This window comes from Nyctereutes procyonoides, unplaced genomic scaffold, assembly GCF_905146905.1.
Source record: "Nyctereutes procyonoides isolate TBG_1078 unplaced genomic scaffold, NYPRO_anot_genome, whole genome shotgun sequence".
Classification (NCBI taxonomy): Eukaryota; Metazoa; Chordata; class Mammalia; order Carnivora; family Canidae; genus Nyctereutes; species Nyctereutes procyonoides.
Window position 1 is genome coordinate 39,840,764 of NW_026575131.1, and position 565,231 is coordinate 40,405,994.

Genomic DNA, 565,231 nt, shown 5'->3' on the forward strand with positions numbered 1-565,231 from the left:
AGGGTTGGCGGTGGCGTCCCACGGGACCAGGATGGAAGGGCACCGGCCACAAGAAGGGACCCTGGGGGCGTCGCGCCGGGCCCCGCCCTGGTATCAGTGACGTTTCCTGCCCCGGGAAACTTGCGAGCTGGGGCTGTCCTTTGGGAAACCTCGGTGCCAGCCAGCAGGCTTCATGGGGACAGGCCTCAGAGAGGGGCCACCGAGTATGGCCTCCAAGAATGTTTAGAAGTTGGAGAGGCAAGTGAACGAGGATGTTCAGAGGCGCAAGATCGTGGAGGGACAGAAACAGAGGATGCTTGGCAATGGAGCCAGATTGTGAGGGTCTCAAAGGACAGCTGGGAAGTAGAGACTTTATCTAGATGGCCATGAGAACCATCTGGGATTCAAGCTGAGGGTCTGGTCCCACGGGACAGGAGTCTCAGGAAGTGTCTTTGGGAAAGATGGAGGATGTGACAGGGCTGGCCTAAAGCCAAATGGAAGGCAGCCTCAGTAGGCTCTGGGACAGTGACCTTGAGGATGGGAAAGAGGAGTTGATATTTCTCAGAGCCTAGAGCTGAGACTCCCAGAGACTGTCTAGATAAAAGTCTGCAGGCTGCCTCTGCATTAACCTAAGAGCTCACCAAATTACTTTTCTATTACCTCACTTTACAGACTTCAGTGTTTGCACACTACTAATCCTAACCTTACCATGAGTCTTTGCCTCATGGCTTCTCATACAAACCTGTGCTTTCCTGAAATAAATATATCCAGAAGATAACAGACTATATTTCAAACTATTCCTGGTTTCATAAATCACGGCTGTGTAGAACTTGAGTAAACTTGGACCCATTTTACAAACTCATTTAATTATCCTAATGGTGAGGAATATATCACATGGGATGTCAGCAGTTCTAACCTCACCTGGAATAACCTGAGGATCCCAATGAACACCAATAGCCAGGCAGATGGACAGACCTTGGCTGGAGCTTCCCCATGTACTCTGAGCTACTCTTCCCAGCAAGCTCTGCTCTTCCCAAACTCTTGGGATGGAGCTTCCATAAAGCATGGACGCCTGGGTGGCTCTTCGGTTTAGCACGTGCCTTCTGCCCAGGGCATGATCCTGGAGTCCCAGGATCAAGTCCCACATCAGGCTTCCTGCGTGGAGCCTGCTTCTCCCTCTGCCTATGTTTCTGCCTCTGTGTGTGTGTGTGTGTGTGTGTGTGAGATGAGTAAATAAAATCTTTAAAAAAAGAGAGAGAGAGAGAGAAAGAAAAAGAGAAAAAGCCTGGACTCCCTGACTGCCTTACTCTGACTGTCTGGTGAAAACCTCTCTGCCTGTGTTATCATGGCCTTCACTGTGTTTCTTCCTAGTTTGGTTCATCTCTGTCTGATGACTGTGTGTACACATCTAGGATTCTGCAAGAACCCACATCTCAGCTCTGCCTCTTCCCAGGTGGGACTTTGGCAACTAACTGAGGTTTGCTAAGAGTCCATTTCCTAGCCTACAGAGTTATGATAACACTAGCATCTCTAACAGGCATTGTGAGAGTGGAGTGACTGATGTTAAAGCCGAAAGTCAATTAGCTGGCACACATATTATTACTTGTCTCGCTGGTGGGTGGTCTGGGATTTGGGGATTTTGTGTCACATCCTTTCTCTGGGGTAAGACTATGAACACAAGCACTGGGGGCAGGCCAATGACCTGACCTTGGCTCAACCCAGGTTCTCCCGGCTTCACAGACACCAGTCAGTGTGGTTTGGGCTACTTGGAAGCAGTGAAGAGAAGGATGTTTGTTTTCTATTCTTGTAGAAGCCAAAGGAGCTAGGGCTTTCCACAGATTTAAGTCAACATGCCCCTGGTTCCAATGGGGGTAATTAGCCGTACCCAGCCAGCGGGCCTGGGGAGTTGCCCTCCTCAGAGTGGATTCCTGGCTACTAGCAGACCTCCAGGGTCTCTGCTACCTTAGTGACAAATGACACAGTACAGTGGACCCAGGAGGACCTGGAAGAGCAGGCTGGTGGTGCCCCTACCTTCCTTTCAAACTCTCAGTTCCACTTCTCTGAAAAGCATACCTAGAAGCATGCCTGTTCTGTCCACATCCATGGCTGGCATTCAGCCCAGAGACTCCTGCTGGCTGTGAGATGGGGCTGGCCTCTAACTGTCTGGACCTCTGATGGGTCCCCCATGTTTATTCATGATTCTGGGGTTGTTTCCTTTCCCTTGACCTAGAGGAGGGGATCCTCAACAACAGGACTTTGTCTGACTTGTCCTATCTTCTAGGCTGGTCTTCAGTGGGGCCACAGGGACTAATGGTTGGGCTGGGTTCTCCACATGACTCTGAGCATTTCCCTCACCAGCACTTCTAAGGGATTCACCAGTCACCAGGCTCAAAGTACCCCAAAGGGATCTCTGGCTGTAGCAATTGCATCACTGCATTCAGGCTGTTGACCTAATAAGTGACCAAGAGAGTGCTAAGATTGGGTCCAGACTTTCTCCTGGTGGAAGAATTGTCAACAACCTGTCTACATTCACCTAGAAGACTTCACTAGACTTAACTTTATGACAAGTTAACAAACAAATCTCTGTGCAGAAAAGCTATGTGGTGTGTCTGGTACCATTCCTCCCTCCAGGGGATGAACCTGGCAACCCTGCAGGAATTTCTCAGCCCCCTAAGCCTCACTCACTGAAAGTATCTCCTTCCCACTTCAGTGTGACATGGCACACAAAAAGAAATGACACATGGCAGTCATTTTGGAGAAAGGCCAGATGGGAAGACAATTAGTCCACATGCCAGAACTGACGGATGAACACATGTCAACTTTCTTCTCGAGACTGTGCTCTCAAACTCTTATAAAAGCTTAGAGGGAAAATGGAATCAGAAAAAAATTCATCCAGGGATGCCTGGGTGGCTCAGCAGTTGAGCGTCTGCCTTTGCCTCCGGGTGTGAGTCCCGGGATCGAGTCCCACATCGGGCTTCCTGCATGGAGTCTGCTTCTCCCTCTGCCTATGTTTCTCTCTCTCTCTCTCTCTCTCTCTCTCTCTCTGTGTGTGTGTGTGGGGGGGGGGTCTTTCATGAATAAATAAATAAAATATTAAAAAAAAAGAAAAGAAAAAAATCCATCCAGGTAGGAAAAGGCCCAGTCAGAGCCAGCTCACTACTGGGATTTGTGGAAACAGTCATTGGAAGTCAAATCTTGGGAGAATGAAAGATGCCAGGCCCACGCAGCTGCACCTGGATGCCAGCGGGGCCACGGGCAAGGCACCATGCAGATGAGCCCCAGGAAGGTGAGAAAGAGCAGAGTGCAGGCTCTGGAGATTTCCTGCTTCCCCACACAGTCCAGTTCACCCTGGGCTGCTACTTTCAGTTGAAAGCTCCACAGGGAGGCTCAGGATTCAAAGATGAAGATGCCAACAGGGATGAAGAAGAACAGCAAGCTTTAGAGGCAAGAAGAAGAGGTAGAGAATATGGAGGTGGAAAAGAATGAGGAAGGATGACTAGGGACAGTTCTAGACTATTTGATGCCATGGACTTTGGACTGTTCCAGAGAGGCTGGGAGAGCCAGCTCTATCTTGAGGCCCCTGGGCTCTGTGCTCTTCTCTTTGTTGTGCTGCTGCTGAAGCCTCTCTCACCTGCCAATAAGATGCAACTCAGGAAAGTGACTCCCTGCTCCCATTCCTCCTCTGGGATGGAGAAACAGAACTGAAGAGAAAGGAAGGAAGCCCAAAGAATAGAGGGTCTCCCCACCAGCTGAGATTTATCAGCACCACTCACTATATGAGGAATAAGGCAGCTTGCCAAGCAAGCCTCAGGCTGGTATAAAGCTACAAACAAGGGACAGCTCGGTGGCTCAGGGGTTGGGCGTCTGCCTTTGGCTCGGGGTATGATCCCAGAGTTCCGGGATGAAGTCCCACATCAGGATCTCTGCAGGGAACCTGCTTCTCCCTCTGCCTGTGTCTGTGCCTCTCTCTGTGTGTCTCTCATGAATAAATAAATAAAATCTTAAAAATAAATAAATAAATAAATAAATAAATAAATAAATAAATAAATAAATTTAAAAAAAAAAAAAAGCTACAAACAAGAGATCTACTCTTGCTCAGCAGCCTACCTGGGCTGGCCTGGACAACCTTGTTTGTCTACTAAGGCCTCCAGCTGACCCGTGGTTCTTGGCAGAGTAGGAAAAGGGAATGAAGCTGGAAGGTATAGAATTTGCTAGATGCATTGTCTACATAATTCGTTTCTTGTTGTAATGTGCAAATCTTTATTTGCATTATGGGGAAAGAGCCCACAGAAATCAACAGAAATGTTTACCACCAGGGACGCCTGGGGCTCAGCAGTTGGGCACCTGCCTTCCACTCAGGTTGTGATCCCAGAATCCAGGATTGAGTGCCTCATCGGGCTCCCTGTAAGGAGCCTGCTTCTCCCTCTGCCTATGTCTCTGCCTCTCTCTCTCTCTCTCTCAGTCTGTGTCTCTCATGAAAAAATAAATAAATCTTTAAAGGAAAAAAAATAAAAGAAATGTTTACCACCAGTCTAACCCCACTGCCAATGCATTACTCCTAAAAAAGCTAATTAGGCCCCACTGCTATTAGAGTTAGGTGCTTCCAGAGGCTTGTTATGATAAGAAAAAATAGAGAAGACACGGTTTCTCCAAGTTGTAAGCTCTAAGTCAAAACATGCTGCTTTGCTTGCCCCTCTGCACTCCCCCAGACAAGCCTCTTGGTTGGCTTTGCCTGTCTCACTGAGACATGCATATACCCATCCCTCAGCCAGGGCATACCCAGCTCCTCCTCAGTGCCAAGGCCAGAGAAGACTGTGGGACCTGGTCTCAGGGAACTCAGCTAGTAGGAGAAGGACAGGCACACAAATAATTTCCCGGAAACTATACAAAATGCTGCCTTGATCCTTATTGCAATCCTTCCCACCATGATCTCAGTTCCTGTGGAGTTCCCTCTACCTACCTCTGTTCCATGAATGGTGAGGTGACTGCCGGGTTGGGGGAACAGGCCCAGGTGGAAAATTATGTCTGTATGTCCTCTCCTAACCAGCCCACATGTCCTACCATAGGCAAGAGAGGTTAAGACATGACTCAGACAGTATGGGAGAATGTATAGTTTGCTCATCCCCTCCAGGAGACTCAGTTCCACTTTTCTCTGGAGAAGTCTCTTAGATGACACCCTACCTCCTAACCCCTCTGTGGCTCTACTATTGCAAACCCTAGCACATTACTGAGAATCACTCTTTACCACCAGGGACTCCAGCCTGTGGGACATAGCCACTCTCTCCACTGAGCTTCATCTTTGTCCTAATCAGAGTGGATTGTGATAGGGCCTGTTTCCCCTGTCATCTTTACCGAGTGCCCAGGAAGCCTACAAGAACCACTGGAAGAGTTCCTGCCTTCCAAGAAAGGACAGAATGGAGCAGGATGTCTGGTAAAGCAAAAGCCTTGTGGCAAGTAGGTCCATAGTCCCTTAGGCCTCTGCTGGGTTGGGTGATTTCAATTCAGTTAAATTTAAATTTTGATTTAATTTGGTACTTTTGAGCCCTAGGACAAGGATAGCACCAGGCCAGGCTTCAAGGATACAGCAGAAACCAAGAATGTGGAGTCTCCTCTACCCTCCCTGGGATTGCAATCTCCAAGTCTGATCTTTGTCTGGTTGCTCCTCAAACCAGGCCCTGATCTGAAGGATGTGACTGCTGGCCCTCAGTGTAGGACCACTGTCCTGCCCTATAGCAGTGGACATAGCCAGAGAACAGTAAGGACTGGAGTCAGACTCGGGCATCATGGTCATCTGAGAAGAGCCCTCCCTGACCCCCCCCCCCCCCCCAGTTTCTGGCCTTGGTAGCAACAGGTATCAGGTGGGCAGCAACATCTAGTTATGTATTAATAACTCCTTCAGGGATGCCTGGGTGGCTCATTGGTTGAGCGTCTGCCTTTGGCTCAGGGCATGATCCCGGAGTCCCGGAATCGAGTCCCACATCAGGCTTCCTGCATGGAGCCTGCTTCTCCCTCTGCCTATGTCTCTGCCTCTCTCTGTGTGTGTCTTTCATGAATAAATAAATAAATAATCTTTAAAAAAATAACTCCTTCATCTGGGAGGCCTAGCATGGCCATGGTCTTTCTGACAGCTGACAGTGCAGGTTGAGAAATTCCTAGTTTGCCTAGACAAAGAACATTTTGCCATTTGCCACCAGAAGAGCAGAAAGACCATGTATTCAGCTGGGCCTCCCCTACCCCCTATCTTTGCTTACTCCAACCAAATGCTCACCATCCCACCCCACCCCCCACCAATCCCCTGATCTGCCCCAGGGATCTTCTCAGGGCTCACAGGGTGACTCTTGCCCTCTCCTACACATTCCTGGTCCAGGGCTTCTCTGAGGAGGCTGGAGGTCTAGGAATAAGCTGATGTGCTGCCTGGAAGCCAGAGCAGGGCTTGAGGGGCACAGTAGTTGCTGAGTCAGAGCCATTGGGGTCACAGTGGATGCCTCTTCCACATCTCATTTGCATTCTAAACACTGTATGGGACACAGGAAAGCAGAGCTGCCCAACTCTTACCCCGACCACAAGGATACACTGCGTGCTCTCAAACAAGAGCAGGACCCATCCCCCTCAGCATCCCCCAAGCCCAGCTCCTTGCCCACCCAACCAGGTCTGTTGTTCCCGGAGGGTGGGTTCACCCAGGACAAAGCTGGTCCTCGCAGAGGCATACCCAGAGCCAAGCTGCTGCCACCACAGGACCTCCTCACCCCTGCCATCACTAGCCAGCACCTTTCTTCACCTTTCTCTCCCAAGACCTTTTGCAACAGAGGTGCTGAGGGAAGTAGGCAGTGAAGGGAGGAGTGATCCCTGGAAAAGGAGCTCCCCTGACCTGGCTCCCAGCTACTTCCACAAGTCCCAAACTTGGGCACTGCCCTCTTACAGCCTGAGGCTGTGACACCATGAAAGGGCAGCTCTGGCCCTAGGAGCCTTGGTCAGTTGCCCTAGAGTGTGCCCAGGGTTGTGGAGGCAGCTTTGGGCAAGGTGTTCCCTGGGGCTTCAGCATGCCTCTACTCCAGGGTCAACTCAGAGAAAATCAATCATCTCCAACTCCATCCCTGTCTGCTTCTAATGCCAAGTGTACAGAAGGGGCACAGACTAGGGGGACCCCCAACCATGCGACTGAAGGGCCCTACTTGCATTCAGAAGCCTCTCAGACCGCACAGTACTTTAGGCCAAGCGCTCTGAGGCTGGAGGAAAGGGAGACTGGGGGAGCATCCTGCGAGCGCTGAGCCCACCTGTGTGCAGGCGCCGCACACATACGATGGTAAGCGAGTGCGCAAAGGAAGCATCCTTTTTGGTTCCCGCCTGCCTACTTTGGAATTCGAGGTTTGCCCACAGGGCCGCAGGAGCCCGGGCCCCAGATCTGCCCCTCCTGTTCTCTGCCAGCTTCCCTTTCCGAAGGAGAACGGTCCCAGCGAAGGCCAGCCTCCGAACCCCAGCTACACCCGTCCCGGTGCCTTCCGGGGCTGTCCAGCGGTGGCGGGACGAAAAAGACGGGCCTGGTGGCACCCCCCCCCCCCCCCAGTCCAGCTGCTTCCCCTTCGGCCTCGGTCCTGCCCACAGCTCCACTCGGCCCCGCCGTCCCGTGGGCCTCAGTCCCCTCCCGGACCGCCTCAGCTCGGCTCTAGGCGGGGTTCCGCCGGGTGCTCCCCGGAGGCCTGAGTCCCGCCCACTGCCGGCCTCGGCCGGCTCCCGCTCTCCCCACGCCCTCCTCCGCCCGCCCACCGCTGCCAGGCTCACCCCGGCCTCTGGCGCCACCTCGTGGGAGCCTACGGGCACTGTCCGCCCCTTGGACCCAGAGCGGCTGCCAAGCGACTCTCCAGGCTCACCTGGGGGACACCTGGAAGCCACAACTAAGATTGAGAGCTACCCCCATCACCGCCCTGAATCCACCTGGGGGCACCATCCTGGCCACACAGAACTTTCTACAGAAACACAATCAGACCAGCTTCGCTACATCCCAGCTGAGACTTCAGGGTCACCTTCACCAGAATTGGAGGCAGTAGAGGTAGTGAGGGCCCTAGAAGTGTTCCCAATTTTTTTAAAAAGATTTTATTTATTTGAGAGAGAGAGAGAGAAAGAGAGAGAGAGAGAGAGAGAGAGAGAGAGAGAGAGAGAATTAATGAGGTAGGAGGGACAGAGGGAGAGAAAATCTCAAGAAGACTCTGTGCAGGGATCCCTGGGTGGCTCAGAGGTTTAGCACTGCCTTCAGCACAGGGCATGATCCTGAAGTCTGGGATGGAGTCCCACAACCGGCTCCCTGAATGGAGCCTGCTTGTGGCTTATGTCTCTGCCTCTCTCTTTCTGTGTTTCTCAGGAATAAATAAATAAAATCTTGAAAGGAGGAGAAAGGAGAAAGAAGGAGGAGAAGGAGGAGAAAGGAGAAAGAAGGAGGAGGAGGAGAAAGAAGGAGGAGAATGAGGAGGAGAAAGAAGGAGGAGAAGGAGGAGGAGAAAGGAGAAAGAAGGAGGAGGAGGAGAAAGAAGGAGAAAGGAGGAGGAGGAGAAAGAAGGAGAAAGGAGGAGAAGGAGGAGGAGAAAGAAGGAGAAAGAAGGAGAAAGGAGGAGAAGGAGGAGGAGAAAGAAGGAGAAAGAAGGAGGAGAAGGAGGAGAAAGAAGGAGGAGAAGGAAGAGGAGGAGGAGAGAGAAGGAGAAAGAAGGAGGAGAAGGAGGAGAAAGAAGGAGGAGGAGGAGGAGGAGGAGGAGGAGGAGGAGGAGGAGGAGGAGGAGGAGAAGAAGAAGAAGAAGAAGAAGAAGAAGAAGAAGAAGAAGAAGAAGAAGAAAGAAGAAGAAGAAAGAAGAAGAAAGAAGAAAGAAGAAGGAAGAAGAAAAGAACCACTCCGTGGATAGCTCAGCAGTTGAGCATCTGTGTTTAGCTCAGGGCCTGAATCCTGGTCCAGGGATCGGGTCCTGCATCCGGCTCTCTGCAAGGAGCTTGCTTCTCCCTTTGTCTTTGTCTCTGCCTCTCTGTCTTTCACGAATAAATAAATAAAAGCTTAAAAAAAAAAAAAAAAGACTCCATGCCAAGCATGAAGCCTGATGTGGGTGGGGCTCCATCTTAAGACCTCAAGATCATGACCTGAGCTAAAACCAAGAGTTGGACATTCAACTGACTGAGCCACCCAGTTGTCCTTGCTCATTGGTATTTTTAAGATATAGTAATCTTTATAAAGGAGTGAAGCTCACCTTCAAAAGACTCATGCTGGAGTGGGGCCTTCCATGCTTTAGAGGAGCTAGGGAAGGGCCTCTCCCAGGGCCTTGTTCAGCCTGGGAACAAGTGGAGGCCAGGCTGGGGGCCATAGTAGATGAGTCATGTGGAGTCTTCCCACCAAACAGTGGTATTCCGAGGAGCTCCTAGACACCTCAGTATTTCCTAGCTAAGGTTTGGTCCACAGGCCCAGCCCAAGGATCTTGGCCCAATGAAGTCCTTTTACACCAGGAGAAAATGCAGATTCTCTTAGCCTCATTTGGGTTCTGTTGCCTTTACAGGCAGACATGTTTAGAGTGACTTTTTATCCCAATTCTCAGGTTGTCTCAGAACCCCTGGGAGACCAGTCCTGTCCCCACTTTACAGACCAGAGGGATCTCAGAAACTTGCCCCAGGTCAGAAGTGGATGGGAAGGCAGATTCCTGTGGGTCCGTCCCTTCCTTCCTGCTCCTTTCCTCCACCACCCTCTCTCCAGCTCAGAAGACCTGAGTACAGTCCCTCTCCTACCAAGAAGTTATGGACTTTGCAGGAGTGCTAGGGAGCAGGGGTCTGCTGGTACAAACATCAAGTATTCCCAAGTAAGAGCAGGACAGTGCAGACGCCAGAAGACCCTGTGGCTTCTCTTCTGCCTGGCCCTGTTGACCTTACTATTCTCTGCCAAAGCCAGGGTTCCCTTCAGACCAGTGAGTCAACTCATAACTCAGTGGTTTCAGGTTAAACATTAAACAGAACTTCCTGAGGCCAAGAGAGCAAAGGGCAGGGTTATTTCCTGGGCTCCTGCCTCTAGGCCTAGGGGGCGAAGCATGTGTCCCTGAACTAGGGGCAGCCTTTCCTGGTCCTCAGTCAGTGTGGCAGTCCACAAGTAGTTGTTGGAACTGAGCTCTTACCTACACTACGAAAACAGGTCTCAGAAGATTATGAGCAGAGAAGCAGCCTGGGGGCTATAGGTGGAGATGGTGAGGACCATGTGGGGGTGGGAGGAAGCCTACAAGAGGTACCAGTTGTTCTGTGACCAATGGCTCCTATCCTGCCACTGGTCACAGCTACTGTGTCCCCTGCCTCCCACACCCTGGGCTGTGACCCAGGACAACCCGGCCTCTTCCTGGGCACTGAGTCATGCTTCTCAGCTGGCCTGTCCATCTCAAGCAGGGCACTTAGGGGCAGGCCCCCAGATTCTATAGGCCCAAATAGGGCAGAACAGCCTGGCCAGAAACCATTCTCCCCTTCGCCCTCGCTAAAAGGCCAAGGCCAAACCTGCCTTGAAACTACCTGGGAGACTAGTCAGCCCGAAGACCACAAGATAGTGGGGGAAGAAGCAGGGGTGAATAGGCAGGGGCTTACTCACTCTGGGGCAGACAGCCTATGGCAGGCAGGACCTTTCCCACCATCATCCCAGATGAGGAAACTCAAGATTTCTCTGCCAGCTCATACAGAAGAACAGCAGAGGGGAGCTTGTGTGTTGGCAGAGCATCTGGAGCACACACACACCCCTCTCAGGGGCACACAAATGGTAGGGCATGGAGGCTGTTAGGTAAGCTGCTTGAAGGCCAGCTCTTAGCCCTCTGAAATGGGCCTGGCTGGGTCCCCTCTTCCCTCTGTCACATGGACACTAGACCCGTACCCTATTCAAATCCTAGAACATTGTAGGGGCCAGGGAAATAGATGCTTGGAGGCAATGGCATTGTAATAAAGACACTGCTTTTATTTAGTTTGATATGATTCTATACAGAATGCAGAAAACACATCTTAAAATCATATAGAAGGAAATAAAAACATGTCAATGGTTGGTGAACACTTGAACGTGAGATTGGCTCTGTCTCACAGAGTCCAACGGCCATTGCTAGCCCGGCGCTCAGGGGAGGAGGCTGCCTGCAAGGGCATTGTTGCTGTTGTTATTCTGTTCACTGCCCCATCGCCTCCAGTTGCTATGGCAACAGGCCATTCTGGGCCAGCCATGTCTGTGTGGCAGTGCCCGATGGTGGGGTTGCTAGGGGCAACAGAGCTGTTTGGAAGGCCTTTCAAAACCCTCACCTGGAACACTGGGAATTTATTTTTTGACAAGGTCATCAAAAATAATCTCACCAGGTCAGACCTCATTTGTGCTCCTGACTCTGGGGCAATGGGGTCACTCTGGCTCAGATCAGGTTGGGAGGCAAGAGACCCAGTCACCAGAGGTCCACTGAGCCCTCATCCACAGGCTCCCCAAACAGGGGCACTGCTCTCTTGAGTACCTGACCAAGGACTGGGCAGGGGAGAGAGGCTGGGCCCTCTGGGAAAAGGCGCAGGGGGAATAGCCTCCTGAGAAGGGCAGGCTGGAGACTCCCCTCCCCTCTGATAAGCCCTCCCCTCCTGAGGCAACACATGCAAATCCTCTGCAAAACAGTCGATATGGCTTAGAAGTGGCTGCTCGGTGTGCAAAGGGAGCCTGGGTCCACCCACCAGCCCTCCATCACGGAAGGGATACATTATTGCAAAAGGCATTCCTCCCTAAAAGGTACCCAAAATAACTCTTAGACATCAAGAAAAGTCATGCTCAAAATGGTTTCTTCCAAAGGAGGAGAATCAAAGCAGAGTGGGCACCCCTGAGTCACGGGACAGAGATGCAGATGGACGGACGGACGTTCTGCTAAAAAAGGCAAAAGAAGCCCAGTGTAATTCCAGAATTTAAACCGTTACGAAAAGAAGGGGGGGGTCAAAATGAGCAAAGCCGTCAGTTCCATGGAATCAACACTAAGAGCTTGTACAAACTGCTGTAAGCATCACCATTTTTTAATCTTTTTTTTTAATAAAACAATTTGAAGCTGTATAAAAAGTTTAGTAAAAAATTAGCTTTGAGAGCCCACAGATTTTTACTATGAACTATTGCTGGCACTCCTCCCCCGCCACCAGACCTTTCCCAGCCCAAGGCCTGGGACTGCAGTGCCAGAGAAGAGGGGTGGGGTGGGTTGGGGTGGGGCTGTGGACTGTTGGGACAAAGCGGCCAAGGTCAAGTGAGGAAAGAGCATCACATGACATAAAAATATTGCATCTTCACCAAAATGTCCCCCACTGAGTGTTTCAAAAACCATGATATTCCTTTCAAGGGGGGGGGGGGAAACACCACACAGAAGAAGGGTAAAAGAAAATACGTTGATGTGGTCGAGTCCCTCGACCTCCCCAGTCACCCCCACGAGCAGCTGGCCCACCCTGGAGCACCTAGGTTGGGGGCCACGGCCACCACTGCCTCTTGGGAGTCCCTTTTCCATGGAAATGAAGACCCCTTGGTGGTGGGCCACTAGCGTGTGTGGGGTGGGGGTGGGGGTGTCCATGGCCAAGAGGCTCCCCCAGCTTCTAGCCCCTGGCAATGGTGGGAGAGCAAGCCCAGCACCAGGACCCTGGCCCCAGAGCCAGGGCCGGGAGGCCCCCAGTCAGGCTCTGGGATATCAGAGCAACCAAGTTTACAGAGTGTGAAAAAATAGGATTCCTTTGATAAAAAATACTGTCCCTTGGTCTTCTTTAAGTTTGAAACACCCTGGGAGCTTATTTTTAGCAAAGCAATTTCCCATACCCACCCAAAAATTATACATACAAGTTTAGGTAAACAGCAGATTAAATGTAAAAACTTAACCTTAACTTCTGAAAGTCCTTTGAATTTAATCTTTAGCTACTGTTTTCCATGTTACATCCTGCAGCTAGACACACGTGAATAGAAAAAACAGTACAGTTAGTGTTAAAGGCAAAACGCAGAGAGCCGGGAGGCCACCCAGCACTGCCTGCGAGTTCATTCACGGCTCCTCATTCCCTCCATCTACCTCTACTCCAAACAGTGTTTTCAGAGCCAGCCATCAAAACCGCAGCAAAGAATTTTCTATGAACAAACAAAAAGCTGTTAGGCAAAAAATAAAAGTAAAAATGTCCCCAAAGTCTCTCCAGCTGCTTTGGGGTTTTGGAGGACCAGAGGGCGGGCTTGTCCAGGCCTCGCATCTGTCAGTGTGTGCTAGGTCAGGTGTCGGCTCCCAGTGGGCAGATGGTCTGCAGGCCACCGGTCTCCACAGACAACACCGTGTTGTCTCCAGGGCCCTGCCCTACCCCTGCCTCCACCCAGGCGCTTGTGGGTTAAGGGGGCACGTAGGGAGGGGGCGACCGGTACGGGGTCATGTTCTTGGGACGGGAGCCCTTGCCCTCCATGGGGGCCGTAAAGGGTGGAGGGGGCTGGTAAGGAGGTGCATTGGGATCCTCCTCCCGCAGGGGCGTGTACTCTCCCACAGTGTCCTGGTTCAGAGGAGTGGTCTCGGGCACGCTCTGGTTGGGGTACTCAGGAGGGGGGAGAGGGGCTTTCTCCTCCTGCAGGATGAGGGGCATACTGGAGGAGGGGGGGGCTTGGAGTCATCCAGCTCGTCTGCAAAGATGATAGGCACTCCCTTCTTGATGAAAGTGGCCTGGTCCTCCAGTGTTAGCTTGCCCTTCCGCTTCTTTCGATAGCAGATCATGGCAATGATGCCGGCGATGAGCAGGATGGCCGCAACTACTACAGCCGGAATGACTGTGTGCAGATAAACATCATCCTCACTGCTCTTCTCGGGGTCTCTATCCGGCACATCTGTAGATGGTACCTCTGAAGGCACCCTCCTTGGGGGTGCTACAGGGATAAACTGGAGGTGCCGGCAGCTGCCCGAGCCCGTCACAGCAATGCTCGAGGCCTGGAAGTCCGGCTCCAAGGCATTGGAGAAGGCAGCCCGCGGTTTTCCATTGTCCTCGGCGATCCTCTGGCTCAGGGCCATGATCTGCTCCTTGGGGCAGGGCTCCAGGGGCAGTGTGTTGTTAGTCCACTCCACTAGGATGGAACCCCGGGTGATATTCTGTAGAGTGATGGTGCTGCAGTTGCGGTCTCCGAAGGCGAAGGCTAGCTTCTTCACCAGGGAGATCTTCTTGTGGATGTCATTCACCACTGGCACTGGGTCCCCCATAAACTTGGCCTTGAACCGTGCAGGAGCCCTGTCCCCTTGAGGGCGCTTGTGGACATGGATCTCAAAGGCGTCCACAGCTGACAGGCCCCCCTTGTCGGTGGCGTGCATGAAGTACTCATGCTTGCCCACGTGGCTGCTGTCAGGCAGGCCATACATAAGCTGGCTGTTGCTGTTGAACTGTACCCAAGACTTCTCACCTACCAGCTGCTGCTCCCGAAGCTTCAGGGTCAGCTTTAGCTTATCAGTGGTGGTGTCCTCGTGGTCATAGAAGGTATCTGATGGGATCTTCACCTCAAAGTAGGTGCCAACCCAGGCATCCACCCTGTCGATGTGGTTCTTCAGTTCTGGCCGCTGGTTCGGTTCTCCTCCACGGGGAACCCCACTTGTGGTGGTGCGGATGCGAGTCGGCGGGGAGGCAGTTTCCAACCTGGTGATGGGAGCTTTGGTGGTGACCCGCGGCACCGGTCGGGGTGTCCGTGGCTTTTTGGTCGGCCTTCGAGTTGTGGTGGTTGAGGAGTCAGTAGAAGGCGTGGCTGGTTTTGGTGTGGATACTCGTGGCTTCTTGGTGGTAGTCGTGGGAGGGGTGGCAACTGCCGTGGGCTCCACATAGCCAGGAATGGTCATCGTTGGACGGATCTGGCCGGGAACTGTGGTGCCAGCTTCTGACACCCGAGTGGGCTGGATTGGGCCTAGAGTCGGGGTCTGAATAATGGCACCTCGAGTCCGAATGGTGACTGTGGGCTTTCCAGGAACAGGATCTCTGACTGGAGGAGCCATTGTCTCTGTCGGAGGAGCAATGGCTGGAGATGTGGGGGTAGGCACAATCCTGGACGGTGGCTCCTGGATGGCTGTGGTTGGAGGCCCAATGGCAGTGACAGGTGTGGGTGTGGCATGGATCTGCCTCCGGATGCGTTTTGGGAGAGGGGGTTTCTTGTTGGCAATATGCCAACCCACCACAGGGTAGCCAAGCTGGGCAGACATAGTGCCCTCCCTGGCAGGGGCCTCCACACCATGAATATCAGGCACATTGTTCTGGTTCAGGGAGCAGCCCAGCTTCCAAGAGAGCAGGGCCCCATTCTCTACCACCTTTTTCGCATTTCCTGGGCCAGCCATGAAGGCTGACATGTCAAATAGTCTATTATTCACCACTGGCACCAACTTCATGTTGTGAAGCTCCACTTCTGAGAAGCTCCGCATTCTGTGCAGGAGGTCGATCCTTTGCTTTGGGGTCATCTTGGTGAGGTCAGCATCCAGAATGACTGTTAGGACAGTCACAGGCTCATCAGCAGCGCAGGCAGAGGACACTACCTCAGCAGGGTCTGGGGATGCCGCCCGCACAGACTGTGGCTCACTGTGGTCTTCAGGGTAGACCTCGATAGAGAACACACTGGAGGTCTGGGGGACATGGCTCCCATTGGCCCCCAGCCGTGTGGCGCTCACTGAAATGTAATGAACACCCTTATCGGTGTCAAGAGGGAGACCCTCCAGGGTGTGGCTCTGTGGGTCCCAGTGCAGCCAGGATGGCAAGACCTCTTTCCCCACTGCTGACACCTAAAAGAGACACCAGCATGAGTTAAGTGGCACTGTCAATGCATAACCTGACAATGATCACAACAGCTCATCCCTGGCCTAGCCTGAATTGTGTGACAGGAATTGTGTAATTCAGAATTTCTGTTGGGGGAACCAGATCCTTTCCTGGAGATCTCATTCACTGGTCACGAAAGACTGAGGCTGCCAGACAGTCTAGTTTGGAAAGCAAATGACTTGCTCAAGGCCACACTATGAGGAGACAGCAGTGGTGGTACTCAAATACATGTCTCATCCTGGAGAACTGATGCCATGGAGCTCAAGAACATGGAGAGTTTTTGTAACACTGAAATGTCCTGTCACCTAGTCGCCCACTTGGCCTGCAGAATCAGGTCCAAGGGTCTCACCCCTCAACACTCCCTTCCAACCTTGTCTCAGACTTCTCCTTGCCCTCTGAGGACACCATTGTGTTTGAGTCATATGCCCTTCCTGCCATAAGGGAAGGGCATAAGACTCAAATGTATATGACCTTGGGTGTAAAGGACAATTCAATGTCCTCAGGTGCCTCACTTTACAACTACCACGTCAGCGGAACATATATTGAAGTATAGTGGGACACATTTGGGTAGCAAATATGGCTAGACATTATCTAATGTCTTCATTAACCCTGCTTTTCAAACCTCAGGAAAAATTGCAACACCTGGGTGGGGTCCTGGAAACAACTACTCTAGAAGAGTGTTTATCAAAGATTCCCAGAAGCTCTGGTCTCAAAAGGGAGAGTTCTTTGTCAATGAAGTTTGGGAAATACATAAAGCTCTGCCCTTACAGAGCCCAAGCACAGAAACAGGCCTGAGGAGCTTACCCCCTCATTCCACCCAACAACACTTCCCAGGTGCTCCTATTTTAGAGTAAAAGTCCTTTTCCACAGGAACATGACTAGTAATAATCAAGGTATGCAGAGAAACTTCTATCATCAGCTGACAAGAAGGAAACAAGATTTGTGCCTCTTGCCCAGGGCCCTATCTAGGACTACTCTCACCTTTGGGAAATACCTATTCTTGCCCCCAAAGCAAGAAAGGTGGCACCTACTCTCTGGTCTAATGAAAGGCACTCAGCTCCACCATCCTGTCCCCCAGAGTCCAACATCTGGCATATCTTACTGCCAGCTTCAACCCAGGGATTGCCCTTCATGGCCACTACTTGTCAGCAGAAAGATAACAAAATGCTTCTCTTCCCACAGCAGGAAGGCCAGAGCCATGCCTGCTGGGCTCCCTAGGGGCTCCACTTTCTCAGGATTCTTGCCAAAAGCCAGAAACCTGACTGGGAAGGAGACTGTGAGCTCCTACCTGATCTTCCCAGTCAGGACCTGGTGTCCAGGCCATGTCATTCTATCAATCTTACCAGAGACTGGATACTCACCCCCCTATAAGCAGGTTTCCTGCCTCCAGCAAAAACCCATAAGAAGACATCAGACATTATTAGAAGTAACTGTTATTGGCACTATCCTTTACCGCTTCTGAGCCACTGAGATTACCAAGGATCTGTGAATAACATTTCTTTTGTGACATCACAGCAACTTGAGGTGCACCACTGTCCCCTTAAGGCACCACTAAGAATCCCCCTTTCTGTCATTCACCATCCACCGCAAACACAGCCCACATCAGAAGTGGTAAAATAGGAGCACCTGGGTGGCTCAGTCAGTTAAGTGTCTGCCTTTGGCTCAGGTTGTGATCCTAGGGTCCTGGGATCGAGCCCCACATCAAGGCTCCCTGCTCAGGGGAGCCTGCTTCTCTCTCTCCCTCTGCCCCTCCCTGCTGCTCATGCTTTCTCGTTCTCTGTCAAATACGTAAAATCTTTTTTTTTTTAATTTTTATTTACTTATGATAGTTACACACAGAGAGAGAGAGAGAGAGAGAGAGAGAGAGAGAGAGAGAGAGAGAGAGAGAGAGAGAGAGGCAGAGACATAGGCAGAGGGAGAAGCAGGCTCCATGCACCAGGAGCCCGACGTGGGATTCAATCCCGGGTCTCCAGGATCACGCCCTAGGCCAAAGGCAGGCGCCAAACCGCTGCGCCACCCAGGGATCCCCAAATAAGTAAAATCTTAAAAAAAAAAAAAAAAAAAGGTAAAATATCTGTAAACATGGGTGTCTTCAAATCCGTGAAAAACAATAAACATATTTTTCCTTTAAAATCTTTTTTAGCAGGCAGCCCAGGTGGCTGAGCTAGTTTAGCGCTGCCTTTGGCCCAGGGCCTGATCCTGGGGACCTGGGATTGGGTCCCACGTTGGGGCTCCCTGCATGGAGCCTGCTTCTCCCTCTGCCTGTGTCTCTGCCTCTCTCTCTGTCTCTGTGTGTGTCTCTCTCATGAATAAATAAAATCTTGGAGATCCCTGGGTGGCGCAGCGGTTTGGCGCCTGCCTTTGGCCCAGGGCGTGATCCTGGAGACCCGGGATCAAGTCCCACGTCGGGCTCCCAGTGCATGGAGCCTGCTTCTCCCTCTGCCTGTGTCTCTGCCTCTTTTTCTCTCTCTCTCTCTGTGTGTGACTATCATAAATAAATAAATAATTAAAAATATATATATGTTTAAAAAATAAATAAAGTCTTAAAAAAAACAAAAAACTTTTAGCTACAAAAATAATACTTACAATGCCTTAATTTTTTTTAGTTATGTTAAATATGAAAACTGTCACATCCACACATAAACATGTAAAGCAAAGGCTAACTGCTCTTATTTTGCAAAAAATAGGAAGCAAAGCTGTAAGGCCCATATGAAGTAGTCAGGGAACAATGAGATGTTCCCATATGGTGGGGCATGACTTGGGGTCCTGAGAGGCACTGAGTAGGTGAGCCAGGGTGTAGTGAGCTTTCCAGCCACCCAAGTATGTTTCCTAACCGCACTCTATCCCAATGGCCACCACTGGGATGACAGGACACCTAGTAGAGGGAAGGCCTAGAACAGAAAGCTCAAGGTGAAGCCATCCAAAGGGAAGCCACCTATAGAGAAAATCAGAGCTGGGAGAGAGACCAGGACAGGCTCTGGAAGTGGGTGCCAATTGGCTGGCCAGGCCCATGGGACATTTCTGAGTAGCCAGGCAGCTATGCCTGTGCCCACCCCTATGGATTCCGTCAGCACATATGAGTAAGTAGTCCCAGTGCTTTTCTAAGTCTCTCACCAGCTATACAACGGCACTTTACAACAGAGAAAACAGAGAAGGGCCCCGCCTCCTCAAGCTTCCCCACCTGGCTGGGGAATTCCAATTCCTATTCTGCTAACCCCAACAGCCATAGCTCTGCTGCCAGACATTTCCTAAGGAATAAGCCCAAGCCTTCTTTGGCCAAGGTTCCCACATGGCCACCCTCGGAAGACATACACTTATTTATTTTTTTTTTAATTTTTTAATTATTTATTTATGATAGTCATACAGAGAGAGAGAGAGGCAGAGACAAGGCAGAGACATAGGCAGAGGGAGAAGCAGGCTCCATGCACCGGGAGCCCAACGTGGGACTCGATCCCGGGTCTCCAGGATCGCGCCCTGGGCCAAAGGCAGGCGCCAAACCGCTGCGCCACCCAGGGCTCCCGACATACACTTATTTAAACTATGCCAAGTAACATCATTACTTAATAACATGTAACTGCCTCTCCAACCTACACTTCTGCCTTCCATTCTGCAGACTCTGGCTCCTCAGGATCCTGGAGCATTGGCCATGCCCTGGCCACAGGACAGGTGTCCGACCTGGATCTAGAAACCTGAAGCAGACAGTCCCCAAAGTCTTGGATACTCCTCAGATAGGAATGAAAGGTATCAACCTGAAAGTTCTAAATTCCATGCATCTCTGAGCATCCTGGTACTGGGAATGTTAGGCCTAGGCAGCACTTTAAGTGACAGTGATTCACTGTAATAAATGGCCACAAGAAGCAAAACAAATACAAGCTTTACAAAGAACCTAGCCAAGTCACTAGCAAACTGGTATCTCTGCATTTTCAAGGCCATTTGGGGAAAGCCCCTGGACGGGGAAGCCTGAACATGCCTAAAGGGCTGCCAGTGTCCACAGTCCCTGAAGGATTCCACCAACAGCCCCACCCTTCTGAGGGCACTCAGTTGAGGGAATGCTCTGGAATGTAACACCTGCTCTACCCTGTAAAAGCAGGAGCCCTTCAGCCCATGGGAACTTGACACATCTTCCCAGGCCTTCAAACCTTTCAGGCTCTAGAACACTTTTCCCCTCAGGGCCTAAGGGCAAAGCAGGATATAAAAGTTCCTCCAGAGAGATGATGCCCCCCATGGCAAGCCAGGACTCTTCCCTATAACAACAGCCAACCTGACAGGAAGCCTCATCTCCAGTAGTCCTTGGCTGAATCCTGGTTCCAGACAGACTGGGGCTTGACCCAACCTTAGCCCTGTTTTCTCATCTGTATAAAAAGGGAAAATGATGCCATCCTTGTACAATCACAGGGCCAGGCACATGCTGGATTTTCTGTGGGTGTGGGTTCCCTGACCACTCCTGGGCTGAGAGAGGATCCAATATGCATTGGGAGGCTACTGCAGCAACAGGTCCCAGGGTCCACTCCCCAGTCTTCCTTCCGGCCTTGGACCCAGCACATGCTGCGCAGCCTTGCCTCCCTGGTCATCCCCGAAAGCAGAAGCTCAAAACATCAAAGGGAAGTGGGGAGGCCACAGGAAGGGAAAACCAGGACTCCCAGGGGAACAAGGCCCTGGGACCCTCAGAGACTTGTTTGCCGACCTGTCTTCTAGGAATGGATGAAAACCGAGGAGCCTGGGGGAGGAACTTGCTGCAAGGACAACCCAACCAGCATTCACCTCTTTAGTCTCAAACAGATGTGCTCTATCCTAGTATGTTTGCACAAGAGATTCAGACTATTCTTGGATCTCTGGGTTTGTTCAGATAAAGACTTCTGCCCTAGCTGTACTACCTACAACTAACACTTAATGGCTGCTCTGTGTTAAGTGCTCATCAGTACCAGCACATGTGTTTGGGTGACAGGCTAGTCCAGGCCATGGAACTCCTCCAGGGTTTCAGATCACTCAGCCCTCCATCACCAAATACCAATATTGCCTTGGAATTGGGGGAGGCAAGGCATGCCGACCTTATAATGCCACTACTATGGAAAGAAGCCTTCAGGCTGTTGGTGGGAACACTTGTAGGAGACAGAAACTGCGGGAAGAAGGTTGATTTAAGAAGATCACAGGCTCTACCTCACAGGCTCACATAGAGCCAGAAATCTTTCCAATTTCAGCAACCCTCAGAGAGGACATGCTTCTGAGATAGAAGGCAAGCCCACCACTGAGGAAAACAAGATTTCCAACTGCCACATCCAGTTTTAGAAATCTTGATCCATGAAATACATCTAAAAACTAAGAATCAAAACCACAAAACTTGGACAGACCCATATGGAGCTCCAAAGACTACCCACCGGCAATGCCCACAATGAATCACCATGACCAATGACTGGGGAACTGCCAAGTGTGAAGGTTTTTGTCACTCTTTAGCCTATATTAGCAGATAACTAGTAACTGACTCCCTCTTCAGTTCTGGGGCATTCTCTCCAACTGCCTCACTGGTGCCCTCTCGCTCACAAAGTACAATGTCAAACACCAGTTTGATAAAGATATAGTACCTGTTCCAAACACTATGCAACACAAGCAACATGTCTCACCTCAAATCAGTATCCTTAAAAAAAAATCAGTATCCTTCTAAGTCTGGAAAGAGCAAATGAACAGAGGAACTTTCAGTACTTAATCTCTCATCAAAAAGCAAGTTTCCAGTATTAAAACCAGATAAAGCCACCACAAAAAAAGAGAACTACAGGCAGTATCTCTGATGAACACAGATGCAAAAATCCTCAACAAAATATTGGCCAACTGAATCCAGCAATACATTAAAAAAATCATTCACCATGATCAAGTGGATTTGTTCCTGGGATGCAAAGGTGGTTTAATATTAGCAAATTAATCAATGTGGTATGTCATAACATACAATTCATAACAATAATAAAAATCATATGATCATTTCAACAGATGCAGAAAAAGCACTCAACAAAGTACAATATACATTCATGATAAAAACCTTCAACAAAGTAGGTCTAGAGGGAACATACCTCAATTCAATAAAGGCCATGTAAGAAAAACCCACAGCTAACATCACACCCAATGGGGAAAAACTGAGTTTTGCCCCTAAGGTGAGGAACAAGACAAGGATGTCACTCTCAGCATTTTCACTCAACAGAAGTACTAGAAGTCCTAGCCACAACAATTAGACAACAAAGAGGGGGAAAAGGCATCCAAAATGGTAAGGAAGAAGTAAAATTTTCACTATTGCAAATGACATGATACTATATATAGAAAAGACTCCACCAAAAAACTACTAGAACTGATAAATGAATCAGGATACAAAAATCAATGTACAGAAATCTGTTGTATTCCTATATACTAATAATGAGGCAGCAGAAAGAGAAATTAAAAAAAAAATCCTGCTTACAATTGTACCAAAAATAGTACGATATTTAAGAATAAACTTAACCAAAGAGGTGAAAAACTTGTACTCTGAAAACTATAAAACACTGATAAAGAAACTGAAGACAACACAAAGAAATGGAAAGACAGTTCATGCTCATGGACTGGAAGAACAAATATGACTACAATATCTATACTACCAAATGCAATCTACAGATATAATGCAATTCCTATCAAAATACCAACAGCATTTTTTCACAGAACTAAAACAAATAATCCTAAAATTTGTAGGAACCACAAGGGTTGCCAAAGCAACTTTGAGAAAGAAAAACAAAACAGTTCCACTCTTCAAGTTACATCACAAAGCTGTAGTAATCAAAGCAGTATGGTACTGGCACAAAAATAGACATATAAATCAATGGAACAGAAAATCCAGAAATAAACCCACAATTACATGGTCAATTAATCTTTGACACAAAAAGAAAGAATGTCCAATGAAAAAGAGACCGTCTCTTCAATAAAGGGTATTGGGAAAACTGGACAGCTACATGCAAAAGAATGAAACTAGACCACTTTCTTATACCATACACAAAAATAAACTCAAAATGGATTAAAGGTTTACATGTGAGATCTGAAACCATAAAAACCCTAGAAGAGAGTACAGGCAGTAATTTAAGACATTGGACATAGCTACATTTTTCTAGATATGTCTCCTGAGGCCAGGGAAACAAAAGCAAAATAAACTATTGGGACTATAATCAAAGTTTCTACACCACGAAAAAAACATTCAATATGGGATCCCTGGGTGGCGCAGCGGTTTGGCACCTGCCTTTGGCCCAGGGCGCGATCCTGGAGACCCGGGATCGAATCCCACATCGGGCTCCCGGGGCATGGAGCCTGCTTCTCCCTCTGCCTGTGTCTCTGCCTCTCTCTCTCTCTCTCTCTCTGTGACTATCATAAGTAAATAAAAAAAAAAATTAAAAAAAAAACATTCAATAAAACTAAAAAGCAACTTACTGAATTGAAGAAGATATTTGCAAATGACATATCCATTAAAGGATTAGTATCCAAAATATAAAAAGAACTTATTCAACTTATCACCCCAAAAATGAAGAATCCAATTTAAAAATGGGCAGAACATATAAACAGACATTTCTCCAAAGATGACATCCAGATGGCCAACATACACATGAAAAGATACTTAATATCACTTATCAGGGAAATGCAAATCAAAACTACAGTAAGGTATCACCTCACACCTATCAGAAGAGCTATTATCAAAACCACAAGATACAAGTGTTCACAAGAATGTAGAGAAAAAGAAACCTTCTTACACTGTTGGTGGGAATGCAAAGTGGTGCAGCCACTATGGAAAATAGTATGGAGATTCCTCACAAAGTTAAAAATAGAACTACTCTACAATCCAGTAATTGCACTACTGGATATTTACCCAAAAAATATAAAAATACTAACTCAAAAAGATACATGCACCCCTATACTTTTGCAGCATTATTTATAATAGCCACATTATGGAAGCAGCCCAAAGGTCCATTGCCAGATGAATGGATAAAGAAGATGTGAGATAGATATGTAAGTATATCCACAATGGAATATTATTCAGCCATAAAAAACGAAATCTTGCCATTTGCAACATAGATGAAACTAGAGAGTATTATGTTATGTGAAATAAGTCAGAGAAAGACAAATACCACATGATTTCACTCATACATGGAATTTAAGAAACAAAACAAAGAGAAAAAGAGAGAGAAACAAACCAAGAAACAGACTTTCTAACTATAGAGAATACACTGATGGTTATCAGAAGGGAGGTGGGGGAGGATGGGTGAAACAAGTAATGAGGATTAAAGAGTACACTTATGATGAACCCTGAGTAATGTATACAACTGCTGAATCACTATATTGTATACCTGAAACTGATATAACACTGCATATTAACTATATAGGAAGTAAAATTAAAAACTTAACAAAAGGGACGTCTGGGTGGCTCAGCGGTTAAGTGTCTGCCTTGGGCTCAGGGCATGGATCCTGGAGTCATGGGATCGAGTCCCACATTGGGCTCACTGCATGGAGCCTGTTTCTCCCTCTGCCTGTGTCTCTGCCTCTCTCTCTGTGTCTCTCATAAATAAATAAGATAAAAAAAATTTTAGAAATTAACAAAAGAAGCAACTTTCTATGCACAGTATGTGCCAGACAGGCATAGTTGAAAGACAAAACTAAAGAACTGGACTCTCTCTAGGACCTAATTAATTATCACCATTGGCTTCTGAAACAAACAAACAAAAAAAAACCCTAAGGTTTATCACTGAGAACTCACAAGGTGATACCTTAACTTATGCAGGAGTTATGGGAGTTAAAACACAAGCAAAGACTCCAAAAGATGGGTAAGTATTGTCACCCCATGTCTCTTGAATGAACTTGATTACAGCCAGTCAAAAGGGATCTAGAAAATAAAAATAAAGTATGATTGAGAAAATCCATCTGGAAAGAATATCCTCACATTACAAACCCTTGGGAGGGTCCTTTGGGCCCAAGTGGTGGCACCTTCCAACCAATATCTCTAGACAGGGCAGCCCCAGGAGTTCAGGCTAGGACCTTCCCTGCATCCCCCACAGATGTCAGAGAGTCTCTGCAATCTATTTCTTTTCTTTTTTTTAAGATTTTATTCATTTGAGAGAGAGAGAGTGCACGCAAGCAGGGGGGAAGAGCAGAGGGAGAGGGACAAGCACTCTGCACTGAGTGTAGAGTCAGGCACATAGCTCAATCCCATGACCCTGAGATCATGACCTGTGTCAAAATTAAGAGTCAGCCACTTAACCAACTGAGTCATCCAGACAGTCCTTTAGTGGTCCATTTCAAAGTGGCATAGACTGCTGCCCTGGGACACTCCATGACTTAGGTCTAGCAGCCTTCCCTGGTAAAGTCCCTGCCATCCCTAAGAGCTGGTCACTGGCTCTTGACTTTTCAGGTCCCCACTCCTCAGGCAAATTCAAAGATGGGTCAACCTGGAGCCATCTATGGCTGGGTACCATAACAGAACACCCTAGAGGCACTGAGATATGAGATGATCAAGGCATCCTCTAGGCAGGCCTACCGTGTGGTCTCCTCTGCATAGGGAGATAGGAAATGGTCCTTTTGATGGAGTCTGAGCTTCCAGTCAAGTTTCAGGGACCCCCATGGTGCTAACTTGTATCAGGGTGATCCTGTATGTGGGCCCTTGACTATGACAATAAGACATATCTACTCTGTGGCCAAGCTCAGCTTCTGTAAATGATGCACATGGACAGTCACATGCCTGGGCTGCAGGGAGATAGCACAGGTCAACAAGAAAAGCCTCTGGCTTGAGATCAAAGAGCCAAAACTTTGTCCCCACATAAGGTGAGGAACCACAGTGCAAGTGGGTATGAAGAGCCTTTACTTTGCCAGGTAAAGCAGAGCCATACCCATGAGACAATCTCTAGTAGACATCCAAGACTCAAACCAGCACATGGCTCTTGACACAAAGGCCAAGGCCACAGGATCACATTCTGAACACAACTTGTCCAGTCCAGCCAGTGCTCTTCAGATCTGAGTTGTGAAGCATTTTACCTGATGTTAATTGTTCTCATCTAAAAATGAAAATTAATCTTTCTCCTCCCAAAGGGACAGCTTAGCAAAGTTTCAGCCATTAATAAAATTCTCAGAATCAGTCAGTACCTCAATCCCAACATCATCTATTTTTACTTTATCATTTTCTTTCAGCCCTTGTCAGTAAATTTTTTTTTTTTTTTTTTTTTAACACAGAAGTAAAGTCTACACTTGAGTAAGTATTTGGGTTGATATGTCTGGGCAAATGTCATTCTTACACCCACCCCCAAAGATGCCTTCCCTCGCCAACCCGCATTTCCCGGTGTGCTGTGTTCACAAGGGGTTCATTCAGAGCTAGGGAACACCCACTCAAGGCAGGAAGAAACTGCAGTTCATCTCATGCAGGCGGAGTTGCCACAAAGCTCTCAAGCATCCAAAGAAACGGTCCTTTCATGAGTTCCCCTTCCTGGCCAAAAAGAGTATCCATTGTTCTCAGGGGAACAATTGGGGGCCCACGCCAGCAGCTGAGAGCACAGCCCCAGTAAGGGCTGCTCCCAGTCTGCCGACATCTTGGGCCGAGGGAAAGTCCACATTGTCTCCAGGCAAGGAGGATAAGGGAAAGCAAAAATGAAAGCCAACCTTGCAGGCTCTACCAAAATGAGACATCTGAAGGGGCAGGCAATTATTTCATGAGATGCAACGATGTCTCTCCTGACCACCCTAAGAAAGGCGGGGTAAGAACATCTCTAGACACATAATCACCTTCCTCAGCCAGCTCCTCGCTTACTCAAGTCAGAGCAGAGACATCTGCAGAGAACTAGAGCCAATCCTGAGGAAGGCAAGAGTCAAGATGGGTAACTTATACTGTGGCCAACTCAGGAAAGCTGTTGATCTAGCCAACAAAGGCCAAGCTGGTTTCTGTGGGACCCATCCCCACAAATCCTGACAAGGAGGGATGGTGATCTAGGGTCCAAAGGCATCTATGAGAGCGAAAGATAGGTGATCTGGAGTGAGCTTTGCATACAGGTTTCCAAACTGGTCCAAGGGAACACATGCAAGGACTACCTGCTTTAGTGTCCCAAGTCCACATGAGAGAACAGAGTCCTGAGGCACAAGTCTCTCCAGAAGGCCATGTCAGCCACTGGGCCTGGAGGCATCCCATAGCCCCTGCTGGCATCATCAGGTCAGTGGAATCCATCTGGGAATTAAGCTGGGGTTGATAACAACGAATTGATTTCTTGAGGCAGTGCTAGAGTAGAGAAGGGGAAGCAGCAGGTGCTGGCCAAGCTGAAACAGAACAGGGCTGTCTGGACATGCAAGGGTATCAGTCATGATGCAGAGCAGAGAGTCCAGGACCTCAGGGCTACCTCCTCCAGGCAGATGGGTCCCCTCTTCTTTTATTTCCTTGCAGCCTGGTATATAAAGCACAGGAAAGCCCTTGCTTTGGGAAGTCGAAGTTACCTGATAGGTACATTCGGCTGATGCAAAGCAACACACCCTCTGCTGTGGTGACTCCCAGAGTTGCTACAACCTCCTAAAATACTCAGCATAACCACACAGGTTCAATGCACACAGTACAAACAAGGCTTGGGTAGGTGGCCAGGGTGGCTCACTTAGAATAAGATTTACTTACCCCTTCAACAGACTATTGCTTAGTCTGTTGCAAACACTGACTTATTCCATCACCAGTCCCCATCCTCATCCCTGGACCAGTCACAGCAAGAAGGACAACCAGTCACAGCAAGAAGGACAACCACACTATCAAATATCACCAGATCTCAGCACAGGGCTATGCTCTGCCTGTGAATCTTTATCAGGCAACTCAGCCATGTCCAAAATGGCTAGAAAACCAACCCTCACCTGGGAACCCTACATGAGGCTCAGACAAGCTTAGTCTCATAGGCTTTGACAATCCAAAGCAGGTTTATAGGGATCCTGAAAGGGTCCTCATTCCCTCTGCCAGCCTATAAACATCTGAGGATGTTTACTACTATGTGATGGGAGTCAACCATGAAAACTAATAGAAAACAAGAATTTCAAGCATAGAAATTTGCTAAGAAGATAACATAAGGTTTTATGGGAAAGCTCCTTTCATCAGGATGGAGGGGAAGGACTCAAGATGAGCCTGAAAGAGGTGACAGGATCCAGGCCAATAGAAGAAAGTGGGTGTCAGAGGCCAGGGTGGACCCTGAGCTTGGCATGTTCCTGGGGTAAGAAAGAGGACAGTGTGGCTGCGGCATGACATGCAAAGGGAAAGGGGAGAAAGGAAAGTCCAGAGGCCAGATTGCATGGGACTTGATTCTAAGTGCAGCTCAGTAACGACTGGGAGAAGAGGAGGTGTTAGCAGATTTTAGCTTTACCAAGATAAGGACATCTCTTCCCTCCGTGTGGAAGTCTGAGGAGTCAAGAACAGAGAGAGGGAGCCTGGGAAGAGGCAAGTAAATGGTAGTTTGGATGATGGTAGTAGTAGTGATGGATACCATTTGAAGTCACCTCAACAACACTCCTTGGGACCAAGATCTGAACTATTCCTCACATACATAAGAATATCAGGCAAGTCATTAAGTTATATTCCCAAAGAATACTTAATGACCATGAGGAAAAAACTCAAGCTATAGTTAATTTAAAAAGGTAGGTTTAGGGTTGCCTGGGTGGCCAGTCGGTTGAGCATCTGATTCTTGGTTTTGTTTCCAGTTATGATCTCAAGGTCATGAGATCGAGCCTGGTGTCAGCTCTGCCATCAGTGAGGAATCTGCTTGGGGTTCTCTCTCCCTTTCCCTCTGCCCCTGCACATGCTCTCTCTAAGATAAATAAATAAACCTTAAAAAAAAAAAAAAGTATTTTTAAAATATGTCCAGGATGGGAGCACCTGGGTGGCTCAGTTGCTTAAGCCTCCAACTCCTGATTTCAGGTCAGGTAATGATCTCAGGATCATGGGATCGAGCCCTGCATCAGCTCTGAGCTTAGTGGGGAGTCTGCTTGAGATCTTCTCCCTCTCCCTCTGCCTTTCCCCACCCTTGCTCTCTCAGATAAATTTTGGTGTTTTTTTTTTTTTTACTTATTTGAGAGAAAGTATGTGCAGGAGCTGGAGGAGGGGCAGAGGGAGAGAATCCCCAAGCAGACTCCCCGCCAAACATGGACTCTGACATGGGGCTCAATCCCAAGATCAGAGACCATGACCTGAGCCAAAATTAAATGTCAGACACTCAACCAACTGAGCCACCCAGGTGCCCCAATATATAAATCTTAAAAAAAAAAAAAAAAAAAAAGATTTATTTATTTATTTGAGAGAGAGACAGAGAGACCAGCAGGGAGAGAGGCAGAGAGAGAGGGAAAGAAGCAGACTCCCTACTGAGCAGAGCCCAATGTGGGGCTCAAGCTCACAGTCCTGATATCATGACCTGAGCACCAATCAAGAGTCGGATGCTAAACTGTTAATGAATAAATAAAACTGTTAATAAATAACAAGAACAAAATTAAAGCTTACAAAATTTAAAAAAAAATATATGGCTAGTATGATTCTAGATCTAAGATGTCTGCCTATGTGTGATACGGACACATGAACACAGAAAATTGATAGAAGAGTTCACCCTGAGTGGTAAGAACCACAAGAGATTTTCCTTTCTCCCTTTTCTACAATACACATCTATACATCATTATTATAATGAGAAAAAAGAAAACAACTTTTTTTATACAAAGATTTATCAATCCTGTTTCACATACAGGGAAACCAAAACTCCAGAGATGAAGTCAGGGTTTCTGATCTGATTTTCCATCCCACACAACCCTGATGGTAAGATTATCTGGAACGAAGAGTCACACATTTTCATCTGTTTTTCAACAGGCTGCTCAGCTACTAAATGGTCTGCTCTCTACAGATAAATGTGCTCAGATAAAATCCTGTTTTCCCAGTAAAATCTCTTTACTCCCCTGGTGAATAAGCCTGTTAAATATTTCTCTGCCAGATATAAAAATACTCAGCTCAATGTATTGATTCAAGGCACCTCTCGTCAAAACTAATCTATGTAAAACATTCCAATGACCACTGGAACAAGGGTAACCACTACAGGGTTTGGATATTCAGAAGATCAAATGTAAAACTGGACAAGGACTGTACTTCCAAAACTGCCATTCTTCTTTTTCTAATGGTCAGACTAGCAACTTGGCTTGGTGGGGCATTATGAAAATTATATGGAAATCATTTGTAAGCTAGAATGAGCTCTGTGGAAGTAAGCCAGGATCTTTAGAATATGACCACCTCTGAGCTCAGAAGGCCACCCTGAGAACAAGCCATGACCTAAAGAGAAGGGTGCCAACAGGGAGAATGAAGGGAGCACAAGGAAGGTACAGGTAAAGAATGAGTCCACCAAGATTCAAGGGAAAGCATCATAGAGCCACCTCTGTGGGAAGAAAGGCAGAGCATTTGTGACCATTTCTAATCTAGATACCTGGGGACTGTGGGTCTGAGAGGAGAAAGTTTTGACCAATAAGTACAATGAAATGCTGCTATACAAGTTATCAAGTCAGGCCTTAAAGACTAGCAGCTTCCACTTCCTGTTTCTTAGAATACCCAATCTTAGAACCCAGCTATTGTGCTGTGGGGAAATCTAAGCAACTCATGGAAAGGTCTACATGGAGAATAACCAAGGACTCTGACCAACACCTCAGCTAAGCTCCCTGTCAACAGGCAACACCAAATTGCCACCCATGAATGAGCCATCTTGGAAGCAGATCCTCTAGTCCCAGATAAGCCATTCTAGCCAGTGTCATGAAGCAGAAATGAGGTTTCCAGATGAGTTTTGACTCTCTGAATTCCTGGCCACAAAACTGTGAGCAAAACAATCTGGTAGTTTTGTTTTGTTTTTTTAAGATTTTAATTTATTTGTTCATGAGAGACACACACACAGAGAGGCAGACACAGGCAAAGGGAGAAGCAGGCTCCTCAAGCAGAGCCTGATGTGGGACTCGATCCCAGGACTCTGGGACCACGCCCTGAGCCAAAGGCACACGCTCAACCACTAAGCCACCTAGGCATCCCACAAACTGGTAGTTTTAAAGGCTTTTTTTTTAATTTTTATTTATTTATGATAGTCACAGAGAGAGAGAGAGGCAGAGACACAGGCAGAGGGAGAAGCAGGCTCCATGCACCGGAAGCCCGACGTGGGATTCAATCCCGGGTCTCCAGGATCGCGCCCTGGGCCAAAGGCAGGCGCCAAACCGCTGCACCACCCAGGGATCCCTACAAACTGGTAGTTTTAAAACACTAACTTTTGGTGGTTTAAACAGACCAACAGATAACCAGAACACTAGGTCTATGTTGAAGTCTAAAGGCAAAAGAGATATAAAAATTACCATAACAAAGTATAAATCTTGAAATATTTTCAGTTCATTGTCAAGCCACACCTCTGGGGGAAGAATGCTATAGGACAACTATGATCATGAGCCAAATGTGGCCTACCACCTGTTTTTGTATGGCCCATTAGCTAAAAATGGTTTTTGCATATTAAAATTATTGAGAAAAAAAAAGAGTATCTTTTGACATGTGAAAATACATGAAATTCAAATTTCAGTTTTAGTATCCGTAAGTTTTATTGGAACATGCTCATGCCCATTCATTTATATATTATCTATGACTACTTTTACACTATACTGGCAGAGCTGAGGAATTGCAACAGAAACCACATGGCCTGCAAAGCCTAAAATATTTACTATCTGGCCCTCTATGAAAAAGAGATGTTCATAACTAGAGGGGCACACCCTAGTCATCATGTGGCCACTGTGCAAACTCACTCAGGATCCAGGGGAAATTCCAAGGACCCACAATCCCAGACAAAGGGATGGTGCTTCTTGACACAAAAGCTTCATATTTTGCCTGATTTCCAACCTGGGTCAGCCAAGATAAAGATACTCTTTTGTTACATGCGTCTCTCTGGATTGCTTCTCCAAAGGAGATGGGGCAAGGCTGAAGTCTGGGTACTAATTCTGGTTCTAAAGTGATCAAATGCATTAGTAAACATACAACACAAAATGATAGCAAAACGCCAACATTTATTTATTCTGTATTTCATAAAAATAGGTTCAAATCCTTTTTTAAAGTTCTGTATTTCTTGGATTTAATAACATGGTTAATGAAAGATCTTTTCCTACACATAAGCCCTTCTATCAAATCCTAATCCAATGACCAATCTTTCAAACTACAGATGTTAAAGGCTTTTTAATGGTAACACCTTCAAAAATGAAAGCAAGAATAAAAGTTTAGGATGCTTTTCGGAGATATCTGGGGACCCTCTTGTGAGTATTTTGGTGGTTGTCCTTCTTTTAAGGTAACTGCACAGGTCCTAGAAGAATTGAGCTCAGAATTGCTGGAACTTAGAATGGAAAACTAAAAAAAAAACAAAAACAAAAACAAAAACAAAAAACAACAAAGCAGATGAGAATTCTTCCTCATTCACATAAGCTTTATATCCAGTCTCACCTTGACGAGTTCTCCATTGGAGGCAATTAAATCCATGGGAATGGTCACTCGAAATGAGCGCCCAACGACAGCTATGCCATCAGGAATACCCACCACTGTGGGAACAGCCTCGTGAAGGTCTGAGAGCACTGAGTGCATGGATGCCTCAAGCTGGTTCTCCCAGTCCCTGCCAGCCTCTGAAGGCCAATGGGACTGAGCCATGGCCACAGAGAGCAGAAGGAGAAAGGTCCTCCCCCAGAGGGGGAGCAGTAGCGAAAGGCCCGCAGACATCCTCATTCCGGCCTGAGTCTGCTCTAGCCAGACAGTCTCACCAAGAAAGGAGGCAAGTGATGTGGTCCCAGAGCTGGGTCCTCACCCTCTGTACACCTGCTCCATCCCAGGGCCTGAAAAAGAAGAAGAGTAGACTCAGACTTTAGCAAACCCCATGATTTCCAAGTTGTACACAAGTAGTTACTACCCTGAATATTGACAAGAACATCTACACTGAGTTGGATCAAGTCTCACCCTGTGCTGTCCAGTACAGAGGCACCAGCTAAATGTGGCCATCGAGCACTAGAAATGTGGCAGGCCCATTAAGTGTTAAAAACACACTGGATTTTGGAGAGTTGGCATTAAAAGGAATGTAAGATATCTCGATACTTTCTACTGATTACATATTGAAATGATATTATTTTGGACATAAAATATATTAAATAAAATGTTAAGTAAATAATGCATACTAACAAATGAGAAATAAAGAAATGTGTTAAATAAAATACATTACCGAAATTAATTCCCTTATTTTTATTTTTTCATGTGGCTGCCAGAAAATATTAAATCACACGCGTGGCTCTCATATTGCTGTTGGGCAGTGCTGCTCTACACCCAACTCAGAGTTTACAGTAAACACAGAAGTCATGAAGACACAATCAGACAAATCTAGAATGTGGGGCCTTCTATAAGATAACTGGCCTCGTCTATCTAAATGCTGACATCCCTAAACACAAGGAGGGTATCCTTGTGTTCTAGACTTAGAGATAGTATCTAGATGTAGCGTGTGTGTCTTGACTGGATGGATTTACTTAACACAAAAATTTTAAAACTCCGAGGGAAAAAAACATATAAGCCCAGCTCCAAAAGGAGTAATTGGGGAATTTTGTCTCTGGGCTGGATATTGGATTTATTGTTAATTTTCTTTTTCTTTTTTTTTTTTTTTTAAGATTGATTGATTGATCTGGCAGAGAGAGCACAAGAAGGGGGAACAGCAGAGGAAGAGGGAGAGGGAGAAGCAGGCTCCCCACCAAGCAGAGAGCTTGATCCTAGAACCCTGGGATTCTGACCTGAGCCAAAGGCTCTTAGGTGAAATGATAGTGGTATGGTTCTATAAGAGACGGTCTTTAATTTTGAAGGATTTAGGGATGAAGTATTAAAATCTCTGCAATTCACTTTGAAATGTTTCAAGGGAGGAAAATGTTTGTATATAGAGAGATCAAGCAATATGGCTCATATAAAAATTATTAAGTCTTAAAACAATGCCTTTAGGGTGGCTTGGTTAAGCATCAGTTAAGTTGTCCAACTGTCGATTTCAACACAGGTCATGATCTTACTTTTTTTTTTTTTAAAGATTTTATTTATTCATGAGAGACACACACAGAGAAAGAAAGAAAGAGAGGTAGAGACACAGGCAGAGGGAGAAGCAGGCTCCATGCAGGGAGCCCAATGCGGGACTTGATCCCAGGACCCTGGGATCATGCCCTGAGCTGAAGGCAGGTGCTCAACTGCTGAGCCACCCAGGCATCCCTGATTCTAGGGTTTTGAGATCGAGCCCTGTATCTGGCTGCACAATGGGCATGGAGCCTGCTTAAGATTCTCTCCTCCCTCTGTCCCCCCCACCCCCACAAAAAAAAACAAGAAATGATACTTTTGAAGAGACTAAAAAATCAAGTATTTGCACAGACAAGTTCAGCAACACCCCAAGCATTAATCACAGGACTCATTTATTAAACATGTATTTGCAAACTCAGTGCCAGTGAACAAAACTTACTTGGCATCTCTTGCTTCACATCCCCAAAAGAGAGATTAGAACCCTGCACATTGTCCCTCATACCCTTCATTTTCTTCAATGCAGGCCTCTCAGAACACCTGCCCTGAGGCTGACAGCCACACAGATGTATTGTGGAACTTGCTGGGTGTCCACAAGGTGACCATAGTCATCACAAGCAATTTCCCATTCTAGAAAAGGAGCCCTATGCTGAACTAAGCTGCTGAGGGGCCCCATATTTTTTGACTGGGGTAATGCAAAGTAAATAATATGGCTAAAAAAAACAGGTCACTGAAGTGGACAGTGTACTGTAAAGTCAATGCAAATCCAAGCCAATTTCAACACGGTTGGGTTTTGGTGTTTTGTTTTGCTATCGATTCTGCCATTCCTGTTCCTATTTTGTTTTTGAACTAAAATTCATGAGACAGCCAAACCCAAGTAAAATAATTGTGACGGTTAGGAATCCTAGCTTACCAAACAAAGACTTATCATAAAGCTACTGTATATAAGCAGCATTACACCAACAGAATAGAAGTGGACTGTGGAACGTGAGGGAGAGCCCAAAATCAGCTTGCAAAGGAGCTGTTCAAAGGTGCCAGGACCAATGGCCATCTATATAGAAAATCAAATACAATTAGGGTCCTCCCTCACTTTTCCGTCATAAATAAGATAAATCCCAGATGGATTAGATATACAAATATAAAAAGCAGAACTTTAAAAATTTTAGAATATAGTAGAATGTCAGGATAACAAAGGATTTCTGAGGTGGCTCAGCAGTTGAGCATCTGCCTTTGTGGCTCAGGTTGTGATCCAGGGTGGGTGGGGATCGAGTCCTGTGTCAGGCTGCCCGCAGGGAGCCTGCTTCTCCCTCTGCCTCTGTGTGCCTCTTATGAATAATTTTTTTTTTTAAAGAAGACATCAAAAAATAAAGCATAAAAGGAAAAAACAACTGGATTTCCACTTCTAAGAAGATAAGGTAGATGTATTTTTCCATCAGTTTCCCAGTAAATACAACAAAAAAATCCTAGACATCATATATAAAATAAACATGAGACTCAAAAAAGTCAAAAGAAGGCAGCAGACCAGTGAGGGACCTCAGGACTCAAGGAAAGACACAGTAGTGAGTTCCCTGGGTTTTCTTTTTGCCTCATACATTCCAGATTTGGAGCTGCAGAAGCTGGCAACCCAGAAATGCCAACAGATGACACAAAAAAGAGTCCCAACAGAAGTCTGTTCTCTTTAGCCAAAGGAGCAGGAATGGGGTAGCCTAGCAAGACAGAAAACATTTAGACAATAACAGCTCTATTCGAGCCAAACACCACAGAAAAAACTATGGCCCCACTCCCACCCATGCCAGCAAAGGCCAAATGGAGAGCCTTAGACTTCCACCCTCATGAGGCTGTAACAAGGCTCCCTAATATCCCCACTGGAGTGGTATCAGAGAAGGCCAAGTAGGGAGCTGGGACTTTTATCCCCACTGGCCAGTAACAATGCACCATCTCTCCTACTCCTCTAGTCCCTCCCTTGGTGTCAGTGGAAACCAAACCTAGATATCTATGCCCACTCAAACAGTAACAAGGAGTATCTCCCACTGCAGGAATGGTGTCAGAGGAGGACTAGTATCAGAATTTTTATCACTGCTCAAGGTAAAGAGGCCCAGGGAACTAGAATTCCCATGCCTAGCCAGCAGTTAACAGACTTCATCAGGCTTCAGGTGTCAAAAAAGACTGAGTGAGGCAAACAAACAAAAAAAGCAGATTCTTAAATACAGAGAATAAACTAGTACTTGCCAGAGGAGAAGTGGGTTAGGGGGATGGATAAAATAGATATAGGTGATTAAAGGATACAACATGGGGCACTTGGGTGGCTCAGCAGATTAAGCCTCGGACTCTTGATTTCAGCTCAGGTCATGATCTCAGGGTCCTGAGATCAAGCATTGAATTGGGGTTCACTCTGAGCAGGGAGTCTTGCTTCTCTCCTTCTCCCTGTACCTCCACCCGCCACTCACACTGCTCTCCCGGTCTCTCAAATAGATAAATCTTAAAAAAAAAAAAAAGTATAGACTTTCAGTTATAAAATAAATAAGTCAGGGGAATCCCTGGGTGGCTTAGCGGTTTGGCGCCTGCCTTTGGCCCGGGGCGCGGTCCTGGGGTCCCGGATCGAGTCCCGTGTCGGGCTCCCAGCATGGAGCCTGCTTCTCCCTCTGCCTGTGTCTCTGCCTCTCTCTCTCTATGTCTATCATAAATAAATAAATAAATAAATAAATAAATAAATAAATAAATAAATAAATAAATCTTAAAAAAATAAAATAAGTCATGGAGATAAGAAGTACAGCATAGGAAATATAGTCAATAATACTGTAATAACGTTTGATGACAGATGGTGACTACGTTTATCATGGTGAGCAGAGAAATGTATATATAGAACTACTGAGTCACTATATTGTCCTCCTGAGACTGATAGAATATTGTATGTTAATTATACTTCAATTAAAAAAAAGGTTGAGTAAGGAACCTTCTACCTCTACTTCCCAGGAATCAGGCAGTACCTCCTTTCTCCTTCCCCTGCCAGAGTATCAGAAAACACCAGGTAAAACAGAATCAGAGTTTATGGACAAAATAAAAATTGTTCAGGTTTTAATAAAAAACCACTCATCAAGGGCATCTGGGTGGATCAGATGGTTAGGTATCCAACTTTTTGTTTCAGCTCAAGTCATGATCTCAGGGTTTGCAACTGAGCCCCACATCGGGTTCCCCACTAGGTGTGGAGTCCACTTAGCATTCTCTCTCCCTCTCCCTCTGCCCTCAGGGTGTGTGCATGCATGTGCTTGCACGCTCTCTCTCTCTCTTTCTCCTCCTTTCAAAAAAAGAAAAATCACTCATCATACCAAGAACAAGGAAGATCTCAAACTGAATTTAAAGATAGTCAATAGATGCCAATACCGAGATGACAAGGATAGGTGGAAAGTAAAAGAACAGAAAAAAGATATAACATGCACATATTAATTAAGAGAAAACAAGAATGGTACATCAATATCAGATAAAGTAGACATCAGAGCAAAGAAAATTACCAGAGAAAGAGGGAAATTACATAATGATAAAAGGCCCAAGCTACCAACAGTAACAATCTTAAATGTACAATTCTAAATGTACCAAACAATAAAGCTATAAAATTTGTGAAGCAAAAACCGATAGAACTAAAAAGAAAAATAAACAAATCCACAATTCTAGTTGGAAACTTCAATACCATGCTTTCAACAATTGGCAGAGCACTAGAAAGAGAATTAGCAAGGATACAAAAGAATTTAAAAATATCATCAATCGACATGATCTAATTAACACTTATAGAGCCCTCCACATGACAACAGCAGAACATATATGCTTTTCAAATGTCCATGGAACATATAGGTCCAGATAAACCATATCTAGGGCCATAAAATAAACCCTAAAAAACTTAAATGAAGTAATACTGAATGTGTCCTCTAACCACAATGGAATCAAATTAGAAATCAGTAACAGAAGGTAAAAGGAAAATCTCCAAACACTCAAAAACCATGCAACATTCTAAATAATCCTTGGGTCAGAGAGGAGGTCTCAACGGAAATAAAAAATTGCACTAAACTGAATGAAGATAAAAACACATTTGTGAAAAAAAACAACAACATACATTTGTGGGGTTATGTTAAAATTTGTGGAACACAGCTAAAGCAGTGCTTAGAAATTAATATATAGCATTAAATCCACCAGAAAAAAAAGGAAAAGTCTCAAAACAATAATCTTATGCTCCCATCAAAATAAGCTTAAAACAGGCAGCCTGGGTGGCCCAGTGGTTTAGTGCTGCCTTCGGCCTGGGGTGTGATCCCGGAGACCCGGGATCGAGTCCTGCATCGGGCTCCCTGCATGGAGGCTGCTTCTCCCTCTGCCTGTGTCTCTGCCTCTCTCTCTCTCTGTGCCTCTCATGAATAAATAAAATAAAATATTTTTTAAAAAAAAGCTTTAAAAAAAAAGCAGAATAAACCAAAAGCAAGCACAAGGAGAAAAACAGAGTAGAAATCAATGAAAGTGAAAACAAAAATAGAAAGATCAATGGAAATAAAACCTGATTCTCTCAAAATATTACTAAAATTGATGAATCTCTAGTAAGACTAACAACAACAACAAAAAGTCAGAAATTACCAATATCAGGAATTAAACGGGATATCACTATAGATCCACAGATTAAAAAAAAAAAAAAGTTAAGTAAGGAGGGGCACCAGGCTGGCTCAGTCAAGTAGATCATGTGACTCTTAATCTCAAGGTCCTGAGTTTGAGTCCCACATTGGGCAGAAAGATTACTTAAAAAAAAAAAGATTCAACAAATCGAAATAAAATAGACCAATTCCTTAAATAATACAAGCTACCAATTCACCCAGTATCACATAAACAATTTCTAGGGATACCTTGGTGGCTCAGCAGTTGAGCATCTGCCTTCAGCTTAGGGTGTGATCCTGGGTCCAGGGATTGAATCCCAGATCACATTTGGGGATGTGATCCCTGCGGGGAGCCTGCTTCTCCCTCTGCCTATGTCTCTTCATCTCTCTCTGTCTCTCATGAATAAATAAATAAAATCTCTAAAATTTTTAATTTAAAAAAAATTTCTATTAAGAATACTACTAAGGAATTTGCATTTGTTATTTAAAAACACCCACAAAAAGAAATCTCCAGGCCCAGATGGCTCCATTACCAAATTCTACCAAATATTTAAAGAATTAACTCTAAAAAAATAAAAATAAAAATAAAAAACTAACTCTAATTCTATATAATCTTTCCCAGAAAACAGAAGGGGGAACACTTTAATTTCTTTCAAATTTTAAGTTTTAATTATAAGTAAACTCTATGCCAGACATGGGGCTTGAACTCATGACCCTGAGATCAAGAGTCATGTGTTCTACCAACTGAGCCAGTCAGCCATCCTTCATTTAATGAAGGTAGCATTACCCTGATATCAAAATCGAAATACCAAAAAAAAAAAAAAAAAAAGAGGGGAATAAGGATACAGACCAGTATCTCTCATGAACAGACACAAAAATCTTTAACAGGGGATCCCTGGGTGGCTCAGCGGTTTATCGCCTGCCTTTGGCTCAGGGCGCAATCCTGGAGTCCTGGGATCAAGTCCCACATCAGGCTCCCTGCATGGAGCCTGCTTCTCCTTCTGCCTGTGTCTCTGCCTCTCTCTGTATCTCTCATGAATAAATAAAATATTAAAAAAAATCTTTAACAAAACATTATCAGGGGCACATGGCTGGCTCGGTCAGTAGAGCATGCAACTCCTGATCTCAGGGTTGAGAGTTCAAGCCCTACTGGGTGCAGAAATTACTTAAAAATAACATTTTTTAAAATATCAAACATATCGGGCTCTAATACGTAGCTAGGGTCTGGATTCCTCTCACTGTCTGAGACTCAATTGTACAAAATATGAGTGCACAAGGATGATCAAGATCTCGAGGAAGGGGAGATGGAAAAAAGCTTTCTAAGTTGGATGAATCTGCGACTGGTAAGCAACCAGGTAAAAAAAACATCGGAAGAAAAGGAACTACCAACTGAGGATTGAGATATTGAGCCTAGACAACAGAGAGAAGGAGCACATGTGGTTCAAGAACCTAAACTGGAAGATGAAAGCCAGGAAATAGGTTTGGAAAAGACTGGCAGTGAGTGTGGAGATGGCCCTGATGGTAAAGGGATGATTCCACTTACTCAGACATCTGCTAAAATTCCAGAAGCAGGTGATGAACAGTTATAAGAAGAAAAGAAGCTGAAGCCAACAAACATTTTGTTTGTTTTATTGATAATTTGACTTAAATTCTCTCAATAAAGATTTAAAGTTTGCTCAGAAAAAAAAATCAAACATATTATAAAACAGAATTTAGCAATATAAAAAGAATTATATATGACCATGACAAAGCGGTACTTATTTCAGGGATGCAAGGCCAGTTCAATAGTTGAGAATCCACTATATTAACAGACTAAAGAACAAAAATCAGGGGGATCCCTGGTGGCTCAGCTGTTTGGTGCCTGCCTTCGGCCCAGAGTGTGACCCTGGAGTTCCGGGGATCGAGTCCCGCATCGGGCTCCCTGCATGGAGCCTGCTTCTCCCTCTGCCTGTGTTTCTGCCTCTCTCTCTCATGAATAAATAAATAAAATCTTAAAAAAAAAAAAAGGAGTTCTTATTAAAAAAAAAAAAAGAACAAAAATCACATAATCATATCAATTGATGCAGAAAAAGTACCTGATAAAATTAAATACTTATTCATGTGATAAATACTCTCAGAAAAACAGGAATAGAGGGGACTTTCTTGACTTGATAAAGAGCATCTACAAAAACACAGCAAAAAACAAAAAAACAAAAACAAAAAAAAACACACAGCAAACATTATACTTAATGGTGACAGCCTGAATGCTTTTTCCTTAAGATTAGAAACAAGGCAAGAGTATCTGCTCTTACCATTCTTTTAGAGATAGAAGTTCTAGACAGCAATAATAAGGCAAGAAAAGGAAACAAATTGCATACAGATCAGAAAGGAAAAAATTTTTAAAAAGGAAAAAATAAAACAGTCCCCATTTGCAGGTAACAGAATCGTCCATGCAGAAAATCCCAAAGAACCTACAAAACAAAATCTTAGGACTAATAAATGAGTTTAGGAAGCTCACAGGAGGGATCCCTAGGTGGCGCAGCGGTTTGGCGCCTGCCTTTGGCCCAGGGCGTGATCCTGGAGACGGGGGATCGAATCCCACATCGGGCTCCTGGTGCATGGAGCCTGCTTGTCCCTCTGCCTATGTCTTTGCCTCTCTCTCTCTCTCTCTCTCTCTGTGACTCTGTGACTATCTGTGACTATCATAAATAAATTTAAAAAAAATTAAAAAAAGGAAGATCACAGGATACAAAATAAACATACAAAAATAGCTTGTATTTCTACATGCTAGAAATGAACATGTAGACACCAAATTTAAAAGAGAATACCGTTGGGACGCCTGGGTGGCTCAGCAGTTGAGCATTTGCCTTCTGCCCAGGGCATCATCCTGGAGTCCTGGGACCCTGGGATTGAGTCCCACATCGGGCTCCCTGCATGGAGCCTGCTTCTCTTTCTGCCTATGTCTCTGCCTCTCTCTCTCTCTCATTCTCTCTGTGTCTCTCATGAATAAATAAATAAAATCTTAAAATAAAATATAATACCGTTTCAATCACTCAAAAAATGAATACCTAGTGTAAATCTAACAAAACACATATAGGATTCATATGCTGAAAACTACACAACACTGGTGAAAGAAATCAGAGGATCTCAACAAACGAAGGGACATACTGTGTTAATGGTTAGAAGGCTCAACACAGTAAAGGTGTCAGTTCTCGCCAAACTGTTTACAGATTTTTAATAGACTAAATTATGGCCATCCAAAGATATAAAGTCCCAAACCATATAATCTGTAAATGTTAGTTTACAGGAAGAGTCTTGCAGATGGATTAAATTAAAAATCTTGACATACGGAGAATACCCAGGTGGGCTTTAAATCCAACCACATCTGTCATTGTAAGAGAGGGCAGAGGGAGATTATATATACCAGGGAGGGAGAAGGGGATGCGAAAATTGAGAAAGAATCAAGTGATGTGGCCACAAACCAAGAAATGCCAACAGTCAGAAAGTAGAGACAAGGAATAAATTCCTCCCTGGGGCCCACAGAGGGAGTAGAGGCCACACCAACTCTTTGATTTTTGGACTTCTGGTCTCCAGAGCTATGAGAGAATAAATTTATGTTACTCTAAGCCACTAAGATCATGGAAATTTTTTACAGCAGCCCTAGGAAACTAATGTAAGGTTCAATACAATCCCTATCAAAATTCCAGCAAGAAATTTTATAGATGTTAAACAAGACTATTCTAAAATTTATATGGAGAGTGCCTAGGTGGCTCAGTGGATTAAGTGTCTGCCTTCAGCTCAGGTCATGATCCCAGGGTCTTGGGACTGAGTCCTGCATTGGGCTTCCTGCTCAGCAGGGAGTATGCTTCTCCCTCTGCCTGTGCCCTTCCTCTCCACTTGTGTTCTCTCTCCTTCTCTCTCAAATAAATAAAATCCAAATAGACAGATAGATATATAAAATTTATATGGAAAGGCAAAAAAACACTAGCCAAAATAAAAATTTTTTTTTTGAAAAAGAAGAAAAAAGAGGAATTACTCTAATATCACAACTTAGTGGGGATCCCTGGGTGGCTCAGTGGTTTAGCACCTGCCTTCGGCCCAGGGTGTGATCCTGGAGTCCCGGGATCGAGTCCTGCATTGGGCTCCCTGTACTGAGCCTGCTTTTCCCTCTGCTTCTCCCTCTGCCTCTTTCTCTCTCTCATGAATAAATAAATAAAATCTTAATAAAAAAAAAAAGTTTAGCAAGCTATAATAATCAAGACTATATTAGTGGAGAGACAAATACATAAACCAACAGAACAACTAAAAATCCAGAAATACATTAAATTTTTTAAAGATTTATTTCTTTTCTTTTTTTTAAAAAATATTTTATTTATTTATTCATGAGAGACACAGAAAGAGGCAGAGACACAGGCAGAGGGAGAAGCAAGCTCCATACAGGGAGCCCAACATGGGACTCGATCCTGGGTCTCCAGGATCATACCCTGGGCTGCAGGTGGCACTAAACCGCTGTGCCACCGGGGCTGCCCCAGATTTATTTATTTTCTTAAGAGAGAGCATATACGCAAGTGCACACAGTGGGCAGGGGCAAAGGGAAAGAGTCTTTTTTTTTTTAAGATTTTATTTATTTATTCATGAGAGATACAGAGAGAGAGAGGCATAGAGAGAAGCAGTTTCCATGCAGGGAGCCCAATGTTGGACTCGATCCCGGACTCGATCCCGGGACTCCCGGATCACACCCTGGGCGGAAGGCAGGTGCCAAACCGCTGAGCCACCCAGGATCCCCGGGAGAGAGTCTTTTAAGCAGACTCCATGTTGAGCATGGCAGGGCTCTATCCCATGACCCTGAGATCACAACTTGAGCCAAAACCAAGTCAGACACTGAACCCACTGTGCCACCCAGGCACCCCTAGACTCTATAAATAGATTTAAACAAGAATGCCCAACTGATTTTTTTTTTCCCCAACTGATTTTTGACCAAGATACAAAAGCAATTCAAAGGGGGAAAATAGCTTTTTCAACAAAGAGTGCAACCAAGATGTCATTCAATGGATAAATGGTCAAACTGTGGTATATTCATATCATGGAATACTAATGAGTAATAAAAAGGGATAAACTATTCATTCATTGAATTATGGTGAGTGTAAAATGCTAATCCTAAAAGGTTACCTATTATATTTTTATACATACATTACATATATGTATTACATATATTTTTATCATATTCTTGAAGTGACAAAATTATAGAAATGGAGAACAGATTAGTGGTTGCCAAGGGTTAAAGAGGCAGTCAGGGCATGAAGGAAGTAGGTATAGCTTTAAAGGGCCACGTGAGGGATCCTGTGGTAATGAAAATATTCTATATTCTGATATATCAATGTCAGTATCCTGGTTGTGATGTTTTACTATAGTTTTGTAAGCTATTACCATGGGGGGAAGTTGGGTAAACTATACACAGGATCTCTGTATTTAATGACTATGTGTGAATCCACAATTATCTCAAAAAAATGTTTTAAATCATTAAAAAAGGATAAATTGGAATTAGAATTTTAGGGGTGACTGGGTGGCTAAGTCAGTTAAGTGTCTGCCTTCAACCTAGGTCATGATCCCAGGGTCCTGGATTGAGCCCCACATCAGGCTCCCTGCTCTATGGGCAGCCTGCTTCTCCCTCCCCACCGCTGTGCTCTCTCTCTCTCTCAAATAAATAAAGTCTTTTTTTTTTTTAAGATTTTATTTATTCATGAGAGACACACACACAGAGACAGAGAAACAGGCAGAGGGAGAAGCAGGCTCCATGCAGAGAGCCCGATGCAGGACTCAATCCTGGGACTCCAGGATCACACCCTGGGCCGAAGACAGGCAGGCACTAAACCGCAGAGCCAACCAGGGATCCCCTAAATAAAGTCTTATAATTTTATTTTTAAGTAATCTCTACACCCATCATGGGGTTCAAACTCACAACTCTAATATCAAGAGCCACATGTTCCACTGACTGAACCAGCCAGGTGCCCCTAGAATTTGAATTTTGAATTTCTATACAGTAAAGGATACCATAAAGTTAAAAGGACCAACCACAGGCTGAGAGAGAGCTTTTCCAATGTATATGATGGCTAAAGGATCCCCATCAAAATACATCAGGTGCCCTAAAATAATAAAAATGGGTTAAAGACAAAAGAGAGAAAAGGTAATTCACAGAAGAAACCTGAATAGCAGTCAACATACAAAAGATATTCAACCCATCTTTTACCAATCAGCTGGGTTGCTCAGCTGGTTAAGTGGCTGACTCTTGATTTCGGCTCCATCCTGTTCTCAGGGTCCTGGGATCAAGCCCACATCAGGCTCTATGCTCAATGGGGAGTCTGTTTGAAAGATTTCTCTCCCTCTGTCCTTCCTCCCACTTGCACTAAATTAATCAATCTTAAAAAAAAAAAAAAAAAAATGTTCAAAAAAACTTTCCATGCCATGAGAACAGGCAAAAATGTTCATATGTGACATCATGGAGGGTACAAAAGTAGAGAATGAACCACCTGGCTCGGCCCTTCCACTCCTAGACACATACCTCAAGGAACACACATGCAGAGATACACATATGCACACGAACATCCAGAGACAGAGTGAGCACATCCACTGCAACACTGGAAAGCTGAAAACAACCCCAGCATCCATCAACTGGAGAAAGCACCGACAGCATTTCATGCCATGGAACTCTATAGGACAATTAAAAATGAACTAAAACTTGTAAGAACCAAAATTGATAAATCTCAAAAAGGTTCAGCAGAAAATATGCCCATTGCATAAAGATATTAACACTATGTATAATATTCATATGTTGTTTATAGATTCGTATGTATGCAATAAATAAAATCATGCACATGATCTTAAATGCCAAGTTCTAGAAAGAGAGAGTCTAGGGAAAAGGAGGGGCTCACAAGGGCCTCCAAATTTCTAACTGCTCTACTTCCTAAAACAGGATCTTACAAAAACACAACAGAACAGGAGCACCTGGGTGGCTCAGTAGTTTGAGTGTCTGGCTTGGTTTCGGGTCTGGTCATGTCAGGGTCGGGGTCCCACTCGGCAGGGAGTCTGCTCAGGATTCTCTCTTCTCCCCATGCCCCTTCCATGTGTGCATGCCCTCGCTCTAAAAACATATATATAAATAAATAAATCTTTGGCTGAGTACTGCCATCTAAAACTAATAAAAAACCCTAAAACGGTCAGCATGTCCTACTGTGTCTTCTTCACCACCTTCTTAGGACTGGAAAGCCCTGCCCTCATTCATGTGTCTGGCATATTCTGAATGGTGTCCAGATCCCAGGCCCTGGGGCTACTGCCCTGCCCCACCCATCAACCTAGTCTCTGTCCATCTCTACCTCCTGGTGTCCATGTCCTTCAAGTTTACACACCCCTAGTCTTTAGGAAAGCGCTTGCTCCCTAAAGGCTCAGAAACACCCATGTAGCTGCTCTACAAAGATATGAAAAAGGATTTGGAATTCACCCACCTTAGAAAGTCAATGAAGATATTTTATCATTTGGCATGATCCCATCCTCTCAATGCTAGATAAATAACAGGTATAACATCGTCCTCCTTCCTGTTCCACTACATTGTTCCACCCTAAGGCCCCAGGTAACCAGGCATTTCTCACAGGATTTCAGACCCATTCCTCAAAAGGGACGTCTCCCTTGTTTTTTTTTTAAGATTTTATTTAACAGAGAGAGAGAGAGAGAGAGAGAGCACGAGCAGGGGTGGAGTGGCATAAAGAGGAGAAGCAGACTCCCCACTGGGCAGGGAACCCGACTCGGGGCTTGATCCCAGGACCCCAGGATCATGACCTGAGCTGAAGGCAGGGGCTTAACTGACTAAGCCAACCAGGCACCCCAGGGACTTCTTTTGCCATCAGGAGATGGCTGGGTCACTTGTGCCCAACACAAACTTGCCAACAGTGCTAAATACCACACTTCCCCAAGAGGATACCAACTAACCAGGGACTTAGAAGCTGGGGTCTTGTAGGCATCAGCTCCAAGAATCACTTAACTCCCAGTGACCGCCACAGGGTCCTCCACCAGGAAAGGCAAAGAAGGAAATGCTCTGACTCCTCAACACAACAGGTTCACCATACGCTGCACAGAGGTCTTCTCCTCAGATCCCTAGCAAGTGCCCCAAGTTAAAGCCAAAGGCAGATGCTTAACAAACTGAGCTACTAGGCACCCCCTTTCTTATACATTTTAATTCTTACTTAGTAAAGTGCTGAGCTCAACCAATACCCTCCAAGACTGGAAGCTGTGGAGGGACAGGGACACATCTGTTAGAATCACTAATGTATACCAAGCATATATACAGCTGCAGACACACACCTAATGAATGAACAGGGAGGATATAGGACTTTTGTTTTTTGTTTTTTTTGTTTTTTTTAGCTTCTTCCTCTGTCTTCACTCTTTACTCATTTTTTCACTTATTTGATCCAGTTGATCTTCTACTCTTCTGATTCTCCATTTAAAAATTCTCAGTTTATTTGAAAACAGCAACAGTATGAGACACACCCTGTCCTACCAAGAACATAAGCTCAGTCTGCTATCTGTGGACACATGACGACACAGGGTATCTGTTTCATGGGTATGACTAAGTGCCTCTGCATTTAGCAAGCAGGCGATGTCCAGGGCACAACTCCAACTGCTATATGTTGGTTTTCCATGCTCCAGGGAGAAAAGATCTTTTGGAAACTTGGCAAAAAGCAGTCTTGTGTCTTTCCAACGCTGGCTTCCTATAAGCAAGGGTCACATCTTCCCATGTTAGGAACTTGGCAGGCTGCATTCAAACACCCAAACTAGGACACCCCTTGGAAGGCTTTTCATAGTCTCTTACACATTTGGTCATTCAGACATGGAGGCACTCCAGAGATCCTCCTCCTCATTTTTTCAGGGAACAAGGCCCTGAGAAAAGTAACATTCATCCATGGTCACACAGAGCCTGTGGCCAGAATATGGAGAAAGGTGCTCAGGAACCAGAGAAAGACACAGGCAGAATCACCCAACCTTCTTGACACAGCCACTGATTTAATACTGCATATGCGCACTCACTCACATTAAACCCTCTAGAACACCAGCAAGCACTCAGGACACCCCAAGAGTATGTATGTCTCAGCCGAACTCACCACTATCTGGCTAACAGAAGCTATACCAAAGATCTCCTACTACAAAATGGGTAGTGGGATCGGGTAACTGGTGTCCTCTGTACCAGTACCCAGAGGAGTGCCTGCCACTAAGCCTGAGCTCAGTGCTGCCCTCGATCCCAGTGAAATATAACCCTGTGAGGAGGGAGCTTCCCAGAGCCTGGTGAAGCTCCTGGCTCTCTAAACACACATTCAGCAGCCATAAAAGTGTGAAAAATAGGCATAGCTGCCAGGCAGCAGTCGTTCCCCACCCCCCCTTAGTTCTAGACATTCCACCCCAAGGGGCAGAGAAACCTTAAAAATGCCATAGCCTGCAAAGCCTAGACACAGCACAGCCCTTTGGGACACTGCTATCCCAGAGCAGCCACTCAGGCTGCCCTCTCCCTCTTTTCTCAGTAAAAGCCTGCACTCCTGCCCCAGAAGCACCAGGGAAGAGAGCCCCACAGTACCCTAGGAACCCTTCCCCCCTTCCCGCGCCTCCCTGGGCCAGAGCACCTAACAACATCCCTGACGCAGCACTTCCACTGTGCTGGCTGTGGGGAAGAGGAAGAATATCTGAGCAGGGGAACCCCCCAGCACACTCCTGGGGTACAGACCCAACACAATGAAAGGACAGTCTGGAGTAGGAAGCCCTGGGGGCCCCAGACCCTGACACTCACTTCAGATCAGTGCCCTCACTCACAGGAACCAGATCTAGTTGGAGTGAAGCTGACAATCCCCAGCATCTGCCAATGGCCATGTCAATGCTTTCTTTCTCCAACTGTGATCCTTGGGACTCTCCAGTGATGGGGGAAAAAAAGTCAAGTTTTCAGCAATGCCTAAAACGTGGTATCCTTTGTAAATCAAAATACTTCACAACTGCCCTGAAGGCAAGTATATCTTAAGTTTACTAAGTCAGTCAATAGGGGCCACAACTAGGGAATCAAAAGCATTACGGTGACAGGCGACAGGCGACAGGCGAGGACCTCAAACTTCCGAGTACCCCAAACCTCCCAAATTCAGCAGGAAAAGGGAATGCTTCCGGCCCTTCCTGTCACCAACACTAATCCCTAGCTATATGTGACGGAAGCACATGCCCTGCTTGAGGGTGAAGGGGCAGAATGTATGCCCATGAGCACAGGCCTCATGGCCCCTGGGAACTAGAAGAAGATTCCACTGGAAGCCCAGCTCCAGGAAAGAAGCAGCTCTCTTCGGCTCAGCCTGCCTCCCCAGAGCTAATGAGTAACCCAAGGCACACAGGAAGCTCAGTCATTAAACGCTTTCCATTCAATAAATGCACGGAACAAATGCATATGCAGCACCAACTCATTTCATAGTAAACTTAATGTTTCCTCAGAAAAGCCCACAGGGAATGGAACTAAGTAAGATATCTTAACTAAAATTCTGAAAGAACAGCTCCCTACTTACTAGTTTCTGCTTTCTAAGAATGAAAGGAAAAGCTGTGAGATTTAATCCATCATTAACTACACAAAATGAGGCAGGGGCAGAGACAGTCCACCGCATCACTCCCAGGAACTGCTACTCTTCAATATAGCTAGGTTACCTAAAAATTGTACTTAAGGGGCGCCTGGGTGGCTCAGTGGTTGAGCGTCTGCCTTTGGTTCAGGTCATGATTCCAGGGCCCTGGGATGGAGTCCCACATGGGGCTCTCTGCAGGGAGCCTGCTTCTCCTTCTGCCTGTGTCTATACCTCTCTCTCTTTGTGTCTCTCATGAATAAATAAAATCTTTAAAATTGTACTTAAACTCTATTCACTGTAATAATTAATTTAAGTAAAATGGGTCTTTCTTTTTAAGCCAAACATATAATAAAGTTCCATGTCCCTGTTTCAAATAGTTTTGAGAAAGTCAAAAGCAAAACTGAACAAACAACTGAAGCAATCCCTTTAGGTTCCATCTAGCAAAAATGCTCTTGTCCAGAGGCACCTGGGTGGCTCAGCTGGTTGGGCATCTGACTCTTGGTTTTGGCTCAGGTCATGATCTCAGGGTCATGAGGTCAAACCTCATGTTCACCACCCCCTGGGCATGGAGCCTGTTTAAGATTCTCTCTCTGCCTCTCCCTCTGTCCCTCTCCACCCCTCATTATGCTCACACACGTGCTCCCTCTCTCGAAAGAAAACAATAATAAAATAAAATAAAAATAAAAGCTTTTGATCACACACTCAGATGTTAAAATTAAATGTTAAATGTCAGTCTAACATGAATATAAAATTTCTGGAGGGTTAACCAGTTTAAAACTGCTCAAACTGATGGCCAACAGGATGTACTCCACACAGTGGAAAACAATAGTGTGAAGTCATTGTTTATTTGGGCTCCAAATACCAAAAAGACAGGCAGCTCTCTCTGTTTTGAGTTAAAAACAGGCCTTTTTCACCCTTTGGCATCAGATGAGGAAGGTGTTGAACCAAGTCACTGGTGAAGATTCAAGGTGTCACCTCAAGAGCGCTCACAGATCTGAAGGCAGACGAGGACTCTGTAACAAGTTTCTGCCTGGCCTGTGCACTGGAGGAACATCACCAGAGGTATGGAGGCAGCCCCACAGATATACCATCCTGGCAATGGAGAACCCACCAAAGGAGCCTAGGGTTACATACACAGAAAGAGACTCGGGGTAAAAATATGTGGAAGAAAAAATTTACCTCTGAGAAGCAAGCTCTACATAATGTTAGAAAAACTGCTTCGAACACTTTTCTCACTTGGAAAACTTGCAAATTCTCACTTATCACAGATACCAAAAGTAGAGGTGCAGGAAGGGCAATGGTTTCTGCTGACAGTGGTTTGGTTTTTCTCAACAAAGGCAGGAAGGAAGCAAAGGTTTAATACCTGGGTATAAACTCACTCAGGTGCAAATATGTCCTAAAGAAAGAGAAGCACAAGGCTCAAAAACCCCTGCAGGCCATTCTCCACCAGACCATGGTTTTCCATCTGGGTCAATTTTTCACATCTTCTGTAACAACACTTACTTAGAAAAGGTTTGTTCTACACTCCACTGACCTCACTATGGTCCCTGCTGTTAAACATTACTCAGTACTGAACTGCACAATTAAAAATGGTTAACATGGTAAATTCTGTTAGATGTTTTTTACCACAATTTAAAAAAAAACTTTAATGGGTAACACGGCAAATTTTGTTGTGTGTTTTTTTTTTTACCATGATTATAAATATAAATGTTTTTTTCTAACAACACATTACTCAGAGTCATACCAATTAGACTTCAGAAAAAACACTTATAGGGTTAGGTCCAGTCTTAATCATCAATGCCCAGTAGGGCACTGAAAACAAAGGGTAAACTGAGCCCAAAGACAAGGACCATCTGGCTACAGCAGCTGGAGTGAGAGGTGGGGTGGAGGTGGGGAGTTAAGTGTGAGAGGTCGGTAGCCAGACTCAGCAGAATATAAGTGAAAATGAATTACCACATCCGCATACCCGTGTGGCATCCAAGAACCCAATTAAAGTAAATTACAATTATCTCAAGACAGCCCAACAATAATTACACTTCAGCGCATATTTACCGACTATCTACCCTTGTGCTAGGTGTGAAGCTTCATCGGCTATGCATGCAAGCCTTCCCAAATTTCATACAAAAATATTCAATTAAGATTTACATACATTGCTATGTCATAAAAGCACAAGAGATAATAAAATTAAATGCTTATGTATTGAAAATAGGCAAATTTGGGATCCCTGAGTAGCTCAGCAGTTTAGCACCTGCCTTCGGCCCAGGGCATGATCCTGGAGACCCAGAATCAAGTGCTGCATCAGGCTCTCTGCATGAAGCCTGCTTCTCCCTCTGCCTGTCTCTGCCTCTCTCTCTCTCTCTCATGAATAAAATCTTTAAGAAAAAAATAGGCAAATTTACAAACACAAAGTAGGTGCTTCCTGGAAACGTAAAAAGTTTCCTTCTGACTCCCCAACTTCCCCTGGCTATCCAAACCCCTCTCCATCTCAGCACAAAGGTAGTGTGGGACTACATTGTGAGAGCAGGATGGTCAGTGTCTGTCAAGGCTGGATCCCAAGGGCTGCCCAGAGGGGAAAAGAGGCAGAAGTGGTCCACTGCTGGGGTCTCGGCAACACGTCCTCTGCTACCCTCTCCCCGAGCAGATGCTTAGCAGGCATGCAGATGCTTAGCAGGCATTCGGCAGACATCAGAGTATTTAGGGAACTGGTTTCCACTAAATCCCTGAAATGATTCACTAAGCACAAAAGCAGTCATCACCTGATTTCACACTTTGAAGTTAAAAGGTGAGTTTTCTGACATTTCTTCCATTATACTACAAAAGATTACAAATTAGTGCCATAACTCAAAACTAATATGCTAATCTGACTTCAATGAACTAAGCTGAGAAAAACTGTGCTGACTGCTGGCCTTCCTGACCTACTTGGCTAATCAGATTCTGAAACAGAGGAGAGGAAACACCAGAGTGGCCTCAACACCCTCAGCACCCTAGTCAGGTCTGCCCTTACCATAGTCCTTGGCCTCGCCAGCAGCCTCACAAGACAGATGTTAGAGGGTGTCCTCTCCCTGGTGAACAGGAGTCCTTGCACCTTCACTGTAAGGCTCCCACTGCACCAAGTGTTTAGGCAAATACTTCAACCTTCAGTGTTTAAAGTTGTGACCTGCTTTGGCTAAGTTCTTGTTTGGGGCCACATTCTTTTTTTTTTGGGGGGGGGCACATTCTTAAAGGCTCAACCATCAAGAATATTTCAACCATGCCAGAAACTGCCAGACCAACAAACCTTGTTTATAAAGGGACAAGACACAACTAGCACCCACTCCATTTGCTCAGGCTTTCTTACTAGCTGAATTCCTTCCCTCCCACGTATGGCTCTAATTGGCCCTTCTACCCACCTCAGCCTTGCAACTACAAAATATAATCATTACAAACTTCTCTGGTAGGTTAAAGAGGTGTGCTTCTGAAGGCTGTAGAAAAACAGCCAAAAGATGGCCTTGCAGATTCTTGTACCTCCTGCTCTGCAAAGCCAAGGCTATGCTATCATCAGGCAGTGAGGAGTAGGCAAGACCAGTGCTGAGCAGGACAGAGACATCTGACACACTGACCTCACAATGAGGCTTACCTGGAATGGCACCAGTGAACTGGCGAAGGCAAAACTCTTGGGCCAGGTCCTGTCAGTGTCCATGTTGCTAGTCTTTCCCAGCAGAGGATACTGGGCTGCTCCTCAAGGAGATGCAGAGAATTTAAACCCCATTTCTCCTCAGATTTAGAGAAATGTGTCCAGTTCAGGTGCCTCCACACCAGGTATGAGAGAGAAAACCTGTTACTCCCAAGTACTTGCCTCTTCCTCAGAGCTCCAGGTGATCCCCAGCATCATGTGCCACACTGAATTTACATCCAGTTTAGCACAACTAAAGAAGTCCCTGAAGATGCCCTTGTCCCCCTCCCAAGGTCTCTACCTCCTCTTTTAGCAGACTTTGATCATTCCCTTAGCACAAAGGGAAAAGTACACTTCCACTCAGTAGTTATTATTTGGAAATTAATTATTGTGTTTTAGAACCCAAGGATAAAAATTGAAAGCAATAAGGGATAAGGGGAGGACAAATGCAGAGATCTTTCATCTTATCAAAAGAGTGCAGGTCTGAGGCACCTCGGTGGCTCAGTCAGTTAAGCAGCCGACTTACAATTTCCGCTCGGGTCATGAGCTGGAGCATCACATTAGGGGTAGAGATCACTTTTAATTAAATAAATAAAATAAAATAAAATAAATAAAATAAATAAAATAAAATAAAATATACTTCTACAGTGAGCACATAGGCAATCCTACCCTTCCCAGTCTCCATGTAGTTATCTGCACTGGGAGATGACTATTTAAAGGACCTCTTCTGTAAGCACATAATTTGTCTTCTCCTTGATTTTTTAAGATTCAAAGTCCAGTGAATCTTAAATCAAAAGTTCTGTGGTTGTTGTCTTTTTTTTTTTTTTTTTAAAGCTCTGTGCTCTTAAGAATAAACCTACTTACGAATCAGGAACCTCCTCTTTGCATTTCTTTAATGCATGGATCAAGAAAACACTATCAGATATTTCATGCAACACACACCTCCTAACAGGTTAGTCCCTCTCAGAGCCATGGGGATGGTCACTGCCCTACCTGTTCAGAACTTGGTTGGCAGGTAAAAGGAAAGACTAAGAGGTCACAGGCAAGAGAATATGAGAGCTCTGATTCTATCTCCTCAGACTAAGCTGCCCTACAGAGCTTGACTGATAAAACAGGATCTGGTCTTTGTCCCTACACTTGTCCCTCCACCTAGTTATGTCTTGATAAGATTTCTACATGGGAGAGTGGGTAAAGCAGTGATAAAACAGTCAAAGCAGCAACCAACAGGGAATGGAGAGAGTGCCCTCCACACTCCCGCCAAGCTGTTCATCCTGAGATAGTGAAGACATGCTGGCCTTGAGACATTTCATACCTGGTTGAGAAAATGACCACAAAAACCATAGCCCTCACTCTTTCTCTGTCAGTCCCTCTATAGGAATCCTTCAGGATCTCATGGACTGTTACAACCCAAGTGTCCCACCTGTCAACCTGCCCTCAGAACTGGAAAGGGAGCAAACAGGAAGCCACAGGTTCCTTAGCAATGATTTTCATCCCAAGGGAGGGAACAGCCCTCCAGTCCTCTGCTGGCCTTAGATCATTAACTCTGTTCAACTAATGCTTACCAGAAAGTCCAGATTTCCTTAGGACAAAGAACTAAAAATATGGTAAATTCACCAGTTACCAGTTTATTTATGTAGAGAGCTAGAGTTTTGTCTGTTTGTTTTTTTTTTAATAATCAAGTTCTCATAATCCACAGACACCTAAAAAATCACTCAAGCTCTCTACATGCACAAAGGCTAAGAAGCAAGAAGTTACCCAGCATCCTCTTGACACCAGAGTTTCCACCTCTCAAACATCAAGGGTTAGTGAAGATGCAAATCAGAGCAGCAGCTTGGGGGGGTGGGGGGGGCTACCCTATAAACAACTACAGGTAATTCACAGAAGGCTATCTTAGAGACTGCAAATCTATTTTTTAGATTACTTGCAATGCATCCAGGCATCTCAGCTATCTTTTGTTTTTACAGACTAACTACAAAGTACTGAATTTGCCACTGACCATGAAGCTAAGGAAGTGACAAGGCTCACCTCCACAACTCACTAACACCTCACACAGGACCAGTGTGAGCCTGTCTGGGACTGATTACTTACTTCCCTATGGCTCATGTGTAGCATCTGGATACCAAGACCTGCAAATGATTAATGCATAGCACTTTTGGGACTCGACACAGTGGGCTTTTTTTTTTTTTTTTAAGATTTTATTTATTTATTCATGAGAGACACACACACAGAGAGAGAGAGAGAGAGAGAGAGAGAGGGAGAGAGAGAGAGAGGCAGAGACATAGGCAGAGGGAGAAGCAGGCTCCATGCAGGGAGCCCTATGTGGGACTCAATCCCGGGACTCCAGGATCACGTCCTGGGCCGAAAGTAGACATCCAACTGCTGAGCCACCCAGGCGTCCTGAAACAGGTAGCTTTAAAGAAATCCTTTCCAAAACATTCTGAAGTAGAGTGAACATGCTCTAACTTTATCTGCCCCTCAACAGGAAAGCAGCAGTCCTGCCCAACAGAACCTCAGGTGTGATTTGTCCTCTGGCAAGAGGTCAGTGACTATCAGAGTTCCCAGCATTCCAGGGAGCAGAGGAACAAAGGGTGCTATGGAGTGACAGCAATTTTTTTCCGCCAAGAGGATTTTTAAAAATTATTTTCTAAATTTAAAAAAAATTTTTAATTTATGATAGTCACACAGAGAGGCAGAGACACAGGCAGAGGGGAAGCAGGCTCCATGCACTGGAAGCCCGACGTGGGATTCGATCCCGGGTCTCCAGGATTGCGCCCTGGGCCAAAGGCAGGCGCCAAACCGCTGCACCACCCAGGGATCCCTAAAAATTATTTTCTATATCTAAGTTTGTTCTCAGAAACCTTTTTTTCTAGGCAAATACAGAATAAAATAACACCAACTACAATAATAATCAATAGCATGGGTAGGTATAATGTGGACAAATGGCAAATTAAATGATACCTGGTATTTGTTTTGCTCTTAAAAAAAAAAGATTTTTATTTATTTATTCATGAGAGAGAGAGAGAGAGAGAGAGAGAGAGAGAGAGAGAGAGGCAGACACACAGGCAGAGGGAGAAGCAGGCTCCATGCAGGGAGCACGACGTGGGACTTGATCCGGGGTCTCCAGGACCAGGCCCTGGGCCAAAGGCAGCGCTAAACAGCTGAGCCACCGAAGCTGCCCTGTTTTGCTCTTTAGATGAAAGACACTGGATATATATTACAGAAACACATAAGGTTTGCTTTTATAATAATTACTCTTCTTTCTCCATAAGTACCTTCCTCTAACAAGAAAATACATGACAGAAATATGTTCTTGATCATTTTTATTCAACAAATTTGGACCACCTACTCAGTATCAGATACTGTCCTACCTTCCCCAACATGCTCTTTAATTCCAATTCCATTCTACTTGTGTTCCAATCTCTCCACAAATGAACAATATAAAATGAAAATGCTTGCTCTTACTTAGAAGATTAAAATCTCAAGAAAAAATTATATGAGCTTCTCTTGTTTCCCAATAAAAACTTGCCTTACTAGATTGAGTATCCACTGAGCTCCAGAACAAGGGGCCTAATTCACCTGGGTCCTGAGCTCAGACTGGTTCAGTGGGAGACAAACAGCAAGGCCTAGCCAGGGTGGAGGAAAATATAAGTCAGTACCAATCAGGGAAAGCCAGGGCCTAATAGTATGGCCCCTACTTCCTAGACTTGTCTGTCCATCCAAGAACACTGGAAAGGAAAGTGACAGGAGGATCCAGGCAGACACTTGCTTTCGCTCTACCTTCCGTGGGCCCACTGTCACCAACCAATGATGTGACCAAGACCCAGCCTTCCAGTCAAGTTCAATAATAGGTCAAAGACTTGAGAGAGTACGCATTGGATCCTTATCCCCTTCCCACCTCCTGGGTGTCTCCTGCCTCACCTGTCATCTTTCTACTCCCCCCACCCCTAGCCTTGACCAATGCCTTGGCCAATGCCTCGGCCATGCATGCATGATTCCTGGCTCATGCCTGACCTCTGGTCACTCTGCTCTGGGGCTCATCTCCTCCACAAGATGGAACACTGTATCACTACCCAGCACTGAGATGTCTCCTGAACCTTCAGGTTCTCTACTTATCTTTAGGACTGGGCCCCAAGTCATCTTTTCCCAAGGACTGACTTTCTTTCACTACTGCATGAGTACTTTTCCTCCTATCCAAGCACGTCCAACCCCTGCCACTCATTTAACAATGAGTACATTCCATAGCACATCCTCCTAAACACAAAGCCACAGATGTTCCTACAGCACAATTATGCTCCACTTAACCTGGATTGCTTATTTTCACGGCATGTAACCCAACCGTTCAATGGAACAGGTGTTCAACAAACACAAACCAATGTTTTACCTCAAATGTGGCACTATACTAAAGTTAATTCCTTCCCTTTGCTTTTGCTTTACTGCTTCACAGACATCTAGATGCTTCCACTGTCAAGCATGAGACGGAAGAAGGGAGCAGAAGGTACCCCACCTTGATGCACTGGCCACCAAGGCCAACATAAGCTTGTTTCCTCAGTGACCATATTTCTCTGGTTTACTCAGCTGCCATAATGAGGAGTATCCTGTTCCAGATGCAACACCTAAACACTGGCATGTGGGATGCCTGGGTGGCTCAGCAGTTGAGGATCTGCCTTCAGCTCAGAACGTGATCCTGGAGTCCCAAGATTGAATCCCACATCAGGCTTCCTCCTTCATGGAGCCTGCTTCTCCCTCTGCCTATGTCTCTCTCTCATGAATAAATAAATAAAATCTTTAAAAATAACAACATGGGATGCCTGGGTGGCTCAGAGGTTGAGCATCTGCCTTTGGCTCAGAACATGATTCTGGAGTTCCAGGATCAAGTCCCACATCAGGCTCGTTGCATGGAGCCTGCTTCTCCCTCTGCCTGTGTCTCTGCCTCTGTGTGTCTCAAGAATGAATAAATAAAATCTTAAAAAAATAAATTAAAACCAAACAAAAAAAAACAAAAAACACTGGCATGTGTTTCTGCATCCTCACAGCAACCCTATAGAACACCTAATGTCTCCTTTATAACATGAAAAAAATGGAGATCACAGCCAGTAAAAGGCAGAACCAGAGCCAGCATCCCGAATCCTGGTTCACCAGATTACTTTGCCCAAGCCACAACTGCCATCACATGGCTCTTACATTCCAGGCAGCTCATGACAGCTACCCAGGGATCAGGTCCACCTTCACTGCCTGGCACAAAAAGTACTCCTAAGTATTCATTAAGTGGAATTTTTTTCTAGCTCCCTCTTGCCCTCCAACTCCCAGTCCCCAAATGCTGTTTTCTTAGGAAACCTGCCAAACTCAGCCCTTAATTATCTGATTAGACCTCCTATACACCTTTCCTTGTTAAATTCTTAGCTCTGATTTGCCCACATAGCCTAATGATGGGACAGGGAGGACACAGGTCAGAGCCACATCTTCCCATGACACTGACACCCGTCTGGGGGACACAGGTCAGAGCCACATCTTCCCATGACACTGACACCCGTCTGGGGGAGCATTCCTTATGCTCTACTGCCTCAAAGGACACTACGCCATTACTACGCCATTACTTCAAAGCTCTGACAACAGTCATAAGCACTGCCTGTGGAGCTGGATTTCAGGGTCCCTAGTATCAACATCCAGGTATATCCTTCCTCTTTAGAGATCAGCTAGTGGTTCTGAGAATTCTTTTCGAGCAAGCACGGCCTTCTTTTATTTTGTTACTAAAGTCCATCTAACTTGTTTTATTTGTTTTAAAAGTGACTTGGGCTATAATGGAAGAAAATGTCACACTGGGGCCTGAAATTACTACACTGCGCTATGTTTGCTTAAGATTAAAAATTAGTTTCATTTTCCCTTCCCAGGAACATTCCCTCCTGGAAGAAAAAACCCTGACCCAAGCTCAAAGGTCCCAGAGCTAAATGCAAGATCTGGGTAGGGTTAACCCAGTGTTTCTCAGTATCAGATTCCCCGCTAATAATTCCCAATCACCACTTAGCCTCACAATGATGCCATCAGCTGTCTAGTCCTTACCTTCAGGCTTAATGCAACAAAAGTAATTCATATGAGAGCACCTGCATGGCTCACTCAGTTAAGCATCCAACTTCTGGTTTCGGCTTAGGTCATGATCTCATAGGTCGTAGGATGGGGCCCCACAATAGGCTCCACACTTAGGGGGAAGTCCGCTTAGGGGTTCTCTCCCTCTGCCCCTCCCCCTACATGTGCACTCTCTCTCAAATAAATGGGTAGGTCTTTAAAAAAAAAAAAACAAACCTCTCCCCTTCTCACTCTGCCCCTCCCCTCCTCTAAAAAACAAGTAATTTCATATAGATGTAAAACAAATTCCAAAAATACAATAGGGCACAGGTGAAAAGCAGGCTTCTTTCTGAGGCTCTCAGGTGAGCAGGCTGGGTTTCTTCAGTAGCTGTCCACAAATGACACATTTAATGTGTCTCTAAACCCATAAACAAGTACATCTCTCTTTAATTCACTTCTTGTTGATTTTTTTAAAATGTATTTATTTATTCATGAGAGACACAGAGAAAGAGAGGCAGAGACATAGGCAGAGGGAGAAGCAGGGAGCCCAGTGCAGGACTCGATCCCCAAACCCAGGATCATATCCTGAGCCAAGGGTAGATGCTCAACAACTGAGCCACCCAGGTGTCCCTCTTTTAAAAAAAAAAAAAAAATTTATTTATTTATTCATGAGACAGAGAGAGAGAGAGAGAGAGAGAGAGAGAGAGAGAGAGAGAAAGGCAGAGACAGAGCAGGTTCCATGTAGGGAGCCTGATGTGGGACTCGATCCCAGGACCATGCCCTGGGCAGAAGGCAGGCACTAAACCGCTGAGCCACCCAGGGATACCCCTCTCCACATCCAGTGTGAAGCCCAATGAAGGGCTTGAACTCATTACCCTGAGACAAAGACCAGCTGATATCAAGAGTCAGATGCTTAATCGAATGAGCCACCCAGACACCCATCTTTTTAATTAATTCTTTAAGATTCTATTTATTTGAGAGAGAGAGAGAGAGAGAGAGAGAGAGAGAGAGAGAGCATATGAGGGGTGGGGGAAAGTAAACTCCTTGCTGAGCTTGATACAGGGCTTGGTTCCCAAGACCCTGAGATCATGACCTGAGCTGAAGGTAGATGCTTAACCTACTGAGCCACCAGATGCCTCTCTTTAAATGGTTCTTAAAGCTCAAATGAAATAACATAGCGCATAATTGTTACTTTCTAAATTTTACTAGAACTGGGAGACTTCTGTCCTGGTGGCTGGACCCACCTCCTCACTCACCCTTGCTGCTTGTATCACATCTAAGTGTCTGTATCCCACCTGTTTTGCTCTCAAGGTGTTCTCACTTTTATACTTGCATTCTTCTAGGAGGAAATCTGAGTATAAAATCCTAGATGTGGAATTGCTGGGTCAAAGGTTATATACATTAGAATTGACAGATATTGGCAAAATGCCTTCAATTTACATCCCGACCTACAGATATGAGTGACTTTTCCCTTACAGTCACTAAAACTGAGTTATTGGCAAATCCTTCATTAACAACATAAAAAGGAAGAGGAAGGAGGGTGGGACAAGTAGTTTGCCATGATGGGCAGCAGGAATCATAAATTTGAACTGGGAGTAGTGGCACTTGCTGGTCAGCCAGCATGACAGTATGGGAGGGTAAGCATCCAGATGACTAACGAGTCAAAACATGGTGCTATGTTTTTCTAGTCAAACTTGACTACCTCAGAGGTAAATTGCTCTGGAGAATTTATGGGTGAATGACTCCAAATAATAAGGCATTTGTGGTGCTCTTTGCTCCCATTGTTTCTTCCCTGGACCAGTCCTCTGAATCAGGCCACCCCCTGGACCCACCCCAGAACAACTCCAGGCTCAGGGCAGTGGGAACACAGATACAAGTGCTGAACATAAGGACAAGAGAGGGAAGCTAGAGACTATTTTGAGGCTCCCAAGTCTAATCTTCATCCTGTGGTTTCACTGTTCTAAAAAACAATAAACTTTTCCAAATCATTATGTCCAAATCGAAGTTTAAGGCCTGTTGTTCTTCAACTGAGGAGCAGGGCCTGACAGGAATGCTGGAGACCAACTGTCCTGGAGGTGGCACTCTTGGGGCCCTGAGGAAAGACCCATCTATCCTAAGGTTCTATCACAAGAACCATCTATCCCTTAGGTAAGCACAGGACTCACCAGTCCACACTTATCTCTCTCTCAGATTAGCCTAACTTATGACCATAGACAATCAACCCAACAGAAAGTGGTGCCCACAAGAGCAACTGACATTCCAAAGCCCTAAGATGACCTTCCCAACTCTCTATCATGCTAGTTCCTGGTACGAAGACTGACTGGAAAAACCAGGGGACACAGGCAACTTTACCAAGATGAGAAGTAACAGGAACTGGGAGCCATATCCTGCCAGGAGGACCATGATACAAACCCTGGAGAAGAACACCAGGACCAGAGAGAAGGAGCGTGAAGCTCCTTCATTATGGTTTCATTATCTTCTAGAGCCATACATTAAACTACTGATGGATGAAATGACCAGTATCTAAGACATGGTTCAAAATTATGTGGGGTGGGGTAGTGGTTTGAGGCGTGAGTAGAGATTCATTGTACTAGTCTTTGAATACACTTGAAATTCTCCATAATAAAAAGTTCAAAAATAAAATACAAGAGACATATATACAAAATTCCCAGTAATTAAAACATCAAATATATCCAGTATTCTTTCTTAGGTACATACCAATAGAAGACATGGACAAGAACATTCCTATTAGTATTATTCATGAAGTCAAAAACCGGACACATCCCAAATGTCTACCAACAGGAAGAAAAGTAAATTGTGATATATTCATATGAAATATAATTGCTGTACAGAACCACACAGATGTCAAAGACCTAATGCTCAGCAAAAAAAAAAAAAAAGACAAATGAGAGTACACACATACTCTATCATTCCATTTACATGAAGGTCAAGAGCAGCAAAACTAAGCCCAAGGATAAAGGTCAGAAGAGTGGTTACTTTTGGGGATATGATGACGGGGGAAATACATGATAGAACCTTCCGGAAATGTTCTATATCTTGATCTGAGTAGTATATACATACATAAAAATGTGTTGAGCTATACATCTATGATTTGTGCCTTTTGCTACATGTATAAAGTACGTTTCAATTTTTTACAAAGTGGTAACATCAAAACAAACAAACCCAAATGCTACTAGTTACCAGGAGATTCAGTGAAACAGCTTTATCTATAAAAGAATATATTTTCCAGAAGCCCAGGGGACTCAGCGGTTTAGCACCACCTTCAGCCCAGGGCGTGATCCTGGAGACCTGGGATCGAGTCACACATCAGGCTCCCTGCATGGAGTCTGCTTCTCCCTCTGCCTGTATCTCTGCCTCCCTCTCTGTGTATCTCGTGAATAAATAAATAAAATCTTTGGGATCCCTGGGTGGCGCAGCGGTTTGGCGCCTGCCTTTGGCCCAGGGCGCGATCCTGGAGACCCGGGATCGAGTCCCACGTCGGGCTCCCAGTACATGGAGCCTGCTTCTCCCTCTGCCTGTGTCTCTGCCTCTCTCTCTGTGTGTGACTATCAAAAATAAATAAATAAATAAAATAAAACCAAAAAAAATAAATAAAATCTTTAAAAAATAATAAAATAAAAAGAATGAATGAATGAATGAATGAATGAATGGATTTTCAAAGCTTCAAGAATGAGAAAACTCAGCTCTGGCCTAGGATAAATTGGCCAGGGCCTATTACCTGCTGACCACCTGAGGTTCAAGGACTTCCTCTAAGGACTTTGACTACTAGCTGATTACATGCACCAAAGAACACCAGAACAGCCAACACCAGGAAACAAGGCTTTAACTCCTGCTTTACCACCCCAAATAAGTAGCCATACTTGTGTCTCACAAAAATCTTTAGTTCAATTTTTTTAAAAGATTTATTTATTTGAGAGAGCGAGAGAGACAGACGGAGCAAGTGGAGGGGGAGCAGGAGAGAAGTCTTAAGCAGACTCCTTGCTGAGCAGAGCCCCACACTCTGATCCCATGATCCTGAGATCACAACCTGAGCGGCAAAAAAGAGATGAAGCAGTTCAATTTTTAAATGTAATGGTAAAGATCTCTCACAAAGGAGATTCAGCACTCCCCTCACTGCCATGCTGGGTGCCTGACACCCACTCCTCTGGGCAGCTCTGAGCATTGCTAAGCAGCTTCTGCAGCCCTTCCTGCAGCACAGCCCACACCTCCTAACTCTGGAATTCCTTACATTCTCCTCCCTAAAAGACAATCCTCAGAAAACTTGGATTCAAAACAAGAAAACAAAACCTGGTCTATCTCCTTAGGCCTAAGCAACCCTAGTGGACAGACAATGCATGCAAAACTCTGAATTTACTTGGCTTCAAAATTACCCATGTATAAAATAAACAAAATTATGAATGTATGAAATAATACACAATAAACCTAACACCACAGGCACGTGTTAAGTATCTCAGCATTAGGGGAAGCCCAGAAAAATCCTGGTACGGTCCATGATGCCTCTTCTCAGGGGCAATTCCCGATTGATGGGCAATGGACTCAGTATATACTAAGGCTTCAGTTAAACACTAACATGGTTCTTTACCTCCAGATCCTCACAACAATAATGGATCAGGCAGCGACTGTTCCGTTAGAGTTGCCCCCACATCAGACACAGGCTTGGGCTGCCCATCAAACTCTGGGCTAAGCTAAGCTGGGCGGGAGTGGGGGGGTACACGGGATGACTGCAAACAAGAAAGCCAGGGCCAGCTGACAAGTTCCCAGGCCTGGAGCCTGGGCCTACTCTTACACTGAAACCACCTCTGGCCCTCCACATGCCCGCATCCTCAACCACCTGCCAGCACAGCAGCAGAACTGGGAGCGGACACACTTCCCTATTCTGAAGGGCAAGTTCATGTCCCCACAGCTCGCTGGTCCTCACATGGGACCAACATGTGAGGCCACGACCATAGCCCACAAGAGCATTCCACTGTTTGCCCAGCCCACCAGCCTGATGGCACAGAGAGGAGCAGGGCCTGGATTCAGGCTGCTCTCCATGTTCTACCCATTTCTCCATTTCCTTACCGCTGGGGCTGTGCCCTACCTACAAGAAGAAAATCATCTGAAACAGCTTTCAAACACAGAGAAAAGTTGTAAAACACAATACTTAAGGGACAGAGTGTGAGGCAGGCAACCATTTAAATCATCAAGACCAACACCTTGGGACACCTGGGTGGCTCAGCGGTAGGGCACCTGCCTTTGGTTCAGGTCTGATCCCAGGATGCGGGATCGAGTCCCACATCAGACTCCCTGCGAGGAGCCTGCTTATCTCTCTGCCTATGTCTCTGCCTCTCTCGCTCAGTCTGTGTCTAATCATGAATAAATAAATAAATCTTAAAAAAAAAAAAAAGACCAATACCTTCATCTTAGAGATGTGTAAAATAAGGCTTCCACAGTCCCCAAGACGGGGAGCAATCGAACAGGACAAGAATCCCTCTCCTTGGCCTTAAATCTTTTTCTCATCAGAACATCATATAAACAAAGGGAGGAAGGAAGTTGAAGAGAGGGGACAAGATGGGGGACAGACAGGGAAAGGTAGAGGCACTAGGAATCAGGGGGCAGGGAGGGCCTGAGAAGTGGATGGTGCTGTGAGCCCATCCCCATGAATTAGGCCAGGAGACATCCATGCTCTTCCTCTTGCAACACTTGTCATACCAGTACTGGAGAGACTGGTTTGACAAGGACTGCAGAGCCACTGAGAGGCTGGGCTGGGCCTGGGGCCTCTCTTGTTCTCCCATGGAAGTGGTGCTATGGGTACCAGCTATGAGCAGTGTTGAACAAGAGAAAAGCAGCCGTACAGAGGAAAGGTGCAAACCACCCCAGCCATGCCAGAGGGTCCAAACCTGAGGCTGATCAAGCCACCAGTTCACAAGAAGCATGTAGAAGAACGTGCTGACTTGTGCCCTAAGACACTGAAGACTCCACAGGTCTAAGGCTCCAGGGTCTTGAGCAGATAATTGCAAGGAAAAAAGAGAGGGGGGTATCTGTAGATTAAAGAGACTTAGAAGATATGTGAAGTTTTAAAAATGGACAAAATTAAACTACAGTGCCTAGGGATACCATTTGCAAGATAAAGCCAAAAAGAAGGGACAGTGATCCTTGGTTGGCTCAGCAGCTGACCATCTGCCTTTAGCTTAGGGTGTGATCCCACAGTCCCCAGGATCGAGTCCCACATTGGACTTCTCCCCGCATGGAGCCTGCTTCTTGCTCTGCCTGTGTCTCTGCCTCTCTCTCTGTGTATCATGAATAAATAAATAAAACCTTAAAAAAAAAAAAAAGCAAATATGACAGAATCCAGCTGTCACCTACAAGCCAGATATTAAGATATTTTACAAAAAATGCAAAAAATAATAATGAAATGGAATAGGGGATTCCTGGGTGGCTCAGCGGTTTAGTGCCTGCCTTTGGCCCAGGGCGTGATCCTGGAGTCCAGGCATCGAGTCCCGTGTCGGGCTCCCGGCATGGAGCCTGCTTCTCCTTCCTCCTGTGTCTCTGCCTCTCTCTCTCTCGCTCTCTCTCTCATAAATAAATAAATAAATCTTTAAAAATAAAAATAATAAAATAAATAAAATAAAATAAAATAAAATGGAGTAAACATAAAACCAAACCAACCCTGGAAAAGCTTAAAGACTATGCAAAACAGCACATGCAGAAAGAGAATCCAGGCAAGACTGAACACAGAGGGTAGCACCACAGGCAACTAAGTGGGTACCTCTAAATCTGGGGTTTGGCATTAGGAAGCCCGCAGCCCACTCCCCTGGTTCCACATTCCAACAGCTCAGTTAATTATTAAGCTGATATGCAGCCTCCTTTAGCCATTGCTCAACTAGTCCCCAGGGACAGAGTAAAGGTGTGCTGTTTAAATGGGTGACCAAAATGTGTCCCCTCCAGGCATTATTCCTCCCACTGCAGATTTTCCTGACTCTCACAGCCTGAAGAGTTTTAACTTGCTTCCCTGTAAAGCACACCAGAATTCCCTTTCCTATTCCACAATTCCTCAACTCTGGCTTAGTCCAACATCACTGCTTTAGTTTCTATTCAGAAGCTACCTCTATCTACACCACCATAAATCCATCATCTCAGGGCTGGCTAAAGTCTCTATAAGCATCTCCCATCCCTACTGCTAGCCAACTTGACCCCAGAGTGGTTTCTAGTCCCCACCCCTCCCTGTCCCCGTGACTCCTACCTCTTCCAGCAGACTTGGGGATTAACAGAAAAAACCTAACAAAGTTCTTTCTCACACTGCTATCTTCTCCCTCCCCTCTCTTTTCCAGTTGCATCTTCTCTAATCCCTCTCCCATCTCTTCCTGCAGCTTTCTCAGTTATCTCCCAAACACACACCCCCTGCCCGCCGCACACCCTTATCCAAATCACCACCAAACCAAGAGGGCTCCCACAGTTCACTCTGACCAATCTCTGAAACACCATTTTGCAGGCCCCACCATCTAAGACACATCTATGTGTACCTAAATGTCAGCCGGGCTTTGAAAATAATCTAGAACTGTAGAGCTGCCCAATCACTGCGTTGCACACTTGAAATGAATGTACCACTGTGTGTCAACAATACTTCGGTAAAAACATAATCATAAGCATCATCATTATCATCTAGAACTGCCTCTTAGCCTCTCCTTGATCCCTCATATCATCCTCTGAGTTGGGCCTAGCTTCCTACTCCCCCTTATGATGAATCAGAGGCACACTGACTGCCTATGATCACTTCCTAAGGGTGGGACCCTCAGCCTCTCTAAAACATACTTTTTTCTGAGGAAATAATCTTCACTCTTCTTCCTTCTTCTGCCTGGTTGGGGCAGGGCCTGTCTCACCTATTACCAGATCCAACCCTGTAGCCTAGCACAGTGCCCAGGGCATGACAGGGACTGGAAAATCACCTGCTGAATTAAGGAACAAATCACTGAAACCCAGTGCCAACAGGACAGGCCCACTGCACACCTGATGACAGGCCTCTTCACAGTTCATAGGCAAGCCTGAGTTGTAAGGCTGCTTAATAATCAGTGTTTAGGGATTCCTGGGTGGCGCAGCGGTTTGGCGCCTGCCTTTGGCCCAGGGCGCGATCCTGGAGACCCGGGATCGAATCCCACGTCGGGCTCCCGGTGCATGGAGCCTGCTTCTCCCTCTGCCTATGTCTCTGCCTCTCTCTCTCTCTGTGTGTGACTATCATAAATAAATAAAAAATTAAAAAAAAAAAAAAAGAGAATCAGCTTCTATACAGTGGCCTCCTCTGGAGCACACTGGTTCTGCACTGTCTGGGATGACTCCCAGGCTGGGAGCGGCCCTGTGGGCTCTTCTTCCCCTCTGGCCTATTAGAGGATTTAGAGTGAGCATTTACAGCTTTATTTTCAACTCCCCTCTGGTACCAGGTCATTTTCTTATCTGATAACAACCAGAGCTCTACCTCCATCTGCCTCTAACACAAAGGTCAGAAACCAAATGCCTTCACTATCTGGAAATCACTTGGAGACTTCTCCACTGGAAATCCAGAGGCAGTTCCCGCCCAATATAAAATCATAAAAAACACAGTGCCTGTATCACCCGGAGGCTAGAACCCAATTTTTGTCTTTAGTACAATTATTCCCTGCTTTGAAGTTGGGCACCACTGCCTGTACCCTCACCTCATCACACCCCAAAGATTTGTGCTCAGTTTGTCCCTCAAGGAGTCAAGGAAGCCCATAACAGTTCTGATTTCCAGGGAGAATGATGACTTTATAGAGTAAGGTTCAGATATTCCATACTAAGTTTCTTCCTATTAACCGAAAAGAAAGAAAAGAAAGAAAAGAAAAGAAAAGAAAAGAAAAGAAAAGAAAAGAAAAGAAAAGAAAAGAAAAGAAAGAGAAAGAAAGACACATAAAATTCCTGTTCTAAAGAATTCCAACCCTAGAGCTCTATTGAATTACATGTTCCAGGGATGCCTGGGTGGCTCAGCAGTTAAGCATCTGCCTTGAGCTCAGGGTGTGATCCTGAAGTCCTGGGATTGACCTGCATCGGGCTCCCTGCATGGGGCCTGCTTCTCCCTCTGCCTATGTCTCTGCCTCTCTCTGTCTCTCTCATGAATAAATAAATAAAATCTTAAAAAAAAAAAAATTACATGTTCCAGGTACAGAATCTGCTGCTGCCATCATATAACCAGGAGCACCCACTTGTTCCAAGTCCCTTATAATGCATGTTGGCTTCAATGTCAAAGTTTTATAAGCTACCCTGTCAGAAGGTCAGATGGTCATGTGGGGGAAAAATAAGTACAGGCGTAGTCCTTTGGCAAGCAAGGGCTTTTACTGTAAGGCATGTTGTTAACTAGAAAAGATATAAGACGTTATACAGAAAAGAAAACGGAGTGCTTTCAGTCACTCAACTCACATGGCAACCTTGCTAGTCTATACTCCTTCTACTTCACTGGTGAGATTCAAGAAAACAAAAATGGACAAAATCTCCAAAGAAACTCCTTAAAAATCTAAACAATGTTAGGGGTACCTGCCTGGCTCAGCTGGTGGAGCATGTGATCTGGGGGTTGTGAGTCTGAGCCCCACACTGAGCAAAAGACTACTTAAAAAAAAAATACATCTAAACAATGTTGGTTAGTTCACAGAGAGACCCTAGTCCTCAAACTATTTCAGTCCTCTACTCATCTTGACAGGGGCCAATGCCTCAAAGGACCACCAGCCCCAACAAGCCACCAGAGCACTCAAAGTTCCAGAGATAAGCGAGCAGTCAAGGCAGAGCTGCTTTCTGGGATGTACCAATGGGCTTGAGTCTAGGTTTGTTTGTTTCCATCAACCATTTGCTGCATATAAAATCACCTATCACAGGGCGCTTAGGTGGCTCAGGTTAAGTAAGCTTCTGACTTTGGCTCAAGTTATGATCTCGGGAATCCTAGGATAGAGCCCCAAGACTGGCTCCTCGCTCGGGGGGCGGGGGTCTGCCTCTCCGTCTCCAGACTCTGTCCCTCCCCCTGCTTGTGTTCACTCGTGCTCTCAAATAGATCTTAAAAAAAAAAAAAAAAAAAATCGGGCAGCCAGCAGCCAGGGTGACTCAGCGGTTTAGCGCACCTTCAGCCCAGGGCGTGATCCTGGAGGCCCGGGATCGAGTCCCATGTTGGGCTCCCTGCATGGAGTCTGCTTCTCCCTCTGCCTGTGTCCCTGCCTCTCTCTTTCTCTCTCTCTGTCTCTCATGAATAAATAAATATTTTTTTAAAAAATCACCTATTTACATATAAAATTACAGAAGACAATAAAAAACACCTCTGAACCCATAATTCAACCTAAGAAATATAACCAGCCTTTATTATTAGACTCATAGTTTACACCAGAAAGTAAAAGGACAAATATTAACAAGCAGTAATTATGGAGCAGTGCAGGGCATATTACCAGTCAACTTTTCTTTTCTTTTTTTTAAGTTTTATTTATTTAAGTGATCTCTACACCAAACGTGGGGCTTGAACTCACAAGCCTAAGATGAAGAGTCAGATGCTCTACCAATTGAGTCAGCCAGGTGCCTTCTCAATAGTCTACGGGAAGGATGTTCTATCCCAATTTTTCCTTAGGCAGAGAGGTCAAAGACCTACTTAAGGCCACAGTAGGATGCAAGAGTCCCACGGGACTCAGTACATCTGGTGGGTTCCTTCCTCAGGGCCCCATTTCTACTGCTGAGGACACTCAGTGTTTTCACTGTTCAACCTCATCAGGCTCATGCCTGCCAAAACTCTTACTGGTCTTGCTAAAATGCAAGGACCTTCAGTAAGCAGATTTGACCTCTTGAGGCAAGTCATGACCCAAAATACTATGTACAACCCGGCACAATCTGAAAGAAGTTCTCCTTTAGAACTCAATACTACCTTACAATAAATGCTGGCATTTGCAGTGGGATATCAGCATGGCAAGTATGTTTTATTTCTTTATTTGATAAAGAACAAAATGCCACTTCGAATCCTAAAACCGAGAAAAGAGAGGTATCACTCTGATCAGGCAGAAGGATAAAATAAGCTACATTTTTCCCCCTTCTAATAAAAGGGAAAAAAAAAAAAAGGTAGGAGGAAGGCAAACATCCAGAGTAGTGCTAGTGCCAGCTGTTCCTTTCATAAGATACTTCCACAGAAGACAAAGAAATCATACATATTGAAGCATCATGGAAAGAATGGAATTTTTTTTACTCAGATAATCAACAACAAATTACAGGACCATTCCAAAGTCTCCCTATCTGGGTTTTAGAGAAACAACAGTAGCCATCCACGCGATCATATAGACTTCATGTAGAAGAGCCCTTAGCAAATTTCAAGAGAGCTTGATCAGGCCTTTTTCATCTTCCTGCCATACCAGCTCACTCCCCTACTCCTCACATAATCTGCTAACAAACAACAGCTGACCACATGTCCGGCTCCCTGAAAAAGCAGCAGCCTGTCTGTCCACTCACCAAAAGTGTAAGTACCTCATACTTCTTTTTGCCAGGGACACATTGGCCTGTGGTCAAGAGAACGGCCTGATGACCAAGGAAGACAGTATGATATCAGCAGAGAGCCCATACCCAGAACAAACCTGTTTTTTCTAAAAAGCTGAGTCCCTCTGGCTTCCCCTATCTAGAGAATCATATTCTGGCATTTCATATCTTCAACAGTTCTACAGTTGATTAAGGCTAAATCAAATATTTTCCAGCTTTACTGAGATTAAATTGAGGGCCAAAATAAATTTTAAAAAATTTAAAGTCTAATTTCATTCACAAATAGATTAATTTATGCTTCCCAGAGGATTCCAAACGTAAGAAAGGCCTGGATGGAGTGTGCCCAACCTCCTGTGACCAGGCAATAAATAAGTCACCCTTGGGAGCAGCAGGCCTGCTTCTCCAAATATGGCCTCAAATCTGCGGCAAGAGTGAGCTCAGGCCTGCAAAGGGGTCCACAAGAATGTTTATCAAGACGTGACAAAAGAGGGCAGAGCTAGGGGCAAACGAAGCACAAGTACCATCCCTCAGAACAGTCCTGAAAGGCAGGGCAGCATGTGAGGAAATGACTGCTTGCTGGGCCCTCAGCATCCAGGAACCACAGCAGACAGGGCAGAGGCCACAGCAGACCTGACACTGACGTGGAGGGCTGTGCCTGCACAGCCCACAATGGGCCCTATTCTCCCTAGAAGCTCATGGCAGAAGTGAAGCAGGGAGGCAAGGACATTCCTTCACTCCCTCACACAGAAGGAAAGGGCAGAGGCAGCCCAGGGCACCAGAGGCATGCAAAAGAAAGCATGAGCAGCCATCTTCCTTTCCAGCTTTTTGAAATCAAGAAGAAAACCTCCTTAAAAAAAAAAAAAAAAAACAGGAGAGAGACCTAAAGTGCCATCTGATTAAGGTGGCATTGGGGGTAAATTAGATGACTTATATGAGAGTCCCCTCTCTGGTCAGCAGTGCCCAACCAGAAGCAAAAAACACTAAGAGCTTTGAGGGGACAGAGGACCCCACAGGCCCTGCTCAAGGCTGGTACTGCAAGCAGAAGAATCAACTTTTCCTGCCAAGAATTTCTTCCCGGAATCAAGGAATCCAGTCACTTTTTAAAGTAATTTAAAACTGGAAAAAGCAAGGGCAGGGGATGGGGGGAATGGGTGACGGGCACTGAGGGGGGCACTTGACGGGATGAGCACTAGGTGTTATTCTGTATGTTGGCAAATTGAACACCAATAAAAAATAAATTTACTATTTAAAAAAAAAACTGGAAAAAACACATCTTCAAACTGGCAAACAGTATTTTAAGTCTATACTGTTGACCCTTCTGACAAAATATTGTGATCTTTTCCAGGTAAGCAGAAGCAACAGTTGGTAGCACAAATCCAGAAGACAGAGTGAGACAGGAATCCTGTTATCTATTTGTGACTTTAATGAATTCTATTTTTAGATCTTTAATAAAGAGCTTCTCTTCTAGTCTCCTCCCACTAAATTTCTCCACTCAGGCAATTCAATCTTCCCAATACTGCTCTGTCTAAAAATATATAAGACACTTATTCAGGTATGCTTAACATAATAGGTAGAGCAAAGTTCTCTACACTTCCTCATTTTCCACAAGACTCAGAATCCACCCCTGCTCAAGGGCTGGCTACTCATCAGGCTAGTCTCTGTTATTAAAAAAAAAAAAAAAATCCAGTAAGCAAGACTCCCTGAGGCAAATCCAAGGCAAAGACAACCTACCAGCCCAAACAGGAGAATACATAGGATTTTTACAGTAACAAGAGATTCGTGTTTTATGGAGACATTCCATAGTAAAACAAGGGTCCGGAAAATGGATGATGTCCCAGGTTCTAATTAATAGCCAAATTAAAAGGAAATGCAATTTAGAATTTCATTATTGACTGTATAATTTTTCTTGGCAAAAAATGGCTAGATCAACCCAGTCCTAGAGAACTGAGCTAATTAAGACAGGCATTTATGACAACCAAGGCAAAACTGGTTCACTTCTGCTATAGACAGACAGCCTTAGGAATCTTAAATAATCCCATTTCAACTCCCAGAATGCTTGAGGGGAAATGTTCCCAGCACAAAGAGAGGTAAAACAGAAACGACCATATCATTTGCAAAAACAAACATTTTCCAAGTCCACTAATCTGTTTCAGTACATAGATACCAACTATTAGAAAGAAGTCTGGGGGCAGTGGGCTGGCTCAGTCAGTAGAGTATGTGACTCTTAATTTCAGGTTGTGAGTTCAAGTCCCATGTTGGGTATAGAGCTTACTTATAAAAAATAATTAAAAATAAATAAAATAGGGATCCCTGGGTGGCGCAGCGGTTTAGCGCCAGCCTTTGGCCCAGGGCGCGATCCTGGAGACCCGGGATCGAATCCCACGTCAGGCTCCCGGGGAATGGAGCCTGCCTCTCTCTCTCTCTCTCTCTGTGACTATCATAAATAAATAAAAATTAAAAATAAATAAATAAATAAAATAAAAAAGAAAGAACTCTGTAAGAAGTGCTTGTTTATAGATTCCCATACTTCATATACAAAAATTCAACACCCACAGAAATGAAGAGCAAATGCCAAACAAGAGACCAAGCTAGACACTGGCCACTGTTTCCCTGAATACCACACATCCTTCCAAGTGTCTCACTTGTCCTTTAGCTCCCCTCAACTGGCACTCTCCCCTATATTTAAAAGTATCCAAGGGCTGTGACAGTCTCAAAAGAATAAATCTGTAGCTACACATACCCCCAATGGCAAAGAACATTGAGTATGGGCCTCTGCATAACTATAAAAATTGCACATCCATGCAAGTCACAGAAAAGGGAATAGGGAAAACATACACCATACCTAAAAATAAAGAGCAATATAAACCTGCCTCACTTGATATTATAGGTGTGCTTCTGCAAAACTCTAAGTCACATCTCACTTTTTTATTTTTTTAAAGATTTTATTTATTAATGAGAAACAGAGAGAGAGAGAGAGGCAGAGACACAGGCAGAGGGAGAAGCAGGCTCCATGCAGGGAGCCCGAGGTGGGACTCGATCCCGGGTCTCCAGGATCACACCCTGGACTGAAGGCGGCGCTAAACCGCTGAGCCACCCAGGTTGCCCACATCTCACTTTTTTAAAAAGCTTATATTTAATATGGTGATGAGAGATTATAAAAAAACCTTAATGCCCAAAGACGTTAATAGCAACATTACCTATTACATCAAAGTAAGGAATAACCATCTAAGAACTAGGAACAGGTTAACCATTAGAAATATTAATATTGCTAGAACACAGCCCATGCTATAATGCTAGGAGAAAAGCAGTATACAAATGAAATCTGTGCTATTACCTAAATTCAGTAAAAGTGCTGCCCAAGGTCTATGGAGGACAGCCAGGTCTCAGGGGATAATAGCTGCTCCTAAGGAGAGCTGGTGATTGAAGGGATGGGTGAAAGAAAGCTTTCCCCTGTATAATCCTATTGAACTTTCTGAGTTTGTAGCATGTGTTGACATTTCCTACTAAAAAAGAAAGATTAAGGGTGCCTGGCTGGCTCAGTGGGAAGAACATGAAACTTTTTTTTTAAGATTTCTTTTATTTATTCATGGGAGACACACACAGACCGCTGAGCCACCCGGGCTGCCTGAACATGAGACTTTTTTTTAATTTTTATTTATTTAGGATAGGCACACAGTGAGAGAGAGAGAGGCAGAGACACAGGCAGAGGGAGAAGCAGGCTCCATGCACTGGGAGCCCGATGTGGGATTCGATCCCGGGTCTCCAGGATCGCGCCCTGGGCCAAAGGCAGGCAGGCGCCGCCAAACCGCTGCACCACCCAGGGATCCCGAACATGAGACTCTTGATCTTGGGGTTGTGAGTTCAAGCCCCACAAGGGGCGTAAAGATTACTTAAATAAATAAAACTTGAAGACTAAAATAGAGAGACAAAGGATTTTTCCTTTCTTTTCTACTTCCTATTTTCCAAATTTCTTAAAGATTTTATGTATTTATTTATTTATTTGAGAGGGGGGGGCGGGGGGAGGGTGTGTGTGTGTGTGTGTGTGCGCGCACGCGTGTCAGGAAATTGCTGGGAGGGGAGGGGAGAGAAGTAGACTTGGTGCAGTGCGCAGAGCCCCATGTGGGGCTCAATCTCGTAACACTGAGATCATGACCTGAGCCAAAACCAAGAGTTTAACCAATTGAGCCACCTGTACGCCCCCTAAATTTATTATCTTAAATATATGTAATTACTTGATACAGCTTTTTCCAAACTAGTGTTTTTGGGGGGGTGGGGAGGTTTTAAAGACTTTATTCATCCATCATGAGAGACACCCAGAGAGAAAGGCAGAGACACAGGCAGAGAGAGAAGCAGGCTCCCCACAGGGAGTCCGATGCAGGAATCGATCCCAGGACCCCGGGATCATGACCTGAGCCAAAGGCAGATGCTCAACCACTGAGCCACCCAGACGTCCCCAGGAACTACACTGTTTTAAAATTCCATAATCATTTTGCCAAGTATGGAAGTACCCATCATCTTTCTTTTGCAGAAATCTCCCTGAAATTTTCAAGTCCCTTACCTCGCCTTCTAACACTAGGCTGCTTTAAATCCTCTTAAAAAAAAAAAAAAAAAAAAAAAGATTTATTTATTCATGAGAGACAGAGAGAGGCAGAGACACAGGCAGAGAGAGAAGCAGGCTCCCTATGAGGAGCCTTCTACAGAACTCAATCCCAGGACCTCGGGATCACGACCTAAGCCAAAGGCAGACGTTCAACCACTGAGCTACCCAGGTATCCCAAATCTTTTTATCTTCCTGCAGAGCAGAGGCCTTGCAGGAAAAGAAGGATCCAACATTGGTGAATGCCCACAACCAAAACAGAATTACACCAAAGGAAGTAGGGAATGCCACTCAGTCTCCTGTCCACCCCACCAATTAGTCACCCTTCTTTGTCAAAGGTAACAAAGAAAACTAAATGTTTTCTGTAGAATTAATCCAGGATCAAAAATTATAAACAATTTCAAAGAGAAAAAAATAATTCCAATGGGGTGCCATACTGGCTCAGAAGTTTTTATCTGAGTCATAAGTTCGAGCCCCATGCTGGGCACAAAGGTTACTTAATTTAAAAAAATGATAATTAGGGACGCCTGGGTGCCTCGTCTGCCTTCTACTCCCAGCGTGATCCCTAGTCCAGGGATGTGTTGGGCTCCCTGCAGGGAGCCTGCTTCTCCCTCTGTGTTTGAGCCTCTCTCTCGTATCTCATGAATAAATACAATTTTTAAATCTTTTTTAAAAAATGGTAATTTAAAAATTTTCCAGTATCTAAAACTTAGAAAATATTTTAACCTTAACGCTATTAAATGCACCCCATGATGTGCAGGACAAAGACATTCAGTCATAAACGTGACTTTTTATATTTAGCTGATTGTTCCCACTAGAAGCCTACTTTTAAAAATGTATGTTTAAAAACAATTTTTAAAATAAAATACAAGGGGATCCCTGGGTGGCTCAGCAGTTTAGCGCCTGCCTTTGGCCCAGGGTGTGATCCTGGAGTCCCAGGATCAAGTCCCACATGGGGCTCCCTGCGTGGAGCCTGCTTCTCCCTCTACCTGTGTCTCTGTTTCCCTCTCTGTGTATGTCTCTCATGAATAAATAAATAATATCTTAAAAAATAAAATAAAATATAAGTGTAAATTGGGGTGCCTGGCTGGCTCAGTCAATAGAGCACATGGCTCTTGATCTCGGGGTTGTAATTTCAAGCTCCACGATGGGTGTAGAGATTGCTTAAATAAAGTTTTTAAAAATTTTTGTTTAAAAAAAATTTTTAAGTATAAATTAAGTCAGCATACTGCTAAAGTTTCATTTGGATTTATTCCCCTCCAACAGAGAACTCAGAACAGCTTCACGAACTTAGATACCTTCAGTTTATGATACTGTACCATGGTGTCCCACCATCTTCCTATCCTGGACCCAGAGCTAAGCTAAGAAAACGCTTAGCTATCAAACCCAAAAAATAGGAAAATAGGAAACACTATTCATTAAAGCTAAATTAAGGGCAGCCCCGATGGCCCAGCGGTTTGGCGCCACCTTCAGCCTGGGGTATGATCATGGAGACCAGGGATGGAGTCCCATTTCAGGCTACCTGCATGGAGCCTGCTTCTCCCTCTGCCTGTGCCTGTGCCTGCCTCTCTCTCTCTCTCTCTCTCTCTCTCTCTCTCTGTCATGAATAAATAAATAAAATCTTTAAAAAAAAGCTAAATTAAGCCCTCTGGCTGGTATAATTTTGTAAACTACTCTAACATCCTATTTATAGAAATTGCTATCTGAGCAGCATTACTAATGATCAGCGTGAAATACGACGGTCAAAAGGTAAACCAGGTTATGTGTCTCATAGGAAGACTGCTTTAAAATAATACCCAAAGGCATGGACACAGAAAGACCCACTGGGAAATGACCAGATTAATCACGTGTATATTCAAAACCACTATCACCTCACTCTAGGCCTAGAATGTCAACACAAGAAAAGGAGAAAAAGATGGGGGCATAAAAACCAACAGCACAACCCCTTCTTTCTACCTCTACCTTCTTCCTTCAACAGACTCAAAACTGGGGCACAAGCACTATCCCACTCAGAACTTCCAGGTATATCCCACTGGCCCAGCTCAGCCTCCAGGTCAGTCTTTTGCCTAACTTCTCCCCAAAGGACACTTCCTTTTTTTTTTTTTTTATTTTTTTTAATCTTTTTTTTTTTTTTTTTTAATTTATGATAGTCACACACACACAGAGAGAGAGAGAGAGAGGGAGAGACACAGGCAGAGGGAGAAGCAGGCTCCATGCACCAGGAGCCCGATGTGGGATTCAATCCCGGGTCTCCAGGATCGTGCCCCGGGTCAAAGGCAGGCGCCAAACCGCTGCGCCACCCAGGGATCCCCAAAGGACACTTCCTTTGGCTCCACTCCCTGGTCCTGAGGCATGGCCTGGTCTTTCGCTCCTCCATTTTCAGCTCTCCTGAGGACAGCCCCTCATCTTGACTGCCTGCCACAGACTCAGCCTCAGACACTCCCCCCCCATCCCATTTTGCAGTCTAGACACCCCTCTCTATACCGAATCTCTCAAGTCCTCACCAGTGCTTGGTTGATGCTGCCTCACATTCCATTGTCATATCCTGCCCCTTCTATTCAATAGTAGATCCTTGGGATCCCTGGGTGGCGCAGCGGTTCGGCGCCCGCCTTTGGCCCAGGGCGCGATCCTGGAGACCCGGGATCGAATCCCACGTCGGGCTCCCGGTGCATGGAGCCTGCTTCTCCCTCTGTCTGTGTCTCTGCCTCTCTCTCTCTGTGTGTAACTATCATAGATAAATAGAAATCTAAAAATAAAATAAAATTATTAAAAAAAAAAAAAATAGTAGATCCTTGATGGTACCCCCGCACCATTCAGGTCCCTAATGTCCGCTAAACTGCCTCATCTTGAAACTTCTCTCTACTCACTCCCCTGCTGACCACTGTTCTTGTTTAGGTCCCCCATCCCTTTACCAGACCACAACAGTAACCAACTTGCCTCTAGTCCAGTCTCCACATTCACAATGGAGGCTTATCTTTATATATATATATATATATATATATATATATATATATATATATATATATATACATTTTTTAAATGTTTTTAAATAGGGGCACCTGGGTGGCTCAGTGGTTGAGGGTCTGTCTGCCTTTAGCTCAGACCGTGATCCCTGGGTCCTGAGATCAAGTCCCATATCAGACTCCCTGCAGAAAGCCTACTTTCCCCTCTGCCTATGTCTCTGCCTCTCTCTGTGTCTCTCATGGATAAATAAATAAAATCTTAAAAAATAATACTACTGGGACGCCTGGGTGGCTCAGCGTCTGTCTTCGGCTCAGGGCCTGATCCCGGAGTTCCGGGATCAAGTCCCACACTGGAATCCTTTTTTTTTTTTTTAAATCTTTTTATTTTTATTTATTTATTTATGATAGTCACAGAGAAAGAGAGAGAGAGAAGCAGGCTCCATGCATCGGGAGCCCGACGTGGGATTCGATCCCAGGTCGCCAGGATCGTGCCCTGGGCCAAAGGCAGGCGCCAAACCGCTGTGCCACCCAGGGATCCCCCCACACTGGAATCCTTGCATGAAGCCTGCTTCTCTCTCTGCCTGTGTCTCTGCCCCCCCCCCCATGAATAAATAAAATCTTTTTTAAAAATTAGAAAAAAAATACTAATAATAATAAATAAATGTTTTAAAATAAACTCTATGTCCAGCATGGGGATCAAACATACACCCTCAAGAGCAAGAATCCCATGTTCTACTGATTGAGCCAGCCAGACATCCCACTGTCACTTCTTAAAATCACCACAGCTGTGCTCCAAGGCCTTCAAGGATCCCTGTTCCTACATAACCCAAATTCCTCCATGAGGCATTCTGGTTCCAATACAATCTTTCAGAACATACAGAAAAGGTGTCCAGTCTTTCTCCCATCCCTTGCCTCTGCTCACCTCTTTTCCTTCCACAGAGTTGTGACCTTCCTGCCATCAACTCCTTCACCAATCAAACCACTAACCTTTCTTAAGGGTCCAGATCAAATGAAGTCCCACCCTAAAGCCTGCCCTCCCCGGCCTAGGACCCAAGCTCCTTGGCTTACTTCAGCATCATGCCCAGAGCACTAGCACAGGCCCCAAAGAAGGCTCAGACAACCTATAGTTTCTGAGAATGGTCCCTCACAGGATGTTCCTAGAATTCTGTGTGGAGTCCTTGATCACTTCTCCCATACTGCCCTGATGCTGTGCCCATCACCAGGCATCTGGTCCTAGTGTTCACCAGAGAAGCACCTAACCAAGGCTACCCATCATCAGCCTGATGCAACACAAATGCAGGTGGGCATAGCCAAATATTCAACCTGGATTCAAATCTTAACTCTGCCACACTTTGACAGTTGTGTGACCTTGGGAACATTTCCTCATCTAGGACTCTGCTTCCTCAGTCAATATAAAGGATTCTCATAACTATTAGCAATGGTGCACACAGAAGAAATACAGAAGGCCCCTGACCGTGACTGATGTAGTTCGATCACATCACTGACCTAGAAAGCAGGAATGACTGGAACAACTGTGAGGTAAAGGATTGAATGTACACTCATCTGCATCCAGAATGAAGAAAGAGGAAAGAAAGGAAAGAAAGAAAAGGAAGGAAGGAAGGAAGGAAGGAAGGAAGGAAGGAAGGAAGGAAGGAAAGAAGAAAAGAAACACCGCTACTCTGAGATCAATACAACAGCCCTGCCCAACAGAAAACGCAACGCCACAAGTTCAAGTGAGAGAGATTTTTAACAATTAAATGCCATGCCTCTTCTTCCCTAAATAATCTCAATCTAAGTGGTCCCAGGCCCTGCCCCCATACCTCATCATTCTCAATGTTTGATAAAAGCAAACTTGCAGAAGATAATAGTGAAATCCTTGGTCATGCTTACTCTTTTGACCCACACATTTCTGAATATAGGCTTCTTCTCCCTGCCCCCCTAGCCCCAGCTTGGCACTCCCTCTGCTCAACCTATCCAGCCTCTCAGCTGGCTCCTCATCTCTCCTCTTATTGGCTGACCTCACAGCCTAAACCCACTCCTCCCTAACACTACCTTTGCTGCCACCAGCAAGATCTTTCTAAACACAGGTTTGGACCATGCCACTCCACTAATTTAAAACCCGTCTCAGGCTTCGGCAACCTGAGTATAAAATCTGAACTCCCACTCACAAAGAGAAAGGCCTAGGGATCCCACTCGCCAAGCTGGAGGACTCACAGGTGCTATTTTAGGAGCTCATGTACATGTGGTTCCAAGTGTCAGGACCTTGCTGTCCCCTAGCTAATTCCTGCTGGCCCTGCAAGCCTCAGCTTAGGAATTCCCTCTCCTCAGGCTCCCAGAGCACCATGTGAGCACACTTAGTGGGCAGATACTATCAATCACAGGTTCCCTAATCCCCAATTCCCTGAAACTGAGTTCCTTAAGGGCAGAACCAGCCTCTTTTACATGGGTCCCCTGAACCTACCTCAAAATTAGGCAAGCAGTGAAGCCAAATATTCACTAAGCAAATGAATGTTTCTGTCAAATCAACTTTTTTTTTTTTAAGATTTATTTATTCATTCATGAGAGACAGACAAAGGCAGAGACACAGGCAGAGGGATCAGCAGGCTCCTCACAGGGAGCCTGATGTGGGACTGGATTCCAGGAATCACACCCTGAGCCACCCAGGTGTCCCTGTCAAATCAACTTTTCGAAAACAGTAAAGAGTTGCTCTTCCTCTTTCAACCAAGGCTTACAGCAACAAGAGCTTCCATGTTCCAACCAGGTGTTTGTTGCCTATATAGTACTGCTTATTCTTCCTTTCATACAGTATCCTACAGGCTTTGAACAAGCTCACACTATGCATCCTACTCTCTCCTCAAATCTTAGTTCTCCAAGAAATGGCTCCTCAGGGGAAAAAAAAAAAAAAGAAAGAAAGAAAGAAAAGAAAAGAAATGGCTCCTCAGCCTCCTTTAAACACGCAGGCCATGAGCTCTTATGCCTTGGCTCCACAGCAAAGTTCAATTCGATTACTCCATACTCCATCTAGAGATTTTTATGCCTCTAAGGCTGAATCTTTTTAAATATAGGAATATTTCAAAATTATGTCTCTGAACACTAAGCAAAGAATAACCTGGTAAAGTTACAATATCCCACCTACACCAGACTCCAAAACACCTAGTAGCACATCCAACTCTTTATCTGGACTTATGTCCTATAAACACCACCCTCCCTGCAGTGAGTCTGGGTTCCATGCCAGGAATCGCTTCTCCTCGCTTATTTAGGGAAATAGCAGGCCCAGCTCTTAAGTTAGAACTTTAGGCTATAAACGTGCTGTCCCAGGCTCTAGCTCCCACCAAGGCAAAACTTCATGATCATCATTAAAACTAATCCCGAAGTAAGTCAGTTTACAAATCTAAGAGCTTCACAGGTCACAGAGATTAAAATATGCATTTTTAATTAGCACCTGAGTTTGTATGAAATTAACTTGGAATTTATAGCAGGATTCTAAACCGATACATCATTTTCTCCGGAAACACTTTACAAATACACCCGCTGGCGAATCTGGTTTTCCAAACACCAAGTAAAAAGGTGAAAAGGCAGGAGGCTTCCAAAGAAGCTCAAGAGTGTGTGTGTGGTAGGGGGGTGACCCCCAAGGCTCCGAGCAGCTCAGGTCCCAGCTGCTGCAGCGCCCTTCCCCACCTCCTGCGGGGGGGTCAATGCCCCATCCTCCGGCTTCCGCCCCCTGGGTCGCGCGACTACCCTCTCTGCAAGCCCAGGGGGCGGCCCGAAGGCCGCACACGCCTGCGGCCAACGCGCAGGCCCCGCGTTCCCCGGAGCGCGGGTCGGGCTGAGGCCTGGCCCATCGTCGCGGCGCGGAGCCCGGACCCGGCCGTAAAACGCCCTGAGCCTTCGCCTTGAGGGGCCGAGAGGAGGGGGGCGGCTCTTCCCGAGCCGCGCCGCTGCCTCACCCGCAAGGACGTCCGAGGCCGTGTCCCCACCCTGGGCCAAACCACGAGCAGCAGCAGGTGTTCCTCGGGAGGCACGGCCGGCCACGGGGACGAGGGCCTGGGCTGCTAGGCTCGGCGGCAGGGGACGGGCGGCGCACTCACCGAGCGCCGGCGGGCGGGCCGCGGCAGGTGCTTGCTACTCCCGGCCGCAAGACGCCGCGCCGCCGCCGCCGCCGCTCCCGAGGGACTCGGCGCCAAGCTGCCGTGCCGCCGCTGCCGCTGCCGCCGCCGCCGAGCCCAAGGAGCGCGAGCACCGCACCGCAGCCTCCGCGCGAGCACGTACCGGGCGCTGAGAGGGCGCCGAGCGCGAGGGCGGGGCGCGCGGCCGGAGCCTAGCAACCGCCTGACACGCGAGTGCCGCAGCCAATCCCGCCGCCAGCTCCGCGCGGCACCGACCAGCAGTCCGTGCGACGCCCGCTTCTGCCTGCGTCCACCGCCCCGCAGCGCGCCGCACCCGCGCACAGGCCCCGCCTCCTTCCGAGCCGCTCCGCTCATTGGCCCGCCACGCCCCCGCCCGGAGGGACACGCCCCATCCCGGAGGCCCCGCCCCGCGGCCGGCTGGGTCCGTCCCCGGGACACGCCCCGGCCCGCCCGGGTAACCTCCCTGGCCTCTAGTCTGGTAGTGGGGGAGGGGCGCGCCCCGCCCAACCTCCGCCGGTCGGGTTCTGAGGCTCGTACAACCGACCCAGGGTGGCCAGGCTCGAGAACTGGCCCTGCCACAGCTGACCCACCCTTCGTTTGGCCCTTCTGATTTCTTTCGAACGCAAATTAAGAGGTATTTCTAAGCCATGAAAACAATTAGGAAGCGTCTTCTAAATTTAAGGATGATTACCTTTTTGCCGGGCCCTTATGCGGATGGGGAAACTGAGGCGAGGGCCGGAAGGGCGGGAAGCTGGCCTCCGTCCAAAGGCCTAGCCCCTAGCCGGCGAGGGCGTCCGGGAAGAGCCTCAGGCCTGACCCTGTCCCCTCCCCCTGCCCCCGGACTCCGGAATCCGATGCCTCCTCTGGCGCCAGAAATAGCTCTGACCCGCTGGTGCTGTTCACTCACACTACTTGTAGCCCGCATTCTTTCAGGGGGTGGGGGAGTAAGGAGCAGAGGTTACTGCTGAGGTCCTCCCTTCAACGGGAGGGTCCTAAAGGTGCTCTCGCTCCCCGTAGGGCTTACCTATGCCACCTACCCCAAATCCCCTGGCGACGTGAATAATTACTGGATGGGTCTGGGGATGGGACCCATCGTGGGCTCTGCTCCCTTTCTCTCCCAAACCCTGCTCAGAATATGTCCATTGCCTCCTGGGCCTGTGTCCAGATTGGAATTCCAAGCCTGACCTTTTGTCAGAGAGCACATTAGGAACACAGAACCGGCTGCTGCCTGCCAGGCGGTCCTCCTTGAATCCAGACAGGTGTGAGTCTCCCCTGTCTTCTCCCTCTCCTTAAGGAGTGTCGAGGAGAAATAAATTTCAGGGACCTGAAAGGAAAGTCATCTCCCAAACAAGTATATCTGTTGTGATTCCTTTTTGTTGTTGTTGTTAGATTTTTTTTTTTAAGTAATCTCTACATCTAGTATGGGGTTCAAATTCACAATGCCAGGATCGAGAGGCTCATGCTCTACCAACTGTGCCAGTCAGATGCCCCTTGATTCTTTATACTTAAATCCATAGGCTCCAGGGCACCTGGGTGGCTCAGTTGGTAGAGAGTCTGCCTTTGGCTCAGGTCATGATCCTAGGGTTCTGGAATGGAACCTGGCATCAGGCTCCTTGCTCAGCTTGGAGGCGGCTTCTCCCTCTCCGTCTGCTGCTCCCCCTGCTTGTGCTCTCTCCCTCTCTCAAATAAAATCTTCAAAGGAAAAAAAAATGTATAGGCTCCAAACCTCATCCACAAAGAAAAGGAACTGAAAAAAACAGAGAAAAGGCCCCAAACTATCCTTTAGATGTTAAAATTAAAAGGGCATCCCAGGTAGCTCAGCAGTGTAGCGCCGCCTTCAGCCCAGGGTGTGATCCTGTAGTTGTGGGATCAAGTCCTGCATTGGGCTCCCTGCGTGGAGCCTGCTTCTGTCTCTGCCTCTCTCGCTGTGTCTCTCATGAATAAATAAAATCTTTTTTTAAAAAATCTGCTGCTTTGAAAAGGCTAAGAATATAGAAAGTTACTTGGGTTTTTATTTTATTTATTTATTTGTTTATTTATTTTTACTTGGGTTTTTAAATAAAATATATTCTTTCATACGCTCTTCAGTTTACCCTCCCCCCAACATACACCAGGCACTGCTTTGCAGCCCTAGGTTCTGCTGGGTATTTTGGTGCCTGACTGTATAGTTATATATGTTTTTCCAAAACAAAAGATAGCAATGGGTATTGGCCTCATGAAGTACCTCCCCCCTACCATTTGCACAGAAGCTGCTGGCCACTCTAGACTTCACTGACCATCCATGGATGCCAGAGTAACTTCCCTTCTTCCTTTTTGGTACTGGTCTTCCTAGATGAAGCACCAGGCCTTGTTCTGACCTCCAGAGTCCCAGTCCCCCATGCCTAAGGAGCCTCCAGACTTCTGACCAAGGAAAGGGCTTCAACTAGTTGATGCCGAAGGTGGGATAGTCCTGGAGGAGGGAATAACAACCAGAGTGTGTCGGAAGCCCTTATAGCCAAATCCTTTCCAGTCCTTGCCTCTCTAGGTTTGGGGTTCAGTTGGAGGCACTGTGGTTCCCATGCAGGCCCTAATGCTCCTCTCCTTCCCTAGCCCTAAAGTCCTGTCAGATCTCATATGTTTTCCTCTCCCAGGCTAGAATGGCTCTAAATTCTGGGTATTATTGCTGGCTTCTTTATTTTTGTTTAAGATTTTATTTATTTATTTGAGAGAAAATGAGCAGGGGAGAGGGGCAGAAGGAGAAGCAGGCTCCCCTATGATCAGGCAGCCTGATACAGGGCTCCATCCAAGGACCCTGAGATGGTGTCCTGAGCCAAAGGCAGACACTTAACCAACTGAACCACCCAGGTGCCCCTGGCTTTCTTCATTTTTGTCTGGAGTTAGAGTTCTCCCCATCCCCCTATTCCTTCAGGCCCTAGAAGGCAGAGGCCTGGCTAGCCAGAGTCAACCAATCTTTTCAGGCCTAACACAAACTGGAGCCAAATCAGCTCCCATGAAGCCCATAGGAAAGTAAAGAGGAAGGTGGACAGCTGTCTTCACAGCCCCTAGGTTAAGTGGTAGCTGTAAAGAAAAGGCATGTTGTTCTCTGTAGTCCTGAAAGTCAAAGCCTTTCCCCTCGGGGAACTGCATAACCCACCCTGGGGCTCAGCACAAAGTCCCCAGTGACTCACACTTTGGGGCTATTCTGGAATCCCACGAGGGCCTGGGCCACCCTGGATCAGGTTTGGTGCTCACAGCCAGTTGGAGGGCATAGCCAAAAGTGAGGCCCGGAGAACACCCATGGGGAGCTGCCCAAGGGGCACATGTGGCATGACCAAGGGACCCATGTGGTATGGGCTGGGGGAAGATTGGTCAGAAGTTGAGAATAGGGCTCTTCAGGCCTGACAGCCCTCAACTCTCTGGACTTTTCAGCCTCCAGGACTTCCTCCACTTAGACCCTAAGCCAGAGGCTCCAGAAAAATTATCTGATTAAGGTTTGTCTCCCCGACTGGCGTATGAGCCCTTGAGGCCAGAAACCAATCTGCTGGGCCCCACATTGCAACCATCACCTAAATGCCAGCACATAGTAGAGGCTTAATTTCTGTCTGAGAAGGGCCAAGCCCTGTGCAGAGCCCTAGGCAAATGTCCTCATGTTTACCATATGATTTAAGCTAAAGATTTGGATCCAGCTCAGATAAAATCCAGCAGACGCTGACATGGAACAAACTTTCCTCTGGTCCTAGGATTCCAGCACTTTTTACTCTGGCATGTTCCCAAGGAGTTGAAGGCTAAGGGCCAGGGCCCAGCTTCAGATTCTTCCAGAGGAAGGGAGGCTCCTGCTGCTGATGCTCCCCCAGGCCCAATGAAGAGGGGCAAGGGGCAGTGCTAGCTGAGGATGGAGGTTCCTGACCCAAATGCCCAAGCAGGACCAGCCAAGTCAGAGCAAGGGAGGGGTCCCTTTTGTCTGGATTTAACAGAAGGCAGATTGTCTGGCAGCTCTGGCAGAATGAAAGGGCTGATAAGTTCATCCGGGAGAAACTGCCAGTAGGCGTGTTTGTGGGTCACCACCAGCCTTTCCAGAAGCCAGTTCCTTCTCTTGCAGGGCCCTCCACTCTGGTTCTTCCACTAGACCCCTTAATACATGTCTGGCACAGGACCTTCCTCCAGTCAGCCAGGTGGCAGCTTCCATACCTGCCCTTCCACGAGGATACAGTCCTGTGGGGACATAAACCCCACAGCAAGAATAGGTGTTGATTGAATGAATAAAAATTATCTCTTCTCCCTGGGTGGACACAAATGTCTCAGCTACATTCTACTCCCTGCTGGTTCTGAGATAAAACAGTCCTCCAAGGTTGACTTTGGGCAACTGTTCCTAAAATACTAGGTTTGTAGCCTTGAACACTGGACTAAACACCAGATTATGTCCTGTCTGGCCAGGCAGCAGGTGGAAGCAAACAAACTCAAGGTCCTATTTGTTAATCCTCTTCAGTCACTGACCATCTAGCCCCTAAATAAACCCAGTTGTGGGAGAAGCAACCCATACCATTCTGGTTCAGCCAGATTGACAGTCCTTCTCTGCGCTCAGTCATGTGTCTAGGCCTGGCTCAAGGCTCTACCACTGGCTTCTCCAGGACACAAACATCTCTTCCACTCTAGCGGGCCTAAGATCTGGGCTGTTTCTCCCATCAGCCTGGAATCCCTTTAGTGGCCCTTCAGTCAGAAGAAATTAATGGGCTTCCCAATAATCATTGATTCTCATTCTGTTATCATGGCTGTTGGGTATGGCCTTGGAACAGTGCAATGATTTGGACCCAAGCAGGCAGTCTTTGTTTTATGCTGAGTGCTGACAGATAGAGGCGGGGCCTCTAGGAGCCCCACCCGTGGTCTGGGAATCCCTAACTTTTTGGGGAACTAATTTGAAGGAAGCTAATAAAAGGAAAAGAGTGCAGGTTAGCTCCTCAGTCAAGTTTCCATTGTGTCCATATGAATAATGAGTCCCTACTCATTATGAGGACATAGAGCTTAGTTCATTGTGTGATCTTACATAAGTCATTTGCCTTCTCTGAGCCCCTTGGTCATCCTGTCATCAAGTGACCCCACATGTGTGGACTTTAGACCTGCCTGCTCACTGAGAGTGACAGAAGATCACTTTACGTGGCCAAGTCAGGACCAGGTTAAAACATCCAACCATGTGTTGTCAATCCACAGATATTTACTAAGTCTCTTGTATGCTGAGAACACAGTAAGGGATGAAAGGAACAAACACGGCTGTTGTAGGACCCAAATCCGAGTGTAATAAGATAGAGATTAAATAAATATGTCAATCAGGGGCTAGGATCAGCAGGCAGTAAGTCTGTTCTCTGAATCAGGGGATGGGAGGGCAGGCCAGGGTCTGCTCTGTGGTCCATCCAGTTCATCAGGGAAGTAGGTCCTGCAGGAGGTGAAGAAGGGATCCCTGGGGTTTTCTAGGGAAGGAATAGAACAAGCCTAGGGAATGGCATGGCAAAACAGAGGAAGAAGTGGACAGGCAGGTCTGAGGAACCTTGGAGGTAGCCATGGCCTGAGCAATGAATGGAACAGTGAACAAAGGACAAAGAACAACTGGTGGGAGGGTAGGTGCCAGAGCTGGATTTAACCAGGCTGGGGTTGCCAGAAATATAGAATCCCAAGAGCAAGGGGCATGGAAGCTGAAGGATAGGAGCAAGAAGGAGGAGAGTGGGGATAGTGCCCTCAGGCCTCCTGGAAGGAATGTGGTGGGGTGAGGAATGAGGGGGCAGCAGCTTGGCCCCAGCCCTGGAGCCCTTCCTGCCTCTGGTAGGTGGGGAAAGAGAAGTGGGAGAGCAGGCAAGGGTAGGGACAGAGATGGGGTCTTGTGGGGGTGGTGCACCAGGCACCACAGACGTCAAGTTAGAACAAGCATTTAGAGAGAACAGTTCTTACTTTTCCTGCCTCCACCTTTGTCTGGAATGCAGAGGTGGCACCCCTCCTTCAAGCTCCAGAGGAGGAAGGAGAAGGGGAGGAGAATATTCATTCCCTTGGGCTTGGGTAGCTCCTGGTAGGTGTTACAGGTCAGGGCTTTAGGAGAGATCCTGCAGGGCCTACCCAGAGAACAGAGCACCTAGCACCAGCTCCTGGTTGGAGGGAAGTCCATGGACTTAGCCAAGGTGGAGGTATGTATGTGGGGAGGGGTGTGTGTGAAATAAGGAGTAGGGGGAGGGTCCTGCCCCAAGATAGGGTCCAAGGCAGTCCCTTACCCAACTCCTCTGAGGCTGCTGCCAGATATAGGTGCAAAGAAGGCAGGTAGGGTGTCATCTGGCAGGCAAAGGAGGCCTTGGTCATCTGACCCGTCCATCTCCCTCCTTACTGTTCAAAGCCAGTGACCCTCAAAGGTCCGTCCCTGCAGTTGTCATTTACCCAGATAGGACGAAGGTCCTAATCCATGGATTAGGTCCATGATAAGCAGGAGAGGTTCTGTGTCTATCAGATGGGTTTAGCAGGTTGAACCTGACAAAGGACCCCAGAGACCAGGTAGGCTGGAGTGGGAAGCCCTGGAGGCTGGGTTCAGTGTGGGGCCCTTGAGGTAAGAGAGACCTCAGCCTGAAGCCAGAGCTCTGAACCTCTGGGTGTGGGAATGGCTGGCATAAGCATGGTGATGCCTCTCTGCAGAGGCGTTGACACCTCCCATACAAAGACCCATTCATGATGGGTGGAGAGTTTTTCCAGAAAAAGGTGAAAAGAAACATTTCTTCCTTTTTTCTTTTCTTTTCTTTTTTTTTTTTTTAAGAAACATTTCAGGATGCCTGGGTGGCTCAGCGGTTGAGCAACTGCCTTCGGCTCAGGGCATGATCCTGGAGTCCTGGGATCGAGTCCCATATCGGGCTCCCAGTGGGGAGACTGCTTCTCCCTCTGCCTATGTCTCTGCCGCTCATGAATAAATAAATAAAAATCTTAAAAAAGGGCAGTCCTGGTGGCTCAGCAGTGTGGCGTGGCCTTCGGCCTGGGGTGTGATCCTGGAGACCTGGGATTGAGTCCCATGTTGGGTTCCCTGCATGGAGCCTGCTTCTCCCTCTGCCTGTGTCTCTGCCTCTCTCTCTGTATCTCTCACATGAATAAATAAATAAAATCTTAAAAAAAAAAAAAAGAAACATTTCATCTTTGCTTCCCCCATCTCATCTCCATGCCTCTGGGGACATAAGTGAATGTGGCAGCTGGTATAATATAAAGGTGTAGACATGGGAAGGAAGAGAGGGAAAGCTGCTCCTTTAAGGGATATCCTGGGCCTCAGAGCCAGGGCCCAGCAGCTGCTCATTCCATGTTGGAGGGGCCCCAGGAAAGAAAGCTGGCCTCAGCTGACCCCCTACCCGCCTTCTGCCTGAAACTTCCTTATATCCTGCTGCCTAGGACCCTCGGTGATTAGTTCAGTGTCAGCAGCTCTGGTTTTGAGGTAGGCAGAAAACTGGGCCTCTTTACAGGTCTCTTTAGCTCACCCACAAACACGGACCAGTCTCACTCCCTGTGAGTCCCCTCAGCTCACAGGAGGCAGGGCTTGGGGGTAGCCCAGGCCTCCTTGTGCTTAAGGCAAATGGGTACTAGTGGGCAGCCCAGGGTTGAGGCCCTGAGGGCTGGGTGTACACGGGCCTACCTCTGACAGACTGGGCACATGGGCAAGCCCCTTATAGGCCAAGGTTTTACAAAAGGCCCATAGTTGTTTCCTCTCCTTCTGCGAAGGGCCCGGACACAGGGACATATGAGGAGCTGAGTGAGGGAGGAGAGGGAAAAAGCAGCCCAGGGACCAGTGTGGGCTCGGGTTTGGGCTCCAGAGGGGTCCCCAGGGAAGCAATGCACCCCAGGACGATGGACTTCAGGGGAACCTCTGGAAGAGGTAGAAGGGCACTGGGCTTCTTCCTCAGCTCCCTTCCCTACCTTAGCATCTCTTTCTTGAGGAATTCTGAATGCAGGGGAGCAAGCAGATGCTCCCCTTCCCCCAACCTCTCCCCATTCCTACCCCCTATCTCTTCATTGGCTGCCAGTCTCCATTCCCATGGCCCAGCAACCAGAGAGCTTCCTCACCTGCTGTGGCCCTGGCTCCCTCCCTCTTCCGGGCCTGCAGCTGTTCCCTGACAGCTGGACCAGTGTGAGGCACTGCCTCAGGCTGCACTGCCAGGACCTTCTCTTCCCCTGTCCTGATGGTCCTGAGGCCCACCCACGGCCCTGCCTTTCAGATGTCCCTGACTTCCAGTCCTGGAGACCCACCACAGACAGCTGTGGGCCACCTGCACCTTTACAAGAAGCAACAGCTGCCTTTGCTCCCAGGCTCCTCCAGAGCCAAGGTCCCTTTGCCCCCTGTCAGCCTATGGGGGAGGTGCCAGCCCCTAGTGTGTACATCTCCCTTGTCTTCTTGAACCTCTGCTAGAGGCTGCCTTCACCCTACCCACTGACCTAGTCCAGTGGGAGCAGCCAGAGAGAACTTCCAAACCCAAATCTACCTGTCCTACTCAGGATTCTGCCTGACTTCCTACTGCCTGAGGACAGGGACTTCTCACTCTCCCCTCACATCCCCTCCTCACAGGCCCAGCTTGGCCCCTCCCCTCCAATATCTTCCCTCCCACCTCTCCACCCTACATCTTCCCCATACATCTCCACTTCCACTTCTCTCAATACCTACCGCCAGTTTTTGTTGTTGTTGTTGTTGTTTTAACCCCAGTTTTTCTTTTTATTCACTTTTTTAAGTAGGCTCTATGCCCAGGGTGCCTGGCTGGCTCAGTTGGTAGAGCATGGGACTCTTGATTTCAGGTTGTGAGTTCACACCCCACATTGGGTGTAGAGATTACTTAAATAAATAAATATTACCCCCCACCCCCTGCAAAAAAAGTAGGTTCTATGCCCAGTGTGGGGTTTGAACTCACCACCCTGAGATCAAGAGTTCCATGCTCTACTGACTGAGCCAGCCAGGTTCCCCTACCCTAGCTTTTTCTTGCACGTGACCCAGGTCACATGGAACCTCTTTCAGTTGCTACAACATGCCAGGCATCTGCCAGCTCCTTGCAAGCCCTCCCAAATGCAACACTTCTGCCCACAGCATTCTTTTCCTTCTTGGCCTACCTCATTCCGGCTCATCCCCTGTCTGTTTCTGGCCTGAGCAGGTGTCTCTGCTCTGGATCCCTGGTGAGCCCACTACATTATTATGTCAGAGTTAAAGTTTATGCCTAGCACAGACTGGATGATCTGTATCTGTCTACTCCCCCTCCTACATCCTGGGAACCTGTAATGCTTGAGACAGGGCCTGGCACTTAGAATGTACCTAATAAAATTGGAATGAATGAATGAATGTTTGATTGAAATGAGGCCTCCTGGAACCTTCTGGAGAGACCTAGAGAATCCAATTGGCATTTTGGAACCCAAACCCCAGAAGCCCTCCAGGATTTCCAGCCACCTGCAGAATAAATTTAAGCCCCACCTGACACCACTGTGGGCAATAGGGACCTGCCCTAAGCTAGTTGAAACCCACCAGTCTCATCTCCTATCCTCAACTCCCTGCAGAATGCCACTTGTGACAGTCCCTCTTTCTCTACTTACCCAAGTCCTTGCTTATCCCACTCAAGAACAATGCCCCCAAGCCTTCTCAGGATCTGACTTTCCATTGTCTCTAGGAGACCCCAAACTCCTTGGGTGAAAACAGCCCTTACTGTTTCTTCATCTTCATAATGGGATAAAATCTACCATCACTGGGCTCTGTTCTGTACCCCTGAACACACAAAACTTCTCCGTGCCTCCCAAAAACCCTCCATGGTTGTTATTGACCCCATGTTACAGATGAGGAAGCTGAGGTCCAAAATTTAAGTCATTTACCAAAGGTTATGCAGTCCGGAAGTGACCAAGCTATGGATCCAGGACTCCACTGATGATTGCTGAATGAGTGAACAAATGGATACAGTTGCACCAAACTTCAAGTAGCAGGACCCTGGAGCCCAGGATGCAGAGGTGGGGTCTTCATGCTGAGCTGAGAAAGTTAAGTCAGGAACCAGTAAGAGAAGGAGGAGATTTCAGGGAACCTCAGTGAGGAAGAAAGAGGCTTCTAGGAGATCCAGCCTATTTTAAAGAGCAGCACCAAGGCCTGGGACTCAGTGGGTGGACAGAGGTATTCTCAGGGTTGCCCGATTATAAATTTCTGCAGGATTATAGGATTATGCAGTTCTGGCAGCATTTAATCTAAGCTTACTTCAGTCCTTAATTGTAGGAGGGTAAGGAACTGAGTGGAGGGCAGGGAAGTATCTAAGTCCAATCACAAAGCCCTTCCTTGGGATCCCTGGGTGGCGCAGTGGTTTGGCGCCTGCCTTTGGCCCAGGGCCGGATCCTGGAGACCCGGGATCGAATCCCACGTCGGGGTCCCGATGCATGGAGCCTGCTTCTCCCTCTGCCTGTGTCTCTGCCTCTCTGTCTCTGTGACTATCATAAATTAAAAATAAAAATAAAAAATTAAAAAAAAAAAAAACAAAGCCCTTCCTTTACTGAGCATCTACTCTGTCCCCAAACATGCAAGAAGGACAAAAGCAGAAAAGTAGAAGTCACAGCTGGGATAACTAAGAAGCATATGTTTCTGCTCCGCAGTGGGGAAAGCTGCACATGAGAATCAAAGTAGTCAAGCAGTCTGAGGAAGTCACCTGAAGGAGGGGTCACTGAGGCAGAGTCTTTAGGGAGGGGAGCAGCTGAGTTTCCTACTGGCTTGGTAAATTCCCAGGAGGGGTTCAGCAGTAGACAGAGCCTGTCTAGGCCTGGCCAGATGGACAGGAATGGGGCAAAGGTGACTGCCAGAGCAGGTCCTGGCCAGGCCTCCTAGACTTTGCTGGAACTTGCCCGGCTCTGAGCAGAACGATCTGGAGTGAAGGCCAAGTAGGGGATACCCAGAGAAGAGGAGAGGGGAACTAACAAGAGAGGCAGCTGGGCAGCCTCTTGCTGGACCCACATTGCCTAACACTGGAGTCAACTGTTCCAGATTCCTTTCATAATGGGATAAAATGTACCAACAGTGAGGCCCAGAGTGGGGCCTGGTAGAGCCCAGTGACTGCACTGTTAGGACAGTTGGGTCCCAGGAAAGCCAGGGAAGTACATACATTCCTTGGCTTCCTGTCCCCAGCAGCTGCAGGAAGCTGCTCCAAGCTCCAAGCTGTGCCCAGCAGCCCCCATGGACAGGAGAAAGTCTTGTTTCTTGCCATCCCTCTGATTGGACACAGAATCCTGGATGGCATGGCTGAGTACTCACCGGCTGGCCCCAAGGGAGAAGGTGAGGCTGCCAGCCAACATTTGAAGAGGTCCTGTCTGGGACAGGACCGGGGAGGGGATACCATGGATTTCATTTCCCCTGGCAAAAGTCCTTCCCCGACCTTTCTTACATCCATAATCTGAAAAAGCTATTAACACTTTTCCCAGACAAACACTCCCTACACACACAATCTTGCCTATAACTGGAAAGGGTCCTAAACATCTGGCAGTGCTTGGAGGGACTCCAGGTTGGGAGCCTTTGGAGTATGCTCAAGGTCAGTGATATTCCAGTCTGTTTCTGCCTCTACTGGCTGTGAGTCCTGGGCCATTCCTGGCCATCTTGACTTGTACTGCCTTCTAGAGCCTCAGGAGTTGGACTAGGGGAGCATCAATGGCCCCACCTGTTTTGCCATTTCCTTGGAGCTATTTCAGATCATACTATTAGAGACTATAAAAGAAAGAACAGCTTTAAGCCCAGCTGAGAATCTAGACCTTGACTCACCAGAGGTGGGCTGTCACCCACCACTCACGCTAGGCCTCCCCAGATTTACAACAGTATCTGCTGCCTGCCTACCTACCTTCTACCCATCCCAATGAATCTAGTTGCCAATATCTGGGCCTCTGGGAGCTTTTGAGGTTCTGGGATCTCATTCACATTTACACCTATCAACACACCTTCTGTTTTTCTTTTCATTTAGTGCCTCTAACAGTCATTCAGCACATTTACTGAGCACCTACTACATATCAGACCTTAATAGCTAAGCAGAGCACAAGTCCAAATCATGTCCATACTTTTGGGTCCTGCCTGTATCTTATGTCCTCCCAACCTTTGACTGCCCACCCATTGCAGCCCTCCCAATTGCTTTCTTTTTTTTTTAATTTTTTTTATTTTATTTATTTATGATAGGCACACAGTGAGAGAGAGAGAGAGAGGCAGAGACACAGGCAGAGGGAGAAGCAGGCTCCATGCACCGGGAGCCTGACGTGGGATTCGATCCCGGGTCTCCAGGATCGCGCCCTGGGCCAAAGGCAGGCGCCAAACCGCTGCGCCACCCAGGGATCCCTCATGTGGGGCTTTGATAAACTGCCCAAGTGTGGCCACCTCTGGGCAGAGCCTGCCCTTTTTATTCATTTCTTATTACCTCCTGCTGCCAACCAGCAACTTTGAACACACAGTAGGAAGTGAAGAAAGAACTTCTGTCTGACCTAGGATCCAGGGGACCTTTAACAAAGTGCCCTTGCTGGGGGATCCCTGGGTGGTTCAGTGGTTTAGCGCTTGCCTTAGGCCCAGGGCCTGATCGTGGAGACCAGGGATTAAGTCCCGTGTCAGGATCCCGGCATGGAGCCTGCTTCTCCCTCTGCCTGTGTCTCTGCCTCTCTCTCTCTCTCTCTCTCTCTGTGTGTGTGTGTGTGTGTATGTGTCTATCATGAACAAATAAATAAATAAATCTAAAAAAAACAAAAACAAAAACAAAAACAAAAAAAAAAACAAAGTGCCCTGGCTGAATCCTGGCAAGGTTATGTTGGATGCGTTTCTTGCCACCAAGAATGCTTATCACTACTAGACATTATAGGCAAACGGTTTTATTTGTTTTATCTCCTCTACTAGAATGAAAACTCTACTGGAGTAGGGGATGCCTGTGTGGCTCAGTCCATTAAGCATCTGCCTTCGACTCAGGTCATGATCCCAGGGTCCTGGGATGGAGTCCCGCATTGGGCTCCCTGCTCAGCCGGGAGTCTGCTTCTCTCTTTCCCCCCACTCCTCTCCCCCACCGCTACACTCCCCCCCTTCCCCCTGCTCCTGCTCTCTCTCTCACACAAATCTTTTCTTTCTTTTTTTTTAGATTTTTATTTATTCATTAGAGACAGAGAGAGAGAGAGAGGGAGAGAGAGAGAGAGAGAGAGAGAGAGAGAGGCAAAGACACAGGTGGAGGGAGAAGCAGGTTCCATGCAGGGAGCCCAATGTGGGATCCTGGCTTTCCAGGATCAGGCCCTGGGCTGAAGGCAGCACTAAACCACTGAGCCACCTGGGCTGCCCTCTCACACAAATCTAAAATAAAAAAGAAGGGATCCCTGGGTGGCACAGCAGTTTGGCGCCTGCCTTTGGCCCAGGGCGCGATCCTGGAGACCCAGGATCAAATCCCACGTCGGGCTCCCGGTGCATGGAGCCTGCTTCTCCCTCTGCCTGTGTCTCTGCCTCTCTCTCTCTCTCTCTCTCTCTCTGTGACTATCATAAATAAATTTAAAAAAATTAAAAAGAAAAGAAAAAAGAAAGAAAGAAGGAAGGAAAGAAAGAAAGAAAGAAAGAAAGAAAGAAAGAAAGAAAGAAAGAAAGAAAAAGAAAGAAAGAGAAAAACTCTGCAAGGGCAGAGACTTTTTTTGCCGCTTGTGTGTCTCTGTGAAAAAAATGCTCAATAAATACTTGCTAAATAAGAAAATTCAAAAAAGAAAGAAAGAAAGAAAGAAAGAAAGAAAGAAAGAAAGAAAGAAAGGAAGGAAGGAAGAAAGAAAGAGAAAATTCAGGGGCACCTGGGTGGGCCAGCTCAGGGCATGATCCGGGGATTCTGGGAAGGAATTCCACATTGGGTTTCCCATGGGGAACCTGCTTATCCCTCTGCCTATATCTCTGCCTCTTTCTCTGTGTCTTTCATTAATAAATAAATAAAATCTTAAAAAAAAGAAAATTCAGAAAGTTGAAACCACATTCTATATACAATGTAGTATGCTTCTACCAGCATTGAACCCAGTATGGCAATTCACTTGGGCAAGCTATTCACCTTTCTACTTAGTTTTCTTACCCTGTAATATGAAAATAATTATGATTTCTACCTTAAAGGAGAGTGGATGGAGTGAAGAACAGGAGCATCAAGAGAACAGTGCTTGGCACATAGTAACTGCTAGGTTAAGTGCTAGTGATTATTGTTATTGTTATTGTTCTTATCCTGATTTGTTCATTCATGTTGCCAGGAGCTTTCCCCACTTGGATCAGGAAGTTGATTGCTACTGAAGATCCACTATGCCATTGGACTGAATTGCCATTCACTCAGTACAGGTTTATACATACTTACTCGTTCTGGATCCCCAAACATTACAAACAAGAATAACTTGTGTATCTGAGAGAGACAGAGAGAGAGAAAGAGTGTGTGTGTGTGTGTGTGTGTGAATGTGCACACATATACACACACAGCACAACTTGGGAGGAGTTTGGCTTTCACCAGGTTCTCAGAAGTCTAGATCAAATAAAAGTTTAGAAAGACTGGGCAGAAAGTTGACTTGTAGGAAACTTTCAGGCAGCTATTTCCAGAGTTCGGGTGCAGACTGTGCAATGAGAAGCCATGTTTCTGATTATCAATGAGATAATCATTGATCTTGATCTCCTTGCTTCTGATTATCAATGAAATTCTCAATACAATAAGTTGTGTTGGGGGGCACCTGGCATGAGACTCTTTTTTTTAATTTTTTTTTTTTTTTTATGATAGTCAGAGAGAGAGAGAGAGGCAGAGACATAGGCAGAGGGAGAAGCAGGCTCCATGCACCGGGAGCCCGACGTGGGATTCGATCCCGGGTCTCCAGGATCGCGCCCTGGGCCAAAGGCAGGCGCCAAACCGCTGCGCCACCCAGGGATCCCCTGGCATGAGACTCTTGATCTCAGAGTTGAATTTGAGCCCACATTAGGTATAGAGATTACTAAAAATAATAAATAAACTTTAAAAAATAGTTGCCTTGGTGATAGTCATAATCTCTGGAAGAGACCCTTGGCAAGGTGAGGGTCTAAGGCTCAAGTGAAGAATACCATTCTGGACATCCAGAGCTCACCTTCAGTCCTGTGCCAGGCCCACCAGCCTTGGGAGAGGAAGCTTGATTCTAATGGAAGGATGACTCCATTCCCAGCAGGTGGCGCTGCTATCCTATGTCTAAGGGTTGCCAGCTTGGAGCTGTAGTCTCTAAGATGGAAACCTAGACCAGTCCCAGGAGACAGTGCCAAGGAGTGCATTTCATTCTTTCATGAATTCAGCAAACACTGATTGAACACCTGCTGTGTGACAGGTGCCGTACTAGGTGCTGGGGATTTGGCCAGAAACAAGACAGACCAAGTTATGCTTTTACAGGGAGGCCAAGTTCTGCTTTAACAGAGTTTGCATTTTCCATCTGTGCTATCAAATATGGTAGCCACTAGCCACAGTGACTATTTAGCACTCACAGTGTGGCTAATTTGAATTGAGAAGTGCTATAGGTGCAGAATACACATCCGATACTAACAAGTAATGTAAACTATCTAATTGATATTTTATTTTTTAAAAATATTTTATTTATTTATTCATAAGAGAGAGAGAGAGGGAGAGACACAGGCAGAGGGAGAAGCAGGCCCCATGCAGGGAGCCCGACATGGGACTCGATCCCGGGTCTCCAGGATCAGGCCCTGGGCTGAAGGCTGCGCTAAACCGCTGAGCCACCTGGGCTGCCCTCTAATTGATATTTTAAATGTTGATTTTATGTTGAAATGATTGTTTCATTTTTTGGGGGTTAAATAAAATACGTATTATAAAATTTATTTATTTATTTTAAAGATTTTATTTATTTATTTATGAGAGACACACACACAGAGAGAAAGAGACAGAGACATAGGCAGAGGGAGGAGCAGGCTCACCCCGAGGAGCCTGATGTGGGACTCGATCCCAGACCCTGGGATCATGTCCAAAGCTGAAGACAGACACTCAACTGCTGAGCCACCCAGGCTCCCCTAAATTTTATGGACGCCTGGGTGGCTCGGCCAGTTAAGCATCTGCCTTTGGCCCAGGTTCTGAGCCCCGAGTTGGGCTCCCTGCTCAGCAGGGAGTCTACTTCTCCTGTCCCTCTGCCCTTCCTCTCTCCTGCACTCTCTCTCTCAAATAAATCAACAAAATATTTTTTTAAAAATTAAGGATGTGCATTCTCCTAGAAACGTAATCCAGCAATTTGATTCTCACAAATAAACCCTAGAGGGGTACATGGCTGGCTTAGTCGGAGGAGCATGTGGCTTTTGATCTCAGGGTCCTGAGTTCAAGTTCCGTGTTGGATATAGAGATTACTTAAATAAATAAGTGAATTTTATAAAAGAAAATAAATCCTAGAGTAGTGAGTTTCAAATATTTATTTATTAGATTTTTTATTTTATTTTATTTTTAGAGGGTGAGTCTGTGCATTCTTTAAAAATTAAATAGAATTTTTAAAAATTAAATTTTAAAATTATAAAATAAAAATAAATAAGTACTTTAAATTTTCTCAGTTTTAATTTATAATACCATAAACATCCATAAATATCACTTACATAAAATGTCTCTTGAGGCCTCAGTAATTTTAAGAGTGTAGTGTTGTTCTGTGATTAAAAATGTGAGACTCAGGATTCCTGGGTGGCTCAGTGGTTGTCTGCTTTCGGATCAGGGCATGATCCCTATCTGGGATCAAATCTCCCATTGGGCTCCCTGCAAGGAGTCTGCTTCTCCCTCTGCCTATGTCTCTGCCACTTTCTGTGTCTCTCATGACTAAATAAGTAAAACTTTTATAAATAAATAAATAAATAAATAAATAAATAAATAAATAAATAAATAAAACAACTCTAGTAAAGGTAACTCAAATATAAAAGCCAGTGTCATTGTATTCTTGGTTTGGTTTGTAGCTTCTCTCTTTTACCTATAGGATTTAAAATGCGGGAGTGCTTTGATCAACTCATCTTCGACAAAACAAGAGGGAATATCCACTGGAAAAAAGATAGTCTCTTCAACAACGGTGTTGGGAAAACTGGACCGCGACGCGTAGAAGAATGAAACTGGATCACTTTCTTACACCACACAGAAAAATAAACTCAAAATGCATGAAAGACCTAAATGTGAGAGAGGAATTCATCAAAATTCTGGAGGAAAATACAAGCAGCAACCTCTTTGACTTCAACCATAGCAACTTCTTACTAGACACGTCTCCAGAAGCAAGGGAAACAAAAGCAAAAATGAATTGTGGGGACTTCATCAAGATAAAAGGCTTCTGGGATGCCTGGGTGGCTCAGTGGTTGAGCATCTGCCCTCAGCTCAGGTCGTGATCCTGGAGTCCCAGGATCAAGTCCTGAGTCGGGCTCCTAGCGTGGAGCCTGCTTCTCCGCCTCTCTCTTTCTCTCAATTGACATTTCTCCAAAGAAGACATACAAACGGCTAAGAGACACATGAAAAAATGCTCAACATCATTCATCATCAGGGAAATACAAATCAAAACCACAATGAGATACCACCTTACACTTGCCGGAAGGGCTACAATTAACAACTCAGGAAACAACAGATGTTGGTGAGAATACAGAAAAAGGAGAACTTTCTTACACTTACATAGTGGTGCAGCAACTATGGAAAACAGTATGGAAGTTCCTCAGAAAGTTAAAAATAGAACTATCCTACAATTCAGCAATTGCACTACTAGGTATTTATCCAAAGGATCAAAAAATACTGATTCAGAGGTATACATGTTCCCCAATGTTTATAGCAGCACTACTGATAATAGCCAAAGTATGGAAAGAGCCCAATGTCCATTGACTGATAAATGGATAAAGAAGATGTGGTATAGGTATAGATATATAGATATATAGATAATGGAATATTACTCAGCAATCAAAAATAATGAAACCTTGCCATTTGCAATGATGTGGATGGAGCTAGAGTGTATTATGCTAGTTGAAATAAGTCAGTCAGAGAAAGACAAATACCAAATGATTTCACTCATATGTGGAATCTAAGAAACAAAACAGATAGACATAGGGGAAGGGAAGGGAAAAATAAGATAAAAACAAGGAGGGAGGGGCACCTGAGTGGCTCAGTAGTTGAGCATCTGCCTTTGGCTCAGGTTGTGATCCTGGGGTCCTGGGATCGACTTTCACATTGGGCTCCTACAGGGAGCCTGCTTCTCACTCTGCCTCTGCCTCTGCCTCTCTGTGTGTGTCTCTCATGAATAAATAAATAAAATATATATATATAAAAAAAACAGTGAGAGAGGCAAACCATGAGAGACTCTCAACTATAGAGAACAAACAGGGTTGCTGGATGGGAGATGGGTGGAGGATGTGCTAAATGGGCAATGGGCATTAAGGAGGGTACTTGTGATGATGACTGGGTGTTATATGTAAGTGAATCACCAAATTTTACTCCTGAAGCCAATACTACACTATATGTTAACTAACTTGAAATAAAAACTTGGAAGATAGATATATAGATAATAAATAAATAAATAAATAAATAAATAAATAAATAAATAAATGCAAGCAAGCCTGGGCACCCGGCTGGCTCAGTTGGTAGAGCATGTGACTCAATCTAAAGATTGTGAGTTGGAGCCCCATGTTGTGTTTAAGAGATTACTTAAAAGTCCTTCAGTGCCTGAGTGAATGAGTTAATTAGGCGTCCCACTTGTGATTTCAGCTCAGGTCACACAGTCTCATGTGTTGGGAGATGGAGCCCAGAGTTGACTGCACTCAAGGGGGAGTCCACTTGAAATTTTCTTCCACCTCACATAGTGCGTAAACTTAAAGTTTAAGTAAGCTTAAAACAAAACATAACAAATATACAAAACAAGAAAAGAGATACAAAAAAAAAGGAAAGAAGGAAAACAAAACAGTATACTACAAAAAGAATAAATTTTAAAAAGGTATAAATGGAGGAATTGAGGAACAACAACAAACATACAGAATACAAACAGCTAAACTAATGTCCCAAGTAAACCCTTTATCAGTAATCATATCAAATTAAACTTTACTAGTAAAAGTTTGGAAGATTGGATTTAAAAAACCCAGATCTATCTCGATGCTATCTATAAAAGAATCACTTTATTTTTTTAAGATTTTATTTATTTGATAGCGCAAACAGGGGAAGAGGGAGAGGGAGAAGCAGGCTTCCCAATGAGCAGGGGCCCCAATGTGGGGCTTGATCCCAGGACCCTGGGATCATGACCTGAGCCAAAGGTGCAGACACTCAACCAACTGAGCCACCCAGGCACCCCGAGACTCACTTTAGATACAAGAACACAGAGAAGTTGAAAATAAAAAAGTAGAAAAATATACTCCATGGAAATAGTAACCAAAAGACAGATCGGTGGCTGTATTATTATAAGACAAAATAGATTTAAGTCAAAACAGGTTACAAGAGACAAAGAAACACATATATCTTATTTTTTAAAAAAGATTTTATTTATTTATTCATGAGAGAAAGAGGCAGAGACACAGGCAGAGTGAGAAGCAGGCTCCATGCAGGGAGTGAGACATGGGACTCTATCCCAGGTCTCCAGAATCACACCTTGGGCCAAAGGTGGCGCTAAACCGCTGAGCCACTGGGCTGCCCCATCTTAATTTTTATTTAAATAATCTCTATATCCTATGTGGGGCTTGAACTCACAACCCCCAAAAGAGTCATGTGCTCTATTGTCTGAGCCAGGCAAGTGCCAAAGCAAGAAATAATATATTTTTAAAAGATTTTATTTATTTATTTATTCATGAGAGACACAGACAGAGAAGTAGAGACATAGGAAAAGGGAGGAGAAGCAGGCTCCATGCAGACAGCCCGATGAGAGACTCAATCCCAGGACTAGATCCCGGGACTCCGGCATCACGCCCTGAGCCAAAGGCAGACGCTCAACTGCTGAATCACCCAGGCATCCCAAGAAAGAAATAATATGATAAAAAGTACAACACAGTAAGAAGATACAACAATTATAAACATATACACATCTAACAACAAGGCCCCAAAATACATGAAACAAAAATTGACACAATTGAAAGAAGTAGATAGTTCTACAATAATAACTGGAAACTTCAATACTTTCAATAACAGCTAGAACAACCAAACAGAAGATCAACAAGGAAATAAGAGGACTTGAGCAATGCTGTAGGCCACAGTAGACCTGATATTGCATGTACATCACCAACAGCAGCAGAATACACAGTCTTCTCAAGCGCATCTGGAACATTCACCAGGACAGACCAAAGATATGTTAGTCACAAGTAAGTCCTAAGAAATTTTAGAGGCACCTGGGTAGCTCAGCCGATTAAGCGTTCAACTTGGTTTTGGCTCAGGTCATGATCTCATGGGTGATAGAGCCCAGTGTGTGTGTGGGTGGGGGGAGGTGGTCCTCACTCAGCAGGGAGTCTATTTAAGATTCTCTCACTCTGCTCCCCCCCCCAACATGAGCTCACTTATGCACATGAACACACACACACTCTCTCTCTCAAATAAATGAATTAATCTTTTAAAACATTTTTTAGGGCAGCCCAGGTAGCTCAGCGATTTAGCGCCACCTTCAGCTGGGGTGTGATCCGGGGGACCTGGGATTGAGTCCCTCCTTGGGCTCCCTGCATGGAGCCTACTTTTCCTTCTGCCTGTGTCTGTGCCTCTCTCTGTGTCCCTAATGAATAAATAAATAAAATCTTAAAATAAAAATAAATGGGGGAATCCCTGGGTGACTCAGCGGTTTAGCACCTGCCTTTGTCTGTGCCTCTCTCTGTGTCCCTAATGAATAAATAAATAAAATCTTAAAATAAAAATAAATGGGGGAATCCCTGGGTGACTCAGCGGTTTAGCACCTGCCTTTGGCCCAGAGCGGGATCCTGGAGTTCCGGGATCGAGTCCCGCGTGGGGCTCCCTGCATGGAGCCTGCTTCTCCCTCTGCCTGTGTCTCTGCCTCTCTCTCTCTCTCTATGTCTATCAAGAATAAATAAATAAAATCTTAAAATAACAAATAAAAATAAATAAAAATTAAAAAATGTTAAAAGATTGAAATCACACAAAGTATATTTTCTGATCATAATGGAATGAAACTAGAAATAAGAGAAAGAAAACTAAAAAAAAAAAATCACAGTGGCTCAGTCAGTTGAGTGTCTGACTCTTGATCTCAGCTCAGGTCTTGATCTGGGAGTTGTGACTTCACCCCGCATTAGACTCCATGCTGGAGATGGAGTCTATTTAGAAAATAATAAAATAGGGGTGCCTGGGGGCTCAGTCAGTTAAGCATCTGCCTTTAGCTCAAGTCATGATCCCAGGGTCCTGGGATCAAGCCCCATGTTGGGCTCCCTGCTCTGTGGGGAGTCTGCTTCTCCCTCTCCTTCTGTCCTTGCTTGTGCTCTGTCATCCTCTCTCTCTCTGTCAAATAAATAAAATCTTTTTTTAGATAAAATATTTTAAGAATAAATCAAAATAATAAAATAAAATATTAACAAACAACAACAGCAGCAAAAAATACTCTGTAATGGTTCATTTTCATGTGGACCATGGAGTATCTGGACATTTAGCCAAACATTATTCTGAGTGTGGTGTTTGTGAGGGTGTTTCTGGTTAGGATTAACATGCAAAGAGACTGAATAAAGCACATTTCCCTCCCTAATATGGGTGGGCTTTATCCAATCAAGTAAAAACCTGAAAAGAACAGAAAAGTTTAGTAAAAGGAAACTCCTCCTGCCTGATGGCTTGAACTTGAAACACTGGTGTTTTCCAGCCTTTGGACTGGGACTGACAAATTAGCTCTTCTTGGGTCTTGAGTCGGCTAGCTCTGGGACTAGAATTTTTTTTTAACATTTTATTTTTATTTATTCATGAGAGACACAGAGAGACACAGGCAGAGGGAGAAGCAGGATCCATGCTGGGAGCCCAACGTGGGACTTGATACCTGGTCTCCAGGATCACACCCTGGGCTGCAGGCGGCGCTAAACCCGCTGTGCCACCAGGGCTGCCCGGGACTAGAATTCATACAATAAAATTTTCTGGTTCTTAGGCCTTCAGACTTGAACTGCACATTGGCTCTCCTGGGCTTCCAGTTTGCCATCTGCAGACCTTTGGTAGTTCTCACCCTCAAAACTGCATGATCCAATTGCTAATTCTCTCTCTTTGTCTATGTATAATATAACATGCTCAAAAAATAAAAACTGTGGGGTGCCTGGCTTGCTCAGTAAATAGAACATGTGACTCTTGGTTTTAGGGCTGTAAGTTCTAGCCGTACTTTGGGTGTAGAGATTACTTAAAAATAAAATATTTAAAAACAAATATGCTCAACATTTTTATTTATTTATTTATTTATTTATTTATTTATTTATTTATTTATTTATTTATTTATTTATTTATTTATTTATGATAGACATAGAGAGAGAGGCAGAGACACAGGAGGAGGGAGAAGCAGGCTCCATTCCAGGGACTCCGGCCCAGGCCAAAGGCAGGCTCTAAACCGCTGAGCCACCTAGGGATCCCCAACATTTCTCCTTTTAAAAACAATTTTCAGGGCAGCCTTGGTGGCTCAGAGGTTTAGCGCCACCTTCAGTCCAGGGAGTGATCCTGGAGACTGGGATCGAGACCCATGTTGGGCTCCCTGCATGGAGCCTTCCTCTCCTTCTGCCTGTGTCTCTACCTGTCTCTCATGAATAAATAAGTAAAATCTTAAAAAAAACAACAACACAACAACTTTCAAAAGACTTTATTTATTTGACAGAGAGAGCATAAACAGGGGAAGCTGCAGAGGGAGAGGGAGAACAGACTCCCTGATGAGCAGGAACCCTAGGATCATGACCTGAGCCGCAAGCAGACACTTAACGGACTGAGCCACTCAGGCATCCCTTGAGGCTTGATTTTAAGTTTTTTTAGGTGGTGACGGAACAGATTTTAGTCTAGGTCAAATTTTTATCCACAACTAAAGCAGTATCTTTCTAGGCATTTTGCACAATGTCCCATGCATTAGTGATGGAGGCAGACTGGATCTGAGGAGCCAGAGAGGGTAGTAGGTTAGTAGGACTAACTAAGCAGGTCTTGGCTTCATTAAGGATGGAAATCAGATGTGAGCCAGTAGAAGGTGAAAGCAGATTTTATTGAAAATATATGTATATGGAAAATATATGTATATGTATATGGACACAGAGTGTCCGGGAGACTTGGAAAGAGCATGAGTCTTGTTTTTGCTTGGGGCTGGGTTTTTTTTTAATTTTTATTTATTTATGATAGTCACACACACAGAGAGAGAAAGAGAGGCAGAGACACAGGAGAGGGAGAAGCAGGCTCCATACACCGGGAGCCCGACATGGGATTTGATCCCAGGTCTTCAGGATCGCACCGTGGGCCAAAGGCAGGCGCCAAACCGCTGCGCCACCCAGGGATCCCAGGACTGGGGTTTTTTGTTTTGTTTTCTTTTTTAAAGATTATTTATTTATTTATTTATTTATTTATTTATTTATTCATGAGACACACACACAGAGAGTCAGAGACATAGGCAGAGGGAGAAACAGGCTCCATGCAGGGAGCCCGATGTGGGACTTGATCCCGGGACTCCAGGATCACGCCCTGGGTGGAAGGCAGATGCTCAACCACTGAGCAACCCAGGTGTCCCAGGACCAGGTTTTGAGTAGCCTGTGGCAGGAGCCATTCATGCCTTGATTATTGGACTTACCAAGAGCTTTTGGATTTGACCTTGAAGCAGAAGGATTCCATGACGTGTTTTTTTTTTTTTCCATGACGTTTTCACACTGAAAACATTGTCTTGCCACAAAGTGGGTAATGGATTGGAGGGACTGGAGTGGAGGTGACTGTCTACCTGAGAGATATGAGGTGAGACTGGTCTGCAGTGAGGGGCCACATAGGTCTGTGTCTCCAATTGTAACTGAACTAACATGAGTTTGCTCCTTGGTGAGTCACAGAAACTACACAAGGTGGAGTTGTCACACAAATGAAATTTTATTTGCAGCAAAGAATATCACAGGGAATAACTTACAACTTTGACTCCCAGAGTGAGAGTGAGTGGGTTCCTTTTATTTAGGGTTAGCATGAATATTTATTTATTTATTTACTTATTTTATGTATTTATTTTTTAAGATTTTATTTTATTTTTATTTATTTATATTTAAGATTTTATTTATTTACTCATGAGAAACACACACACACAGAGAGGCAGAGACACAAGCAGAGGGAGAAGCAGGCTCCATGCAGGGAGCCTGATGTGGGACTCGAACCCAGGTCTCCAGGATCAGGCCCTGGGCTGGAGGTGGCGCAAAACTGCTGAGCCACCTAGGCTGCCCTTATTTTTATTTTTTTAAATTTTATTTTATTCTTTATTCATGAGAGACACACACAGAGAGAGGCAGAGATAACAGGCACAAGGAGAAGCAGGCTCCACGCAGGGGACTCAATCCCGGGTCTCCAGGATTGGGCCCTGGGCTGAAGGTTGTGCCAAACCGCTGAGCCACCCGAGCTGCCCTAAGATTTTATTTTTAAGTAATCTTTACACCCATTGTGGGGCCCAAAATCATGACTCTGAGATCAAGAGTCGCATGCTCTACTAACTGAGCCAACCAGGTGCTCCCTAGGGTTAGGATGAATATTTAGAAATGGGAGCTTTGGGGCACCCAACTGGCTCAGTTAGAAGAGCAAGCAACTCTTAATCTTAGGATCGTCTGTGTGTGTGTGTGTATGTTTAATATTTTATTTATTTATTCATGAGAAAAACACACAGAGAGAGGCAGAGACACAGGCAGAGGGAGAAGCAGTCTCCAAGCAGGGGAGCCTGATGTGGGACTCAATCCCGGGACTCCAGGATCACGTCCTGAGCCAAAGGCAGACGCTCAACCACTGAGCCACCCAGGTGTCCCAGGTGTTTGAGCCCCACAATGGGAGTAGAGATTACTAAAAACAATACATAAATAAACTTTAAAAAAAAAAAGAGAGAGAGAGAAGGAAAAGAAATGGGAGCCTTATCATATGTAAAAGTGGGCATAAGGTCATGTATGTGCCTTAAGGAAACACCCGTATACATACTTTGTATGTTATATAAACAAGGCTTGTGCTTCTCCTTGGGTGGAGACTTTAGTATTATGATGAGATAAAGGTAACCGTCAGTGAGTCCACGGGTCTCTCCATGGTCCATCTGCCCAGGCATGAGTCAAGGGTTAAGCTCAAACTCGTCTGGGTGGTCTGGGCTGCCAGAACACTTCATTTAGGCAGTTATTATTGCTTGAGGGGTAGTTTTGGTTTCCATTACAGGATGCTGCACCCATGGGGTCTTTTGCCTGAGCTAAGAGATAAGCTGGAAAGGAGAGTTTAGGGGGAAATGTGGGACAAAAGTCAGTGGGTATTAACAGGTGAGCAATAAAGGTCAAGTCTTGAGGTTCTAGCTGGTGGCACTGTGACTATGCTTTCAGATCTGAATCCTGAAGCCCAGAGCCTGTGTGTATCCTCCAGATTTCCAGGGGACCTAAAATCTGGGATTTGGAGAAGTCACTGCTCCAGCATGAGGTGATTTTCATGAAGAGGAAACTCTCAGGAACCTGGAGGGACCCAGACTGTGAATCATTAGTCTGAGTTCAAATGGAGATAGCAATGGCCAGTCCAGAAGACCCACAGATATAAATTATTTTCCCTATACAACAGCCAATGAGAAGACAGGGGATGTCTTCTGTCACTAGGAGTCTCTGGGGGCACCTGGACTGGGAAGGCACAAGTGTACCAGGCTGTTCCTTAGGCTGGCCTGGAATCCTGGTTCTGTATCTGACTGATATGATATTCCAACTCCACTCTGAGAGCTCTATGGGTTACACTGGGCCTGTGTCTTTGGGTTCCTCAACATAAAGAAGGCCCAGGTCACCAATGCTGACCATTACCTGGAGGGTTCTGACCTGTGAAGAAGGAGCCCAAAAGAGGCCCTGGTTCCAGCTTTACTCCATACTGCTTTATTGGCTTAGGAAATCACTTAGGACCACTTCTGGTCTCAGCTTTGTTATAAATAAACAGGCTTAACTAATGACCTCTGTGGCATTGTTTCCACAAGTGCCTGGAAGGAGGAGGATGATGATAAACATTCATTTTTTGTTTGATTACCATTTTTGTAATGATTAGCATTAATTTTTTATTTTGTTTTGTTTTGCTCTTTTTTTCTTTTAAAATCATGTTTATTGGGACGTCTGTGTGGCTCAGCATTTGTGCATCTGCCTTCGGCTTAGGGAGTGATGCTAGGGTCCGGGATCAAGTCGTGCATTGGACTCCTTGCAAGGAGCATGCTTCTCCCTCTGCCTGTGTCTCTACCTCTCTCTCTGCCTCTCTCATGTATACATAAATAAGATCTTAAAAAAAATAAAATCATGTTTATTGGGCATCTGGGCAGCTCAGTGGTTGACCGTCTGCTTTCAGCTCAGGTCATGATACTGGGGTCCTGGGATCCCAGGACCTGGGGTCCTGCGGGGAGCCTGCTTCTCTCTCTGTCTATATCTCTGCCTCTCAATCTGTGTCTCTCATGAATCAATGGATAAAATCTTTTTTTAAAATCATGTTTATTGAGGTGTAATTTAGATACAATAAAAATGCAAAAATTTGGGGGCATCTAGCTGGCTCAGTCAGTAGAACATGTGATTCTTGATCTCGGGGTTGTGAGTTTGAGTCCTATCTTGGGTGTAGAGATTACTTAAAAATAAAATCTTTAGGGACGCCTAGGTGGCTCAGTTAACTGATTGTGTCTTTGGCTCAGGTCATGATCCCAGGATCCTGGGATTGAGCCTCTCATTGGGCTCCCCTGTTCCTCCCTCTCTCTCTGCCTGCCACTCCCCCTGCTTGTGTTGTCTTCCTCTGTGTCAAATAAATAAAAACTTTAAAAAATAAAATCTTGGGGACACCTGGGTGGCTCAGAGGTTGAGTGTCGCCTATAGCTTGGGGTGTGGTCCCTGCAGGGAGCCTGCTTCCCTCTGCCTGTATCTCTCTCTCTCTCTCTCTATGTGTGTGTGTGTGTGTGTGTGTGTCTTGTGAATAAACAAAATCTTTATTAAAAAAATAAAATCTTAAAAAATTCACAAATCTTAAGCATTCAATTTAATAAATTTTGACAATTGTCTAGACAAATATAACTATCACCACAATCAAGTTTTATTATTCTTTTTTTTTTTAGAGATTTTATTTATTTATTTATGAGAGACACAGAGACAGGCAGAGGGAGAAGCAGGCTCCATGCAGAGAGCCCGAAATGGGACTCGATCCTGGGAATCCAGGGTCACACCCCGGGCCAAAGGCAGGCGCTAATCCTCTGAGCCACCCAGGCTGCCCACACAATCAAGTTTTAGAGCCTTCCCATCACCCCAAAGTATACCTTTGTTCTTCTTTATAATCAAATCCTTCCCTTCACTCTCTGCCTCAGGAAAAACTGTTCTTATTAATTTTACTATAGATTAGTTTTGTCTTTTCTAGACTTTCATGTAAGTGGAATCATACAGTATGTACTCTTTGGGGTCTGACATTTTTTGCTTAATTTAGCACATTTGAGATTTAGTGGTGGTGGTGTGCATACTATTCATTCCTTTTTATTTTTTTAATTTTTTTTTAAATTTATGATAGTCACACAGGGAGAGAGAGAGAGAGGCAGAGACATAGGCAGAGGGAGAAGCAGGCTTCATGCACCGGGAGCCTGATGTGGGATTCGATCCCGGGTCTCCAGGATCGCGCCCTGGGCCAAAGGCAGGCACCAAACTGCTGCGCCACCCAGGGATCCCCTCCTTTTTATTTTTTTAAAAAAATTTATTTATTCATAGAGACACACAGAGAGAGAGAGAGGTAGAGGCACAGGCAGAGGGAGAAGCAGGTTCCATGCAGGGAGCCCAACATGGGACTCGATCCAGGTTCCCCAGGATCAAACCCTGGGCTTCATGTGGCGCTAAACGGCTGCACCACCAGGGCTGCCCTTAAAAAAATGTTAAAATATGCATAATATCTACCATTTTACTCATTGTAAGTGTAGAAGTCAGTGGCATTAAGCATATTATTATTATTATTATTATTTTATTTGAGAGAGAGAACACAAGCAGAGGAAAGGAGCAGAGGGAGAGGGAGAAGCAGACTCCCTGTTGAGTAGGGAGGCCAATGCAGGGTTTGATCCCAGGACCCCAAAGTCAGACACAACCAACTGAGCCACCCAGACGCCCAGCATTAAGTATATTAATAGTGTTGTATAATCATCACTACTATTTCCAGAAATTTTTTCATCATCCTAAACACAAACTTTATACCTGTTAAACAATATCACTATTTCCCCTCACCCCTAGTCGTGGCAACCTCTATTTTACTTTCTGTCTCTATGAATTCACCTATTCTAAGTACCTCATGTAAGTGTGATCATATAATATTTGTCCTTCATGTCTATTTTTTTCACTTAGCATGATATTTTCTTTTTTTATTTTAAAGATTTTTATTTATTCATGAGAGACACACACAGAGAGAGCCAGAGACACAGGCAGAGATAGAAGCAGGCTCCATGCAGGGAGCCCAATGTGGGACTCGATCCCAGGTTTCCAGGATCACACCCCAGGCTGAAGGCGGGCCACCCAAGCACTGAGCCACCCAGGCAGCCCAGCGTGATATTTTCAATGTTTTTTTTTTTTAATTTTTTATTTATTTATTTATGATAGTCACAGAGAGAGAGAGAGGCGCAGAGACACAGGCAGAGGGAGAAGCAGGCTCCATGCACCGGGAGCCCGATGTGGGATTCGATCCTGGGTCTCCAGGATCGCGCCCTGGGCCAAAGGCAGGCGCCAAACCGCTGTGCCACCCAGGGATCCCTATATTTTCAATGTTAACGCTAAAGCATTTATTAGAGTTTCATTCATCTTTAAGGCTGAGTAATTAATTGCATGTATATACCAGGCTCTGTTTACCCATTCATATGTTGATAGATATTTGGATTTGTTTATTTCTTTTTATTGCTGAGCAGCATTCCATACACCACAATCAGTTTATCTGTTCATCTCTTGGACATTTGGATTATTTCCAATTTCTGTCTATTGTGAACAAAGTCCTTGAGCGGGCCTATGCATTCATTTCTCTTGGGTAAATACTTGGGAGTATAATGGATGAATCATATCGTAGGTATGAATTTGGTTTTTAAAGAAATGCCAAACTTTTTCAAAATAGCTGGAAATTATAAGTGGATTAAGGTCCCAGGCACTCCACATCCTTCCCAGTCTTTAATTTCAGCCTCTTCAGTGGGGTTGTGCGAATTCTAATTTGAACTTCCCTGAGGAATAATCACATTAAGCATCTTTTCATGGGTTTATTGGCTATTTATATTCTTTTGTGAATTGTCTGTTCAAATCCTTTGTCCATTTTTTTAAAAAAAGGGGGTGTTCATACCTATTTTTGCAATTAATGTTTGCCGGGCACTATGCTCATTAGTGCTCAGGGCATGATATGCTTTAACTAACGACCGTCCTGCACAGGTGTAATAACGGAGCATAACAGACGGTGAGGGGCCAGGATCGCTCAGACACGGAATGGCTCGGAAATTTCTGGGCAGGGCCCAAGGCTCCTGAAGGCTCGCGCTGAGATTGGCTGAAAGAACCCTTCCTCAACCACTTCCGACTCCCGGCCGGCTTGGGGCATCAGTAATTGGCCGGGCTGGCCCAGCGCGAGGCTTTCTGGGAGTTGTAGTTCTTGGGGACTCTGCTGAGGACGCCGGGAAGGACCCGTAGTCCGAGGCCAGGAGCAGCAGTTGGGCTTGGTCGAGGCTGCTGACAACATGTCCCGCGTGTCGGTGCCCTGCCATGTGAAAGGTACCGTGGCCCTGCAGGTGGGCGACGTGCGAACCTCCCAAGGCCGGCCTGGTGTGCTGGTCATCGATGTCACCTTCCCCAGCGTCGCGCCCTTTGAGGTGAGCCAGACCCGTGGGCGCGACCGGGGCTCCTGGGCGGGGCTGACCTGGGAACTCGGGCGTATCCCAGGCATTTAATCTTTTACCGAAAGCCTCTGCAGTGTCCTCGCCCTTGCAAATGAGCTTACCATTTATTTATTACCTCAGTTAACACATATTTACTAGAATGCAGCGTTCTGTGGTATTCTCTTCAGCATCTCTCCCCCATGTCCAGGACAGAGCTGGCATACAAGTGCTAAGATAATAGGGTGATGCTGGAAATACAGTTGTCTACTAAAGAGAGGTGAAAGGTCATTTTGTTCTTGGCCCAGGGGCTGGGGAATCACTGGACAATGAGTTACCCCAAAACCTGCCTCCTGCCCATTCCCTACAGTCCCTGCTGGAGGTCAGGTTCAGCTCCTTCCTCATCAGGATCATTTCAGTGTTTCCAGTTTCCAGTCTCCAGTTGCTGGTCCACATGTGCTGGCAGAGTGACCGACACTACAAGACCTCAGCACAGAGGACAAAGTCCACATTCTAATGGCTTGGCATTTGGGGCCACTCTAGGCCTGTGCCCTGCCTGCTTCTTGACCCCATGCACTTTGTCCCATGGTGTGTGATCATCCTTCAAGTTGTTCCTTACCATAAGCTGGGAATCTTCACTAAAGCTCCCAACCTGTAAATACTGATTCAGTAGGTTTAGGGTGAAACTTGTACATTTATAGTTTTTAAAAAACTTGTTTGGGTGATTCTGGTGAGTCTTCAGGAATGAGAATTGCTGTAGCCAGGCCGAATCACTGCTGTTTCCAGGGTGGGCCAAGTTCTCTCAACCTTTGGTGTCCCTTTGCTTATGTTACTTTTATACTCTTTCCCGTTCCACTTGGTGAACTCCTCCTTCTTGAGGCCTCATCTGTATATTTTCTGCCTCCTCCAAAGTTAGGGTTCTAACCTCTGGGACCCTCTTAGATTTTTTTTTTTTAAGATTTTGTTTATTATTCCTGAGAGAGGCAGAGACATAGGCAGAGAGAGAAGCAGGCTCCTTGTGGGAAGCCTGATGTGGGACTTGATCCTAGGACCCTGGGATTACTATCTGAGTCAAAGGCAGACACTCAATCACTGAGACACCCAGATGGCCCAGCATCTTAGACTTGTGCCAAGACCTGCGGTCATGGTTTATTTGCATGACCTGCTCATTTGGGCTGTGAGCTCTTCTAGGAAAGGGAAATTGTCTTTGGGCCCAGTGGGCGCTTGTTGAAATTGTTCGATTGGTAGAAGAGTACTTTCCCTTTTTTTTTTTTTTAAGATTTTATTTATTTCTTCATGAGAGACACACACACACACACAGAGAGGCAGAGACACAGGCAGAGGGAGAAGCAGGCTCCATGAAGGAAGCCTGATGTGGAAACACGATCCCGGGACTGTAGGATCATGCTCCGAGTGGAGGCAGATGGTTAACCACTGAGCCACTCAGGTATCCCAGAAGAGTACTTTCCCAAGGGGAGGAAGAGATGGTAGGTTTGAACTTCTCAGGCCCAGGGCCTGGTTCTGATTTGTCATGGTAGGTTGTGTGTGCTCTAGTTACAGGAGATAATGTTTAAGAATTACTACACAGCCTTTCTGAGCATCCGTGTTCGCCAGCATACCTCAACACACACACCAGCCAAGTGGGTGACCTGCCTGCGGGACTACTGCCTCATGCCTGATCCACACAGTGAAGAGGGAGCCCAGGAGTATGTATCGTTGTTCAAGCATCAGGTCAGCTGGGACTCAGCATGGCTAGGGAAGTCCAGATAAGGGCTCACAGGGGATGTAGGGATTGGGCCAGGATACCAGGAGGGAAGAGGGGAGGGGAGGCTGGCCTGGGCTTGTGCCTTGGAGAGATTAAGGCCTGGGGAGGCAGCATCTTGGCTTATTGCTGGTTGGGAGGCTCTTGGGCAGTGAGCTAGGGCCTTGCTGGGTCCTTGTGTGTGTGTGTGTGTTTGTATATGTCAGATGCTGTGTGACATGGCCAGAGTACTGGAACTGCGCCTGATTCTGCGACAGCCATCACCACTATGGCTGTCTTTCACAGTGGAGGAACTGCAGATTTACCAGCAGGGACCAAAGGTAGGTGACCAGCTCAGAGCTGTTGCTATGAAAGGGAATGCTGGGTGTGGGGCTATGGCTGGGAATGCTGGGGTAGGAGAGGGAGTGAACGGTAAGACTCAGAGGGAAATTAGCCAGGAGGGAATGCTCAGAAGGAAATTAGCCAGGAGGGAAGTTAGCCAGGAGAGGTAAGGTCATGTCCCCATATCCACCTGCCTCTCTCAGAGCTTGAGCCTTCAGGTGCTGGGAGACACTTCCGTTCCTTGTGTTCCTGGGGCCTCCCGCATAGCAGAAGAGTTTATGTAGTCTCTAGCTCTTAGGTAATCTGACTGCCCCTTGGACCGCATGGACCCCTGAACAGGGTTTTCTCAGTGTCTGAGGCTCAGGTGCCCTTCTGTCTGCTCCAAGGACCTTGGAATCTGGTTCTAGGGCTTTCCCACTCTGCCTCCTTTAGGGCAGTTTGCCTTTGTTTTGCAGAGCCCCTCCATGACCTTCCCCAAGTGGCTCTCCCACCCAGTGCCTTGTGAGCAGCCTGCTCCCCTCATTGAGGTAAGCCCTCATTGTGAGTAAGAACCATGTATAAAAAGCTCTTGTGTCCAGCACAGGCCCAGGTGGGCCTCTTTCTGCAAGAATCTAGGGCTGGACCCAGGGCCCTTCATTTACTCTGTGCCATCTTGGGTGGTCCATGGGATTTGAGGTATCTCTGAGTGAGGCTGGGCTGCCTACTGCAGATGAGGCTCCAACGTCATGTTTAACAAGTCATCTGGGAATGTTACTAGTGTCAGCTGGAGGGCCCCGTAGCCCAACTTGGCTTCTCTGGAGCTTTAAGGGCATTGCTGGGGAGATACCCATGGCCACTGACCCCTCCTTCTGGAGCAGGGTCTCCCAGACCCCAACAGGGTATCCTCCGAGGTGCAGCAGATGTGGGCGCTGACAGAGATGATCCGGGCCAGTCACACCTCTACAAGGATCGGCCGCTTTGATGTGAGTGATCGCTTCCCTCTGTTTCATTCCTGTTGCCCTGAGTGGGTCAGATCTGATGGTCTTTTGTGTTGCAGGTGGATGGCTGTTATGACCTCAACTTGCTCTCCTACACTTGAACTATGTCTCTTAGCCAAGATGTTGGCCTTCCGTGTCCACCCAGACCTGATTTGGGCCACCAGAGGCTGAAGTGCTTTCCCTGTGCATTCCGAGTGTTGCCTGCAAGCCCACTATGTCTGGGCCACATTCACAGATTCAAGATTCTTGGGGGCTGTGTTGCTTCAGCATGAGCTCTTGGCAGGGGTGTACTCTGTCTTAATCTGACTGCAAGCTGAAATTCTTTTTCCTACCCTAAAAACACTCCAGTTCTACTTACTAAGAATCCCCTCTGCTCCTTCTGCCAACATGCACACTCCAGTCTCCTGCCTGCTCCTTCACCCTGAGTGCAGTGGGTTGCACCTACTAAACCGGCTCTAACTATTGTTGGAAGGCTGCTGTAGCCATGGCACTCAAGTAGTTTGAAGTGTGAGGGGAAAACCGGAGCCCATTTCTTCCTTCTGCGCCCTCTAGTGGTCTTCTTTCCGTTTGTGTTATGCCCATAAGAAGTTGTTTCCTGTCTTACTTCCTGCCTGCCTAGGGAGCAAAGCTGGGGATTTGGGCAGCCTGAGCCCCTTGGTCCCTGAGCTGGCTTCTGGGTGTGTGTTCAATGGGTCTACCCATCCAGCCTGGACAGGTGCCTCCGGCAAGGCTGGCATCTGATAATGAGTCCTGGGACCTTTTTGTCTAAAGCACATCCTTGTCCCTTCTCCCAGCTGCCATGTTCCAAGAGTCATGCTCAGTGTGATAAAAGATCAACCTTGGTAGGGTGTGGGTCCAGGTGAGCATTCTCATTGGTGTCCTTTAAGAGACTGACATCTACTACAACCCCAGGCCTGCTGTGGAATAAAGCAGGCTGCTCTTAGAAAATCTTTTAAGTTTTTTTCCTGGCTTTGCCCCAGGGAGCTGCGATGTAGCAGTACTGCAACCTGTGCTAGACCTGGAAAATTGGACATTTGTGTGGCTCAACAGCTTTCTGGAGGAAGGTCAGCCACCTTTTGGTGACTACCCTCTGCTCTTATCTATCAGAGTTCTTGCAGGTGTTATCTTTGCCTGCAGGGTCATTTATTTACCCCATTCAGCTTTTGCTAAAAGGGTAATGACCATAATCCTGTGCTCAGGGAGTAGCAGCCCTCAGAGTGTGTGTGTGTGTGTGTGTGTGTGTGTGTGTGTGTGAGAGAGAGAGAGAGAGAGAGAGAGAGAGAGAGAGAGAGAGGAGGACCTTGGGGGAGTGGCAGGAACTGTGCTTCATTCATACCCAGCACAGGGCCTAGTGTGCAGCAAGATCAATAAATACTTGTGGAATGCATGACTGCTGGCTGCCTGTGTCCTCCCAGTGGGAGAGCCCGAGACCCTCACCAGAGGCCAGATTACTGATGTGCTCGGCATGCCGGCTGGATCCACCCTCCAGCAACCTCTCCACCCCTCCCCCTCCTGTGACCTTACACTCCTGCTGTCCTGAATGTGCAATTCAGGCCTTTTGGCCTTTTATAGAACTTCGACCTTTTGGAGGCAGAGCAGTCAGCAAGGGGAGGTCTAGCCCCTAGCTCTGTTTCTGAGCAGTTTAACTGGTTTGGACAGCCTAATCTACCCTGGAAGATCAACTTGAAGTGCCTGGGGCTGTTTCCCTACAGATTGGAGTCACTGTCCACTGCTCGAAAGCCCCGCCTGCCCTTGGGGCTGCCTGCCTTTGGGGCTGCCCGCCCCTTCAAATCCCCTTTGTGGGAGAGTGACCTATCCCAGCAGAGCCCGGACTACATCTCCCAGCGTGCCTGGCAGAGTGGTAACCTCTGTGTGCCGGCTGCACCGGTTGTGGGCAACAATGCAGCGGGCAATGACCGTGGTACCCCATCTGGGCTTGCGGCTGCAGGCGCTCCCGTTGGCCCTGGGCCGTCCGCTCAGTCGCGCACAGGTGGGATAGAGGGTGATGGGGCATGGTGCCGATTTTGGAGGTGGGCGAGGGAGGAGGGTGGAGGCCGGGACACTGGTGGCCCTGAACCCAGCCACCCGCAGGACGTACTCCGAAGGACACCTCTTTATGACTTCCACCTGGCTCATGGCGGGAAGATGGTGGCGTTTGCAGGCTGGAGTCTGCCTGTACAGTACCGGGACAGTCATGTTGACTCACACCTGCACACACGCCGGCACTGCTCGCTCTTTGACGTGTCCCACATGCTGCAGGTGAGCAAGGGGAGCACACTGTTTGCTAGATCAGGGCTTCCCATCTACAGTGGTGCAACTCTTGGCTTTGTTGGGAGCTGGATTCCAAGAGCCACCCTCCCAGAAGAGGTGGAGGTCTAGGTGTTGTAGACTATGGCTCCCAGGAAGTTAACTCAGAGGGTCTCTTGGTTGTCTCTTTAGTCTTTTCAGTCTGCTCCTACTCAGTGGTGTGCCTTTATGTCCCAGGTTCCCCAGGGCTGGCACCCACTCCCATCGACTCTCCTGGGTGTTGGTTTGGAAATGGGGGTATTTCAGGATGGTGCCGGGCCCTTTCAAGTTCCCGAACTTCCCCCATTTCACCCTCTTCTGTACTGGCAGAGGTGGGAATCAGAAGGTAGGGCTCTGCCACTTGCAGAATCAAAGGACTGCTCAGGCATTTTGGCTGGGTTGGACTGGACTGTGGACAGCAGGGAGGATGCCTCCTGCCCAGTGGCCTGAGGTTTTTGATCTCTTTCCCAGACCAAGATACTTGGTTGTGACCGGGTGAAGCTGATGGAGAGTCTAGTGGTTGGAGATATTGCAGAGCTAAGGCCAAACCAGGTGGGCCCCTCTTCTCTCTTGTATTTCTGCTCAGTGGGTGTTCTTATTCTTGAGCCAGCAATGGGAATGGTGGGGGCACAGCAATGGATCAGACACAGCTGCTCAGGGCTTGCAGTCTTGGGAGATGGGGGTCCCTGAGTCATGTCTAGACGTCTAGTTATCTGCAGGGAGAGGTTTATTCTGTCCTTAGCCACATCAGGCTGGGAAGCCAGAGACTCAGGTTTATTTATTTATTTATTTATTTTAAGATTTATTTATTTATTCATTCAGAGAGAGCGAGAGAGAGGCAGAGACACAGGCAGAGGGAGAAGCAGGCTCCATGCAGGAAGCCCGATGTGGGACTCGATCCCAGGTCTCCAGGATCACACCCCGGGCTGCAGGCGGCACTAAACCGCTGCGCCACCAGGGCTACCCCGAGACTCAGGTTTATGTCCTGTATTGTGACCTCCATGCTGCCAAACCTCTTGCAATGCAAAGGTAGTCCCTAAACCAGCAGTCTCATCACCAAGAGCTTGTTAGGAATATACTCTCAGGCCCTGCTCCAGACCTGTGGAATCAGAACCTACATTTTAAACAAATACCCAGGTGATCCATGTGACCTTTCAATCTCAGGCTCTGTCCATCCAGTGGGGAGGCTGTGAAGCCAGCCCCCCAGTATTTTGAAGTATTGCTGTGGCATTTATGGGATCATCAATGGACTTTGAAGTTTGTCTTGGGGTTTGGGGCATGGACTAAGTTGTCTGAGGTCTGGGTGGGATGAAGCACCAAGGCCTAGGAGTCCTGAATTAAATGTGAAGTGGGTCTCTCAGTACTTGAGTGGGGAGAAGTGCAGAGGCCCCACCAAATCAGGGAGGTCTAACAAGATGGGAAAGGGGTGAAAACTTTCTCAGTGTAGGAAGATTAAAAAAAACCCTGGGGTTGGGCAGGGGCCTGGGCTTACCTAGCCTTGTTCTCCACCCCCCCCATCCCGTTGCCTGAGGGTTCATTAATTAGTAGCCCCAGGGGTGTGTCTAACTCATACTTGACCTGGGCCTCCTGAACCTGGAAGCAAAGATGTTCCACTTTGGCACTAGGGGACACTGTCGCTGTTTACCAATGAGGCTGGAGGCATCGAAGATGACTTGATTGTGACCAGCACCTCTGAGGGGTACCTGTATGTGGTGTCTAATGCTGGCTGCTGGGACAAGGACTTGGCCCTCATGCAGGTACAGCCCTTCTGTGTTCTAGGTACCCTGTCTTCTTTGTTCACAGAACAGCATCTTTGTTGTCTAGGACAGACCTGGCAGGGTAAAGGGGCTCAGACAATGTCTCTTTGAGTGAATGAACAGCAGGCCAGAGTGGGCCCTCCGTGAAGAATGCCAGGTTTCAGTGATGGGAGAATAGGGAAGGTGAAACTGGTCCTGGCTCCCAAGTGAGAAGGTGGAGGCTGGAGCCTGATGTTAACACTCGCAGACCTGAGCTGGGGTTGTTCCTACCACTTAGTTATAGGACCTTGTAAGATAGGAACCAGCTTATTCTGCCTAAATCTTCAGCTCTCAGCCCACAGTAGGTGCTCAGTAAGCGGTCCCAGAAGCTGATATGTTTCTTCTGTCTTTCCTTTCAGGGCAAGGTCAGGGAACTTCAAAACATGGGCAGTGATGTGAGCCTGGAGGTGGTGGATAATGCCTTGCTAGCCCTGCAAGGTGAGCAGGCCAGGCTGGGGTTGGAGCCGACCTTTGCCTTGCTGGCTTTTTTGACTGCTTAGCACTGGCCATTCTAGGAGGGAGGTGTCGATGGTGTAGTAGTTGTGTGCCATAATTGTTAAGTTTGGAAATAGGCACTCCCTCCACCTGCTGTAAGGCCCAGGGGCTGTGGGCAAGACCATCTTCTCCCACCTGCAAAGTAGGACTTGCTCAGGGCTTATTCTGGCCCGAGTAAGGGCTCTGGTCCAGCTTTGAGGGGAAATGGGGACCTGGACGCTTGGTCACTGGCTCCCTGGGCCCAGGCCCCACTGCGACCCAGGTGTTGCAGGCCGGCGTGGCAGATGATTTGAGGAAATTGCCCTTCATGACCAGTGCTGTGATGGAGGTGTTTGGTGTGTCCGGCTGCCGCGTGACCCGCTGTGGCTACACAGGAGAGGATGGTGTGGAGGTAGGTCAAGAAGTGGGAGTTAGGGTAGTGTGCGGCCCAGGACTCCAGAGCTAGTTGCTTACCTCCTCACTGGTGTCCCATACAGATCTCGGTGCCAGCAGCAGCGGCAGTCCGCCTGGCTGCAGCTCTGCTGGAAAACCCAGAGGTGAAGCTGGCAGGGCTGGCAGCTCGGGACAGCCTGCGCCTAGAGGCAGGCCTCTGCCTGTATGGGAGTGACATTGATGAGCACACCACGCCTGTGGAAGGCAGCCTTAGTTGGACACTGGGTGAGTTGGGTTGGCACTCAGGGATAGAATCGCAAAAGCTGCAGTGGCTAGCCCTTGACTGCTTCCAAGGGTGTGCACCCTGGAGCAAATGACGCAGCCTCCCCAAGCCTCCTTTCCCTGAAGATGCCATTGTGACTTTGCCCATTAGACGCTGAGGATCTTCAGCAGGCTGAGGTGGGCAGCACAGCCTCTTTTAAGACCTGGGGCAAGAGGTGGGTGGCCGACTGCAGTAAAGGGAGGAATGGGGCTTGGGAGAACCTGAGCAAAGGGGCCTCACTGCTGGATGGATGTTATTTGGGGTCCTTGTAACTAGGACCTCCTAGGGCCAGGGGTCTTATGGACTATAGCTAATCCTGGGGTGTCATGCTTCAGGGAAGCGCCGCCGAGCTGCCATGGACTTCCCTGGAGCCTCGGTCATCATTGCCCAGCTGAAGGGCAAGGTGCAGCGGAGACGTGTGGGGTTAACATGCGAGGGGGCACCTGTGCGGGCACACAGCCCCATCCTGAATATGGAGGGCACCGTGATTGGTAGGTGGACCAGAGAGGTTGGGGAGCTGTTGTTCCTCCCCCCACCAGAGGGTGGGCATCAGAGTGGTGCTGACCTATGGCATCTGCCCACACAGGTACAGTGACCAGTGGCTGCCCCTCTCCCTGTCTGAAGAAGAATGTGGCCATGGGTTATGTGCCCTCTGAGTACAGTCGGCCAGGTACCCCACTGCTGGTAGAGGTGCGGCGGAAGCAGCAAATGGCTGTGGTCAGCAAGATGCCCTTTGTGACCACAAATTACTATACCCTCAAGTGAAAGTGGCTTGGGGCAGGGGCTCTCCCATCCAGGAACCTGGACCTGTAGGGCATATAAGGGTTGGTCAGGAAGCTGAGGCTGAATACACTGGGGGGGCTAGGGTGGAGGTTGGTTCTGGTTGTCTGGTCAAGGGGGGGCCCATACCACCTATTCTCACTCCCACCCTCATCCTAGGCTTCTTTAATTTCAAGACCCCATTTCTTCCTTTTTTTTTTTTTTTTTCAAGACCCCATTTCTGAGCAAGAGAGCGGCTGCTGCAATGTCAGCCTGGGCTCCCAGTGACCCCCTTCTGGTCTGTCTGCCAGGAGGCTATGGGACACTGTCGTTCTGGCATCTCCCCCTTCCACTGTGCCAGGGCTGGCTGTGGAGTAGTAGCTCACTTTGGGGGATGGGGGGAATAAAGCCTGCCCGACCTACCTCACCATGGTTTCTCACACTGCAAAGGAGTTATTACCGTGGGTAGTGCCGGATGTCTCCTTCAGTTTACTTTGCACGAATGCAAACTGCTGCCTCTCCCTGGGCAGGAATGATTCCTGACTCACTGAGGGTTGGCCCTGTCTGGCTGCTGTGCCTATGTAAACTTGGGGACAGCTGAGGAGCACAGACTCACTCTTCCACATTCCCAAGTTAGCCCAGCCTGCTGCCCAGTAGCAACCATGCCAGGCTCACCACCTGTTCTGAGCCCCAGGGCTGTTGTAGGACAGGCTGGGCCTCCTGGACTTGCCTTACCCTGGGCTGACCTTTGCCCCTGGGGCCCATTAGTGGACTCCACTCACTCCTAAAAAAAAAAAAAAAAAAAAAACAAAAACATTAAACAAGCTTCCTTCTTGCTTGCCAATCTAGCTTCATTGTCCTTTGTCTACATGGTTCCTGGGGTGCCAGCTCAATGCCTGCTTGCCTGGCCTCTGAGGCAAGCTCAGAGTGGGTTCCCCTTGAGAAGGGCAGGTCTAAAAACTTAACAAGGATAGTGCCCCTCTGTGTTGGGGCATCCATTGCTGCTCCTCTAGGGAGCTGGCCTCACCTCTCCACCTCTGCAAGTTATTACATTCTGGGTACTGAGGCGCAGTACCCCTTAATGTTCCCCCTGTGCATGCACACCCTTGTCCTGTCTGAATAATCACACAGCTGATGCGCTTCCATGTTTAATAAACCACATCCTCAGTTGAACCTGGGGTGAAATGTGAGACCCTGATTCTGTGTGGTGGTGTCAATGGATAGGGCTGGGGTGCAAAACCGCCATCCTATCAGCCAGAAGATAGCTCTGGAATAGGTACACATCCATCAGTTCAGTGTAGTCCTACTTCCAGTGCACTTCTGCTGTCAAGGTGGCCCATCCAAAGGCTGACAGATACAAATGTGACTTCTACTAGAGAAGCAGCGACAGGACACTGAGGTAAGTGATGGCCCAGCAGAAGCAGGAATACAGCCTTCAGGAAAGGAGACAATTCTAGGGTTAGGAAAGGAGACAATTCTAGGGTTATGCTGTTTTCAGAAACTGGCATGTACCATTCACACATTTGGAAGCTCCCTTGGCCCACTGTCTAAATGGCGGCCTATGGCTCTTCCCTGTTGAGAGTTCTTGGGGGCTGAGATGGTGCTAGTAGAGAGTTGCTGAGCCTGTGCCTCTTAGGATGAAGCTTATGTGGTTCCTGGTCAAGATGGGAACCAATGAAGCTGCAGGACATGGTGGGGCAGGGCCACTCCACATTACTGCTTAGTGTCTCCCTGTGAGGGGGCAGGGTACAATCTCATGGGTACTTAAAACAGTTGGGGGTGGAAGGTCACTCCCTGGGGCTCAGCCTCTTTTAGGCACCCAGTTTCCCATAAGAATTGAGAGGTGTATGAATTGATATTCAGTAAAAAGACCATTTCTACAGTCTGACTCACACCTGGAAAGCTTTGGATGGGCCAGGGAGGAGGGTGTTGGGTGCCTCTGTGTCCGGATGGTGCCAGCTCCCCCGCCTGACTCTTGAATGGCCAGCTAAGTAACCACAAAGTATAAGGCCATGTCCAGTCCAGAATTCCCTGGCTTCCTGCCGACGAAGCAAACATTCAAGAAACCCAGAGCTTAGGGGAAAACAGGCTTCCTTTACAAATCCCAGAGCTGGTCAACCTCAAGTTTCCTCTCAGGACAAATTTCTATGGGGTCATATCCCAGGGGGATGAGAAGAGGGACAGGAAAAAGCCAAGGAAGAAAATGGACAGTTGGTCTCCCCAACCCAGAGGCTTCTCCTGAGCTGACCCCTGAGAGGAGGAACATGCCTTCTCTCCTTAAGGCACTCAGATCAGGGTAGAGGCAAACTTTACTGGTCCAATGCCTGGGACTGCTGGAGACAAGGCCAAGGGCAGTGGAGGCCCAGGCCTGCAAGCACTGGGGTATTCCCTACCCCCAACCCTGACCTCCCTGCCGTCGTCTCAGGTCTGGGCAGCAGCAGAACCCAGTGTGGGAACCAGCAGACCCGGTGATGTCCCTGGAGATCCCTCTGCTGCCTTCCCTTATTCTCTGTGAGTTTTGAGAGGTTCATTTGCTGTTTCCCTAAAAAGTGATGGAGAGAAGAGAAGGATTATTCTACAGGCAGCTTAACAGTCCCTGAAACTGGTTCTCTCTAGCCTTTTTAAGGGCTGAGGTGGACTCAGAAAGGCCACACTACAATCTAGACCTCTCTACTGAGTTCCCACAGCCCACTCAGTCTCCCACCTTTCTCCTGCTGACATGTTATTCCTTCTGGTTCCTCACCTTATGGAGTGCCTACCTTTATCCCAGTTGCCCAGGCCCTGGGCAGTGGCAGGCAGCCTCCTAACTGGCCTCTTGCCTTCTCTACTGGACCCCTTCATCTTCTTGCCATAAAGCAGCAGTTATAAAGGCAAGTTTGATCAGACCATAGCCTTGCTGAGTCCTTTAATAGCTTCCTGAGATTTAAGGTCAGGTTTCGTGGTCCCTCCATGCCTTCACGTTTGAGCTATAGTGTCACAGCCTTGTCTATCCTTCCAATGTGATACCCTTGTTCTTCCCCTGGGTCTTGTTCTATCCATTCTCTCTGCCTGGCACACTTAAGCACTCCCTAGCCTTTGCCCTTGGCTTAGCTGTCTGTTTTGGGAGAAAACTGCCCTCACCCCCTGCTCTACTACCCTTTCCTTTTATTATTTTTTATTTTTTTGCTGCCCTCCTTTTTAAATCTTGGGCTCCCCCTGTAAAGGGCCTGGGTTCCTTGTTCTCTGGACCTAGTGTGGCCCCTGTCATGGTAGGAGCTCAGAAATTGGTTGAATGAATGCTCTTTTGATTAGGGAGTTGATGTTTTACAGATGAGGCGGCTGACCCTGATGAGGCCAGTCAATGCAATAAGGACAAAGGCTGGGCAGCCCGGGTGGCTCAGCGGTTTAGCACCGCCTTCAGCCCAGGGTGTGATCCTGGACACCCAGGATCAAGTCCCATGTCAGGCTCCCTGCATGGAGCCTGCTTCTCCCTCTGCTTGTGTCTCTGCCTGTCTCTCATGAATAAATAAAATCATAAATAAATAAATAAATAAATAAATAAATAAGGACAAAGCCTCCTGCCTTTCTAAACTGAGGCGCTTGCAGTAGAGTTGAACTCAACAGACCTGCTACTTTATCTCTGAAATTTTGGCAGTAGCACCACCAGCCCCACAGGTTGCTGAATAGCCTATCAATGGGCTGTTAAATTGGTATCATTCGAAGCCTGAGCTCTACTTGCAAGCCTTGGAGCTTGCTGCAAAGGCCACTAAACTGGTGGACTCCTGCCCTGAGAACTTCCTGGCCCTGTCCCTGTTCCCAGCATAGGTGTGTCTTCTGCCTGCCAAGCATGGGGTTGCCATGGGCACAGATTTACTTACCACGAAGTGAAATGCGTGGAGCCATCAGGTGTGGATCCGTTCTGGCCGCCCAGACCTGGGGGCAGGAACACATCCAGAGCTGCAGCAGGCTTGGGGTGGGAATCTGAGCAGGTATCAGCCCAGATCAAGTTAAAGGCCAGTGATGTTGTCTGATGGAGTCTTGTGGGGGCCTTAAAGGGACTAATGGTATTGTCTGATGGAGGTTCAAGGGAGCGGTTAAAATGTGATGGGTGGTCCGGGATTTCTGGCATGAAATGGTATGTTGGCATGGGTCAGGGTAGAGCATAAAGTTGTGATGAGGTTCTTAGGAGACCAGTGGTAGTCTAGGGAGTTCTGGGGAGCCCAATGATGCAGTCCGGTGGGGATGGGGAGCCTCACCTGGGCGGTGATACAGCCCTGTTACCGTGCTCCCGTAGAACCCCCACGCCAGCTGGATGCCCAGGAGACTTATCACCAACCACAGTAGCAGCAGCTTGAAGAGGGTAACGCGCATGTCCTGCGCCTCCCACTCCCGCAGGAACTCGCTGCCCAGGGTGCCCAGGGTGCCCAGCACCAAGGTCGGCAGAGACTGTAAGGACTGCCCAGACCAAGGCTCCGCCATGACTGGCCCATGCCCCACCCGGGGGACTGTCACTATAGCACCCACTGCGCAGGCGTCTGGTCTTCCGGGCCAGGCCCGTTAATGCGCACGCGTAAACCAGGCAAGGCGAGCCTACTTCGCTTGCGCGAAGAGTTGGCAGTTTGGGGAGGAGTACTAAAACCGCGCACGCGCACCTAGCCCCACCCTGCTTACTTAAACGATGAGTGAGACGAGGAGCATAAAATAGCAACCAGGTCTTTTATAGCCCCGGAGTTCCCGTGATGCCCCACGCGGCTGCAGTGATTGGTTAAGCGCCCTGCTTTTAGGGCGTGGACGCGCTCCTGAGCAATCGTGGCTGAGCTGTAAGTGTGCGCGCGTGCGCGGGGCCGCGGCTGGGGCCGGCTCGAGCCCGCTGGCACACGGGGGCGCGCACGTCGCTCCCCGCCCTCCCGCCGCCGACCGCCCTCGCTCGCGCTCCCCGCCCGCCGCCCGCCGTCCTCCGTCGGTTCTCTCGTTAGTTCGCCGCGGTCTTCTCAGCCACCCGCCCCAGTCTCCGAGCTTCCGACTCGCGGACAGGCGCACTCGGCGCGGAGAGGCCGGACTGCGAGTCGTCGCCTGAGGTGAGCCGAGAGGGTTCTCTCCTGGCGCCGCGGCGCCCCGGGCCCGCCCGCCGCTCTTCCGGCCTCCCGCCCGCCCGCCGCCCCGCCGCGGCCGCGCCCCACCTGCTGCTCTCAGCCGGCTACCCCTGGGCCCCGGCCCCAGCCTTCTGGCCGGGGCCCCGCTCCCCAGAGCGGCGGCCCCGCCCGCGCAGTCCCCGGAAGCGCGCCCCGCGGCCTCCCGCGCCCCTTCCCCCGCCCGGCCAGGCCTGGTGGAGCCCAAGACGCCCGCCCGCGGTCCCTGGCTCTTCCTCTCTCACGGCCGTGCGGGGCAGGGCGGGGGCTTCGAGCTGGGCCCGGCGACCGCGCGGTGCAGCCGGTCCCTGCGAAGCGCGCGTGGCTGTCGGGAGTTGAAATGGGAAAGAAACTCTTTACAACTCCATCTTGGCTTTTGCATTGAATATGAAACATGAATCACCGTTTTATACGGGGTGAAGTCCAGTTATGTTTTGGGTAGATTTTCTTTTTAAATGCAGTAGTTTCGGAGATTGTGTAAGTAAAGTAGTGTTGAAATCTTACGGGTTAGGATTCTTGGGTATTGAAAAGGGAATTTTCCAGTTGAAAGCACTTTTTCATGATTTAAACTCTATTGCATTGAAATAGAGTATTAATTTGCGACTTTGCTTAGTCTAAGTTATTACCTTGATTGGAATCCCCTAAACATCTGTCCTTAGTTACCGATTGAACCCAGTTACAAGCTGTCTTTATTAAATAGCACTGTTTGCCCTCAAATCGATTTGGTCAAGACAATGTGCAGTAGTTTATGGTGGAAAATTGGTATCCTTTTTTACCACAGTGTTTTTTCCACTTGTGTTTTTTTAATGGTCCTGATTTAAAGTTTTTACCAGTATTTGTGATATGTTTCCTTCTTTTGGTGTTTGTCTTTGAAGTAAATGTTTTTTTCAGGTATGCATTTTATAGCCCTCCCTGCCAGATCTGAAGGGGAAAAATACTTAAAATTCTTTAAAATGTTATATGTGGTGAGAATTTTTCAGTCATTTAATTTTTCAACCACTCAGTGGTTGAAAATGGTACATATATGTACCATTACATGATTGTCACTTTAGACATGGCTAAATTGGTAGAGATACTGGTATGAGCGTTGGGCGTGACATTGTTTGGCCTGAAAGTACAAGACTAATTCTTGATTGTGAAGGAAAACTTAAAGATCTTTTGATAAATTGTTTTTATAGTAGTTCCATCTACTTTTGTAGATGAGTGGTGGCCCCTGGGAACCTAACAAAGTAGAAGAAAACTCGCTTTGAGTCAGATTCTAGGCTTAGAGTTATGGCTTCTTTTCTTATAAAAAATTTGTACTGGAGGGAAGAAGAGAATAGAAATCCACTGACTTTTTCATAGATCTAGAATTTTAGATCCAAAGGTATCTTCAGGACTTATGGTCCAACCCTATTTGCAGATGAGGAAACTGAGTCTCAGAGACTTACATAAATTTCCTAAGGTCATTTTTCTGGTCAGGTGCAGGCCAGAACTCTGAGGTATTCTTGTACTCTGAAACAACTTCCTTAGAGTTAAGGAAAAATTCAGGACTTATTTCCAGTATTTTCTTCTTTTACATATTACTGATTTTATATATGTTTTGAGAACCTGAAAAATTCATTTCTAAACAAACTCAGTTCTTTAGCTTTCACTGCGCTCTCCTCCCTGGAACTGGATGGTCCTACAGCAGTTGATTGAAATACATAAATGAATATACAGAGTGCCTGGCCTAGTTTTAGCTTTAGGTGTTTTGGGGTTTTTGTTCGCTTGTTTGTTTTTTTTAGAGATTTATTTAACCATTTGAGAGAGAGCACGAGCATGGGGAGGTTTTGAGGAAGAGAGAGAAACCCTAGCTGACTCCTCCCTGAGCTCCGAGGCCAACTTTGGGCCGAATCTCACAACCTGGAGATCATGATCTGAGCCGAAACCAAGAGTCTGATGCTCGACTGAGTGTACCACCCAGGGGTGTTTGGGTCCTCTTGAGGGAACAACTTCTTCCAATGTGAGGCCCAGACTCCCCTGCTCCAAAGCCCAACATAATTAGGTCAGACCAAGATGTTCTAATGTGACTGAGGGCTCTTTTGCCTATTAATTTGAGGTGGGATGGTAAGAAACTGCACATATTAAGTAAATAGTTCTGTGTATGTGTGGCAGTAGTTTTAACGTATTCTCATTGTCCTGATTGTTCTTAGGAGAGTGAAAACAGGTAGATACTGAGGTGGAATTCAAGCTGTGACAGGAGGAGTTGCTACTTTGGGTTGTTTTAGTTCTAGAGCTGAGAGATTTATGTTAACTCTCAGAAGACAGACTGATACTTCAGCTTCTAAGAGAACTAATTTGGGCTTGCTGAGCTTCTCTAGACAGCACTTTGGGTTTAATTGCATTTCGCTGCTAGTGATAATGATAAATGGTACATAATCACTGGATTTTAATCACATATATTTGTACTTTAAAAGGTACTTAAAAGTTATTTTACCTTCCCGTAGCACTTAGTTTAGTCTTTTATGTCCCTGGCTAGAGGAACTTTGTTTGCATCTGCATATTAATGTAACTAAATTTTAAGCATGTGTTAATGTGTCTTACTATACTGTGCTCTTTGGGGATATGCTCACTGTTAAGTACTTGTGAGATTAATAAATTAAAATTTCCAAGACAGTTTGAAGTTAATAATTACTGTAAAATTCTTATTTCAAGTTTCTATTTCAAATGACTCATTTTTGATCTGTGGTGCTGTAGTATTATGTGAAGGCCCTGTATACTCATAATTATGGTAGTCATGTGACAGAAAAATCAGCCGTCGAAGCTGCTCATTCTGGGTGTTGGTCTGAATTTATTGGTGCTTCCTCCAGAGGATTGTGAATAATATTTTATAGTTAAAGTGTTCAAAATACGAGATACACTCAGTTATATTGCAGCCGGTTTGCAGTTTGTCCCAAAATGAGCTTGTTTTGTTTTTAATGAAGAGAGTGGGTAAAGTAAATATGTTAAAGAATGTTTATAATAGTGTCTCACTATTCAGGTGAAGGTAAAAAGGAGAACATAAGTGACCAAAATATTTGGAGTGGAGTAAAGGGAGAAGTGGAATGTAAAATGAAATTAGAGAGGTGGGTAGGAACCAGATCATGTCGGGCCTTTAGGATATGGGAAGTTCTTTAGGATTATTCTGAGATGAGAAATCATTAGATGTTTTTTAGCAGGAGAATAATTTGATCTGATGTTAAATAACTAGAATCACTCACCAAGAGTAGGGGTAGATCTGAGTTCATTCTGACTTTATTTTTTTTCTCCAAAGATTTTTATTTATTCGAGAGGGAGAGAGAGAAATAGGCAGAGAGAGAAGCAGGCTACATACAGGGAACCCAATGTGGAACTCGATCCCAGGACTCCAGGATCACACCCTGGGCACAAGGCAGACGCTTAACCACTGAGCCACCCAGGTGTCCCTCATTCTGACTTTAAATAGTAAAGTAATATTGATCATTTCTGACAAAAACATTATAAGCATTTCCTAATACTATTTTCCTTGACCTAATGACTTCACCCTGATTTTTGATTTTCTGACAGTTGCCTTTCAGTTTGTAATTTCTCTGTAATGCCTGTATTAATAAGAATGTATAATTAAAGCAAGTTATTCAGATGTTTGTGGTAGTCTAGGTGGTAGGTTACAGGTGTTCATTGTAAGATTCCTTTAATTTAGCTGTATGTTTGAAAAGTTTTATAATGTTGGAAAATTAATTTACATAGGATTCATTTGCTTTTAAAAGGGAAATATTTAGAAAATAATATTCAGGGATCCCTGGGTGGCGCAGCGGTTTAGCGCCTGCCTTTGGCCCAGGGCGCGATCCTGGAGACCCGGGATCGAGTCCCACGTCGGGCTCCCGGTGCATGGAGCCTGCTTCTCCCTCTGCCTGTGTCTGTGTCTCTCTCTCTCTCTCTCTCTCTCTCTCTCTCTCTGTGACTATCATAAGTAAATAAAAAAATTAAAAAAAAAACAAATATTGTATTAAAAAATAATATAACATTGGTTGTGAATATTAACTGAAGGAGGCTAAGCTTGTATAAATGTGATAAATTTGGTGGTATATTAGTCAGAAGTTAAATTCTACACTTTTTCCCTCTCTTGGATTCTAAATTATGTCTTGGAACTTTGGGCAAGCCTGTTTACATCCTATGTTTTGTGTTGTTCCTTGTAAAATGAATAGACATAATTCCTGATATATTTATATTTTTATAGTGCCTACATCTGAGAAGTTCAAGGCACTTGTAGAACTTCTGCCACACAGCCCGTGGGTCTTGCAGCACATTTGTAAGGTATGTAAATAGAAACTTTTTTTACTCCCTTTTTCCCATGGAAGATATGATTATATATTAATGTAAGTTCTAGGGAAATGTGAGTGCATTATTGTTAATGATTCTCTTTAGTAATCTTGAGAGTTTTTTTTAATCTTACTGCATACGTTTTCTCTCTGGTCTTCTTATCTCTCTATGAAGTATTTCTGTAGCTTCTTTTTTCACTTCTAAGTCTGCCTGCTTTCCTTCCGAGAGGGGTGGGGAGGGGCAAAGGGAGAGAGAAACCCCAAGCAGGCTCCACGCCCAGTGCACAGCCCAATGTGGGTCTTGATCCCACAACCCCTAAATGATGGCCTGAGCCAAACCCAAGAATTGGACCCTCAACCAACTGAGCCACCAGGTGCCCTAAGATATTTCTTTTTCAGATGCTATATTTTCTAAGGAGATTCACTGTGTTATACACATACCTCTTTCACTTCTGGGCCATTACTCCATCTGTTTTTCATCTTTAAGTTTTCATTATTTTAATAGTTTGGTTCTTATACAGTTTATCCAGAGGTTGTGCTTTGGATGTATCAAATTATCATTAGCAAATGAGCCAGCTGGAGAATGAAGATCAGAGGACAATCTTCCCTCTTACTAGAGGGGTCGGAGTCACATTGGCTTAGGTGGGAGCAATGTTAACAGCTGGTATAATAGCTCATCCTGGGGTTGTTTAGATATTTAAACTAATTACAGATAAAGGAAATAGAAGTATCTTCATTCATTCCATGATAAATATCTTGGTCTAGTACTGTTTTTATCAGCTTTCCTTGTTTTTGGGGGGGATCTGAAGGAACTCTGTAGATGGAGAAGTGAGCTGTGAAGGAGATGAATAATCTCTTTTGATGAGATGGGCTACCTGGCAGTGAAGGCATATAATGGTAGTGGTTTTGATTAGCTTTGAACTCCTTGGTATGCTAAGAAGAATGGCCAAGTTAGGTTTCGGTTTTGTCATTCATTCATTGAACAAGTAGTTACTGAATAGTTACTATATGTCAGAGCTGTCCTGGGACACATCTGAAGAAAACAAAGAAGGTCCTTGCCCTTGGGACACCTGGCTGGCTCATTTGGTAGAGCATGCGACTCTTTATCTTGAATTCTTTTGATCTTGGGGTCGTGAGTTCAAGCCCCAATTTGGGCATAGAGCTTACTTAGGAAAAGAAATAAACTGTAGGGACTGCTGGGTGGCTCAGCAGTTGGGCATCTGCCTTTGGCTCAGGGCATGCTCCTTGGGTTGGGATGGAGTCCTGCATTGGGCTCCTTGCTGGGGGCCTGCTTCTCCCTCCTTATGTCTCTGCCTCTCTCTGTCTGTCTATTGGATAAATAAGTATAATCCTTTAAAAAGAAAGAGGGCAGCCCAGGTGGCTCTGCGGTTTAGCGCCTCCTTTAGCCCAGGGCATGATCCTGGAGATCCAGGATCGAGTCCCATATCGGGCTCCCTGTGTAGAGCCTGCTTCTCCCTCTGCCTGTGTCTCTGCCTCTCTCTCTCTCTCTCTCATGAATAAATAAAATCTTAAAAAATAGAAAGAAACTAACTCTCATATTTAAAAAAAAAAAAAAAAAGGATGTTCCTACCCTTAAGTTTTTTTATTTGTTTTACGATATCTTTATTCCTAAAAATATAGACATTTGGTTTGGAACTAAAGATTGTTAGTTTTGAATCTTACCTATTTTTCTCAATATCACTGACAGGAAGTAGAAAGTGCATTAGGTGTTAATAATCACAAAAATATTAATAGTTCCGCTTCTTGAGTTAATGTTCTAGTAGGAAAGTCTCATGATAGGTAAGGGATGGGCTTCCCTTTTTTAGGGAACAGCAAAAAAATTCTTGAATGGCTGGAGCTTAAAGAGTAAGTGGAAAGAGTGGAAGAAATAAAATCTTACATGTAGACTGTGTCCAGATCTTGGAGGAACTAGGAATTTAGAGTTCATTTGGATTGTATTGGAAAGTTACTGAAGAGTTTTTATAGTGGGAATAATGTGATCTGATTTATTTATATTTCTAGTTCATGTATGGAAAATAGACTATAGGGTGACAAAAACAGAAGCACGGAGATTTATTGGAAACTATTTGAGAGAGCTTTTGTGCACAGTAGGAGGGGCAAAGAGAGAGAGAATCTCAAGCAGACTTTTTTTTTTTTAAGTATTTATTTATTTATTCATGAGAGACCGAGGCGGGGGAGCAGAGGCACAGAGGGAGAAGCAGGCTTCATGCAGGGAGCCTGATGTGGAACTCGATCCCAGGACTCTGGGACCACGCCCTGAACCAAAGGCAGATGCTCAACCATTGAGTCACCCAGGTATCTCAGACATAGATACACTTAACCAGGTTATTTCTGTGAGCCTCAGGACCTATCTATAAAATGACGATTACATTTAATTTATCGAAATTTTATGGATTTTTAAAAAATATTTATTCACGAGACACACAGAGAGAGCAGAGACGTAGGCAGAGGGAGAAGCAGGCTCCATGCAGGGAGCCGGACAAGGGACTCAATCCCGAGATTCACGCCCTGAGCTGAAGGCAGGCACTCAACTGCTGAGCCACCCGGGCATCCTGGAATTTTTTTTTTTTTTTTTTTTTTTTAAGGTAGGCTTCACACCCAGCGTAGAGCCCAGGGTGGGGCTTGAACTCACAATCCTGAGATCAAGAGTTGGATGCTTAACTAACTGAGCCACCCAGATGCTCCCATTTTATAGGAATTTTAGGTGAAATAATATATGAAGAGGACAATGGTCAATGCATACTAGTTTTCTTCCTTAGTGGAAATACTTGTTTAACTCTAATAGATTTTTTTTTAAAGATTTTATTTTTAATTGATGCAGAGGAAAAATATGTGTGTGTGTGTGTGTGTGTGTGTGTGTGTGTGTGTGTGAGTGTGTGTGAGAGGGAGGAGGGGGAGAGAGAGAGAGGGAGAAGCAAACTCCCCACTGAGCAGGAAGCCCAGTGTTAAGACTCCATGCCAGGACTCTGGGATCATGACCTGAGCTAAAGGCAGATGCTTCCCTGACTGAGCCACCCAGGCGCCCAATATGAGACCATATAAATTGTCTTAATTTATCTTGCACTATAGTAAGGATTCTGCCTTTATTTGACTCCGGGATCATTTAGTTCCACTCTTAAGCAATGGTAAGTAATAGCAGAGATGGTACTTTCCCAATAGACAGAAAAGTAGGTGGTGGGATGAAGATTTTTTTCTGCTCAGACTACCTTTTATGACTAATGGGTTCTTGGGCAATTTCTAACCCATGCTAACTCTCCTGCACACTTGTGTATTGAACTGTGGTTGAAGAGCGTTCAGTCATGAAGCCAGAAGCATTTATTTTTCATGTACCTGCTATATGTACATTTCATTTATCTTTCAGGCTTATTCTTAGGAGTTTTGTTTTTCATTGTTTTTTTTTTTTTTTTAAGATTTTATTTATTTATTCATGAGAGACACAAAGAGAAAGAGAGAGGCAGAGAGAGAAGCAGGCTCCACACAGGGAATCTGACGTGGGACTTGATCCTGGGTCTCCAGGATCACGCCCTGGGCTGAAGGCGGCGCTAAACCACTGAGCCACCCAGGCTGCCCTTCATTAAGTTTTCCAATTTTATTAACACTGCATCCACTGACCACAGTCTGACTTTTAGGACTGACCACAGTCCCTAAAACAAATTCTTTAAGTAATCTCTACACCCAACGTGGGGCTCAAATTCACAACCCTGAGTTCAGGAGTCTCATGCTTTTCCAACTGAAAAGAATTTTTTTTGTTGTTTTTAAATATTTTATTTATTAATTCATGAGAGACACAGAGAAAGCGAGGCAGAGACACAGGCAGAGGGAGAAGCAGGCTCCATGCAGGGATCCTGATGTGGTACTCGATCCCGGGACTCCAGGATCATGCCGTGGGCCCAAGGCAGGTGCTAAACTGCTGAACCACCCAGGGATCCCAAGAATTTGGTTTTTATCTTTTGAAGCTCTTAGCTGCTTTTTATTTTATTTTATTTTATTTTATTTTATTTTATTTTATTTTATTTTATTTTATTTTATTTTATTTTATTTATTTTATTTTATTTTATTTTATTTTATTTTATTTTATTTTATTTTATTTTATTTATTTTTACATTTATTTATTTATTTAATATTTTTTATTTTAATTTATTTTTTTTTAGCTGCTTTAAAACACAGATATGGGACACCTGGGTGGCTCAGCGGTTGGGTGGCTGCCTGCAGCTCAGGATGTGATCCCTGGATGCCTGGATCAAGTCCCACAATGGCTCCTTGCATGGAGCTTGCTTCTCCCTCTGCCTGTGTCTCTGCCTCTCTCTCTCTGTCTCTCATGAATAAATAAAATCTTAAAAAAAAAGAAACAAAAAACAGAGATTTAATCGTTACTTTAAAAATTGTTTGTTTTGACTTTTTTTTTTAATTTTTTTCAATTTTTATTTATTTATGATAGTCACACACACAGAGAGAGAGAGAGAGAGGCAGAGACACAGGCAGAGGGAGAAGCAGGCTCCACGCACCAGGAGCCCGATGTGGGATTCGATCCCGGGTCTCCAGGATCGGGCCCTGGGCCAAAGGCAGGCGCTAAACCGCTGCGCCACCCAGGGATCCCCTGTTTGTTTTGACTTTAAGCATGTTTGAAAATTCTACTTTTTTTGTTATATATATATTCTATTTTTACCTTTTTCTCATTTTATTTTCCTTTTTTTAAGACTTCATTCATTCATTCATTCATTCATTCATGAGAGACACACACAGAGAGAGAGGCAAGAGACATAGGCAAAGAGAGAGGCAGGCTCCATGCAGGGAGCGGGATGTGGGACCTGATCTTGGCGGGACTCGACCCTGGGACTCCAGGATCATGCTCTGGGCTGAAGCCAGGCACTTAACCGCTGAGCCACCCAGATGTCCTTACCTTTTTCTCATTGTGTTCAAGCCTTCTGTTGCAGAGCTGTGTCTTTCATGAATCCATAGAGTGAATGCTATGTCACTTTTCTGGTGTCTTTTTTTTTTTTTTTAAGATTTTATTTGTTTATTCATGAACACAAACGGAGAGGCAGAGACACAGACAGAGGGAGAAGTAGGCTCCCTTTCTGGAGCGTGATGGCAGAACTCAATTCCTGGACCCTGGGATCATGACCTGAGTGAAAGGCTCAACCACTGAGCCCCCTAGCCACATCTTCTGGTGTATTTTTATGTAACCCTATTATTTGATATTTAAGTTTTGAGAGCCTAAGGAAGTACATTTAAGTGGATGTTTAATGCTGTAGCTGTATGTTTTTTGCCATGAGACCATTTTATTACGTGATTTGGCAGTTTTGTTGGAAATAATGCATTTAATTTTTTGTGGAAAAGTTATTTTCTGGATGAAGTCTCTTGTTTAACTTCTCTAGTTACTGGGAAGGAAGCTCCTGTTTATCTCTTGAAGGTCTTAAGTTCAGAAAAGAAAGGCAGTAGAATATCTTGGGTAAGAGCATAGGTTCTGGAGAGTGGCTGACAGTTAAGTACTAGTTCTTATGCTTTTTTTTTTTTTTTTAAGATTTTATTATTTATTCATGAGAGACACACAGAGAGAAGCAGGCCCCCACAGGGAGCCCGATGTGGGACTCGGTCCCTCAACCAGGATCATGCCCTGAGCCAGTCAGATGCTCAACCACTGAGCCACCCAGGCATCCCAACCTTTTTTTTTTTTTTTTTTTTTTTAAGGTAAACTGCCCCCAATGTTGGGCTTGAATTCATGACCCTGAGATTAAGAGTCACACGCTCTACTCACTGAACCAGACAGGTGCCCCTAGTTCTTACACTTAGGACCCTGGACAGTAATGTGACCCCTTTGAAACTCAGTTTCCTCTTCTGTAGAATAGGAATAATATCTAAATGCTATGAGGATTCAGTGAGAGAGAAGCACATAGCTCCAGTGCCAGACATGCAGCCCTTTAACTTTGACTATTCAAGTTACAGTTTGTAGTACCCAATAATCACACTCATTTAATGTAGAAGAAATGTTATTTTAAGTTTGTTTTTAAGTAATCTTAGCACCCTGTGTGGAGCTTGAACATATAATCCCAGTATCAAGAGTTGCATGCTCTACTGACTGACTGACCCAGTGAGGCAGCCCAATGTGGAAGAGATTTTTTTGGGGGGAGGAGGTAGCATCCTAAGATGTCATTCTTGGGGAACTACAACAGAACTCTGATGCTTAGGAACAGTGGCTCCCAAACTTGGCTGTTGCCAAACTTGGGATCCAATTTCCAAAATTGGAGTCATTTGGGGAGGTTTGTTTTTGTTTTTGTTTTTGTTTTCTAATCATCTTTATTGAAGTATAATTTGCACACAGTAAAATGCAACTATTTAAGTGACAGTTTGGCAAGTTTTGGTAAATACATACACATGTTTAAATTGCCACCCAATCAAAAGATGAAACAGTTCTTTGGGAAACTTTAAAGTTTTCTATTTTTTAATACATTTTTTAAGATTTTATTTTATTTTTAATTTTTATTTATTTATGATAGTCACACAGAATGAGAGAGGGAGGCAGAGACATAGGCAGAGGGAGAAGCAGTCTTCATGCACTGGGAGCCCGACGTGGGACTCGATCCCGGGTCTCCAGGATCGCGCCCTGGGCCAAAGGCAGGCGCCAAACCGCTGCGCCACCCAGGGATCCCAGATTTTATTTTATTTATTAAGATTTTATTTATTTACTCATGAGAGACACAGAGAGAGGCAGAGACACAGGCAGAGGGAGAAGCAGGCTCCATGCAGGGTGCCTGATGTTGGACTCGATCCCGGGTATCCAGGATCACACCCTGGGCTGAAGGCAGCGCTAAAGCACTAAGCCACCTGGACTGCCCTAAGATTTTATTTTTTATTTATTTATTTTTTTGCTAAAATTTTATTTTATTTTATTTTTAAAAAATTAAAAAAAAAATAAATAAAAAATTTTTATTTTTATTTTTTTTATTTATGATAGTCACACAGAGAGAGAGAGAGAGAGAGGCAGAGACACAGGCAGAGGGAGAAGCAGGCTCCATGCACCGGGAGTCCGACGTGGGATTCGATCCTGGGTCTCCAGGATCGCGCCCTGGGCCAAAGGCAGACTCCAAACCGCTGCACCACCCAGGGATCCCTAAAATTTTATTTTTAAGTAATCTCTACATCCTGCATGGGACTTGAACTCATAGCCCAATTTTTTTTTTTTTTAAGATTTTATTTATCTGTTCATGAGAGACATAGAGAAGCAGACCTAGGTAGAGGGAGAAGTGGGCTCCTTGCAGGGAGCCTGATGCGGGTCTTGATACCCCAACCCAGGATCACGCCCTGATCCGAAGGCAGACGCTCAACTGCTGAGCCACCCAGGCGTCCCTGTCCCCGAGATTAAGAGCTCCACTGACTGAGCCAACCAGGTGCCCCAAAGTTTTCTTTTCTAAGTAGGCTCCACACCCAGCATGGGCCCAACGTAGGGCTTGAGCTCATGGCCTTGAGATTAAGACCTGAGCTTAAATCAACAGTTGCCTGCTTATGCATAACCACAATAAAAAAAGAGGGGTGCCTGGGTGTTTCAGTCAGTTAAGCAACCAACTTTTGGTTTCAGCTCAGGTCATGATCTTAGGGTTGTAAAGTCGAGCCCCATGTAAGGCTCCTCATTCAGCGCAGTCTGCTTATCCCTCTCCTGCTCATGCATTCTTTCTATGTCTCTCTCTTTCTCTAAAATAAAATATTAAAAAGAGCGAAAAATACTAAATAAAAATAACATACAAAAAGTTTTTAAATAAAAGATGGGGGCGCCTGGCTCGATCAATTGGTAGAGCATATAACTGTTGATTTTGGGGTTGTGAATTCAAGCCCCACATTTAGGGTAGAGTTTACTTTACAAAAACATGTGTATTTTTCCTATTCCAGAGCATACTCCTCCTCTCATTGCATGGCTTGCTTTGGGGCTTTAAAAATATTTTATCAGGGTACCTGGCTGCTTAATTAGAACATTCAACTCTTGATCTAGGGATTGTGAGCTAGGTGTAAAGATTACTTAAAACTTTTTTTTTTTAATTTTTAAAATATTTTTTTTAATTTTAATTTTTATTTTTTAAAAGACTTTATTTATTTACGAGAGACACACACACACAGAGAGAGGCAGAGACACAGGCAGAAGGAGAAGCAGGCTCCATGCAGGGAACCCGACGTGGGATTCGATCCTGGGACTCCAGGATCACGCCCTGGGCCAAAGGCGGCACCAAACCCCTGAGCCACCCAGGCTGCCCTTAAAATATTTTAGAGCAAGGGAGTTGATGAAGCGTATATATGAAACAGTGCAAAAGGGGTAGGCATGAAAAATAAGTCTTTCTCCATTTTAATCTCCCAAGGTCCTCTTTTAGAAAAAAAACATGTAACTGTTTCCAGTGTATCTTTCTAGAGATACTGTGCCTATATGTATATTACACATTTTTCCTTTTTTAAAGATATATGCTATTGTGCATCACAGTATTATTTTATCCTTTCTCCTTTACAATAGGCCTGGATGATTATATGGCAAGATATTTAATACCGTACACTGTGGAAAATAGTTTGGCAGAGAGTTAGAGAGTTAACATATAACCCAGCCATACCATTTCTAGATCTACACACAAAACAGGTATTTGGACAAATGTTGGTAATAAATGTTCATAGCATCACTGTTCTTATAGCCAAAATAAGAATAATTTGGAAATAAGTCCAATAGTTCAAAGGAGGAATAGATAACAAATGTGGTTATGTATATACCATGGAATATTATTCAGCTATTTAAAATTTGAAGTAGTAAAACTACATGCTATAACATGGATGAACCTTGAAAGTGTTATGCTAAATGAAAGAAGCCAAAAACAGAAGGTCATATATTGTATGATTTCATTTATATGACCTACTTAGAATTGTAAATTTATAGAGCATAAAGCAAATCGGTGGTTGCCAGGTGCTAGGAGAGAGGGAACTGGAGATAAACTGCTTAATAGGTATGGGGTTTTCTTTTGTGGTAATGAAAATGTTTTGGAACTAGATAGACTTGGTTGTTATACAATATTGTGAATGTGCTAAATATCACTGAATTGGGACACCTTGGTGGCTCAGCAGTTGAGCATCTGCCTTTGGCTCAGGGTATGATCCTGAGGTCCCTGGATCAAGTCCCACATCAGGCTCCCTGCACGGAGCCTGCTTCTCTCTCTGCCTGTGTCTCTGCCTCTCTCTCTGTGTGTGTCTCTCATGAATAAATAAATAAAATCTTTAAAAAAATAAATAGCACTGAATTATATGGTTTAAAAAGGCAAACTTTATGTTATGTGTATTTCACCTCAATTTTAAAAAAGAAAAAAGGTGTAAATAGGTGCAGGCCCCACCCTGAAGAGTTTTCATCTGCTAATCGCAGAGCCTTGAGAGGAATAGAGATGTTTGTGCCAGAACATAGGGTGTCTGTCTGTGTATTGTCCTTGCTGAAAAACCTAGGTGGTTTACTGGAGCTACCTCTTGGTTTATTCTTGTCTGTGTGGCAATTTTGCAGACAAGCATTGTCTTGTGGGCAATGTTAAGTGGAGAATTAGACTGCGCAAAGTCAAATCCTGATTCTGCCCATCCATTTAAGGTTAACACTGGAATATTTACATTTTGAGGTGAATGATACCACACACTGACTTAGAAAGCCAGAAGGGAGTGTCTCTTCCTCCAACCCCAAAGAAGAATTTGAATCTGGGGTGGTTCTGACTTGGCTGTATATTAGAGGCTTTGTGGGGTTCTCCTCTGCTTGCCTTTGTATGCTTTAGGCCTGTGCTCTTCATCTCTAAGGGCCCTTGAACTGACATCCATCCTTGACAACTGCTTGATCAAGATGGCAAAATAACAACAGTACCAGGCTCAAGGGCATTATGAACAAATGGACAGATGTTGAGCCTTTTTGCCAGAGGTTTCCTATGTTGTCTGCAGACAAAATAAATGGTTTTATGTTTTGAATTTAATTTCCCAGTGTTTAATGGTGTTTCCTGTGTGCTAGGTTTGGGTGAACCTGGAGTGGATAGGACAGGTTTCTGCACACTGTACTGAAATGGATTCAATTCTGACTTTTTTTCTTCGTCTGACTTAATGAAGTAGTATGTATTCTATTTATTTTAGACGCATACTTTAACAAAGGACAAAAGAGTAGAATGGAAGGTATTGGAGAAAGGAGCACCTGAAAATCTACACTTTAAATCAGGTTTATTGTTTGTACAAAAAATTGATTCTAATTTGGTGGTTACTTTTGGGACTGTCTGGAGAAAAGGCTGTTTCTATTTTGACCTTTATTTTCAGTTTAATAATAGCTTTGCTTCCAGAGAATGCATCGTAGGGCATTGTTTAAGCTTTTGTGGGATTCATGTGTGTTTAGGTACAGTACGGCTCTTGTGGAAAAATTGAAGTCTTAAACCACTGAAAGAGTATCATTGTGTTATAGATAACTGAATCTTGCTTTCTTAAGCTTTAAAATTTGTTTTATTTCTCTAGTGGATGTCTTTTTCCCTGTCTTGCAGTATCTGGGACTTAATTTTCCCTGTGTAATAATTGAGATCTTTCTTCCTAAAGGAAAGAGTTTTTGGGTTCTATCCTTGGAGTCTGTGGCCTGCTTTAGGACTGGCCAAAATGGCATTTCTGTCACTCCCCGTTTTGTTTCTGAGCCTGATTTTCAGGGGTTTCTGTCTCCTGTGTCTTGTCATAGGCTGCACCTCTTTCTCACCCCTGCATACATTTTTCTAAACTGCTGTGAATTCAGTTACTGGTCAATTACACTTACAGAGTTGTTTATTAAAATAAGAGCAAATGAGTTCATAAGAAGGATCTGAGTTTTAACACTCTTGTTAAGGATAAGTTTTTGATTTATATGAGGGGTTTCTATAATTCTGTGAGGGTAAATTATTGAACTACTAAAACAAGTGTCCTGGGAGATTGTCTCACCACTAGTGTACACAGCTGATGTTGTTGTAACTGTTTTCTTTTTAAAAATCTGTGCTCAGGGATCCCTGGGTGGCGCAGCGGTTTGGCGCCTGCCTTTGGCCCAGGGCGCGATCCTGGAGACCCGGGATCGAATCCCACGTCGGGCTCCCGGTGCATGGAGCCTGCTTCTCCCTCTGCCTGTGTCTCTGCCTCTCTCTCTCTCTCTCTCTCTCTCTGTATGACTATCGTAAATAAAAAAATAAAAAAAATTAAAAAATCTGTGCTCAGCAAATTGGTTATATAGAGCTTCTTTGCTCCTGGAAATGTATTTTTTTTTAAATTTATTATTTGAACACTTTACTACTATGTGCTTTGCACCTATGCTTGTCTGACAGTGGTGAATAAGATAGATATGATTCTAATACTAATAGAGTTTGGGAGGAAGAGGGGTATGATGAGTGAGGTAGAGAAATGTTTGGTGCTGGGGGAGTATCCAAGGGGCCTGATCTAAGCTGGGAGCTCAGAGAATGGCCTGAAAGACAGTGACTTACCCTAAAGTATGAGTTATCCAAGTAGGGGAAGGGTAGGTGGGGTGCAATCAGGACAAAGGAAAGAAGGGGAAAAGCATGGCTTAATATCTTTAGTTAAAGGATATTTTGTTTTGGCTGAGGGTGGTTGTACCTTTTAGATTTTAGGATTTCCTAAAATAATGTTTTGGGATTTATATGTTTTCTTATCTACAATATGACATTTTGTACCCAGATTTCATCCAAAGTATCTTTTGCAAAATTTGCATTGACAGCACAATTTGCATTGACACTACACCCTCCTGCGGAAACAGACATTGACAAAACCTGGGGTTGAGAGGAAGTGCATTATGATTGTCCTGTGTGTAATTCACAGGATTTTTTGGAGTTTTAAAATTTCTTTATACTTTTTTTAGTTTACTTCCCAAAAGACTATAGAGCTTTTGCTTTTGTTATAGTCATCTGTACAATACTGATTCATAACAACTTATTTGGAGAGAGAAATAAAACATACAGTAGTTCTTAGCACAGTTTCTGTTACCTGTGGTCAACCGTGGTCTGGAAGTAGTGATCCTCTTTCTGACATCTGTCAGAAAGTCATTAGTAGCCTAATGCTACATCACAGTGCCTGTGGCATTTACCTCACTTCCTCTCGTCACATGGGCGTTTTACCATCTCATATTATCACATAAAGGATGAGTACAATATGGTATTTTGGGGAGATGGGGAGAGGCTGCATACACATAACTTCTTATAGCATATTGTAATTGTTATATTTTATTATTTAGTCTCTTACTATGTGTAATTTGTAAATTAAATTTTATAATAGGTGTGTATACACAGGAAGAAGTATAGTATATACGATTCTGTACCATCTGTGGTTTCAGGCATCCATTGGGGGTCTTGGAATTTATCTTTTGCAGAGAAGGGGGGTAATAAAGGATCTAAAATTTCAAACTGGGTTATATAATTGAAGCATATGGATGTCAAAAAGGTAAGTTTTATAAACTCCTAATCTTGTGTCCACTATGTTTAAAGTAATAAGTACATTAAAAATAAGTGAAAATTAAATCATGTCCAAAGCTATCCTGTATTAAATGCTTTTATTTCTTAGTGATTGAGAAATGGTAGAAAGCTTGTTGTAATCATCACTGCTTCTTTTGCGTAATTAGTTCCTTTGAAGAATTATGAGGTAAAATTATAATCATCTCAAGTGTTCTAAGTTAATCATTTAAAGCTGTGATTATTTTATCTGCATAGAAATTTATTCATTATCTTTCCAAAATATTTTAAAGATCTTGATCCAGCAGAAGCAGCATGGTTATTCAGTTGAATTATTTCTACTTCTGCTTCTTGGCTGGAGAACTGTTTTGTGCCTGCTTATAATGAATGTTTGCCTAATAAATGTATAATACATATATTGTAACTTAGTAACACCATCTGAAACATCTTTGGTGGCTTCTTATCTGCTGAAAATAAGCTAAAAAATGTGCACAGAGGCAGATTTACTATGAATCTAAGAAAATTAGTATTACAAAATGTGTAGTCCCTTAACAAGTTATTGAAATTATTCAGTTAATTTAGGTTATAGAATTCATTTTTTAGGTGTTTTTTGTTTGATTTTGTTTTAGCTTGTAGAATTCAAATTATTGTCAGCCCTGAAGTTTAGCTTAAATACACACCATACCCAATCCTTAACTTATTTAATTTAAAGCCTATTTTGTTTTAACTTCCCAAAAGAAATAGCAAGAGGGGCTCAGTCCAGTTCTCTGAGACAGTAGCATCGTTATCAGTCAGGAAAAATGAGACTTAAAGGCATTAGAAAAGGTGCTTAAAAAGTATTGAGAGGAATGTGATTGTGTGTCTATGTTTAAAACAAACTGGCATTGGGTTAAGGATTTTCATAACTGCCTTTTGGAAAGTTCTGAAAACCACAACTGTTTTTGATGGCAAAACCTGAACTGAACTGATGAGAGGTTGCTTAGGCTTTATCCTCCTTAGTATGAATGTTTGTGTATTTTACTGAAGTATTAACCCATTGAGTGTATTATGGAGTAGTTGGCATTTGCACTGTACCATCTTTCTAAAATCTGAAGAATTCTGAGTTTTGAAACATCTAGTCCCAAGGCTTTTAGATGAACCATTCTGGGCCTATAATTCTAGACAGTGAGAAGTAAGCTGAAAAGTAATTTATTACTTTTTTTAACAGGAAAGAGAGTGGAATGAGGTATGGGTATGATACTTTGGATAACTAATTGCAGGTGACTCTTGAACAAATGGGGGTTAGGTGACCAAAATCTGAATATAACTCCACTCCCTGAAAATGTAACTAATAGCCTACTGTTGATTGGAAGCCTGATAGTCAATTAACACACTGAGTATGTTATACATATTACATACTGTATTCTTACAGTAAAACTAAAAGGAAAAAGGATACTAAGAAAATCATAAAGAAGAGAAAATACATTTAGGACTCTACTGTAGGTCTGCATATAAATGGACCAGTGCCGTTCAAACCTGGTTTGTTCAAGAGTCAAATATATTTGCTAGACTGGTAAAAGTTTCATTTTAGGAAAAACAACATTCTTTTCAGGTCAGGCCATATTGCAAACTGGTCTTCAATTTCTGGACAGTTGGAATTTGGAGGGAGTTGCTATTTGTCCAAAATAAGACCTAAATAATAATGAGAAACATTTATTGAACACTGACCTACTTTCAGTAGGTCATTTTGTCTTAATCTTCATACCAACTCTTTTTAGAAGATTTCATGGGGCACAAAGCTAGTAGGTAATAGAGCCTGGTTTAATTCTTAGTGTAGCTCCTTTACCACTACTGTTAACAGCTTATAACTCAATAACTGTTGCTGCCTAGAACTGAAATTAGTTTCTTCTTCTTTTTTTTTAGATTTTATTTATTTGGGAGAGAGCACATAGCAGGTGGGAGGGCCAGAGAAAGAAGGAAAAGCAGACTCCCTACTCAGCAGGGAGCCTGAGATGGGACTTGATCCCAGGACGGAAGGAAGGATCATGACCTGAGCTGAAGGCCCACACTTAATCAACTGAGCCCCCCAGGTGTCCCTAAAATTAATTTCTAGTAGAACCTTTTACTTTGGCTAGTCTACATGGGATCTGTCTATGTAATGAATATTTCTAATTTTACTGAGTAGTCCATATGGTACTGCATGTTCATTAGACACATGCAGGATGGGACTCAGATTTTGAAACCCAAATGTAATGTTTGGTCAAGTAAGATTTTTGGTAATATTTTGGGTGGGGATGGGAGGTGGGTGAGAACGTGTCAGGTGGCCCCTACTAGAAGGTGTGGATGAGGTAGGAATTGGAGTGCATGTAATCATACCTTCCTCCAACTATATTAAATAATCACCATTATTTAATATGGTGATTGTAATGCACAATTTCCAGGCCTTTTCCCTGCTGTTTGGGACCACTTACTAGAATACAAGAAGGGAATCCTAATAGGCCTTAAAAACACTTATTCTTAGGGGTGCCTGGGTGGCTCAGTAGGTTAAGCATCTGCCTTCAGCTCAGGTCATGATCCTGGAGTTCTGGGATTGAGCCCCACATCAGGCTCCCTGCTCAGTGGGGAATCTGCTTCTCCCTCTGCCCCACACCTCATGAGAGTACCTCTGTGTTCCCTCTCTCAAGAGATCGAGAGATTGAGCTCTGTGTCAGGCTCCCTGCTCAGCAGGGTGTCTGCTTCTCCCTCCTCCTCCCCTCTTGCTTGTGCTTTCTCTCTCTCAAATAAGTAAATAAAATCTTAAAAAAAAAATCCTTAAAAAATAGTTATTTGCTAGATTGGGAAAAGTTTCAATTTTGAAAAAAACCTACCCTTGAATGTACTCTAATTTATGGAAAAAATGAATTGTGCTTTAGCACAGTCTTCAGTGCTTTAGCTGTTAATAAGTTATTTTCGATCTTCTATAACGAATATCTTCAGCAGTTGAAATTGCTGCTCTAGGGGTGCCTGAGTGGCCCAGTTAAGTATCTGCCTTCAGCTCAAGTCATGATCTCAGGGCCCTCGGATCAAGCCCTGCGTTGGGCTTCCTGCTCTACTTGCACTTGTGGTGTTTCTCTCACTCTTTCTCTCTGTCAAATAAAATCTTCTTGTTTTTTTTTTAAGGAAATTTTTTTAAAAAAATTTTATTTATTGATTCACGAGAGACACAGAGAGAGGCAGAGACACAGGTAGAGGGAGAAGCAGGCTCCATGCAGGGAGCCTGACGTGGGACTCGATCCTAGGTCCCCAGGATCACACCCCGAGCCAAAGGCGGCGCTAAACCGCTGAGCCACCCGGGCTGCCCATCAAATAAAATCTTAAAAAAAAAAAAAAAATAATAATTGCTGCTCGAAAATACTCCAAGAATGGGATGCCTGGCTAGCTCAGTTGGTAGAGTGGGTGATTCTTGGTTCCTAGGTTATACCTTTGAGGTGTAGAGATTACTTTAAAAAAAAAAAAAGGCAAAAACAAAAAACTTAAAAAAAATTTTTTTCCAGGAGGGACACCTGGGTAGCTCAGCGGTTTAGCACCTGCCTTCGTTTAGCACCTGCCTTCGGCCCAGGGCTTGATCCTGGTATCCCAGGATCGAGTCCCACATTGGGCTCCCTGCATGGAGCCTGCTTTTCCTTCTGCCTTTGTCTCTGCCTTTCTCTGTCTCTCATGAATAAATAAATAAAATCTTAAAAAAAAAAAAAGTTCCAGGACTACTTATTGTCTTCAGTGCTCTTGCCATATGTAAGATGAAAAGATAGATGTTTAGTCGTCCCCACCCCCCCATATCATTCCATACATGAATGTACGGACTAGGGAGTTTTATATACAGTAGTTTGTTATTTGTAAGTCTTGTTTGAAAAGAAGTAACTTCCTAGTTGAAGAATGAGACTTAAGGCCAATTTAGAAAAGAAGGGAAGTGCTTAGAGGAAGTAAATTTGAAGGCTAATGTCTAATCTTAGTAACTTGAGATTTTGAAAGTTTCCTTTCAAAAAGTTAAATTAACTCTTCCTTATACCAATGCTTTTTTTTTTTTTTTTTTTTTTTTTTTTTTGGTAATCCCTACATCCATCTTGACGCTCAAACTCATGGCTCTGAGATCAAGAGTTGCATGTTCTTCCAACTGAGCCAGGCAGGCACCCCATACCAATGTATTTTTTCTATTAAGAAGGCTAGATTTCTTATCCTTGATTTAGTAGTCAAACACTTCGTTTAGTGCTATTTTTTTTTTATTAGGTGTGGGGAATATAGAAATGAAGATAGTCTTTTTTACTGAAATTTACAATTGGTAGTATCCAACAGTTAAACATTAGCTGTTCTATCCTAGGTATTGTTTATTCTAAGCTCTTTTCCTCTGTTAACTCATTCAGTAATTACTACTGTCCTGTGATGGTAGGAACCATTATTTTCCCCATTGGTACAGATGATGAGGAAGTAGAAGTACAGGGGTTAAGTAACTTGCCCAAAGATTCACAGCTTCTCTGATTACTAGTACCTGGTTCCGGAGCCTTCTTTCTACCACTGCAAACAATATCAAGTGATGCAGGCTTACATAATCTTTGGGAAGCAGCCCCTAGTGGACCAAGTGCTATCCAAGTTCAGGGATGAAGAGTGAGTAGTCAGGGAGGCCTCTCTGGGGGAGGTTGTAACTCTTGGCCTAAAAGGAGATAAAGAAAGGTATTATGAGTGGTGGGAATCAGTTGTTGGTAGTGTTATATTGTACTTGAACACAGATAATAATCTTTTACCTCCTTACAGGGAAAAGAGGCTAACCTAGGGAAGTTGTAAGGGGGAAAGGGGACAAGTATACTTTTATAGCCTCCAGGAGGTGAGATCCCAGGATGGATCTCTCTCTCTCTTTTAAGATCTTATTTATTTTAGGGTAGTAGGGGCAGAGGGAGAGAATCTCAAGGAGAGCTGTAGGGGCTGGATGCCACAATCTTGAGATCGTGAACTGAGCTGAAATCAGGAGTCCTATGCTTAATTACTGAGCTACGCCAGGCATCCCTCTCCTATTTTTAGATTGCACCACCACCTTTAGCTCAAACTTTGTTTCCCTTTCCCAGCTTCACTGTCAACTGATGATCTTGCTTCTTACTTAATTGAGAAAATGGAATCAATTAGAAGGGTCTGCCATTATATCTACTCACTCGCCAATGTTTGGCTCTTGTGGTCTGCTTCCTCCTCTTTTTGGAGCAGTCACTTAGGAGTCCATAGTTTGGGATCCCTGGGTGGCTCAGCAGTTTAGTGCCTGCCTTCAGCCCAGGGCCTGATCCTGGAGTCCCAGGATCAAGCCCCGCATCAGGCTCCCTGCATGGAGCCTGCTTCTCTCCCTCTGCCTGTGTCTCTGTCTCTCTCTCTCTCTCTCTGTGTGTGTCTCATGAATGAATGAATGAATGAATGAATGAATGAATGAATAAAATCTTAAAAAAAAAAAAAAAAAGGAGGGATCCCTGGGTGGCGCAGTGGTTTGGCGCCTGCCTTTGGCCCAGGGCGCGATCCTGGAGACCTGGGATCGAATCCCACGTCGGGCTCCCGGTGCATGGAGCCTGCTTCTCCCTCTGCCTGTGTCTCTGCCTCTCTCTCTCTCTCTCTCTCTGTGTGTGTGACTATCATAAATAAATAAAAATTAAAAAAAAAAGGAGTCCATTGTAGATATGTTCCCTTTAATCTCCAAACATCGTTGTAGCAGTTCTCCCCTCTCCTGCCTCATTCAGCATATGGTCCACTGGCCAGCCCTTAATGACTTCATCTAGCTGCAGCAGAGGCCAAGAAATGTAGTTTTTATTATTGGCAACCACATGACCAAAAAAGAGAATGATAGATAATGAGACAGACGACAAGCAGTCTCTATCACACCTTCCAGACCGTGTTTTCTTCTTTTTTCCCCCAGCCTGTTTTTTCTTTTTCTTTTTTTTAAGATTTTATTTATTCATGAGAGAGACAGAGACCTAGGCAGAGGGAGAAGTAGGGTCCATGCAGGGAGCCCTATGTGGGACTTGATCCTGGGACTCAGATCATGACCTGAGCCAAAGGCAGATGCTCAACCACTGAGCCACCCAGGTCCCCCATTTCCTGACTTTTTGAAAGTGTTTTATACCACCTACCTCAGTGCCCTCCTTGTCTCCTCAGTCCACCACAGTCTAAAGTATTATTCTTTCCTCAACTGAAAAAGGGTTTTCCCTGTGTTCCTCGAGGCCTTTTGGTTGCTATGCCTATGCCCTTTTCACTAGCAATGTAATATGAACCTATTCCTTGAAATGCCCTCTTCCTTTCTCTTGGTGCTCGTTGTCATCAACGACTTTCTGACTGTTCTCTTCAAATATCTCTGGCTTCTTTATGCCTACCTTTTTCATGTTACTAGCAGTCTCTTTGGATACATCACTGTTTCACATTCCGTACACTTAAGGGCTATCCTGTTTTTACCTGTAATAACAACTTATCTGGGCACTAATCTTTTTCAGCTGGTTGGAGAGGAGAGGAGATATGTAGGGTTAGGAAAAAGCCTGTTAGATATTAGGCTTCTCTCTTCTCCAGGGCACTCTAATACCCTCACCATGGTCTTCTCATCCCTGTCCAGTTCATCTCCTAGCCATTTGTCATGCTGCTGCTTAGGCTGTCTTTGTAAATCACAGATCTGATTGTGCTGTTTCCTTGGCTTTCCCTTGCTTACAGAATAGAACACACGTTGCTATGCATGACATTCCAGATCCTCCAGTCTATCACTCATATTTTATTGCTTCATTTTCCATCAGTCTCCTCTCTGAATTCTTATATTAAGGGTCATTGAGGTTATCTATTCAGGCTGTTGCTCACATTAGGAAATATTCTAAACTGCTACCACTCTTCTCAACTCCTCAGTGTACTTGTTCTTCGAGGTCTAGATCAGATGTTAACCTTTTCTGAAGCCTTCTGGAAGAATTGCTTACTTTTTATTCATACCAAAGAGGAAGAATTTCTGTTACAGCATTTAATTACATTGTATTTTCTTGAAGACTGTCTTCCAGATAAGGCTGCTCTCTAGCACCTAGAATAGAGAAAACCCACACTTTGTGTTAAGCTGATCAGGTATAAAGGAGATGAGAATTGAGACAAGGGCACTGGACCTGGCAAGGAGGTGATTGCCATTGTATTGAAGTAGTGGGTGGAAGAGTGACTTGGAAGAAGCATGAGGGATAGGTGGAAGTGCCTGCCAGAATTTGTCTTTAAGTGACCTGATTAAATCTTTTCTACAAAACCTATAGGATGAAATTATGAGTATGTTTTATTTGGCAGATCCTTGTAGCATGCAAAAAAATTGAGAACATTGAATAAGAATTCTGTGTCTGCCAGCCATGATAGAATTGTTTAGAATAGTGCTGTCCAGTAGACTTTGTGACCATGGACATGTTCAGTATCTGCCCTGCCCAGTATAATAGTACTGTGTGTTTGTTGAGTATTTGAAATGTGGCCATTGGGACAAGGGAAGTGAATTTTAAAATTTCAATTAATTAAGAAATAGTCACATGTGACTAGGGGCTACTGTTAGGCAGTGGAACTGTGACAGTACCATCTTTGGGAATGAATGCAGCCCAAACATTCTCTATGTTCTGATGCTTCAAACAATGACTCTGCTCCCCATATATTTTTTTTCACTATTTTTATATTCCAGTTTGTAACTCTTATAGAAGTCTTTGGCTTTCTCCCTGCTTGTGTATGATTCAGATATGAGGGAAATCTTCAGGATGTTGAGGAGAGCTTCACATGTGCCTCCTTTGAAAGGTGGATTGAAGTTAAAATTTTATTTCTGTATATAGCAGCCGCTGGTGGATTACACAGTGTTTTTTTTTGTTTGTTTGTTTTTTTCCGTTCAGCAAATACATGTAGATAATCTTATGGTGTCTGACATTGGTGGTGTGAAGATGAATAGTACTCTCCCTGCTCTAAATTAACTTTCAGTCTAGTAAAGAGTCTTGATTAAATATGAGTGATAAATAAGTGTGAAGAAATTTATGAAGTAAGTTGGGTGGGTTGAAAAAAAGGAAAGACATGGGGAAAGAAGTGACTTGTTTTCGTGAAAGGTAAATACTATATAGACAAGAGGTTAGGAGGCTTCATAGACAAAAGGAGGTCTAGAACCAAATATGCCTTTAATTTTATAAAATTGTATTGTGATGCAGATGTTAGTGGAATACAGTCAATTGGACCCTTTACCTGGAGACTTGAGGGTGACTTTTAATTTCAGAGAGCTTTGTTGGAAAACATTGATTCTGCAGTGCTGTCCTTAAAACCCAGAACGTATCTTTGCTATCTGGGTTTATTTATTTTTAAGATTTTACTTGTTTATTCATGAGGGGCAGACATAGACGAGGGAGAAGTAGGCTTCTCTCAGGGAACCTGATGCGGGACTCGATCCCCAGACTGGGATCACACCCTGAGCCGAAGGCAGACTCTCAAACCTTGAGCCACCGAGGTGTCCCAATATCTGGATTTAAACTAAATTTCTTTTCTTTTCTTTTTTTTTTTAAAGATTTTATTTATTCATGAGAGAGAGAGAGAGGCAGAGACACAGGCAGAGGGAGAAGCAGGCTCCATGCAGGGAGCCTGATGTGGGACTCGATCCCAGGTCTCCAGGATCATGCCCTGGGCCGAAGGCAGTACTAAACCACTGAGCCACCGGGGCTGCCTTAAACTAAATTTCTGATCTTTGATCCTTGAGCTGATTTTTCTATTCCACCATCTTTCTTACCTAATTCTAGGTGAAATTCTTGTTTGTTACACTGGCTTAATTGCTTAGTAAAGCCAACTTTGTAGGCAGGTACAAAGTTTTTGTTTTTAAAGATTTTATTTATTAGAGCACAAGCAGGGAGAGCAGCATAGGGAGAGGGAGAAGCAGGCTGCCTATTGAGCAGGGAGCCCGATGTGAGGCTTGATCCCAGGACCTTGGGATCATGACCTGAGCCAAAGGCAGATGCTTAACTGAGCCATCCAGGTGCTCCATAGTTTGCTTTTGAAGATTTTATTTTTAAGTAATCTCTACACTCAAGGTGAGTGGGGCTCAAGCCTACAACCCTGAGATTAGGAGTTACATACTCCCATCAACTGAGCCAGCCAGGCACTCCCAACAGTTCTATAGTTATTAATGATTGGTGTATAAACATATATATAGTAGATACTGTTTATTTTCTGTCATTGAAATGTCTTCGGAATCCTGTATGTGCCTAACCTTGAGCAGCTTTCTGCTCATCTTTGTTCCAGTTATAATTAAGCTATGCTTTTTAAAATCTCAAATCACAATATTTGCAACAACTTGTTACCTGCGCTTGTCACTCTGAACTCTTTGAAGATCTGTTAGATGACTTCTTCACTCTTCTTCATCAAGTAAACATTTCACTTTGATTCCCTATTTTCCCCTCCTATTGTCTGTTCTTTCATATTAGTAACCATGATTCCTTTTGGCTTTTTTTTTTTTTTTTTTTTTTTTTTTTTTTAAAGTAGACTCCACGCTTGGGCACCTGGGTGGCTTAGTTGGTTAAGCATCTGCCTTCGGCTCAGGTCATGATACAAAGGTCCTGGGATCAATCCCTGCGTCAGGCTCCTAGCTTAGCAGAAAGCCTGCTTCTCCTCTGTTGTGTGTCTCCCTCCCTCCTCCAGCTTGTGCGCTCACGTGCGCACTCTCTCTCTGTCTCTCTCTCAAATGAATGAGTGAATGATCAGTCTATCTAGCTAATCTTTAAAAATATATTTAAAAAGTAGGCTGCATGATGGGCATGGAGCCCAACTTGGGGCTTGAACTCATGACGCTGAGTCAAGACTGTGCCACCCAGGTGCCCACTTTTGAGATTCATTCATTCATTCATTCATTCATTCATTTAAAATTTTATTTATTCATGAGGGACACAGAGAGAGGGGGTCAGAGACATAGGCAGAGAGAGAAGCAGGCTCCATACAGGGAGCCCAATGAGGGACTCGATCTTGGGACCTCAGGATCACGCCCTGAGCCAAAGGCAGATGCTCAACCTGTGAGCCACCCAGGCTTTCCTCCCTTTTGAGATTTCTTGAGAGAGTTTTAGTTTCTGTATTGCCACCATTAACTTTTGTAATTTTTTTCTTAGAATTTTGAGCCCAGGATTAGGCCGTATGTTTTCTGTTCCATCTGTACTTGTTACATATTCAGTATTTCAAACTGACTAGCATTTCACATAAAGACTGGACTAAGCCCTGGCATGGATTGTCAGGCGATTGCCTCTTAACAGCCTTTGGGCGATATGGATGAAGCACAGGCACCTGCCAACAAATGGAGGGGAACCATCCTTTCTTTTGTAAAACTCATTTGCTTCTGTCTTCTGAATCAGTGTGCAGATTTAGGCCTACTAATCACTTTTTTTCTCTTGAGTTAAAATACACATAACAAATTTACCGTCTTAGCCATTTTAAAAAAGATTTTGTTTATTTGAGAGAAAGTGTGCGAGAGTACAAGTAGGGGCGAGGAGTGGGAGGCAGAGGGAGAAGCAGACTCCCCACTGAGAAGGGAACCCACCTCTGGGCTTGATCCCAGGACCCTGAGACCGAAGCTAAACCGACTGAGCCTCCCAGGCACCCCCCATCTTAGCCTTTTTTTTTTTTTTAGCCATTTTTAAATGTACAGTTCAGTGGTATTAAACACATTCACATTGTTGTGTAACCATTACCACCATCAATCATCTTGGTAAATCTGAAATTCTGTACTCACTGAACATTAACTCTCCATTGCTCCCTACTCTAGCCCCTGACAGTCACCATTCTGCTTTCTGTCTTTATGATTTCAACTGTTCTAATAAGTACCTTATATAACTGGAGTCATACAGTATTGGTCTTTTTATAAATGACTATTTCAGTAAGAATAATGTCATTAGGGTTCATCCATGTCCTGGTATATTGCGAAATTTCCTTTCTTTTTATAATTGAACAATACTCCATTGTATGTATATCACATTTTGCTTACCTATTCTGTTTAATGGATGCATGGATTGCTTCCATGTTTTCGCTACTATAAATAATGGTTCTATGAACATGAGCATACTTGTATCTCTTCAAGACCCTGTTTTCAGTTCTTTGGGGTATATACCCAGAAGTGGAATTGCTGGGTAATATGCTAATTCAGTTTCTGATTTTTTTTTTTTTTAAGATTTTATTTATTTATTCATGAGAGACATAGAGAGAGAGAGAGAGGCAGAGACACAGGCCCAGGGAGAAGCAGGCTCCATGGAGGAAGCCTGACGTGGGCCTCGATCCCGGATCACACCTTAGGCCGAAGGCGGCGCTAAACCGCTGGGCTACCCAGGCTGCCCAGTTTCTGATTTTTTTGAGGAACTGCTCTACTGTTTTCCACAGCAGCTATACCATTTTACATTCTTGTCAATGCTTGTTATTATCTTTTTTTTTTTTTTTTAAGATTTTATTTATTTATGAGAGGCAGAGACACAGGCAGAGGGAGAAGCAGGCTCCATGCAGGGAGCCCGACATGGGACTCGATCCTGGGTCTCCAGGATCAGGCCCTGGGCTAACGGCTGCGCTAAACCGCTGAACCACCTGGGCTGCCCTCTTTTTTTTTTTTTCAGTAGTGGTTTTTTTCAGTAGTGACCTGATGGGTGTGAGGTGTTACCTCATAGTTTAGATTTGCATTTCCCTAATAATTAGTGATGTTGATAATTTTTTCTTTTTTTAAAGATTTTATTTATTTATTCATAGAGACACAGAGAGAGGGGGGGGGGGCAGAGACACAGGCTGAGGGAGAAGCAGGCTCCATGCAGGGAGCCCGACATGGGACTTGATCCTGGGTCTCCAGGATCACACCTCAGGCTGCAGGCGGCGCTAAACCGCTGCGCCACGGGGGCTGCCCTCAAATGGTTCTTTGTTGTTGTTGCTGGTTTTAAGAGTTCTCTATATATTCTAGATGTTAATCCTTTATCAGATATATGGTTTACAAATATTTTCTCCCATTCTGTGTGTTGCCTGCTTATACTGTTGATGTTGTCCTTAGAAGCATGAAGGTTAATAATTTTGAAGACAGATGTACTTGTATTAATTTTGCCTCTGGGGTAATATCGAAAAAAATAATTGCTCAATCCAGTGACACAATTTTCCCTGAATATTTTAGGCTTTTTATAATTTTATTCTTAGGTTTAGGTCTTTTATCGATTTTGAGTTAATTTTGTTTATGGTACATGGTAAGAGTCTAAATTCTTTTATTGTGAATATCCAGTTTCCCAGTGTACCGTTTATTGAAAAGACTGTCAATTTCTCAAAAAAATATCTTGGTACCATGTCAAAATTCAATTAACCATATTTGTTAAGGTTTATTTCTGGTCTCTTTGTCCTATCTCATATGACTTTATGTCTTTTTATATACACTGGCATTTTGATAGGGTTTATATTAGTCTGTAGATCATTTTAGAAAGTTTTTTTTTGGTGGGACTCCTGGGTGGCTCAGCAGTTTAGCGCCTGCCTTTGGCCCAGGGCGTGATCCTGGAGTACCCGGATTGAGTCCCACATCGGGCTCCCTGCATGGAGCCTGCTTCTCCCTCTGCCTGTGTCTCTGCCTCTCTGTCTCTGTGTCTCTCATGAATAAATAAATAAAATCTTAAAAAAAAAAAGTAAGTTTTTTGTTTAAGTAATCTCTACACCCAGTGTGGGATTTAAGCTTACAACCCCGGGATCAAGAGTCACATACTCTACTGACTGAGCCAGCCAGGTGCCCGTGCCCCTCTGTAGATCATATAGTATTGTTATCTTAACAACATCAAGTCCTTTAATCCATGAACATGGGATATCTTTTCATTCATGTCTAATTTTTTCAACAGTGTTTTGTAGATTCCATTATACAGGTCTTTGGCCTTCAGAGCTTTTTTGCTGTACAAAGTATTCTTTGTGGTGACATCTCCTTATGACAGAAATGGAGTGATGCTGAATCCTTAATATAAACTACCTTCCACTAATCCTGAAAAAAGTGTTAACAATGAAATGAGAACCCATTAGCAGAAGGGAAAAGTTGCTTTTGTAGATGGAATGAAAGCAGACAGCTAGCATCTATTCTGGCCTTTCTAAAAGTATTCTTCCCAAATTAATTTTTATAATGCAAATTCTTATTCCTTGAGCGATTCTCTTAGCTAGGTGTGAGAAGATCACGAGATTGTAGTAATAATATATAAACTATGACAGACTGAACTCTTCACTTGCATTCCATTTACAAGAACCTATAAAATCAAAATAAACATCCATTAGATGATTACTACATGAGAGATGAACCTTCCTTGACTATTTCTTGGCTACTCTCAATAACTTAAATAGTCTGTACTTGGGGGGAGGGGGAAGGCGTGGGAAGATACATAAAAAAGAGAAAGAAAACAAAGACTAAACTCTTAAAAATTCTTAAGATACCAGAGGGGGAAGCAATAAAGAAAACATGATACAAAGGGACCCCTGGGTGGCTCAGCGGTTGAGCCACCTGCCTTTGGCTCAGGGCATAATCCTGGAGTCCTGGGATCAAGTCCCACATCGGGCTCCCTGCATGGAGCCTCCTCCTCCCTTTGCCTCTCTCTGTCTCTCATGAATAACTAAAATTAAGGAAAAAAAAATGCACTTGGAAAGAAGTGTTAAGTAAAAGAACTAATCATACAGGAGTTAATTTTTTTGATTAACAGTTAATTTTGTGGGCAGCCCCGGTGGCACAGCGGTTTAGGGCCACCTGCAGCCCGGGGTGTGATCCTGGAGACCCGAGATCGAGTCCCACGTCTGGCTCCCTGCATGGAGCCTGCTTCTCTCTCTGCCTGTGTCTCTGCCTCTCTTTCACTCTCTCTGAATGAATGAATGAATGAATAAATAAATCTTTTAAAAAAAGTTAATTTTGTGCACAGTTCAGTGAATTTCACAAAGAAAGCAGATACATGTAGCCACCATTAAGAACAAGAAGCAACACAACTAGCATCCCCAAAGCTTCCCTGTGTCGTCATCTTCTTAAGGCATCCTGGACTAGTCTAATTTCTTTCACTATTTATTGGGTTTACCTGGATTTAAATTTCTTTGCTGGGGGCAGCCCGGGTGGCTCAGGGGTTTAGCGCCACCTTCTGCCCAGGGCGTGATCCTGGAGAGCCGGGATCAAGTCCCTTGTCGGGCTCCCTGCATGGAGCCTGCTTCTCCCTCTGCCTGTGTCTCTCTCTGTGTGTCTCTCTCATGAATAAACAAATAAAATCTTAAAAAAAATGTTTTCTTTGCTGGATTTTGTTAGGGCCTGGTTTATTTTGTTTAACAATTTTCCAGAGATTCATCCAAGTTGCTTCAAATAGCAGTTGGCTTTCATTGGTGTGTAATCTGTTCTTTGACACAACATCATGTATCCATTCAACTATTGACTGATGATTGTTTCTTTTTTTTTTTTTTAAGATTTTATTTATTTATTCATGAGAGACACAGGCAGAGGGAGAAGCAGGCTCCATGCAGGGAGTCCGATGTGGGACTCGATCCCGGGTCTCCAGGATCACACCCTGGGCCAAAGGTGATGCTAAACCGCTGAGCCACCGGGGCTGCCCTGATTGTTTCTATTAGGAAGTGTTGCACATATGTTTGGTATACTTACTACACATTTTTATGGGTTTATACCTAAGATTGAATGTTCTGCTTTAGTACATGCTAGTAAACAGTTTTGCAAAGTTGGTTGTATACTCCCACCAGCAGTAAATGTGAGTTCCAGTTAATTCGCATCCAGCAGCACTTTTTTTTTTTGAGAGATGGGGGTACATGTTGGGGGGTTGGGAGGGGCAAAGGGAGAGAGAGAGAATCTTAAGCAGGCTCCATGCCAACTTGGGGCTGCATCTCGTGACCCTGAGTCATGACCTGTGCTGAAATCAGGAGTTGTATGCTTAACCAACTCAGCCACCCAGGTGCCCCCGATCAGCACTTTTTACATTTTAGCCATGCTGGTGGGTTTGTATCAATGTCTCATTGTGGCTTGAAACTTTTTTAAGATTTTTTTTTTTTTTTTTAGAGGGCACATGCATGTGGGTGAGGGTAATGGGGAAGGAGAGAACAAGCATGGACTACATTGGGTTTCCCATGGGGAACCTGCTTATCCCTCTGCCTATATCTCTGCCTCTCTCTGTGTGTCTCCCAGAAGTTCTGATTCAGTAGGTTTGTAGTGGGAGCTGAGAATTTTCATTTCTTTCAGGTTGTCAGGTGATGTTGATAGCACTAGTCAGGGGACCACTTTGAGAACCACTGTCTAGAGACTCAGGATATTGAATTATCGTGGCTAGATATTTTTCTTAATAAGATTATTTTGTTAATTGAAAACTATGATTGAACGATTAAAAATACAGGTCAGTCATTATTAGTGCCTTACAGTATTTTATTTTTGCCCAGTGAGCAGTTATTTTAAATTTCCAATTCAATGAAGCTAGGAAGACTAGAATGCTGTATACTAAACTCTGGGCTAAATGAATACTCCAGAAAACCTTCAGGAAGCTATCTAGACAGATGAGTCTACATGATGGTCACAGAAACATGAGGATATAACCAAAGTCTGCTGTGTGAAATGGAGAGAGCTGAATGTTAATACATGGTTGTGGTTTACCTGTCCAAGTGCAGGAAGCAGCCACTCTTAACTCCTGAACATGTCTGATGGACAAACCATTCCACACTGCAACTAGATGAGCAAGGCAAGTAGGAGTGCAAATAGGCTGTAGTTACCACAGGAAATCATTAGACTTGTAAAAAGAAGTGTGAAAAGGGCTGGCCACCCCTTATCAGTCTTACTGTAGCAGAGTTTCCTGCAGTGCAGAAAGCCACAACTGTTGCTTTGACATCATCTGTCCCCTAGTGAGAGTAAACAGACTTAAGACACACTAGAACCAAGAGTTGCTAACTTCATAGCAACTGAAACGTACTTGACATTTGGCAACTCTCTCTTCCTCTTTTTATGTAAATGACATTCTAAAAAATGTGTGCAAAAAATCATAAAAGGCTAGAAAACAACCTGGGAAACGTCAAATAAATGTAACATAGTTTTGAAACCACAAGACTTTTTTTTGTTTTGTTTTGTTTTAAGTAATCTCTACTCCAAACTTGGGGCTTGAGCTCAAGAGCCTGACATCAAGAATTGCATGCTGTGTGTACTGAACCAGCCTGGTGCCCCCAAACCTCAAGGTTTTTTATAAATACACCAAAAACTCAGGGAAAAATAACAGTAATCAGTCACTCTGGGTTACATATTAATTGATTGACCTTTTCACAGTGTCACCAAGGTTTACTTGGGTAGGCAGAGGTGAAAAGGATTCCTTCTTGACGTTTGGGGGAGAAGTAGGACAAGAAAGTGGAGTCCTTATGAATGGGGGCTCTAGAACATATTGCTTATTTGTTCAGTGCCTGGTTCTGCCCCTTACTGGCTGTGTGACCTTGGGCAAGTTAGCCTTTCTATACTTCATTTTCCTTATCTGGAAATGAGAATACTAGGCTTTATCTCATCAGGCAGTTACGAGGATTAAATGTGTTAATAAAAATTAAAAATTTTGTAACAGCATTATTAGAGTGTTTACTATTGCTGGCAGTTTCCACAGTGGTGGAAGACAAGGCTTCTCCCCCTTTAACTAAATGCCTATGAGTCTAGGTATAAAAGAGGAGAAAAAGGAAGCTGTGGAGAAGGCTGACAAAAACAAAAGATGACCCAGATAAATGGAAAGACATTTTGTCTTCATGGAACAGAAGACTTAATACTGTAAAGTTGGCAGTAATCCTCAAATTGATATATAGGTGCAGTGTAGTCCTTATTAAAAATCTCAGCTGCCTTTGAAGAAATTGACAGGCTGCTTCTAAAATTCATTTGGAAATCCAGGGGACCCAGAATAGCCAAAATAATCTTGAAACAGAACACAGTTGGAGGATTCACAACTCCTGCTTTCAAAACTTATTACAAACCAACAGTAATCAAGACAGTGTGATACTGGCATAAAGACAGACATACAGGTCAATGGAATAAAATTGACGATCAAGAAATAAGTCCTCAGGCAGCCCGGATGGTTCAGTGGTTTAGCACCTGCCTTCGGCCCAGGGTGTGATCCTGGAGACCCGGGATCAAGTCCCGTGTCGGGCTCCCTGCATGGAGCCTGCTTCTCCCTCTGCCTGTGTCTCTGCCTCTCTCTCTGTGTGTCTCTTGTGAATAATTAAATAAAATCTTAAAAAAAAAAAGTCCTCATATTGAGGGTCAATTGATTTTTAACATGGTTACCAACACCAGTGGGGAAAGAATAGTCTTCATAATTCTAGGATGACTAGATTTCCACATGACAAAATAATGAAGTTGGACTCCTACCTCATATCATGTATAAAGATTAACCCAAAATAGATAAGAAGTCTAAGACTTAGAACTATAGAAGTCTTAGAAAAAAGTATAGATTTCTCATGATCTTGGATTTGGCAATGGTTTCTTAGGATACACATCGAACAGACCTTTTCCCCAGAGAAGATATACAAATGGCCAATAAGCGCATGAAAAGATGCTCAACATTATTAATCATTAGGAAAATGCAAATCAAAACCATATGAGATACCACTTCACACCCACTCAAATGGCAATAATTAAAAGAAGATAGTTTTGGCAAGAATGTGAAGTAATTGGAACCTTTGTACATTGCTAATGAGAATGTAAAATGGTACAACTACTCTAAGAAACATTTTTGCAGTTCTTTATTTTTTTTTAAAGATTTTATTTATTTATTCATGAGAGAGAGAGAGGCAGGCAGAGAGAGAAGCAGGCTCCATGCAGGGAGCCCGATGTGGGACTCGATCCAGGGACCATGGGATCATGCCCTGAGCCGAAGGCGGATGCTCAACCGCTGAGCCACCCAGGTGTCCCTTTGCAGTTCTTTAAAAAACAAAACATAATTGCCTAACATTCTACTGTATGTATATATACACACACACATTCACACATACCACAAAGGAGCTGAAAGCAGAGATTTGAGCAGATACTTTAATGGACACCAGTGTTCATGTGGCTTTAGTACAATAGCTATAAGGTGGAAGTAACACCAAGTAGCCACCAGCAGGTGAATGGACAAACAAAATAGGGTACATCCACACCATGGAATATAATTCAGCCATAAAAAGAAATGAAATTTGATACATGTTACAACATAGATGAACATTAAACATGCTGTGTGAATTAAGCACAAAATGACAAATATTGTATGATTTCGTTTATATAAAGAGATCTAGAATGACAAATTTATTATTTTTTAAAAGATTTTATTTGAGAGAGAGGAGCAAAGACACAGGCAGAGGGAGGAGAAGACTCCATGAGAGAGAGAGAGAGAGAGAGAGAGAGAGAGAGAAAGGAGCAAAGACACAGGCAGAGGGAGGAGCAGACTCCATGCAGGGAGCCTGACGTGGGACTTGATCCCGGGATTCCAGGCTCATGCCCTGGGCCGAAGGCAGGTGCTAAACTGCTGAGCCACCCAGGGATCCCCCTAGAATGACAAATTTATTTATTTGTTTATTTTTATTAAAGATTTTATTTATTCATGAGAGAGACACAGAGAGAGGGAGGCAGAGACACAGGCAGAGGGAGAAGCAGGCTCCACGCAGGGAGCCCAACGTGGGACTCGATCCCGGGTCTCCAGGACCACACCCTGGGCTGCAGGCGGCGCTAAACTGCTGCGCCACCAGGGCTGCCCCTGACAAATTTATAAGGACAGTAGATTAGAGGATTTTATCAGAGACTAAGGGGAGAGAAGAATGAGGAATCACTGTTTAATGGTTACATTAAACCATTACAATGTTTAATGGTTGGGGTGAGAAAGCTTTGAAAATAGTGGCAGTAATTGCACAACATTGTGAATGTAATTATTGCCACTAAATTGTTGTAAAGGAATAAAACATTTCATGTTTGTATCCTTTACTCTTAGTACTCCACTACAGCACCTTCCACTTCTCACACATTGGTCACCAAATATGGGAAGGAGGTGGTTCCCACACCAAGCAATTCTGCAACACTGAGTGGTGTCTTCAATTCAATTCTGACACTATCTACCTGAAGTTAGCATCAGATCCCATAGGTTAAGCACAAGACTGCCCTACAGCCTCCTACTTCAGACCTCAATAGCAAGTCCAGGTTATTACCTGTGCTTCTGACTGGTTTAAATTCCAGGATCCAGGATTCCACGATCTCCTCCTTGAGTTCAGCAGTTAATTTTCAAGAGCAGTTCATAGAACTCAGGAAAAAATTTTGCTCACTAGATTACAAGTTTGTTACAAAAGCTTACAACCCAGGAACAGTCAGATACATAGCACAAGGTATGTGAGAACAGATCTGGAGCTAGCTTGCCCACCCACCCTAGACATGTCACTCTCAGTACCTGCACATGTCCACCAACCTGGAAGGTCTCTGACCCTCACTCTTGTTTTGTTTGTTTTGGGAGGGGCTTTATTAAGTAGGCATGATTAATTAAATCATTGGCCTTTGGTGATTACTTCAATCTCCAGTCCATCTTTCCTACCCTAAGTTGTCAGGGAGGGGCTAAAAGTTGCAACCCCCTTATCACAGGATGGGGGTTCCTTCCAGGGGGTTCCCCTGGCAACCAACCCATCTTTAGGGATTTTCCAAAATCACCTCCTTTACATAAATTCAGGTGTGGTTGAAGAAGATTTTGTTATGAATAACAAGATACTCCTTTCACTTTAATCATTCCAGAGCTATTTCAGGAACTGGAGCTATTTGAGGACAAAAGATCAAATATAGGGATCCCTGGGTGGCTCAGCGGTTTAGCACTTGCCTTGGGCCCAGGGTGTGATCCTGGATTCCCAGGATTGAGTCCCAGGTCGGGCTCCTTGCATGGAGCCTGCTTCTCCTTCTGTCTGTGTCTCTGCCTCTCTCATGAATAAATAAATAAAATCTTAAAAAAAAATCAAATATAATAAATTTTTTCATTGTTCATATAATTTGAGAAATTTCAAGGGTTATAGGAACCATGTGCTAGGAACAGGGACTAGGACCAACCAAATATATATAAATCACAATGTCTCATTTGTATACTTAAAAATAATTAAAATGGCAAATTCTGTTATAAATTATCACAACTCCTAAAAACTGTCTATGGTTTTCTCCAGCTTTATTGAGATGTAATTGACATAAAACATTGTGTAAGTTAAAGGTGTACAAAGTGTTGATTTGATACATTAGCTAACACCTGTATCATGTCACATAATTACTATGTCTTTTGTAGTGAAATCATTTAAGATTTACTCCTTAGCATCTTTCAAGTATACATACAGTATTAACTGTAATCACTGTGCTGTAATTAGATCCCCAGAATTGTATACTTTCAATATATAAATTTATTTATGTTATTTATATTTCAATAAAGCTATTTTTTTAATAAAGCTATTTTTAAGAGCTTATTTTCACTTGTGTCTAGCTCCTCCACCCCCAATGTGACTAGTTTGTTGTTATTCCACAGCATGTTTGTTGAGTAGACCTGGCCTAGTTTAATGTTTACTGGCAGAAATATAGGCTAATAGAATTTGAGTATGATTGACTTGTAGGCCTTTTTGGCAATGAGTAAATCCTTTGTGTCTGTCCCAATTTCGTAAGTTATATTTCGGTAATATCTCTAAAAATGGATTCTTATACAAGAATGGTTTTTCAGTTTGAAAATTAGTGTGTTTTAACATATTGGCCTTATACTTAATAAATTCTAGTAACTAAACTTCTTTCCCCATTGATAAAATAGGTATAATTATCATTCATCTCTGTCTTTGAAAGTTTAGGGTCAAATGTATAGGGAGGGCATTGTAATACACTAGTGTAGGTGTCATGGTCACTCATGAATGTCCACACAGGATCTGTCATAGCAGTTTTTGAAACTTCTGATAGCATTTGTATTATTAAAGAGAATACCAGAAGAATGGTTAGTATAGTGTGTTTGTCTGTTTCTTTCTTTCTTTCTTTCTTTCTTTCTTTCTTTCTTTCTTTCTTTCTTTCTTTCTTTCTTTCTTTCTCTTTTTTTTTTAAAGATTTTTATTTATTTATGATAGTCACACAGAGAGCGAGAGAGAGAGGCAGAGACACAGGCAGAGGGAGATGTAGGCTCCATGCACCGGAAGCCCGACGTGGGATTCGATCCTGGGTCTCCAGGATCACACCCTGGGCCAAAGGCAGGCGCTAAACCGCTGCGCCACCCAGGGATCCCTCTTTCTTTCTCTCTTTTCTTTTCCTTTCTTTTCCTTTCTCCCTCCCTCCCTCCCTCCCTCCCTCCCTCCCTCCCTCCCTCCCTTCCTTCCTTCCTTCCTTCCTTCCTTCCTTCCTTCCTTCCTTCCTTCCTTCCTTCCTTCCTTCCTTCCTGTTGTATGCCAGGTAATAGGTGTAGAAATGGATTTGAGAGCCACAAGCAGCCTGTGATTAGCAGTAGGCATCACTATCAGACATGGCAGTGAAGTGTATCTTGTGGTTCCTGTGGTTGTCCCTCTGATGGGGGCCAGTGAAGTATATGCTTTGGAAAGTGCTTCATCAGCAGTGCCAGCAGAGGAGACGCCCTGAAAAGGGGCGCATCACTTCTGGGTACTTAGACCTTGTCAGCCAGGATTTGCATATCACAAAAAAGATGTTCTTACCCTCTGTTTTCTCACTGCTGTTCGGAGGAGAATGTTTATGTCCAGACAGCCTTTATTTCCTCTTGTGAAAGGAAGATGGTTTCCATAAGGGCATTATCTTGCCATTCATTCCCAGCTCTGCTCCTCAGCAGCAGGGCCAGCCCCATCCTCCTGAGTTCCAAGTAAGAGCATTCTGTGTTAAGTTTCGAGTCTTTGGACCAGTAAAACAAAGGTTCCTACCATTAAAGAGTAATTAATATGGGTTTTTTTTTTCCCATTTGTTTTTTATGCTTTAACCATAAGATAATTGTAATGCTAGCTGTAGACAGTTATCCATGTGTCATTATGAAGTTTTACCCTATTGCTGTAACTTAAATCTCTTATGTCCCAGCATTCTGGACACAAAAAGGTCTTATTGACCCTGTGTATGTGGTCATCAGTAAGTTTTTGGGTGAGACTATACCAGGAGGACTGAGGAGCTTTCATTTTGCCTATAGAATAGTAACTGCCTGTTGTCAAAGCAAGGCATGCTCCATATCCAAGTCAGGGTCACCTTCTTATTGTTGTGGTTAATCTTGATTTGCAGCAGCTGTTGATATTGATAACTGCCTATATTTCCCTTCCAGGGAATTTTCCTGGGCTTGTAAATCAAATGGCAGGGTTAGGTGTGATATACCTTGTATGCTGTCCCACTATGAACAGTAACCACTAACAGCAGTCATTTTGCTCAGGTGCTACCTGGCTTTCTGGCAGCATGTTTTCAAGCTTGAAGTATCCAATTGCAAGACAGTAATGATAGGAAGTATATTGAAATTGGAGGCTTTTAAAGGGTAAATAGCAAACTTTATATGACATATTAGACTTAAAGAGGGGAAGCTAGAATGTTGACTCCAAAATCATTCCTAGTAAGTCAGGCAGAAGTAGTTTCAGGTTGACCTACTCTAATTAGTCTGCTTTTTCAAAGGAATATCATTGCAATTCTCCTAGTATAGCATATATGCAGGTCCAAATGGTCTTTTTCAGTCCTTTTGTGCTTGGCCTATCTTAGTTTGATTAGAATTTCAGTTGTCTGATTATTCACTGTTCCACATATTTTCCCCCCAATCTCCTGAGTTCTGTAAAAAAGTCCTTGCTTCAAGAAAAGAGTAATCAGAGTGCCAAGGAGTTGGGGTTCTTTAATCAGTATTTTTGGGAAACTGCCCGTTCTTTGGACTTTCCTCTGTATAAGCATCCCATTAGACATATTCTTGCCACACTAATAATGTAGCTCCAAATGGCACAGACCAAGCCAGATGTGGTCCCTATCCTTAAGGAACTTAACATTCTAGGAATGGATATAAGTTAAGCACACAAGAACTATAACTCCTATCTCTCTTCCATAGAATAGGATGCCTGATAAAAGTGATTGAATTGAGGTGTATGATATAAGGATTAAGAGAGGACCAAAGCCTCACTTGGAGGCAACATTTGATTTGGGGGAGTGAAAGATCTAGGACCATAAATAAGAAATAGGTTTTGGCAGGGCGGGGGAGCACCAGGCTGGTTCAGTGGGTAGAGCATATGATTTAATCTCAAGGTTGTGAGTTTGAGCCCCACTTTGAGCATAGAGATTACTTAATAATAAGGGCAGCCTGGGTGGCTCAGCAGTTTAGCGCCACCTTCGGCCCAGGGCCTGATCCTGGAGACCCGGGATCAAGTCCCATGTCAGGCTCCCTGCATGGAGCCTGCTTCTCCCTCTGCCTGTGTCTCTGCCTCTCTCTGTGTGTGTGTCTCTCATGAATAAGTAAATAAAAATCTTTTTTTAAAAAATAATAATAAATCTAAAAAAAAAAGCTTTAGAACAGAAGGCAGTCTTTGGGGTGGACAGATGAGGTGTTATTTTCTGAAGAGAAGAAGAAAAAAAATTCAAATAAGGCATGACTTTGAGCTGAAGTGGGGGAGTTTTACAAGTCCAGTTAGTGGAATTAGGTGTGTGATAAGGAATGAAGAGAAAGTGGGAAGAGAAAATCAGAATTTTAGAGGACCCTCATGGTAAGGCTGAGGAGTTCTTGACCTGATTTTGACATTGAGGACCTTCTGACGGCCTTTGAGCAAAGGCATGATGGGCTAAAGCCCAGGCATAGGAATGTAGACTTCATCTGCTGCAAGCAGGGTAGAAGGGAGATGAGACCAGTTGGCTTTTTGCTTTTTTCCGGGTAGGCAGTATGGAGGACTTTTGAACAGTGATTCTGAGAAGTCAAAGTGGGTAGGTAGTGGTAGTGGTGGAAGGGGCAGAATTCCCCAGAACTTGAAAGCAGTCTTGCTGTGAGAGACAAAAGAAAAGTAAGAGAATTGTTTAACCACAGGGTTTCTTATCTTTTTTACTATAGTATAGAGGGAGGGAGGGACAAAGGGGGAGAGAGAGAATCTTTAGCAGGCTCCACAATGGATATGGCTCCATCTCACAACCCTGAGATCGTGACCTGATCCTAAATCAAGAGTGAGATGCTTAACCAACTGAGCCACCCAGGTGCCCCAAACCACAAGGGTTTCCACAGTGAGTTTTTAGGAGTGTAATTTTGTTTTCATCACCAAGATTGAGGTAACTGGGAAGAGAAGATTTGATAGAAGTTGGGGTGATACCTGCAAGACACTGAATTTGATATGCAAGTAGAGCATAGAGTTGAGTGTATCAGGTTTAGAACAGGGACCAGGTCAGAGTGAGATATAGGAGTGTTCATAGAAGTGTTTTTTGAAGAATTGAGATCTTCAGAGATAGGTAGAGTATTAGAGTGATTAGATGTGAAGGCTGTAATTAATGAGACGGACAACAGATACCGGCACACCAGTGTACTGATGTAAGTTACAACAAAAAATACGAGGGAGAATTCAGATTATATTTTGTGAAGGTAGGTTATTGGTGATTTTTAAAAGAGATTTTTATTTATTTAGTTTTTTAAAGAGATTTTATTTTTTTATTCATGAAAGACATAAAGAGGCAGAGATACAGGCAGAGGGAGAAGCAGGCTTCTCCCAGGGAGCCCTACGTGGGACTCATTCCCCATAGCCCAGGATCATGCCATGAGCTGAAGGCAGATGCTCAACTGCTGAACCACCCAGTCGTCCTGGTTATTGGTGATTTCTGAGAAAGTTTCAGTAGTTTGAACCAGAAGGCAGATTGGAAGAATTTTAAACAAGTCAGTGGATATGAAGCAGCAGAAATATATACCTTTTCTTTGAAATAGGCCAGAGAGAGAGCAGTAACCAGAAGAAAGTGTGGATGTGGGATGGTTTATTATTTTAAGGTAGGAACACTCTGCACTTTATTGTAGAGTGAGAGAGAAAAACCGTTAGGGAGAGAGAAAGGAGGTGAGGGGTACCAAAAGTGGCAATACTGAAGGAATTGAAAGGTGCTAGAGGATGTGAGGTTAGGCCTATTGGAGGGTGAGACCATAGTAGTATGAGCTGCAGGAGCTGCTATTTGCTGAGTGCCTCCTGTGATGCCAGACTCCATAAGATGCTGAGATACTGTACTCCCTGTGGAAGAGTGCTGCCCTGGAGGCCTGTGGTGCAGGCTTCTGAGTCAGTGAGCTGTCTGCTGTTGTGTCTGTTGAATATGAAGCACAGGATTACATGTGGCACTACATGTAGCTCCTCTGTTGTTTGTGGGAAATATATTACAATACTGTTTATCTTTGTTAATAACTGCTTAATGTAATTTGCCAAAGTATGGTCCACAGCCAGAGCACACTGTTTTTTGAGATTGTGGGGAAAGACTGATCTTGTGATGACATGGCAGACAGGTACCTTATTTGGAGTAGGTATTTTCAGCACCATGGGAGATCTTTTTTCGACTTTTCTTTTTCCTTTAAATTTTTGTGAGGATGGCAGAGTAACTCATATAAAGGTTTTGAACTGAGGAAAGAAATCACTTACATAGTGTTACAGGTAACTTAAATAGATATGTCATAACTGTTAATGGAAAAATAAACCTCTCCTCAAAACCCTTTAAGAATTATTTCTGAGACTGCATTCAGCCTAGAAAATGACACATCTAGCTGAAAGACTGAGGATAGAGTTCAGGGTGATTTTCTTTCTCAAGCTGGCAAGCCATGTACTTGAAAAACATACTGGATTTATAGCAAAGTGAAAGGAAAAGACTAGAGTAACATTTTCCTGGGTCATTTCAGGAAATAACTCGATGTTTGTACTTTTCACTTCTTGTCAGCATCTCTGGTTGTGTGGCCAGACTCCCAGAAATCAACTTCTGATTCTAGGCTTTATTTTCATTTTGTCCCATAGTCACTTGTAATTTCTGTCTTTTTCACCAGTAAAGGCTGATGGGTTTTACACTTTTCCTGGGCCAAATGTTCCCCAAGGAAAATTTTCCAAAGCCTTTTTGGTGCTCCTTAGCATTTTCATTTTGGGTGTCTTTAACCACATTAGATTGAAAGAAATTATTTCTTGAGTTGAGTGCTTTCTAGGAAGGAGGTATTCAAAGCTGGCAGCCTTTTTTTGAAACAGGGATTTCCTGATAAATTTTGTTTGCATCCCTTGAGGCCCTGGTTGTTTGCCTTTGGGCACAAACCAATACAAGTTAGGCCTGAAGAGATGTGTAAAGTGTATAAAATCTTGAAGTGATTTTGAGAGGATGGGAAAAACAAAATGATTTATAAATCCTATCAAGTTGTTAGCAGTCAGACTGACTAGAAGAATGATTTTTAAGAGGTAAATTGATTAGTGTCTGTGCCCTGGATTCTGAAAATGAGGTAATCTGTCTCCTTTCTCATTTAATAAATGTTTTTTTGATTTTTTTTGTTTTCTTGTATTTAATGCCTATTGTATGCTCACTAAATACCAAACCACATAAGGTTGCAAAGAAATTTAAGTACATTCTTTGCTCTTAGGTGATTTGCAGTCCAGTTGGAAGACAAAACACAAGTGAAACAACTGCAGGAACTTGAGGCAGGTTCCATATCCATTAGAAATCCTGAGCAAAAAAGGGAAGAGGGAGCTGAAGGGGTTGCCAAAGTACTGAGCTATATAGTTAAAGGGTCTCATAATACTGTTTTGATTGCATGCTCCTGTTGCTTGTTTTTTTAAAGTAGGCTCTGAGCCCAGTGTGGGGCTTGAACTCACAACCCTGAGATCAGTAGTCACATGCTCGAGGCACCTGGGTGGCTCAGTAAGTTAAGCATCTGCCTTCAGTTCAGGTCATGATCCTGGGGTCCTGGAATTGAACCCTGCATCTGACTCCCTGCTCAGCAGGGAGTCTGCTTCTCCCTCTGCCCCACCCCCTGCTTGTGTTCTCTCTCTCTCATAAATAAAGAAAAGAAAAGGAAAGGAAAAAAAAGTCACATGATCTGCTACTGACTGAGCCAGCTAGGCACCCCTGCATGCTCCTGTTTAAAGAATGATATTGAGCACATTTCCTGTTTATGCTTATTATTGTGCTTTCATTTAAAAAAAAAAAAGATTTTTATTTTATTTATTCATGAGAGACATAGAAGGAGAAGCAGGCTCCTCACAGGGTGCCTGATGTGGGACTCGATCCCTGGACCAGGATCACATCCTGAGCCAAAGGCAGACGCTCAACTTCTGAGCCATTCAGCTATCCCTGTGCTTTAATTTTTTTATAATGTCTATGTGTATATACTTAGCTAGGTACATACTGCAGTATGTCAAGCATGCTGAGAACTTAAAAATGCTGATGGCAGCACTGTGAACCCTTCCATTATGGAATCTTCTGCTTAGGAGTTTATGCAATTAAAATTTTATTTTATTTTATTTTAAGAATTTTATTTATTTATTCATGAGAGACAGAGAGAGAGAGAGAGAGAGGCAGAGACACAGACACAGGCAGAGGGAGAAGCAGGCTCCATGCAGGGAGCCTGATGTGGGACTCGATCCCGTGTCTCCAGGATCACACCCCGGGCTTCAGGCGGCACTAAACTGCTGTGCCACCGGGGCTGCCCTGCAATTAAAATTTTAAAGCTAGGTACAGGTGGGTGGCTCAGCTGAGCATCTGCCTTTGGGTCGGTCAGGGTGTGATACCGAAATTGGGGATCAAATCCCACATCGGGCTCTCTTGCAAGGAGCCTGCTTTTTCCTCTGCCTGCCTATGTCTCCCTCTCTCTCACGAATAAATAAGATCTTCAAAAAAATTTTTTTGGGGGGATGCCTAGGTGGCTTAGTGGTTGAGCGTCTGCCTTTGGCTCAGGGCAGAATCCCTGAATCCCAGGATTGAGTCCCACATCAGGCTTCCCGCATGGAGCCTACTTCTCCCTCTGCCGATGTCTCTGCCGGCATGTGTCTATGTGTCTTTCATAAATAAATAAAATCTTTAAAAAAAATTTTAAGCTAAATTCCTTAGGTATTCTAGACTTAAAAAAATGTGTTTCTCATGTTTGCTTCATGTACCTCCAGTGGATTATCATGGCTACTCCAGTTTGGGAAACATTCCATTTAGATAGTCTGGTTTTGTGATACGTATTTGTTTTTTGTTTGTTTGTTTTTTTAAGATTTTATTTATTTATTCATGAGAGACACAGAGAGGCTGAGACACAGGCAGAGGGAGAAGCAGGTTCCATGCAGGGAGCCCGACGTGGGACTCGATCTCGGGTCTCCAGGATCACACCCCAGGCCGAAGGCGGCGCTAAACCACTGAGCCACCAGGGCTGCCCATTGTGATATGTATTGTTGAGGATTCATTTGACTAGATATAGTAAAGACCTGGAAATTACCATATTAAAAAGGACAGTCATTTATTTTTCACATAAAGGAGGGTAGAAGTGTAGGCAGTCTGTGACTGAGGTGGTGGCTTCCAAGAACAATTAGGATTCAGGCTGTACCTTTTATTTTTCCAATTCCAGAATGGCATTTATGTTTTTCATCCACACATCCACGTCCTCACATTCCAGGATGGCTCTTCAGAAAGTAGCCTTGGCTCCAGGTTTAAGCACCATGAAGGAGGAAAGGGACAAAGAATGGCATGTGACTTCACTTTAAGGAAGACTTCTTGGAAGTCTCACAGGCATTGCTGATTACATCTCATAGGCTTGAACTTTGTACATACATATATATATACCTATATATATGTATATGTATGTGTATATTTATATATTAGGTACATACATACCTAATGTAAGGGAAGCTGAGAAATGTAGTCTTTTAACTAGGCACCAAAGTACACAGCTAAAAATTGAAGTGCTGTTCTAAAAGGGAATAGTAGGAATTGGAATGGTTGACCATTAATTAGCCTCTGGCAAATAGAAGGATGCTACAATTCTTTTTTGGTAACAGCTTTATTGAAATACACTCACATACCTTACAATCTACTCATTTAGAGTGTACTATTCAATGTCATGTATTTATACTATATAGTATGTTCATAGAGCTTTGGCAGTGTATCTGTCTTATGACATTTTCACTACCGGTCTTTTTTTTTTTTTTTAAGATTTTATTTATTTATTCATTCATTCATTCATGAGAGCATCTCATGACAATTTCATCATCCCAAAAAGAGGCTCAACTGTTCCCTTAGTGATCATTTCCTTTCTTCCCTCTTCCAACTCCCTTCTTTAGGCAATCACCAACCTACTTTCTGTGTCTGTATTTTCCTATTCTGGACATTTTACACACAAACACACGCACACACTGTATTATTTTGATTTTTTTTTAATGTGAGGCTGAACTCATGACCCTGAGATTAAGAGTCCTCATGCTCATCTGACTGAGCCAGCCAGATGTCTCTGGACATTCTATACAAATGGAGTCACTCAATATGTGGTTCTTTATGGTTAGCTTCTTTACATATGTAATGTTTCAAGTTTCATTCATACTGTAGTATATATCAACACTTTTTTCTGTCCTGAATATTATTCCATTGCATGGATATATATGCCACATTTTATGCATTTATTATTTTTGGATGTTTGGTTTATTTCCACTTTTTGACTATGATGAATATTTTTTATTAAGATTTTATTTATTTAGGGATCCCTGGGTGGCGCAGCGGTTTAGCGCCTGCCTTTGGCCCGGGGCGCGATCCTGGAGACCTGGGATCGAATCCCACGTCGGGCTCCTGGTGCATGGAGCCTGCTTCTCCCTCTGCCTGTGTCTCTGCCTCTCTCTCTCTCTCTCTCTCTCTCTCTGTGTGACTATCATAAATTAAAAAAAAAAAAAGATTTTATTTATTTAGAGAGTGTGCAAGCAGGGGGAGGGGCTTAGGGAGAGAATCTTCAAGTAGACTCCCTGCTGAGTGCTGAACCCAGCATGGGGCTTATCTCTTGACCTGAGCTGAAACCAAGAGTCAGACTCTTACCTGAGTCACCAAGGTGCCCTGGCTGTGAATATTTCAGTGTTGCTGTGAACATTTGTGTATAAGTGTTTGTGTGGACATAGGTTTTCATCTTTCTCAGATGTATGTCTAGGAATGGAATTGCTAGGTCATATCCAGATCCCCCCCCCCTTTTTAAGATTTTATTGGAACGCCTGGGCGGCTCAGTGGTTGAGGGTCCTGCTTCTCCCTCTGCCTATGTCTCTGCCTCTCTCTGTATTTCTCTCATGAATAAATAAATAATCTTAAAAAAATAATGATTTTATTTTAGGGAATGCATGAACATGGGAGAAGGAGTGGAAGGGGAGGCAGGGGGAAAGAATCTCAAGCATATTCCATGCTGAGTGTGGAGCCTGACATGGGGCTTGATCTCACCACCCTGAGATCAGGACCTGAGCTGAAACCAAGAATCAGATGTTTAATCAACAGAATCACCCAGGCACCACCCCCAAATCAGCATCTTTATTGCAGTCTCATAAGAGACCCTGAGCCAGACCATCCATCTAAGCTGGGTTTTTTTGTTGTTGAGTTACCCTGAGTAAGGGTTCTTCATGTATTCTAGATAGTATGTTATTTGCAAACATTTACTCCTGTTTGTCTGGTTGTTTTCTTATTTTCTTTTTTTGTTTTAAGTGGTCTCTGTACCCAACAAGGGGCTTGAACTCAGGACTCTTAGATCAAACCTTACGTGCTGAGCCAGCCACATGCCCCATGTCTTCTCATTTTCTTGATGGTATCTCTGGAAGTACAGAAGTTTTAAGTTTTTATGAAAGTCCAATTATCTGTTTTTTCCTCAGTTGCTAATGATGAATATACTCTTGCAAAGGGGATGGCCAGAGGGAGAGAAATTCTCAAGCAGACTCTGCTAAGCATGGAGCCTGATGTAGGGCTTGATCTTAGGACTCCTGGACCCTGACACCACAATGCAAGCCAAAATCAAGAGTTAGGAACCCAACCAACTGTGCCACCCAGGCGCCTCCAATATATTCCTCCAATATTTTCCCTTAGGTTTTATTTTGTATTTATTTATTTGACACAGAGCAAGAGGGTTGAGCGCAAGCACAGGAAGCAGCAGAGAGTGAGTGAGAAACAGGCTCTCCACTGAGCAGGGAGTCCAAGGCTAATAAGGCAGACAGACAACCAACTGAACCACCCAGGCACCTTGCCCCAAATGTATATATATGTATTTTTAAAGATTGTATTCATTCATGAGAGACACAGAGAGAGGCAGACACATAGGCAGAGGGAGCAGCAGGCTCCCCATGGGGAGTCTCATGTGGGACTCGATCCCAGGACTCCAGGATCAGATCTGAGCCAAAGGCAGACAGTCAACCACTGAGCCTGTGTTTTTTTTTTTTTTGATACAAAATATGAACCTTTATAGATGTCTCTGGAGAGATGGAGAGAGGAAAAAATAGGATTTAAATAACCATTATGTACAACGCCCCAAGGGAAAATTCTCCCGGCCACCCCCTCCAGCTCCAAGGTGTCTGAGGCAGAGACTGGGCACCACCAGGTAAACAGGAAAATATCCAGGTTGGTGCCCCGCCCCAAATATATTCTTAAATATATTACTCACAGTGACCAAGAGGTGGAAGCTACCCAGTGTCTATCAGTGGATCAGTGGGTAAACAATGTAGTATATACATATACAATGGAATATTATTCAACTTTAAAGAAGGAAGGAAATTCTGACGCACGCTATAACACCTATCAACCTTGAAGACATGCTGAGTAAAATAAGCCATTCCCAAAAGGACAAATGCTGCTTGGTTCTACTTCCTTCCAAATGAAGTAGGTAGTGGTAAAACTCAGAGATAGAAAGTAGAATGGTGGTTATCAGGGGTGAGTGGGTAGAAAGGGGGGATAGGGAGTTAAATATTTTATGATTTTAGATCTTATATTTGGGCTTATAATTCATCTTGATTTAACTTTTGTATATGATAGGGGCACCTGGGTGGCTCCAGTGGTTGAGTGTCTGCCTTTGGCTCAGGTCATGATCCCAGGGTACTGGGATCGAGTTCTGCATCAGGCTCCCTGCAGGGAGCCCTGCTTTTCCCTCTGCCTATGTATGTCTCTGCCTTTCTCTTGTGTGTGTCTCATGAATGAATATATTAAATCTAAAAAAAAAATTTTTTTTAATACAATATGAGGTGTGGCTTTCTAACTTCATTCTTTGTGTGGATTTCCTCAGCACCATTTGTTGAATGGAATGCCTTTCCTCCATCAGATTGTCTTGGCATCCTTGTTGAAAATCACTTGACCCAGGACGCCTGGGTGGCTCAGCAGTTGAGTGCCTGCTTTGGCCCAGGGCGTGATCCTGGAGTCCCAGGATTGAGTCCCACATCAGGCTTCCTGCAGGGTTCCTGCTTCTTCCTCTGCCCTGTGTCTCTGCCTCTCTCTCTCTGTCTTTCATGAATAAATAAATAAAATCTTAAAAAGAAAGAAAGAAAGAGAGAGCGAGAAAGAAAGAAAGAAAGAGAGAGAGAGAGAGAGAAAGAGAAAGAGAGAAAGAAAACCACTTGACCCTGAATGTGGGAGCATATTTCTAGACTCTCAGTTCTATTCCACTGATCTCTATGTCTGTCTTTATAACAGTGCAATAGTATCCTGATTACTATAGCTTTAAAACAGCCCCCCCTTTTTTTTTAAATCTTTCTTTGAGAGCACAAGTAGGGCAAGGAAGGGTAAATGGTGAGGGAGCAGACTCCTCACAGAGCAGGGTGCCCAGTGTGGGGCTCCATCCCAGGACCCTGAGATCATGAGTTGAAGGCAGATGCCTAACCAACTGAACCACCAGGCACTCCTATAATAAGTTTTAAAATCAGGAAGCTTGAGTCCTGCAACTTTGTTCTTTTTCACTATTGTTTTTACATTCTGAGTCCATTGAATATCTTTGTGAATTTTCTAATCAGTTTGTCAATTTCTGTGAAGAAGCCCTCTGGTATTTTGATAGGGATTGTCTTGAATCTCTAGAATAATTTGGAAGATGTTGCCATTTAACAATATTGTCTTCCAGTCCAGAAACTTGAAATGTCTTCATTCATTATCTTCATAGATCTTTCATAGATCTATTATCTTCATAGTTCTTTCTCAACAGTGTTTTGGAGTTTTCAGGGTATATTTTATACTTTTGTTAAATTTATCCTTATTCTTTTTGAAGCCATTGAAAATGAAATTGTCTTTTTTTTTTAAAGATTTTATTTATTCATGAGAGACTTGCAGAGACAGAGGGATAAGCAGGCTCCCTATGGGGAGCCTGACACATGACTCGATCCCCACCCCAGATCACAACCTGAGCCAAAGGCAGATGCTCAACCACTGAGCCACCCAGGCACCCCTGAAATTTTATCTTCTTAATTTCATTTTCTCTTTGTTCATTACTAGGTTATAGAAATACAGTTGTTTTTAGTATGTTCGTCTTGTATCCTACGGCCTTACTGAATTTGTGTTTTTTTTTTTAATAGATCCCTCCTTTTTTTTAAAAAAAAAAAAAGATTTTATTTATTCATAAGAGACACAGAAAAGAGAGAGAGTGAGTCAGAGACACAGGCAGAGGGAGAAGCAGGCTCCATGCAGAGAGCCCGATGTAGGACTTGATCCCAGGACTCCAGGATCATGCCCTGGACTAAAGGCAGGCACCAAACCACTGAGCCACCCAGGGATCCCCTGAATTTGTTTTAATAATGTTTAGTGGATTCCTTAGGATTTTCCATATATAAGGTCATGTCATCTTCAAGTTAAGATGGTTTTATTTCTTCCTTTCCAATCTGGATGTCTTGTTTCATCACCTTGTTTAATTACTCTAGCTAGAGTCTCCAGTATCATGTTAGTTAGAAGTGGCAAGAGTGGCCACTCTTGTCTTGTTCCTGATCTTGAGGAAAAGCTTTCAGTCTTTTTACCATTAAGTATAAACATCTGTTTGGGTTGCTTGGATGGCACAGTCAGTTAAGCATTCTACTATAGGGTTGAGCTCAGGTGATGATCTCAGGATCCTGGGATCAAGCCCCACGTCAGGCTCCACACTCAGCACAGAGTGCTTACATATGGTATCGCCATCTGCCCCTCACTCCACTCCTATCCTATCCTATCCTATCCTATCCTATCCTATCCTATCCTATCCTATCCTATCCTATCCTATCCTATCCTATCCATCATCTCTCAAATAAATCTTAAAAAGAAATCAAGTTTAAATAGTGTAACCGTTAGTTGTGGAGTTTTGTTACGACCTTTTGATGTCAAGTGGAAAGCCGCACTAGCATTTTGTATTTGGGTGTGCTATACAGACTTGTGCCCCATGGTTAGAAAAGTGTGTGTCATAGCTTGAAGCTATTAATAGCTTATGCATTCTAGATAACACCTTTGTCTCATGTTTCAGCATGGCTGCCATCCGGAAGAAACTGGTGATTGTTGGTGATGGAGCCTGTGGTAAGACTTGTTTGCTCATCGTCTTTAGCAAGGACCAGTTCCCAGAGGTGTATGTACCCACAGTGTTTGAGAACTATGTGGCAGATATTGAAGTTGATGGAAAGCAGGTGAGTACACTTTTCATAACAACTGGTTTCATTTTGTATCTTAGGCTGTTCATAGAGCCTGTAGAGAATTAGGTCTTTTTGTTTCTTCAGTATACAGTTTAATGATAACAAACGTGTTTGAATGAGAAATCCATTCTGTTCTTGCCATCTTAACTTTATTAATTTTTAACTGCTATCATCTAGACTTTGCTAACATTCCTACCTATTTTATATAGGGAAGCCCTAGTATATGTGCTCTTAACAGTTTTATATTTGAAATTTAGTTTGTTGCTAGATGGATAATACTAAAATGAACCTTTTTGTATGGGTGGGATTTTTTTTTCCAGTTTTTTTCCTAATATTTCATTCAGCACTACAATACGGGATCACTAGGTCAACAGGTCATTTTATGGGTCTCAAAGGGCTATACTGATCTACTCCACCAGCAATGTGACAGTTAAATAACATCCTCATATTTAATTTGTGTAAATGGTTTTTGACTTTAACATAAATAGGCTGCCACCTTTGCTTCAGTTACCTGTCACTGGCAATGAGGATGGTGTTTCTTCATGTCTGTCCTGAAAATCCACTGGCAAGACTAGAGGAAAACTCTTCTGGAATTAGAGTTTATAGATTTTTTATTTTCTGCTTTTTGTTGTGAAAATGTCTTATCCAGCTTCCTGTACATATTTTGAAGATGCATGAAATTCCCACTGCAGGTGGGTCAGCTGAAAAAGAAAACTAGAACAATGGGCTCTTCTCCAATAACTCAGTCCTCTTGGGCATTTGTTCACATGTCTCATGCTGCTAGCACCTAATATATTGGCCCCCATAATTCCATGTCCTTTCATCCTTCTCATTTTTCTGCTATACCTTACTATCCCTTTCTGTTCTAGTGCCTCAGTTTGTGGCACTGTGTTTGGAAAGCACATTAAGCCAGCTATTCAGAATTCTAGGGTCCCTGAAATAAAAATGCTTAGTAGTAACTAAGTAACCTCCAAGTTGAGAGAGGGTACTGCCTCAGAATGTTCATTTAAGAGTATACAGTAACAGAGCCTAGGAAACCATCAAAGATTCTAGGTGATTGTGTCCCAGGAACAGACCTACCAAAAATGGAAAAGCCCATTCTAACAAGAGATAGGCCCAATACCCTGAACCATTCATTTATCAGCATATAGGGTTGGATGTGTCTCACTGAATACACATGAGGCATGAAGGGGCCAGGGCAGCGTGATTTGGCAGAGAGTAAATGTTCCAGTCTGTTGTGAGGATTGGGTATCAAAGTATTAGAAATACACATATCAAACTGATGGGGTGTGTGTGTGTGTGTGTGTGTGTGTGTGTGTGTGTGTGTGTGTATGATAGCAGTGCAGTGGGCCTCGTGGAGGTTGTGAGTGATGCATCCTAGGGCAGAGTTTGAAGGTGGAAGAGATAATTAGCCATCAACTTTAAGGAAAAGATGATACTTAGAAACTTTGAAATATGGGCTGTGAAAGTTCTAGGATAAAAAAAAAAAGGTATTCCAAATACTAGGAGAGCTTTGAGCACCATGGGGTCGCTAAGCAGAAGATGTTAAAATCCCATTCTGGTTGTGAGAAATCACAGGGCTGGCTGCAGTGCTGGAGAACATGGAGGGGGACCTCTGTCCAGAGCCCGGGCATTAGCTTGCCCTCCTACCACAGGAAGGTGAGCAGGTTTCCAGGTGTGAAGGGAATACTTTACTATCTTAGTGATGCTTTCATTCACATTTTTTGAGCAGAAAAGGCAGGTCTAGAGACCTTTCTTGTCCACTCAGACCTTGCCTAACACCTAGCCTGGTGTCTTTTCTTACCCACCAATTCAAATACCATTTTTTTTTTTAAGATTTTATTTATTTATTAGCAGAAGAACAGAGGGAAACAGAAGGAGAAGCAGACTCCCCATTGAGCAGGGAGCCCAATGTGGGGCTCTATCCCAGGACCTGGGACCATGACCTGAGCCAAAGGCAGATGCTTAGCTGACTGAGTTACCCAGGTTCCCCTCAAATAATCTTGTATCCATGTTTGCACATTGGGGCAAAATTATGAGAAAAACATAAGGAAAGGGTTTTATTAGAATATATAGGGGAAAGTTACTCAGGTCTAGTGTTTCTCTGTCATGTTTTGTACACTTGGTAGAATGTTGTTTATAGTTGATTTTCCTTGTTCAACTGCTTTTCTGTGTATAATGTCTATAAATACTATGCATTTTACAAGATAAGTAATTTTTGACTCGATATTTTTAATTATGTACTTTATATACTGCTAGTATTTTGAGAAATTTCAACCTAAAACAACTTAAACACACCCTCTGCCTCAGGTTTGTTTTACTATTTTGGACTATTTGCCATATTCTGAAAGAGGGTAGAATTAACCTTGCATTCTTACATTTATTTTTCCTATCACAGGTAGAGTTGGCTTTGTGGGATACAGCTGGGCAGGAAGATTATGATCGCTTGAGGCCTCTCTCCTATCCAGACACTGATGTTATACTGATGTGTTTCTCTATTGACAGCCCTGATAGCTTAGGTGAGTAGCCCTGCAGTCTGTTTGTCACTGTGTGCCTGGCTGACACTGGTTTCTCAGGTCCCTTTTCATGCATCAACTGGTAAAAAGCAAACATGAACTTCAGAGAAGGAGTCATCAGTGGCTGGAGTAGAGGCTTCGGACTATAGAGCCTAAGCCTTGGGTCACTTTTCAGCCTAGGTCTCCTATGGCTGCCATGTGTCTCTACCTTGTAAAGTAGGTGGGTTATCAAATACAAAGCCATCTTTTGGACTAAGATATTGGAAAGGCTTTTTTGGGTGCTCACTTTTTTTTTTTCAGTACTTCATATTGAGCCTGTTGTTTCCCGATATCTAGACTGGTGATTTGCTGTTTCCTGGTATTGTTTTTGTTTGTTTGTTTAAAGGTTTATTTTTTTTGAGACACAGAGACCACTCAGGGAGGGCAGAGGGAGAGAGAGAGAGAAGGAGACTCCACTGAGTGTGGCGGTGGATACAGGGCTTGATTTCACGACCCTGAGATTATACCTGAGCTAAATCAAAGAGTTGGATGCTTAGCTAGCTGAGCCACCCCGTGCCCCTCCTGGTAATATTTTTTAAAGCCACATTTTAGCCCTTTTCTAAAGTATCTAGGCTAATAAGGAGAGACTTGAACTTGACCATTTCACTAGCTCAGTTGGTCACACATCTCAGAAGCTACTGTCCTTCAGAAAGAGACTGAATAACACTGACCTCACACTCTGCAGAACAAGGCACCGGGGCCTGAAACAGAACTTACTTTCAGTTTGTGCTGTTAAGTTTGAAATGTCTGTCTCATGGTGGGCAGCCCCGGTGGCGCAGCGGTTTAGTGCCGCCTGCAGCCCGGGGTGTGATCCTGGAGACCCGGGATCAAGTCCCGCGTCGGGCTCCCTGCATGGAGCCTGCTTCTCTCTCTAAAGTGTCTCTGCCTCTTTTCCCTCTCTCTGAATAAATAAATAAATAAATCTTTAAAAAAAAAATGTCTCATGGTGATGTAGTGCTGTCTTTACAAGGTAGCAGTAAGGCCAAGAATATTGTTATCATTAACACAAACCATCTTGGAGGGCCTGCTGGTGATTTGGGCTTGTGCTGGCCAGTTAGGGTTGTGTGACCTTTTTTTTTTTTTTCATGGCTATACTCATTTTAATGAAAATACTTGGGCACTCCCAAGAGTTTGAACCACTTTATCAAGGTTATGCAACCCAAGGAGTCAAGCTGAGACTGAGCTCTCTGTGCAGTGTCTCCCAAGACTGAGACAGAGCAAGTCCTCTCTGCCATTGGTTAACTTTGGTCATTTTCAACAGTTGTTTTAGTTCTGGGTTTTCAAACAAATCTGGCTTGCTTTGGGGGGCTGTTGGAAGGCCCTAGAGGGTAGGGCAGAGCTTCAGGTCACAGAAAAAACAGACATGTGATACCCTCCCTTCACACACACAACATAGATTATGTCTAAATCCTGTAGGAATGAGGAAGAACGTGTGCCCTCTATCTCATCATCCAAGGTATAATCCTCTAGGGACAGAAACATCTTCGGAGCAAAATGTTACTTTTCTACATGTCTCCTGGTCTCAAGGGAGGTCTTTAGCCACCCCCCTCCCCCTTTTATTTAAAGTAGGCTGCCCAGTACAGGGCTTGAACCCAAAGCCCTGAGATCAAGACCTGAGCTGATTTCAAGAGTTAGATGCTTAACTGACTGAGCCACCCAGGTTCCCTTCTTTAGCTTTTGATTTCTCTTTACTAGCCATGACTTGTTTCTTGATGGCCCTTCTCCCAGAAGGCAGGCCCTGGGGGAGGAGAGCAGAGGTAGAAAGTAAAGAGGCAAAGAGAGATTGATCTCCTCTGAAATACAAACACACCTAGGGAGAGGGTCTGATTTTGGAGGATGCTCTGCCTTCCCTGGAGGTCCTTGCAAGAGTGTGATTGTTAGGTGGAGCTCCTTTGCTGAGCTAACTAGCTTGGCTTTGCCAAAGTACTTTTTAAAAGTTCTATTGTTGAAGGTGCCTGAGTGGCTCAGTCGCTTAAGTGTCTACCTTCAGCTCAGATTATGGTCCAGGGTCCTGGCATTGAGCCCTGCATCAGGCTCCCTGCTCAGCGGTAAATCTGCTTCTCCCTCTCCCTCTCCCTCTGCCATTCCCCCTATGTATGCTCTCTGGCTTTTGCTGTCTCTCTGTCAAATAAATGAAATCTTAAAGTTCTGTTGTCTTGGCTTGGATAGGGTGGGGCAAATCCCACCAGTAGTTGGCCAAAGTAAATAAAATGTGTTACGGGAACTCAAAATCTGGATCAAGAAAATAAAAAGGTATTGTCAATCTAATGTTATACTTTGGTTTTACTTGCTTGGATGTTAGAGTATTGCCTTACCTCTAGGTATAGGATAACAAGTTTGATCAGGAATCAGGATGTTGTGAAAGTTTCAGCCCTGCTGTCTGGACTGGCAGTTGGTCTAGAGTCTATAATACTAGTTTGAGACCTGGGGTAGCAAACTTACAAAAGACCGAATAGCAAATGTTTTAGGCTTTGTTGGCCATATATTCTAGTAAACTTTGCCACAACACTCAATTCCACTGTTGTATCACAAAAGCAGCCACAGAAAATATATAATGAATGAGTTTGTCTATGTTCTAGTTAAACCCCCCCCCCTTTTAAGATTTTATTTATTTTAGAGAGAGAGAGAGTTTAAGCGAGTCAGGGAAAGAGCAGAGGGGGAAGGAATGAGAATCTGAAGCTGACTCTGTGCTCAGAGACTCATGGGACTCAGTCTCACGATTGTGAGATCATGACCTGAGCCACAACCAAGAGTTGGACTCTTAAAAAACTGAGCCACCCAGCCTCCCCACTCTATCTATCTATCTATCTATCTATCTATCTATCTATCTATCTATCTATCTATCTATCTATCTATCTATTTGCACATGCAAGAGAGAAGATGAGGAGGAGGGGGAGAGGGACAAACAGACTTCTCACTGAGCAGGGAGCCTGACTCAAGGCTCTATCCCAAGACCCTGAAATCATGATCTGAGCTGAAGTCAGATGCTTAACCAACCAAGCTACCCAGGTGCTGACAAGATTTTATTTGTTGACCCCTGATCTAGATGATAAGGATTCCTTCTCCTGGTTTTCTGGAATTCCCAAAGGCCATCATACAACCCCACAATAAATCCATGCAAGGTTCTATGCCCCAATGTGATCAGATTATTTTAGGGGTAGGAGAGATTATAGGTGATTGCCATCACTGAATTTAAGAATAAAGTTTTGGGGCACCTGGCTGGCGCAGTAAGTAAAGCATGATACTCTTGCTCACACTGGGCATGAAGCCTACTTTAAAAAAAAAAAAAATGGAGGGGATCCCTGGGTGGCTCAGAGGTTTAGCGCCTCCCTTTGGCCCAGGGCGCAATCCTGGAGCCCCGGGATCGAGTCCCACGTCGGGCTCCCAGCATGGAGCCTGCTTCTCCCTCTGCCTCTCTCTATGTCTATCATAAATAAATAAAATCTTAAAAAAAAAAAAGGAAAAAAATTATTCATGAAAGGAGGAGGCAACACAGAGGCAATTCATTTTAATTTTTGTGTCCTACACTCCCAAGGGATGGGGGACTATTGGGAGTAATAATTTCATATATTCAGCAAATAATTTTTGAGCGCCTATTTATGGAAGAAACTTCTAGATTGAGACAGAAGAGCAAATACAATAGTAAATCCAAGAACAGTAGATCTGATAGCAAGAAATTTTACAGATAACATTCTCAGAAGTGGTTATGGAATGGGCCATGGTAGTATTCTGTTTCAGAGGATGACCATATAGGATGGTTAGCAACCTTGCTGAAAAGGTGACTTTTGGGAGAGACCTAAAGGAACTGAGGGAGGCCAATACAGATACCCAACAAAAAAACCTTTCCAGGTAGGGGGAACAGCAGATGCAAAGTCACCAAGACAGGAAGAAGAAGGAATCTCAGTGTTGTAGCAGAGGGTGTGGGAGTGAGGGTTGCAGAGCCATGTGGTTAATGGTGTGGACTTTTCCTCATCATGAGTGAGGTTGGAGCTCTTGGAAGGTTTGAACAAGGGAATGAGGTCTCATTTACCTTTTAAAGTGATGACTGGTCACAGCTGCAGTGAAAAGTGAGAACATGTGCAGAGGTGAGAGCAAGGTTCAGAGCTCAGGCTGTTTGGCTTGGTCCTTAGAAGTGTCCATCTTCTGTCCTAAAGAGTGGAGCATTAAATTATAGGAGTTTCCTGACCTCACACATTTAGCTTCTTTACCTGATGTGATTCCTCAGCCAGAAGACAGAGCATCTTTCCATATTCTAAGCAGTTCTTGCCTTTTGGTTTTTTGTCTTGAAGTCAAAGAATAAACAGTTTACTTCTAAACTACAGCCTCAAATTACAAGCAGAATTTTTTTTTTTTAATTCATTCATGAGAGACACAGAGAAAGAGGCAGAGACACAGGCAGAGAGAGAAGCAGGCTCCTTGCAGGCAGCCCAGTGTGGTACTGGATCCCAGGACTCCAGGATCACACCCTGGGCCGAAGGTGGGCGCTCAACCGCTGAGCCACCCAGGTGTCCCAACAAGAAGACCATTTAAATGATTGTCATATTAAGTACTTTGTATGCATTGATTCAAAATAGCCCTGTGTAAGGTAGGTAATACTGTTAACCTCATTTTGTAAAATCATGCCTGACACAGAGATGCCCAAGCCGTGGTTGTGGGAGGTTGAACCTGGCCACTTACACAACATGATTGATGTACATCCAACCTTTCTAAATTAGTACCATATTGGCAAGAAGTGGTTATCACTCATTTTTAGAAGTCAGGCTGTTTGAAATACCAGTAACCTACATGATGGAGGTCATGTTGAAGGTCCATAAGCAAGGTGTAGAGAGAACATGGGGACCATGGGCCAGCTGCAGCCCTAGAATGGAGACCCTTTCTGTAAGATATGCTCATAGTTAACTAGCCAGCAGTGATGGAAATGGTCCATGAATAGCTTCCCTCCTTGGGTTAGGTTGCATCATGTGGAGCCACCTTGTATTCTGGATCCTTTGTTCCTCCACAGCTTTAACTGGGTCCCACTTCACAGGAGCTGAGCTCCTTAGTGGGGACTGAGGAGAAGCTGGTGATTTTGTGCTTAATGGAAGGGGGTTAGATTTTGCCTTTTTTCTGTCGTTTTGAAACTAGTGAGATTCTATTAAATGTCCAGCATACTTTAAAGTAGTTCCCTTGCAGTTTAACTAGGGCTCTTGGACATTCTTCAAGATCAGAATTGTATGTAACATCAAATTTTGCTTCTTTCAGAAAACATCCCAGAAAAATGGACCCCAGAAGTCAAGCACTTCTGTCCCAACGTGCCCATCATCCTGGTTGGGAACAAGAAGGATCTTCGGAATGATGAGCACACAAGGCGGGAGCTAGCCAAGATGAAGCAGGCATGGTCTGGGGCAGGGTTCTGTTTTCCTGTAGCATTCTTAAACTCAGGGCCCAAAGTTGGATGTTGAGGGGGCCCAGCAGAAACTCTCACAAGCCAGGTTTTTTTTTTTTTTTTTTTTAATATTTTATTTATTCATGAGAGACACAGAGACCGAGAGAGGTAGAGACACAGGCAGAGGGAGAAGCAGGCTCCATGCAGGGAGCCTGATGCGGGACTCAATCCTGGGTCTCCAGGATCATGCCCTGGGTTGAAGGCAGCGCTAAACCACTGAGCCACCCGGGCTGCCCAAGCCAGGTTATTTAAAGAGTCCCAGAAGCCTCTCTCTCTCCGTTCGTCCCTCATTCCCTGATGCCTGTTCAGAGGGTCCTTAAGACTCCCTACTTATCTGAGATGGGAACCCCTCCTGTGAGATAGTACTATGCCTCCAAGGATTGCCTGCCTGAGACAGCAGTAGTCAGTGCTCCAAATGCCCAAACTTTATCAGGCTCTGGATTTCCCTCTCCAGTTGTTACCCTGCTATAATGTGAGGCCAAAGATTAAATTGGTAGAAACCAAAAGATCAGGAAAGCTTGAGGACAAGGAGTCTAGAGAGCCCTGATGCCTTTATAAGTGATGATGACTGCTTCCCCAGTGCAGGACAAGAGCCTTAATTAAGATATTCAGCCCAGGTTCTTCCATTGAAGTTTCTCTGTTTAAATGTCAAGGTCAAGATTTATTTCCCCATAGGCATTTTCAGTCCTCTCTGAAGCCAACAGTTGGAAGACCCAAGTGCTTACTTTGGATTGACAGCTTGAATCATTTGCTCTTGATTTCCTCCTTAACCCGGCAGGGCTTCTCTGGCCTCTCCCTTCTGTCTACTTCTCAGAGAAGAGCCTGTTTGATAGGGATTTTATATTGGGGTAGGGAGGGTCACTGTATATGAGTTTCGTAAGACTCCTCTGGGTCTGGCAGCTTTTAAAAGAAGTTTTTTAAGCTGAATTTTGAGTACTTTACACTTCATATATGTGACACTTAACTGAAAGTGCTTTTCTCTTTGCTAGGAGCCGGTGAAACCGGAAGAAGGCAGAGATATGGCAAACAGGATTGGTGCTTTTGGGTACATGGAGTGTTCAGCAAAGACCAAAGATGGAGTGAGGGAGGTTTTTGAAATGGCCACGAGAGCTGCTCTGCAAGCCAGACGTGGGAAGAAAAAATCTGGGTGCCTTGTCTTGTGAAACCCTGCTGCAAGCACAGCCCTCATGCGGTTAATTTTGAAGTGCTGTTTATTAATCTTAGTGTATGATTACTGGCCTTTTTCATTTATCTATAATTTACCTAAGATTACAAATCAAAAGTCATCTTGCTACCAGTATTTAGAAGCCAACCATGATTATTAATGATGTCCAACCCACCTGACTACCGAGGTCCTCCTGACACCGCTCTAACAGCCCTCCTCTGCACTCCCACCTGACACACCAGGCGCTAATTCAAGGAATTTCTTAACTTCTTGCTTCTTTCTAGAAAGAGAAACAGTTGGTAACTTTTGTGAATTAGGCTGTAACTACTTTATAACTAACATGTCCTGCCTGTCATCTGTCAGCTGCAAGGTACTCTGGTGAGTCCCTACTTCAGAGCTTTACTCCTTAACAGATTTTATTGGCATAGCTCTGTGATGGTCATCCAGTTTTTTGAAAATGTGCTTATCCAGAAAGGCTCAAGTCCATGCAGCTGTGGCAGAGTTACAGTTCTGTGGTTTCATGTTAGTTACCTTATAGTTACTGTGTAATTAGTGCCACTTAATGTATGTTACCAAAAAATAAATCTATCTACCCCAGACTAGATGTAGTATTTTTTGTATAATTGGATTTCCTAATACTGATATTTGTCATCCCTGCAGAAAGTGTATTGGTTTTTTTAAAAAAGAAAGTGTATTTGAAAATAAAGTCAGATGGAAAATTCATTTTTAAAATTCCCGTTTTGTCAGTTTCTCTGATAAAAGATGGCCCGTTTCACCTGTTTTCAGCCCCACATATCCCAGTACCCTTCCCCAGAGCTGGGCTAAATAAGAATTTGGTTTCATGCCTGAGACACTCAGACACTTCAAAAGGTGGCATAACCTCTCACCTGGACTGCAGGGTCTGGCTCTAGTTCACAGTGCTCTTTTTCCTCACTGTATCCAGGTTCCCTACCAGAGGAGCCACCAGTTCTCTTGGGTGGCACTCAATTTCTTCTCTCCAGCTGACTAAACTTTTTTTCTGTACCAGTTAATTTTTCCAACTACTAATAGAATAAAGGCAGTTTTCTAAACTTCCTGTATCCTGGTGTTTGTGTTGCTCTCTCCAGGGTTGGGAGTGGGAGGATATATATGTCTAGCCTAGCTCTCTTTGGATGATTTGAATGTGAAATATCAGCTTGCCCCCCACTCTGACCCCTTAATTTGGCACTAACCTGGCTCCTAAGGAGGTGGAAATGCTTTTTCTGTGTCACGTTCAAGTTCACAGTGGCCTAGTGCGGGGGAATGCAGTGTACCAGGGAGACATGTCGGGCACTCCCAACAGTCATTCCTCTAGAGGAATCTCAGGAGTGTGACATTTTTCGCTTTCTATCCATTTTTAGTCTTTTACTTATAGGTCTGAGCCTCAGGTTGTTGATAGGTATGAAGGATGGTCTCAAATCTGCCCATCCACTTCACAAGGCAGGGAGGGGCTGGGACTCAGTGGCTCCTTCGGAAAGCCAGTGTTAAGGACAGTGCCATATTGGAGATACAGGAGAAAGAAGACCAGAGGCCTAGATAAGAACACACTCCAGGCAGCCTCAGAATGCAGGGAAATGAGTTATAGCTGCATTTTGGAGTTTGATCCTGGCTGCCCCTGGCATTGCCCACTTAACTCCAACAACCTTCCTAGGGCTACAGGGCCTCATCGCTGAACTCGCCTTGGCAGCCACTGCCAACTGCACCACCACCACAAGTCACAACTCGCTCTGTGCACCTGGCGACAAGTAGGGCACAGACTGCAAGGGGAGTAATATGGCTTGGCCTGGGAGGGTTCGTGAACAGGAACCGCTCCCCGTGCTGTTGCTGCTCAGTTCCCTTGGGTCCTGCTTCATCCCTTAACTAAAAACCTTTGAGAAGGAATCGGAGCCCTCTTGGGCCTGTGCCCTGGTCGAGGTAATTTTCGCCGCCACCGCTGCACAGCCTAGACCGAATTTGCTGTGCCTGCGGCTCCACACCGCCTGGGCGGTGCCCGCATCCGGCCAGGGCGCACCCTCCCACCCGGCTGGAGGGAGGGCGGAGGCCGGATGAGGCGGGGCCGTGGGGGGCGGAGCGCCCGGAAAAGTGCCCGCGCCACGTGATCCCACAATCTTCGCGGTCTCCAGCCGCCGCTCCGCACTCCTTTTGGGTAGCCAGCCAGTCATGTGCGCCGCTGCCCTTGCCGCAGCCGCCGTGGCGGCGGCGGCCCCGCGCTCCGTGTACGGCTTCTCAGCGCGTCCGCTGGCCGGCGGGGAACCTATGAGCCTGGGTTCCCTGCGGGGCAAGGTGCTGCTCATCGAGAATGTGGCGTCGCTCTGAGGCACAACGGTCCGGGACTACACCCAGATGAACGAGCTGCAGCGGCGCCTCGGACCCCGGGGCCTGGTTGTGCTCGGCTTCCCGTGCAACCAGTTCGGGCATCAGGTACGCGGCGAGGGGCAGAGTGGGGTGGGCTTGCACCTGGGGTTGGGAGCGACGGCGAGACGGCCGCCGGGCAGGACAGCCGCAGACCCTGGCTGCAGAGAGACGGGCTGCTGGCGCTCGTCCCAGCTCGTCTCGGGTCTGCCTAGGGGTTGTACAGGAAAGGCAAGAGCTTGATGACTCATCGAGAAACCTCTCGGTTCGAACCTCTCGGTTTGCGGTTCGAACGTTTCCCCTCCCCTTGCGGGCCCGGATTCCAGTTTCTCTTCCCTCCCGCAGGAAAACGCTAAGAACGAAGAGATCCTGAATTCCCTCAAGTACGTTCGACCTGGCGGCGGGTTCGAGCCCAACTTCACGCTTTTTGAGAAGTGCGAGGTGAACGGCGCGCAGGCGCACCCCCTCTTCGCCTTCCTGCGGGAGTCTCTGCCTGCCCCCAGTGACGACACCACTGCGCTAATGACCGACCCCAAGTTCATCACCTGGTCCCCGGTGTGCCGCAACGACGTTGCCTGGAACTTTGAGAAGTTCCTAGTGGGCCCAGATGGTGTGCCTGTGCGCAGGTATAGCCGCCGCTTCCCAACCATCGATATCGAGCCTGACATCGAAGCCTTGCTGTCCCAGGGGCCCAGCTGTGCCTAGGCAACCCTCCTTTCCCTGCTGCTTGGCAGTCACAGCGCTGCCCTCTGGGGATTTCATCCATGATGGTGTTTCCTTGAAATCTGCATGGAGGAACGCCTGATTTCCAGGAAAGTCCCCTGAGCTGGGCTCTTCTTGTCCATCCCAGCGCCCCCTCCCTAACTAGGCTTCTCACTAATAAAGTGTTGGCCGTCAGCAGAATTGTGTGTTTGTCTTGGTCAGTTGGGGACACCTTCCTTAGTAACCTCAATGTCACAGGGCTGTGAGCTTAAGTCCCCGCCCCTTGGCCTTTGTTTTAGCCAAGCCTGAACTTCCTGTGCTTTTGTTTTCGGTGTGTGGAAAGCCTAACTCCTGTCCTAGTGTTTTTCCCTCTGCCAGGATATTCAGTAGGGCCATCCCAAGGTCCTCTTACAAAAGAAAGTCCTGATTCCAAAAAGAGGAAGACAAGTCAAGGGCTAACTATCTAATCACAGCAGTAGGCCTCCTTTCCAAATATTTGCTAGGCATGAAACAACATTCACAAAAAAAATAACACCATGAGTTCTCATTCAGAGTATGACTTCTCCAAGTGCCAGGCCCACCTGTTTTACACAATTGTAAGTCCATGCAATTTTACAGTTTGTTTTCCATTACTTGTTAGATCATTGCATGTTGCTACCCAGGTTTACTTAGTCTGCTCTGGTGCTCCCCATACTGGTTATTGCCTCTCATGTATTCAGAGTGAGAAGGATATACAACTGGCCCTTCTGAACATGCCCTGCATGGCACTTAGCAATTGGAATTGGACGATTAGGCTCAGGGTAGGGGCTTATCATGGGGGCCAGCTGCTGTTTCTCAGGTGTGGTTTGGGTCTAACCTCTCCCTCTCTTGGTTCTGCTGCCAATCTTTTGAGACAGACCTGGGGCCACTTCCTATTACAGTCCAGGGGACTCTTCAGCTTGGATGCAGCTTCTGCTTGGGCAGACAAGGATGCAGAAACACATTAGCAGTGTCACCCAGTCCAGAATATGGGCTCATCATTCAGTCCCGGACCATGTATTTTGTTGGCTGCCAGGAATGCAGTGATCAGGAAGGCAGAAAGGATATATAATTACTAAAAGCTTGTGTAGTTCTGAGGTAGTCCAGTGTACTTTGAGAATAAGAGAGCCTGGCTTACTAGGGAGGAGCATGCTTCCCTCCTGGAGGAAACAGCAGTGAAGCTGAAGAGAAGTCAAGAAGCAGCTGAGGAATGAACTGATGGAGGATGGACAGGCAAGGAGTATGGTGTGCAAGGGTCTGAAGTGGGAAGGGGCATCACTGACTGAATTGGACAACACAAGGACAAGCAGGTTTGGGGAGAAGAGTATGTGTTCAGATTCAGACATCTTGCATGAGACATCCAGGTGGAATATCTGGAGCAAGTAGTTAGGCTCAAAGAAGGAGTAGGGGTTTGAGACAAAGGCCTAGCAAAGGGGACAATAAGTAGCCATTGCAGGGTATGAGATCATCTGGGGGAGTGGCAAGAAATAAGTAGGGGTGGGGGGCAGGGAGGCCCAAGGCCTATTAATTCACTGTAACAGGCACAGTGGGAAGAACAAGAATGGAGCCAGACGTAAGAACGGATATTTCATAACGGTTGCTGGGGCAAGTGCTTGTGGATTGAACGTTCCTCAGCAAGTAGAGTTTCAAGGGGACAGATGGAGCTGAAGCCAGATAACCAAGTGTCCAAGATGTGTCAGGTCCTGTTCTACAATTGAGATATAGAGCCCCCAATAATCACCAAGGTACTTTTTTTTTTTAAGATTTTATTTATCCATCAGAGACACAGGCAGAGGGAGAAGCAGCAGGGAACCCCACATGGGACTTCATCCTGGGACTCCAGGATCACGCCCTGGGCCAAAGGCAGACGCAAAACTGCTGAACCACCCAGGTGTCCCATCAAAGTATTTGTTAAAACTTCTGTTCCATTGCCCACATCCAGACACTGCTTTGGAAAGTCTGGGAACTTAGGTTCCTACTCAGCTACCTACCAGCTGAACCTGAGTATAGACTCTGGTCCAACTCTTTCCCTTTCCTGTAAAGGGTCAGTGTGGCCCAGCCACATTCTCTGGTTAGGCTCCTAGATGGGAAACCGGGGCTTTCCAAACTAACTTCAACCTCTTCCCGCCCAAGCTGCCTGGTGACTCACTCTTACTCACCTACTTTTTTTTCCCTCTCAGTTTCATGCCTTGGGTTGCCAAAGAAAGGAACTTATATGAGTTCCCAATGTGGCTGCCCCTGGCTGGCATATCCTCCTAAGACTTCAAGCTGCCTGCTTCCCTTGACTTAAAGTCCTTTCCAACTCTCTCTTCTTCAGGAAGAATCAGAATAAAGCCAGTTAATGCTGCCTCTTCCTCCCCAAGAAACTGGGAATCTTCCCCCAAAACATATAAACACACACTCCTACAGACATTCCTTATCATTCAACCATGAAACCGCTACTGGCTCTGACCTGCACCCACGACACCCCATCGTGAATCAGCAGTTCAAATGAACAAGTAAAAGTGAAGGAATCCCAATGAGCCTGCCTGAGGTCCAAGTGTGTAGTTAAAATGGCTGCAGGACATTGCTTGATTCGGGAGTAGGCAACACCATTTAGGCCACAGGCTTTTTGTTTGTTTGTTTTTTTTAAAGATTTTATTTATTCATGAGAGACATAGAGAGAGAGAGGCAGAGACACAGGCAGAGAGATAAACAGGCTCCATGCAGGGAGCCGGACTTGGGACTCGATCCTGGACTCCAGGATCAAGCCCTGGGCCTAAGGGTGGCGCTAAACCGCTGAGCCGCCTGGACTGCCCTGCCACAGGCTTTCTGAGAAGAGAATGACCCGTTGTTGTTAGTTCAGAAGCTTTCATTTTTGCAGTTCTTCCAGAAATACTGGGTTTTCTTTTTGTTGTTGTTAAGATTTTTATTTATTGGGCAGCCTGGATAGCTCAACAGTTTAGTGCCGCCTTCAGCCCAGGGCCTGATCCTGGAGACCTGGGATGGAGTCCCATATCGGGCTCCCTACATGGAGCCTGCTTCTCCCTCTGCCTATGACTCTGCCTCTCTGTGTGTGTCTCTCATGAATAAATAAAAAAAATTTTTAAAGATTTTACTTTTTATTCATGAGAGACAGAGAGAGGCAGAGTCATAGGCAGAGGGAGAAGCAGGCTCCCTTGGGGAGCCTGATACAGGACTTGATTCCAGGATTCTGGGATCAGAACCGAGCCAAAGGCAGACGCTCAACCACTGAGCTACCCAGGCGTCCTTGTTTTTGTTTTTAAAGCATCAAACATGATAAAATTACATAGAAGTACATCAAATCACCACGATGTACACTTTATATATTTTACAATTTTATTGGTAAATTAAATCTCAATAAAACTGAAAAAATATCTGATAAAATTCAGATACATTTTTCACATTTAGCTCTTTATCAGATGACTTCCTGATTCTGTCTCAATGTAGTTCCACAAACATTTAAAATAGCTTATTGGGGCAGCCCAGGTGGCTCAGCGGTTTAGTGCTGCCTTCGGCCCAGGGTGTGGTCCTAGAGACCTGGGATCAAGTCCCGTGTCAGGCTCCCAGCGTGGAGCCTGCTTCTCCCTCTGTGTCTCTCTCTCTCTCTCATGAATAAATAAGTAAAATCTTCAAAAAATAAGAAAATTTAAAAACTAGCCTATTAAAAAAATTAAAATAGGGGTGCCTGGGTGGCTCAGCAAGTTAAGCGTCTGACTTGGGCTCAGGTCATGATCTCAGGGTCCTGGGATTGAGCCTCACATCTGGTTCCACACTCACAGGGAGTCTGCTTCTCTCCCTCTCCTTCATGTTCTCTCTGTTGGCAGATTTCTGTTATTTTACAATCAACAAATAGACTGGAAGAGCATGTTTTCACACATGGAGGTATGACATGGCTGGGATGGTACTAAAATAAAGCCCAGCTCCAGCTGGTCACACAAGTTATCAGACACATGCTTTGCATCAGGCTCTGCTGGAGTGGGAGCTGGGAGCACAAATAAGAGAAGTTCTTGCCTGAGGAGTAAGGGCTTGTGGAACCCGACCCTAACCCTGGAAGAACTAGAGAAGCAAACTCTAAGCCCCAACATCCTTAGCTTTGACCTCCCAAGGACAAATCAACTCGATTTTTTTTTAAAGATTTTATTTATTTATTCATGAGAGACACACAGAGAGGGAGAGAGGCAGAGACACAGGCAGAGGAAGAAGCAGGCTCCATACAGGGAGCCTGGCACGGGACTCAATCCCAGGACTGCAGGATCACGCCCTGCCGAAGGCGGCGCTAAACCGCTAAGCCACTGGGGCTGCCCTAAAATCTTTTTTAAAAAATGAAATGTACTTCTAGAAACTTTTACTTTTTCATAGTCCCCTGGTCAGGTTAAAGGAGCACAGACAAGAAGAAAACAAAAACATCCCCTGAAGAGACCTGTAATCAAAACCTCCCCAATATTTGTGAACACTGCCATGTGTACTCTGTCATTCCTGACCAAGTATGGACCAATGCTGACTTGAGAGGGCCAACTCCAGTTAGGTGTAGAGCAAGCCACAGTGCCAGCAAGGCAAGAACTTTATGATTTGGAACCAAATAAAGCTTAACATTCACACACCCAGACATTACAAACTCTCAATTAGGTCATCACAGTTCAAGATCAAGCAGTACATGACAAATAAGTCAAACCTGTTCCCTCTAGCTCTCTTCCTGCTTTCCTTCCTGTTCTTGTGGCCCAAGCTGCCATGGCAATGGGTGGGGTGTTCAGTTCTGAGGTTTGGCTGTGAGGCGGAGTATCCTACTAGGCCTACATCTTTCCTAGGCTAAAAGGCCCAAAGAGGACATGTCCCCAGTGCCAAAGTGTCTCCTGACCTGAATCATTCATTTCTTCCATAATCCACAGGTCACCCACAACAGCAGGAACACACAGGTAGATGTTCATTGTTTCTAATTCTCAATCTTTAACATTTTAATCAAACTCACTAGGGACGCCTGGGTGGCTAAGTGGTTGGGCATCTGCCTTCAGCTCAGGGTGTGATCCTGGGATCCGAGATCAAGCTCCACGTCGGGCTCCCTTCGAGGAGCCTGCTTCTCCCCCTGCCTGTGTATCTGCCTCTCTCTCTGTATCTCTCATGAATAAATGAATAAATCTTAAAAAAAAAAACCCTCACTAAAAGTGTTTTATTTTTTTAATTAATTTATTTTTTAAAGTTGTATTTATTTATTCATGAGAGACAGAGAGAGAGAGAGGCAGAGACAGGCAGAGAGAGAGAAGCAGGTTCCACACAGGGAGCCTGATCTGGGACTTGATACCGGGACTCCAGGATCACGCCCTGGGCCGAAGGCAGGCGCTAAACTGCTGAGCTACCCAGGGATCCCCTTAATTTATTTTTTAAAAAAGATTTTATTTATATATTCATGAGAGACACACAGAGAGAGGCAGAGACATAGGCAGAGGAAGAAGCAGAGCAGGCTTCCTGTGGGGAGCCTGATGCGGGACCCAATCCTAGGACTCGGGGATCACGACCCGAGTAGGAGGCAGATGCTCAACCACTGAGCCACCGAGGTGCCCCTAATTTAATTTTTAAGTTCTATTTATTTAAGTAATCTTTATAGCCAACATGGGGCTTGAACTCAGGACCCTGAGATCAAAAGTGACATGTTCTTCCAAATGAGCCAGCCAGGTACCCCATTAAAAACGTTTTAATACTTTGGAAGTAATTATTTTCTGACTACGACATTTTTCTTCCTCACATTTCGACTACTGGCACTTTGTGATCTTAGTATAAATTTTTTAGGAACTATCCATAATTAGAGCAAGATTTTTACAGTCATTTAATAGCACTGAAGAGATCCTGCCTTAAAAAGTTTTCATATTTATAATTAGGTTTTGGCCCCTTTTCTAGTGGTGCTGAGGACTTGTCCTACTTCCTTAAGACTCTGACCCATGCCATAAATGGTATAGGAGAAACTGCTAAAAAAAGAAGAGAGAAGTAGACACCCTGTAATGTAGGTTCTGAAGTCATGTCGATAACCCAGCTTTCTTTTTCCATAAATAACAGGGCTAAAGGTGGTGTTTCTCATTTAACAACATTTTTAACATTTTCAAATAACTTTCACAGAAGGGCACTCGGGTTGTCAAGGTCGGCTCCCCAGATGCAGAATTATCACGTGGTGGTAATTCTTATCTGCGGAGGATTAACTGCTATGAAGTTATTCAGTTATTCAAGACAGTTTTAATTCCAAATTTACTTTTCTTCTCCTAGCTACCCAACTCCCAAGAGGCCTGTGTTACCAGAGGGTACCTGAGGGGTGTCCCAGGTAGCGTGTATTCGATTCATGCTAATTTCAATTAGCCAAAACCCAGGATAAAAATAGTAAATCTGCTCAAATGGCCTACCACACCTTCACCTAGCCAGTGATCCCTCCTCCATCCCCAACACTGAACATGGCTCATCTGTTTCTCCTTCCTCATTGCCATCTCTCTAGTTAAAGGTTCCTAATAGGTCTCTTCTCAGCTTCAGCTAGTTTGTCTCTGATCCAAAACCTTTTACAATATCTGGGGGGCATTTATTTATTTTTATTTTTTTTTTAATTTATTTTTGATAGTCACAGAGAGAGAGAGAGAGGCAGAGACACAGGCAGAGGGAGAAGCAGGCTCCATGCACTGGGAGCCCGACGTGGGACTCGATCCCGGGTCTCCAGGATCGAGCCCTGGGCCAAAGGCAGGCGTTAAACCGCTGCGCCACCTAGGGATCCCCTATTTTTATTTTTTAAAGATTTTACTTATTTATTCATGAGAGACAGAGAGAGGCAGAGACATAGGCAGAGGGAAAAGCAGGCTTCTCTGTGGGTGAGCCTGATGTGGGACTCAATCCCAGGACCCTGGATCACAACCTGAGCCAAAGGCAGATGCTCAATCACTGACCCACCCCAGCATCCCTCTGTGAGCCATTTAAAGCAGAATATATGGCCTTTCTGGCCTCTGTTCTTTCCACTACTCTGTGCCCAGCTTAATTTCTTTTTTTTTTTTAAGATTTTATTTATTTATTCATAGACACAGAGAGAGAGAGAGGCAGAGACACAGGGAAAGGGAGAAGCAGGCTCCATGCAGGGAGCCTGATGTGGGACTTGATCCCGAGTCCCCAGGATCACACCCAAGGCTGCAGGTGGTGCCAAACCGCTGCGCCACCAGGGCTGCCCCCCAGCTTAATTTCTGATCCTTAATCTTTGGTTCTGCCCTACTTGTTCCAGAAATTGACTCCTGTAGTTTCCTTTCTTGTAACATGCACCTCCAATTTCTATGCTTCTTAAAGCCACACTCAAGGGGGCACCTGGGTGCTCAGGTTGTGATCCAGCAGGGCCTAGGATAGAGTCCTGCATCAGGCTCCCTGTGTGGAGCCTGTTCTGTCTCTGTGTGTCTCATGAATAAATAAAATCTTAAATAAAAATAAAACCACACTCAAATGCTACCAAGTCAAACTTGCCCTTTCACAACTCTAGGGGTCTACAGTCTTTGGTTCATACCCTTTCATGGCACTTACCCATACCATACAGTGCTTGATGCTGGGGTTATTTGTGGAAGATCTCTTCTCCATTAGTTTGAAATCAGGCACTGTGACATTTTTTTTGGGCAGGAACTGCTAGAAAATGAATCGTGACTCATCAAGGCCAGCTGCCCGGTCTCCCTCCTCTGGGCTTACTTCCCACTCCATGAGGTGAGCTGTGCTTTTTGTATGCAGTGGAAGACACATAGTGTTCAGGACACTGAATCTTGTTGCAGCAACAAATTATTATTATCATTACTTTTAAAGATTTTAATTATTTATTCATGAGAGACAGAGAAGCAGAGACACAGGCATTAGGAGAAGCAGGCTCCATGCACGGAGCCCGTTGAGGGACTCGATCCTCAGACTCCAGGATCACGCCCTGGGCCAAAGGCAGGTGCCAAACCACTTGACCACCCAGGCGTCCCTGTAGCAACAAATTAAGCAGCAACTTGGGCACCTAATGTGGAGAACACACCCAGATCTCTCCTTCTAACCTCGCTGCTATCGCCACTCAGCGGCTGCTTGTTTCCCTGATAAGGCAAGCAGCTAGCTGTGTGGAGGGCTTGGGTTATTCGGTCGTGGGCCATGATTCTGGCGTCTAGACTGTTTGAAAGGAGTGTTAATGACTAGACTACACCGTCGAGTCCCGGTCCCAAGGCGCAGGTATACCGGCACTCTCCAATATCCCTGCAGGGCCTCCAGGACCGGCACCCGGATCCCCCGTTTGTAAGGCTAAGGACTGGCCTAAGATCTCCAGCTCAAAGCAAGAAAAGCTAGTTCCAGGGCTTCTCGCACCTGGCCCTGGGTTTATCTAAAAAGCAGGCTAACACCGTGGGCCTGGACGGGGTGCCTGAGGGGTCAAGGGGACTGCGGTCAGGTGCCTAGAGATCGCCGGGCTCGACAAAGGGATGCAAGCCAGCACACCTCGCGGCCCCCACAGCGGCAGAAAGGGCCCGCACGTTTGCCAGTACCCACCTCCTCCTCCGGCCCCCTCCCGGCTCCGCCCCGCACCGGTGGGGAAGGGCCGCACGTGATAGAAAAGGCAGAAGCAGGCGAGCAGACGTTCCAGGCCGCGGCGCTAGGTGGGGCTTGGGTACGCGCGCGCGTGCGCGCGTGCGTGCGTGCGTGCGTGGGCGTGGCCCACAGCACGCCGTGCGCGAGGCGGATGTCCGGGCCGGCTGGGCCGGGGCGGCGGACGAGATGGCGGAAGGTGGAGGGTACCGTGAGCGGCCTGATGCGGAGACCCAGAAATCCGAGCTCGGGGCCTTGATGAGGACCACGCTCCAACGAGGGGCGCAGTGGTGAGCACCGGGCCCGCCTTTCCGCCGCCCAGACCCAGAGGCAGGGGCTCTGGCCCTTAGGCCAGACCTCTCTTTCCCGGCTTGGATAGGGGCCGGGTGGGGGCGGTGTTAGTGACCCTGAGAGGGTGTCCTGAACCTTGTCTCTCAGAAGAGGACCCGTAGAAGCACCTCAGGGAAAGTGTGAGGGTTATCCTGGCCCTTTCGGAGCCCCAGAGGGCGGACCCGGTGGGGGGTAGGGGCCACAGGGTAGGGGGAAGGGGCGTGCTCACGGGGACCTTCAGGATGGGAAGAGCCCCTTTACCTTCGAGGACTCTCTGTGTGACCTTGAGGGAAGGCGACCACACCTCCCAGACCTCGGTACCTTACTATTAAAGCCAGGGTAGCAGTATTTGGCATCCCCACGTTATGGGTTGAGAAGAACATCAGAAGTAGATACTTTTGTAACTTGTAAATTCTCGAATAGATGTCAAGGTTAGAAGTTGAACAAATGTTTGAAAGCTCCGGGTTACTTTGGTAGCAAGTGTCAAAAATAATTGTGGCAGCAGCGTTTCAGTGTGGGGGAGGAGGATAGCTTAGAGCCTAGATAAGAAGATGAAAAGTCCATGGTTTAGAAGAGCAAATCTGAGACAGTAGGCTTCTTAATAAATTAGTAGAAGGGACAGTTCTTCCACTAGTGAAGAGATTCCTGGGTGATATTATCGTGTGGGAGTAGAAAGCTAAGGCTTAGATTTGCATTGGATATGATTGAACATCGAATCTTTAAGAAATTAGGTGGTGTTTATGCTACTTAAGGTAATTGAGCAGGAAAAGGGAAACATTTGGATTAGGAGGAATTCAGATAGGTCTGTACAGCAGGGCAAGCAGAAGTTATCCTGCTTCGGAGTGATAGATGAAGAATATGTGGCAAGATCAGAGAGAGGATGTTTCAGATAGTCTAGGTCACACTAAAAGTGGGGTTATTGTTCAAGGGGTTTAGAGGGAGGAACACCTGGGTGTTTCAGCGGTTGAGCATCTGCCTTTGGCTCAGGGTGAAATCCTGTAGACGCGGGATGGAGTCCCACATCAGGCTCCGTGCATGGAGCCTGCTTCTCCCTCTGCCTGTGTCTCTGCCTCTCTTTCTCTGTCTCTCACGAATAAATGAAATCTTTAAAAAAAAAAAAAAAAGTGGGGGGGTTTGGAGGGAAAAGAGCATTTTTTTAAAAAGATTTTATTTATTTCTTAGAGCGAGGCAGAGACACAGGCAGAGAGAGAAGCAGGCTCCGCCCACACAGGGAGCCTAATGTAGGACTCGATTCCAGATCCCAGGATCATGCCCTGAACCAAAGGCAGATGCTCAATCACTGAGCCACCTAGGCGTCCAGGAAAGGAGCATTTTAAAGATTTGGGTGTATATATAGATCCTTGTGGCTTTTGGGAAGCTACCTGATCGCTTAGGTTTGTTTTTTATAAAACCTAAAGGACTTGGGATACCTGAGTGGCTCAATCAGTTTTAAGCTCCTTGCTTCACCTCAGGTCATGATCCTAGGGTCCTGGGATCATCCCTGCATCAGGCTCCCTGTTCAGCAGGGAGTCTGCCTCTCCCTCCTCCCCTCCCCCTGCTTGTGATCTCTCAAGTGCTCTCTCTCTCTCTTTTTAATTTTTTTTAATTAATTTATTTATTATAGTCTCACACACACACAGAGAGAGAGAGAGAGAGAGAAAGAGAAAGAGGCAGAGACATAGGCAGAGGGAGAAGCAGGCTCCATGCACCAGGAACCCGACGTGGGATTCGATCCCGGGTCTCCAGGATCGCGCCCTGGGCCAAAGGCAGGCGCTAAACCGCTGCGCCACCCAGGGATCCCTCAAGTGCTCTCTCTTAAATGAATAGATAGACAAAATCTTTAAAAACAAAAAAAAAAACCTTGAAGGATTCACCAATATGATTGTTGTGCTTTTTTCCCCCCACAAAGATTTACTCCTCCTCTCTTAATTGTAAAACATCATAGTGATACTTTTTAAAAAGTTTTTCATAGTGATACTTTTAAAAGTTAACTGTCCTAGACAAGAACTTCTATAAAGATCATTTGAAAAAAAAAAAAGATCATTTGAAATTACTGAATTACTCATTAGTGAACAGGAATTTACTCATAGGAGGACTTCATTTAAATAAGCTTGAATCCAATAATTTCCTTTCATTTATTCATTTATTTATTTATTCTTTTTTTTTTTTTTAAAGTAGATTCCATACCCAGTTGTAGAGTGCTGTGTAGGGCTTGAATTCACAACTCTGAGATCAGGACTTGATTTGAGACCAAGAATTGGATGCTTAAGCAACTGAGCCACCTGAGCACCTCTCATTCTTTTCTTTTTCTTTCTTTCTTTTTTTTTTTTTTAAGACTTTATTTATTCATGAGACAGAGAGAGAGGCAGGTTCCATGCAGGAAGTCTGACGTGGGACTCTATTCCAGGTCTCTAGGATCACACCCTGGCCTGAAGGCAGTATAAACCGCTGAGCCACTTGGGCTGCCTGAAAGTGTGTTTTTAAATGGGAATTGTGTGTTCTCCAGGTGGAAAGACCATAAAAAAATTTAAAGGAGCAACTGCAGAAACTCAGAACCTCAGTTTTTCTGGCATAGTAAATTTTTATCTCTGTCTAGGTATCTTATTGACAGCCGGTGGTTCAAGCAGTGGAAGAAGTATGTGGGTTTCGACAGCTGGGATATGTACAATGTGGGTGAACACAATCTGTTTCCTGGCCCGATAGATAACTCTGGACTCTTCTCAGGTATATTATCCTATTGCTTTTCTAAGTGAAATAACCACCTAAGCAGTGGCCTGAGGTCATATTTATCATTAACATGAAGTTGTGAACCTAGCTTTCCTACTGTGATGGATTAGAAACAAGTGTCCTTGATTTGCGTCAACAGCAGAAATCTTTGTAGACCCTCAGGGAGAAGTTAAACTATTTTTCCCCAAACTTAACTGCTTCAGGCAGAAGCATGCTTCTAACATTTTTCTTTTGCAAATTAGTTTTGCTAGAGATGTCAGATTTTATATTAATTAGATGTGGAATGGAAAGAAGATATCATTTTGAAATTGCATCTGGAATCTGAAATTTGGGTACTATAATTTTTTGTGTTATCTTTTTAGTGGAACAAATTGCACACCTGTCTACATCCATCAAGCATTCCCATGATAGTAGTTTGTCATAGGAGTAGTGTGAAGAGAGGTGGAAGGTAGAGTTATTAACACCGTCAGCTCGCATTGGAAGAAGTGATTGAAAAAATTAGCATGACATACCAGAGCTGGGCTAGTACATAGCTAAGATGCATAGATGTAGATTCATAGATAAGACAATTGATCTTTCCTGGGCTGTGTTTTGCCTAGCTTTAGACTCCCTTGCAAGCAGGACAGAGCTGATCTATTGATTGCACCCAAGGCGGGGAGTAGGAAGGCAGACAATGTATGAGGCTTGATCCAAGTACTTAACGCTAACCTGGGCGTTTTTAAAAAATGAGCAGTTCTTCAAATCAGACTTGTTTTAGGGGAGGTCTTAGTGGCATAGTAATTCATGTGCTTTGTTTCCTGATGATGTAGTTCAGATGGTGTCATCACATCATGAAGTTGGCCTGAGGGAGCATGGGATTGTGTGTACATTCTCCCCCCACCCCCTTTATTTTTTTAAGTAACCTCTAACCCACTGTGAGGCTTGAACTCATGACCCTGAGATCAGGAGTTCCATGCTCTACTGACTGAGCCAGGCAGGTGCTCCTCTTTTTTTTTTTTTTTTTTTTAAATGACAGATTTCTTAATGCTTTTAAGAATACTAGTGATGTGAATTCTAGGGCTAGAGGGGCTCTGTGAAATCATTTTGCATGACCTTCAGGTGAGGGCAAGCATTTCTTCCATGGTCCTCCATTTTTATGTCATTTGGCTATGGCTTGAAACATTTACTGTGTGCTTAGGAGGTGAGAAGTGCATTCTGTTCAGACCCTGCTTGGAACGTTGACAGTGCAGGAATGACCTATCTTTGGTGAGATAGGTTACCCCCTTAGTTCCCAGACTCAGTCCCCTGTCCCAGTCAGGCTGCCTTTCACCTAGGGAATGGAAGTGGCTGGATGGGACTCTTGAAAGTGTAGGAAGGATAGGGTACAGCATGCCCTTGCTTATGTTGGTCTGCAGAGCACCCTTCTTTCCACCTCTGTACCTGCTGTATATCAGATGGAATCCCTGTGTGTAGGCCAAGCTGTGCTCTCACTTTCCCCCCCTTTATTTGCCTCTGTTGAAGAAATTTGCAGAGACTAAATCCTCATTCTCAAACCTTTGTGTGATTTTGAGCATGATGCCTTTAGACTGATCTTGTTTCAAGTGAAAATAGTAAACTTCATTGGGAATTCTCAGTCATGTTTCCTGTATTTGTACTGAGTCTGGAAGAGTGACGTGGGTGAAAATCATCACAGAGCCTTAAAGAGGAATATGCCCCATGGAAATGATGCACTTGGTGTTGGTGGTGCTGAGAGATGCATGTCCCTTTCCCACATTTAAAGGTTTCTAGCCACTGCTTGACACTGTGTGTAATGCCAGATCTGCATAGTGCTTATTGTTAGAAATGAAGAAGAGTATCTCCCTAGGTTAGATAAGAAGTGAATAACTTCTGTGGGTTTTAATTTATAAATCAGAGAAAAGTTTGGAATTAGGTGTCAATTTTGTCAAGCAGAATGATACCAGGGGATCATCCTTTTATTGCTCACCAAAAAAGGCCTGGTTTATTGGTGTTAATAATCATGCCAGAGCTGCTGTGGAAAGTGGTTGGCTCATCAATGAAAAGGATCCATCCATTTTTTATCATTATTATTATTATTTTTAAAGATTTTATTTATTTATTCACGAGAGAGGCGGGCAGAGACACGGGCAGAGGGAGAAGCAGGCTCCATGCAGGGAGCCCAACCCGGGACTGGATCCTGGGACTCCAGGATTATGCCCTGGGCCAAAGGCAGGAGCTAAACTGCTGAGCCACCCAGGGATCCCCTGTGATTATTATGATTATTATTATTATGATAAAATACACATCACTTAGAATTTATCATCTTAACGATTTTTAAGTGTATATAGTATTAAGTATATTCACATTTATTTGCAACCAATCTTGAGGACATTTTCATGTTGCAGAACTGAAACTCCATACCCATTAAACAATAGCTCCCAATCTCCTTCCCTCTGAGCCCCTGGAGCCACCATTCTACTTTCTGTGTCTGAATCTCACTATTCTAGATAACCTCTTTTAAGTGGAGTCATTCAGTGTGTTTTTCTGTGACTGCCTTATGTTATTTAGTATCATATTCTTGGGTTCATCCTCATAGCATGTGTCAGGATTTCCTTCCATTTAAAGTTTGAATAGTATTCCACTGTAGTTGTATACCCCATCATAATTATCTGTTCATCCAACTCACCTTGGTATTCCTGTCCTCTGCTGCTATTTGACGTCTTTCCTATTCTCCCCGGAAATGAAAAAGGCAGAGGCGGATCAGATCCGAAACTTGGCTCTAAGGAAGGGCAGAAGAGCTGATGGGATAAAGTATAAATTGATGGGGGGGCAAGGGGGCATGTGGGACTGGAAGCCCCAGTCACCTTGTGAATGCTATTTATGATTTTGGTTTTGTTTTGCTTGTGTATATTTGCTTTTGTTTTGCTTGTGTGTGTGTGTGTGTGTGTGTGTATATGTATGTATTTATTTATTATTTATTTTTGTTAAAGATTTTACTTATTCATGAGACACAGAGAGAGGGACAGAGACACAGGCAGAGGGAGACGCAGGCTCCATGCAGGGAGCCTGATAATGGGACTCAGTCCCAGGACCCTAGGGTCACAACCTGAGCCAAAGACAGATGCGCAACTACTGAGCCACCCAGGCATCGCTGGTTTTGGTTTTTAACATCCTATGCCTTGAGTTACAGATGAGGGGCACTGTTGTGCATACTTTTGCTTTCCCACTTTTGTGGCTTGCGCTACGGCAGGAGTGGGTGTTGATTGGCACAGGGAGGCTCCATTGATGGGAGATGATGGTTGAGTCTTCTTTTGATCCAGTTCCTTGGTCCTCAGTTGAGGGAGTGTGTATAAGATTGTGGATGTCCACTTCTGACTTCTACTAGTTATGCTTCCTGCCTGTGGTGCATGTGAGGTTGATGTTTAGCACGTTAGGGTCTTAAAGACATCTCCCTCTGTAAGGGGTTGTCCAGCTGGGTTTTGACTTGGGACTGTGGGAAACTAAGAATACTGAATGACTCTTGATAAAATAAAATTAACTTCAATGATGTGTTTGTTGCTTTCTTAGTAAATCAGAAGATGATACTTGTCTTCGGTGAAGTTTCAGTAAGCAGAGTATTATGTTAAATATTCATATTTAAAGTTTTCATTGTGGATTGGGGAAGCACGTTGAATATGTAAATAGGTGTTTTTTATTCTGCGTACTCCACTTCATTATAGAAGAAAAACCCGTTTCTCTGAGGGCATGGCTGAAGACAGTTGCCAGGTCTGCTCTGCGTTATGACCAGTGACAGAATTTTGTAATTTTGTAACTGTTTCTATAATAATTTTCTTGTTTCTGAAAAGTACATAAGAATTCTGTTAAACATTTCTTGGAAGAAGATGAATGAATTATGAGGTGTTTTGTTTTGTTTTGTTTTCAGATCCCGAGAGTCAGACATTGAAAGAACATTTAATTGATGAATTGGACTATGTATTGGTCCCAACCGAGGCCTGGAATAAATTACTAAACTGGTATGGCTGTGTAGAAGGCCAGCAGCCCATTGTCAGAAAAGTGAGTATGCAGATTATCCCAGCAGCTGGTCAATGTTTGTGAATGCTCCTTGGGGACACCAGTATTGGTTTTCCGGGGTACTGGATGTACCTAAGGGGTTGAATAGATGTGTTTGAGGCCTTGTTTTTGATTCTCTTTAGGGAATTGTGGTCATGAGTGTGGTGAGTAAGGCTGCTCACCTGGGATGTTACAGTGATTGGCCTCCAAACATCAGAGCTGCCCAATGGCTTGGGGATGTGTCCAGCAGTGCCATGAGAGCACTTTCTGGAAGGCTGTATAAGAGAAAGTTTATTTGGGGTCATACAGACATACAGTAATGTACTGCTTCATTTATCTTACAACTTTTCTGAGACTACTTTTTTCTCTGTGCTTATGAGTCTTTGGCCACACTGTTGAATATCTCAAAAAGCAGATGGTTATAAGCCAGAGAAGAATAGCCTTCTGAGGGAAAGTGGCCCGTGGGATAGAAACCCAGATTCTTCACCCTTTTGGTAAATGGGACTTTGGAGAAGACCACCAGTCCTGACTCCCATAGTCATTTGCTTGCTTGTCCTACCAGAGGGGAAATCACAGGAGCCCACATGCCTGCTAATAGGTAGACATTGGGTAAATTTCTCACTCTTACTGGTATGTAGTTCCCCTTCTCAGAGTAGGAAAGAGCTGCAGTTCTGAGGCCATGCTTCTAAGAGTCATTGTTTGGGGCTGGAACTACCTACTTTCTCCAACTGTAAACCTGGGCCCCTGAGGGGGGTTAGGGATCAAAAAGTTGGGGGTGTGCGGTCTCCTTCAGATGTCCCCTGATGCCCATAGTGCTGCCATATGGTGAGTGTTCTGCTACCACAGGGATTTAGCTACATTCTCTAGTTCTCTCTTTCAACAAACCCTGCAAGAGAGATATCACGATCCCAACTTAGAGATGAACAGTGCTTTCTCTGTGGTGCAGTGTTCTAGCTAGCTCTGTTTCCATCCTTCCTCATGAGTGGAAAGAAGATTTTAAACTCCTAGGACAGATGCTCGTGGCTTTAAAAATCTGTCCTTCTGATCCCCTGATCACTTAGGGAAGCTGATTTTTTTTTTTAAAGATTTTATTTATTTATACATGAGGGAGACACACATAGAGAGAGAGGCAGAGGGAGAAGCAGACTCCATGCAGGGAGCCCAATGCGGGACTCAATCCCAGGACTCCAGGATCATGCCCTGGGCCGAAGGCAGGCACTAAACCGCTGAGCCACCCAGGGATCCCTGGGAAACTGATTATTGTGTGGATTCTGCCTCTTAGCACTGATGAAAACTATCATTTCCAAGACTGCCTGGTATGGAACCACTACTTCACCTGTGCCTCTTGTTTGCAGGTTGTGGAGCACGGCCTGTTTGTCAAGCATTGCAAGGTAGAGGTGTATTTGCTGGAACTGAAGCTCTGTGAGAATAGCAACCCCACCAATGTGCTGAGTTGCCATTTCAGCAAGGCAGACACCATCGGTGAGTAGCTTGGCTGGGGTCCTGAATATCTGGGGGTAGAGTGCAGAGCACCATAGCTGATGGGAAGGAAGCTGAGCACCCCCTCCAGAATTGTTATCCACAGTCTCAGGTTGTGGTTATCAATCCTGACCTGGTTCTTGTGGATAGCTAAGCCTGGGAATCATGTTTTATAGAACGTTGGGTGTGCTCCTACCTGTTTGACATGGTGATAAAGATGAGGAAATGCAGATTCAGAGAGGTTACAGTAACTTAGAGAAAATGTCAGGGCTGGTATTTGAAACCACATGTATCTTAACCTGGAAGATAAGCTTTCTTACCTTTCTGCATTGCTTATATGTTATAAATGGGACCCACTTCATCAAAGAAGGAGAAACATAGGGAAAATTTCTAGGTATGTGAATGAAGGAGGATGCCTGTGGAAGATGTGTGGCCTTAGGAATCACTGAGGGGCTGAGGTTAGTCAGAACTGTTGGTCCAAAGCACCCTGTGACCATCCAAACAGGAAGGAGGATGAGCATTAGCTTGCTATAGCTGGTTTTAGCCTTGTGTCTAGAGAAAACCCTGAGTGATCTTTCTGCCTGTCCCCAGCAACCATCGAGAAGGAGATGCGGAAGCTGTTCAACATCCCTGCTGAGCGTGAAACACGGCTGTGGAACAAATACATGAGTAATACCTACGAGCAGCTCAGCAAGCTAGACAACACTGTCCAGGATGCCGGGCTCTACCAGGGTCAGGTAGGATGGCTCAGGCCACACCCAGCAGGGAGCTCTGCCAGAGTCTGTGGCCAGATAGCTTCTGGTTCTGAGCTCGTCAGCAGTGAGGTCCTTTGCATATTCCTTACATGGTTTCCCCTTTCACTTAGGTGCTAGTAATTGAGCCCCAAAATGAAGATGGCACATGGCCGAGACAGACCTTGCAGTCAAAGTAAGTGAACTTTTTCTTGGCTTGTGGCTGGGCACACAGGTGTAAGAGACACTATTTCCTAAGGCTTTTACTTGTGCTATGAAAAAATTTTCAGATTGAGATGAAGAAACTTTCCATTTCATATCCAGAGTCTGTGATATTGGCCTCAGTAAGCATCTGGGAAGCTGTCTGAGGAAAGCTGTAAGGGTTTGTGAACACTGTGGTGAGCCTCTCCTTATTGAGAATGAAAGAAGGAAGAGAAGGGTCACAGATCCGGGAATGCTCCTCTGCTAAGAGGTGGCTTTGTTTTTGCCAGGGGCTTTTATTTTCTCCACCTGTGGTTAGAGGCTTAGCTGGAAAAGAAGAGGGCTCAAGCATGGGTCCTGTGTGACTTAAAGTTTGATTCAACCCCCTTTTTACCCACAGGCCTCTTACTCATTACTGCTCTTTCCACTTACTGGGGCAATTATTCTGCTGTTAAACTGTGCCCTCAGGCACCTCTATCTCAGGAGAGGTTTGTGTGCGGTGTGGAATTGTGCATGTCCTGAGAAGGGGATGGAAGAAGTGATGAGTTTTTCTTAACAGTATAAGGTGGGAGAATTGTGTCTGTTATGATAGTTATGGGTACGGTGCTGGTCTTGGCTCTCTTCCTTCAGTCAGGTCTTGGACAGTAAGTGATAGTGTTGGGCTTGTAGCTCTGTGGAAAATCATGAAAGATACAGGCACTCTCTTGAGAAACACTCCAGAAGATACAACATTTTGCCAACAATCTCATGGGTTTTACAGATAATCTGAAGCCTAGCCATGGACTCTAGTTTTAGAAACCCTTGTCACCAGTTCCTAACAAGATGACAAATAGCTGTGGTAGGCCAAATAATGCCCCCCTCCTTGTCCAAGTCCTAATCCCCAGAACCTGTGAATACGTTAGGTTACATGGCAAAAGTGATTAAGGTGTAGTTAAGGGTCTTGACATGGGAAGATTATCCTGGATTATCTGGATGGGCCCAGTGTAATCACAGGGTGATTGGGGAAGACAGAGAGAAGGAGATGTGGGGACAGAAGCAGAGTCTAGTGATGAAATGCAAGAAAGACTTCACTGGATGACGACCTTAGTTTTGTTGGGTGCAAGGAACTCAGGTATTTATTAAATCATCCTGATGAACACCTTCAAAATCAACTGGAGATCTAAGAAAAGAATAGCTGCAAATCTACAAATAAAACAGTGACTGCTTTATACAAGGTAGGAGGTGCAGAGAAGTGAATCTGAGGCGATATATGGGAAGATAAACCGCAGAGGGAGGGAGCCTTTGTAAACTGGCTACCAGAAAGTATTAGAACAGTGGGGCACAAAATCAGAACTTTTAGAAATCTGTTCCCTTGAGGCAAGTCCCTGTCTGAAAGGCACTCAGGTGGGAAAGTGGAGCGGGATCCCAGATGGGACAGTGTTGTCTCAGGATTCCTAGGGTCAGAGGAAGACCAGGTGTGCCCAAGTGTGGCAGGGTTCCCAGGCATCTGGAGTGGGGAAGCCAGCTGCAATCAGTGAGCCTACTCCTGGGACTTGTGCCATAAACCGCAAACTGTTCTCTGAGCAGGGGCCCAGTGAGCTGCAGGACCAGTGCTACACACACACACACACACACACACACACACACACACAAAATCACACACAATGCCTGCCGCAAGAGTCTGCAAGGTCTGGAGACTTGAAGAGGGGTCATGTGCCTAAGACAGAAATGCTCAGTCACAGGCTAGGTGAGCGCAGAGTGCTGATAGAAACCAGAGAGACGGGTGATTGACTGATTTTCCTTGAGGGTACACTGAAGAGTTGGGGCAGGGTACAAGTTTTGGCTTTGGGGCTGGAAATTGGGAGGCTGCCATTTTCATTCTCATCCTCTAAAGCAGTGTGGAAAGGCTTCAGGGAACAAAAGCCACATAGAGCAATCCTGAGCTCTTACTTAGCCTGACCCCCAGGCAAGGGTGGTACAGTTCTGCCTGGGGCAGACACCTGATAATCAGCACATCAGGCCCCTCCCTCAGAAGATCAGCAAGAATATCCACCTAGGACTAAGTTTATTGATCATCGAGAACTGCAAAACTCCACACTAGGGGAAAAAAATATATATTTTTTTTAATTTTTATTTATTTATGATAGTCACACAGAGAGAGAGAGAGAGAGAGGCAGAGACACAGGCAGAGGGAGAAGCAGGCTCCATGCACCGGGAGCCCGACGTGGGATTTGATCCTGGGTCTCCAGGATTGCGCCCTGGGCCAAAGGCAGGCGCTAAACCGCTGCGCCACCCAGGGATCCTTAGGGGAAAATAGTATATAGAATTCATGGGCTTTTTTCTCATGATTTGTTAGTCTTTCAATTTTAAGTTTTTTCTCATTCCTTTTCAATCGATTTCTTATTTTATCAACTTTTTTTAAGTCTTAATTTTCATTTTTACAGTTACTTTTTATCCTTTCTTTGTTTTTCATTTTATGTTTGTATATATATGTTTTTCTTCCTTTATAATTTTGAGCTGCAGTTTCTTCTAACAGGCCAAAATACACCCAGGATATAGTGTATTACTTTGTCCTGTTTATCTGTCTATGGATTCTTTTTTTGTGTCTTTTAATTTTCATTTTTACAGTTATATTTTTTCCTTTCATGGTATTTAATTTTATTTTTGTACATATATAAGGGTTTTTTGTTTTGTTTTGTTTTTACAATTTTGGAATCTAGTTGTCTAACAGACACAGGGTCCAGTGTATTGCTCTGTTTATATTCTGTCTTTTGAAAAATTTATTTATGTATTTTAGGTTTGGGGTCTCTTCTGATTTAGTGTATGTTTTTCTCTGGGGTGGTTGTTGCCATTTTAGTATTTTGTTCTCGTTCATTTATTCTTTGGACAGAATGACAAGACGGGAAACTCACCTCAAAAAGAACAAGAGGCAGTACTGATTGCTAAGGATCTAATCAGTATGGATATAAGTAAGATGCCAAAACCAGAGTTCAGAATAACGATTATAAAGCTACTAGCTGGGCTTGAAAAAAGCATAGAAGACTCTAGAGAATTCCTTTTTGAAGAAATACAGGAAATAAAATCTAATGAAGTTGAAATAAAAAAGGCTGTTAATGATATGCAATAAAAATGGAGGCTCTAACTGCTAGGATAAATGAGGCAGAAGAGAGAATTAGTGATAAAGAAGGCAGAATTTTAGAGAATAGAGAAGCTGAGAAAAAGAATTACTGGATCTCGAAGGAAGAATTTGAGAGATAATGCTAAACAATTTAGAATGATTGGGATCCCAGAAAAAGAAGAAAGAGGGGGGCAGAAGTATATTGGAGCAAATTATAGTGGAGAATTTCCCTAAACTGGGGAAGGAAACATGCATTCAAGTCCAGGAGGCACAGAGAACCCCCCTCAAATCAGTAACAATAGGTCAGCACTCTGACATATAATACTGAAGCTTGTAAATCTCTGAGACAAAGAAAAATTCCTGAAAGCAGTTCAGGACAAAAGATTGGTAACCTACAAGGATAGAAACATTTGACTTTCAGTAGACCTACTCAGAGACCTGGCAGGCCAGAAAGGACTAGCATCATTTATTTTGGGTGCTAAATGAGAAGAATAAGCAGCCAAGGATACTTTATCCAACAAGGCTGTAATTCAAAATAGAAGGAGAGGTAAAAAGCTTTCAGGACAAACAGAAATTAAAATAATTTGAGATCACTAAACCAGTCCTGCAAGAAATATTAAAGGGGGTCCTTTAATCAAAGAGAGAACCCAAAAGTAATAGAGACCAGAATGGAACAGTAACAATATACATTAATAGTGAGTTTACATGCAATATAGTGTCACTCAATTCTTTCAGTAGTTACTCTGAATGTAAATGGGCTAAATTCCCCAATCAGAAGACACAAGGTATCAGATTGGATAAAAATGGAAGACCCATGGATCTGCTGACTGCAAGACACTCACTTTAGACACAAAGACAAAAAAAACAAAACAAAACAAAACAAAAAAAACCCAAAGACACCTCCAGATTGAAATTGAGGGGGTGGAGAACCATTTAGCATGCTAATGGACATCAAAAGAAAGCTGTGGTGGCAATCCTTACATCAGACAAATTAGATTTTAAACCAAAGACTGTAATAAGAAATAAGGAAGGACACTGTATCATAATTGAAGAGTCTATCCAACCAGAATATCTAACAATTGTAAATATTTATGCCCCTAACATGGGAGCAGCCAGTTTTGTAAACCAATTAATAACAAAACTAAAGAAACATTGTTAATACAATAATAGTAGGGGACTTTAGCACTCTATTCTCTGCAGTGGACAGATCATCTAAGCAGGTCAATAAGGAGACAAATGCTTTGAATGACACACTGGACCAGATGGACTTCACAGATATATTCATAGCATTCCATTGTAAAGCAGCAGAATACATATTTGTCTCAAGTGCACGTAGAACACTTTGCAGAATAGATCACATACTGGGTCACAACTCAGATCTCAACTGGTACCAAAAGACTGGAATCATTCCCTGAATATTTTCAGACCACAATGCTCTGAAAGCGGAACTCAATCACAAGAAATTTGGAAAGAAACACATGGAGGTTAAAGAACATCCTACTAAAGAATGAATTTGTCAACTAGGAAATTAAATAAGAATTTTAAAAATTCATGGAAACATGAAAATGAAAACACAGCTGTTAAAAACCTTTGGGATGCAACAAAGGTGGTCCTAAAAGGGAAGTGTATTATAATATAAGCCTGTTTCATGAAACAAGAAAGGTCTCAAATACACATCATAGCCTTACACCTAAAGGAGTTGCAGAAAGGACAATAAATAAAGCCTAAACCCATCAGGAGACGAGAATAAAGATTAGAGCAGAAGTCAACAAAATAGAAACCGAAAGAATAGAACAGATCAACGAAACTAGGAGCTGGTTCTTTTTTTTTTTTTTTTCCCAAAGATTTTATTTATTCATAGAGACAGAGAGAGAGGCAGAGACACAGGCAGAGGGAGAAGCAGGCATCATACAGAGAGCCTGACGTGGGACTTGATCCAGGGTCTCCAGGCTCACGCCCTGGGCTGTAGGCGGCGCCAAACCACTGCGCCACCGGGGCTGCCCGGAGCTGGTTCTAAGAAATAATAAGATCAATAAGCCCTGGCCACAGGATCCCTGGGTGGCGCAGCGGTTTGGCACCTGCCTTTGGCCCAGGGCGCGATCCTGGAGACCCGGGATCGAATCCCACGTCGGGCTCCCGGTGCATGGAGCCTGATTCTCCCTCTGCCTGTGACTCTGCCTCTCTGTCTCTCTCTGTGTGACTATCATGAATAATTAAATAAAATCTTTAAAAAAAAAAAAATAAGCCCTGGCCAGACTTACCAAAAAGAAGAGAAAGGACCCAAATAAATAAAATCATGAATGAAAGATGATAGATTAGAACTAACACCAAAGAAATACAAACAATTTTAAGACTATGCTATGAGCAACTATATGCCAACAAATTAGGCCATCTGGAAGAAATGGATGCATTGCTAGAAATGTATAAACTGATGTGTCCAAGTGGCACAGTCAGTTAAGTGTCTGCTTTTGGCTCAGGTCATTATCCAGGGTCCTGCAGTCAAACCCCGCATTGGACTCCCTGCTTGGCAGGGAAGTCTGCTTCTCCCTCTCCCTCTGCCTCTTCTTTCTCTCTCCTCCTCCCCTCAAATAAATAAAATCTTAAATACCAAAATAAAATCTTAAATAGGAAGACCTAGGAAACCTGGACAGACTCATAAGTAGCAAGGAAATAGAAACAGTAATAAAAAATCTCCCAAAAGGGGCAATCTAAGTGGCTCAGTGGTTTAGCACCTGCCTTCGGCCCAGGGCATGACCATGGAGTCCTGGGATCGAGACCCACATCAGGCTCCCTGCATGGAGCCTGCTTCTCCCTCTGCCTATGTCTCTGCCTCTCTCTCTCTCTCTCTCTCTCTCTCTCTCTCTCTCTCTCAAATAAATAAATAAAATCTTAAAAAAAAAATCTCCCAACAAATAAAGAGTCCAGGGCCAGATAGCTTCCCAAGGTAATTCTACCAAACATTTAAAGAAGAATTAATATCTATTCTGAAGCTGTTTGAAAAAAATAAAAATAGAAGGAAATCTTTCAGACTTTCTATGAGCCCAGCAGTACCTCGATCCCAAAACCAGACAAAGATCCCACCAAAAAGGATTACAGATCAGTATTTCTGATGAACATGGATGTAAAAATTCTCACCAAGATTCTAGCCAATAGGATCCAACAGTACATTAAAAGGATCATTCGGGATCCCTGGGTGGCGCAGCGGTTTAGCGCCTGTCTTTGGCCCAGGGCGCGATCCTGGAAACCCGGGATCGAATCCCACGTCGGGCTCCTGGTGCATGGAGCCTGCTTCTCCCTCTGCCTATGTCTCTGCCTCTCTCTCTCTCATTCTGTGTGACTATCATAAATAAATAAAAATTAAAAAAAAATAAAAATAAAAGGATCATTCACCACGACCAAGCAGGATTCATTGCTGGACTGCAAGAGTGGTTCAGCATCTGCAAATTAATCAATGTGATACACTACGTTAATAAAAGAAAGGAGAAGAACTGTATGATCCTTTCAGTAGATGCAGAAAAAGTATTTGACAAAGTATAGCATCCTTCCTTGATTAAAGCTTTTCACAGTTCAGAGATAGAGGGAACATACCTCAACATCAGAAAAGCTATATACAAGAAGCCCACAGTGAATATCATTCTCATTGGATTCCCAAAAAAATGAGAGCCTTTTCCCTAAGGTCAGGAACACAACAAGGATATCCACTCTCACCACTGTTGTTCAATGTAGTGCTAGAAGTCCTAGCCTCAGCAATCAGGAAACAAAAAGAAATAAAACGTATCTGAATTGGCAAAGAGAAGGTCAAACTTTTGCTCTTTTTTTTTTTTCAAACTTTCACTTTATTTATTTATTTATTTTATTTATTTTTTATTTTTATTTTTTTTTATTTATTTATGATAGTCACACAGAGAGAGAGAGAGAGAGAGAGAGAGAGAGAGAGAGAGGCAGAGGGAGAAGCAGGCTCCATGCACTGGGAGCCCGATGTGGGATTCGATCCCGGGTCTCCAGGATCGCGCCCTGGGCCAAAGGCAGGCGCCAAACCGCTGCACCACCCAGGGATCCCGACTTTTTTTTTTTTTTTTTTAATTTTTATTTATTTATGATAGTCACACAGAGAGAGAGAGAGAGAGGCAGAGACACAGGCAGAGGGAGAAGCAGGCTCCATGCACCGGGAGCCCGACGTGGGATTCGATCCGGGTCTCCAGGATCGCGCCCTGGGCCAAAGGCAGGCGCTAAACTGCTGCGCCACCCAGGGATCCCCTCAAACTTTCACTCTTTGCAGATGACATGATTCTCTGTGGAAAACCCAAGACTCCACCCCAAAATTTCTAGAAGTCATAGGAATTCAGCAAAGTGGCAGGACATAAAATCAGTGTACAAAGATCAGTTGCATTTCTGTATACTAACAATGAGACAGAAGAAGGAGAAATTAAGTACTTAAACTTGCACTAAAAACCATAAGATAGCTAGAAATAAACCTAACCAAAGAGGCAAAGGATCTGTATTCAGAGACCTATAGAATACTCATGAAAGAAGTTGAGGAAGACACAAATCCTTGCTCATGGATTGGAAGAACAAGTATTGTTAAAATGTCTATACTAGGGATCCCTGGGTGGCGCAGCGGTTTGGCGCCTGCCTTTGGCCCAGGGCGCGATCCTGGAGACCCGGGATCGAATCCCACGTCGGGCTCCCGGTGCGTGGAGCCTGCTTCTCCCTCTGCCTGTGTCTCTGCCTCTCTCTCTCTCACTGTGTGCCTATCATAAATAAATAAAAATTTAAAAAAAAAAAAAAAAAAAATGTCTATACTACCTAGATAGAGCAACCTGTACATTCAATACAATCCCTATTAAAATATCATCAACTTTTCTCAAAATAATTGTAAAATTTGTACAGGCCCAGAAAAGACCCAGAATAGTTGAAGGAAAGTTGAAAAAAACCATAGCTGGTGACATCACAATTCCAGAGTTCAAGCCATACTATATCACAAAGCTATAATCTTCAAGATGCTATGGTGCTGGCACAAAAACAGGCACATAGATCACTGGAACAGAATGGAAAACCCAGAAATGGACCCTCAAGTCTATGGTCAGCTAATTTTCAGCAAAGCAGTAAAGAATATCCAATGGAAAAAAGATCGTCTCTTCAACAAATGTTGTTGGACAGCCTCATGCAGAAGAGTGGTTCATTTTCTCACACCATACATAAAAACATTCAAAATGGATGAAAGACCTAAATGTGAGAAAGGAATCCATCAAAATCGTAGCAGAACACAGGCAGCAACCTCTGTGACATCGGCCACAGCAACTTCTTGCTAGACACGTCTCCAAAGGCAAGAGAAACAAAGGCAAAAATGAACTATTGGGACTTCATCAAGATAAAAAGCTTTTGCACAGCAAAGGAAACTTGACAAAACCAAGACAACTGACAGAATAGGAGAAAATATTTGCAAGTGTCTTAGCAGATAAAGGGTTAGTATCCAAAATCTAGAAAGAACTTATCAGACTCAATAGCCAAAGAACAAATAATCCAGTCAAGAAGTGGGCAGAAGAGGGATGCCTGGGTGGCTCAGTGGTTGAGCTTCTGCCTTCGGCTCAGGGTGTGATCCCGGGTCAGGGATCGAGTCCTGCATCGGGATCCCTGGGAGGAGCCTGTTTCTCCCTCTGCCTGTGTTTGACTCTCTGTTTCTCTCATGAATAATTTTTTTTTTACAGAAAGAAATGAGCAGAAGTTATGAACAGACATTTCTCCAAAGAAGACCTAAAAATGGCCAACAGACACATGAAAAACTGCTCAATATCATTTGGCATCAGAGAAATACAAATCAAAATCACAATGAGATACCACCTCACACCCATCAGAATGGCTAAAATTAACAAGTCAGGAAACAAAAGCTGTTGGTGAGGATGCAGAGAAAAGGGAACCCTCTTACACTGTTGGTGGGAATGTAAGCTGATACAGCCGTTCTGGGAAAAAAAAAGTATGGAGTTCCTCAGAAAGTTGAAAATAGAGCTGCCCTGCAACCCAGCAATTGCACTAAGTATTTGTCCCAAAAATACAAATGTAGTGATCCAAAGGGACGCCTGCACTCCAGTGGTTCATAGCAATGTCCACAATAGCCAAACTGTAGAAAGAGCCCAAATGTCCATCTACAGATAAATGGATAAAGATGTGGCATATGTGTGTGTGTATACACACACATACACATTGGAATATTATTCAGCCATAAAAAATGAAATCTTGCCATTTGCAATGACTTGTATGGAACTAGAGGGTATTATGCTAAGCGAAATAAGTCAAACATGATAGTATTTCACTTGTGGAATTTAAGAAAAAACAGGATCATAAGGGAAGGGAGGAAAAACCAAGACAATTAGGGAGACAAATCATAATAAATTCTTAATCATAGGAAAGAAACAGCATTGCTGGAGTCGAGGGGGATGGGGTAACTAAATGATGGATGTTAAGGAGGGCACGTGATGTAATGAGCAGATAGGTTTCACTGGCCATGAACCAGGGAATGTGGGCAGCCTCTAGAAGTTCTTACAGCCTCTACTAAGGAACACAGCTTTTTAGGTCAGTGAGGATCATTTTGGATTTCTGACCTGCAAAACTGTTAAGATAATTTATGTTGTTTTAAGCCATTAAGTTTTTGGTGATTTGTGACAGCAGCAATCAGAAGGCTAGCCTAAACTGCTAACTCTTTTCTCGGAACTGGAAATGTCTAGAGCTGAGAAAAAATAACATAAAAACTGTGAGGAACCCCCAGGGGAAACAAGGTGGTCAGATTTCTGTGAGGTAGGGTTAACAACTCAGAGCAGAAGAGGTTGGATGTACTGGCCAAGGGACACTCTTAGAGTCCTGCCTGTTTCTCTTCCTAGTGCTACTTCTTCACATCCTTTCCACACCTTGAGGTCTCCGATTCCAAAGAAGGGACATAGCTTTTGTAAAAGAGCAATGCCTCTTTGAATTTTCCTGAAGGTTAAAGCCTTCCTGCAATGTGGAGTGAGCCCGTGGCTGGTGAGCCCAGAGTGAGAGTCCTGAGGTACACTCTCTTCTCCCCTCCCCCTAGTAGTGCCAGACACTGTTCTAAATACTGTAGATACAGCAATTAACAAAGTTTCTATCTCAAGGAACAGTAAATAGACCAGAAAAGCCCACATGTCCAATGATTTTTAAGTACTGTAGAAAAAAATCAAGGAAGAAAATGAGAAAGTGTTAGGCTTTGGGAAGGGTTAGATTTAAATAGGATGATGGGGAGGCCCCACGGAGGTGCCATTTGAACATGATCACAAAGGAGGTGAGGGAGTCAGCAGCCAGCAGATTGCTTAATGAGAATAATGTGAGGCTGAGGCACCAGCAGTGCTGGCAGTTCTGAGGTGGAAGCAGGCTTTGTTGAAGACTGGCAGGAGTATTTTGTGGCTCATGCCAGAAGGGATGGCAGGAGGGTTTGGGGGATGAGGTGGTAGGCCCCATGGGCCACATGAGACCATGGATTCTACCTGAACTCCATAGGGAGTTCCTTGGAGAGATTGCTGTGAGTGGAGGAGTATGATCTCACTTGGTGAATGTTCACAGGGAGCCGTGATGAGAAGCTGACTGGTATAGTCAGAGTGAAAGGAAAATGGCAGATTGACAGCCTGTGGTAGTGGGAACATAATTCATGTTCCCAGCCTCCTGTGTGGATGCAGTAAGCATAATGAATATCAAGCAAAGGAAGGAAATGGGTCCATGAAACAGGAATAAGTAGGCATCCTTGGGAACAAAGAATTCAGGAGATGGGTTGAGTAGCATAATGGATGTAGCTGAAGACTGAATGAGCAAGTTGGAAGGTCAGGTTTAAGAATTCTGTAAGGCATTGGGATAAAAAGGTGAAAGGTGAAGCACAGTGCTATAAGGATGAGTGTAGAAATGTCAATATTTGTATAATAGAAATCTCAGAAGCAGAGAGGAAATGACAGGAAGAAGGGGAAGAACATGTTTGAGAATATAATGACCAAGAGTTTCTCAGAAATCCTAAGAGGAAAAGGTCTGTAATTTAAAGAATGCTAAACATGACAGATGGAAGGAAGAAAGCCCACGCCTCGACACACTACAGTGAAAATTTAACAAAGATGTAGAGAAAATTCCAAATTTTTTGAAAGGAAGTCACAAAGGAACAAGCAGACCAGTATCAAATTTGATCTATTGATCTAAGAGCTACTTTTTTCAGTGTCAAAGTAAAATGGCTTTAAAAGCAGAATTTTGTATCTTACTAAACTGTTATTAAACGTAGTATTTTTTTCCTCTAGCATAGCTGACCTTGGAAGGTTTTCCGCACAGAGCTCTTGAGTGGGGAAAGTACTTTTAAGAGCTCAGCGGCATGCGGTAGAATCCATAACACATATGGGAGAGCACATAGCTAAGGAAGTGTTCTTTTGGTCAGAAGAACAAGGGTTTTGTGATTTTGGAGTAAGCAAACATTTCTTAACATGAGACAACCCCACAAACCATGGAGAAGGAAATGGATAGAAGGGGTGACTGATTTACAAGTTAAGAACTTCACTAGAGAGTAAAAAGGCAAGCCACGGGGTGAGAAAAGATATTTGCAATACATATGTCTGACACATTGCCTATATGCAGAATTTTGAAGAAACACCTCCAAGTCAATAAGTAAGTTAGGCAACCCCATTAGAAAAGAGGCAAAAAGGGGATCCCTGGGTGGCGCAGCGGTTTGGCGCCTGCCTTTGGCCCGGGGCGCGATCCTGGAGACCCGGGATCGAATCCCACATCGGGCTCCCGGTGCATGGAGCCTGCTTCTCCCTCTGCCTGTGTCTCTGCCTCTCTCTCTCTCACTGTGTGCCTGTCATAAATAAAGTAAAAAAAAAAAAAAAAAAAAAAAAAAAAAGAGGCAAAAAAAAAAAAAATCTTTAGAACAGTTACTTTACCAAAAAGGATATCCAGATGCTAGCAAGCACATGGAAAGGTGTTAACCTCAGCAGTCATTCAGAAATAGCAAATTAAAACCACAACTGCTTCTGCACACCCACTGGAATGGCTCAGTGAAAAAGATAGTACCAAGTGATGTTGAGGTGTGGAGCACCCCAAATTGTTTGGCCTTGCTGTTGGGGCATATCAATTTGTGCAGTGATTTTAGGAAAAGATTTGACAACCCATACTACACGACCAATTATGTGCATATTCTACAATTTAGCAATCCACTTCTAGGCATACAGCCACCAGAAATACATCTGATGTTCACTTAAAGGTAGGTTCAAAGATATTCACGACAGCACTGCTTGTCACAGTCAGAAACTGGAGTTAAACCAGATATCCACCAAAAATAGAGGGGATAGATACATTGTGGTATATTCACAGTGGAAGCCTGTAGGGATCCAACAATGTTGAGTATCATGAATGTTGAATGAGAAGCCAGACAAAAACAGCATCCTATAATCTCTTGATACAAAGTGTAAAAACAGGCAAAACTTACATGGGGGGGGGCTCAGTATCATGGTAGTGGTTAGCTGTGGGAGGAAGAATCATGGCTGAAGGGAGCATGAAGAAGACACATGGGGTCTAGGGGTGTCCTGTTTCTGAGGCAGTACTGGTTATGTAAATGTATTCACTTGGTGCAAATTTCTTTTTTCTTTTTCTTTTTTTTGGTGCAAATTTATTAATTTTGACTTAGATTTATGTATTCTCTATGTAATTCTTCAATAGAAAGTTTAAGAAGAAAGGTGTAAGAAAGCAACCTACCATCAGTAACAGTCCAGAATTAAATTCTAGGCAATCCCAACATGGAAGACAAGTGCGGAATGGGTGGCAGTACAGAGCAGAGATGGGAACATGCTGAACTCTTTGTGGGGAAGTGTAGATGGTTACAAGTGTAAGTAATTGATGGGGAAAAATAATAGTTACAGGTCCTTAGAAGTTAATGGAGTAACTGCCAGAAGTGTAAAAATAGAATATATATGTTTGAAATGTATTGATTAGGAAAGCTTTGATGGCAATTAAAGAGATGTTGGAGAGATGTTGGGCATCCCGGGTGGCTCAGCGATTTAGCGCTGCCTCCAACCCAGAGACTGATCCTGGAGACCTGGGATCGAGTCCTGCGTTGGGCTCCCTCTGTGGAGCCAGCTTCTCCCTCTGCCTGTGTCTCTGCCCCACCCCCATGAATAAATTAATTAACTAAATCTTTAAAAGAGAGAGCGAGAGATGCTTAAGTCTTTCCAAGTAGAATTTCTGAGGCGGGCAGTCCAGTGCTGGTATCATTAGAAATCCAACCACTCTGTCCTGTTACTCTGCTGTGTACAGCCTCTACTTCAAAGGTGCTTGTTGGGCAGCCTGGGTGGCTCAGCAGTTTAGCGCCGCCTTCGGTCCAGGGTGTGATCCTGGAGACCCAGGATCGAGTCCTTCATTGGTCTCCCTGCGAGGAGCCTGCTTCTCCCTCTGCCTGTGTCTCTGCCTCTCTCTCTCTCTCTGTGTGTGTGTCTCTCATGAATAAATAAAATCTTTAAAAAAAAAAAAAAGGTGCTTGTCTGTGGGTCCTAGGTCCAGGATCCTGGAGCTGCTGTGGTTACACCTGTATTCAAGTGGCAAGGGAAAAAAAAAAGTGGCAAGGGAGGGACACTTGGGTGGCTCAGCAGTTGAGCATCTGCCTTCAACTCAGGCTGTGATCCCAGAGTTCCCGGATGGAGTTCCCCATCAGGCTCCCTATGGAGAGCCTCTCTGTCTATGTCTCTGCCTCGCTCTCTATGTCTATGTCTATGTCTCATGAATAAACAAAATCTTTTTTAAAACGTGGCAAGGAGGAGGAAGCAGGAAGGACATAGCCCCCCCCCCCCTTTTTAAGATTTTAATTATTCATGAGAGACACAGGCAGGAGGAGAAGCAGGCACCATGCAGGGAGCTTGATGTGGGAGTCAATCCCGGGACTCCAGGATCCTGCCCCGGGCCAAAGGCAGGCACCAAACTGCTGAGCCACCCAGGCACCCCGGACATAGCCCTTTGAAAGAAATTTCCCAGAAATCCTACATAAAATATTTGCATCTCTTTGGCCAATGATATGACCATACCTGGCTTCAAGGGAGGCAGGGAATTGCCTCTTAGCAGGGTTGCAAAGTGTCTAGCTAAAAATTGGGGTTCATTAAGGAAAAAGGGCAGAATAGCTTACTGGGAGGCAAAATGGGGGGAAAACCCTCCTTTTCTTCTCTACCAGTACTTTTCCCCACCATACATGTGTAGGTTTTTCCCACACATCCAGTTCTCTGATTCCTGCTGGGTATTCTACAGTTTCACTCAGTTCTGGCACAGTCTACCTGGAAGTAGCATCAGATCCCACAGATTAAGGGCTCAGTCCCATCAGACTAACCCACTTTTAATCCCAATTCCAAGTACGGGTTGTTACTGTTAATCAGAGGCTCCTGTGACACCTCTTTGGACTTGATAATTTCGTGGAACAGTTCACAGATCTCAGGAGGACGGTTAACTTACTTGATGACTGGTTTGTCATAAAAGGCTATAACTTGGGAACAGTGACATGGAAGAGGTGTTGGGTGGGTATGGGAAAGGGGTGAGGATTTGCCACGTCCTTTTTAGTCATGCCACGCTTCTGGCACCTCCATGTTTTCTCCAACCCAGAAGCTGTCCAAAATTCCCATACTTCAGAGACTTTTTTACAGTCCTCAGTAATTAGGCATGATTGATTCAATCATTTACCATTGGTAACAGAACTCAGATTTCTAGCCCTTCTCCCCTCACTGGGGGTTCGGGGTGGGCAGCTGCAAATTCCAAACCTCTGCGTGGTTAGTTCCCCTGGAAAACGCCATCCTTTGTGACTTTCCAAAAATCATTGACAAACTGAGGTGTGATTGAAAGGCGTGTGTTGGAAATAAGAAGACATAGTTTTCACTTTAGCACTTTGAAGCTGTTTTGGGAACCAAGGACAAAAATGCAAGTATAACAAAAGATGCTCTCATCACTCTTATCACTGAGGAAATTACAAGGGTTTTAGGGACTGTGTACTAGGAATTTTGAACCAGACCAAAATACATATTTCTTATTTTTTAATTTTAACTTATTTTTATTTTTATTTTAAAGATTTTATTTATTTGAGAGAGAAAGCAATAGACAAACATGAGGAGAAGGGGCAGAGGGAGCCTGAGAAGCAGACTCCTCACTGAGCAGGGACCCTCATGTGGGCCTCAATCCCAGGACTCTGGAATCATGACCTGAGCCAAAGGCAGATGTTTAACCAGCTGAGCCACCCAGGCACCCCCTTCTTATTTATTTAACAGTACATATTTCTTATTATAAATCACAATACCCTAGGAGACAGGAAACTGCCACACCTAGGAAGGGAAATTGAAGGCAAAAAAGGAAGAAAGAAAAACTGAGAAGTTGGTAATTAAAAAACAGGAGATAAGGAGGCTGAATTGAGGCTAGCTCAAGTAGTGATTAGCTATAAATGGGTTAAACTCACTAATCAAAACTCTCAGCTCAGGGCAGCCTGGGTTAGCGCTGCCTTTGGCCCTGGGCGTGATCCTTATCCTGGAGACCTGGGAGTCCCACGTCGGGCTCCTTGTATGGAGCCTGCTTCTCCCTCTGCCTGTGCCTCTGCCTTTCTCTCTGTGTCTCTCATGAATAAATAAATAAATAACCTTCAAAACTCTCAGCTAAGATTTTCTTTTTTTAATACGATTTTTTAAAGTTTTTGTTTTTTTTTTTTTTAAGATTTTATTTATTCATGAAAGAGGCAGAGAGACACAAGCAGAGGGACAAGCAGGCTCCTCGCAGGGAACTGGACTCAGGACTCGATCCCCAGACTGGGATCACATGCCCTCATCCAAGGACAGATACTCAACTGCTAAGCCACCCAGGCATCCCTTAAAGATTTTATTTATTCATGAGAGAGAGAGCAAATGTGAGAGAATGTACAAGCAGGGGGAAAGGCAAAGGGAGAGGGAGAATCTGGCCTCCCACTGAGCAGGACCCTGGAATGCTGACCTGAGTAGAAGGCAGACACTTAACTGGCTGAGCACCCAGGTGCCCCTTTTGATAGGATTTTCTCAAAGAAACCAAACAGCCATATTCAGTAATGCATCATCTATCAACCAGACACAAAGATTAACATTGATTAAGTGGTAAAATCCATCTAGTGAATTTGTCATCACGGGAAATCATTGATTGGCCTAGCCCTCCCCCCACTTTTTTTAACCCACCTATAGAATCCGTTTTACATGTGTTGTGGCAGGAGAACAGCCTAAATTGTTTCTGTCCAGCTCTTATTAGTGAGGGCCACCTTGTAAATTCTGAACATCTTAAGACAGTTTTCTCTTCCTTGTAGATTGCTCCAACCGTTGTGTTTCTGCTTCCAAGGCTTTCTGTAGATCTGGCTGCCCGCCCCCCCACCCCTTTTTCTCTTTCCCTAACTCTACCTCCCTTTAATGTTACTTGCCTGAGTTAGAGCTCTGCACCATGGCCCCCTTTCAGGGCTGCCTGCCCAGAACTGGAAGAGGCCACTGGTCCTGACGTGGAGATGTGGGTGCATGCAGACGAGGGGTAACAGCGTTGGTGTGGGGAGAGCACAGCTTAGGATGATGTGAAGGCAGTGAGGATTCTAGCTAAGATTTCACTGTTATCTTTTTTTTTTTTTTTTTTTTTTTTTTTTTAAGATTTAAGTAATCTCTACACCCAGCCTGGAGCTCACAACTTTGGAGATCAAAGTTGCATGCTCTACAACTGAGCCAGCTAGGCACCCTGAGTTAATTGTCATCTTAATGATAATGCTGGGTACCAGATTCTGGCTACTTGAGGTCATCCCTGTAGGGTGAGCTCATCCACAGAGCAGCTTTCAGCCCGGAGAACATCTGAGAAGCATGCAGAGGATGGATATTGGAGCAAGGAAGGCAGGCGTGTTCTAGTGATTGGTAAGGACTGGAGATGCTTAGAAGCTTCTATGGATTTTTGCCCTTTTGAGTTCGGAGAAATAGAGTAAGTTACCAGTGAACAGTTAGTAAAAAGGGGAGTGTTAGTTAGACTATATGCCTTGAGGTTCTCTGTATCAGAATTTAAGTTTCACTATCCTATAGTACCTGTCAACAGACCTGAGATAACTATGCCATATCATATCAGCCTTGGATAGCAACTTTCCTGTCTGCATAGGAGGCTGGGAATACCTACATTACATTGGACAGGTTTCATATGTGTGTTGAAGTCCATGGGTGGTACAAGAGTGCCCTTTGTCTGCCAAGTCTCACTTACTGAAATATCTGGGTTCTTGGACTTCTTTGCAGCATGAGGATGAGGCTCTGTGAAGCAAATGGTCTTTAGGATTTGAGAAAGGTGCATTTCCCTGTGGGGAGGAGTAAGGGGCTGGAGAGCCCTCTTTCCTTCTAAATCACTGTCTCGTCAGAGTGTGGAGCAGAACTCAGTTCCTGATGCCCATTTAGGCCCCTGGATAATTTCCTGATGTCTGTCTGCTGCAGGTGTGTGTGCAGGGTCACTCTTTGTCTCTGTTGCCTTGTTTTGCTTTCTTGCAAGGAACCCTGGTTGAGAGCAGATCCCATGAGGTTGGGCTCTCTTGCTGAGGCATATCATAATTTTCTGGAGTCTGAAAATAGCCCCAAATCTAGATGGAAAATCACATCACGTTTGTGCATATTTGAAGCAAAGCACAACGATTCACTTTTTCTACACATTCTTATACAGAATTTATTTTAATTTTTTAAAGATTTATTTTTATTTATTTATGATAGAGAGAGAGAGAGAGAGAGAGAGAGAGAGAGAGGCATAGACACAGCAGAGGGAGAAGCAGGCTCCATGCCGGAGCCCGACGCGGGACTCGATCCCGGGACTCCAGGATCGCGCCCTGGGCCAAAGGCAGGCGCCAAACAGCTGAGCCACCCAGGGATCCCCTCTTATACAGATTTTAATAGAAAATTGATACAATTCATACCAATTTAATATTTTAGATAGCCTTTGAATTTATTAATCTGAAAGTTGATATAAATCTAAAGTAAAATGCTGTGAAAAATATTGAAAAATGAGTTTGAAATAGGACGTTTGGTAAATTTGAGGAAGCAAAAGGAATTCTCTTTGAATAGCATAGTGAAACCAAATTACCATTTTCCTGTTATAGTGTGCTTCTAGCTAGCTGTTCATTTTGGGTCAAGTGTTTTGGGGAATATTCATCTCTTATTGGCATATTTCTATGTTTTTCACTGGTAACTCTTCTCAGGGAAGTTTATAATTTATGAATCAAACCTGGTTGCCCTAAAGATCAACTTTGTGGTTTATCTTGCTGAGAAATTGGGTGGGTGATCATGTGGATCAACGAGACCAGGAAGACGAATTAATTTCTTGATTACTTAAATAAAATTTATCTTGAAGTAATATGAAAGTAGGCCTTTTGCAGTTTATTTTAAATAACAATATGGAGAACATTTATTTCTTGAAAAGAGGTCTAAGGCATTTGGTAGGGCTTGCTTTTTGCAAAAAGTCAGTAGCCTTGTCTCTGCTTCTCTCTCCCAGATCAAGCACTGCGCCTAGCAGAAATTTTCCTACCTCTCCAACATCATCAGCAAGTCCCTATTCCTCAGTGTCTGCCTCTCCCATTGCAAATGGTGATAGCACTAACACCTCTGGGATGCACAGCTCCGGTGTCAGCAGGGGGTAAGAGCAGGCCCTTTCACATTGCTTCCCTCCCTCTTGAGTCTTTCCTAGGCTGCACCAGGAGAGCTCCTCTGCTGCCACACTAGGTCTAGTGGGATTAGCGTTCCCCATGGGAACATGCTACAGGGAATGTGGTTTCTCTTTCATATCCACCATAAAATGCCTCCTACTTTTCACTTATGTTTCTTGTCCTTCTATGATCTGCTATTTTGTCCACAGCCTTAGTCACTGGTGGTCTTATGGGGTCACCGCTTTTGTATGTGATGGGGTGGGCTGGCCATATTAGAGCACAATAAAAGCTGTGAGGGAATGGTTCTCAGCTATGGGAGAGCCCTGCCTGCTTCCCTTCTAGGTGGCTGTGATCCTTTATGCAAGCATCTCAGGAGAGCCTGCCACAAATCATAGACTGAATGGAGGAGGAGGGTCAGGCAAGAGAATGTGCGTGAATACTCAGGCACAGTCAGGACTGAGTGTGGCCTGGTGTGTGGTGACAGGTGTGAGCTCTTGATCTTGGTAACCACATGTTCTTCCCTGAAGTTACATGGCAGTTAGCCTTCTAGAGGGATATACAGCTAGCATTTGCCAAAAGCCTGAGAGTAGAGAACTCCGCATCCCTTCCTGTAAGGATGTGCTTACCACCTACGATCATGTCAAATCAAGGCCAGGGGTGGGAGAAGGATAATGGTGAAGGGCTGGCAAGGGGAGTAGAAAGAACTTGTATCATGGGATTATTACCAGATAAGAATTGTAGAGGCCCTGGAGGAGCCCCAAAAGGCATCCTGAGGGCATGCGTACAGCACTCACTCTTATTGTTGATGTGGGTTATGTTTTCCAGTGGATCTGGCTTCTCTGCTTCATATAATTGTCAGGAGTCCCCATCGTCTCACATACAGCCTGGGCTCTGCGGACTTGGAAACCTTGGGAACACCTGCTTCATGAACTCCGCTTTGCAGGTAGAAGGGAGAACTGTCATCTCAACAACATTGGTGCTTTACAAGACTGATGCTTGGTTAGGAAAGGCATGCTAAAATGTTGGGAGGATCCTTTCCTGGGGGTCCCTGCTTATTACTCTTTGTTAATACTTCAGGGATCCCTATCAGGACATCTCCCTTGGTTAGTACAGAATGGCCTCATCCATGTTAATGGCCCTAAAATGTCTTCTTAATTAGTTCTGGGATGGATTTTACAGTAAAAATATTTTGAATTTTGTTGGCCATTAGGGAATGATCTTCCCAGAACATATTAGAGTACTTGTCTGGTTGGTTTTTGATGGGAAGAGAACTCACAGCAGCTGGTACCATCTTTTTACAATGATAGCTGTCTTATCTTATGCCCCTGATTGTGCAAAATCCTAAAATCCTCCCTTCAATACCTCATTTGTTCATTGATCAGATATTTTGGGGACATACTATGTGACCATACTATGGTGGACATGGGCTGGAGTTAGGGTCCAACTACAGAATTAGGAGGGCACAGTTCCCAAGACTGCCTTCCTTTCTGATGCCAACTGCAAGTTTGGGAGTCCCTAAGACTGCCTTCAGTTTCAATAATTTGCTTGAAGGACTCATAGACTCACTTAAAACTATTATACTCACAGATATAGTTTATTATAGGGAAAGGGTATAACTTAAAATTAGCCAAGGGAAGAAAAAAATAAGGCAGAGTCCAGGAGGGTCTTTAGGGCAGAGCTTCTGTTGTTTTTTCCCTGTGGAGCTAGAATGCATTACTCTCCTGGTATTGATATGTAATGGTAGTCGTGGGGTATTGCCAAATATATGTAAACTCATCCGAGCTTTGGTTTCCAAAATTTTTGTTGGTGCTTTATTTATTTTTTTTTTAATTTTTATTTATTTATGATAAGCACACAGTGAGAGAGAGAGAGGCAGAGACACAGGCAGAGGGAGAAGCAGGCTCCATGCACCAGGAGCCCGACGTGGGATTCGATCCCGGGTCTCCAGGATCGCGCCCTGGGCCAAAGGCAGGCGCTAAACCGCTGCGCCACCCAGGGATCCCTGTTGGTGCTTTATTACATGGTGTGATTGATTGATTGATTGCCCAGATTGTTAAACTCAGTCTCTAGGTAGACAGATACGATGTGACCCAAGGCTCCCCCTGCTCCCCACCTCCCCATCCTGCCCCCCCACTAAGTCACAGTGTTGGTCTTTCTGGAGTGGTTAGCTCTCACCCTAAGATGACAGTATAAGTATGGCTGCCACCACCCCAAATCACAATGTTAGATTCTCCACTCTGACTGATAACCTCCAAACAAAGATACTCCTGTCAACAAAGTACTTTCCAGGAGCTAAGGGCAAGAGCCAGACTTTCTCTTTGGGCAAGGCCAAATTCTTTACTCTACATAGAGACTCAGTGGTGAACAAATGAGACATGGTTTTTATACTTACAGTACTTTTAATCTAACTTTGAAGTTTCATGGAGTAGGAAGGAAAGGATAAAAAGACATGTAAAAAACTAGGTAACTCCTGGGTTTGGAAATTATTTTTTTCCATTGTGGTGAGATGGGAAGAGCTGAGCACTAAAGAAAAGAAACTTGAGATTTGGCTTTTCATGGGTAGGTTTTTTTCAACTCTGTATCCTCAGTTTTCCTTAACTGTTGAATGAAGATAATAATGAAGTCTACAGCTCTGCATGTAAATATCAGGGAAAAAAAGAAATGCTAAATTCCATGATTTAAGTTTCTATCTCCTAATGCTAAGAACAAATGAAACCCAGATGAAGTGGCAGGAGAGGAATAATAGAACAGAAATTAACAAAATACAGGGGTGATTTACATTACAGCCAAATATGTAATGTAATATGTCTTTGGAAAAAAAAACTAATAAAATTGATATAAATGCTCAGGGTAATTGAAGAGGAAGAAAAGAGAGAAAATATAAATGACCAAAACTAGAAACGAAAGCGGAATATCACTATAGACCCTACAGCCACTAAAAAGATTAGAGAATAGTAAACTACTCCAGAAACCAGTATCGCACTGTATGTTAATTAAGTAAAATTTAAATAAAATTAAATTTAAAAACTTCTAAAAAGATTAGAGGATAGTAGAACAACTTTATGCCATTAAATTAGACAATTTAGATGACAAGTTTGGACGTGTTGCTCTGAAAGGCATACTTTTATCAAAGTTACACAGGAAGAAATAGAAAATCTGAATAGTCTCATATTTGTTAAAGAAATTGACTGAGGTTGGGGGGTACCTGAGTGGCTAGCGGTAGAGTGTGTGCCTTTGGCTCAGGTTGTGATCCTGGGTTCCTGGAATCGAGTTCCGCATCGGGCTCCCCATGAGGACCCTGCTTCTCCCTCTGCCTACGTCTCTGGCTCTCTCTGTGTCTCTCATGAATAAATAAATAAAATCTTAAAATAGCAAAAAATATATATATAAATTGACTCGGTAATTAAAAGCTTTATAACAAGGGAAATTCTTGTTCTGGATAGCTTTGTTGGTGAATATATTCAAAGATTTAAAGCAAGAAGTGCTACCAATCACATATATTTTTTCAGGAAATGGAGAAAGAGGGACAGCTCCCCAAACCATTTTACAAGGCAGCACACTCTGATACCAAAACCTGACAAGGAATTGTTTTTTCTAAAATTTTATTTTGGGGATCCCTGGGTGGCGCAGCGGTTTGGCGCCTGCCTTTGGCCCAGGGCGCGATCCTGGAGACCCGGGATCGAGTCCCACGTCGGGCTCCCGGTGCATGGAGCCTGCTTCTCCCTCTGCCTCTCTCTCTCTCTCTCTCTCTCTCTCTCTCATAAATAAAGAAAAAAAAATTTAAAATTTTATTTTGAAGTAACCTTTACACCCATTGTGGAGCTTGAACTCAGAACCCTGAGATCAAGAGTCACATGCTTCACCATCTGAGCCAGCCAGGCGCTCGTGGCAGGAAGTTTTAAAAAAAGGAAAATTTTAGTCAGTCATATCTCATAACTATAGACACAAGTAACATAAGTGAAATTTTAGCAAATCAAATTCAGTGGTATCTAGATGAAAATGTCGAGTAAGTAGGACTTGTACCAAGAGAACTTGGTTGGTTTGACACCTGAAAAATGTATGTGTGTCATTTAGCATAGTAACAGAATAATGGAGAAAACCATATGACCATCTCAATAGATATAGAAAAAACATTTGATAAAATACAGTTTTTGAATTTGAAGAGTTAAAGTTTTCATGTAAACACGTATATTGTGTTATTCATTGTTTTTTTCTACTATCTTGTTATCCTGATCTTTTCCCCCATAATGTTTTGGCTCTAGTAAACTATTTTGTCTTCAGCTTAATTATATTTTGTCTTCCTGTGAGACAGTGGAATGTTCCAATCAATTCCAGTTAAATTATCATCTTAACATTATGTTAAAAGTGATCATGCTTCATTGAATAGAAACTTACTCTGTCAGGTACTTGGGTGCAGCTTTTGCCTTTGGATAGTTATTTCAGAGACAGTTCTTAGGCAATGAGTGTGAGCCCCAAGACCATGTCCTCTGGAGGTTAGCTGCAAGGCAGGCTACCAGCTTGGGCTTCTGGGAGGCTGTGTCTTACTGTTGGTGAGCCTTGCAGAGAATCTGCTGAGAACTTCATTTTGTTGGGAGTTGACCCCTCATTGGCCATTAATAACTTGGTTTATTTTTATCTCTGTGTGTTCACTGGGAGTGTGAGCTCTGATCATGTTCTCTTTCAGTGCTTGAGCAACACTGCACCACTGACCGACTACTTTCTCAAAGACAAATATGAGGCTGAAATCAACAGAGACAACCCTTTGGGAATGAAAGGGGAAATTGCAGAAGCCTACGCAGAGCTCATTAAACAGATGTGGTCTGGAAGGGACGCTCATGTGGCACCTCGCATGTTCAAAGTAGGTTGCTGTGTGTACTTTTTTCCATTTTAGGGAGAGTGATTTAGTGTTATAATGAGGTATTCTAGTTGCATATTGGGGTTAAGATGGGGTCTGAGACTAAAAGACTCACACGATGAGATCCTTCTTTTTTCTTGTTTAGTCATTCAGCACATACCTCTGGGCTGAGGATACTGTTGGTTGCTCAGAATGGTGTATTGTACCAGTCTGGAAGTAGGATACCTCCTAACCCAGACCATAACAATTCAGTTTAATTTCCAGTATTATCTGAAGGGTATTCCCAGGTTCTCTGAGCCTGGAACCTATACCCACTGTGGGCTCCATAACTCAGGAATTGGGTTGATATTCTTGGAATGTGGTGTGAAGGCAGTTTTCAATTGGATCTTCCAGATAGGAAGATTGGTTGAACTGTAGTAGGCTCTTGGAGCAACTTGGGCTTTCTCTTGCTTTCGTATTTTGAAATCTGAGAGATCTTTAGCCTGCACCACTGCAGTTCACGGAGCCTTCATGAAGCACATGGTAGAAAAAGATAGGCATATTTTCTATTCAAAGGGGATGAGGGGGAAGTAGCACTTGGGCTCAGTGAGAAAATTTAAATGGTTTATTGAAATTGAAAACTAGGGATTCCTGGGTGGCTCAGTGGTTTAGCACCTGCCTTTGGCCCAGGGGATGATCCTAGAGTCCCACGATTGAGTCCCACATCAAGCTCCTTGCGTAGAAGCCTGCTTCTCCCTCTGCCTATGTCTCTGCCTGTCTCTCTCTCTCTCTCTCTCTGGGTGTCTCATGAATAAATAAATAATTTTTTTTTTTTAAAAAAGGAAAGAATGAAATTGAAAACTAATTCTTTTTACCCCTGTAGTCACATTAATCCCTCAGAAATATGCGTAAATTACAATTCCATACCATAAAGTCAGAAAGGGACTGGAATCAGGTGATGGCACATTAAGCTCAAGCTCCTATCAATGAACAATTGATAGACCGTATTTAGGGACGTTAGGGGTAGTGTAGAGCTTCCTTGATGATAGACATTTTCTCTCTTTGCACTGTCTGCTTTGGCAGCCACTAGCCACTTAAAATGTGGTTAGTGTGAACAAGGAACTGAATTTTTTTTTTTTGTATTTAATTTAAAAGGTTTTATTTATTTAAGAGAGAGAGAGAGACAGCATAAGCTAGGAGGAAATGGAGAAGCAGACTCCCAGCTGAACAGGGAGTCCGATGTGGGGCTCAATCCCAGGACCTCAGGGATCATGATCTGAGCCAAAGGCAGACACTTAAGTGACTGAGCCACACAGGTGACCCTATTGTATTTATTTTTAATTTAAATGGTCACATGTGGGGCAGCCCCCGTGGCACAGCGGTTTAGCGCCGCCTGCAGCCCAGGGCGTGATCCTGGAGACCCGGGATCGAGTCTCTCATCCAGCTTCCTGCACGGAGCCTGTTTCTCCCTCTGCCTGTGTCTTTGCCTCTCTCTCTGTGTGCGTCTCTATAAATAAGTAAATAAATCTTTAAAAAAGATAAACAAATAAATAAATAGTCACATGTGGCCAGTGGCTATGGTACTGGGCAACACGGTAGAGAGCATTGATTCTCCAACTTTAGGATTCATCAGAACCTCTGGAAGAGCTTGTGAAAATGCAGACTACTGGACCTATCCCCAGAGTTTCTGATTCTGTTCAGGTTGGGCCCAAGAATGTGTATTACTAACAAGCCCCCAGGTGATTCTAGTGATGCCAGTTGGGGACCACACTCTTGGGGATCATAGATGCAGAGCAGTGCAAGGCAGAGTTACTTAAAGAGAAGAGGCCTGGTAGGTACAGGAGGATTCCTCTGGCTGAAGAGATACCATTTGTAAAGTTGTAATGGAGAGTCTGAACCAAAGAAGAAAGTAAGAGAGGGACTCACGTCAGTACTTCCAAGGTTCTGGCTGCTCAGGAGGCCACCCTTCACTTCACTCTTTTAGGGTACTGGCCCAGGTGCCAGGTTCACTATTGTCCTGGCTTTTGATCTGAGCCCTCTCTCTGGCAAGAACTACTGGCCTCCGTTAGGCTCTTGAGGAATTAATTGGGCCGCTCGACCAGATGGTACTCTCCCTTACTGTCCCAGCTGACCCTGCAAAGTTAGTTTTGATGGCGGGTTCCCATCTGACTTCACTAGTTCTTTAAATCTTATGCTTTCTGATTTGGTTGCTTTTCTTGTAGACCCAAGTGGGACGTTTTGCCCCTCAGTTTTCCGGCTACCAGCAACAAGACTCTCAGGAGCTGTTAGCCTTTCTTCTAGATGGATTGCATGAAGATCTGAACCGAGTAAAGAAGAAACCCTACCTGGAACTGAAGGATGCCAATGGGCGGCCAGATGCGGTATGATATAGAAGATTTTTGAGCAATAGCATTTCATAGATGTTGCCTTTTACTGAGAGTTGTAGGGACATTCTTTTGGTCTTTGAGTATTGGTGCCAGGGCCCTGGTTGCCTCTTGCTCTTGATGTGGATCTGGGCTCTGGTAGAGAAATGTATTCCAGGTTAGAAAGAGGCAAACTCTGGTTACTCCAGATTCTCCTGCTTGGGCTTCTTTAAGTTAGTGTCAGTTTGCATAGTATAATGCTGTTGTTGAATCAGAGACGAGGGCAGTCTGAGAACTAAAGTGCCTGTAGTATGAGCCTTGGGATTATTACTGCCCTCATTAAAATACGTAGATGATTAGTAAAATAGTTTATTAATAACATTATTAGGGCACTGATTTTTTTTTGGCCTTGATTTTCCAATCTATGAAAAGGAGATTTAGCTTCAAGTTACCCTATCACATTGGACTTGATCATATGAAAACTTTAAAGTAGTATTTATATCTTGAAGAAAAAACAATGAGTTAGCTGAACCATAGTATAAAACCTCCTGTGGTGTGTGTATATATACATATATATATATATGTATATATACACACACACACATATATATATACACACACATTGAAATACTGTTCAGCCATCAAAAATTAAAGAAATCTTGGGGATCCCTGGGTGGCGCAGCGGTTTGGCGCCTGCCTTTGGCCCAGGGCGCGATCCTGGAGACCCAGGATCGATTCCCACATCGGGCTCCTGGTGCATGGAGCCTGCTTCTCCCTCTGCTATGTCTCTGCCTCTCTCTCTGTGTGTGTGTGTGTGTGTGTGTAACTATCATAAATAAATAAAAATTTAAAAAAAAAATTAAAGAAATCTTGTCATTTGCAATGACATGGATGGAACTAGAGGGGATTATGCTAGGGGAAATAAGTCTATCAGAGAAAGACAATTACATGATCTCCCTCAGAAGATCATAGGGGAAGAAAAAAAATAAGATTATCAGAGAGGGAGACAAACCATAAGAGACTTTTAATCATAGGAAACAAATAGGGTCACTGGAGGGGGGGGTGTTAGGATGGGGAGTTGGGTGATGGGCGTTAGGGTAGGCATATGATGGAATGAGCACTTGGTATTATTTATATAAGACCGATGAAATTGGGCAGCCCCAGTGGCTCAGCGGTTTAGTGCCCAGGATGTGATTCTGGAGACCCGGGATCAAGTCCCACGTCAGGTTCCCTGCATAGAGCCTGCTTTTCCCTCTGCCTGTGTCTCTACCCCCCCCCCCACGTCTGTCATGAATAAATAAAATCTTTAAAAAAAAAAAAAAAGACTGATGAATCACTGATCTCTACCTCTGAAACTAAAAACATATATTAATGAATTGAATTTAAATTAAAATAAGTAAAAATAAATAAAAATTGACTTTTATACACCCCCCAAAATAAATAAATAAATAAAACCTCACTGAAGGGACTTTGGATCATTGAAAAACTTATAGGAAGCAGTCCTTGTCCTAGTCCAGTCCATTTGCTGTCAGGGCTGTCTGTCTCCCATCAGAGACCACACAGATCCCTATATGCCCCACGGTCCAATGTGAAGACTCTTAAGTGTGGAATTGGGCATAACACTGGCATGTAGTTGTGAGTATGGTATGCTAAGAGTAATCCAAGCCCTGGCTGGCCTGGACCAAGTTCTTTGCTGTAGAGACTGCCTCATGATCCATCTCAGAATCTGTAGTGGATCATTCTGGTTGAAGGAGTAAACAACTCTAATGAGTTGAGAATATCTGGTTTATCTTTCTCCTTCCAGGTGGTGGCAAAAGAAGCCTGGGAGAATCACAGGTTACGGAATGACTCTGTGATTGTGGACACATTCCATGGCCTCTTCAAATCTACCTTGGTTTGCCCAGAATGTGCTAAGGTTTCTGTGACCTTTGACCCATTTTGCTATTTAACTCTCCCACTGCCCCTGAAGAAAGATAGAGTTATGGAGATCTTTCTGGTTCCTGCTGACCCTCGCTGCAGACCTACCCAGGTAAGAGGATCTGCACCCTCATGGCACCCCTCATCGTGGGACCTTGAGTGGGGCTTCTTCTACCATTGTCTCTGACTCCCTGTGGCACTTGCCTGGGTGTGTTCCCTTGGCCTTCATCTAACCTTTGTGTAATCCTGTAAGGATTCAAGGAAGATTGTGAAGGTCCTTTGGGCTTCTCTGTCACTTTTTTTCCCCGTTTCATTTGTTCAACTCAGGTAATATGACTGATCTGCTAAGTGGTCCTTGCATCTGAATACTGGGAGGCCACAGCAGGGTACTCGGTCGGTCAGCTAAGAGAGTATGGCCAGAACAAAAGGCTGGATGAGTGGCATGGTCAGCGGGTCTGCAGTGTTCTGCCTTGCTGCCAGCTCACCGAATGACCATACTGCTTCATCCTCTGCCTTCAGTTTCTTCACCTCTTACAGATCATGGCAATCTATACTTTTTAACAATTCCTTAAAGGAAGGAGTAAAGGACTGCCAAAAGTTAAGAATGAGACAAAGCAGTATTTAGGAGGGAAAGAAATGGGTGGGCTCCTTTGCTGCTGCTGGAATAGAGAGGCAGGTGCTGAGGCAGAGGACTTGCTGTTTGTTTTCCTGACCACTCATCTGGGCCCTGACCTCATGTACGCTGTTCTTAGGAAAGAGGTCATGTTTGCACTCTCTGATGCCTGCTCATCCCAGTTCATCTCTGCTCATCCTTTGCCAAGCACCCTTGTCACCCCTCCCATCTTTCTATTTGCAGTACCGTGTGGTCGTGCCATTGATGGGGGCCGTGTCTGACCTGTGTGAGGCTCTTTCCAGGCTCTCCGGCGTTGCTGCAGAAAATGTAAGGGTGGTCAGTGGCAATTGGTCTGCTGGGGCCACTTTGTAGTCCTTTGCTCTGTATTTTCAAACTTGTGCCCATTTTGAGCAGGAAGTTCTTTTTGGCCAGCACAAACGTGATTATATGTGGATGCCTCAGTCCTGGCCCTCATTCACTGTGCACACTGCAGCTGAGACTGTCCCTTCAGCCATGGGGGGGAACACTGTTTCTCCTCCATTGATGGCACACTAGCCAGAGGGCCAGGAGTAGGGTTCTGCAGCTTTCCTGCCCCTTGCTGCATGACCTCTTCTGTAGTATGAGAAAGCTGGAAGTTCTTTCCTACACTAAATTCTGTAAGTCTGGAGTGACAATGTCATATTCTTGATAGAAATCTGTATTTAAAAGCAACTGCCCTCACAGGACTTTCCACTGAGTCTGGCCCTGTGTGGAGGTGGGGAAAGTGAAGAACTCCCCGCCCCCGCCCCATCCTCCTGTATAGTCTGAGTCTCAGCCCTGGTCAGTGCCCCTGCTCAGCCCCACTCCCCTTGCACCCTGCTAGTTTTAGGTACTTGCATAGTTGGGGTTTGGTGTGTTCAGCCATGTGCTAAAGATGGTTTCAAGACTCTTGGCCCTGGGGGACACTCCAGAGGTTTCTGGATGAGTACTAGTATTTGGTCAGCACTTACTCCCCACCATTACTGCCACTTGAGGGAAGATCCCATTGTAAGCATCAGGACAGATGTTGCCAGCATGTTTTCTGCAGGTGGCATTCATGCTGTTCTTCTTGGGCTTTGGCCCCTGAATTCTGGGGCTGGTTGCATGGTGGTCTCTCTGGAGACCACCGTGTGGCAGCACATCGTTTTCATTGGCTCCTGGGTTTTATGTAGAAGCTCTTACCCATCCTGTAATCTTTCTGTTACTGTTGATTCTTAGATGGTGGTCACAGATGTATATAATCACCGGTTCCACAAAATTTTCCAAATGGATGAAGGTTTAAACCACATCATGCCTCGGGATGACATTTTTGTGTGAGTACTTGTGGTTTCTGCTGCAGCATCCAAGGAAACATCCTAGAGGCTTTGCCTTATAGGTGTCTCTAGAGCAGAAGATTTGGTAGTCAGTGGTCATGTAGATTTGCCCTGACTCCTGGGTGCATAGGATGGATGTTCAGAGAATTGTGGGCAGCCATCAATGTGCTAAGCACTTCCTGGCACTTCAGAGCTAGACATTCCAGATAATTCTCTTCAGCATGGACATAGCCTTTTGTCAACAATTACTACCTGTTAAGAAGGCCTATTTAATGGTTCCACAGATGGTCTTGCTATCAGAAATCTCTTTCTCAAGAAGAGTTAACAGCTATGTAAGGGGCCACAGGAAGGTGAGAGAAGGGATGTGGTAGGCCATGGCTCCTTTAGCAGGTGCCATCTCAGAGTGACAGGGAGGGTTGATAGAAACAGCCTTTTTCTCTTCTAAAATCATGTAAGCTCTGAGACTTATTTTTCTCATCCATGTGGGGATAGTACACTGCCAGTTCCTGTGGCCCCCTGGGCCCCTCCCAGGTCCTCTTTGGGCCCTGTAATTTTGTGTGTCCCTCTCCCAGATTGGGTAGAGTGCATTATGAGCTTGCCTGCGCTCCCTGACAGCCCCTTGCTCAGGGAAGCTTGAATGTAGACCATAGCCATGTTCTTTCTCCCTCATTCCCTCTCACTGGAAACTTGTCCTCTGCTGAGAAAGGTTTTTAGGATTTGTTTTGGTTGAGGAATGCAGTGCACAGAGGAGGTATTTCCTTCCCTTTAAGTTTTCAGGCCGGTGACTTCTAGATCACTCTAAAAAGAGTACTTCTTGACCACATCCAAGGTCCTAGTTCTGTTCACACTTATGCAGGCTGCCTCCCAATCACAGCCATCTTCACTCAATTTACAAACAGAGGCACCAGTGCTCATGCTGGGCATCGGGCTAAGGCTGTCCATTTCTGATCCCAAGTCCTGAAAGCATCTCCTCTCAATTTGGAAATTAATGTTTACACACACCAGAGCTTAGAGGAACTGGGACATTGCCATATGGGGAGCTTGGCAAACCACCACCAACAAAAGAATTTGTAGAGTGCTGAGTGCCAACCGTCAGGAAACAAATTATTTTAAAGATGAATTGGTAATTGTCATGAAAACACACTTGTACTAATATTTTTTTAACATGTGATAGACTGTGCTAAGTTACTGAATTCTCATGGCTGTCCCATAAGGTGGGTAATTCCATTGTTTACTGAGTAAGCGGAGTCAGAAGGGAGCACTTGGCCCCGTTAGAGCAGCCAGAAAGTGACAGCGACAGACCTGGAATTTGGGCCAGACTCTCTCCAAGACCATGTTCTTGTCCCTGATCCTGGACAATAGGGTCTGTACCTAAAGCACACTTTGGTCATTTTTTTTTTTTTTTTAGTTTTCCTAGGACTCCTGCACATACTTCATTTAGGATTGTTTGCCAGGCATCTGGGGAGGGGTGTGTGTGTGTGTGTGTGTGTGTGTGTGTGTGTGTGTGTGTGTGTGTTTATAGTTTTCAAAAATTGAATCAGTAAGTTTGTGTCTCCCCCTATAGGAAGAGGGAAAGACTACAGTCGGTTGCCAGCAATTTTGGTAACATCTGTTCCAGGATAAAACATCTATAAATCTCCTCAATCCCATGTATTCACTAAGTAAGACATATTTTTCAAAATCATTGATTTGTATTTAGCATTTTCTTTGGTTATCTCTAATTTTTAAAAAATTAAATATGATTCTTTAATTTCAATGTTTTTGAACAAAGATGGCAAACAGTTTTATAAATTTGTTTCCTCATTTGAAATAAAGAACCTTTGCCTACTATTTTAGGTATACATTCTTGTATGATACTTGGTTTTATTAAAGGTCAGGGCACTTAGGAATACCTTTTTACAAGTTGACTCCTTGGTGACTAAAGATGAACTTGGTGGCCAGCCCCCTGTCTCCCCCACCTCTGTGTCTGCAGTGATGGTCTGGATGACACCTGTCATCTGTGTTGAGTCCCATTTGAAGGACCACAGAGTTGAGGCCCTGGTTGGGGGAAAGAGAATCATGTTAGCCCCAAGTCCTGGGTTATGTAGGTTCACGTTTTCCTGACAATGACCCTTGGGATTGCTGCCCCAGTTTCTAGAATCATCTTGGAAATGGTTTATCCACCTTTTATGCTGAGGTATGGTTTGTCCCAGTAACCACAGTCCTGGCCACCATGTAACTGCAGCTCAGATTTCTGCTGTTCGTGTGATCCACTGCTGAAGGTACCCTTTCATGTGATTGACACAGGTACGAGGTCTGCAGCACCTCTGCTGATGGCTCTGAATGTGTGACACTTCCAGTCTACTTCAGGGAAAGGAAGTCCAGGCCATCGAGCACTTCCTCTGGGGCGGTGCTATATGGGCAGCCACTGCTGGTTTCTGTTGCCAAGCACAAGCTAACCCTCGAGTCCTTGTACCAGGCTGTCTGTGAGCGTATCAGGTTGGTGTCAGGAATGTGTTTTGCTTATTTCCTAAAATCATGATGGGCCCAGTCATAGTAGTGACTGCCCTCTGTTGTACCTGGGTCCTCATTCCTATGAAAATGCAGTTGGGCCAGCCCCTGGGAGGGCCGGGACAGGGCATCTGGCACATCTTATGCACCATGATACTGGGGACCTATATTTCCTCTCTGATCCCTGGAATCATATCTGTCACTTGTTAGTCACTTGGTTTAAGCTATCTAGTGCTTTGATGTCAGTTTGTGTTTGAATACAGTTTCCAAAATACTCTGCTGTCATTCTAATGTTACTGAGAAATATTTATTTTAATGATGGTGCCATGTGACATTCATAAACGACTTGAAACAGGCATTCATAGAAGATTCAGTCTTCAGTGACTTGGTATTTAAACATCTTATTTTTGGGTTCCTCTAAATTTCTTAAAATATGGAGCTATCATGTGATTTTAAAGCTCCTTTATGTACCTGAATTGCTTTGTGAATAGCTGTATGTCCATTGTGAACCACATATATCTGAGTAGTAGAGAAAAACAGGTAAATGTTACAACTAACAAATAATTCCTTTTCTTTCTTTTTTTCCAGCCGCTATATCAAACAGCCTTTGCCTGAGGAGTCTGGCAGCTCGCCCTTGGAGCCGGGGGCCTGCAATGGCTCCAGGGGCAGCTGTGAAGGTGAGCACTCACCATGCTGTGGGGCTATGACTGACCAAATCCCTCCCGACCTCCCCCTTCTTCCCAAAGGTGTGGTGCACACAAGAGAGGGAGGCGCTAAGGCTGGATGAGGGCTCTGACTGGAGGGCAGACCCTGGGAGCTCCATCACATTGCTCTATGCTGCCAGCGTCTGTTCTCTAGCTTCATCTCTCTGTGGATTCTGCTTAGACATGTAGGCTGGGTTTAACCGTAGGCAGAGTTAACCTCACAGAACTGAGTGACTTGCCTAGGGTCATGGGGCAGTTAGGATTTGATTTTAGTCTGTTGGAATTTCCGAGTAGGTGCTTAGCTAGCCCTTGACCGCCTCCATGGCCTGGCATCTATCTGAAGATCTATTACCTTGGCCCTTACCCATCACTCTGGTGTGGCAATACCTCTGGAAAGGACAGAAGTCCTGGCCAGCCAGTCAGAGGGCAGAGGCTGTTTCTCTTGAGTATTTCTTTCTACCCAGGAAGCTACAGGTGATAGCTGACTCTAGATAGCTCCTGTTTCAAGAGCGAAGAGAGCCACAGTGTGCAAAGAGGTAGGATAGGCTGGTTGCAGGAAACCCAGAGCCCTTGCCATCCTCCCGTGGCCAAATACCCACAAGATTATACTTGACTGGGGAGCTCAGGTTGTCACTCTTCTTTTGGGGGCCTAGGTAACTTAGTGGATTTATCACTGTAAAACCACAAATGTTCTCCAAGTTAATGCCATACATTTTCAGTTGCAAATTCAAATGCTCAGATTTCTTCAACACGCGCACAGTCCTGGAAAGTGAGAGGTGACATTAGAAATAATGCCCACAAGGCTCCATCCTCAGTGGATATTGCAAATTATATTTTATGGTATTTAGTATAGTCATAATGTTATTCTTGCCTAGAATATATTCTCCCACTAGGGATGAATAAGAGCGTGTTTTGTACATAGGTCCCATGTGCAGAGATGTCAGAGTGGCTGTGGCAGTTTCTGAGCAGACCCTGGATCGTGGGTTCTTGGTGTTCTGTCAGTTAAAGCACTGTGATTCCTAGCTTAAAAGTGTGGGGTGGACTTCAAGTTGCCTCATTCCTCTGAACTCATCTGCAGAATGGGATAATAACTTTTTCACAGTTGAGGTTGTAACTTAATGAGATAATGTGGGTTAAAGTATGGCATGTAATAGGCGCTCAATTAATAATAATCATACCATGTAAATATTTGCTCTTGTTACAATTAGCCTAGCTTTTTAGACATTTTGTCTGTCAGTTTTGTCAGAACAGAGAGAGGTAGAGTGTACACAGGCAGAGGGAGAAGCCGCCCCATGCAGGGAGCCCGATGTGGGACTCGATCCCGGGTCTCCAGGATCATGCCCTGGGCTGAAGGTGGTGCTAAACCGCTGAGCTACCCGGGCTGCCCAAGAATCCTCTTTTAAAGACAGTCTGCCTCAGCAGTGTTCACAAGGAAAGACAAGTCAGGTCCAAGACAACACAGCACTTTCCTCTCAGGCCACAGAAATAACACAGCCGTGGATGAGGGTGTGACATGGGTCCCCATCGGTACCATTCTTAAATAGCCAGCTAGCATAAGCCCCATACTCACAGACATTCTGTTTCCAAGACCAGCTCACTTGGCTCAGAGACGGATGGAGGCTCTGCCTCTTTTACACCCAGGTGGGCCTGCCCCGCTCCCAAACCAGCAAGGAGGGTAGAGCAGGAAACCCTGCTCTACCCATTACCTCTCTGAGAGGAACACAGCCAAAGCCTGCTTCAGGCCCACTCAGTGAACAAACAGAGCCCTGAAACTATAAAGTGTGTTTCCTGGCTGTGTCACTGGCCAGCAGCTACTCAGACAACCTCAGGAAGCTTCTGCTAATGCAGTCAGAATTAAATACCAAGAAATGTATATCACAGGATGAGAAAAGAGAGCAGAGTACACTGAAAGCAGCCACCCAAGCCACAGAGGCCTGATGAGGAGCCATGGCAGTAAAGACATTAGAAGTATTTCAACATTAAATGGAGTTCAAAGTCTACGCACCAAGACTCAGTTAAAGGATTCAAAAGAAGGCAGTGGGCAGCCTGGGTGGCTCAGCGGTTTAGCGCCGCCTTCAGCCTGGAGCGTGATCCTGGAGACCCGGGATGGAGTCCCACATCGGGCTCCCTGCATGGGGCGGCTTCTCCCTCTGCCTGTGTATACTCTACCTCTCTCTGTTCTGACAAAACTGACAGACAAAATGTCTGTCAGGCTCCCTGCATGGAACCTGCTTCTCCCTCTGCCTGTGTCTCTTGCCTCTCTCTGTGTGTCTCTCGTGAATAAATAAATAAAATCTTTAAGAAAAGAAAAAGAGGATTCTTATGTTAGAACATCCTCTTTTCCTTGGAGTTTCCATGTCTACTCATGTTGTCCAAGTATATAAACTTCATGTTTTAAATGTTTTCTTCTCCTGTTACTTTTCCATCACCTCTTGGGAACTGTCCCATCTTTATTGAAATTGCTTATCCAATGCCCTCACCTTTCTCTTTGGCCCAACAACAAAAAAGTGCGATGAACATATTCATGGGTCGTCTTAGTGCAGCCACAGATACCAGTTCTCTGGAAATACCTGGGAAATTTACTCATCAGCATAATGTCTCTAGAATGCCTATAAAACTCTTGAGGGCTACCTGGCTGGCTCAGACGGAAGAGCATGGGACTTGATCTCAAGGTCATGAGTTCAGGCCCACATTGTGTGTAGAGATAACTAAAAAAAAAATAAATCAATCAACTTAAAAAAATTATTGAAATTCTACCATCTCAAATGAATAAGGGCGGGGAAAGTGGGGAGGACTGTCTGCTATGTCCCCGGAACCCAACCTGGCACCTGTACCTGAGCCACAATCACTGACTACTTGTTGAAGGTCCAGCCAGCATGTTTCTTGTAGAGGAACTGAAGCTTTAACTTAGTATTTGTGATCATAGTAATACTTTTTAAATTGACATTTAAATTGTTTCTAAACCACTCTGGTCCTTTTTTCTCTGTGGATCAAGTGACAAAGTTGAAAGAGTCTGAGGATGTGGGGTGAAGCCCAGTAAAGTACCAGGCGTGGAGGGGCCCACATTTAGGACAGGTGGGCCTGCTGACTCATCTCATGCCTTTGGGGGCCTCAGTAAGCTTTCCTGGGCCCACACTTCCTTATCACAGGTTAGCAGGGCCCACTCTGCCTGTCTCAGCAGCTTGGGGTGAGGGTGAATTCAGGTGCCTCGTAAAGGGCTAGATGTGGTTTCACATGCAGAGAACAAAATCTGGAAGGAAGTACCATAGTTAGGTATAAAAGTAAATTTTTAGCATTGAAATGTTGGCAAATTCTATATGCATTGGTTTTCGTTTGTATGCCAGGAGAAGATGAAGAAGAAATGGAGCATCAGGAAGAAGGCAAAGAGCAGCTCTCAGAAACAGAAGACAGTGGGGAAGACGAGCTAGGAGGTGACCACGAGGAGACCACCCAAAAGAAAGTCAAAGGCCAGCCCTGCCCAAAAAGGCTTTTTACCTTCAGCCTTGTGAACTCCTATGGGACAGCTGACATAAATTCCCTTGCAACTGATGGAAAACTACTTAAACTCAACTGTAAGTACTTTTTTCAACCTTTCAAACTGGGTTTGGATTGTAGAATCTGTTCGAAAATCCTCTTTGCTCTCAGTATTCGATGCGCTGGGCTCTCACCATCTCCCTGTAGCTTCAGGAACAGACATGCTTGTGGGCCTTGGCTTAAAGCTCCCTAACTGGTCTCTGTTTCAGAGACTTGACCCCTGCCCCAGCCATCTTGTCAGATTTGTCCCTCTGGTCCTCGATGACGTTAGATGGAAGTGAGCTCTCCCTCCACTGCCACTATCCTCAGGACCTTTGCTCTGGATTGATAACACTTCTCATGCCTCCCACATGGCAGCGTTTCCCCAGAGTCCTCTCACTTATGAGACTACATGCATATTTCTTTTCTTCCATAAGACTGCTCATGACATATGACCCATCTAGATGGTGGTCATGGATTTCATGGGCTGTTTGTTAGCTGGAGCCGTGAAGGGGGCTGCCGTGCACATGGAAGAGGCATCCCAGCAGGATGTGCATTGTGTGGAGAGCCTGAGAGGATGGTGAAGACTCCTGCCTGGAAGCATTACTGTGTCTCCTTCACTGGAAAATAAATTCGCTTTCTTTCATTCCCTTTCTTTTTCCTCAGATCTCTTTAAAAATTTGTTTTCATGTCAGCTTTATTGACGTGTTTTCGGGTCTTTGTGTCTTTGTCTCCCTGTCCCTGCAGCTCTTGCATCTCTGTGCAGGAGCCTCCTTCTCTTGTCCAATGCCTTGCAAATTCTAGGCACCTTCTCGAACTCCAGTCTTTGGTTCCCCACCTCGGTCGTTCCATCTCCTTCCCCCTCTGTCGCATGCTGGGGCCTGGAAAGTGCCCACAGGGAGTAATCTGCGCTGGTGTAGGCTTCACCTTGTTTGTTTTCCTTCTCTTGGGGGTGGCACTGTGCCTCTGTCTGATACCCATCGTCTCAAAACATTATTTTGTCAGCTTTCCTCATGAGTTAAGATGGGAAGGTGAGTCTCGTCACTGTGACTTTATCTTAACTTATGCTTTCAGTAGCCCATATGGTTAGCACCCCTGGAACTTAACTGTGGCATTGAGGAAATCTTTGCCAAAGGATTTAGGGGTCCAAGGGTTCAGACCTGGCTGGCTCAGGGCTGAGCATTGCTCTTGCTGTGGCTGGTGATGGGTGAGCAAGAGTTGATGGTGCAGCTTGAGTGTTTTCTTTTCACTTCTGTCACTTGAAGAGCCTTTCCTGTTGCTGGTCATTAATAATGAGTAACACTGTGGTCCTCCTCCACAGCTCGATCCACACTGGCCATCGATTGGGACAGTGAGACCCGGAGCCTGTATTACGATGAGCAAGAGTCTGAGGTACGTGACTTGGGATTCTTGGTCGTGAAGCAGTGCTGGCTTCTGCTCTGGCTGTATATTTGGGTCACTCTCACCAGTTCTCCGGCAATGTAACAAATTCTGTTCAGACTGAGAATGGAAACCACTTAAAGATTTTGTCACGTTATGTTCAGAGGCTCCAGAAAGTATATTATATTCTAAGCATGGAAGTTTGTGAGGTTGTGGCTTAACCTTGTAAGAACTCTTTTCCCCACCAGAAGTCAGCACTTTTTTTCCCTCACAGGCCTATGAGAAGCACATGAGCATGTTGCAGCCTCAGAAGAAGAAGAAGACTGCCGTGGCCCTGAGAGACTGCATTGAGCTCTTCACTACCATGGAGACCCTTGGGGAGCATGACCCCTGGTATGCAGCTCCCCAGTCTGGGTGGGGGCCCCCATGCACCCTGCACTGATCTGCTGGGGCCATCTGTGTACACAAAAATCCTTTTTTGAGGGTGGGGAAATGTGCCACTGTCACTTCTTTACATTGACCCTATATCACAGTCTGTGCAAATTGTTTTCCAGACTAAGAAAGCCATGCCTCCTTTTCAGAAGGTGGCTTAGACATACACACACACCCCCCACCCTGAAGCAATCATGCTAAGTACAGGAAAGGATGCTGTGGGATTGTGGCTATGCCTGTGTGCTTGGGTGCTCAGGGGCCCTGGTCCCATCCCCCACCACCCCAGTAAATGGAGGTTTCTCTTTTCTCTGCAGGTACTGTCCCAACTGTAAGAAGCATCAACAGGCCACTAAGAAGTTTGACCTGTGGTCCTTGCCGAAGATCCTGGTAGTCCACCTCAAACGTTTCTCCTACAATAGATACTGGAGGGATAAGCTTGACACAGTCGTGGAATTCCCAGTCAGGTGGGTCCCTGAGCTGCAAGTTCTTAGGAGAATTCAAAAGTAGGCAGAAGACTTGGGCACTGATTTGCTGAGAGTTTTGTCACCAAAGACATTTCTGCATTAGGATGCATGTTGCTGGGCTTCAGGCAGTTGGACTTGGGCTCACCCTTCTCCCCATCCTCCTACCTTTGGCGAAAGATTGTCCTACAGAAGCACTTTCCAGGCTCAGAGTGAGACTAATCATTTCTGCCCTCTGACTGAACCAGGCCTCCCATCCGTCATTAGTCCCAGGGAGCCTGGTCTCAGCTGGACAGCACAAATACAGTGCTGCTTCTCATTAACTGGGTGATGAAGCAACCAGAGCGAGCTCACTGAGGAGAATTGGATAACTGGGGGCTGCAGTGGGGGTGCAGATCCAACTGTCTTGTTCCTGGGGCAGAGAGTGGGATTGACTAACTCCCTGTGTTCCCGGGTCCCAGGATGCAGAGTGTAACTGACACAGAAAAGGAAGGAAGCCAGCCTCATAAGAGTTCGTCTGCCAAATGCAGATTTTAAAATGCTCACTGGGCAGTGGGAGTGAAGGTAGATGCATGGAGTATAGACGTGTCAGTGGGAGAACTTGGGTGGTGGTACAGGAGGATTTGTTGTAAAATTTACCTTCTCTGTGTGTTTAAAATTTTCAAACTAAAATGTTGAGGAGTAAAGTTTTCTGGGGCCTCTTTTGGTATTTAAATTTTTATGGCATCAACTGTAATTTTGATCCTAATTGCCCTTCCTACATAGTTGCTGCAGCCCTCTTCTCCATGCCTAGAGCCCTTCCTCACTGGTGCTAGCTTGGTGCTTGGAGCTAGCCAGGCAACTTCTCTCCAGCCTGCATAGGCCAGTGGTCAGACGAGCCCACAGGGCCCCTGCCACGCAGCCTGGCTGTCCATTCCTGATATAGTTACTGTTTCTGCTTCCCTGTGTCCTAGCCTAGTACAGAGAAGGGGTTGCTGGGTTACTCCAGCTGCTTTCTCTAGTTTGATGCAGTAAAGGCCATTTTTGTGTTTTGTGCTCAGAGCTCTGAACATGTCCGAGTTTGTATGTGACCTGTCGGCAAGGCCTTATGTGTACGACCTCATTGCCGTGTCTAATCATTACGGAGCCATGGGAGTTGGCCACTGTAAGTACTGGCATCTGCCACCTCTGACATGTTTAAATGCCTGTGGCCAGTCTCACTGGTCTCTTCCTGTGTGCCAGGCCCTGCCCTCAGTACTTTATCTTTAGTGCTTCAGGCCTCAAGTGTCAAGGTTTCAGGCTTGGTCCAAACTACTACTGCTTCTCCATTCTTATTTCTTTCTTTTTTTGGGGTAGGGATGGGGCTTCATGTCCTCCCCCCCCCCCCGATTTTAGTTTTAAATGGTCTCTACACCCAACATGGGGCTTGAACTCATGACCCCAGAATCAAGAGTCCCTTGCTCCACCAACTGAGCCAGCCAGGCACCCCAGTCTTCATATACTTGAATCCAAGTAATCCCGACCTCTGGGAATCTATCCTAAGGAAAGTACTTGACATTGGGAAAAAGCTTAATGCACAAAGTTTCCCCTATTTATAACAGTGAAAACTTAGTAGCTGCGTTGGTAAGCCAACAGTTGGCACTGCTGTCCACCTACTTGATGGACGAGAACACCACCATTGCAAAATAAACAACATGGGGAAATGCCCATGACGTGTTCAAACTCGTATCACTGTAGAAGCTCATATCACAACTACATTAAAGCAAAAATCAACGGAACTTTCTCTTTGCTCTACCTTATCTTCCAAAATGTCTAGAATGTGTAGGTTTTTGTTTTGTTTTGTTTTGTTTCAAACTATTTATTTATTTATTCATTTATTTATTTATTTATTTATTTTATTTTATTTTATTTTATTTTATTTTATTTTATTTATTTATTTATTTATTTATTTATTTATTTATTTAAGAGAGAACCAGCACTTGCGATGGGGAGGGACAGAGGGAGAGGGAATCTCCAGCAGACCCCCGCACTGAGTGTGTAGCCTGATGCAGGGCTTGATCTCATGATCCTGAGGTCGTGACCTGAGCCAAAACCAAGAGTTGGATGCTTAACATCTGAGCCACTCAGGTGCTGCTGGACATTTTCTTTTTTAATGAAAAGACTTCGTATGTTTTGTTACTTGTTTGTGGAAGGGTGTTAGTGATGCTTGAAGTGAAGAGCTGGGTTTCTTCACATCTCTGCTGCATCTACACCATGCCAACTGCCACTACACCCAGTGTTAGGACCCCAGAGATGGCCACACAGGAGGTTTCAGTTCCTTTTACATTCAACAATAGATTATAGAACTTCCCTAAGCTTCAGACCTCTTCCCTATACTGTGACACTTTTTCTCTCAGTCCAGCAGTCTGCTTTCTTGCCCCTCTTGTTTTTACTGTATCACCTCATGGCTCAGGATGGCTGCTCAGTGTCTGGCCCTCATGTCTACACGCTTTCAGAAGAAGAGAAAAATGGGAGCAGCCTTCCCCTTTAAGGCAGCCTCCTAGAAGTACCCCTCAGCTCTTCTGTGGACATTTCATTAGCTTGTAACTGGGCACGTGGTTACATGTAGCTTTAGGAGAGGCTAGGAAATAAAATTGTGCCTGTTTGAAAGTTGGGGCTCTCCTAGAATGGCTATTGGTGATCCCTCATCACATCATACCCTGCAGCACTTAATGCAGCTTTTTTCCAGAAAAATTAATTTTCCAGAATTAATTTTGGGATCTGTGTTCATGCATGCCAAATGAAATAACTTTTAAAAGTTTTAATATAGGGCAGCCCTAGTGGCTCAGTGGTTTAGTGCCGCCTTCAGCCCAGGGTGTGATCCTGGAGACCCAGGATCAAGTCCCACATCAGGCGCCCTGTATGGAGCCTGCATCTCCCTCTGCCTGTGTCTCTGCTTCTCTCTCCTCTCTGTGTATTCTCATGAATAAATAAATAAATTTAAAAAAAATAAAAATAAAAGTTTTAGTATATAAACATATCACTTGGGCAAGTTCCTTAGCCTCCATATCCTTCAGTGTTCTCTCTCATTCATGAGATCAGGCTGGTTGCCTGAGGACCCACATTAGGTCCACAGTTGGAACTCCAGGATTGAGAGCCACCATTATTACTGTAATGCCAAATGTAGGGACAGGTCCTTGGCACCTTTTCCTGTGTTCTTCATCCCTGCAGTAGGCGCTCTAGTCCTCACTGGAGAGTTAAATGGCTGGCCCAGCGTCACGCAGCAGGTGGAGACTAACAGCCAGTTCTCCATTAGAGTCATTTTGTAGAGTCTGGGGTAGAGGGTGGGGTGGGCAAGGAATTACTCATTGCTGCTGGGATTGCATTTTACAAACATCCTGCTGGAAAATAGTATAAAATCAAGATAGAAAGTGTTGGCTGTGGGGAAGGCTTGGACCACTGTGAGGAACTGTTACCCAGCCACAGACTTTGATTCTCAGAGAAAGATAAAATTTAAGCCATCTTGTTCACATCCCAGCTCTGCAAGCCTGAATGCCCAGTGTATCCCTCACTGGGATTACCCCAGAGGCTCTGGAGGCAGGAAGAGGCAGTAGTAGCCATCTGCCTGGACCAAGTGGAGTTTGATTTGGTCTGTTCTTTTGAAAGCCATTTTGCGGATCCCTGGGTGGCGCAGCGGTTTGGCGCCTGCCTTTGGCTCAGGGTACGATCCTGGAGACCCGGGATCGAATCCCACGTCGGGCTCCCGGTGCATGGAGCCTGCTTCTCCCTCTGCCTGTGTCTCTGCCTCTCTCTCTCTCTGTGACTATCATAAATAAATAAATTAAAAAATTTAAAAAAAAAAAAAAAAAGAAAGCCATTTTGCTTAAATCTTAAACTTCATCAGCTTTTATGGGTCCTTGGCTCTGGATTATTACTTATAGCCATCCTGAAGATTGATACTGATTTCTCTGTTTGATTAGTTTCCCAAAATTACAGTTTAAAAAGCCTTGGTCTGTGACAACTCCATTTTTGCCTTTTTTTTTTTTTTTAAAGAGTGGGAGGGGAGAAAGAGATGGGAGGAAAAAAGAGAATCCTAGGCAGGCTTCATACCCAGCATGGAACCTGATGCAGGGCTTGAACTCATAACTCTGAGATCATGACCTGAACTGAAATCAAGAGTCAGATGCTTTAACCAACTGAGCCACCCAGGTGCCCCATTTTTACTCTTTTCAAGAAAGAACAGATTTCAAAAAAAAAAAAATTAGTTATCTTGGTTGTATTTATAAATTATTCTTTTTTTTTAAGATTTTATTTATTTATTCATGAGAGACACACAGAGAGAGAGAGGCAGAGATACAGGCAGAGGGAGAAGCAGGCTCCATGCAGGGAGCCCCACGTGGGACTCGATCCCGGGTCTCCAGGATCACACCCTGGGCTGCAGGCGGCGCTAAACCGCTGCGCCACCGGGCCTGCCCTGTAAATTATTCTTAATTTCAGGGCCTATGTTTTGTTTTTTTAGAGTTTTATTGTTTAGTGCAAGTCTAATAAACTAGCCAGATTAGTTCTCTGGTGATTGCTAGAGGTATTTTCTTTGTTGACTTGGCAGATACTGCGTATGCGAAGAACAAACTGAACGGGAAATGGTATTATTTTGATGATAGCAATGTATCCCTGGCCTCTGAAGATCAGATAGTGGTGAGTAGGCTCTAATACTTGGCTCCTCCTCTTACCTTGATGATGGATTAAAGCTGGGAAGAGCCTCCTGGGCTAGTTGGTTATTTGGTCATCCTGATGTGACGATGGAAGCTGGGTGTGGTAGAGAGTTGACTGCCATTCCTTCCAGGACCCTTCCTAAATGAGAAGCTAGGTTCTTCTCTGGGTTCTGTCACAGGGTACCGGCCTTTCCCCACTCTCTGAGCAGGGTCTCCTTCCTTGTTGCCTCTGTCTGAGTGCACAGGGCAAGATGGCAAAACTCTGAGAGTGGGTTTTGAACAGTGAGAGAAAAGCCAGGGAGAGTGGATGGTAATTCCAACCAGTGAATGAACTTTTCCCCTCTTGTGTTATAGACAAAAGCAGCTTATGTGCTCTTTTACCAACGTCGAGATGATGAATTTTATAAGACGCCTTCACTTGCTAGTTTTCCTGGATCCTCTGAAGGAGGGACAAGCCCAAGCAGCTCACAGCAGGGCATGGGGGACGATGAGGCTTGCAGCATGGACACCAACTGATGCTGCCTCCAAGACCCTGCCGCCCCACAGCACCAGTGTAATCCCCCAGGAGAACATCTTTGACACCCTGAAGACTACTAGTGTTTGGTCTAAAAACCAGATGAGGAAATCCCCTTCTTTTATGAGCAGAAGAAAAAAAAAAAAAAGACCATGTTTGCTCAGAAGGGTTATGTCAAGAGGCTGAATTATTTTCTTTTTACACAGGTGGTGAGAAGTTTCTGTAAGACCTGTAGAGCTGGAATGTGGGGGTTGGGGTGGGGGGGGCTACACAGTGGAGTAAGGCCGATGAATTCCAAAGAATGGAAAGGAACACTGTAATTGAGGATGGTGGCCATGAAGACCTACAGCAGGCTGCCCTGAGTTCCTGGATTTCTTACTCTGGTGCTGGTTCCTGGTCACCCCAGCAGTCTACCCACAGTAAACCAAGCCTCAAGTTCACTTGATATCCCCTTCTCCCTTGCTGTGCACTGAAATGGGTTTATAATTCCCACAGAATTAGTCCCTGAAGCCTGTTTCTGTTTCCCTTTGAGCCATCTTGGAATTTCCATCTTTCTCTCCCCTAATGAAATGAAGATATTTGGTGTTGGGGTCTCCTGCCCCTCAATCTCATGTGGAACTTAGCAGTTCTGTTATGTCCCTCACCATCTTTGATGAATTAATTGACTGTTGAATATGGTGTGGAGCTTTTATTACATACCACTTAAAAGAAGTTGGTGTACAAAACTTCTGGGTACAGTAGCCCATCCAGTTTCTCTCCACATTGGCTTGAGAATGGGAACCTTTCCCTTCTTGCCCACTTTGGTAAGAAGTGAGATCCCCGCCCCACCGGCAGCTTTCTGGGCGGCCAGCCCCCCCCCCACCCGCCCTGGCTGCCCCCACCCCCACCCGCTGTCCAACGGGTCCCTGCCGCCTCCCTCGCTGGGAGGGGTGGGGGTAGGGGACGGGCTTCCGTTCCGGCCGGGCCGCGTGGGTTTTAACGGGGTGGTGTGGTCGCTCTGGGCATTCTTATCTGACCTTTAACCTTGGCAGGGTGGGGATCAGGGAGCGCCATTCTTGAGCGCGTGATAGGCCGGGGCGCGCGCAGCGACCGTTGGCGGGGGTGGCAGTGTGGCCACACTGCCGGGTGAGGACGCCGCTGCAGACGTGGCCGCCTGCGGGCTGCTGGCGAGGGCCGAGGGGGCTGCACACAAGGCCGGGCTTCGGCTGGGGCGGGCGGGGCGGGCGGGCCCGAGCCCGGGGAGGCGGGGCCGGCGTCCCTGGGGCTCCCTCCCGGTCGCAGGTTCCTCCCAGAGAACCGCGGGCTACACCCGCCACCTGGGAGGAAGGCGCCCGTAGTGGGGGTACCTCTAGCCACTGGCCTGTGGCATGGATCGAGCTCTGGGACATGCGTCTTTCGGGGGTGGTTTACAACTTAGTCTGTAACGTTATTCTCGTTTTGCTCTGTGTATTTCCAATGTATTACATAATAAAGACGTGGTCGCTTTTAGGGGAAATGTCTGAAAAACTGAGAAGATGCAGAAAGGAGCTGACTGCGGCCATTGACCGGGCCTTTGAAGGCGTCAGTCATTCCCAGGAATGCTCTGGCCGGCAGAGGCTGGAGCTGGACGCCGCCGTGCCGCCCTCCCCCCTCCCTGTGCACCGGCTTCTCTGCAGGAGGCACCCGCTGTCAGCCTGCTCCTCCTCCGCAGCTCCTTTCATCCCAGTCCCGTGTGCTCCTGAGAACGAGAGCCCTGCCTTTGCTCCAAACCTTGCCCCAATGAATGCAAAGCCACATGCTTTATGCCCGAAAAGAAAACCTCTGACCAGTAAGGAAAACGTATTGATGCACTCTTCCATTTTGGCACCCGAAAGACAGTTTTGGAGAGCCGTGGGAGATGGGGAGAACTGGAGAAAAGACAGCCTAAGGTGATTCCAATTTGACTGTAAAAAGTTAGGAGGGGACTCCTGAACATTTTGAAGTTCCTAAATTGAGTCTGTAGCATTGCTTCTGCCTCCCCTTGAGGACTGTCAGACCATTCCCAGAAATCACTTTGCAGTTCCCAGTGGGGTAGTGAATGTTAGAGAACCTGATTTCTAAGTCACTTCATTTTTTATGCTGCAGAAACAAAGACCTTAATTCCAATGTGCATACTAGGGAGAGGCCAGACGGATGGGAGGGCTTGGCCCTACTTTCATCCTTCTCCCTTCACCCCCATCCCACCCGATGAGGTTTTAGACCATCCCTGGGTTAAGATCTCCCCTAGACCTTTTTTCTCCCTGATAACTTTCAAGTTTGTTTATTTATATAATTTCTACATCCACTGTGGTATCAAACTCATCACCCCAAGGCCAAGAGTCACATGCTCTTCTGACTGAACCAGCCAGGTGCCCCTCTTCCTACTCGGTTTAAACTGCCTGGTTCTAGGCACCTTTGGAGCAAAGGTGACCATGTGGGTTGGAATTTCAAGGTCCTGCCATCTTGGCTGCCCTGGAGGCAGAGAAGGAAGAAGCCATTTACTTGGTTCAATTCTAACAAATTCATAGGCATGAATGCGCCCTTAGTGATGCTCATGAGTCCTGAGGATGATGCTACTAGTCAACTTACCTGATTTAGCAGTTTCCAGTTGTCTGCTCTAATCACAGCACAAGAGTCAATTTAAAGTTACCAGTATGTTTTTGTTTTTAAGATTAACATTGAGTTCCCTACAATACTTTATTGAAAGAGACTCTAACTCTCCACCTTCTTTTTTTTTTTTTCCCCACCTGGGGGCTACAGGAAAGATATGGAGAAAGATTTGAAGGTTGACTCAGACATGCCACTCAGCAATTCTAGCCAAGAGGTCACAAAAGATCTGCTTGATATGATCGGTGAGTACAGAGGCCAGACCTGTCCTCTCCTTGGGAGAATAGGTCCTTCACATGGGCTCTTGAGTCAGCAGATGTCTTTAAAAAAAAACAAAAAAAAAAACACTCTCTTAGTTCTCATCTGTCTACATGGTAGATTTGTTTTGCCGAGGGCAGGTGTGCATAGCACCGTCATGGAACCAATAGCATGATGGAGACACACGTGATTCAGGTCATTTCATAAATGTCTACTTACAGTGAATCCTTGGATGTAAGGGACAGTGGTTCACCAGGAGTTGGTTGAGTTAGATCTGGAGACAGGACATAGGCAAAGATGGGGTGAGTGGGTGGTGGTTCAGCTTGGGTAGATAATACAAGATTAGAAGAAAAGGGGCAGCCCCTGGTGGCGCAACAGTTTAGCGCCGCCTGCAGCCCAGGGCGTGATCCTGGAGACCTGGGATCGAGTCCCACGTCAGGCTCCTGCATGGAGCCTGCTTCTCCCTCCTCCTTGTCTCTGCCTCTCTCTCTATGTCTATAATAAATAAATAAATCTTTAAAAAAAAAAAAAAGATTAGAAGAAAAGTTAGAAGCCCAAAGTTCCCCTGTAATTCCAGCACCCAGAGAAAGCCACTGTTAACAGTGTATACCCTGCCAGAGGTTTTTTTCCTACACATCTGTACATTCTGTAGGCGAACTATATATGCCCTGTTTTTATTTTTATTTATTTTTTGTATGTTTTTCTTTTTCTTCAAATGACTCACGCTGCACATTAGATAAACAGCCTGAAGCTGTTGGCTCTGCAAGGGCCTCTAGGTTATAGGGGATGAAAGGGAGGAATGGTGGGAGGAGTCACTCCCCTGAGGCCACAGAATAAGACACCTGCCAGGCTACTATGGGAGTGGCTGGAGTCTTTTCCAATAGCCTCAGCCTCAGCCTCAGGAGGAAAGCTGAAGGGCATCTCTCTCCACTCACCATCTTCCATAGTCCTTGCCAGCGGGGGCAGCATTTTGATTCCCCTAAAGACTCCATTGTTTTCACACTATGTCTTGTCAGGTGTCATGTGTCATGGCTTGTCATGAATCTTGTTCCCTAAGATTCAAGACAAGCCTGTATATCTCTATAGTCTTCCACTTCCACTTTCCTTGGGGACTGGCAGGTAGCTGAGCTCAATAATTCTGGGACTAGACGTGAGGGCACCTTAGAATTTGGCACTCAGCCTGGGAGCCTGCCTGTCCCAAAGTCTCTGAAGAGTGGCCACCCTATGTGGGTTTTAACTTGTGCCTGACCTGTCTTCTGAAACCTCTCACTGGAATTGTAATGCTGAACGTTCTTATTTTAAAGACCACACAAGCATCCGAACTATTGAAGAGTTGGCTGGGAAACTAGAATTTGAAAATGAGCTGAACCGTGTGTGCAGTCGTTGTGAAGACTCGCCCTTCAGGGAGGAAGCCTGGGCCTTGCTCGTGGACGAGAGCCCTCAGAAGGCCTCGGATACTGACCCCGGCAGCCTCAAGCAGGCTTTTGATGATCACAATATTGTTGAGACTGTGCTAGACTTGGAAGAGGACTACAATTTGATGACCTCTTTCAAATACCAAATTGAGTAAGGACAGTTGACTGGAGCTTTGGTTCTTTCTAGCAGGAGGCTGCCATTCAGACAGTGATCAGTGTCACTGGGGGCCACTGCCAAGTGGCTGGTAGGATCTGAGTTACCACACCTTCTTTAACTTCCACTTGTGTCCCTTCTTGAGCTGAAAGCCCAATTTTTTTATTCTGTTGCTTTGAAATGTTTCTTACTGTAGTTTTTTTTTTTTTTTCACTTTTCTTGGCATCTCAAATGTGTTTTTTGATGTTTAATACAACCCTTACCCAAGGTGGGTGCTGGCCATGGGCCTCTGCTGTGTCTCCTGGTGTTCTTTTCCATGGGTCCCTGAAGAAGTACTGGGACCACAGTCAGGGTGGGCTTTGTGTACCCCCTGGGACCAGCCCATCCTAGGCCAGCACAGACTATGGCCTCAAACCCTCCTATCCTTGCTCACTTTGCACACAGGGCTGCCTGTTGTCTGCAAGGAGGGCCATACCCTCCTCATTTCCAGACCAATCTCCCCTCAGCACCCCTAACCCTGACCCTGCGTAGCTTGAAGGCCTCCTTGCCACCATCCCTCACATCAGACACCTGGGCCCCCAGCCAAGGGCAGTGGGAGGAAAAGGGAAATACAGGTCCTGCCCATCTACCTTCATGCCTGAGCTCTCATGCATCCCACTCTAGGCCTGGAGACCCGGGAAGCCATAGGTAGTTCCAGTGGCATTGACCCTGCTAGGGCAAGATGGGCAGGAGTGAGGGAGCTGCCTGAGGTCAGCAACAGCAGCAAAAGCCTACCAGGGCTGCTCCCGCCGTAACTCTGGACAGAAATGATAAGAACATCCTCAGAAATTATTTTTTTTCTCAGAAATTATTTTGACAAATGTCTCAAAACCATGATGTTCTTTGGTGGCTTTTTTTTAAAGATTTTATTTGAGAGAAAGAAGGTGTGTGCATGAGTTGGGGGGAGGGGCAAAGGGGAGGAGGGAGGAAAAGCCCCCACCCCTGAACAGGGCTTAATTCCAGCACCCTGAGATCATGACCTCAGCTAAGGGCAGACACTTCACTGACTGAGCCACCCAGGTGCCCCTCAGACCCATGATGCTCTTTCAGGAAACATAAGCTATCAGGCAAGTTTTGATGGCCTTGCAGAAACGGAGTCTCAGAGAAGTGCCTGCCTTCTGGGCTCACATGGGGAGGACGGCAGGGGCGGTGAGGAGGCTAGCACAGGGGCTATTTGTAAGACCCAAAGAACTGGGAAGGAAAGCCCAGTGGCCAAGGGGCCCCCTTGCCAGGTCGTTTTTCAGGCTATGGACCTCAGCACAGGGCAGGCTGCAAAGCCAGTGACACAGGCCTGGTGATTCCTGAAGGCTCTCAGGTGGAGACTGCACACCCACCCTTCAGTGGAGTGGCCACTTACGAGGTAGGCCTCCCCTGAAATGGACCTCCCCTGCCAAGGCAGCCGCCACCGTCGCCCTGCCTGAGGCAGAGGGCAGGGCCAGATTAACCAGAGGCTTCTCCCTGGTCACCTGACATTCAGTCCCTGTGGTCCCTGCACAGGGGTTGGGGGACACCCTCAGTAAGCACTTGCAGTCTGTGGAGTGGGGGATCATTTTCTTCTTTCTTAACAGGAAGAACCAGAGCAAATGAGAAGAAATGCTCACAGCATCCTGGGTTGCTCTGCTCAGACGAAGAATGGCTATGTGCATGCTAGGGGTCTACTTGATATCCAGAAAAGCCAGGGCTCGAATAATAAGTGTTGATGTGGATAGTCTCCCATAGAGATGGTAGAGCTTAATCCAACCTCAATCCCTTCATCACCCCTTGAGGCCAGGCTAGACTCAGTAACTCACTTCCAAGGACCAGAGCAGCGAAAAGAAAAAGTAGATTTCTATGGGGAAGCCTGATAGCACCTAAGCAAATAAAGGTGAACCCCATCAATGATAGGGAGCAATGGGAAGGGTGCTTCTACCTCTGTTGAGTTCTTACCAGGACCCCATCTCCCTGGTCTAATCATAAACTAAATGTTAGACAAACCCAGACTGGGGGGCATTCTGCAGGATGCCTGGCCAGCACTCCAGACTGTCAAGGGCATGAAGAACAAAGACTCAAAACCTGTCACAGACACATTGACTAAGGAGACACACTGACTAAATCTCGCTGTGGTAGTCTGGATTGTATCCTGGAACAGAAGACAATGGAAAAACTGGTGAAGTCTAAATAAAGGCTAGAGTTCATGTATTTATGTTTCTTAGCTTTGACTAATATGCCTCAGTTATGTAAGATTAGGGGAAGTTGAGTGAAGGGTAGATACAAACTGTCATCTCAACCCTTCCTATAAATCTAAAAGTTATTCCAAAATGTAAAGTGTATTTGTTTTTTAAAAGTGCACTTGATCTCCAGTTTGTACAGATGTGTGTATGTGAGAACAGTGTATACAGGAGATCGTTTTGGAAGAACAAGGGAGTTTGTCTTTTTTTCCCTTGTCCATATTTTCTAATTCATCTGCTGTGTGTGTGTGTATATACATATATATGTGTGTGTGTATACACACATATATATGGCTTCTTAAAGCCCTCATCTACACCAACCAGCCATGGGTATTCCTCCCCAGCTAATTGCCCAGAGCTGACCTTCACAGTCCCCAGAAACTGGGGCAGAGGCCAGACCCACAATGGGAGGACTCACAGGACCTTGACCTTGAGGATGCTGGGTCCTAGGGACTGGAAGCTCTAGGTCTGCAGCTCCTTCTTCAACGTTCCATTCACGCTCCCCCAGGGTCTTTGCACAGGAAGTGGGTGCTGGGAATGGGGGCCTAACCCTAACCCTAGAAAACTGAGAGGATTATTTCTGCCCATAGAGAAGACTGTGAGCCTTGAGAACAAGGGTCAGCATGGGGGAGGGACCTGGCACTACCTGGCTGGACAGACAGATATATTACTGCTTTAGTTAAGTCTTTACCAGAGGGGTAACTCATCCTGGGATCCTCGAATGAGGAGCTATTCCTCACTGTAGAAACACAGCATCCAGTTTAAGCAGGTTAGCCCTGAACCTCTGGCTCTCCAGTCCCAGATTAACAGGAATAGCCATATGGTCATTTCCCTGCTGATATGGACTCCTGTCTGCATCTCTGGCTCCCTGAGGTGCTCCAAGGAGACGTTCCTGCCTTTGTCATCTGCTTTACTGGGCAGATGTATGCTCATCTATATACAGCGGGGCAGGGGTTTGGGGCAGTGGGTTTCCAGGGACTTAGCTAGAAGGGGAACAAGAGTCTAAAACATTTATTTTAATAAAACTTCCTCAGGTTTTCAGGGGACTGGGACCAAAGGCTTCTTGGGGAGACAATGATAGTCATATTTGAGAAACTAAAAATGTTTTACGTCATTTGGTTCTCTCCCCCGCAGCTCATCTTGGCAAACCAAACAATCACTGAATTGTTTCCATGGAAACACCAAACTGATTTGGATTAGCAGAATCAAAATAGTAACAAGGCAACCTCAAGAATAAATAGGAGCTTTGGAACCTGCTCATCACAAACTGCAAATTCAAACCACAGCACAAGGCACGTGAGAAGCAGGGCCCATCCAGCCCTGTTAAGAGGTCTCCAGGTCCCCTGGCTGCATCCCACCAGTGTCCATGCCCTAGCCACTAGAAACCAGCTCTATATGCAGGCTGGCAAGACTTTGTAAGGCAGGAGATGGTCCGTAGAAGCTCCTAGGACCTGCTGGAGGGCAGGCAGGGAAGGCTGAGGAAGAAGGGATAAGAGAAAGGAGAGAGGTGAGCCAGTGGTTGAGTGAAGGTCAGCAAAGAGCAGAGAGCCACAGCTGAGGCCTGAGAGCTGAGCAACAATTCTTTCAAAAGGACAATTCAAGGATGGCCATGGCCTGGACATGTTGCCCCTGCCTTCAGCCTCATCCAGATTGCCATGTTCACATTCCTGGGCATGGCTATCTAGCCACACGGGTCTAGAGTCTGAAATCATGCGAAGTGAGGTCTGGGGGCACTTACAGTTAGTATGCCTCTGCTTCTGTGTGGCTCCAGCCAGTGCAATCAGGCACCGGGGCCTGCCCTCTCATCTCTGGGTCTCTGGGCTCCCCTCAGCCTGCCTCCTGCTCCCCCTCACTGGGGAAATAAGGGAGCCACCTCCTGGCCCACCTGCCCTGCCTCCTTGGACCCTCTACTTCTAATCCCAGGGAAAACTGCAAGGGGGTCAGGAGACAGGCAAAAGGCAGCAGACAACCTGGGCGCATGTGTCCCTGTGCACCCCGGAATGTGCTGATAAGGAAGCATCACCATCCTCCCACTAGAGGAGTTCTGAGCTATTAGTGATCAATGAAATTGAGGAAGAGGATTTGCAAAAGAGGCCTGATTCAGGCCAGTCTCCCTCTTCCTGAATGGCCAGGCTGGGGGCTCACCTGGTACCAGAGTGCTACTGCTAACAGAAGCACAAAACATTTACCATGGCAGTGACCAGTGAATAAGGCATGCAAACAAGGGAGGCCGCCACATCTGATTGTAGATCATTATTGAAAAGGCTTTCATCCCAAGACTGTCTGAGGCTCTGGCAATTTGCTTTCTCCCTGGAACATGTGGAAGAATGTTAATATTTTAAGTTCTAGCTAAATATTTATAGAGTAGACAAAGTTTTGCTTAGGAAATCTACTTGACGATGGATCCCAGCCCTAGTGGGGAAGGACTGTCTGTGCTCGGCTGGCTAGAAGATGCCTGATTTGATGAAGAGTTTTGGCCTAAGCCCTGGTGTGAAAAATTTTTCAAAACTGTTCAATCCTTGTAGGAAGCAACTATCTTTTTAAAGGCAGAAAAGCTATTGTTTTCTGGGTACTTTGGGTAGAGAGGGGTTGCTGGCACCTGGCCTGGGAGAGAAGAGGGCTTATGCAGGAGACTCCTCATCAGGAGCCCTTTGGAACTTCTGAGACAAAATGCAAACGCTTGCCAGAAAGACTGGACTTTGCGATAGGGCTGTTCAAATGATGAGTGAGAAATCCCTGCCCTTGGTATTTGTCAAATGTCTATTAGTGTCAGACATTCTCCTGGATGCTGAGGATACAGCAGGGATGAGGCAGATACTGCTCTTGCTTTTGAAGTTTATATCCTATCCAGCAAGGCAGATAAAACAGAAGTATACACATCAGTACACCACTCCAGATGGAGCTGTAGGACAAAATTAAAACAGGGTAAGGGCATGGGCAGTGAATAGGGCAAGCTCCTATAGAAGAGGTCACAAAAGGCTTTTCTGTAGGTGACATTTAAATTGACACTTGAATGTCAAGACAGGTGCTGTGGTTGGCTTTATTCCCCTCCTCCAATGTAGCTGGGGTCATGAACAGGCAGAGGAGCCCCTAGGTGGCTCTCTGGGCCCTAGGTCCACTGACACTTGCCCCCTGCTCCCCCCCCCCCCACATCTGCCCCTGTGTGGCCACATCTCTGTCAGCATCCAGACAGCCAAAAACGTTGTGTGCCCTGGGAATGTGCCTGAGCTATGTCACGCTCACCAAATCTGGCAAGTACTCAGTAGTTTCAAAAAAAAAAAGTCTTAGGAATAAAATAAGAAACAGAATATCCTTTCTTGATGATTACCAGAGACAGTGTAATTTTAATTAACCCAGCCTTGTTAGGAGATAAATTTACTGCTCATTCTACAAAAACATCCAGCTCATGGAACACTGAGTCACTCTGATCTTTGACTTCATAACACAAAAAGAAATACTTCTGAAGAAATACAGGATTTCATAACAGCAGAATCAGAACAGAGGGTCCTGCTTTGGCATTTCAAAACTGGACAGAACCTTCAATGAGAAGGCCGCAGTCATAAATATTAATGGAGTTCTCTCAACAGGGTCTCAACTTTGAGTTAAAATGATTAAACTTGGGATCCCTGGGTGGCGCAGTGGTTTGGCGCCTGCCTTTGGCCCAGGGCGCGATCCTGGAGATCCGGGATCGAATCCCACATTGGGCTCCCGGTGCATGGAGCCTGCTTCTCCCTCTGCCTGTGTCTCTGCCTCTCTCTCTCTCTGTGACTATCATAAATAAATAAAAATTTAAAAAAATGATTAAACTTTTCAACTTAGAGTAATAAGATATTTCCAGATACAAACCCCTGTGGTCCTCAGGTCTCATGCTAACCACTCAACAGCCACCTGTAGTCAGTGTGAGAAGGGCTAGAAGGAACCTAGCTGGACCCCTTCTTCCCATGCCTCCTTGCACAAGGAGACAAAACCAGTAGGGAGGGCAAGTAGAAGTTGGCAGAGGGCAGGATAAACACATCCAGTGAGGCTCACAGGGAGAAAAGCCAGGGAAGCCTGAGGCAGAGGCCAAGTCTGTGCTTCCTTGGCCTTGGAAAGGGCTGTTGCCGTTGCCTGTGGCTGCCAGCTACAGGCCACAGGAGGCCCTTGGTCTGGAAACGGGGGTAAGAGCAGCTTAGGCTGGTGCCCAGTATCCCTGCAAAGGTGTCGAAGGACAATTAAACTCAGACTTTTGTGGGATACACACCCTTGAAAATAAAGAATGTAAAAATAAGTAAAGATCAAGAACCATTGCTTTCTATAATGGTCCACTCAGAGGCCCCATCGTCATTTACTGTAGTGCCTTGAAAATGGGTAACATCATGGATGGAACTAGGGGGTATTATGTTAAGCACAATAAGTCAGTCAGGGAAAGATATCATATGATCTCACTCACATATGGAATTTAAGAAACAAAACAGATGTCATAGGGGAAGGGAAGGAAAAATAAGAGGAGACCAGAGAGAGAGAGACAAGCCATAAGAGACACTTAACTCTAGGAACCAAACTGAAGGTCGCTGGAAGGGAGGAGGTGGGGGGATGGGATAACTGGGTGATGGACATTGAGGAGGCCACAGGATATAATGAGCACCGGGTATTTATGCAACTGATGAGTCACTGAATTTCACCCCTGAAAATAATAATACAGTATATGTTACCTAAATTGAATTTTTAAAAATATTTTATTTATTCATAGACACAGAGGGAAAGAGGCAGAGACACAGGCAGAGGGAGAAGCAGGCTCCACGCAGGGAGCCTGATGTGGGACTCGATCCCAGGTCTCCAGGATCACACCCCCCGGCTGCAGGTGGCGCCAAACCACTGCGCCACCAGGGCTGCCCCTAAATTGAATTTAAATAAAGAATATATAAAAAAAGAAAATGGGCAGATTCTGGAAGCCATCCATCCAGTGAGGATTTTTACTTTAAAACAATACAGGAAGAGAATTCAGTCTGAGTAAGGTGTTGTTTATTCATAATCATCTTGGGAGGAGCCTATGGAATAAAAAGAAGGTATGTATCTTATCTATTTGACCTTTTTAAAACTATTTATTTATTCATGAGAGACACAGAGAGGCAGAGACACAGGCAGAGGGAGAAGCAGGCTCCCTGTATGGGAGCCCAATGAGGGACTCGCTTCCTGGACCCCAGGATCAGGCCCTGAGCTGAAGGCAGATGCTCAACCAATGAGCCACCCAGGCGTCCCTCTATTAGATTCTCTTAATTAAGTTGATGGGAGATCAATAAATTTAATGAAAAAATATGCTTTTAAGTTTTTTGGGTTTTCTGTGTTTTTTTTTTTTTTTTTAAGAGAGCACACGAGCATGAGTGAGGGGAGGGGCAAAGGGAGAAGAGAGAATCTTTTTTTTTTTTTTTTTGAGAAGAGAGAATCTTAAGCAGGCTCTACACTCAATGCAGAGCTACATGCAGAGCTTGCTTGATCCCAGGATCCTGAGATCATGACCTGAGCTGAACTCAAGAGTCGGATGCCTGAGCCACCCAGGCACCCCCCAAAAAATATGCTTTTAAATGTTTCATATATTTTATTTTTTGTTACAAAATAAATATATAACAAAAACTCAAAACTGCAAGATAGAAAGCCAAAGTCTCATAATAAGCCCATTGCTCTCCAGAAATATTATTGGACCCTTAGATGCTCTCATTAGCTTGAAGAATGATTGAAAATAGGATGGGGAAAAACAAGAAGGGCAGAATTGTGCAGCTTGTAGACAGCGCCACTCTGGGCATCTGTTGGGTCCATGTCACCTCTTTTTCATTGACAGCTTAACATTCTCTATTTCTCTGTTCACAATAAGGTAGACTTAGTGTATCCTGTAATACTTCCACTGATCAAAAAATGCAAGCACTCTGACAGTAAAACTGAATAAAAATCATAATAAAAATATACTGAGGCCTGGAAAGGTATCAGTTATGTGTAGGAAGTACTGTGAAGACCAAAAATGTTGTGTTTGGGAGTCATGCTGCCACAGCAACAGTTCTGTGAGAGCCCTTCTGCCACTCAATAGCCCTCCTTTCATCAAAAACAGCACCTTCCACCTGATGCCCTACACCCAGGCTGCTGCTCCAGCTCATCACCACTGTCTTCACACACTTCATTTCAACAAATAAGGATGCACTTATTTCTTAAACTTGCCATGGGTAGCAGCTGGTATCTAGAATGCCAGATTTGCTCCCCTGGCCTTGCACCCATCCTGCACTGACCCCCCCCCCCCCCAGCAGGGCCTCTGAGCCTGAGGGCTCGTCAGGCTCCAGGGACTTTCTGCCGCTAGCCAGCCCCAGTGTGCTATAATTTGTCTTTCCAGCTGAGACCAATAAACTATCAGCTAAAGCCATTATGTGGGCTGGTCAGAAGCCATCATCACTGCTATCAAAACCCAGATCATAGAGCATATTCTTCCCTGGCTCCTTGCTCAGAGGGCGCTCTGAACTTCCAAGGTTGAGGTCACTGAACCAACTCATATGGTGGTCCCCGTGGGAACTGTTAGAGAGTAGGCTGTTGTCTAGGGAAGAACACCCACTGAGCTGTAAGATATTCCTTTTCGCTGCTCTCATTGTCTTACAGGGCATGACTGTTCCTGCCAGAACAGGGCTGACTAGCTTTGTGGGGCTCCTGGGGTCCCACAAATGCAGGGGCTGAGCAAGGGGCTCCTGCTGCTCCAGGGGGGACCTTTCTGGGCCAGAAACTGGAGGCTGAGGATATTTAGAAATGACAGCACAGTTTTTGCTAGGGGTTTGTTCTTGTTTCCTGGCTAGGAGCCTGCCTCTGTGGGATTTCCTGGGCTGCTGTTTCTTGCCTTTCCCCCCTCTTTCCACAGTTTTGCATTTCTGTGCAGCCCTCAACTTTTGTTCACAAAGGTCACACGGAAACACACCTTGACATTTTTGGCAGGTGTTCTTAATGCAGGTTTCAAAGTTGTTTAAGTCCAGGGGTATAAGCCTTGAGGCTCTTTGGGAAACCCAGTCCCTATCACCAGGAACTTTGCAGCCTGGGAAACCAGAGCCATGGTACTCAGAACTGGTTTTAGTCAGAGTCCGGTTCTCGCAGTTGGTCTGCACTGCCTTGTCCTTTCCTTGCCTGTTTCTTTTGCTGGTTCCAGCTGCCATCAGTGAAGTCTCTTCTTGGAGAGTATCACTTTTTGCTCCCTCACTTAGGACACGAAACTCTCCAGGCTGCAGGGAGCCCATATTCAGATTCCATGTACCAGGGAGGGCCTGAGCCTGCCACATAACTGGTTCTTCAGAAGCATATCTGTCGTGCCTGGTGAAATTGAGACTCTGGGCCAGAGGTGGTGAGGTCTGGGAAGTGCTGTCTTTCACATGCCCCAGTACCCAAGGGACTGAAATCAATCTCTTCAGCTCTGCTAGGACACTGGCCACATTCAGCTGGCCTAGCTGCTCACACAGCTGCTGGAAGTCCTTACTCTGCTGGGCAACTAAAACTTCAAGGTGCTTCAGGTCAGATTTCATTTCTATAAATTCTGCTTGTCTCTAGGGAAAGACGTGAGAAAAGAGTTAGGGACCCTGCAACTCAGAACACACAATGAAATGTGCAAACTAACCAAAGGATGTGCTAGCAGAACCAAAGCTTGTCCCTTGCTGGGTGCTTTACAGAGGAAGGATGGCAGCATTCTGGAGCAGAGCCTTTTGGGTCCACATGATGCCAGGGAACCTTGGAGGAGGAAGTTAGCCTCTGCCCTGGTCCATTACCAAGGGACCTATCTGGCTCCTATTCTTGGCTAAAAAAAAATGCAACTTTAAAGGTGTCTCTCTGGGTCTTAGTGTCAAAGCTAAAAACATACTTGAGGATAGAGGTTGGGATCCACACTTACAGCTTCAAATCTCTTCTGTATCTCAGAGATGACCTGCTCCATGTTGCCTTTGTCATGCACTGTTTCCAACACCAGATCACTATGGGCCTGTACAGTCTCTTGCACTAAATACAGAATAATGACAATTACTTCATGAAGACTATGGCATGCCCCACCCTGCCCATACCATAATGATGAAGAGGGAAGAGCTGAAATCTGGCATGGGCCACTTGAGCCTGCTCTGCTAATGTCCAGGATTCTCCGCCCAGATCAACCTTGGTGAGGAGAGGAAGCCAGAGTAGGACGATTCCTCCACTGTCTCTTCTTTCCTTCCTCCCTGAGAATATTCTAGCCAAGGCAGACTCAGTCTCATCAGCCTCCTGGGGACTCTGAAACCTGCTTCCTAGATGACGGCACAAACTTTTTCCTTGGCCTACATTCTTGGTCCTGTCATCAGAGTGATCTCTTCAGAATGTAGATGTGATTATACCTCCTCTGAAACCTGCACTGTAACTTTCAATAGCACCCCACTGGCCATTGGATGAAGTCCAAATCTTTACATTGGCCATGAAGACCCAGGCTCACTTTCCCCTTACCCTCTCTATCCAGCTCCACATCTCTGAGGTCTTTCTTTCTTTTTTTTTTTTAAGATTTTATTTATTTATTCATGAGAGACAGAGAAGCAGGAACAGGCAGATGGAGAAGCAGGCTCCAGGCAGGGAGCCTGACCTGGGACTCGATCCCCGGATCACACCCTGGGCTGAAGGCAGCGCTAAACCGCTGAACCACCTGGGTTGCCCTGAGGTCTGTTTTCTATGCAATCTCTCTCACCATTGGCCTTGTACATGCTGTTCCCTTGGCTTGGAGTATTTATACTTCTATCCTGGTCAATTCTACCCATTCCCTTCAACCACTACCTCTGTGCAATTAATTCATTTTTTGTTAAAGATTTTATTTGAGAGAGAGAGCATGAGTGGGAATGGTAGAGGGAGAAGCAGACTCTGAGCTGGGAACCTGATGTGGGGCTCGATCCCAGCACTCCAGGATCATGACCTGAACCTAAGGCAGACGCTTAACCTACTGAGCCACTCAGGTGCCCCTCAGTGCAACTAATTTCTTTTCTTCCTTCTGCTCTCAGCAATCACCTCCTTTGAAAATAGCCAGGGGGGATCCCTGGGTAGCGCAGCGGTTTGGCGCCTGCCTTTGGCCCAGCGCGCGATCCTGGAGACCCGGAATCGAATCCCACGTCAGGCTCCCGGTGCATGGAGCCTGCTTCTCCCTCTGCCTATGTCTCTGCCTCTCTCTCTCTCTCTCTGTGACTATCATAAAAAAGAAGAAGAAGAAAAAAAAACAACATTGAAAAAAAAAAAAGAAAATAGCCATTTCCTGGCAGGCTTGGGGGCTCCTTTTCTCTGGTGTTGGCACGATGTGTGTGCTCTATTATCACTTATCACCCACCATTTATTTATCCTCTATTTACACTTGGGCTGTAATGAACTTGGTGACTTGACTGACTTGCTAACCACTCAGGACTGATACTGATTCCTCTCTTTGGCAGAGATATTTTATACACACACACACACACACACACACACTAACACATTGTGTTGCAATCAATCATTGCCATCCTGTTGTTAAATGGCAGGCCATGTGAAGATGCTCTTACATTTATTTAGCAAATACTTGATGAGTATCTGCTATATGCTATAAGCTATTATAAGTTCACATACATCTTAAATGCATAACAAGTATAATTTACAGATAATCAGGAATAACACACCAGATATTCCTTTTATCTTCTCATAACTGAAAGGGTGTTTCAAGATTCTTGACAAAAATTTTTAAAGATTTTATTTTTATTTATTCATGAGACACATACACACACATAGAGAGAGGCAGAGACACAAGCAGAGGGAGAAGCAGGCTCCATGCAGGGAGCCTGACGTGGCACTCGATCCCAGGACTCCAGGATCACGCCCTGGGCTGAAGGCGGCACTAAATTGCTGAGCCACCTGGGCTGCCCAACAAAATTTTTTCATTTTAGGTGGGTAAAAAACAATTTGGAAACAAGAGAGTGTTTAGCTCTTCACAATAAATGGAAGGAAAACCAGAGTGACGTCTGGTGCTTGAAGACAGGATAATAATCTCAAATTTAGTCTTACTTGAAAACTTGCCTCAGTCTGATAGGTGCTTTGGTTAGTTCCCCGTATTCTAACTATTCTGTCGCTTTTGTCTTCTCCTATTAGCTAAGGGCAGGAATTTAGCATATGCTATCTGATAAAGTTCAAGTGATTTATCTCAGCGTTTCTCTTTAAAATAAAACATAAGGGCACTTGGATGGCTCAGTGGTTGAGTGTCTGCCTTTGGTTCAGGTCATGATTCCAGGGTCCTAGGATCGAGTCCCACGTCAGGCTCCCTGCATGGAGCCTGCTTCTCCCTCTGCCTAGGTCTCTCTGCCTCTCTCTCATGAATAAATAATAAAATATTTAAAAACCAAAATAAAACATAATCCCCCCCCTAAAAGGAGTCTTACATTTCAGATTTCATATATTAACATAAATTCTAGATAGATTAACAATTTTACTATAAGTAAACCATAAAGTAAGAAGGAAACATGGGGGAAATTGTAACTTTGTAAGGAAAGGCATTTCTAAACAAGACATAAAACCCAGAAAACATTAAAAAAAAAAAGATGAGTGAGTTATGTATCTTTGTTAAATTAATTCCTGGCTAGTTTATCTTCTGTGTTAGATTTATAAATGGCATCTTTTTTTCCCATTACATTTTTGTTAATTTCTGCCACCTTACTAAATTATCTTACATTTTGTGGCACTTTTCCAGTTGGTTCTCAGAATATCAAAGGAAAACATGACGCTCAAAAATCTCTATAAAGGGAAAGTCAGGAGTACCCAGACAACATACAGAATCTAGAAGCAAAATGGCATCAAACATCTCATTAACCAAACTAAAACTAGAAGACAATGGAGCCATCCCTTAGAAATTCTGAGGACAGGGATCCCTGGGTGGCGCAGCGGTTTGGCGCCTGCCTTTGGCCCAGGGCGCGATCCTGGAGACCCGGGATCGAGTCCCGCGTCGGGCTCCCGGTGCATGGAGCCTGCTTCTCCATCTGCCTGTGTCTCTGCCTCTCTCTCCTTCTCTCTCTGTGACTGTCATAAATAAAAAAAAAAAAAAAATTTAAAAAAAAAAAAAAAAAAAAAAAAAAAAAAAAGAAATTCTGAGGACAAAGCATTTCCCACTAGGATTCTAGACCCATGTGGAGATAGAAAACATTTTCAAAAATGCAGTGTATAAAAAAGTTAGCTCTCATACACTCTTTCTCAGAAAGCTACTGGAAGATGTGTATGACGAAACACAAGTATAAACTAAAGTCCAGGAGACAAAGGGATCCAAGACTGGGGATGAAAAACAGAGGATCCTTAGAAGAAAAGTCCTAAGCCTGGGGCCTCAGGAGTTATCTGCCCGGGGTTAGAGCTAGAAGGTGGAGCTCCAGGCAGGACATCTCTAATTAGAAAAGGAAACAGAAAGAATTCCTGATGTGTTTGAATGTATTATTTGGAGATTTACAGTTTAATCTAAGAATCATCAGAGAACTGTGCTAGGAATATGAAAACAATCTTGAACAAAACTGTGTACTACATACATGAATTTTTGCAGTTTTGAAAGGAAAAAAATAAATAACATGTACATAAATAAATGAAAATTGTACTAAGTGCTATGATAGGGATTATAATAAAAATAACAGAGTGGGGGCACCTATTTCAGATAAGGTCATTGGAGATGAAGACATCTAAGGTGAGGGACACGTGGGTGGCTCAGTGGTTGAGCATCTGCCTTCAGCTCAGGTCATGATCCTCGGGTCCTAGGATTGAGTCCTGTATCTCCCTCTGCCTATGTCTCTGCCTCTCTCTGTGTGTCTCTCATGAATAAATAAATAAATAAAATCTAAAAAAAAAAGTACATTTAAGGTGAAACCAGGAGGATTAAAAGGAGCTAGCCCTGCAAAGATTAGGGGAAGGTTATTGAGAAAAAAGAGGACAGCAAGTGTAAAGTTCTGAGGCAAGAAAGAGCCTGGTATGACTATAAACAGACAAGCCAGTGTAGTCTTGCAAAAATAGCAATAAGAAATGGTAAATTTCATGTTATGTTTATTTTACCACAATAAAAAAAGAATTTTCTAGAAGGCAAATTTTCTACTATTACCCAATACAAAGTTAAATTCCATATGTCAACCAATTAGAAAAAGGCTGTTTACTTATGTTTCAAGTACTAGATTCCTATTCCTAAGCTTAGTCAAATATTTTTCCAGACATCCTTGTGGATATTTGTAGTAGAAAGCAAATGTAATTATCCTATCCTAGATGAATTCCTAAATAGCAATGTTTCTTAGCAACAGTGAACATTACCAACCACAAAAGCAGAGAATGAAGAAGGCAAGCAAAGTGTTCAGTTTCAGAGTGAGTACTCAGAAAGCATCTATCTGTGGTCCCACAAAGTCTTTCCTTGTCCCCTTGGAAACATATGTTTGGGATCTTTACTTTCACAGGAGCATTTTTTTTTAAAGATTTATTTATTTTATTTATTCATGATACAGAGAGACAGAGAGACAGAGGCAGAGGCAGAGACACACAGGCAGAGGGAGAAGTAGGCTCCATGCCGGGAGCCCAATGCGGGACTCAATCCTGGGCCAAAGGCAGGCACCAAACCAGGGATCCCCTCACAGGAGCTTTTATATCAAGCTCATTACTTCCAAAATCTATCCCTTTTTTTTCTTTTAAAAAGTTTAAGAAAATAACTCAAACCTAGAACAGTATAAAAAGATATCCAATGAAAAATGACAGATTCGCTCCCATGCAAACCTTGGTTCACTTCCTGGAATTTAACATTACAAGCAGTTCCTAGAAATTTGTGTTGATACATTGGTACATGTGCATATCTATGTATAGATTATAGATCATGTGTGTGTGTGTAAGTGTATGGGTGTTATTTAGAAGAGGACTCATTTCATTTTTGCTTTAGCAATAAACATCAGGTATTTTTAACTATTTTGTAAAAATGCCATTTAAAATCCATTTCCATATCCTGGACAGTATCTCTGTTTTCTTTGAAGATGATTTTTTAATTCATTTCTATTTTTGTGATTTGACAAGGCTCAGATTCTACACTTTTCCACTGATGGCCAGTGGTTTTCCTTTTATGTACTCTGTAATTTTGCTCTCCTTGCCATGCTGATGACAGCCTGAGGAAAGGTCTGGGAGCCTCCATGTATAAGAAGCATCTCCCATTTTCTTCAGGATGCCCTTCCTAATTTTCACTGACTGGTCATACTCCTCCACAAAATGTACCCCGGAGTAAATTATGTGCGCACAAGCAGCACCTTGCTGTTATTATTTAACGATGGACAGATATTTCCATTTTAACATGGTTCATAAAGATAGACCTCATTCTTCTTTTTTTTAATTTAAGATTTTATTTATTTGAGAGAAGGAGAGAGTGGGGGGGTGGGGAGCAGAGTGAGAGGGATAAAAGCAGACTCTGTGCTGAGCTCAGAGCCTGATACAAAGTTGGTTCCCAGGACTCTGAAATCATGACCTGAGCTGGTCAGATGCTTAGACTACTGAGCCATTCAGGTGCCCTAGACCTCATTCTTCTTGATGATTATATGTGCCTTGCTTAGAAAAGCATTTCTTGACTCCAAAATTATAAAAATGTTGCCCATTGTTTTCTTTTTCTTTTTTTTTTTTTTCGAAGATTTTATTTATTCATGAGAGACACAGAGAGAGAGGCAGAGACACAGGCAGAGGGAGGAGCAGGCTCCACACAGGGAGCCCGACATGGGACTCAATCCCGAGTCTCCAGGATCAGCCTTGGGCTGAAGGCGGTGCTAAACTGCTGAGCCACAGAGGCTGTCTGACCATTATTTTCTTATACTTCTTTATATGACTTAATCACTACATTTACTATATTGATTCATATGGAATTTATTTTTATGTATAAAGTTATCTATTTTCCAAAGAAGACATTTTCTGATTTTCTTTCTTTTTTTATTTTTTAAAGTAGGCTCCACACCCAGCATGGAGCCCATGCAGAGCTTGAACTCCTAACCCTGAGATCAAGAGTTGAATGTTTAGCCGACTGAGCCACCAGCACTCCTATTTTCTGATTTTCAATAGCAGCCCTTCCTTTTTATTTTCCTATTGATCATATATTTTTTAAAGATTTTATTAATTTACTCATGAGAGACACAGAGATAGGCAGAGACATAGGCAGAGGGAGATACGGGACTCAGTCCCAGGACCCCAGGATCATGACCTGAGCCAAAGGCAGATGCTCAACCACTGAGCCACCCAGGTGCCCCAATCATATTTTTCAATCCCTATTAGGTGCTACTGCTCTTTACTAATTAGCCCACCCAAACTTAAATTAGGATGTGGATGACCTTGGTAATTTATTCTATTATTCTAGTCTTCAGTCCTCAACTGAAGAACAAGAGGAGCTAGATTAAATGGCTTTAGGGAACCAGTGTTCCCTCTGGTTGAACAGACTGACTAGGGAAAGATTTCATGACCTCTGTTCTGTGAAGGTACCAATTACATTGTAGCACAAGAGAGCACTTTCACACAGTATCTTTCCCTTTCCCTTATGAGCCACAGTAAATGCGTATTGAAGGCTCCAGGATGTACCGGCTGACAAATTCAGTGTTTCAGGCCAGCTAGACTGGCCCAGACCATGTGAAGATAGAGGAATTGTTTGGTTCCTCTTTCAATGACTAACTTCCTGATCACTACATACCAAGAAAAGGAATGACTTTGGACAGACTATTTATGCCATTTTCAAGAATGATCTGGCTTTCTAGGGGTGCCTGGGTGGCTCAGTTGGTTAAGTATCCAACTCTTGATTTTACCTCAGGTCATGATCTCAGGGTGATGGAATCAAGCCCTGCGTCAAGTTCTGCACTGACCACAAAATCTGCTGGAGATTCTCTCTCCCTTTCTCTCTGCCCCATCCCCCACACTGCCACTTGAGCTCTCTACATACATACATACATACATACATACATACATACATACATAAAATCTTTTTTTAAAAAAGGAATGAGGGAGCCCTGGGTGGCGCAGCGGTTTAGCGCCTGCCTTTGGCCCAGGGCGCGATCCTGGGGACCTGGGATCGAATCCCACATCGGGCTCCCGGTACATGGAGCCTGCTTCTCCCTCTGCCTATGTCTCTGCCTCTCTCTCTCTCTGTGTGTGTGACTATCATAAATAAATAATAAAAAAATAAAAAAGGAATGATCTGGCTTTGTAATTAATATGATGCCACAGTGTCTGTTACTGATTGCCCTATCAATGTGGCTCCTTCTCCTGAGTCTTACCCTCTAAAAAGGAACTATCAGGATGAAGGATCAGGATCCCTATGCCTACTATAAGCCAGACCCAGTTCTAGTCCTCACTCTGTCTTGATCTTGTATTGGGAGTTTGGGCACTTCCATTCCCTAGTCTGGGCTAAGAATGTCACACTTATGCTGCAATCCTCCTTTTTGTACTTCACTTAGTTTTAAATGAAGAAAACAAAAAGTGGGCAGCCCGGGTGGCTCAGCAGTTTAGTGCCGCCTTCGGCCCAGGGCGTGATCCTGGGGACCATGGATCGAGTCCCACGTCTGGCTCCTTGCACGGAGCCTGCTTCTCCCTCTGCCTGTGTCTCTGCCATTCTCTCTCTTTCTTTCTCTCTGTCTCTCATGAGTAAATAAATAAAATCTTAAAAAAAAAAAGAGTGCTTTCCTTGGGCACTTATAAATGAGTTATTCTATCACTTTACACAAAGGAAACACTCCTGGTTTGCTTCTGCTCTTTGTCTTGCTACTTCTTGTGAGAGTAATAGTCCCAGGTGTCCAAAACTGGTTTCGAAAAAGATTAGGCACAGTTGCCCTATGTGTGGAATACCCAGGTTGGAAGCCAGCAGACAGTGCAGTGCTTTTTTGCAGACAGATGAAGATTAATTTCTAAGCCACACAAAGGCATTAATTTTTGTAAATCATGAGCAATCCATTCCAAGGCATTTAAATAAGTTGACTTCAATTTGTTCAAAATAAAAAATAAACACACAGACAAATGCAAACAAGTACAGATGCAGTCATCATCTTGCTATTTAGCTGAGAAGCTGTTGGTTCTACAGAGGTGTCCGCCTAAGGAGAGCAGTGTTATGGCTCTCTTCTGTTTAGTTAGAGCCAGGAACATGGTTTTATTTAAACCTAAATTGCTAATTGGTAGAGCAAGGGACTTTACAAACCACTAACTGAAATGGAGAAAGAGGTAATTCACTACAAAATAGCTCTCATTGAAACCAAGGCATCAAGAAGATTAGGTGGCTGGAGTATTTCTAACTCCTAAGGGAGCAGTCTTTATTTCTAAGTCCTAACAGAACAATGTCTTTATAGACAATACAGACAGCAATTCATTAGGGATTCAGGGATGCTTCTGATTCACTTTAGGCAGTGAGATGAGAAATCTGGCAGAGCTACCTATCCCGAGGCAGCAATGGGATTACTAGGTGGAGGATTAGTGCTTCACAGGGGGCAGCTAAGGACCAGGAACACTCCCACACCTAGGTGGGTCCCACCACTGAGTTCAGTGTGCTCCACATCTCTTCAGGGCTAACCTTAATGTACCCATTCTCTCATCTGAAACACTATGGAACCTCACCACTGACAGAAACGTGGCTAGGGTCAGAAAGTTCAGTTCACTGCACACAGTGCCCTCTGCTGCTAACCTCAAATACAAGATACTCACATGTCTTAGTCACAGTCTCCAAACAATCCAAAATTGTTTGGCTTCTTGAACTGAGATGTTCCTCAGATTTTTCCACAGATGTCTGCAACTAAGAAATCCCAGATTAAGAAAGAATTCACGGATTATTGCCTTATTTTACTAACTTGTAATATTGTCATTTAATAATTTTAAAAAGGTAGTTAAAACATGCTTAAAAAAAAGAAAGAAAAGAAAAAACATGCTATCCTATATGAGTTAAGGTCAATGTAATTAGTAAACTTCTTAAAATGTAAAATGTTCTAATTCCTTGACATGTAGCTATACTTACCCTGTGAATGCTTTCTCTGATATGGGAAATGAAGTTGTATAGAGTCTCACTAGAATAAGCAAGAAAAAATAAAATAAATCTTTGTAAAATACTGAAAAATTATGTAACAGAATTGATTCCATAAATATGGCAGGCTTCCACTTGGTGCAGCATCAAAACAGTGCTTGATTAGATTGGACACTCACCCCTGAAAAATTTTAGTGTCCAGCAACAAAAAATGAGAACATAGACTTGTTGTGAACATTGCCAAGGCAAAACATTTTTTTCTTTTTAAAGTTTACTCTCTTTGTATCTTCAATAAAGTAAATATTAGCAACTCAAGTGGCTACTACAGTAAAAGAGATCAGCTTTCATTTTTGTAGCAACAATGGCTAGTCAAAAATTCCTGGAAACATCTTAGTCTAATGACTGTTACTTTGACTGTAAGAATGGGTAGAGACGATTATTGGATGTTATTATATCCAATATTATTACATTTAAATTAATATAAATATTAATTTTGGGGTAATATTAATTTTTAAAGAGTTTATTTATTTTGAGAATGAGAACAGAGGAGGGGCAGAGGGAGAGGGAGACCGAGAATCTCCACCAGACTCCCCACCGATGGCAGAGCCTGACTCTGGCTTGATCTCACGACCCTGAGATCATGACTTGAGCCTAAATTGAGAGTCCAGGGCTTAACCAACTGAGTCACCCAGGCATCCTTCTTTTTTTCCCAAAGATTTTATTTATTTATTTACTTACTTACTTGCTTGCTTGCTTATTTATTGGAGTGGGGGGAAGTAGAGAAAAGGGGGAAAAAATCCAAAGCAGATCCACCCTGGAGCTTGCTCTAATGACTGGGAGATCAAGACGTGAGTCAAAACAAAGAGTCAAACACTTGACCAGCTGAACCACCCAGGTGCCCCAGCAATATTACTTTTTAATGAAAAGGAAACTATCACAATTATTCCTCAAATAAATATGCCAATTTTCGAAAAGATTCAGACATGGATTATCATAAAATGATTTTTTTTACAGATTTTGTTTCTTCAATCTGCACAATATAAATGCAGATATCAATTTTTGAAGCCTAATAGGACTATTCTTCATACCAAGTCTTTTGGATGCTCCACCAGACTGACTTTATTTTTTTTAAAGATTTTTATTTATTTATTCACAGAGATAGAGAGAGAGAGGCAGAGACACAGGCAGAGGGAGAAGCAGGCATCATACAGAGAGCCTGACGTGGAACTCTATCCAGGGTCTCCAGGATCACACCGTGTGCTGCAGGCGGCGCTAAACCGCTGCGCCACCGGGGCTGCCCCACCACACTGACTTTAAAAGGAGAATTTTATAGAACCATTAGGGTCTACAAACCTTATGCTTTTTATGAAAGAGATTGGGACATTACCTGAAAACAATAAAAATATTAAAAAATGAATTAGGAGCACCTGGGTGGCTCAGTCAGTTGAGCATCTGACTCTTGATTTCAGCTCAGGCCATGATCTCAGGGTCATGGGATTGACTCTGTTCCAGGCTTCAGGCTCACCAGGGAGCCTACTTTTCTCACTCTCCCTCTCTGCCCTTCCCCCCTGCTCGTGTGTTCATGTGCTCTTTCTCTCTCAAATAAATAAATCTTTTAAAAATTAATGAATTAAGGATATTAAGAACAGAATACTATTAAATTATAAATGTACAGAATAAGAAAGTAACCTAGAAATTAAACATAGCAGAAACAAGTAGAATAGTAAGGAAATAGTACAGAAAATAAAACAAAAGACAAAGAGATGGAAAATAGATCAATAGGAAAAATAAAGAGGATCAATGCAGGAGATCCAACACACACCCAAAACTAGGGATTTAGAAGAAAGAAGAAGAAAAATAGAGAGATTTTCAAAGATAACAAAAGAAAAATTCCCAGAACCAAAAAAATAAGTTTATATAGGTCCAAAGGAACCCCTCAATGCCCAAAGATTATAACATGCCGTATCAGAGCACATTTACTGAAAAATTTCAAGTTTATGGATATTGAGAAGGCCTTAAAAACTTCTAGAAAGGGGGCTGCCAGGGTGGTTCTGTGGTTTAGTGCCCCCTTCAGCCCAGAGCGTGATCCTGGAGACCGGGGATCAAGTCCCACGTCAGGCTCTCTGCATGGAGCCTGCTTCTCCCTCTGCCTGTGTCTCTGCCTCTCTCCCCTCTCTGTGTATTCTCATGAATAAATAAATAAAATCTTAAAAAAAAAACTTCTAGAAAGAAAGAACGTAATGTACACAGATCAGGAATTAGAATGGCATCAGATTCTCTCTCTCTCTCTCTTTTTAGATTTTATTTATTCATAGAGACAGAAAGAGAGAGAGAGAGTCAGAGACACAGGCAGAAGGAGAAGCAGGCCCCATGCAGGGAGCCCAACATGGGACTCGATCCCAGGACTCCAGGTCATGTCCTGGGCTGAAGGCAGGTGATAAACCACAGAGCCAACCAGGGATCCCCATCAGATCTCTTAAGAGCAACATAAAAGTGACATGGCAATGAGAACAATGCTTTAGAAATTTTGGGGAAAAATAGTTTCCAATCTAGAATTCTATATCCAGCTTAAACTATTTGCAATCAAGTGTCAGGGGAAAATAAAGAATTTCAGATATGCAAGGTCTCAAAAAATTATTTAGGTGCCATGCACCTGTTGTTAAGTTTCTGGAATTTATGTTCCACCAAATCCAAGGAGTACAGTAAGAAAGAAAAGAATGTAGGATCAAAGTAACAGAAAATCCAACACAGGAGAGAGGAGGTAGGAATGCTTAGGATGATGGTGAAGGGAAGGCTCGGGATGACAGCTGCACTGCCGAGTAAGAGACTACAAAGTTCAGATCAGAATTAGTAAGGCTGACTGAGAAGAAAATGACACTGAAAGAATTTCGGATGTGTTTGGGTATAAAATAAGGAGCTTCTGTGGCACCTGGATGGCTCAGTCAGTTAAATATCTGCCTTCAGCCCAGATCATGACCCCAGCATCCTGGGATCAAGTCCCACATTGGGCTCCCCCTGCTTGGGATCTTTCTCTCTCAGACACACACACACACACACACACACACACACACTCACTCTCTCTCTTTTTCTCAAATAAATAAAATCTTTTTAAAAAAATAAAATGAGGCTTTTTAAGTTTTGCTGCAGAATTTGGGGATGTGATTCTTGCATTGAAAACTCAGCAAAAGAGAAAAAAGGTAATTTTTAACATTTAGGAAAATGTAACCATACTGTATATAATTTTTCTAGGCTATCTAGATAAGGATTTAAAGATTGAAAATCAATTTAGGGCAGCCCAGGTGGCTCAGCAGTTTAGTGCAGGCTTCAGCCCAGGGCATGATCCTGGAGACCTGGGATCAACTCCCACATCGGGTTCCCTGTGTGGAGCTTGCTTCTCTCTCTGCCTGTGTCTCTGCCTCCCTCTCTCTCTGTGTCTCTCATGAATAAACAAATAAAATCTTTAAAAAATAAAATAAAAATAAAAAGCAGATTGAAGAGCACCTGGATGGCTCAATCGATTAAGCATCTGCCTTCAGCTCAGGTCATCGTCCTGGGTTGATGGGATCCAGCCAGCAGTAAGCTCCCTGCTCACTGGGAAGTCTGCTTCTCCCTCTCCCTCTACCCCTCCCCCGCTAGTGCTCTGTCTTTCAAAAAAATAAAATCTTAAAAAAAAAATAAAAATAAAAAACAGATTGAAAAATAGTCCATAGGAAATAACATTTTAAAAAAATACATAAAAATAGAGCAGCATTATATAAAACATTGCTAATGGTGGTTCACAGAGTAAACTGATTCAAGAGGCAGACTGGAGGATCTTTGCCCAAAACTCCCACTCAGTTTATATGTGCCCCTTTAGATGGAGTCTTTCCTGATGCCCACAGTCAGAGCTGGGAGCCTGTCCTCAGGGCTTCCAAAGCATTTGGATGCAACCTCAACAATACGATTTGTAACTTTGTACTTAAGAGTGGAAAGTTCAGAGTCTTTATTTTAGGCTGGTTTGCATCTGATTCTCTTTTCTGTTTTAGTTCTTCAGGTTTGGGATCTTGGAGGGAAGCAGAGCCTCCTTCTTCTAGAGGTTGATTGTGCCAGGGGCTTGCTTTCTTAGCTTCTCCTGAACCCTGGGCTCTTCCCTCACACATAACTTGCCAGACCAAGAGTCAGGAGGAAAAGACTGTGAGTTCTCTCTCTAGTGGCTGTTGCTCCAGTACAAGGAAGATAGAGCTCCAGGAGAATAGTAAAAGTATCCAGGCCTACACTGGTTACAGTGTGGAGAGGTCTATTACACTCGGTCTATTACACTCTGGGCAGCAGGTAGCAGGCAGGAGAATCTGTACTAGACTAATTTTGTGGTTTGTTTGGAGAATTCTTCACAATGGGTAGCACTTGGCAATTGTAGGAATGTTGCAAAAACTTAAAGAGGCATCATTTTCTTCCTTGGAAATCAGAATCCTGATTTTTTCCTCCCTGGATACACTTGCCACCCAGATAGATGGCATTGCCAGATTCCCCTGAAGTTAGGTACAACCATGTGAGTAAATTCTAGCCAATGTGAGGTATAAGGAATGTTGCATGCAACTTCCAAGAAGAATCCTAAAGGGAAAGGAAGATACCCTTTGTTCTTTCCTTCATCCATCATGTGTCTGGAATTCTAACAACAGCTAGAACCCCAGCAGCCACCAAGCACTGTGAGGACAGGGGTCACACTTTAGGGATGGGAGACTAGAGTGCTGGAAGGAACCACATCCTTCAGAACCATTCTAGTCCCAGACCACATACTTTGGGATTATTTTTGCATTAAAGAAAAACAGCTATCTTTTTAAAGCTTTTCTTATATGTATGAGGGTATATATGTTATATGCAGTTGAACATAATCCTAGCTAATAAAATGAGCTACCCGATACCTTTTTCTTTTTATTTTTTTCTTTTCAAATTGTAGTTGATACTCATTAACTATTCAATATCTTTTAATAACTTTTTAACATTAAAAAAACTTTTTAAAGATTCTAGTTATTTATTTGAGAGAGAGAGAGAGAGAGAGAGAGAGAGAGAGAGAGAGAGAGAGAGGAGAGCACAAGCAGGAAGGAGAGAAGAAAAGAAGCAAGCTCCCCACTGAGCAGGGAGCCTATCTCAGGGCTCTATCCCAGGACCCCAGGATCATGACCTAAGTCAAAGGCAGACACCTAACTGACTGAGCCACCCAGGCACCCCAACATTAAAAAAATTTAAGTTAGGGGGCACCTGGGTGGCTCAGTCAATTAAGCATCTGCCTTCAGCTCAGGTCATGATCCCAGGATCCTGGGATTAAGCCCTGCATCAGACCCCCTGCTCAACAGGGAGCCTGCTTCTCCCTCTCCCTCTGCTGCTCCCGCTGCTTATGCTCTCACACTGTCAAATAAAATCTTTAAAAATGTTTTCAGTTAACACAGGAAATTAACTGTGTACGTGTGTATGTACACATTTCTGAATTTTAACACAAACTTAGGGTTCATGTAATCATTACTACAATCAGAAGGGTAGTATCCAAAGAACACCTTCATGGGGATCCCTGGGTGGCGCAGCGGTTTGGCGCCTGCCTTTGGCCCAGGGCGTGATCCTGGAGACCCAGGACTGAATCCCACTTTGGGCTCCCAGTGCATGGAGCCTGCTTCTCCCTCTGCCTATGTCTCTGCCTCTCTCTCTCTCTCTCCCTCTCTCTCCCTCTGTGACTATCATAGATAAATAAAACAAAAAAACAAAAAACACCTTCATGATGTCCCTTTGTAGTGAAGTCCAGCCTACATCCCTTAACCTCTGGTAATTAGTGACATATTCGCCATCTCCATAGTTTTGCCTTTCTCAGAATGCCATGTAAATGGAGTCATACCTAACTCTGGGAAACGAACTAGGGGTGGTGGAAGGGGAGGAGGGCAGGGGGTGGGGGTGAATGGGTGACGGGCACTGAGGGGGACACTTGACGGGATGAGCACTGGGTGTTATTCTGTATGTTGGTAAATTGAACACCAATAAAAATTAATTTATAAAAAAAGTAAATGGAGTCATATAGTATATAACTTTTTTTTAATTTTTATTTATTTATGACAATCACACAGATATAGAGAGAGAGGCAGAGACACAGGCAGAGGGCGAAGCAGGCTCCATGCACCGGGAGCCCGACGCGGGATTCGATCCCGGGTCTCCAGGATCGCGCCCTGGGCCAAAGGCAGGCGCCAAACCGCTGCGCCACCCAGGGATCCCAGTATATAACTTTTGAACTGATTTTTTTCACTCAACATAGTGTCTTTGAGATTCACCCATGTAATTGTATATCAGTAGTTCATTATTTTTTTTTATTGCTGAGTAGCGTTCTGTTTTATGGACATACATTGTTTGTTAATCCATTCATTTATTTAAGGATATTCAAGTTGTGTCTAGTTTTTGGTAATTATGAACAAAGCTGCTATAAACATTACTGTATAAGGCTTCTGTGTAGACATAAGTCTTGATTCAGGGTAAATACCTAGGAGCAGAATTACAGAGGCATATAATAAATTAGATTTACTTACAAGAAACTGTCAAACTCTAGTTGCCCTATATCCTTGCTCAGCACTTGGTATTGTCAGCTTTTATTTAAAGTTTAGCCATGCTAATAGATATGTAGTAATATGTCATTGTGATTTCAACTTGTATTTCTAAAATGGCTAATGATGTTGAGCATCATTAGGAACATTTTTGTATTGAGCATTTTCATGTACTTATTTGTTATCCATATATATATATATTTTTTTAATTTTTATTTATTTATGATAGTGACAGAGAGAGAGAGAGAGGCAGAGACATAGGCAGAGGGAGAAGCAGGCTCCATGCACCGGGAACCCGATATGGGATTCGATCCCGGGTCTCCAGGATCGCGCCCTGAGCCAAAGGCAGGCGCCAAACCGCTGCGCCACCCAGGGATCCCCTCCATATATATTTTTTAAGTTTATTTTTTTAAAGTAATCTCTATATCCAAAGGGGGGCTTGAACTCACAACTCTGAGATCAAGAGTCACATCCTCTTCCAACTGAGCAGGCCAGGTACCTGCTGGTTATCCATATGTTGTTATCCATATGTTGTTTTTGAAGTATCTGTTAAAATCTTTTCCCATTTTTTTATTGAGTTGCTTATTACTTACTAAGTTTTAAGAATTCTTTTTATATTCTGAATATAAGTCCTTTGCTGAAAATGTTGTTTACAAATATTTTTCCTTTTTTGTAGCTTTTTTTTTAAGGATTTTTTTTTTTTTTTTAATTTGAGAAAGCATGAGCAGGAGGCAGGGCTAAGGAGACAGGAAAAGCAGACTCCCTACTGAGCAGGTAGGGAGCCCAATGTGAGGCTAGATCCCAGGACCCTGAGATCATGACCTGAGCTCCTGAATTAAAGGCAGACTCTTAAACAACTGAGCCACTCAGGCACCCCTGTAGCTTATCTTTTCATTCTCTTAACAGTGATTGTTGCAGAGCAATCACCTTAAATTTTGCTTAGAAATAAACAAAACACAGGAAACTCTAAGCCAGAACTTTCATACTTTGAATTCAGGTTTCCTTCCCCAATTGCTACCATTTACTTTTTTCAGAGTCTCAAATGCCACATGCACTGTGTCCAGGGCTTTTATTTTTTTAAAAAGATTTATTTATTTATGATAGACACGGGGGGTGGGGGCTGTGCAGAGACGCAGGCAGAGGGAGAAGCAGGCTCTGTGCAGGGAGCCTGATGTGGGACTCGATCCCAAGACTCCAGAATCACGCTTTGGGCCTAAGGCGGCACTAAACCACTGAGCCACCCGGGCTGCCCTGTCCAGGGCTTTTAAATTGCATTCAGTGGGAAAGATAGGATAGAGTATGCTTACTCTGTCATACCCAGAACCAGAACTCATTCAAGAATCTTTTTAATGGGCATCCCGGGTGGCTCAGCGGTTTAGTGCCGCCTTCGGCTCAAGGCGTGATCCTGGAGTCCTGGGATCGAGTCCCATGTCGGGCTCCCTGCACAGAGCCTGCTTCTTCCTCTGCCTGTGTCTCTGCCTCTCTCTCTCTCTCTCTCTCTCTCTCTGTGTCTCATGAATAAATAAATAAAAATCTTTAAAAAAGAATCTTTTTAATAAATTCCTTTTCCATTTAAATTAACTTATTTCTATTATTTACAATCAATAACTCCAGTCTAGTTGTATAATTTATCCATCAAATGTCTGTTTTCCTAACCAGACTGAGAACTACAAAGATAAATTTATAGTCCGGGGCCTAGCACAGTGCTTATTTAGTGAATGTATAAATAAGTTTCACTATGGTGGGCAGCCCCAGTGGTGCAGCGGTTTAGCACCGCCTGCATTCGGGGGTGTGATCCTGGAGACCCGGGATTGAGTCCCACATCAGGCTTCCTGCATGGAGCCTGCTTCTCCCTCTGCCTGTGTCTCTGCCTCTCTCTCTCTCTCTCTCTCTCTCTCTCTCTCTCTCTGTGTGTGTGACTATCATAAATAAATAAAAATTTAAAAAATAAAATAAAATAAAATACTACAGACAAAACCCCCCAATAATCTGAGTAATGGACATGCATTGTTTGGTGTACCCAGAATCCTCCTCTAGTGGGGAACTGCTTCTTTTTTATACCAAAAAGTGGTTCGGAGACACCTGGTGGCTCAGTGGTTGAGCGTCTGCCTTTGGCTCAGGGTGTCATCCTGAATTCCTGGGATCGAATCCCACATGGGGCTTCTTGCATGGAGCCTGCCTCTCCTCCCTCTGCCTGTGTCTCTGCCTCTCTTTCTGTGTCTCTCATGAATAAATACATAAAATCTTTAAAAAATAAAAAGTGGTTCTGGTGAGGACTTCCAATTACACCTCCCTCCTTTCATCCCTATGACCTAAGCAAACCTACCATATCCTTCCACTGGGATTTTTCAAATTCAAAGTAAGGGAAAAGAGACTCTCTGTGTTGGTAGGAAGCTGGTCTCTAATAGGAAAGAATACTATAGATGGAGAGAGAAGCACAGAAAAAGATACTGATTTCATTTTATTCTCTGTCCTTCCCAGGTTGGTTAAATGAGCTAATATATTCTGTTTTGTCAAAGTTACTTTGAGGTTTCTATTTACTACCAAAAGAGTCATAACAAACGCAATGTGAACTAACTTATTAGGCTTCTTTTCAGATATCTATCCCTCATACACACTCCTTATAAGTTTGGGAAAGGGACACCTGGTAGCTCAGTGGTTGAGCATCTGCCTTTCGGCTCAGGTCATGATCCCAGAGTTTCTGGATGGAGTCCCACATCGGGCTCCCTGCAGGGAGCCTGCTTCTCCCTCTGCCTATGTCTCTGCTTCTCTCTGTGTCTCTCATGAATAAATAAAATAAATCTTAAAAAAATAGTTTGGGAAAATATATACTTTCAAAGCACAATATGCAAATCTATGTCTTATAGTATCTCTTATGTTTGAACCCTGTACTAAGTCTTAGCACTTTCTTACTTCCAAATTTACAGCATTATGCTTTCTCTCTCTCATTTAAAAATTTCTCATTCCTTCCCACACTTTTTAAAGGATTTTATTTATTTGAGAGAGAGAGAAAGAGGTACAGAGAGAGGCAGAGACACAGGCAGAGGGAGAAAAGCAGGCTCCATGCAGGGAGCCTGACATGGGACTTGATTCTGGGTCTCCGGTATCACACACGGGTTGAAGGCGAAGGCGGTGCTAAACCGCTGAGCCACCTGGGCTGCCCAACAAATAAAATCTTTAAAAATGATAATATAAAATAAAATGTTGGGTTTCATTTTTGCCAGAATGTATTAAAATTATGATTTTTTTTGCCTATAAGTCAATATCTTGAGCTTGAAATTTTCTTTAATGGGGAGAGATTCTTCAGAGTCCTCAATTATTTGTTCTATTTAAGTGCTATAAAAAAATAAGTGCTATATAGTTTTTGCTATCTAGTTAATAATGACTGTTAATAGAAACTAATTTCACTAGAAAAAAAAAGAGAGAAGGAAATGATATAGGGAGAGATAGCAAAAGGAAACAAAGAAGAAAATATTGAGAGAGGGATGCCTGGGTGGCTCAGCGGTTTAGTGCCACCTTCAGCTCAGGTCATGATCCTGGGGTCCTGGGCTTGAGTCCCGCGTCAGGCTCCCTGCATGGAGCCTGCTTCTCCCTCTGCCTGTGTCTCTGCCTCTCTCTCTCTGTCTCTTATAAATAAATAAATAAAATCTAAAAAAAAAAAAAAAAGAATTCTTAAAGGAATTCTGGCTCTTTCAACAGGAAAGTACTACTGGTGACACTAAGTGATAGATCTTCACTGTCACAGAAATAATAAAGTATATCTCTGCTTGAGTGTTATGAATTCCATGATACCTAAAGATGTTCTCTGATAATTTACTACCAAGAAATAAGCAACTTAATTTCCTAATTGACTTCAAATTACTTATTTATAAATTAATAGAGGAGCCCCAATTTATCTCATGTATTTGCTAAGGTAAATGAATAAATATAAAACAAATAAGACTATGTATAAAATTTGGGGTATACCTTAAAAACTACCAACATTTTGGGGCACCTGGCTGGCTCAGTCAGTGGAGCACGTGACTCTTGATCTCAGCGTTTGGGGCTGGAGCCTCACGTTGGTATAGAGATTACTTAAAAATAAAATCTTAAAAAAAAAACCCAACAGGGACGCCTGGGTGGCTCAGCGGTTGAGCGTCTGTCTTCGGCTCAGGGCATGATCCTGGGACCGGGGATAGAGTCCCACATCGGGCTCTCCTTGCAAGGAGCCTGCTTCTTCCTCTGCCTATGTCTCTGCCTCTCTCTATCTCTCATAAATAAATAAATAAAATCTTTAAAACAAAAACCCCCAACATTTTGGGGTGCCTGCATGGCTCAGTTGGTTAAGCATCTGCCTTTGGCTAGGGTCATGATCTCAGGGTCCTGGGACTGGGGCTGGGACTGAGCCCACGCAGGGCTCCCTGATGAGCAGGGAGCTTGTCCCTCTCCCTCTGCCCCTCCCGCCTACTCATCCATGCTCTCTTGTTCTCCCTCAAATAAATGAATAAACAACAACAACAAAAACCACCAACATTTCAAAGTGAGGAAATCAGCCTGGATAGCCTGAATCAGCTTTTTAAAGAATTCATGTGCTGTGCTCACTTCAGCAGCACATATACTAAAATTGGAACTACAAAGAGATTAGCATGGCCCCTGTGCAAGAATGACACTCAAATTTGGGAACCATTACATATTAAAAAAAAAATAATTCATGTGCTATATTCTTAATGCTAAAGCAACTGTTATCTAATTTCCTAACTCTGATGATCTGAAAAAACAACAAATTAAAGGGCAGAATTTTAGGGAAAATAAACATAACATTACTTGAATATTGTATTTCTCTAAGAAGTCCCGTAGCTTCCTTTTCAGAGGGCCAGAACTGTGGCAGTCATAGTCAAATTTGCCACAAGCCACACTGACAAATAAGCAAATAAGGAGTAACTATTAGATGAGCTATAACAGCAAGAGTGTTATCATGCTGAAATAGAATTATTTAACTGTTCCATTTTCTGTTTCCCTGAGAAAAGATGAGATGTCTCATCTACTTGAATGGTTTGCATACCTGTCACATTTGTCTTTTGCCCTTTTCTTTTTCTCTTCAAACTGTTCCAAAAGGCCTTTTGATTTTCCAACTGACAAAGGAAGAGGAAATAAACCTCTATCTTGTGTATCTCCTCCAAACAGCTGGGGTTTTGTCTGGTACTTTGTGAAAATACTAGGCTCACTCTGTTAAATGAAAAAAAATCATAGCATTTCATACATGAAAATATTTATAGCATTCAGTATTTTCTACACAATGTAGAGTCACATTTAAGTGCAAACCATAATATTAAAAACAACATGGAAAAAAAAAAAAAACAAACAACAACATGGTTGGGATGCCTGAGTGGCTCAGCGGTTGAGCGTCTGCCTTCAGCTCAGGGCCTGATCCTGGGATTCAGGATCGAGTCTCACATCAGGCTCCCTGCATGGAGCCTGCTTCTCCCTCTGCCTGTGTCTCTGCTTCTCTCTCTGTGTGTCTCATGAATAAATGAATAAATCTTCAAACAAACAAACAAACAAACAACATGGCATGTAGTATTTCCTTTTTAATTTATATAAATAAAAAAATTACATTAAAGCAACTCTTTTTATTAATAAGGTTTCTGCCTTACCAGCCCAGAGATATTTAAAATATCAGCTAATCAGGGTACCTGGCTGACTCAGTCAGTAGAGCACGTGACTCTTAACCTCAGGGTCATGAGTTCAAGCCCCACGTTAGATGTGGGGCCTACTTAAATAAAAATAAAAATAATAAAAATAAAAATAAAAATAAAAATAAAATATCAGCTAAAATGGCTTAAAATCAGTTGCACAGATTTGAAGACAATAACAGAATTATTTATACTGTCTCTGAGAGGATATATTTTTTTAAGATTTTATTTATTTATTCATGAGAGACACAGAGAGAGAGAGAGAGAGAGAGAGGCAGAGACACAGGCCAAGGGAGAAACAGGCTCCATGCAGGGAGCCAGACGTGGGACTTGACCCCGGGTCTCCAGGACTAGGCCCTGGGCCGAAGGTAGCGCTAAACTGCTGAGCCACCCAGGCTGCCCCTCTGAGATGATATGTTAAAGTTCATATATTAATAAGTTTAATTCAATTACTAGTTGAACTAGACTTCTTGATAAGTTTGACATGGACTGGATAGTAGGCTGCTGGCATGCAGTGAGTTATTGCTTGCATTCTAAAGCAAAACTTACTCTGAAACATTCAGGGAGTACCTTTCCTCCTTCATATCACTGGGGACCAATTTTTGTATTGAAATACTTATCTGAGAGTATACCCTACTATCTTAAAGCACTGGCCTAATCTTATCCATGGAATCTCTATTTGATGCAGGTAAGTTTGTATACAGAGTTAAATCTAGTTTTAGACCATAATAAATAAATATATAAAAATATTTCTGACACACAAAAGAAGACAGGCTGGTCTCAAAAAATTGAGAACTCAGGAGACTCTATTATTGGCTCTGGCCCTTATTCATTAACTAAGTCCTCAGAATCCTTATGTCCTTCTCCAAGATAATGGATAGCATAGATATGTAGCATAGTAGCTACATAATGTAGCATAGTACAGATACATAGTACAGAGATAATGTAGCATAGTAGGCTAAAATCCACAAAGTACTTAAAGTTTCTTAGAAAAATGTTCATTTAAAATAAAATTTATGTTACTTTATTCCTATTTTTCTAAAGCCCTTGTTTCTTATGAAATTTTCACAAACAATAGTATGTCTTAGAAAATGTCATGCAATATTTGGCTCTCCCTGAGGGCCAAGGTACTGGCAATATTCTGCAGCATATATATTTTTTCTATTTCAGACTACCAAATCTGTCAGATTACTGAATCACCAATCAAGTACAAATCCATTTAGGAGAGTAATCCTTTTTTTTTTTTTTAGGAGAGTAATCCTTAAAGATGTAAATTCTAAAATATAATCCAACAGAATAATTCTTCTTTATAGCCTATCTCCATATTGACTATGAAATATGTGCAGAGAAATTGTAGAAATGAGACTCACGTCCAGAGAATTCGGTTGTGACTGTTTTGGATGTCTCAAGTGGACACCAAAGTCCAAGGGTGCTGACAGAGTCTCTGAACTTTCTGGACAGAACTGTGATCCAAAGAGGAACTGAGAATCACTGAGACTAGAGTGATCAGTCTGATTATTATTCCAGCTAGATGACTTAGTGGTCCTGAAATTAAGCAAGAAAAGAGAAGTATATCAAGTGAACAAACATTCTGAACGAATGAAATCATAATTCACAGATATTCATTGACCTCCTAGTCCCCTGCACACTGCCAATACTACCTATAAAAAAAACCCCACAAATTCTGAATGCCAGACATTTTGATTACTGGAGAACAATCAGATAGAAATTCAAACATTAAGGAATGACACCATTATTCCTAGTAAAATAGAACTGTGAGCTATAACACCCTTCAGGGAAGTTCCTGAAATTTTTAGAGATTAAAAGAACATTGAATCTGGGGGAACCTGGGTGGCTCAGTTGGTTGGGCATCCAACTCTTGATTTCAGCTCAAGTCATGCCCTCAGGGTCATGGGATCAAGCCCTACATAGGGCTCTGTGCTGGGAGTGGAGCCTGCTTGGGATTCTCTCTCCTTCTCCCTCTGCCCTTCCTCCCCACTCCATTCTTTCACACATACTCTCTCTCTCTAAAAAAGAAAGTTGAATCTGTTAATCACTAAGGGAATGGATAAAAATAAAATATGGTGTATGCATATAACTGATGCATTAGTCAGAAGCAATAAACTAGATTTACATATAACCACATGATAAGTCTCCAAAATGTCATTTTGAGTGAAGAAAAAAAGTAAAAATTGAATGAACTCTATCACATATCATTTATGTAACCTTTTAAATCTACATCATACCACACCAAACAAGTATGGAACTGAGTATATAGAAGGTAAATTAGAACTCTCATTAACTCTCCAGAATGTGCCTACAAGGAAGGAAGGAAGCAGGATTACAGGGAGAGTAGGAGTCATAATACAAAAAACACAAGACAGCTTAGTTACAGACTAAATGTTTGTGTTCTCCCAAAATTCTTATGTTGAAGTCCTAATCTCTAATGTGATAATATTTAGAAATGGGGCCTTTGGGAGGTAATTAGGGTTAGACAAGGTCACGAGGGTGAGGCTTTCATGATGGGAGAGTTTGTCCTCCTCTTTCTTTCTCTTCCATGTGAAGGGACAGAGAGAAGACAATTGTATGCAAGCCAGGAAGGGAGCCCTCACCAGAAATTTTCTAGCTGACATATGGTTCTAGGACTTCTAATCTCCAGAACTGAAAAAATAAATTTCTATTGTTGAAGCCATCCAGTTTAGGATACTTTGTGATGGCAGCTAGCAGACTAATATCAGTCTTATCCAGACTGAAGAATATGATCAACTCAGATTTGTACACAGGAGGATTCATTAAAAATTGTTTTTGAAACAAAGTGGTGTTCCCTTTCACACCTTTAGTGTCTTATTCTTGCTTACTTTAATTAAGCACTTCCAGCTGTGGACTTCTAGATTCCCATAGATTTCTATGCCAGCCTTTAAACTTCTAATATAAAAGAGAGTGATATTGATAATGACACAGTGACACTTGAACACAGTGTATTAAGCCTTTTACAGACACAGCACATAAGCAGGTAGACAAGTAAAATATGATCAAGTTTTTATTTGTAAGACATCTCAATAACAATTTGTGTTACTTAATGCTATTGTGTAACCTGAAAAAAAACATACTTTTCATTAAAACACACAAACACAAATCACAAATTCCTTTTTAAAAAAGCTAAATCTAGGGGCTCCTAGGTAGCTCAGTTGGTTAAGCATTCAACTCTTGATTTCGGCTCAGGTCTAATTTCAGAGTTGTGAGATTGAGTCCCACATTGGGCTTTGTGCTGGGCATGGAGCCCACTTAAAATTCTTGATTCTTTCTCCTCTCCCTAGGCCCCTCCCCCTACCCTCTGTCTCTCTTTCCTCCCTTTCCAATAAATAAATAAGCCAAATCTAAAGTAATTAGATAGCATATACGTACATATTCTAAGCCAAAGGAACCATCATATATTAATATAAGACAAAAATTCTAATAGTTCGGGCAGCCTGGGTTTAGCGTCACCTTCAGCCCAAGGCGTGATCCTGGAGACCCGGGATAGAGTCCCACGTCTGGCTCCCTGCATGGAGCTTGCTTCTCCCTCTGCCTGTCTCTGCCTCTCTATCTCCCTGTGTCACTCATGAATAAATAAATAAAATATTTTAAAAATTTCTAATAGCTCAAACACAGGAAAGAGCAATTATTTCACTGACAAAACCATTTTCTAAGATTAGCTAAAGTAATGGGCTGCACACATATAATATAGGTTGCATAATCATTGCTCAAAATAGCTTTAATAGCTCTCTGTGACTACCCTCTTAGATCAAAGAGAATAATTAGCTGAGCTGGAAAAAAAAACTGTGAGCTTATAGAAATTATGTAGGATTTATATCTTAAAGTTCTGATTTGGAATTTAACAAAGACATTTTCCCTACTTGTATCAACTGTAAGCATTTTTTTTTCTTTTTGAGAAATAAAAAGAACAGTGCTCTAGGTTTTTGTTGAATTAATAACTGTCTTCAGGAAGATGTTAGGAAGGAAATAAACTATCCAATAATAAAACATACCAAAAGCAATTAGAAATCTCTTAAATATATACTGCTTCTGGGGCACATCTACCACGTTAGCAATGGCAGGCCCACTGCATGGCTGGCAGACACAAATGTAAATACTTCAGTGGAGTAGTAGAAGGGGCAATATCTCAGTGAGCCTTGTCAGTAGCTGGAGTGGCTCTTAAGTGGCTCTTAAGTCCACAGTACCTACCATTGTACTATACAACTGAATAAATACATATCTGAACATGGTCTTAATTTTGCTCCTTGATGTTTCAATATCAATCGCTCCATGTCTAATTCTCACAGGCCTCATAGTCTCTAGGCCCAGTGCTGGACACAGAACCATTGCTCAATTAACACACATAGCTGAATTGACATTGCTTTTATAATCAGAAAATAAGCAAAAGAAAAAAGACAAGTATGGGAGAGCAGTGAAAGGAAGGGAAGAAAAGGGGAAGAAGCTATATGAAATAACTCTATTACTAATTAACTAATAAGAAGGGGAGACTTTTTATACAAAATCAATATAGGATCTTCAGTATCAGGGGCGCCTGGGTGGCTCAGTTAAGCATCTGCCTTGGGGTCAGGTCATGATCCCAGGGTCCTGGGATCAAGCCCCACATGGGACTCCCTGCTCACCAGGGAGTCTGCTTCTTCCTCTGCCCCTCACCCTGTTCTCGTTCTGTCTCTCAAATAAATAAGTAAAATCTTTAAAAAAAAATCCTCAGTATCAGAGTATAAACCAGAAAACTTACCCAGAGCCAGAAGGAATACTGAGCATTTCTTTGATATTCCAGACATTAAAATTCATTTCTTATGGTTACCCTATTAGAAAGAGAGGGATATTAATTTAAAAAGTTAAGATAAAAAAAATAAAATAAAATAAAAAATAAAAAATAAAAAGTTAAGATAGTGGGCAGCCCGGGTGGCTCAGCGGTTTAGTGCTGCCTTCAGCCCAGGACATGATCCTGGAGACCCGGGATCAAGTCCCACGTCGGGCTCCCTGCATGGAGCCTGCTTCTCCCTCTGTCTGTGTCTCTGCCTCTCTCTCATGAATAAATAAATAAAATTAAAAAAAAAAAAGGAAACCTCCTTCTTAAAAAAAAAAAAGTTAAGGTAGTATAACTTTCCCCCAAAGATTATAGGATGCCTGAGTGACTCAGTGGTGGTTGAGCATCTACCTTCAGCTCAGGGCATGATCCCGGGGTCCTGGGATTGAGTCCCACATCGACTCCCTGCAGGGAGCCACCTTCTCCCTCCAACTATATGTCTCTGCCTCTCTCTCTGTGTGTCTCTCATGAACAATTAAATAAAATCTTTAAAATCACTTTACTGGTGACTATTATATGTAGATGAAGACATTTCAGCAACTATATTTCCATCCATTTGGTGAAAACTCCCATTAAGTATGGGTCAGAAAAAGGTATTTTCGAAGCACCTGGCTGGCTCAGTGAGTGGAACATGTGACTCTTGATCTTGAAGGTTATGAGTTTGATCCCCATGTTGGGTGTACAGATTACTTAAAAATAAAATCCTTTTAAAAAGAAAAGATAGATATTTTCTGCTATTATCTTTTTAAGATTTTATTCATTCATTCATTCATTCATTCATTCATTCATTCATTCATGAGATACACAGAGAGAGACAGAAGCATAAGCAGAGGGAGAAGCAGACGCCCTGCAGAGAGCCTGATGCAGGACTTGATCCTGGGATGACCTGAGTGGAAGGCAGACACTCAACCACAGGCACCCAGGTGCCCCTATTTTCTGCTATTAAATTGCATACAAATCCCTTCCTTCTTAATACCAGGGAGATCTCAGTCATCTGCGAGACAGTAAATTTGAATTCCATCTTCTACTCTCTTGTCCTTTTCTCTTGCCAACCTGTTAATAATCTGCTTTTAGGAAAAGACCAATAAACTATTTTTCACTGCCTGATACAATGAATGACTTAAACTATAACCTCTCCCAAGAGGACTAGTTCTTTACAGATCATAGGATACTGGAATGCCAACTGTGCTGTGGAATTTGGGCAATAAGAAGCTTGATGGGAAAAAAAAAAAAAAAGCTTGATGAAGAGTGAATGCTTTGGGCAAAAGTGCTTTCCCATACCTCTTATTTCCAACTCTGCTCATTTCCAACCTGATACACTGCACAATATGGTTCATTATTATGATCATAGAGCCTGGATTTTATGAAACAAACCCAATTTCTAAATTTTGTCTCCCTGATCTCACGGAACATTCATATTTATCAGGTTATATTACCATTGAGGGTATCAGAAAATGATTCCCATACAAAAGTCAATCACTTTCCTATATACCAGCAATGAACAAATGGAATTTGAAATTAAAAACACAATACCATTTATATTAGAACCCCCAAATACTGAAGTATAAATCTAACAAAATATGTGTAAGATCTATATGAAGAAAACTATAAAATTCTGATGAAAGATACCAAAGAAGAACTAAATAAGTAGAGAGATACTCATGTTCATGGATAAGAAGATTCAATATTGTCAAGATTTCAGTTCTTTCCAACTTGATCTATATATTCAATGCAATCTCAAAGAAATTTGAGCAAGATATTTTGTAGATATTGACAAACTGATTCTAGAGTTTATATGGAGAGACAAAAGATCCAGAATAGCCAACACAATACTGAAGGAGGAAAGCAAAGTCAGAGGATTGACACTACCCAACTTGAAGATTTACTATAAAGCTACATTAATCAAAAGAGTGTGGTATTGGGACGCCTGGGTGGCTCAGCAGTTGAATATCCGCCTTCGGCTCAGGGCCTGATCCCAGGATCTGAGATCAAGTCCCACATCAGGCTCCCTGTTAGGAGCCTGCTTCTCCCTCTGCCTATGTCTTTGCCTCTTTCTCTCTGTGTCTCTCATAAATAAATAAATAAATAAATAAATAAATAAATAAATAAATAAATAAATAAATAAATCTTAAAAGAGAGAGAGAGAGAGAGAGGTATTTGTAAAGGAACAGACTAATAATAGATCAATGGAACAGAACAGAGTGCCGAGAAATAGACTCACTCAAATATAGTCAACTGATCTTTGATAAAGGAGCAAAGTCAATAAAACAAAGAAAACATAGTCTTTTGAACAAATTGTGCTGGAATATCTGGATATCCACATGCAAAGAAAATCTAGACACAGAGTTTATACCTTAACAAAAAATTAACTCAAAACGTATGATACAAACCTAAATGTAAAATGCAAAGCTATAAAAAACTCTTAGAAAATAACATAGGGGGATCCCTGGGTGGCGCAGCGGTTTGGCGCTTGCCTTTGGCCCAGGGCTCAATCCTGGAGACCCGGGATCGAATCCCACGTCAGGCTCCCGGTGCATGGAACCTGCTTCTCCCTCTGCCTGTGTCTCTGCCTCTCTCTCTCTCTCTATCTCTCTGTGACTATCATAAATAAATAAAAATTAAAAAAAAATTTAAAAAAAAGAAAATAACATAGGAGGGGGGTCCCTGGGTGGCTCAGCAGTTTAGAGCCTGCCTTTGGCCCAGGGTGTGATCCTGGAGTCCTGGGATCAAGTCCCACATCAGGCTCCCTGCATGGAGCCTGCTTCTCCCTCCACCTGTGTCTCTGCCTCTCTCTCTCTGTGTCTCTTGTGAATAAATAAATCTTTTAAAAAAATGAAAAAAGAAAAGAACATAGAAAATCTAGATGACTCCTACACTTGACAAAGACTTTGTAACTACAATGCCAAAGACATGATTCATAAATTAAAGAATTAATAAGCTGGAATTCCCTAGAATTAAAAACTTCTGCTCTAGGGATCCCTGGGTGGCGCAGCGGTTTAGCGCCTGCCTTTGGCCCAGGGCGCGATCCTGGAGACCCGGGATCGAATCCCGCGTCGGGCTCCCGGTGCATGGAGCCTGCTTCTCCCTCTGCCTGTGTCTCTGCCTTGCCTCTCTCTATCTCTGTGTGTGACTATCATAAAATAAATAAAAATTAAAAAAAAAAAAACTTCTGCTCTAAAAAATAAATAAATAAAATAAAATAAAATAAAATAAAATAAAATAAAATAAAAACTTCTGCTTTGTGAAAAACACTGTCAAAAAAGTGAGAAGATAAGCCACATACTAGGAGAAAATATTTGCAAAAGATATCTGAAAGAGGCATCCTGAGGGCAGCTCGGTTGGCTCAGCGGTTTAGCGCTGCCTTTAGCCCAGGGCCTGATCCTGGAGACCCGGAATCGAGTCCCACATCGGGCTCTCTGCATGGAACCTGCTTCTCCCTCTGCCTGTGTCTCTGTCTCTCTTTCTCTGTCTCTGTCTCTGTCTCTCTCTCTCTGTGTTTGTCTCTCATGAATAAATAAATAAAATCTTAAAAAAAAAAAAAAAAGGCATCCTGGGACGCCTGGGTGGCTCAGCAGTTGAGTGTCTGCCTTTGGCTCAGGGCATGATCCTGGAGTCCTGGGATCAAGTCCTACATTGGGCTTCCTGCATGGAGCCTGCTTCTCCCTCTGCCTATGTCTCTGCCTCTCTCTCTTGGTGTCTTTCATGAATAAATAAATAAAATCTTTTAAAAGAGAAAAAGGCATCCAAAGTATCCATAATATACAAAAAAAAAAGAGACCCTTTTTAAAAAATTATGTTTTTAAGTAATCTCTAATCTCTATACCCAATATGGGGCTAAAACTCATGACTCCTAGATTAAGAGTAATATGTTCCACTGACTGAGCTAGCCAAGTGTCCCAAATATACAAAGAACTCTTAAAAACTCAATAATAGGGATCCCTGAGTGGCGCAGCGGTTTGTCGCCTGCCTTTGGCCCAGGGCGCGATCCTGGAGACCCAGGATCGAATCCCACGTCGGGCTACCGGTGCATGGAGCCTGCTTCTCCCTCTGCCTGTGACTCTGCCTCTCTGTCTCTCTCTGTGTGACTACCATGAATAATTAAATAAAATCTTTAAAAAAAACTCAATAATAAAACAACTTGACCCACAGATCAATGGAAAAGAAAAGATTGCCCAGAAAATAACCCATGTATATATGATTCATTAATTTATGACAAAAGAGCCAAGAATATAAAATGGGGAAAGGACAGTCTCTTTAATAAATAGTGCTCGGAAAACTGGACAGCCGCATACCAAAGAATGAAACTGGACCTCTGTCTTAGATTACATACAAAATCAACTCAAAATGGATTAAAAACTTAAGTTTAAGACCTGAAATAAAAAAAAAAGACCTGAAATAGTTAAATTCTTAGAGGAAAACATAGGGGATAGGCTACTTGACATCAGTCTTGGCAATGATTTTTTGGACTTGACACAAGAAGCAAAAGCAACAAAAGCAAAAAATAAACAAGTGAGACCACACCAAACTGAAAAGCTTCTACACAACAAAGGAAACCATCAACAAAGTGAAAAGGGCAACCTGTGGAATAGGAGAAAACATTTACAAACCATATATCTAATAAAGTGTTAATATCCGAAATAATGAACTTGTACAACTCATAGAAAAAAAACCCCAAACAAATCAATTAACAAATAGAGGAACTGAATAGATATTTTTCCAAAGCAGACACACAAATGGCCCAAGGTACATGAAACAGTGCTCAACATCTCTATTCATCAGGGAAATGCAAATCAAAACCACACTGAGATATCCTCTCACATTTATCAGGATGGCCATCATCAAAATAATAAGAGATAAATATTGGTGAAGATGAGGAGAAAGGAAACTTTGTGCATTGTTGGTGGTAATGTAAATTGGTGCAGCCACTATAAAAAAGTATGGAGTTTCTTCAAGAAATTAAAAATAGAACTACTATATATAATCCAGCAATCCTATTTCTGGGTATATCTCCAAAGGATATGAAAATAGGATATCGAAGAGACTTCTGTCTGATATGGAAACAAACTGTCTCACAGTGGATGAATAGATAACGATAATACACACACGCAGAGAGGAATATGTGAAACAAACTGTCTCACAGTGGATGAATAGATAACGATAATACACACACGTAGAGAGGAATATTATTCAGCCATAAGAAAGAAATTCTGCTATTTGTGACACCATAGAGGGAACGTAAGGGCATTATGCTAAGTGAATAAGCCAGAGAAGACTAATACTGCATGGTTTCAGTTACATGTGAACTTAAAAAAAAAAAAGTCAAACTCATAGAAACAGAGCAGAAAAGTAGTTGCTAAGGGCTAGAGGGTAGGGGAAATAGGGAAACATTGGTAAAAGGATATAAACTTTTAAGTTTAAGATAAATAAGGTCTGAAAACATAATAGTGGGGTGAGTATAGCTGATAACACTGTATTGTATAATTGGAATTTGCTAAGAGAGTAGAACTTAAATAATTTTACCAAATAAATAAATCCATGCATACATACATAAACAAATAAGTGATAATAAGAGGTGATGAATGTAATAATTAACCAGATGGGGGAGATCCTTTCACAATGTCAAATCATCATGATGTACCTTTTAAATATACTACAATTTTATTTATCAATTATATCTCATTAAAGCTGAAAATAAACCTAGGCAAAAATTTAACAAGAAATGTCCAAAAGCTATGTAAAGAAAACTATACACCATTCCCGAATAATGAGAAAGATACATCATGTTCATCGATAGAAAGAATCAACATCACAAAGATGTTAAATCTATCCAGGTTAATTTATAACTTTGAAATGTCCCAAAAAAATACCATAATTTTTTTTTCTACAGGGAGAAAACTGATTATAATGCTCATTTGGGGAAACAAACAAGACCAGCCAGGAAAATCCTGAAATAGAAAAAGAGGAAAGAGAAAAAGGGGGGGGGGGGGAATGGGGGTTGGGGGGAAAGCCAGCCCTACTAGGTATTAAAAATATATTATAAATCTTCTACAATTTTACAGATGTATATTGGTACATGATTAGATAGACAAGCCAGTAGAATAGATTTATAACAATAGATCTGAAAATGGAAATGTATATGAATATATGATAAAGATAGCATCTCAAAAAAAAAGATAGCATCTCAAATATATTGAGGAGAGAAAGACATTTTATTTTTTTCAAGATTTTATTTATTTATTCATGAGAGACACACAGAGAGAGGCAGAGACATAGACAGAGGGAGAAGCAGGCTCCTCGCAGGGAGCCCAATTCAGGACTGGTTCCCAGACCAGGATCATGCCCTGAGCAGCAGGCAGACACTCAACCACTGAACCACTCAGGCGTCCGGAGAAAGAGATTTTAAAAAGTAGAGTTGAGAGGTGCCTGGGTAGCTCAGTCAATTAAGCATCTAACTCTTGGTTTTGGTTCAGGTCATGATCTCAGGGTCCTGAGAATAATCCCTGAGTGGGACTCTGCGCTCAGCACAGAGTCTCCTTGTCCCTCTTCCTCATCTCCTCCTACAGCTCTCTCTCTCACTCTCTCTCTCTTGCACATAACATCTTTAAAAAAAAAAAAAGAAGTAGAGTTGGGATAACTGAATATATGAGAAATGAAGCTATACGAGAAAAAGATTAGGATTGGATCTACTCCTTTTACCACACACTACAAAATATCCAAATGGATCAGAGATAATATAAAAATGAATATAAAAATGAAACCATAAAAGCACTGGAGGGGAAGCTCACAAACTCCTCTATAGCCTGGACATGGGGAAAACTTTGACTCAAAATCCGGAAGTAATAAGAGAAGACACCAACAAATCTGACTACATATATTTTTTAAAAAGATTTATTTTTTTTGAGAGAATGAGTGGAGTGACAATCTGAAGCAACTTCACACTGAGCCCAATGTGGGGCTCAATCCCACAACTGCAAGATCATTACTTGAGCTGAAATCAAGAGCTGGACGCTTAACTGACTGAGCCACTCAGGCTGCCTGACTTCATGAAATTTTTAAAAAGAACATTTGGGGGATCCCTGGGTGGCTCAACGGTTTAGCGCCTGCCTTTGGCCCAGGGTGTGATCCTGGAGTCCCGGGATCAAGTCCCACATCGGGCTCCCTGCATGGAGCCTGCTTCAACCTCTGCCTGTGTTTCTGCCTCTCTCTCTCTCTGTCTCTCATGAATAAATAAATAAAATATAGAAAAAAAAAGATTCTCTCTTACAAAAAAAAAAAAAAAAAGAACATTTTGTAGGGTGCCTCGGTGGCTCAGATGGTTAAGTGTCTGCCTTCAGCTCAGGTCATGATATCTGGGTCCAGGGATTGAGTTCTACCTCTGGCTCCCTGCCCAGCAGGGGAGTCTGCTTCTTCTCCTTCTGCCTTTTTCCTGCCCCCACCCTGCATGCTTTTGTTCTCTCTCTCTCTCTCTCTCTCTCATAAATAAAATCTTTTTTAAAAAGAGCACCTGGGTGGCTCAGTCAATTGAGTCTGTTTTCTGCTCAGGTCATGATCCCAGGGTCCTAGGATGAAGCCTCACAGTGAGCTCCCTGCTCAGTGGGGAGCCTGCTTCTCCCTCTCCTCCTTGCTCACATTCTCACTATTTCTGTTTCTCTCTCAAATAAATAAATAAATAAATAAATAAAATATTTAAAAATATAGAACATTTTGGGCAGCCTGGGTGGCTCAGCAGTTTAGCGCCGCCTTCAGCTCAGGGTGTGATCCTGAAGTCCCGGGATTGAGTCCCACATCAGGCTCCCTGCATGGAGCCTACTTCTCCCTCTGTCTGTGTCTCTGCCTCTCTCTCTTCTCTGTGTCTCTCATGAATAAATAAATAAATAATCTTTAAAAAAATAGAACATTTTGTTTCACATAAATGTCTTATAGAAAACGGCCAAGACATATGACCCAATAATGCATACTCAGTTTTTTTTTTTAATTTTTATTTATTTATGATAGTCACACAGAGAGAGAGAGAGAGAGGCAGAGACACAGGCAGAGGGAGAAGCTGGCTCCATGCACCGGGAGCCCGACGTGGGATTCGATCCTGGGTTTCCAGGATCACGCCCTGGGCCAAAGGCAGGCGCTAAACCGCTGTGCCACCCAGGGATCCCTGCATACTCAGTTTTTGATCTAAATATTATTCACCACTAAAAGGAACCAGGTCTGGGACAGGAAATGTGCAAGATGAGTCTGGGACATCTTGTTGTCCCAGAGAATAAGGAAGTTATCAAAAACTACTAGGCCCAAAGATAACTGAAGATCCTAAAGGGGCTTCCTCTGTTAAATTTATAATTATATTTTTAAAGACCTTCATCAGTCACTTTGGAGGATAGGCAACCAACTTATTATTCTGAAAACCGGTAGGGTAGACAAAAGAATCAATCATTTATCTTACCTTTCTAGAATAGATGTACCTCAAAGTAACCCACATAAATGTGAGAAAGTTCTTCTTTATAGAAGTATTCCAGCTAATAAACACAGAATGAATGGTAGAATTAGATTATCACCATTTTGGAGGTCCAATGAAAATAAAGGATCTAAGCAATGATCATCAGTGGCTGCTACAACCATGAGGTGGAAGGCTGATAAGAAACTGCATAATGAATAGGTAATGCTGAAAATACCAAAACCTCTTAATTGATCTTTCCACTACAAAGACACCAGCCCTGGTAAGTACTTCTTGTTGAGATCCAAGCATTACTAAAGAAGTAAGTATGCTTGCCAAAAATAGAGACTTAAGCTGGTTAAGCTTCTAGATCTAAGGACCAGTTTGCAGAAAATACAAGTATTTAAATAGAACCAGAGGAAAGTAAATACCAAATTTAGAGTGATTAATTCTATAGTTTAAATGACTATATTCTTTTATTATTTTTTTAAATTTTATTTATTCATGAGAGAGAGAGAGACAGAGACAGAGACAGAGACAGAGACACAGGTAGGAGAAGCAGGCTTCATGCAGGGAGCCTGACGTGGAACTCGATTCCAGGTCTCTAGGATCACGCCCTGGGCCAAAGGCAGCGCTAAACCACTGAGCCGCCAGGGCCACCCTACTATATTCTTTTAAAGCACAAAAGGCAAGGGGTGCCAGCATGGCTCAGTTGGTTAAGCACCTGACTCTTGGTTTCAGCTCAGGTCATGATCTCATGGATTGTGAAATCAAGTCTCTAGTTGGACTCCATGCTCAGCATGGAGCCTGCTTGAGATTCTCTCTCCCTCTTTCTCTGCCCCTCCCGCTTGTGCTCTCTCTCTCTCTAAAATAAATAAATATTTAAAATAACCTAATGTTTGTGGTTTGCTTTAAAACAATGTAGATTGGAGGACCTAGAGAGGGGTTTAGACTGCCCCAGGTTATTTATTGAAGCTAGGTGATAAGTACCTACATTAGAGTTCATTTATCCAATGATTTCTACTTCTATAAGTCTGAACTTTATCACAATAAAAAGTCATTAAGTGAATGGATAAATACCTTGTATTAGCTGACATTTCCCAGATTTGTTACCTCCAGCCCAGACCCCTCTCCTGAACTTCCCACATCTATATTCAACTGCTGACCTGACAGCTCTACTTGGTGACTAAATATGCACCTCAAACTCAACATGTCCAAAACCAAGATCATCATCTTTCCCCCAAATATTCTCCACCTATAGTTTTCCTATTGCAGTTAATGGCAACTCCATCTTTCTAGTTGCTTGAGCCAAAATCTATGAGTCCTCTTTGACTCTCTTCTCACTAACTCTTTCAAATCTTATCCAGGATCTGTCCATTTCTCATTCCTTCTACTAGAGGTTTACCAGATAAAATATATACCCCGTCAAATTTGAACTTCCCAAATACTGCACAGGACACACTTGTACTAAAAAACTATTATTTACCTGAAATTCAAATTTAACTCAGTGTCCTGTATTTTTATTTGCTAAATCAGACACTACTCTACTGCCACCAGTTTGGATTACCGAATGGCCTCCTAACTGGTCTCCCTGATTTTAGTCTTGTTTCAACTTTATAGATTCTTCTTTTTGAAGCAAAGTTCTTCCAACCTTAAATCAGATCATATTATCCCTTTGTTCAAACTCTCCACTGCTCCTATGCTACTCAAATACAAGCCAAAGTTCACACTCCATTCCATACCTCTTGCAGGGCTCCCCAGTGTTGTTCTCCCTTGCTGGGCACACAACCAGCTTCAGGTCCCTTTCCCATACTGTTTCCTCCACTTGGTTCACTCTTCCCTCAGATATCAGCATAATAGGCCAAACCACCTCCACCACCTCCAGGTGTTCTCTCAAATTATCTATTCAAAATTGTAATGCCTCAATAATTACTATTTCTCCCTCACTTTTTCTCCACGGCGTATCATTCATTATTCTAATACACTATATATTTTATTAATTTATCTTGTTTTGTCTATTTCAGTATGCACACCCAAGCCTACTACAATGTAATGTTAAGCTCTTTGATGATAGGAATTTTTGTGTGTTCTGTTCCATACTATATATCCTCAGTATCTAGAATTGTGCCTGGCACATAATGGTGTCCAGAAAATATTTACTGTAGATGAGTTTTTTAAAAAATAAGAACTAGGAGTGCCTGGGTGGCTCAGTCAGTTAAGTGTCTGCCTTGGGTTCAGGTCATGATCATGGGGTCCCAGGATCTGACCCCATGCCCCCATCTCTTTGCTCAGCAGGGAGTCTGCTATTCCTTTTCCCTCTGTTCCTCCCCCTTACTTGTGCTCTCTAATAAATCTTTTTTTTAATAAGAACTAAATTAGGACAATGGAGCAAAACTTTCTAATTATCCACAAATTTAAAAAGATAAAGGATTTGTTTTAAATTATTACATTTCAAACCCCTAGATCACCACAGACTTATTACATATTTTAACAAAGGAGAACTGAAGTAAATATAGGATTCCTGACTCTTATTTCTTTGATAATCTGTTTTTTCTTCCATCCACACATGTGAAAATTCTTCCTTCTAGTCTAGATTTAGAATCTTATAAACGTCACTACAAGACCATTAATTAGGACTATTATTACATCTAGATGATAAATTCTCTATCTTCCATTTCCGTTTATGCTGAGGAGAATAATTTATGCAGTATGTGGCTTGGGGTTTAGAATAACTACATTGGAGATTCCAAACCTAACTTACTCTTAAGAGGTTTCATAAACGTTGAAAAGAATTTCATAGTTGCACCCTTGACTATGTGTGTAAGGATCACATGGGGCTTGACCTACTCAGCCTCAGGTTTATCTGTTCTTTATGCACCTATCCATTGGCATGCTATTATAGGCTTTTAAATTCCCAGAGGGCAGGGACACCTGGGTGGCTCAGCAGTTGAGCGTCTGCCTTTGGCTCAGGGCATGATCCTGGAGTCCTGGGATGCAAGTCCTGCATTGGGCTCCCTGCATGGAGCCTGCTTCTCCCTCTGCCTAGGTCTTTGCCTCTCTATCTCTCATGAATAAATAAATAAATCTTATAAATAAGACATAAATCTTATATATATATATATATATATATATAAAATCTTATAAATAAATAAATTCCCAGAGGGCAGAAATCCCATCTGCCTAAAGCTGTCCTTGCAGATGCTCGTATACTAGTAATGAAGAGGTAGTCACACTAGGTAAATGAAAACTGAAATACATACATTTCAAGGGCAGGATTCTCCTCTTGCCCTCCAGTCCTATTAGAAGCATAAAGTAGAGGAAAGGTTTAGGGGCTCCTGGGTGGCTCAGTCATTGAGCGTGGGATTCTTGGTCTGAGCTGGGATGGTGATCTCATGGGTCCTGGGATCTAGGCTTGCAGCCTCCGCGCTCAGCAGGAAACCTGGGGATTCTCTCCCTCTGTTCACCCCACCCCCAAATAAATCTTAAAACAAAAGGCAGAAGAAAGGGTTAAGTGCATGCAGGGATTGCGACTGTCTCCATAGGAAGGGCTCTTGCAAAGTTGTAGGTAGGGGAGGAATATGTGGGCTGAAGAGAATATCCTAAGGGTCTCACTGAGCACCCCTCACCCCCATCTGACCCCGTCCGTCTTCAATACTGAGAATCCTGAAGCATGTGTGCGGTCCTCCACTTGCCCCTTTGCTCCACTCGGTCGCTGAGAAAAAAGTCTGTCCCCTCAGACTTTGCGGCCCCGCGGGCCGTCAAGGAGGCCCGCCTCAGCCTCCTGCAGCCATCCTTTCACCTTCAGTCCCTTTTCAACCAGGAGACATGCTCTGGGCTTCTAGACTAAATCATTTCATCGTCCTTTCCAGAGGTCTCTAAGGGATATTGCATAATAATAAAAAAGGCAAATCCCAGTCGGTTTCCCCGGGTTTCTGTTCACCCTGACTTTCTGGATCAGTTCTCTTCCTTGTGTCTCTTAGTCCCGGACTCGGGATGAGAGGCTGTGGAACCTCGCGAATCGGACAAAAACAGCTCTCCAAGGAGGACCACAGAACGTAAAGTCTCCTTGAAGACCCAAAGTGGTCTTTCGTCACAGGGAAAGAATGAATGGCTAGGAACTCCAGGACAAGGATCAAACGGACAAACTAGCGTCCCAAGAAACTCCTTTGAGGTCCCCGGAAACCCCGAACTTACTCGTAAAGCCTCGCATGTTTCCCCAAAGCCCTGCCCCCCCTCCGCTCAACGTTCGCCCCCCCCCCCCCCCCCCCCACACACACACTCTTCACCACACCTCTCTTCCCCGCCCTCTCTGACAAGCCCCTCTCGCCTCCACCTCAGAGGCCCGGCTCGCGCCCCACCTGGAGCGTCTCTGACGTCGCCTCAAGGCTAGTTCGACGGAGGTTGCCTGAGCATGCGTGATCCCTCCCCTAGGGCCCGATCTGACCAATGACGGTTAAGGCCCGCCCCCTCTGCGGCTCCAGACAATGGCTTTAATTGTTCTAACGGTTCTAACGGTGTTAACGGTTTTACTAGCAGGTTCATTGCCCAGGCTAGGTGATCTACCTTTCACTGCATACCGCTGCATGGCCCACGTGTACCTCGCAAGATGTACCCGCGCACCTCTACAGTCGGACTGCTGCCACCCACACCCCCTCCCCAGGAGTTACCTGACACATTGCTGCATGTGGAGTAGATTGAGTGCCCAGGGGCTAGGGCATGGCTGGGGCCAAGTGGTCCTAACAAGAGCTGGGTAGGGGGAGCCACTGGGAGGAGAGGCGCTGTGGTCAAAAGGGGACACAGAACTGGCAACCTGTAGAGAGAAAAAGGCAAGAAATGATCCAAGGTACCCGGTCTGCTGGATACTGGGACAATCTGAGGGTAGGATGAGTAGGGGTAGAGGTTGTAGGGAGGAGGGGTCTGTGTAACTGCCTCTGATGGCTTTTAAAGCAATGAAACAGAGATCGCCAATGAAAGAAATAAGTGGAAAACAGATTATATTGAGCCCCAGGACATACAACTTTAGAGACCTACATAAGGAAAAAGCAGCAAAAGACCCCAAACAGGTGTGGTCAGAGACAGCGGAGGACATCCAAGAGAAAGAGGTGCTGTGGAAGCCTCCTGGACCGTCCTTCAAAGAGGAGGAGGAGACCAGCTATGTTGTTACTAGTGGGAGAATGGAGGTATGAATGGAGGTCTTGGTTCTTGGATTCCCTGCGAAAGACTTAACATGAGGATCCCCACTCGAATAAAGCCGGAAGGAAGGTAGCAAACACGAAGCAGTTTATTAAGTTTATTAAGATTGGGGACGCCTGGGTGGCTCAGTGGTTGAGTGTCCACCTTTGGCTCAGGGCCTGATCCTGGAGACCTGGGATGGAGTCCCATGTCGGAATCCCTGCATGGAGCCTGCTTCTCCCTCTGCCTATGTCTCTGCCTCTCTCTGTGTCTCTCATGAATAAATAAATAAATAAATAAATAAATAAATAAATAAATAAATAAATAATCTTTAAAAAAAAGTTTATTAAGATTGGAGAGTTGGTAGGCCCAGAGATGGGAACAGTACCAGGGTTAGAGGTGTCTTTTTATGTTTGCATAGTTTATGGGTCATAGCTAGGATGGTCTCTGACAGAAGTTGTTTCCAATCATCTGAGGGACTCCTCCTACTGGTTAGGTGAGGGAGTTTTTGACTCTACAAGATTCTTGGTGGAACTGCCACAGCCATCTTGCCCCACTGGCGGTCAAAACCACAATGTAAATATAAGGAACCTAGGGAGCCACCCTGGGGCAGAAGTTGAAGAGGAGAGCACATGTTCTGCACCTGTGGCTCTTGGTATGTCAACCCCTGGGTTTTGGGAGCAGTAAAGACCAGGATGTTAAAAGCCACAAAGTTAGGATGTTTTATCTTCAGGCTTCTAATGTATCACCTATTACAGACTTTGCCTCCAGCTCATGTCTGACTGCCTACTTTATCAATGTCAAATGCTGCTGATAGGTCAGGGAAAATGAAGAGTGAGAATTATTGGTGACCTTGACTAGTGGTGTAGTAGGGACAAAAACCTGATTAGTGTGTGGATTCAAGACATCTGATAAAGAACCAAAATATATAAAGAACCCTTAAAGCTCAACAATAAGGGGGCTCCTGGGTGGCTCAGCGGTTGAATGTCTGCCTTTGGCTCAAGTCGTGATCCCGGTTCGGGGATCGAGTCCCATATCAGGCTCCCCACAGGGATCCTGCTTCTCCCTCTGCCTATGTCTCCGCCTCTCCCTGTGTGTCTCATGAATAAATAAAAAAGCTCAACAATAAGAACACAACCTGATTTAAAAATGGGCCAGGAGTGCCTGAGGAGACTCAGTGGATTAAGTGTCTTACTCTTGATTACGACTCAGGTCATGATCTCTGGGTTGTGAGATCAAGCCTTGTGTCAGGCTCTGTGGTGCGGATGGAGCCTGCTTAAGATTCTCCCTCCCTCTGCCCCTCCCCCTTCTAAAAACAAATAAATGGGCCAACACAGAATTTAAAACATTGCACCAAAAAAGATATACAGATGGCATATTAGCATATGAAAAGATGCCCAACATTATATGTTATTAGGGAAATGTAAATTAAAATAACACAACAATGAGCTACCACTACACAGGAGAATGGCTAAAATTCAGAACACAGGGATCCCTGGGTGGCGCAGCAGTTTGGCGCCTGCCTTTGGCCCAGGGCACGATCCTGGAGACCCGGGATCGAATCCCACGTCGGGCTCCCAGTGCATGGAGCCTGCTTCTCCCTCTGCCTGTGTCTCTGCCTCTCTCACTCTCTCTGTGACTATCATAAATAAAAAAAAAAAAGTAAAAAAAAAATAAACTTTAAAAAAAATAAAAATAAAAATAAAATTCAGAACACAGATAACACAGATGCAGGTGAGGATGTGGAGCAACAGGGAACTCTTATTCATTGTTAATGGGAATACTAAATGGTAGTATTTAGTATACTAAATACTTGGAAGTATTGTTCGGCATACTTGGAAGTATGGTTTGGCAGTTTCTTACAAAACTAAACATACTCTTATTATACGATCCAGCAATCATGCTCTTTAGTATTTACGCAAAAGACCTGAAAACTTGGGCAGCCTGGGTGGCTCAGCGGTTTAGCACTGCCTTTGGCCCAGGGCGTGATCCTGGAGCCTCGGGATTGAGCCTTGCGTTGGGCTCCCTGTCTGTGTCTCTGCCCCCCGCCCCCTCTCTGTGTCTCTAATAAAATCCTTAAAAAAAAAAGGGCCTGAAAACTTATGTCCACACAAAAACCTACACATGGATATTTATAGCAGCTTTATTTCATAATTGCCAAATCTTAAAAAGCAACCAAGAAATTATTTTCAATAGGTGAAAGAGTAAATAAACCATGGTACATCCAGACAATGGAATATTTTTCTTAAAATTTTATTTATTCATTTAACAGAGAAAGCACAACAAGCAGGGGGAGCTGTAGGCAGAGGGAGAGGGAGAGAGCAGGCTCCCCACTGAGCAGGGAGCCCAATGCAGGGCTTGAACCCAGAACCCTGGGGCCATGACCCAAGCCAAAGGCAGACGCTTAACTGACTGAGCCCCCTAGGTGCCCACAGACAATAGAATATTATTAAGCACTAAAAAGAAATGAGTTATCAAGCTAGGAAAAGACATAGAAGAAAACTTCAATATGTTTTACTAAGTGAAAGAAGCCAATCTGAAAAGGCTATATACCATAGTATTTCAACCATATGACATTGTGGAAAAGGGAAAATTACAGAGACAGTAAAAAGATTAGTAGTTGCCATTGGTTAGGGGGGAGGGAGAGATGTATAGGTGGAGCACAGAGGATTTTTAAGGCAGTAAAACTATTCTCTATGATACTATAATGGTGCATACATGTAATTGCAGTATACATTTATCCAAACCCATAAAATATACAACTGCAAGAGTGAACTCGAGGTAAACTGTGGACTTTGGCGGATAATGATGCATCAATTTAGGTTCAGCAATTATTAACAAATGTGCTATTCCAGTGGAAGATATTGGTAATAGAAGAGGTTATACACATAGGGGGCAGAGGGTATATGAGAAATTACTGTACCTTCCACTCAAGTTTGCTGTGAACCTAAAATTGCTTTAAAAAGTATATTTAGGGCAGCCTGGGTGGCTTAGCGGTTTAGCACCACCTTCAGCCCAGTGCGGAATCCTGGAGACGTGAGATCCTGGAGACCTGGGTTCGACTCCCACGTCGGGCTCCCTGCATGGAGCCTTCTTCTCCCTCTGCCTGTGTCTCTGCCTCTCTCTCTCTCTGTCTCTCATGAGTAAATAAAATCTTAAAAAAATAAAAAGTGTATTTAAAAAATATATATGTGCACATATATGTATATGGAGAGCTTTGTATATCCATACAATGGAAAGTTACTTAGCCATAAAAAGGAATGAGTGATTGATAGGCACAGTGACATGGATAAAACACAAGATAATTATGCTGCATGGAAGAAATCAGACACAAAGAATACATATTGAATGATTCCATTTATACAAAATTCTAGAAAATGCAAAGTAATGCTTAGTGACAGAAAGGCAACCAGTGGTTTCTTGAGACCAATGAGTGCCATAGAGGAGGATTACCAATGGGCAGAAGGAAACTTGGTGTTGATGGAAACGTTTACTACCTTGATTATGGCTATGATTCATACATATATACATAGGACAAAATGTGTCAAATTACACACTTAATATGTGCAGTTTGTTGTGTTAGTTGTACCTAAATAAAGCTTTGAAAGATAAAAACATTACAGATAGAGTTGATGCTCTGCCCTGCCTTCCTGAAACCATTCCCCAGGTGACTTTTCTGAATTTGATGTTTATCGTTTCTATGCATGTTTTATACTTTTAGTTCATATGTTTATATCCATAAACAATATATAGCATTGTTTATAAATGGTACACTTTGTGCATCTTTCTACAATTTGACTTTTTTGACTCACCATCTTTAAGATATATATGTGTGTGTAGATTCAAGGCAGCCCGGGTGGCTCAGCAGTTTAGTGCCGTCTTTGGCCCAGGGTGTGATCCTGGGGACCAGGGATTGAGTCCCGGATCAGGATCCCTGCATGGAGCCTGCTTCTCCCTCTGCCTGTGTCTCTGCCTCTGTGTGTGTGTGTGTGTGTGTGTGTGTCTCATAAATAAATAAGATCTTTAAAAAAAAGATATGTATGTCTGTAAATTCAAGTATCTTTCCTATTGCCCTATTGGTAAAACATTCAGGCTGCTTAGTTTTTCCCTTATGCAGATGCTGCAAGGACCTTTTTGTACCTATGAATACATGTTAGTGTGGATCTTCAGGGTAACTATAGGAGGGCTGGTTTTCTGGCTCGTAGGGTTGTATCAGTGACACCAGCATGGGCTGAGTGTTTTCTGCTGTTAAGCTTTTTATTGGTACATTTTTAGAGGCTTATTGCCAGTTTCTTTTGGTTAGTGGAAGGGGTGAACTGTTCGTGTCCCTGTGTTACAAATGATAGACAATAATCTGCCTAAGGGTAGCTTAGAATGGAACCACAATGTCAAATGTTTTCGTACTCTTTCTTTTGCTCCTCTGTTATGCTCTCCTTCTTTACTGGGGCTCTGGTAACAGTCACCTAACCAGTGTTTTCAGATGCCAGACTCCTAAGAGAACGGTTGACAGAACCTTATTCTGAAGCAGCAATTTTATCCTTTATTTTTTTTAAGATTTTATTTATTCATGAGATACACACACACACAGAGGCAGAGACACGGGCAGAGGGAGAAGCAGGCTCCTTGCAGGGAACCCAATGTGGGACTCGACTCCCAGGACTCTAGGATCACGCCCTGAGCCAAAGGCAGGCACTCAACCACTGAGCCACCCAGGCATCCCCTGAAGCAGCAATTTTATCTTAAGAACCATCAACCCTTTTAACATTTCTTCTGACTCTGTGGGATGCTTTTTTTTTTAAGATTTTTTTTTTTTTTTTTTATTCATGAGAGACACAGACAGAGAGAGAGAGAGGCAGAGACAGAAGCAGGCTCCATGCAGGGAGCCCGACACGGGACTCGATCCCAGGTCTCCAGGATCAGGCACTGGGTTGAAGGCACTGCTCAATCGCTGAGCCACCCCGGCTGCCTGGTTACAAAATTTTAAAATGCAGGATTTGCCTCTAAAATGTTCTTAAGGGACGCCTGGGTGGCTCAGCTGTTGAGCGCGTGCCTTCAGCCCAGGGGGTGATCCTGGAGTCCCGGGATCGAGTCACACATTGGGTTCCCTGCAAGGAGCCTGCTTCTCTCTCTGCTTGTGTCTCTGCCTCTATCTCTGTGTCTCTCATGAATAAATAAATAAAATCTTTTTTAAAAATAATAAAATAAAATGTTCTTTGATATTTCATTGACTGTGAGTTCATTACACTCCACTGTGGAGTATGTTTTTATTTGTTAATGCTAAGGAGCAGATTTCTCTCGAAGTAAAAACAAGCAGGAAGCACAAAGGAGTAGCAGGCTGGGCACTGCCTTAACAATCTCAGCAGCATTATGCAGTCACAACTCCCTTTGTCACTAAGCAACAAGAAGTTGACCACTGAGAGTCTCTTACCTCAGACATAGCCTCAAAAAGACAAGAGGAAGGTTTGCTTTTTTACTTCCTGGAAGGATGCAAAGTGCATTAGTAGGCTCCTGGGTAAGAGTGCACTTTACATTTAATCTTGGCTCCTGGCTCTGGGGTACTACCTGAAATTTGAATGAATCATGAGAACAAATTTAGTAAGAAAGATTTCATCCAGCATCCAGGCTGGTGGAGGACCCATGCCCCCTCTGCCATTCTAAGATCACCCCTGGAGCCTACTTAGTCTTTCTGATGCCATGTCTTTTTCCATGGGTCCTGGTCTCATGCTAACCAGCTGAACCTCCTAGTCTTCTAGCCACCCCATTTATTCCCAATTCTTTGCTTGGTCCCCCTAAACTTCTGAAGTTTGACTGCTCTCTATACTCAGAACATCTTGAGAGCAAAGACTGTTTTCCACCTCTATATCCCATGCCTAGTCCCTCGCTTGGAATGCAGTAAAGGCAGCCTAGTAAATAATATTGAACTAAACTGAATAGAGAGCACATTCAACAGATAGTAGAAAGATGGTCAGACAAGCTGGGCAACCCAAACCCTCAGTGGGATGAGAAGATAAAAGGCTTCTCAGTCATATATAGGAACCTGCTATGATGGCCAGAGGCTGAACTTGGGACAGCATCTTTCTTCACTGGGCTATAATCATGGAGGACCAGATACACCCTTCCTTTCCAGGGAACTCTCAGGACAAAGAGTTCAGCTCTAGGAATTCCCCGGCTAGACATGGCTATTGTCCACAAGGTCTCCATCTAATGATATCCACACAGTCCAGCTCCTTCTTAGAACCCTGATAAATGCTCATTTCTGTCTTTTGCCAGTCCCTGTCTCTGAAATTTTCTCCAGAAGGTACTATTATTGGTAAAGTACTTCTTTTGAAAAGCTTATTTCTTGCTTAGGTGCTCCAGTTTCAGAGGGTATCCTTCTTGCCCCAGAATAGCAAAGTATGTGGCAAACAGGTATTCATGTCTTTGTCAATAGATGCCTAAGATGGATTCATTCAACCTCCAGGGAAGGATCCTATCACCAGCCTGTGGCCCTGTTATCAAAACTTCTCAGTGCTCTGAATAATCCCAACTCAGAACCTGTCTGGTCCCCTCCCCTGCCAAAAAGCCTCCCTTTGGTCTTAGAAGAGAATCCGTATTCTTAAACTTGTGTGGGCCCTGCCCCTCCCTGACCTTAACCTGACTAGTTTGCTCATAATACTTTAGTCATAAGGATTTTAGTTCTTTTCTGTTCTTCCAACATCTCTCTCTCTTTCTGGCCTTGGAACCTTAGCTCTTTCGGTTCCCATCACATAGAATGCTCTGCTATTCCTCACACAGCTGACTCTTCATGTTCAGGTCCCACCCTCATTGTCATGAGGGGCTATCCCTGTTCCCTGTCATTCTTGATCTAGTCATCAGGTTATTTCTTCCCTGACTCTATTTGTTGTGTCTGATTCCCTCACCAGAAAGTTCACAAGGGCCAGGATATTTCTGTCCTTTCACTGTTGTCTCCCTAGCTTATGTTAAGGCCTAATGAAAGAAAGAGGGGGAAGGATGGAATAAAGGAAAGAAGAGAAAAGAAAAAACATATACCCTTTCTCTACACACACATAGCTCTCCCAGGTGGGCCAGCATAGCCAAGGCCAGCTGTTCTAATGATGGATAGGAGACAGGTATCCTTCTCCTCAGATTCTTTTTATTCTGTCAGTAGCTCCCAGGAGAGGCTTCTGGCCTGGGGACCCTGTGGGTCTGAGACTCAGGGTCAGGGTTTGGGAGGGATTCATCCTCATGCCTGCCTTATTATAGCACAACACTGGCTTCTATGGGCACTACAGAGGCCAATTCAAGAGTGAAAGTGCTCAAGAATACCGCCTTGCAGCCAAGCCCCAGCCTCCAGCAGTGTTCCTGCAGCGATGTCAGGTACAAGGCAGCCCTGGGGGCAGCTGGGGTGGCTGGACCAGTTTCTGCTGCTTTTGGACCCCAAAAGCATAATCTCCAGAATTACCACTGCTGGACTGACACCTGAAGCCAGCTTATCCTCAGGAAATGCATGTGGCCTGGCCACTCTTCCCTGAAATGGCAGGTCTTCCCCCTACAGAAAGGGTGGAAAAGAGCTAGTACCAAGCTGAACAGTCTTTCTCAATGCTCCTTTTAGGTGAAAGGAGGGTCAGGGCCCAGTTTGGGTAGGTGGCCATGGGGAGAGAGCTTCCAGAACCCAGAAAGTAAGCCTTCAGTTTTGCCAACAATGGCTCTCAAGCTCAGATTCCTTGATGTCATGAAAGCCTATTGTCTAATTCACAGTCAGCCTTGTAGTGCAAGGGGCTCAGGAGGCCTTCACTGGTAAGGGAAGCAGAATATAAAGTGTCTAGGTACCCACCCACATACATAGCCAAGGAGGACTGGAAAGGAGTGATGGCAGAAGTGGCTAGAAAAAGGCTTCCAGAGAACAGGAGAGAATGCAGGGCCCAGACCCTCTACTGCTTCTAGTGGAGACAAAGAGGGGGCACTGAGCATCAGTTGAGGTTCTAACGGTAAAAAGCTTACTCAAAACAGGAGAACTCAGTAGAATGCACATGCAAAGGAGTGGATGTGAGGGCCTCAGGTAAAGGTGGTATCATAGGTTGGTATATATAATGAGAGAGAGAGAGGGGGGGGAGGGGGGGAGAGGGAGAGGGAGAGGGTATTCGAAGTCAGAACTGCCTCCAACAATAGTGGCATCCACATTCTAAGGCTATGTACAATTCTTTAGCAAAACATAGATTTGGAGAAGAAATTTGGGAGTCAATTGGAAGTTGCTACAGACTCCTAGGATTATTGAAATTTTTATTGAAAGGACTATAAATTCATAACTTGTGAGAAATAATAGAGATCCCTTATATACTTTTCCCTGTTTTCCCCAATAATAACATTTTGAAACTCTATAGAATAATATTGCAACCAGGACATTGACATTAATGCAATCCACTTATCTCAGATTTCTAGTTTTACTTATACTCATTTGTGTGTGTATTAAGATCTATAAAATTTTATTGCCTATGTAGGTTTGTGTATCCATCACCACAGTTAAGATACTGGCCAACATCGCCAAGTATCCCTGGTGGTGCCTTTTTATGACCATACCCACCAGCTTCCTGCTACTTCACCTTTTCTCTGTCCCTAATCCTTGGCAACCACCAGCCTCTTCTCCCTTTCTAAGCATTTTCTTTTTGAAGATTATATTCATTCACTCATGAGAGACACACACAGAGAGAGAGACAGGCAGAGGGAGAAGCAGGCTCCACACAAGGAGCCCAACACGGAACTCGATCCTGGGACTCCAGGATCATGCCCTGGGCTGAAGGCAGGCGCCAAACTGCTGAGCCACCCAGGGATCGCCCCTTTCTAAAATTTTGTCATTTCAAAAATGTTATACAAATGGAATGATACAGTATACAATCTTTGGAAATTGGCTTTTCTTACTCAGCATAATTTCCTAGAGATTCATCCCAGTTGTTCATGGCTCATTCCTCTTCATTGCTAAGTAGTATTTTATGGCATGTATATACCAGTTTGTGTAACCACTCACCTATTAAAAGATATCTGAGCTGATTCCAGTTTTTGGCTCTCACAAATAGATCTGCTACAGGTTTTTGGGTGAACATAAGTTTTCATTTCTTTGGCATAAATGCCCAGGAGTGCAACTGCTAGATCATATGGTAGTTGTATGTTTAGTTTTTAGAAGATACTGTCAAATGGTTTTCTAGAATGATTGTACCATTTTACATTCTCATCAGCAAAGTATGAGTGATCTGTTTTCTCTGCATTCTCCCAAAATTTGATGTTGTCTGTTTTTAGCCATTCTGATAAGTAGGTCATGATATCTCATTGTGATTTTAATTTGCATTTCCCTAATGTTTAATGATGGTGGCAAACATTTTTTTCACGTGTTATTTGCCATATGTATATCCTCTTCAGTGTAATGGCTTCATGTTGTTTGCCCATTTTCTAATTAGATTGTTATTTTACTGTTGAGTTGTGAGAATTCTTCATATAGTCTAGAAATTATTTCTTTATTGGATATTTGGTTTGCAAATATTTTTTCCTGGTCTGCAGCTTGTCTTTTCATTTTCTTTACACAAACTTTCACAGAGCAGAACTTTAAAATTTTTTGATGAGGTCCAGTTTATCCATTTTTTCTTTTATTGCTCTTGTTTTTGGTGTCAAGTCAAAGAACTCTTTGCCTAGTTCTAAGTACTGAAGATTTTTTTTTCCTATGTTTTTTTTAAAAAGGCCCCGGGTTTTTAATCCCTGTCGTGTCAGTTTGCTTTATGAGGAATGAAAGGTAAGGCTGGCTGGCTTCCCACCTTCATGGAGCTTTTATTCTATTTGGAAACCAACACCAGCTGTCTAAGGCAGGAGGTACTGATAGGGGAGCTTGTCAAAGACATACCACAGAAGATTCTCATTCAGGAATCTGGGATGGAGCTAGCTTCAGCCTTTTATCTAGGAACCTGTTGTCAGCCATTGCACATATCCTAACCCAGCCAAGACTGACCTCATCAGATCAGACACTTCATTCAGGTCTGCAGCAGGAGAAGCTGAATGGCTGGGGACAGGGAACTCTGGGGGCAGACACCAGGCACAAAGGCAAGGTGGATGGTCCTGGGAGAGATTCCTAAGATTCCTATTGAGATCTAGGGGCCTGGGAGGTGGTCTTTCTCTCCCTGGGGATAGGGCATGGTTCTCTGGCTCCACCTGGGCCAAAGGAAATACTCTGGGGACTTTCTGAACCCTACTCATTAGTTAAACAGCAAACACGTATTTTCTCAGGCACTGGGCTCAGTGTTGGAGTTACAAAGGTGAGCAAGACAGATAATAACCTTTGCCCACAAGGAGCTTATGTTCTAGTCAGGAGCCTTAGACACTAAGCAACATCATACTATGTAGTCACACAGTATGCCATGTGAAAAATGCAGCATTGGGATGATGGCACTGCTAGTGTCAGTGCTCGAAGAAGCCCTTTTAAGAGGGAAGTGAGGGGGGAGTCCTACAGCCAGCTGCAGGACTGCAGAGTCCCAGACAGAAGGCACAGGTGGTGCAAAGGCCCAAAGTGGGAATTGCTGGTGTGTTTGAGGAGCTGGATGCCAGGGTGGTTCCAGGTAATGGAGAGATCAATATTGTGTGCGTCTCATGGACCACTATGATGATTTTGGCTTTTATAAACATGAGGAACTATTGTGGATTCTCAGCAAACAAGGGAAGTGATCTGATCTGCATATCAGAAGAATTATTCCTGCTAAGAGGATAATAAACTGGAGGGGAAAGTTTGGAAGCAGAGAACCAGGTAGGAAGCTCTTGCAATAATTCAAGCAAGAGAAGAAGGTGGCTCTTGGAACAGGGAAAGCAGGGGACATGTTGAGGAGTGGACCAATCCCAGGCACATATTGAAGGAGTAATCAACAGGATTTTTTTTGACACATTGGATATAGGGTGTGAAAGAAAAGAATCAAGGGGACTCCAAGCTATTTGGCAGGATCTATCTACCAGCATCTGACCTGGAGAAGGCTGTGAACAGGTAGGATTGGGGAATGATCCAGAGCTCAGTCAAGTGTTTGGAGATGCCTGTAAGACATTTACAAGGAGATATGTAGGCCGTTGGCTGTTGAGTCTGGAGTTCAGGAGAGAGCTCAAGCTAGAAAGACAAATGGCAGTTCCAGGTGGAACTTAGGGCCAAGAGTTTGGGTTGTTGATGAAGGACTAAATGTGGAGAGAGGGGAGGAGAGAACCAAAGCCTGGTGCTGGACAATCTAGAGTTAAAGGCCCTGACATGAAACTTGAACCACTGCCCTCTAAATGGACGGGTATCTTAGAAGATGCCTCAATCCCTTCCTCAATCAGCAGCCCTAAGAGACTTCTGCTTTGGAGGCAAATGCCAGCATGAGACGTCCTAGGAGTGAGGCATTGCTTAATTTGTAACTGCTCTTTCAGGATTTTGGCAAGTTTAGCAGTTTAGGGGTAGTGGCTCCTGGCACCTCCCCTCCATTATAGGTTCTGAGGCAAGATCTTTAAGGGCAGGTGAGCATCATTTTTCCCCATTCATCTTCTTTCTCTCTGTCTTTAAAGGAGCCAGTGCAGCGACACTTCTTCTCCAAGCATGACAACCGTACGTCTTTCGACAAAGTGAGTGCTGAAGAAAGGAGAGTGGGTAGGGCCCTAGCCTAGGTTGAAGCTGAGGTAGGGTGGAGGGGATAAGACACTGTGGGGAGGGAGGACTCCTGGCAACCTCTCTCATCTGGGAAACAGTCCATTCCCCAAACAGAGGTGGTACCTCTGCTTTGATTTCATTCACTAGCTTGCCTGACAATGCACAAATATCCTAGGGGTCACTGACTTTCTGGAGGCTTCATGCTGGAATATAAGGCATGGCTGGGGAGGCAGGCCCAAGAGGCTGGGGTACAGGCCAGGGGAGCCAAGCATCACCAACTAGGCTTGGGTTGGGGAGGGACCAAAGAGGTGGTTGGTACCAGGACTGTGGGCCAAGGGCCCATATTGTTGAGGAGGGCCCCTACTGCCTGCTACAGGGAATCGGAAGGCGGAAGGACCTGGACCGCCTGTGGCAACGGCACACCTTCCTGCGCTGGGCACCCTGTGAGCTGGAGTTGAGCCAGCAGCGTCCTCTTGAATCCTCCTACCAGGCCAATTTCCAGTCAGGCCCAGGAGTCAGTGACTTCCCTCAGCGTCTTGTCCACTTTGTGCAGATACAGCCTCCCCGTACCAGCACCACCTACCAGCAGAACTTCTGCCAGCCATCCTGGGGTGGCTACTGTGGCAACAACATGGGGTCAGTCACCGACACACTGCCTGACCTCCCAGGGATCCCAAGACCCAAGCTGCTGCAGCATTACCTTCATGCTGGGGTCTCTGAATGTCTAAACTGGTCCAGAGCATTAAACAAAGACGGATGACACAGCGGTCTGTCTGTGCTTGCAGTCCAAGTGGTCTTAGAAGCTTCAGAGCAGTAAGGCCCATGGCACATCTGTGCTGGGCAGGGGAGGTGCTGCCCTGGGAACCCTGGCACTGAGCAAGAAGGGATAAAGCCTGCAGGAGGTTACGGGTTACCATGGCTGCAGCAGATCAGTTCTGGGACCCGAAATCCATTTCTGCAGTAAACCCAGATGTGAGACCCTTGCACTCTTGTGGCTGCAGGGAAAGCAGAGTCAGTGGGCCCTACTAGTGAGCAGCAAAGACTGGAGGAGGAGACTGGCAGCTTTGATTTCTCCAGGAGGCTATTTATCATGCCTCTAGCGGTCTGGTGGGAGGCCATGCAGTTCTGTCTAATGCTGGACAGTGGGGGACTGCCCTGGCCACAGCCCCCACTAGACCACCCCTCCCTATGGAAGTAAGCAAAGACTTTGAGGAGATGCTGCATGACACAGATCTGGTATTCACTCATCCTGATCCCATGGTGCTTTGTTGTAGTTTTCTGAGCTCTTCTCTGGCTGCCTTTGAGTGCCCTCTAAGCCCCAAGACAGCAGAGGGCAGCAGTCATATCACCAAAAGAGAAGCTAAGGTTAGGTGGGGGCTGAAACACCAGAACACTTTGGGGGCAGAAGCCAGATCCAAAAGGCTACTCTGGACCCTCATCCCTGGGAGAGTGTAGGCCCCTGAAGGAGAGCAAGCAGCTAGCTACAGGGGCAACACATGAGTCCACACTGAGGGCCATACACCACATTTTAGCAGCACTTTTACTTTCACATCTGAACTTCCTGGGTCCTCACAACAGCCCTGTGAGGTAGGTAGGGCAGGAAGGTTTCAGAGATCCCCATTTACAGATGAGGATGCTGAGGCACAGAGAGGTGAAATGACTTGCTCAAGATCACACAGTCAACAGTGTAATGGGCCCAAAGCCAATATTCCCCAGGTCCTCTGGAGGGTCCCTATATCCACTCCTCTATTTCCTCTGTGTCCCGTGACCTCTCTGAACTTGCCTGGGGCCACAGGGGCCTTCAAGGCAGACTGACAGCTAGGATTTCTCAGGAACAGCCATGGGGGTGAGCCTGGTCAACTCCAGGTAGGCACTAATCCTGTGGGGCATGAGGCCAGCTCTCCAATCCTCCAACTTTCCGGTTGGACAGAGGGCCCAGTAGTTCCAGAGCAAGTGTGGAGCTAGGCATGATCCATGAATGAATGGGGATAAAGGTGGGTATAAGCATATGTGTCCTGCACTAAAGACAAAGTCCCCTCACTCTTTGAGACATTTGCCTCAAGTGCCTGCCCCTGTGCCTCCCTCATCCCACAGAGCCACAGTGAGCTTCTTCAGCAGCAAAAGGAGCCACAGATATTTGCCTCTGGCACTGTGTTGCTCCAGTTGACACATCCCATCAGGCATTCACACCCCATCACGCAAACAAAGAGCCTCCACAGCTTGGCTGGGACCCTGGGCCACACCCCCAATGACAAACAGCCGAGACCCAGCCTGCAGACTAGAACAGGAACAGCGGGCTGTGGGCATGGTGGGTAGGGCCTCCCAGCGTCGCCGGGTAAGGCTGAAGCCCTCCACAGAGCCCAGAGGGCATGGCTGGTTTCCTGCAGGAAGGAGACAGAAGTTGTAAAAGGCACAGGCCGCAGGAGCTCCAACTCATGCTTGCTAAGCCCAAAGATGGCCGAGTAGGCATCACCCCAAGATGGGCTACCAGTGCCTTGCTACTCATTGTCCCCATTCATCATTTGTTCATTTCTTTAGATTTGTTTTGTCCATTCATTCAATGGTCACTTGTCCTGTTTCTGTTTCCTAGGCCCTTGCTGGTACGGAGCCCATCAGTCAGGTGCTAAGGGATACCCCAAGATTTAGGCTATGCAGACTATACCCGATCTGTGTAACGGATTGGAAAGGGAAGCTCACAAAGCCCTGATTCCTGGAGTGCCTGAAGAAGGGCAAGAGGTGATGGTTCCTGCTTGGGGTTATTCCTTCCTGTATTGGGCTCCCCAGAAATACTCACCAAGGCCCCCGATGGCCATGATGTGGCCCCCAAGGGAGCCAACCACAAAGTCGGCTCTCTTATCCCTCATGCGTAGGCTGCGGGGCAGCTTGGTCCAGGACCCTGCAACAAAGGGGAGGTCAGATCCAGCCCCACAACACACCCTGTGCCCCTCCATCCCATGGGAAGTGGGAGGACAGCCCAGGCTAGCCACTGCTCACCATGTTCCAGGTCGAACATCTCCACAGTGTTGACAAAGTGTGGGCGAGAGTAGAAATTGTGAGGCCCAGGCTGCTGCAGGCCACCCAGGCTAAAGACATTGCCTTCCGCCATGGCACAGCCAGCAAAGGCCCGGCGGCTGGGCAGGCTTGGGTGCCGGGTCCAGGTACATGCCTCCAGATCAAAGGCCTCAAAAGCAGTCACTGGGAGCTTTCCCTGGCGGCCCCCTGCCAATGGAATTGGGGAAACAACCTGGGAAGAAGCCTGGGAGGCCTGGCAGGCTCCTCCTTCACCAGGTTGCTAAGCCTTCACCACCACCCAGCTTAGCCACCCATACCCAGCTGTGTGCACACGAGAGCATGGATCACCTACCCTGCCAATCCTTAGGCACTGGGGTTTGGTTTTCCAGCCCTAGGAGGGCCACCAAAGGTCAGAACCTCCAAGCAAGCCTGGCTCACTCAAAGTTTCTCCTGTCCTGCCATCTCAGGCTAAACCTGATCCCAGCCAACCTATGGGGATAGGTGCTTCCGCACTTCGAGCCTCTTTCCCACATCCCCCAGGCCCTTACCCAGGACATAGATCTTGTTCCCGTGCAGGAAAGTAGAAGCCCCGTAGCAGGGTGTGGGCATGGAGGGTAGCGAAAGCCAGCAGTCCCGTCGGGGCTCATACACCCGAACTTGGGCCTGGGGGGCCGTGTCTGGGCCCATTCCCCCCAGGGCATACACCATACCATCTGCATAGAAAAGAGTGATTCAGAGTGTACCTCAGCCTGCCAGGGCACCCTATCCTGAAAGCTGCCCTGGTCAGGCCTGGGGGTGGCTAGGGACCCACACTTTTGTAGTACCCCTCCCAAGCAGCAGAGAAACCCTCCTTCCTTCCTGGAGTGGGGGCTGGGAGAGCTAGGATTCCTGCTCTGGCCAGGGCCCCTAAAAGTGAAGAGCAGGAGGCAGATGATCTAATTATACTCCATCTCTGTCTCCCTGGAGATGCTATGGCAACCAAGTCTGGCATCTAAGCAGGACTGGTGGTCAGACCTGGAGGCCACAAGGTGGGGGCTCCCCTAGGGAAAGGAGGGTGGAGGATGGTTTAAGCCAGGGAGGGACATATGGGGATCTGTTAAGCATGGAATTCAGACTAGGGAGGGAGCTCTGGGGATCAGCTGGGGGCTAGGAGAGGGGCTGAGGATTGTAGGATGGAGGTGCTGGCTGCAAGCCTGCTGCCCAGAAGCCCTGCCAGCACCTCTGTATTCCATCCTTTCATAGGGTAAGTTCTGGCCCTGTTACACCCTCCAGGTCAGCTGGGGGCATGTCTGGGGGCCTTGGGGAAATGGGTCAGTCAGCTGAAGGCTTCCATGGCAACTATCCCCAGGCCAGCTTGGCCTTGCCATCTCAGACTCCCTGGTAAATGTGTACATGGAAGGAAGAGGGGGGAGGGAGTCTAAGCACTTACTGGGCTCTGAGCCAAGGCCCTGCTCCCTTCTCCCTCCCCTAGACTATTTATAACCCTGAGAGTCATTGGGCTATCCCTCCTTATCTCTTAGAGAAGAGGAATGGGCAGGGAGGTGGTTAGGGCCTCCCATCATGCTGGAGGCCAGCCTGGGCTCTGCCTCCCACTTCACAGCAGGAAAGGGCAGTTAAGACTGCTGCTAGCTCAGCTCAGAGCTAGGTAGGAAGGGGTCTTTACAAGAGTCATAGCTGTGTCCAGGGCACTCAGACAAAATTTACAGCTCTTGTCCAATTTCTGAGGGTAAGGGACCATGTCAGAAAAGAATGGAGGGTGTTGGGCACCTGAGGGACTCCCTTAAGGCCACTCACCTCTCTCCACAGTTGCAACCCCCATGGCTGCCTGAGGGAGGGTGGCCCGACGCTCCCAGCGGCCCTCATCAGCCAGGAAGGCCTCCACGGCAGCTACAGGGCTCTGACCCTCATTCACACCGCCCACCACTAGCACCTGCTTGCCCAGCACCACAGCAGCCGCACCAGCCCGGGCAGTGGGCAGGGGTGCCAGTGCAAGCCATGTATGTGAGGCCATATCCAGTGTCTCGGCAGTGTCCAGGGGCAGGCCAGCCCGGCCACAGCCCCCCAGCACTAGCAGGTGCCCATCCTGGTATGCCACTGTACCATACACCCGGCAGGTGGGCATGGGTGGGAACACCTGCCAAGCAAAGGCCCGGCCACCTCCTGTAGCCATGCTGTTCACCTCCAGTGGCAGGCCATACTATCTGCTCAGGCTGCAGGCCTCACTGAGGAGCATGATGGGGCCTCATCTTGACTCTACCAGGGCTACAGGGAGTGTCTGAGCAGTTCAGGGACCTTGCCTTCACCTGGAGGAGAGAGGGAAAACAAAGGGTCAGGGCCCCTAACCAGTCCCTCGGGGTACAGGTGAGCAGTCTGTAGCTAAGGGCAGGACTGGCGCAAAATCAGTCGTGGGCAAGGCACAGGGAGGATCCACCGTTGCTGGCTAGCACACCACTGAGAGGCCTTCCTGGGTGGGAAAGAGGGTGGATTCCCAGATACTCCGGCAACTTCTCCCCTTCCTCATGGGGTATGAGGGATTCTCCTCCCAAACCCTGCCCTCACCTAAGAACACCCAACATCCCTCCCCACTTCAAATCTAGGTCTTAGGTGGGTAGTAAGTTGACCAGGATAGGACACTCCACCCTGGCCCCCTTCTCTTCCTCTTGACAATCCTCATCTGGTGCTCTGCATGAATAGAGTCCTACTATACCCGCCTCTTACTGCCTTCCAGGGTGCCCTGGGCAGCCAGGGATCAGACTCCAGGGTATACTTACAACCCTTTTGGGGGCCATTCCATAGAGATCATCCATTCCCAGCAGCAAAAGGCCAAGATCAGCGCGTTTGAGACTGGGAGGGGAGGAGGTGGACGCCAGGGTCCCACATTCCCTCTTCGGGTCTAAGGGGTTTGCCCATGCCAGGTTCCCAGAGGCCAGTCTCCTTGGTGTCCAGAAGTAGGGAGAGGGGTGTTTTTTGGATCCCATGAGCATATGACTCTAGACTCCTATAGTCCAGGGCGTTTCCAGTAGGAATGAGCAGCTGGACTTCCAAGTACCCGCACAGCAGATCCCCAAGTTCCTCAGCCTCTCCTTTCCCGTGGGGGCCACGCTCCTGGGACCCTTGGCGTGATGGCCTCCTGGCCCCAAACTTCGAGCTCGCGGGAGGCGGGGGGCGGGTCCAGGCGAACGCACTTAGGGCTCTGCGCCCCGCGCCCCAAACTTCCCCTGAGCGCGGCTCCTGCGGGACTCACCGGCCGGGGCTCCGGCGCCGCCGGGGCGCGGGGTCCGCCGTTCCGGGTCCGTGCCGGCTCTGGCTGGGGCCGAGGCCAGGCTTCGGCGGGGCTCCGGCGGGGCTCCGGCTTGGTTCGGCGCGGGGCGGGGCTGGACCGGGTCCGCCCCTCGTCCCCCCCTCGACTCGGGAAAATCTCCCCCTGCCTTAACCCTGCACCTGCCGTGGCCGGAACAGGGCGCGTCGACCCATAGTCACAGGCAAACCTGTAAACAGACAGACGGACATGTGGACGCTGGGCCTGCCCAGAATTTAGGGTCCGACCTTGGGCGAGGGGAGAAATGAGGCAGCAGTGAGCAACACAACACGTGTATGGTGGGGGAGCGCTCAGAGCGGGACCCAGCCTAGGAGCACCCGCGTGGTGGGGGGTGAGGAGTAGGGGGTGGCGGCAGGGGGCGGGCCTGCAGAACCAGCTGGCTTGAGGGGCGGGCGCCCGCCCACCGGCAACGAGCTTGTGGGAGCCCAAAGACTGGCTTTGCGGCGGCGCCCCCTGGAGGCCACTTGGGGCGTGGCTTGGGCCTCTGGTGGGGGCGACAGCTGGGTCGCACTTCCCCAGGAACGCAGCAAGGTGCAGAATAGGTCTTACGGTGGACATTGAGGCTAGCAGGGGATGGAGGAGCGGACAGTGCCGGCCTCGGTGCTTGACAGGCCCTTCCACAGGCCTGGGTGGGGGAAGTTTGCAGGCAGGGTAGCTCTGAGCAAGGAATGAGCTTCAAGAGTCAGAGGCCAGGGGACCTCCCCAGACAAGTCACTCTGTAGGGCCTGAGGCCTGGGCTACTCCTGGACCCAAGACATTTTGTAACTGTTCATATCCAGGGTCCTAGGCCTGTCTATAGCCAACTCTGGGACCAGGCGAGAGCAAGTTGGTGTGACAGAGGACTATCTATTTCAAACCCAGACCCTGGCCCAGCCTATCTTCTGGGCATTCAGAGTATTGGCTAAGTCTGTGAGCTGCCGGACCATTTGTGCAGGTTAGTGGTCACCTAGAAGAAATCCTTGTGGTTGTCTGTGCTTGCCACTATCTTGTCCCTCTTTCATGGACAGTGTGTGTCTCATTTTCCTCAGAAGCACATCTGGAGACAAAGATATCAGTACACACAGTTAATGTGGGAAGTGAAGCCAGGAAGCACCAGCAGAGGAGTGGCAAAAAGAGAAAGCAGCCAGTTAAGTTAAGGCTGTGTCATTAAGCAAGTTACCACTGTGGGCAACTGGGGCCAATCTTGCTGGGTTCCTTCCCAGAGCAAAGGTTGCTTGAAGAATTCATTCTCAAATCTCCAACAGTCATGGATTGAGAGCAGCTTGGGGGGCATTAACTCCTTGGTTTGCCTGATTTCTGAAGCCAATCCTGAGTGTGAGCAGAGCGTTCTTCATGATCAGAGAGTCTGAGCCCCTTTTGCAGGCTGGCAATTGGAGTTGGAAGGCCTCCATGGAAATGGTGATCCAAGGCCAGTTATAGAACCTGGCTTCCATCTTCTCACTCCACTCTGCTCCTAACTTGCTCTTCACTTAGGCCACTGGTACCTTCCTCCACAGAGTGTTCACATCACTCTGCAAAACCCCTCCCATTTCCCACTATTCCCTTTCCAGGCCCTTTCCTCTCTCTGGCAATTAAGCACTTAAAAGTCTCCCACTTTGATATACCTCCCAGTACCCCAAGCCCCTCCAGTCTCCCCTTCCTCCCCTCCACTCACCTTGATATCTGCTACTCTATGTCCACTGCTTCTCCAAAATTGCTTTTGCCAATGTGACTATGGAACACCATATAGCTAATACTATGGGTCCCTACAGTCTTTGCAACAACTGAAATTTTGTTGACATCCTCAAAGTTTCATTTCTTGTGACCTTGGGACCTCTGCTCCAAATTGTCGTGCTTCTCAGAGTCTTTTGCAGGCAGTGCTTCCTCTTGTCCCAAAGAAGCAGCTCCTCAAGATCCAGCCCTGGCTTTTCTCCTGGTACACAGACTCCCTCCTGGGGTGATCCCTCCAAGGCCCACTGGCCTCACTCACAACTAGATCTCCACAAGATTTCTCTGGTCAGGTGGAAATGGGTCTAGGGCCCATTATTCAGGCCTGTAAAAGATGTCAAATGAAGAGCAAGGGCTGGATACTGGGATTACCCTGTAGTCTCTACAACCTCATCTTTTCTGATCCCAGTTATGCCAACAGGGTCAGCATCCACCAAAATCCAGGTCAAGTCACACACTTTGCTCTGATGAATTCTCTCATAGTTCCATCTGGGACATACTGAGCACTAAGAAGCAGAAGAAGGCTCAGCTTCTCTCTAGGATGTTAGGATTCCATGACTCCTACTATCCCAGTTCTAATGTCTGCAAAGGATACAGCCTGGAGATGAACCTGCCCTACCTGTTACTCCATTTTGCACTGAACTCTGGGCTGGACATCGCCAGAGAGTGATTCGCTTTTCCAGGACACACCAAAAACTATGCCATCCCTGAAGGCTGGGCCCTACCTCCTCATGGGACTGGCTTCTGTTTACACAGTCCTGGCACCACCTAAACATGGGAGACCAACACTGCTGGCTTTGGAGAAGCTGTGGAAGACAAGTGGGGCAGAAGATGAGGCTAGATTGGTCCTGAGATTAGCAGCTAATCCTCAACCATGGATGGGACAGAGATAAGGCTCACCCACAGCTGGGGACTGGACATACTAAGGTGGGACTTCCTGATTGTACCAGGAGACCCTGGCCCTTAGGACTCCACACTTCCCTTCTTTCTAACAGGATGAGGGGCTAGAAGCACTGACCCCAGAGGAGCAGGAGAGTTTGCATTTATTGTTGGATACCTTGGCTATCTTTGAAGGCACTGAGGATCTCAGTGCTGAGGCTCTGGGAAACTCAGAGTTACTAGATAAGGCTTAGGGTATGTTGGGTATTTCTCTTTAGGGGTGCCCAGACCCTTATATATAGGCAGGAAAATGTAGAGCAAGCCTGAGGATCCTGGGGTCCTACAGGGAGGGAGAGAAGTCCCTAAATGAAGCATCCACTCACCCTCTTGTGACTGCCCACAGGCTTCCACCTATCCCCAGCTACCAAATATGGCACCATTATACATATCAGGGTCCAAGTGTTGTGGCAATATTTCTGCCTTCTAGTTCAGGCTCTGACTCAAGTGTAAATGTCCCCACTATCTCGTCCATGAAACTAGAGCTTCCATGCTGGCTCCCAACCTGGACTTGCAGGGGGCCTAAGGGGGGCCTTTGGTCAGAGTCCAACCTCTTAGACTCCAAAGGTTAATTTCAACCTGTGTCATCTCATCTGGTGCTGTTTGGGCAGTGGCCCCTGTAAGCACCACCTCTCTGCTGACCCCAGGGTACGGGTAGCAAGACTGAGGTCTCAGTCTCCTAAGCAAAAGGATAAGGATTCTGGGCAGAGTTAAGACTGAAGGCAGACTTCCTGCCATTGACAGGGCTGGGGCTGGGCAAGGGTTCTCCCACCACGACCATGCACATGTTCCTAGGCAAGTACACTGGTATTCTAGGACTCTCAGATTGGACATGGCCAGCTTTGGGGTGGTGGCAGCATGTATGTGCATGCCAGTCTTTCACGCCACATGCCAGCCTTATTCTCAGGAAGAGAGGAGGGCCTGCTGCCCTTGGGGAGGTACCTCTGTAACACCCCCAGGCAGGCAAGAGGCATTCCTCTTTCCTTCTGGTCAAGAGCTTAGGACAGAGGCAGGCCTTGTCCATGGCTGTGGGAGGACCAGAGCCTGGAGGATGGCTTGGAGTTTGCAGGGAGTCCCTCCCACATGTCTCTGCACCACCAGGCCCGTCAGAGGGAATGTCAGTTGGGCCCTGACATGTCAGGGAGGGCTCCTGTGCAGTCGTGCCTGGGACCAAGTCTCAGAGCATTTGTGCTTCTCAGAATCTTGCACAGGTCCGGAATGGATTTAGAGCATTTCCTGTCGCCACCTCCTCCAGGAAGCCTTCCTTGGTACCCACTGGCCCTGCTCCCAGACTTTGGGGGAAACGAGGTCTCGAGGGGTCAAGGGTCACTAGGGCGGGCCCGGCCCCGGAAGCGGAAGTGCAGCGCACTTCCGGTGCGCAGCGGGCGGCCATGTTGGAGCAGCGGAGGCGGCGCAGAGGCGCGTCCTGGGTCCCCGCGGCGGCGCCGGTAGGTTGGGGCCGTGGGCCTAGCCGCGCCGCGGAGGGGCAGTCCGCGAGGCGACGGGGCGGATGGGCCGGGCGGCCGGCTCTTTCGGGACCCGAGCCCTCCACCAGCCCGGCCAAGATTCCTCCCACCCCCCCTACCCCTTGCCCAGCGACCCCACCCTGGGGCTGTGCGACCCAGTCGGGCTCGCCCCGCTCGCCCCGCGCGTCCCGCGCGTTTCGCTGCCTCCAAGATCCTTGCTCCTACCCGCGGCTCAGGCCCCAGGGACATGGACTCCCAGGCCAATGGCCCTGATCTGTCCCCAGCCCGGTCCCCCTTGGATGAGGCCTCTCCCGTCCCCCATCTTTCATCAACTTCCCTGTCGGCCCCGGGGGCACGTGTAAAGGGAAGTCGGGGGCGAGACTGCAGCCTCTGTTTCCGGAGCCTCTTGGAAAGCCCAGAAGACCCTTCCCAAGAGTCTAGACCGACCTGGGCGGAAGAGCCCCCAGTTCACCCCCAATATCTGTGCCTGCAGGGAAACAGCCCTCTCCCTATTCAACAGTTCACAGTCCTGGGAACTACACCCCTTGGAAAAAAAATAATAAAAGAACTAAAGTCATGTGCAAGGATTGTGCTTGGAGAATGGCCTCTGGAGAGAGGAAGTGCCGAGACACCTGAGGATCCAAGAATGTTTCCAAACAAAGAGCCCCAGGGCACTTCCTCCAGGGGATTCTGAAAACTTCCTCTGCTCCATTAGGGTGGTGGGAAGAAGCTGCACAGATGCTCCTCCTGGCCCTAGGGACCTGCCTGATCCCAGCTGATCTTTTAATGCTCCAGTACAGCTGGGGAGCTCCCTCTGGGAGCCCTCAGTCCTGGGTTGGGCATTAGACATTAGTCGTGACTGATGCCTTACGTCGGAGATGAAGCCTATAACAACTTGAGTGTTTCCAGACAGCTCCATCTGGGCTAGACTGAGGTCTGCAGCCCTCCAGACCCTAGTTAGGACAGCTCAAATCTCTAGTGTCCACCTTATTAACCATTCTGTTGGAGCCTTTGGCTGTCAGACCTTAGGCTCTTGGTCTGGCTGCCTGATTGCTCAGACGCGTGTCTTGAGTACCTGTTACTTTTTAGTTTTTGTTGAAGGAGAGTCTGACTCTTACTTTGGGATTAGTCTCTGTGATTTGAGTGCCAGGAGTCAAACTTCTGAGCCTATCTGGGGATTCTGAAAGCAGAACTTTTGGAGGACGGGGGTTCACCCCTGAGCACCTGAACAACAGCAGCTGAAGGAACTGAGATGGGCTTGACTTCAAGGCTCATGTTGTCCTGCTCTTAGTTGTTTTTCCATCTAGATCTCTTAGTCCTAACCAGAGACCCCAGTCACACACACTAAATGTGCCTTACTGTTTCTCATTTCCAAGCCATTGCATAGGCTGCTCCGCCCTTTGCTCCATTTCCATCTGGTCCTTCCTGTTCATCAGTTGTGTGCCACCTAGGTGTTGCCTCTCCTAGGAATCCTTCCCTGACCCAGTGGCAAGCTGACCTGGGAGCCAATGTGCACTCCCTAGAACTTTGATGGTCTCTGTCTTGTCTTCTGTATAAGGCTCCTTGAAGGCAGATATTCACCTGTGTTCCCAGGGTTGAGTCTAATACCAGATTTCTGGCCTCAGAAAATGGAGAATTGAATTAAAATGGGCCAACCAAGCCCAAATCTTTCCAGGGACCCAACAGCCGCTTGGATGCTCTCATGAGCTTCTGGACATTTATCTTGAAGAAACTGCCTCTGACCCATATGGGTCCTCCTTGCCATCCCAGTCTTCACCCTGACACCATGATAGTTCAGGAGACCAGGGTTTTGCCGCAAAAAGTGGCTCACTGGCCAGGCCCCTCTGTATCAGTGGTGGTTATTGTGGAGAGTGTAGACCCTGATGGACTTACCTACTTGCCTTGTCCCTTATCTCAGTGCCATTCTTTTTTTTTAATTTAATGATATATTTTCTTTAATCCAATAAATCCAAAGTATCATTTTTTGTAAGCTCTACACCCATCATGGGGTGTGAACTCATGACCCCAAGATCAAGGAACGCATGCTCCACCAACTGAGCCAGCCTGGCGCCCCTCGGTGCCGTTCTTATTGATTCTTTTCCTCTTGTCTTGGAGGTGCTGAGCGCTGGTTTGTGGATACCCAGGCAGATCTGCAGTGCCTAATGCCATGAGCGTGGTGGTGCAGCATGTGGAGGAGAAAGCTGTGCACTCCTGGTCGCGGATCTCCACGGCAGGGAAGAAGGCCCTGGAGGAGGCGCTGCTTGTCTTTAACCCCATGAGCCAGGATCTCAGTGCCACAGAGGCCCAGCTTGTAGCCTTTCTGCAGGGCCTGCGGGATGATGGCTTCCAACCCACCATCCTGCGCAGCGGTGATGTCTATGGCTATAGTTCATGCACAGCCAATCCCCCAAGCCAGACGAAACTGCAAGCTCGTGCCCCCACCCCAGCTGCCACATCACCTCCAACCAGTGCTCCCCGAACTGCCATGCGGCTGCCTGCAGGCCGGGCCACGCTGCTCCCTGTGCCACTATCTGGAAGGCTGGCCAAAGCATCCACACCAGCCCTTGCCAAACATGCTACCACCAACCTGCTGCTGAGCTCCCTGAAGCAGTCAAGTGCCAGCCGTGCCCAGGGTGCAGCAGTGGGCTTCCCTGCCCACCTCTATCCAGGTGTCTACCCTGCCATGCGGCTCTCTGTTGTCCTTGAGGCCCTGGTTCCACTAAAGACTCCCATGCCCTGCTTGGGTGCCAAGCACAAGGCACAGTCACTGCAGCTCTCGCTTGCAGACTCTCCCCTGAAGCTGCGCAAAGGTCCAGGAAAGAGGCCGGGGAACTGTCGATCCAAAGCTCCCAGAAAAGCCACAGGCAAGGGCCCTAAGTGTCTGACTCACAGAGCCCCCAAGGCCAGACCTCAGCAAGGCACTACGCCCCGGAACAAGACCTACAAAGCCACTGGGTCCCTTAGTAGCCTACGAATGAAAGGTGGCTCTGCTCTGGGCACCAAAACATCACAGTCCAAGGCAGCTCAAACACTGGCCAAAGCTGCCCAGGCCAAGGTGGCTCGAACACATGCCAAAGCTGCCAAGGCTCGTGCAAAAGCCAAGGCAGCACAGATCAGGGCTAGGGCCAAGGCAGCACGGATCAGGGCCAAGGCCAAGGCAGCACAGATCAAGGCCAAAGCCAAAGCCAAGGCAGTGCGGGCTAATAAGGCCAAGGCCAGGGCAGTGCGGGCTAAAGCCAAGGCCAAGGCAGTGCGGGCCAAGACCAAGGCGGTGCGGGCTAAAGCCAAGGCCAAGGCGGTGCGGGCCAAGACCAAGGCGGTGCGGGCTAAATCCAAGACCAAGGCGGTGCGGGCCAAGACCAAGGCGGTGCGGGCCAAGGCCAAGGTGATGCGGGCCAAGGCCAAGGTGGTACGGGCCAAGGCCAAGGTGGCTCAGACCCAGTCCAGGAGCAGGGACAGGCCAAAAGGGGCTGTTCAGGCCAGGACTGCAAAAAGGGGCCAGAAAAGCCACCCTGAGACTGTGGGGCAGAAGAGGAAAAGGGCTGAGGAGGCAAAGGATCTTCCTCTCCGGAAAAGAACACGACTTGGGCCCCGATCGCCTAAGGTGTGGCTAGGGCCTGGAACAGCAAAACTGCTGAAATTCCGGGCCATCAAGGTGGACAGGCGGTGCTCAGATGATGAGGTGCGGCAGCGGGCTCAACAGATCCTCCGTGTGAACCTGTCCCCTGTAATACAACTCCAGCCATTGCTGCCATACTCAGCATATAGCAATGTTTGGGGAAACTGAGTCCAGTTGTCTGTGTGGCCAGTGGCACAGTGTGCAATGCCCATGGATTCTACAACCCCAAGGACTCCAGGTGCCTCTCCAGGGCCCAGAGAGCCACCATTCTCCTTTCAGAGACTGGAGGATATGGGGTGGTATGGGTGGGCGGGAGGGGTGGTCTCATGGCGCGATGCACTGTGATTTGTTACTCTTTGAGTTGTACCTCCACTGTCCATCTATCACGTTTTATACCTTTCCACCTTCCAGTCTCCCTGCCCACCCTTCATGTTTTTGTTTTTGTTTATTTTTTTATTTTTATTTTTTTGCGTTTGGCTGCTGATAGGCCAGCAGCATATAGGAAAAGTGGCCACAGGAACAGGGCTGCCAGAGAGGGTCCTGGCAGCCTGAGACGGGTCATTGATGTGGGTGGAAAGAGTAACTCCCAGGCTCTTCTGGAGGTGCTGGTCTCTGTAGATGTTGATAAGCAGCCCCTGAGGACAGGGGCAGAGCCACCCTGAGGGTGGCATACCTCCCTTAGGCCTGCAGTGGTTTGTTATCCAGGTAGGCCCTATACAAGAGGACAGTGGGTGGCTCTGTGAGGAACCTTGCAGCCAGCAGGTTTTTAGGCCAGGGAGGCAGGGTTTTGTGGTACTGCTCCCCAGGGGCTGTTCAGACAGCCTGGTCTTGTCTCCTAACCTGCTCTGGCTAAAGTCTTGGGACTTCTATCTGAGCTTGTCTGGGGCAGGGCCAGGACTGAATTTACTAAAGTAACTCCCTGAACTTCCAGCCTTGATTGACCTCCCCAGTTGGTGGCAAGGGATTAGGGATTGAGTCAGAGGCCAGGGCCCTGGGTTGTAGGGCCACTGAGTGTCCTCACTGACTGCAGAATTTTCTCCCTGGATGAGTGGGATACTGTGTTAGCTGAACCAGGAGAGTTTCCACAACTGCTTCATCCCATCATCAGTGCTTTCTGCCTGGGTCCCAAGCACTCTTTTCTCAGGTCTAGCCTTATCAAGCTTCCCACAGGGGCATGTATGTGTTTCAGACATTAATGGCTCTTCCATTCGGAAGTACTGGGCCCTGAACAAAACTAGCTCCCCTCCCATCTGCCAGTCTTTCCCTGTCTGCCTAGCCTGAAAGGCAATGGCTGGGGCTGGCAGGGAGGGGAACACATTCCCCAGAGGCTCCTAGAGCCCGTTTCAGGGCTAGGGTGGTAGCCTCATTTGAATGAGAATCCATCTTTTCCGTCTCTGGATTAGTCTGAACCCTGGCCCCACTAGCGTCTGCTGCATTGGATGGCAGACCTGTAGAGAAGTTTTGCTTGCTTTTTGGTACTCCTTCCCTTTTTTTTTTTTTTTTTCTGCATCTGGTGGCTGCAATTAATAGGGTGTGGTCTCCCTTGGTTCCCAGGCTCTAGGGACCACTTTGCTCCCAGCCTCACCGTGGCTTTACAGCCCTGCATGCTCCTTGTGTCTGGCAGTCCTGCTTTCATCTACCATGTGAGTATGGGGCCACACCCTGCTCCTCAAGGGTAGCCTGCTTGGGACCCACTCTTCATCCTCTCTCTCAGGCCTGATTCCAGCTTCCATGGCCCAGGACCCCCAGCCGGGCTAGGCTTCTTCCTTTCCAGTCTACAACTCCTTTCAGTTCTGCTGCTGCTGCCACCACTGGATGAGAGGTTGGCTTATTTCCCTGAGGGGCATCCAGAGGGGAAGAATTCTCCAGGCCTCCCTGTGGGGCAGTGAGGTGGGGGATACCCCTCGGATCTCTACCCAGACCCTGTCCTTCCCAATCCAGGCTCCCAGAAAAATTGCTGAGGAGGTGCCAGACACACTTCCCCCACCCAGCTGCTCAAGTGGCAGCTGCTACCCACTTACTGGTGACTTGATTGGTGGCTGTGGCCAGAACCTTCGAGCCTCGTCCACCTGTGGCCTTCATGGCCCTGAGCCCTATTGCATTGTCAGTCACCTATAGGGGGGTAGGAGCGTGAGAGCTCTGGAGATGGTATCTCTGGGTTTTCCTGGGTAGGTTTGGCCTTTGGGGGTTTAGGTCATTGCTGGGGGCTGCAGAGGGAGGCCTGTGCTGTGAAATTTTGGAAGGGGGCTGTAGCTCCATGTACTTCCTGCCTTGTCATTCTCCTTGGGCATTACCCCAGGAATCTGAGAAGTGCTTCTTTTGTGATTCTTGGAACCAGGGAGGCCATGGCATTGAGAATGTGCTCTCGAGTGGTTATGGCAACAGGAAGACCTGGTGGCAAGCAAAGAGTGATGAGGGTACCCATGTGCTCATGTGTGCGGGTCTAGGGTCAGGGCCTGGCCACTAACAAGCCCTGGTGGTTACAGGTGTTGAGAATGTCACCATCCAGCTTGACCTAGAGAGTACCTTCTACTTTATCCACCTCATCATGACTTTCAAGGTGACCCAATGCCCCAGTCTGAAGTCTTACTCTGTGCCTCCTGACCTGATGGCCACCAGTGATGCTTGCCCCAGGTGACCCAAGGATCCCCTCCAATCCCCAGACATTCCGCCCAGCAGCTCTGCTCCTGGAGTGCTCAATGGACCATGGCCACTCCTAGCACGTGTACCAATACTTTGCCTACAACTGCTCAGGCCTTTTTCCTGGGATCCCTCTTGCTCCTGGCCACAGAGTCAGTGACCTTGTTTGTGACCAGCATTACTCTAACATTGAGCCTTTCACTGAGGACAAGGTCAGGCCCAGAGGAAGGGGGGTTGGGCCATGGGGTGAATCCAGAGGCTCAGGTTTGCTTTTTTCTCTCAGGTAATTTTCAAAGTTCTGGACCCAGCCATTCTGGTGGAGAGCCCAAACAACCCCAACATTCAGGGTAATAATCCCCACAGCCAATCCTGTATCCTTGCATGTCAAGATAGCCAGATACTGGGGGGAAGGTGAGGTCCTCCCTGGGTGTATACACAAGTGGGGCAGAATGGCAGGCAAGGCAGCATCATTCCCCAGCTCTGCCCCATCATAGTCCCCTATTGTGAGCCCTGTTAGGGCTCCCCCATTCCTGTCCCATCGTTGTTCCCCACACCCGTGCCCAATGCATAGAACAGGCATGTGTAGCAGTTTCCATTCTCTGTCCTATCTGTCCCATCATAACTCCTTTATGGGGCCCCATTGTGGTTCCCATCACTACTTTCTATGTCAGCCCCCAACAATGTACCCCATCACTGCACTTATCACTGAACCTTGTAACTGTCCCCTCTTTGAGCCTCCATCACTGCCCCCATTCTGGTTTCCTGGGATTGCCCTCCCCTGATTCATCACCAGGGCCTTAGGTGGTACCCTACATCTCTGCAGCTACCTCTAAGTGGTGCCAGGGTGTCTGGGTTGTGACTTCTTTCTTGTAAAGCCGAAGTCTTGAAAGAAGAGACATAACCAAAACCCAGCAGGGCAGCCCAGAGTCAGTTCAGGTGAGTACCAGAGCAGGACATACCCCAACCTAGCTTTTTCTCTGTACTCGCCACCCATCTTGACTGGTTATTACCAACTACTCGCTGAGTTCCCATACTAGGTTTCTAAGCAGCTGTTGCTCTTCTGATCTGAAGAGAGACAACTGGCAAAGGAGGGATAAAAAAGATAACCTCAGCTCAGCCATGGACCCATCTCTCCCATGTGTACATTGAACAAGTGTCCATTGAGCTCCACTGTGTGCCAGACATCTATCTTCTGAGCAGTGCTCAGTGGGGAGCAGATAGACAAGGTATCTGTCTTCTTGGAGCTGACAATGAAAGAAAAGGGATAAATAAGTAAACTAGTAACTGTATATTGTTCGGCTGGATGATAAACTGATTTCTAGTTTTGATGATGGGCTGGGAAATGTTAAGCTTTACTTCTTCATTAAGGAAGCAGGTTTCACATATCTAGTGATGCCAGGATGGGGTGTCCAGGAAGCAGTGGGATGGGCAAGTCTCAGCTCAGGAGTGATACCAGGGCTTGAGCCATGCAGAAGTGGAATCATCACCTTTAGACTATAGTCATCCAAAGATGGTATGCCCAGAGGAACAGGAATGGGAGAGTCCCACTGTAGAAATGATGGAGGAGGTGGCTGTAGTGATGTAGAGAGAAAAGAGACTCTACCTCCATTCCTTCCCCTTCCATCCCAGCCATAGAGGGATGATGACCAGTGCACCTGAGGTCTCCCAATCTGTGTCTCCAGAGCTCCTGCATGTGACAAACCTCTGTGTGAACTTCTCCAAACTGCACACACTGACAGGCCACTGGGGGGCCTACATGGACACCCCTTCTACTTCTATGGCCTTTCATGAGCTCATGGCCAGAGGCAGCTGCCAGTGCCCATGGCCATGCCTCTGTGTGTAAGCCCACAGCTGAGACCCAGCCAACACGAAAGGCATGGTGAGCACCACGGGGGGGGGGGGGCATCCTATTGCTGGTAGGGTGGGCATGTTAGGGGACTGAGGCAGACTCATCTTGCCCTCCTCCCTGGCAGGTGCATGGCCTTTGCGTCTGCTGCCACCAAACAGCTGGTACCCACTGTGAGTGCTGCCAGGACCTGTACCAGGACCACCCATGGCAAGCAGCAGAGTCTGGGCACCTCCACGCCTGCCAGGGTAGGTGCCATGCCCTGTCTGCCTGGCCATACTTGCCTGGGTGAGCCCACCCCATATCCACCTTCCTTGTTCTGCCCCAGAATGCAAGTGCAGTGGGCATGCCTGCAGTTGTCCTTTTGACATGGCTTTGTATTTGGCATCTGGCAATGTGAGTGGAGGCATGTGTGAGCGTGTCAGTACAACACAGCTGGGCGCCACTGTGAGCTCTGCCAGCCCTTCTACCGAGATCTCAGGGAGGATCCCTGTTCCCTTCACCCTTGCAAACGTGAGCCCTCCAATCCCCATTCACAACTCTGAGCCTTCAGCTCCATGGTGACGTCTGACCTCTGTTCTCATTTCTGACCCATGATCCAGCCTGTGACTGTGACCCTGTGAAGGGTGTCTGTGTGATGCCTACACAGGTGACACTTGTGGCCTCCTCTCTGGGCAGTGCCACTGCAAAGTTCATGTCTGGGGCCAGCGCTGTGACTTCTGCCGGCCCGGTCGCTATGGCCTCAGCCCTACCCGCACAGAAGGTTGCCAGTGTGAGTTGCTCTGGGAATGTACCCCAAATCCCATGTCCTTGCTCTGCCCCCAGTCACTGCTCTGATAACACCATGTGCCTACCCCTGCAGCAGTCCCAATAGTGCCCTAAGAACCCTGTGCTCTAGCCTGCAGGTGTGACCCCCAGGGCTGGGTCCCTGGCACTCATACCTGTGATCCCTCCAGCAGTGCCTGTCACTGCAAACGCTTTGTCTCTGGACGGGACTGCAGCCGTTGTCTGTTGCACCTTGATCCACCTTGTGATTTGACCTTGATTTTGAGCATTGAGCTGCTAGAAACTGATGAATATAAGACTATAATCAGTGTGACTATAGACTGAGCCTTGCACATTGGTTGATTCAGCTCCCTGATCTGGTAATCAAGGTCAGTGCCACCTTAGCTAGCTGAACCAGCATATGCCCATAGGTGGGAGCTTTGGGAGCATAAAAAGAAAAGCAATGAAACAAGTTACAACAGTATTGGGTTTAAAGATGTTTTGCAACAAACACGTTTGAGGGAACACTCAGTCCAAGAAACAGTTCCATCCATTTCTTATCTTTCCTTTAACGTAAATCCTTTGCTTAATTATTACTTTAACCCCTGCAGTGTCCTCTTAAGAAGTTGTGCATAAGTACACTGGGGTTTCCTTACCCCCTCAGCAATAAGCAGAGGAGCATTTGTGCCCTGTACTCATACCCTTTCCTCCTGCAACAAGAAGTCCCAGTATATGATCTCCCAGGCCCCAGATCTTCCTGTCCTTTTTCCACCTACTTGCTCTCTCTTATGGCCCAAGTTCTGGGGTCTGAGAAGTGACTCTCTAGGCTGCTGGCCCTGTGACTATGACTTTGGGGGTGCCTACAGCAACAGGTATACAAGGCAAGGCCTGGGAATTGGGATCAAGTGACAAGAAGCCGGAGTTGACTCTTCCCTCCTCACCCCCATGCTTGCTCAGGTGTTCTGCTGGGGAGGGCCTCTGCCTGTGCTGCCCTTACCGCCGTGTCTGTCTCTGCCATGAACTCCAATCTGGGCACTTCTGAGCTGCTCTTGACCAAGCCACTGCTGAAGCTGAGCTTGGCCAGGTCCTCCAGGCAACTGACCCCCAGTTGCCTGTGAGTGTCCAGGTGGGGTAGGGGCAGGGGCAGGAGGAAACCATGGCTCTGACGTGGTTTTAAGGGGAGGGAGGGAATGTGTAGAGAGAACTAGAGCAGAGTTAGGAAGGTGAGAAGTCCAGGTGGGAGCATCAGCATGGTCTAACATTTGGTGCCTTAGAACCCATATTTTCAGGGCAGTATGGGAGAAGAGAGGGCCAGAATATTGGAGGACACTGACACCTGACTTGCCCCAGGGGGTTCCCTGGCTGCTCCTTCCCACTGTACACAAGCCTCAGGGATCTCTCCTGGTTGGCTCCAGCCCCAAATTCAGAGACAGCGTGACCCTCGATGTGCCCGCCACTCTGCTAGACAAACCTATCACGGAAGCCAGCTGCCCAGTGTGAGGAATCTGAGGAACGGGGTGGGTCATAGGTTACCGAAGGTCTGAGTAGGGATGAGGCCCATGCCCTGGGATATGGGTCCCTGAGGCCTGGGGGTAATGGGAATCTAAGTCCTGAGGGTCCAGGCCCCAGAGGAGCCCCTGCCCTTACAGCAGGGAGCTGGCTCTGTACTGCAAACTGGCTTGGACTTTGCACATGTGGTTGGTGGGGCTGGCCTCTCTCTACTGGCACCCACAGTGCCTTATGCCATGGAGTATGACATTGTCCTGTGCTATGAGACCAAGGTCTGTGACATAGGTGCCAAGCAGGTGAACGGGTGATGTGATGCTGGATGGCGGGCAAGTACGGCTCTATGACTGCTGACCTCTAACTCCAGGCACCTGAAGACTGGCAGGCATTAGTCTGTGTTCATGCCTAATCCCTCCCCAGGAGCATCCGCTGTGCCCATCTGCACTCAGAACAGCTGAGTGTTTCAGGTGGCCTTGACCTATGAGCACAGATAGGCAGGACCCTAGGACCCCCAACACCAAGACCCTAGTATGCTGACAACACATTTGAAACAACAAAGTGGAAAATCTCCAGTATGGAATATCATTATGCTGTACAGCAATCAAAACAGGGACTGAATGTAGAGCAGTAGGATTTAAGAAGTTGGTCTTTTTTGCATGGGTCATAAGATGAAATACTGGATGCAGCAGAAATGGGACATCCTTGGGACCACCTGATCATGGCCTCCTTATCCCACCCTTACTCTTTCCCTGCTCCTGCAGAGCTGTGGTTTTATCTAGACCTTTCTGCTTTGAACCGGGAACACACTACGTGATCCTGCCAAGGGGGTGTGGAGACCTGAGGGAGGCACTATCCTGGATTCCGTGAGGTCCTAGGGGCACTTCCCCACATCCAGGGGAGACAAATTATAACATGATGATGTGGATGCAGTGGGGCTGGGGAGTAGGCATCCCAGAGGCCTGGAGTTTCACCAAGAGGATAGAGACAGGTGGATAGTGTGAGGAGGGGGATCCAGGCAGGAGCAAATCACATATCAAAGAAAGAAGATGAGAATAGGCAGCCATCGGACCTCAGCGGTCCTATGGGCCACTTACTATGGGGCAGTGGGGAGCCATGGAAGGGGCTTGAACAGGGAAGATTCATGGAGGAGAATGAATTGTTAGGAGGAGGCTGCTGCTTTGATTCTGAGTGGAAAGTGGCATTGCCTAGACTAGATCGGGGCCATTGGAGAGGAGGAAGAAACAGGTTCAGAAGAGAAATGAAAAGGGGCAGGAATGGGCAGTGAGATCCACCGCACGCAAGGAAGAATAGTTAGGAGGTACTAGTCAGTGGTGGGGGGCTCACTGCCCTCTGCCTGCCACCCTCTATCCTCCTATCAGATTGTGCTCTTGCCTCCGATGAAGGAATTGCCTGGGCTGATATCTCTGGACCCTGGGGCCACAGGGCACTTACATTAGCTCTGCAGGGCAGGCTGCATGGAGGCAGCAAGGACTGGCCTCTCCAGCACCATGCCTGAGGTTTGTGTCTGCCTTGTCTGCAGCATCTCAGCCCTGCTCCATCGGGGTGGCCTTGGTGAGTGTGTGCCCCTGGCTTGAGGGGGCTGCAAGATAGGGGTTTCAGGAAGATGAACTGTGAGGTTCATCTTGCTCTTTCTTCTGTCAGCATGTGAGTGCCATCCCCAGGGGTCACTGAGTACTGAGTGTGCCTTGCTTGGTGGGCAGTGCCCTTGCCATCCTAATATCATTGGTTGTACCTGTGACCACTGCATATCTGGAACATATGGCTTCGGGCCCACTGTTTGCAGTGGTAAGCCTTCAGGGCCAGTGAATATGGGTATGGGGTCTGGAACCAACCATATCCTTTCTCTACATGACTTTATTGCCTGGTCATTCCCCAGAGTGCCACTGCCACGCTGAGGTGCCACCAGTACCATTTGTGACCCTGTGAGTGGGCAGTGCACATGCCAGGCAGGCTTTGGTGGTTGCCGTTGTGACCACTAGCTCTCTGGCTGGTGGGGCTTCCCATGCTGCCAGCCTGTGCCTGCAATGGGCATGCTGAGTTGTGCCATCCACTTACAGGTGTCTTTCAGGCTTGCCGTGGATCCATCATAGGCCGACACTGTGAGAGGTGAGCACTGTCACTGACGGGTTGGGTAGGAATTATGATGAGTGGGTCAGGCCCCATTCCTTGTGCTACTGCCCACAGGTGCCTGGATGGCTACAATGGAGACCCTACGCTGGGCTCGGGCCAGCAGTGCTGACCTTGCCCCTGTCCTGGGCTCCCTGGCTTTGGCCTCTATCATGGGATTTCCTGTCATGTGGACAGTGCAAGTGGATGTGTCCTCTGTTTCTGTGCACCTGGCTATACAAGTGAGGGATGTTTGGCAAGGGCAATCCCACGGCCCTGCTCATTTGTTCACAATTTCAGCGGGTCCATGAGGCAAATCTTTGTCAGCGCCACCTGTATGTTGGGCTGCAGGCTGGGTACCTCTCCTGGAGGAGTTGCTGTTCAAGGATAGGAGGGCCAAATGGAGGGGAGCTATAGGCATGGAATCTGTAAGCCATGAAGGTGGGCTGTAATGTAGCTTCTGTGTTCTCTCTGTGTTCTCTCTCTTGGCTCAACCTTGGACTTTCTGGTTGGGTGTATGGGACCTAAAGGCCACAAGGATACAGGAAGATACCTGAGACAACCCATGCATATCTCAATCCTTTAGAGGCCTCCACTGTGACTGCTGTTCCTCTGGCTACTTTGGGCACTCTTGGCCAGGGGCAGACCCCGGGAGGAGTCTGTTTGTATAATAACAAACCTGTCAGTGCAACAATAATATCGATCCCCGTGATCCTGCTGCCTGTGACCCCCACAGTGGGCACTACCACCACTGTTTGTACCACAGCCATGGTCCTAGCTGTGCCTACTGCAGGCCTGGCTTCCATGGCACTACCCTGTATCCAGGGGGCTGCTGGCATGAGTGTGTGATGAGGATGGGTGGAAACATGCCAAGGTGGGTGGATGGGTTCTTCCTCAGTCCCTGCCTCTTCCCAGGCTGCAGCTGTGACCCACAGGGTACTGTTTCTGCACAGTGCCCATCTCAGGCTGAAGCCTGCTTCTGCACCCAGGTCAATGGGCTGTGCTCTTGCTGTCCCCACACACTGGGGTGGGACTGTAGCCACTGTGCCCCCATCTTCTGGAACCTTGGGGGACCCCAGGGCTGTGAGCCCTGCAATTGCCATGCCCAACACACTGTGCAGCCAGCATGTCACCCAGCAAGTGAGGCCATGTTGCACATAGCTTGTGGCAGTGGCCAGGTGTGAGTGAAGGTGTGTGTGCCTATGACAGGATGTTACTTGTGGCTGGTGTGAATGTTCATGTGACCAGCAGCACTGGTGTGTGTGGCTGCAAACAGGCGTGTGAGTCTCTGAGTTTGTATTACATAAACTATAAGATAGGGGGAGAATTTGGGGTAGAGCAAACATGAGACTGCATGTGCCTGACCCTGCATGCGGCTGTGTGCTAGTATGTGGGTGACCCACCATGAATGGGTCCCAATAAGTGGAGTGAACATGGTGGGGGTTGAGGGGGGAGGAGGCCGAGGAGACACAGGTGAAGGGTGAGGATTGAGAGCTAGTACAGGCCTGCAGTGGATTCCACTTCCACTGTGAGGAAGAGTTTCCAGGAGGAGAATGGTCAGCGACTGAATGAAATGAGGCCTGAAGCATGCATTCTTGTGTCCTTGGTGAAGAGATGGTGGGAATCAGGGTGAAGGAGGCATCGGGGTGAGGGAATGGAGACAGTGGGGTGTTTGGGTCAGGACACAGAGGAGGCAAGGACAGCAGATCAGGAGTTGAGAACTCAGAGGGTCTGTGGGAGGTGGCAATGTGGGAAGGTGGGGGCTGGCCAAGGAGGTCAAGCCAGGAGAAGCAGGAAGGGAGGAGCCTTCAGCCAAGCACAGGTGTGGGTGCTGCCCGGGGCAGGAGCAGGGCAAGGAGAAGACTGTATTTGGTATGCATACGCTGCCTTTGAGCACTGATATCCTTCTCCCTGGCCCAGAAGAGGCTCTGTGTTCCTGCTGATTGGCCCATGCTCTTTTCCTTCAGGTCACAGGTTAGTGCACCTGCCAGGAAGGATTTGGGGGCCACACGTGCTCCAGGTGTCAGGATGGGTACTGGGGTGACCCAGAGCAGGAATGAAGAGGTGAGAGGGCCACTCACAGATCCACACCATCCGGGGTGAGGTTGCCCTGAAGAGGCCCAGTGTGGAGTAGCAGGGAACAGTGGGGCTTTCCCCAAGGAAGAGCACAGCATGTTTATTGCTGTTTCCCCCAAAACTCAAAGAAATGCTCATGAAAATAGCTGTTGGCAAGGCCAGGTGGGATATGCACATAGAGAGCACACATCAGGTGGCTTTTTTCTGAATCCATCTTCCTGACCCACCCCTACCTACCAGCTGCAGCAAATCTAGGTCACAGCAAGCTCCCCAGGAATCTGGGCCTGGAAGTCATGACATCGTGCAAGGGGGCCCTGGGGTATGGCCACCCTAGCCTATGTGCAAGCAACTGCACAGATCCTCTAGCAGTTCTTCTTAGGTACTTGTATGCTTGTTGTGTGTCTGTTCACAGCTGAGGGAAAGGGCAGGTGGGCATCTGAGACATCTGCTATGATATTCCTTCCAGAATAAGGAATACTCCTAAAGGTTGACCAGGGGTCGGCTGGGAGCACTAGTATGCTAGTAAATATTTAACAATTGGCTGGAGGTCAGAGGGAACTGATTTGTAGTGTTTGCAGGTTTCCATGGTGTAAGGAAATCCACCATGGCTGATTTTAGTCTGCCTATCATTTGCCAGCTGATTCACAAAAACACTTGGCTCTTGTTAGCCCCCACCACACCATGTAGTCATGTGAGAGGTTAGGGTCAGGGTTTGTTGGGTCAGAGATCAGAGTTCACATCTGAGATTCCTACCCCCATCCCCATTCCCACAGATGAAGGTGCAGATGCTGTGAGTGTGGAGCTGGTGGCATGGTGTAGGCTGGTGGTGCCGCTCCTCCAGAGTGGGGCAGTGGGCATTGCTCTCCTGCTGGGTCAGACCCAGGGGGACCTCCCTGCACCAGACACCATAAGCCAGGAGCTGCCCAGATCTGAAGGTGTCCTCCATTAGGCACAGCAGACCAGGTGAAGGGCCAGGAGGCTGGAGGCAGAGGTCAGAGGGTGGGGAGGAAAAGAATGCACAACTGATCATCTGATCATCTGCACCCTTCAGGGAGGGGACAGCTAGGGCCAAGGACCAAGCACTGGATGTTCATGAGGTACTGGCTGAGGTGGGAAGTCACGCAAGGGCTGCAGAGTGAAGGCTGCAGGCAGCACAACAGACATCCTGAGGCCTGGAGGCCAGTGTACAGGAGGTCACACCCCACTCATACCCTTGTTCAGTGGCTGCTATTATCCCTATTTTCGCCCTGAGATCCTTGAGCCTTTGTGATACCATAGCACTACTAAATACACAGACCATGAAAGCACCCTACTTAGTTGCTACCTTGCTATGACCTCCTTGTGATCCTCTGACTTGGTGGCAGGGCACCTGGCCTGGGTGATACTAACAGTGGAAGTGACCCTAGTCCTGGGGCATCTGTCCAGTGCAGCTGTGGCTTTCAGGACCCATTTAGCCCTGAGTCAGTGGCAGGCCCGGGAGGCAGAAGAGCAAGCAGTACATGTAATGGGTGTGGCAGGGGGCCTGAACAAGGTGAGATGGGTACATTGGACATTGAGAGGTGGGATTTAGGCTGGGACTGAGCTATGCTAGGGTGAGGCAGGGTCTCAGTTCTAAAATCCCCTACCCTGTCCCCCTGAAAGGAATCTTGGATAGCAATGTGCCTGAGACAGTAGGATCTAGGTGGGGTGGATTTTCAGGACAAGTCCTGCTCTAGGAGTTGCAGGTGGCCCAATTAGGCATGGCAGAGCTGCAGAAGGGCACAAATAGCCTGGTGGCCACAGTGCAGGACACAGGAGAGCAGACATAGCAGGCACAAGCTGAAGCCCAAGACCTGTTGAAGTGGGTGCAGAACAGCGCAGAACCTTCAGAACCGGCTAGAAGGTACGTGGACGGGGCCCTGTCGGGGTGGATATGGAGTGGGATAAGTGTCAGAGTCAGAATAGGGATGGTGTGGGAGGGTTAGGGTTGAGGTCAAAGTTCAGAACGGGGGTCAGATGTTAATTCAGGTTAGAGCTCATTTAGGGGCTGGGGTTAGAGTTAAGGTCATGACAGAGTTGAGCACCAGAGTCAGAGATTAGGGCCAAAGGTGAGATCCTGACTCACATGACCTGATCCTCTGGGTAGGAGCACCACCTGGTGCAGAATGAACAGATACTGGGCAAAAAGGTGGCCACCCTGTGGGCCCTGGAGCAGTGGGCAGCAGAGCTGCTCAAGCACATGCAGTCATGGGCAAATGTGAATGCCACCTGCTGACTGCAGTCTATAGATAGTCTGGTCTAGTAAGATAGACCAGATCTGGGACTACCTGAGTGACTCAAAGTGACCCTAGATTGACTCAAGAATCTCTTCACCTTGAAAGACCAAGGACTACACCAAATGCCTTCGTTGACCCTGAGTAATCCCTCATGCATCCCCATGATATCCTCCAGTGACCCTCTGTCCATGAGAGATCATGTCAACCCCAACAGAGGCCATCTAGTGCCTTTGATCCTGATAAATCCTTTTCTGAGTGATCTAAAACTCTGAGTCACTTCTGATATCCCTGAGCCCCTCAGGTTGACTATGTGAGCCCCAGAGTAACTGGAGACCCTGCTACCAGTAATTGGAGAAACTCCTAGAGACCCTGTAAGTCCAGTAGATTGTCCCCTGCTTAGACTCTCCCTGAGAAGCCTGTTGATCCCCCTGAAAAATCCCCAGCTTTCGTCCCCAGTCCCATAGCTCTGGGTACTCTCTACCTGGCCCCAGACAAAGTGAGTGGGGCACAGCTTTGTCAGCTCAGAGCCACTGGGGCCTGGCCCTACAGACCTGTGGAGTCCTCCTCCCGCCTGTGGTCCCTGGGGCCTGGGTGGGGCACTTGCTAGCAGCTTGCATTCCAAGCCCGGGCTCTGGCCTCTCGGCTGGCCAGAAGGCATGGAATGGATGAATGGCCATAAGATCTGGATTCACTCCCTGCCTCTGTCATTGGCTACCCAATACCCATTTTCACACTGAAAACCTGAGACAGCACTTTTTGTGCCTACTTGCCGTAGTGACTAATGGAGGTGGATACACCTGGAGCCATGATTTGGGCAGGGGATGGCTTTTCTCCACTTCTACCCCCCATCTTGTCCTGTTGCTTGGGCCAGGCCAACACAAATTTTCCACATCCCTAAATGAGGAGCTTGATGTGTCTGTGTGCTCTCTCATCTCCCCACTGATGCTGGAGCCCAGGGACTGAACAGCTTAGTTGATGGTGACTTCCACAGCACTTACAACACTGGGTACAAAGTTTGTGTTCTGTGGGCCATTTGAAGTCTCAAGATCAGACTGCTTTCCTTTGCTCATGCCAGATCCCTTACTTGGTGCGCCCCTTAACTGTGGTAGCCTAAAGCCAAACCCCCTTCCCCTTGTTCTGCACAGGTCTGGGCAAGGGAGCACAATATAGATTTGTGAGTGAGCTGGCCTGTGTCTGGTTTCTAGAGTGAGGGTTGTTTCTGGAGAGGTGGGAGGAGAATCTCTGCATGGTATGTACTCCTGCCCAAGATCCACTCCATGCTTTCCTTCTTGCCGTGCTTCCCAACTTTGCTCAAAGTCGCAGGACTCAGCTAGTGGAGGGACCGCTGCTGGCTGGAGGATTGAGTGGGAAATCAACCCCGGACTTACTCCGGCTGGGTCTGCATGGAACCCCAAGGGGAGGGGGGGAAGGTGGGCATGGGCTCCAGACTCTTATCCGCCCCCCTCATCTGTATTCCCTTCCTCTTCAGGATGGAGCGGGCCCCAGGGGAACGAGGGAGGGACCTGCGGGGACAGCCTGGGCCCTGGGAGCTTCATGTGGGCCTACTGTTGAGTGGTGAGAGGGCCTGGTGAAGGCCTGGGGTTTGTGGGGTGTGATGGTGGGTCCTGGGGGAGCCAGCCCTGGGGCTACTGGGTGGGAGCACGGCAAAACTGGATGACCCACTGTTCCCAGTGCTGGCCACTGCCCTGGCCCAGGCCCTGGCCCCGGATATGCCAGGCTGTTCGAGGGGAAGCTGCTACCCTGCCACAGGTGACTTGCTAGTGGGCCGTGCTGACAGACTGACTGCCTCATCCACCTGTGGCTTACATGGCCCCCAACCTTACTGCATCGTTAGTCACCTACAGGTGCGGCTGCGTGGGATGGGGGTATTCAGGGATGGGGGGGCAGAGGGTTCTGGCCCTGCCTGTGGCACTGACCCTGACCTTGACTCTGACCCAACCTAGGATGAGAAGAAGTGCTTCCTATGTGACTCCCGGCGCCCCTTCTCTGCCAGAGACAACCCAAACAGCCATCGCATCCAGAATGTGGTTACCAGCTTTGCACCACAGCGCCGGGCAGCCTGGTGGCAGTCAGAGAATGGTGAGGCCGTGGATGGGGCATGGGGTGAGCAGGGTTGCCCACCAGTAGTCTCAAGTCCCTGACCTCCGACTCCTGCCCCAGGTGTCCCCGTGGTCACCATCCAGCTGGACTTGGAGGCCGAGTTTCATTTCACGCACCTCATTATGACCTTCAAGGTGCCCGCATGTCTGGGAGCCTGCTTGAATCATCCTGCTTGGCTCCCCGTTGCCCCTGAACAGAGTCGCAGCTCCTTGGCCCAGCCTTACTGAGCTCTTATGCTGTGTTTGACTGCATGGGAGGCTCCTTCATCTCCCACATCTTCTGTTGCCTTCTGCCTTCAGAACTTTCCCCATGCTGCCCCAATGTGAGGCTGGATCAGGCGCTGCCTCCCTGGGCCCCATGATCCCTGAGCCTTCCCCCTAGAAGTGGCTACCCTCCCTGATTATTGCTTGGCTTCCAGTGGTCACCCCCACCTGTCCATGAGCTGCTTAAGGGCAAGCCCTAGCTGGGCAGGGCTCTATCAAGAGCCTGGGGGTGGACTTGAGTCCTGATGCTCACTGATCAGCCATGCCCCCCACCCAGACGTTTCGTCCTGCTGCCATGCTGGTGGAACGCTCAGCTGACTTTGGACGCACCTGGCATGTGTACCGATATTTTTCCTATGACTGTGGGGCTGACTTTCCAGGAGTCCCACTGGCCCCACCACGACACTGGGATGACATAGTCTGTGAGTCCCGCTACTCAGAGATTGAGCCATCCACTGAAGGCGAGGTGAGGACTGAGATCTGACATCGGGCAGGATGAGGGGGGATGATGGGCCTTAGTCAGAGTCCAGTGTTTCTAATGGCTCCATGTCCCTCCAGGTCATCTATCGGGTGCTGGATCCTGCCATCCCTATCCCAGACCCCTATAGCCCACGGATCCAGAGTGAGTGTTCCTCCCTTTGAGCCTGGCACAGTCCCGGCGTCTGGCTGGTGACTATTTGGGGCCTCAGTAGCTATTTTGGGTGCTTCATAGGGCAGGTGCCAAGTCCAATTTAGCTCATATAACAGTAGACAGGAGGTCTCACAAGGTGACCTTGGCAGCTGCAGCCCCTGAGTGGGCATGGGGCAATAAGAGCCTGCCTGGCCAGCTGGCTCCTAATCCTTTCCCCCCACTTAGACCTGCTGAAGATCACCAACCTACGGGTGAACCTGACACGGCTACATACGCTGGGAGACAACCTGCTTGACCCACGGCGGGAGATCCGTGAGAAATACTATTATGCCCTTTACGAGCTGGTTGTTCGAGGCAACTGCTTCTGTTATGGACACGCCTCACAGTGTGCACCTGCCCCAGGAGCACCAGCCCATGCTGAGGGCATGGTGAGGGGCTTCAGCTGGCTGGAATGGGGCTGGGGGCAAGGACAGGTCTGGCTAGACAGTGCTGACCACTTGCCTGCCCACCTCCTAGGTTCATGGGGCCTGCATCTGCAAACACAACACTCGAGGCCTCAACTGTGAGCAGTGTCAGGATTTCTATCATGACTTGCCCTGGCGTCCAGCTGAGGATGGCCACAGTCATGCCTGCAGGAGTGAGTGACATCCTGGCCCCTATAGCCCCAGAACACTGTGACCTGGCTGTGCCTTGGGTTGAACTTAGAGGGGGTTGGTCAAGTGCCTAACTCTCAGGTATCCAGGCCTTGATGCCTCTGGGGACTCTCATAACTCTCCTCCACAATCTGCTCTGGGTAGTGGCCCGGTATGATGCTGAAACTGTAAAGTACCTGAGCCCCCTGCCCCATTCTGGCCAGTGGCAGGTACCTGCCGTGTCACTGGGACCCTTACACCCCTTAGCCTCAGGATGTAGTCCCTCAATTGGCCTTTGTCCTGCCTTTCCCTCCCCCAAGAGTGTGAGTGCCATGGGCATGCACACAGCTGCCACTTTGATATGGCCATATACCTGGCATCTGGCAACGTGAGTGGAGGCGTGTGTGATGGATGTCAGCACAATACAGCTGGGCGCCACTGTGAGCTCTGCCGACCCTTCTTCTACCGTGATCCAAGCAAGGACCTGCGGGACCCAGCTATGTGTCGCTGTGAGGCTGGGGTTGGGGATGGGAAAGCTGAGTCTGGGGTAGGAAGTAGGAAGCCAGACTGTTGTCCAGGTTGTAGGGATTTGGGGTGGGGGTGGGGGCATAGGGTGGACCCAGGCTGGAAGTCTAGGCTGGGGGAGGCTTGGGAGATGCGTGGTGCTGGACTAGTTGGGATTAGGTTGACCCTGCACCTCTTTTTGCCCTCAGCCTGTGATTGTGACCCCATGGGTTCCCAAGATGGTGGTCGCTGCGATCCCCATGATGATCCTGCTCTGGGGCTGGTTTCGGGCCAGTGTCGCTGCAAAGAACATGTGGTGGGGTCTCGCTGCCAGCAATGTCGTGATGGCTTCTTTGGACTTAGTGCCAGTGACCCTGCAGGCTGCCAGCGTATGTGTATCTTGCCCTAATACCTGTACTGATGTTAACCCTTGACTTCTTACTTTTGACCCAACTCAACACCAGCACTGCTACAGCTCTCCAGAGTGTGATGGGTCTCTTTCCCTGCAGGGTGCCAGTGTGATGCACGAGGCACAGTGCCTGGGACCACCTCTTGTGACCCCAACAGTGGAACCTGTTTCTGCAAGCGTCTAGTGACTGGACGTGGCTGCAACCACTGCCTGGTGCGACTGGAGGGGGCTAGTGTTATGGGGTCCTGTACTTATCCTCAGAGTATAGGGCTAAGGGGTGGTGGGTGCTAAGAGCTTAGGGTCCATTCTTGGCTGAGAGGCCTTAGGTTGGAGAGGCGAAGGTTGGGAGCCATGGTCTAGGGACTATTTTCACCAAGGGGTAGTAGATTCCCTGATGGGTGGTGAGGGGGGTCTGTTTCTAGCCCCCCAGCATCTTCCTCTCCCCTAGCCTGGCCACTGGGGCCTGAGCCATGACCTGCTTGGCTGTCGTCCTTGTGATTGCGACGTGGGCGGTGCCTTGGATCCCCAGTGAGTGCTGTATCAGGAGTCCCAGGAGGGGTGGGAAAAGAACCTGGGCAGGATAAGGGGTCCTTCTTGAGTAACCGTGGGCTTTCCAGGTGCAGTGAGGCCACAGGTCAGTGCCGCTGTCGCCAGCACATGGTGGGGCGACGCTGTGAGCAGGTGCAGCCTGGCTACTTCCGGCCTTTCCTTGATCACCTAACTTGGGAGGCTGAGGATACCCAAGGACAGGTAGGGGGCAACGTTGGAGGGCAGGGCTTGAGTTGGAGAGGTGGAGTTATGTACCTGCTTCCACCTCCAGCACCACATTGGCACAAACAGTGTCTGGGGAGGGTGTCTAACCTTGGACAGGGCCTAGCTGAAGAGCTGGGGTTTGAGGACAGGTTGTAGCAGAAGAGATGGTGTCTTACCGGAGCACCCACCCTTAGCTGCATACCTCCCAGGTGCTTGATGTGGTGGAGCGCTTGGTGACTTCCAGTGGGACTCCATCCTGGACCGGCCGGGGCTTTGTTAGGCTGCAGGAGGGTCAGGCACTGGAGTTTCTGGTGGGCTCTGTGCCGAGAGCCATGGACTACGACCTGCTGTTGCGCTTGGAACCTCAGGTCAGACCCTGTGCAACATGACCCAGAGCTGAACTTCTAGGTGTAGTAGCATTTCCTTCATCATCCCATCCTTCCAGGTGCCCAAGCAATGGGCAGAGATGGAAGTGACTGTGCAGCGCCCAGGGCCTGTATCTGCCCACAGCCTATGTGGGCATGTGCTGCCCAAGGATGACCACATCCCAGGGACTCTGCAACCAGAAACCAGGTGAGGGTACTAATGGTAGCATCTATAATACTGGAGAGTAGGGGTCCAGCCCTAATCCCCTGAAGGGCACTTGTGGGATGCCACTGCTCATTCATCTGCCCTTGCTTCAAGTGCCTCCTCCTGAGTTCTGTTTGCCAGGTGCTGTTAGGCATGGCATAGGTCAGAAGAAGGTAGAACAAGGCCTGCTCTCTTAGGGGTCTAAGTTCCAGAGGCCTGGGGCAAGAATTAATGGGAAACTAGTGTCACTATAGGTAATGCCCATCGCAGAGGGGGTTGGGTGGAGATGTAAGGGTGGGGATGGGGAAGGGAGGGCATCAAAGCATTCCGAGCAGGGATGTGACTGGGCTGATTATTGTTTTATTACATTTTGGGTAGTATTTGTTTCATGTATCTTTTTTTCATCACTTTATTTTTTAACTTTTTGTTATGTAAATATTCAAACAATACACAGAAGTTGAGAGAGCAGCGTACAATGGGCCACACCCATTATAGACATTTTACCAACTGTGATTTGTGTTTAACAAAGATCCCTCTACTTGCTGAGTGGAAAATAGACTTAAAGGGACCAAGGTGGAAGCTGGAAGATCTGCTGCAGGCTATTGAATTAGCTGAGTGACAGAGGTTTAGCCATTGATGGGGGCAAGATGATGAAGTTTCCAGAGGATTCTAGTGGCAGAGCTGATGACTTAGACATGTAGAAAAGGGAGAGAAAGTGGAAAGATGACTCTAGCATTTTGGGTTTGTTCATCTGGGGGAGGATTGGGCTCTCTATCTGAGAGAGACATAGGGAGAAAAAGTTCTGAAGTACTTAGGCATATGGAGGAGAAGGCCAGTGGGTGGTTGGATTTCTGTGTCTGGAATTCCTGGGAGGCCTCAAGGTGGAGATATTAATTTGGGACTTGTCACCAAAGAGGTAGGTCTAAGTGAAATGACCAGAGAAAGGAAGGAGGACCAGAACCAAGCTTTGGGGTGTTAGACGTCAGTAGAAAAGGAGGATCTGGGGGAGAAAATCAGGAGTGTGGATAAGTTTCCAGAAGGGGACAGAAGAGTGTCTCAGGAAAGAGGATGCACTGCTTTTATCACATGCCACTGAATGCTGGAGCAGACAGGAATAGAGAAGAGGCTTCTGGGTTTGGCTGCATGGAGGTCAATGGTGAGCTTGGTATATAGACTGTCTCCATGGCATGTTGGCATAAAAACCCCATTGGAGTGGGAGGCTAGAGTGGAGGCAATGAACACAGTCCAGTTTTAGGAATTTGTTAGGCAGGAAAGCAAAGATAACAGCTAAGGGAGATTCAGGGATTGAAGGAAGATGTTTTCAAGGGGGATAAAAGAACCCTAGGATGGGGGGTGGTGCACCTGGTGGGTCAGTTGGTTAAGCGTCTGCCTTCAGCTCAGGTCATGGTCTCATGGTTCTGGGATCGTGTTGTGTTGGGCTCCCTGTTCAGTGGGAAGTCTGCTTCTTGTTCTCCCTCTGCCCCTCTTCCTGCTTGTGCTTTCTTACACTCATGCATACTCTCTCTCACTCAAGTAAATAAGTAAAATCTTAAAAACAAAACAAAACAAAACAAACGGGCAGCCCAGGTGGCTCAGTGGTTTAACGCTGCCTTCAGCCCAGGGCCTCATCCTGGAGACCCAGGATCGAGTCCCACGTCAGGCTCCCTGAACAGAGCCTGCTTCTCCTTCTGCCTGTGTCTCTGCCTCTTTCTCTCTCTCTCTCTCTCTCTCTCTCTCTCTCCCCCCGTCTCTCATGAGTAAATAAAATCTTGAAAAAAAAAAAAAAAGAATCCTAGCATGGGGTTGCAGGCTGATGAGAATGACCTAGGAAAGGCAGGGCCAGGTGGCTGAGGGAGAATGATATAGTCTCAGTGAAGAGGAGCAGAGGTTGGAGGTCAAAGTTGGAGGAAGTGTGAGGAAGCTGTTGAAGAAAAATTGGCAAGTATTTTGCCAGGGAAATGCTGTGCCGTTGCAAGGTTGTATAGCGTGTTTCAAGAGATTGGTCTGCACAGGTATAGGATTCCAGTGAGGCATGTTTGTGGGAATCTCCTGTATAGGGGCACCTGGGTGGCTCAGTGGTTGAATGTCTGCCTTCGGCTTGTGTCATGATCTCGGGGTTCTGGGATGGAGTTCTACATTGGGTTCCCTGCAGGGGCCTGCTGCTCCCTCTCCCTATGTCTCTGCCTCTCTCTGTCTCTCATGAATAAATAAATAAAATCTTTAAAAAAATGGGATATCTCCTGTATAGATTTTCTGTCAGGCTGTCCAAGTGTCTGTTGGCATGACCCAGTCCTAGTGTCTCTCTTGGCCAATGATTTAGTTGTTGGTGCGCGGGGTGGGGAGGCCTAGGATGGTGGGTACAGTGACCCTGGGTAAACCCCATATCTGTCTTTATCTACCCCCAGGTATATGGTGTTTCCCAGACCTGTCTGTCTTGAGCCTGGCATCTCCTACAAGCTGCTTCTGAAGTTGGTGCGAACAGGGGGAAGTGCCCAGACCGAGGCTCCCTACTCTGGACCCAGTCTGCTCATTGACTCGGTGAACAGTCCCTCTCCCAACACTGACCAAGGAGGCCGGGTCTGTGGGGTGGGATCTGCAGTGGTGGCTGGACAGGAGGGGCCTGTGACAGAAGAGGTGGGCCCATAGTGGTGTTAAGTGCTCTGGTAGTGCCAATATGGTCCTGGCTCTAAATCTCCCTCTTCCTTGCTCATCTCTTCAGCTGGTGCTGCTGCCCCGTGTCCTGGTGCTAGAGATGTTTAGTGGGGGTGATGCTGCTGCCCTGGAGCGCCGTGCCACCTTTGAACGCTACCGTTGCCATGAGGAGGGTCTGGTGCCTAGCAAGACCCTTCCCTCTGAGGCCTGCGCCCCCCTCCTTATCAGTCTGTCCACCCTCCTCTACAATGGTGCCTTGCGTGAGTGTCTGTGTTTTGTGGGTCGGTGGGGCAGAGGTGTGGGGCCCCAGGCTGACTTGGCCCTACCCACCTGCCCCACAGCCTGTCAGTGTGACCCCCAGGGCTCACTAAGTTCTGAGTGCAATCCTCATGGCGGTCAGTGCGTGTGTAAACCTGCAGTGGTGGGGCGCCGCTGTGATCACTGTGCCCCTGGCTTCTACGGCTTTGGTCCCACAGGCTGTCAAGGTACTTGCCTGCCTTTTTTCCCTCTTACTTTCTCTCCCCCCACTACTGTTTTCTTTCCAACTCTACTTCTCCCTTTCTCTAACTGCGTTAGACCCCAAACTCCCAGCACTGTAACATTGGAAGTACTCTTCCATTCCGTGACTTTCCTACCCTAACCCCATCTAGATTCCCTCAAACCCCCCTCCCTGGTTCAGCCTCTGCCTTGCCCTCAGCCTGCCAGTGTAGCCCTGAGGGGGCACTCAGTGGCCTATGTGAAGAGACCAGTGGGCAATGCCCCTGCCGAACTGGTGCCTTCGGGCTTCGCTGCGATCGCTGCCAGCGTGGCCAGTGGGGATTCCCTAGCTGCCAGCCATGTGTCTGCAATGGGCATGCCGACGAATGTGACACCCACACAGGCGCTTGCCTGGGCTGCCGTGATCACACAGGGGGTGAGCACTGTGAAAGGTGAGCCTGGAGCAGCAAGGAGTGGGTTGGTGGGTTTGAAAGCTGCTCAGGGATCACATATTTCTTCCTGTCCTTCCCTGAAGGTGCATTGCTGGCTTCCATGGGGACCCAAGGCTACCATATGGGGGTCAGTGCCGGCCCTGTCCCTGCCCTGAAGGCCCTGGGAGCCAGCGGCACTTTGCTACTTCTTGCCATCGGGATGGGTACTCCCAGCAGATCATGTGCCACTGTAGGGCAGGGTACACAGGTGAGTAGATAGATAAGGTGCAGGCATGGGATCAGGGTGGGGCAGCTGAACTGAACATTCATGCCTTCCCCAACTGTGGGCAGGGCTACGGTGTGAAGCTTGTGCCCCTGGACACTTTGGGGACCCATCAAGGCCAGATGGCCAGTGCCAACCATGTGAGTGCAATGGGAACATTGACCCTATGGACCCTGATGCCTGTGATCCCCGCACGGGGCAGTGCCTGCGCTGCTTACACCACACAGAGGGGCCACACTGTGCCCACTGCAAGCCTGGCTTCCATGGGCAGGCTGCCCGACAGAGCTGTCACCGTGAGTGTGGGAGAGTATGGGGAGGGGAGGGCTGTGGTAGGGCTCTGCTGCTCGGACTCCCCTTGATTAATGTGCTTGACTGGCATAGGCTGTACCTGCAACTTGCTGGGAACAGATCCCCAGCAGTGCCCGTCCATTGATCGCTGCAACTGTGACCCAAGCAGTGGGCAGTGCCCATGCCTCCCCAATGTCCAGGGCCCTACCTGTGACCGCTGTGCCCCCAACTTCTGGAACCTTACTAGTGGCCACGGCTGCCAGCCCTGTGCCTGTCATCCAAGCCAAGCCAGAGGCCCTACCTGCAATGAGGTATAGGACCCCCCCTGTGGATCCCTGGGTGGATGGGGTCATCTGTCTGTCTTGAGTCTCAAGAACTTAGCTTCTGATTGAAGCTTTGAAATCTGCCGTGTTCCCACTCTAGTTCACAGGGCAGTGCCACTGCCGTGCTGGCTTTGGTGGGCGAACCTGTTCTGAATGCCAGGAGCTCCACTGGGGAGACCCTGGGTTGCAGTGTCGTGGTGAGAGTCCTAACAGGGCCAGAGTGGGTGGGGGACTTCCCAGGATGCCCCCGCTGGCACCCTAACTCTGTGATCTGCCCTTTCCTACAGCCTGTGATTGTGACCCTCATGGAATAGACACACCTCAGTGTCACCGCTCTACAGGTCACTGCAGCTGCCGCCCAGGAGTATCTGGCGTGCGCTGTGACCAGTGTGCTCGTGGCTTTTCCGGGGTCTTTCCTGCCTGCCACCCATGTCACACATGCTTCGGGGACTGGGACCGTGTGGTACAGGATTTGGCTGCCCGTACGCGGCGCCTGGAGCAGCGGGTGCAGGATTTACAACAGACTGGTGTGCTGGGTGCCTTTGAGAGCAGCTTCTGGCGCATCCAGGAGAAGCTGGGGACTGTGCAGGGGATCGTGGGTGCCCGCAACACCTCAGCTGCCTCCACTGCACAGCTCGTGGAGGCCACAGAGGAGCTGCGGTGCGGAAGGGTCTAAGGATACATGGAGGGATGGGGCAGAGACCCAATGGACCAGGGCTGAAGCTTCTCTAAACACCACTCCTCACTGGCACAGGCGTGAAATTGGAGAGGCCACTGAGCACCTGACCCAGCTGGAAGCAGAACTGACAGATGTGCAGGATGAGAACTTCAACGCCAACCATGCACTTAGCAGTCTGGAGCGAGATGGGCTTGCGCTTAATCTCACGCTAAGGCAGCTGGACCAGCATCTGGACCTGCTCAAGCATTCAAATTTCCTGGGTGAGCTTTCAGCCAACTAGGCAGGTGGACCAGGGTTGGATGATCTTTTTTTCTTCTTAGAGAGTGTGAGTGGGGAGGTGTAGAAGAAGAGGGAGACAGAATCTTAAGCAGGTTCCAAGTCTAGGGCGGAGCCCAACACAGGGCTTGATCTCAGTGACCCTCAGATCATGACCTAAGCCAAAATCATGAGTTGGATGCTTATCCCAGGCACCCCAGATTTGGTGATCTTTTGCTGACTGCCAGCCTTTGCCCAATATAGGTGCCTATGACAGCATCCGCCACGCCCACAGTCTCTCTGCAGAGGCAGAACATCGTGCCAACACATCAGCTTTGACAGTGCCTAGCCCTGTGAGCAACTCAGCAGATACTCGGCACCATACAGAGGTGCTAATGAGTGCCCAGAGGGAGGACTTCAACCACAAACACAAGACCAACCAGCAGGCACTAGGCAAACTTTCTGCCCATACCCACTCCCTGAGCCTGACAGCCATAAATGAACTGGTAAGGCACAAGTGTAGGGTGGGACATGTAGGTGTGGCTGTTCTTTCCACAGGGTCCTGACTTGTTCTGTGCCTGGCAGGTGTGTGGACCCCCAGGGGATGCACCCTGTGCTACAAGCCCTTGCGGGGGTGCTGGCTGTCTGGATGAGGATGGGCAGCCCCGCTGTGGGGGCCTCGGCTGCAATGGGGCAGTAGCCATGGCGGACCTGGCACTGGGTCGGGCCCGGCACACACAGGCAGAGTTGCAGCGGGCACTGGCAGATGGTGGAGGCATCCTCAGCCAGGTGGCTGAGACCCGTCGGCAAGCAGGCGAGGCACAGCAACGGGCCCAGGCAGCCCTGGACAAAGCTAATGCTTCCAGAGGACAGGTGGAGAAGGCCAACCAAGAACTTCGGGAACTTATCCAGAGTGTGAAGGACTTCCTCAGCCGTGAGCCTCCCGTGTGGCCCAGGCCATGTGGTTGTTTCACCTGTGTCTGTGTTCATACTTATGTCCCTGGGTTTATACTTGGGTCAGGGCCTGCACTGGATCTATGTTTATAACCCCACGTCTAGTTCCTAAACCCTTGCCTATATGTGGTCCTCAAGTCCATGACCCCCAAGTCTGTGCCCACTTACAGTTCTTGTAGTTACATCACTATGCCTATTAGCAAACTCATATTCCATGTGTGGTCTCACACCCCAAGATTGTGTCTGATGCCCATGCTGGAGAATCTGTGTCCCTAAGCCCTTGCCTGTGTCTCCATAGAGGAGGGGGCTGATCCCGATAGCATTGAGATGGTGGCCACAAGAGTGCTAGAGCTCTCCATCCCAGCATCACCTGAGCAGATTCAGCACCTGGCAGGTGCAATTGCAGAGAGAGTCCGGAGCCTGGCAGATGTGGACACAATCCTGGCGCGTACCGTGGGAGATGTGCGTCGGGCAGAGCAGCTACTACAAGATGCACGGCGGGCAAGGTCTGACCATGACCCTGGCCCCTATCCTTGACACCTGGTCCTGATACTTATAGGTCCTGATTCGCTCTCTTCCTCAGGAGTCGGGCTGAGGGTGAGAAGCAGAAGGCAGAAACAGTACAGGCAGCACTGGAGGAAGCCCAGAGGGCACAGGGTGCTGCTCAGGGCGCCATCCAGGGGGCAGTAGTTGACACACAGGACACAGAGCGGACCCTGCACCAGGTGTGGTCTCTCTGGGACATCAGTGGGGCAAGATTATGGGCATGCACCCATAGGCCTGTTTAACCCTGGGTCCACCCGTGACAGGTGCAGGCGAAGATGGCAGGTGCAGAGCAGGCACTGAGCTCTGCAGGCGAGCGGGCTCAAGAATTGGATGGTCTCCTGGAGGCTCTGAAATTGAAACGAGCAGGGAATAGCCTGGCAGCCTCTAGTGCTGAAGAAACAGCAGGCAGTGCCCAGGGTCGTGCCCGGGAGGCTGAGCAGGTGGGTAGAGCCAGAGCCAGCTGGTGAGGGTTGGGGTAGAGGCTGGGCCTCCACTGAGCCACCACGCTAACTCTGCCCTCTATATTCCCAGCTGCTGCAGGGCCCACTAGGCGACCAGTACCAGACAGTGAAGGCCTTGGCTGAGCGCAAGGCCCAGGGTGTGCTGGCTGCACAGGTGCGGGCAGAACAACTTCGGGATGAAGCTCGTGGCTTGTTGCAGGCTGCGCAGGACAAGCTGCAAAGGCTGCAAGGTGAGGATTGGAGTGGGTGGATGCCAGAGGTGTGGGACTGTGGGAGTAGGACCTTTCAGCTGAGACCTGCCCGTCCTAGAGCTGGAAGGCACCTATGAGGAGAACGAGCGGGCACTGGAAGGCAAAGCAGCCCAATTGGATGGGCTGGAGGCCAGGATGCGTAGTGTGCTTCAAGCCATCAACTTGCAGGTCCAGATCTACAACACCTGCCAGTGACTCTTGCAGGATTCCTACCCCAGCCCCCAGCCCCGCCGCACCCCCGTTGCTGCCTCTGCATGGAAAAGTTCCCACCCTGACTAGGCCTTCAATAAACTGCTGTGAATCCCCACCGCGTTTCTGGACTCTGATTTGGAGAGGGCGTTGCCTCTGGGCGGAATCTCAGGATACCACCAGCAGGGCCAGGGCGAGGCCAAGCCACCGGAGTCCCGCCTCCTCCGTCCGGGCCCGCCCCGGAGCTGCCCGCCGCCGCGTGCCCGCTCCCACCGGAAGTGCGTCACTAGCTAGGCGCTTCGCCACCCGCGGCCTTAACTAGAAGTCGAAACAAAACAAGCGGCCGAGGCGGCGGCAGCGGCGACGGGACAGGGGAGGGGCGCGCCGGAACCGGAACCGACCAGACGCCGGAACCGGAACCGAGAGCGGGTTGCCAGGGCCCTAAGAGGGCTGGCGGCGGCGGCCTCGCTCGGTGAGTGGGACGGGCTGCCACTGGCCTGTCTGGCTGGAGCCGGGAAGGCCGCGACGCGGGCCCCGGGCTGCCTGTTCAAGGTCACGGGCCGTGCCAGCCTCGACCCCTCGAGCCCCGCGGCGTGCCGGGCCCACCGATGCAGGCGGGGCCGTTACTCTACCCCCGGGGTCGGCCTCCTGCCTCCGAGAGGGCTGGCGGCTAACGAAGGCGGCTTCCTGGAGGAGGTGGTGGCGGGCCCAGGGTTTGGAGGCTGGAGCTGAGTCGCAGCCCTGCCGGGGCGCTGGTCTCTAGTCAGTAACCCCGCGCAGCAGGATAGGTCGGAATGGTCTCTAGACAGCCCCTTTCTTGTCTCGGTATCCCCAGGAGAAGTGGGAGGGACGCGACCTTAAGCTGAGGCCTGGTGCAGAGGCGGAGGGTGCCCCCCACCCCAGCTATGGATCTGTCGTCATTAAAGATCCAACCTCCTAGTCCCCCATAGAAGAACATCCCTCTAATCCTCCACCACACACACACCTTGGGGAACACAAGTAGTCAATATTTACTACCATCTCGGGCCAGGCTTGAGGGTGCAACGGGTCCTGGATTCATAGTTCATCCCCACTGTTGTCTCAATTTTGAAAACTTTATTTTGGATGGAAAAACAGTCCAGAATCTGCTGATGGGTCTGTGGGAAACTGAATAGAAAGTCTCTAGCCCAGTGCTGATGAGTGAGTGGACCTGGAAAAGAAGGGGATGATGTCGGCTTCATTCTCAAACTGGATGCTCGTCCTGCCTTGGCTCTGGGGCAAGATTGCTGCTGAAAGGGTAGTGTGACAGCTACTCTTTTCTCCCCAGCTTTTGCAGGCCCTTTTCTGCTTGGGATAGCAGTTGGAGAGAAAAATGTCTTCTGGGATGTGGGAAGAAAAACCAAACCGTGCATAGGAATAAATTCAGAGGAGGGTGGGAGTTGGCAGGTGGCAGGTGGAGCATCTTAACATCAGGACCTTGCCTGGGCAATGATAGCACCTGGGCTGAGGCTGTCTTGAGCCACAGAGCCTGGTCCCTTTGCTGTTTGATCGTCTTCTCCTTTCTGCCTTCCTCCTCCACCTCCAACTTCTTGGGTGGTGACTAAGCAGCCAGTGAGAGTGAGGAAAAGTGAGCACCCTGCTCAGAGTGCCAGCCCTGTGGGCTGGAGCCATGGCTTCTCTCCAGATTGGTTGAGGAGACAGGTTCCAGGCTATGGCTGCCTTGACCTGGCGCCTCTTCAGTAAGGCAGGCTCCTATCTTTGTGGGTCTGTATGGCAGGCATTTAGGAGTCTCTGCCAGAAGTTGTTGCTACTTGTATCGTTTATTCCTTCAGAATAGTCTGAGAGTGTCCAGGGCTACATTAGGTGATGGAGAGATAGTGTTCTATAGGCTTAGTCATATTCTGGGGTTGCTGAGCCCTGGCTGTGACTGAGGAGCAAATTGGGCCTTGGTGGTGATCACTGGTCCCTTTTCATTAGGCTGTTGGTTCCTTGTTGGAGAATTTGGCCCCAAAGAGTTGCCAAGATAGCTGGGCCAGGAAGAAAGCGCCGTAGCCCTGACCCAGACGCCGTTACCGACCCCGGGGCACTCTGGCTGTCGACCAAGCGGCTCAAGATGTCTGGTGGGGCCAGCGCCACAGGCCCAAGGAGGGGTCCCCCAGGATTGGAGGAGGCCACCAGTAAGAAGAAGCAGAAGGATCGAGCAAACCAGGAGAGCAAGGATGGAGATCCTAGGAGAGGTGATTGTGATATTCCCACAGTACTTGTGGTCTCCACCCTGTTGAGCATGCAGACTAGGGGTTGAGAGATGACATTTTTACTGTTCCTTCTGTTTTGGTCTGATACTGAGAGAAGGACTCAGAGCAGGCTTGGTAGAGTCTCAGCTTTAAGTCTATGTACCTGTCTGAGATCCTGAAGATGGTGCTTGGTGGAGTGGTAGGGTCTTGGAGACTACCTCCCCATCATCATTTCCCGGTTCTTTGTTGTCAGGGTCGGCATCTTCTCAGGAGGAGCAGGCCAAAGAGGGTGAGTAATAAATAGGCCTTTTGGGTGCTAGAGTGCTGGGGGTGGGGAGGAAACACTGGGGCTATAATGCCTTCATCTGGAGCAGTTCTGTTAGGGCTAGGTCTCTGGCACCTGTTTATCTCCATCAGGAGCTTATGGAGACCCTCATAGTCTCATTGGTACTCCTACAGAGTTGTTGCTTGATTGGAGGCAGAGTGCAGATGAGGTGATCGTCAAGCTGCGTGTGGGAGCAGGTCCCCTGCGGCTGGAGGAAGTGGATGCTGCTTTCACGGACACAGACTGCGTGGTACGGCTTCCAGGTATGTCCATCTGCCCTGAGCCCAGTGGTGTATTTGAATCCTCTGATATTTCCCACCCTAGCTCACTGCCCCTACTCTGTCTCCAGGTGGTCGGCAGTGGGGTGGTGTTTTCTACGCTGAAATAGAAAGTTCTTGCACCAAAGTACAAGCTCGTAAAGGTGGCCTCCTGCAGCTGGCACTGCCCAAGAAGGTGCCTCTGCTCACATGGCCCTCTCTTCTGGTAAGTTCCACAGCAGAGTAGGGTAGGGATAACCAGTGTAGTTGACAGGGCCTGACTGCTGTATCTTTGATAGAAGAAACCTCTAGGGACCCAGGAGGTGGTACCAGGGCTGCGGTGCCAGGAGAATGGGCAGGAGCCATCTCCCATTGCTCTGGAGCCAGGCCCTGAGCCCCGTCGGGCTAAACAGGAGGCCCGGAACCAGAAGCGGGCCCAGGGCCGTGGTGAGGTAGGCGCAGGGGCTGGCCCCGGGGCCCAGGCAGGCCCCAGCGCCAAGAGGGCTGTGCATCTCCGCAGAGGGCCAGAGGGGGAAGGGTCCAGAGATGGGCCTGGACCCCGGGGTGATGCCCCCCCCTTCTTGGCTGAGACAGCCACCCAGGTGAGAGTGGGGTACCTGTGGGAGCTGGGAGAGGGGAGAGTTGGGAGATGGTCAGCAGTGGGGGGACACCTCCCAGACCTGCAGCTGATCCTGCCCACAATCTTGCCACAAATAGGCTGAAGCTGAGGAACAGCTCCGGGTACCACCATTGAACCCCCAGACTTGCCTCTTGGGCTCAGAGGAGAATCTAGCACTCTTGGCAGGAGAAAAGACTGTGTCTCCCAGAAATGATCCAGTCTCCCCAGCCATGGCCCGGAGCAGAGACCCTGAGAAAGGTGACCGTTCCAAAGAGGAGATGGCAGTGGCAGCAGATGCTGTAACCTTGGTGGATGGTAAAGGTGGGACTAGGGGTGGGCAGGCAGAGCCCTAGATTGGGTTGCAAGGTTGGTGGGTGGATAGGGAATAGAACAGCAGTGGGCTGGAACCTGTCCTGGGTGGTGCTGAGCTGTGGTCTCAACGTAGAGCCGGAATCCATGGTGAACCTGGCATTTGTCAAGAATGACTCATATGAGAAGGGGCCAGATTCCGTGGTGGTGCACGTGTACGTGAAAGAAATCCGCAGGGACACCTCTCGAGTGCTTTTCCGCGAGCAGGACTTCACACTTATCTTCCAGACCAGGTGGGTGGGTAGGCAGGAGCTGGGGCAGAGGGTACACTTCAGGCAGGACAGTGTATCTAATGCTCTTTTTCCCTACCCTTCCTACTGCCCTTTCCCTGGTCTGCTTCTGCAGGGATGGAAACTTCCTGAGACTACACCCGGGCTGTGGGCCCCACACCCTCTTCCGTTGGCAGGTGAAGCTCAGGTGGGTGGTTCTCGGCCCCCAAGCACTGTGCCTTGTCCCACCCTGGGCTCAGTCTCCCTGGCCCAGCTAGCCCGACACCTACTTCACCTAAGTCCCTGAGTTCAGCCTTTCCCCACAGGAACCTGATTGAACCTGAGCAGTGCACCTTCTGCTTCACTGCCTCTCGCATTGACATCTGCCTCCGTAAGCGGCAAAGTCAGCGCTGGGGGGGCCTGGAGGCCCCAGCTGCACGAGGTCTGCACACGAGCTCCCTTCATTGTCCAGCCTTCATAACCCGGACCCCCAACCCCTGCCACATGCTGCTAACCACCAGCCCCCTCATTCCCCCTTTTTAAGGTGCAGTGGGTGGTGCAAAGGTTGCCGTGCCGACAGGTCCAACCCCTCTGGATTCAGCACCACCAGGAGGCACCCCTCACCCCCTCACAGGACAGGAGGAAGCTCGGGCTGTGGAGAAGGAAAAACCCAAGCCTCGGTCTGAGGACACGGGGTTGGATGGTGTGGCTGCCCGTACCCCCATGGAGCATGTAGCCCCAAAGCCAGAGCCACACCTGGCCTCGGTGAGAATCCTGGGGTGGGGAGGGCCAAGGGTAAAGGCTGGAGAGCCTCAGGGCTACTATTTCATGCCCCTCCTTGCTCCTACAGCCCAAGCCCACATGTATGGTGCCTCCAATGCCCCATAGCCCAGTGAGTGGAGACAGTGTGGAGGAAGAGGAGGAGGAAGAGAAGAAGGTGTGTCTGCCAGGCTTCACTGGCCTTGTCAACCTAGGCAACACTTGCTTCATGAACAGTGTTATTCAGTCTTTGTCTAACACTCGGGAGCTCCGTGACTTCTTCCACGGTGAGAGCAGGACCAGGAGCCAAGGGCTGTGGGCAGAGGGGATGCCTTTCCCCGCTCACACTTCTACTTGGCTGCTGTCCCTAGACCGCTCCTTTGAGACTGAGATCAACTACAACAACCCATTGGGGACTGGTGGGCGTCTGGCCATTGGCTTTGCTGTGCTGCTCCGGGCGCTGTGGAAGGGCACTCACCATGCCTTCCAGCCTTCCAAGTTGAAGGTGACCTGTGGCCACTCCCACCCTGGCTAGATAGGGTGGGGAAGGCTAGCCACCTGGGTATGTGGTGGGTGTTGGGGCTCCGTGCTCACACTTGGCCCCTGTATCCAGGCCATTGTGGCGAGCAAGGCCAGCCAGTTCACAGGCTATGCACAGCATGATGCCCAGGAGTTCATGGCTTTCTTGCTGGATGGGCTGCATGAAGACCTGAATCGCATTCAGAACAAGCCCTACACAGAGACTGTGGACTCGGATGGGCGGCCTGATGAGGTCAGGATTGTGGGCAGAGGTGGGCATATCTCATGTATATCCCAGTCCCTGGGTCTCCTTGATCCTCACCACTCTGCTCCTCAGGTGGTGGCTGAAGAAGCATGGCAGCGGCATAAGATGCGGAATGACTCTTTCATCGTAGACCTATTTCAGGGGCAGTATAAGTCGAAGCTGGTGTGCCCTGTGTGTGCCAAGGTGTGAAGGGCTCCCCTGGAAAGAGGCCTCTAGCTTGGTCTAGATAGCCTGGTTAATTTGTAGTTGGGGGCATGTACATCTCAAGATGTTGTTTGAGCAAAGAGACTGACAGGGAGGTCTTCAGCTTCTTTGTGGGCTGCGGAGGTCAGGCTGGATAGCTCTCCTAACTGAGATAAAAGGGGTGTTTGGGTTCAAAGCCAGCATATTTGGTGGGGCCGGGGTATGGGTAAGATTGGAAAGACAGTTAGGGTACAGGTGAGAGACAAATTGATATGTGGCGAGGCTGAGCAAGGCCTCAATTGCCAGAAAGAGGGAGTATTCTCTCCTGGTGGCCATCCTAGTCTGTACAGTATTCTCAAGCCTGAGAGTTGAGAATACTGAGGCCCTAGAGCCATCCGAGTACCTGGGTTGGGCCCCCTGGGTGTAAGCATCCCGTCCCTCACTCCCTGTGCAGCCACCTGGTGCCACTTGTGTATCCCAGGTCTCCATCACTTTCGACCCATTCCTCTACCTGCCGGTACCCTTGCCACAGAAGCAGAAGGTTCTCCCCGTCTTCTATTTTGCCCGGGAGCCCCACAGCAAACCTATCAAGGTGAGAGAAGTGGGCTCCTATTTCTGGGCATCCCAGAGACCCTGGTCCACCTCCCCCATGGACTCTACTTTTGTTACCAGTTTCTGGTGAGCATCAGCAAGGAGAACTCCAGCGCAAGTGAAGTGTTGGACTCCCTCTCTCAGAGTGTCCACGTGAAGCCTGAGAACCTGCGTCTGGCTGAGGTACATCTGTCCTTCCCTAGAGTCTTAGGCACACAGATCTATATATACGTGCTTTCAACACAAACCCATGTGAACACATACGTCTGAATTCATACCTATACACCTATGTACATGTGACTCCACAAAACCCACTGGTGTGTTAGGGGTTTAGGCACGGTTGAAGCCAGGCATTTGGGTTGTGTAACAAAAGTGCCCTCAGTTCTCCAGGTTGCCATCGTCAGGGTTTACTCCCCCTTTGGTGGGGACCCTCAGCTGCTTTTCCATCTTCATACAAGGAGCTGGAGCTTTCTAGCAGCTGTGGTTCTCCCTCTATCCTGCTGCTCCCTCATATTATCCCACATCTGTGTGCTAGTCTTTCACAAAGATTCCTAGCTTCTGGCCTAGAAGTGCTGTCTTTGGGGATAAAAGTAGGAAGGAGCCTCCTCAGATATGGCCCCACCATAACAGCCATGTTGCAGTCTCAGCAGGGCCCCACTGATTGATAGAGTAGAGGCCTTAGGTATGGAGTGCTGGTCTGGTAGGTACCTTTCCCACTCCCAGCTTTCAGACTCTTTGATGCAGCCGGCTGCTTATTTTGTTGGGCACTGAAGCTGGTGCCAGCAGAGGCATATGATGCTTTGAGGCCACAATCTCCCCTCTGCTGCCCAGATCCAAGTTCAGGGCCAAGCCTCCTCGTTGTGCCCTGAGTCAGGGCTAGAGAAAGGGCTCGTCCTCACATAGGATCTGTGTGTTCTCTGCCCCCAGGTGATAAAGAATCGTTTCCACCGTGTGTTCCTGCCCTCCCACTCATTGGACACCGTGTCCCCATCTGACACACTCCTCTGCTTTGAGCTGCTATCCCCAGAGTTGGCTAAGGAACGGTTGGTGGTGCTAGAGGTGCAGCAGGTAAGTGAGGACCAACCTGATGACACAGGGGCCTGTGGAACAGGGGCATGTTCACTGGAGCTGGCCTTGCTGAGCCAAACAACCCACCCTAGCGCCCCCAGGTGCCCAGCATCCCCATCTCCAAGTGTGCAGCCTGCCAGCGGAAGCAGCAGTCAGAAGATGAGAAGCTGAAGCGCTGTACTCGGTGCTACCGTGTGGGCTACTGCAACCAGTGAGGACCCTGTGGTCTCCCCCTCCCAAACCCTGCTGTCCATGTTTCACTTGCCATCCTACCTCCTCTCCACATAAAGGCACATATTTAAAACCCCTTGCTTATCATTCTACTCTGCTAGGGTCTGACTTTTAAGGGTTGGGGTGGGGGGTAGGGTTGGCACATGCAGTTCCTAAGGACAGAGGCTAGCTCCCAGTGGAGAGTCATAAGAAGTGAGGCCTTGGCCCTATTCTTAGTTCCCCCTTCCCTCCAGGCTCTGCCAGAAAACCCACTGGCCTGACCACAAGGGTCTCTGCCGCCCTGAGAACATTGGCTACCCATTTCTGGTCAGTGTACCTGCCTCACGTCTCACTTATGCTCGTCTTGCTCAGCTGCTAGAGGGCTATGCCCGGTGAGTGCCCAGTGGTTGGATTAGGGTGGGGTAGTTGGGGGAGCAGAGATGTCAGGTAGGCTTGTCAGGATTCTTACTTGCCTTGCTGCCTGTTGCCAGGTACTCTGTGAGTGTATTCCAGCCACCCTTCCAGCCTGGCCGCATGGCCTTGGAGTCCCAGGGCCCTGGCTGCACTACGTTGCTCTCCACTAGCTCCCTGGAGGCTGGGGACAGTGAGAGGGACCCGATTCAGCCGCCTGAGCTCCAGTTGGTGACCCCTGTGGCTGAGGGGGACACAGGGGTCCCTCGGGCATGGGCGGCCCCTGACCGGGGCCCTGTGCCCAGCACCAGTGGCGTTTCTTCTGAGGTGCTGGCCAGTGGGCCTGTTGAAGTTGGCTCCTTGCCTGCTGGTGAGAGGGTGTCTCGGCCCGAAGGTAAGAGTCTGCTAAAAAGCTCTGCGGCTGGGGTAGGGGAGGTTGGGGGAAGCTTATTTTGGTCCCAGTAGGTAGGAGAGCTCTGATTTTATGTTTTTTCACAGCTGCTGTGCCCGGATATCAGCATCCAAGTGAAGCCATGAACGCCCACACACCCCAGTTCTTCATCTATAAAATTGATGCATCTAACCGAGAGCAGCGGCTGGAGGACAAAGGTGTCTGAGGCTATGGGTGGGAGCCACGGGGTAGCCTGGGCTGGCCACTCCCGCAGCTACGTGACCCCTCTCCCTGCCCATTTCTAGGAGACACCCCCCTGGAGCTGGGTGAGGACTGTAGTCTGGCTCTAGTTTGGCGAAACAATGAGCGCCTACAGGAGTTTGTGTTGGTAGCCTCCAAGGAGCTGGAATGTGCTGAGGATCCAGGGTCTGCTGGGGAGGCTGCCCGTGCTGGCCACTTCACTCTGGACCAGTGCCTGAACCTCTTCACTCGGCCTGAGGTGCTGGCACCGGAGGAGGCTTGGTGAGGACAGGGCAGCAGGCAGGGAGTGGGCTGGGTAGAGTGGAGATTTGCTGGCCTTGACCCCACCTCTGGTCTTCTACCAGGTACTGCCCACAGTGTAAACAACACCGAGAGGCCTCCAAGCAGCTGTTGCTATGGCGCCTTCCTAACGTACTTATTGTTCAGCTCAAGCGCTTCTCCTTTCGGAGTTTCATCTGGCGTGACAAGATCAATGACTTGGTGGAGTTCCCCGTTCGGTGAGCCATGAGCCCTGGTCCCTGTGGTCTGGTCGTGGCGGGTATAGCATCCTGGGTACTTGTTGACTGTCTCACGTTTCTGTGGCTGGGACCACAGGAATCTGGACCTGAGCAAGTTCTGCATCGGTCAGAAAGAGGAACAGCTGCCTAGCTACGACCTGTATGCTGTCATCAACCACTACGGAGGCATGATTGGCGGCCACTACACTGCCTGTGCGCGTCTACCCAATGACCGCAGCAGCCAGCGCAGCGACGTGGGTGAGGGCACACGCAGCCAGCAGGATAGGTGGTAGGGGTGGTGGTGCAGGTTATGTTCACACTCTTCCCACCTCGCTGTAGGCTGGCGCTTGTTTGATGACAGCACGGTGACAACAGTAGACGAGAGCCAGGTCGTGACGCGTTATGCCTATGTACTCTTCTACCGTCGGCGAAACTCTCCTGTGGAGAGGCCCCCCAGGGCAGGTCACTCTGAGCACCACCCAGACCTAGGCCCTGCAGCTGAGGCTGCTGCCAGCCAGGTGAGGCATGGGAGAGGCTTCACAGGTTAGGGAGCTCAACTCACAGATGGGATGGGGTGGGCACAGCCTTTTCTCCTCCAGCCATAGGTCCCTGGAGTCTTGGGATTCGTGATCCTCTTACATCAGAGTCCTAACTAGAGGGATTCCCGTGCTGTAGTGACACTTATAAAGGTGCACACACACCAGCACGTTGCTGTTGGCGTACATATAGGCATTCTCTTGGCACAGGCTAAGTAGTTGCTTTGAATCTCACTGGGTAGGTTGTCATAGATAGACTGTACCTTACATTCTCCCTGCTTCCCCATGCACCTTCCTCACATGCCAGCCAGCCCACAGACCCTCACTTGTCATAACTCCTTTTTCTGATGTGCACTTAGGACAGGGCCTATCCAGGCTGGCCATGGGCTAGGGTGGCCGCCACCTTCTCTGAGGTGAGCGTCTGTCCCTGCTGAGCCCTCGGGGTCTTCTGTCCCTTACTGATGTGGAGAGCCATAGTTCTGGTTGGTGGGCACAGCTGTATCTCTTGACTGGTTTCTTCTTTGCTGTCCGCTCCTCCCTTGAGCCCTTTCTGGTCAGATGCAGAGGAATCCTGATAGAAGATGGTCACAGTCTATCTGGACATGGGTGGGAGGGAGCCAGATTACTCGGGTTGGCAGTTCTATCCTCTATGAGCTCCTCTGTGGGAGGCCTGGGTTAAAAAGCTGGCAAAAAAAAAAAAAAGCTGGCCAGCTAACTATCTCCTCCCTCCTTTGGCCAACCCCTGTGGGAAGCTGCATGTCAATTGGGAAGCTTCTTGATGGGGCCAAAATGCTGTCAAGATTCGCCTGCCTTGGTGCTCTGTCTGGACAACCCTGAGAATCGCCCGCTTGGCTCCCATCTGCCCACCTCCCAGCTGCTTGACTTGGGTTGTGTCAGGGGTTATTGCCAGTCACCATGGGTGGGACTTCATGGCCAGGGGTCTTGGGAACACTGGGTCCCTCCCTACCCCCTGCCCCAGGTGCTGATGGCCGTTTCCGCACACTGTAGGCTTCCCGGATTTGGCAGGAGCTGGAGGCCGAGGAGGAACCGGTACCCGAGGGGCCTGTGCCCCTGGGTCCCTGGGGTCCCCAAGACTGGGTGGGCCCCCCACCACGTGGCCCTACCACACCAGATGAGGGCTGTCTCCGGTACTTTGTTCTGGGCACCGTGGCAGCTTTGGTGGCCCTCGTGCTCAACGTGTTCTATCCTCTGGTATCCCAGAGTCCCTGGAGATGAGCTCACCTGCAGGCAGCTGCTGTGAGCTGGCCCACCTGCCTGCCTACTGGGCAATGTCTGCCTCTGTGGTGGGGACCAACTCTGGGCTTGGGCCTCAGTGTGTGCATCTGGTGGAAGAGGGTGGGGAATGTGGTTCCTGCAGGGGCAGAGCATCCTAGGGTGGGTATCTGTCCAGCTGTCTGTCCGTTTGTCCTGCTGCTCTGATCCTTGGCCTGGGGCTTAGCCCTGCCCAAGCAGCTTCCTGTATTTAAAGTGTTAATAAAGTGAGACTGTTCAGGCCCAATCTTGTCTCTCTGTCTCAACGCCGCTGCTGTCCGCGCCTGCCTTGGGGCCCTCCCTTGGGTGCCGGGACTCTGAGCCAGCACCCCCGGGATGCCAGGCAGCATACCGGGCAGCCCCCAACCCCTGTCCTCATATTCTGTTGCAGGGACTAGGCCCTGGCCAGGCCCCCGAGGTGGCCCCCACGCGGACAGCCCCTGAACGCTTCGCCCCCTCTGTGGACCGCCCAGCCCCCACCTACAGCAACATGGAGGAGGTCGATTAGCAGGTCCCTGGCTGGTGGGGTGGGGTGGGGACTGGGTTTGGGGAATCCCTGACAAAAGGGCCAGCTCTTTGCCGCTTCTCTTTCTCTAACCCAGAGGACACTGGCTTCATCATTTTGGGTTGGGGGTATGATTGAGGTGGGAACCTCACAGGTTGGGCCCTCTTGTCAGCTTGACCCTCCCAACCCATGGGTCTTGGCTTCTCCAGCCACCCCTCAGTGCTGCGTGATTTGATTCTCAGTTGTACCTTCAATTCTTTCTGACTCGCATCATAAACGTTATAATTTTATTCTTAAAAATTGTAATTTTTTTTTTGCATTTTGGAAGTGATTGCTGCTGTTTAAATATATTTTAAAAATAAATGATAAATAAGCAGATCTAGTGAGTGTGATGCACCAGGTGCTGTGGACACCTTTTCCCATCATCTAGAGGGTGTGTTCGCGTGTGTGTGTGTGCACGTGCACGCTAAAGACCCTGAAAGTGCTCTGGTCTGAGGAGAGATTGTGGGATCCTACCTCAGCCCCTGTGGGTCACGAAGCCATCATCTTTCTGAGGCCTACCTGCCGTCCTTTGGTCCCACCAGTTCTGGGTCTCACGTGGAGGCAGCTATGTTTGACATCATTATCAATACTTCACACCTAAAGAATGGATGCATACCCCATGAGGCTTCAGAGGCTGGGGTAAAAGGCACTGGAGTAGCCTGCGGCTGATAGCCAGACAGCAGGTCATGGAGGACTTGCTGGCGAACAGGAAGCACTGGAGTACTGTCTTTCTCCTTTCCTAGTATCAGGTCTTTCTTGCTGTAGTCTGAGCACCATCTGGATCCCTTAGTGGAGAACAGAGCAGAAAGAAATGCTCTGGGGAGAAAGATCCTGCTCCAAAAAGAGGACAGGCAGCAAGCCCAGAGCTCGTCTTGGCTGCCATTGTGTGGAATGGAAGGTGCAGTGTCCTGGTAGGCCATTTCTTCTAGTCTTTGAGACGTTGGCTCCTGGACTTTGCCCCAGGCTGTTCACCCATCGTGGGTTTGCAGTCTTGTCCTAGTCTCAGAGCCTCTGTTACCTTGCACATACACATATCAAGGGAAAATTTTTTTTTTTTAAGATTTATTTATTCATGAGAGACACAGAAGAGAGAGAGAGACATAGACATAGGCAGAGGGAGAAGCAGGCTCCCTACAGCAAGCCTGATGCAGGACTTACTTGATCCTGGACCCCAAGATCACGACCTGAGCCAAAAGCAGGCACCTAACTGCTGAGCCACCCAGGCATCCAATAGCAAGGGCAAATCTTATGAGAACCTTCCTCACCTCTTTTTTTTTTTTAAGATTTTTATTTATTGGGGATCCCTGGGTGGCGCAGCCGTTTGGCGCCTGCCTTTGGCCTGGGGCGCAATCCTGGAGACCCGGGATCGAATCCCACGTTGGGCTCTCTGCATGGAGCCTGCTTCTCCCTCTGTCTGTGTCTCTGCCTCTCTGTCTCTCTGACTATCGTGAATAAATAAATAAAATCTTTAAAAAAAAGATATTTATTTATTTATTAATGAGAAACAAAGAGGCAGAGACACAGGCAGAGGGAGAAACAGGCTTCATGCAGGGAGCCCGATGTGGGGCTCGATCTTAGGTTTTCAGGATCACACCCTGGACTGAAGGCAGCACCAAACCACTGGGCCACTGGGGCTGCTCTCCTCACCTCTTTTTATGGATAATGCTGCCTCCTCCTCTGTCCAGTTGCTTGAGGGTAAGGGTGGGTATCTCCAGCCAGAGGAGATGGGGAGCAGAAGTACTGATGAGGTGAGTATTTAGATAACTCAGAAAGAGTAGAAGGTAGGTAGAGATGGTGCAGGATATTGGCAGCCCTGTAGATCCATCCTTGCTCCAAGCCTCTGGGGCCAGTCTTACAAGAAGCTTAGCATGTAGGCCCTGCTAGTACACCTTAGCTCAGTTGGAGTTAGGGAGGGCAGTGAGCAGAGGGAGCTCCTGCAGAAAGCTACCCTTGTGACCAGTGTTGGCTTTTTCTTATGGGAACATGGCACAAGGGCAGTGTAGGGTTGCTGGCTATGGAGTGGAGCCTGGAGAGATGGGTGTGAGAACCTGCAGAAATGGTAAAATTGCCAAGCTGAATGCTGGTGCTAGCATACTGTTAAGAGGGCCTTCTAGGTATGGGCTGCAACAGGATTGTGCTGGAAGTTTACTGCACAGCCCCAAATGTCTAGCACCTGGTGGTCTGCTTGTACTGGGTGCATTAATCCAGGCCCTTTGTCCGCCCCTGACCACAGCCTGCTGCTGTTGTGTCTGCCATATAACCATATAACCTTTCTGTGGCATCTGCACTGTGGCCTCTACTGTCTCTGTCCTGTCAGCCCCTGGGCCCAGTCTCTTCCCATGCCACAGGTGCTTGGTTTTCTCCTTGATCATCTTTTTCTTGATTTTCCTTGAAGTAGTGCCAAGGACCCATGTAATAAGCAAGCCAGCCCCTGGGCTGGGCCATAAAATTTAAAGGTTCTATTCTGTACAAGTCATAGGGCTCCAGAGGGCTGGCTAGCCTGCCACACTGGTGGGGCTACTGCCTCATCTTGTGATATGGAGCCACAGCATTCCCAGGGTAGGCACCATGAGAGAACCAGAAAAGGTGATGCAGGCTATGACTTCATTGAGGGAGCCATCACAAGATCTATAGGTGGTGATGGTGCTGTAATAAATCCTTCAGAGGCATCAAGTACAGAGGGGATAGTGGATGTGGCAGGCACTATGCTCATAAGTACCTTTGTTGTGGGCTAGGTACCTGCAGCTGTGGACTCAGCACAGGAGTGATGTGGCTGAGGCTCTGCTTGGTGCCTCTCCATGGCACCACTGGACTGCATCCCCCCCGCTCAGTGCCTGCATCTGGCATTGCCTGGGCTGGACATCAGGCTGGAGCCATGGGGACCAAGAGTCAGGACCGGATTTAGATATCGATGAGTGTGTGGCACTGGGCAGAACCTGGATGTTGTCATCATGTGGAATTTGGTCATTAGTGGGATATGCAGGACACAAAGTGAATGGATTGCAATCAGTATTCTGTCCAGTTCTTGAAGGTCCACAAGTATCAGTGACACCAAAGCCTCAAACAGCCTGAGTTCAAATCCCGAATTTTGGGATCTCCTCACCATCCCAGCAGCTCCAGTTCCACAAAGAATACAGATTGTTCTGTTATACCCCGATATTCAGCAGGTCCTGAAAGTCCAATGAGACTGGGGAGATTTCCCCAAGCACAATAGGCTTCATCATGAAGACCGAATCTCCTCTGCCCCACCAAACCCCAACTTCAATAAAATATCTTGTCAAATATTTGCAGATGGATTTCTAGGTCTAATTTGCTTGTGGTCTTTGTGACATTTGCATGCTTTGGGAAGGGGTAAGTGTGTCAGATTTTAAACCACATCATAACCGAGCATCTCGGAGGTCCTTCCTGGCCCAAACCCCTCTGTCTCCTGGCCAGGTGTGTCTAGGTGGGCGCCTGAAAAGTACTGGACTTATGGAGCCCCTCTATCTGCCATTAGGCACATTATGTGTGCTGGAGTCTTGACCGCATTTCCCCTGGAATCTTGAACGGATTTCCCGGAGCTCAGGGAGGGTTGGTTGGTTGGTTTTTCTCAACTGTTTCCATGACTACTCCAAAGCTGTGACGTCAGAACCGTAATAGGAACTCGCAGTTGCTCCCAGTTACAGAACTGGCATGGTCCGAAGGTTTCCTGCTTCTATGCTGAACACCTTCCCTCAGTCCGCGGCAAATACCCCCTGAAGTTCTGCCGCCCACTACCACTGCGCTTCTTGTAGAGACCGTAAGCACGAAGACGGAAGTGAAGCGCCCGGAAAGGCCGGATTGGGCGGCCTCTGTTCTTTAAATGGCGCCGACGAGCCCGGCTAGCCCGCCCCTTCCTTCCAGGAAGGCCACCATTGGCTTTCCTGGCGGTTTCGCTCTTCTATTGGTCAGTGGCCTAAAACCAACGTGCGGATTGGCCCCAAAGTTTTCTTTCGGTTTCCGGTGTCCCAACAATGGCGGCTCTGGACTCCCTGTCACTCTTCACTGGCCTTGGCCTGAGCGAGCATAAGGCCAGGGAGACGCTCAAGAACACGGCTCTGAGCGCGCAGCTGCGCGAGGCGGCAACCCAGGTGCGAGTCCCTCTGCCCTTGGCCCTGGCTGCGGACTGTGCTCCAGTGCGGTGCTAGGTCCCGATCCCGAGTCTGATCCCGATCCCAATGTACCAACTTTGTCTGACTCGCTTTTCTTACTGGGCGTGGGGCTTCTCTCCTGACCCCTTGGACCTCAGGCACAGCAGACTCTGGGCTCCACCATTGACAAAGCTACCGGGACCCTGCTCTATGGCTTGGCATCCCGACTAAGGGATCCCCGGCGTCTCTCTTTCCTTGTGAGCTACATAGCCAATAAGAAGATCCACACGGAGCTCCAGCTGAGTGGTAAGATCCCTGACTGCCCTGCCACTTCCACCTCCAACTCCTCTCTTCAGCCAAGACCTCTATCTGCCCTTTCTGCCAAGTCCCCGTCCCCCAGTGTCTCTCCATATGCTCCTACTGCACTCTTCTCTAAACCCAGGTCCTGGCAATGAAGGGTGGAGAGGCCTCCCCTGGTGAGACTGGGGAACTGTGTAGGTCTGAGGGAGAGCCTCTCTCGGAACAGGATTCTTTCCTATTGTCTCAAGGCTTCTCTAGGATGGTGTAAGGCTTAACCTCTGAGGAGTCCAGTCAACCTCTCAGGAGGCCAAACTGTGACAGGGGTTTCATAGGGTTAGGGCCTTGTCTTGGAGCTGAGAATCCACTCATTGATTCTCCTTTCTTAGCTGCCCTTGAATATGTGCGAAGTCATCCCCTGGACCCCATCAACACGGAGGACTTTGAGCAGGAATGTGGAGTGGGTGTCATGGTGACCCCAGAGCAGATTGAGGAGGCTGTGAGTCTTTTCTTAGACATTGGGTACCTCTTTACTACTGACCCTGGAAAGGAGTGGCTCAGCTTCTCCACCCAGGAAGACAGGGTGAGTGTGTGGGTCCCTAGAGCATTTCTGAAGGACAATTTTTCTGAACCACATGGTTTGGCTTTCTGCAGGTGGAGGCTGCCATAAATCGCCACCGTCCCCAGCTCCTGGAGGAGCGTTACCGTTTCAACATGGGACTGCTGATGGGTGAGGAGGGCCTGGGGGCAGAGGTCTATGTTGTTCTCCCTCCCTGATCATGCCTTTTAGGGGAGGGCATAAGTGAGAGAGGGAGGAGAAGGAGCAATAGAAGCATTAAAAAAAAAAAAAGATTTATTTATTTGTTTATATTCATTCATTCATTGATTCATGAGAGATACAGAAGAGAGAGGCAGAGACATAGAAAGACGGAGAAGCAGGGTACTCACTGGGAGCTCAATGCGGGACTCGATTCCCCAACCTGGGATCATACCCTGAGCTCAAGGAAGACGCTCAACCGCTCAGCCACCCAGGTGTCAGAATAGGAGCATTTTTAAAGTGGTCTCGCTAGGCCCAGGCTCTGGTTCTTGAGGTCAGCCAGGACTTTTTCTCGGGAAAGAGTAGGAAGTATCCTTCTTGGCTCTTCTGCAGCTCCTTGTGCCCATGTTTCTAGGAGAGGCTCGAGCTGTGCTCAAGTGGGCAGATGGCAAAATGATCAAGCACGAAGTGGACATGCAGGTAGGTAACTTCTTGAAGTAAAGCAGGCAGAAATTCTGCCATGGACAGTGCCTAGAGTCCACTGAGGGATAAATGGGGGCAGGAGGGGAAGACACCCTGTCCATATTTTGACGAGGGAGAACAGAGCCTAGTATGGAGGGCAGCACCTTGGTGGGTAGTAAAAGGCTGGAGCCTCTGGATTATGCCTGTTTTCGGGTGAGTTGCTTTCTTCTTAACCTCAGTTTCCTCATCTTGTAAATAGAGACGATATGGCTTTCATCTCAGATGATGGCATAGAATCACAAAAGGCTGATGACTGAGGTAGTTTGTTATCTTGATGCTAAGCCCACAGTCCTTTTCTGTAAGTGGCAGTTTTTGTTACCTGTTTTCTTACCAGCTTTTGGACTCTCAGAGGGGAAAGAGACTTTGAGGCCAGTAGAACCATGTGAGGAGCAGAAGTGGGATGGGCTAGGTAGGTTCTTCAAGGCAGTGTTGGTAGGCAAGCCAGGAAGCCCTTAGGTGGGTAGGGGGCGTCAATCAGGCGCTCCTTGAAACAGAACACTCCTGTCTCAGCCCTGACTCTGGTTTCTGCTCAGGTTCTTCACCTTCTGGGTCCCAAGACTGAGACTGATCTGGAGAAGAAACCCAAGGTGGGGCTCAGTATGGTCCTGTATCCCTGGGGATGAAGTGTGGTGGGGTGAGACTTCAGACTGGGGAAGGGAATATCTGACCCCAGTGATCGCAGGACCCTGACCCAAGTTTTGGGCTTCTCTCAGGTATCAAAAGCTCGGCCAGAAGAAAAAGACCAGAGGACAGCAAAGGACCTGATGGAGAATGGTGAGAGGCTTGAGGTCCCTGCCACATTCAGCTTCCTGACTTCTGGGCTTTTCACCTGATGGGTTTTTATAGCCCAGTCTCCTCAGGCCGTTAGCTTACTCATCACCCTGCCTTCTGCCAAACTGCAATTCTTGGTGTTTCCTTTGTTCCCATTACCTAGAGACTAGCATGAGGAAACTGAGGAGTCTGGTTCAGTATCTCTTGTCTCGGAGGTTAGGGAAAGAGGGACCTGCTTGGCTCTCTTCTAGTTGCGGAATATCGGTAGTACCAAGAGGTACCTCCCTGAGCTGGATGGGATAGGTGTATTCAGAGGATAAGTTTTCCTTGGTCTGTTCTTCATAGGTGAGGCTGCAGACCAGACCCTGTCTCTGATTGAGCAGCTTCGAGGGGAGGCACTTAAGTTCCACAAGCCTGGTGAGCTGGCAAATCAAAACCCCAGGGGAGGGTAAGATCTTGATAGCAACTCTTACAGCCAGGGTAGGGAGCCTTGGGCTGCAGCCTAGTCCTCAGGCTTATTCTGGCCCTGGCAGGTGAGAACTACAAGACCCCAGGCTATGTGACCACTCCACATACCATGGATCTACTGAAGCAGCACCTGGAGATCACTGGAGGACAGGTGTGTGGAAGTACTGTCAGGCAAGTTAGTGCTGTCAACACGGCAGGGGGCCTGGGCTGCCTTCATACTTCTCCATCTATCCTATCACTGGCCTCCCTGCATAGGAGCATCTGTTCCTTTAGGGGAGTCAGTTCTGGTTTAATTCCCCTGTTCCCATTTCCTTTATCTCAGGTACGTACCCGGTTCCCGCCAGAACCCAATGGAATCCTGCACATAGGACATGCCAAAGCCATCAATTTCAACTTTGGCTATGCCAAGGTGAGTGTGTAGGGATGTGACAATCAGGGTGATGCCTTGTTACTCCCAAGACTGGATACCAAAAAAGGTGTCCCTGCCTTTCCTGCTGCTCCTATTATGTGCCCAGATCAGACACATGCCCAGAGGCCATGGAGGGGAATCACATATGTGATATGAGGCTAGGAATTCATTTGGCTCATTGGGAAAAAGCTCTAGGTGAGGCAGTGAGTTCAACTCTGGTGAAATGCCCAGTGCAACCCCTCAGGCTTAGAAAGAGGATGTTTGAAGTTGGTGTAAAGGCATTTAGATATAGAAAGATGAGTGAAATTTCTGAAGGCATTTTCAATTCTGACATGGGAGAGCTCTGAGAATGTCTGAGTTTGGTGAGTTGGACTCTGGGAGCTGATGATGTGAGAGCTCACAGATTCTGTGACTCTCCTAGGCCAACAATGGGATCTGTTTTCTGCGCTTTGATGACACCAATCCTGAGAAAGAGGAAGCAAAGTTCTTCACTGCCATCTGTGACATGGTGACCTGGCTGGGTATGGGCTGGGCAAGGCCTGGGAAGAAAGACCTGGGTCAACGGGCCTCTTGGGCTATGGCTTGCACTGAGTGTCGCTAACTGGTACTCATATTGTTTTTTTCTGCCCCAGGTTACACTCCTTACAAGGTTACATATGCCTCTGACTATTTTGACCAGCTGTATGCCTGGGCTGTGGAGCTCATCCATAGGTGAGGCCAGGGCCATCCTGTAGAGCCAGGTAGGCTGCCCAGGACATAGCCATCCTGGGTACTCACACCTCTTCCACTTAGGGGCCAGGCCTATGTGTGCCACCAGCGAGGAGAGGAACTCAAGGGGCATAACTCATTGCCCTCACCCTGGAGAGACCGTCCCATAGAGGAGTCACTGCTGCTCTTTGAGGTGGGGTTCTGGAGGGGCATTTGGATCTGGGTGGGCCAGAGTGCTAAGGAGGATATGCCCCTGTGCTGAGAGGCAGCCTGAGCCCTTGCTCCTGTCAGGCAATGCGCAAGGGCAAGTTTGCGGAGGGTGAGGCCACACTGCGGATGAAGCTGGTGATGGAGGATGGCAAGATGGACCCTGTGGCCTATCGAGTCAAGTATACACCACACCATCGCACAGGGGACACCTGGTGGGTGTGAGCATGGGGTGGGGCTGTGGAGTTGTAGACTGGGGTGGTGGGTCTGGATGGTGGGGCCCATTGCCTATGCCCTGCAGGTGCATCTATCCCACCTATGACTACACACACTGCCTCTGTGACTCCATCGAGCACATCACCCACTCACTCTGCACCAAGGAATTCCAGGCCCGGTGAGGGAGCTGGGCCCACGGGGTGGGTAGGGCCAGTGGGATTCCAGTAGCCCTTCCTGTGGTGTCTCTCTGGTCTGAGGTGACCAGACCTGACTCTACCCTCCTATCCCAGACGCTCTTCCTACTTCTGGCTGTGCAATGCATTGGATGTCTATTGCCCTGTTCAGTGGGAGTATGGTCGTCTCAACCTTCACTATGCTGTTGTGTCTAAGAGGAAGATTCTCCAGCTTGTGGCAGCTGGTGCTGTGCGGTAGGTGTGATTGTTTGCCTCGCTGAAGGTTGGAAGTAACTAGTGGTGTATACTGCCAAAGGCTTTCTCACCACCTTCTTGCCTACAGGGACTGGGACGACCCACGGCTCTTCACACTCACAGCCTTACGACGGCGGGGCTTTCCGCCTGAGGCCATCAACAACTTCTGTGCTCGGGTATAACCCAGTGGGCTGGATGAGCAGGTGAGGGCTGAGCAAAGCAGTGTGTGGTTTTGGCTGTGAGTGATGCTGATCTTTCATGATAGGTGGGTGTGACAGTGGCACAGACCACAATGGAACCCCATCTGCTAGAAGCCTGTGTGCGTGATGTGCTGAATGACACAGCCCCACGGGCCATGGCTGTGCTGGAGCCATTACAGGTCATCATCACCAACTTTCCTGCTACCAAGGTAGGTGTGCCTCCACGTGTGATATGTTGTGGGGGTGTACTTAGGTCTGGGTATGGGGATCCCAGTGCCTAGTGTAACTCAGACAACTATCTCCTGCTATAGTCCTTAGACATCCAGGTTCCCAACTTCCCAGCTGATGAGACCAAGGGCTTCCATCAGGTTCCCTTTGGATCCATGATCTTCATTGAAAGGACTGACTTTAAAGAGGTAAGTGGGGGTGTGAAGGGTCCTATTTGATGCTGAGCCCAGTCCTGAGATCTCATCTCTTCTGTCAGTCCACCTACTTCCTACTTCAGATGAACCAGCGCCTGCCAGACATGGGGGTGGGGGAGAAGCCTCTTGTACCTGTTTGGCCCATGCAGTCTTGTGTCCACACCACTTCCTACCTCTAGGAGCCAGAGCCAGGCTATAAGCGCCTGGCGTGGGGCCAGCCTGTGGGCCTGAGGCATACAGGCTACGTCATCGAGCTGCAGCATGTTGTCAAGGTGAGAGCAGGCTGTAGCCTTCCTCCTTCAATGCCTGCTGCGGGGAAGATCTGGGTGCATGCAGCCTGCAGTCCTAATAGTGGTCCCTAGGTCTAATTGTAGGCCCCTTGACTTCCAGGGCCCCAGTGGCTGTGTAGAGAGCCTGGAGGTGACCTGTAGACGGGCAGATGCTGCAGAAAAGCCCAAGGCCTTTATTCACTGGGTGTCACAGCCTCTGACTTGTGAGATTCGCCTTTATGAGCGACTGTGAGTGAACAGAGCTGGGATATAGGGAGATACAAGATGGGCATTGCCTGCTATGGCTACTTAGCTGGAGTCTGATCTTCCTTCTGGCTGCAGATTTCAGCACAAGAACCCTGAGGATCCTGCTGAGGTGCCTGGTGGATTCTTAAGTGACCTGAACCCGGTAGGCTCATTGGGGTGTAAGGTGGAGGGTGGTGGGTCTCCCTGGGTGGATGCCCACCTGAATTCCTTGCCCACAGGCATCGCTACAAGTGGTGGAGGCAGCGTTAGTGGACTGCTCTGTGGCCCTGGCAAAGCCCTTTGACAAGTTCCAGTTTGAGCGGCTTGGCTACTTCTCCTTGGATCCAGACAGCTGCCAGGGACAGGTGCTTGAATTTACCTGTCTGCCCTTTGCACAACAGTGACAGTGCTGGCTGCCATTTACTGTGCTAAGTGCTCTGCCAACATTCCATTAGTTAATCCTTACCACCTGAGATGGGGTTCATATTTTACTGATGAGGAAACAGGTTCAGAGATCCATGCACAAAATTTTGGACCCTGCTTTTCTTACTCAAGGTATAGGGGTCAGGCATAGTGGTTGTTAAAATCTCTATAAAGTGGAGGTCCAGAGCCATCTAGTCCCCTACCCAAAGTCATAAAGTTATTGAGAACCCGAGTGTCCTAAATATCAGCTCCTCTGGAATGGGGTGAGGGTAGGGTCTGGTGAGGTCTGGTCCTCCTAGCCTGGTTCTGGCTTGATAATTCTTCCCCCTCTGCCATCCAGCTTGTCTTCAACCGGACTGTCACTCTTAAGGAGGACCCAGGAAAGGTGTGAGCTGTAAGGAAGCCCCATGGACCTACCTCATGCTTCTGGAGGCTAGGGATACCCCAGACTCCGTGTCAATAAAAAACAGCTAAATCTTCTGGCGTCCGTGTGTTCTCTGTTTGCACTTCCAGCCCCTGAGGACCTTAGAGACTTGCTGGGGGTAGGGAGTAGGTGCACTGCACACAGAGCAGTACTGACAGCTTTGAAACCATTGATGCACTTCTTAGTACTCAAGCGCAGGGACCTGGGCCTGATTGAAAATCCTCTATACCTGGTCTGAGGGACTAGCAATCTCTGGGTGCTTTTCCACTGTTAGGAACCTTTTGCTAGAAGGATCTGGAGGGTTTGTGTCTGCCTGCGTGCCTAGGCAGGTGAAAACACACATGGTTTCAGTCCAGTCATTCAGCAAATAGTCATTAATTGCTTACTACATGCCAGGCACAATGAGAAGAGGAAGACTTGTGCAGTGGCCTTCTCAGTTGACCATCTAGTTGGGGAGACAGAGGGTGACCAGGCACTGTGCAAAAGAGGTCTCCCTGGAGCCTGTGCAAGGCTGGAGGAAGTTCCTGACCAAGCCTGTGCCTCAGACTACTCTCAGGCGGTGATTCCTTAGGGAACCCATAAGGACCAAAGAGATGTTTGCAAGGGCAGGAGGAACAAGTGCAAAGACCCTAAGGCCCTTTTAAGAAAGCCTATAGCAGACTGGTTGCCCTCTGGGACAGTGTTGGCTACCACTGAGGTCCAAGTGTCCCTGCAGCTTTAACACCCTCCACATTTTCCCTGTATACAAACACCAGGCTACCAGAGGCCCGCTTTAAGGTGGACTGGGTCCTGGAAAGCTGGATCAGGACGACAGCAGATTGAGGAGGGGGTTCCCAAACGTTAAAGACTCCTGCAAGAGAGTGACTCTGAGCTTCCCAAGTGAGACGATGATACGGGGGCGCAGGGCCTAGGTCAAGGGCTGTGGGGGCTACCTTAAGCAAGAGAAGGGGCCCCGCCCCACGTGGGGCTGCGCGACTAAAGGAGGCCCAAGCACGCTGCAGAAGGTGGGTCCAGAGAGCAAGCTTGGATCCCCAACCCGCCCAGGCTCCAACTCCCGGCAGATCTCCAGCCCTGGCTCCGCCCAGCATGGAGGGGCGTTCGAGGGCGGGGCGCTCCGTCCTACACTCCTGGCTTTTCTCGCTGTTTCTGCAGCCCGAGGCCCAGCCTCTTGCCTCGGCAGAAGCGTTCCCTTTAAGTTTGGCCAGGAGGCAGCCTCAACTCTCGCGGGATCCGACGCTTCGGTTATCGCGAGAGGGGCATTCGGCACCCATTGGCTGTGAGGGTTGAATGTAAGATGGCGCCCAGGGAGCTGTGAGGGGAAAATCCTGTCGGTCTTGGAGCGGCGACGGCGGAACCGGGGCCCCAAGCGGTGCGGCGGGGCCGGCGGGTAGAGCGGCGGCGGCGGCGGCGGCGACGACGACGACGACGTCGCCGGGTGAGGGCTGCAGTGGGGGCAGGGATGTGGCGAACCTGCGGGCCTGAGACAGCGGGCCCACCCCACACAACGGCGGGCGGGGGCGGGCGGGCGGGCCGCTGCCACTGGGCCCAGGAGACCTCGGGGCGGCTCCGGAACGGAGAATGCCCCTGGGCTCGCGCGCTCCCGCCCCTTGTGGGGTGGGGAGAGGCAGGTCGGGGACTCGGGTGGGCGCGGCGCGCGAACGCGCACTGGTGCTCGCGCGCGGCCTGGCCTGTTTATACGCGGGCGCGCGCGCGCTGTGCGGCCCTCTTGGTGCGCGTGTCCGCCGACGTGCGCGTTCCCGGTTCAGATATCTCCGCTCTTGGAGCTGCGGCCCTTGGGCTAGAGCGGCTTTCTGTGGCGCGCGCCCGCCCGCGACCCCTGGCTTCGGGACGCGCGCCCTGCTGTTGGGTGGTGGCCGCGCCGCCGCCGCGAGGACGCGCAGGACACCTCTGCTGCGTGGAGCGGCGGCGAGCTGGCGGGCAGCTTGCAGTGTGAGGAAGATTGTGGGTTGGGCCCTTCCTGCTCTGGTGACGTCCCCGGACCGCTGCGGCCTAGGCCTGGGGAGAAACCAACCGGCTTTGCCGTCTGACTTGAGGCTCCGCTTCTCTGCGAGGCGGGCGAGATTGCTCGTTCTTCTCGAAGAATGCAGTGACCTGAGGCCAGTGTGTGGGGACGGTGCTGCCCTGTTTCTGAAACTGAGCCCTGTAGGTCTGTGAGGGCAGCGAGCCCACTCGAATGTCCTCACCTTGTTCTGGTGCTTTGTGCTGGAGAGGGAAGGTTAATCCTAGAAGGCTCTTCAGCAGTACCTGCTTTCTTGTCATTGGGAAGTAATTCTTCCTTAAGCGCAATTCCCACACGTCACCTCTGTGCGCTCCGGAAGGGGATCCTTTTCTGTGGTGGTGAAACTACCCGAGCTTTAAGATTCCACTTCACATCTTTAAATGCAGCCTTTTCTTCTGTGTGGGTGGGAGGGGCTTACGTGTACTCTGTTAGACTAAGGAAGGCCCGCTGTCGTTCAGCCAGAAAGTTGCCCAGAACAAAATTAAGTAACCTGAGAAATCTGTGTTTTTGCCATCTTTTATAATTATAAAATTTCCCAACAGAAATTTTAAAAATCTGTTCATGTATCACTGCAGAAGTCACTTTTGATGTAGAATTTCAATCCTTTTCAGGTTTTTTGTTGTTCTGGTGCTAGGGGAGTTCTAGGTTTGTCCTAGAGAAATATGCACTTTTGTCTAAGACAAGACGTCTGACTGTTGTACAGTCTTGCTTAATTGAGTTGAAGGAAAAAGAAGCTGAGAGGAGGTTAAATTAGCAACTAAATTTAATGATGGGGGTCGTTCTTTTAAAATACTGTATTTTAAGAACGAAGTTAAAATTTAAAAAGAGGCTGAGGATGGAAAGGACTTCTTTGTTCTATCTTCTTCAGAATGTTACAAGTCTTAAGAACTCAGGACAAGCAGCAGAAATACATGCAACATGGTGACTGGTGAGTTAAAATCATTCATATGCTGAAATATGTGTGCAGTCTTTTTCCTAGTAATACTGAAACGTTACAAATCCTGCCAATCATCCTGGGTGCTGACAAAGTACTAAGTGCTGGGAAATTGAAGATGTGCATCTTTGAATCCAGCCAGTTTGCTGCTTGAATAATTTTATCTTGAAATGTAAGTCAGTGCAACTTTCAGGTTTTAGCAGGAGGAACCCACCAGCTTTTCTAAGGACCTTAAATGGTTCAAAAAGAAGCAGTAAAGTTTGAGATACACTTAAAATTTTTAATATACCTTTTAGGCCTGCTTGTTCTGGGATATCTTTTTTTTTTTTTTTAACTATTAAGTTTGAGATCTGCCTTTCAAATTGTTTGTAGATAATGTTTTTTTTAAGCTCATTAACTTAGATTTACCTATTAGAAGATGTCCTACTTCCAGCCCTCTGTGATGAATGATTTGTGTACCTTTTCGTGAACCTTTGCTTTTCACATCCCCTTTCTAGTTTATGTTGTTGGTATTTCACACAAAAGATCATATAGGGGTTCAGGTTTCTTACAACTTTGAATTGCTCCCAAAAGGTAACCAAAATAAGTCAGGGGCTTATTAGTTGTAGCTGTCTTCCATTATGACAGGTTCAGAATCAGGGATCTCTTCTTTAAGCTTGCATGCTGTCTTTCGATTTAATCAGTTGTGGTTTGTCCTCCATGTGCCATGCTTCTTGTCTACTTTTTAAATGGCCACCCTTCATCTGTAATGGTCTTTTATTTCTCAGCCTCAGAATGAAGTGTTACATGAACACCTGTTCTATTACTTTGTACTTGGTTGCACTGCATTTTGTTCCAGATGTTTTAAGTTCTCTCCAGACTAAATGCTTCATTTGTCACACTGGATTGTGATTTCCGATTGTGGCTGCATGAAGAAATGATAGATTAACCTTTTGCTTTGCTGAAAAGGGGAAGAGAATGAACCTTTGGTGTCACATTTGAGGCTAGAGCAAAATGGTAGAGCTGGTGAGCTGTGTCAGAAAGCTTTTTTTTTTTTTAACCTATCTGTAAATTCAGGTGATCTGTATAAAATTTAATGAAAAATTATAAATTGAACCACAGCGTAACTGCCACCTCTTCAAGTAGAACAATGGCAGCATCCCAGCACCCTTCATAGGTCCCTTCCTGGTCCTAGTTTCTCAACTACTAGTGCTAATTACCATTCTGACTTCTGTGACAATCATGTACCTTTTACTTTTGTCACCCTTGTATCCCTCAACAACATAGTTTTGTTTGCTTTTGAGTTTTATGTAAATAGAATTGTTCTGTATTTATGTTTTCCTCCTCTAGGCATTGCTAAATTCACCCACGTAATGTGTTATCATAGTTCATTCATTCCAGTTTCCTTATAGTATTCAGTTATATGTTTATACTATAATTTACTTTTGCTTTCTACTATTGATAGACACCTGGATTCCTTCCACTTTGGGACTATTATTAACAATGCTACTGTAAACATTTTTTTTTGTGAACATTTTTTATAGATAGGAGTATCTTTCTATATGTGTACACACCTAGGGATAGAATTGTTGGGTTATAAGGAATGAATAATATCAGCTTTACTGGTTAATGCAAATGGTTGTGCCAATTTATAGTTCATCAGTCTTTGGCAGGAATGTGAATTTAAGTTCCTGATTGAAAGCGTGTTGCCCTAAAACAGAAACCATGGCAAAAATGCCCCTAAATCAGGAACTCCTCTGGTAAAGGCATGGGGCAGATGAATGGTCTGATGGGGTAATACCGGTCACAAACCCTGTATTGGCTTAGTATCTTTAAGAATAGACATGTATCCCAATTTGTTTTTTTTTTTTTGAAATGACTATGTTAATTAGGACAGATGTAACTGTAACTCCTTAAAGTAGAAATTGATTTATTTTTTAATGGAATGTATTCTTCAAACCAGACTTACAAAGCTATGAGCAGCCATTGGTAGAGTAGATGTGAACCATGAGAAGGGCCCAAGAACATGACTGGGTAAACAGGAAGAGGCAGGGCTCTGAGGCAGCTCAGAGTTTTCTTCTCTTAGTTCATCCTCATATTCAAGACCCAATTTGTGGAGCTGCATTGGGAGTGGGAATATCAAAAATTTGGGGACACCCAAGATAAGATGATTCTGGTGAGTACTTAAGTCTTGTCTTAGTACCTCAATAGAAAAAAGAAAGAAATTGACAAAGAGACCTATGAAAATGTAATAGATTGTTGCTTTGGAATAACTTTTTCCATCATACCTGCTTGTGTTCTAATGATAACATGATAAAAGTAAGGGCATCTGGGTGGCTCAGTTTGTTCAGTGTCTGCCTTCGGCTCAGGTTAGGATCCCAGAACTTGAGCCCCACTTTGGGCTTCCTGCTCAGTGGGGAGTCTGCATCTCCCTCTCCCATTCCCACTCCTGCTCCCCCTGCTTGTGTGCATGTTCGTGCCATCTCTTTCTCTCTCTGTTAAATAAATAAAATCATTAAAATTTTTTTTAAGTAATAAAAGTAATGATAACTGTCATACACTCAGGGCCTAAATCTAGTCAGACACTCTGCTAAGCTCCAGTAGAAGGTACAGGGGAAATACTAGTGATTAGTGGGTGAATGAATACAAGTGAAAATTTCCAGGTCTGTTGGTGTGGGGTAGGTATGTTTATTGTTTTGCAAAGCAACTATGCTTAAAAGTATTCAGAAGCAAATGCTTGTTTACAGACATCCCTACCCCCAAAAGCCCCAAAGCGTTTTTCCTCTCTTTCCTTTTTGACTCCCAGAAATTGGGAGTACTCTACTGTCCCTCCAACTTCATGTTTTTCTGATGTAGAAAACATGAAGTATTTTCTGAAGTATTTTAATCAGTTTATTTACTGTTCCTCACCAAATCTTTGACTTGAAGCAAGTTAAGAATCTTGCTTCTTTGGGGGGTTGTAGAGAGTTTATCCATTTCTTCATTACCAGTGCTCACCCTTCTGTTTCTTGTGAGCAGTATTTTGAAGAAGTTAACAGTCTTCATTATTATGCAAGCTGTGGTGCTTCATAATTTTATTTTTTAAAGATTTGTTTATTGGGCATCCCTGGGTGGCTCAGCAGTTTAGCACCTGCCTTTGGCCGGCCCTGGTGCGTGATCCTGGAGTCCTGGGATTGAGTCCCACATCAGGCTCCCTGCAGGGAGCCTGCTTCTCCCTCTGCCTGTGTCTCTGCTTCTCTCTCTCTCATGAATAAATAAAATCTTTAAAAAAAATTATTCATAAAAGACAGAGAGAGGGAGGCAGAGACACAGGCAGAGGGAGAAGCAGACTCCATGGAAGGGAGCCCGATGTGGGGGACTCATTTCGGATCCTAGGATCATGCCCTGAGCCAGAGGCAGATGCTCAACTGCTGAGCCACCGAGGTGTCCCATGGAGTTTCAGATTTTGAGGGAAAAATCATGTTATGATCAGCCATAACTGTTTGTTTCTGTTATTTTTATTGTATAATCACTGTGTAAAAATGATTAATGTTTAATTATCTTTTTGATTTAATACAAATTGTGGAGAATACAAATTAAACAAGAAGAAATTTGAGTTCTCTGTGATTCTACTGCCAAGGCATAACTAGAGTTATTTTGTGTCTCTTTTCCCATTAGGTGTATAAACAATACTGGGATGTATACATAAAATTGTATTGCTTCCCTTCTTATACGTAATTTAAATAAACTTTGTGTTGAGGGGACAAGAAATCTTCCAGATACTTTTTTTTTTTTTAAGCTACTGTATTATAGAAAAATCTGTAGAATGACACAGTAAATGCTTAGGGGCAGACTTTCTTCATATGAATTTGGTATATGATAACCGTGGCATTTCACATCTGGGCAAAAGAATTTAAATAATTCAATAAACAATACAGGGACAAGTTGTTTGCTTTTGGAAAAAACAAAATTAGACTTTTACCTCACGTTATGCAAAATAAATTTTAAATTGATCAAAGCATTATATTAGAAAATCATATTGTAAATTTAAAAATTATAAGTGATTAATGACCTGACCTTATGGTAGGGAAGGCTTTTTCTGAGCATAAAAACAAAAGAAGAAACTGTCATCACCACTATTGAGAATTTAATTTTTCTCAGTGTTTTTTTTTTTTCTCACTGACTAGTCTAAAATATTGAAATATATTTCTGAAGCTTTCCCTCTACCCTCCACCCCCTTCTAAGCACCACTTTTGTGTCAGGTCAAATGCTGACTTAGTGTACTTTCATTATTGGGATGTGTCAGTCTGTTGGATACTGCCAAGTGAGCAGGTTAAAAGGACAAGAAATGAAGCCATGTGTTTTTTAGTCTGTATAAATGGGCAGATTGGAATGTTCTTTAAAATTGGCCTTTTCAGTTAAACGTTTAAGTTCTCTAGGGGGCGCCTGGCTGGCTCAGTCAGTAGGGCATGCAACTCTTGATCTCTGAGTTGTTGAGTTTGAGCCTCACATTGGGTGTAGAGATTACTTAAAATCTAAAAAAAAAAAAAAAAAAAAAAGATTTTTTTTTTGTAAGTTCTCCATTAATCCATTATTGGTTAATATGTTTGGCTTCCTCTGATTCATTGGTTCTCAAATGATTCTGTGGACTTGTACAGAGTCAGTGAAGAACCTCCTAGAGGCTTAGTGAAAGTAAAAAGCAATGAGAATTGGGAAGCAGTGGCTTCTGCTTGAAGCTCCACTGGCTCTAAGTTTGGAGCACCGCAGAGGGTTTTTATACTTTGTAGTCTAAACTGTTTAAAATACAAAAGGTGGTTTTATCGTATAATATTTCAGGTATTTTCACAAGGATACAGAAGAATGAGTACCTATTTATGAGCCTTTAGCAACATTTACTGAGTTTTATAGAATTTTTCCTAGTTCAAGCTGTTGGTGGTTTTTTTTTTTTTAATGAAATCTTAAAAGAATGAACTTTGAGACCTTATAGCAGATATATTTCTAAACTTCTATTTCATTCTTTCTTTTTTTATTTTTTATTTTATTTTTTTTTCTTAATTTCTTTTATTTATTTATGATAGTCACACACAGAGAGAGGGGGGGGGGCAGAGACACAGGCAGAGGGAGAAGCAGGCTCCATGCACCGGGAGCCCGACGTGGGACTCGATCCCGGGTCTCCAGGATCACACCCTGGGCCAAAGGCAGGCACTAAACCGCTGCGCCACCCAGGGATCCCATTCTTTCTTTTTTTAAATTAAATTCTTCTTCGCATAGAATCCACACCCAGTGTGGGGCCCAACGCAAGGCTCCCACTCATGACCCTGAGTTCCTGGCCTGAGCTGAGATCAAGAGTCAGACACTTAAGTGACTGAGCCACCCAGGTGCCCCTTATTCCATTCTTTTTGAGAGCTGAATATCCATGCATCTTATTTGTCTTTTTGGAATAAGTTTATATTTGGACTAGAGTTTCTTATAGTGATTTATTTTAAGATACTATTCTAGAAATACAGATAGGATTTGCTTATATCCCGAGTTTAATTTGGTATGAAATGCTTTTTTCTAAAACTAAATGATTGATTAATTAGAAGCTATACTCCTGGGGTGTCTGGGTGGCTCAGCCAGTTAAGCATCTGCCTTTGCCTCAGGTTGTGGTCCCCAGGGTCCTGGGATCAAGCCCCATATCCGGCTCCCTGCTTATCCGGGAGCCTGCTTCTCCCTCTCCCTCTGCGTGTTGCACGTGCTCTTTCAAATAAATAAAACCTTTTTAAAAAAAGAAGAAGAAACTCTACTCCCTTTGCTAAATGCTTATCAAAAATGGAGGACACGGGAATTTAATTTCCTTCCCTTATGTAGTGGGAAGTCTAGAGATATTTGAACATTAATAAGTCTACAAATAGAGATTTTTTTTTTTTTTTTTTTTTTTTTACAAATAGAGATTTAAAGCTATGAAAGTGGGCAGCCCGGGTGGCTCTGGGGTTTAGCGCTGCCTTCAGCCCAGGGCCTGATCCTGGAGACCTGGGATGGAGTCCCACGTCAGGCTCCCTGCATGGAGCCTGCTTCTCCCTCTACCTGTGTCTCTGCCTCTCTTTCTCTGTGTGTCTCTCATGAATAAATAAATAAAATCTTTAAAAAATTTAAAAAAATAAAGCTATGAAAGTGGTCATGGCAAAAATAACAATGTGATTGGCAGGGGTTGGTGAGAGGAGGAGGATGTTTAAATGACCTAAACTTACCTTTCCTGAAGGACAGGTCAGTATTTAAAATTGGTAGATCAAGAAAGCATACTTACCTGCTTTTTGTGGTGGCGTTGTTTTTAATGTTTCTGTACTATTTGAATATTTCTTCTTAGAAAATGGATGTTACTTTTACTGCCCCCCCCCCAAAGAAAACAAAGAAACCCAGAAAACCTGGTATAATTCTACTCTGAATACTGAAGAAAATTTGTTGCTAGGAGGAGAAGTTGGTGCTTTTTTCCTTTATATTTAATATCAGGCTTCAGATGAGGTTTAAGCCTCCTGATTACCAAAACTTGAAAGAATGAAGGGAAATAAGTCATAGGAAGATTCAGGGCTTGCTTTTACAAAACAATGTTTGTTTGAAGGTTTTCCGATTCTATAAGCTTAATTTGCAATTTTTTTTTGTATTTGTGTGTGTTTGTACTTATTTTCTCCCACATTTGAGACAAAAAAAGGTTTTGCTGCATCGTTCTCTATACTTTTTAAAAAATTGCTGTGACACAGTAGCTATGATTCCAGTACAGACAGTCTCAGACTTCAAGCAGTCTCTCGGAATTTTGTGAGAATACAACTAATTGTTGAAGAAAATAAATCTGGGGAAATGTAAATTTTAGTTGACCACTGTTGTTCTTTTGTAATGGAGGTGGAAAACGGAAATATGTAGCAGCATGGTAGAGAACCAGTTAATTGCTGTTCATATATCTCTCCTTTGTTCCTTTTTGAGTAGAAGGGTAGGTGTGATTAAGTATTTAGAGTCACATGTTGTGAATTTTGTAATGTTGTTGGATCTGTTTTATGAGAGCTCCCTTCTTCAGAAGGAAATTCCAGTCATGATGCTCTTATCAGAGGGGAGATTTGACACATTCATGTCAGTGTGGTGAGTGACTGTGGGTCACCTACACTGGAATGTCCTTCTCTGAATAGGTAACAAAAGGATAAGGTGTTTGGCATTGGTTGTGGTCTTTCTCATTTGTGCCATGGACATCATTGAGAGCTTAATTTCAGAGTCTTATAGCAGACCTCCTAATATTCAGCTCTGAGAGAAGATATCTGGAAAGCCCTTGCAGCAGAGAGAAGGGAGAACTGAGTAAGGGAGATGGTCAGAAGAGAAGTGAGAAAGGGACGAACGAGTTAAATTTCAGATTAGAGGTTGTCAGCAAAGGCTTTAACCTTGCAGTCACCTGACCTGCACTTGCTGTTCTCTGTACTTTATTGTGCTTGGGGTTTCCTGAGAAGTAGAGGCTCTCTTGAGAGTAGTGGCCTAGGATTTGATTTTAGATAGGATAAGGTGTATGTGTTGTTCTTCATGAAGAAATATATTTACAATATACTATATGCATCATTGTAAGAGATTTACTGTTGAGTCTATTCTGTTTGAAAGTACCCAAGTATAATTTGCATACTATATTTACAGTGACCCACAGAAATGTTACCAGTGTTAGTAACTTAATAGCAATAAGGATCATATGTTTCTTTGGTCTCAACACTTGTCCTGGATATATAGGTTCTTTTCCCAAGATATATACTAACCACTTAGCAAGAAAAAGCGTAACTGCTATGGTTATAATTTATAGATGTTACAGGGACAAAGAGCCATAATCCTTTTTTTTTTTTTTTTAAGATTTTATTTATTCATGAGAGAAAGAGAGAGAAAGGCAGAGATACAGGCAGAGGGAGAAGCAGGCTCTATGCAGGGAGCGGATGCCGGACTCGATCCTGGGATTCTGGGATCACGCCCTGGGCTGAAGGCAGACACTCAACTGCTGAGCCACCCAGGTGTCCCTGAGGCATAATCCTTATTTACATTCAATTAGAAATGCAGCATAGATACACATACATGTATGTGCCTACCACATGTGTCAGCCATTCAGAGATAATCGGGACACAGTCTTGTCTGCCAGGATTTTAAAGTCAGGTGGAAGAGCGGAGATGATTAGTCATATCTCTTTTATCTGAACATAAGGTAAAACATCTGGGCAGTGAAAGAGTGACTGGCATTTCTAGTCTTGATGCCCTTCTAGCCTTTCCTTGATGGCTCAAGGAAATCACTTTTCCATTTATGGTTGACAGAGTCCTTTTTGGCAAAAAGGTTCCCTTGGTTTGTGTGATTCTCATATCCTGCTGCTGCTTTTGTTCTGGAGATGGTTCTGATCCAGAGAGGAGGGAATAGTATGAAAGCAGCAGTGGCTGGACATTCAGCAGTCTATAGGTAGATTGCACAGTTGTCTCTCAGGTAATTGAGAATTACTATCTACCCCTGCAGATTCATTCTTAGGGGAAATACTCTAATGAAAAATTTGCACAATTTATTTTGAATTTAATAGTGACCTAGTTATTTAAAGCACTACTCAGCTTCCTCCAACTAATTTTAATATTAGTAGTTACATAGTGCTATCTTTGTCAGGTATTTTTTAAAGTACTTTACATATGTTTAACTTTATGTCAATTATGCTTGATAAATACTATTTTGTCCCCATTTTATACACAAGAAAACTAAGGTTAACTAACTTGTCCAGGGTTTCAGAGCTAAGGAGAGATCAAACTGGGATTTGAATCCAGGCGGGCTAGCTCTAAAATCCATGCTTTGATCAGGAAGCTGTGCTACAAATGAATGTGAGCAGTATATGGTAAATGGATTATTGGTGTTTCTGTTGGGAGATGAAGTATAATATATATTTTCTTTTTCAAGGGTCTTGCTATACAGCTAGATGGCATATATGTTCTTCACTCTAGGACATAGTTGGCAGCAGAAACTGAATACGCCAGAAGAATCCTTGCTCCTAGCTTCCTTGGTAGTCCTCTCTGTGATGGTCACAAAGTAGTTTTGCATGTGACTTGTATTGTCCAGTGCTTGGCTCCAAGAAGATGGCATTGGCCTAGTGCTGGGTGGAGAGTGTGTTTTCAGTCTGTTTAATCCAGTACTGTGACGCATGCCTTTGTTTTTTGTTTTCAGTGTGATAGTTTGATTTAAGAAATGTTAATAGAAACATTTTAAGACACTGTTAACTAAAAAAAAAAAAAAAAGTATAGTAAGTAACTTTATTTTGGATTCTAGATGTACACAGTTCTCCTGAATATACCACTCTGATGCAAGAATGATTGCTTTTTGCATTTCAAAATATGAAAACAATAGCATAATTTTGACTTCTGGTCATTTATTTTATTTCTAGGAACCCTAAGGACTCTGCAATATGAATAATTCTCTGGAGAACACCATTTCCTTTGAAGAGTACATCCGAGTGAAGGCTCGGTCTGTCCCGCAACACAGGATGAAGGAATTTCTGGACTCACTAGCCTCAAAGGGGCCAGAAGCCCTTCAGGAGTTCCAGCAGACAGCTACCACTACCATGGTGTACCAACAGGGTGGGAACTGCATATACACAGATAGCACCGAAGTGGCTGGTTCTTTGCTTGAACTTGCCTGTCCAGTCACCACCAGTGTTCAGCCACAAACCCAACAAGAACAGCAGATTCAGGTTCAACAGCCACAGCAGGTTCAGGTAAAAAGGAAATGTTGAGGCGCATCCTGTTTAATAGGTTTTATTTGCCATCAGGGTTTTGGTTAGTAGGAACATCACATCTTATATACAAATGTCCAAGGTTATTTTCACTAAGGGGAGTATTCTGTTTTTTAAAAACATTTTATTTAACACAAAGGCTTTCATACTACAGACTAAAAATGTTTGCAACCACCAGAAAATAAAAAGACTACAGATACTTGCCATTTGATTTGGAGAATTAAACAGTACAGGAATTAGAGGTCTTCTGGGACTGGATTTGGATGTGACACAACTGTGAAGGTCCCCTTTTATCTATATCACCCTGAACAGATCAAGAGCAAAGGAGGGGCTCATCTTAGCTCATTACTTTGGAACTTATTTTAAAATATATATGATACATTTTAGTGATCTTCATTTAGTTGTATGGTTCCATGATTTAGGTCACTTGTAGATTTCTAGGTTTGCATTTACTATTTGTAATCCTCAGGAAATAATGCTAATTGATAATGAGCTTTCACAAAGAGGAGAAACTAATACATTGACTGGGAAGGTAAAAGTGCCTCATGTGAAACTAACAGTATGCTCCATTTACAAATACTGCTTTCTTGCTCCTTGCCCTCAATGCTTTCTCCACCAAGAGAATTGGAAAGGGTAGAACCTGACAGAGGGGCAAGAACTATGGAGAGGTATGTCAGGTGATATAGAAAGACTGTGGCCTCTTTGCTCCTTAGGAATGCAGGTAGTTATATTGGAAGGACATGGCCTCTGGAGTTGCATTCCTGGGTTTAAATCTGGCTTAACCTCCTATTTGTTGACATGATTTCAATCTTTTTAGCTCTAGATTTTTCATCTGTTGAATAGGGATAGTAACTATTTAGTGAGACTGAGCCAGATAATAGATAAGAAAACATCTGGCACTTGGAGGAACACAGTCTTTGTTATTTCCATTCGTTGTAAGGAAGGAGGGGTACAGGAAAGGTAGATAAGAGAAAGCTGACTTTTTGGTTTGAGAAATTATTCTGCTGTTATACAGCTTGGACTTCCTTTTTTTATAAGATTAAAATGGCTTAGGATCAGGGCATCTGACTGGATAAATCCTTAGACCATGTGACTCTTGATCTTGGTCGTGAGTTCAGACCCCATGTTGGGTATAGAGCTCACTTTAAAAAAATAGGGAAAGGGGCGCCTGGGTGGCTCAGCAGTTGAGCGTCTGCCTTCAGCTCAGGGTGTGATCCCGTGGTACCGAGATGGAGTCTCCTATCAGGCTCCCTTGATGGAGCCTGCTTCTCCCTCTGCCAGTGTCCCTGCCTCTCTCTTTCCGTGTGTCTCATGAATAAATAAATCTCTAAAAAAACAAAAACAAACTAGGGAACCAAGTGGTTTGGGATTTGAGTCTAAAGTGTTGAGACTTTATGTTTAGGATGGCTGGTTGAGGTCACTTATTAACATCATATTCTTTCCCCAAAAGCTCTATAAATAAAAGAAGAAATGTGAACATAATAATAAATCCATGAAATAGGAGTACTGAGCATAGAGCCTGCTTAAGATTCTCTTTCTCGGGGATCCCTGGGTGGCGCAGCGGTTTGGCGCCTGTCTTTGGCCCGGGGCGCGATCCTGGAGACCCGGGATCGAATCCCACATCGGGCTCCCGGTGCATGGAGCCTGCTTCTCCCTCTGCCTGTGTCTCTGCCTCTCTCTCTCTGTGTGACTATCATAAATAAATTTAAAAAAAAAAAAAAAAATTTAAAAAAAAAAAAAAAAGATTCTCTTTCTCTCCCTCTGCTGCTCCCACCACTTGTGCTCCCTCTCTCTCACTTAAAACAAAAAAAAACAAACTCATAAGGCAAATATATTTTCATTAATAACTGGCTTAAGCCAGATGGGATTTAATTTTTCTAAAAGTTAGCTTTGTAGATTTAACTTAAATATTGATACTGATGTTACATGAAAATTGACATTGTTAATCTAAAGCTACCAAAATCATAAGCCAGACATAATTAATAAAAATGTGACTGAAGATACAACTTTTTTTGTTTGTTTGTTTATTTATGAGAGATGCAGAGAGAATCAGACATAGGCAGAGGGAGAAGCAGGCTCCCTGTAGGGAGCCTAATTCGGGACTCTGTTCCAGGACCTCCAGATCACGAGCTGAGCTAAAGGGCAGATGCTCAACCACTGAACCACCCGGATTTCCTGAAGATACAACTTTATATAAGACTTTGAAGAACGTATTTTTTTTTTCTGAGTAACATTAGAATCAAATATTGCCTTGTAGTTACAAAATTATTTTACAGGGGCACCTGAGTGGTTTAGTTGGTCAAGTATCCAACTCTTGATCTCAGCTCACGTCTTGATCTCAGGGTTGTGAGTTCAAGCCCAGCTTGAAAGCCCAGCTCCATGCCCACTTAAAAAAACTCCCAAATTATACACACATGTTGATTTCTTGATCTCTTTTATAGGTCTACCTATACTGTTTAAAAGCATAATTTTTAAAATTAAAGATAGCACATAAAAAAAAAAGATAGCACATGAAGCATAGAGAGGTTGTCTTTTTTTTTTTTTAAGATTTTAATTACTCATGAGACACAGAGACAGAGAGAGAGGCAGAGACACAGGCAGAGGGAGAAGCAGCCTCCATGCAGGGAGCCCGATGTGGGACTCGATCCCTGGTCTCCAGGATCATGCCCTGGACTGAAGGTGGCGCTAAACTGCTGAGCCACCTGGGCTGCCCGAGAGGTGAAGCCTTGTATCAGTATCTGCTGTTTGTACCCAAGCTGTTATAACTGGAGTCTGTGCTTCTAAATAGTGTTTCTAATATGCCAAGAAGTCTTAGAAAGTAGAAAAAAATGATAGTAACAAAATGAACAGAGGGGTGGCGCTAATAACCTTATCAGAAGATGTTTCATACTACTGGTGATTATGGAAGTATAAATTTTATTATTTTTATTTATTTATTCTTTAAGGATTTTATTTATTTACTCATGAGAGACACACTGAGAGAGAGAGAGAGAGGCAGAGACACAGGCAGAGGGAGAAGCAGGCCCCATGCAGGGAGCCTGACGTGGGACTCGATCCTGGGTCTCCAGGATCACACCCTGGGCTGCAGGCGTCTCTAAACTGCTGTGCCACTGGGGCTGCCCTGGAACTATAAATTTAAAAGTTAAATATATTTCATTTATTAGATAGGATAACATTTATAAAGATTTCACCCAGGACAGCAAGGGTATGGAGAGGATAAATTAGTGTAACTTCTTTAAAGTGATTTTGGCAATACTTGTGAGATGTGTAAATGTGCATACCTTTGGCCTTGCATTTGTGTTCGCAGATATATTTGTATACAGGGATATTCACTGCTGCACTGATTATAGAAGTAACTAGAAACAAGTCAATAAGGGAAATGGCAAATAATGATACAATTTTAGTATACATTCCTCTGTAGCCAGAAGAATGAGGTAGGTCTGTGCATATTGACAGGGTAGGATGTTTAACAGATTGTCAAGTGTCAAAACTAATTTAGTATTGCTGATTTTTTTTTAAGATTTTATTTATTTATTCATGATAAACATGGGGGGGGGTAGAGACACAAAAGGAGAAGCAGGCTCCATGCCGGGAGCCTGTTGTGGGACTCGATCCCAGGACTCCAGGATCACACCCTGTGCCAAAGGCAGGCGCTGAACTGCTAAGCCACCCAGGAATCCCCAGTATTGCTGATTTTTAACATGTATAATTTAGTGGTCCTTGAATAAGAGTGAAGTTTAAAACAGTAATTGGAAAATAAATAAAAAACAGTAATTGGGCTTGGGAATAGGGTGCTAAGGAGACAGATTTCCAGTTTTTATTTATTTATGTATTTGTTTTTAAGTAGGCTGGGCTTGAATTTTTTTTTTTAATTTTTATTTATTTATGATAGAGAGAGAGAGGCAGAGACACAGGCAGAGGGAGAAGCAGGCTCCATGCACCGGGAGCCCGACGCGGGATTCGATCCCGGGTCTCCAGGATCGCGCCCTGGGCCAAAGGCAGGCGCCAAACGGCTGCGCCACCCAGGGATCCCTGGGCTTGAATTTTTAAGTAAACATGAGGGAGTGCCTAGATGGCTTAGTTAATTGAGTGACTGACTCTTATTAGTTTCTGCTCAGGGGCTCAGGTCATGGTCTCAGGTTTGTGGGATTGAGCCCTGCATCTGGCTTCTCGCTCAGTGGGGAGTCCACTTCTCACCTACTCACCCAGCCCCTCTTCCTGCTTGCATGTGTATGTTCTCTCTCTCAAAATAAATAAATCTTTTTTTTTAATTTATAGAAATATCTACTTTTAAAATTTTATTTATTTTTATTTTTTTTAGATTTTATTCATTTATTCATGAGAGACACACAGAGAGGGGGGTGGGGCAGAGACACAGGCAGAAGGAGAAGCAGGCTCCACGCAAAGAGCCCAATGTGGTACTCAAACCTGGGAATCTGGGATCATGCCCTGAGCCAAAGGCAGGTGCTCACCCACTGAGCCACCCAGGCGTCCCATAAAGAAATCTTGAAGATGGGGCAGCCCCGGTGGCTCAGTGGTTTGGCACTGCCTGCAGCCCAGGGCATGATCCTGGAGACCCAGGATCGAATCCTACGTTGGGCTCCCTACATGGGGCCTGCTTCTCCCTCTGCCTGTGTCTCTGCCTCTCTCTCTCTCTCTCTGTGTGTGTGTGTCTCTCATGAATAAATAAATAAAATATTTAAAAAAAAAGAAAAAAATCTTGAAGAAAAACTAATATTGTATTTAAAGAGAAGTCCTGGGGCACCTGGGTGGCTCAGTCTATTAATTGCCTTCAGCTCAGTTCATGGTCTCAAGGTGCTAGGATCAAGCCCCACGTTCAGCTCCCTGCTTAGCAGAGACTCTTCTCCCTATGCCTCTTTCCCCTTTTGTGCTCTCTCTCATTCACTCATTCTCTCTCTAATAAACAAATAAAATCATAAAAATAAAAAGAAAAGTGGGAAGTATTTTGCTTTGAACTTACAGGTATAAGGCAAGGATTCTTAACCGTTTTTCCTTATCCCAGGCATTTTTTTTTTTTTTTAAGATTTTGTATATTCATGAAAGATAGAGGCAGAGACATAGGCAGAGGGAAGAGCAGGCTTCATGCAGGGAGCCCAATGTGGGATTTGATTGACTCCCAGGATCATGCCCTGAGCCAAAGGCAAACACTCAACCCCTGAGCCACCCAGGCCTGCCCCTTATGCCTCTTTATGTATAAACCCCTTTACTCTAGGCTTGGGTATAGCAATGAACAAGACAGAAATATATATTATAATACAGACCTTGTGAAGCATACATTATAGCTGGAAGGAGACTGATGGTACATAAGATAAGAAAAATCTTGTTATATAGTGATGAATAGAGAGGAGTGAGACAAAGCAGCTGGAGGGACTAGGATAAGCTCCAGTGTGCTCTTAACATTGAGTTAAGACCAGAGTGTTGGCAGATGAACCTTAGTGGTTATCTGAGGAAAGAACATTCCAAATCAGAAAGCTCTAAGATGGGAGTCTGCTTATTTAAAAAATATTTAAAAGCCTGGGGTGCCTGGGTGGCTCAGTTAGTTAAGCATCCGAGTCTTCATTTCACCTCATGTCTTGATCTTGGGGTCATGAGTTGAAGCCCCATGACTCTTGAACAATGTGGAGTTAGGGAGATTTTCAGCTCCTTGCACAGTTGAAAATCTCTGTATAATTTTTGGCTCCCCCTGAACTTAAATAGCCTACTGTTGACTGGAAGCCTTCCTGACGACATTAGCAGTCAATTAACACATATTTTGTATATAAATCTATTATATTCTGTATTTTTATAGGCAGAGAAAAGAAAATGTGAAGAAAATCATAAAATATGTTTTCTTTTTTTAAAGATTTTATTTATTTGAGAGAGTGCATGCACATGTGAGGGTGGGGGAGCAAAGGCAGAGAATCAAGCGGACTCCACAGAGCCCGATATGGGGCAGGGCTCAATGTTAGGACCCATGAGATCATGACCTAAGTTGGACACTTAACCAACTGAGCCACCTAGGCATCCCGAGAAAGTACATTTTTAGTATTACACTGCATTTATCGAAAAATAACCTGTGTTTAAGTGGACCCATGCAGTTCAAACCAAAGTTGTTTAGGGTCTGCTGTATTGTGTCTCAGCCTAACCCATTTGATAAGAATAAAAAATTGTGTCTATATTTTTATTTAAAATTTCAAAATAATATACTCTCTTGGGAACCTAGGCTGTTTTCTAGATTCCTTTTTTTTTTTCTTTTTTAAATTGTGGCAAAATTAGATTATTTTTTGAAAACCATCTGTTATCACCACAGAGTTTCCTTTGTTCCCTGACCTCCTGACTTCCTCATCTGTCCACCCTAGAAGCAGCACATACATTGCTGGATTTGACAAAGTAATTACATCCTTAGAACAGGTGTTTTTTTTTTTTTTAAGATTTTATTTATTTATTCGTGACAGACACAGAGAGAGAGGGGCAGAGACAGACAGAGGGAGAAACAGGCTCCACATAGGGAGCCCGACATGGGACTCAATCCCGGGTCTCCAGGATCACATCCTGGGCCGAAGGCGGTGCTAAACCGCTGGGCCACCAGGGCTGCCCCTTAGAACAATTTTAATGAGTCTGTGGGAGACAAAGGTATATGTTAAAGGTTAATCACAAGAGTAACTATCTGAATAAGTCTTAACTGTGTTCCTTTACTCTCTACTGCTAAAACAGTCACACTTCAGGCCACCAAATGTGTGGGTTTTTTTCATATTGACCAATTCTCTGACATCAGCTTGCTGTCCTACAATTCAGTTGACACTGTCTACTTGGAGTTGGTGTCAGGTCCCACAAATTAAGAGATTAGTCCTACAAGATTGCCCCCCCAGCTCATAGACCAATCATAAGTCCCAGGATGTCACCTGTATTTCTGGTTGACCAGCTGTCAATTGGGATTCTCACTACCCCTCCTCAGGTTTTTCATAATTTGTTAGAACAACTCACAGAACTCAAGGAAACACAATTACTGATAATATTGTATAATAAATAATACAGAAAATACAAATGAACAGCCAGATAGAGACATCCAGGAGCCTCTGTCCTTATGGAGTTGGAGTCCACCACCTTCCTGGCATGTGAATGTGTTCACCAATCCAGCAGTTTCTTAAACCCCATACTTCTGGGATTTTTTTTTTTTTTAATGATAGAGAGGCAGAGACACAGGCAGAGGGAGCCCGACGTGGGATTCTATCCCGGGTCTCCAGGATCATGCCCTGGGCCAAAGGCAGGCACTAAACCGCTGCGCCACCCAGGGATCCCCTACTTCTGGGATTTTTATGGAGGCTACATCATATAGGTATAATTCTTTAGTAACTCAGTCTCTATCTAGCCTCTCTTTCTTCTACAGAGAATGAAGTGTGAGGCTAAAAGTACCAAGCTTCTTTTTTTTTTTTTAAGATATTATTTATTTATGAGAGAGACAGAGACAGAGATCCAGGCAGAGAGAGAAACAAGCTCCCTATAAGGAGCCTTATTCGTGACTCGATCCCAGGACCCTAGGAACCTGAGCCAAAGGCAGATGCTCAACCACTGAGCCACCCAGGTGCCCTAAGTACCAAACTTCTAAACATGACTTGGTCTTTCTGGTGACTAGCCTCCATCCATTAGCCCACCAAGAGTTGCCTCATTAGAACACAAGATGCATATAGCACTTTTATTATCATGAAATCACAAAGATTTTAGAGCTCTGGCCAGGAACCAGAGAGAACAAAATACATATTTTTTATTATATCATAGTATCGTACAGCTAGGTAAGATAAGGAGCCACCTTTTTATTTTTGTTTTTATTTTTATTTTTTTATTTTATTTTTATTTATTTTTATTTTTATTTTTATTCATTCATGAGACACACACAGAGGCAGAGACACAGGCAGAGGGAGAAGCAGGCTCCACGCAGGGAGCCCAGTGTGGGACTCGACCCCGGGGAACCCAGGGATCCCCAAGGAGCCACCTTCTGAAGGCAAAAACAGGAGCTGCCATGTAAATGCCTTGACAGTGTGTACAATACTAGGAAAGGCCCAAGTTTTCTGTTCCTGGTAAATCAACCTGAGCCAGGTGAAGGGGATTCATTTGGAACTTCCCTTTCAAGAGGCCTCTTGAGTTGGATGTTTCCTAAAGTAGCCACATAGAGTTGAATACATGTACTAGAGAGAATGCCTTCTCATGGTGAATCACAGGGATCAGGTTTCACTCATAAAAGTTAGCCCCCCAAAATTACTTGTTTCTTCTCTGCCCTTCTACAAGGTGGGAACTGAGGCTTCACACAAGGCTGGTTGGTCGATCTGACCTCACTAAGTGAAGTATACTTTGGGGAAGGGGATCTCATCACTTGCTTCTTTTGGTGTTCGAAGTGAAGATGTCAAGGCTTCAGTGGCTCAAAGTGCAACTCTTCCTTATTTGTCATTTCAACTTTTGTCCCACTTTGTCTTTTTCTTGCTGATCTCCATGCTGGATGGTCCCTAATTCCCCATCATAGTGTGGAATTACTGAGAGTGAGGAAAGAGTTAATCAAGAGCCAGACTTGGCTCTGAGACAAACAGGAGTTTGGTCTGCCGCTGCAATTTTATACATATCATATTAGGCAAGTGATTAAACCACAGAGTTCATTTCCTTATCTATGTCATGAAAATTAAAGACTTTATGTTGTAGTTACTTTAAGGATTATGTAAAATATTGAGTCTTAAACACTTTGCCTGGCACATAGTAATCCTTTAGTAAATAAATAATAGCAGCTGTTGTTTTCTTATGATTATTAGTGCCATTTCTACCTAGGGTTCCAATGGCTTTTCTTTTTTATTTTTTTTAAGATTTTATCATCTATCTATCTATCTATCTATCTATCTATCTATCTATCTAATCTATCTATCTATCAGAGAGAGAGAGAGAGGGGCGGAGACCTAGGCAGAGAGAAAAGCAGGCCCCACGCAAGGAGCCCGATGCGGGACTCGATCCCGGACCCTGGGATCACGCCCTGTGCCAAAAACAGGTGATCAACTGCTGAGCCACCCAGGCGTCCCTCCAGTTGCTTTTCAAATATTTGAAAAGTATCCAAAGATTTATAAACAAGTATTCCCACATGGTTGGTAATTTGCCACTTTATTCTTTCTTTTTTTAAGATTTTATTTATTCATGAGAGAGACAGAGGCAGAGACATAGACAGAGGGAGAAGCAGGCTTCTTATAGGGAGCCCGATGTGGGACTCAATCCGTAAACCCAGGATCACGCCACGCCCTGAGCTGAAGGCAGACGTTCAATCACTGAACCATGCAGGCATCCCTTTTTTTTTTTTCTTTTTGTAAGTAGGCTCCACGCCTAGCGTGGAACCCAAGGCAAAGCTTGAACCCAAGACCCTGAGATCAAGAGTCAGATGCTTAACCAACTGAGCTACCCAGGTGCTCCCATCTTTTTTTTTTTCTTTTAATACGTAAACTGTTAACAGATGCAGTTCAGATCTCTAATACTCCTGAATGTCAGCCAGTCTCAGGGTAAATACTATTTTGAAGTTTTCAGCTTGGTGTGATATTTTCTGTATTTGGGTATTGGTTTTTACTTGCAAATATCAAACATTTCCCCTCAATTCCTTGGTTTATTCAGGTGAAATGACTAACAATAGCAGTTAGTTCAAGGAATTTGTGGGAGGGCCAGAGAATGGGTCTTAGAGACTGTGTAGCCAGGAACAGGACTCCGGTCACATTGCTGGCTTGCTCTGGCAAGGACTTGCTGCTGCACCCTTGGGCACAGGTCCTTGCTCTCCTAAAGTCTTGTTGGGATCTATGCCATCCTGCTCCATTTCTGCCACATTCCTCCACTCTCACCAGAAAATGGAGATTGTGGTTCCTGCTGCCTCATGTTGCTCCCATCTGAGTCCAAATTTCATGCACTGTGTGTCTAATTTGGGAAGCTTTGGTCACATGCCCTCATTCTAGCAGCAGGAGGGGTTCAGAGACTGATTCTGGCTTCTGCCTTGGAGAGGCAGCATTCATGTTATGATGTATTCTGCAAACATGGGTTTGCAGCCAAAAATGGGACTGCAGTCAGCTACTCTCCCTGGCACATGTGGGCTGATTGGGATCTTGATCATCACTTTGGATTGATGAACCATTTATTGCTGCTTTTTCTGGCCCTTCATGTCCAGCCTTTTACTCACATTTAAATTTCTTCCCTGACCATATTTTTAAGTTCATTTGTATAAGAATTTGGTAAATGTTTAATACTTGAATAAAGACTTTTACCATTTTCACTTACTTAAAGAGTGAAATTCTACCAAAGTCCCTAAAGTTTTGCTAGGCTAGTTGTTAAATGTTGCAGATAGGTTCCTCAACTAGTGTGGTCTTCCACCATACTGAGCACTGTCCTCAGCCGTCCCTCACAGACTCAAAACATGTAATGGAATGTGAGCCACATATGTTAAAAGTTTTCTAGTATTCCCTTTTTTAAAGCGGATAAAAGAAAAGTGAAATTCATTTTTAAAAATCACGCTTAGTCCCAATATAATATTTCTTTTTTTTTAAGATTTTATTTAGTTTTTTCATGAGAGACACACAGAGAGAAGCAGAGACACAGGCAGAGGGAGAAGCAGGCTCCCTGCAGGGAGCCTGATGTGGGACTTGATCACAGGTCAGGATCATGACCCAAGCTGAAGGTAGATGCTCAACCACTGAGCCACCCAGGTGTCCCGGGATTTACATTCCTAACAACTTTTCTCTAAACCATACAGCTGTATTCACTACAGTCATCCTATTGTGCTATTGTACATTATATCCCTAGCATTTGTATATCTTATAACTCAGAGTTTGTACCTTTTGACCAGATTCATCCAGTTCTTCCACCTCCCTGCACCCACTGCTTTTAGTAATCACAAATCAACTCCTTTTATATGAGTTCTGTTTTTTAGATTCCACATATATATGAGATCATTAGTATTTGTCTTTCTGACGTACTTCACTTAGCATAAAGCCTTCGGTGTCCATCTGTGTTCCACAGATCTCAAAATTTCTTCCTTTTTATGACTGAATATCACATTTTAAAAATATATTTCATAATTTCTTCACCCATCCATTGATAGACACTTCAACCATTTTCATGTCTTATTATAAATAATGCTTTGAACATGGGAGTGTAGATATCTCTTTGACATTTTTTTATTTCCAGATAATTTTTTTCCTTTTTTAACATTTTATTTATTTATTTGAGAGAGAATGTGTGAGAGAGAGAGAGAGAGCAAGCCCTGAGTTGGGGGAGGGGCAGAGAGAGAAAAGTGGGCTCCCTGCTCCCAGGACCCTGGATCTGACCCAGCTCAGAATTGAGATCTAATTGCAGTGTGGTACCTGTATAGAAAAGGTAGAAAGCAGTCTTTCCAGGTTGAAATATAAAATCAGAATGCTTAAGAAGAAAGTAGTGCTGTACTATAACGTGGTCAAGAGCCCAGAAATATGGTTATTTTAATTTCTCATCAACAGGGAAAAAATGGCAATTAAAAACTTTGGAAAAGGTGAGAGGTACTGAATGAGAAATCTGAATGATTAAAATGTGAAGGGGACTAAAACAGTGTGATTTATGAGGAGTTAATAGAAGGTGAGAAACTGGTTTTTGAAGCAGTAAAACCAAATTCATTCCGTCAGAAATATCCCTGTCTCCTGTTTGATATATAACTTTTCTAGGATATACTAGACTTAGAGATGATCTTTTTCCTTCTTTTACCTCTTTTTACCTCTTGAGAATCCTCTTAAATCTAGTCCTAAGTTTCAAAAAGCTTATGTTTTATATATTTATATAGGTATATGTATGTATTTTATATATATAGTTTGTTGAGTTACCAGTCTGTCAGTTTGGCTTTTTTTCTTTTGAGACAATTGACCTAAGTATTATAACCTTGAAAATCACAGATAAACCTGTTCAGATACATAGGGCTAATGGATTACAGTACCAATTTCTGAACGTCTTTTCCTTTTTTTTTTTCCAATGAGGAATTCTGAGAAAAAATACTTGAAGTTGAACAGTTCTTTCAATTCACTTCTTTTACTTCCTTTTCGAGTAGAATTAAATCTTTATTTTGCTGAGTTTCCAAATTCTTACTATAATTATGTAGCAGTGATTAACCAGATAAAAAGTTAATGTTTTTATATAAATAAAAAATTGGAAGGGAGGTAATAAAAATAACATTTCTTATCAACCAATGATAGTTGTGAATAAGGATTATGAATATATAATAGCTCATTTCTTTTTTTTTTTTTTTTATTTATGATAGTCACAGAGAGAGAGAGAGGCAGAGACACAGGCAGAGGGAGAAGCAGGCTCCATGCACCGGAAGCCCGACGTGGGATTCGATCCCGGGTCTCCAGGATCGCACCCTGGGCCAAGGGCAGGCGCCAAACCGCTGCGCCACCCAGGGATCCCTATAATAGCTCATTTCTTATTCAGTATGTTGACATTGGTAAAGAAATGTCACAAAGTGTTTTTAACTCTTACTCCTGTAATTTTAAATTCTAACTACTTTGGATCTAAAATGGCATCAAATTATTTGTACTTGTTTATTCTGGAGCGAGGAGTAGTCCTATTACCACCACCACCACCACCACCACCACCCAACCTGTAGTTCTGATTCCATTTTATTTGCGACCACTTATTTCTGTTTCTTTTGGAAGTCTGAATGTTGATAAATGGTTTCTAAGAAAAATCACTTCAATACAGTAGGGGCATATGGGTGGCTCAGTCAGCTAAGTGTCCAACTCTTGGTTTCTGCTCCCGTCGTGATCCCAGGGTCATGGCAAGCCCCTAATGGATCTTTTCAGTCAGCATGGAGCTTTTTAGTTGGCAAGGAGTCTGCTTGAGTTCTCTCTCCTCCCTCTGCCCCGCCCCCCAACCCCCCTGTGCTTGCTCAGGTGCTGTCTTTCTAAAAATACATGAATAGGGCAGCACAGGTGGCTCAGCAGTTTAGAGCTGCCTTCAGCCCAGGGTGTGGTCCTGGAGACCCAGGTTCAAGTCCCATGTCGGGCTCCCTGCATGGAGCCTTCTTCTGCCTGTGTCTGTGCCTCTCTGTGTCTCTCATGAATAAATAAATAAAATCTTTAAAAAAATACATGAATAAATCTTTTTTTTGTTAAGATTTTGACAGAGCACAAGCAGGGGGAGGGGCAGGCAGAGGGAGAGAGAGAGACACAGGCTCCCACTGAGCAGAGAGCCCGATGTGGGGTTCAATCCCAGGACCCTGGGGCCATGACCGGAGTTGAAGGCAGGTGCTTAACTGACTCCCACCCAGGGACCTCGATAATTAATCTTTAAGAAAAATATAATAGTAAACTTATGAAACATATTATCACTAAATCATATCACTATGATATGTGAGACAATTGAAGCAATGAATTGTTTCTTAAAGATGAGCAAAGGAAGTGGTCTTTTGAGATAGAATCATATCATATCACTATGATTTAGTGATAATAACCAGACTTTTATTTTATTTATTTATTTTTTTATTTATTTTTTAAGATTATTTGAGAGAATGTGTGACAGTGAGGGGGAAGGGCAGAGGGAGAATTTTCAGGTCAACTCTCTGCTGAACACGGAGCCTGATGTGTGCTCAGTCTCACTGCCAATGAGATCCTGACCTGAACCAAAACCAAGAGTTGGACAGTTAACCAATTGAGCCACTTAGCTGCCCCAATAACCAGGTTTTTAAAATTTTGTTTTTAAGCAAGTGATAACAATTATAAGGTGTACTGTGTATCTAAGTCTGTAGCACTGGGTTCTTTTTTTTTTTTGAAGAGTTATTTAAAGATTTTATTTATTTATTTGTTTATTTGTTTATTTATTTATTTAAGAGCGTGCACAGAGCAGGAGAAGGGACAAGGGAAAGGGTGAGAATCTAAAGCAGACTCCCCACTGAGTGCAGAGCCTTATCTGGGGCTTGATCTCACAACCCTGAGATCATGACCTAAAGTGAAATCAAGAGTCGGACACAAAGTCTGAGCCACCCAGGTGCCCCATTCTCTGTAGTATGCTATGCTGTTTGATAGCATTTTACCCACAGTAGAACTTCTTTCAAAATTATGTTCAGGGATCCCTGGGTGGCTCAGCGGTTTGGCACCTGCCTTTGGCCCAGGGCGCAATCCTGGAGACCCGGGATCGAGTCCCACGTCGGGCTCCCGGTGCGTGGAGCCTGCTTCTCCCTCTGCCTGTGTCTCTGCCTCTCTCTCTCTCTCTCTCTGTGTGTGACTATCATAAATAAATTTAAAAAAATATATTAAAAAAAAATAATGTTCAGTCTTTTGGAGCCCTGCTGCTGCTTTATCAACTAAGTTTTTGTGATACTCTAAATCCTTTGTTGTCATTTCAACAATCTTAACAACATTGTCACCAGGTATAGATTCTGTCTCAAAAAACCACTTCCTTTGCTCATCCTTAAGAAGCAATTCTTCATCCATTAAAGTTTTATTGTGAGAATGCACCAATTCAGTCATATCTTCAGGCTCCATATTCTAGTTAGTTCTCTTGCTCTTTCCACCACATCTACTTTCTCTAAACTGAAATGTTGAACACTTGGAAGTAATCTGTGAGGGTCAGAATCAATTTCTTTTAAACCTCTGATAATGCTGATATTTTATCTCTTCCCATGAATCATGAGTGTTCTTAATGGTATCTAGAATGGTGAATCCTTTCCAAAGGTTTCAGTTTACTTTGCCCAGATATTCAGAAGAATCACTCTCTATCTAAAATATCATTAGCTTTACAAAATTTATTTTTTAAATTATAAGACTTTAAATTCAAAAATATTCTTTGATTGTTGGGCTGCAGAATGGATATTGTATTCACAGATGTGAAAACAATTTTCTTGTACATGTCTATTAGACCTTTTAGGTGACCACATGGATTGTCCATGAGCAGTAGTATTTTGAAAAGAATCTTTTTTTTTCTGAGCAGTCGGTCTCAACAGTGGGCTCAAAATTAAAATATTCAGTAAGCCCTATTAAACATGTGCTGTCATCCAGCTATTCTTGTTTCATTTACAGAGTACAAGCAGAGTAGATTTAGCATAAATCCTAAGGGCCCTGGGACCCTTGTAGTAATAAATGAGCATTGCCTTCACCATAATGTCCCCAGCTATATTGGCCCCTAACACAGAGTCAGCCTCTTCTTTGAGGCTTTGTAACCAGGCATTGCTTTCTCCTCTCTAGCTACGAAAGTCCTAGGTGGCAACTTCTTCAAATACTCTGTTTTATCTACACTGAAAATGTACTGGTTAGTATAACCACTTTTGTAATTATCTTAGCTAGGTCTTCTGGATAACTTACTGCAGCTTCTATATCAACACTTGCTGCTTCACCTTGCCCTTTTATGTTACGGAGTCAGCTTCTTAAACCATGGAACCAACGTCTGCTAGCTCTAAACTTTTCTTCTGCAGGTTCCTCATCTTTCTCAGCCTTTATAGAATTGAAGAGAGTTGGAGTCTTGCTCTGAATTAGGCTTTGGCTTTATGGGAATGTTGTGGCTGGTTTGATCTTCCATCCAAATCATTTAAACTTTTTCTTTTTTTTTTTTAAGATTTTATTTATTTACTCATGAGAGGCCACCCAGCGGGAGAGTGAGAGAGAGAGAGAGAGAAGCAGAGACCAAGGCAGAGGGAGAAGCAGGCTCCATGCAGGGAGCCCAACATGGGACTCGATCCTGGGTCTCCAGGATCACACCCTGGGCCAAAGGCGGCAGTAAACCGCTGAGCCACCCGGACTGCCCTAAACTTTTTCTTTATCAGCAATAAAGCTATTTGATGTTCTCGTTTATGTGCTCACTGGAGTAACATTCTTAATTTCCTTCAAGAAGTTTTCCTTTTGGGAACCCTGGGTGGCGCAGCGGTTTGGCACCTGCCTTTGGCCCAGGGCGCAATCCTGGAGACCCGGGATCGAATCCCACGTCGGGCTCCCGGTGCATGGAGCCTGCTTCTCCCTCTGCCTGTGTCTCTGCCTCTCTCTCTCTCTCTCTCTCTCTCTCTCTCTCTGTGTGACTATCATTAAAAAAAAAAAAAGTTTTCCTTTTCATTCACAACTTGACTGTTTGGTACAGTAGGCCTAGCTTTGAGCCTACCTTGACTTTTAACATGTCTTCTTCACGAAGTTTAATCATTTTTAGCCTTTGGAAAGGACTCTTCCTTTCACTTAAACACTTAGAATCTGTTGTTATTAATTGGACTAATTTCAGTGTTATTTTGTCTCAGGGAATAGGGAGGCCCAAGGAAGGGGAAACAGCCAGTTGGTTAAAGCCGTTAGAACACATAGTTACAGATTAAGTTTGCTATCTTATATGGGTAGGTTTGTTGGGCCCAAAACAGTTACAACAAATAACTTAGTAACATCAAAATCTTATTGACAGATTACTATAAAAGACATGATGAAAATGCTTGAAGAGGGCAGCCCAGATGGCTCAGAGGTTTAGCTCCTCCTTCAGCCCAGGGCCTGATCCTGGAGACCCGGGATCGAGTCCCACGTCAGGCTCCCTGCATGGAGTGTGCTTCTCCCTCTGCCTGTGTCTCTGCCTCTCTCTCTGTCTCTCTCTGTCTCTCATGAATAAATAAAATCTTTTTAAAAAAGACAAAGAAAAAGCTTGAAGTGTTGTGAGAGTTCCCGAAGTGTGTCACAGAGACATAAAGCGAGCAGATGCTGTTGGAAAAATGGCGCCAATAGACTTGATCAGTGCTGGGTTGCCACAAATCTTCATTTAAAAAAACTAAACAGGGGGATCCCTGGGTGGCTCAGCGGTTTAGCGCCTGCCTTCGCCCCAGGGCATGATCCTGGGGTCCCGGGATTGGGTCCCGCATCGGGCTCCCGGCATGGAGCCTGCTTCTCCCTCCTCCTGTGTCTCTGCCTCTCTCTATCTCTCTCTGTGTCTATCGTGAATGAATGAATGAATGAATGAATGAATAAATAAATCTTTGAAAAATAATAAAAATAAAACAAAACCATATTGTGTGGTGAGCACAATAAAGCAAAGTGCAATAAAGCTAGATATGCCCTTTCATAAGAGTAAACTGTTTATGTTAATGTGATTGGTTTGTGTGATATCTTAGTTTTAATTTCTGATACAGTAAATATCAATACCTGTATCCATATAAATAAAAGCTAATGGGGATCCTCAATAATTTTTTGAGAAGGTCCTGAGACCAAAAAACTTGGAAATTGATGTTCTGTATTAACTGGTTCCATAGTTTCCTTTATGTCCTTGTTGAAAGCACTGATTCTAAACTTGAGCATGCATCAGTCACCTGGAAGACTTAATATTATTGGGCCGGTTCCCCAGAGTTTCTGATTCAGTAGTTCTGAGGTGGGACTTGAGAATTAGTATTTCTAACAAGTGTGCCTGGGTGATGATGCTGTTGGCCTGGAAACTATATTTTGAGATTCACTGGTGTAAAGAAATACTGCTTTATAATGAAGGAAACCTATCTTTCAAGCACCTAATCTTATGTTCACAGTAACTGTGTAAGGACTTAGGTGTTTCCCCCCTTTTTATTATACCTGAGGACTCTAAAACTTAGGGGACTCACAGCTAGAAAAGTACAGCAGCAATTCAACTTCAAGTCTAACTCCAAGGTCTGTTATATTCTTTTTATAACTTCCTTGCTTTTTAATTAGTAATGGCTTTTTTGAGATCTCATTCTCTTTTTTTTTTATTTTTATTTTTTTATTTATTTATGACAGTCACACACACACACAGAGAGAGAGAGAGAGAGAGAGGCAAAGACACAGGCAGAGGGAGAAGCAGGTTCCATGCACCGGGAGCCCGATGTGGGATTCGATCCTGGGTCTCCAGGATCGCGCCCTGGGCCAAAGGCAGGCGCCAAACCGCAGCGCCACCCAGGGATCCCGAGATCTCATTTTCATATGATAAACCCATTTAAGGTATACAATTCGGTGAGGTGGGTTTTTTGTTTGGTTAGTTTTTTAAAGATTTATTTATTTTAGAGCCAGAGAGCACAAGTGGGAGGGGCAGAGGGAGAGAGAATCACAAGTAGACTCCACACTAAGTGCAGAGCCAACATGGGGCTCAATCTAATGATCCTGTGATCATGACCTGAGCTGAAATCAAAGAGTTGGATGCTTAACCAGCTGTACCACCCAGGTGCCCCCGCCTGGGGGTGGTGGTGATGGTGATTTATATTTATTTTAGAGAGACCAAGAGAGAGTGTATGTGAGCAGGGAGTGGAGCAGAGGGAGAGAATCTTTTTTTTTTTTTTAAGATTTTATTTATTCATGACGGGGGAGGGGGGCAGAGACACAGGCCAAGGGAGAAGCAGGCTCCATGCATGGAGCCTGACACAGGACTTGATCTCGGGACTCCAGTATCACGCCCTGGGCCAAAGGCAGGCGCTAAACCGCTGAGCCACCCAGGGATCCCCAGAGGGAGAGAATCTTAAGCAGACTCCCCACTGAGTGCAGAGCCTGACAAAGGACTTGATCCCATGACCCCGAGATCATGATCTGAGCTGAAATCAAGAGTCCAATGCCCGAGCCAACTGAGCCACCTAGGCGTCCCAAGAATTAAGCAGTTATTTAATCTACTCTCAGAGTTGTGCAACCTTACATCAGTTTTAGAACATTGTCATTACTCCAAAAAATAAACACTATGCCCATTAACCGTTACTTTACATTTTCCCTAGTCCTCTGCTCTTAGACAACCACAAGTCTACTTTTTATTTCTTTAGAAGTCCTGTTTTGGACATTCACATAAATGGACATGAAATATTTAGTCTTTGTGACTGACTTCCTTAGCATAACGTTTTTCTTTTTTTTTTTTTTTTAAATGGGATGATGTTATCACCTTCCATGTTTTATTTTTTTTTTAATTTTTATTTATTTATGATAGTCACAGAGAGAGAGAGAGGGGCAGAGACACAGGCAGAGGGAGAAGCAGGCTCCATGCACCGGGAGCCCGATGTGGGATTCGATCCCGGGTCTCCAGGATCGCGCCCTGGGCCAAAGGCAGGCGCTAAACTGCTGCGCCACCCAGGGATCCCAAGCATAACGTTTTTCAAGTTTCATCTGGGTTGTAGCATATATCAAAATGTCATTTTTATTGCTAAATAATACTCTGTTCTATGGAAATGGTACATTTTATTTATCAATTTATCAGTTGATGAACATTTTGGTTGTTGCTACTTTTTAACTATTATGAATAATGCTACTGTAAACATTTTTTGTGGGCATAGTTTTCATTCCTCTTGGGTATGTACCTAAGAGTGGAATTGGTGGGTCATGTGGGTTGTTTTTCATAAGTTTGTCATATGGTATGTTTAACCTTTTGATGAACTGCTAGACTTCCAAAGCAGCTACACTCCTACCAGCGATATGAGGATTCTAATTTCTTCACATTCCTGTCAACACTTGTTACTATCTTTTTTTTTTCTTTTTTTTGTAGCTGTCTTACTGGCTTTCAAGTGGCATCTTAATGTTGTTCTGATTTACATTCCCATGACAACTAATGATGTTGAGCAGCTTTTCATGTGCTTATTTGCCATTTGCCAACCTCTATTCAGATTCTCCCTCATTTTTTTTGTGTACAATATGAAGAAGAAGTTTAACTTTATTGATTTTAAATGGATAACCAGTTATCTCAGCACATGCTTGGTTACTTATGTGATGTGTCTCCTGTTATTACATAATCTCTCATCTGCCTTCTTTTTACCTTCCTACTTCGTACCAGTGTTTAGAGTTTAGATATGTGTGTCTGAAGGAAAAAAATCTTTTTTTTTCAGATTACAGGCAACACATGGCATCCTTTCATGATGCTTTGTATGCCAAGGTAACAATAATAAGAAATGAGCTGCATTATTGTTAGAAATGTGTGTGGTTCAGGATATAGTTTTATGTATAATCTAATTTCCTTAGATTAAATTATCAAGAATCTTGGTGGGGTTTTTTTATGGGCTTCTTTATTAAAACAAAGCTATTAAGTACCTGCATTTTAGTAGCAATGTTGGGAGATCTCTCCAAAAGGGATTTCAAGAGTTTTGTTTCTACTGTTTTTCACTGATCTGTGGTAGGAGTAGTTTTGATTTTGGGTTGAGAATTGCATGCCTTGAAATGTACTTACCTTAACAGAACATTCGTCCCCATGCTTTTTATCACTCAACCCATGGGTAAACAATGTTTTAAACATACACCAAAATAGATTTTTGTAAATTATATACTTATATACCAAGGTGCAAAAACAAAGGGTGTCACATTTTAAAACAAAAGTTAAAAATAAGCAGAAGTTCTGATATTTTCATAGATCCCAGTTGATAGTCCTGCTTGCTCTGGTAGATACTTGTTGCTTTGAATGCCGTGTGATGCTGGAGGATTTTGTGTATGATTTTGGGGATTGTGGTCTCCTCAGAAGCCTTGGGTATAGCAACCCCTCCTCCTCACATCACCTAGGGCTCCTGCCTGAGATCTCTTCCTTTTGGGGATGGATCCTTAATGTTGCCTGGTTCACTCACTGCTGAATCTTGTCGCCACAGGTACAGGTGCAGGTACAGCAGTCTCCACAGCAGGTCTCGGCTCAGCAGCTCTCCCCACAGCTCACTGTTCACCAGCCTGCTGAGCAGCCCATCCAGGTCCAGGTGCAGATCCAAGGCCAAGCACCACAGCCGGCAACCCCTTCCATCCAGACTCCGTCTCTACAGAGCCCCAGCCCCTCGCAGCTGCAGGCAGCGCAGATCCAGGTGCAGCATGTGCAGGCAGCCCAGCAGATCCAGGCTGCAGAGATTCCAGAAGAGCACATCCCACACCAACAGATCCAGGCTCAGCTGGTGGCTGGCCAGTCTCTTGCCGGGGGTCAGCAGATCCAAATCCAGACCGTGGGTGCCCTTTCCCCACCACCGTCTCAGCAGGGCTCACCCCGGGAAGGGGAACGGCGGGTTGGCACAGCCAGTGTCCTCCAGCCAGTGAAGAAGCGCAAAGTGGACATGCCCATCACTGTGTCCTATGCCATCTCAGGGCAGCCGGTGGCTACTGTGCTGGCCATTCCACAGGGCCAGCAGCAGAGTTACGTGTCTTTGAGGCCAGACTTACTGACAGTAGACAGTGCCCACTTGTACAGTGCCACTGGGACCATTACTAGCCCTACAGGAGAAACCTGGACCATCCCTGTTTACTCTGCCCAGCCCCGTGGGGATCCTCAGCAGCAGAGCATTACCCACATTGCCATTCCCCAGGAAGCCTACAATGCAGTTCACGTCAGTGGCTCACCCACGGCCCTGGCAGCTGTAAAGCTGGAGGATGACAAGGAGAAGATGGTGGGCACCACGTCTGTAGTGAAAAACTCCCATGAAGAGGTAGTGCAGACCCTTGCAAACTCTCTCTTTCCAGCACAGTTCATGAATGGCAACATCCACATTCCAGTGGCTGTGCAGGCTGTTGCAGGCACCTACCAGAACACAGCTCAGACTGTCCATATATGGGACCCCCAGCAACAGCCACAACAACAAACCCCCCAGGAACAGACGCCGCCGCCACCACCGCCACAGCAGCAGCAGCAGCAGCTCCAGGTTACTTGTTCAGTAAGTGAGACTTATCTAAAGGGCAGCCTGCTTCCCCAGGGCCCTGTGCAACACAGAACTTTCCTGGCAACCTGGCTTGTTTACTGCCATGATGTTGGTCTTGCAGTGATATAGTATTTAATAGTTTAATTGGGGTCAAGGAGGGGGAATAGAAGCAGCAGTTGAAAGCTATGCAATAGGCAGGAGTTCTGTCCTGGTACCTGGAAATAGATACCCAAGGTACCTTGGGTCCTTTTTTTTTTTTTTTTTTAAGATTTTATTTATTAATTCATGAGAGAGGGAGAGAGAGAGAGAGGCAGAGATACAGGCAGAGAGAGAAACAGGCTCCATGCAGAAAGCCTGATGTGGGACTGGATTCCGGAACTCCAGGATCATGCCCTGAGCTGAAGGCAGATACTCCTTTTTAAAGAGGATAAAAGAAAGTTGAAATTTGTTTTTTAAAATCACATTAAATCACAATATTTTTATTTTATTTTTTTAGATTTTATTTATTCATGAGAGAGGGAAAGAGGCAAAGACATAGGGAGAAGGAGAAGGAGGCTCCACGCAGGGAGCCCGATGTGGGACTCGACCCCAGGACTCCAGGATCGTGCCCTGGGGCTGAAGGCAGGCGCTCAACTGCTGAGCCACCCAGGCATCCCAGGTCCTTCTTTTTTTAAGAAGAGTAAAGTTCTAGGGAAAAATTAATGGGACATACTGAGTGTTGTCTGATTTTAATAACCTACTTTCTGCATCACAAATGAATGGATCTTGTGGAACCCTGTAAAGTTTAGTGCACAGGCTGTAAACTCATCACAGCGGAAAGGCTGTGAAATTGTTCTTTTTTAATTACCATCTGTGGACACGGGTGAATTAGAAAATCTAAAATACTTCTGGTGGGCCTGTTAAAAGTAATCACCTTTGGAAGTATCAAAGAAGCTACCACTATAGGTACTTTTGTGTTCCTTAAAAATAATCAATCCTTGGTTAATTTTCTGTTACAGAAGCTATTTTGAAAAAAATGTATTGGGGCGCCTGGGTGGCTCAGCGGTTGGGCGTCTGCCTTTGGCTTGGGGCGTGGTCCCAGGGTTCCAGGATCCGGTCCTGCATCGGGCTCCTTGCGGGGAGCCTGCTTCTCCTCTGACTGTGTCTCTGCCTCTCTCTGTGTGTCTCTCATGAATGAATGAATGAATGAATGAATGAATGAATAAAGTCTTAAAAAAAGAAAAGAAAAATGAATAAAGTCTTAAAAAAGAAAAGAAAAATGTATTTTGAAATAATTTTAGACTTAACTCTTTTGAAATTCTAACTTCAAAATTGGCTTTTTCTAATTGTTAAATTTTTTTGTTTTTTAAGAGAAGGAGCAAAGCATGGTGTGAGCAGGGGAGAGGCAGAGGGAGAGGGAAAGAATCTTTTTTTTTTTTTTAAATACTGGAATTTTTATTTTTTTTAAAATTTTTATTTATTTATGATAGTCACACACAGAGAGAGAGAGAGAGAGAGAGAGGCAGAGACACAGGCAGAGGGAGAAGCAGGCTCCATGAACCTGGAGCCCGACGTGGGATTCGATCCAGGGTCTCCAGGATCGCGCCCTGGGCCAAAGGCAGGCACCAAACCGCTGCGCCACCCAGGGATCCCGAGAGGGAGAGAACCTTAAGCAGACTCTGTGCTGAGTATGAACCCATCTCGGGTCAGTCTCATAACCCGGAGATCATAACCTGAGCCAAAACCAGGAGTCAGAGGCTTGACTGAATCATGCAGGTGCCCCTAATTGTTAAATCTTTTTAAGGATACCTCAGAAGTATGAATAAATTTATTACTTAAAACTGTTAGCAAACTTTAGGGCCTGTGGTCTCATGGGACTGCTGAATGAACTGTGCCTCAGAGGAAAGGGACTCCTGGGAATGCATGCAAGGGAGCTGGCATAAACAGGGCACTATTAGACCAGGGACTTAGAAACTCAGGCCATAAGCAAAGGCTGACTAAGTGGTTTTACAGAGAACGGTATATTATTGTAGGTCACTTTGTTAAGAGCCTATTAAATATCTAGCTATCAGGCCTAGAAGTAGAACAAGACAGAATCATTGCTTCAGGTAGCTTTTATTCTATTTTTGGAATAAGAATATATGATTTCTGTTTTCTGAATCCTCTATAAGGCAACATAATCGAGTGTTGACATTGTGTGCTCTACACACACAGAAACAAACTATTCAGAAACCATTCTAGGTTAAAAAATCAGCAGAGGTGTCTTTGTAAAAAAAGCGTGGTGTTTGATCTCTAATTTATAGCTTCAGCTGGCAAGAATGAAGCATCATCATTACAGAGCCAGGGATGGACGGAAGCAACATGGCCTAGTGCAACATGAGAGGGGGACTATGGGAGAGGAGTTAGTATGGGAAGCAAAGGATCTATCTTCCCAAAATGCAGAGTTGAGCTTGATCTAATCTGATGTAGGAAATTTTTCCAGAATCCTAAGAGTTGTGATAAGAAGAATCAAGTACAGATGTGTAGAATTAATTTCACGTAGGAGAGACCAGCCTGGATAATTGCAGTGTAACTCAGCTCTGCTCATAGGATTGGGGAAGATGTCAGGCCTCTCAACTTTCCTGGGCCCGATTGTCCAAGTTGCAGATCAGGCCTCTTTTGATGCTCATTGGTCTCTGTAATTTGTACTTCTGGCCCCTTAAACAAGAAAAGATTTTTTTTCTGGAGTTCATTTTATTTATTTTTAAGGTTTTTATTTATTTGACAGAGAGTAAGCACTGAGGGAGAGGGTGAGGGAGTAGACTCCCCACTGAGGGGGGAGCCCAGTGCTGGGCCTGATCCAAGACCACGACCTGAGCTGAAGACAGATGCCCAACCTACTAAGCCTCCTAGACACCCTTGGAGTTCATTTTAGTAGGCCAGTGTTCTTCAGAGTCAATGTTTCCTTTGGGAAAGTCTTATTGGAGTGTATGTCCAGTATTACCAGAAAAGGAAAAATAGAGAATACCCATCATGTAGGAGAGATGAGTTTGTCCGTTTATAGCACAAACATCCCTCTACCCTCCTTATTAGGTTTAGTGCTAGGTGCTGAGGAGTAGATATGAATGGAGAGTCTCTTCCCTTGGAGTACTCATGGTCCGTGGGGAAGATAATTGTGCTGTGGTATGAGGAGAACTGATGACAGTGTTGTGCTCTTCACCTAGCAAACCTTTATGAAAGTTCTCTTATCACCTGCCTTTAAAACCAGATTTATGGAGAAGCCTCCATCCCTTGGGCTCACATCCACCTCCATCTATTGCTCCATTTCTCCCTGTGCTTTATTCTCAGCGTTCTCAAAAGTATCATCTACACAAGCTGATTCTGCCTGGTAACCAGTTTTCTCTTCAGTTTACGACTGTTCTTGTCAAGGTCAGCAGTGATCTACCTCCCTGTGGCAGATCCAACAATCTGTCTGTTTTTATCTCATAGCAACATATGATCAACAGACCATACCTGCCTTCTTGGAATTCTCCTCTGGTATGGTTTTTTTCCTACCCCTACTGGTTCTTTTTCCTTCTCAGGAGAGTTTGCTGATGCTTCTCTCTGAACCATACATGTTAACGTTCCTCAGAGCTCAGCACTAGCTTTCTTTTCTCTCTCAAGAATTTCTATTGCCATGGTTTCAGCATCCTCTAGATGGCTGGTGCCACTGAAGATGATAGTCACTGACACTATATGCCAGGCAGTATTTTAGTGTTATACATGGTAACTCATTTAATTCTCACACCAACTTCATTTTATGGATAAAGAAACTGACACAGATTAAACAACAAAACCAAAGCCACAGTTAGTAAGTAGCAGAGTTGGGGTTCAGCTCTGGACAGACTGGCCTGGAGCCCATGTTTTAAACCCTGTGCTGCAGTGACATACAGATCTTTATCTCTAGACCATGCCTTTCCCTCTGGACCTTTCTCATGCATCCAGCAGCCTATTTTCCATTTACTTGGATTTATTGAAGATGTCTCAACCCTTCATTAGCATCACCTCTACTGCTAGTGAAAACTTCCCCTCTCAAGGCACCTGGCTGGCTCACTTGGTGAAGAGCATGTGACTCCTGATCTTGTGGTCATGAGTTCTAGCCCCATTTGGGGGGTAGAGTTTATTGATCGATAGATAAATAGATAGTTTGGATGGATAGATGACCTATTTAAAAAACAAACCAAAAAACTTCCCCTCTCGGAAAGTGGTACCATCATCCACCTGTTTGTTTAAACCAGAAACACAGGAATCCTCTTTGAGTTGCTTTCCCTTATTCTTCACAGCCTTATTCCCTTCACAGCCTTATTCCCTTATTCATCAACACCCACTTTGATTCTGCCACCATACTTCTCAGAATTTCTTAATCGTCTCCATTGTCACCATCCTAGTCTAGGCCACTAGCACCTTAGCTCTTCAAACCATTCTCCATAAATCAGAAAGAATTTTTTTTTAATGTAAGATTATGTCACTTCCCAGTGTAAAACTCTCCAAGGACTCCATTATAAATAAGAAAACTTAATACCATAGTGTATAAGGCCCTACTTATATCAGTAGTTTTCATCCTGGTTGGTCTCACTACTTCTCCTACCCACTGATAGACATTTAGACCATATAAAAGAATTTTATTGTCCAGATGCTTGGGAATGTTAAACATTATTGGGTGAAGGTACACAGTGAAAGGGGCCTGGCTAAAACCAGAAGCAAAGTGCTGCCCCACATGCCCTGATCCCCACCTACTTATCTAGTCAGACTTCTAGATTTCTAGCTTGGGTAGATGGTATTGCCTTTGAACAAGATAGGGAGGGGACTCTGAGGAGAATAGTTCTGAATGGGAAAGGGTGATGAGTTCTATCTGTATATGTTAGTTTGAGGTAGTTGTAAGATGTTCATTTGGAAACATACAGCACCCCCTGGGTATATTAAGTGGAGGTCGAGGTTGGAGGTCCATAGTTAACAAAAATTTCTACAAACATGAAAATCCAAACTGGAAAAGTGGGAAAGACTCACCAAGGAGATTGATAGTTAAACTGGGAAATGTGTCTAGAGTGGAGCTTCTGGGTTGACAAACATTCAAGAGCCTCACACTGGTATTGATTTATCTCCTTGTTTAATTATCTTATGAAAGCTAGGAGGAGAGTCTTTACTTGTATTCATTGATAAGCAGATTTATGTGTCATATATTTTGCCTTCAATTTGAATAATTTGACATGCCTTAGCCCTTTGAGTAGTCCCTGGCATGGAAAGTTGCTCAAAGGAATTTGTTCAAAGTATAGACAGGTGTGTGAGACCCAAGAACCTATGCCTAGTATCTTTGTTGGTGTCTATCCTGCCCAATATGGGGATTGTGATTGAGGGTTATGGACATGCTCTGCCCCTTTGTGTGCATGGCTTGACTGTTAGACCATTGAGGACAGGATGACCCTTCCTTTGGAGGTAGGAAGCTAGAGCAGTGCCTCCTGTCTTCAGGAAATGCCCTTAGGCAATAGAGCAGTATTATTAAGAAGGACTTTGGGGGAAAGAAACAACTTTATATATAGCTAGAGAAGCCATATAGATCTTGAGGTCTTATCATTTCTCATCTTTCAGTGGCAGGGAATGAACACAGCTTTTGTTTGTTGTATTTTCTTTCTCAAATGATTTTCAACCACGGCTGGACATAGAGTCACCTGGGAGCTTTTAAAAATACTGATGGCAGGTCCACATCTTAGACCAATTAAATCATAATCTGCAGGGTTAAGGTCCAGGCATGGGTATTTTCTAAAAGTAGCCCAGATGTTTTTAAAGTACACCCTTTTTTTTTTTTTTTTTACACCCATGTTTAATGGTCACTACTCTGGACACTTGGTATTCAAAGTGTGGTCTGCAGACCAGCTCCCTCACTTAGGAACTTTTTTTTTTTTCCTCTCTCTCTTTCTTTCTTGGGAACTTGTTAGAAATGGAGATTTTCAGGTCCCACTTGAGACATTTCTTTTTCATTTTCTTTTTTTTTTTTTAAGATTTTATTTATTTATGAGGGAGGCAGAGACACAGGCAGAGGGAGAAGCAGGCTCCATGCAGGGAGCCCAGTGTGGGACTTGATCCCGGGACTCCAGAATCACACCCTGGGCCGAAGGCAGGCACTAAACTGAGTGCCTGAGCCACTCAGGGATCCCCGAGACGTTTCAAATCAGAATCTGCACTTTAATAAAATCGTTAAGTGATTTTTTTTTTTTTTTTGTATTTTATAGTTTGACAAGCAGTGTTTTGGGCCCGTAGTTCTGAGCAGTGACTAAACTTTAGAATTGCCTTTTAATGTGGGAAGGTTTTTGAAAGACTATAATCGGTTTAAAAAGAGATCTCCGTGTGGAGCCCAGGTATTGGTATTTTTAATTCAGAGATTCAAAAGTCCAGCCAGGAATGAGAAGCACTGCAGTAGCCTTAACTGTCCCTGGGGTAAGGAGAAGAACTCCAAAGGTCTCTTTGAAAGTAAGATAACAAGTGGAAGAAAGATATTTTTTGTTAGAAGAACCATAGGTAACATTTTTCTAACAGTTTTATGGAAGGGCCTGATGGAAAACAATATTGACACATTTTGATGGTTTCTCTCTCATAGGCTCAGACTGTCCAGGTTGCTGAAGTTGAGCCACAGTCACAGCCACAGCCTTCCCCAGAACTTCTGCTTCCAAATTCTCTGAAGCCAGAAGAAGGGCTTGAAGTATGGAAAAACTGGGCCCAGACCAAGAACGCTGAGCTAGAGAAGGATGCTCAGAACAGACTGGCACCCATTGGGAGTGAGTGTTTATGGGTGGGGTGGGTGGACTCTTTCTAAAATATAGTGGTACTGAAGAAACAGGAGTACAGATGGCAGGAAAGTGGTGTCCCTTGGCTCCAAGGGTTAGGGATTACCATCTGAAATAGTATGCCAAATGCAGGTCTGACCTGCTGCAAATGAGCAGGATTTGTGTTTGCCCAAGACCTGGCATTTTTATATACACTTTTTTTTCTTAAGATTTTATTTATTAGAGAGAGAGAGAGAGAGAGAGAAAGGCAGAGACACAGGCAGAGAGAGAAGCAGGGTCCATGCAGGGAGTCTGATGTGGGACTTGAGCCCGGGGCCTCCAGGATCACGCCCTGGGCTGAAGGTGGTGCTAAACTGCTAAGCCACCCAGGCTGCATATATATACAGCATATTTATATATATATAGCTATACATATTTTTCTGAAGTGGACCTTGCACATCTGGGCAGAGTGAATTGTGGAAGGATATAGGAACCAGTGAGTGTCTTCAAAGCCTTAGCATTATATTCATATCTTACCTTCCAGAGTGTGGATTTTGTGGGGTTTTTGCTTTCATGTCTTGGTCCTAATAATAATTTTGAAGGTATGTAAAGTGGGGAAGATTGTGAGAAGGAAACTCTTAGTGTAAATAGGGCATACAGGATTATTGTCTTAATAGGCAAGTTCTGATCTTAGATACAGGTGACCATTTCTGTCCTAGCTCCCTGATGATCAGTATCTTCTCTGAGCTCTCCTTCTAGGGATATGAGCAACCAGCAAAGAGATTACTATTTCCAGGACCGCTATTCACTTTTGGGTCACATTTGGCTTGTGTTGCAGGGCGCCAACTGTTGCGATTCCAGGAAGATCTCATCTCTTCTGCTGTGGCTGAGTTGAATTATGGGCTCTGTCTAATGACACGGGAAGCTCGAAATGGAGAAGGTGAACCTTATGATCCAGATGTGCTCTACTATATTTTCCTGTGTATTCAAAAGGTACGAAACAACCTCACAGAAATATGTTTGAGCAGTGTTCCCACTGGGTATTTGCTGGTTACTCAGATTAGTGAAATGATAAGCAAATGATAAGGAAGTTCTCTGTCAATTATATAATGAGTTTTTATCTTTTTAAAATTTTATTCAAATTCTATTAATGTGTAATGTGTTAGTTTCAGAGGTAGAGTTCAGTGTTTCATCAGTTGCAGTAACACCCATTGCTCATTATATCCTGTACCCTCCTTAATGCCTCTCACCCAGTTATTCTATTCCCCCCACCCACTTCCCCTTCAGCAACTCAGTTTGATTCCTAGAGTTAAGAGTCTCTTATGGTTTGTCGCCCTCTGTGATTTCATCTTTTTTTATTTTTCCCTCTCTTCTCTTTGACCCTGTTTTGTTTCTTAAATTCCATATATGAGTGAAATCAAAAATTGTAAAAGACCTAACATATTCACTTTAAAAAAATAAAATTATGACATCATAATAAAATTATGACATCCACCATAATCCCAATCGCCTAGATTATGCTAAACTTTTGTTAAATTTTTTTTTAAAGATTTTGTTTATTTTTGACACACACACATACACGCACAGGCACAGAGACACAGGCAGAGGGAGAAGCAGGCTCCATGCAAGGAGCCTGATGTGGGACTCGATCCCAGGTCTCCAGGATCAGGCCCTGGGCTGAAGACAGCGCTAAACCACTGAGCCACCTGGGCCGCCCAAAAATATTTGTTATATCATCTTTTTTTTCTTTTTTTAAAGATTTTATTTATTTATTCATGAGAGACAGAGACAGAGAGAGAAAGACAGAGACAGAGGCAGAAGGAGAAGCAGGCTCCACACAGGGAGCCTGACGTGGGACTCGATTCTGGGTCCCCAGGATCACATCCTAGGCTGAAGGTGGCGCTAAACTGCTGAGCCACCGGGCTGCCCTGTTATAATATCTTAAGAGCCTTTTATTTTTTATGTTTGTAAAAAGATTTTATTTATTTATTCATGAGAGACGGAGAGAGAGAGATATAGGCAGAGAGAGAAGCAGGCTCCATGCAGGGAGCCCAATGTTGGACTCAATCCCGGGTCTCCAGGATTATGTCCTGGTTCAAAGGCAGGCAGTCAATAGCTGAGGCACCCAGGTGTCCCTTTTAGAGCCTTTTAAAAAAAAATCACAAAGCATTTATATAATGTCTTTTTTCCGTTAAAGTAAACATGGTTTACATAAAAGTAATTTAACCAAAAAAAAAAAAAAAAGTCTGGTGCTAACATTAAGCTCTTTTCTCATTATTCCCTTCATTAACATAATTATTTGAGTCCAGCTAGAACATACAACTATAGTTAGACTCTCAGGACATCTATCATGAAGCATAACAGGAAAACTTGATTAGGACTGGCAGTTTAAGATAGCAGGGATGGATTTTTTAGTGTATAAATGCTCTTATGGAGAAGCTCACAGTATGGAAGAGTACTTGCTGGTTGGGACTCACCGTATTACCTGGGCCTAAGAAAAGTCTGTCTTCCAGTTTTATTCTTCTTTCTTTCCAGTCACCCAGGGCACTGAGTGAATTGCTTTATTGCTGTTTTCATTCCAGGATCTCCCTAGTCCTGGAAGGTAGGCACATTCATTTCCACTTAAAAAGAAACTGAGCCCCAAAAGTAAAAATATTCATATGAGTTACTTAACTTACACCATAGCTAATAAGAAGCTGGACCCAGAACCTGCATTATGTTTTTTGTTACTTGCCTTACCTGGGTGAAACAGCACTCACAAAATCTGTCCCATTGACCCAATTCTCCAGAGTGTCATGAGAGTCATTTCACATCATCTGAAGTGTACTGTGGAAGTGTCATATGCTGGACATTTTTTACCTGTTGTGTTGGTGTGTTAAGGAGACAAAAATTGGTATGGAGAGGTGATGATACCAGTAACATTATGTTTATTTCCCCTGAGAGTTTTACTCAGGAGATTACCAACAACTTTTATTGTTTTTCTCTTAGTATCTTTTTGAAAATGGAAGGGTTGATGACATTTTCTCCGATCTTTATTATGTTCGATTCACGGAGTGGCTACATGAAGTTCTGAAAGATGTTCAGCCCCGAGTCACTCCACTTGGTAAGAGTCTTCCTAGTCCTTGGATGTCTTTCCCACCTGGGTTTAAAAAAGGTCAGCTGCTTGTGGGGCTGGCTGTGATACAGCGTGTGGGTGAAGAGGCTATAAATCCTAGGTACCAGCATCAACTTCTGTGCTGCTTGGCCTGATATGGAAGGGGCACTGCACACCAGACAAAGAACCCTGCTGGTCCTGGTGTGGGAAGAGATGGGGGCATGTGGAGAGTTGGGGTAGTTACTCTTTTTTCTTGGTTAGCTTTAATTAAAATTTACTGATTAAAATTAGAATCATTACATTAAGAATTATGAACTGTTTCATCTGTAGGTTACTCATGTTATATATTGGAGTTTTCTTCTATATGTTTGAACGTGTGTGTGTGTGTGTGTGTGTGTATATTCTACATATATAGAACATAATTTTTACTTTACCTATATAACCTTCTGGGCAGCATATATGTTGGAAAGAACAGGAGATTTACAATAGAATGTGGTGTTTGTGTTTTGTTTTGTTTTGTTTTTAAATTTTTATTTATTTTTGATAGTCACATAGAATGAGAGAGAGAGAGGCAGAGACACAGGCAGAGGGAGAAGCAGGCTCCATGCACTGGGAGCCCGACGTGGGACTCGATCCCGGGTCTCCAGGATTGCACCCTGGGCCAAAGGCAGGCGCCAAACCACTGCGCCACCCAGGGATCCCCTTGTGTTTTGTTTTTAATAAATGTTTATCTTTTTAGAGCAATTTTAGGTTTACAGAAAGAATGAGCAACATAGAGAATTCTCATTTATTCCCTCACACACTGTTTCCTCTACTATTTAATATTTTGTATTAGTGTAGTGTATTTGTTATAATTGATGAGCCAATATTAATATTAGTAACTAAAGTCTATAATTTACATTAGGGTTCACGCCTCCTGTTCTACATTCTGTGGGTTTGGACAAATGTATAATGATATGTATCTACAATTACAGTATCATACATAATTTTCAGGGCTCTAAAATCCTCTGTGTTCCACCTATTTATCTCCCGCCCCCTACCAAATCCCTGGCAATCACTGATCTTTTCACTGCTTGCATAGTTTTGCCTTTTTCAGAATGTCATATAGTTGGAATAATTCAGAATATTTCAGATTGGTTTCTTTCACCTAGCAATATGCATTTAATGTTCTTGTGTGTCTTTTTTTGTGCCTTGATAGCTCATTTCTTTTTATTGCTGAATAGTATTCCATTGTATGGATGTACGACACAATTTGTTTATCCATTCACGCATTGAAGGACATCTTCGTTGCTTCCAAGTTTTGGCAATTATGAATAAAGCTACTATAAACATTGTGTGCAGGTTTCTGGTGAAAGAATAGACAAATCACTGGAACAGAATAGAGAGCCCAGAAATAGAGTCACACAAATATGATGAACTTACCTTTGACAAAAGAGTAAGTAAGGATAGTTCAATGGAGAAAGAATAGCCTTTTAATCAAATGCTGGAACTGCGGGACATCCCACATACCAAAAAATGAATATAGATGCAAACCGTACGCCATTCACAGAATCAACTCAAAATAGGTCATAGACCTAAATTTTGTAAAACTCAAAATCATAAAACCCCAGAAAATAACATAGGAGAAAAACTAGGTGACCTTGGGTTGAGTAGCAGCTTTTTTGAATATAACACCAATAGCACAATCCATGAAAGAAAATCATTGATAAGTTGGGCTTCATTAAAATTAGAATCTTATGCTCTGTGAAAGACACTCTTAAGAGAATGAAAAGACAAGCCACAAACTGGTAGAAAATCTTTTGTAAAGCACATATCTGATAAAGGATTGGTATCCAGAATATACAAAGAACTCTTAACACAGCAATAAAAAAAAAAGCAAAAAACCTGATCCAAAAAATGGCCAAAAGATCTTTAGTTTCCTTACCAAAGAAGATCTACAAGTGGCAGATAAGTATATGAAAGGATGCTTATCATTAGGTATCATCAGGAAATTGCAAACTAAAATGACATACCAATATATATACCTATTAGAATGACTGGAATCACAAAGATTAGCAGCCCCAAATGCTGGATAAGGAAGTACAAGAACTTTAATTCTTTCTGGTAGGAATGCAAAATGGTCCAATCCCTTTATAAGACAGTTTGACGTTTTCTTTAAAAAGTAAACATTTTGGGCAGCCTGGGTGGCTCGGCGGTTTAGCGCCGCCTTTGGCCCGGGGCGTGATCCTGGAGACCCGGGATCCAGTCCCACGTCGGGCTCCCTGCATGGAGCCTGCTTCTCCCTCTGCCTGTGTCTCTACCTCTCTCTCACGAATTAAAAAAAAAAAAGCAAAAACATTTTCTTAACTTATGATCCAGCATTTGTGCTCCTTGGTATTTACCCAAATCAATTGAAAACTTATATCCACACAAATATCTGAGGTTTGTTTTTTTTTTTTTTTAAGATTTTATTTTATTTACTCATGAGAGATACAGAGTGAGAGAGAGAGAGAGGCAGAGACATAGGCAGAGGGAGAAACAGGCTCCATGCAGGGAGCCTGATGTGAGACTCAATCCCTGGTCTCCAGGATCACGCTGTGGGCTGCAGGCAGCACTAAACCACTGCGCCACTGGGGCTGCCCGAAATATCTGAGTTTTAATCCTGGCTTTACCATTAGAGGGATCCCTGTGTGGCGCAGCTGTTTGGCGCCTGCCTTTGGCCCAGGGCGCGATCCTGGAGACCTGGGATCGAATCCCACGCCCGGCTCTCGGTGCATGGAGCCTGCTTCTCCCTCTGCCTGTGTCTCTGCCTCTCTCTCTCTCTCTGTGTGTGTGTGTGACTATCATAAATAAATAAAAAAGTCAAAAAAAATTAAAAAAGAAACCTGGCTTTACCATTAGAATGTATGCTGCTTAAACTTTTTTTTTCCCCATTAAAAAAATCTACCTGGCATTAAAAACTTTTAAAAAATTGAGATATAATTGACATGTAACATATTAGTTTTATGTATAGAGCATACTGATTTGATGTATCTTGTGTAATGGTCTAGTTTAGTTAACATCCATCCCCACACAGTTACATGCTTAACCTTTAAGAAAAAACTAGTGGTTAAACAAATACTTTTTGAGTGCCTGCATTGTGCCAGGCAGTATTGTAGGTGTGGGTAATACAATATTGTAATGAACAAAATGGAGTTTATAGTCTAATAGGGGGAGACCATGTGTAAATAACCAATTATGATTGAGTGGCTTAAAGAACCAAAGCATTGGGAAATGGAAAGTGTTAAGGACATTAGATGGGAGGCATTGCTGAGGGACTGGCCTTAGAACAGAAAGCAAGTAAGTGAATCACTACATGACTTACAAATTTTCAAGACAGGTGTGGCTCTGCAGAGTTTGCTTTTAAAAATTGGTATTATGGGAATTTCAAGCACATATAAAAGTTAAACAGAATAGTTAAATGACATTCCCATGTACCCACTGTCCATGGGAAACTTGTGTTACGAGTACACCTGTTTTTCCCTTCCCATATTTTGAAGTAACTCCTACTTTTTTTTTACTCCTAGATACTTTATTCATAAATATTTTACTATGCTTGACATACTATGATGCCATTATTATACTTGAAAGAAGGATAATTCCATAGTGTCATCAAAGTCTACCTACCCTTTGTTCACATTTCTAAGTGTTTCATAAATGTCAAGGTACAAATAAGGTCTACACATTGAAATTGCTGGTATGTTCTAATATTTAGCTTTAATCTTTAGTTTTCTTCTTGATTCTATTTCTTGCAATTTATTTGTGGAAGAAACTAGCCACTGATTGATGGAGAAAGAGAGAGCACGCAGGGAGGGAGGGACTGAGGGAGAAGAGGAATCTTAAACAGGCCCAACATGGATTCGATCCCAGGACCTGAGATTATGTCCTGAGCCAAAACCAAGAGTTAGATGCTCAACCAACTAAGCCACCCAGACACCCTATGAAACTAGCCTTTTAAATTGTCTGATTATACCCCCATATTGTAGTTTAACATCGTTTTCTATGTTAAACTGTATTTACAGCTAATCAGTAGTTGCATATAAAAACTTCATTGGTTAAGTTTTGATTTTTGTGTTTTCTTTTTGGCAAGGTTATGTCATAGATGGGTTATATACTTCTATCTGATACCCATAATGTCTGAATCCATTAATTCATTAGGAGTTGCAGGCGATGGTATTCTGATGTTATTACTTCTTCATTATTAGCTGAATTACAAAGTAAAACATTCCCTTGCTCACTCTTTGAACATCTAGCAGTATAGATAATGGATTTTATTTTTTAAAGATACTATATATTTATTCATGAGAGAGACAGGCAGAGAGAGAAGCAGGCTCCATGCAGGGAGCCCGATCCAGGACTCGATCCCGGGACTCCAGGATCACGCCCTGGGCTGAAGGCAGGCCCTCAACTGCTGAGCCACCCAGGCATCACTAAATAATGGATTTTATAGGAAGAGCAGGATAAGGGCTTATTTCTTCTCCTTGTTTAGCAGTTTTTATGGTAATGAGTTGGCTTACCGGTTTAGTCCAGTGATAACCAATTCTCTTTTCTTTTTAAGGAATCATTATGAGCTAATAATGAATTTATATATGTTTAATTTGGTTCAGTCCATTGCTGTTACCTTTTTTTTGTTTGTTTTGTTTTGTTTTTAAAGATTTTATTTATTCATGAGAGACACATGGAGAGAGAGAGGCAGAGATACAACACAAGCAGAGGGAGAAGCAGGCTCCATGCAGGAAGCCCGATGTGGGACCCAATCATGGGACTCCAGGATCTCGCCCTGTGCCAAAGGCAGGCGCTTAACCGCTGAGCCACCCAGGCGTCCCTGTTACCGTTTTTTGATGTACAAATTTTTCCATCTTTGACCATTTGGAACCTCTTTAAATTGGCTTTTAAGTTCTTTTGATATGGCCCTACTTCCTTGGTTTCTGATTTGCCAAGTGTTCCAGACTGATCTTGGACATTTTCTATTTTCTATCTCAATGTGAGATTGGTCAGTTGTCCATGGAGCCTGGTTCCTTTTAGTAGTAAATGGTATTTTAAGTAGCACAGTCTGGATCCATGGGGGTGTTCATTGCTCCTGGTCACTGTTTCTAACTAAGCCTTTCCGTGGGAAGAACTAAGAAAATACAAAATAGGTCATGTTGATGCTTGCAGTTCATACTCAGAATTATAAAGTTTTTATGTGATGTCCCTATCTGCATCTCCATTCTTCCATGCCAGGAGTCCTGGTTTTTAGGCCCTAAACTTCACTTTAGGTTGTATTAAGAAGTGGTTAAAGCTAGGGAAGCACATATAAATGGCAAAGTGAAGTAAACCCAAGAAAATAGCACATGCCAAAATATGTATGGGACCACTTCTAGCACTGGCCTTCTCCATGAAGGGTGTTTTGTGCCACTTACCTGCTTCAGATATGTTCGATGGCGAGGAAGTTTATCTCATTGCCAGTAGGCCACAGAATAGAAGATTAGAAGCAGAGCTGCCCTAAAGAGGTGGGAGTGCACTTAATGAAGTCAGTGGGTCAGCTTTGGCAGGAGCAGAGAAGAGGAATGTGTTAGGCAGAATATTTCTTTCCCCACTTCTAGGGAGTGACATCCTTACTGCCTGCCTGGAGAATCCTGAAACTCCCCAGGAGAATGCCTTCACCATGGCCTCAGTGCCTGGTACACAAACACTTGTATATTAACTGTTGAATGAACACATGAAGGGGGCTTGGTGATCAACTCAGGTATTCTCATCCTTTGGTGTAGACCTGGCTGCACAGGGTTTTTAATCAAACACTGGCCTTTGCCCCTGCCCAACTCTCAGTTCACTTACAAACCAGCATCTTAAAGTAAAACCTGCCCTGTCAGGGAATCCTACAGTAGTTCTGAGTATCATTCTCCCCTTTATCCAGAGAGGGAATAAGAATGAGTTTGCTTTCTAGAGGTGGAAAATGTGAGAAGTTTAGCAAGGGCAAACAGGGGTACCCATACCAGTTCTTTGGGCCCTTGACACCTGAAAATATGATGAAAGCTTTGTACTCTAGAGAAGTATGAATGTATGCAGAGTTTGATTTATAGTTTTGGATGTTTCACTATTCTTTTGCCCCACTTTAACCTTGGATTAGAGGAACAATTAACATCAGGTAAGAGCAACCATATAGGGCAGTGTTTCTCAGGAATTTGTTAGAAATGCACATCATCAGGTCCCATCCCAGAAATTTGGGCTGGGATTCAGCCATGTGTTTTAACAAGCTTCCAGATGATTCTGCCATTCCCTAGGGAGATTTTTCTGGTTAAACTTGTACTCTTCTGTGGTCCTTGTGCCTCCCACCTCCCATCCTGCACCTCTGAGGGCCCACCTGCCATCCTCTTGTTGTAGCAGTGCTCTATTCCTCCTAGGCTATGTCCTGCCCAGCCACGTGACTGAGGAGATGCTGTGGGAGTGCAAGCAGCTCGGGGCTCACTCCCCTTCTACCCTGCTGACCACCCTCATGTTCTTTAACACCAAGTAAGTGTTCTAGAAGCTCCATGCTTAGCCACTGCTGGCATTTGCCCAGTGAAGAGGGTGGAAACTATCTAGGTAGATCTAGGAATTCCTTTGACACATATTTGAAAGCCTCTGGGCTACTGAAAGCCTTCAGACCCATTTGGCTACATTTGTGTGGTGACCAGTGAGGCAGTCTTGCCAGACCCCTGCCATCAGTCTTGATGTGGTTCCTCCACTAGACAGTGTTTTTGGGTATGGGCCTGACCAGATCCTGGGAGTGTGTGCAGCGGCTCCTCTGAGGCACCGATGGTAGAGGGTAAGTCATAGTCTCCTCCTGGCACCCTTCCCTTTGCCTTGCTTTCACTTGTGGTGCAGATACTTCCTGTTGAAGACAGTGGACCAGCACATGAAGCTGGCCTTCTCCAAGGTTTTGCGACAGACAAAGAAGAACCCCTCTAATCCTAAGGATAAAAGCACGAGTATTCGGTACCTGAAGGCTCTTGGGATACACCAGACTGGCCAAAAAGGTAAGGGCTGCAGAAACAGGTGTAACTTGTCCTGCCCTGCCCTTGTGCATGGGGGGGGGGGTTAGTGTTGAGTGTGAAGATTGGGATTTGCTGGATAGGAATTCTCCATTTCCTTTTCCCTACCTAGAAACTTCAAACTCTTAAAAACAGAGATGCCCCAGAAACAATTGTGCTTTTTCCACTTCATGCCTCACACCCTTTCCCCTCCCAGTAAGTCCAGTTGGGATGGCTAGAAACCTAAGGTTCCTAATCTGGGCCTGAGCTAAGGCAGTCTCATGCCATGTCTCTGGTGGTGGGGGTATGTTTTATAGTTACAGATGACATGTATGCAGAACAGACGGAAAATCCAGAGAATCCACTGAGATGTCCCATCAAGCTCTACGATTTCTACCTCTTTAAATGGTGAGGAAGCTTTATGGTGGCTGGATGACTGTGTGCGTGTGTGCACTGTATCTGTGTACAAGGCATTCTTTAATCCCAAACTGAGAGTAAAAACATACTCCAAAAAACTAAATATAGAAGCAACCTGATTGATTTCCTCAAAGCATATGAAATGACTAGCATTGTGATCTTTATATGGTCTCCTGTCCTGAAGAGAGGAATAAAGGTAGATGGAGGAAAGTATAGAAGAGCAACCTCCATCACATGGCATGGCCTTCCATCTTCCTGGCCTTGAAGATAGCAACTAGCAACATCAGTATCGGGGTTTCCTTTCCTTGGCTTTTACTCTATTGCCCTTGGCAGTTTGGCGTGTTATCTTTACAGCAATGCCAAAATCATCTTTCTATGTTATAGATCTTATATTATTTAGATTAAAACCTTCAGTGGTTTAAATTTATGGTATAGAGAAAGAGTGATCCAAATCTTGCCAACAAGGGCATATGTATATTCCCCACTGCTAATTCTCACATCCTTGTAGTTTTTGGCTTTCTAGCCGCACTGGCTCCTCTCCACTGAAGGGTGTCATGTTCTCCCTGCCTCCAGGCCTCAGCATAGAAATTTTCCCTGTTGATGAGGCCTCCCCTCCCCACCCCCATATTTGGCCAGTTGGCTCCTATCTCTCCCTCTTCTTGAAACAGCTTTATCAGGGAAACATTTCCAGATTCTCTATCTGTTCTTTTGGGCTGTTTCCTCTGTAGAACTTCTCACTGATTGTCATTTTATGTGTATTTATATAAATATTTAATTGTTGACCATCTCTTATCTATAAGCGCCATAAGGTAGGGAGTCTTGGATCCTGCTTATTTCTTGAATACCAGCACCTAGTGCTTATTTCTTGAACACCAGCACCTAGTACAGGCCTGGCACACAGTGACCCTTTTTTGATAAATCTTGAGTGGATGGGCAAGAGGGTGCCGTGGGCTAAGTACAGCACAACATTGAGGAGGGGGAGGGTGAGCCCAGCTAAGGGTCCCAGCATCATAGCCAAGCTGGGAAGGCAGAGTCCCTTATGTAAAATTTAGGTTAGGAATTGCCAATCATTTGAGTAAACAACATAATAAGCAAAGACGTAGAAAGGACCTTGTAGGTGGTAAAATTGATTCCAAGTGGGATATGTTGGATTCAAGTAGATGATCTCTGGCGTACTGAGTGAGGCAGGTGGTTAGAGAAATCACAGCGTGTGGCATGTGAGGGAGTTGCTGAAGGGAGGCAGCCTATTACTGGTATTGGCAGTATCCCCAAAGGAGGTCCTAGAGGTAATGTGAGTTGACTGCGTGGAATTCAGTAGCTATGCCATCATACCTTCAAGAGCTCCTGTCTTCTCACCTTTTGCATACAACATCTGGATGATTCTAGGGTGGGAGGGTTGGGACTGTTGTGGTTTTACCCAGCTTTTACTGATAATATTTTTCAGCCCCCAGAGTGTGAAAGGCCGGAATGACACGTTTTATCTGACGCCTGAGCCAGTGGTGGCCCCCAATAGCCCAATCTGGTACTCGGTCCAGCCTATCAGCAGAGAGCAGATGGGACAGATGCTGACTCGGATCCTGGTGATACGAGAAATTCAGGAGGCCATTGCAGTGGCCAACGCAAGCACCATGCACTGAGATCCCTAAGCCATGGTGCAAGGGAGATGATCCAGGAAAAAAAAAATGGACAGACTTTCACACTAAAGAAGAGGCCTCCATTTTTTCTTTCTTTCTTTTTTTTTTTTTAATTGGTGTAGTTATGAAGCCTTTCAGACTGCTTCTGTTTAAAATGTAAAAGGAAACTTTGCCTTCTGTGCGTCACCGTAAATCTGCTGCAGCAGATTTCTCAGCCCGTGGGGGGCTCTGGGTTTCCTGAAAGCCAGATGTCCTAGAAAGTTGCTGGCTGGCTTTTTCTTTTTTGTCTGGGGCCTGGGGAAAGGGCTCGGACTGTTAGGAGAAATATGGCCCCTTCCCTTACTCCAGAAAGATGGAATTAGTGACGGACCCTCCAGGGAATCTCCCCAGCTGGCTTCCACTCTGACTGGCAGACGTCGTTGACCACAGGGGAGCCATGGTCTTTACTTTCTTCATGCTCAGACATAAACTTAGCATCTTAATGGAAGGAAAATGAGGGGAACTTCAATTATGATTTATTAAAGACAATTTCTATTACACCCTCCTTTATGACAAGTGACATTTTAGATGTTAAAGTAAAAACTTTACCATGCCTTTTTTTTTTTTTTTTTGGCCTAACATTGAGGCCTTAAACCTGAGGCTCCTGTGCCTGATGGAATTCTTGTAACATACACTTGTGTATCATATAAAGATACCACTCTGTTTCTCTTATGTATTCTTAATCTAGTTGTTTATTAAGAATGACAAGCACGTCTTTTCAACATGCTAGTGAACATCGACTCTTTATTTGGGAAGAACCTGGCGGGCCATTAGAAGCAAATCTTGCCTGCTAATTGAACGGGTCACAGTCCTGTGGGAGGGGGAAGCTTCGGGAACACTCGCGTCTGTACTCCTACGGCGCGCTTTGCGCATGCGTTCTTTCGGTAGCTCCGCCCTGGAAGCGTGCGGGCTCCGCCTGTTCGCACTGCGTCCTGACGTTAGCGGCGCGCAGGACGCAGTGACGATATCCGCGGGTTTATATTGGCGCGGCCCAGACGGCAGAGGCCTCTGCGGCGCGGTCTTCGGACACACGCGGCTTTGCCCGGTGCTGGCCATGGCCGACTACCTGATTAGCGGGGGCACGTCCTACGTGCCAGACGACGGGCTCACAGCACAGCAGCTGTTCAACTGCGGGGATGGCCTCACCTACAAGTGCGGGCCTAGCGGGCTCACCTGGGCGAGGAGTGGGGTGGCGCGCTGGCCTGGGAGGCCGGGTGGGGTTTTCCTCTGAACCCGCTTGGACCTGGGCATGGGAGACAGGTTCCGGAAAATCCCCTTCCCGTCTCTGGGGTTCCGTTTGATAGATCTGAAGTGGGGCGGGATGGAGGAGGCATCTTGGCAGTGCTTGAGATTCCAGACTAGAAGCTCCATTCTCTCAGCACATGGAGTTGTCAGGGTGCCAGGGTCGCTGATGACAGCTAGGTGGCAGAAAAGGTCCTGACTCCATCTCCACCTTGTGATTTGTCTGCCCTGCCTTGACACGGGCTAGGTCAGTGCTCTCTAGGCCCAAATGCCTTATGACATGATCTATGGGGATGGAATCTCAGGCTGCCCTAATCCTGAGCCTTATTCCCAATTCACTCCCCTCCCCCGTAGTGACTTTCTCATTCTCCCTGGGTACATCGACTTCACTGCAGACCAGGTGGTGAGTATGGCCAGAAATTGGGTCCTGAGCGTCAAGGTTGGGTAAGGTACTTGTTTTCCCTGGTCTTTTGGCTACCACATCAGGTTTGGGCATGCGGGTGGATTCTTTGGAAATCTTATTGGCATGCAGGTCATACAGAGTACTCGGTTTATGGGGGACCTGACACCATCCTGAGGCATATGAGGTGTTTTTCCACATTAGCTGGCTGTATTTCCTCAGGACCTGACTTCTGCTCTGACCAAAAAGATCACTCTGAAGACCCCACTGGTTTCCTCACCCATGGACACAGTCACAGAAGCTGGCATGGCCATAGCAATGGCGGTGAGCATCATGGGGTGGAAGGACAAAAGAAGGGGCCTCACACTTTTCCCCAAAGACCTACACAGCCATGCTGCTTTGTCTTTTTTTTTTTTTTTTACCTTTTGTTTATCGTGTAGCTTACAGGTGGTATTGGCTTCATCCACCACAACTGTACACCTGAGTTCCAAGCCAACGAAGTTCGGAAAGTGAAGGTCAGAAGGGCAAGGATCATGGTCAAGAGCTCCTGGGAATTGCACTGAGGTGGAGTGGGGTGGAAGTGGGGGATTTATTCTCTTTAGGGTCCTTTCTTCCCCACTTTGGGGTTCATTAGACCCTGTGTCCTAGGCAACAGAAGAGGACCGGGTGGATAGTACCTATAGCCCACTCATGTTTGAACTGTGATTTGGTCATATGGTACTGCCAGAGGGGGAGTTGGCAGAGACCCCAGGCTTCAAACTGGTAAATGTGGTTCAGAAATGTTCTTACCATCCCTTCCAGAAATACGAGCAGGGGTTCATTACAGACCCTGTGGTCCTCAGCCCCAAGGATCGAGTGCGAGATGTGTTTGAAGCCAAAGCCCGGCACGGATTCTGCGGTATCCCAATCACCGATACAGGCCGGATGGGGAGCCGTTTGGTGGGCATCATTTCCTCAAGGGACATAGATTTTCTCAAGGAAGAGGAACATGACCGGTTTTTGGAAGAGGTGAGTGCAACTGACAAAGCAAAGCCAAGTTCTGGTGGCCAAGGCTTAAGACACCATCTGTTGCCTGAATGGCATCTCTGGGGGCCTCTGCTTCCAGGAAAGGTGAATGCCCTGCCAACTGTCTGACCCCTTCATAGAGTTCCTGGAGTTCTTCCCCACCAGATGTTCTCAATCTGCCCAAGTGTTTGCCAGCACACATGCTAAGTTGCCACTCCCAAGGTGGGGTCAGTGCTCAAGGACCAACTTTGGCCTCCTCTTGTCATTGCTCTGGCATGGCCCTTCTTTCTCTATTATGTAACAGGATGTTCTGTGTACCATATTGTCTTTTCTACTTAATTTTCACCCATGCTACTATATTGCTAGACTAGCTATTGGGTTCACTTAAGGTGGTTTGAGTACAAGGTAGGATCATGGTGGTATGTGGAACATCATCCAAGTTAGGGCAGGGTCTGTTGGGAGGTCTGGTCTCTGGCCCTTTCTCAGAGCTCCCCTCCCTTATAGATCATGACGAAGAGGGAAGACTTGGTGGTAGCCCCTGCAGGCATCACACTGAAGGAAGCAAATGAAATTCTTCAGCGCAGCAAGAAGGGTGAGTTCTGCAGGTGGAAGGGTTCTGGAACCAAAGACCAGCGTTCTGATTTATGTACCTTCCCTACCCCCAGGAAAGTTACCCATTGTAAATGAAGATGATGAGCTGGTAGCCATCATTGCCCGGACAGACCTGAAGAAAAACCGAGATTACCCACTGGCCTCCAAAGATGCCAAGAAGCAGCTGCTATGTGGAGCAGCCATTGGCACTCATGAAGATGACAAGTACCGGCTGGACTTGCTAGCTCAGGCTGGTGTGGATGTAGTGGTTTTGGTGAGCTCTTGCACAGGCAGGGTGTGGTGGTTGGGACAGCTGTCATATTATCAGTCTCACTGAATCTTTCTCCCTATCCCAGGATTCTTCGCAGGGAAACTCCATCTTCCAGATCAACATGATCAAGTACATCAAAGAGAAATACCCCACTCTCCAGGTTATTGGAGGCAATGGTGAGGCAAGACTGGGCACCCAAGGATGTAGAATAAGAATTAGGAGAGCTAGACTCCCACTCAGACCTTCACACAAGCCTTTTACTGTTCCTTACTATAGTGGTCACGGCTGCTCAGGCCAAGAATCTCATTGATGCTGGTGTAGATGCCCTGCGGGTGGGCATGGGCAGTGGCTCCATCTGCATCACCCAGGAAGGTAGGAAATGCTTCAGTGGGACCCTCAGAGGCCCTGGCTTCAGCAGGACCCTTAGCCCCATATGGCCCAAAGCCAAGCACTCTGTGGAAACTATACTGAGTCCTCCCAATAGGGGCAATCCAGGGCCAAAAAGGCCCCTTGAATGGATGACATGGCTGGAAGACGAGCTCGTCATTCCTCACCTGCCACTCCCTGCCCCTTCCCCCTTGCCTAGCCTGGCCTTCTTGCTCCTGCTATGCACCCTCTCTAAACTCTGGTCTGTTTGTTTTATTTAGTGGCTCCCAAGATCCCTCCAGACATAAAGTCCCACAGCCCCAAATGCCCTTCTACTGTCAAGGGCTGCTATAGTAAGTCCAGCCCGGCCCACTGGCCCGGCCCAGCTGCCCACTGCCCGGCTGCTTGGTTGACTGTAGCTGTAGCTCCCGGGGTTTGTGGTGCTGTTGGGTGGGCAGGGCAAACTGAATGACAGACCATGGTTTTGGGGGCTGCTGGAGAACACAGCTCCTTCCTCTTACTGGGGTGCTCATAGGGGACCTTCTTCCCCAGGTATGCCCTAGTCTGCCCACATTTCCTACAGTAGGCACAGCTCAAGGACCAACAAGCTCTCCCTTCCACGTGACCACTGCCCTGATTTTGCCCAAGCTGCCAACCATGCAGGGAGGGAGTGGTGGACCTCTGGGTACTAACTGCACGGTAACCCCTACCCCCACTTGATACCAGTTGGGTGGGGGCTTTTTCCCGGCTGCTGACTGCATGTGCCTGAGGCTGCCCTGGGCCATGTACACATGCACGCGCACACGCAGGGTTAAGTGGAGGCCATCACAGCTGTTTGAACTGTTGAAGGCAGATGGGGCAGCAGCCATTCCAGACATGACTTTTTTCAACCAGGCTGCAGTCCTGGTACAGGTGTATCTTGAGAGCTCCTGGGTACTGAGTTACGGCCACAGGGCCCCTTGCCTGTCCCCATTAATTCCACCCACCCATCTGTTCCATTTCTCAATAGTGTTAGCCTGTGGGCGGCCCCAGGCAACAGCAGTGTACAAGGTGTCAGAATATGCAAGGCGCTTTGGTGTTCCTGTCATTGCTGATGGAGGAATCCAAAATGTGGGTCATATTGCCAAAGCCTTGGCCCTTGGGGCCTCCACAGGTGAGGCCCAGCACCCAGGGAGTCTGGTGGGATTCCTTCCCCAGTGCCACTCAGGGTCTGCTCCCATCACTCCTATCTGTCCATAGTCATGATGGGCTCCCTCCTGGCTGCTACCACTGAGGCCCCTGGCGAGTACTTCTTTTCTGATGGAATCCGCCTAAAGAAATACCGTGGTATGGGGTCTCTTGATGCCATGGACAAGCATCTCAGCAGCCAAAACCGGTATTTCAGGTAGGACAGGAAGACAAGTTACCCTATGCTGACAGCCTTGTACTGATAACCTTATCCATCCTTGACCTTTCCTATGTTGTCTTGCCTCTCCCTACAGCGAAGCTGATAAAATTAAGGTGGCCCAGGGGGTGTCTGGGGCTGTGCAAGACAAAGGGTCCATCCACAAATTTGTCCCCTACCTGATCGCTGGCATCCAGCACTCCTGCCAGGACATTGGTGCCAAGAGTTTGACCCAAGTCCGGTAAGCCTGGGGAGCTGGGAGATGGGTAGAGGAGCTAGTTGAAGGTTAGGTACCCCATCTGATACTTGCACCTCTTCAGAGCCATGATGTATTCTGGAGAACTCAAGTTTGAGAAGAGAACATCCTCAGCTCAGGTGGAAGGTGGTGTCCACAGCCTCCATTCGTAAGTGGTGGACCCTTTTGTACCCACCTACCCTTGGGGCAGAGGTTTCTGCCATGCCTCCTTCCTCCTGCCCCTACCTCAAAGCTGGTTATTCTCCTTACAGGTACGAGAAGAGGCTTTTCTGAAAATGGATACAGCATACCCCCTTGGTTTTTCAATAAAAGTTTGGGGAAAAAAAAATGATGCCTGATCTTTGAGATCTACAGGCAGATGTGGTGGCCAATATCACAGATGCACACAAACACAACACTCATTTGTAGGGAAAGTCTTCAGACCCGGAAGCCAGGATATTCCTTGGATCTGGAAGGAGATACTAGTTCTAGATTCAGAAAGTCCCTCCTGAGCAGCTCACAAGGTAGGTCTGGCCAGTTCTGGCTCCTAAGGGTTCAGTCTCACATTGTGGCTGCTTAGGACAGGTCATGGAATAGTCCATGGAGGCTTTGGACTGGCACCCATTGATAGGGCTTCCTGCTAGGCCACATGGGACCAGGCTAAGACCCACATATGTAGTCTCTAACTCGAATCCCCAAGGGCCTTGTGGAGAAAGCACTGAGGTCCCCTCAAACCTGCATGTGAGCAAGTTAGGTAGATTTGCAGTTTTAACAGGTGCCTACACTGTCTCCTGCCTCTGAGAAGCTAAGTAGTCTAGATAAATGATTTCTTCACAACTCCCACCATGAGCCCACTGAACCTGTGGCTCCTCCTGGCCAGCAACACATCTAATACAAAATGGGAAAAGTGGATTAAATTATTAATTTGCTGGCAAGAAAGACAAAAGTTACAGTGCCAAAGGGGGAAGGGCTAGTGAGAGCGCTGCAAACCCCTGCGCTCTGGAACAAGTGCCAGAGCCTTCCTGGATAGGTTAGGTCGGTTCCTGCTGGTTCACTCTGGAGCTTGTGCCAAAGATGTGAGCATAGTCCCTCCAGGTGGAGGAATAAGAGCAGCTCCTGTTACTCGGCCTTCATGACACAGGAAGTTGAAAGTGGCACAGGCATTGGGCTGCAAAGAGAAAGCCTGCATCAGCTTGGCTAAGGCCAGGCCTGGGCCCTGCTCAGCACTCCCCAGTGGCAGGACTTACCGTATCCTGTACTTCCACCGCGATGCCCCGCTGCTTCAGGGCTTGCAGCACCTGGGGCTGCAGCCGTTCAGTCCGGTCTCCGGTGCCCACCACAACAATCTCTAGGAAAAGACGACCACCACTAGCCAATGGCAGGTGTGTGGGGAAGCTGGGGCGGGGTGGCTTTTGGCTCTCTAGGGCTGGAAGCACCTCAGCCCTCCCCTTCACCAGTACCTATTCGGGGCTCCAGCAACCAGAAGAGCGAGAAGCTTTCTTCGATGATGTCCCGGTGAGTTCCTACCTGTGTTGGGAGGAGGCAGGTTAAACACAAGTTCGCGCAGTTTTCCCCACAGAGCCCTTACCTGCGCCACAAAGGGGTAATGAAAAAGCCAAGTTTGCCGGGGACCCTGGCCCTCCGCCTCCTCACTGCTCACGTTCCACTGCACCACCGAGTGCGGGAGCAGCGCGCAGGGCCCAAGGACGCGATTTCCATTGACCATGAAGCCGCGGCTGCTGTAGCTGTCGATATACATGGACTGCGGGGACTCGCGCTGCAGCAGGGAGATGCGCGTCCGCTGATACAGCTCGTCGTCCGCCGGCGTGAGCCGATGCCCTCGCTGTGGGACCCTGCGGAGGGGTATGCTCAGGGCCTAGGGGGCCAGGAGGGGCCGGGCCGCGATCGCCGGCCGAGGGGTGAGGGCAGGAGAATCAGGGACGCTCACCACAGCAGCTCGGCTGGGGCGCAGCGCAACGCCGCTTGCGCTCGGCATAGGCCGCGAAGCACGAACGCGGCGACCATGGCGGACCAACTTGCTGGGAGGCCGGCGCTGGGTCAGTCGGGTCGTGGCGGAGCCCACCGCGGCGTGGCGACAGCGCCCCCTGCGTCCCGGAGGGCACCGCGCAGGTCGGCTGCCCCGGCGCAGGATTTTGAGGGACTCAACTGATGCCAATTGTCCCAGGAGGGCCCATCCCCCAGCGCGGCTCCGGTGTCTGCACCTGCCGCCCGCCCCGCCCCGGGTCCCCGCAGACCGTCCTGGGGGAGCCAGACACCTGGTGGCGCGGCAGGCCTCAGAGTGCAGCCTCGGCCCCCGCCACAACCTGGTCCCCGGCTCTCAGCCATTACGAAGGGCTCTTGGGGACTGGGGCGGAGCGGCCGCGCACCTGGTCGAGTCCCGCACACCTGCTCAGGGCGTGGGGGCCAGCCTCCAATCCCCTAATCCCAGGCTTTGGGGCGTCGGGTTCCCAGGGCGGGGCGGCGGGCTCAGGTTTCCCTCGCTCTCCAGCGAGTCACGCCCCTCCCTAACCGTCACCCGCGCGACCGTTGGCGTCGCCGCCGCGCGTCTCCTGGGGCGTGGCTGCGCGTGGATTGGCTTCTCGGCAGCGCGAGGGGGCGGGGCTGATTGGTTTCGCCTTAAAATGGCTCCGAGTCTGCGGCCCCGGCCAGCGGAAGGGAACGCCGAAGTAGGGAGTTTGTGGCTTTTCGGGTGGGATCGACCGGGCCGACAGGACCAGATACTGAACTAGACAGCGGCTGGAGCATCTCCCTGTCGTCGCTCACTCTGCTCGCGGCCGAGAATTCCCCGACCCCCCGTCTTGAGCCGAATCAGAGGGCCTACTGGCGCGAGAGTCGCTGGCGCCCGCGCGGGTTTCAGGCATCTCCGCGCCCCCACCGTGTCGTGGCCTCAAGGGAACGTTGACGCGTCTGCTACCCACGGGGCTGGGGGGTGGGGGGAGGGAGGTTCGGCAAAGCGGAAGACTCGCAATGGAGCCCGTGGGTCGCGTCGCCGCTACTGGGCCCCTGGCGGTCCGGGCGCTGGCAGAGTCACGGGACAAAGGGCCCCGGGTGCGGGGGTGTCACCGAGGCGGGTGCGCGGGTTTACTTCCTCTCCGGCCCCACAGGCAAGTTTCTCTTTTGGTCGATCCCGAAGCCCTCCCTGTCACCGTCACTGCACGGTGGCCTGGCTTCATGGGACCAGCAGGCGTAATCCTACCCTGCGGGTCTAATCCGGATCGGAACCGGTCCCAGGGGAGGCTCCCACCAGTCTTCCTATTGTTTGGGGGCCCAGGTGAGCGCCTCATTCCCACTACACTCGGTTTTACCCTCACTCCTAGGTCCGTCTTCTGGTACTGGGAATCGGGGGTCCTGATCTGGCCCCAGGGCAAGGGACCACCACCACCCCCGCTGGGGCATACCCATCGCCCCGCCCCCCCCGCCCCCCGCCCACGGCTGGACAGCGGGCAACGGAATCCCAAAAGCAGCTGTTGTCTCCAGAGCATTCCAGCTGCGCTTGGATTTCGTTCCCTGCTCTCCTGCCAGAGCAGCGTCCTGGCCTAGATGGGGTGGGCCAGCTCCTGACTCCCAGACCTATTTTATTTGGGTCGCCCTGGCCTCCGCCCCTCTCAGGGGCTCCCTCAGGCTGGAAGTGGTGGGCGTAGATGTCGGAGAGCCTGGGTTGTGATCATCTCTGGAACTTGGAGTAGCATTGACAAGGGAGGGCGGTCGCAGGGCCTTCAGTCAGGGCCGCAATGGCGGTGAGTCCCACAGGGCCACCCCAGCCCACAACTCGCTATAGATAGCCTTTCATTTCCTGGGGAAAACCCACCCCAACCGTCTTCGTGTACCAAGAGCAGCTGAAGTCTCCAGCTTGGCCTCCAGCCCTCCGCCCTGTTAGCAGCTCTCCCAGGGTCATGGGCCTGCGAAAAGGAAAGAGCTTTGGAATGACACGATCACTCCCGTTGAGTGGGCACCCAAGAAGCCATCGGGAATGTCGTGTCCGCCCAGTGCTCTTTCGGCGATCCCAGCAGGGCCTTGCAGCCCTGGCCCAGAAAGGGGTCTTGCCAAACTTCCTGCCCCTAAGACTCCCTCCTTTCTGAGTTCTGGGTACTCTCACTGCTCCAGAGCAGAAATTAAGGGTTTCCCACACTGTGCTGTGTCAGGTTCAATCTCCTGGAAAGAAAATAGAGGAAAGGGGGATTTAAGTTACACTGAAATGAAATTCCGGAGCCCTCGTGACACAGAGGGAAGAGCTTTCTCTCTGTAGTGAAGTGGGATGCTCCCAACTGAGAGCAGTCTTTAGACTGGGTCTTCTCACGGTCACATCGTTTATTTTGCCTACAATGGCTCGTTTCCTAAGCCAGGAGGCCAAAGTATCTCTGTTAATGTACACAAAGGTTAAAAGAAAAGAATTAAAAGCTGGTAATTCTGGAAACTATCGTGATGGTTCTAATTCCTCAAAAATCAAGAGAAGAAATTCTACCAGAGCACGCATTTTGCTTTAGTAAAGACGACCCAGATCGCAAGGAGGAAATGCTTGTAAATAACCTGAAGCCGGAGAACACAAATTGTTTCAAAAATAAGTTTTTTTTTTTAGGAAGTCGTGAAAGTGGCTTTAATATTAGCTGCTCTATTCCACTCACAAAACATTTAGAACTTCTGACGTTTGATCAAATGTCAAATTTGGGGAATGAGACGTTATCAAAAATAGGTTAAGATTTCGATGAGAAAAACAGTCCGGTCCGGGCCCCGCCCGGTAGCAAGGATCCTTTCCCTGGTTGCTAATGCCGGTGACGACGACAGAACTCTAGGCCTACAGCGGACCCCGAGATTCCGGACCCGGGGCAAGGCAGGGCAGACAGGCCGCGCGGAGGGAGTGCTGGGGCCGAAGGTCGGAAGCGGCCGCCACAATTCCCTCTGGCGCACCTGTCAGCTCAGGGACCGCCACCTGATACGCGCCCGGGTCAGTCGGCCCTCCCGGAAGTTCGGCTTTCTGACGCCCTGCTTCCGGTTCCGCTGGCTCCTTCCGGTCGCCATGGCGACGGGGCGCCTGGGGGTCGGAGAGACACTAGGGGCCCTCAACACGGCCCTGGGGCCTGGCGACCCAGTGTGGTTCAAGGAGACGCGTGCCCGCCACCTGCGCGCCCGAGACTTCCTGGCACCGCGGCCCGCGTTGCAAGCGCGCTTCGGGGATGGACAGGTGGGCACCAGCCGGGAGGGCGTGTGCAGCCAGTGGCAGCGCCGCAGCCCGCTCACCGCCCTTCCTTCCACAGGTGCCGGAGCGCGTGATCCGTGCGGTGGCCGGCCTGCAGGGACCCGGCGTGGCCCCGGTGATGCGCTGCGCGCCGACGCCCGCGGGCCTGGCACTCCAGCTGCAGCGGCCTGCCGTCTTCGAGCGCGTGCTCGGCGCTGTGCCCGCCTATGCCGTGCCCGCCGTGCCCGCCGCGCCCGGGCCGCGCGTCCTCCTGCACTGCCCGGCGCTGCGCGGCCCCCCTGGCTCGCTCCGCTTGAGCCGGCTGCGCGCCGTGCTCGTGGCCGATCATTTGGCGCGAGCTCTGCGCGCTCATGGGTGAGCGCGTCGCACGGCCACAAAGGCCGGGGCAGTGAGCTGGGCTTAGAGCCAATGCCGGTGGGAAGGAGGGGGAGCTGCGCCGGGTGCCCGATCTGAGACCCAACGCCCTCGCTTTGCAGGGTGAGGGTGCGCCTGGTGCCCGCCGTGCGGGACCCGCACATGCCGACCTTCCTGCAGCAACTGCGCGTAGACTGGCCCGCTGCCTCGGAGAGAGCCGCCACCGAAGCCCTGAGGAGCCGGGCGCTTGCAGAACTTGGCCCGGCCCGGGAGGGCGGAGCCCTGGCCCCCGGCGTCCTAGGCACAGTGTCCCTGAAGGAAGTGTTGCAAGAACGGGGACGCGCAGCTGGCTATGACCCCAAGCTAGACAAGTGTCTGGGTAGGAAATGGAGCCTTGCAGGGCCAGAGAGATGGTACCCTGTCTTCCTGGCTAGCCTGAATGCCCCTGTGTTCTTTGCAGTGACTGAGGATCAGCTGTCAGTGCTGGCCGAGCTGCAGGAGGCTGTAAGCCAGTGGCCTCAGGCCAGCCCTCCAGGCCTGGTTAGTAACTGACCCCCAGCCCCAACCTGTAGGCCTCTGGCAGGCCGTGTCCTGTGTCCACACAGTGACCATCCTCCTACCCTGTAGGCTGCGGCCCCACATGCCAGTGCAGACGTCTGCATGGTTGTACACGTGGTGAGCTGTGAGGAGGAGTTCCAGCAACAAAAGTTGGACTTGCTTTGGTGGAAGCTGGATGATCAGGCTCCTCTCACACAGGTAGGCTGGTGATGGTGGAGGTCCCCCGACCCCCATCCCCACCAACCTGAGGGCCCTTGAAAACCCACCAAGGGACATATTAGCTGAGTCCATAGGTGACACTTGACCTTAAGAGAGATGTTAGGCTTGGCGAATGGGTACTTGCAGCAGGTGTAGCGTCCTGGGAGATGGCAGGGTGTGGAGGCATCCTAAAGAACATTGAGGAGTAATAGATTGGGGAAGCTGGACTGTGTCCCGAGCAGTGAGCCTGAGAGGGGCACAAAACCTGGTGGCAAAGGGCGCTGGGGGAGTCCAGGCACCAGATTTAGGTTCTTTGAGGATCTATTGCTGGAGGTACCACCTCCTGGGCTAACCACCTGGTATCTTCCTGACAGAAGCACCTGGTCTGTGGCCCAGTGAAAGTCGCTGGTACGCCTAGCAAGTTGACTGCCCCTGAGTACTACGAGTGAGTAAGGCTGGAAGGGAGGCCACTGAGTTGAGGGGGGGATTCACCATCACCCCCCCTGCCCCGGGAGGTGCCTCTGAGCCCTCCACTCACCCTTCTCCAAATGCAGGCTCCGCCACACCCAGGTGTGCAAGGCATCCGCACTGAAGCATGGCAGGGACCTGGTGCAAGGTGCGGCTGGGGAAGCCTGGCTGTGCCCTGCGGGAGGGGCAGGTCACTTGCTTTCCTGCCTGCCCAGGCTGACCAACTATATTCCCTCAGAGCCAGCCTGGACAGAGGTCTTCAGCATTCTCTCTGCAGCAACTATCAAGTTTGAGATGCTCAGCACTGCTCCACAGAGTCAGGTGAGCCTGGATGCCATGCGGGATCGGGGCTAGTGGAATGGGGTGCGAAGGCTGCACTCATGCCCCCTTCCTCAGCTTCTCCTGGCCCTGGCCGACAGCAGCATCTCCACAAAGGGCACCAGGAGTGGCACCTTCGTCATGTACAACTGTGCCCGGCTTGCCACGCTATTTGAGGGGTACAAGCACAGCACAGAACAAGGTCTGTACCCCACTTTTCCACCTGTGAGCAGTCTCGATTTCTCACTGCTACAGGATGAGGTGAGTGTCCTCCTGGGTAGCTAGGCACCTGCAGGAGGTTGGGACCTCCCCTCCTAGCACCCTTCTCCCCCCCACCCCCACCCCCAGGGCGAGTGGCTGCTGCTCTTCAATGGCGTGCTCCCTTTCCCAGACCTGCTGGGCCAGACAGCAGCCCTGGCATGTGCAGCCTCAGGGCTCCACGTGACTGCGCGCACTGAGACGGTGAGCCAGAGAAGACCGGGACAGACACTGCACACTCGATGCTTTATTCTGGGCTGGGCACGAGATCAAAGAGACCGGCCAGTGACTCAGTCTCTGTCTCTAGATGTGCAAGTTCCTGGTCCAGCTCAGCATGGATTTCAGCTCGTACTATAACCGAGTACACATCCTAGGGGTAAGTACACAACAAGAGGGGGTGGGGGATTGCAGGGGGGGCAAGGAAAGCAAAGAATGAGACCAGCAGGCCCCTCCTCTCCTCCAGGAGCCTCGACCACACCTGTTTGGTCAAATGTTTGCCCGTCTCCAGCTTCTGCGGGCCGTGCGTGAGGTGCTCCACACTGGCCTAGCCACGCTGGGTCTCCCTCCACTGAGCCACATCTAAGGCCACAGAGACCCCAATATCTAGGAATGTTTACAAAATCTTCACCTGGAAAAAAGATATAAAGATTATATTAGAGACCTGAAGCCAAAATAAATTGTTTCTGTTACATACAAAGCCCAGCCCCAGGGTGTATTTTTGGCCTGCCGGAACAGCACCCTACTCACCTCTAGCTCCTGCTCTGAAGTCAGGAACCCGCGGCTGCCGCCTCCTCCTCTCAAGGCACACTGGGCATGAGCACAGACGGTCACTCCTATTCCATTCTGTCTGCGAGCAGGTCCCATGCCCAGCACGCCGGCCACCGCGGGATACCTTAATCATACCAGTTGTAAACCTCAAGCCCCTGGCCCCCAAGAGCACAGCGGTGGCCAAACTCAGGGCTTACAGGCCAGCAGTCCATGTCCGCCACATCTGGGACATGGTACACAGTACTGTTCATGAAAGTGGGCTCACCGTGACCCAAACGCCAGAAGGTCAGCCGTTGGTCAATGGAGGCTGAGACCATGAGGCTTGGGCTTAGGATCTTAAGGCCTGTCACATGGGCAGCATGTGCACAGGGGACGGAATATTCCTCTAGCACATGCAACTGGGGTACCAGATCACCCCCCATGGCTTCTTCCAGCTCTGGCGCCTCCATGGCCAGCACAAAGACATGGAGGGAGCCATCCTCACTGCCACTAGCCACAAGATGGCCCTCACGTGTGGGCAGGGTGTGTAGGCTGTTGACACCACAGCTATGAGCCTGGACGGTCAGGCAGGGGGTACCCAGGCCTGGAGGAAGAAGATGGTTGTCAGGGCCCAGCCTGCCCCACGGCTGAAAACAAAGTGGGAGGCAGGAGGGACAGCCTTGGCTGCACACCAGCTACTCACGGTAGGGAAGCCCGGGGTCGGCCGGAGGCTCCAGGGCACCAGAGCCATGGTCCAGCACGGTAGTGAGATCCCAGAAGGCCAAACTGCCGTCGGTGGCTGCGCTGCACAGGAACAGCCTCCTGGGAACCAGGGAAGGGCAGCTGGGTCAGTGAAGAAGATGGAAAACAATGGGAGCCCCTGCCCAGCCACCATGCAGCCCTTCTCACCGCCGCTGGTTGGGTGCCTCGTGTGTAAAGGAATGGACCTTGAGGACACACCGCTTGTGGTGAAAGGTTTCAGCCAGGAGCTGCAGCCGCCGCCCTGAATCCTGCAAAAGGAAGAGCCTGGGGGGCGGAGGGTGGCTCAGCTTAGAACCCATTCTGGACAACCTTCCAACCTTTTTGTCTTCGCCCAGGGCCCTCTGCTCTCACTCACCTCACTGCTCCATCACTGCAGGCTGCAGCCACAAGGGGGCCGAGACCAGGCCGGTCGAGCTCACAAACAGCTAGGGACATGTACCTGCAGAGAAAACACCCGGACAGCAGTCAGGGGAAACCTGGGAGCAGCTGCAAGGGGCTTGCCCTGCATGACACCACCCCATGCTCCTGCCTTGCAGTACACGTCACCTGGTCTCTGGGTCCACCTTGACCATCCGGTGCCGATTGCGCTGCCGGTCCCAGTACTCATCTAGCCGGTGGGATGAAAGATGCATGACATGGCAGGCGAGGCGGCTTGGGGTGCTGGGGTCCGGGGTGACCATGATGCTGAAGCAGTGCATCTCAGCCCGGCCCCCCGCAGACACCACATGAGCAGTCAGGCCTGGCCGAGGATCCTGAGGGCCACCTGGGGTACCAATACCCCACACAGCGAGTGCACGCACGGAGGAAATATGGTTACAAACAGCTGTAAGTGCATGGGCTGAGCCAGTGGCTGTGGGGAGCGCCAGGACACAGACGGTAGTGTCCTCACTACACGTGATCACAATGTCAGTCAAACCTGGCCCCTCGCTGCCAGGCTCCAGGTGGTCAGGCTGCATGAAGCTGGGCACCTCATATTCAGGCCCCAGAGTGATGGTGCCCACACGCTTCACACAAGTGATCTCACGGCCATGCAGGCTCTCCCGGAGAATCACATGTGGCCGGGTGCAGCCACCCAGCGCCCGGTAGAGCATGACATCCCCATCTTTGAGGTAAGCAAAGGCCATAGCTGCCTCAGTATCAGAGAAGGCCCAGGAGCGGTGCCCTCCACCACAGTTGACGATGTGCAGCTTTTCATGTGACCGGGGACTCCACACCACAAACTCATTGGCATGGAAACCCAGGATTACCATACTCCCATCAGCCACCATGCGGAGCCCAGCCACCCAGTTCATGCCTCGACAGGACTTCTGCCTTAGGACTGGCTGCAGTTGGCCACCTCTCACAAAGAGCTGGTAGTAGGCACCATCGCGCCCTGTAGTATACACGTAGCCACCGTGGCAGGTGACTGACGTCACACCCTGCTTCCCATGCAGAGAAGGGAGGGTGGACACGGGGCCCCACTCAGTCAAGGCGGTTTCACCCCCACCACTGCCACTACCTGCTTCAAGTGCTCCAGTGACAGCTCCAGCCTTGCCCCCAACCCCAAGATCCTTGAGCAGAGCGGGTCTGGAGGGAAATAGCAACACAGAGCCCCGGCGGTCCCCACACACCAGGAAGTCACCAGGGGGCAAGAAGGCACTGCATGTGTGCCATCTCTGCTTGCTTGGAGGCAACAGGTACCGGCAACGTTCCTTTACAAAGATGGCTTTGCCAGTGGGCGCGGCTGTGATTTCCAGGCAAGCCACCACACCACTGGGGCCCGATGCCAGCAACAGGAGTTCCTCGTAACCACGCAGGGCCCAGCTCAGACTATGCACTTTCCCACGAAAGAGGGTCAAGTCCACGGCTGCAGTTGGAGTGTTGATGGGGACAACCTTGACACGACCCTCCCCGTTGGCCATGGCACAAAGTCCGAAACCCTCAGGACCTGGGGCTGCCTCCAGGAGGCAGTAGGACTGGAAGCGCTTGTCCTCCAGCAGCTGCTCCCAGCACTTGACCTCAAGGTCGTAGAGATACAGGGCCCCTGTATCAGTCACTGCCAGTAGTCGCCACGAGCCGGCCAGCGTCACAGCCTTGAGGGTACCTGGTCTGCTACGGGACTTGAAGCAGAGAGCTGAGACCCCTGAACCCGGGTACCCACGCCCTACCAGGTGCCACAGCCGGATGCCTGAGTCATCGCCCCCGGTTACCACCCAGGCCTGCCTCTCATGGGCAGCTATAGCCCGAATCCCACGACCCTGGTGGCCCCGAAAGGCCTGAAGGATCTCACCTTCATGGCTCCATACCAGGCAGACACAGTCTTCTCCTGCACTGATAAGGTAATTCTCTAGGAGCTTGACCTGCCACACACGGGCGCTGTGCCCAAAGCAGTGCCCAATATTCTGTACCCGACCTCCAGGCACCCTCAGGTCACCCACCTTCCAGATGCGGACGCTTCGGTCTTCTGAAGCTGTGGCCAACAAGCCCTTGCTTTCCAGGTATGACATGCTGAAGATGACACCCACATGCCCACTGACTCGTCGGTCAGGGGCCACAGGCTTATTGTCTATTAAAGCAGCTGCTGGGTACCAGACAAGGAGCTGATTGGAAACTGCACCTGCCACTATGGTCAACTCCTTCCAGGTGTCCCCGATCAAACAGGCTGAGGAGAGGGTGCACCTGTCTGTACAGGGTACCTCCTGCAGCATGCACCCTACCACAGGGTCATATAGCACTACTGAGTTATGGCCCAGGGCCAAGGCCACGTTGCCCTCAAGCCAACGTGCATCCCAGATCCAGTCAGACATGTTCCACAGGCCAGAGCGCCAGAGCTCCCGGAAGTGGCCAGGTCCCCAGCTAACTTTCACAATTCGGAGTCCCTTGCTCCCAAACACAGCCACCATAGCCTCCGAGTCAACGTCTCCACTTGGTTCTGGTCGCACCCGGAACCCATGGATAAGATAGTGGCCAAGCAGGTTCTGCACACGCTTCATCATCCGCAGATGGCCACCAAAATCGAGGCTGTACACCAGGACATCTGGCCCCTCACCTAGACAGAAGCAGAGAGCCACATCAGAACCTCACTCAACTCTGGTAAGCCATGAAGAGACACGGGCAGGCAAAATTCGGGTATATAATGTAGCCTGTGAATGCTCTAGAACACACAATCCTGCTAGTTTGAACCCTGGAAAACCCTTGGCCTCAGCTTCAGCTGGACTTTTAATGCGGACTTTCAGGTGCCTACAGTCACTCCAGACACCTCGGTTCAACCTGGCTTCCTCAAACACAGCCTCTTCCTCACCTCACCTAACTTCTCATGCTTCCAGCAGGAACCCTCGCAGCCTTCATCCCAAATCTGCAGTGGCATCTGCCTCTATGCACTCTTCCCACCCTCCCTCCCCTAGGGAAGAGGGGGTTTTCAAAGGTGATCCTCCCATGTTTGGGACATAGCAGAACCCCTCTGGATTTCCAAGAGCTTCTTCCATACAGCTCAGATGTGAGCATATTCAACACTGACATGAAAAACCAGGAGAGATGGCCCCCACATCGGTAGCCAAGGCTCCCATGACCCTCAACTGCCCTCTGGCTGCCTGGCAAGGCCCCTCTTACTCAATGCTTTTCACTCCACTGCTCACTCCATTGACTGTTACCAGCCTCTACTCAGCTCCAGCCCCAGCCCCAGCCTCAAACCAGGAAGATCATGGCTTATTCCCCTAAGCTTCCCACATCTTCTCATGTTCTCAGTCTCCAAGTCCCCTGTGCTCATTTTCTAAAGATTTTGCAAATCCTCCCCACCACACTGATTGTGGTCCAGGATATCAACTTCTTTTTTTTTTTTTAAAGATTTTTTTTTTTTAATTTTTATTTATTTATGATAGTCACACACACAGAGAGAGAGAGGCAGAGACACAGGCAGAGGGAGAAGCAGGCTCCATGCAGGGAGTCCGACCCGGGACGCAATCCCAGGACCCTGGGATTACACCCTGAGCAGATGCTCAACCACTGAGCCACCCAGGCATCCCTAGGATATCAACCTTTTAACCTGAGATCTTAACCTGAGATGACACTAATAGTCTCTCATGCTATTCTGAGCCTGCAATCTCAATCTTTCCACACTCGACATTCACTGAGCATCGATTATACACTAGACAAGGAACTACACGCTGGAGTAGTAAGACAAACACAGACCCAGGCTCCTGATCATCAGGCAGAAGCTAAACAGTATCACCTGGGATCCCTGGGTGGCGCAGTGGTTTAGCACCTGCCTTTGGCCCAGGGTGCGATCCTGGAGATCCGGGATCGAGTCCCATGTCGGGCTCCTGGTGCATGGAGACTGCTTCTCCTCTCCCTCTGTCTGTGTCTCTGCCTCTCTCTCTCTCTCTGTGTGTGACTATCATAAATAAATTAATTAATTAAAAAATAAGTAAATAAACAGTATCACCCAAATAAACTACATTGTTATATAACTTCGGTAAATTCCAAGAAAGAACTATACAGGCTGCTTTAACATAAAAGAGGGAAATCGACTTCTGTGATTTTTTCCCTCCAGAAGACATTTGGCAGTATCTGGAGACATTTTTGGTTGTCACAACTGGGTTATGTTAACTGGAATCTAGGAGTAGAAGCCTTGCTGTCTGTGATTTGAAACGTCCTGTGAGGGATCCCTGGGTGGCGCAGCGGTTTGGCGCCTGCCTTTGGCCCAGGGCGCAATCCTGGAGACCCGGGCTCGAATCCCACGTCGGGCTCCCGGTGCATGGAGCCTGCTTCTCCCTCTCCCTCTGCCTATGTCTGTCTCTCTCTCTCTCTCTCTCTCTGTGTGTGTGTGTGTGTGACTATCATAAATAAATAAAAATTGAAACGTCCTGTGAATCACAGACAGCCCCTCACCCAAAAAATGACCTGGGGGAAAGGGCGCAGGGTTTGAAAGATGGCAGACAACATGGACCAGCAACAAACTACCAACACCGTAGAAGAGCCCCTGGATCTCATCAGGCTCAGCCTGGATGAGCGAATTTTTTTTTTTTAAATTTTTTTATTCATTTATGATAGTCACACACAGAGAGAGAGAGAGGCAGAGACACAGGCGGAGGGAGAAGCAGGCTCCATGCACCGGGAGCCCGACGTGGGATTCGATCCCGGGTCTCCAGGATCGCGCCCCGGGCCAAAGGCAGGCGCCAAACCGCTGCGCCACCCAGGGATCCCTGGATGAGCGAATTTATGTGAAAATGAGAAATGACCGAGAGCTTCGAGGCAGATTACATGCTTATGATCAGCATTTAAATATGATATTGGGAGATGTGGAAGAAACTGTGACTACTATAGAAATTGATGAAGAAACATATGAAGAGATATATAAATCAACAAAACGGAATATTCCGATGCTTTTTGTCTGGGGAGATTGTGTTGTACTAGTTGCTCCTCCATTAAGAGTTAGCTGAAACAAAGAATTTATCGTGTATGGAATATAGGAGATTTTGTATGATTGCCTCTTTAAATGTAGAAGACATCAAAAGAGAAACCTGTATTCATTTTGATATTAAAAAATGACCAAGGATTCTTCCACTCCTGAAATGAGTTGATTTGCAGATAACTCAAAAATTCTTAAGCTAAAGGGTATTTTAATTTTTTTCCCAACTCTTTCAATAAATGTGATCACCAGGATGCAGAACTCTTTGTTCAGGAATTCATTTGCTCTGTTGTTTTCTCAGACAATTTCTGTTATTTTTTTCCTTTAAATTAAATTTCATGTTTCCTTTTTTAAATTTAAAAAAAAAAAAAAAAGACCTGGGCCAAAACATCAACAGTGCGGAGACTGAGAAACTCTAGTGTCATCTAAGCAGACTTGGTGAGTATCAGGGCAGGCCACCCTTAGAAATAAATAAGCAGTTGTAACCAGAGGAAGAGCAGGCATGCGGGGGAGATGGATGAACCTTTCTGGACGAAAGGAACAGCAAGTTTGATGGAGGTGAGCAAGAACTCTAGGTTGTGTGGTTGGAATAGGAAACAAAGGGCTGGGGGATAGACTAAGAGAATGATGCTGATGGTGTCCAGGAGCCAAAGGTGCATAGCCTCGAATGATGGCAATAAGTAGAGAAACAGACAGATGCCACAAGTTTGTGGTCAAAATCAACCAGACTGGCTTGAGGACTGACGGAGTGGCTTGGGCTTGGGCACCTGGGTGGCTGTTGTTCCCCTTGCTCAGCTGGAGCACCCAGCAGGAGTATTTCAATTTTAAAGCACCTGTGTACTTGGGCCTAGAACTTATAAACAAAGAAGGCTGGAAATTGAGATTATAAGCACACATAGGCATAATTTGAGAATTGTAAAAATATAAAAATCACTTTGGAAGTCACAGGAGCAGGAGAATTCACTTGAAGAGCTTTCTAACCCGCATTTCCTAAGTCATTTCCCTGCTTAAAACCCTTCAAAGGGCCTCTCTCCACGACCCACCATTAAGTCAGATCTAGGTATAAAATAAAACAATCTGGCCTCTGCTCATTTCTCCAGCCTCTTCTCCCAGACTCCACTCCTGCTCAGTCTCCCAGGAACTCCCTCTCTTCCCCAAAGTAACAAATTATCAGCATCAAGGCCTTTGGCAGGCTTATCCTCACCAAGAACTCACCTCTTCTCTGCTCTTAGCTCATTCCTGTGATTCTTTGGGTTTCTGCCTACCTAACCCCTTCTGCAGGAGCCTTAGAAGTCTAACCCATGGGATCCCTGGGTGGCGCAGCGGTTTGGCGCCTGCCTTTGGCCCAGGGCGCGATCCTGGAGACCCGGGATCGAATCCCACGTCGGGCTCCCGGTGCATGGAGCCTGCTTCTCCCTCTGCCTGTGTCTCTGCCTCTCTCTCTTTCTCTCTCTGTGACTATCATAAATAAACAAAAATTAAAAAAAAAAGAATATTAGAAGTCTAACCCATGATAGGAACCCTGGACTCCCAGAGCTCCCACACCAGATCCCTCCTCTTGCACAAAACCATTCTCTTAGGGGATGCCTGGGTGGCTCAGCTGTTGAGCGTCTGCCTTTGGCTCAGGGCGTGATCCCAGAGTTCTGGGATCAAGTCCCACATCAGGCTCCCTACATGGAGCCTCTTTCTCCCTCTGCCTATGTCTGTGCCTCTCCCTCTTGTGTGTCTCTCTTGAATAAGTAAATAACATCTTAAAAAAAAAAAACAAAAAACACCCCCATAGGATAGGAATCTCATTCAAGGCTTGAGAGTCAATGTCCTGCCTCAGGAACCTTAAAAGACCCAGCAGCACCACCATCAGTAACTAGTGGCTTCCATTCGGTCCTCAATGCTCTCCAGGGTTCTGCTGCTTCAGATGGCCCATGCTGCTTCTCGACCTGACCTTCCGCGAAAGGCCATCAACATTGGATTCCCTGGATGCAACTATCTCAGAAGAGGCCTCGGGGTCTGCCTCCGCAGCCACTGGCCCAATCGGAAAGGTTTCATCCTTGGTTTCCTGGTTTCCCGCCACCCATCCTCGTCATACTCACCTTCCACGGAGAAGCTCACCCGCCCCTCGGAGGCCAGAGCCCCGTCTACCGGGCCCCGCCCACCCCACCCCCCCAGATGCCACACCACAGACCGTCCCCTCCCAACTCCCCAACCTTGAGGGGGCTCACCTCCAACCTACCAGCTCCGCTCCCGGAAGGGGCCACACACCGTTCTCCCTCTCTTCCCCGCCTCCCAAGCCACTGCGGTTCCCCGTGCTTTCCCGCGGCCCCACCGCCCATTCCATGTCAGATGCAGATTGTGAAGGAACTCGACAGCCACATCGGGTTTTGTTGTGTTGGTTTGTTTTGTTTTGTTTTTTTGTCTTTGGGGCCCCTCCGGCCGGGTCTCCAGCCCATCTCCTGGGTTCCCGCCCACCTCCGTCGGGCTTCATCCGGCCGCCCGCCCTCCTCCTTAGGGGCATCCCTTTGTTCTCATGGTCCCGCCCCATGCGAGCGCCCGGGTTCTTATCCGCTAGCGCGCGCCTCGAGCCAAACCTCACCCGCCAACAGCCGATCCCCCACGCACTCCAGACCCGTGACCGGGAGCAGTATGAGCTCGGAGGTTGCCCGCGGCCAAACGTAGTCTTCGGGAGCGTCCATGACGATCCTCTAGCCGCAGCGCCTGCCTTTGCCAAGAAGGGATCTTGGGCTCTCGCGAGATGAACCTTCCTCGCGCGCAGCCGAGCGGATCTGCAGCGGCCTTAGCAACAGGTAGCCGAGCCCAGGGTCGCCCGCTGCCGATGTCCAATCACGACCCTTCGCCCCACGCAGGCCAGCTCGTCATTGGCGAAAGCGCCCTCGCCCCTCCCCCTGACGTGAGGCTCGCCGAGCGCTGCGGCGGGTCCTTACAGGCCCGGTCTACCTCCCCCCATCCCACCTGCGCCTTCTCGGCCCAGCAGCTCAAAGCCGTGTAGTTTTATTTGAGGGGGCATAATGGGTCTGTACACAATAAATAACACGAATATAGGAACAGTGCCCTAGTCGCGGCTGGAGACGGGGATGGGGCAAGACATCGGCCGAGCCTTTGGCCTGCATCTGGACAGGCGAAAGGCGGGTCCCCCGACCTGGGGCGGCAGGAGGCCTGTGGCTGGGGGCTGAGGCCCGCCCTGCCCTCAGAGCTCCACGCGCGCGTCGCGGTACGCCCGGTCCACGGCCCACTCTGGCTGGGAGTCGGCGCCACCTTCTCGGGCCAGGCGCGCCATCTCCTGCTGGAACAGTGCCTGCCGAGCCCGGCTGGGATCCACATTGATCCAGTTGTTGGCAATCCACTTAGTGCCGCGTGTGACCAGGCAGCCCCCGTGCAGCGAGTAGTCATCCACGTCGCCCACCCAACCTAGAGAGGAGGATGGTGTGAGCAAAGGAGGGGACCAGAGGGACTCTAGGCTGTGCTGACCTGAGCTTGACCTCATAGGGGCCAAGGGCATGGCCAGGGTGGGCCCAGCTGCGCACACATGAAGGGGCAAAGTCTGGCCCCAAGGTCTCCTTGGGGCATGGTATCTCTCTCCAACTAATGCACTGACAAAACTACTGGTCTGAAACCAGCCTTCTTGCTCCTAGTCCTGTCCACAGCCTGAGTCAATGACAGATGTGTCCCCAGCCCCAGTGAGCTGGAAGGCTAGAGCATCACGGAATCCATTACAGACCTCAAGGTAACCCAGGAGGCTACACAGGTGTGTGCCCCTGAAGTCACTGAGGATGGTCTTTGGGAGGCACCAGGGACAGAAGAACATTTGTAGGGGTGCCAGAAACATCCTACCAGGGTGGCTGTCTGGGCTGGGTAGGCTTCCCTCATGGTACCCTTGGCCTGGCCACAGGCCCTCACCTTGTCCATCAGGCAGGTAGTTGTACCAGAAGACTGCTGTGCCCTGCCGGGGCTTGACACGCAGATTCCCCTTGTCACAATGCCTCCGGGTGTCACGGAGATCAACATCATCCTGAATCAGACTCTGTGGGCAGCAGGATGCTGGGGTTCTCAAACTGCCCCCACTGTACGCCCAAGAGCCAGGGCCAGGAAGCCAAAAGTGGCCAGAGGGAAACCAGTCAGAAGTGCCCAGGGGATCACTTAGGCGCATCATCCCAGGTCTAGAGGGGTATATACTATGACTGCCCAAGGCCCTGCCATCCCACCAGAGTAACAGCCTGGTTGGCCCTTACCATTTCATCGTAGGTTCTGTTGTCTGCTACAGGGAAGACAGTCTCGCCCCCACCGGTGACGTTGTTCAAATAAAACAGCACTGTCATGTAGCTGTAAGGCAGGGGGCCTGCTGAGCAGCTGTGGACACTCCCACGGGCTTACCTGTGGGCAGGATAAGCTGCCCAGGTTCCCAAGGGCAAGAGGGGCAGGCTGAGATCAGTAACACTGCACATCAGTGCCAAGATGTCCCTAAGCCAGTCCTTCCTCCCACAAACCCAGTCTCTTTCTATATGTCAGAATGTTTTGTGTGATCACAGGTGCACTTCGCTAAATTGCATGGCTGGCAGGGAAAGGTATGCGAGCAGAAGCAGCACAACCATGCAGGAGGGCTGGTTGAGAGTAGAAAGGGCTGACCCAGAGCAGTCACATGAAGGGAAGAGACCTGCCGACCTGCCTCCCTGCCTCAGCAGGGAAGGGGGACAAAGCTTCAAAGAGAGAAGCTGAAGCCTCCAGCAGTGGAGGAGAATCAAGACCTCCTTGAGGGGAGAGGGGGGCAAAAAAAGCTGGAGACTCAGCCTTGCCCCATGCCTCAGAGCTCTGGGAACAAGTGTTACTACTGTCTGTGGGTACCTTAGTTTGGCCACCCCTTTCCTGCCACTTGGTAAACAAACTGCGGGGAAAGATGGGGTATCCTCAGACGGATGGCCCAGTGCTCCCCTGGCCTGACACCAGGGGTATACCGGTAGGGCAGGGCTGTGTTTATGTCATGGGAATGCCTAGTCTGGGAGTTGAAGGCCACCCCAGGTGGGAGGTACTTGCCGGCAGGAGGTCTCGAAGGGTACAGACTCATTGGCTACCAGCTTGGTATGGGAGCAGATGGTCTCTGGGTACACAGGCCCGCTGTCCACATGGGCATGGTAGTGGCCTCCCTCGCCATACCGCACAACCTGCAGTGGCTCACTGAGCTCCACGATTTCAGGTGACAGGCGGGTGAGGCGTAGCACCCTGGTGGACAGCAGGCATTCAGCTGAGCAGTCCCATGCAAGGTGGTGCCCTAGAGAAGCCAGACCCCGGACCTGCCACCAGCTCTGCCCCTGCCCAACTCCCCTGAAAGCCCCTGACATCAACCCCAGACTAGCCCGGTAGGAGCAGGAAGGGATTACTCATGAGCCCTTCTCCCTGGATGCCAGAGACCACGTTGGGTAGGGAAGATGAGATTTCCACTAAACTGGGAGTGGGGGTCACTCCCTCCAGGAAGGAGGTTGCTTATCTAAAACCCTTGGCTGCTCAAGGGCAGGGGGGCCTGTGGACAGAGATAAGACGTCATTTCTCTAATTAGTGAAAAACAAACATTGCAATCTACTTCTAATCCCAAATGTATATTGTTTGCCCACAATTAGGGTTAATTTGCCTTTGTTAATTGCCTGTCTTTTAATGGGTCCTAATCCCAGTCTAACAAGTAGAACTTAATCCTGAGTTGGCTAACCAAGTCTGTCCCCTTGGCCCCAACCAAGAACTTCTGTGTGGGCCCCACAGGACCTGCTCCTGCTGCGGTGCTCACCTCTGGCGGATGGCACGCATGACGTGGTGGGCACCTTCGCCCTGGTAGAGCCACGTATGGTGGCTGTTCCGCACCAGCTCGCTGGAGGCTGCCTTGTGGTTCCTCATGTACTTGTGGAAGTCTCGAAGGTCCATGTCAGAGAACTCCTGCAGGCTCAGCACTCCTGCATGGGGCGCCATCATCAGTGCCCGCAAACCCATATATGGAGGCCACGGTGGCAGGCTGCACCATCCTATCTACCCCTGGCTTCAGGCACCAAGGGCAGTGCACCTGTCCCCCATCCTGAACTCCTGGGTCAGATGAACCTGGCTTCTGTCACATCAGGCCCTATGAAGACCTAGGGAAGTTCACTTCCTCAGTTAAACCCTGATTTGGTCCCCCAAAGGAAGAAGCCCAACCCCTAGGCACTGGGGTGGCTCAGTCGGTTAAGCATCTGCCTCTAGCTCAGGTCATGATCCCAGGATTTGGGAATCCAGTCCTGCATCAGGCACCCTGCTCAGCGGGGAGTCTGCTTCTCCCTCTCCCTCTGCTGCTCCCCCCCACCCTAGCTCGTTTCTCTCAAATAAATAAATAAACAAACAAACAATAAATAAATAAATCCCAACCCCTACTAGATTGGCCAGAGCAGGATTGCCAAGCGAAGCTTGAATCATATGGCCAAGACCCTAGGCCAAGGACTGCCCCTGGCCCTCCTCCAGCCTGGATCTGAAGCACAGAGTGGCTACTCTCTGGTCCTCTAGAGGGTGAAGAAAGAGTAGTCAGTGCTGGTTTCTACCCAGGGCCTTCCATGTTAGAGATTAATCTGGGGCAGGTCCCAAACCTGAATGGAATATATCTAGCTAGCTAGCCAGTCTTGTCTGCTGGGTTACCATGCTAGCTCAACAAAGAAAGCCAGGCCACTCCCCAAAATGAGAACGCTCTCTCCCTGTTCCTGGCCAACCCACAAAGTAGAAGCTCCACTTTCTTGGAGTTCTGGAAGAATAGCTGGTGTCTGTTCCATTTATAACCTGGCCAACCCAAAGGAGAAACCCATTTTTTTTCTTCTTTTTTTTAGGTAGGCTCCATGCCCCCAGCATGGAGCTCAGCATGGGGCTTGAACTCATGACCCTGAGATCAAGACCTGAGCTGAGATCAAGAGTCAGATGCTTAACCAACAGCCACCCACGCACCTCTAAGGAACAAACTTTCTACTGTTTTGCCCAGATTTCTCTGAGAGTAGGGAACACAAGGCCTGTCAGCTTGTCACCAGCTCTGTACGTAGGGGCAGTAGCAGCATGATGCCCGTCCAGCCACAGGTCTTGGGCAGATCCTTCACTCTAGGTTGACCAGCCACAGGACCATTCTTCCAAGTCCTATTTCACTATTGTACCTTCCCCATCTCATCCAGAGCTGAGTGATTACTACACCTCAGTAACATCCTGGTTGTTATTACCAAAGGAGAGTAGGGTACTTGCATGACAGCTCCCCTACTCAAACCACCCCCAGCAGTTCACAGGACTCTAGGTAGGCAAGAAGAAGGCAAGATCTTAGACTAGAGAGGGTGTCTTCCGGGGGTAGACCCTGTGCCTGGCTGGAGAGAGGTGGATGGAACAGGATGAATGGCCAATCTCAAGCTGACCTCACTGGCCCTCTGCTCCTACTGTACCTACTCTGCCCTCTGCCAGCCAGCAACTCTCTTCCTGTACCCTAGACTCTACCTGTTGAGGTCAAAAGGGCCTCCAAGAACTGCCCTCTAGACTGTCACCAAGGCAAATGTGAGGACTCAGCCACCCAGGAGTGAGAGCAAGGCTGGATCCTTGCCTCCTCATCTCTGGCTACTCTAAAAGTTGGGTATACAGGGGGCAGGAGGCTTCCAGGGACAGAACTGTGGCGAGGTATGAGCTCACCATCACCATCAGGGTCAGCCTTGATCGCAGAGTACATCTCCTGAATGTTCTCTGGAGTCATCCACCGTCCATTTCCCAGGCGAGTCTGGGCCAGGACCTAAAGCACAAGATGGTCCCTCAGTGGAGTGGCCCCAGTGATGAAGAGCCACCAGAGCACAGACAGCTGCCCAGTTCTTGCAGTAAGGGCTAAGGGTTCCGGTGACGGGGTATGGTTGAGGACACAGGACAGAGCCTGAGGTCCCTGAGCTAAAGGGAGGGTAGGCAGAGAGGCCTATAGGCATCTGGGGAGGAGGCTAAGAGACCTGGGATAGCTAAGAGACCTATGGCCAGGCATTCCTGGCCCTGTTGGGACTGTGACCCACTCAGATACTCCAAGTTAGACAGGGGAGGCCAAGGCCTAGGGCTTGCATGCGAACAGGCACCAAGGGGAAGCCTGGCCAGGGCATGATCACTGGGCTTTTCAAGACGACCAGGCTCAGTGGGGCACTCTGTATAGGTAAGGGACTCTACACCCTGCCAAGACCTGTCAGAAGCCTGGTGTGAGGGCCATGTAAAAGCGATATGCAGACTTTTGGCTACCCTAAGACCTGCCACCCCCTCCACCATGATTTTTGTGGGGTCCCCAGCCATGGCAGCAAGGAATCCAGACCACAGATGGCACACCAGGAATTGTGGCAATAATGTCATCACCCCCAGGTGGGTTTCTCCTACCATCTTTTGGGGTTCCCAGGCCAGCAAGGGGCTCTCCAGGGAAGGAAAAGGGGGCCTCTGGGACTGGGTATGCCCCAGCTGATCTGAGATGGCACCTAACTTTTGGGGCCAAGGCTGAGCAGGCCACTAGAAAGACAGTTCTAGACACTCCCACCCTGTGCCTACTCCAGGTCCCCAGATCCCAACCTCACGGAGCTGCAGGCGACCATCACGGTTCTGGTCCAGCAGCCGGAAGAGGTCCAGCTGGCTGACCTGCATTGTGCCCATTGCCTCCTCGTATTCTTCGGTAGGCAGAATCTGGCTGCGCTGTAACCCCTTCATCTGGGCCAGGTGGATGATGAGCCGACATTCCTCATCACTCAGGAAGCCAGGGATTTCTGCCAGAAGAGGAGGTGGGTGAGGCCAAGGACGGAGCCAGGGTGCCGATGCAGCCATTAACTTCCTCTCTGCCGAGTTCCTGGGGTACTCCTGTCCCCTGCTGATCATCATGTCAGGACTTCACACACCCCTTTACCTCTACTCTGGACTCTAACCCCAGGATTGAGTTATCCTGCAAAGGTTGGCCTACATTTGGAACACAGGTTTTTGTCTTTGATGCAACAGCACACATTTCCCAGGGGAGCCCTGAGAAGCTTGCTAGAGCTAAGCTCACCACCTTGGAGTGCGACTGAAGGCCAGAGGGTTGACATCCACTTCTGACTGGGTACGTATTTTAAAGTGGGTGATGGTGACTGGGTTTTTCTTTCATTTTTGCTTTTCAGTATTGATCAAATAAAAACAAAGTGTGAAACATTCAGTGCTGTAGGCCAGTCCTTGCCCTCCACTCTCCTGCACAAGTGGGCGCTGACCATCTGCCTAGGGCTGACCTGCCCAGTGCTGGCACATCTGTCAGTGGGGGTCACTTAGGCTTTTGGCAGATGCTCGGAGAAGATGCCCTAGGTATCCGTGTTTTTTTTTTTGTTTGTTTGTTTATGTTTTTTATTTATTTATGAAAGACACACAGAGAGAGAGGCAGAGACACAGGCAGAGGGAGAAGCAGGCTCCACGCAGGGAGACCGACGTGAGACTTGATCCTGGGACTCCAGGATCACGCCCCGGGCCAAAGGCAGCACTAAACCGCTGAGCCACCCAGGCGTCCCAACCCCCAGGTATCCTCTGCTTTGGGAACAAGTGTACACTAAACGTCATGCCTCTAAGTCCAAGTAAAGGCCAGTCAGGCTTAGGGCTTGGCTCCAGTGGCTGGATGTCCCCACACAGGCTCCATAAGCAGCATGGTCGAGCTGGAAAGTGAGCCTCAGGCCCCAGGAGCCCCAGGCACTCTTAGACAGGAGCATGGCCCTGCATCATTCCCTCATTCCTGGGAGAGAGGACTTCCTCAGTTGGGGAACAAGAAGCCCACCGAGGAAGTGACTGGAGGCAGGGCCCTGCTGCCAGTGACCCCTCAGAACCGCAGAGTGGCCTACCACCTCTCAGGGTTAGACTCCCAGCATTAAGTTCCAGGCACTGCCAAAAGGAAGGAAAATGGCTGCCCAGAGCCAGGAACGGGTTTTAGTGGTTATCACAGATCACACTTAGGTGGCACAGACTCTGTGTCCTGTCCTAAGCATGTCATCAACTCCTTAATCCTTAAATTCACCCTAGAAAGCCAGGCCCCCTCGATTTGCCTTTCTTACCCGAGGCATGCCCAGCACAGAGACATCAGCTACTTGCCTAGGGCCACCCAGGCTGTTGTACTCAAGTCCATGCTCACAACCATATTCAGCTTCCCTGGGTAGATAACTCAGATGTGATGACACTGAGGGCAGGACAAAGGTCCCCACCTAGGCCTGCTTGACCCTCTCCCAACCAAGCAAACCCAGAAAGGGTGTGAGCCATCTCCTGGGGGTAGGGTGGGGGGTCCAGGTGCTCTGGACAATGGGTTAGAACAAACTGCTAATCAACAGTCACCTCCTAGGTAGCTTTAAAAATAAATAAACAAGGAAAGTAAACCAGAAAAAGAAAAAACACAGGCCCAGGTTTCTTCAGTTTATTAAGTGCTGGCAATCCACAGGCCCAAAGGTGCCACCAACCTCTACGCCCCCTACAGAGTGCTAATCCAATGCAAACAGCCCAGGCCAGCACACTGGGGCCTAACCAAATGGTGGGGGGGGGGGGGGGGTCCCAGCACCTGGCTCCTGGGGTGAGGGTACAAACCTATAAAGCCCTCAACCTCAGCCCATGAAGATCAAGGTAGACAAAGCAGGTGATGGATCAAGGGCTGTGGCTGTTAGTGGCACTGGCGGTGCTGTGGGGGGTCAGTGGAGCAGGGGTTCCCTGAGGCCCCACACGGTGCATGCCCATTCCCCAAGCCACGGTGCTGTGCCATGACATTGGCTACACAGAGATGCGGCTGCCCAACTTGCTGGATCATGACACAGCAGCCAAGGCTCTCCAGCAGTCAGTCAGCTGGCTGCCCCTGCTGGCTATGGAGTGCCACTCTGATGCCCGCCTCTTCCTCTGCTCTCTCTTTGCTCCTGTGTGCCTTGACAGGTAGGACGGGGGCTCCTGGGTGACAGCAGAGGGACCTTTCCTCTGCCAGGGCCTGTTCACTAACCATTGCGTTGTACCTCTCAGGGCTGGGTGCTGACAGGGGTAGGGAGGGAAATGAAGATGAAGGATTGTCTTGTCAGGGTGTTCCTGGCACAGGGGAGCAGGTGCCCATGGGACAGAGGAGACATAGGCAGGGGACCATCAATGGTGAGCACCCTTGGTCTGGACCCTCAAAGCATCAAGGGCTCTTGAATGTCAAAGTATGGCTAATGGGTAGGCTGCTTTGGGTCGGAAGCTCCTCTCTAGTGAAGTGTGGAAACTGCTCAAGGGATCCTGGCAAGAGATGGAGCTCATCTGAGGGCCTTTTCTCCCAGAGTTCAGAGATCACAAGGCTGATTCCTCTTCCCCAGCCTAACCTCCTTCATGAATCACAGCTCGTTCAGTTCCTTCTCTGCAGAGTGAGGGACCTTCCCAGAGCCTCAGGGTGACCATGCCAGTAGCACCAAGAATGGGCTCCTTCAGAATCCAATGATCGGGCCTCTGTGCTCTTTGCCAACCCCAGCCCTGGCCAGAAACTGCAGTCTCCTGCAGGTCTTCCAGGACAAGAGGGAGGGCTCTGCTTTCTCCTTCCAAGATGGGGGGTGAAGGCCCTTCGCATACACCCCTCTTTGCTGCACTGGATGTCCTCCCGAGCTGGAGGGGGGAGGTGCGCTGGAAAGCTGGAAAGCAGACAGGCCACAGGAGGACGGGGGTGGAGGGGTGGAGGGGGTGCATTAAGACCTAAGCACTGTTAAGGGACATGCAGGGCTGAGAACTGTTGCTAGGTGACCAGGTGTCGTTGCCCAGCAACCGCAGAGTCCCAGGCTTGCCTCAGTACCAGGAGCGCGAAAGGGGGGGCATCCAGGAAGCCCGGTCCTCCTGAGCGCCCCGTCGCCCCCATCCTTCCCCCCACCTCCGCAGGGTCATAGGCCTCAGGCCAGCTGTAGGGCCCACCATGGCCTGCTACGGCTACCCCTGGCGGGCCATCCTGCACTGCAGCCGCTTCCCTGCTGAACACAGCCTCTGCCTCTGTGGTCTGCGGGGTCTGCGGTCGCTGCTGTTTCCAAGGGCTCCCGCCTGGGCCGCCCACGTGAGTCCCTGCAAGGCCTGGGAGCCGGGGACCCACCCGCAGTGCCCCACCCTCCCGAGCCACTGCCCGCAGGGTCTCGCTGGCAGGGGAGATGAGAAACCGGCCACAGGAGCAGGTCTCAGAAACAGTGAAGGACCGGGGGCCAGTGAGAGGGCCCCCCCTCCCCCGTGCTGGTGGCCCCTCCCCAACTCCTGCCAGCAGAGCCTCACTAGGCCCTCCCCCCACCCCCACCCCCAGTGCTGTGGGCCAGCTGCAGGGACTGTGAGTTAGTTGCAGGACGCCTGCTCCACCAAGCCTGCTCCACCAACGAGGTCCTGGACGTGCTCTGTGCCAGCGACTTTGGTGAGCCCCTAGTGCCCAGCAGCCCTTACACCCACCTTACAAGTGCCTCTGTTCCAGCTCCAAATTCGATGTAAGACAAATGAAAGAGGGGGCACTCAAATGCTTTATCTGGTTAGAGCTACAAAATAAATGCCTTTAATAAACGAGGCATTGCTAAAAACAACACACCCAACAAATCTGCTTAGAAGGGTGACAGCCAAGACTTCAGCTCTTCTCTAGGACTTGATTAAGAGCAGAGCATCAAAGAGTGTGGTTCAGCAGGTGCAGGGAATGAGGGTACTCCTAGAGACCCTGCGCATCACCCCACTCCTCTGATCCCATTCAGCAGTGAAGGTTGGCTCTCCCAATGCAACGGGACATCCTTTCGTCTCTCAGACTGCCACCTGGACTCCGGGCTAGAGGTGCTGAAGACAGGCCCACCGCCTGCTGTACAACTGGCCCCTACTCTGCATCACTGGCTGCAACTGGATGCCATATGCGTGCACAACGTCTTGCGAGGAAGGCATGCTGGGACCTATGTGCTAAGTGGGGAGTGCAGGGACCTTGGTTGCTGGTAACCACAGCCTATGTTTGGAGCCAAGGCCACCAGAATCTGCAACTGGCTGTGCACAGGTGGCACCATCACTAGTGCCCAGAACAGGGGTTAATACAGGCAGAGAGAGCCTGCCTCGGCCTTGGCAGCAGCCACACAAAGCACGCGCTGCCCTGGACACCCATAAAACCCTCTATCTTCTGCCCTTCATGGATATTTGCAGACCAGAGTCCAGAGAAACCCCAGGAAAGGCCCAAGCAGGACAGAAACCCACTTTGGTGGTCACAGCTAAGGGGTCCCTTCCTGCCCAGACACAAAGGAGGCTGGCTCTCTGGCAGCTGTGTGTGCTGGGTACGCAAGACCACCTTTCTGTCCTTCCCAGGCCTGGGATGACAGCCTGGCTAATGCCCACAAGCCCCAGCAGCCCAAGTAGTCTCAGGGCAGGTGCAAAGCCTGTGCTCACCCTGGGCAGGATGCTGCTCATCAAGCCCCACAGACTCCATTTTATCTGTCTGACCTTTACTGAGTCCCTAGTTCCATCACGCTGCAGGCCCATGAAAAGCATAGGGGGTGGGGACAAGTCCGTGCAGAAAACTACAGTAAGCTGCTTACAAATCTGAACTTATATACACACAGAGTTCTTTCCCTATTTCTGGGCCTCCGGTGTTTGTCAAGAACACAGTGGTCTTAAGTAACTGCCTAATTGTTTTCTTGAGTTGACTTGGAAATCCTATGATAAAGCAGTCATGGTTTTAAGATAAATTGTTTTGTGTACCGTATTGTATTACTCATTTACCATAACTAGTTAAGAAAATGGGCTAAAACTCTTTTTGGCCTTCTGGAAGTGCTCCTGCTGCTCTTGAAGGAAAAGCCAGATTAGAGGGCACCTGCCCAGGTGGTGGGAGGTCACTCTGAGCAAGCAGACCAGTGCTGGTCTGACTGAGTGCCCAGTAAATCCCTCCAGCCAGCCAGTCATGACCAGGAGTAGACACGACTCCACCGGCTGCTGGCTACACAGCCAGCACAAATCAGGCCTCCCCTGCACGCAGCTCACCTTTAGGGAAGGGTACAAATGACAAATAAATAGAGAAGACAGTCTCCAGTGATGCTAAGTGCTGAGAAGAAAACCAAGCAGGCTGATGCAAAGGTGTCTGGGAACCTCTGAAGACCAGTCTGAGGTAACGACAGGTCTCTGAGGAGGGGATGTGTGCACAGAGGCCCAATGGAGCAGAAGAGACCCTCTGTGGGAAAAGCCAGGTCTGAGCCTTCTGGTGGAGGGCACATCCAAAGGCCCCAAGGCAGCATGAGCTTGGGGAAAGCAGGAAGTGAATAAGGGGTAGCAGGAGATGAGGGGACCAAAGGAAACTGAGGTGAAGGGGGAATCTTGGGAGACTTTTAAGGAAGGGGGTGGTAAGACTGATCTGTTGTTTAAACACAGAATGGGGATGGGATGGAGGAAGAAGTGAGCCTCATGAAAGGCAGAAATGTCCCCAGAGAGATGACAATGACTCAAAACTGGAACACCTCTCTTCTGAACTGAACAGGACGAAGTCCTCAGCTGACTTCTGATGGTCCAAATCCTTGTGAAATGCCTACCACAGTCAAGCAGGTATAGGGCCAAGCACTCACAGTGGGGCCTGAGTGGCCCAGGTTCCACTTGCCCCAGATCTTTAGGGACAAACTTGGGAAACAGGGAATGTTTCCCAAAGGGAGAGACTGGTTGCATGGGATCTTCCTCATGGAGTGGTGGGGCTCCCTCCCCTGCAGATGTGGGCACTCTGGAATAGAACCCATTCCCCTTGCCCCAGCTTATACCCTGAATACCCACCCCTCAAGCCCAGGCACCCACCCCCCCCCCCCCAAGGCTGAGAGTCACAGGTCTGGAGCCAAGGGCAGCAAGGCAGAGGTGGCAGGGCCCACAGCAGGCCCATTATCCCTGGCCTCCCTGCCTGTATAGGGCGGCAGTAGATGAATAAACAGGAAGCCACAGAAGACCAACACTGCTCCTTCTTGAGGTAAGGCTTCCTTCTTTGGATCCATCCAGCACCACAGCAGTCAGGGGCTGCTCCTCCTCCAACATCCTCTCCCTGTGCTCTCCCTGCCTCACAAGTGAACTGCCTATAATCAGCGATCTTTTCTTCATGTGGCTCACCTTGTTTCACCACGGGGCAAGCCCCAGGAACCCCTGGGTGAAACCTGGCGCACCGTCCACCAGCAGACTCAAAGTCAATGTAAACGTTTGAGAGAAAATGGGAGCCACAGCTGGAGGCTCTTGCTGCAGCCACCCAATTCTCCCAGCCATGAGCTTTGTAATTTGTACACAGACCCATCTGACGGCTTAACCAGACCTGTTTACCTCATGTCACATCTCTCCTGCGGCCTGTAATTTGCAGGGTTTGGGTTTCTCATTCTCTGCTCTGCAGGACTTTGATGCAACAGCTACATGTTAGGGGGTGAAGGGGACAGTGATGGCCTCATAACCTTTAACCTAACATATATCTGAATTAAGTGCATACAGGTCCCCAGAAAACTGAGAGCACAACCTCTTTAGACAGGTCTGTTCATGGCCATGTAGCAATAAAAGGGTGAGTGCTGTTCCCTTTGCCTGTATCACCCTTTCCTGACAGCCACCTGGCTTGATCCCATAGCTCCTAGAGGTCTTTACTTAAATATCTTTCACAGGGACGCCTACCTTGGTCACCCTGTTGAGAGTTTCAACCACAGTTGAAATTCTATCTTATTTGTCTGCAATCACTTATCACCATCTGACATGCTATACACATTTGTTTGTTTATTGTCTGCCTCCTTATTCGAATGTCAGCTTTAGGTGTGTGTGTGTGTGTGTGTTGGTGGTGTTTTGTTTTTATTTTTCCTATTTTGTTCAAAGCTGTCTTCCCAGCACTTAAAATAGTGCATGGCACAGACTTCAACCTTATGCAGTAGTAATAATAATAGTAACAATATTTTAGAGCCCCTCCCACAACAGGACCAAAATAACTATTTCTCCTTGCACCGCATGCACGTGAAATCATTCTCATAGGTCTAGCCATAATCCTCAACCAGGGCCCTCTGCCCCAGGGGTGATAGCATGTGCTCAGATGCTCTAATTTGGTCCCCAGTCCTCTCCTTAAAGCCCCTAACCCACACAATCCCCCAGCAGGCAGGAACAGCCCAAGGTCTGCAGGTAAGTGTGTCACTGAAATTAGGTATCCAGGGCTGGGTGGGCAAACCTATCCTGGGCAAGGTCATGGGTCTGGGGAACTCCACCTTGCTGACTCTGGTAGTCTTTGAAGGACTTCAGAGTCTTCTGAGCTGGCATGTTGGCTACAGAGTACAGGCTCTAGCAGCAGGCTGCTTGGGTTCTAATCCTAGCTTTGCCAGGGTACTAGCTGTAGGAGTCTGGCCAAGCAACTACAGGTCTCTGTGCCTCACTTTCTCACTGAGGAACCTGAGGGTGGGATTACAGAGGGGTTGTAAGAATGAATTGAAATGATCATATGAAGCCTAGCACATAACCAGAGCTCAGAAAATGTGAGCTTATGATGCTGGTTTCAAACGAGGTCACACTCCATGGAAGGTTTTGCCTACTTATGGCTGAACACAACTCCATCCTAAGAACCCCAGAGTGCTGGTAGCTAAGGCTGGTGCTCCAGTGGGCCAGGTCTGGGGACGCCAGTTTATCTGCATTGGACACCTCACCAGTCCACAGGGCCCACCTCGACAGTGAGATTCCTCCTGAGGCACTGTGATCAGCTCGGACGTGGTCATCGGTCTCTCCCACCCTCCCCCAATTCCAGAATGTGACAGAATTAATGATGGCAGGCAGTGTCCAGAGGTGGTTTTCAATGAAGTGTTTAGACAACTGCCTCACGGTCATAAGGCCCAGCCCTGTAATGGAAGATACGCTGCAGAGTAGGAGTCGGAGAGGAGAGTGTGGAAAGGTCGTCCTGTCACCCTATTATGGAGGTGGGGGGTGGTAATTCACTTGGGGAAACCTTTGGGTAGAAAAAGAGCTACTTTGAAGCAGCCATTTTCAAAACAGAAGTCACGTGGCCAACATGAGCCTCCAGGCGCCCCCAAACCGCAGCCCCTGGCCCCTCCCGGGAGTGCCCGGCGGACTTACCGAAGAGCAGCGGCTTGAGGCTGAGGGTTCGGATGAAGTGATCCCTGTCGGCGACCAGCTGGACCTTACGCTCGTGCCCCACCTAAGGGAAGGGAGCACCGCGGGCAGCTCGGGCCCCAGGCCGCGCCGCCCGAGCGGGGGACGGGCGCCCGGGCCCGCAGCGCGACGAGCCGGGGCTGCGCGCGGGGCAGACGCAGGGAGGAGCCAGGAGGTCGTGGGCTGTCGGCCGGGAGGGCCTGGGGCGCGGCGAGGCGCGGCGAGGCGAGGGTCCTCACCTTGATGCCCTCGAGCCGGGTGAGGGGACCCAGGGTTGGCGCGGGCCCGGGGCCCTGGGCGCGGCGCTGGGGCCCGGGGTCGCTGCTCTCGTCGCCGTTGCTGTAGTGCACGAAGAGCAGCAACGCCAGCACGTTGCCCAGGTACAGGTGCACGAACACCATCAGCACCAGGAAGTAGGCGCGCGAGCAGATGCCGCGGGGCTTGCACAACGGCCGGACGGGTGCGTCCTCGCAGTCGCCCAGCGCGGCCGCAGCCCCGGTCCGCTCGTGTCCAGGCGGCGCCCACTGCGGACTCACGGCCTCGGGCCTCGGGGCCGCCGCCGCCGCCGCCGCCATGGCGCCCAGGTCGCGCGCACGCCCAGGGGAGGGGCCGCGGGGATGCCCGCGCCGCGCCGTCGCCTGGACAACCGCCGCGGAGACGGCGCGCGCCGCGGTCTCTAGGAGACGGTGCCTGGGGATGCTGCGTCCGCCCGCGCCCGCCCCCGCGCCCGCCCCCGCGCCCGCCCCCGCCCCCGCGCCGCGCTCCGTCTCCCTTGCGCCCTGGACCCCGGGCCACTCTGCAATTTCTCTTCCCGGGCCGGTTACTGTCAGGAGGAGACGCACGTCCCCCAGGGCAGAAGCCGGCCGCGCCTCCTCCCCTCAATGTAGATGCTGACAAGTGCAGTAGAAACACCATTAGTAGTTTCTCCGTCCCCTGGTTAAGATGCACTTCCCTCTTCTCGAAAAAGTATGATCTGCGTTTTCTCGCTGCCGGGAGTGGGGTGGCAGTGACGCGGCAGTGCCAAGAGATGACTCAACAATGCGGCGGTTTGGGGTTGCCGCGGAGGCCGACGACCGCACACGTGATGGTGTAGGACCCGCAGCTTTCGGCACTGTCGCTCGCCAGCGTAGAAGGCCAGGACTGGAGCGGCCCGGGGGGCTCAGCGGTTTAGCGCCGCCTTCGGCCCGGGGCCTGATCCTGAACCACGTTCAGCCCACGTCCGGCTCCCTGCATGGAGCCTGCTTCTCCCTCTGCCTGTGTCTCTTGCCTCTCTCTCTACCTCTCTCTCTCTCTCTCTCTGTTTCTCATGAATAAATAAATAGGTCAGTGCACCTCACAAGGAGGCCTACAGGAGTCAGACCTTAAGAAGACGCTGCCTGGGACGCCTGGGTGGCTCAGCAGTTGAGCGTCTGCCTTCGACTCAGGGCATGATCCTGGGGTCCAGGATGGAGTCCCGCGTCCGGCTCATTGCGGGGAGCCTGCTTCTCCCTTTGCCTATGTCTCTGCCTCTGTGTCTCTCATGAATAAATAAAATCTTAAAAAAAAAAAAAAAGCAGCTGCCTGATGTGCAGGGTTGCATACAGTCCTGGACAGTGGGATCCAGGCTGGAGTGATCAGAGAGGGCTTCCTGGAGGAGCTCTGGCATCAGGAACCTCAAGCCCTTAACAATAACCTGCAAGACATGGAAGCAAGTGCTCTGGTGCTTAGGCACACAGGAACATTTCTTGCTTCAAAGCTGGCACAGGTGAAAAGGGAGAGAGGCACTGTTCTATTAGGAAGGGACTATTCTATAATTGAGATACCATTGCCTCAGAGGAAAAGTAGACAAGATTGGGCCCGTTCAGGATGGTGTCCCCTCAGATTACCACCAGGTATGGAGGTGGGAGGACATACCAGTGGCCAAGTGCCAAGCCCTGGGCATTTTCATGCTCCCAGCTCTTCTAGTGCTAGATTATCCTCAGAGCTGCATGTGCTCCAGGGCAGAAGCCAACCCCTCCAGGTGTACATGCAGACAAGAGCAGCACCACTGAGGCAGGTCTCACTAGTGGTTTCCCTTTACCTTAACATGTCTCTCTCCCATTCTCTTCCAAGAAAGTGGAGTCTGCATTTTCTGGTCTCCCCAATAGAGCAGGCGAGGGGATCCAAAGGCAAGCCCATCTCCTTCTCTCAGAGGTTCTGCACACAATCACAGGTTTCACCAGTGCTCAAGCACGTTGGCACATCCAATCATCCAGCTACCCTCAGGGACCATCTTGTCAATCTCCTTAGGATACTACAGAGAAACATTGCCCAACCAAAGGAGACATTCTGGACATTTCTAAGGGAGAAGTGGAGGTGGTGGTAATGGGAATTGTTATGGTTCAGCCAAAGGTGGGATGCTGACCAAACACCATCAGTGATCCAGCATTCTGCTTCAGATGGAGTGGAACTGACAGCTCTGCAGGTAATCAGGCGAGCCTGGACTCTGTGCATGGAGGTAAAGATAGAGAGGCAGCAAGGACCTGGCCCCTGCTCCTTGAAATGAATTCTAAAACACATACATAACATACAAACACAGAATGATCACAAAAGAGGGCAGCCCAGGTGGCTCAGTGGTATATCGCCGCCTTCAGTCCGGGGTGTGATCCTGGAGACCCACGTCGGGCTCCCTGTGTGGAGCCTGCTTCTCCCTCTGCCTGTGTCTCTGCCTCTCTCTCTCTCGGTCTCGAATAAATAAAATCTTAAAAAAAAAAAAAAAAGAGAATGTTCACAAAAGGAATGTTCCTGATTCAAATGGAAAAAAATTCTATTACCTGCTTAGGAGCGTCCAAATTTCCTGCAGCTTGTCCTTAATCCACTCGAGTTAGGTCAGAAGTCTCACACTTCCAAGTGCATAGCACAATCAAAGCAAGTAAATTAAATCAAAGTAAATTGTCCCTGGATTGTATTACTTTCCTAAATGTCTTTATTTTTTTTAATCTCCTAAGTTCTTTAATGTGAAAAACACCAACCCACCAAGCCACAGTTTTACCAAGGATGAAGGTTGAGACCCATTTCCTCTTTAGCCTTTTAATATTTATAATTAGATCACCACAAAATCCTCATATTCCTTATTTTTCTGAATCCCTTTCTCCCATATTCCTATCTATTGTATCCAAGTTGCTTATGCCCACGGCCATGCACCATTCCTTCCCTAACCATCACTAGACAACAGAAGGCAAGACTGTCGGGGCACTAGGGGTGAAGGGGGTGGGCGGGTGTGCTCATTGTCTAGTTCTGCTCCACCTGCTGTTAGTTGTGGGAATTTCAAACCACATCATAAACTGGAACTTGGCTTTTTAAAACCTATGGCCCTTTTGCCACCTAAGGGCCATAAGGTTTCTTTTTTTAAAGTAGGCTCCACACTCAATATGGGGCTTGAACTCATGACCTGGAGATGAAGAGTCCCATGCTCTACCAACTGAGCCAGCCAGGCACCCCATTTTTAAATTTATTGTTTTTTTTTTTTAAAGTAAAAGGGCCGTAAGATTTGTCACCCTCAGGCTGGCTCACCTCACAGGGAAGTCCCACCTCAACTGCTGATGTAGTCACATCTGGGCCTTGGGCTAAACAGTGTTCCAATCTCTATTACAAAAATTGGACATTTCCAGTTTTTTTTAAAGAGATTTTATTTATTCATGAGAGACACAGAGAGAAAGGCAGAGACATAGGCAGAGGGAGAAGCAGGCTGCCTGTGGGGAAACTGGGGGACTTGATCCCGGGACTCCAGGATCACACCCTGAGCAAAAGACAGATGCTCAACTGCTGAGCCACCCAGGTGTCCCGTATTTCCAGTTTTTAACAGCAAATATTTGTTTTACTAGCAGTGACCTTGGGCAAATTACTTCCTATTTTGTGTACTGTGACTGTCTTGTAGGGACTTAAAACTGGGCTAACAAGCCAAGATCAAATAGCTGTCCTCAGTACCCAAAATAGGGCCCAGTATAGGGACACTACTCTGATTGTTGCACAAACCCTTGGAGACTACGTGGAAAATCCCTCCTCTAGACTTTGCTAGAATGTGTTATCTTCTCTTGTTCGTGGTTTTTATTTTTATTTTTTTTATTTTTATTTTTAATTTTTATTTATTTATGTATGATAGTCACAGAGAGAGAGAGAGGCAGAGACACAGGCAGAGGGAGAAGCAGGCTCCATGCACTGGGAGCCCGATGTGGGACTCGATCCCGGGTCTCCAGGATCGCGCCCTGGGCCAAAGGCAGGAGCCAAACCGCTGCGCCACCCAGGGATCCCTCTTGTTCATGGTTTTTAAAAAAGATTTTATTCATTCATGAGACACACAGAGAGAGGCAGAGACATAGGCAGAGGGAGAAGCAGGCTCCTCTCAGAAAGCCCGATGTGGGACTCGATCCCTGAACTCCAGGATCAGGCCCTGAGCCAAAAGCAGAGCTTAACTGCTGAGCCATCCAGGCATCCCTCTTGCTCATTTTTAAGATCCCCAAGGGTATGGTGCCAAGGCCATGATCAACAGGAGTGACCCTTCACCCTGGGCCTTGCTGCCTCAGTGAACACACTCACTAGTGACCAATTCCATCTGTGCTCATGTTCTGGAGGCCCTGAGAGGGTAGTGTCCATAGACCCTTTGCATACCACTGTATGCCCAGGTGCCATGCATGGGGCTTGGCACACCAGAGGGCCAAGGATGAGCAGCTGTGGAGTTCAGACTGGTAGTATCTAGGGCCTCTTTCACCTTGCTGGCCCCAGACATACTTCCCAGAGCTTTAAAGCCTTCACTCCTGAGCGATCACTGAAGTTGCTGCCACCACAAATGTGGACCCCCTCAATCAGAACCCAAACTCCCTTGGGACGCCTGGGTGGCTCAGCGGTTAAGCACGTCTGCCTTCTGCTCAGGGTGTGATCCTGGAGTTGGGGGATCAAGTCCCATGTCGGGCTCCCTATGGAGCCTGATTCTCCCTGTCTGTGTCTCTCTGCCTCTCATGAATAAATAAAATCTAAAAAAAGAAAAAAAAAGAAAAAAAAGAACCCAAACTCCCATTTCCTGTCCTCAATCCTTGGGATTAAACTCTATACACTCAGGCTTCTGTCTAGAGTCCTATCCTTGTAACTCCAGAGCCCCTCTGAAGCCACCCCCCCACACTAGGCGTTCACATCTGCTTTGGAAGGACCCAGGGGGGATTTATTCCGCCACTATCTCAGGATCTATTTGTGGTGGGGGGAATGGTTACGCCGTGCAACCCAGGGAGGGAGAGGAAAGCAAAAACTGCCAGGATATTCCACTTCCCTCCGCAGGTGCCCTCAGAAAGCCAAAGAAAGGCAGAACAGAGGGTCTCAGTGGGACCTTCACAGCTCTCTAGAGGAGGGGGCTGATCACCAGGAAGGCCCTCATTTGGTACTCACCGGCCAGAATCCCTTGGGGTGTAGGCTCAGGGGGTAATTTGGAAGAAAGACTCTACGCAACTTTATAATCAGAAACTTTATTTTGAATAAACCACTCAACATTGAGCAGATGACGTTGCCTCAACTTTTTCTTTGAAGAAAACAAAGATATATGGTAAATTCATGAAAACATTGTGCCTTCCTTTATCTTCTATCCTTTGTAGGGCAGAAACCTCTGCCTGACCTTTCCCATCTTCCTGATGATGCTGGCGAAGGATAGCCACGGGGGCACAAAAGGTTCTCCACAGGTCAAGGGCTGCAGGCCACAGTCTGGGCACAGAACCTCCTACAGCTCCAGTGCTCGGGGCCACAGCTGGGAACAAGTGCACTATGTGGTAGCTATGCAGTCCAAAAAATGCCCAGGGATGCCCAGGGTGTGACTTAAGGCGCAGAGCTGCACCGCCTCTGCCATGGTGGTGACACTGAAAGGAGTAGATAGAGAGGTAAAGGCTCCAGATGCCAGGATCCTCCTTCACTGAGCTCCCTGCTGTTCCATTCACTGCACTCCTAACTTGTTCTCCCACTCCACTCCACAGTCCCTCCCTTGCAGATGACAGGAAGAGACAAAACCTGGGTGGTGGGGTGGAGGCAGGGAGCCTGCAGCCAGCTGTGTACCCCACAACCCCAAGAATCACAGCTGTCCTGTGTCTTCAAGAGTGATTCAGTTTATAGCTAACAGGGTACCCAGGAAATTGCTGACTGAGGTGAAAATGTCTGAACATCAAAGAATTTCCGACATAATATTCACAAGACCTCCCAAACAACTCTTTCAGGAGGTCAAGGAGGCCCTACTGGGTACAGACAGCTCTGCTAGCCTCAGAATGGAGGCAATGAACAAAGCCACAAAAGCCCCAATAATCACAGATATAACTTTTAAAAGGCCCACAGGACCAGGTTCAGAACAGGCAGGATATCACCAAACTACTTGTTTCTTTGCACTCAACTATGCAAAACCTGGCCCTCTCCCCTGGTCAGCCCTTCTAGCATAGTAGCTGGGACCACAGACCAAGGACCCTCCTGGCCTCAGACTCCCAGACCCCAGAGATGATGTCCTCCAACAGCTAGAGCCAGGCAGGGGCAAGAGCACCCAGCCCCCAGAGCAACCACAGAACACATTCCAGATAACATGAAAACTACTTGTGCAAACAAGGCCCCTGAGCCAAGAAGACCTGTGCCCTTGGGAGGGCCATGCTGAACTTTGACCCTGAAGTTCACCAGAGAACAGTGTAGCAGGACCATGTTAGGTATGGATAGGTGTGTGTGTGAACCTAGTTAGTTACATCACTGGAACACTGGCACAAAAGCAGGGACCAAGGTAAAACAAATTTATTTTGGGAAATAATTCCCTTTAAAAGTAGATCTCTATTTTTAGGAGACAAAAGAAAACACTGCTGAACTCATGTCCCCTGGTCTGGAGGGCCACAAACCTACATATGCTCTGCCATGGGCTCTGGTCTCAGTAGCCAGACCTGGGTAAACCTGAAAGAAAGATGAGCCCACAGACACACAGTGCCATCGGACACAACACCACTTTGTGACAAGGCCCTTTTCTGTATTACATCCTCACTTCAAGGTAAGGCAGATGCACCTGATCACAAATGGCTCCCAAAGAACCAGGCAGAAAGCATGTTGCGATTCCCTGTGCTCCATGCCCATTACACAGGCCAACTCAGTTCCCTACTGTCTGCTACCCACACTCTTCCCTTGAGACACCAGCTGCAGCCAAACACATGAGAGTCTGGAAAACAGAGACCACCACCCTGGGCCCTCTTGCAGGAGACATTCTGAGGCAGGGTGGGCAGGCAGCATATGTTACATTCTAAGTAAAATAGCTAGAGGGTAAAACACTCCAATGCCAATTTATTTTTAAAAAGGGTTCTGTGTAAGTCTATGGTTTGCCTTTTTTTTTTTTTGTAGAATTATACAACCTTTGAAAATTACATAAGTTGTAATGATCTAATACTATTAATAGTCATTCAGAAAAAACTTTCCCTCCCTCCCAACAACCATCCAGGGGGAATTAAAGGCCCTGAAAAGAGGCCAACTCAACATGGCCTCTACCCTGGTAGAAACAAAAAGCGAAAAGATGAGAAGAAAACAGAAATGGACTAAGAGGTGTGTGGCCAGTGTCTGTCAGGAGTGGGGCCCTGGCTGTTGCCTGAGGTGGTGAAAGGCAGAGCCTGCAGCATGCAGTTCAGCAGCCGGGAGGCCTCGCAGCCACATCGTCCTCACTCCAGCACGTCCAAGTCCCAATCTAGGTGTCATGGAAATCCTTCAGCAGGGTTCTCCTCCGTTGCTCTGCTATATGCATCTGGTTCTCTAAGTCCTGCACCAGGGAAGCAAGATGGTGCTTGCATGACCCAGTCCCCAAGAGCATGGAGCGGCCACAGCCACACCCACGACATCAGGGGCTTCGAGGGATCAGAGGCACTGCCCTTCCCACCCTTCTCCACAGCAGCTTCCAGTCCACATGCTCATAACGACCCTGTCCTCTGTTCACATGCCAGTCCTCCCTGGCCTGCAACAGAGGGACCAAGAAGGGGGCAAGCACTTACCCCTCTGTCATAGCTGTCTGCACGCTCCACTTTCCATGACAGGTTTTCGATCTCAGCCTCCAGCTGAGCCTGCTGGTATTCAAACTGTATGGGCAGAGCAGGAGGGTCAAAAGGAGAGGGGCTGCAGCCGGGGCAGGGCCTGCAGATGGGAGGGGCAGACGCAGCACCTCAGGCTCGCATGAGCTACAGACAACCCTGAGACTGTCCTAAGAGAGCAGTGCTAGTTCCTGGAGCCAGAGCCAGAACCCAATCAAAAGGCATCTTGAAGAGTACAGTCACTTGGGGGTACAGCCAAACTCACCCCCCAAAAAAGGTGAAAAATTTCAGCCACTGAAGACAATATTCCTAACATACAGTGAAATAGTTGCTGTGAAAACTAGTCAGAGAGTATATTCACAGACCTGGTATTCACTGAATATTTCATTTGTTCAGCCCTTTTGAAAATCAAGTCTTAAAAATATTCAAACCACTTGACTTAGTAATTGTACATCCATTGTACAATTATACACAAAATGTTTCTCAATATCTTATTTATAATAATGCAAAAGAGAAACAATGAATGCCCCAGCTGATGGTATAACCATATAATGAAATACTTATGTACTTTTTAAAAATGGTATTTACTAGGGAGCCCGGGTGGCTCAGCGGTTTAGCACCGCCTTCAGCCCAGGGCCTGATCCTGGAGACCTAGGATAGAGTCCCACGTCAGGCTCCCTGCATGGAGCCTGCTTCTCCCTCTGCCTGTGCCTCTGCCTCTCTCTCTCTGTGTCTCTCATGAATAAATAAATAAATCCTTTTTTTTTTTTTAAAAAAGGTATTTACTAATCTGGTAAATAAGGACCACTGCAACAATAAAAGAATATCATGCATATAATTAACATTAAACATAGGAATAATGTTAAAAGGCAGAAAAATGCTAACAGTGGCCATGTCTTTCTGGTGAGGTTATGGATGATGTCAATGTTTTTCTTTGTTCTTCAACATTTAAACAATAATATGAATTACTTTATAATCAGGGCCAACAGCCCATATCTAAGATAAAGAATTAAACAAAGATGTTAAAAAGTCCACTAAAATTTAGGAATGCATATGCTGGGTCCCTCCAAAACCACGGGTGCTGGACTTCTAAGTGGCCACAGAGCTTTTTAACCAGTCGCCCTATAACTATGGCCATTCAGGGGCTTTGGTCTATCTGCCTTAATATTAAACAAATGCCAGGCTCTGAGGTGTATTTTAGAGATGCTTAGAAGGGAACTTTTTTTCTTTTCTTTTCTTTTTTTTTTTTTTTAAAGAGAGAGAGCTCACATGAGCAGGGCTCGATTTCACGACCCTGAGACCATGACCTGAGCCAAAATTAAGAGCCACTCATTTCAGCCCCAGGAGAACTGAACTTTTAAAACTGATAGTTTTGTTCTGGCCTCCCAATAACCAGGGTCTGGTCCCCACTCTCCTGGGAAGTGCTGGGAGACAAGGCTACCTCTGAAGCTAAGAGGGCAGAGAGGAGGATTGCTTGGCCTTACCAGCTTCTTCCTGGGTCCAGACTCCATGTAGTACGCATATGGATAAGTGTACTGCAGGGTGTATCGGCACTACAATAGAAGAGAGAAGGCACCTGCACGAGTGAACCTAACCTGAACACATCTCAGGTGGCTTTTGCAATTCTTACCCAACCATGCAAGTTAGCCTGGCTCTATAGGTATAGGCTCAAAAGAGATGAGGCCACGCCCCAGGATGAATTGAGGGACAAGATGGGAAAAGCTGAAACATAAATGGTCACAGAACACCCACAGTTCCTTTTTCAAACTCATTTATTACCAGCACCTGCCTCAATGGCTCTTCCCTCAAGTTGGACATCAGAGTCCATACATCTATCTCAATACTTGTCCAAAGACAATCTTAGTTTCTCCTGAGTGAGGCATGGATGGGACAAAAGAAGAAAAGGGCTCTAGATTTCCCTGCAGTTCCTTCCCTGAGGTAGTGGAATAGTTTTCTTGGAAATCCCCTGGCAGCCAGCAGCAGACTGGGTCCTCAGTGGTCACAGCCCAGGGAAATACAAACCTCGAAGCAGAAGCATGCAGAGCCACACAAAGTGTTGTGTTCTCTTGCCCCCTATAGTGCCTCCCATCCTCAGATATCTGGGCCTATCAGGGCCAGGGACCAGAGGAGTGACATGGTACAAACCTTAGCCAAGAGCTTGGCAGCATTCTGTAGGTACTGCCAGTCGATCCATGTCCCCAGATTATTCATGACCCTCTCCTGAATCTTCTCATGTATCCGCTGGTATGTCTGTGCCTCCAGCTGCAAGCTCTTGTTGTGGTTTTCCCACTACAGGGTACAGAGAAGGAGCACAAGTCCAGACAGAAGTTCAGAATAGACACCTTGGTTGGCACAGCATGGCCACAGCTTCATCTAACTTATGGGGACTGTATGTCCTTGAGAGTGCAGGAGGACTTTTTCTTTTTAAAATATTTATTTGAGAGATCCCTGGGTGGCGCAGCGGTTTGACACCTGCCTTTGGCCCAGGGCGAGATCCTGGAGACCCGGGATCGAATCCCACATCGGGCTCCCGGTGCATGGAGCCTGCTTCTCCCTCTGCCTGTGTCTCTGCCTCTCTCTCTCTCTCTCTCTCTCTCTCTCTCTCTCTATCATAAATAAATAAATTTAAAAAAAATAAAAAAAATAAAATATTTATTTGAGACAGAGAGAGCAAGAGAGCGTGCGAGGCGGAGAGAGAGAGAGAAGCAGACTCCCTCTTGAGCGTGGAGCCTGACGTAGGCCCATCCCAGGACTCTTGAGATCATGACCCGAGCTGAAATCACAAGTCGGCCACCCAATGGACTGAGCCACTCAGACTCAGTCCCCCAGGACGGGGGAGACTTCCTCAGCCCACACTACTAACCCTGTCCTGAGCAGCTGCTTGCCTGCCAGATCACTCTACCATCTAAGGCAATAGGGCTTCAGCCCTGAGGACTAAACAAAGTTAGGTACCCACTGGTCTATTGTGTGTGAGATGCCAGGGTGGCTCAGTGGTTGAGCGTCTGCCTTTGGCTCAGGGCGTGATCCCGGGGTCTGAGATCGAGTCCCACATCGGGCTCCTTGTGGGAAGCCTGCTTCTCCCTCTGCCTATGTCTCTGCCTTTCTCTGTCTCTCATGAATAAACAAAATCTTAAAGAAAAGAAACCAAATGTGCTGTACTCTGTGGGCTTCTGAAAGGTCTTCCTGAGAGGAACTGCCCTCTAAATCTGATTAAGATGGTACCCAATGGAAAAAGACTATCTGATGGCCCCCTCATTGTCCTTCAACCCACCATTCAAAGAGCTTTGTTGGTCGTGGCTTGCCCTGTAGAACCCAAAAGCCACATTTATGGAAGCATCACTCAGGTCCACTGCAGAATCCACTTTTCCTGACTTCTGTTGTGTACATACTGGCACACTAGTCTGGGACTTCTACCTCAGCAGGCCAGCTGGAAGAAGCCCATCCCTGAGGAGCAGCTGCAGGAAAAGATGCCTACCCTCTCAAAGTAGAACAAGTACTTCTTGAGGGCCTCCCTGGCCTGGGCTTGCTGGCTCTGGTTGACAATGTCGGGGTTCTCCTTGTACCGACTGCACTCATAGTACTCGCTGCCATGGGTCTTCCAATCTCCTAGACACATCCAGCAAAAGTCTGCAAAGAATAGAGAAAGAGAAATTTATACCCACAAGATAAGCCCACATTCCTCCAAAGGCAAAGCAGTGGGACAGACAGATCCTGTGAAAGGGGAGTGAAGTGGGGTTGTCACTTGACCAGAACGCTTAATTTAAGAGTGTCTCTTTTCAGAAGGAATGTGCACCTCATCCCTTTGTCCCTGTAGCCTTTCCTTGCCAATATGAACAATAGCCAGCGGGAATTCTCAGTTCCATGAGCTTGGTACCTTTTCAACCCAACACAGACAGATGCTGACCGTATCAGGCTGCTGGTCAATGCCATTGAGAGAAGCAGACACCTGTCCAATGAGGCCCATCTGGTTGTCCAAAACACGTCTGCCCTCCTGACTACCTCCTACCCTCAAGACATCTGTCCTAAGAAGATTTTGTACATGAAGCTGAGAATAAAGGCTTTCCCCTATTTTGTCATTTTTTAATTTAAAAAAATTTTGTCATTTTTTTTAAAAGAACACATCTATAAAATCAACTGCTACCAAGAGTTCCTACTCAAAATTATGAGCCTACTTCTATACTGAGGAAGGAAAGAGAAAAAGTAAAGATCCACTCAACATTCAACATCTAACAATTACTAGAAAGGCCAACCACAGTTCTGTTAGATGGCCAGATCTATATCCTGTCTCTGACAGCGAGTAAACCCTATTTCCCAGGATTCAAGTTGGCTCAGACTTCTCCAAAGGATCTCTTACAAAACTTGGGGGATGCTAAAGCAAGACCCAGAGACTCAGAGGTTGTTCACTTTTCTTCTCGGAACCTTCACTGAACAGCAGCAATACTGGCTATTTCCTTAATCGAGGAGGTGGGCCTTTTTACTGTCTTAAATACTACTACAGGGCAGCCCTGGTGGCTCAGTGGTTTAGCACTGCCTTTAGCCCAGGGCCTGATCCTGGGGACCTGGGATCGAGTCCCATATCAGGCTCCCTGCATGGGGCCTGCTTCTCCCTCTGCCTGTGTCTCTGCCTCTCTCTCACTGCATCTCTCATGAATAAATAAACAAATAAAATCTTTAAAAAAAAATTAACTACTACTACACTGCTTAGGGTTGCCGGTAGAGGTGGTCAAACTATGCAGCAATGCAAGGGATGGCAACTAACTCTGGGTGGTGAAGGACGGAGAGACTGTGGGGAGGGACACACAGAGGACTTCTTGGGTACTAGGAATGTGATGGGTACTGGGGTGTTCACTTGGCATTTCTCTTTAAACCGTATTAAAGTCTTATGCACTGTTCTAAGTGGATGATACACATCCCTGTCACTTAAACACACAACGACAGAGTAGGATACCACTGAGGAAATATGCCACTACCAGCAGCCTATCTTCATTCTATACTTCACAGTCACTGTTCTCTTCTAATGCCTTGCCATGTCCACTCTGATCACAGTGTGTTTCCTGGGAAAACACAGGAATAGCATTAGATGGACCCTTACAAAGAGATACCCTCAGGGCCTCCTGGTCAGCATTGAAACTGCTGTGTAAGAGACCTATTTGGACATACTTTCTACCTGAAGGAGTTTTATTTCTTTACTTCATCTGGCAGGAAGCAAAGTAAAACCAATAGGTTCTATGTAAGCTCCCTCAATGGATGAATGAGACCTAAAAGGCCAAATCAAAAGCCCTTATGGAAACTTTGTAAAAACCTCCATGGGGAAAAAAAAAAAAAACCTCCAAGGAAGACTCTTCTGTTGCTCCCTCCAATAAAACAGCCTGCTCTAAAAGGTATCTGTAAGGTAGCACAGATAAGTCCAACACCACTTACCTGCCTTTGCAAAAAATAAAAAGAACATACTAAGATCTTCTTGGATGACTGAGGATCATGAAGGTCTAAGAGTCATACCAATCTTGACTTCTGACTATATGTGCCAGCAAGATGGCAGGAGGCACCAGAAGAAAGGAGTAAATAAAAAATCAAGAGCCGCTTTAGACTGGTTATTTTAAGTGACTAAGGCTGCCCTTTGTCACTTCACCATAAAAGCACTCAGTAAATGAGCACTGGAGACCCATTGCACAAGAAACGCAGACTGTGCCACTGGGCCTTCTGCACCACGCCTGGGACTCACCGTGTTTACACTTGGAGCATTGCTGTCAGAGGGAAACAAAAGAGAACATGTTAAGGGCACGCTGACCAAAGGCTCCATGGCACATATGCAAAGAGTACAGGCTTCTGCTCACCATGTGATTACAGCCTCCATTCTTCTCAATGCAGATGTTGCACTTGGGACACTGAGGAGACAGAAGGGCGCCGTTAGGCTCACGCACCACCAGGCTGGTTCTAAGACAAATTACACAAAGCTCCTGGCACCCGTGCCCAGTAGCTCATCGTGCGAGCCCTTCTGGGAAGGAGCATCTCACTTAAATGTGGCGGGTCGCTGAGGCTGGAACAGCAATTCAAGGAAATGAGGTCAGCACGTTTGGCTCTGAAACACTCCAAGTACTGGCTGAGCCCCACTAAGTCTTCCACCATCTGTCTCTGCCACGAGGCTGCTCAGATTAAGCACAAGCTGAGTCAGCACAAAGCCTTCCTGCTTGGGAAGAATGCCAAAGCAACACAAGAGCTGCCACACTGGACTAAGTCCTGCTCAGCTTCCCGGGACTTCTGCTTCCACAACAGGGCAAGGAAACAACTTCTAAAGCTTACTTGCTCTCATCTAAAAGATGCCACAACCCAGGCAGCAATGCAGAGACCAGCTGACACTTTCCTCTCCCACTGCTGTGAAGCAGACTATGTTTAATGAGGGCACGGTCACAGGTCTGCTGTGAGTGCAGCAACTCAGCACATGACTGGCACAGGGTAGGTGCTGAGTCACCTGGGGCTCAAGGGGCTGAAGGCCATGCTTTCCCATGGCAAGTTTCAGAATGAGAACTGGGCATGCCTGGGCTTGCATCAGAGCCCTGCTCTTTACTATATGTTGCTATCAACCACCTCCCTCCCAGGGCTGTTAAAGCCCAGGAGATATTAAAAAACACCTGGTTTTCTTCTAATTAGTCACTCTATAGGTCAAACTTTATCAGGCAATTCAGTATTTTATTAAAATAAATGCACCCCACACATACTATGATGGTCCGTTGCAAACTCTGCCAAGTCTGGGCAAGGGTCTGCAGCCTCCAGCAAGGGCCCTGGGGCCCTGGGTGTTCTGCTCTCAAATGGCCAGCCTCCCAGGCAAGGCCCTAGGCAGCATTAAGGAGGGCAGATCCATGACAGGTAAGATACAGTCCTTACGTCTTTAGTGTGAGCACTAATGTAGTTGGCTGTTTCAGAGTCGTCTGCACACTTCGTGAGCCATTTCCGGATTGTGGCGCAGTCTGTGGGGGCGTGATACATCTGACGACACTTGAAACTTAAAAACCAGAAAAGAAAAAGATTCAAATAATTGTGAGGTCAGGGTCCCATGTTTTCAATTTTCCTTCTGTCCAAGCCAACAGATCCTGAATTAGAGCTTTTCAAAGATGTTCAGTCACCTCTCAAGGCCTTTGGGATCTTTACTTACCCAGGGTTATACTGAAATACTGCATGAATTTCTCTTCAATCTAAGCATTTCTAAGACATACTCTTAATAAACCCAAATAAAATGATTCCATCTTAAATATTTTCTGTGGTGTCAACCTTCTCTGAAAAGATGTCAAATTCAGAGTCCAGCCTCTTAAAGGGCATAGTGAGGTGCTCTGAGACGATAACTCAGCTCAAACCCAAGGCAGAACTGAGATCCACTTTCTGGGAGCCTTGACTAGCTCCCAACCAGATGCACACAGTATGTACACATGACAGAATCTGTTCAGTTTGCAGGGGAATGATATATCTGACAATGCCTGAAACTTAAAATTAGAAAAGAAAAACACTCCAACACTCACTGGGCTAGGCTTCCATGTTTTTAATTTCTCTTTTGTCCAAGCGAACACAACCTCTGGCTAGTAAAGGCTCTCAAGCAAACAGGGACACAAAAGAAGGAGAGAACTAGTGTTTTTTTTTTTTTTTTTCTTAGACAAGAGCTGAGATCAAGAGTTGGATGCTGGGGATCCCTGGGTAGCTCAGTAGTTTACCGCCTGCCTTCAGCCCAGGGCATGGTTCCTGGAGACCCAAGATTGAGTCCCGCATCGTGCTCCCTGCGAGGAGCCTGCTTCCCCCTCTGACTGTATCTCTGCCTTTCTGTGTCTCTCATGAATAAATAAATTCTTAAAAAAAAAAAAAAAGAGTTGGATGCTTAACTGACTGAGCCACCCAGGCGCCCTTATGTTAGTGGTTCTTCATCTTTGGTAAGCCAGAGACTCCCTCAACAATGTCTTAAAGGCAAGAACACACACATACACACATACACACACACACACACACACACAACCACATTTTCATGTAGTTTCTCTGAATCCCCACCGTGAATCTTCTAGGGAGGCATGATTAGGGACAGACACAGATGTGGACCTACATTATGGCTCTATCATTGCTTTGCATCTCCATTTCCTCCCTTATAACATAAGGGTAACAGTATCAATTGTATACATTTGTGACAATGAAGGTAAAATGATGAGAATAGTGTCTTTCCCATGGTAAGCCTTCAGTACACTTTAGCTATCCCCAATATCTACTGAATGGAGTAAACCCCAAGTAGATGTAAACTACCTTTACGAATTATAGAGCTATAAAATTAGCCTATTAAGGCCAAGATGGAGAAAGAGTCAAACACTGAAGGTTGAGCTTTCATACACAGCAATATGTGATTATCTGTGCAGGCACATACACAACCACATAGACAAATCTCTGTGCCATGAGTCTCACTAGCATAAATTATAGCACATTCTCCAAGAACCTGTGCTACTTTTTTGTTTCCAGACTGAGCATTATCAAACATCCCATGGAACAGGAGATGCTGGATACATACCCTGCCCACTTGGAGCAGAGCTGCAGTTTAGGCTCTCAAAGCCCAGTCTCTCCTCTCCCAGCCCCACCCTCATCTATAGCAACACCAGTGGTACTTTGAAGGGCAAAGCAGGAGCCCAGGGCTGCTGAGCACTCTCACCCACTCTTACCAGAACACCTCGTTGCACCGATTGCACTGTACTCGGCGAGCTCTAGGCTCCTGTACCCGAATAACCATAGGGCAGTCTGCACCAGGGCACAGCTGGAGCTGGTAATGACTCTGTGAACACACCAAGGGGACACAATGAGGACATCCCCTAGTCACTGCTTCCAAATCAGACTTCCCTGAGAGCTCGAACACCTTCTGTCCTTCCAGCCGATGACTTCTATCAAGGGGCTACAGGAATTCAGAAAGGATGTCACAAACGATAGCATTAGGCAGATACTGAAGACGTATGAATGTTTAGCCAAAACTAGGTAGTAACTCACTAGAATGATCTAAGGGTAGATGATAAAATGGAGTACAGAACTGTGTCTGTGAGATGAACGCACAAACACCAGGTCTAGAAAGGAACACAGCCCAATCACCCATGCTTTGAAAGTATTATTTAAGTGAAATTAAGACTGAGAAAGAGAAATATCATATGATTTCACTTCTGTGCAGAATCTAAGAAACAAAATGAACAAACAAAACTCAAAAATATAGGGAATGGAAGGGGAAGGGGGTTATGGGGTGGGTGAAATGGGTGAAAGGGATCTATTATAGGGTGACAGGTGGTAATTAGATTGTGATCGCTCTGTAGCATATAAAATATTGAATTATTATGCTGTATACCTGAAACTAATTTAATGTTACACACTAATTTTACCTAAAAACAAAAGCCCTGAGAGGCTCAGTGACCCTCACGCATAAACCAAAGGCAGCAAGCAGCCCAGGGAACAAGGGAATGTTATCCTACAGCTCATGCATGAGAAGACCCAGCCCATCAGATAATCTTACAAGCTGAGGTTCAAGTAATAAAGATGAGAACTACATTGCATGGGGGCAGCAAGCCTGAGCTTGGAGCCCAATAGAGGAGGGGGAATCCAAAGCTGACCATGCTGGAATCACGGGCAAGTTTTCATGCTGCACAAGAAGCAATACCCCTTCTCTGTGCTTTCTAAATCAGTAAACCAAACAGCCCTGACATAGCCCTGACTAGTGTTCAGCCCCTGACATACAGTAGCTTATTTAAGCAACTGAGAAGAAGGTGAGGAAGGCAGACCATTCTCCAAGAGAAAACCAAGGCTCAGAGAAGTACAATAATGGGTGGAAGCCTATACAGTGAGGAAGTAACAGACCTGGGATTCACGTCATGTCGGTCTGACTCCAAGGCCTGTGTTCTTCACTACCACTCTAGTGGCTTCTCCACTTTGTAAAAGCCAGAGCTCTTTCTTCAAATTATAGCACCTAATGGCAGGCTCATCTACAAAGTTACTGTGGTGAACATGTGATGGAAAGGAGGCTCAGGAAAACAGACATGCAACGACAGGGGCTGGTCATACCTCCACGTAGTCCCTAAAGAGGTAGCGCCTGTATTTGTCTCTCAATTCTTCATTCGGCAGCAATGGAAATACAAAGTCCTCTGGAGTTCGGAGTGGGCAGTCCTGAGCCATACAAGAGACTCCTGTTGAACAAAGACAACATGATGGATAACTGCACTGCAGAAGACACAACAATATATATTTTCCCACTGAGTTCCACCAACAAATTCAAGATTCCACACAGGAAACCTGTGAAGCCACAGAATTTATTTAAGAAAAAAAAGAGAGAGAAAAATGAGTATATTTGGAGTGGACACAACTGGAATTTACCTCAAATTACATATATATCACAAATAGACACTGAAAAAGCAGTAGCATCCAAAAAATCCTATACGGTTCTTGGGGCACCTGGTTGTCTCAGTTGGTAGAACAGGTAGGTGATTCTTGACCTCAGGGATGGGAGTTCAAGCCCCCCCCCCCCCGCCCCGGGCACAGAGCTTAATTAAAAAAAAAAAAAAGATTCGTATACGGTTCTTGACTAACAGTTTCATTTTGTGATATTTAATATTATGTGCAAGTGATTACTAACCAACACAATGAGATTCTGTAGATACCATTAATCAGAGGCTAATTGAGTTCTGATACCATCAAGTCAAAGATTGACAAACAATCTCTGATTTGTGTTATGTTACTTTAAACAACAGCAATTTTTGAGTGTTTCTGAATGATGGCTACTGCTTGGGGCATCAAGATAGGGTAGGCAGCTTAATAGGACAGTTCTCTCAAAATTTCACCTTGCATGCACACCAACATTTACATATATGCCCAAACAAAAGCCTTAATCCTCTCATTTTGCTCAGGATTAGGGAAAACTTTGTCATTGTTCAGCCTGATGTGTTTGGAAACTAATGGTTCTGACAATAAAAACCCTAATCTGGCTCAAAAGAAAACACACACTTGACCTGAGTACCCACAAGGACAAACTTGAAGATAAATACTTCATGCCAGCCTTTTACAATTTCTGCAGCAGACTTACCCACACCCACGCCGTCCTTGACAAGTACTGAGCAGTGCTGCTCCCAGCAGCTACGGCAAAACTGGTGCTGACAGGCCAGAGAAAGTAGGTTTTCCTTCCGTACAAACTGCATACACACTGCGCAGTGGTGAGGGGGGTGGGCCGTGGGAACCTGGGGAGAGGCAGAGCCAAATGAGTAACGAGGAGTCTTCAGATCCTGGGAGGCTATAGGGGTGCCACATGCAGCTAGGTGCATGGTAGGTAAAACTGACTCTGCAACAAGTGTCAGAACTCAACTGCAATGTGTGGGCTCTGTGGGTTCTAAAAGTTCTGAACATAAAGCACAGATCAAGAAGGCTTCCTGAAGGAGGTGGCACATGAGCTGGGCTTGCACAATCACTAGGATTCAGAAAGGCAAAGGAAGGCTGAAAGGACTTACAGTAGTTTATAATGCCAGGCTAAAAAGCTCAGGATTAATAAATAAATAAATAAACAAACAAACAAATAAATATAAATAAAATAAAATAAAATAAAATAAAATAAAATAAAATAAAATAAAAATAAAAATAAAATAAAATAAAATGCTCAGGATTTCCAAATTGCCAAAGTCCTTGGAGGTCATTCAGTCCAACTTCTGCTTTTAGATGCTACAGGGTTTTGTTTATAAATTGCCCCATTCAGTGTAAAGAGCTGCCCTCAGTAAGTACTACAGAGGTTCTTCAGAGGCTCAGCTAAGCATGTGAAGCTTCTAACAAGCCCACACTGCAAGTTTACTTGTCAAAGATAGTGCACTTTTCCCACATGGACATGCTCAAAATACAAAATATTACAGTTTTTTACTAAGTCACAACTCATCCTTAACACACTGCAGAGATGTCACATACAATTAATTTAGAGGGACGAGGAAGGCTTCTACTAGGAAAGAAACCTTTTGAGTGTGGGAAAATAACTGCAAAGCTTGAACTTCAGAAATCATGCCATGCTATAATAACTGGTAAACAAAGACAACATGGGGCCCCTGATCCAAGACACAAACTGATGGAGAAGTCCACAACAGGTTTACATTAGGTTCTAGTTAGTTCATTGGGAATACAAAAAACAACTGAAGGAAAAGCGCTGTATTTTCATGTTTATCCAGTATGCCCTGGAAATGTTCTCCTCAGAGCTATGGAAGTTTTGTTTTGTTTTGTTTTTTTTTAATTTTTTTTTAATTTTTATTTATTTATGATAGTCACAGAGAGAGAGAGAGGCAGAGACACAGGCAGAGGGAGAAGCAGGCTCCATGCACCGGGAGCCCGACGTGGGATTCGATCCCGGGTCTCCAGGATCGCGCCCTGGGCCAAAGGCAGGCGCCAAACCGCTGCGCCACCCAGGGATCCCCTGTTTTGTTTTGTTTTAATAATAAATTTATTTTAGAGCTATGGAAGTTATGTGGTAATTGGAGCCCCAATTCTCCCTCCTGAAGAGTGAGGACATGGCCCTTACTCACTTGACAGATGTTTGTTAAATTCCTACATACATAGGAAATTGCTATGCACTATAAGATATGGTTCCTATTCTTAAGCACACACAGTCTGGTAGGGGAGCTGAAAAGATGAGTGAATTGCTATATCACACGTGTAAAGATTTCAAGATCTAACTAGAGGTGTCTGGAGAGGAGAGATCACAGGCTTTGTGAGAGACAGCTTGATGTGGGTCTTTAAAGGTGAGTTCCATTCCCACAAGCAAAGACAGGGACAGGATCTGGACATTCCAGACCAGGGATGGCACAAGCAGAGTCAAAGAAGCATGCAGTAAGCTTGGGAATACCAAGGAACCTAACAGAAATGGAGTATAGGGTGTAAGTGTAAAGAGGAAGGTGAGGCTGAAAAGGGTCCCAGGACTGGCAAGGATTTTATTCTTCATCCACAAGGAAACTCTTTAAACTATAATGGAAATGTAAGATTTAGGCCCATATTTTTTTTTTTTTTTTTACGATAGTCATACAGAGAGAGCGAGAGAGGCAGAGACACAGGCAGAGGGAGAAGCAGGCTCCATGCACCGGGAACCCGATGTGGGATTCGATCCCGGGTCTCCAGGATCGCGCCCCGGGCCAAAGGCAGGCGCCAAACCGCTGCGCCACCCAGGGATCCCTAGGCCCATATTTAACAAAAACCTCAGGCATGTTGTACTATAAACACAGAAAGACAGTTGTCAATAACACCATAAGCCACAGCAAAAACCATGTGTATCAGAAGCCTTGCTCAAGTAGGAGACACTCACATGTTTCGAGGGACTGGGCTGAACTCGAGCCTCAACGAGCAGCTGAGCAGAATTAGACTTGTATCTACAAAACAAAAAGCAGAAATAAAGGGATTCAGAAATGAAGACTAACATTTTAACCTCTGAACAAAACCAGAAGGAACCAACAAGTGCCGTGGTTATACTAAAGTGTCTTTGTCTCTAACTTCCTTTTGACAGAACCAAGCTCCCTCTTACTTTAGTATAAATACTTTTTTCTCTTTCGATTTTTTAGCTCTCAATTGGTATGAGAATAATAACCCTGCTTCAAAGACACCAAACTGTAAGAAAAATACTTATGAAGGACAATATCTGTTTTCAATTCCTTTCTGGGAACACAGGCAAATAAATAATCTTTGTATTTTTGGAACAGGGAATGATATATTAAGACAAAGAAAATGCAGGGGCACCTGGTGGGCTCAGTTGGTAGAGTATGCGACTATTGATTTGGGGGTTATGGGTTTAAGGACCATGTTGGGCAAAAACTTTAAAAAATGCAAAGCATAAAGGAAAACTGACAAATTATGTTACATTTAAGAAGTTCAGTTCATCAGAACACACCATAAAGTGAAAAGCCACGGTATAAATGGAAGATAATTCAATACACATATAACTGACAAAAGGCTGATATTCAGAATAAATAAAACTTCCTACAAGTCCATTCGAAAAGACAAGCCCATTGGAAAGACAATTAAAAAATGGTAAAGACAGAACAAGCATTGCACAAGAAAGAAAGCACAAATGGCCACTAACATGAAAAGATGCTCAACCTCCATAATAATCGGGGACACAATTATATGCCCATTTATACCAACCAGATTGTAAAACTTCAAGTTTGACAGTATCAGGAACACTCCTATACCACTGGTGGTCATGTAATGTGGTACAATAACTTTGGAAACATTTTGCCATTTAGTAAAAGCTATGGGACACACCCTTACTTTCTATATTCAACCATAGAAAATTTATATGATCCTAGAAGTCATGCACAAGAGTTTTCAGAGCTGCATTTTTTTTTTTTAAGATTTTATTTATTCATGAGAGACACAGAGAGAAAGAGAGGCAGAGACACAGGCAGAGGGAGAAGCAGGCTCGATCCCAGGTCTCCAGGATCATGCCCTGGGCTGAAGGCAGCGCTAAATCGCTGAGCCACTCAGGCTACCCGAGCTGCATTATTTGTAACAGCAAAAAAACTAAAACTCACAAATGGTTTTTGACAGGAATATGGATAGGATGTCATAAAATGTGGCCTTGTTCATTTTAAAGTTGAAGAACACACACAGCACAATTCCATGTCTGTAAAGTTCTAAAAACATACAAAATTAGGGCTGTCTGGATGGCTCAGTTGATTAAACATCTGACTCTTGATCTCAGCTCAGGTCTTGATCTCAGGGTCCTAAGTTCAAGCCCCATGTTGGGCTCCATGTAGGAGCCTACTTAAAAAACAAAAACATAGGACGCCTGGGTGGCTCAGTGGTTGAGCATTTGCCTTCGGCTCAGGTCATGATCCTGGGGTCCTGGGATGGAGTCCTGTATCGGGCTCCTTGCAGGGAGCCTGCTTCTCCCCCTGACCTATGTCTCGTCTCTGCCTCTCTCTGTCTCTCATGAATAAATAAATTTAAAAACAAAAAACAAAAACAAACCCACACAAACCATACAAAACTAAAGGATATATAATTTAAGAATAAGTAAGAAAATGATCAATACTGAATTCAAGATACTGGTCGCTTTGGAGAGGAAGGAAGGGGGTGTGGCCAGGAAGAAACTGCCACCAGAGGCTTTTGAGTAAAGGTCAGAGGGTTTCTTATTTGGGTAGACACTTAAGTATATTTGCTTTATCATTCTTTAAAACCTACACACATCACACACGTGTACACACATACATACACTTTTGAAAAAGAAACACTTCATAATAAATAATGCCTTTCTGGAATGAAGTATGGGATACATGGATTTAAAAACAAAAACAGGGGTGCCTGAGTGGCTCAGTTGAGTGTCAGACTTAACATTCAATTAAGTGTCCGACTCGATCTTATCTTGGCCCAGATCATGAACTCAAGGTCCTGGGACAGAGCATCACATCAGGCTACAAGAGGAGTCGGCTTGAAATCCGCCCCGCCCCTACCCTTCCCCCTGCTACCCTTCACTCTTCCTAAAATAAATAATCTTTAAAAATAATAAAAACAAAAATAATTGGGATCCCTGGGTGGCGCAGCGGTTTGGCGCCTGCCTTTGGCCCAGGGCGCGATTCTGGAGACCCCGGATCGAGTCCCATGTCGGGCTCCCGGTGCATGGAGCCTGCTTCTCCCTCTGCCTATGTCTCTGCCTCTTTCTCTCTCTCTCTGTGTAACTATCATAAAATAAATAAAAATTAAAAAAAAAAATAAAAAAAAAACAAAAATAATTATCATGTGGCAATAAAAGTGTCACACAAAACCTAGGAAAATGCATTACCCAGAAAGCAAGAATCTAAGCAGGGAAGAATGTCTTATATATGTGACTTCCTTATTCCTCCTCCCTAGTCAGAATGCCTCCTTCAACTGCTTTTTTTTTTTTTTAAAGATTTTATTTATTCATTCATTCATGGGAGACACACAGAGAGAGGGAAAGAGAGGCAGAGACACAGGCAGAGGGAGGAGCAGGCTCCATGCGGGGAGCCTGATGCGGGACCTGATCCTGGGTTTCCAGGATCACGCCCTGGACTGAAGGTGGTACTAAACCGCTGAGGCACCGGGGCTGCCCCCTTCAACTGCTTTTATTCCTATTTCTCACACTAGTATTCTTAGTATCTTCAGCTATCTTGTCCATTTCCAAGTTAGGCTACCAAGTTTGGGCAGTGAGAAATACCCCACTGCTGGGACCTACATGGGTCCAGAATTCTGGGTAGTAGAAACAGCAGTGCAAACAGCAGAAGTTCACCTAGAAGTCTATCTAAATGTACTTGTCTCTTGGGTATAGAGAGTGAGAGTGCAGTTGGTGAAATCAGGAGCACATTTGCTCCTTCCTGAGTGGCTGAGCTGCTCCAGCAGGTACAGCCATTCATTATGTTTAGCCTGGAGAAGCAAAGGCATGACCTTCTTCTGCAAATAAATGGATCACACCATAAAAAGGAAGACTCACTGGTACATGAAAGGGCAGGGATGGTGACTGGGTGATTCTCACCAGTGGCAATTTTGTTCTCCAGGGGTTATTTGGAAATGTCTGGAGGCATTTTTTATTTCAAAGGCTTGGGGTGCTAATTTCAGTGTCCCAGATTATCATGGAGGTTGAGCATCTTTTTATGTTAATGGCTGTTTGTGCTTTCTTTTCTCTGAAATGTTTGTTCTGTCTTTTGCTGATTTTTGTGATTTCGTCTTTTCAAATGGATCCTGCCAGAGATTCTGCCAAACTTCCTACAATTCACAGAACAGTGACCTTACAACAAAGAATTATCTAACTCAAAATGGCATGGGTGCGGAGGATGAGAAATCCTATGCTAGACAGAAGCACATGCCTCTGGTGGGGCATAGGGACTCTTCCCAGAAGGCACAGCGGGAGGATGAATCCCTCCTTCTGACAACTTCTAGGACATCTTAAGACTCCAAACCTGTGCCTCAAAAAGTCTGGTTCTGGCGGTAAGCTGGCCTATCTTTTCTGAAGGTAATATTCAAAAGTATGTTGCATTCCTCACTTGATATATTCAAAAGAAACAAATGGAGATGTTGGCAACTGTTATCTAGAAGGGCACTGACCACAAGTTCACAATGGCATAAAAAAACTGAACAAGGGATGCCTGGGTGGCTCAGCGGTTTGGCATCTGCCTTCGGCTCAGGGTGTGATCCCGGGGTCCTGGGATCTAGTCCCGGATTGGGCTCCCTGCATGATGGAGCCTGCTTCTCCCTCTACTTGTGTCTCTGCCTGTGTCTCTCATGAATAAATAAATCAATTCTTAAAAAAAAAAAAAAAAAGCCTGAACAGACAGGGGTTTAGAAAAAGCGTGGAACATCTATACGATGAAATACTGAGCCAGCAATAAAACTGAGGTAGAAGGATGCCTGGGTGTCTCAGCAGTTGAGTGTCTGCCTTTGGCTCAGGGCGTGATCCTGGAATCCCGGGATCGAGTCCCACATCGGGCTCCCTGCATGGAGCCTGCTTCTCCCTCTGTCTATGTCTCTGCCTTTCTCTGGGTCTCTCATGAATAAATAAATAAAATCTTAAAAAAAAAAAAAAAAACTGAGATAGAAAGAATATGATGTAATTACAGAAAAAAGATCTCCATATATCGAGGAAAAAAGGAAATAAAATATGATCCAGTGTTTTAAATAAATAATATGCACATTACAGAGATATACTCCAAAACATAAACAATAATCACCACTGGGTGGATGGGCAGGGAAAGAAGCTACAGGCAATGCCACCTCTTCCCCCAAACTCCTTACCTGTCCAATATCTCTGCAACTTGCCAGTGGAAATTAACTAATATAAGTTTAGCAACTGAATGAGATACCTATAAAGAAGAAAGAAAAAAAATCAAATTACAATTGTAGTTTCTTTCAGAGAACTCCACATTTTGAGAAGTGCAAATATTCATGTCTACAGCAGGACTAGGCTTGATTTCCAAATTCTTCCTCTTGGTTTCTCTGCTTCATCTTTTAAGTTTAGACTCATTATCTTAGTGGCAATCTTAGTGTCATCAATGACACTTCCAAGAAATTAGTTTGATTTGAAACTTAAGTAAAATTCATCCTGTCTACAATAACAAGTCAGCATCCAATTGAAGCAAAAGAGTTGCGTGCTCCCTAATGTGGCCCATGTTCCTGCAAGCTGCTATAGGAGAGCATACATGGGAAGTGCACCTCTAGTTAGGCCTGTTATTCACAGAAAATCTCCAGGCTTGGACTTCTTGTATAAATCCAGCAAATCAAAACATTCCTGTTTAATATCTCTATATTCCTGATAACCAATGAGCCCTGATTACAAGTATGATTTAAAAGCCTATGGAGAGCCTTGTGGCCCCTACATTTTAAAGTACACTGGTTGTGGCTATCAAAGAGCCTCAGGAGGTGCTTTGAGCTAGCAACTCTACTTCCGTAAATTTTTTTCAGGAAATCATAGAAGATATGTGTACTGCAATCTTTTATAACAATAAAAAATTAAAAATAACCTAAATGTCCAACAAAAAAGAACTAGCTAAATAATATATGACAAATCCATACAATGATTTAGTCTGCAGTAATTGAAAAGGATGTTACAGAAGTTTATGGACATAGAAAGTTCACATTTTAATGTTAGGCTAAAGAAGCCAGTAGTTAAGACAGCATGTACATGTTATAGCCACAAGACCTTATTAATAGGGGAAGCAGATTGGGGCACCTGGATGGCTCAGTTGGTTAAGTGTCTGACTCTTGATTTCAGCTTAGGTCATGATCTCAGGGTTGTAAAACAGAACCCTGCATTGGGCTCTGCACTGGCCTAGAGTCTGCTTGGGATTCTCTCTCTCCCTCTGCCCCTCCCCAGCTCATGCATGCACATGCACATGCGCTCTTTCTCTCAATAAAATATATGGGGAGGACAGACTAGTTACAAAAATTAACACCCTCAGGTTATCAAGACTAGGGTAGGGCCACAGAAGATAGAGTTGTGTTAGGAGGTCTAGATCAGGCTTCCTTAAAAGAGCACTGCATAGCACTAGAGTGCTAATGAATCAAGGAGAAACAGGAACACACTTCAGGCCAGGGAGCTAAGAGAACAAACAGAACCTTGATACTCTGCCCCCTGGACCGTATCTTTACATTTTTTTCCCCAAAGATTTTATTTGACAGAGCGAGCATGCACACGCACAAGTAGGCAGAGCAGGCAAAGGGATAGAGAGAGAGGGAGAAGCAGACTCCCCACTGAGCAAGGAGCCCATGTGGATCTTGATCCCAGGACCCTGAGATCACGACCTAAGCAGAAGGCAGATACCGAACCAGCTGAGCCACCCAGGCACCCCTGGACTGAGTCTTTAAACAGGAGCTACAGAGGAACTGTAAGGCAGTTGGTCCACAGATAAGAACGGCAGGGGGAAAGACACAGTGATCAACATGTAATCCCTGCTCCAAAAGCTCAAGTTACTCCTGAAAGGAGACAGGTGCACACTTACAAAACAAGGGCATGTTCCAGTGCATAATCAGCGTCAAAGGCTATGCAGTGAGTGAGTGCCTTTTTGTCCTATAGCCGAGGTACATCTGGAGAAAACCAAGGTCTCAAGACAACACATTTCACTAAGAATGGGGGTCCCTACTTCCCTTCCATGCAAGGTAACAGGTATCTGATTCACGCATGTTGTTATAGTATTTTCTTGTTGAGGACCATGGAGACTTTAGGTCTCGGATTCCTGAATTATAATGACATTTCTTCTAACTACAGCCATAAAAAAAAAAACTATCCACAGCAAACCAATACCACAAAATAAAGAGACAAAACAAATGGTTTAAAGATAAATGACTGGTTTGGATGTAGCTTCTGGCTACAATTTTTTTTTAACCCGATATTGATATTGTTTTGGACGACCTCCTCACTGGAGCCTCTTGTATCACCTCTTACCTAATGGGGCCCAAAACAGCCCTCCACCGTTTCTATCCTGACTTCTAAATATATTGGCATACGTTGGCTACTAGGTTCTATCAAAGGTAGTACTAAACCACCTGGAAAACCCAGAGGAGTCCTATGTCCAGCAGCCATCCCCTCGTCTCACCACAGATGGCTTAAGTGGAGCCTTTGAGCTAAAAACAGGGGTCAGGCTGCCTCTCACAGATCCACAGAGCCTAGAATTGGACTGGACAAAGGTTGGCCACTCAATAGATGTCAATCATTAAATGATATCAGGTCTTTAATCTGTAGATTTTTAAAATGTAATTCCTCAACTTTCCTTAGGAAACAGAACTTTAACAATACCTTGGTCTGATCCCTTGATTTGAACAGCACTAACAACAGCAACAAAACCTCAGAATTTACACACCAGGTGCAGCCCACAATGGAAAACATGGCCTTCTGTTGAAACAAATTTTATTAGTGATTCCAAGTCCACTACTGACAAACTCAGAATATCCCAGCAGAGTTGAATTTTAGTGAAAAGAAATTATATGAGGAGAGGATACATCTACCACTTTAGGAAACTGACAGTGGAGTGATATGAATCTATTCTTTCAATGCCAATAGCCAAGAATACATCAATATATACAAGATAAGAGGCACACAAGTGGGCAGCCCGGGTGGCTCAGTGGTTTAGCACCACCTTCAGCCCAGGGCCTGATCCTAGAGACCCGGGATCGAGTCCCACATCAGGCTCTCTGCATGGAGCCTGCTTCTCTCTTTGCCTGTGTGTCTGCCCCCACCCCCGTGTCTCTCATGAATAAATAAAATATTTTTTAAAAAAGAGGCACACATGTATCAGCTATATGTGCCTCCCACCAGCCTTCTGCAGGAAGCACTACTGTGATCCCCATATCACAGATGGTGGTGTGAAAATGGCCCACATTATATTCATAGTATATCACAGAAAATCAAGGACTCTCCCTCAATAATCCATTATAAACCTGAAGGAACTCAGAGACCATTAATTTAAGCAAAATTCAGTGTGACTGTGCCTCGCCCTATCATGGATGCCAGGCAACCTACAGGGAAGTTAGGTTCCAAAAGTCTCTGGCGGGGCAGCCTGGGTGGTCAGTGGTTTAGGGTCACCTTCAGCCCAGGGCCTGATCCTGGAGTCCCAGGATCGAGTCCCGCATCTGGCTCCCTGCATGGAGCCTGCTTCTCCCTCTGCCTGTGTCTCTGCCCTTCTCTCTCTCTCTCTCTCTCTCTCTCTCTCTCTCTCTGTCTCTCATGAATAAATAAATAAAAAACTTTAAAAAAAATAAAATAGAACATTAAATATAAAAATCTGTCTTTCTCAAAGTGCAGGCAGCTGAACTCTCTCAAGAAAGAATTCCCTGAGTATTCACACCATTACTATTTAATACTCAGAGAGCTCAGTAACCCATTCTGAATCAATACTTCACAACTGGGGAGTCTTCCATTTTTCTGTCTTTCAATTATGGAGAATCTGCTCATCAAGATGAGCCCCTGCTGGACTGTTTTGATCAAGATTAACAACCTATCAGTGGGCAGCCTGGGTGGCTCAGTGGCTTAGCGCCACCTTCAGCCCAGGGCCTATCCTGGAGTCTCGGGATCGAGTCCCGCGTCAGGCTCCCTGCATGGAGCCTGCTTTTGCTTTTGCTTCTGCCTATGTCTGCCTCCTTCTGTTTCTCATGAATAAATAAATAAAATCTTAAACACATACACACACACACACACACACACACACACAACCTATCAGTACTATTGTCTGGACTCCTCACCTCCATAACCCTCAGCATCACCTTCCTGAAACCCTGATGTAAAAGTTATAATACCAGACAGCTCTTACAGAGAGCTCTCACATCTTGCTAGATCAGTTCCCATCCTGTTTAAAACCCATCAATGTTTTCCAGTACTGACTAAACAAACCTTAAGCCCTCAGTGTAAGAATCATCAAAACCCCTATGTCCTGGACTCTAGCAACAAACCAAGTGATTCTAGCACCCCCATGCAGTTTGCTTACTATTCTCTACCAAGGATGCCCCTTTTTTTTTAGCAAATACTTGGACATTAAAGAACATACTTCTTTAGAACCTATGTGTCATAGAGGAAATCACAAGAGAAATTAGAAAATATTTTGAACTGAATGATAATGAAAATACCACAGAATAAAACTTGGCGAGATACTGCTAACATGATGCCAGAGAGAAATTTACAACTGTAAATATTTATGTTAGAAAAAAAAAATCAATGATATAAAGTCCCCTTAAGAAACTAGAAAAAAGGGGTGCCTGGGTAGCTCAGTTGGTTAAGTGTCTGCCTTTAGTTCAGGTCATGATCTCAAGAGTCCTGGGATCAAGCCCCACATCAGGCTCTCTGCTCAGTGGAGAGTCTGCTTCTCCCTTTCTGTGCTCAAATGTGTGCTCGCTTGCTCTCCCCCGCCCCCCATAAACAAAATCTTAAAAACAAAAAAAAAAAGAAACTAGACAAAGACAATAAAAATAAATGTTTAAAAAGGTGGGGGGGGGCTGGGGAGAGTGTTCAGTTGGTTATACATTGGACTCTTGGTTTTGGCTCAAGCTCGGGTCATTATTTCAGATGAAGCCCTATGTTGGGCTCTGAGCTCTGGGAGGAGTCTGCTTGAGGATTTTCTCCTTCTGCTCCACCCTCCCCACCCCCACAGGTGCATGCTCATGCTCTCTCTCTACTGCATATAAATAAATCTTAAAAAAAAAAAAAAAAAAAAAAAAACTAGAAGAAGATGACTAAACTCAAAGCAGGTGAAAGGAAAAAATTATAGAGAAAAAAAACAGAAATAACTAAAAATTCAACCCAAATAATACTGAAGATCAACAAAACTTGTAAGTTAATTCTTTAAAAAGATCAACAAATTTGAAAAAATCTTTAGCTATAACAATTAAAGAAAAAAGAGAATACAAATTACCAATAACGGGGGTGATAAAGGGACTATCCCTACAAACCTTGGTGATACTAAAAGTAAAATACTACAGGTACTAAAAGTAAAATAAGAGACTATTATAGAAAATCTAATTTTAATAAATCTAGTATCTTTTTTAAAAAGATTTTATTTATTTATTCATGAGAGACAGAGAGAGAGAAGCAGAGACACAGGCAGAGGGAGAAGCAGGCGCCATGCAGGGAGCCCAATGTGGGACTCGATCCGGGCACTCCAGGATCACGTCCTGAGCCAAAGGTAGACCCTCAACTGCTGAGCCACCTAGGCATCCCTTGATAAATCTAGTATCTTAGGTGAAATTGACAAGCTCCTTGAAAAATAATCAGCAAAACTGGCACAAAATGGAAAAGATAAACTGAGTAACTTTATGTCTATTAAAGACATGGAATTCATGATCAAAAATTTTCTCACACAGTTCCATCCCATAAATTTTTACTGGTGAACTCTAACAACACTAATCTCACACAAACACTTTCAGTGCCTCAGAAAAGGGAAAGCAATACTTCTTCCAAATTTATTTTATGAGACTAACATACCCTGGATACAAAAATCTGACAAAAATATAACAGAAAGAAAATTACAGACCAGTATCCTTTATGAACATTGACACAAAAATCAATCCAAATATTTTAATAAGTTAAATCCAGAAATATAGAAAAAGGAAAATATATCATATGAAGTGACGTTTATCCCAGGAATGGATAGCTGATTTAGCATTTGAAAGCTCCTATTGTAATTCACTAAATTAACAAAATAATAATTTCAGTCACAGAAAACCCATTTGACAAAATTCAATATTCATTCAGAAAAAAATTCCCAGCAAATCAGGACAAAACATGAATTGCCTGAATCTGATAGAGGGCACCTATGAAAAGCATTGTATTCAATGATGAAACAGTGAATGCTACTATCAGGAAAATGGTACAGATGACCACCCTCACCATTTAACATTATATTAGAGGCCCTAGCCAGGGCAATAAGGCAAAGGGGGAAAAAAAAAGATATAAAAGATATTAATAAAAGATTGGAAAAACAAGAAGCAAATACGTCTCTATTCCTAGATAAAATGACTGTTTACTCTGAAAATTCTAAATGAATGTACAAATCTACTTCTAGAATAAATGAATTTAGTAAAATAACAAAATACAAAGTCAAGTGTGTTTCTATACAGCAGCAAACAAATGAAAGCTAAAATTTAAAACAGGTGAAATGTGTTTTAATAATATATATTAATTAGACTAATACATCTAAAATATTATTTTAGGGACGCCTGGGTGACTCAGTGGTTGAGCATCTGCCTTCGGCTCAGAGCGTGATCCCGGGGTCCTGGGATTGAGTCCCCCATTGGGCTCCCTGCATGGAGCCTGCTTCTCCCTCTACCTGTGTCTCTGCCTCTCTCTCTCTCTCTCTCTCTCTCTCTCTCTTTCTCTCTGTATCTCTCATGAATAAATAAAATCTTTTAAAAATAAATAAATAAAATATATTATTTTAACATGTAATCACGAAAATTATTCATGAACTATTTTATTTCACATCTTTTTTTCATGTAAGTCTTCAAAGTACACTGTATATTTTAGAATTATACCAATTCAAACTGGCCACATTTCAAATGCCCAGTGGCTACATGGGGTCATGGCCACCAGACTGAACAACATAGCTCCAGACTGAACACAGAAATCAGAATTAATCAAAATCGAAGCAGGGTTTTTTGGGGGACAGAGGGCACAAATTAAAAGTTGATCCTAAAATCTGTGGAAGGTAAAAGGTCCAGAACATTTCAAGCCTTCCCTTTTTTTTTTTTTTTTTTTTTTTACATTTCAAGCCTTCCTGAAAGAGAAGAACAAAGTTGAAGGACTTCATACTATCTGACTTCAAAACTATGAAGCTACGGTAATCAAGACCGTGAAGCTCAACAGGCTTAGAAACAGATACCAATGAAAAAGAATAAAATCCAGAAGGAATCTCAGACATTTAGGGTTAATTTTAAACAGAGGTGCCAAGGAAGTCAGTAAAGGCAACATTCAACAAATGGTTCTGGAATAATGGAACATCATTATACAAAAACAAACCACAGAACTTAGACACTTCATAGCCCGTAAAAGTTAACTCAAAATAGCCCATACATTTAAATATAAAACTAAAAACTATAACACTTCTAGAAGATAAAATCTCTGCAAACTTGGTTGCAGATTTCTTAGATACAATAATGAAAGCACAATCTTTAAAAGAAAAAAATCGATAGACTGGACTTTATTAAAATTAAACTTTTATTCTCCAAAGACATTAAGAAAATGGAAAGGACACTCCAGAGTAGGAGAAAATAATTACAAATCATATATCTGATAAAGGACTTAATACAGAATCTATAAAGAACTCACGGAACTCGAAGAAGACAAACAACTCAACTTTTAAAAATCAGCCAAAGATTTGAACACTTTACCTGAAAAAAGTATGAACAGTAAATAAGCAAAAGATCCTCAACATCACCAGTCATAAAGGAAATGCAAATTAAAACTACAAGATACCACTTCACAGTCTCTAGAATGAATATAATCCGAAGGACCGTCAATATCAAGTTCTAGCAAGGATGCGGAAAAACTGGAAACCTTATATAATGCTGGAAAGAATGTAAACTAGTAGTCACCTTGGAAAACAGTTTGGCAGTTTCTTAAAACATTAAACACACGCTTACCATACAACCTAGCAATCCCACTCTTAGATATCTATCCAAGAGAAATGAAAACATTTGTCCATTAAAAGCCCTGGACATGAATGGTCATGGCAGCATATTTCATAATAGGCCCAAACTAGAAACAACCCAATGTCCATCAACTGATGAATGAATGCATAAACAAAATATATCCATACAAAGGAAAACCATTCAGCAATAAAAAGGAAAGCACTACTGACATGTAATACCACATGGATGAAACTCAAAACATTATGCTCAGTGAAAGAAGCCAGATACAAAAGACTACATATCGTACAATTCTATTTATATGAAGTTTCTAGAAAAGGTAAAACCATAGAGGAAGAAAGATGATCTCCAGTTGCTTGGGGCTGTGAGTAGGGACTAATGAACACAAGGGAACTTTCCAGATGATGAAAATGTTCTGTAACTCAGATTATTGTGATGGTTACATAGCTGCATAAACTTACTAAAATTCATCTAATGGTACACTTTAAAATGGATGAATGTAATGGAATGTAAATAATACTTCAATAAATCTATATAAAAATAAAATCGGTTGATGGCTAGATACATAGCAAAGCATATGTAGCAAAAGATTAGCAACTGTATAACCTTGATAGTAGAAATTTGGATGTCCACAAATCCTTAAATTTCTTTGCATGTTTTAATTTTTCAGAAAAGAAGTCAGGAGGGAAAAGTTTGTCAAATTTAATGTAATTATAATAACTTGCATAAACAAATGTCACAAGAAAAGGTTGACCTTTATGCTACTGTATCAAATAGTCACTCTGACCTTTTACTTACTCCTTGAAATGAAAAATTCCCCTTGGAGTTTTAACATAGTTTTGACCAAAGGTTAAATGATCATACAATGTGAATTACTGCATAAACAGATAAAACTTCCACATAGGTCCATACTGTTAATAACTTTACAACACTCTCTGGCTCTCTCTCTCTCTCCACCTCCCAGACCAAGCCTTAGTGTTCCACTAGATGCTCTGCTCCTAGTCTTTCAGCTCCTTCAATGTTGCTGTTCACAAAGCACAGCTCTCAGGCCTGTCTTTGAGTCATCACAGTCCTGCTTAAGTCTTGGTAGGTGTGAACCTGAGCCCCAAAGGTAAGAACTCTTCTATTTTTCCTGGGAGCTGGGGAAGGGAATGTGATTGATCAAGGTAGGGAAGGGAGGGCAAATAGTGGTATAAAGTTTATCAAAGACTGAAGGATGCCCTCAAGTCTCTGGTAGTCCAGAGTCAAAGATGTGATAAGAGCAGAGGCCAAGGGAGCCTATCTTCCCTGCCTTTTTCTCCTCTTTCTTTGTACCCTCAAACCTGACCAACAAAGGGGTCAGGAGCCTCCGGGGAGCTTTCCTTCCAGCTTGAAAAAACAGTGGGATCACTCTGTTGTCATTTTAAACATTGCTCTGCATTGCCAACCCAATCTGGCTTTGTTTTGCCATTGCATTTATAATCCCAACACCCTCAAATGGTTTTTAGTTCTGCATTTTAGGAAGCCCTTAGCTACATCCATGTTGGAAAGGACTTTGCTTCTGGTCATCGGTATTGCCCCAAGGCTGCAGGCAAAACTATTTGGTCATCTTCTACGAATCTATGTTTGGGACAGATGCTTAAAAGTTATTTCCCTGAAACAGGCCCTCAAAACATGTTCAGTAGTTCCCATCTGTACATAGATACCTAAAGGAGTAGATGGCTGCTGGGGCATCAAGTTCTCCTTTCTCTTTCTTATAAACAATGCAGTAAGTGTGCCATATAATTCTATCCCTAATTCCTAAGTAGGGCTTGGGGGATGGGAAGTGGGGACCAGTGGGAAATCCAGAATATGCACTAGTGGATGCTAAGATTTTCTCACAGGGACATAATAAAGCGTGTATTAATTCTTTAGCCACTGTTACCAGCAAGGAGCTCCTCACTGGTTATTAGTACACAAGTCTACTACCTCTGCATTTTATTAGATATTCTGGGGGCACCTCCTTCCATGTTCTAAGGGCTTCAGAGACTAGAGAGATGAAATAATGTAAACATCCAACTGTTACTTAGAGCAGAGACTACCTTGACAAGATAAAACTTCTGAATCTGCATGGCCTCCAAACCACTCATTACAAGGAGACAGCAGCAGGATTTCAAGACTTCAGTCAGATAAGGTAATTCCAGCAGCAATATGGTTATCAGCTTATATTTCAGCAATTCTGTGACTTGCTGTCTCATCCTACGTTTCAACCTTACTGTCTATATTTTCTCCATTAGGTCCCTAAGCAGAAAGCAGACTGTGGTAAAAATGATTTTTAAAATCACAGGTCCCCAAGTCCACCTCAAATCTGTTAGTAAATGAGAGCCACAAATTTCTTTGTCTCTATCAGAATTTTACATTAATCATTGGAACAAACATTTCTTGATCTCCTGACCACGAAGAACTTAAAATACCAGAGCGAGATAAACCTTGCTACTGAAAGAAATGATAAGTACACACAACATTTTGGATCCTTTCTAATACACAGCCAAGAGCCACCTTTGGAAAAAATGTTTTAAGTTTCAGGTATTTAACAGTTACTACTTGACATCCCAGAGCACTTGGATAGTATGTTTATTACTCAAAATAATGCATAGAATGTGCTAATTTTATGTAAGGACCAAGGTACACAGTGAATAGCCTCTGCTATTGACAACAGTTGCCCAAGGAAACCTCTAAGCATGGTCAGTTGCTTCTTCCTCTTTTTCGTCTCCTACAGCTGGTTCAAGCTGTCCAGCCCTTCGGGACAAGTTAATAACACAGCTTGCAAATAGATCTTTCCCCCAGAAAAAAGAAATCCAGCAGCCCACCAAAACTGTCACCAGCCCTTCCCACACTTACCAGTGCCATAGGGAGGATGCAGCTGATGGCAGTGAGCATCAACGGCCTGAAAAAATACAGGTGGTAGTTTCAATTTTTATTTAGAATTCTTACTTGCCAACTGCCTGAAAATTTTTAAGGCTACACGATTGGGTCTCGATGCCTCAGCCTGTGTTAAGCCACTTCGTGGTCCAATCACATTTGTTAATAAACACTAATGGTAATTCACTAAACAGCAGAGATGAAGGAAAGGAGTGAATTGTGGGTGAGCTTCTGGGTCTAGGGTAGAAGGGGACATGATATAGGAAAGCTAGCCTATGGAGATCAAGATGGATGAATTCAGGTCTTGGAGGGTAGGGGGGGGGGTGAGAAGGTACTAAAGGGATAAGAGGAAGAAACAGGGTTAAGGCACACAGACAAAGGAGTAGGTGAACATCATCCTAGAATGGGACAAAATCAGCAGCAGTAGTGGTGATAATGGGGTGGACCAGGTCTCTGACCTTAGGCAAGGCTCACCCCTACAGTCTAATTTAAGTGATGGGCCTTCCTTTCTCCCATACTTCATATCTACATATTCTCAGCTTCTAGGAGGTCAGCTCTCTGGCTCCTGATGACAATTCTTCCTTTCATTTTTTCTTTACAGGTCTCTGTGAAAGGAAGGCTGACTTGTAATAGAGGTACCCATGCTATTCATGCTTTAAAAAAATCTGAAGGTTTCTCTCCAGTCTAACCTTAACTCAGTTCTGTCTCCAATCATTAAAATAAATACAAAAAACCCCAAAGACCTCACTAAATAAAAAGTTATTTATGCAAAATGCAATAAAGCAAAAATATGAGCCATCATCCTTGACCATGAGGGTACTTTTTTACTATGAAAAATTCCAAGCATCTACAAAAATGAAGAGTATGATGAAAACCTTGTACCTGTAACCCAGCTTCAATGTCAACTCATGGCCCAGTCTACTCTATCTGTACCTCATCTATCCATTACCTGCTACATTATCATGCAGTAAATCCCAGCCTATCTTTTAGGGTGTACATTTTAATGAAAAACCTCTAGAAAGCAGTTAGTACAAGACTGGTTAAGCCCCTACTAGAATTCTAAGAGTTTTCCAGGGGGTGCCATACAAGCAGAATGACCACCATTTTTTGTGAACCAAGGCCATATCCAATAACCACAACCCAAAGAAATGCAGACAGGAGCTGACATCCAATGAATTGCATATACTAGGATTAAAAGCCAAATCTACAGCCACAGCCCATCTTGTCCAAAAATTATTTCAGGGCAGCCCCGGTAGTGCCGCGGTTTAGTGCCGCCTGCAGCCCGGGGCGTGATCCTGGAGACCCTGGATGGTCAGTCAGGCTCTCTGCATGGAGCCTGCTTCTCCCTCTGCCTGTGTCTCTGCCTTTCTCTCTCTGTGTCTCTATGAATAAATAAATAAAATCTTAAAAAAAAAAAAAAGATTTCAAATAATGCTCTGCCTCTTGTAACTACTGCTACTGTGAAGAGGCATAATAAGAGGGAATACCAAATACTATCTTGGCACTACCATTCATGTTCCCACTCTTCCCTAGAGGGTACCTCAGAGGCTAGCATATCTTACTGTAAAGCCATAGACTCCAAGAATATATTTCAAAGACAGAGCTACAGATTGCTGGCCTTAGCTATGTTTAAACCATTAATGCTATTTTTATAACCTTTCTTATAATCCTTCAGAAATGGAAGCCCCTTGAGGACAGAGATTTGAAATAATTTCCCTTCTCTGCCATACCCAAGCAACTGGAACAATGCCAGCACCAGTACTAAGTCCTACATGCTAACACTATCCTCTGTCACTGCACACCCACATTCTCCTCCAGAACCCAGAGAGGCATCAAGATCTTTCAAGCATTCAGGTGATGCAGGAAGAGGCCAGATATAGCTCCTGTGAGGAAGGTTAAAAAATATAAAAAATAAAAAACGAAAGGACAAGAGGTCTTCTGAGAGTTTGTAGAGAGTTCTGAAGGGCAGAGATGCTTACAGTACATTGAGGAGACAAAAATATGAGTTAGGGAGAGGGGAAACAGGAACGAGTTCAGGCTGAAGTCTGAAGAAGCTACTTTAAGTTTTTCAACAGATCAAGATAAAGTGGTACACTTAGTGGATATATTAGAAAATATGAAACAAAAAAAAGAAAATATGAAACAGAAGTAGAAAAAGATTTCTTATATCTCCTCTCTCACCGTTCTAAAAAAAAGAAGTAGCAGAAACTAAAGGCAAAGAGATCTTAAAATTATGTTATGGTAGAGGTCAAACTATTTTTTCCTCAGCTCTCAGCATCTATCTAAAAGTTAAAACAACAGAAGACACTCAGGAAACACTTTTTTATTGGGAATCAACAAGTTCTTAATCTATCCCAATTACCAATGAACAAAGAAAATCAAATGGTTCATAAAAAGCACTTTGATGAAAAGGAACAATACCTGCAACCCCATTCCTCCCCAGGTTCCCAGTCTTCCTACCCAGGTGAAATCTCTACTAGTTTTGGTTGTCATCATCATTAAGCATACCCATAATTCTCTAGCAGATTTAGTTTACTTATACTACTCCCTACCTCCCCCTTCTCAGCCCCAACCTTTCTATATTTAAATTACTATTTTCAGTTCCTTCAGTTACCTTTGCAACTTTAAAATATCGTTTACAGGACCGGAACTGCATTTTCCTCCTTGTGTTTCCAAAAGTCACCATCCTTGGGCCATTCAAAGAAGGATATTCACACATTAGGTACAAATATATTATCTCAATTAAGTCGCCACCAATCATTCATACCTGTGCCACTTATGTGTTTGATTTATATTTGGCTTACATTTTTTTGCATAGAATTTTTCTGCCTTGCATAGGAATTCTAATTCCCTTGCCCCTTGTAAAGAGTTCTTTACAACTCTGTAATGGTTTCTTCACTGTATTCCAACTATCTTCCAGCTTCTCCATTTTATCTACTGCTTGGAATCTACTCATTCTTATTCCTGAATAAATTTTTCTTGGATCCCACCAAACCTGTGTTCAAATTTGGCTTGGCTACTTTCTAGGGTAAAACAGAGTTCCTGTTGTACAGGTAACATGATACTTTAAAAGATATATATTTTATTTATTTATTCATGAGAGACACAGGCAGAGGAGAAGCAGGCTAGGCTCCTTTTGGGGAGCCGGATGAGGGACTTGATCCTGGATCATGGGATCAGAATCTGAGCCCAAGGCAGACGCCCAACCACTGAGTCACCCAGGCGTCCCAACATGATACTTTTCATTGGACTATTAGGTTAGTTCAACCATTTCTTGAATATTTTCTTTTTTGATTTTTCATCTGCAAGTAACTGCTTCAGAAAAGGTATAAGGAGAGGACATTTTGGGAGTCCCTGTACATCTGAAAACAAGTGTATTTTGCTATAACAGAATTCTAGGTTCAAAATCATTCTCTCTCAGGACTTGGACGACTGCTGCTCCATGGCCTTCTGGTTGTCATTGTTGTGGATGATACATCTGAAACCATTTGTTTTAGAAGACCCAGTGTATCTTTATGGAAACTTTCAGGGTTTTCTTCTATTCTTGTTTTTCTGAAATTTCACAGTGACAATTCCAGCAGTGGGTCTTTATTCTTCTGGGCAATGGGTACAATCTTTCAAAATGAAGAATACTCCTCTTTAGATTCTGGAAATTTTTTTTAAGATTTATTCATGAGAGACACACACAGAGAGAGAGGCAGAGACACAGGCAGAGGGAGAAGCAGGCTCCGTGCAGAGAGCCTGACGTGGGACTTGATCCCAGGACTCCAGGATCACGCCCCGGCTGAAGGCAGCACTAAACCACTGAGCCACCTGGGCTGCCCAGGAAATTTTCTTATTATACTTTTAAATATTTCCTTCCTTTCAATTTTTTGTTTTTACTTCCCTAAAATTCTGGTAGATTATGCTCTCTGGATGAATCCTCTATGTCTCTTTCTTCTGCATCAATTTTTGGCTATATTTTGGCTTTATATTGAGATTTTCTCGAGTTTATCTTCTGATCTATCTACAGAATATTTTTTTTTAATTTATTTTTATTTATGATAGTCACACAGAGAGAGATGAGAGAGAGGCAGAGACACAGGCAGAGGGAGAAACAGGCTCCATGCACCAGGAGCCCGACGTGGGATTCGATCCCGGGTCTCCAGGATCGCGCCCTGGGCCAAAGGCAGGCGCTAAACCGCTGCGCCACCCAGGGATCCCTACAGAATATTTTTTAACTTAGCAAACGCACAATTTGTCTCTGTGAGCTTTTTCATTTTGACATTTTCTTCCAGATAGCATCGCTGATTGTTTGACGCATGCTATATCTTCTTGAATATCTAATACTAAATAGTGTGCTTTTAAAAACAAGCAAAATCATCTACTGGTCTGTTTCAACTCAGATCAATTTTTCCTATTTCTCTTCCACTCTGCAAGTTTTCCTCAAATGTCTGGTGATTCTTGGTTAAAAACAGAGGGTCACCAAAAAGAGGGGGAATGAAGTAGTGATAAATGCTTTAACTTCGATGAACCTCAAAAACATAATGCTAAGTGAAAACACCCAGACACAAAAGATCACATACTGCATGAATCCCTTTATATGACATATTCGGAATAGGTAAATCCATAGAGACAAAAAGCAGATTAGTGGTTGCCTGGTGCTGGGGAGATTGGGAAAGAACTGTTAAATGGGTACCAGGTTTCCTTTTGGGTAATGAACATGCTCTAGAACTTGATGGAGATTACGGTTGCACACTGTGAATGTAGTAAATGCCACTGAATTTCAACTTTATTTTTTTTTAATTTTTAAAAAGATTTTATCTATTTATTCATGAGCAACACACAGAGAGAAGCAGAGACATAGGCAGGGGGATAAGCAGGCTCCCCATGCGGAGCCCAATGTGGGACTCAATCACAACCTGTGCCAAAGGCAGATGCTCAACCACTAAGCCACCCAGGCATCTCGAATTTCAACTTTAACATGGTTAATTTTATATGAATATTACAATTTTAAAAGGGGAGGAGGTGTCAGGAAAATGAATCCTAACTCTGTATGTGGACAAAATCTGTCAACTGACAGGCTTTTTTTTTTTTTTAAGGTGCTTAATTAGGGATCCCTGGGTGGCGCAGTGGTTTGGCGCCTGCCTTTGGCCCAGGGCGCGATCCTGGAGACCCGGGATCGAGTCCCATGTGGGGTTCCCGGTGCATGGAGCCTGCTTCTCCCTCTGCCTGTGTCTCTGCCTCTCTCTCTCTCTCTCTCTGTGACTATCATAAATAAATTAAAAAAAAAATAAAAATTTATTAAGGTGCTTAATTAGAGGAAGCTTATATATTTTTTTAATTTTTATGATAGTCACACACACACACAGAGAGAGAGAGAGAGAGAGAGAGAGAGAGAGAGAGAGAGAGGCAGAGACATAGGCAGAGGGAGAAGCAGGCTCCATGAACCAGCAGCCCGACGTGGGACTCGATCCCGGGTCTCCAGGATCGCGCCCTGGGCCAAAGGCAGGCGCTAAATCGCTGCGCCACCCAGGGATCCCCTAGAGGAAGCTTATAAATAAGACTCAAGAATCCCCAAAGCGACCAATGAAGTCAGTCCAATCTCATACTCTCTTAAGGCCCTCTTTCTCTCCGGGTTATGCTATGTCTCAAAAATAAGCAGATTATTTGCCTAGAAACCCAGTGAGGGCATGGTTGACTATTTTATATAGAAACCTTTAATTTGGGACAACAGGGTGGCTCAGTGGTTGAGTGTCTACCTTTGGCTCAGGGTGTGATCCTGAAGTTCCGAGATCAAGTCCCATGTCAGGTTCCCTGCATGGAGCCTGTTTCTCTCTCTGCCTATGTCTCTGCCCCTCTCTCTCTGTGTCTCTCATGAATAATGTGTCTCTCGTGAATAAATAAAATCTTTAAAAAAATCTTAAAAAAAACAAGAAATCTTTAATTAATCCCCTCATTTACAATTCATTTATCTCTTCCAGCCTTTGCCAGTCAAATCAGAGCCCACAATCTCTTCAAAGATCTGCTGGACAAACTGGCTCCTGTGTGTAAGGTCCTCACATGCCAGTCCCCTCAACCTACTCTCTATGTTGTGTTATGAGTTTAAAACATGAATACATACACCTTTACTTTCATTTTCATATTTCAAAATCGAAAACTACCTCTAAATTTACCTCATGCTCTTCATAATCTCTGTGCCTTCCCCAACTCTCCAACCACTGATTTACTTTTTTTTTTTAAGATTTTATTTATTTATTCATGAGAAACACAGAGAGGAGAGAGAGAGAGAGAGAGAGAGAGAGAGAGAGAGGAGAGAGAGAAATTCATTTGACTTGCTTTATTGTGATATTTGCTTTATTACAGTGGTCCTGAAACCCAACCTGCAAGATTTCTGAGGCATGCCTATATATAAGAGAGGCAGAGACACAAGCAGAGGGAGAAGCGGGCTCCATGCAGGGAGCCCGATGTGGGACTCGAGATCCCGGGTCTCCAGGATCACGTCCCGGGCTGAAGGCGGTGCTAAACTGCTGAGCCACCTGGGGTGCCCTACTTTTTTTTTTTTTAAAGATTTTATTTATTTATCCATGAGAGACAGAGATTGAGGCAGAGACATAGGCAGAGGGAGAAGCAGGCTCCCCACAGGGAGTCCGATGCGGGACTCATCCCAGAACCCTAGGACCACGCCCTGACCCAAAGACAGACACTCAACCAGGCGTCTCACTGATTCACTTTACTTCACAATGGGTTTTCATTTTCTAGAATTTTATGACTGAAATCATAAAAAAAAAAAAATCATAAAATATTTACTCTTCCCTCATGCAGCATACTTTTTTGGGATTTACCAATGAGGCTTATGAGCCATTCACTTTTTATACTGCTGAGAGATATGTTGTTTAATAGGCATGCCACTATTTGTTTATTCATCTGTTTGTGGATATTTGGGTTGTTACCAGTTTTTGGCTGTTGCAAATAAAACTGTTACAGACATCTGAATATCAAACAAACAAAGAACTGGGGGGGGGACAAAGGTATGTGAGGGGAGCCAACCATCTTGCAGTAGAAGCCAATGTTAACACACCTTCAAAAAAAGGTCTGATGTGTTCTACATCATAAAATTCAAAACTTTTAAAACATTCACATTGTATTTATGATTGCAGATATTATTAGTCATTTTTATGGCTACTTATCAACAAGGACCAAAGAACCCGCTTTTATCTCGGTAACCAATTACATAGAAAGTTACCGTTAGACATCAAAAATATTACAGGAAAAAAATACAGGAAACCTATCCAACTTGCCAGTATAAGTGTCTTTATCCTAATCCCACTCCAGTTATGAAACCAGTACGCTCTGAACATTGGACACATCGTTTCAGCAGCCAAAGAAAGGACACACTCTTTCCTCCTCACTTTAATAATTGTTTCACAATTCTTTTGTACTTCCACATGAATTCTCCACATGAATATAATGTATAATTTCTTACCTTGCCTCTGAAGATTTTATTATGTCTGCATGAAGTTCAGGTTTCTGTATCAAAATTGACAAAACTAATTCTAAGATGCACACTAAGCTGGAAACCACACATCTACGAGGTATATACTGTCTCTGTTTAGAATTCACTCAGCTTCATGGAAGTCCTTTGACCAGTATACCTTCTATTTACAAATGGGAGAATACAGAAATAGAGGTCTGGGATTAAATTCTCAACTTTTGCATTTATAAACCTAGCTTAGATAGATCAACAACAAGCAACTGTCAAAGAGTTTAAACCCTGGCTTACAAACAACAGTTTTTTTTTTTTTTTTTTTTTTTTTTTTTTTTTTTTTTTTTATTCATGAGAGAGATACAGAGAGAGAGAAGCAGACACACAGGCAGAGGGAGAAGCAGACTCCATGCAGGGAGCTGATGTGGGACTTGATCCTGAGCCTCCAGGATCACACCTTGAGATGAAGGCAGACGCTTAACCACAGAGCCATCCAGATATCCCAAAGTTTCTAATCAGCATAAATACACAGCAAGAACTATGCATAGAGTAGTACAGAGACAGGAATGTCCAACTCTGCCAAGGGAACAGGGAAGGCTCTGTGGGAAAAGGGAGTCAGGGGAAATCCTCAGCTTCCAGCTTGGTGAATGGTGGTATCACCAATCAAGACAGAGAATCCAGGAAGCTAAGTTTGATGGCATTGGAGTTATTTCTTGTAAAAGGAGGCAAGGCAGAATCTACAGATTCTACAAAATGATGGGGAGAGCCTAAAATAAGGGATAAAAGGAATGAGAATGGGTAGAGCATGTACTGGCCAAGAACGAAATTGCTAGTCAAAGAGAGCAACTTTCCCAGATGGAGACCACTCTTTGTTCATGTCTGTAAGAACAGCTCTGTTCTTTTAAACTCTCCAAACCAACCTTTTGTTCACTTTCCTTGCATTTTTCTGTTTATGGTTGATAACTTGTGGTTTTCACCGTAAAACCATTTCATGTGTATAAAGCTTCATGACAGTTCAAAAAAAGGGAACACAACATAAGCTTCATATTCTGACAATTCATGTCAATTTGAGTAATCAAGCCACAGGGCAAACACATTTTAGGAAGAACAAGATGAGAAGCTTCCTGTATTTCACTCTGTACCTGTCTCAAATCTTTCCTTAACACTTCCCTCTTTCAGGCAGAGAAATCTAATCTCAAACTTTTCCTAAGGCAGCAGGGGAAAGGCTAAAGTAAAAAAATGGGGGTGAGGGGGAATGGAACAGAGCACAAGTTGAAGAAAAGTAAGGAGATGCCCAAATAATAATAACTCCAAAATCAACCAAGTACTTCATTAATTAGTGCTGTCAATGCAGGCCCAAGATCAAACCCTGCAGTCAACCAAAAATGTAGAAATAACAGACAGGTACTATGCTCCCCTGCATTCTTTTCCTGGTTCCAATTCAAAATTCATTTTGTGCTATTTTTACTTTTCTTATTAGTGGGCCCCAGGAGAAAGGAACCAGAGGCTTCCAATAAAGGCAACTAACTAACTAAATAAATAAATAAATAAAATCCAAAGTACATGATCCATCTACCACATGCATACTCAGAGACATCATCAGCAATACATCACCTAGAACATTCTTCAATGTGGCTTTTACCCTATAATTGAAAATGCACAATGCTGATGTGTTCTAAGGAATCACAGCAAACATGTGAAAGTAACAATCCCACTGATCTGTACTTGCCCTGCCTCTACCATGACCATTTGTTTCATGCGCCAGGCACTTTACATTATCTCATTTAATGCTGTGAAAGAGGTATTATCATTTTACAGATGAGAAAATTGAATCTTACAGATGTTGAGGAACTTGCCCAAGGTCACACTATATTAAATGGCAAAAAAAGGGAATGGAGCACAACCATCAGATCACTAGCCCAGGCTCTGGCCAAGGCCCCACAGATACAAAGGCCATATTCATGTTCATAGCAATACAACCAGTCCCCAAGAACTGCAACACATAAGTACTTACCTAAATGCCCAATGGTGAAATTTTGAGCAAATTATGCCTCAATACTATGGTTTGATATTCAGCCATTTAAAGTGATTTATGAGAATGAAGTAAAAATGGGGAAATACTTGAAATACAGGCATACCTCATTTCATTGTACTTTGCAGATACTGTATTTTTTAATAAGTCGAAGATTTGTGGTAACTCTGCATCAAGTAACTCTACTGGTACCACTTTTCTAATAGCATTTGCTTTATTTCAGGTCTCTGTGTCACATTTTGGTAACTCCTGCCATACTTCAAGTTTTTTCATTATTATTTTACTTGTTATAGTAATCTATGACAAGTTAACTACAACTCAGTGAAAGCTCAGGTAATGGTTAGCATTTTTTAGCAATAAGGTATTTTTTAATTAAGGTATTCATACTATTTTATAGACACAATACTACTGCATACTTAACAGACTACAGTATAGTGTAAACATAACTTTTTTTTTTTAATTTTTATTTGTTTATGATAGTCACAGAGAGAGAGAGAGAGGCAGAGACATAGGCAGAGGGAGAAGCAGGCTCCATGCGCTGGGAGCCCGACGTGGGATTCGATCCCGGGTCTCCAGGATCGCGCCCTGGGCCAAAGGCAGGCGCCAAACCGCTGCGCCACCCAGGGATCCCTAAACATAACTTTTATATGCACTGGAAAACAAAAAAATTCATTTGACTTGCTTTATTGTGATATTTGCTTTATTACAGTGGTTCTGAAACCCAACCTGCAAGATTTCTGAGGCATGCCTATATATAAGAAAAAAAGCAGAATATAAAAATACATGTATATAACAATTATCAGAATAACATCAACTAGGGCAGGGACCATCTATGTTGTTCGATGCTATTTTTCCAGTGCCTACCACATAGTAAGTGCTCAATAAATATTGGTTGAATGAATTGAAGCACAGTAATATTATGTATGAATATGGGTAAGACCTGAAGGATTCTAAGCAAGGAACAAAACTTTTATTTTAGGTTAATGGAATTATGAAAGATATTTTTTCTTTAAGTACCATAGTAACAGCTCAACAATAAAAGGTTAAATATAAATAAGTTCGGATTAGAACACAAATGTAGATTAAAATCACCCCTTGAGGGGGTGCCTGGGTGGCTCAGCTGGTTGATCAGCCAACTTTTTAAAGGACTTTTTTTTCTAATTTTTATTTATTTATGATAGAGAGAGAGAGAGAGAGAGGCAGAGACATAGGCAGAGGGAGAAGCAGGCTCCATGCACCGGGAGCCTGACGTGGGATTCGATCCCGGGTCTCCAGGATCACGCCCTGGGCCAAAGGCAGGCGCTAAACCACTGCGCCACCCAGGGATCCCGATCAGCCAACTTTTGATTTCAGCTTGGGTGGTGATCTTGGGGTCATGGAGTTGAGGTCTGTGTAGTCAGCTAGGCAGGGAGTCTGCTTGGGATTCTCTCCCTCTCTCTTTGCCCCTCTTCCTGTTTGTGCTCTCTCTAAAATACATCTTAAAATAAAATCACCCCTTGATCACACATGGTTCTTATGATAGTGTGAAAGCAAAAGAAAAAGACTAGATTGAATGCTGGCCTTCAATCTGATGAAGAGCTTCTTTTCTGGAAGGCCATAAACATGTTGTGTGTGGTGCCAGGTGTTCAGTGAGCACACAAAGTCAAAGATGACAATAACCTTTCTAAATTGGCAAGATAGGGACAACTGGAACACTAGTTGTACTTAGGCAATTCTCAATGTCACTCTGGACATTCTTCATCTCCCTTTAAAAAATAAATTTGTACATAGTAAAACAAACATCAGATTTCCAAACTAAAGCATCATGAATTATGTCAACACACCCACTAACAACCAACTATTTCAAACACAGGAATTTAATCTAGATTCTACTGAGATACAGGCATGCAAAGAAACCTGACATCAGGTGATAAAAATAGAAATCAGATGGCTGCTCCGCACACAAACACTCAAGTGTTACCAGGCCCAACTTGAGGATACTTTCCCATTGATAGTAATAAAAAAATAATAATAATAATTACAATTAACAAATATGCAAATAAAAAGGTTTAAAATCCCACTATATCAAAATACAAAAAAGTTGATTTAGTAAGTAAAATTGTTTTCCAGATATTATGTAGAAATTTGGTGCCACTTAAACGAAAGACTAAGTATAAGGCATTCCGTGAAGAACATCAATTGCTCACATTACCAGTAACAAATGCATAGAAACAAGACTGTTTTGACCATGAGGCTATAAAGACTTCCATACTTCAAGTCAGAAGCCCTGAAAACTAATTATGCTTCATCCACAAAGAGGAAAAATGATCCACCGAAGAAGAGTCATAAAAGAGATTTTCCAGCCACATTTTGCTGAATATCAAACGCTAGATTTAAAATAAATTCAAGCAAGGGAGTGGAAAATGTAACATTTTCCCAGCTCTACTGTAGTTAACACAGCAATTCATAAAGCAAGAATTGTAGTAAAAGTGCTCATTATAACCAGCTTATTTCTCCAATCCCATCTGAGGAACACCCAGGCTTAAGAAGTGAACAGTGCAATTCAGCACTGAAGAGGTTTAAAGAAATCTGTTCCTTTCCTCCAGTGGTAAAGAGACCTCAGGTTGCATTCACAATCTTCCACATTTTACTCCCTTTAGCCTGTACTCTTAGTCTCCCACTCTAGCTTAGAAGGTAACTTGCCTGCCCCCACGGCTTACTGACCCATTGGGCTTGGATTCACTGCCCTTCCACTCCACCTTCAAGGTTCTCCCATAACACAGAGCTGATAGCTTACTTTTGTCCCATTAGACCAGATCTAGCCTAAAGTGGAATTATTTCTTCTTTCTTATGCATTTGGGTAGGGCCCTGAACCACACTCCTCTCCTGCCCACATCCTAACGTGCTGCTGACAGGAGGAGCAAAGCATGTGGGAGACTCTTCTGGCCCATCATAAATAAAAGCCAGCCTGAGGCTGATCCCTTTCTGAGCAGCCTGATAGCAAATGCCTCAGGAGTTTCATAGAATAGTACTAATAGGATTCACTGAAGCCAAAATTCTTCTTGGCTAATTGCTGCACATTTTGCAATAAAAATGGCTGTTATTACTAGAAAAGGCCTATTATTACTAGAAAAGGCCTATCTCATCTATAACAATAACACTCAAATAATCTTTGTGTGAGTTTCATATAAAAATAAAGTGTTTTAAAAAGAGAACTTTGGGGATCCCTGGGTGGCGCAGCGGTTTGGCGCCTGCCTTTGGCCCAGGGCGCGATCCTGGAGACCCGGGATCGAATCCCACGTCGGGCTCCCGGTGCATGGAGCCTGCTTCTCCCTCTGCCTGTATCTCTGCTTCTCTCTCTCTCTCTGTGTGACTATCATAAATAAATTAAAAAAAAAAATACCCTTAAAAAAATGAAAAATAAAAAGAGAACTTTGTTTTCCTTAAAGACTTTCCTTAAGACATACATAATAACTACAAAATATTTGTCAGAGATTTTTCCCCCTTCTACAACATCATATCTCACCTGGCAATCATCTAACCTCTAATGACTACAGTTGATACTTGAACAACATGGGTTTAAACTGCACAGAGCCACTTACGCACAAATCTTTTACAATGTAATACTGTAAATGTCTTTTCCTTATGATTTCAACATTTTCTTTTCATCATCATATTTTATTGTAAGAATCCAGTATATAATACATCTAACATACAGAACATGTGTTAATTGACTGTTTCTGCTATTGGTAAGGCTTCCAATCAACAGTAAACTACTAGTATTAAGTTTTGGGGGAGGGCAGCCCAGGTGGCTCAGCGGTTTAGCGCCGCCCTGAGTCCAGGGTGTGATCCTGGAGACCTGGGATCGAGTCCCACATTGGGCTACCTGCATGGAGCTTGTTTCTCCCTCTGCCTGTGTTTCTCCCTCTGCCTCTCTTCTCTCTGTCTCTCACGAGTAAATAAATAAAATCTTAAAAAAAAAAAAAAAGTTTTGGAGGAGTCAAGAAAGTTATAAATGGATTCTTGGCAGTGTGGGGTTGGCACCCCTAATCCCCATCATTGTTCAAGGGTCAATTGTATTCTATCTGTGTAAGATGATAGCTCATTCTAAAAACAATGCTTCCATTTTGCCATATTTGAAAACCAGTAGTTTCCTCACAATACCAGATAAGCATTTTCTCTGTTGTCTGTTCTTAGCCCTTAATCTGATTTCCTGGGCACTCTCCTTTCTCAATTAATGATCTAATTCATGGGATTTGTCTCACAACACATATAGAAAGTTACCCTGATACCAAGGCCCTTGACTAAACCAAAAACCCAGTGCCCAATTGGAATTTTAATATTTAAGAGATATCAAATCTCAAAAGGCAATAAAAGGGTCAATTTTATGCTGGACGACAGCTCATCCATAGGCAACTGCCAACACACAAACAAAACAAATAAAACAGACATGACTATCAGTGAAAAAGTCGAGCCAGTCCTCAAACTTAGCTTCCATTCATAAACAACTGTTCATATGGCTATAATTTTAAACCACAAACATGTCATATTTTCTACCAGCCAAATAACACCTAAATCATATGAAAGAATTAAATATTTCAATATGTCGCAGAATTGTACAAACAGCACCATGACCAATAGGGGACATCAGTAGTAATCTGAATGATCACCATTAATCTCCACTCTCAGATACACATGCAACAGGGGAGCTAGAGCCAAAGCACCAATAAACACCATTCTATAAATGCAGCCCTCCCGTCCCATGAGATATTAATTACAAAAATAAAAACATTAGTTTTTATCCAGACTGAAAAAGGAAGATTGTATGTGATCCCTCTCTTTTACTCTCAACCAGGCTATTTTTGCCTAGTCTCTTCCTGAACTACTTAAAATATCACTGAGTCCCTTTATGTGCAGCCAAGCCACCAAAAGAGCCAGGACCCTTGCTGCCCAGCCCCAGAAAGAAAATGGTTATTAGCATGCTTCTCAGTGAGGTCTAGGGAGGGGGAAAAATCTTTTACTGTGATCTAAATTTTCATGGACTATTTTCCCCCCTTTGCCCCATTTTTCTCTTTAATCCTTTCCTTGTGTTTCAACTTTCTTTTTATTTCTTCATCTCTATACCAAGTTCTTTTTGCTCCTTCTTTTCATGCTCTTGACGGTCAGAACAATGCCTTTTCATGACAGCAGAGATGTACAGCAGAGGGACTAGGAAATCTGACTCACACCAACAGCATCAGCTATTGTTATCAACAGCTGACAAAATTCACGGTATCCATGAAATTATTCAACACTATTAAGGAGGAAACACTGTGACAGGAATGATGGGGAAGAAAAGGTATAAAGCAGTTTGTGCCCTCCATGAAGTGACAATCTAGTTGGAGAGATCATGCAAAAATACACGAAAAGTTAAACAACATAAAGCTGTTCAAAGACTGCAGTATGTGCTCTAATATACATGAGTTGTAATGTTCAGGCACTGAGAACAAAGGAGGGTACAACCACTGTGTTGCAGGGTCTCAAGAAAGCTTCCTTGGGGGAAAAGTACGAGCTAGACTCTGAAGGAGCCCTGAGGGGATAAAAAGTGAGGAAGCTAAGGGAGGCCTTTCTATTGGGAGAAGACTTTTCAGAGGGCTGACCCTGAATTAGCTTAATAATAAGGAAGAATGTAAAATGGTAAATGTTACGTTACATGTATTTTACCACAATTTAAAAAAAAAATGAGGATAGGTTTCTGGGCTCCTCAATTGTCTCTTACAGGGTAGGAAATTCAGCACAGAGGGCCTGACAAACACAATTCTTTTTTTTTTTTTAAGATTTATTTATTTATTTATGAGAGAGAGAGAGAGAGAGAGAGGTGCAGAGACACAGGCAGAGGGAGAAGCAGGCTCCATGCCTGGAGCCCGATGCGGGACTCGATCCCAAGACTCCAGGATCGCGCCCTGGGCCAAAGGCAGGCGCCAAGCCGCTGAGCTACCCAGGGATCCCCGACAAACACAATTCTTATGCATAGATGAGAACATCTGATGAACTTAGTCAACTGATACTGTCCAGCATATAGCCACACACCTAATGATACCTTTTCTAATTTTAAATACCAACACTATAAATAAATAAATAAATAAATAAATAAATACATACATACATACATACATACATACATACATACATACCAACACTGTATGACCTGACAATACAGTTAAAGCAAAAGAAACTAGCTGACCAGATAAAGAGGTGTCTGTGAGGAAGAGATCTGATGCCTTTTCTATCAGGGAAATGTCCTCTAGAAACAGAGGTCCCAGTAGCTTTGCTAAAGCTATAGTGTAGAAAGCCCAAATCCAGGGGTTCCAATGGGTCTCCGTTCTTCAATTTTTTGCTGAACACAAGGAGAGGAAGTCTGCAATACTTCCAGGAGCAAATCACAAAAAAAGCTGTATATTTCAACTTCCCACGAGCTGCTAATAAAGCCCTGAGTATCTAAATCCAAGGTATTAGTGAATCTTTGCTGACTATGGGGGGTGGGGGGGAAATCCCTAAAATAGATAAAATAGTAGATAATAGTAGATAAAGCAGCTTTTATAGAAATCACACACAACACACCTTAGTTACTTTCATTTAAATAACAAGAAAATTATGTGGATTAAATCATGCCAAAGTGTCCTTGACCTTCACTTTAAACAAATTAACAAGATCCATATAACAGTTCCTGAAGAAAGGGCAGTGAAAACAGTGAAATAAGAGAAATGGCCCCACTTTCACATAATGGCCGACAGAAGAGAAAGAAACATGCTGGGATACTGTCTAAATGCCCATAAAAATATTCATAGTACACAATGTTTTATGTGAGTATACTATGTACTAGTCTAATATTGCATAGCACGAAACATACGTGGTGAAGACAATAACCGGCCTGAAGTGCAAGAATGAAAAACATGCTAGCTTAATTGTTAAAAATAAGATTTTTGCAGGAATAAACAACTCTTTAAAATTTCCACAGAACACCCCCAAAATCAAGGAGATACAAGCTAAAATATCTTTCAACATTAGACATTAGCACATGAAACAACGGAGTTCAATCAGACCAGAGGCACACCCTGGGCACCTCTCAAGACATCTGCCAGAAACTCACACATAGTTGTGTACAGGATGGTGATTCTGAGGCTTAATTATATCTTATCTCATAAAGTTTCACAAGACTCACTTTCTGAAACCAGTGTTAACCTACATAATTCTGCTTCAGTGTACTTCCAATCTATCCTGAATCTACCCCATTCTTCCTTTCCAATCCTTAATGGTTAGGAATTTGAGGGTCTTAAATATGCATATTTTAGAAAACAAGGTAAAGCATTAAATGTGTCCAACCAATCCAACATATACCTAAATTTGGTTTCACTTACAGCGCCATTCAATCAATCAATGTGGAGGAGACATCAGTTAGCAACAGCTCATATTTAGATTTAATTAGGGTAAATTACACTTGAAATTGACAACATTGCTCACCTTTAGGACAGAGGCTAAGCTGGTCATGTGCTCATTGAGGGCACCCTCGGACTCCTTGTAGGTCAAGCAGGTGAACTGGTACTCCTCAGGATCAAAGGCATCGGCCCCCTGCTGCTCCACATCGCTGGCTACTCCCACGTAATAGTCCTCTATGTCCCCTGGGTCCTCATCCTCTTCTTCCTCCTCACAATTTGGGTCATAGTCCTCTTCATTGCTGTCAGATCCCTGGCTATTCATGTCCACAGACATCTTAGCATCCAGCCAAGTTGCAGATCAGGAAAGCAGTTTTTTCCCTCCCCCCAAACTTTACCACTTTCTCAAATGCATTAGTGTTTTTTGTCTTCTAAGGAAGGAAAAGAAAAAAAATAGTGTTACTTACTTTCACTATGAGAAATTATAACAGTAACCACTCAAGAATAAAATAGCATAGCCTGGTCCTACCCCCATTATGGCCTATGCCAACTCTAGTCCCATATAGGAAATGTCACCATCATCTCCCTACCCAGGCTTATCTAAAGAAACTCTCTCCTTGAGGGGCAGAAGCAGCTAATAATGGTAATTTCACATGAAGGGCCTGGCATGAAAGAGTCAGGAAGGCTGTCTGCTCTATGTCAAGGGGTCAAATTCCCACTGACTTATCCTTCCTGCAGGAATCCTTAAGAAAGAGGCACATCCCCACAGTTGGAGGCCCACAGGGGAAGAAACCTAAAGGCTGAGCTACCAAAATTTAAAATCTCTTTGCTAATTATGCCCTACTAAGTAATGACACACACAGTATACAAATGACACAGTTCCTTCCCACTACAATGTCCATGAAAAGAACACCACTCTTTCACAAATATCACTCTCAGATGTCTAGAAAACAGGTACATGGTGAGTAAAGAAAACATAAAAGCTACAAAGTTTTTCAACATCCTCCTCTAGTCTGCAAAGTTAAGTGATTTTTCAGGGTTTTTTTTTCCAGTTTTAAAGGATTTTACTGATCCTTTAAAAACGGTACTTTGATGCAAAGAAATTGATCCAATAGTGAAGGAAAACTATAGATATACAGAGATTGTGGTAAATAGCCATTAACTTTTCTGCATAAGTACTATACTTCAAGATCATCTGCAAAAAAACAGTATTTAGTGATTTTTTTTTTAAAGATTGTATTTATTTATTCATGAGAGACACAGAGAGAGGCAGAGACATAGGCAGAGGAAGAAACAGGCTCCCTGTGGAGAGCCTGACGTGAGACTCGATCCCAGGACTCCAGGATCATGATCTGAGCTGAAGGCAGACGCTCAACCACAGCCACTCAGGTGCCCCTTAAGTAGTGATCTAAATCTAAAAACTAGTTAAACAGCTGCCTCTGGCTCAGGTCACAATCTCAGGCCCTGGGATTGAGCCCCAAGTTAGATTCCCTGCTCAGTGGGGAGCCTGCTTCTCCCTCTCCCTCTGCCCCTCCCCCAGTTGTGTGCATGCTCTCTATTAATAAATTTTTAAAATCTAAAAGCTAATAAATAAATAAATCTAAAAGCTAATAGAACTTTAAAATGCAAGAGCAGCTGTATTGGATGGTATATAACTAACTTTCATAGCCAAATCTAGATTAAATATAAAAGTATATATAAAGTCTATTTGAAATAGATAATCTCTCAAGGGAGTGCCTGGGTGGCTGAGTAGGTTAAGTGTCCAACTCTTGACTTCAGTTCAGGTGAAGTTCTCAGGACAGTGAGATCAGCAGGGAGTCTGCCTGAGATTCTCTCCCTCTCCCTCTGCCCCTCCACCTGCTCTCACCATGCGCACTTTCTCTCTCTAAAAAAATAAAAATATATTTTTTTAAATCCTTTTTCTTTTACCGATTTTTTTTAAATCGGTTTTTTTTAAAGATTTATTTAGGACAGCCCGGGTGGCTCAGTGGTTTAGTGCCACCTTCAGTCCAGGGCATGATCCTGGAGTCTTGGGATTGAGTCCCACGTCGGGCTCCCTGCATGGAGCCTGCTTTTCCCTCTGCCTGTGTCTCTGCCTCTCTCTCTCTCTCTCTGTCTCTACAAATAAATAAATAAAATCTTAAAAAAAAAATAAAAATAAATAAAGATTTATTTATTTATTCATGAGAGACACAGACTGAGAAGAAAGGCAGAGACATAGAGGGAGAAGCAAGCTCCTCGCAGGGAGTCCGATGCAGGACTCGATCCCGGATCCCGAGATCACAACCTGAGCCAAAGGCAGATGCCCAACCGCTGACCCACCCAGGTGTCCCAATAAAATAATCTTAAAGAAAAAAAGAATCTGTCAAAAAAAAAACATAATTAAGACAAAAAATAAAAATTAAATACATTAAAATAAATGTGTAAAAAAATCCCAAGTGTGCTGAACATATAACCAGTCCAAAGTACTACAGAGCCACGTTTTAATATTATAAAAATATCAGTGAATCTAAGTTTGACATGCTAACCATAAGTACTCAGTTTTAAAAAAATCATATTGTGCTCGCTTCGGCAGCACATATACTAAAAAAATCATATTAATGAGACAGCAGTAATATAATTTTGCAATTTGACTTTTAATGAATTGTCTTATATGGTACAACCAACTAATTACAAATGAAGTACGGTACTTCTCCTTTAGAAGAAAAAGTTAATCTTTAAAATAAAAATACCTGTAATGCTTGAAGATCTTTCCAGATGTCACCCCAAATATTCTATGTCATATAATTTCCATCTAAAATGAAAAGAGAAAATTCTATTTATATTTTTGAAGTTGGTACCCTGGTTTTGCAAATTAATTTTTTAAAAAGCAAAGACATGTAAAAGAATAAGCAGCAAGGGGCCAAAGTAACTATGAAATTATTTTCTTATAAATCCCACAGAAACACGTACATCATTATAATGAAAAGAGTTACACAACCTTCTAATAAAGAAAGCATCAAAGTAAACAGCCAATAATAATTTAACCTGGAATACTAGTGATGTAAATAGATACCCAATTCCCTCCCTCAGTTTGAAAACCCACTACCTTATTTCTCCTATTGTTCAGATTCCCTAAATTACCATCACAATTTCTTTCTTTTTTTTTAAAGATTTTATTTACTTATTCATGAGAGACACACAGAGAGAGAGAGGCAGAGACACAGGCAGAGGGAGAAACAGGCCCCATGCAGGAAGCCTGATGCAGGACTCGATCCCAGGACTCCAGGATCACGCCCTGGACTGAAGGCGCTAAACCGCTGAGCCACCCGGCTGCCCTACAATCACAATTTCAATCCTAAATGCTACATACAAGTGGACAAATTAAATTGCAACTGACTTAAAGTGAGAATTTTAGTATAAAGTCATTTCCATGGTAGTAATCTAACAGAATATTTCATATCTCACCTTACTCACGATAAAGTTATTTTGAAATTAAAAATGTTCCCAATAGGATGCCCACTAGGCAATATTAACACCCATCTGCCACCTCTTCTGACATGTTCAAAGGCCATTTGACCTGCTTGGAGATACAGATCCCACTATTCAAGACTGAATAAATACTACTTGCTTACTCAATTAGAAATCTTATGTCTAGGGATCCCTGGGTGGCGCAGCGGTTTAGCGCCTGCCTTTGGCCCAGGGCGCGATCCCGGAGACCCGGGATCGAATCCCACGTCGGGCTTCCGGTGCATGGAGCCTGCTTCTCCCTCTGCCTGTGTCTCTACCTCTCTCTCTCTCTGTCTGTGACTATCATAAATAAATAAAATTAAAAAAAAAAAAAGAAATCTTATGTCTATTTCTTTTTTTCTTTTTTAAGATTTTATTTATTTATTCATGAGAGACACAGAGAAAGAGGGGCAGAGACACAGGCAGAGGGAGAAGCAGGCTCCATGTAGGGAGCCGGATGCGAGACTCGATCCCAGGTCTCCAGGATCACACCCCTGGCCAAAGGCGGCACTAAACTGCTGAGCCACTGGGGCTGCCCTCTATTTCTTTTTTTTTTTTTTAAAGATTTATTTATTTATTTATTCATGAGAGACACAGAGAGGCAGAGACACAGGCAGAGGGAGAAGCAGGCTCCATGCAGGGAGCCCGATGTGGGACTCGATCCTGGGTCCCCAGGATCATGCCCTGGGCTAAAGGCAGACGCCAAGCCACTGAGCCACCCAGGGATCCCTCTATTTCTTTATCCTTTAAGATTTCGTGGAAAATCAGAACTTATAACTTCCCCCCCCCAAAAAAATACTTCAAACATAGACTGGTAAATATAAATTTAATGAAAATCAAAGTCCAAACAATGATTACGGAAGATTATTTCTAAAATATTAGAGAACTGATTTTTTTAAATCCTTTTTCTTTTACCTGTATTTTTAAGATACTGCTTATTGGACAAATAAACTTTATAAATATTGCTCCCATCTACAAAATTTTACTACCAATATTAGTTCTCATTTAATGAGAGCCAATTTCAGGTCTGACTCATTCTCATTAAATCTTCACAAACCTACAAAGTGGCTATCATCTCCTTCTTAGGAATGAAGCTACAGTTCAAAAAGGTTAAGTAACTTGCCAGCAACCAGTATTACTCAGAGTCCATATTTCCAACAGATCCACTGGTTTTGGGGATTCATAACTCTGCACCACCCTTCCAGAGAACTTAATACTATCCACAAAGATGCCTCCAGAATCACAAGAAACAAAAGACCATGCTTGCCACTTTCTCTGGATTTCTCCCCAGGATCTGAGCTTAGAGGCTTCTCACCCACTAAATATTCAAGAAGCAGGGGAGAACTTCAGACTCCTTCTCCAAAAACGAGAAAGTCATTTCACACTTTGTGGGTATTATAGGCCCATATTTAAATAAAAACTTAATTTTTAATCTTTTCAAAGTTAAATATCCCTAATTCTACTCAAAAGAGTGCTGACATTGCTCAAATGGGTCAGAATGTTATTGCCTTATAAACAGAACTGATGGCACCGCCTTGATTTCTTTTGGATGTTAAATATTATCCCTCTACCCCAGACAGAAAAGGAATAATGGAAATTACTTTTCCCCCAGAGCCAAAGTCACGTGTTCAGGAGGCGTGACACTCTCCCTGGCCTAAAGGATCCAAACTAAAGATTTCTCTCTCAGTTTAAAGTTGACGAGAACAAAACACTCTTCGGCGAGTCTGAAGATGTTTACTCTAGACATAATATTTGGCTCTGAATGGTCATTTATCAAGGCTACATCTCCGAAGAAAACTACTTAACACTTTTAAAATAGGAACCAGTAAAAAAAAAAATAAAAATAAAAAAAATAAAATAAAATAGGAACCAGTAACTTAGTTTCAAAACCATACACACTATACTATCCTGCCTAATACAGTAGCCACTAGCCCCGTGTGGCTATCTTAATTTAAAAATGAAACAAACACCTAAAATTTGTTTTTTTCAGTCGCACTAACCAAAAGTCAAAATGCTCAGTAGACATGTGTGGCTAGTGGCTACCTACTTAAGAACCGAAGTACAGAATATGTCCATTGTGGCATAAAGTTCTACAGGACAGAGCAACAGTCAGTACAGAGGTGAAGTCATCCGCCAACACGGCTGTCTCTCCCACGGCTAGCAGAGCAGCGTCCGGCGACACAGCAGAGGCGCCGCCGCTCCTGGGCCGCACGCCGCACGTTTCTACCGAGGCGCAGGGGCAGCCGCGAGGACACGGAGCCCACGCGCAGGGGCACCCTTCGCAGGCGAGCGTTAACCAACTGCACGGGTGGCACTGCGAGGGCTCGGAATGAAGACCAGAGTGGGGAGCCCCGGAGGCGGCGCGTATCCCTGGCGCGCCCGGCGGGGAGGGCCCAGATGCGCCAGCGCCAGTCGGTCAGAGGCACTGGCCTCCGACCTCTCTGGGAGCTAGAAAAACTGCAGGAGGAGGAAACAGACGCCAGGCGCGCGGCCGCCCGGTTCGTAGCCTTGAGCCACCCCCTCCACGGGCGGTGCTGGGCGCTGAGACTGGGAACCGGCGGCCAGGGGCACCGGGGCCTCGCGGGCGGCGACGAAGGCGGAGCCCCGGTCGGTCTAGGGAGGCGCGCGGAGAGCCCACCCCCCCTCCCCGGCCTGCCGGGGTAAACAAGGCCGCGACCCGCGCCGCACACTTACCGGGAGCCGGAGCCCGTGGCCGCTGAGCCCGGGCGAGCCAGACCGGGCCGGGCCGGGCCAGAGGAACCGGACACAGGCGCAGAGGCGGCGGCGGAGGCGACGGGCCGACGCCGGTCAAGGCCCGCGCTCCTTCCTCCCGCGGAGCGGTCTCCGCAGCTCCGGAAGTGCTCGGTGCGGCTGCGTCACTTCCGGCCTGGGGTCGACCCGCGGTCGCTGGGGTCGCGACTGGTGCCGGGTGGTATCGTCCCTTGGCCAACGCTTCATTGCAGCCCAGCGCTCCGATCTCGAGTGTGACCCGGGCACCGCCGGCGCCCACGACTGCGGGAGGCAGCAGGGGAGAGGAGTCGGCTTATTGGAGAATGGTCAAGGGAACTCTTCCGGCTTTTGCCTACTCTCGCCGCCCGCCGGGATCCTTTTAACCAGCGCCTTTCTTGACGGACTGCTCTCTCCACCGTTTGTATTCGAGTGTAGCGCACATAGAAGACATACGAACGTTCGTAGAATAGTACAGGATTGTTGTTTCCCGGTCGCTATCTGGTGGAAGGAGGACTGGGGTTTCAGGTCAGCGCGCCGGGCCGGGAATTTCTGCCTAACACACACTCTAGCCGCCGCCTGGTGGCCCCCAAGCCGCAGACACCACGCCGGGCTTTCCCTCGACTCCCGGGGGCCTGGCCCACTCACTTATCCAGCTTCCCATTCATCGTACATAATTGAATCGTGATTTTGTTTCTAAACTCCGCATTTGCCTTGCTCATCGTTTCTTCAGACAGTTGAGGAAGTATGTGCCATTATGACTGCCAGTTACGTCTAAGGGCCTGTTGCCAAGGATTGTGGATAGAAAGAGCCACTGAGGCTCACTCCAGTTGCTGCTGCACAAGTGGAAATGCAGGTGAAGCCGGTGGTCCTAGGGAGGATCCTGGCTGTGCATGTCCTCACATAACCCAAATTATTTCCACCCATACACAAGTCGTGTATATACTGATACTCAAGATATTTATGTGTAAGAAGCTCTCTTACTTCGTTCTTGCTTCTTGTGTGTATTCGTGTATTTAATACATGGTTTTCAGCTTCCAGTTTAAGACCATGTACCTAAATAAAATGCAAATACTAGAAAGCTTCCCCCCCAAAAAAAAAACAAATACCAGAAAGCACAAATTAATTGGGAGTGAAAATTAATAGCAATGACTTACAATTGTAGGATTATGAGTTTTATCTATGTTAGCAACATAAAAGTCGACTAAACTCCAATGTGTTTATTTCACTTGTTTTGACAAAACATTCCTTTAAATTATGATACTCACAAAGGACCTAAAATATATTTTCTGCAAATGAAATCTCAATTATAAGCTCTCATTTTGGGTTACCAGTAATAAACACTCTCCAGCAAATAAAAGGAAACAGTCTTTCTGTAGCATTATTACATTTGCAAAATAATTTGTTCTTGTCAAGCACATCGATGTACATACGATATACTGGAATCCTACATGTCCTTATTTGTTCACCTGTCTTTCCCCTACTAAAGGTGTTTGTTTTAGAGAGGGAGACAAAGAATTTTAAGCAGGCTCCACACTGGTTGGAGGCTCAATCGTGCAACCCTGATATATGACCTGAGTCAAAATCAAGAGTTAGATGCTTAACCAACTGAGCCACCCAGGCACCCCAAACGGTGGGTTTCTTAAGGGCACAGATCCAACCTTGTTTTCAATATTATTCTATTACATAAACATTTATTGGGCTGATATTTTTAACCAGTAGGAATTTCTCTCCAGGAAATAGAGATTGAGGATTAAGCCACAATGTTTAAGGATATGTATACAATGGGACACCCGGGCGGCTCAGTGGTTAAATATCTGCCTTTGGCTCAGGGCGTGATCTGGAGTCCCGGGATTGAGTCCCACATCAAGCTCCCTGCATGGAGCCTGCTTCTCCCTCTTCCTGTGTCTCTGCCTCTCTCTCTCTCTCTCTCTCATGAATAAATAAATAAAATCTTTAAAAAAAGAAAAAAAATTGGATATGCATACAAATACATGCTTTGGATGCTGATTCAAATAGGAAACATTTGCAGCATTCAAAACGTTTAAAAGTAAGAGTTTGTTAAATTATATGGTAAAGTGGGGATCCCTGGGTGGCTCAGCGGTTTAGCGCCTGCCTTCAGCCCAGGGCGTGATCCTTGAGTCCCAGGATCAAGTCCCGCATCGGGCTCCCTGCACGGAGCCTGCTTCTCCCTCTGCCTGTGTCTCTGCCCCTCTCTCTCTCTCTTTGTGTCTCTCATGAATAAATAAATCTTAAAAAAAAAATTATATGGTAAAGTATACAATAAACAAAACCATTAGCAATGATGCTGTAAGAGGCATCTATTAACAAGGTATTATTGATATACCCTTAAGTGAGAAGAATAAGAAATGAAATGCACATGATAGTACTTTTCCAAAATATATATGCATATAAAATATATAAAGTTTTATTATTTCTGTAGTTCAGGAATCCAGATAGGCCATAGTGGGAATGGTTTATCTCAGCATCTCAATGTCTGGGGCCTCAGCTGGAAGACTTGAAGGCCTTATAGGAACTGGAATCATAGGAAGGATTATTTATTCATATATCCAGTGGGTTTTGATGGCTGTCAGCTGGGGCCCTAACTGGAGCTGTTAGCCAGTACACATAGACACATGACCTCTCCATGTGGTCTGGTTTCCATGATAGCTGGGTTCCAAGGACAAGTGTCTTAAGAGGAATAGAGCCAGGTGGAAGCTGTATCTCTTTTTGTAACTTAGCCTTTGAAGTCACACATTACTTTCTTCTACATTTTATTGGTCCAAGCAGTTACAAATATTCCCTCAGGTTCAAAAGAAGGAAATGAAGCCTCACCCTTGATAGAGGAAAACCAACATTGTACCACATTGTAAGAAAAGCATGTGGAATGGGATATATATGTTGGTGTGGCCATCTTTGGAAAACATAAGATGTCAGATCACATATTACATATATGTACCTTATACATATAGCTTTCATCTTTACCTTTATTTTAATTATACAAGTAATATATTGATACATTAAAGTTGTAGAAATGAACACAAAAGTATTTTTTTTTTCAAGATTTTGGGACGCCTGGGTGGCTCAGCGGTTGAGTGTCTGCCTTTGGCTTGGGTTGTGATCCTGGGGTCTGGGATCGAGTCCCGCATTGGGCTCCTTGCAGGGAGCCTGCTTTTCCCTTTGCCTGTGTCTCTGCCTCTCTCTCTCTCTCTCTCTCTCTCTGTGTATCTCTCATGAATAAATTAAATATTTTTTTTTATAAATAAATGTCAATTCTCTGTTCAAAATCCTTCAAAGCTTTCAATCACAGGTTTTAGCCTTATAGGCCTATAGGGGTAAGGTCTGGAGGCAGATGCCCAGGTTTAGAATTCCAGTTTGGTGACTTCCTAGCTGTGTGAACTACTGAGCAGGGAGCCCAGTTCAGGGCTTGATTCCAGGAGCCTGGGATCATGACCTGAGCCAAAGGCAGACACTTAACTTGACTGAGGCACACAGACACCCCTAATTGGTTATTAATGTATTGAAAAGCTATTACTTTCTGGATATTGTTCTTGAGTCTGTCTCCTTACTTAAATTGCTTCTTAGTTTCAATAGGTCTTCAACCAATTGTCTTCATTTTTTCATTTTTTTTAAGATTTTATTTATTCATGAGAGACAGAGAGAGAGAGAGAGAGGCAGAGACACAGGCAGAGGGAGAAGCAGGCTCCATGCAGGAAGCCTGGTGTGGGACTCGATCCTGGGTCGGATCAGGCCCTGGGCTGAAGGCAGCGCTAAACCGCTGAGCCACCGGGGCCCCCCTAAAAAAAAATTTTAAGTAGACTCACCCAACATGGGACTTGAACTCACAACCTGGAGATCAAGAGTTACACACTTCTGACTGAGCCAGCCAGATGCCCCTATGTTCCTCTTTTTTTTTAAAGCTTTTTTTTTTTTTTAAAGATTTATTTACCTATTCACGAGATACATAGAGAGGCAGAGACATAGTCAGAGGGAGAAACAGGCTCCCCATAGGGAGCCCGATGTGGGGCTTGATTCCAGGACTTCAGGATCATGACCTGAGCCAAAGGCAGCCGCTCAACCACTGTGCTACCCAGGTGCCTCAAGTTTTTCTTTATTTAAGTAATCTCTACATCCAATTTAGGGCTTGAACTCACAACCCCAAGAGCAAGAGTTACACACTCCTCTGAGACAGGCAGGCACCCCCACACACTTTTGTTTTGTTTTCTTTTTTTTTAAGATTCTATCTATTCATGAGAGACACACAAAGAGAGAGGCAGAGACCCAGGCAGAGAGAGAAGCAGGCTCCACGCAGGGAACCTGATGTGGGACTCGATCCGGGGCCCCAGGACCACACCCTGGGCTGAAGGCAGGCACCCAACCTCTGAGCCATCCAGGGATCCCCTGTTTTGTTTTCAATAAGGAATGATATTGAATACTACTATTGCTGGTCAGACTCTCTGGAAACAAATGCTGAGATGGAGTTGGGAAAGCAAGGTATTTTTTAGGGACCAACACATGTAAAGGGAAGGAACAGGAAGCAGAATTGGGCAGAGGCAAAAAAAAAAAAACTGTGTTGCAGGCCCAGTGAAACTGCCACTAACCCAACAGCACTGGAATTGATGTGGGAAACAAAGGTAGAAGAAAAGTTGTTAAATTTCCTTGCCACTTTACAACCCATTGACAAGTCCTTGAAACAGGCAGAGTGACATTCCTCTAGGGACTCAACTGCCTGGATGTTGACACTTTGCTAAGGGCAAAAGCCCAATCCCCAGGATCCTGTAAGTCTACTTAAACATATAAAGATTCCTTTGGAAACTTGCTTTATCTCTACCCTGCAAGATACATGTTGGTAATAATCCCCCAAGCATATGACCCACTGATAGACATCTGAAGAGTCTCATGACTAAGGTTTTATTAGACAGTAATAATTAACCTTTTCCTAACAAAAGCTAGCCTCCTCAAAGTTCTGGAAACCTTGCTTCCAAAATTCCTTAGAGACTATACTAACTTACTCCCAACTTGAAAGTATATAATGTGCCACTATTCATGACCCCAGTGCAGCTCTTTTTGCCCACAGGTCCTGTCCCCATGCTTTTAATAAAACCACCTTTTTGCACCAGAAACATCTCAAGAATTCTTTCTTGGTCCTTGGCTCCAGACCTCACCAACTTTCCAAAACTACATAATTTGGCCACCATGAAGAGACCCCTCTTGCTTTCTAGAGCTTTCTTTCTGTTCTCACCTTCACTTAATAAACTATCACTTCACCCTTTTGTGTCCACTAGATTCATTCTTCAACTCTGCAACCCTCTAACAGAATGAACAGTGCCTATCAGAGTATCTTATACCAGGTCAGATTGGCCAGGCATATCTACATTTTTACATACTTAGATTTATACATTTGCACTGTCACCGATGTGGCCTGTCTTGGGAAGGTTATGACTAGGAGGCAGCTAACCGAAACTAAGGACTGAGTACTACTCTATGTTCCACAGCTGGGCAGCCAGGCCTTCTTTGAAGAAGATTCCAGGTGGTACAACTCCATGCCTACCACTAGTATTACATGGTTCTTACCACTTATTTATTTATTTATTTATTTATTTATTTATTTGGTTCTTACCACTTATTGAGATGATCATAGGATTTCCATCTTTACTACATTAGTGTTATGATCATATTACGGGATTTTTAAGTAAGCTCCATACCCAACATAGGGCTTGAACCCAAGACCCTGAGATCAAGAGTTGCATACTTCACCCACTAAGCCAGCCAGGTGCCCTGGGATTCACTGATTTTAAACCACATTTGGTCATAATACCTTATCCATTCAAAACTTTGTGGAATTGATAATTGATTGCTAATATTTTACTTTTAATATGTTTATTATTCATGCATTTAGTGATAGTAATTTCTGGTTTTCTTTTTTTTTTTTTTTAAAGCCATTCAGATTTTTTTTTTTTTTTAATTCATAAGAGGCAGACACAGGCAGAGGGAGAAGCAGCTTCCTCCCACTTGAATGCTAGTTTGGTTGGGTATAAGATTGTAGGTTCAGAATTTTTTTATCTCAGAAGTTGGAACTTATTTTCTGTTGTTGTATTATAATAAACATAGTGAATGAGAAACCCACTATGTTTTTTTTTCCTTGCTTGATAGCCTATATATTTCACTCTGAAAGCTCTTAAAATTCTTTTCCCTTTTGTTCTGAAAATTTGCCACAGTACACATAGATGCTTTTGGTTATTCATCTTGCTTGGTACTCACGGGCCCTTTTCAGTTGCAAGATGTGAGAGTCTTACTGAGATATTTTCTTCTTTATTTCTTTGATTATATCTTTCTCTCTTTACTCTGTCCTTTCCTACTGTAAATACTATTAGTAATACTATTAGTCTGTCCTTTCCTACTTGAAATACTATTAGAGAGGTGGGGACTTCTGAATCTGTCTTCTGTGCCACAATTTCCTTTTTTTCCCACAATTTTTCTTTTTTAGCTTGTCTTTTTCACATTGCTTTTTTAAGAGATTTATCAGCTTGATTATTCAGCTTTCTAATTGTCTTTCTAGGAGTAACTATATTTCAGCTCACCTGTGAAGTACTTTTAAATTTAAGATTTCTTGTGGGTTTTTTCTGGATGCCATTTACCTTCAGGTGTATGGAGTTTGAAATCCCTGTGGGCAGCAGGGTTGGGAGCACAGGGATTGGAGAGATTTCACCCCAGACTCAGAATTTGAGACCAAGAAGAAAGAAAGAAGAAAAAAGGACTAAGGAAGAGACATTAGGAAGATTAGACCACATTTGATTCCCAGGGTTTAGGAACAAGGCTTCTCATCTGAGGTCCTGGATGGCATTAAGTTCTCATGAGACTGAAAGCATCCCTGGAGGTACATATGTATAAGTACATTTTCTGGTGAAAGGGTAACCAGGGGTTCTCCACCCTGAAAATGGCTAGAAACCACTGGTTGGACAATGTCAAACATACAGAAGCAGCTTGGTACACTTCTCTTGCAACTGTGTTATGGAGTAGGAAGGACACTGTGTGCTGAATGGAAGGAAAAGTGCCTGTAAAGGCCTGGACTAGGGTGGGAGACAGTTAAGTAATAGGTCTGTGTGGTAAACCAGGAGCAGCTCAGTTTGCTCAGAGATGAAGATACAGTCTAGAGAAAAACACAATTGACGAACTAAGCTCCTATGAGATTATGAAAAGCCTTGACTGCCCAGGGAATACTACTTGTATTTTATCCTGGTGAAATGAGGAGCAGAGAATGATTTTTTTTGGCCAGAAAACTGCATAATTAGATTCAATTTCATGTCAGTTTTCTAGTTGTGGGTAAGGCTGACTAGACGAGTAGGCAGGAAGACCATTTGGTTAGTGGATTATCAGTTACTCTTTGAAGATTGAATAGAATCTGGTGGGCTTGAGTGAAGTCCATACTGAGGTCTGCCATGGAGGTGCTCAGGCTTACCAGCAGGGATTACTAGGAGGGCTCTTCTTTTTTTTTTTTTTTTTTTTAAAGATTTTATTTATTTATTCATAGAGATGCAGAGAGAGAGGCAGAGACACAGGCAGAGGGAGAAGCAGGCTCCATGCAGGGAGTCTGACGTGGGACTCGATCCAGGGTCTCCAGATCACGCCCTGGGCTGCAGGCGGCGCTAAACCGCTGCGCCACCGGGGCTGCCCTAGGAGGGCTCTTCTAAATCAAATACCATCTGTCCTAGAAGCTGTTCTGAGTGTAGGTTGATTCTAAATTAGCCTCTCTTCTGTAGCCAGAGTATTACAAGCAGTAAATAAGAGAAATAAGGTCCCATTACTAATCCCTGAATCTTGAACCATCTGCTCAGTAAAACTGAGGTCAGTCCAGTGATTAGTACAGAGTTTTGCAAATGGGAGGGATTGTGAATATGTGGCCCTCTCCTGGTTGAAATGCCCCAGAATCTGTGGGAAACAAAGACAATCATGATCACTGGGGAAGAAAGTCAGGAGGAGATCTCAGATCTCAGGAGCTGATAGTCTGCTTTGCACTTAAGCTCTGTTTTAACTGCCCTTTCTTATTCTAATATATGACATTCTTCTCCTCAGCCACACCGAAGCCCTCCGAGGACAGAAATTTCCTTTGTAATTTACTCAACAACAATCATCCCCCCCCCCCCCACTTTTTGTTTTTAATAAAGAAGGAGGTGGGATGGTCAGAGGGAGAGGATCTTAAAGCAGACTCCCTGCTGAGCATGGAGCCCAACATAGTACTCGATCCTATGACTCATGAGATCATGACCTGGGCTGAAAGCAAGAGTCAGTTGCCTTCTGCCTTCAGTACAGGTCCTGATCCTAGGGTCCTGGGATTGAGTCAGGGCTTCCTGCTTAGCAGGGAGCCTGCTTCTCCCTCTTCCTCTGCCATGCTTCCTCCACTCTGTTCTCTCTTGCTCTCTGCGCTCTCTCTCTAAAATAAATAAATAGGGCAGCCCCAGTGGTTCAGGGGTTTAGCACCGCCTTCGGCCGGGGCGTGATCCTGCAGACCCCAGATCGAGTCCCGCGACCGGCTCCCTGCGTGGAGCTTGCTTCTCCCTCTGCCTCTGTCTCTCTCTCTGTGTCTCTCATGAATAAAGAAAAGAAAAGAAAAGAAAAGAAAAGAAAAGAAAAGAAAAGAAAAGAAAAGAAAAGAAAAGAAAAGAAAGAAAGAAAGAAAGAAAGAAAGAAAGAAAGAAAGAAAGAAAGAAAAAAGAAAAGAAAAAAAGGGCAGCCCTGGTGGCGCAGTGGTTTGGCGCCGCCTGTAGCCTGGGGTGTGATCCTGGCGACCCGGAATCGAGTCCGGCGCCATGCTCCCTGCATGGAGCCTGCTTCTCCCTCTGCCTGTGTCTCTGCCTCTCTCTCTGTGTGTGTCTATGAATAAATAAATAAAATCTTTAAAAAAAAATCTAAACAAAATAAAATAAATAAATAATCTTAAAAAAAAAAAGACACTTAACCAACTGAACCACCCAGGCGCCCCAACAACAATCATCCTTTTAAGCACCTAGTGTGTGTCAGGTGTTATGCTACCTTACAATTGGTCTATGCACTGTCTCCTTGCCTAGCTTAAATAATTTTCTTCTACCTCAGAGGTTCCTAACAATGGGTACTTCTCCAACTCAGGCACAGACCTTGAAACACTCTTGTGCCAGATTCAGTTCCAGAGATTCAAAGTCAGAGTCCTGGAGATACTAGGAATTTAGAAGAAGCTTGCTGGGTGATGCCACATACACCAGATACTACCCCTACCCCTTTAGGGACCTTGTCTTATCAGTGGCACTTTCTTTTTTCTTGACATTTCCCAACCTCAAACCCATCTTAAACATGGCAATCAAAATCTACCTTTAAGCCTTTGTTCTTTTTGCTTCCCTGCCAAACTCGAACCAGTAATTAATTGACTCTTAGTGCCTCTGCCTTCTTGCTGCCTGTTCAGTACTCAACCTACCACATCAGCACTCCTGGCAAGTTTCTTCTAAATGCCACCAGTAACTCACAGTTAAACCTAAGGAGCATTTAAAATTCCTTAGTTTGACCCAGGATTTGACCCTTTCATCTCTCTCTCTCTCTTTTTTTTTTTTTTTTTTATGATAGTCACACAGAGAGAGAGAGAGAGAGGCAGAGACACAGGCAGAGAGAGAAGCAGGCTCCATGCACCGGGAGCCTGATGTGGGATTCGATCCCGGGTCTCCAGGATCGCACCCTGGGCCAAAGGCAGGCGCCAAACCGCTGCGCCACACAGGGATCCCCCTTTCATCTCTTTTACTGAAAGGCATCATTCTCTTTTTGGTTTCCTCTAAAACTCTAGTAGCAAATTCTGCTTTGGGGGCTCCTTCTAACATGCCAGCCCACTTCCCCATGTATATAGTCTTCCAGGGGTTGTATATATATCTCTTTGCTCAAGTCCTCCTGGCTTCTGTCTCTGGCCTTCATCTCTCTCCTGGTTCCTGATCTGTAGACCTGGTACCAAATGTGTCCACAGTGTGCCATGAGTATTGCAACTGCAGTATGTCTAACACCCATATTTGCTGCAGGTTTCTGATAATATTAGCCTTTGGGTTCTATCTCCTTTTCCAACCATCAGTGACCCTTGTCTCAGTTCATGCCTTCACTCCCTCTTTCCTGGACTACAGTAATTATCTTTTGTCTGATCTCTCTGCTTCTAGTCTCTTCCAACACAAATTCATCCACCTAAAATAGACATTCTAAGACAAATCTGATCAAGTCACCACTGTGCCTAAAACTGTTCCATAGATCCCCATCATCTCTTAGAAAAAGTCTATGGCATAGAGTATGTAGGCTTTGGGCCCTTGCCTCAGCCTTCTTGCCCTCCACTCCCCTATAGGACTTCTAGACAAGCCAGGCTCAGTCAGATCCCAATCCTGATCCTGTTACTCTTCTTTCTGCCCTCAGTATACATGGCCCAACTATCTTCCCCACTCCAGGCTTCTTTCTGTCTAGTCTGGGAATACTACAAAGGAGGGCTATTATCAAGTCAGCTTGGCAGTGAGGTACCTGCCACATGGCTATTGTTCACAGCTTTTTTGTTTAAGTTTTACTTAAATAATCCTGACATGGGGCTTGAAATCACAACCCCAAAATCAAGAGTCTCATGTTCTTACAACTGAGCCAGCCAGACACTCCTGTTCACAGCTTTTTAATTGAAAATTTTCAAAGTACAGAAACAATGAAAGAGTAAGTTAGTGAATACCTGGATACCATCCACCTAGAGTCATTAAGACAAAAACATTAGCATCATCCTTAACTCCTCTCTCACATACCTTACATTCTATTCATTAACAATTCCTTTAGGTTTGTTTTGTTTTTTTTTCCAGAATATGTCCAAAATCCAAATACTTCTCACCACCTCTTTCTCTGTGCCCCATCCAAACCAGGACCTCTGATCATGGCTTTTAACTTCCCCAAGGCTCCCTGCTTCCTCCTTGCTCCCTACAGTCTATTCTCACCCAACAGTCAGAGGGATCCTGTTAACTCACTAAGTCACTCCTCTGCTCAAAACCCCAGAATGGCATGGTCCCTGGGTGGTGCAGTTGGTTGAGTGTCTACTTCTTGGTTTTTGGCTCAGGTGGTGATCTCAGGGTCCTGGGATCCATCCCTGCATTGGATTCAGAGCTCATCACGGAGTCTTCTTGAGTTTCTTTCTCTCTTGCTCTCTGCCCCTCCCACCCCCCAAGCCTCTAGTACACTCCTGAGCTCTCCCAAATAAATAAATCTTCAAAAAAACCCAAACCAACCAACCCAGAATGGCTTCTGTCTTCCATCTTCTTCAGAGGAGAGGCTGATGTCCTCATAGTGGCACACAAAGCCTGTTTAAAGTGCCATTATTATCTCCATGTTTTCATCTGCTATTCCTCTTCCTTTCCCTCATTCTGCTGGAGCCACAAAGGCCTCTTTGTGGTTCCTCAAACGGGCCAGGCACAGCCCTTCTCAGGGCTTTTGCATTTTTTTTCCCTCTGCTTCTTAGGTCCCTAACCCTCCACCCTATATCTTTGGACAGGACTCACTCTCTCGCCTCCTCAGTGAAACCCTCCCTTACCTACTTAAAATTGCCTATTACTCGCCCCCGCTCCCCCAAACTCTCTAACCCTCTTTCCAGGTTTTTCTCCATAGCAGTTATAACGACGTGATACACTATGCAGTTTTCACTTATTTATCTTTGTTATGGTCTGTAAGCTCCACAAGGACAGGGACCCGCGTCCTGAGCTACCAGCTGTGCCCCGAGCACCTGGAGGGACGCCTGGAACATGGCAGAGCGCTTTCGGCTTCAGCGGAGTGATTAGAGAACCGGAGCCCGGAAAATATTCACGTCGGGGAAGACTTCCAGGAGGAGTAAACCTAACCGCCGGCACCGCCACACACCTCCCACGAGGTGTGGGGCCCAGCTCCGCTTCCTCAAACCACGCCCCTCTGGGAGGCGTGGCTTACACCGGAAGCCGCCCTCCCCAGCGGAAGCCGGATCCCGCAGCCTAGGCCCTCCTCCCAACCTGTCACCAGCTCTTGCCCCGCCCATCCGAAAGTGGGTGAAAGGTCGGCGCTGCGGGCGCTGTAGCTGGGGCTGTGGAGCAGAACCCGCCCGGAACAGACCGACCCAGGGCCGGCGAGGCGGACGGACGGACCATGGCAGACAAAGCGAAGCCCATCAGCCCGCTCAAGAATCTGCTGGCCGGAGGCTTTGGCGGCATGTGCTTGGTATTTGTGGGGCACCCGCTGGACACCGTCAAGGTGCGAGGTGGCTGGGGCGCCGGCTGGAGGGAGGAGGCCCCGGGCGGAGCGCAGAAAGCAGTGTCTCCCGCGAGGCGCAGCCCGAGATAGGCGCGGGGCCCTTGGGAACTTACATGAAAAGTCTAAGGAATCTCCCTTTTATTCTTTCCGGGGATCGGGGGCGTGGGGAGAGTTGTTCCTCGCGCCCCAAGAGCCGACAGCGCAGAGATAGCAGCCTCTAACCGTCCATCAAGGGTTCTCGTTTAAAATTCTCTCTCCTGCATCCTCTCCTGACCTGCGGCACTTGTTTGAGGGTAGGAAAGAAAAAGCGCCTCCCCAAAGCTCTGATTTGCAGCAAACCTTATAACATTAGTAGCAGGATTGAAGCAAAGCATCTGTTAAAGCCCTCCTCAGGAAGAGAGCTAGGCAGAGGCGCAGTTATTCTAGAGATGTCTTTTTTTTTTTTTTAAGATTTTATTTATTTATGAGAGACAGAGAAAGAGAGAGAGACATAGGCAGAGGGAGAAGCAGGCTCCATGCAGGGACCCCGATGTGGAAAGCAGGCTCCAGGCAGGGACCCCGATGTTGGGACTCGATCCCTGGACTCCAGGATCACGCCCTGGGCCAAAGGCTAAACCACTAAGCCACCCAGGCATGCCTAGAGGTGTCTTTTGACACAGTCCTCTGGGTCCAAGGTTTCCCCATCATCATCTCCTCACTCTCCACTGCAGAGAGGGGGCTGGCCATCTTCATTCAGCCTATAACCTTCCATTAGCCTGACGGGCCTCCTGTGGGAGGTGATGATAACCTGAGATTGAGTCCCTCCCAAGGAAAGCAAGTGACTGATTTTGCCCAGGGCCAGGATGATCCTCGCAACTCCCATGTAAGGAAGCGTGGTCAAACTGAGACTCTAGGAAGGAGGAAACTCATCAGGGCTTGTTCCCCAGTCTTCTGCACATCATGCCTCAATTCGTTCCCCTGCAACACTTTTTTTTTTTAATATTTATTTATTCATAGAGACAGACAGAGAGGCAGAGACACAGGCAGAGGGAGAAGCAGGCACTATGCAGAGAGCCTGACATGGGACTCGATCCGGGGTCTCCAGGATCACGCCCCGGGCTGCAGGCGGCGCTAAACCGCTGCGCCACTGGGGCTGCCCCCCCTGCAACACTTTTAGCAAGGTCTGCCTGAAGACCAAAGTCCATGCCTTGTGACTTAGCATTCAAAGCTCCATGGGAGTTTTTTTGTTTTTGTTTTTTTTTCCATCGGAGTTTTCTAACCTTATTTCTGGACACACATTTGGAGGAAACTGACAGATCATGTCCAGGGTGGGCCTGTGGGGAGCAGACCTGAGTCTTGCAGAGTGGGAATTCTATGTAGGGGACTTATTAGAATACTGGTTGGATTGTTTCCACAGGCGATAGCTTTGGGGATACTTCCTCTTGGCAGGTTTGGGCAGCAAACTCTTTGCTGCCTTTTTTCATCTGGAGGAAGAGCCGGAGTCATTTTGCAACAAGATTAGGATTAAAACCAGGCTGGTTAGGGCACTGTGAAACATGAAATCAGATGTTTATTCAGCTGATGGTAAATGTTGTTTGCATTAGTGCTTCCCAGAAAGTGGTTTAGGCAGCACTGTCTAGTAAGAGAGAATTGATTGGTCTCTCTTCCTACTGTTGATCCATGTAGCCAGACATCTTATTAGTTCCAGGCATTTGGGACCTCTCTTAAAAGAAAACAAAAATCCTTATTTGCTGCCTTAAACAAATGTTGCTCTTACTTCTGTATCCTCTTGCCCTTCCAATAGATGTCACTCTCAGGAAGAGCCCAGGAGGTGATCTTTGTACTGATGTGTGAAAATGTTCCCTGGCATTTTTATCAGCCAGAAAGTCTCTTTTTGGTTTAAACAAAACCACAAATTTCTGATTGCAGTCCTTTTGGCCTCAGAGATCCAAATGGAATCCAGTCAAAGCCTGGCCTTACGGGCACCTTCAAAAGTCCAAGGCCACTAGTTGTGGCCTGAGAAGGCAAGAACTGCGGTATTTGAGAGCTGGAGCTTGAAAAGGCTGTATGGCAGGCGGCTAAGACCGGCTGAGTTCTGATTGGAGAGGTAGAGAAACCCAGACATTCTGGCTGCGAGGAGGGCAAGAGTGAAGGCAGATACAGGCTTGGCAGTAGGAGTCAAGCTGTAAAATAAGAATGAGGTACTTTAATGTTCTTACTGGCTTGGGTGGCTGATGTCGTGATGGATCAAGGATGAGATTTACCCAGAATCACAGAAAGGGATCATCAGTTGTTTTTTTTTTTTTTAAAAAAGATTTTATTTATTTATTTATTTATTTATTTATTTATTCATAGAGATGCAGAGAGAGAGAGAGAGAGAGAGAGAGAGAGGCAAAGACACAGGCAGAGGAAGAAGCAGGCTCCATCCAGAGAGCCTGACGTGGGACTCGATCCAGAGTCTCCAGGATCACGCCCTGGGCTGCAGGCGGCGCTAAACCGCTGCGCCACCAGGGCTGCCCCATCAGTTTTTTTTTTTTTTTTTAAATATTTTATTTATTTATTAGAGACACACAGAGAGAGAGAGATAGAGAGACACAGGCAGAGGGAAAAGCAGGCTCCATGCAGGGAGCCTGACGTGGGACTCGATCCTGGGTCTCCAGGATCATGCCCCGGCGCTAAACTGCTGGGCCACCAGGGCTGCCCAGATCATCAGTTTTAATCCACTTCTCCCTCCCTGAGGGAGGTTGTGCCTGACCATGGAGGATCTGAATGCCAATATAAGGGATTTCAGGTATAAAGCAGTGGGACCCTCTGGACATTTCTACTGTTCTGTCCTATAAATTCAGACTTGCATGTCCTCTCCATTGCCTAGAGAGTGATTTCCTTATTGTGATGTGTAAGGCCCTAACAAATATAAGAATAGGAGATTCTAAAGAAACAGTAACAGCATGCTGAAAATGGTATCTTGAAAAGGTTAGTATGGTAGCAACCTGAGAAGGACTTGGAAGCAGAAGAACTCTGAGCAGGAAAAACAGCCAGGAAATAGACTGCAGAAGTAACCAAGTGTATCAGTTATCTATCACAGTATAACAACTTACCTCAAAACTTAGTGATATGAAACAAGAAGCCTCATTAACTCTCACAGTTTTTGTGAGGCAGGATTTTGGCAGTTTAGGCAGATAGTCTGGTTGAGGATTGCTTGTGAGGTTGCAGATGTTGGCTGAGATCCAGGATGTATAGAGAACTCTTACAACTCAGTAATAAGGCAAACAAGCCAATTAAAAAGTGGGCAAAGGACTTAATATTCAGTAAATATTAAGCAAATTTATAGGGACAAATTATAGGGAAAGTAGATAAGTGATTCCCAAGAGCTGAGAGAAAAGAGGAATGGGGAGTAGCTACTAATGGTATGGTGTTTCTTTTTTTAAATTTTTTTTATTTATGGTAGTCAGAGAGAAAGAGAGAGAGAGAGGCAGAGACATAGGCAGAGGGAGAAGCAGGCTCCACGCACCGGGAGCCCGACGTGGGATTCGATCCCGGGTCTCCAGGATCGCGCCCTGTGCCAAAGGCAGGCGCTAAACCGCTGCGCCACCCAGGGATCCCTGGTATGGTGTTTCTTTTTGGAGTGAAAGAAGTATTCTAAATTGATTGTAAGGAAGGTTGTACAACTCAAAATACTAAAAACCATTGAATTGTGCACTTTAAAAGGGTGAATTTTGTACTATGTAAATTATATCTTAATAAAGCCATTACAAAAAGTACTGAACCAGATTGCCTGACTGCCTTAGTTGGTAGAGCATGTGACTCTTGATTTTGGGGTCATGAGTTTAAGTGCCATGTTGGGTGTAGAGATTGCTTAAAAAAAATACTGAAACAAAGACAGTGCACCTACCCTGCTGCCCCCATCCCAAGACATTATCTGGGACTGCACTCATCTGAAGGATTAGCTTCCATGTGGTTCATTCACATGCTGGCAAGTTCGTCCTGGCTGTGTCAGGAGGCCTTCTTTCCTCCACACATGGCCTCTCTAGGCTGTTTGAGTGTCCTCATGACTTGGTGGTTGACGTCCCCCACAGCGGATAACCTGAGGTAGAGACAGGCAGAAGCTGGCCTCTTCACCTAGCCTTGGAAATCATATAGCATCAATATCACCACACTCTATTTGGCAAAAGTGAGTTCAGTGAGTTTGGCACACATTCAAGGGGAGAGAATTAGGACTCACTTTGAAGGGGAGAGTATCAAAGAATTAGTGGACATTATTGAAAACCACTACACTGGATATGGATGGGTTAGAACTTGCACCAGGAGAGGACTCAGACAAAGAGGAAGAAATCAACATTCTGGAAACATCTTGAAGGACTACTTCAACAGACTTGGTGCCCATGGCATAAGAGCAGTGGAAGTAGTCAGAGGTAATGCTATGATTTCAAAACTTGAGAAAGAGGGTGGCTAGGTGGCTCTGGCACAAATGGAACATTCATAAGGAGGGTAAGATTCCAGAAGTGATTTGAGTAGGGAGATCTTCAGAGGCAGTTGGAAGTGTAGCCCTAAGAATGGGAAAAAAGGTCTGGAGATGACCAAGTGATAGTTATCACTGAGCAGAAGCTAAAGCCCTGCAATCTGAGTTTTCTGAAAGGGATTGTGAATCAGCTGGGTAGGGAGCTAAGCCTTGAAGAATGCCTAGAGTGGAAAAGGCAACAAGGGAGGGAGGTGCAAGAAGGGAGGTTTCAAGAAGAAATAGTTTGAAGTATTGGATACACCAAAAGGTCAAGAAGGATGAGGAACAAAAAAAGTAAGATTAAATCCACCTTAGTCCAGAATGCCTTTGTGGAGTGCTTGACCTAACCACCAGCATGTCACCACCAATGGAAGGGGGTGGTGGCTAGAGCTGGAGCTCTGCATCAGCCAGGTCTTACTAGCACATCACTTGAACTCCCTAAACCCAGTCTTCTCATCTGTAAGCTGGGAATACCTGTCCCATTGAGTTACTGTGGGATCTATTGGTAAGAAATAAATGATGAAAGTTAACTGGATGAGGGGGGGGCGGGGAAAGCATGCTACTCCTGACTTGTGAGTGCAGAGTTTGAATAAAATGGAAGAAAAAGAAGTCTGAATCTAGCAGGCTAAGTGAATGCTGAAGACATGTACACAAGCTCAGCTTTCTCTGTTTGGAGTTTGGTAGGCAGTTTGTTTCTGGGAAATGACTATGTTTTAACTTCTTGTTTTAGGTCCGACTGCAGACACAGCCCCCGAGTTTGCCTGGACAGCCTCCCATGTATTCTGGGACCTTTGACTGTTTCCGGAAGACTCTTGTTAGAGAGGTATGGTATCCAGGTGCTGGACATTCCTCTTAATCAGAGAAACACATTCACAGAATTGGTTTATTATCTCCCTGGGGGAATAGAGTGACTTTCTGCAGAGGTCTAACCCACAGCTGTGGCTGTCTCATTGTGCAGTCCTGTGCCTTCCTGTTGTTGTTCTGGAATCTTTGATAGTTCCAGCCACTGTTTTATATGGAAGACTAAAGCTAATAAAATGGTTCTCTTATTTGAAAGGCAGAATTAGGGATGCCTGGGTGACTCAGCCAGTTAAGCGTCTGTCTTTGGCTCAGGTAATGATCCTAGAGATCAAGCCCCATGTCATGCTCCTTGCTCAGCAGGGAGCATGCTACTCCCTCTCCCTCTGCCTGCTACCCCCCCCCCCCGCCTTGTGCACTCCCTGTCAAATAAATAAATAAAATCTTTAAAAGAATGAAAGGCAGAATTAGACCACAAGGAATTAGTGGGGAATGATTAGAGATGTAAAATGGAAGAAAATGCAAATCTGGATCAGTTGGTTCAATAGAGGTTAGTGTCAGAAGTTCATGTAAAGTCTTTGGGTGCCTGGCTGACTCAGTTGGTGGAGCATGTGATTCTTGATCTCAGGGTCATTAGTTCAAGCCCCATGTTGGGCATGCTTAAAAAGAAAGGAAAAGAAAAAAGAAAAAAAAACGTAGTCAAAAAGAAGTTCATGTAAAGTCTACAGGAAAAGCAGCCAGTCTGGGGAACGGTGAGAAAAACCAGTGAATCTACAAACCCCTAGACGAAGACACTAAATTGGTTTGGGGTTATTGAATTACATAATAACTTTTTAGGTATTTCTGAGAGTGAAAACATGGGATTTATTTATTTTGTAAAGATTTTATTTATTTGAGAGAGAGAGGGAGAGAGAACACATGAGTTGGGGAGGAAGGGAGGTGGGCGAGGCAGAGGGAGAGGGAGAAGCAGACTCCCGACTGAGCAGGGAACCTGATACAGGACTTGATCCCAGCACCCTGGGATCATAACCTGAGCCAAAGGCAGATTTAACTGACTGAGCCAGGTGCCCCTGAAAACATGAGATTTTATTTTATTTTAAGATTTATTTATTTATTTATTCAGAGAGAGAGAGAGAGAGAGAGAGAGAGAGAGAGAGAGAGAGGCAGAGACACAGGCAGAGGGAGAAGCAGGCTCCATGCAGGCAGCCCGACGTGGGACCTGATCCCGGGTGCCCAGGATCACACCCTGGGCCACAGACAACGCTAAACCGCTGTGCCACTGGGGCTGCCCAAAACATGAGATTTTATTTTATTTTATTTTTAAGATTTTATTTATTCATTTGACAGAGAGTGCACAAGCAAAGGGAGTGGCAGGCAAGAGAGCAAGGCAGAAGCAGGCTTCCCACTGAGCAGGGAGCCGATGTGGGGGCTTGATCCCAGGACCCTGAGATCATGACCTGAGCAGATGCTGAAACAACTGAGCCACCCAGGTGCCCAGAAAACATGGGATTCTTAAAAAGTTTTTTTACTTTTTAAAGTGATATTAATCACTTCAATAGCACGAATGTTAAAAGACCTTGTTGAGAACTTTTCCTTTGCTTCCTAAAATGTAACTCTTATATTAATACTCTATTAAATATATAGCCCTTAGTACAGAAATGAAGAAGTAGGTGTCACCCAGATAAATAGAGGATGCTGGTAAATGATGGACTCAGCCTTGGGAGAGTTGTTCCCAGGGTTCCTGCAGTACCCATGCCTGAGATGGTGCTGCCTTTTCTTCTATAAGGCATTCATTCTTTCCTCTGTGTTGCCCAGAGTAGTGTCTGATAGAGGCTTTAGGCTTTGGGTCTGCTCAGAGTCCACTGCCCTGGTGAAAGAGAGGCAGGATTACCTGCCTCTTTGTCAATAAACACTGAGTACCTGTTTAGTGGCTTGGCAGGGTGCTGGGTCCTGGGGGCCCAGTGAGAATGACTGTATAAACCCAACTCCTTGCAGAGTTAAATAGGCTTCCTTAGTCCATATGTTTGCATGTCCCTGGTTTTTGCTGTGCAGACTGAGCACTCTGCTTCCTGAAGCTGCCAGAGATCTTGGTGTTGCATGGAGGTGGGTGGGCCAGCATAGTGGAAGGAAGGCTAGTGGAGTTGTCAGGAGGCATGAGCTTAGCCCCTTAGGATTTGGGTATCCTTCTCAGCCCAGTTGGGGAGCTGTGGGCTTTGGAAGCACTTTATCACATGCTGCTTTTGTAGATCCCCCTTGGAACCTTCTTTTTCCCCTTTGCTCTTTCCTGTTTATTGCTTTTGCACTTTGTCCTCTGAGAGTGCTTACAGTCTGTAGCAATGTTAGGCCTTTGCAGGATCCCGCAGTGCCAACTGGTATAGCTGGCCCCTTTAGTTTAGGAAAGAAGACTGGTTGTGAATGCCCAGAATCTGTAGAGAGACAGGTTCTTCAGCCTCTGACTGGAACTTCCCAGTGTGTAGCACCACTCTATTTATCCTACAGCTCTCTCTCTTAATTTAATTTAATTTCGTTTAATTTAATCTAATTTAATTTAATTTTAATTAGAGAGAGAGAGAGCTCTTGCAAGCACAAGCTGAGCTGAGGTGGAGGGTGAGTAGAGGGAGAGGGACAAGTGCACTGAGTGTGAGCCCAACTTGGAGCTCAATCTCAAGACTCTAGGATTAGGGACTTGAACTGAAATCAAGAGTTCAGTACTTAATGGACTGAATCACCAAGGTGCCCCACCTGTAACTCTCTCTTAAAGAACAGCTTTTTTACAAGATTTTACTATTTATTTGAGAAAGAGCGAGAGCACAAGTGGGAGTAGGGGGAAAGGGCAGAGAGAGAGGGGGAAGCAGACTCCCTGCTGAGCCCACCACCTAGAGTTATGATCTGAGCCAAAGGCAGACACTTAACCGACTGAGCCACCAAGGTGCCCCAAGAACAGCTTTAATATATATTTTTAAGATTTTATCTATTTATTGAGAGAGAGAGAGAGAGAATGCATGAGTGTGTGAGAGCAGGAGAGGAAAGGGAGAGAGAATCTCAAGCAACTTTGTGCTGAGTGCAGATCCCTGAAACCATGACCCAAGCTAAAACCAAGAGTTGGATGTCTAAGGGACTGAGCCACCCAAGTGCCCCTTTAATGTTTGGGGTTTGTTTGTTTGGTTGGTTTTTAAGATTTTATTTATTTGAGAGAGAGAGCGAGCGAGCGCTACATGAGCAGGGGAGAGAGGGAGAAGCGGGCTCCCCGTTGTGGGGCTTGATCCCAGGACCCTGAATGGAAGGCATACACTCAACCAACTAAGCTACCCAGGTGCTCCTAATATTTGTATTTAAAATTATTCCTTATTCTGTATTGAAGTGATTCAAGCACTTGACTTTGTTACTAAAAGGGCTGTAACAGAGTAGCAAAATGATTTATCCCCTCTTTCTCCAATTATTTTCAGCTCTTCCAGTTATTTATGCTCTTTCTACCTAAATAATATACATTTATTACTATATTTTATACATTTTTATATGCTTTAGCTACCTGTTTGTAGCAGATGATTTTAACTCTTACATTCCTTTATTCCTTCTTTCTGCCCTGTCCATACAATTTTATCATGTTTTCTGGTTTAATCAAATTCACTGCTTTCATATTTACAACTTTGTATGTGTGTTTTTTCTGTTAACTAAGTAACATACTATGAGGTGCATTTTATTTCTTGTGCCACTTTTTGTTTTTATTGAGGTTGGGTTAGTAATTATATCAGTTTCTTTTGCTTGTGTTTCTTTGAATCTTGTCTCTGTTACCCTGTATCTGAAAAGCTCTGTGGCAAGTACCTTTCTGTTTGGTTTTCCACACTGCCTAAACAGTTAAATCTGTAGTTCCACTGTGAGTTGTTTTGCTTTGCTTTTCTTAGAAACATTCCTTCTGAAGTCTTCCATCCTCATACTCCCTTGTAGACTGGCTTCTTTCCAGATTGACAAGACTCAACACCATCCTGGAAACCCCATTCACCTCTCTTGGGCTGAACCCTTGGTTTCCTGAGTCCAAATCTTCCTCTTCCCTGGTTTACCAACCATGTTTAGTTGGGATATCAATTTGTCTATTTATTGACTACTGATATAGTTGATTTTATCTCCAAACTGTATGAGTGAAAATTGATGTGCTGTCTTACTATTGTTTCTAACAAAAACTCCACGTCTCGGGTGGCTCAGAGGTTGAATGTCTGCCTTCAGCTCAAGGCGTGATCCCGAGTCCTGGGATCGAGTCCTTCACCGGGCTTCCCTCAGGGAGCCTGTTTCTCTCTCTACCTATGTCTCTGCCTCTCTCTGTGTTTCTCATGAATAAATAAATAAATAAAATCTTAAAAAAAAAAAAACCCTCCTTGCCTTAATACATGGAAAATACAAAAATATCCTAATTCCCTGTTATCTTACCTCAAGTAAGTCAGATCACTTTGTACATCTTGTTTTTTAGCCTACTTTTTTTAGTGGTCTCTAAGTAGACTTAGTAGATTCTTCTCATGTTACAGCATGATTTAATGGCTGTGATAGTCCATTTATGGAATTCCCATCATTTGTCTTATTAGTGTCCTATTTGGGAGTTTTTTGGTTTATTCCAAAATTTTTGGGAGCTTCATATTGCCTGGTGTCATTCTCTTTTTACATCTCTTAGTATTTTATTAGAATAAATTTCTAGACAGAGAATTTCCTGATGAAAAGGTATGCTGCATATTGCCAGATTGCCTTACATAACGAAAGCTGTTTGCAGTTTCTTCAGCAGTGTGTAAGAGGACAACTATTTCTGGGGTTTTCTTCCTACTTAAAGCTGTCTTTGCTTGAAGAAGAGGTGAAGGAAGGAAGCCACAAGTTAGAGGACACATTGCTTTCCTGTTTCAGCAGATAAAGGGTAGTTGTTTCTATAAACAGTTTCTGCTTCTGTGATTCCTTACAGGGCATCACTGGGCTATATCGGGGCATGGCTGCCCCCATCATTGGGGTCACTCCCATGTTTGCTGTATGCTTCTTTGGGTTTGGTTTGGGGAAGAAACTGCAACAGAAACACCCAGAGGATGTGCTTAGGTGAGTACTTACAGGTCTGGAGCTCTTGAAGTTGTTCTGCCTGATGATGTGACATGGGTTAAAGGAAAAAATCTTGGCAGATAAGGAGTGGCTTTCTTCCCGGACCCCTAACACTGGCTCCTGGTTGCCCCACATGAGGCAGGTACTTGAGTTTCTTTTGCTCTGTGAAGTAAAGGGGGAAAGAAAACAACCCAGAGCCCTCCCCATCCTCCCTACCAGCTTGTTGTAATTTCTTCTGTGAAATAGTATCACTTACTGGAGATATTAGTGATAAGTAATAAGACAGCGCTGGGAGGTGTGACTGCTACAATGTGTATAAAATTCCATGAACAGTACCTGGGGCTGCAGTAATGATAACGGTAGCCTTGTTTCCCATCACTTGGTTGGGAAAAGGGAAGGCTTGAACTTTTGTTTTACATCATTTTAGTAACATGATTATAGTTATTTCAGTTACTGGTTTTTCTGTTAAGTGAAATAAATTAGTAATTATTTAATTTATAAATTTATATGTTAGTATACATTTTTTCATAAACTTTAAAGAAGTTGGATTTGGGTACGAAGAGGCAGATGAGTCAAGATTACAGCTCAGAATTTGCAAAGTAGTTAATAAAAACATCAACTTTGGGATGCCTGGGTGGCTCAGCGGTTTAGCACCTGCCTTCCGCCCAGAGTGTGATCCTGGAGTCCCGGGATTGAGTCCCACGTTGGGTTCCCTTCATGGATTCTGCTTCTCCCTCTGCCTCTCTCTGTCTCTAATGAATAAATAAACAAAATATTTTTTTTTAAAAAAAATCAACTTTTTAAAAAACTAAACGTTTTTTAACTTTTAATTGAAATATAGTTGATGCGGTATTAGTTTCAGGTGTATAACACAGTAATTTGACAATTATATACATTATGAAGTACTCAGCATGATAAGTGTAGTTATCATCTGTCACCATATGAAGTTATTACATTTATTATTGACTGTATTATATTCCCTGTGCTGTACTTTACATCAGACCAGCTTCTTGGGATGCAGGGGAATTCTGAATGGAAATGTGGAATGGCAAGGTGGCTCAGTCTTGAGACTTGCAAGGTGACAATTCCTGGGAGGGGCTGCAGGCAGCATAGAACCCACAAAAGCTAACCAGGCTTGGGATCTAGTAGCTTGAGGGAGGAAATCCAGGGTGCTGTGCAGTTGTTTTCTGTTATTACTTCAGGTCACAGCATGCTGAGTAAGGGTCTAGGACGTAGATAGAGATGCTTGTTTTTTTTTTTTTTTTTTTAAGATTTTATTTACTTATTCATGAGAGACACAGAGAGAGAGGCAGAGAGAAGCAGGCTCTATGCAGGGAGCCCAACACGGGATTGGATCCCAGGGATAGAGATGCTTACAATGTGAAACTATTTCTGGAGTTCTTGTGACCCTCCAAATGTGTCCAGCTTCTATAAATAGCAACAGGTGGCCACAAATGTGGATGTGTATAGGGTCCTTTTGAAGCTGTGTTTGATTGTTGGTAGGTCCAGGTAGGTCCAAATGTCCCATGGACACATGTCCTCTCTGAGCACCTGGTCTTCTGGCTTATATACCAGCTCATAGCTGTACCAGGACCATGCACTAAAATCTCCAATGGGGTCATCGTTAGTACTTTGGCCTATAGGTTATGTTCCTTGTACAATCAGATCAGCATGCAGAGAAACACTTTCTGCTTGAGCAAAGGTCAAGACACTCGGGAACCCAAATCCGGCCATCTTTTAAATTCTGAACATCAGCCTTGTCCTGTTCCCCTCCCTGCAGTGGTATTTAGGGACACTGTGAAAATGAGTATTACTAGGACCATGGAGTGGACACCCAAGAGGTCCAGACTCACAGATGCCACCCTGGGGCGGGGGGTGGGGGTGGCAGAGTGGGCCAGGCAGTCACAGAATGTCTACAGAATACCCTGTGCACACAAAGAGATCCCATTTAAGGGAAAGTCCTTACTCCCAGGAGATGGGAGTGTGCCTTACCTGGGGTATGGGCATCCTGCAAAGAACAGAGCATGTTGGTCTCATGAGGGGAAGTTCAGTTGTGGAGAGGACTCTTCTTGGGGATAATAATGTGAACTGAGACTGTGAAGGAGGCCATGCATGAAAGCAAGTCTCTTGACTGTAAAACAGTCAACCTGTGTGTTAGACCTGCATTCCTGAAATATATGTGTGATCACTACCTGGGGTGAGATTAGGAAAAAACCAGGGCTGTTGAAACTGATACCCTGCCTGGAGGGAAGGACCTGCATAGATGTCTTTGTACCCCCATTTGACACTTGCTCTCTAGATCTTGGACTCCTAGTTGGGTGGGGCCTGCCTGAAGGCTCAGCTGTCAGAGGGTGGGGGTCAGGAGGGACCTGAGGTACTGGCAAGTAACTGAAGCTTTTTAGCAACATATTTTTTATTTTTTTTAACTTGCAGGGATTCTGTTGAAATGCTCATTGTAGCTTTGTGCTCCACTGTATCCTGGCCACCCTTGGTTTTTGTTGTTGTTGTTAAGATTTTATTTATTTATTTATTTCTTCACGAGAGACACAGAGAGGCAGAGACATAGAGGGAGAAGCAGGCTTCTCACAGAGAGCTCGATGTGGGACTCGATGCCCGAACCTGGGATCACACCTTGAGCTGAAGGAAGATGCTCAACTCCTGAGCCATGCAGGCGTCCCTCCTGGCCACCCTTGTATTACTAATCCCAGAAAGAAAAGGAGATGACAGCTATACAGGCAGCTGTGCGCTATAGATGCTTGGAGTCCCAGAGTCCTCTGAATACTTGGCATGGTTCATTCTTTGAGAGCCAGGGTGAGGATCTGTATCTCTGGCCACTGGGGGACCATTCCCTGCACAGAGGGCCACAGAACCCATCATGCCTATCTGGGTACCATCCCTATCTGGGCCTTTCTCAGCATCTTATAGCATAGTCCTTGCAACTGTCCTGGCTGCCCTTCAGCCTTTGGAGGTGGCCACCCCCCCCCCCCCCGCCACAATGCTTGTCCTGCTTGTGTCTTGACTCAGGACGTTTGTGGTCCAGACGAAGTGAGATTGAAGGGGAACTGGGGTCGATCGAGACCCAGATCTTGAGTTAGAGGCTTTTTTCCACAACAACTCTGAATTTGACAAATGGAGAATTGGGGATCCCTGAAGCCTGAAGACTTGTCTGTAGTGTCTGTGTATCACAGGCCCAGGGGAGGGAGCTGTATCTCACTGTAAAGTTCCTTCCTTGGGTGAGGCCAGCTGAGTGTGCAGCTGACCTTGGCCACGTTCATATTGTTCTTGGCATTGAGAAATTTGCCCTGGGAAATTTGATATCAGAATACACCTAGAACTTGGCTTTTGTGCAAGATATAACACTTGTGCTGGGCTCTTGTCTAGTCCAAGTGCTTCTTTTTAATTTAAATTCAAGTTAGTTAACATATAGTATAGTATTGGTTTAAACAATACAACATAGTGATTTATCACTTAGTATAATACTCAGTGCTGCTCATCCCAACAAATGCCCTCCTTAATGCCCACCATCCATTTAGTGCATCCCCTGACCCTTAGTGCTCCGCACCCCCCCCCACCGCCGTCATCCTCTTTGCTGGAATTGCCTCTGTTCTGAGTGGTTAGTCACAGGTGCTTGCTTCTGGCTTTTGTTTTCAACACAGCTACCCCCAAATATTTGCAGCTGGGATGTTATCTGGTGTATTCACCACGGGAATTATGACCCCTGGGGAACGGATCAAGTGCTTGTTACAGGTAAGGGTGTGATTTGGGGTGGGAAGATGTGATCTGCGGGGAGGTGGCTAGCTTTTTCCATTCAGTATGCAATTTTGTGTGGATGTTTATGTCCTTTCACCCTTTATAAAGGCTTCAGGTCAGGTGTGCAAAACAGTTTCAAGGTTTTCAGGAACATGGAAGCAGTCATAGTAGAATCAAGAACCAGGACAGGGGATCCCTGGGTGGCACAGCGGTTTGGCACCTGCCTTTGGCCCAGGGCGCGATCCTGGAAACCCGGGATCGAATCCCACGTCGGGCTCCCGGTGCATGGAGCCTGCTTCTCCCTCTGCCTGTGTCTCTGCCTCTCTCTCTCTCTCTCTCTCTCTGTATGACTATCATAAATAAATAATAAAAAAAATTAAAAAAAAAAGAACCAGGACAATATAACAAACCAACCAAAATCTCACACCTGTAACGTGTCATTCCAGACTTATCCACTCTTATTAACAGCTACTTCAGGAACTCAGAAAGGTGAGTCATGTCTCTTCAGAGGTGGAAGGGAGGCTGCTTCTGCCCAGTGTATCTTGTGTCTCTACCAGTTGCCCAAAGGCTCAGTGCCCTTGGAGTGCTTGGCTTGTTCACAGGCCAAGTGTGTGAACTGGCTGCCTGCCTTACCACACAGGTATTTATTTATTTATTATTTTTTAAAGATTTTATTTATCTATTAGAGAGAGAGAGAGAGGGCAGAGACACATGCAGAGGGAGAAGCAGGCTCTACACAGGGAGCCTGACGGGGGACTCAATCCCGGGTCTCCAGGATTATGCCCTGGGCTGAAGGTGGTGCTAAACCGCTGAGCCACGGGCTGCCCTTAACACACAATTTTTGCTAGAAAATTTTCATAATGCAGAAAATCACACACAAAAAAAATGTATTTATCACCTGTGATACCATCCCACTGTTACGCTTTCTGTCTGAATTCTTCTAATCTTTTTGGTAAACACAGATGTTAAGAAATGTTAACTCTTGGGCAGCCCCAGTGGCGCAGCGGTTTGGCGCCTCCTGCAGCCCGGGGTATGATCCTGGAGACCCGTGATGGAGTCCCATGTCGGGCTCCCTGCATGGAGCCTGCTTCTCCCTCTGCCTGTCTCTCTCTCTCCTTCTCTCTCTCTCTGTGTCTCTATGAATAAATAAATAAATTCTTTAAAAAAAAAAAAAAGAAATGTGGGATCCCTGGGTGGCGCAGCGGTTTGGCGCCTGCCTTTGGCCCAGGGTGCGATCCTGGAGACCTGGGATGGAATCTCACGTCGGGCTCCCGGTGCATGGAGCCTGCTTCTCCCTCTGCCTGTGTCTCTGCCTCTCTCTCTCTCTCTCTCTCTCTCTCTGTGTGTGTGTGACTATCATAAATTAAAAAAAAAAAATTAAAAAAAAAGAAATGTTAACTCTTAAAATTGGGGTCATATAATGCATTATTTATGTAACCAACTTTTTTCACTTGATGGTACCCTGATTTTCCATGCGGTTATTTTTCTCAAACACCATGTTATTATTTCATTACATGGCTGTCACTTACCCAATAATCTCTTATCTGGGGGCATGACAAATTATATACGATAGTGAAGATCTTTGTAAAGAAGTTTTTGGGCAGCCTGGGTGGCTCAGTGGTTTAGCACCACTTTCAGCCCAGGGCGTGATCCTGGAGACCCGGGGTCGAGTCCCACGTCAGGCTTCCTACATGGAGCCTGCTTCTCCCTCTGCCTGTGTCTCTGCCTCTCTCTTTCTCATGAATAAATAAATAAATTTTTTTTAAAAAAGAAGTTTTTGTGTGTGTACTTGATTATTTTCTTAGAATAAATGTCTAGATTTGAAATTATTATGTTTCAAGGTGTATACTTTTTAAAACAAGATTAGTTTATTTTATTTTTTTATTTTTTATTTTCTAAGATTTTATTTGTTTATATATGAGAGACACAGAGAGACGCAGAGACACAGGCAGAGGGAGAAGCAGGCTCCATGCAGGGAGCCCTGTGCAGGACCTGATACCAGCTCTCCAGGATCAGGCCCGGGCTGAAGGCAGCACCAAACCACTGAGCCACTTGGGCTGCCCAAGATTTGTTTATTTTAGAGAGCAGAGGGGAGAGAATGAGTGGGAGGGGCAGAGGGAGAGGAAGAGAGAATTCCAAGCAGACTCCACGTTGAGGATAGAGCCTGACTTGGGGCTCAATCTCAATCTGAAATTATGACCTGAGCCAAAACCAAGAGTTGGATGTTTAATCAACTGTGCCATGCTGGCTCCTGAAGGTGTATACTTAAAAAAAATTTTTTTAATCCTATTACCAAATGATCCTCTTATAGACGCCTGTCACTTTCAATTGCAATCAATAATCGAAGAGCACCCACTTACCAGCAAACTCTGCAGCATCTAATTTAAAATCTCTGCCAGTCTGAAAATTTTGCATTGTTTTAAATTTTCATGCTTTTAAGTGGTAGTGTGGTTAATTATTTTGATGACTATTTGTTGTTTGTATTTTTCCTTTGTGAAGTACCTATTTGTGTTCTTTGCTCATTTATTTTTTGACTTATGAAAGCTTTGGGCATATTAAGGTTGTTAATTACTTAATCATATGTGGCAAGTCTGTTTCACAGTTTGCATTTGTCTTTAATTTTGTGTATTTTTTGAGCTTTTTAACAGTGCAAACTTTATTCCAATTTTGTATTTTTTTAATTAAACTTATTTTGAAATAATTATAGATTTATGGACAGTTGTAAAAAATAATACAAAGGAAAAACTAATAATACAGAGAGATCACATCTACCCTTTACCCAGTTTTCCCACGAAGGTAACATCTAGTAAAAACATGGTGCAATATTATAACCAAAATATTGAAATTGATACAGTAAGGATACAGAACATTTCCATCATAACATGACCGCATCCAATTCCCTTCTCCCACTCCAGTTTTTTTTTTTTTTTTTTAGTTTTTTGGACTTTATTCATTTGGGAGAGAGAGAATGAGAGCATGAGCAGCGGGGAGAGACAGAGGGAGAAGCAGACTCCCCACTTAGCAGGGGCCCAATTTGGGGTTCAATCCCAGGACCCAGGGATCATGACCTAAGCCAAAGGCAGATGCTTAACCAACTAAGCCACCCAGGCACCCCTCTACTCCATTTCTTAACTACCCCAGCAACCATCAGTCTGTATTCCATTTCTGTAATTTTATAATTTCAAGAATGTTATACAAATGGAATCACACTACAGTAAACTTTTTGGATTGGCTTTTTTAACTCAACATAATTTTCTGGAGATTCATTAGATTGTTGCATGTATGAATTGTTCATTCCTCTTTAATAGTCCACGGTGTGGGGCAGCCCTGGTGGCTCAGTGGTATAGCACCGCCTTCAACCCAGGGCGTAATCCTGGAGACCCGGGATCAAGTCCCACATAGGGCTCCCTGCATGGAGCCTGCTTCTCCCTCTGCCTGTGTCTCTGCCTCTCTCTTTCTCTCTGTATCTCTCACGAATGAATGAATAAAATCTTTTTAAAAAATTGGAAAAAAAACAAAAATAAATTTAAAAAATTAAAAAAAAAGAAAATAAGTTTTCATTTCTCTGGGATAAATGCCCAAGAGTACAAATTGTTGAGTCATATGGTAGTTGCATGTTTACTTTTTAAAGAAACTGCCAAAATGTTTCTTAGAGTAACTATGCCATTCTCTATTCCTGCCACCAATGTATGAGTGGTTCAGTTTGTAGAGGTCCAGTTTGTGGTCCAGGATGTAGAGACATCCTCACCAAAATTTGGTGCTGTCACTATTTTTAATTTTAACCATCCTGATAGGTTTGTAGTGATATCTCATTTTAATTTGTGTTTCTCTAATAGCTGAAGATGTTAAACATCTTTTCGATGCTTATTTGCTATCTGTGTGTCCTCTTTGGTGAAATGTCCATTCATAGTTTTTGCCTATTTTCTAATTGGATCTTTTTTTTATTGTTGAGTTTTTTTTTTAAGATTTTATTTATTTATTCACGAGGGACACACAGAAAGAGAGAGGCAGAGACACAGGCAGAGGGAGAAGCAGGCTCCATGCAGGAAGCCCAACGTGGGACTCTATCCTGGGTCTCCAGGATCACACCCTGGGCTGAAGACGGCACTAAACCATTGAGTCACCCAGAGATCCCCAAAAAAGATTCTATTCATGTGTCTTATTTGAGAGAGAGAGAGTGTGTGTGTGTGCATGTGAGCAAGGGGAGGGGAAGAGGGAAAGGAACAGAGAATCCCAAGTGGAGTTTGCATTGAGTGTGGAGCCCTACACCAGGCAGGATCCTGAGATCATGATCTGAGCTGAAGTCAGATATTTAACCAACTGAGCTGCCAAGGTGCCCCCAAATTAAAATAGTTTTTTCAAAAGACTCTGTTAAGGGGCACCTGCATGGCTCAGCTGGTTAAATGTCCGACTCTTGGTTTCAGGCTCAGGTTGTGATCTTGGGTCCTGACATGGATCCCTGTGCAGCCCTGTCCCATTGGGTTCTTTGCTCAGTAGGGAGTCTGTTCAAGATTCTCTTCCTCTCCCTTTGTCCCTCCTCTACTCATGCTCCTTCTCTCTCTCAAATAAATCTTTTTTTTAAAAAAAATAAATTTGGCACATTTGTGTGGATCTACTTCTTTGTTCTGTATTTTCTTTCATTGATCTATGTGTTTATCCCTACACTAATACTACATAGTCTTTTTTTAATACTACATAGTCTTGATTAATATAGGCATGTACTGCATCTTGAAATTGAGTAGCCTGATCCCTCTGACTTTATTCTTTTTTAAAAAAATTTTATTTATTTATTTGACAGAGAGCATACAAGTAGGGGGTAGTGGCAGGATGGGCAGGGGAGGAGGGAGCCTCATGTGGGGCTTGATCCCAGCGCCCTGGTATCATGACCTGAGCCGAAGACACTTAACCAGCTGAGCCACCCAAGTGCCCCATCCTCTGACTTTATTCTTAAAAACACACACATACACACACCCAAAAAAACCCCACGAAAACAAAATTAGCTATTCTAATTCCATTATTTCCACATAAGTTTTACAATAATTTAGAAAATTGAGAAAAATCTTGCTAAGATTTATGTTAAATTTATAGATCAGTTGTTTTTTTTTTTTAAAGATTATATTTATTTATTCATGAGAGACACAGAGAGAGAGAGGCAGAGACACAGGCAGAAGGAGAAGCAGGCTCCACACAGGAAGCCCGATGCAGGACTCGATCCCAGGACCCTGGGATCATGCCCTGAGCCAAAGGCAGACGCTCAACCACTGAGCCACCCAGGCGTCCCTATAGATCAGTTTAGATGGAATTGATACCGTTTTGAGTCTTCCAATCCATAGACATAGTATGTCTCTCCATTTATTTAGAACTTTTACTTTCTTTCATCAGGACTGTGAAGCCTGTACATGTTTTCTTATATTTGCACCTAAGTCTTTTCTCTCTTTTGACTTTGAAAAATGGCATTGTGAATGGTACTGTAATTAAATTTTGTTATCTACATGTTCATAGCTAGTTTATAGAAATACAGTTGACTTTTATACATTAATCTTGTGTCCTGTGACCTTTCTGATTCTCTTATTAGTTCTAGGACTTTTATTTTTAATAGAATCTTTGAGACGTCTATGTATAGAGTCATGTCATTTGCAAATAGGAACAATTTTATTTCTTTATTTCTGATCTGCTTAACCTTTATTTCCATATTTCATTGGCTAGAACTTCCAGTACTATGTTGAATAAGAATGACGAGAATGGACATTTTTGCCTTTTTCCCCGTCTTACAGGGAAGTAATCACTATTTCATTATTAAATATGTTAGATGTACTTTATCAAGTTGAGGAAGTTGCTGCCTTTTACTCTTTTTTCTGAGAATTTTATCATGAATGGATATTTACTCTTGTTTAATACTTTTTCTGCGTTGGTTAATGTGATTATGTGGTTTTTCTTTTTTAACCTGTTAATATGGTGAATTACATCAATTGATTTTCAAATATTAAATCAATTTTGCATTGCTGGAATAAACCCACCAACTTAGACATGGTGTGTAATTCTTTTTATATATTGCTGAATTCTGTTTTGCTTATGTTTTGTTAAAGATTTTTAGATCTATAGTCACGAAAGATATTGCTCTGTCATTTTTTTCTGTATTGTTTTATCTGGTTTTGGTATTAGGATAATACTAGTTTCATAAAATGAATTGGGAAGTGTTCACTCTTCAGTTTTCTTTTTTTTTAAGATTTTATTTATTTATTCATGAGAGACACAGAGAAAGAGGCAGAGACATAGGCAGAGGGAGAAGCAGGGTTCCCATAGGAAACCTGATGTAGGATTCGATTCCAGGACCCTGGGACCACGACCTGAGCCAAAGGCAGACGCTCAATCACTGAGCTACCCAGGTGCCCCCCTCCCAGTTTTCTAAGAGAGATGGTGTAGAATAGGTGTTAATTTTTCAAACATTTGATAGAATTTTATAATGAAATCATCTAGGCTTAGGGATTTTGAGGGGAGGAGTTTTAAAGTTATGAATTCAATTTTCTTAATAGTTACGGGCCTATTGAAATTACTTATTTCATGTTGGGCAAATTGTGGTAGTTTTGTTTTTTCATCTATGTATCCCCTTATTGTCCTTTTGACATCTTCAGGGTCTGTGGTGATATATTTTGATTTATTCCTGGTATAGTAATTTGTGACTTCTCTTTCTTTTTTTTGTCAGCCTCACTAGAGGTTTGTTAATATTTTTGATCCTTTCAAGAAAAGAGCTCTTTGTTTTATTGATTTCTTCAACTGCTTTTCTGTTTTCAGTTCAGTGTGTTTTCTAATTTCCTTTGAGACTTCTTTTTTAAATTATTTAGAAGAGTGTTAATTTCCAAGTGTTGGAGATTATTGATTTATGGTTTGAGTCCATTATGATCAGAAGACATGCTCTGTATTATTTAAAATCTTTTAAAGTTATTGAGGTTTGTTTTATGCTTCTGGTCTATCTTGGTCTGTATTCCATGGGCACTTGAGAAGAATACGTATTTCTGCTGTTATTTGGAGCATTCTATAAATGTTGATTAGATCCTGTTGGTTGATGGTAATGAGTTCTTCTCTATCTTTGCTGATTTTCAATCTTTTTGTTCTACTAGTTTGTTGATAGAGGGAGTTGGAATCTTCAACTGATGATTGTTGGTTTGTCTGTTTTTCCTTTCAGTTCGATCAGTTTTCCTGCACATAGTTTGTAGCTTTTTTGTTTGTTACATACACATTTTGGATTGCTGTGTCTTCTTGGTAGATTGGCCATTTTATTACTTTATAACATCCCTCATATTGCATATCATTATGCAATATGTCATAATTTTGCTTACTCTGTTGTTGCTTCCTTGCCTGAGGTTTCAGGATTCCTTTCATTGTTTCTTTTCTGTGTAGAGAACTTCCTTTCACTATTCTTTTGGGGTAGCTAATCTTTTGGGATAGGTTTTCATTTGGTAACAGATTCTTAGTTTTCCTTCATCTAAGAATGCCTGGTTTCCCCTTTATTCTTTTTCTTTTTTTTTTTTTTAAGATTTTACTTATTTATTCATAAGAGAGAGAAACAGAGAGAGAGGCAGAGACACAGGTAGAGGGAGAAGCAGGCTCTTCTCAGGGAGCCTGATGTGGAACTCCATCCCGGGACTGGGATCACGCCCTGAGCCAAAGGCAGACACTCAACTGCTGAACCATCCAGGCATCCCTTCCCTTTATTCTTGAAGGAGATTTTTGTTAGACATAGGATTCTGAGTTGACAAGTCTTTTCTTTCAGTACCTGGAAGATACTGTGCTATTTCTTTCTATCATCCCTAGTTTCTGCTGTCATTCTGGTTTAGGTAAGGTGTTATTTTCCTCTGGCTGCTCTTAAGATTTTTTCTTTTCTTTTAGAGGGAGAGGAGGCATAGAGGGAAGGGTAGAAAGAGAATTTTAAGCAGGCTCCATGATCAGCGCAGAGCCTGATGTGGGGCTCGATCTCACAACCCTGAGATCGTTACCTGAGCTAAAATCAAAAGTCAAATGCTTAACTGACTGAGTTCCCCAGGTACCCCACGCATTTTTTTTTTTATCTTTAGTTTTCAGAAGTTCATTTGTGATGTGTCATTGCATGGATTTATATGGGTTTTTCTGTTTAGTATTTTTTTTTTAAGATTTTATTTATTTATTTACAAGAGACACACACAGAGAGAGGCAGAGACACAAGCAGAGGGCGAAGCAGGCTCCATGTGCCCGATGTGGGACTCAATCCTGGGATTCCAGGATCACACCCTGAGCAAAGGCGGACCCTCAACTGCTGAGCCACCCAGGCATCCCTTCTGTTTAGTATTTGCTCAACTTCTTGAATCTATGTGTTTATGTTTTGCCACATTGGGAAAGTTTTGGAATGTTTTTGGCAGTGATTTCTTCAAGAATCTTTTCAGTCCTGTCCTCTTTCCTCCTTTCCTTTTGGGATCCTGAGGCCACAAATATTAGATTTTTTTGTTATAATCACACAGGTCCTTGAGGTTCTGTTCAATCTGTTTCAGTCTGTTTTCTTCCTGTTGTTCAG

At 45.8% G+C, this 565,231-nt stretch overlaps 23 protein-coding genes and 1 non-coding gene across 72 annotated transcripts in view; 16 read left to right on the top strand and 8 right to left on the bottom strand.

Moving 5' to 3' along the window:
• Positions 1-10,906: 10,906 nt before the first annotated feature.
• On the bottom strand, positions 10,907-82,077 carry DAG1 (dystroglycan 1). The gene is given in 4 exon segments (XM_055343198.1): positions 10,907-13,574; positions 13,577-15,722; positions 32,231-32,613; positions 81,903-82,077. Coding segments are annotated over 3 exon segments (2,676 nt in total). The 5' UTR covers positions 32,507-32,613; positions 81,903-82,077; the 3' UTR covers positions 10,907-13,320.
• A 29,531-nt stretch (positions 82,078-111,608) lies between these two features.
• Positions 111,609-115,087, top strand: NICN1 (nicolin 1, tubulin polyglutamylase complex subunit). The gene is made up of 6 exons (XM_055342683.1): positions 111,609-111,824; positions 113,382-113,558; positions 113,796-113,909; positions 114,366-114,437; positions 114,768-114,872; positions 114,947-115,087. The coding sequence occupies exons 1-6, from the start codon at positions 111,693-111,695 to the stop codon at positions 114,986-114,988; spliced, it is 642 nt and encodes a 213-aa protein (XP_055198658.1). The 5' UTR covers positions 111,609-111,692; the 3' UTR covers positions 114,989-115,087.
• A 1,656-nt stretch (positions 115,088-116,743) lies between these two features.
• On the top strand, positions 116,744-122,107 carry AMT (aminomethyltransferase). The gene is made up of 9 exons (XM_055342682.1): positions 116,744-116,877; positions 116,979-117,146; positions 117,645-117,725; positions 118,799-118,930; positions 119,329-119,407; positions 119,710-119,855; positions 119,941-120,121; positions 120,494-120,649; positions 120,745-122,107. The coding sequence occupies exons 1-9, from the start codon at positions 116,788-116,790 to the stop codon at positions 120,921-120,923; spliced, it is 1,212 nt and encodes a 403-aa protein (XP_055198657.1). The 5' UTR covers positions 116,744-116,787; the 3' UTR covers positions 120,924-122,107.
• An 884-nt stretch (positions 122,108-122,991) lies between these two features.
• TCTA (T cell leukemia translocation altered) lies at positions 122,992-125,584 on the bottom strand. Of its 2 annotated transcripts, none has more exons than XM_055342686.1 (3): positions 125,153-125,584; positions 124,775-124,877; positions 122,992-123,459 (listed from the first exon to the last, which is right to left on the bottom strand). In XM_055342686.1, exons 1-3 carry the CDS (start codon positions 125,373-125,375, stop codon positions 123,420-123,422), a joined length of 366 nt encoding a protein of 121 aa, XP_055198661.1. In that variant the 5' UTR covers positions 125,376-125,584; the 3' UTR covers positions 122,992-123,419. The 2 variants fall into 2 exon arrangements, with proteins under 2 accessions (XP_055198661.1, XP_055198662.1); XM_055342687.1 differs by having other exon boundaries at positions 124,775-124,829; positions 125,153-125,580.
• A 202-nt stretch (positions 125,585-125,786) lies between these two features.
• RHOA (ras homolog family member A) lies at positions 125,787-187,472 on the top strand. The gene is made up of 6 exons (XM_055342685.1): positions 125,787-125,974; positions 130,242-130,318; positions 177,086-177,242; positions 179,647-179,767; positions 185,045-185,175; positions 186,218-187,472. Exons 3-6 carry the CDS (start codon positions 177,087-177,089, stop codon positions 186,389-186,391), a joined length of 582 nt encoding a protein of 193 aa, XP_055198660.1. The 5' UTR covers positions 125,787-125,974; positions 130,242-130,318; position 177,086; the 3' UTR covers positions 186,392-187,472.
• A 1,035-nt stretch (positions 187,473-188,507) lies between these two features.
• On the top strand, positions 188,508-189,666 carry GPX1 (glutathione peroxidase 1). Its single transcript, XM_055342684.1, has 2 exons — positions 188,508-188,832; positions 189,109-189,666. Exons 1-2 carry the CDS (start codon positions 188,572-188,574, stop codon positions 189,466-189,468), a joined length of 621 nt encoding a protein of 206 aa, XP_055198659.1. The 5' UTR covers positions 188,508-188,571; the 3' UTR covers positions 189,469-189,666.
• Positions 189,667-198,192: 8,526 nt separating this feature from the next.
• USP4 (ubiquitin specific peptidase 4) lies at positions 198,193-251,946 on the top strand. Of its 4 annotated transcripts, XM_055343653.1 has the most exons (22): positions 198,193-198,320; positions 200,957-201,084; positions 204,986-205,116; positions 206,469-206,595; positions 207,184-207,329; positions 207,458-207,519; positions 226,129-226,269; positions 227,105-227,222; positions 230,964-231,137; positions 233,336-233,494; positions 235,281-235,505; positions 236,250-236,333; positions 237,243-237,337; positions 239,624-239,815; positions 240,416-240,504; positions 243,876-244,103; positions 245,366-245,436; positions 245,699-245,817; positions 246,171-246,320; positions 247,358-247,461; positions 250,882-250,970; positions 251,342-251,946. In XM_055343653.1, the coding sequence occupies exons 1-22, from the start codon at positions 198,220-198,222 to the stop codon at positions 251,501-251,503; spliced, it is 2,895 nt and encodes a 964-aa protein (XP_055199628.1). In that variant the 5' UTR covers positions 198,193-198,219; the 3' UTR covers positions 251,504-251,946. The 4 variants fall into 4 exon arrangements, with proteins under 4 accessions (XP_055199628.1, XP_055199629.1, XP_055199630.1 ...); XM_055343654.1 differs by lacking the exon at positions 226,129-226,269; XM_055343655.1 differs by lacking the exons at positions 240,416-240,504; positions 243,876-244,103; positions 245,366-245,436; ... (3 more) ...; positions 250,882-250,970; positions 251,342-251,946 and adding an exon at positions 238,902-238,998 and having other exon boundaries at positions 239,624-239,738.
• Positions 251,947-252,754: 808 nt separating this feature from the next.
• CUNH3orf62 (chromosome unknown C3orf62 homolog) lies at positions 252,755-256,212 on the top strand. 2 transcript variants are annotated; one of them, XM_055342635.1, is made up of 3 exons: positions 252,755-253,408; positions 254,259-254,350; positions 255,668-256,212. In XM_055342635.1, exons 1-3 carry the CDS (start codon positions 252,888-252,890, stop codon positions 255,931-255,933), a joined length of 879 nt encoding a protein of 292 aa, XP_055198610.1. In that variant the 5' UTR covers positions 252,755-252,887; the 3' UTR covers positions 255,934-256,212. The 2 variants fall into 2 exon arrangements, with proteins under 2 accessions (XP_055198610.1, XP_055198611.1); XM_055342636.1 differs by having other exon boundaries at positions 253,238-253,308.
• An 8,285-nt stretch (positions 256,213-264,497) lies between these two features.
• IHO1 (interactor of HORMAD1 1) lies at positions 264,498-305,046 on the bottom strand. 3 transcript variants are annotated; one of them, XM_055342711.1, is made up of 10 exons: positions 305,015-305,041; positions 303,917-304,137; positions 300,666-300,738; positions 292,157-292,226; positions 288,756-288,930; positions 286,755-286,918; positions 275,151-275,199; positions 274,844-274,931; positions 266,061-266,164; positions 264,498-265,719 (listed from the first exon to the last, which is right to left on the bottom strand). In XM_055342711.1, exons 4-10 carry the CDS (start codon positions 292,210-292,212, stop codon positions 264,577-264,579), a joined length of 1,779 nt encoding a protein of 592 aa, XP_055198686.1. In that variant the 5' UTR covers positions 292,213-292,226; positions 300,666-300,738; positions 303,917-304,137; positions 305,015-305,041; the 3' UTR covers positions 264,498-264,576. The 3 variants fall into 3 exon arrangements, with proteins under 3 accessions (XP_055198686.1, XP_055198683.1, XP_055198684.1); XM_055342708.1 differs by lacking the exon at positions 303,917-304,137 and having other exon boundaries at positions 305,015-305,046; XM_055342709.1 differs by lacking the exon at positions 305,015-305,041 and having other exon boundaries at positions 303,917-304,253.
• On the top strand, positions 286,287-286,390 carry LOC129522643 (U6 spliceosomal RNA). The gene has a single exon (XR_008666943.1). It is a non-coding gene; the product is annotated as a U6 spliceosomal RNA (small nuclear RNA).
• A 6,022-nt stretch (positions 305,047-311,068) lies between the features above and the next one.
• CUNH3orf84 (chromosome unknown C3orf84 homolog) lies at positions 311,069-318,474 on the top strand. Its single transcript, XM_055342756.1, has 4 exons — positions 311,069-311,340; positions 313,071-313,184; positions 317,367-317,423; positions 317,804-318,474. Exons 1-4 carry the CDS (start codon positions 311,314-311,316, stop codon positions 318,206-318,208), a joined length of 603 nt encoding a protein of 200 aa, XP_055198731.1. The 5' UTR covers positions 311,069-311,313; the 3' UTR covers positions 318,209-318,474.
• A 501-nt stretch (positions 318,475-318,975) lies between these two features.
• KLHDC8B (kelch domain containing 8B) lies at positions 318,976-324,081 on the bottom strand. Of its 2 annotated transcripts, none has more exons than XM_055342600.1 (6): positions 323,705-324,081; positions 322,255-322,763; positions 321,009-321,173; positions 320,443-320,667; positions 320,243-320,344; positions 318,976-319,829 (listed from the first exon to the last, which is right to left on the bottom strand). In XM_055342600.1, the coding sequence occupies exons 2-6, from the start codon at positions 322,628-322,630 to the stop codon at positions 319,633-319,635; spliced, it is 1,065 nt and encodes a 354-aa protein (XP_055198575.1). In that variant the 5' UTR covers positions 322,631-322,763; positions 323,705-324,081; the 3' UTR covers positions 318,976-319,632. The 2 variants fall into 2 exon arrangements, with proteins under 2 accessions (XP_055198575.1, XP_055198576.1); XM_055342601.1 differs by lacking the exon at positions 323,705-324,081 and adding an exon at positions 323,232-323,674.
• A 3,713-nt stretch (positions 324,082-327,794) lies between these two features.
• CCDC71 (coiled-coil domain containing 71) lies at positions 327,795-335,904 on the top strand. Of its 5 annotated transcripts, none has more exons than XR_008666878.1 (6): positions 327,795-327,870; positions 330,004-331,570; positions 333,062-333,150; positions 333,222-333,329; positions 334,431-334,494; positions 334,971-335,904. XR_008666878.1 is itself a non-coding variant. In XM_055343870.1 (5 exons), exons 2-5 carry the CDS (start codon positions 330,056-330,058, stop codon positions 334,432-334,434), a joined length of 1,716 nt encoding a protein of 571 aa, XP_055199845.1. In that variant the 5' UTR covers positions 327,795-327,870; positions 330,004-330,055; the 3' UTR covers positions 334,435-335,904. The 5 variants fall into 5 exon arrangements, 2 of the variants coding, with proteins under 2 accessions (XP_055199845.1, XP_055199846.1); XR_008666879.1 differs by having other exon boundaries at positions 335,777-335,904; XM_055343870.1 differs by having other exon boundaries at positions 334,431-335,904.
• LAMB2 (laminin subunit beta 2) lies at positions 334,436-358,512 on the top strand. 5 transcript variants are annotated; one of them, XM_055343842.1, is made up of 35 exons: positions 334,436-334,494; positions 335,830-336,026; positions 336,121-336,241; positions 346,212-346,297; positions 346,415-346,587; positions 346,687-346,822; positions 346,904-346,977; positions 347,384-347,572; positions 347,665-347,728; positions 347,963-348,165; positions 348,254-348,374; positions 348,690-348,878; positions 349,083-349,262; positions 349,383-349,495; positions 349,731-349,810; positions 349,900-350,032; positions 350,230-350,403; positions 350,481-350,608; positions 353,011-353,143; positions 353,325-353,517; positions 353,599-353,742; positions 353,955-354,186; positions 354,270-354,433; positions 354,517-354,741; positions 354,830-355,047; positions 355,160-355,256; positions 355,347-355,719; positions 355,814-355,998; positions 356,258-356,499; positions 356,579-356,927; positions 357,246-357,453; positions 357,531-357,672; positions 357,757-357,933; positions 358,025-358,184; positions 358,264-358,512. In XM_055343842.1, the coding sequence occupies exons 3-35, from the start codon at positions 336,201-336,203 to the stop codon at positions 358,398-358,400; spliced, it is 5,463 nt and encodes a 1,820-aa protein (XP_055199817.1). In that variant the 5' UTR covers positions 334,436-334,494; positions 335,830-336,026; positions 336,121-336,200; the 3' UTR covers positions 358,401-358,512. The 5 variants fall into 5 exon arrangements, with proteins under 5 accessions (XP_055199817.1, XP_055199818.1, XP_055199816.1 ...); XM_055343843.1 differs by having other exon boundaries at positions 350,245-350,403; XM_055343844.1 differs by lacking the exons at positions 334,436-334,494; positions 335,830-336,026; positions 336,121-336,241 and adding an exon at positions 346,027-346,119.
• A 173-nt stretch (positions 358,513-358,685) lies between these two features.
• On the top strand, positions 358,686-370,225 carry USP19 (ubiquitin specific peptidase 19). Of its 23 annotated transcripts, none has more exons than XM_055343849.1 (27): positions 358,686-358,866; positions 360,351-360,610; positions 360,861-360,896; positions 361,067-361,195; positions 361,282-361,415; positions 361,489-361,791; positions 361,907-362,129; positions 362,254-362,410; positions 362,523-362,594; positions 362,713-362,828; positions 362,937-363,151; positions 363,237-363,432; positions 363,517-363,650; positions 363,759-363,917; positions 364,002-364,112; positions 364,594-364,704; positions 364,785-364,886; positions 365,631-365,771; positions 365,864-365,982; positions 366,236-366,373; positions 366,473-366,786; positions 366,891-367,001; positions 367,089-367,305; positions 367,389-367,541; positions 367,639-367,799; positions 367,881-368,059; positions 369,086-369,596. In XM_055343849.1, the coding sequence occupies exons 2-27, from the start codon at positions 360,487-360,489 to the stop codon at positions 369,311-369,313; spliced, it is 4,083 nt and encodes a 1,360-aa protein (XP_055199824.1). In that variant the 5' UTR covers positions 358,686-358,866; positions 360,351-360,486; the 3' UTR covers positions 369,314-369,596. The 23 variants fall into 23 exon arrangements, with proteins under 23 accessions (XP_055199824.1, XP_055199822.1, XP_055199828.1 ...); XM_055343847.1 differs by having other exon boundaries at positions 361,492-361,791; positions 362,931-363,151; XM_055343853.1 differs by having other exon boundaries at positions 361,492-361,791; positions 361,907-362,123.
• A 3,641-nt stretch (positions 370,226-373,866) lies between these two features.
• Positions 373,867-380,828, top strand: QARS1 (glutaminyl-tRNA synthetase 1). Of its 2 annotated transcripts, none has more exons than XM_055344872.1 (24): positions 373,867-374,005; positions 374,164-374,311; positions 374,692-374,801; positions 374,957-375,032; positions 375,475-375,539; positions 376,115-376,168; positions 376,295-376,355; positions 376,698-376,800; positions 376,866-376,971; positions 377,143-377,229; positions 377,651-377,750; positions 377,862-377,940; positions 378,022-378,130; positions 378,229-378,359; positions 378,446-378,538; positions 378,651-378,788; positions 378,877-378,964; positions 379,054-379,197; positions 379,300-379,404; positions 379,590-379,682; positions 379,801-379,928; positions 380,022-380,088; positions 380,165-380,290; positions 380,689-380,828. In XM_055344872.1, exons 1-24 carry the CDS (start codon positions 373,889-373,891, stop codon positions 380,737-380,739), a joined length of 2,379 nt encoding a protein of 792 aa, XP_055200847.1. In that variant the 5' UTR covers positions 373,867-373,888; the 3' UTR covers positions 380,740-380,828. The 2 variants fall into 2 exon arrangements, with proteins under 2 accessions (XP_055200847.1, XP_055200848.1); XM_055344873.1 differs by having other exon boundaries at positions 376,698-376,769; positions 376,886-376,971.
• Positions 380,829-382,033: 1,205 nt separating this feature from the next.
• Positions 382,034-434,656, top strand: QRICH1 (glutamine rich 1). Of its 3 annotated transcripts, none has more exons than XM_055342952.1 (11): positions 382,579-382,939; positions 383,661-383,720; positions 393,088-393,417; positions 413,960-415,000; positions 421,575-421,752; positions 422,579-422,733; positions 424,729-424,843; positions 431,236-431,344; positions 431,699-431,850; positions 432,162-432,252; positions 433,706-434,656. In XM_055342952.1, the coding sequence occupies exons 3-11, from the start codon at positions 393,109-393,111 to the stop codon at positions 433,896-433,898; spliced, it is 2,343 nt and encodes a 780-aa protein (XP_055198927.1). In that variant the 5' UTR covers positions 382,579-382,939; positions 383,661-383,720; positions 393,088-393,108; the 3' UTR covers positions 433,899-434,656. The 3 variants fall into 3 exon arrangements, with proteins under 3 accessions (XP_055198926.1, XP_055198927.1, XP_055198928.1); XM_055342953.1 differs by having other exon boundaries at positions 382,579-382,935; XM_055342951.1 differs by lacking the exons at positions 382,579-382,939; positions 383,661-383,720 and adding an exon at positions 382,034-382,207.
• Positions 434,657-434,911: 255 nt separating this feature from the next.
• IMPDH2 (inosine monophosphate dehydrogenase 2) lies at positions 434,912-439,761 on the top strand. 4 transcript variants are annotated; one of them, XM_055342954.1, is made up of 15 exons: positions 434,912-435,086; positions 435,531-435,579; positions 435,781-435,900; positions 436,017-436,091; positions 436,378-436,584; positions 437,086-437,173; positions 437,247-437,446; positions 437,529-437,619; positions 437,720-437,815; positions 438,091-438,162; positions 438,819-438,962; positions 439,049-439,193; positions 439,291-439,434; positions 439,514-439,597; positions 439,701-439,761. In XM_055342954.1, exons 1-15 carry the CDS (start codon positions 434,989-434,991, stop codon positions 439,720-439,722), a joined length of 1,635 nt encoding a protein of 544 aa, XP_055198929.1. In that variant the 5' UTR covers positions 434,912-434,988; the 3' UTR covers positions 439,723-439,761. The 4 variants fall into 4 exon arrangements, with proteins under 4 accessions (XP_055198929.1, XP_055198930.1, XP_055198931.1 ...); XM_055342955.1 differs by having other exon boundaries at positions 434,913-435,086; positions 435,799-435,900; XM_055342956.1 differs by lacking the exon at positions 438,091-438,162 and having other exon boundaries at positions 434,914-435,086.
• A 570-nt stretch (positions 439,762-440,331) lies between these two features.
• On the bottom strand, positions 440,332-441,685 carry NDUFAF3 (NADH:ubiquinone oxidoreductase complex assembly factor 3). Its single transcript, XM_055342959.1, has 5 exons — positions 441,377-441,685; positions 441,089-441,281; positions 440,889-440,955; positions 440,676-440,776; positions 440,332-440,596 (listed from the first exon to the last, which is right to left on the bottom strand). The coding sequence occupies exons 1-5, from the start codon at positions 441,451-441,453 to the stop codon at positions 440,480-440,482; spliced, it is 555 nt and encodes a 184-aa protein (XP_055198934.1). The 5' UTR covers positions 441,454-441,685; the 3' UTR covers positions 440,332-440,479.
• A 2,346-nt stretch (positions 441,686-444,031) lies between these two features.
• DALRD3 (DALR anticodon binding domain containing 3) lies at positions 444,032-447,494 on the top strand. Of its 3 annotated transcripts, none has more exons than XR_008666842.1 (12): positions 444,032-444,628; positions 444,702-444,997; positions 445,120-445,376; positions 445,458-445,537; positions 445,625-445,753; positions 446,128-446,198; positions 446,308-446,369; positions 446,460-446,542; positions 446,618-446,800; positions 446,931-447,001; positions 447,105-447,173; positions 447,261-447,324. XR_008666842.1 is itself a non-coding variant. In XM_055343267.1 (12 exons), the coding sequence occupies exons 1-12, from the start codon at positions 444,152-444,154 to the stop codon at positions 447,378-447,380; spliced, it is 1,941 nt and encodes a 646-aa protein (XP_055199242.1). In that variant the 5' UTR covers positions 444,032-444,151; the 3' UTR covers positions 447,381-447,494. The 3 variants fall into 3 exon arrangements, 2 of the variants coding, with proteins under 2 accessions (XP_055199242.1, XP_055199243.1); XM_055343267.1 differs by having other exon boundaries at positions 446,888-447,001; positions 447,261-447,494; XM_055343268.1 differs by having other exon boundaries at positions 446,657-446,800; positions 446,888-447,001; positions 447,261-447,494.
• On the bottom strand, positions 447,292-456,499 carry WDR6 (WD repeat domain 6). Its single transcript, XM_055343266.1, has 7 exons — positions 456,278-456,499; positions 448,853-451,329; positions 448,662-448,745; positions 448,454-448,570; positions 448,248-448,366; positions 447,545-448,148; positions 447,292-447,425 (listed from the first exon to the last, which is right to left on the bottom strand). Exons 1-6 carry the CDS (start codon positions 456,380-456,382, stop codon positions 447,691-447,693), a joined length of 3,360 nt encoding a protein of 1,119 aa, XP_055199241.1. The 5' UTR covers positions 456,383-456,499; the 3' UTR covers positions 447,292-447,425; positions 447,545-447,690.
• Positions 456,500-456,682: 183 nt separating this feature from the next.
• Positions 456,683-471,348, bottom strand: P4HTM (prolyl 4-hydroxylase, transmembrane). The gene is made up of 9 exons (XM_055343271.1): positions 471,005-471,348; positions 470,730-470,811; positions 462,261-462,451; positions 461,364-461,460; positions 459,478-459,640; positions 458,736-458,921; positions 457,937-458,027; positions 457,605-457,728; positions 456,683-457,115 (listed from the first exon to the last, which is right to left on the bottom strand). Exons 1-9 carry the CDS (start codon positions 471,338-471,340, stop codon positions 456,895-456,897), a joined length of 1,491 nt encoding a protein of 496 aa, XP_055199246.1. The 5' UTR covers positions 471,341-471,348; the 3' UTR covers positions 456,683-456,894.
• Positions 471,349-477,508: 6,160 nt separating this feature from the next.
• On the bottom strand, positions 477,509-530,460 carry ARIH2 (ariadne RBR E3 ubiquitin protein ligase 2). Of its 3 annotated transcripts, XM_055343110.1 has the most exons (16): positions 530,322-530,460; positions 526,871-526,932; positions 524,227-524,569; positions 496,538-496,605; positions 492,102-492,165; positions 489,861-490,011; positions 488,846-488,967; positions 487,471-487,580; positions 485,672-485,789; positions 484,624-484,674; positions 484,512-484,533; positions 482,265-482,416; positions 480,935-481,078; positions 480,274-480,342; positions 478,754-478,837; positions 477,509-478,524 (listed from the first exon to the last, which is right to left on the bottom strand). In XM_055343110.1, the coding sequence occupies exons 3-16, from the start codon at positions 524,473-524,475 to the stop codon at positions 478,453-478,455; spliced, it is 1,476 nt and encodes a 491-aa protein (XP_055199085.1). In that variant the 5' UTR covers positions 524,476-524,569; positions 526,871-526,932; positions 530,322-530,460; the 3' UTR covers positions 477,509-478,452. The 3 variants fall into 3 exon arrangements, with proteins under 3 accessions (XP_055199085.1, XP_055199086.1, XP_055199087.1); XM_055343111.1 differs by lacking the exons at positions 526,871-526,932; positions 530,322-530,460 and adding an exon at positions 507,230-507,275 and having other exon boundaries at positions 524,227-524,361; XM_055343112.1 differs by lacking the exons at positions 524,227-524,569; positions 526,871-526,932; positions 530,322-530,460 and adding exons at positions 507,230-507,275; positions 509,865-509,879.
• An 11,920-nt stretch (positions 530,461-542,380) lies between these two features.
• Positions 542,381-565,231, top strand: part of SLC25A20 (solute carrier family 25 member 20) — a 31,322-nt gene continuing 8,471 nt past the window's right edge. The window contains exons 1-4 of the mRNA XM_055344642.1: positions 542,381-542,594; positions 547,802-547,894; positions 552,809-552,936; positions 556,593-556,683. Of these exons, the coding sequence (XP_055200617.1) occupies positions 542,490-542,594; positions 547,802-547,894; positions 552,809-552,936; positions 556,593-556,683 (417 nt within the window). The 5' untranslated portion in view covers positions 542,381-542,489. The remainder of the gene's footprint in view (positions 542,595-547,801; positions 547,895-552,808; positions 552,937-556,592; positions 556,684-565,231) is intronic.

Bases quoted from the DNA above. Each gene is read 5' to 3' on its own strand.
- CUNH3orf62 (XM_055342635.1), top strand. From the start codon at position 252,888: ATGCGTCTTTCGGGGGTGGTTTACAACTTAGTCTGTAACGTTATTCTC. The intron at 253,409-254,258 runs GTGATTCCAATT...TGGGGGCTACAG, and splicing joins TGGAGAAAAGACAGCCTAAG to GAAAGATATGGAGAAAGATT. The intron at 254,351-255,667 runs GTGAGTACAGAG...CTTATTTTAAAG, and splicing joins AGATCTGCTTGATATGATCG to ACCACACAAGCATCCGAACT.
- AMT (XM_055342682.1), top strand. From the start codon at position 116,788: ATGCAGCGGGCAATGACCGTGGTACCCCATCTGGGCTTGCGGCTGCAG. The intron at 117,726-118,798 runs GTGGGCCCCTCT...CTTTGGCACTAG, and splicing joins CAGAGCTAAGGCCAAACCAG to GGGACACTGTCGCTGTTTAC. The intron at 120,650-120,744 runs GTAGGTGGACCA...CTGCCCACACAG, and splicing joins TATGGAGGGCACCGTGATTG to GTACAGTGACCAGTGGCTGC.
- IMPDH2 (XM_055342954.1), top strand. From the start codon at position 434,989: ATGGCCGACTACCTGATTAGCGGGGGCACGTCCTACGTGCCAGACGAC. The intron at 438,163-438,818 runs GTAAGTCCAGCC...ATTTCTCAATAG, and splicing joins TACTGTCAAGGGCTGCTATA to TGTTAGCCTGTGGGCGGCCC. The intron at 439,598-439,700 runs GTAAGTGGTGGA...TTCTCCTTACAG, and splicing joins GGTGTCCACAGCCTCCATTC to GTACGAGAAGAGGCTTTTCT.
- QARS1 (XM_055344872.1), top strand. From the start codon at position 373,889: ATGGCGGCTCTGGACTCCCTGTCACTCTTCACTGGCCTTGGCCTGAGC. The intron at 378,131-378,228 runs GTGGGGTTCTGG...TGCTCCTGTCAG, and splicing joins AGTCACTGCTGCTCTTTGAG to GCAATGCGCAAGGGCAAGTT. The intron at 378,789-378,876 runs GTAGGTGTGATT...TCTTGCCTACAG, and splicing joins GTGGCAGCTGGTGCTGTGCG to GGACTGGGACGACCCACGGC.
- USP4 (XM_055343653.1), top strand. From the start codon at position 198,220: ATGGCGGAAGGTGGAGGGTACCGTGAGCGGCCTGATGCGGAGACCCAG. The intron at 231,138-233,335 runs GTAGGTTGCTGT...CTTTTCTTGTAG, and splicing joins TGGCACCTCGCATGTTCAAA to ACCCAAGTGGGACGTTTTGC. The intron at 245,818-246,170 runs GTATGCAGCTCC...TTTTCTCTGCAG, and splicing joins CTTGGGGAGCATGACCCCTG to GTACTGTCCCAACTGTAAGA.
- CUNH3orf84 (XM_055342756.1), top strand. From the start codon at position 311,314: ATGCAAAGTGCATTAGTAGGCTCCTGG. The intron at 311,341-313,070 runs GTAAGAGTGCAC...GCCTTATTATAG, and splicing joins GTGCATTAGTAGGCTCCTGG to CACAACACTGGCTTCTATGG. The intron at 313,185-317,366 runs GTACAAGGCAGC...CTGTCTTTAAAG, and splicing joins TGTTCCTGCAGCGATGTCAG to GAGCCAGTGCAGCGACACTT.
- ARIH2 (XM_055343110.1), bottom strand. From the start codon at position 524,475: ATGTCTGTGGACATGAATAGCCAGGGATCTGACAGCAATGAAGAGGAC. The intron at 484,675-485,671 runs GTAAGGACTGTA...CTGTCTCCTCAG, and splicing joins TTAGTGCTCACACTAAAGAC to TGTCCCAAGTGCAACATCTG. The intron at 484,534-484,623 runs GTGAGCAGAAGC...TCCCTCTGACAG, and splicing joins ATGGAGGCTGTAATCACATG to CAATGCTCCAAGTGTAAACA.
- NDUFAF3 (XM_055342959.1), bottom strand. From the start codon at position 441,453: ATGGTCGCCGCGTTCGTGCTTCGCGGCCTATGCCGAGCGCAAGCGGCG. The intron at 441,282-441,376 runs GTGAGCGTCCCT...ACCCCTCCGCAG, and splicing joins GCCCCAGCCGAGCTGCTGTG to GGTCCCACAGCGAGGGCATC. The intron at 440,597-440,675 runs GTAAGTCCTGCC...TTCTCTTTGCAG, and splicing joins CGGTGGAAGTACAGGATACG to CCCAATGCCTGTGCCACTTT.
- DALRD3 (XM_055343267.1), top strand. From the start codon at position 444,152: ATGAGAAAAACAGTCCGGTCCGGGCCCCGCCCGGTAGCAAGGATCCTT. The intron at 445,377-445,457 runs GTAGGAAATGGA...TGTTCTTTGCAG, and splicing joins CAAGCTAGACAAGTGTCTGG to TGACTGAGGATCAGCTGTCA. The intron at 446,543-446,617 runs GTGAGCCTGGAT...CCCCTTCCTCAG, and splicing joins GCACTGCTCCACAGAGTCAG to CTTCTCCTGGCCCTGGCCGA.
- WDR6 (XM_055343266.1), bottom strand. From the start codon at position 456,382: ATGGACGCTCCCGAAGACTACGTTTGGCCGCGGGCAACCTCCGAGCTC. The intron at 451,330-456,277 runs GTTTGGCTCGAG...TGTCTAGGTGAG, and splicing joins ATCGGCTGTTGGCGGGTGAG to GGGCCAGATGTCCTGGTGTA. The intron at 448,571-448,661 runs GTGAGTGAGAGC...TCCGCCCCCCAG, and splicing joins TGCAGTGATGGAGCAGTGAG to GCTCTTCCTTTTGCAGGATT.
- IHO1 (XM_055342708.1), bottom strand. From the start codon at position 292,212: ATGAATTTTAATGTCTGGAATATCAAAGAAATGCTCAGTATTCCTTCT. The intron at 274,932-275,150 runs GTAAGTATAGCT...GGGATTTCTTAG, and splicing joins TCAGAGAAAGCATTCACAGG to TTGCAGACATCTGTGGAAAA. The intron at 265,720-266,060 runs GTAAGTGTGGAT...GTCTTTCCCTAG, and splicing joins TACAGAAGAGATTTGAAGCT to AGACAAGCAGAATTTATAGA.
- KLHDC8B (XM_055342600.1), bottom strand. From the start codon at position 322,630: ATGGCTACAGGAGGTGGCCGGGCCTTTGCTTGGCAGGTGTTCCCACCC. The intron at 321,174-322,254 runs GTGAGTGGCCTT...TTTTCTATGCAG, and splicing joins GGTTGCAACTGTGGAGAGAG to ATGGTATGGTGTATGCCCTG. The intron at 320,345-320,442 runs GTGAGCAGTGGC...CCTTTGTTGCAG, and splicing joins GATGTTCGACCTGGAACATG to GGTCCTGGACCAAGCTGCCC.
- P4HTM (XM_055343271.1), bottom strand. From the start codon at position 471,340: ATGGCGGCGGCGGCGGCGGCGGCCCCGAGGCCCGAGGCCGTGAGTCCG. The intron at 457,729-457,936 runs GTAAGGGCCAAC...TGCTGCCCACAG, and splicing joins ACAGAACCTACGATGAAATG to AGTCTGATTCAGGATGATGT. The intron at 457,116-457,604 runs GTGAGGGCCTGT...CCTCCTCTCTAG, and splicing joins CTACCTGCCTGATGGACAAG to GTTGGGTGGGCGACGTGGAT.
- QRICH1 (XM_055342951.1), top strand. From the start codon at position 393,109: ATGAATAATTCTCTGGAGAACACCATTTCCTTTGAAGAGTACATCCGA. The intron at 393,418-413,959 runs GTAAAAAGGAAA...TTGTCGCCACAG, and splicing joins AACAGCCACAGCAGGTTCAG to GTACAGGTGCAGGTACAGCA. The intron at 421,753-422,578 runs GTGAGTGTTTAT...CTTGTGTTGCAG, and splicing joins CAGACTGGCACCCATTGGGA to GGCGCCAACTGTTGCGATTC.
- USP19 (XM_055343845.1), top strand. From the start codon at position 360,487: ATGTCTGGTGGGGCCAGCGCCACAGGCCCAAGGAGGGGTCCCCCAGGA. The intron at 362,130-362,253 runs GTGGGACTAGGG...GTCTCAACGTAG, and splicing joins AACCTTGGTGGATGGTAAAG to AGCCGGAATCCATGGTGAAC. The intron at 363,918-364,001 runs GTCAGGATTGTG...TCTGCTCCTCAG, and splicing joins CGGATGGGCGGCCTGATGAG to GTGGTGGCTGAAGAAGCATG.
- CCDC71 (XM_055343870.1), top strand. From the start codon at position 330,056: ATGAGCGTGGTGGTGCAGCATGTGGAGGAGAAAGCTGTGCACTCCTGG. The intron at 331,571-333,061 runs GTGCGGCAGCGG...CTTGGTTCCCAG, and splicing joins GGCGGTGCTCAGATGATGAG to GCTCTAGGGACCACTTTGCT. The intron at 333,151-333,221 runs GTGAGTATGGGG...CCTCTCTCTCAG, and splicing joins GTCCTGCTTTCATCTACCAT to GCCTGATTCCAGCTTCCATG.
- TCTA (XM_055342686.1), bottom strand. From the start codon at position 125,375: ATGGCGGAGCCTTGGTCTGGGCAGTCCTTACAGTCTCTGCCGACCTTG. The intron at 124,878-125,152 runs GTGAGGCTCCCC...ATACCTGCTCAG, and splicing joins AGGGCTGTATCACCGCCCAG to ATTCCCACCCCAAGCCTGCT. The intron at 123,460-124,774 runs GTAAGTAAATCT...ATCACTTTTTAG, and splicing joins TCCACGCATTTCACTTCGTG to GGAAACAGCAAATGAACCTC.
- RHOA (XM_055342685.1), top strand. From the start codon at position 177,087: ATGGCTGCCATCCGGAAGAAACTGGTGATTGTTGGTGATGGAGCCTGT. The intron at 177,243-179,646 runs GTGAGTACACTT...TTCCTATCACAG, and splicing joins TTGAAGTTGATGGAAAGCAG to GTAGAGTTGGCTTTGTGGGA. The intron at 179,768-185,044 runs GTGAGTAGCCCT...TGCTTCTTTCAG, and splicing joins TGACAGCCCTGATAGCTTAG to AAAACATCCCAGAAAAATGG.
- LAMB2 (XM_055343840.1), top strand. From the start codon at position 345,969: ATGGTATGTACTCCTGCCCAAGATCCACTCCATGCTTTCCTTCTTGCC. The intron at 350,609-353,010 runs GTGAGGGTACTA...ATCTACCCCCAG, and splicing joins ACTCTGCAACCAGAAACCAG to GTATATGGTGTTTCCCAGAC. The intron at 353,743-353,954 runs GTACTTGCCTGC...CCTTGCCCTCAG, and splicing joins TGGTCCCACAGGCTGTCAAG to CCTGCCAGTGTAGCCCTGAG.
- NICN1 (XM_055342683.1), top strand. From the start codon at position 111,693: ATGTCCCGCGTGTCGGTGCCCTGCCATGTGAAAGGTACCGTGGCCCTG. The intron at 113,910-114,365 runs GTAGGTGACCAG...TTTGTTTTGCAG, and splicing joins TTTACCAGCAGGGACCAAAG to AGCCCCTCCATGACCTTCCC. The intron at 114,438-114,767 runs GTAAGCCCTCAT...CTTCTGGAGCAG, and splicing joins AGCCTGCTCCCCTCATTGAG to GGTCTCCCAGACCCCAACAG.